Here is a 495,505-nt window from a genome sequence, read left to right on the forward strand (position 1 = left end):
AAAAATTTATTTAAAAAAAGTTTTAAATGGTAAGTTTTATGTTATGTATCTATTATATTTATGTGTTTATTATGTTATGTATGTATCATACTTCACCACAATAAAAAATTTTATTTTTAAAAAAGTTTTGAACATTAAAAAGAAATCAGAAAGAAGAACATGACACAGCACCTGGCTGAACCAACACCTCGGTACATGTGTGGGGTTTGTTTTTGGTTTTGTTTTTTGACAATTTAAAGCTGGAAATTCTTTTTTTTTAACTTTTAATTTCGTATTGGAGTATAGTTGATTAACAATGTTGTGTTACAATGTTCACTGCAGCTCTATTTACAGTAGCCAGGACATGGAAGCAATCTAAGTGTCCATCGACAGATGAATGGATAAAGAAGATGTGGCACATATATACAATGGAATATTACTCAGCCATAAAAAGAAATGAAATTGAGTTATTTGTGGTGAGGTGGATGGACCTAGAGTCTGTCATACAGAGTGAAGTAAGTCAGAAAGAGAAAAACAAATACCGTATGCTAACACATATATATGGAATGTAAAAAAAGAAAAAAAAAAAAGGTCATGAAGAACCTAGGGGCAGGACGGGAATAAAGATGCAGACCTACTAGAGAATGGACTTGAGGACACAGGGAGGGGGAAGGGTAAGCTGGGACGAAGTGAGAGAGTGGCACTGACATATATACACTACCAAACGTAAAATAGATAGCTAGTGGGAAGCAGCCGCATAGCACAGAGAGGTCAGCTCGGTGCTTTGTGACCACCTAGAGGGGTGGGATAGGGAGGGTGGGGGGAGACACAAGAGGGAAGAGATACGGGGATATATGTATATGTATAACTGATTCACTTTGTTATAAAGCAGAAACTAACACCATTGTAAAGCACTTATACTCCAATAAAGATGTTTAAAACAAACAAACAAACAAACACCAACAAAAAAATGTTGTGTTAGTTTAAGGTGTACAGCAAAGTGACCCAGTTATACATATACACGTATTTTCAAATTCTTTTCCCATTTAGGCTGTTTTATAATATTGAGCCGCGGTCCCCAGCTTAGACAGGCCGCCCTCTGGAAACACTGTCCCCGCCCCTGGGGCTTCATCAGGCCCTTCAACACTGCCACCCCTTCCCACCCCCCACCCCCATTAGAGCACAGATCACACCAGGCTGACTTTCCTGTTGCCTCTTAGGCCTTTCCTGCCAGACTGTGAGTTTCTTGAAGGCAAGGACTGTGGCCATATGTTCATGCATTCATTCATCATCAGGCCCCCTGTCATGGCAAACAGTCCTGTGGCGGGTGGAGTAGGGAGCAAAGCCGCGCAGAGTGGAGTCTGACGGGAGGGGAATGAGTAGCCTGGCAGTGAATCGAGGGAACTAGGGGCTGGAACGGGGAGGATAAGGCAGTTAACTGAGCCCTATTTGTGGTTGCATCCCCAGCACTTTTTTCTTGCGATCCCTGGGGTTTGCCGGGGCTTGTGCTCGAGCTGAGTGTTCTTTCTAGGAAGAGGGAGATCTCAGGTTTACCTAAGCCTTCTAGCTCAGCAGAGGGTCCCCACGCGTCCCCCAAATCACAGCCTTCTGCTCAAATGGAGGGGGGCAGGGCTTGCGCTTACCAGGAATTTGTTTTGTTGTTCATTCTTTATTTTGAAATAATGATAGACTCCCAGGAAGCTGCACAGAGAGTACAGAGTCCCAACACCCTTTCCCCAGCCTCCCCCAGTCCCGGCAGCTCAGATAACTGCAGTCCAAACTCAGAGTCGGGAGATCGACGAGGGTACCGTGCTATTGACGGGACTACGGGTCTCATTCGGTGTTCGTTGTCTACGTGCATCTAGTTGCCTGTGCACCTATGTGCACGTGTGTTTCTGTGTCATTTTATCCCAAGTGTGGATCCGTGTAACCACAATGGCATCAAGATGCGGATCTGAACGCTCACAGGGCAGCTGCCTGTCCACCCCACGCCTTCAGGGGGGTTTCTGTTCGTGCATCTCGCCCTTCTGGTTTACCAGGGCCGGAGCCAAGACCTTCAGTTCAAAGCAGCGAGGCCCCTCAGCAGAGCCAGTTCCCGGGAAACAGACACGCACGGGGGGCTAGGTGGGCATGTGGGTTCAGAGGCACAGAGGGACTCCCTAGGGGCAGAGACCAGCCCGGAGGAAAGGGGAGGAAAGTGGTTTGGGAGCAAGCCCCGGGGTTGGTGAGGGAGGGAGGGTGCAGAGACGTGGCCTCTTGAGTCGCTGCGTGGCGGTCCGGATGGGCTGCCCAAGCCCAGAGACAGATGCAGTCATTAGGGAATTTAAGAGGCTGGGGGAGGGGCTGAGGCCAGCTAGCCCCGCCCAAAGTTACGATGGGTCCCCCAAACCCAGGCCCTCCTCTGTCTGCCTGGAGCCATTCCCCACCTGTCCCCCTCTCTCTGGGTCTCTGTCCCCCTCTCTCTGGGTCCCTGTCCCCCTCTCTCTGGGTCCCCGTCCCCCTTCTCTGGGTCTCTGTCCCCCTCTTTCTGGGTCCCTGTCCCCCTTCTCTGGGTCTCTGTCCCCCTCTCTCTGGGTCCCTGTCCCCCTCTCTCTGGGTCCCTGTCCCCCTTCTCTGGGTCTCTGTCCCCCTCTCTCTGGGTCTCTGTCCCCTTCTCTCTGGGTCCCTGTCCCCCTCTCTCTGGGTCCCCGTCCCCCTTCTCTGGGTCTCTGTCCCCCTCTTTCTGGGTCCCTGTCCCCCTTCTCTGGGTCTCTGTCCCCCTCTCTCTGGGTCCCTGTCCCCCTCTCTCTGGGTCCCTGTCCCCCTTCTCTGGGTCTCTGTCCCCCTCTCTCTGGGTCTCTGTCCCCTTCTCTCTGGGTCCCTGTCCCCCTCTCTCTGGGTCCCTGTCCCCCTTCTCTGGGTCCCTGTCCCCCTCTCTCTGGGTCCCTGTCCCCCTTCTCTGGGTCCCTGTCCCCCTCTCTCTGGGTCCCTGTCCCCCTCTCTCTGGGTCTCTGTCCCCCTCTCTCTGGGTCTCTGTCCCCTTCTCTCTGGGTCCCTGTCCCCCTCTCTCTGGGTCTCTGTCCCCCTCTTTCTGGGTCCCTGTCCCCCTTCTCTGGGTCTCTGTCCCCCTTCTCTGGGTCTCTGTCCCCCTCTCTCTGGGTCCCTGTCCCCCTCTCTCTGGGTCCCTGTCCCCCTTCTCTGGGTCTCTGTCCCCCTCTCTCTGGGTCCCTGTATCCCACTCTCCCCTGACCTCTCTGCAGAGCCTGAGTTGGGGGGCACAAGTTCTGCCCTGAGCCCCTCACTCCCTGCCGGGGCCCTTGCTCCCCCACCCTTCAGGACTGTGTGGACCACAAGGTGAGAGAGCCTAGGAGACAGGACCACCTGGCATCAGTTGCCTCCAGCACCTCCAGTCTCCTGCCGGCTCCCCACCCCCACCCCCTTCTCTCTTCCTCTGCGGCTGTGTGTCCTCTGCATCCCGCTCTCCCTCCATCTCCGCACTGTGCCCTGCCTGGGCCTGCATCTCCGCCTCACTGTTCCCTGTATCACCACTTCCTTGTCATCTCTTGGCCTCCTTTCATCATCACTGCTATTATTCTGTATGAGTGTGTTTGGAGTTGGGGTACCTCTGCCTCTTTTCTCTCTCTTCATTTTTTTCTCTTTCTCTGTGCCTGTTTCTATTCTGCCTCTCCCTTCTTCCCTCTGTTTTTCTGTTTCTGTCTCTCACTTTTCCACACTCACCTCTCCATGAGTGTCTGCCCCTGTGCCCTGTCCCCATCTGTCTTGTCTCTTTCTATCTGCCTCCCTTCCGCATCTATATTCATCTGCTCTTTGTCCGTCTCCCTAAATTCTCTCTACCTCTGACTCTTCTCTCTCTGGCCTGTATTTCTCTTACTCTTTCTCTGCCTCTCCACCTTCATATGCTACTTCTCTCACATTTCCTAGATTCTCTCTCCTCCCATGGCAGCCCCTCTCTCGGTCTCTGTCCCTCCCTCTCTCAGACTCTCTCCCACCCCCACCCCGTCCACCCTGCCCTGGGGTCCCCCTCCCGGGATTCCTTCCAGATTACAACACCTTCACCTACCAGGCAGGCAGGTTCTCATTAACAATTGGGACTACTTCTCTGGTGAGAGAGGAGAGAAAAGAGATGGGACAGGCTATTCTGGAATGGGAAGTAGGCAATAAAAAAAAAAAAACAGTCAGAAGGGCGGAGGAGAAGCATCAGCTACTCAGACCAGAGATAAAAGGCCTCCATGAGTGACAAGGAAGCAAGACATCTTCCCCACTCCTCCAGACAGGAGACATCAGGGCAGGACCTGAACCCATCTCAGCATCCTCTCTCCAGCCACCAGGGAGCCCCCAGCCCCTGCCCTCCTGGTTTCTGGCCCCTATTCTGTCCCTCATCCATGTCTCTAAGGTCTTAGTCTCTGTCTAAGACGCTCTGTCTCTGACCTATAACTTCTGGGTCTCTCGCAGCCTCCTTAACCCTCACTTTCTCTCTACATCTGCCAGGATCCGACCCCCAGCCCTCAGAATGTTCCTCCTGCTGACAGCACTTCAGATCTTGGCTGTAGGTAAGACAGCAGTGGGGCCTGGACTCTGAGAAGAGATGGGGAAGGGTCCTGGGGACCCGATGTGCTCACAGATGACCCGATGAGAAGGGGCAGGGAGCCGTTTGGGGATCATGGCTGAGGAGCACGCTGGAGGGGGAGCCTAAGTTCTAAGTTGTGGAGGTATTAGGAGGTTGCAGGGTCCAGGGGGTTGTAGGAGACGGGGAGAAATAAAAGAGGAATTGAGAAAAACTATCAGGTCTTGACTGGGTCTTATTAGAAAGGACAGCAGGACACTTCTTGATTGTGTTAGGGAAGAACTGAGACGGGAAAGACAACGTGTTGCCAGAAATGATGGTGGGAATGATGATGGGATGGTGAGCTCTCGGCAGGGAGAGTGGGTGTGGGGAGAGATAGTGGATCCTGGGGGGGTCACACTGAGTGAGAAGTTTGGGGAAGGAACAGGGAGCTCCCTGAAGGTGTTGGAGGATTACTGGGTGGAATTGTGCTGTATTGTGAAAAGTGATGACAGAAAGTATTCATGGAAAAGCAGAGTCAATCATAGTAGCTGTATCAGGACCCTGGAGGAGGTGGCCCTGGGATCCAATAATAGATACTATGGAGGTGCCTGGGGGTGGGGGGGTGTCAGAAAACTCCCTGGTTATGTTGGGATAATAATGGGGGCAGTGTTGGGCATATCTCCTATAGGGTGGGGTAGATAAAGGCGGGGGGTTTAAGGATTAGGCAGAAAAGGGGGGATTTGTGGATTCCAGACGTCCCAGAGAGTTGGGGGTAGATGGAGAGCATCTGTTCGTCTGCTTTCCCCACTCCACCCCACCCTTGCCTCCTCCTAGCCATGGCACAGAACCAAGGGGACAAGATAATTGGTGGTTCCAGATGCGTCCGGAACTCCCAACCATGGCAGGCGGCCCTGCTGGCAGGTCCCCACCGTAGTTTTCTCTGTGGAGGGTCCCTGCTGTCTGACGAATGGGTCATCACTGCTGCTCACTGCGCCTGTCCGTGAGTGAACCCCTCTTAGTTCTTCTGCCAAGTGCACTCCAGCGTCTAGCCCTGTGTGGAACCCAGTGTAGTAGCTGGACCCTGGTTTGGGGTCTAGGTAAGAGCTTAGAACAGCAGACCCGGCTCAGAACGTGGAATCCAGCCGTAAATCTTGAACTCAGTTTAGATTCTAAAAGCAGATCAACCGTTTAGAACCCACACACAAGCTTAGAGTCCCACACGGAATCTAGAATCTAACACATAACCTGAGGTCCATCCAGGGGCCCAGCTCTACATAGAGACTAAGATTAGGAGTCTGTTCCAGAGTCGTGGTTGAATTCTGCACACAGTCCACCTCCAGAAACTCAGGACCCCCTCAGAACCCTGCCTGGAATCTAGAGTCAGGTTCAGAACCCACAGTCCAGCCCTAAATCCAGAAACCTGCTCACAGCTCAGAGCAGAAGATAAAGACAGAACCTGAAGCTTGTTCTAGATGCAACATTTAATCCAGAGTCTAGTCTACAGCTCCTCTCTGAGCAGCCTAGAACCCAGACCTCAACCCACCATCTACATCCCACAATGGAGACCATAATCCAAAGCTTCATACTGAACCCAGAGCCCTTCTCAGATTCTAGACTGAAACCCGGACCTCAGACCCCAGACTAGAAGTCAAAGTCCAGATGAAAGCTCACCCAGTGCCCATAAACCAGATGTAATGTCATAAACGACAGTTCAGTGTAGAACCTAAGGCCCAGACTCTAGAATGGGAAGCAACACCTAGAACCTGGGACCTGGAGCTCCATCTAGAGCCCAGAGCCTGGCCTGAGGTCAAGGGCTCAGACCAGAGTCTAGAACCAAGAGCCCAGACTATCACCTGTAATTTGATCTAAGACAGAACCCAACCTAGAATCCAGAATGCAGACCAGCGTTTAGAGCCCCGAGCCCAGCTGGAGCACAGAGCTCAAACCGTTGTCTACAACCCAGGTCATCAACCAGAGCTTCATCAAGAACCCAGAACTCAACCTGGAAACTGGAGCTCACACCAGTATCTAGAAAGTGTGCTATTGTCCAGATTCAATCTAGAACCCAGCTCCCGGCTTAGAGTCCAAAGTTCCGGATGAGTCCAAAGGCCAGGCTAGAACTGGAATGGAACCTCCCTGAAGCAATGGAGTGACTGGAACGGATCCTCCAGAATATCAGTTCTGACCTAGAGCCACAGCCCACAGTCTCGCTTAGAACTCAGAGTATTGATCCAGGTGCAGACCCTAGGACAGAACCAAGACCGCTCAACCACCACCTGATACCCAAGGGGGAAGGCAAAGTGCAGCCCACAAGGGGAAGGGGAGAATGGTAGGATCGGGTCCAGAGAGAAAGCCCAGGCTGGGGGAGAGTGTACAGGATGCCAGGAGGCACTCAGCCTGCAGTTAGAGGGAGGGTTAGACATCACCAGGGAAGGGAGCATCGCTGGAGGGTGGGGAGAGGCCTCCAGGTCAGATCCTGAGCAGCGCTACTCTTGGGGGTCATGGGCCAGGAACCTGCGAGTTGCCCTGGGAAAGCACAACCTGAGGATTTGGGAGGTAACACAGCAGGTGCTGCGTGTGGTCCGCCAGGTGCCACACCCCCAGTACAACCCCTGGACCATCGCAAACGACCTGATGCTGCTGCAGCTGGAGCGGCCCGCTCGGCTGCGGAGGGCGGTGAGGCCCATCGCCGCGGCCCGCTCCTGTGTCAGCGCAGGGTCCCTGCCTTGTGTCGGGCTGGGGCACAGCGTCCAGTCCCGACGGCGAGCCCGCGTCAGGAGAGGCGCGCGTCTGCGTCCTGGGGCTGAGGGGGAGGGGCCGGGGCCTGCGTCCTGGGGCTGAGGGGGAGGGGCCGGGGCCTGCGTCCTGGGGCTGAGGGGGAGGGGCCGGGGCCTGGATCCTGGGGCTGAGGGGGAGGGGCCGGGGGCCTGGATCCTGGGTCTGAGGAGGGAGGGGCCGGGGCCTGGATCCTGGGTCTGAGGGGGGAGGGGCCGGGGGTCTGGATCCTGGGTCTGAGGGGGGAGGGGCCGGGGCCTGGATCCTGGGGCTGAGCGGGGAGGGGCCGGGGGTCTGGATCCTGGGTCTGAGCGGGGAGGGACCGGGGGCCTGGATCCTGGGTCTGAGGGGGGAGGATCTGGGGGCCTGGATCCTGGGTCTGAGGGGGGAGGGGCTGGGGGCCTGGATCCTGGGTCTGAGGGGGGAGGGGCCGGGGCCTGGATCCTGGGTCTGAGGGGGGAGGGGCCGGGGGTCTGGATCCTGGGTCTGAGGGGGGAGGGGCCGGGGGTCTGGATCCTGGGTCTGAGGGGGGAGGGGCCGGGGCCTGGATCCTGGGTCTGAGGGGGGAGGGGCCGGGGCCTGGATCCTGGGTCTGAGGGGGGAGGGGCTCAGGCCCTGACTCCTGGGGCTTGGTGGAGGGTAGACGCCATTGTAACCCCTCAGTGCCCCTGCAGCCAGGTTCCCCAAGTTTCTGCAATGCGTGAACATCAACATCTCCTCGGATCGGGATTGTCAGTGGGCCTATCCTGGAGCCATCACCGCTGGCATGGTCTGCGCAGGGGTCCCCCAAGGTGGGAAGAACTCTTGTCAGGTGAGGCCCAGGGAGAGCATGGGCAGGGGGATTGTTTGGAGCAGGGACTTAGGTACAAAAGGACCGCAGGAACATGACGATCAGGGGAGCCCCCCCCAACTCCACACACACAGAGAACGAGAGAGGTTGTAATAGCCGGGCTTCCTCCACGCCATTCGCCCTTGGGTACCGGACCTCAGTTTCCTCATCTGTCCCCTGGGGGTAGCAGGTCTTAGTCGGTGGAATGAGATGAGCTAGTCCATGGAGAGAGCACAGAGCTCTGATGACCACTGTCATTGCCATCATCACATACTGGTACCTGGAAAGCCGGGCTCAGGTCCTCTAGAGGTCTTAATCCATCCCTGAGCAATGGCTCCAGAGACAGGGGATGTGGAAACACACACATAGTTTTCTAGAGACAGAGCTAAGATGAAGAGGGGCCCAAGGGACAGAGACAGAGTGGGAACCAGTGACCCCAACACCCAGGGGCTGAGATCTCCAGAGCCCCTGCCCAGGGGTCTCAGCCCACCCCCATCCCATCTTTGCCTCTCGGGTTCTCCATGCCCACGGCTCTGGTCATCTGTCTGTGGATGTCTCCATCTCTGTCTCTCCCCCTCAGGGTGACTCCGGGGGACCCCTGGTGTGCAGAGGAGAGCTCCAGGGCCTCGTGTCCTGGGGGATGGAGAACTGTGCCCAGCCTGATTACCCCAGCGTCTATACCAACCTGTGCAAGTACCAAACCTGGATCCAGGAGACCATACAGAGCAGATCTCAGCTGGTGTTACAGAATATCACCTGCCCACATGCTCCCCAAGACCCTGCTCTTCTTTCCCAGAGCAGTTCCTTCAGGGGTTCTCTCTGCACCCCACCACATCCCCGTCATTACTCAAGGTGCCCCTGAGACACACAGAGCAGGAGCGTGAAGGCAAAGGCGCTGCACTGGTACCATATTCCCAAGAAGACAATTTTCAAAACTCTTGGTGTCTGTAAAAACCAGGGAAATACTACTAATAAAACTTTAACAATCCTAAATTCCATGCTCCATTCATTTAATTCACCCAACAGATATGCACACACAGGTCCATTCGTGCCCAGCCAGAAGCCATGTTCCAAAGCGCATGGTGTCCCCTGGGGGTCTGCCCCCTCACCATCCACTGTACTTGGTGTGGTAGAAGGAAGCGCCCCAGCCTTGCGCTGCGACCCTGAGCAGGGACTGCTGAGGTCCCGGACTTGGGAGGGCAAAGACCTAGCTTGTTTCCTGGAAAACACTATGGAAGTGAAGAGATCCTCCTTTCCCTAATCAGATCTCAGGTGAGGAGAGTTGAGTTAATCACACTCAGGTCCTGAGAGCTCTGCTCTCGTTTTATTTATTTCCATTTGTCATCCCTGGCTCTGGTTCCCCTCCCTCCCCAAAGGCATCAACACAGATGGCCTTGAATACCCAGCATCCTTGGAACACATGCATTGTCACATTGTGTTGCTTCTAATTTACACAAAATCATTGTGTTATGAATCTCATTCTCTTTCTTATTTTCATTCAAGAACGATTATTTATCGGACACCTACTGTGTGCAAGGCATCGGTCTACTTATTGGCCACCTACTGTGCGCCAGGCATGGTTCTAGGTACTGGAAGTAGGGCTGTGAACGAGCCAGATAATCTAAGTGTTTCTCGTCGCAGAGCTTGCATTCTAGCAGGAGGTCACAGACGAGAAACAGTAAACATCATTTAAAAGCAAAGTAGAGGGCTTCCCTGGTGGCGCAGTGGTTGAGAGTCCGCCTGCCGACGCCGGGGACACGGGTTCGTGCCCCGGTCCGGGAAGATCCCACATGAAAGCTTGCTGGGGTGAATATAGCCAATATTTTATAAAACTATAAATGGAGCCTAACCTTTAAAAATTGTGAATCACTATATTGTATACCTGGAAATTACATAATATTTTACAGCAACTCTACTTCAATTAAGAAAAAGAAAAAAGAGGGGAAAACACGATGGCTGGGGGGACTTCCCTGGTGGCACAGTGGTTAAAAATCTGCCTGCCAATGCAGGGGACATGGGTTCGATGCCTGATCCGGGAAGATCCTACATGCCGCAGAGCAACGAAGCCCCAGGGCCACAACTACTGAGCCTGCGCTCTAGAGCCACGATCTACAACTACCCACATGCCTAGAGCCCGTGCTCCGCAGTAAGAGAAGCCACCGCAATGAGAAGCCCGCGCACCGCAACGAAGAGTAGCCCCTGCTCGCCACAACTAGAGAAAGCCCGGGCGCAGCAACAAAGATCCAGTGCAGCATTAAAAAAACAAAAAGAAGATTGCTGGGAAGTGGAGACTGCACCTTCTGTCATGGTGATACAGACACACCTTGGCTCTCATGTGTGGCAACCACCCAAGCTCTGCGGAGGCAAGGAGTTGAAAACAGCTGTGTCCTTGAGTAGCTCTGAGCCCCCAGAGAACTGAAGACACGGACCACCCTATAATTCTTGGCCTGCATCCTACTATAAAGCTAAGTAAAAATAGTTTAAAGTAATCTTCAATCTGATTTCCAACTCCTATTCCCAGCTGTGATGGTTACGTACCCTATTTTATTGCTCCTTAGATGCACATCCGTTTCCCGTTTTTACAACCTCCGTAAGCGGGAGGCATCTTATAATTAGCTGAGTGTTATGTCTTAGCATTACGCCCTAATTTCATCGATGGCCCCTTCTTCTTTCTCAGTGGTATACAAAGTGATAGTGCCAATACTACTGAGGCATTTTAGATTGATGCAATAGGGTGTGAAGGCAGGTGGGTGTGGGTGAGGAGTCAGGTTTCAGTATTAAACAGGCGACCTTATTCCACCAAAGGTGGTGTGACGTTAGTTGACACCAAAATACTGTGCTAACAGCCTGTCCATGTTGCTGTCTGCCCATCTGGTTTATTACTGCTCACTGCCACGGTGTTGGTGTTTTCTCAACCTGTGTTGTCCAAGATGGTAGCCACTAGCCACATGTGGTCATTTAATTTTCAAAGTAAAATTATCTAGATTGAATGTGCGTTACAATTGCATTCCTCGGTCACACTCGCCACATTTCTGATGCTCTATAACCGTATGCGGCTGGTGGCTGCCGTATTGGACAGCACAGATAAATAGAATTCCATCGTTGCGGAGAGTTCTGTTGGACAGGACTGCTTGAGTCTATACCCTTGCTCCTAGTGTGGTCCAGGGGGCAGCAGTATCAGAATTTTCTGGGGCTTATTAGAAGTCAGAGTCTTGGACCCCACCCCAGACCAACTGAACCGGAATCTGCATTTTAACAAGACCCCCAGGGGTCTCAATGCTTATTAGAGTTTGAGAAGTACCACTCCGTGGTATACATCCACCATGTTTAATGACCCAGTCCGCCAGTGATGGACACCTAGTTTCCTTCTACTACCCAAGCACTGACCATATGGGGGCAGGCCCCTTATATAACTAGAGAAGACTTCTCTGGAATATCACAGAAGCAGGACCACTGGGCCAAAAGCCTTACTTTTAATCAATTTCACCAAGTACTGGCAAGTTTTTGCCCGGATAAGAAAGATTCATCTCTCTCCACACCCTCAAAAATGCCCGTCGTTCATTCATTCATTCAGCAAATATTTACTGAATCCTATTATGTACCAGTTACTGCTCTAGGAACAAGGCAGGTAATATTGTTGCCCTCGGGGAACTCACTTCTGGAGGTGAGGCAAACAAGGGACAAGTAAATGAGTAAAACATGAAATATTGGGAATTCCCTGGCAGTCCAGTGGTTAGGACCCAGCACTTTCACTGCCATGGCCCAGGTTCGATCCCTGGTCAGGGAACTGAGATCCTGCAAGCCTCACGGCACTGCCAAAAAGACCCATTAAATATTACAGACGGGAGCAAGTGCTTTGGAGAAAACTAAAGCAGAGTAAGGGGATAGAGAATGTCAGAGGAAGGTTACAATTTTAAGTGGGTTATGCAGTGGGTGGTTAACTCCGCAGGGCTATGTTGTTCAAACCCTGCATATTACAAAAAGTAGTTAGGCCCTTGCCTGGCATCTGGGAGAGAACCTCTAAGCCTTTGTAATATTCTGCCTAATAACAGCGTCTTTCTTTACCTGGGGGCCTTGGGCCATGCCAGATAGTCTATCCTAACGGGATGATTTGTGATGGAGGTCTTGGGGCATATTTGACCTGAGAAGGAGCTGGAGACGAAGGCCAGCCATGCAGGCAGGCAGCCATGTGCCTATGTGACTGACCCCCAATAAAAAACATAGACACCAAGGCTCAGGTGGACTTTCCTGGTGGGCAATCCTCTGTACGTGCTGTCACACGTTGTTGCTGGGCAAAGTAAGTGCTGTCTATACGACTCCTCTGGGAGAGGTCAGCTGGAAGCTCGTGCCTGGTCTCTCCTGCACTTGGCCCCATGCGTCTTTTTATTTTGCTGTGATAAACCAAAATCATGAGTGCGGGAGTTTTCCGAGTTCTGTGAGTCCTTCTAGTAATTCCCTGAACCCATCTCAGGGATCTCCAACTACAATGGTCAAGGAAGTCTTCATGGAGAGGATGACAAGAACGGAAGAAACCAGGCAGACGTCTGGTTTGGAAGAGGGGTCCGGGGGTGGGAATTAAAGTACTGAAGTTCTGAGATGGGATTGTGCCTGACACGAGAGGGGCAGGAGAAGAGGAAGCGGTAGGTGACGTCCGAGGACTACTGGGGCCAGACGGTCTGGAGCCTTGCTGGCCACCATAAGGAAACCTGACTTTCACTCTGAGGGAGGTGGGAGGCACTGTGGGCTTTCCGGAAGAGGCGTGGCCTGCCCCGACTTACACTTTATAATAAAAGTTCACTCTGGCTGCTGTGTGTAAACAGTGTAGGCGGACAAGGACAAAAACAGGGAGACCAGATAAGAAGCTTGCATAATCCAGATGAGAGATGATGGCGGCTGGGAGGGACCAGGGCGGCGAGGATGGAAGATGTTGAGAAATGGTCCGATTCTGGATCTATCTTGAAGGCAGCGCCGGCAGGGTTCGGTAACACAATGGATGTGTGGTGTGTGAGAAAAGGAATTCAAGGGTGAGACTGAGGTTTGGGCTGAGGAATGAAAGGACGAAGAAACTATTTACTGAGACGATCAAGACTGTAGGAGGAGCCCATCTGGAACACGAGAGGGGTGAAGGACAAGAGTTTGGTTTTGAACGTGAATCTGTTGAGTAGGCAGTTGGATGTCAAGTTGAGAGTTTAAGAGCAAGGTCTGGCTGGAGACATAACATCTGGGAGTCATCAGCATGTAGATGGTATTTAAAGCCACAGGAGCAGATGAGATCACTGAGGGAGCGAGCATAGACAGAGCAAAGAAGAGGGTCAAATGCTCCAGCATGTAGAGATTGGGGACGTGAGTAGAAAACAACACCGGTCATGAAAGAGAAGCAGTCAGTGAGTTATGAGGAAGACCAGGAGAAAGGTAGCGTCTCAGAAGCCGAGGAAAGACTTTGAAAGACCAGGGAGTGAACCACTTGTTAAATGCTGCTGATATCTCAAGTAAGATGAACCCCAAAGAGCTAGCCGCTGGGTTCAGCATCATGGATCTTAATGGCACCCTTAAAAGAGGCACAGTCGGTGGAGCAGTGGGGGTGGAAACCTGCATGGAGTGGGCTCAAGAGAACAGGAGGAGAGGACTGCCAGACAGGACGTGCAGCCAACATTTTGGAGTATTGCAGTCAAAGGGAGCAAAACGGGTCAGGGGCTGAAGGAGAGCACAGAGGTGGAGAGAAGGTTTTTAAAAAATTCTGTTCATGGAACATGGGAGACATTGTAGCATGTGTGTATGTTAATGGAGAAGAAGAAAATTGATGATGCAGGCAAGGGAGCAGAGGACTGCTGGCTGGAACAGTGTCCTCGAGGAGGTGAGAGGGGATGGGGTACCTCGCACAAGTGGAGGTGTCTTTCTTAGACGGAGGTGAAGGTTGTTCATCTATAGAAATGGGAGGGGGGCGGAGCATGTGGGCACAGATGCAGGTAGATGGCAAGTCTGACCTTTCTAGTGTTTGTTATTCTGATGGGTGAAAAGTGGTATTTCGTTGATGTGTGAGAAAGATGATGACTGGGACCAACATCCTTAATAACATGGATCGAGCTCTAAAGAAGAAGTCACCTCAGTGTGTCAATTTCTTGCGCATCTTTCTCTCCAAAAGACCAAGTCTGATTTCTCCCCAGGCGTCTCTCTTTCTACCTCTTACATGGTCTTGCCTTTGTCTCTCCCTGCATTTCCTCTGCTCTCTCCCATCCACCTTGTTTTTCTGTCTCTGTGTATTTATCCCTTTGGGTCTTTCTTAAGTCTCCCCATCCCTTCACATCTGCAACAGGGCCTCTGCTCTGGGCATGGGTGTAGGGCCGACTTTCTCATCCCAGCCAGCAATTCCAACCAGAACTTCCAGTTCCTGCTTGACAAAGAACCTCATTTTGAAGCCAAGCTATAGGGTGGGGGCCCCCGGGAACCTCAGGCTGCCTCCATCTCCAGCTTTACTTATTTAACAAGCGTGTTTGTGGCCTTTGGTTCGTGTCAAACTCTCCTCTAAGCATCTTCAGATATTAACTCATTTAACCCTGCTCTGTGAGGCAGGTGCTGTGGTTAGTGCCATTTTACAGAGGCACAGAGTGGCCATGTCACTTGAACTCAGCTCTGAACCACTAGGAACACTGTCTCTTTTTCTAGTCCTTTTTCTTTCTTGCTCTAGCCCTTCTCTCTGAGGGTGACAGACCCTGATCTATGTGACAGTACCCCTGGATTTGGTCTAACTGGCATGTGACTTTCAGCTACTCACTGAACTCCGTGGGCTCCAGTTGCCTTATTGATCAAGTGAGGGGGTAGAGTACCCCCAACTCGTGGTGGGTCCATGACCTCACTTCAACAAGAGTCAGCCAATCATTAGCCCTACTGTCAGTGTTGACCTGGTACTCACCCCTCCACAAATACCAAAGACAGCCACCCCACTGCAAGTTCCAGCCGTTCCCAAGGGAGAAAGACTTTTTCTGGAAGTGTGGACCTAGGCCACAAAGGAGCACAGTTTCCCCGACATCCCACACAAACCTGTCACCTCACTTAACCTGCATCCTCCCTCCTGCCACTCAGCCTGAACCCAACTCAACTCAGAAAGAGTGAACTCGGTCCCTACTCTGGGTCCAGTCCTGGGAAGTGGGGTAATTCCAAGGTGGGGAAGGACAGTGGCTTTCTGTCACCATGAGAGGCACTCACAGCTATGACCCAGCACACTCCTACCAAAACCCTACCCTGACGCAGATACTGGACCTCACATCTAGCGCTCATTAACAATGTCAACGCACAACACCAACTCAACTGTATTTCAACACCTCCCCACCCAAATACTCAATCTTGGCCTCATCTCCAGCCCCAACCCAACTGGACTCTGTCAACAACATTATCCCCAGATCCCTCCCATCTACAGCTTGATTCTATCCCCAAAACCAACTCCAACCCCATCCTCACCCCAGGTCCATTCTCTTCCCCAAACTCACCTGCATTCCCAGTGTAGTCGTCAGAGCCCCTCCCCCCACACCAACCACCATCTTAAACCCGACCACAGACTTTTCTTCCTAGTGTAGGGAAAAACTGTGAAAGACTTTCAGATGGACCCAACAGATGTCATCAATGGAAAACGAGGTGAGTTATCTGATTCTATGGGGTCTCAGCTTCTTCTTTTTTTTTTTTTTTTTTTGCGGTACGCGGGCCTCTCACTGTTGGGGCCTCTCCCGTTGCGGAGCACAGGCTCCGGATGCGCAGGCTCAGTGGCCATGGCTCACGGGCCCAGTCGCTCCGCGGCATGTGGGATCTTCCCGGACCGGGGCACGAACCCGTGTCCCCTGCATCGGCAGGCGGACTCTCAACCACTGCGCCACCAGGGAAGCCCTCAGCTTCTTTTACTGTCTTTGAGCAACTTTACAACTCTGTAAGTGATAACTAGTGGATCGTAGTGCCAATAATTCTCGTCCATAACCGTGCACGTGAGTTTTGTCAGGCGGAAGTACAGTTCTCTCCCCTCCATATAGAATAAGCCAGTGTCGCATCTATTGGTGAATTCATGTTAGCGCTTCTTATCGCCCGCGCACCGCAATGAAGAGTAGCCCCCGCTCACCGCAACTAGAGAAAGCCCGCACGCAGCAACAAAGACCCAGGGCAGCCAAAACTAAATTAATTAATTTAAAAAAAAAAAAAAGGGCCTTGTGCTCATGATAAGGTGCTACCAACGGATTCAGTTCCCTCCATCGGAGGATTAAGAAGTCTCTCAGTCAATGAATAAACTTAGAAAAAAAAATAGAACCTACTTCAGAGGGTTCTTGGGAGGATCGAGTTAGTGTGTGAGAGCGCTCCCTAGGGAGAACGCCCGGTACGGAGTGAACGCTTACTAAGTGGTTGCTCTCGTTAGTATTATTGTTGTTCTTATTATTGATGTCATTGTTGTGCTTCCCCCAAGGCCCCAGTGCCAGAGAAAGACACCTGGGGTGGCAGTTGTGTATCTGAGAGGATGAGAGGTAGCCGCCCAAATCCTTCCCGTGGAACAGAAAATAAGGACGTAGCTGAGACGGAGATTCTGACTGCCAACAAGACCTTAAGTCAAGAAGGCCAGCCAGGTGGCAGGCGTCTCAGACCACCCTCCTCCCTGCCGTCTCCAGGGACTTTGTAGCCACACGTCCTCTCCTCCCTGTGTTTGCCCAGGGGAGTTTTAACATCCTGGGCAGGAGGGAATTTGGAGGCTGGTGGAGGGAGAGAGGAGGTGAAAAGACTGGGGAAGAGAACAAAGCAGAGAGAGGAGAGTCAAAGAGAGCACAATACTTCCTGTCTTTGGTCCAGCAGATAAAGCTCTTTCATGCCATTTCCCCAAGGCCCCGGTTGGGGAAATGTCAGCTCCCCATTTTACAGAAGTGTAGACCTAGACTAAGGAAAATCCGCCGGTGAGTTGAATCCATCCAGGCTGATGGAGACACATTCCTGTATCTCTCTTCTGAGACCCTCTTCAGGGGCAGCCCCCTCAAGTCTGGAAGGAGGGCCCAGACCGTGCTGAACCACTGCCCGATGTGGGAGGCCTTGTTTAAGGGACGAGGCTGGACTTACCAGGCAAACGGGAACAACACGCATATAAGCCCGCAGTTCCCTTCTAACAAATTCAACGCTAAGATGAAAGAAGCGGACAGGCTGTGAGAGGGTTGAAGAGGCCAGAGACCCAGGTCAGGTTTTTTGGAGGAAGGGATAAGGAAGGATAATGTAGCCATCCCACAGAAATAGGACGGAGTCCGCCATCCAAGAATTGGTTCAGAGGTCATGATTCGTGATGCCCCACATGGGGACTTCCCTGGCGGTCCAGTGGTTAGGACTCCATGCTTTCACTGCAGGGGGGTGCGGTTTGATCCCTGATCAGGGAATCAAGATCTCACATGCTGCACGGTGTGCGCCCCCCGGCCCCCCCCACCAAAGAAACCCAAACAAACAAAACGATGCCACACCTGCAGCAAAGGGTCCTTTCTGCCCCTGTGGGGTGACCACCATTGGCACTGTGAGTGGGGGTCTAGATGGAACCACCACCTTGTCCACTGAAAAAACAACGCACAACCTAAAAGGTGGGAATTACGTTTTATTCAGCAGACATGCTGAGGACTTAAGCCCGGGAGACGGCCTCTCAGAGAGCTCTGAGGGACGGCGTCAAAGATAAGGGAGGAACCAGGATATACACTGGAGCGTTAGCAACAAAAGCCAGACAGTCGGGAACGTCAAGAGATTACCGTGCATTAAAGAAAGTCAACAAACAAGCACCTCCAGTTAGTGAATTTCATGCTTTTCTATGTATGGGAAGATGCCAGAGTCTGGGCTCATTGAAATCACTCCTTTGCTGTGCACCTCAGCTTTGCAGGGCCAGTATCCTGTTTCTCTCCATCCTGAATCCCGGCAGGGTGCACAGTCCTCGGTGGCTGAAGTGGCTGTCGATGGCTCGACGGCTGCAACGTCCTTTATTTACTGGTATGGCAGGTGACACTTTTTCTCCACGACCTCCGAGGTCTTTCTCATCTTGCCGTCTGGCTCACTGGCCCCGCGGCCATGCATTTTGAGCTGTGCTGCCTGCTGCTATATTTGCTGAGACCTAAGGAGACTCCGTTGTAGACTTAACAGACCTAAGTCAGAAGTTTCCATAGTTGGTGTTCAGGAACGGGGTATGGGGCCCTCCTTCAAGTGGCCCTGGGTTGTGCATCTCCAGCCAGGAACTTTGTGCCTCTCTCCTGCCCTGAGGTCGGAAGGTGGGACTCTGAGTTCCAACCCCTCCAATCAATTGGTTGGTTCCCCTAGCAGCCAGCCCCCATTTCCTCCCCCATCCTGTCACTTCATTAACATAAACTCAAATAGGGTTACTGGGATTTATTATGAAAAGCAAAAGAGGCTCATCGTTCCCCTACCACTTGGGAAATTCCAAGAGTTGGGTTTCTTTTAATAAATTAATTTATTTTATTTTTGGCTGTGTTGGATCTTCGTTGCTACGCGCGGGCTTTCTCTAGTTGCGGTGAGTGGGGGCGGGCTTCTCACTGCGGTGGCTTCTCTTGTTGTGGAGCACGGACTCTAGGCACGCAGGCTTCAGTAGTTGTGGCACGTGGGCTCAGTAGTTGTGGCGCACGGGCTTAGTTTCTCCGCGGCATGTGAGATTTTCCCAGATCAGGGATCGAACCCATGTCCCCTGCATTGGCAGGCAGATTCTTAACCACTGCACCGCCAGGGAAGCCCCCAAGAGTTTTTTTTGTTTTTGTTTTTTTTGTTTTAGCGGTACGCGGGCCTCTCACTGTTGTGGCCTCTCCCGTTGCGGAGCACAGGCTCCGGACGCGCATGCCCAGCGGCCATGGCTCACGGGCCCAGCCGCTCCGCGGCATGTGGGATCTTCCCGGACCGGGGCACGAACCCGTGTCTCCTGCATCGGCAGGCGGACTCTCAACCACTGCGCCACCAGGGAAGTCCCCCGTCCATCTTTTGTTGCCTTGTTCGAGGACCCCAAGAGGAAGTGGTAGGTAGACATTTAGCTTCCTCCCAGCCCCATTTTTTAAAAAAATTATTTTATTTATTTATTTTTGTCTGCGTTGGGTCTTCTTCGCTGCGCGTGGGCTTTCTCTAGTTGCGGTGAGTGGGGGCTACTCTTGGTTACGGTGCACAGGCTTCTCATTGCGGTGGCTTCTCTTGTTGTGGAGCACGGGCTCTAGGCGCGTGGGCTTCAGTAGTTGTGGCACGTGGGCTCAGTAGTTGTGGCACGTGGGCTCAGTAGTTGTGGCTCGCGGGCTCTAGAGCACAGACTCAGTAGCTGTGGCGCACGGGCTTAGTTGCTCCGCGGCATGTGGGATCTTCCCGGACCAGGGCTCGAACCCGTGTCCCCTGCACTGGCAGGCGGATTCTTAACCACTGCGCCACCCGGGAAGCCCTCAGTTAGTCATTCTTTCGCTCATTCACATATTTGGATAATGATTAACGATACAAGTTCTGGAGCCAGTCTGCCTCCGTTCAAACTCCAGTTCTGCCTCTTACCAGCTGTGTGACTTTGGGCAAGCAGCTCCACCTAGCTGTGTCTCGGTTTCCACACCTGTGATGGTATCCATGCCCTGAGACATCACCCCACGTGTTGGGATGCCTGAGTTGTCTTTAGGGAGTGGGCTTCATGGTGAGCTTATGATGACGCCCAAGAGGAAAGCATGAGACACAGGGACTTGAGCGCTCCAGGGGCTCCCTGGGTGAGGTGGCAAAGCTGCTCAGAGCTTTTTCGGAAAGCAGGACGTCTGTCCTCTCTGAGTCTCCAGCTACAAAAAGGGATTGACTTTATCCAGAAGCCACAAGCCGCAAGTCTGCGTGTCAAAAGAGAACCGCTAAGCAGTCATTCCCCACCCCCACTCCCTGCCGCCCCGGGCAATCACTAGCCTGCTTTCTGTCTCCACCGACTGGCCTTTTCCGGATATTTCATATAAATGGGATCATACGGTTTGTGCGCCTTTATGACGGGCTTCTTTCACTCCTCACAGTGTTCTCAAGGTCCGTCCACGTGTAGCACACATCAGCACTTTGTTCCTTTTGTAGCTGAATAATACTCCATAGCATGGACAGACCGCCTTTTATTTGTCCATTCATCATCTGATACACATCAGTTTAACGGGTATGGGGTCTCCTTTGGGGGTGACGAACATGTTCTGGAATTAGTCGGTGGTGATGGTAGCATAACACCGTGAGTGCAGTGGAATTCACGGCGTTGTAGACTTTAAAATGGTTCGAGGGCTGGATTTTATATAAACTTTATATAAACTTTATATAAACTTTACTTCCAAAAAAAAAAAAGATAAGAGGAGAAAGAGAGGGATTCTGTCCTGAGTCTCTTTCACTCTCCCTCTCTCCGTTTCCTGTCCCCTGTCTCTCTTTCTCAGTGGACGGCCCTATGCAAACAACTTTCATGGAGTTAGATAAATCGACCTCCTAAGACCTGTGCTCTGAATTTAAAAACTTCAATTAGAACCAAGCTTCCTTGGATCCCAGTTTGGAAACTCCTCTGTCTCCCCTATTTTGTTTTTGGTTTTTTTTTTTTGCGGTACACATGCCTCTCACTGTTGTGGCCTCTCCCATTGCGGAGCACAGGCTCCGGACGCGCAGGCTCAGTGGCCATGGCTCACGGGCCCAGCCGCTCTGCGGCATGTGGGATCCTCCCGGACCGGGACACGAACCCACGCCCCCTGCATCGGCAGGCGGACTCTCAACCACTGCGCCACCAGGGAAGCCCTGTCTCCCCTCTTTTGAAACCTCTTCCCTTTCCTCCTCTTCTGCCTCAGGCTCTCTCTGCCCTTGGTTTCCTTAACTCTCTCACTTCCACCCTGTTGCCCTTCCATGAAACACTCAGGGAGGAGTCCAGGTATCTACCTGCCCCACTCTCCCTGAGGCTTCATTACAGGAGTTGGGGAAGATCCCAGATCACCTTGCGTCATTGGCCTCAGGGCTGTTGGCTAGTTTGCAGAGGAGGGGAGAAGGAGAGGGCCTGGGTCTTCCCTCCAGAGCCATATTGGGGCCCCCGCCCCCCCTCCATTTAACTGTAAATCTCACTAATTGTCATTAGCCAAGAAGAGTTTCTACCTGATTAGAGGGTGTCCCGCCCCATGTCTACCTTGTCTCCTTCCCTCAACCCGTAAATCGCATGAGCTGGGACAGAGTTAAAAGCTGTATCAGCTGCTGGTCTGGGACAGACAGACGGAAGGAAGAAGACAGGTGGTGCAGCATGACAGGTGTCTGAGAGACCAGGTGAACAGCAGGAGAGTTGCCTGATAGGGTGGCTGGCAGATGAAGAGACAAGCAGGCAGGGGGCCAGACAGATAGCAGAGAGACCGACAGGCTGAGATTGCAACGGTCACATGGAGGAACCGGCAGGCGGAGAAACAAGGTGAGCAGGGGGCAGGCCAACACCAGTGAGGGGGTAACGCTCGGGGGATGGGTACAGAGAGGAATGGGCCTGTGAACCATCCCCTCCTCGTGGAATTGCTGGTGGAAGGGGAGGAGAAAGGGAGGGTCCACTTGACAGGGAAAAGGAGGGTCCAGTTGCCATCTCTGAGATGCCTCACCTTTTCCCCAGAACCTGGAAGTGGACCACCATGGTGTCCAGCACCTTTTTTCTCCTGTGTTTGATTGGTGAGTTCCCCAGAAGGCAAGGAACCCTCACGAGGATGCCTGGCACTGAGGAGGGGGGGGAGGCTGGCTGACTCTATGCCTCCATTCACCTCCATCTCCAGGGGTCCTATGCACCTCGCTCTCCCTGTATCTTCCGATCCATCTCCCCTCTGTCTCTCCCTGTCACTATGTCTCTGTCCTTTCTCTCTCTGAATCTCTGTTTCGCTTATCTTTAAGCATCTCTCTCTCTTCCTCTTTGTGTCCTTTGGGTGTTTCACTGTGTCTTTATATATCACTGGGTCTGTGTCTCCCTGCCTGTGACTCTCTCTCTCTCTCTCTCTCTCTCCCTCTCTTGGTTTCTTTCTCTTGCCTCTTTCTTGTTCTTTCTGTATCTCTCTTTCTATCTGGTCCACAGTCTCTAGGTTCCTGACTCTGTCTCTCTGGCCCATGCCACTGTCCTCAGGGCTCAGCCACGAGGGCACACAGAAGGTTTTTAAAGGCACGGAGTGTATCCCTCACTCTCAGCTTTGGCAGGAGGGGCTGTTTGAAGGTACACAGCTGCGCTGTGGGGGAGTCCTCATCGACCACAGGTGGGTTCTCACAGCTGCTCGCTGCAGCAACAGGTAAGCCCCCCACTTGGGTCCCTGCCTACTCAGGGTGGGAAGGGAGGGTGATGGGGAGGGTAGCGCTGGGGGGAGAGGGCTCACAGGAGTAAGGAGATGGTCCTGCAACAAGAGAGTCTGAGGTCAGACAAGAAGTAGGACTTCTTCACAATGGGCCTGGGGTGGACCTGGGTGGGGATCGGTGGGGTGGAGGTCAGGGGAGGGCCCTGGAATCTGCCCACCCACCCCCAATGTTCCCTCATGTCCCCCTTCCTTCCCATATGGTGTCATCAGTTCAGCATCTCCTGACCCAGTGTGAGCTGGGGACCCATGTCTGACCCAAACTCTTTGTGCAGCTCCAGAGGTCACATCTGGCGCCTCTCTGGGCCTCAGTGGTCCCATCTGTAAAATGAGGTCAGAGGTTACATCTGGCGCCTCTCTGGGCCTCAGTGGTCCCATCTGTAAAATGAGGTCAGAGGTTACATCCGGCGCCTCTCTGGGCCTCAGTGGTCCCATCTGTAAAACGAGGAGATTGGGATTTGTAGGTCTGATGCTCTCGATTGTTTTTCTTTTTCCAAAAGGGAAGTTTCAGACATGGAGAGACAGAGATATTTGAGGACAGGGAGGGACACCAGCAGGACAGAGTCCACTCATTATTCCCCCATTCGTTTAGTTGACAGTGTTGATGGCCCAGGCCACCCGCTGGGTGGTGGGAACAGGGCAGTGAATAGGACTAATGGATGTCCCTGCCCCCATGGCCATCACCAGCTAAGAGAATCAGAAAGTGACACACATGCGGTAGCATGGAGAGGAGCAATAGGACCAACACTAGAAATGGAAAGATGGCGATGGAAATAGAGACCAAGAGGTGGGAAGAGACAAAGAGAATGAGAGCAAGGGGATGAACAACCATCAAGGTGCAGAGCAGCAGAGAGAGGCAGGCGGGTCTGGGAGCCCCAGGCCAGCCCACCCTGCCCCTGCTGAGCCTCTGTGACCCCCAGCAGGTACTGGCTGAGCCTGGGGGAACACAGCCTCAGCCAGATGGACTGGACCAAACAGATCCGGCACAGTGGCCTCTCTGTGACCCACCCTGGCTACCAGGCAGCCCTGCAGAACCAAGACAATGACCTCCGGCTTCTGCAACTGGGCATCCCTGTTCTCTTGACCCGCAGCATCCGGCCCCTGCCCCTGCCCACGACCTGTGCAGTGGCTGGCACCAGGTGCCACATCTCGGGCTGGGGCACCACCAACCACACAAGGAGTAAGGGGGTGCTGGGGTCAGGGGTCACGATTGGCAAAAGTTTGCGGCATAGGGTGAGAGGTCAGGAGTCATGCCATCTCAGAGGAAGGATGGGTAAAGTGTCACACATCAGGATTCATGCTTTAGGGTCTGAGATCATGGTGCGTAGGGGTCTTGGGAGTTAAAGAGGTTAAGTGGTTGCGTATGGAGTTAGGAGTCATGGGTCAGGGATGTGGTTAGAGGTCAGAGTGATGTTATCAGACTGGATGGAGCAAAAGACATATGTAGATAGGATCTTGGGGTCATGGGTCAGGCACTCTGATGTTAGTCATTGTAGAGTTGAGGTCATGGGATCCAGATGTTGGCCACAATCCGAGGACGGAAATTGGGATTCGATCAAGGATCACTGGTCTGGGACTGGAAGCCACAGGGCTTGGTGTGTGGAGGTAGAGGTTAGGGGTCATGGAGTCTGGAGTCAAATAAACTAGGATCAGAGGTCACTTTGGAGGATTCCGAGCTGAGGTTGGAGGTTAAGGTGAAGACAAGGAACATGGGGCCAAGAGACAGAGAGAAGACATGAGGCCAAGTTGGGATCAAAGGGCAATAAGATTGAAGGTCAAAGGTCACAGTAGCTGGGATTGAAGGAGAAAGCCAGGTCTGGATTCACTGTATCTGAGTCGTAAGCTGAAGGTCAGGGAGACGGGGCCAATGAATTGAAATCAAGAGCTACTGTGTAATCAAGTCACAATCTGAAATTTAGAGCTTGGAGGATTGTAGTGGAGGTCATAGGGAGGGGGTGGGGTACAGACTTGTATTGGGTTTCCTTGAGAAGAGGGATGTGGCCTCTTCGGGGAGATGAGGGAAGCTTTGGGGGATCCTGCAGCATCCCTCTTCCATCCCCAGACCAGTTGTCAGACCGACTCCAATGCCTTAACCTCTCTATGGTCTCTAACGCCACCTGCCGGGCAGCGTTCCCCGGGAGAATCACGGACAACATGGTGTGTGCTGGCGGCATCGCTGGGGAGGATGCCTGCCAGGTGAGCGACTGCAGGCAACATCCGGGACAGAAAGTAGGAGAGGGAGAATTGGGGAGGTGGGGAAGGGGGAGAAGGTAAGTCAGGGAAAGGAGATGGGGAGAGAGATAAGGTCAGAAAGAAGGGGAGGCACAGGATGCGGGAGGGAGAGCCAGGGAGTGGAGGACAGAGAGAGGGAGGGCAGAAACAGAGAAGGAAAGATGGGTGGGGCACAAAGGGAGGGAGAGGAAGAGACAAAGACAGACGATGGGGGAGGGAAAGAGGCAGCCGGCATTTGGAGCTCAGGCAGGTAGCCGGCTGTCTCTCCAGTTCCGAGTCTTCCCCATACCATCCAGTTGGTGCTGGCCCAATTAAGAGCGAGAGATTCCAGGATGGAGGAGGAAAGGGGGCTGGAGGACTCTCTCACCCTGTAATTCTGCTACCTTATCCTCTCGGTCCTTCACAGAGGAGGCTGCCCCTCCCTACTGGCCAGGGCCCCAGCCACTGTCTTGGAGAGAACTCTTAAGGAGTCCCGTCCTCCTTCGCTGGGATTGGTCACTGGTGCCTGTGCTCTCTTCCCCCATTGGTCAGAGCCTACCCATTGTCCTTGAGGGAACGCTCTACCCAGCATAGAGCCCCGCCCTCCTTCCCTGGCGTTGGCCCCTAGGGACAGTGTGTTCTCTATTAGTCATTGCTGTTGTCCTCTGGGAACTTGTGTGTTCTTTTTTCTCTGCTGACGAGGCTTGGAGCCACGGTCCTCAAGGCCCAGGAATGGGTGAGGGGACAGGAGGCTGTGGAGAGGAAAACTGGAAAAGGATTTCTCCCATATTCAGATCATGCTCCTTCTCCTCTGCCTTCCAGAGTGACTCTGGGGGTCCCCTAGTATGCGGAGGAGTCCTTCAGGGTCTGGTGTCCTGGGGATCCGTGGAGCCTTGTGGGCAAGAAGGAATCCCAGGGGTCTACACCAATATTTGCAAATACGTGGACTGGATCTGGATGGTCATGAGGAACAGCTGACCTGCTCCCTCCACCTTCATGCCTCAGCTTGGGGGCCACTCTGACCCTCAGAGCGCCAATACCTCCTCCATCATCACCCCCAGCTCCCACTCTTCTTGGACTGGGGATCTTCTTCCTGGAACTCCAACTCCAGCCAGCCCTTCTAAGACCCATGTTTGGGGGAGGAGGGAGTATACAACTCTCTGGAATAAATATAACTGGAGGAGGGGCTGTGTCTGTCTGTTTGATCCCCCTGCTGGTTGAGATTGGAGGGAGAGTTACCCATCAGTTACCCTACCCACAGGTGTAGAAATAGAGATCAGAGAGGGTGAGGGTTTTCCCTCAGGGGTCACACAGGAATGGACTAGAGAAAGTAACTTATAACAGTAAAAAATTAAGGCCATTTTTCTCCATCTGCCGCAACAGGAACACTGCCTAGAGCTTATAAGCCGAAATGGGGGAGGGGTGTGTGTGGACAGGATTGTTGGCTGCAAAATACCAAATGAAAACTGCAAAATCAAAATCCACTACCATTTAATTGTGTCTATAAAACGTAACCTTCTTCCAACTAGCCAACTGCAACTTGGCTCAGCTGGAGTTGAGCACGTATTCTACTTAATGCGGGGTGCGGGTTTGCTTTAATACATCTGCGATGATGGAGGGTGGGGTGCAGCCTTGGAAAGCAAGAGGACCCAGCCTAGGTCTAAAAATAGTTCTGCCCACCTCTCAGCTTCTGTCTTCACAGCCTCTCCAGGAGTTGGAAAGAGAATTTCTTCTCCGCAATGAATGGAAGGGAAATTTGAGGTGGGAGAGGGTGAGGGGTGACTGTGGCAGCTCTGGGAGCATTTGCTGACTGCCTATTGTACTTGGCCCTCCTGGAGTCATCATCCCAACCCCCTGAGGCAGGGCTGTCACCCCCATCTCACAGATGAAGAAACTGAGCCTCGCCGGGGTGGAGTCTCTCGTCCCACATCACTGTGGTAGGAAGAGGCAGTGCCGGGGTCTGGGGCCAGGGCTGGCTGCTGTGAGAACCCAGGCCTACCCCGTAGTCTTTTTTTTTTTTTAAGTGGTACGCGGGCCTCTCACTCTTGTGGCCTCTCCCGTTGCGGAGCACAGGCTCCGGACGCGCAGGCTCAGCGGCCATGGCTCACGGGCCCAGCCGCTCTGCGGCATGTGGGATCCTCCCGGACCGGGGCACGAACCCGTGTCCCCTGCATCGGTAGGCGGACTCTCAACCACTGCGCCACCAGGGAAGCCCCTACCCCGTAGTCTTGCTTCACATGTCGTTAGGGGAGAGAGGAGGGTAAGACAGAGAACTAACTGATGACAAACAAGCTGGGAGAAGTAGGGATCGTCACTTGAGTTCTGCACACGAGGAAATTGAGTTGGCTCAGATTTGGGAAGTCATCGGACCTACGTCACAGAGCAAGTAAATGCCACAGTGGGATTCTGAGGACCCTGGGTTCCTGGCAGCCTAAGAGGCTGGCAGATGGGAGTGGAGGGAAGGGTCGGCAGAGAAGTAAAGCCCCAGAGGAGCTCTGGGGGTTGTGGTACCTGCCCAGGGCTGACTTCCCTTTCCTGGGCCTTGAATCCCACAGGCCCCAACCTGCCTTCCCCACCCTCCTGCCTGCCCCTTCGGCTGGCAGCAGCCCCACCTGTGTGACGTCCCAGTCCCCCCACCCCGCTCCTTGGAATGATGAAGGGAGGGGCCAGAAGGGGCCAGGGTCTCACCTGGGCTCGGGCTGTGGGGAGGGAGGGGCTGGGAGATGAGGATGGAGAGGGATTTAGACACAGAAATGGAGGGAGGGAGAGAAAGAGACAGGGATGGAGGCAGGCAGAGACAGAGACACAAAGAAAGATATAAAGCATTAGAGGAGATGTGCAGAGAGACACGGGGAGAGAAGAACAGAGTTAGACAAAGAGAAAAAGGCCCAGAGACACATAGGAACAGGAAGAAAAATGACACACACATACATACACACAAAGAATTATAGAAATGTGGGAGAGGTAAAGAGAGACAGGGAAGGATGCAGACAGACGGACGGACACAGAGGTGTGGGGAAACAGAGAAGCAGAGAGAAGAGGGGCTTGGGGAGGTAACAGTGACAGGTGGGCAGCACCTCCAAGGCCCAGGGCTGGACTGGGGAGGGCTCCCACACACCCCGCCCCCAGGGCAGTAAGGCAGGGTTGGGAAGCCCAGTCATCCTGGGCCTGCAGGAGAGGGGGTGTGTGGTGAGGGGGCACCCCTGCCTGCTCGCCTTCCTGGTGCCTCCCGCTCCGAGACCCAGCCTGCCGCGTCTGCCAGCACTGCCAGGCCCCCAGAGCTCCAGCCCCAGAGCCCGTGAGGCCAGAAGGGAAGGGAGGGCTCCCCTCCAGGCACCTGCCCTGCCGAGTGTACCAGGCCTCTGCCCCAGCATCATTTCTCCTAATGCTCTGTACTTCTTGGGGTGGGGGGGATTTTGTCTCTCTGCCTTGATCTGCATCTCCAGCAGCTGCCCCCCAACCTCAGTGTCCTGCAACCCCACCTTCGGTCACTGAGTCCAACCCTCCAGCCCTACTCTGGCCAGGGCAGCTAAGGGCACTGGCCCTTCCAGTGATCAGCCCTTCTCTGCCTCACTGTTCTTCAAAGCGGCAGGGGTTCAGCAGGGTGGGGGCCAGAATGATGTCCCAGGCCGAGCCCCCTACTGTACCCCAGGCAGCCTTCAAAGGGCTCATATCACCCTGGCGTGGTTACTGAACGGAGCCTGGTTCCCTTTATCCTCCCACCCCAAGCTGCTGGGCCCCAGGTCTCAGGTGGGTAAGAAGGAAGACATTTTCCAAACCACCTACGAGGTCCTGTGGCTGATTTAAACGGAGCCAGCCTGTCGCTTGCCCTGGGCAATGCCTTCCCAGCAACTTGGGTATGAGAGGCTCTAACTGGGATTAGGCCCCTGCAAGGCCACCCTCCATACCAAAGATTTATTTTAAAAGTTTGGAGGTTGGGATGCTGTGCGAGCCAAGGGATTCCTCACACCTGGTTGTTTCTCCCTGGGGGGGAGCCGGAGCAGGCATGGGGGAGAGAGAGGGCGTGAACCAGCCCTAAATCTCCCCATGGAGTGATTTGGCCCCTTGTCCCTCCTTGTTCCCAGAAGAACCTGGGGCCTGCCCTGCCCCCCTCCAGGCCATGATGATTCTGCAATTAATCATGTTTGCTCTGGTGACAGGTACGGTGGAGATGGGGATGGGCAGGGGTCTCCCTCTCCAATCTCTAGGATTCCCAACCCTCTATGTCTAGACAATGACGGGGCTGATATTAAAAATATAGAACAACCATAGGGCATCTGAATGGATATATGAGCCATAACAAGGTCCTGGATGCCCCTTGCCTTCCAAAGGTGTAATCTCTTTAGAGCTAGAATGGGGAGAGGTCCAAGAGGGTCCCAGAGGAGGGACCGGGGCAGCTGGGGTGGTGTGGGAGACATTCAAAGAGCTCAGGAAAGTGGCTACTGACCGACGGGTGTGGAAGGATTTCAATCATTTAATACCCAGCCTGTCCATTCAGTGCGTCCCCATAGGACACCAGGCTATGGTCCTGCCCCCGCTGCCCCATTTCTGGGAGTCGTCTCATGGCCGAGCCTCTTTTGCTCTCACCCTCTCTAGGACATGTAGGGGGAGAGACTAGGATCAATAAAGGATATGAGTGCTCTCCTCATTCCCAGCCGCCCTGACAGGCGGCTTTGTTCCAGAAGACACAGCTGCTCTGTGGGGCAACCTCATCGCCCTCAAATGGCTACTGACGGCAGCCCACTGCCACAGGCCATGAGTGCGGGGGCAGGGGCGGGGCTGGGAGGGGGCTGGAGATGGAGAGGTGGATAGAGAAGGGCTTGGGGATGGGGAGAATGTGTATGGGGTGGGGAAAGTGGGGTCAGAGACGGGCACTGATGATGGGGATTGGGTTGGGATTGAAGATGGAAGGATGAATGATGTTGGAACTGGCATGGTGTTGGGAATGGGGTTGGATGTTGGGCTGGGGATAAGGTTTTGGTGGGAGATGGGGATGAGTTTGGAAGTGGAGCTATGTTTCTTCATTCTCTTCATCTCGCCCCTCCCCCCCCACAATGTCACTCTCCATTTCCTGTCTCTCCTTCCCCTTCCATCTCTGACCACCATCTCTCTCACTTCAACTGATATGTAGCTCATCTGGGAGAACACAGCCTCCAGTGACGGGATGGCTGTGAGCACACCCGAGGAGCCACTGAGTCCTTCCCCCACCCAGACTTCAACAGTAGCCTGCCCAGCAAAGCCCACTGCGATGACATCACGCTGCTGAACATGGTGGCCCCAGCCTTCGTCATCTGGGCCGTGCGACCCACAGGGTGTCATCACACTGTGTCACTGCTGGTACCCGCTGCCTCATTTCCGACTGGGGCACCACGTCCAGCCCCCAGTGTAGGGGCTCCAGAGAGCAGCGTGATGGGGGGTGGGGTGGGGGAAGGTGTTTATGATTGTGGAAGGAAATAGGGAACCAGAGGAACCTTCAAAGATGAGATTCATAGTGATACAAGAGGGTGCTACCTGGAGGTGTCAATAGTGGGATAAGTTGAAAGGAAGAGTGGAAAAGTAAGGGCTGGGGAGGGCGGAGACAAAAGTTTTGGCCTTGGATTCAGGCAGACAAGATGTGCAATTTCAGATCCACAACCTGCTAGTTGTAGGTCCTTAGGCAAGTCTCTGAACCTTGGTTTTCTTCTCTATAAAATGAGAATAATCACATCCACCTACTAGAGCGGGATGAGACATAATGTTTATAGAGCAACTGACGTAAAGAGTTTTACTTGATAGCGTTACTGTTGCTATGGTTACAAGCAGAGAGGTGAGTTGACTGCAAGCAAGAAGGACAGGAACTGGATTCAGAGCAAGGTCCCTGGTTCTCTGCTGGGTTCAGAGCAAGCCCTGCAGTGTGGGGAAGGGGAACAAAGGGATCTAATTTTCTGTACCCCCTCATGTCATTTCTACAGTGCACTTTCCCCATACCTAGCGATGTACCAACATGACCATCATCGAGCACAAGGAGTATGAGGACGCCTACCCTGGGGACATCACAGACACCATGGGATGTACCAGCGTTCGAGAAGAGGGCAAGGAATCCTGCCAGCTCAGAGGGCAGGGCTTGGGTCTCCAGTCACATTTCCATTCCCATCTCCAACCTCAACCATGTCTTCATCTACATCCACAATCTCATCCCCAACCTCAACGCCAGTTCCCCCTGCAACCCCAAATCCATCTCCACTCCCAGGTCCCATTTCTAACATAAACACAATTCCCAGCTCCATTCCCAGTCCCACCCCTATTTCCGACCCTAACCATCCCCAAATCAATTTTCGACCCTAACCCCATCTTTGTTCTCACCCATAACTCTAACCTCATCCTCAATCCCATTGCCAACCCCATTTCAACCTCCACCTCACTTTCAACACAATTCCCCCCTCCTCCCTAACACCATGTCCAACCCTTTCCCCTCTCCTGAGGCCTCCCCTCCTCTCTGACTGGTTCTCTTCCTCCCCATCTCCAGGGTGATTCTGGGGGCCCACTGGTCTATAATGGGTCTCTTCAAGGCATCACCTCCTGGGGCCAGGATCCATGTGCTGTCAGCAGAAAGCCCAGGGTTTACACAAAGGTCTGCAATATGTGGTCCGGATCCAGAAGACTATAGAGAACAATTAGCCAGGACCAGCTCATCACGGCCCAATCCCCTGATGCCTACTTGCTGCTGTGGTACCTGTTCATTCTGTTAATAATGAAGCCTGAGCCAGGACCCCTTTATATACTTTTCTGGGGGCCTTGTTGACTATGAGAGATGCTGTACCTTAATAATCAGTTTGGAGTTTGGGGTTAGGAGACCTGGGTTCTCCTCCTGCCTCATACTAACTTGTGACTCTGGGAGTGAAAATAGTTGTTTGGTTCACTGTTGCACCTCCAGTCTCAAACACAATTCCTGGCACACACCAAGGTTTCAGTAAATATTTACTAAACAAATGAATCTTTTGAATGCTTACTACATGCCAGACCCTGGTCCAAGGGCTTTTAAATGTATCGACTGACGTAATCTTCACAAAACCCTACAAGGTTGGTACTATTATTATTATACCCATTTTGCAGCTGAGGAAACTGAGGCACAGAGAAACGAAGTCACCCGTTCACGATCACAGAGCCAGCAAGTAGAAGAGCAAGGAATCTGAAGCAAGGTGATTTCTTAACGGACAAGCAATACTACCTTGATTAAGGCTCTATTCCCTGGGACTTCCCTGGTGGCGCAGTGGTTAAGAATCTGTCTGCCAATGCAGGGGGTATGGATTCAAGCCTGGGTTCGAGCCCTGGTGTAATGAGGACCCAACGCAGCCAAAAATAAATAATTTTTTTTAAAAAAAGACTCCTTTCCTTATCTGTAAAATCGTGCATGCAAAAGTATGATAGTACACAAAGTCAGTCAGCCTGCACATAGCTAAGACCCAATAAAAGGGAGCTATCATTGTTTTCTTTCCAACCTCTGCAATAGGTAATAGGTAGTTCATCAAGACCCGAGCAGGTCAGTACAGTAGCCACTAACCATACATGGCTATTTAAATTAAAACTGCCTAAAGTCAGAAATGTAATTCTTCATCTAGAGGGGTGGTATAGGGAGGGTGGGAGGGAGACGCAAGAGGGAATGGCTATGGGGATATATGTATATGTATAGCCGATTCACTTTGTTATACAGTAGAAACTAACACACCATTGTAAAGTAACTAAACTCCAATAACGATGTTAAAAAAATTTTTTTTTAATTTTTAATTAAAAAAATAAATGTAATTCCTCAGTTGCACTCGCCACATATCAAAAGCTCTATAGACACATGTGGCTGGTGGCTACCGCGTTGGATAGCACAAACGGAGCACTTCCATCACGGCGGAAAGTTCAACTGAACGGCGCTGTGCTGGACAATCTCTAGAGTTAACTGACTTCTCGCTGGAGAAGATGCTTCACAAATAGTCCAGAACTCGGGGTCTCTTCTGATGTTCTGCTCACCTTGCAGGGGAGGCAGTGGGCATGAGCAGTTAAGAGCCCAGAGCTGGAACTGGGCGTCTGGGTTGTTAAATGGACTTGCTGTGTGACCTCCTGTGAGTCACTGCCCTCTCTGAGCCTCCCATTCCTCACCTGAAATGAGGGAGCTGGCTGAAGTGACACTGATGCCCCTTGTAGCTTTTGGCCTCCTGTGATTCATGGGCCTGTGTGTCACCTGGAGACATGAAGAGGGCAGGAAGTATGTGAAGTGACCACACATGGGCTAGTTGCTGGGACACACGACGCTGCTCTGGCCGTGGATGAGGGCTCAAGCACAGAGCAGCCCTCTGGGTCTGCATCTTCCTCTTCCCTCTCTGTGTTTTCTTTCCCTTGTTTGCGTGCATCTCTTGTTCCTACTCTTTCCTTCGATCTATCTTATCTCTCTGCCTCCCTCTTTCAGGGTCAGCATTCTGGCTTTTCTCATTATGCCACTCTAGGTATGCACGTCCCTGTTTATTTATTTTCCTCTCTCTCGCTTACAATCATCGGTCTCCGACACTATCCCCGCGACCCCCACGGCCCCTGGGGATGTGGCACCCTCTTTCCCCATCTGCGAAGACTTCTTGGAACAGGCACCTGGGGAACCTCCATGAAATCCACCTCTAAAAAGGGTGTTTCGGGCACTGGGAGAAGCCTGTATTCCCGGGCCCCTCCCAGAGCAGGAATCTGGGGCCCAGCCTCACCCAGGGTGTAATTAGGGAGAGGGAAAGGGAGGAGGTAAACCCCTGGGGGCAGGGTGGGGAAAAGGGCTCTTCGGGGTTAAAAGGGAGGGCCTGAAAGGGGTCCCTGGGCGGAGGATTACCGGCGGCCCACACGGCAGGACTGAGGCACTTCCCCTCCACGACTCCCAGGTGAGCGGCATGCACCTCACCTTGGCTGGGGTGGATCGCGAGAGCACAGGTGGGGACCCTCGGGTAGCGGGCAGGAGACTTGTTCCAGCCTTAGTTTCCTTATCTACGGGACGCACTTCGGAGCCTCGAATCCCCAGCCCACCTGTGAAGGTAGGCGAACCCCGAAGCGCTGAGAGGCTGGCAGCCGGGACAGCCCCGGCCAGGAGAGCGCTCCCCTCGGGCGTAGGGAGAGCAGGACGCCAGAGCGGCGTCATTAGGGTATTTGCGCCCATTACGCCTGTTCAGGCCCCGATCGCCCGTCTGCCCAGCCCTGCGTTTGTCGGCCGCAAGTTAAACGGGTCCCCGCGGGCTGGGGTGGCCCAGGACGGGCGGACGGGCGTGGCAGGCGGGGGTCTCTGACCCGGCAAGTGTTTTGAACCGTCCCCCGCCCACCCGCACCCCCCCAGCCTAGGTCCTGGCCATGAGACCCTCACACCTCCACCTCTCCGCCGCCTCCGGCCCTTGGGGCCTCGAGAACCTTCTGCTGCCGCTACTGATGGCGCAACTCTGGGGTGAGGCCGGGGACAGGGCTCGGCGGGAGGCGCCGGACACCGGGGGCGACGGCAGAGTGGGCTCTTATCACCAAGCCCCGCACACTTCTCCTCCCCTTGGGACCCCAGCACTCACCCACAGATCCGGAGAAGTCCCGCCCCAAGTCAGACCCGCCCCTCTTCTAGCTCCGCCCTAGGTATCCCGCCCCCTTCACTCTTCCGAGATCCGTACTCCCCCTTTCTCCTCGCCGCGTCCTTTCCCCGCCCCTTCTTACTTCGCCCGATTTTACCCCAAGTCTTGCCTTAAGAGCCCTCTGCCCTCACCCCTTCTTCCGGCGAGTTGCGTTATTCCCACCACTACTTTCACCCACCAGGACCTGCTTTCTATCCCCGCCCCTTTTCCGCCCCGCCCACCTTAGCCCCGCCCCTTCTGCCCCGCCTTGTTGCATTCCTGACCTCTTCAAGCTCGCTGCAGCGTCCCGGCTCCTCCAGACCCAACCTGTTAGGTCGCCTTACTCCATTCTTAACCCCGCCTCCTTGCCCTTTCACGCCGTTCTTCTCCGCCCACTTCCATTCAGTTCCTTCAGGATCCCCAATTTCCACGTACACTCTCGGGTTCAGGCTGTGCCCCCCCCGAAGCCCCGTCCCATGGCCCCACTCGGATCCCGCACCCAGTGCTTGCCCTGCTGTCCTGCCTGCTCTGATCTCCACCTCCTTTCTTTCTCCAGTCGCGGAGGCTCTGCAGCTCCCCGGAAACGACACGCACTCGCTCTCCGTGGCCTCCAGCGCCCCTTGCCCTTATAGGTCGCAGCCCTGGCAGGTGTCCCTCTTCAATGGCTTCTGGTTCCACTGCGCCGGCGTCTTGGTGGACAGGAGTTGGGTGCTCACGGCTGCGCACTGCGGGAAAAATAAGTAGGGAGAGCTGCTTACGGAGGGGCTGTGGAGGCAGGTCCCGGGGAGGGGGCGGGAAGGGCTGGGGTACTTGAGGGTATGGAACTAACAGCTCGATGTGGGGTCGGCCCTGGAGGGCTTCCTGTAGGAGGAGAGGTGGGCTTGTGCTGTGGCCACGAGGGGGCAGTGTGGTCTTTCTCAGAGTTTCTGGGCCCATCCAGAGCCACTGACCAGCTGATTCTGCTAGGGTTCCATTTAGGTGTAGATAGTTGTTTGCAGCAGACAGAAGCCAGGATCTGGTGTGGTTAGGACTTCAGAACTAAAAGAAATTGTTCATCTCATGAGTCCCCACTGAGGGAGGAAGAAAAGGGTAGGTTTACCAAGGTAGACCCTCTGCCCTCAATTCCTGCAGAACTCAGGGACCCAAACACCTGATCGTGCTTCCCCATGTCCCCCCAGATCAGGTCTCCAGCTCCCTTCTCCCCTACCCACTCCTCCCTCAGACCCAGGAGTCCCAGCCCCCAGGCCCCTCCCCTGCCAGGACCCAAGTGTCTATCCCCACCCCACTGCCTGTACCCTCCTTCCCAGGGACTCAGCCTTCAGTCTCAGTCCCAGTGAAGGCTTTGCATCCATGAGACTCTTCCCTCCCCAGGCCTCTGTGGGCTCGAGTTGGGGATGACCACCTGCTGCTTCCCCAGGGAGAGCAGATCCGCAGGACCTCTCTTCCTATTATCCACCCCAAGTACAAGGGCTCGGGCCCCATCCTGCCCAGGCGAACAGATGAGCATGACCTCATGCTGCTGCATCTGGCCATGCCCGTTGTGCTGGGGCCTCGAATCCATCCTCTACGCCTGCCCTACCGCTGTGCCCAGCCCGGAGACCAGTGCCAGGTCGCCGGCTGGGGCACCACAGCCTCCCGAAGAGGCAAGAGCTGGGGGCCCTGGGGCCTGTATCTTGGGGAAGGAGGACGAGGGGCCTGGACTCCTGGGCCTGAGGGAGGGGCATTTGGGGGCCTGAAGCCTGTGTTGGGAACAGTCTGGGTATCTGGGCTCCTGGATCCTGGAGGATTGGGGGCCGGACCCCAGGATTACCTGATGTTTTCTCCCATCAGTGAAGTACAAGCGCCTGAGTTGCTCCCGTGTCTCTATCCTGAGCCCTGAGGAGTGTGACGTCTTCTATCCTGGCGTGGTCACCAACAACATGATATGTGCAGGACTCAGCAAGGGTCAGGACCCCTGCCTGGTAGGAACTGGCCAGAGAGGGTCTCTGACTCATGGGAGCAGCATAGGGAGGTTATGGGAAAACAGACATCCCCAACCCCATAGCCACTCCCAGCCCAATTTCATCCCCACGTCCAGCACTATCCCATTCCTACGCCAACATCAACCCCATGTCCAACTCTACCTCCTTGGGTCCACCTTCTCATGCCCAACCCTGTCCCCAAGTCTACTCTCAAGCCAATCCCCAGCCCTAACCCCCTTCCCACCCCATCCTCAACCACATTCCCATCCTCAAGCCATGCCTAAGCCCCTACCTCAGCCCTATCTCTAGATCCAGCTCCATCCCTCACCTACCAAGAACTACAATCCCAGCTCCATCGACTCTCCATTCTCATCCCCCACCCAATGCCCCCAAACCCCAAGTCCAACTCCATCACAACCCCACCCCACCCACAACCCCAACCCAGCTCCGACCCTACCCAACACCTCCCTTCCCCATCACTACCCCAGCCCCCAAGTGGCAGCCTTTCCACTGGTGTATTTATTTGATCTCTCCTTCCTCCCACCTCCAGAGTGACTCAGGTGGCCCTCTGGTCTGTGATGAGACCCTTCAGGGCATCCTTTCATGGGGAGTTTACCCCTGCGGCTCTGCTCAGCGTCCAGCTGTCTACACTGAGATCTGCAAATACCGCGACTGGATAGAGAAAACCATCGGCTCCAAGTGACCCAAAGGCCCTGCAACTGCTTCGCCATCTGCCCTCTTCCTCCTTCCTCCCCTCCTTCCCCCGCAGACAGCTGGACTCTCCCCCTGCCCCACTCAAACTTCTGTCACCCATCCACACCTATTAACATCTCTCGTCTTCCCTCATGCCTCCTGCCCACTGCTGTTCTCTGCCCGCGTTGAAGCCAAGATGCAGAACGTGGTGGCAAAGTTTTGTTCATGAGAAACGAGGAAGCCGGTGGTCACTAGTCTCTGAGAGAAGTTATCAATCACCCAACCTGGCTTCCTCCACCACTCCCTGATGTGTGACCTTGGGCAAGCCAAGCGTCTTCTCTGAGCCTCAGTTTCCTCACCTGGAAAATGGGAACAATGAAGTGTGTACCTCATAAACGTGTTATGAAGAGACTATAACGTGTGTAGATTGTTATGGTCATTGTCATGCAAAGTACTAACACGGTGGGTAGTGAGTTCTGATTAAATGGCAACAGGTCCTAGTGGGAATGTGTGGATTTTGTGTCCTGGGGAGAAAAGCACAGGGGTACCCTACCATCCCAACCCCCCATACCATCCCCATCCCCATCCCTCAGGGCTGATGGGAGAATTACATTCCTCACCCTCCTGTCAAGTTCCATGAAGCACCTCTTAACCACTTCCTTCTTCCCTCCCACTGTTTCCCATGTCTGGGTCTACCCAACACCTGTTCCTCCTGTCCCAGGAGGAACTGGGCTGTCTCTGAGTCATCTGGTACCTTCTGTGCCTTCCTGGGGCCACTGGAACTCAAGGGACCTCACCCTGCATCCGTCTCAGCCTCTAAGACCAGAGGACCTCACCCCACTTCAGTTGCTAAGTTTACGCAAAGAAGCCCTCTGAAATTTAGAGGAAATTTTTTGGTTTCTTTGTTAGATCCGTCCCCATCCCCTCATCTACTACCGGCTCCAATTCCAGCTCTACCACGTCTCCATTCTCATTCCCTGATCCAACACCCAGACACCCTAAGTCCAACTCCATCTCCACCCCCATCCCAAATTGGCTTTGAAATTTTGTCCTGAAAATTGGGAGGAGGGCTTCTTGTCCTGTCCCTGAAACTGTCCCTGTGTAAATATTCCCATGCTGGGGGCTATTATACACAAAATCCAGGCAAAGCTAACAGAAGTTTCAGTGTCTCCACTTAGCCCAGAATTTGGAGTGGTAACATAAGCAGAACACATGCACAGTAGAAATTTTCCATCCAGCACAGATTGTTTTGTCCACTTGCACACCCCTCCCCCCTTTTTTTTTTGGCGAGGCTTGTGGGATTTTAGTTCCCCGACCAGGGATCAAACCCGGGCCCTTGGCAGTGAGAGCACGGAGTCCTAACTACTTCCCTGTTTCCCCTTTCAAACACCAATTTATTTATTTAAAAATACAGTATTTCAGTTTCATTTTATTTATTTTATTTTTAAATATTTATTTATTTATTTATGGCTGCGTTGGGTCTTCATTGCTGTGTGTGGGCTTTTTTCAGTTGCTGTGAGCAGGGGGTACTCTTCGTTGCGCAGCCTTCCCATTCCAGTGGCTTCTCTTGTTGCGGAGCACGGGCTCTAGGCGCGCGGGCTTTAGTAGTTGTGGCTCGTGGGCTCAGTAGTTGTGGCACGTAGGCTTTAGAGTGCAGGCTCAGTAGTTGTGGCGCACGGGCGTAGTTGCTCTGTGGCATGTGGGATCTTCCCAGACCAAGGCTCAGACCCATGTCCCCTGCACTGGCAGGTGGATTCTTAACCATTGGGCCACCAGGGAAGCCCACACCAATTTATTGAGCACCTGTTGTATGGCAGGCCCGGTGCTGGGCGCTGGGAACACAGTGGTGACCACAAGGTCCCTGCCCCACAGAGCCCACAGGAGATCGGGGCACAGGGTTTGAGCAGAGACTACACAGCTCTCTTCCGCTGACTGTCCCCCCACTCCTATTAGCACACCCAGGAAACATCAGTCAGGCTTATCAGCTGAGTTCATTACACAAGAATCAGAAGCGAAGTAGGTAGGAACTCAAAAACTCGATTCATTTTTAAAGGTAATTCACGCATTCCTTTAGTCACATCATAAGTGTTTACTGAGCCATGTCCTATGCCAGGTCTTAGAGATGAGTCAGAGTGAGCCCTACCTTCGAGAAGCTGCTAGTCAGGTCAGGAAGCCTTGCATTCTTGTCATTTGGGTCTCCATTTAAAGGTCACTTCTTCAAGGATGCCTTCCAGGATTGCCCTGGCTAAAGGGGTCTCCCCCTGTACTCCTCCTCCCTGGCCACTAATCCATTGCTCTGTTTATTTCTTTTGCAGCACTTGTTATAGCAAAAATGATCTCATTTATCTGTTTACTCCATAATGGTCTGTCCCCTACTTCCCCTCACCCAGTCAATGTGGGCAGGGACTCTGATTAATTCACTGTGGTTTTCTAAGCACGTGGTCTGATGCTTGACACACAGAAGGCATTTAACACATTGTTGAATTAACAAATAACACAAATTGATCAGTGCTCTAACAGAAGGAGGCATGGGGTGCCCCAAGAGGGCCTAAGGACTCCTCCTGAAGGAATCGGGGAAGGCTTCTCAGGTGAGGGGATATATGCATGGGGTTTTAAAGGATCAGTAGGAGTTCACCAGGAAGCAAATATATTTCTGTAACTCACTGTGTGACTTGAGCAAAAAACTTGAATGCTCTCTTTACCACAGTTATCCCCACGATGAAATAGAGATTGGTTAGACTCTTGTGAGAATTAAATGAGAAAGCATGCATGAAATGTTTAGCCAACTGCCTGGCACAGAGTAAACAGTCAATAAAGTTAGCAATCAAAATGTTCTATAGGGCTTCCCTGGTGGCGCAGTGATTGAGAGTCCGCCTGCCGATGCAGGGGACGCAGGTTCGTGCCCCGGTCCGGGAGGATCCCACATGCCGCGGAGCGGCTGGGCCCTTGAACCGTGGCCGCTGAGCCTGCGCGTCTGGAGCCTGTTGCTCCGCAATGGGAGAGGCCACAGCAGTGAGAGGCCCGCGTACCGCAAAAAAAAAAAAAAAAAAAAGTTCTATAAAGCGGTTAGTATGACACTTAGCACAGAGTGGGTATTCAGTCCCTGGCCTCGAGGACTTCTCAGTCTGCAGAGGGTATAAGGCAACTGCAGCCATGGATAAAATGTATTATGACAGTGGCAGCGCAGGGCTCTATAGGTGAGGGACAAACATATTTATTGAATGCCTACCACAGTTGTAAGTGCTTCATATGTGTTAACTCACATAATCCTCCCACAACCCCAGTTATTATTGCTACTTAATAGATGGAGCAACTGAGAGAGGTCCAGTGACTTGCCCAAGGTCACACACTTAATAATTACCAGCACTGAGGTTTGGACCCACATGGTCCAGTTCCACAGTCCATGCTCCAAACCACTAAATCATGGTGAGTTGTACACATTGAAGGGGAGCCCAGACCCAGCCTGATAACCAGGCTTACAGCAACAGAAAGTGGAAGAAGCCTGGAAGTGCCCAGGCTGGAAAAGATGGACTCTGCCTGGAGAAATCAGAGAAGGCTTCCTGGAGGAAGGGGCATTTAGGTTGGATCTTGAAGAATGAGTTGGAGTTCACTGGAAAAAGAAAGATGTGGAGAAAGACATTCACTCATTCAATTAACATCTCCTGAGACCCCCCCCACACCACCATGATCCCAGCCCTGAACAGGATGATGTGAGGGACACAGAGATGAGTCAGATCTGGGCTTGGCCCTCCAAGGGCTGCCCATCTGGTGAGAAGGAGGGATGGGGGGAGAGGCAGGAAAGATGAGGTGATGGGAAGGACAGTGGAGGGGAGGAGATGGGTGGAAAAAAACAAGACCATGTTCTCAGGACTTAGCCAAGATATGGTGGCATTAAGAGAATGGGAAAAGTGCTTAGTTCCACCTAGGTTGGGCACCTGGATCCTTGGAGTGGTGAGGATGTGAAAAAGGAAGTAGGTTATGACAAGAATGAGTTAACCCAGCTGGAACCATGCCAGGAGAGGCCTCTGTCCTCACGGAAAGGGGCCCAAACCCCCAGTGCAGGGAGGGTTCTGTGGGTGTGTACACGTGTGCAGCTCTCTTTGTAGGCTCTGCCACTCCAGACAGTGTTTCTGTCTCTCTTTCCTTACCTCATCCTGCATCCTTCAATGTCTTTATCCCTCTGTTTTGTTTTGTTTTTCTTTCTCCCTCTTTCCCTGCCTCCCCCCATCCTGCCTTCTTGCTTGTCTTTTTGCTCTGAGTCCTGACTCTTTCTCCCACTCCTTGCCTGATTTCTGGGAGGTCCTTCTATGTAAACCTCCAGCCTGCCCAGTGCCTTGGTCCCAGCCCACTGCAGCTACATTCAAGATAAACTTGCTTCCACCCCAGGACTCCACTTGAGGGATCTTCCTCCTTTCCCTCTTCCTCCTCCAGGCCACAGAATATCCTGTATGTAGATGCTGTGACCAGAAGTCAGGGTTACTTTGGGCTCCTCCCTCTGGTGAACCCCAGAAGGACTATACAACCCAGAGCCCCTCGCCCATTTAGCAGGATCCCTGAGCCCCTCCCCCACTTAGCGGGATTCCCTGATGCTGCAGGCCACCGGCTCATCCGGACAAGTGGTCTCTCTGTGCTGTCTTCCTTCCCAAGGCCCTCGGGGAGGAGGCTTCCCCCTCCCCCTGGAGTATTTCCCAGCCCAGATTAATCACCGGGGTGGCCCCAGGGAGGAGGAATATAGTATGATTTACCGTAGAGAAGCACGGACTTGGAGAGCAGGCTCGAGGACCAAAGCACCCTGGAGGTCATGAGGCTGGGAGTCATCTGTGCTCTGCTTTCTCTCCTGGAAGGTGAGGTTCCTGCCGTCCTGCCATCATACTGCCCCTCCATGGCCCCCCGGCGCCCCTCTACCATGCTCTTTGTCGCCCAGGCGCCCACTCCTGCCCTCTAGGCATCCCAGCATCTGTCCCCAGCCCGCCCAACCTGGCTCTTCACCAACCCTTCTGCTTCTCACCCCCACCCCAGGGCAAGGCTGGGCAGACACCCGAGCCATCGGGGGCAAGGAATGCCGCCCCAACTCGCAGCCCTGGCAGGTCGGGCTCTTCTTCCTCACCCGACTCTTCTGCGGGGCAACCCTCATCAGTGACCGCTGGCTGCTGACAGCTGCCCACTGCCGCAAGCCGTGAGTGACCTGGGCGGGCCACTCTGGTGGGGGGCTGGAGGTCAGGAAAGGGAGAGAGGGCAAGGAGCCTCGTAGAGGAGGGAGGGAGCTGTGGGCAGGAAGAGCTGAGCCTCCATTTCTGTTCCCCAAAGTTCAACTCTTCAGAATGACAAAATGCCCACTCTCCAAATTCTAGCATCCAGAAGAATCTGTTGCTAAGAGTGTAAGATTTGCAACGTAGACTCTTAGAAGCCTAGCCTCTGACCCAGAAAAATCCAGAGTTGTAGAATCCTAAAATCTTGGATCCAGATGTTACATTAGCTTCACTAAATTGTAGAATCCTAGATTCAGAGACTGGTAGACTCTGAGAAGCCTGGAGCAGCGCTGTCCAATGGAAATATAGCCCCAATCACAGAGGAAAGTTTTAAGTTTTCTAGTAGACACATTAAAAAAGGTAAACAAGAAATGAGTGAAATTAATTTTAATAATAGATTTAACTTGCCATCTCAAAATATTATTTCAACATGTAATTATCAATTTTTAAATATTTATGAATGACATAGTTTAGTCTTTTTTTTTTTATACTAAGCCTTCGAAATCAGACATGTATTTTACAAGTACGGCATAGCTCAATTTGGACTAGCCACATTTCAAGTGCTCAATAGTTGTGCTGGATAGCGCAACCCTAGAATCTTAGATTCAAACTGTTCTAGCTAGGTTCACTGAGCACAGAAGCTCACAGTCTTAGCATCTCTGAATTACAGTACCCTAGAATACTGTGATCCGTAGAATTCTAGAATCTTGAACCAAGAGAATTCTAGAAGCTTATATTCATACATGTCTAGAATCTGGTGGATTTAGTATCCCAGCATGCTCTTATTCAAGATTTCTAAAATCCCCAAAGTTTTAACCAAGAGAATTCAAGAGTTTCAAACTATTCGAATCCTAATCCTTACATTTCTAAAATCAAAGATTTCTAGAATGATGAAATTCTTGCCTTATTATCCCAGAATATTAGAATTCTAGGTTCTTTGTTTCCTAGATTTCATTCAGATAATTTAAAAATCCTAGACATTTACTTATTTAATTGTGGCTGAGCCAGGTCTCGGTTGAGGTATGCGGGATCTTCGTTGCACCATGAGGGATCTTTTTTTTTTTTTTTTTTTTTTTTTTAGTTGCAGCATGCAAACTCTTAGCTGTGGCATGCACGTGGGATCTAGTTCCCTGACCAGGGATCAAACCTGGGACCCTTGCACTGTGAGCGTGGAGTCTTAGCCACTGGACCATCAGGGAAGTCCCCCACATCCTAGACTTTTTGCTCCAGAGAAATCGAAAGTATTAGAATCTCGAATTCATAAGATTCTAGAACTTGAGCCTCCTAGAATTCTAAAATCGTGGATTTCTAAGGTGTTAGAATCTTAGAATTCTAGAATCTTAGATTCCGGGCATTCTAACAGAATTCTAGAATCTACCTGATGCAGAAATCCTTTTTATATTCTCTGGGGAAAGGAGCCATCCCTCCTGTTTGAAGTTCTTCCCTCTAGGAACGAAGCACAGAGGCTATACAGGATGCTGTGTGAGAATTTCCCATCATGCATCACTCTATGCTGGAGCCTCTTTTAGCTCAGGACTGGACATCAGGCTAGGAAAACAATGTTCAGATTTCAGCCCCAAAGACAAAGAAAGGGAGAAGCAGAAATATGGAGGTACAAGAGATTCAGGAACAGGGACAAGTTGGGGCTGGGAGGTGGGGTTGGGACTGGTTTCCCAGACACAGAACCAAGGCAACAAGGTGACAGAGAGGGAAAAGGTAGAAATAACACCTCATACTCCTCAAACCCTGAGTTCTCAGTCATTAGTCTCGTCCTTAATGTCAGAGTCAGAGTCTGGGGGATGGACATATAGACCCCTTGAGGGTCCCCAGCTATCCAGGGCATGAACCCAGAGCAGAACAAGTGGAGTTGGACTGGGACTACAGTGAGAGGGCTTGAGGCCAGACCTCGGGAAGCATTGAGAGATGAGGGATTTGGCAGACAGGAAAAGCCTGAGCCTACAGATGACCCCAACTTGGGGATTTTCCATATCCCACCCCTTCCATACACACACACCGAAACACAGAGAGCCACTCCCTACGGAAACCACCAGACCTGTGAGGGCGGGGTGGGGGTGGGGGTCTGTGTTTGGGTGGTAGGTGGAGCCTTCACCTGTCTCCATGGTTCCAGGGGACTCAGATCACCACTAAGGCTCCAGGTGGGGCAGAGAGGAAGGTGGTTTACTTGACATGGGGCTAGGAAGAGGTGTGAGCTTTTGGGGAGAGGTACAAAGTTAGAGGCAGACAAAGAGATGGAGTAGGAAGCAGGGGCCCAGAGAGGGTGTGTGGCTTGTGGAGAGTCACATAGCATCCTGGTGGACAGAAGAAAGAGGACAGGGGCTGAGAAGACACCTCACCTTATCCCACCTTGACCTCTGGGACTTGTCCAACAGGTTTCTGTGGGTCCGACTCGGGGAGCACCACCTCTGGAAATGGGAGGGTACAGAGCAGCTGTTCCGGGCCACAGACTTCTTCCCTCATCCTGGGTTCAACAAGGACCTCAGTGCCCACGACCACAATGATGACATCATGCTGATTCGTCTGCCCAGGAAGGCATTACTGGGACCTGCCGTGCAGCCCCTCAAACTCAGCCGGACCTGCGTCTCCCCAGGCACCCAGTGCCTAATCTCAGGCTGGGGGGCCACATCCAGTCCTAAGGGTACAGCCTTGTCCACCACACACACCCTATGTTTCATGCCAGGGCTCTGAATCCCCTCTCTTTTTCTGTCTCTGCTTTTTCATCTCTATGTTCTATCTATCTATCCATATATTTCATCAGATCTAAATGCTATAAATTATAAGATGCATCATTATTCTACAACCCGCTAAAAACGAGAAAAGGAAAAAAGGTCCCATCTATCCTTGTATGACATCGTTTACGGGAAGGCACATCCTGATTTCAGAGATGTTTAAATGTGAAAATATATGCATCTTAGAATTGAAATAAGGTCTAAGTCACTCAGAATCACAAATCAGCAAATCCATCAGTCAAATTTGGCCTCACACAGCAGTACAGGTTTTCAAAATGTCTTGAAAAAAAAAAAACCCTCAGTTTGCTGCTGCCAACATTTAAAACCTGAGACATTTTACATCAAAGCCAAGTTTCTGGATTCCCTTGAAAAATTCAAGACTGGCAATGCTGGGTTCATATTTCTAAAATAATGACCATGGTTGGGCAGAATCAGTGGAGGCTGCCCCTTTCAAACAAGATACAGGTTCTGTGGTCCACTGCAGTTCCCCCCAAGGGCTGCTGTTTCCCTACAAGGCCCCCTCCCCCCACTTTCCCTCTATTTCTATCTAGTCTCTCTACATCTGTATCTCTGTCTCTGTCAGTGACCATCTCCCTGTAAATGTCTCCTCCCCTTTCTCTCACTGCTTTTTCCCTGGATATCTCTGGGTCTGTTTCTCCCTATTTCTTCATTTCCTCCTCTGAGAATCTCTTTCCCCTTAAGAGGTCTCTATCTCCTGCCAAGGTCCCTCTTTTTCTCTGGGCGAGTTATATCCGTATCTCTCCTTGTCTCTTGACTCTCTGCGTCTCTCTCTCTCTCTCTTTGGCCCTCTCCCCATCGTGTCCATCTGTTTCTCTTCCATGCTGTGATTCTGTCGCTTTGTCACTTTCTCTTGTTTTTGTCTTGGGAGTCTTACGCTGTGGCCCCGTGGGTCCATCTTAGGGAAGTGGGGGGGAGGTGCTGAGTGTGATGGAAACAGCTGTTGATCCTTTATGCACCTCCTTCCCCAACAGTGCAGTACCCACTCACCCTGCAGTGTGCCACCATTAGCATCCTGGAGCCCAAGCTCTGCCAACGGGCATATCCAGGCCACATCTTGTACCGCATGCTCTGTGCCGGCCTTTGGGAGGGCGGCCGGGGCCCCTGCCAGGTGAGACCTCCTCTGGGAAGGAGAGGGATGGGTATCCTGCGGGGATTCCAGGGTCCTGGGGGAGAAGGGAGTTGGGGCCCCAGACTTCCTGGATCAGAGCAAGGAAGGAGCTGGGAAACCTGGGTCGTGGGAGGGGGTGGGACCAGGGCCAGGATTCCTGGATCTAAAGGAGGAGGGGACTGGGGGTTGGACTCTATGTCCTGGGGAAGGAGCTGTCCACAATGCTAGGTCCTAGGGGGAGGTGGGGGCTATGAGCCTTTACTCCTGGGTCTGAGGGAGGAGGGACTGGAGACCTGGACTCCTGAGTGTTGTAGGAGGAGGGAAGTGGGAGCTTCCTGAGAGGGAGAAAGCGCCTTGTGTCATGTCCTGAGTAGACTGGCCTAACAGTTTCTCTGCTCTTCTTCTGCGCACAGGGTGACTCTGGGGGCCCCCTGGTTTGCAATGGGGCCCTGGCGGGTGTGGTGTCTGGGGGCTCGGAGCCCTGCTCCAGACCCCAGCGCCCTGCTGTCTATACTAGTGTGTGCCGCTACCTGGACTGGATTCGAAAAACCATGGAGGACAACTGAGACCGCGCATCTTAGAGGAAAGGAGGGTGGGCGCAGGGTAGGAGGGTTTGCAAGACTCCAGCCTCAACGGTCTCCGACTTTGGCTTCGGCTGGTCTGAAGACGCCTTCTGGGTATTCAAGTTCCCAACTTCCGGATATTCAGACCCCCGCCCCCGCGAACTATAGAGCCGCGCCCCCTTGAGAGGAGAGACACCTTCGCCCCTCTTGGCCCCGTATCTATGACGTCACCAGAACTGCCACAGCCCCCATGGAACGGCATCACCTTCGGCTCTACCGCAGTAAAGACATCCACTGAATAGCTCCTCCCTTCCGAGCTTTGGCCAATGAGATTTCCCCTCTGGACGCTACCCCTTGTGGCCACGCCTCGTTCGTCATAGATCCAGCCTCGTGACTTCACGGGAGGGTAGCTTCCCCCACGTGGAACTCAGGCAGTGTGTCTCTGCCCAGCTCTGGCCCGTTCTAGGCGTGTCCAGGGTTTGAATCCTGGTGGGGCCCTGACCGGGAGAAGTTGGGAGAGATTCTCTGTCCCCTCCGATCCAAGGGACAGAGAATTTTACTTTAAACGTGAGGAGACGTGCCTTCCTACCGCCTGTTTTGTGAGCTAAAGGATGGGGAACGGGTGGGCGGTGGAGGGCAGAGAGGGAACCACCACCGCGTTGCAATTCCCCATAAGCCCCGAGTAGGTCCTGCCTAAGTCTGTCTCCATCAGCCCTATTGCAGCAAGGCTCCTGGGTTCTGCTTGGGCTGGGCCCATCGCCCCCAGGGGAAGGGGAAACCAGGTCACAGCGCCTCCCAAACCTGCCTTTCCAGAATCTGCCAATCCGCCCTCAGAAGTCAGGACCAAGAAGACTGGCTTGTCTTCCATTCCAGGTTACTGACAGCCCCCTCCTCCCACAAAAACCCAGGCTCCAAATTACTCCTTCCAAAAAGACTTAAGAATACAGCTGCCAGCCCCTCCTCCCTCAGACCTCAAATCCGGGCCTCCATCCCCCTCCTCCCTCAGACCCAGCAGTCCCGGGCCCCAGCCCCCTCCCCGCTCAGAGCCAGGAGTCCAGGACCCCAGTCCCATCCTCCCTCAGCTCCAGGAGTCAGGGGCCCTCGCCCCCTCTTTGCTCGGACCAGGATGTCTGGGCCCCCCAGCCATTTCTGTTTCGCTCCCAGCCCTCAAGAGTTAGCGATTCCATAGTGGCTGTATCAATTTACAAGCATGGGCGCCAAGGGGGGAAGAGGGGAGGGTGGTGGGATGAACTGGAAGATTGGGATTGACATATATATGCTAATCTGTATAAAATAGATAACCAATGAGAACCTGCTGTAGAGCACAGGGAACTCTACTTCGTTGTACAGTAGAAATGAACACAATATTGTAAAACAACTATACCCCAATTAAAAAAGAAAAAGTTAGAGATTCCAGCCCCTCCTCCCTCAAGATTCTCCGCTCAGCCCCCGAGCCTCTCCTCGCTCATGACCAGGGTTCCAGTTCCCTGCTGCTCCGCCGGCCCCCGAGTGGGAGGAGCTGGGTTAGGGGGCTGGTGGTCCCAGTTAAGAAGCTCCAGAGTCTGTGCCAGGCAGGCAGAGCTGAAGTGCGGGGTGCTCTTCCTCCCGATCCGAATCAGCAGGTAACCCCGCCCCCCGAGCTCTGTAAGGTGAGAGGCCAGAGTTCTCGGACACAGGCATCAGGCCCCTGAGCTCCCTCCTCCAGGGCCCAGGACCTCAGCCTCCGATCCCTTCCTCCTTTGAGGCCCAGGAATCCGCACCCCAGCCCCTGCTCTCCAAGACCGAGGAGTCCCGGCTCCCAGTTCCCTTTCCCTTCAGACCCGGGCGTCTGGGATCCTAACTCCCTCCTTCCTCGGAATGTAGGAATCCAGCCCCTGAGCTCCCAGCCCCTCACATTCAGGAATCTGGGGCCCCATCCCGTCCTTCAGAGCCAGGGATCTGGGTCCCCAGCCCCTTCCTCCAGCGGGAGCCAGAAGCACTACTCCAGAAGCTCTGCTTCCTCTGCAATCCCAAGACCCCTAGGGTCTCAGCCCTGTCCTCTCTGTCTCCCGGACCCCACCATGGGACATCCCACAGCTGCTGCAGAGTCTGGATCTAGATGTTCCCGCTCTTGCTGGTGGGGGGCGGAGGGGGGGCCCGGAAGTCATCCGTGGAGCACCTGAGCTTGTGGGAATTCCATGGCGGTGGCTAAGAGGGTGCATGTGGTGGCATGCGGGGAGATGGGAAGCGCGCAATTACGTGTGGGAGCTTCTGCGGCATGGCTGGAGGCACGGGGCACGCGGCAGCAGGTAGGAATGTGTTGAGTTCTGCTGGTATCGCATGAGTGCACTAAGCCGGCAGGACTGCCTGCTTAGGGGCACAGATACACACAGGAGTATACGGGGCATGTGGACACATGCTCAGGTGTGTGACTCTGTGTGTGATGACTCATGGGCTTCCATGAGTGTACACGTGTATCTGTGTAGCAGCATGTGCAAGCTGGGAGGCAAACACCGGAGGGGGTGTGTGTGTGTGTATCTGTTTGAAACCACAGTGGTTTTCCTGGCCCCTGCACTGACCCAGTGGGTGGTGATCCAACCCTCTCTCTCCTGCTGCAGGACACTTGAGAGCACAGGAGACCGAGGTGCTGGAGGGCCAGGAGTGCAGGCCCCGTTACCAGCCCTGGCAGACGGCCTTTCTCCAGGGTGTCCAGCTAATATGTGGGGATGTTCTCATAGATGACAACTGTGTCCTCACAGCAGCCCACTGTAAAAAGCTGTGAGTGGACTCCGGGGGCAGAGGTGGGCTGGAGCCTGGGGCAAGAGGGGGCTGGGGCTTTGCCTCAGGAGGCGAGAGCTGGGGACTCGGTCCCCGAGAGAGAAGAGGGGACCTGGACTCCTGGGTCTTAGAGAGGAGGGGGCTGGGAGCCCTTATCCCTGCCTGGCTCCCGAACTACCCCCATCATTACACGAAATACACAGTCCACCTGGGAGATCACGGTCTGCAGAATAAGGATGGGTCAGAACAAGAAACGGCTGTGGCTCAGTCCATCCCACACCCCTGCTACAACAGCAGCAACAAGGACCACAACCATGATCTGATGCTCATTTGACCATGTGAATGGGCATCCCTGGGGCTCAAAGTGAAGCCCATCAACCTGGCAGATCACTGCCCTCAAGTTGGCCAGAAGTGCACCATCTCAAGCTGGAGCTCTGTCACCAGCCCCCAAGGTAGTGGGAGGGAGAGGAGAAGCTGGTTGGCCCAGTGGACCCCAAGCCATTGGCAAAGCTTTGCCTGTAGAGTAGATAAAGAAAGGGAAGTGATTGTGATGTTGAAGTTCACGAGTGGTCCATGTTAGAAACCTTGAAGACCAGAATATTAACAGGAGTGGTGGGAGAAAGGAAACAAACGAACAGATTGCTAACAGGGCTCAAAAAAGTGGGTGGATGAATGAATGAGTGGGTGGATGAATGCATCCCTCCTTTAAGGTGGAGAGTTATGAGACCTTTTATGGGTACAGGATTTTACGTAGTCTTCACAACAGACTTAGGATACGTGGGCTCCTCGGTGGCCCAGGAAAACAGGCTCCCTCTTCTCCCTCCTGAACCCAAGATTCCTCGCCCCAGATCCCCTCACACCCAGGAGTCCAGGCCTTTCCTCCTCCAGGACTCACAGTCTAGGTCCCCAGCTCCCTCCTCGCTCTGGACCCACAGGTCTGGACCTCCATGAAGGTCCTCCCTCTGGGGCTTCAGGGCTCAGGTAGCCCCTTGCTCTGCTTCACAGTGAAAAAACCGGGGCTCAGCTCCGAGAGGTGATGTGGTTCGTCAGGAAAGCGAAGTCAAGATTCAGGTCCCTGCCTGTCTGACTCCTAAGAAGACAATGGGATGCTGTGGAAACCTAGCTGCTCACGAATCAGGCAGGTCATTTCAAACCATGGCTCTGCCCCTTTTCTCTGGGCAAGTCCCTTCCCACCTCTTGTCCTCACTTTCCTCCTCTACAAAACTGGGATAATTATCCAATAGACTTTTAAGTTCCATGAGGGCTCAGGTTATATCTATTTGCTTCACTGTGTGTTCCTAGTGCCCAGGGTGGTGACTGGTATACGGTATGTGTTCAATAAACATTTGTTGAAAGCACGCATGGATGAAAGAATGAAAGCATTCCTCCTTCAAAGAGCTGTTGTGAGGGTTAAATGAGATTGTGGGCCTATACCTTCTGGAACATAGAGGCACCAGATAGAATTTTTTCCCTCTCAAGTCTATTCTTCAAAGGTTAATAAGAAAAAAAAAAAAAAAAAGGTTAATAAGAAAGATTAACAATTCAACACTTATTTTGTGAGCATCTGATATGCCCCCAGGTACTGTAGTGTACAAAGCCATATGGAGTTGCATGCTAGGTGGGGAAATAGACAATAAACAAATACATGTAAAATGAAATATTAGGTACAGTCAAGTGCTATAATGGAATATCATGGGGGGAAGAGAATAGGGAGTGATGGAGATGTGGTGTTTTGGGGGTTTTTTAAGATTTTTTTTTTTGATATGGACCATTTTTTTGAAAGTCCTTATTGAAGTTGTTACTTTATGTTTTGGGTTTTTTTGGCCCTGAGGCATGTGGGATCTTAGCTCCCCGACCAGGGATCAAACCCACACCCTCTGCATTGGAAGAAGTCTTAACTACCGGACTGCCAGGGAAGTCCCAAGATGTGTTGTGTTCATTAGAATAGTCAGGGAAGGCTTCTAGGAAGAGGTGATATTTGGAGGAAGTAGGATTTAGCTGAGATTGAAGACCTGGTGGTCTGGGAATGGAAAGATTAGAAAGGGTCAGAGGTGTCCCAAGGGGACACCTTAATTTGAAAATAACTCAGGGCAAGAAACGAAAGGTAGGGTCCAAATGTCCTGCTTTAGGTGGAGAAAAAGAAACAGCAGGGGCCATGGCTTTGTTTCATGTGGTGAGAAGTGATGTGCCCTGTGAAATGTGTCAGAAAACCCTGTGCAGCTGTGGATGCACAGAAGGGAAGTTAGCTACAGACAGGGATGGAGGGGAAAGTGTTGCTGTCTCTGGGAACTTGCAACCTCTGCCCCCTCAGAGAATTTTCCTGACACCCTCAACTGCACAGAAGTAGAAATTATTCCTCAGAAGCAGTGTGAAGATGCCGACCCTGGGCAAGTCACAGATAGTATGGTCTGTGCAAATGAAAGCAGTGGGGCTGATACATGCCAGGTGAGTGACTTCTGAAACCCTCTTCTTCCCTCATTCGCCCTGTAGAGACTGGAGGCTTGGCAGTGGGGTGATCCCCAAGAGTCAGCACCCCTACCTCTACAGAGGGGGAAGCAGGTTCAGAGAAGGCACACTCTCCCTGCAGGTGACACAGCACAGGAATCAGAATAATTGAATTGTCCTTGTTGTTTTCTTGGGAACGCTTGTCTGCAGGGTGGGGTGCAGGGACAAGGTGGGGATTAAAGGGAGTGAGAGGATAAGTCCGTGAAGGAAAGAGTCTGCGTCTAGAGGGTGCGCAAGCTCCCTGCCCTATTTCTCAGTGTCAGTGTCTGGAATTTGTGCTGACTTTACCGACGATCAGGTAGTCAGCTGTTTTTCTTCGAGTCCTGACTGGGTTCCCTAGCATGATTGCTTTCTCCTATGATTGGTTCCTTGGGGAGCAGTGCTGTCTTCCCAGCTGGCCACGGAATGGCGCCACTGACTTCAATGCTCCCTCAGTGAGCTCCCCAACCCCAAGGTGACACATCTTGAGATTTGCCGTAGATATAACACTCTCTTTCCTATTGGCTGCAACTTCAGTCCTCACGGCTCCCCTTGGATTTGTCCCCTTCATGGAAGCCCCGCCCCCTTTGCTTATGATTGGTCCCTTAGAGTAAGGGACAGCTGCTGCAGCACAGCAAGATACCAGTTCTCAGGTGTGATCATGAGCTGGAAGATGAGTCATCTGGCAAAGGATCAGGACATAAGTCTGTGTGCAAAGGAAGTATGAAGCTGGGTGTCTGGGTGGGACTTAGGAACGGAACCAAACCCAAAGGGCATGAGAGGACTGGGGATTTGGGGCTCTGGTCAACGTGGGGGCATGCATCATTAATAACAAGGCTATGGGGTTCCGAGTTCATTTTTAACCAAAAGAGATTCTGAGCATATGTGACAGTGTCCCAGGGAAACGTCCTTCTCAGATTGTGGGTTTGTACAATGGTTAGACTATGGGCAATCCTCAGCATTCGAATTCTGACCCTTCTGCCTCCTGAGCCGTTGATTTTGCACGAGGGTTCTAACTTCTTTTAAACTTCCCTTTTTTCATCTGTAAAATGGGGAAGACAGTCCTCGCTTGGTCCCATGAGACGCGTAGACATGTGGTTTGCAGAGCATCCGACACATCACATGGTAGATGCGTAAGGAATGGAAGCTGCCTCGTTCCTGGTAGGATGAGGTAAGGCAGCCCATATTATTTCATTCTTTTACTTGCCTTGAGAAGTAGATTTTGCTTTCCTCCACTTTAGAGAGGGGCAAAGTGAGGCTGGGAAAAGTTAAATCACTTACCTGAGATCACGAGGAGGGCACCTAGGGTTGGTGAAACCTGGGTTTGTCTGACTTGTGAAGTCAAGTTCTTCCTATCACGCCCTGTGGCTGAATGGCTCAGGGAACAAGGAATGACTGGGCTGTTGACTGATCTGTGGATGACAGCCCTTTGCCAACCAGTATTTATTTAAGTACCTTCTACACTCCCTGGTTTGGGCTGGGTGCTTATAAAAACACCTTTGAACACCAGACACATTTCCTCTGCTTGTGAAGACCAGTGTTTAGCAATAAAGTCAGATTAAATAGTCAAGAACACAGAAGGACAGGGACTTCCCTGGTGGTGCAATGGTTAAGACTCCACACTCCCAATGCAGGGGGCCCAGGCTTGATCCCTGGCCTGGGAACTAGATCCCACATGCATGGCACAACTAAGGAGCCTGCCTGCTGCAACTAAGACCCAACACGACCAAAAAACCCCCACAACAACAGAAAGACAGATATGCCAGACTTCCCTGGTGGCACAGTGGATAAGAATCCGCCTGCTAACGCAGGGGACATGGGTTCTATCCCTGGTCCGGGAAGATCCCACATGCTGCGGAGTAACTAAGCCTGTGCGCCAAAACTACTGAGCCCACATGCCACAACTACTGAAGCCCATGCTCCTAGAGTCCGTGCTCCACAACAAAGAGAAGCCACTGCAACGAGAAGCCTGAGCACCGCAATAAAGAGTAGCCCCTTCTCGCCACAACTAGAGAAAGTCTGTGCGCGGCAACAAAAACCCAACGCAGCCAAAATAAATAAAAAATTAAATCTTAGGGCTTCCCTGGTGGCGCAGTGGTTGAGAATCTGCCTGCCAATGCAGGGGACACGGGTTCAAGCCCTGGTCCGGGAAGATCCCACATGCCGCGGAGCAACTGGTCCCGTGCGCCACAACTACTGAGCCTGCACGTCTGGAGCTTGTGCTCCGTAACAAGAGAGGCCACGATAGTGAGAGGTCTGTGCACTGCGATGAAGAGTGGCCCCCCACTTGCCTCAACTAGAGAAAGCCCTCGCACAGAAAGGAAGACCCAACACAGCCATAAGTAAATTAATTAATTAATTAAAAAAAATTAAATCTTAAAAAAAAAAAGACATATATGCCAAGCACACCAGAAGAGACATTCTGGTGATTGAGGAGTGGATAGCAGGGCTCCAGAGTAGTGTCTGCTTTCCTCTTCTTAACAGTATGCCGAGGAGGCAGAGGGCTGAAGAGAGAATCCAGGAACGAAGATTTGGACAACAGATAACAGATTGGAAGTCTCGCCAGAATTCCTCTCTTTGGGAAGCCAGGAGGGAAAGATACAGCTTGCTGGCTCACGGCGCTGTGAGGTCGAGTGGCCTAGCATCTGCCCCTCCTTGATTTGGGAGCCCAAGTCAAGAGGGTTGACACACCTCATGCCCGGGGTCCCAGAGTGGAATTAGTGGGGTCGGGGGTCCGAATTCTGGGGTCTGATTTGGGATTTGATGAGAGTAAGTGTCTCAGAAGTTTTGGGGACTTCACTTGAGTTTAGTCAGTGTGGGATCAACTGTATGGTGTTAAGTGGTGAACTTTATTTTAGTGTGTGAAAGGAAGTATGGAGTCGGGTGGGGTATGGAGTTGGAAAAGTGAAGGTGGGGTGAGGGGAAGAGTTTGGCATGGAAATGGGATGGGATTTCATGCAGAAATTGGGCTGTAGATGACAGCAGGGCCGGGACTGGAGTCAGAGTGTTGGGATTGGTGTGACTGGTGCATGTGGTCAGGTTTGGGACAGAGGCTATGGTGACATTCAGTGTTTGGGTCAAGGTTGAGTTTGGGTTATGGTTAGGGATCCAGGGTTTGAGTCACGAGTCAGGGTTAAGGTTGATTGAGGGGTGCAATCTAGCCTGAGTTGATATTTGGAGGCAGGAACTTGGTAGGAACTAGATTCCAAGTTGACGTAAAAGTTTAGAATTGGTCAAGGATATAGGAGAATTGAGGGTTAGGATTGGGTACGACTTAAAGTTTCGGGTTAAAACTCATGCTTGTATCAATATCGGTGTTGAGCCTTTAGTATATGCGTCTTCTACCGTCAGATACCAAGCTTGGTCAGAATTCAAAGTGAAACCTATGTGTTACCTTTTTAAATTTCTATAATTTGACTGTATCCTTTACCGACGTTAGTGGTGGATGAGAAGATAGACTACCATCTTTCAATATGCGTATTTATTCTGTTTCCCATACAACATTGTTTCGTTTTGGAATATGTGTCATGTGATATTCAGGCTTATAATAAAAATAATTGTATTATTAAAAAAAAACGATTGGTGTTGAGAATTGTGTCCAAGTAAGGATTGGAGTTAGAATTATGCATGAAGTGCCTGGATTCTCTCTTCAGGCCCTGCCTCCTCAGCATTCTGTTAAAAAAGAGTGAGGTCTTGTTCACTCTCTCATAGGTGCTTGGTCATATCCAGCCGTGTCTTCTCAATGAATGGTACCACCATCCACCAAGCAAGAGACCTTGAAGCCTTAACATCTGTCTGCCTCACCACAACTTCCATTCAGTCCATCACCAAACCCTGTTGATTATCCTGAATGCATCTTGAATCCATCCACTTATTACCACCTCCACCTCCCCAATGGCTTTATCCAAGTCATCATCTCTCATCTGAACAATAACGATAGTTTCCTCATGTCTCCACATCCCCTTAAAATCCCCTTCGTTTTGTATAGCAGCTAGAAAACACAAAACTCGTTATGTCACTCCATCTCTCTGCTTGACTATCTGTGGTGTTTTGGCTTGGTCCACCAGCCACTTCTCTCCCCAGTCCCAGGAAGGCTTCCACCACTCCAGAGTTAACATCCAGAAGGGGCACCATCTTGAAGAAGAAGAAAAGAGAATTCTTCCGGCGTCTCTTTTTGGAAATAAGAACGTCTTTCCGAGAAGTACCCCAGTGGTCTTCCCCTCATTCCTCATTGGACAGAACTGCATCACATGTTCATTTCTAAACCAATCGCTGGCAGGCAGAAATGGCTTTTCTGTTTGGTGCAGTAAAGGTTACAATCATGATGAGGATAAAAGATTATCTAAACAAAATTGGGGCTCTGATAGAAAGACAGAAGGAATGAATGTTTGAGTAGGCAGCAATAATGTCTATTATGGGCCAAACTATGGGACAAAAATAGAGTTGGGGTGGGGTCAGGATTGAGGTAAGATTTGGGCTCAGGGCTGAGGAACAAATCACATTTTGGGGGTCTGATTTAGAAGTTGGGGTCAATTCCACTTTTAGGAACTTGCCTTCAAGTATAAGGGTTCCCATCTCACTCAAGGTAAACACCAAAGTCCTACACTGATCTTTAAGGTCCTATGCCATCCTGGTCCTATTATCTCCCCGACCTCATTACCTGTCCTTGTCCCCCTGCTCATTCAGCTCCAGTCAAAAGGGCTCCCCTGCTAGAACATTCTACGCATGCCCCTTGCCTAACTTACCTGCCCATTTGCTCTGCCTAGGACTCACTACCTCCAAGGAGCTACATGGATCAATCCACCATCTCCTTTAAGATTTTGTTCAAATGTCATGTTCATGTGGAATCTTCCTAATATTATAACCCCAGGGGTCCCTGAGAGTGGAGGAAACCAATAACTCCCTATCCCTCTTCCCTGCTCTTTTTTAAAAATTTTATTTAAATCTTTTTAGAAATTTTATTTATTTTTTATTTAAATTTTATTTATTTTTTAAATTTTATTTTATTTATTTTAAATATTTATTTTGTTTGAAGGTACACTATGACTCAGACAATCCCCACGATATTCTTTCTTGTTCCCAGGTTCTCCACATGACGTTTCTGCTTTTTTCCTTTTCAATGTACATTTCTCTCGGTCTTGTATTTTTTTTTTGTTTCTTTGTTTGTTTTGCGGTACGCGGGCCTCTCACTGCTGTGGCCTCTCCCGTTGCGGAGCACAGGCTCCGGACGCGCAGGCTCAGCAGCCATGGCTCACGGGCCCAGCCGCTCCGCGGCATGTGGGATCTTCCCAGACCGGGGCACGAACCTGTGTCCCCTGCATTGGCAGGCGGACTCTCAACCACTGCGCCACCAGGGAAGCCCTCGGTCTTGTATTCTTAATGCAGAGCTTTTGCTTTGAAAAAGCACAAACTGCAACAAAGCAAGTCGATACTGCCTAAAATATTAGACGTGAAAAATAATCACGGGTGACTGCTTGGTTGACCTTGAAAATATACTGAGAATAGAGTTCTACTTTCTGTTCATTATTAGTTGCAAGGTGACTCTGAAATAAATACAGGTCTGTTACTTTCTCATACAGTCTGGTGACATAACAAAGATGTTTTTTGACCTTCTGATGCATAATAGTAAGTTGCAGGCACATAGGAATTATAAAATATATTTATTAAATGATTGTTAAATGGCTGAATGGTGGCATTGATTTAAATACTCTCTTCCCTGCTTTTATTTTTCTCTGTAGTACTTACCAACATCTAACAAACTATTTATTTTATATATTTACTTTTGTATTCACAGTCTCCAGCCACTAGAACAAGAGGCTGTATGAAGCAATTTTTTTTTTTTGTATGAAGCAATTTTTGTTTACTTTGTTGACCACAGTGTCCCCAGGAACCAGAATAACTGCCGGCACAGAGTATAAGCTTAGTAAATATTGCTTGAGTGAACACAATCAGCGAGGATGAATGTACAAGGAAGCTCAACCCAGCATTATTATAATTAAAACTATCCCAAAATACTCCAATTTGAAACAGACTACATAAGTCAGGGTACAACTATAGTATGGGATGTTATGCAACCATTAAGAAGGAAGGAGACCCATTTAAACACACTAAGAGGAGGGACTTCCCTGGTGGCTACTCTGAGCTTCCAATGTAGGGGGCCCGGGTTTGATCCCTGGTCAGGGAACTAGATCTCACACGCATGCCACAACTAAAAGTTCACATGCCACAACTAAGGAGCCTGCCTGCCGCAACTAAGACCCAGCACAACCAAATAAATACATATTTCCAATTTTTTTTAAAATAGATAAATATACTAGGAGGAAAAAATTTTCAAGGTAATTTATAAAGAAAAAGGTTATATTAGATAATGTTTAGTACAGACCTTTTTGTTATAAATACGTAATATGTATAGAAATCTCTGTATCACAGGAGAACAGAGACTATATTGATAAACGTAAGCATTTATCAGGGTGGAGTTAGAGAAAGCGTTTTCTTTTTCATTCATACCCTATATTACGTTCAAAAGACATGACTGGGTTCCAGCCTGAACAAATTATCACAAGCTCGTCAGAATTACGGTATGGGCTCTAGGTCATCCCTGAGAGGGGATTGGGGCAAGAAAGTGGCCCCAAAGGAGGACCCAAGTCACAGCGCATTTCCTGAGCTCAGCCACTCCTTGAATCTGCCCCTCGGAAGCCAGAGCACCTGCGGCTCCCGCCTCCGTAGCGGCCACCGGGGATGCTGGGCCCAGAGGGTGCTGCGGGAGGGTGGAAGAAGTAGAGTGCTGCCAAGTGAATTAGCTGCCTCGGGGGTTCGAGATAACCAGATACACAGGAAGAGTGTCTCAGAGCCTTTCCCACCTGCATCCCGGGGCGCTGAGGGCGAGGGCGGGGGCGGGGGCGGGGGCTGGACGTGATATAAGACTGCCGCCCTGGGCAGGTCCGGAGACACTTGACTCCCAACCGAGTCTGCGCCCCACGTCAGATCAGGCCCTCCGGAGGTGAGAAGGGGCCTCCTTTGGTGGGGGGGGGGCGATGAGGCTGGCTGGACAGCTGACTCCTGTTCCTGAGGGGAGGGGGCAGTGGGAAGCCTGGACGCCCGCGCCCGGCTCTGACAGATGAGGGGCTGGAGGTCTGCAATTTCTGGTCTCTTAGGGGAAAAGGAACTAGGGATACAGATTTATGGATGGCGAGAGATGGGAGACCAGATTCCTGGGTCCCAAGGGGAAAGACTCCTGGGTCTGAAGGAGGAGGGGGCTGGGGGCCAGGACTCCTGCTTCCTGAACTCTGTCCTTCTCCCCAGCAAAAGAGACCCCTCTTCTACCTGGCAGCCCCTGAGAGACTCAGAGAAGCCACCATGGCAGGATTCCTTCTTCCAGCCCTGCTGACCCTACTGCTGTCCTTAGCCCTGGGATCTGCTGCACAGGAAGGTGAGGGCCGGTCTGGGAGGGCTGCCCTAACCCTTGGACCTCCCATCATCCCCAGTGACCCTCTTCAAGGGCCCCTCTCTCCAAGGGGTCCCTGAGTCAGGACCTCCCTCTGCTCCAGCAGCTTTCTCCCTCAGAAGACAAGACTCTTCTGCCACTTTTCTTCCTGCTTCCTTCTGACTCCTGGGGTCTCTGTGTCCCCCGGGCCCTGTCTTCTGCACTCAGGGTCTCTCCTATGAGCTTCTGTCGTCAGCCCCAGACAGACAAGATGCTCCTCCTGGGTTTCTGAGTGGGCTGCCTCTGTCTCTCTCCATCTCCATCTCCTGCTTTCTCTGCATTGTTCTCCATTTCTGCCTCTGCATTTCTCCCTGTCTGTCTGTCTGTCTCCATCTCTGTCTCCAAATCCCTCCGCTGCTGACTCAGCCTTCCTCTGAGGCTTACTACCCATGTTTTTCTCCATGTCTCTCTCCAGCCCAGGATAAGAACAAAGAGAAGATTATTGATGGGATGCCGTGTCTAACAGGCGCCCAGCCCTGGCAGGTGGCCCTGCTCAGAGGCAATCAGCTCTACTGTGGAGGCGTGCTGGTCAACGAGCACTGGGTGCTTACTGCTGCCCACTGCCTGTTGAAGTACGTGGGCACGGGTGCTCTGAGCACTTCCAGCTCTCCCTCTGGGTCCCTGCCCACCCCCCAGTCTCTGTTCCACCGACCCCCGTCTCTGCCCTCCCCCCTCTCTGGGTCTCTGTCTTTCCCCCCAACCCCCACCCAGGATCTCTGTTTTTCTCTCTCTGGGTCTCTGTCCCACTCTCTCACTCCCAGTGACGCTATGAATGTTGCTCCGTTCTCCCAGTTCGTACAGCGTGCATATGGGCAGTGAATACCTGAGCAGAGGCCAGAAGATCAGGGCCACAATGTCATTCCGCCACCCTGACTACTCCACGCAGAGCCAGGCTAATGACCTCATGCTGGTGAAGCTAAGGACGCCGGCCAAGCTGTCACCCACCGTGAAGAAGGTCAACCTGCCTTCCCGCTGTGAACCCCCTGGGACCACGTGTACCGTTTCTGGCTGGGGCACCACCACCAGCCCTATTGGTGAGGCTCCCTCAGTGACCCAGGAGCCCCAGATCCTGAACCCCTCCTCCCTCAGACCCTGGAGACCAGGAATCAGGTCCTTTTTCAACATCCTAATGTTGAGCACCCCAGCCCCCTCCTCCTTCAAGGTCTAGGATCCTGGACCCCCATCCTCTCCCCATCAGGACCCACGGGTCCACAGTCCCAGGCCTCTGACTAACAAGCCCCCCCACCCTCATCTTGCAGCGACCTTTCCAGAGAAACTCATGTGCACAGACGTCGACATCATCTCCTCTGAAGACTGCAGGAAGGTTTACAGGGACTTGCTGGGAGATTCCATGCTATGTGCTGGCATCCCCAACTCCAGCACCAATGCCTGCAACGTGAGCCCTCCTTCCTCCCCCGCCCTGGGTCCCTGGCTGCTTCATCTCAGCACAGAGTCCCATCTTCCCCCTCTATCCAGAATCTTTGCACCTGACCTTGGCGCTGAGCATTCCATCATCACCCCCCGCCCCACCCTAGACCCAGCTTTCCTAGCTTTCTCTATCCCATTCTCTGCTCAGGTCAGTAGTGGCAGCCCAGTGGGGGCTGGTATGGCGCTGAGGATGAGGCAGAAAGATGAATGGGAGGGGCTGGGGATGGGCAACATGCGGCCAGGATTAGGGGAAGGCGAGTGAAGCCTTGGCTTCAAACCCAAACCTTAAAGGGGAGGGTGTGCCCAGAAAACTCAGTAATCAAGATAAATCACATCCTTATGCAATATTTTTTTAAAAATATATGCAAAAGTCCACGATGAACAAAATGTCAGAATTTTCAATAAAGAGGCATCAGTCTTACTGAATTTCCCACTTACCTCAGGCTTCAGTAAGTCTCAGCACAGCCCTGTACCGACCCTTTATCTAAAATTGGGATACTGTGTTTATCATGGACTTTTTCATATTAAATTCAATTTTAAGGTATTGCAGGAAAATACTGTTTATTGCAATTACTGAGACTGTGTGGCCGAAGTTAATATCTCACTCACCTCACTTGGGTCCTGGTCCCGGGCAAAGAACTGTCTCTCCCCTCCTCTTTGTAACCCCCTCCCTGTCTCTGAACAGTATCTTCCCACATCTCCCTTTACACCTAATTTCATTTCATTCTTTCCATCACTGTTGCCACCCACCCCCGCCCCCATTGGCTGTCTGCTTCTGTCACTCTTTTTTTTTTTTTTTTTTTTTTTGCGGTACGCGGGCCTCTCACCGTTGTGGCCTCTCCTGTTGCGGAGCACAGGCTCCGGACGCGCAGGCTCAGCGGCCATGGCTCACGGGCCCAGCCGCTCCGCAGCATGTGGGATCTTCCCGGACCGGGTCACGAACCCGTGTCCCCTGCATCGGCAGGCGGACTCCCAACCGCTGCGCCACCAGGGAAGCCTGTCTCTCTTTTTATCTGCCTACCTCTCTGCCGCTCTCTCCAGCCCCTACACTAGTGTTTCTCTGTCCTCCCTCTACTGCTCCACCGTTCTTTTCTCCATCCTTTGCTTAACTCTCTTCCTCTTCTCTGTGATTCCCTTTCTTTGTCTCTCTCCCCGTACCTCCACTCCTTTTGCTCTCACCTGCACCCTCAGCTGTCAGGGGTGGTGGGAGGGTAAGTGTTAGGGATGGGGTGATGGGCCAGGAATGTGTGTCCTAGAGAATGCGGCATCCTTCTCTTCCGCTAGTGAGGGCCGGCTTCACGAATGCGCAAGTTGTACAGTGACACGCGGTCCCACACTCAGGAGAGTCCCACCCTCGGTTTAAAGCACTCCTGTTGCTGTCTTGAAATTCTTAATACTTTCTGAGCGAGGGAGCCCACACTTTCATTTTGCACGAGGCCTTATGAATTGTGTCATCGGTTAGGACCCCGATTTCCAAGACCACCCTGTCCCTCTTTCATGCCCATGTATCCATTCCCTGGAGATACTGCCCCTTCTCCCATGGGCTTGGCGCTGAGTCCTCAAAGATGGGGAAGAAATGGGGCTCTGACCCCCTGGAAGCCCTGCCCCTTCCCTGGGATTGGTCCCATTGGCCGGGGCTCAAGCCAATGTCTTCAGAGAACGTGGCTTGTCTTCTCCATGATGGCCTTAATTCCTGCTCTACTATTGGTCCCCAGAGACTATGAGTCTCTCCCCATTGGCCGGGGTGGAAGTCCAGGGTCTGGCAAGACAAAGACTGACAACCGTGGGGGTGTATGAGACAGAAGTGGGGGCGGGACTTCACTCTGAAGCTGAAGCTAATTTGCTTTGTCCCCTCCAGGGTGACTCAGGGGGACCGCTGATGTGCAAAGGTACTTTGCAAGGCCTGGTGTCCTGGGGAGTTTTCCCTTGCGGCCAACCCAACAACCCAGCTGTCTATACCCAAGTCTGCAAGTACATCGATTGGATAAACACCACCATCAGCACGTATTGCTAATCTCTCCGAACTCCCATCTCTCCATCCCTACACCCTGAACAGGAAATTCACAGAAATAAGGACGTCGATGATCTACAGTCATACTTGACTTTACTTTTCCTCAAAGACATATCAAAACCTCCACAATACGCCATGTGTGGAAGTCAATCAAATCAGCAAGGACTTAAAACCAAAACACGAGACACAAAAACCTCAGTGCTGGTAAAGAAGTAGTGAGACCAGCACCCTCGGCCACTGAAACTGTAAATTCATACGGTTTTATGGAAGTTGATTGGGCAACGGGAATCAGGACCCTTGTTCTCCACCTTTGACCCAGCAATTCTAGTTCTAGGAAGATACTACTAAAAAAAAAAAAAAAAAAAAAAAAAATCCAAAATGTGGAGCAAGGTTTGAATTTATCACAACATTATTTATCATAGCAAAACAGTGGAAACACTGAATATGTCCAGAATCGGTGGAGTGTTTAAGTAAACAATAGGCTAGCTTGAGACAAGGATATTATGCAGCTGCTAAGGATAATAATTACGCAGAATTGTTAGTGTTATGCAAGGATGTTTATGCTATGTGATGTTAAATGAGAAAAGGAAGATACGGAAATATATGTGTATGTGATCATTGCTATGTAAAATGAAAATATTCACAAAATAAAACCTGAGATCATGTGTACCAAACTGCATACGGTGGTAGTCATGGGAAGGTAGCCTGCTTCCTTGCATTTACTTTTCTGCGGGTATGCACTTTTATAACCTGAAAAATAACAGTGGAAAAGCTCTGGAGATCCAAGGTGGAGGAGAGGAGAGAAAAATGTATCTGGTTCTTGGTCCCTTGCCTTGCCTCCCTGCCCAGCGGCATATTTTTTCCCCATTTTCTGGGTCTCGGTCTTCCTCATCGGTAAAATGGAGAAGCGAAAGAGGAAAAGGGAAGGTAAAGAGAGTAAAAGGGAGGGAGGAGAGAATATGTCTACTTCTTCAGGGTGGAAAGGGGCGTGAAAGTGTTTCTGGGCATTTCACGGGTGACAAACTAGGAGAGAGGGAGAAGGTGTGGGGGAAGCATAGGGCTGGCAGGAAGACAGGACACCTGGGTCCCACGGGGGCCCGCCAAAAGTGAGCCCCCAGCCTCCTGGATGCCAGGGGAGGCTGGGGGCTGGGAACCCAGGTAGGTGGTCTCCCGTCCTCAGGAAGGCAGGGAAGGGGCCTCAGAAAGGGTGGAGGTAGGAGTCCCAGTGGCTCAGCCTGGCCATACCCCTACTCCTGCCATCCAAGTCTCGTGGGCAGCCGTACCTCAGAAGGTGCTGACAGAGGGAGCCTCTCCGCTGCCCAGGACTCACCTCTCCTTCCTGTCTTTCTAGGTTCTCCCCCAGAATCCTCGCCTGGTCAGCATTCTCCTCTCGTTGAAGCTCCGCCGTCTCCCCCTCTCTCCTAGCCTCCTATCCGCCCACGCGCCTCCGCACTGCAGGAATTCTGGGGCCGCCGCGGAATCCCTTAACTTCCTCTGGTGCTCCTGTGCACAGGAGGCTGAGCCCCCGCCTCCCTCAGACCCAGCAGTCCAGGCCCCCAGCCCCTCCCGCCTCCGGATCTGCGTCAAGTTTAAGGAACGTCAAGAGTATTTGGCCACCACCCTCATGAAACTCCATCAACTTCCCCTCTCTCCAGCCAGCCACCCCAAATCCACATTCAACCTAAAAGTTTAAAAAGGAACAAAACATGGGGCTTCCCTGGTGGCGCAGTGGTTGGGAGTCCGCCTGCCGATGCAGGGGACGCGGGTTCGTGCCCCGGTCCAGGAGGATCCCACATGCCGCGGAGCGGCTGGGCCCGTGAGCCATGGCCGCTGAGCCTGTGCTCCGCAGCGGGGAGAGGCCACAGCAGTGAGAGGCCCGCATACTGAAAAAAAAAAAAACAAAAAAAAACTTCATTTTTCTTTGGGTAGCTGATGAAGTGTAATAGTTAAAGACACTGACTCTAGAAACTGCGCTCTTCGGGTGCCAATCCCAGCTCTGGCAGCTGCACGCTATTCACCTTTGAGCACATCACCTCCCCACCCTTTTTCCTTCAACCTTGAAATGAGAGAAGTAGCACCTATTTCCCAGGGCAGTTATGAAGATTGTATCAGTTTACTATTCAGAAAGTGCTAGAACATTGTCTGACACAGAATAAGCCTGCAATGAGTGTTGGGCTTTTTTTGTTTGTTTGTTTGTTTTTGGCTGTACCACACGGCACGTGGGATCTTAGTTGCCCAACCAGGGATCGAACCCGCGTCCCCTGCATTGGAAGCGTGGCGTCAACCACTGGACCGCCGGGGAAGCCCCTGAGTGTTGGTTTTTATTGCTTGTGGCTTCTGGCTCTCTTCCCTGCTTACACTTTCGTAAAGTTTTCTTGTAAAACATTTCTTTATTGAAGACTTTTGCGGAGCGTGTCACTTGGGAGAAAAACATCTCATAAATAAGCCTGCGCGGCGTGTGGGGATGGCAGAACCATGAAGGCCACTGGCAAATGCCTAGAGCTGGGGACTTCATTCTCTCTCTTAGAGGTTCTTCCACTCCCCGCTGCCTACCACCTCCCTCCTTTCCCACAGGGCTCCCAGTAACTCCTCCCAAATCCACCCATCCCGTATTATAGTAAGGTGGGACCAGACGGGGCCCCAAGAGACGTGCCATGTCCACCGCCATGTTGGAAGCTGAGTTCCAATTCCGGCTCCACCGTTTCCTGGGTGTTTGAGGTTGAGCAATGAAATTCCTTTCTCTGAGCCTCAGTTTTCTTTTGTGTAAAACAGCCGTGGGAGGAATGAAGTCATTTAGTCATTTGGTCAACATTTGCTCAGGCTTCCTCTGGGCCGAGTCCTGTGCTGGTGCTTGGGACGTAGAGGTGAGCGAGAACCAGCGCCTACGCTCAAGGAGCTCATGGTCCAGTGGGGGAGGTGGGTGTGGATCCAGACGGTCACCCTCCAGCGAGACATGAAGGAGGCACCTGCTGTGGGATCTTAGTTGAGAGTGACTAACCCGTCTGCAGAGGATTGGAAGTTGGGTGGCGTTCAGGGAAGTCTTCCTGAAGGAAGTCATGTTTAAACAAAGACTTGAAGGACAAGTTGTTACCAGGAGAAGCTGGGAAGAGCATTCTGGGAGGCGGGAATAGCCTAGGCAAAGGCCTAGAGGTTAGAAGACATGGAATGGTTCAGGAAAGCTTCCAGTAATCTCCACGGCTGGAGCACAAAAACACAAGTGGGTAGAGCTGCACTGAGAATGTGGCAGCCACTCGCCTTGGTGGCTCCCGACTCCTGAACTGCGGCAGCTCCAACTGAGCTGTGCTGTAATTGTAAAAGACACATCGGATTCCAAGCATTTATCATGCAAAACAATAAGAAAGCAAACCACCTCTTTAAAAATGTATTTTGGGGACTTCCCTGGTGGTCCAGTGGTAAAGAGTCCACCTTGCAATACAGGGGATGTGGGTTCGATCCCTGGTCAGGGAGCTAGTATCCCACATGCCTCGGGGCAACTGAGCCCATGGGCCACAACTCCTGAGCTCGCGCGCCTCAACAAGAGGCCCTGTGCTGCAAACTACAGACCCCACGCGCTCTGGAACCCGCGCACCACAACTACAGAGCCTACGCGACCTGGAGCCCGGGCGCCACAACTAGAGAGAGAAAACCCGAATGCCACACCTAGACAGAAGCCCGCGCACCACAACGAAGAGCCCGCGCGCCGCAACGAAAGATCCTGCATGCCTCAGTGAAGATCCCGTGTGCTGCAACTAAGACCCGACGCAGCCAAAATACATTAAATAAATAAATAATAAATCTTTAAAAATAAAATTGTATTTTGATTTCACATTGGAATGCTATTGTTTTGGATGTATTGGGCTGAATGAGATGTTAAAATGAACTCTTGTTTTTTGGGTTTTTTTTTTTACTTTTAAAAAAAATTGTGGCTACTAGAAAATTTCAAAGTGCATGTGGGGACTTCCCTGGTGGCGCGGTGGTTAAGCATCCGCCTGCCAATGCAGGGGACACGGGTTCCAGCCCTGGTCTGGGAAGATCCCACATGCTGCGGGGCAACAAAACCCGTGCGCCACAACTACTGAGCCCGCGTGCCACAACTACTGAAGCCCGAGAGCCTAGAGCCCGTGCTCCACAAGAGAAGCCACCGCAATGAGAAGCCCGTGCACCGCAACGAAGAGTAGCTCCCCCTCGCCGCAACTAGAGAAAGCCCGCACGCAGCAATGAAGACGCAATGCAGCCAAAAATAAATAAATTTATTTTTAAAAAAATGCATGTGTACCTGGCATTATATTTCTTTTGGCCAGTACCGCTGTGGATGCTGGGGGACCCAGGCCAGGGCTGTGAGCCAGACAGAGGCAATGTCAGCTCTGACACAGGAAGATGCCTCAGAGGTCAAGTGAAGGATACAGAGAAGGGGAAGAGTTTGAGGTAATGGTCCAGGTGGGAGAGAAGCAGGTCTGAGCTGGGACCGGGGACATAGGTATGGAGAGAAGGGACCACACGGAGAGAGGGGGCAGTGGGATAGGACTTGGGGATCAATGGGCCATGAGCGGTCCAACCTGGTACCTGGGAGGATGGTGGGTCCTGAGAACAAGATGCTGGGTTCAGTGGGGAGATGAGTGAGAAGGGCCTGGGGGAAACTGGGGGGCGAGGGGAGCAGCCCCAGAGAATATATCAAATGCCAAATTGGTTTTCATCCCAGGAGTGACAGGAGAGAAGCAAAGGTGTTAGCAATTAGATTTAATGCAAGAATTAAATGCTACCCACAGTGCCAGGCCCAAGCTGGTGCTGAGGTCGACGTTATTCATATCAGTTGCACTTATTGCTCAATGACTTTCCCCAAAGCTTCCCTTTTCCATCTTGCCCGTCCCTGTGATTATCACACCCATTTCCCTACAGGCGGCCGCACGTACACCCATTCCTCCAGCTCATGCCAGTCTGCCATTTCCCTACATGCACCAGACCCTTTAACTACCTCTCTCCTCCTGACTAAAACGCCCAAGTTTAAAGACACCTCTTCAAATCTTCCTGGATCCCCCCATAGCTTCCTGGACCCCCGTTTCTCATCACACTCTTCCTGCATTCCCATTTATTTCTGTGTCTCTCTGTACACGTTAAATCTCATCAACAAGTCCTGAAATCCTCCTGGGTCCCGCTAGCTCCCCCGTTGCCCTCTCCCATGCCACCCCTTCTGCAGGAGCTAACTCCCCTCTGTGCGTACACATGCTTCTCTTGGAAATGCAGGTGGAACCTAGGAGAGGTAAGGAGAGATTTAGAGAGTGTTAACGGAGACTTGGAAAATCAAGGGGAAAGACAGAGATACAGAGAAAAATATGGAGAAAGAGGCAGAGGGGTGGAGAGACACAAACAGAGACAGACACGGAGGCACCCTCCGCCATTGCCAGGGAGAGAGCTGGACACCGAGAGACTTGGAGAAGGGGGACCAGGCGGGTCAAGAGTCCTGATATCCGGGCAGAGGTGGGTGGACACTCAAAGGACAGCAACAGGACTGTCAGATAGAGATAAAGGGAAGCTATTGATGCAGCTGGCCGTCCACCTGCCCGGAAGAGAGCTTGAGAAATGGAGCTGACAGGAGCATGGCACTGGGTGCTGGGGACAGACAAAGCCCGATTGTTCGAAGGCCCTTTCCCCACAGCGCCTGGGTCTGCACCACAGCCTGGGGCAGGGGCGGGTACCAGCTTGGTGACACACGCTTTCTTGCTGGCTGGTTTTGCTGTGTCTCGCGAGGACACTGAGGTTCTCCAGCACCCACAGAGGGACTTACAGGCAGGTGCGTGAGTCACCCCAACCCCACTGAACCCGTGGGGCCTGGTTCCCGGTGCCCAAGGGTGCTGAACCCAGGAGTCACAGCCTGCAGGCCCCAGAGCACGTGAGAGGTGGGAGTCCAGGAGGACAGGGGGTTCTGTGTGTTTGCCTGGGACGCAGGCATTTGGGTCCTCAGATCCTTTCTTTCTTTTTAAATTAATTAATTTATTTTTATTTATTTATGTTTTGGCTGCACTGGGTCTCTGTTACTGCCTGCGGGGTTTCTCTAGTTGCGGCGAGCGGGGGTTACTCTTCGTTGCGGTGCGCGGGCTTTTTACTGCGGTGGCTTCTCCTGTTGAGGAGCACGGGCTCTAGGCACGCGGGCTTCAGTAGTTGTGGCCCACGGGCTTAGCTGCTCCGCGGCATGTGGGATCTTCCCGGGCCAGGGATCGAACCCGTGTCCCCTGCATTGGCAGGCGGATTCTTAACCACTGCGCCACCAGGGAAGCCCCTCAGATCCTTTCTTGCTCAAGGACCTAGAAGTCTAGGAACTGAGGAGAACAAGCTTCTGCCCTTCCTTCCTTTAGATCCAGGTGTGCAGACTCCCAGCTCCTTTCTCCTTGAAGGTCCGGAATACTCAGCCCCCAGCCCCCTCCTCCCTCAGACCTGGGAACCCGGGCCCCCAGTGCACTCAGGGACCTGCACTGCCCTCCCTGGAAGCCGGGGTCAGGGGGGCCATCAGGCGGGGAGCTGTGGGAGGGTGGGAGGAATATGCGTGGGAGGCCTGGGTGAGGAGGAAAAGGGCGGGTCCCCCTCCTGCCTCGGCAACCTGGGGAGGCAGAGATTAAAAGGACACACCAGGAGCATCTGAGGACAGGACCAGTCTCTCCCGGGGGGGCCAGGGAGCTCAGGGTGTCTGTCTGCCAGGCCCTGGGCGCCACAGCCCCTACATCCTCTGCTTTCTGCCCTCCGTCTCTGACTCTTGAGGCGTCCTCTGTGTTTTCAGCATCACTTCTCTCTCCGCGGTTCCCTGCATTTCTGACTCTCTGTCTGTCTCCCTTTCTGTCTGCCTGTGACACGTACTGTCCCTGCCCCCAACCCAAGAGTCGACCCCCAGGCAGCCGGCCCCCAGCAGGTAAGATCACACCTCCCACCAGAACCTACAGGTATGGGGTTGAGCAACAGGTAAGCACTGAGCCAAAGGGAGGAGGAGAAATCCCACAGAGGGAAGACCGTCAGGGGCCCTCCCTCCTCCTGTTACTAAGCAGGCAGACTGAAGCCGAGGATAGAAAAATCATGTGAGGTGCGCGTGAGCAGCAGGTTCTGGGTCCTCTCTGGCGCCCGCCTCCGGGGGACCCTCAGATGGAAGACGTGGGTCAGGGAGACAAGAAGTCAAGAGGCTACACGGGGAAGACAGAAGTCAAGGCTCAGGAGAGCAGGGCAGGCCGGGGAGGAAGGGGAAGAGGAGGCGGGTGGAGAGGGAGGAGACTGGGCGAAGTCTGAGGCCGGGACTCATGGAGCACTTGGCTTCCCTTCTCAGGAATGGCCATGAAGACGCTGATTGTAACACTGATTCTGGTCGCTGCAGGTAGGCCAAAAAGGGAGGGGCAGGGGGCTGTTTGGGCATGGGGTGGGGGTTGTTGATGGGGAAGAGATCGGAACTGGGATGGGGATACACATGAGGATGGAGGGGGGTGGGTTTCAAATGAGGAAGACACAGGGGTTAAATTAGGGACGAGGGATGCAGATGGGGAAGGGGTGGGAGGTGGCCGTGAAGATGGGGAAGGGTTTGAGGATGAGTTTGGCTTGGGAGATGGGGTTAGAGATGGAGAAATTGGCTGGAGGTGGGGTTAAAGACAAGAACGCTTAGGGATGGCTTTGGGGATGGGGATGGGGATTGAGATGAAGAAGGGGGGGTTTTGAGGAAGAGTTTGAAGATGGGGTTGGTTTGGGGCAGGGGATGGAGAAGATCTTGATGATTAAGACAGCAATGGGGTTCACCTTGGGGGGAGGTACCTGATGTCTCCAGACCTTCTCTCTGACTCAGACCCTCCCTCCCTCAGCCCAGACAGAGGAACAGAATAAGGTGCTGCATGGTGGACCCTGTGAGCAGACGTCTCACCCCTACCAAGCTGCCCTTTACGCCTCAGGCCACTTGCTCTGTGGGGGGGTCCTCATTCACCCACTGTGGGTCCTCACCGCTGCCCACTGCAAAAAACCGTGAGTCTCCACGCTGTGAATGAGGAGTGGTTGCAATTAGACCCTGCAGGCGTCTTGCAGACTTCACACATCCCCCTGTCCCATCATGAGGCCATCTGATAACCAGGTTCTACTGGCCAGTATTTAATTGATTATTAAATACACTGCGGGGATATCGCAGTGAAGAAAACAAGAAAACTGCTGCTTTGATGAACTGACCTTCTACAGGGCCCTGTAGGGAGCGATGGAGTTAATTCTAAGCGCTGGGGGGAGCCACGTAGAGTTTTAATCAGGGAAGCAGCATGATCTGATTTCCATTTTTAAAAAAACTCTGGAAAGTGAACTGGGCGGGGGATGAAGGGATGCACGTGGAGGCTGCCGCCATTGTCCTGAGATGGACCAGGATGGTGGCCCTGGGGATGGAGCGGAGTTGAAAACCCGGGGAGGGGTCCTGAGGCTGAGTCGGCAGGACTTGGTGGTGTGGAATGGGAGGGAAAGAGAACAAGCAGGGCTTGCCCGGGGAAGGGACTAGAACAACTGGCTGTTTGGATGTGTCTTTCTCTGAGTCGGGGGAGAAGGAAAGAGGAGCAGTTTGGATATGGGTGGGGGAGCATCAGACATTTTGTTTTAGCCAAGGTGAGTCTCAGGTACCCGGCTGGTGTTCAGGAAGGATGCCAGGCTAGCTGCTGGCGCTCAGGGGAGAGGTCAGAGATGGAGGTAAACATTAAGGCTTGAAATACCACAAACAGGTGGTTATCTAAAGCTACGGGATGGGATGAGATCATCCAAAAAGTGGGCATAGATAGAGGACTGTAAAGGACCCAGGGCTAATCCTCAGGGCACTAATAACCACTAGTTTGATGAACAAGAACCACCATTTTTTTCCACGCTAACTATGGGCCAGGTACCCAGGTAGGCAGTTTCTATACCTTTCCTGGAATCCCCCACAATAAGGGACTCTTGGCTTCTGAGGAAACTGAAGCTCAGAGAAGGAGCAAGTGTCACATCCCAGTGGGAGCTGGGAGAGACCCCAACAGGGGTCTCACCTTGCAGGGTCATGGACACAAGGACCCCCCCCCCCAGGGTGGTCTCCCCCAAGCGCTGGTAAACCTGGCATCACTCCCACCATCCTCATTCATTCATTCAGCGCACATTGGCCAACAGCACCCACTAAGGGCCAGATTTGAGCTGGGAATTCAGCAAAGACTCAGATGGGGAGATACCCAGAGTCTCTGCCCTCGGGGACGCAGGAGCAGAAAGGTGCAGGAAGACAGTTCTAGAATCCTCGACAAACCATGCAATTACAAATGACTCTAAGTCCAATGAAGGCGAATAAACAGGGATGGTTCCATGAGAGAAAAGAACAGAGGTACCTGCTTTCGATGGAAGAAGGCGTCCGGAAGGACTTTCTGATGAGATGAAATTCAAACTGAGGCATGGAAAATGAGAAAGGGGGCAGAGCAGCCAGGGCAGAGGAAACGCAAGGACCAAAGAAGTGGGAACAATGTGAAGAGTTCTAAGAAAAGAAAGTTACTGGTTCACTGAGGGTCAGAGGAGAGTGGGATAAGGCACTTGGGCTTTATTCTGAGGGTAATGGGGAGCTATGGAAAGTTCCTGAGCAAGGGAGTAATGCTTTGATCCATTTCACAAATATTTATTGAACACCTATCCTATGCCAGACACTGGTCTAGGCACCGAGGAGGATGTATCTGCCTAAAACAAAAATCCCACCTTGATATTCTAGAGCTGTGTCATCTAATGCAGTAGCCATTAGTGACATATGGCCAATTAAATTCACATTCATAAAAATGAAACGAATTTCCAAATCCACTAGCCGCACTTCAAGGGCTCAGTAGCCGCCTGTGGTCAGTGGTCACTGTTTCAAACAGTGCAGGTAGAGAATATTTCCATCCTTACAGAAACTTCGATCGAATAGCACGGCTGTGGCAGAGGGAGACAGTAAAACAAGTACATATTTAACAATACATATATAGTGTGTCAGATGGTGATGTTAGGTTCTCTGGTGGAAAGGAAACCAGGAGAGGGAGCTAGGACTTGCCTGTTGGGGTGGATACTTGCATTTTAATTGGGTCTTCAGGGAAGGCCTCACTGAGAAGGTGACATTTGAAGGAGGTGAGGGAGTGAGGCATGCAGATATCTGGGGGAAAGAGTTGCTGGCAGAGAGAACAGCCAGTGCAAAGGCCCTGGGGTGAGAGGATGACTATTGTGTTCAAGGAAAGGCAGGGAAGCCGGTGTGGCTGGAACAGAAGGAGAAGGGGGAGACTGGGAGATAACTGACAAGTGATGGGGACGGATTGTGCAGAACCTTGTAGGCCACAGTGAGAACTTTGGCCTTTATTCTGAGCAAGATGGGAGTCACAGGAGGGTTCTGAGCACAGGAGGGACAAAACTGGCTTATATTGTTAAAATAGCTCTGGCTGCTTTGTGGAGGACAGACTATAGAGGAGCAAAGGTAGAAGCCAGGAGTCCAGTGAGACTGTAGTCCAGGTAATAGATTATGGTGACTCAGACCAAGATGGCAGCAGTGGGAGAGGTGAGAAGTGGTCAGATTCTGGATATGCTTTGGAGAGACAAAAGGATTTCTGGACAGCTGGGAGGTGAGTCAAGAAATACAGAGTCAAGGATAGTCTCCGGGTTATTCTGGAAGGATGGAGCTGTCATTTACTGAGCTGGAAAGACTGTGAGGGGAGAAGACCGGATGGTTCATGGTGTACCAGGCTACCCCACCTCCCACCGTAACCCCCTCTGGAGTCTCAGCTGCAGCCCAAGGGCCCCAGGTGAGACCCAGCCCTTCTCTTTCCCAGGAATCTTCAGGTCTACCTGGGGAAGCACAACCTTCAGCAAAGGGAGAGTTTCCAGGAGGAGAGCTCTGTTGTCCGGACTGTGGTCCACCCTGGCTACAACGCCGCCATCCATGACCAGGACATCATGCTGTTGCGCCTGTCACGTCCAGCCAAATTCTCTGCACACATACAGCCCCTGTCCCTGGAAAGTGACTGCGCAGCCAACCACACCAGCTGCCACATCCTAGGCTGGGGCAAGACGGCAGATGGTCAGTAGGGGGAGAATGATGCAGTTGACCCATCATCAATGGGTGATGGGTCATGGGGAGGTGGGTTAACGGTGAGAATCAATGGGGTAGTGTATGAGTGGGTGAAAGTTCAATGGGGAGGGAGGGCAAATATGGGAGTTGGGCCAATGAGTGAACAGCCAATGGAGAAAGTAGACCAACAGGTGAATGGTATGGGGATGTGGGCCATAAGATGAAGGGTCAATGAGGAAGGGGGCCAGTTGTCAAAAGGGACCAACCAGGATGCACTGATGATGAAAAAAGGATAAATGGAGGAGGAACTAATGGAAGAAGCAGGGGAGCCAGCTGAAAGATGTGAACTGAGAAAGCCAACAGTGTAGAGAAAGCTAATGGCGGAAGGGTCAATTGAGAAGAGTCAGTGGTCAAGAGGGGTCACTAGAAGAAGGACTAGAGGAGAAACAATAGATCAGCAGGAACCAGTGAGGGTAGGCCAGTGAGTGAAGGGCCATAAAGGAAAGGAGAACCAACGGGGGAGGATGAGGCCATTTAGGAAAGAAGCAGTGAGGGAGTAGACCTTTGGATGAAGGGCCAATAGAAGGGAGAACCAATGGGGAAAGAAGGGACCAGTTAGGAAAGACCAAAAGTCAAGTGATGACCAATCAGGATGAGCCAATGGGCAAGACGGGTCCAATGAAGGAGGATGGGCTATAACAGAGGAGGGACTAATAGAGGAAGAGGGTCTAGAGGTCAGCTGAACTACTGAAGAAGGTGGGACCAATGGAAACGAGACAAGTGAAGGCAGGAACTAAGAGAAGGAAAAACCAATAGGAAATGAGAACTGGTAGAGAAGGGGTAATTAGTGAGGAAGACAGGCCAATGTGAGGGAAGACTGATGGAAAGAGGGACCAATCAGGAGTCAGGCAATGGAAGTGGGTTTTGAGAGTGAGCGACAAATAGGAAAAAGGGAACCATTGGGAAATAGGGTCCAATAGGGGAGGGAGGATTTATAGGTGTTGGAGGATCGATGGGAAGGGTGGGTTGTGAAGTGATCCTGGCCCATCTATCTTTGCAGGTGATTTCCCTAACATCATCCAGTGTGCATACCTCCACCTGGTGCCCCGTGAGGAGTGTGAGCGTGCCTACCCTGGCGAGATCACCCAAAACATGGTGTGTGCCGGGGATGAGAAGCTCGGGAAGGACTCCTGCCAGGTGAGGACGCCAGGACCCACCAGTTACATAGCCAAGGACAGAGATGGGCAGGAAGAGACAGATACACAGGCCAAACTAGAGCTTTACAGAGACAGGCTGGGTGAAAATCAGAGGCATGATAAGGGAGAGAGACTCAATTTGATACACAGAAACACCATCGGGGACAGGCAGAGATAAAAAGTCAGTCAGCAGAGACAGGAAATGCAGAGACAAGGATGGAGATGAAGAGATCAGGAACCACAGAGACACAGTAGGGAGGCAGATGGTGCCAGGAGCCTGTCCCTACTCCAACAGAATCCCCACAAGGTCTGCCTGGAAATAACCACACTGTGCAGAAGGGGGACCATAGCCGGGGAGAGACGGGGCTCCATCCCGACTCCCAAATACTTGGAACTTGGGTTTCTGCCACCATCGTCCATTGGATTTCTCCTTTTGGTGCCCAAACTGAGCCCTGTGCGTTGAAGGATCTGCAGAGACCAGCCAAGTGGGAGAAAGAGACAAAGAGAGAGAAAAGTGATACAAGTGAGTTGGATGCAAAGAAAGGGCAGGCAGATGAGCCCCATTTCTGAGACCATCTGTCCTCTCTTTAGAGATCTCTGCGTTTCTGAGTCTCCCTCAGTCTCTTCTATCTCCCTCTCTGTGACTTTGTATCTGTCTGTCTCTCTCTCTCCGTATGTGTGTCTTTCTCTCCATCTCTGAGTGTCTTTCCCCCTCTCTACATGTCTCTGTGTCTCCTTCTGTCCGGCTTTCCTTCTCTGCGAGCCTGTATCTGACTCTCTCCCTCTTTAACCACAGGGTGATTCTGGGGGTCCGCTGGTGTGCGGCGACCGTCTCCGAGGCCTTGTGTCATGGGGTAACGTCCCCTGCGGATCCAAGGAGAAGCCAGGCGTCTACACCGACGTCTGCAGATATGGCCACTGGATCCGAAAAACCATTCAGGCCAACTGATCCTGATAGGTGACCTGCACTTCTTGACCTTCCCCCACCTGCCCAGACCCGACCCTCAATGCTTAATAAAAGTGATGACACCACAGCACAAGTCCTCCCTGATTTTGCTCCAGTCCTATCCTTGCATCACTAGGAGTGATGGGAACACCAGCTAAGGTCTCAAGCCTGCCACTAAGCGATACAGGAAAATCCCTTCCAAGCACCTCTCCCTCCCCAGTTATTCCACGGGCTCGACTTCTTCCTACAGAGAAGTGGTCCCCAGTCTGGCCGAACCTGAGTTGGGCTCCCAGCTCCCCCGCTTGCTTAGCCATGCAACCGCGGGAGTGCCTTCCTTCAGCGTGTAGATTTTCTCATCTCTAAAACAAGGATAATAATCGTATATCCCTCATAAGGCGGTGGCTACGTTGTTGGGGAGATTTGAGGCTGTAAACATGTGAAACACATACCGCAGTGCCTGGCACACCCGTGTGAGCAATAAAGAGTGAATTTTATTATTAGTGGTACTTTTTGCTTTTATCCCACCTCTGCCTCTCTGAAGCCCAGATATCCTTAGTTCCCTTTTACAGCCCAACTTGATTTTTCTCCTCCCTGGGAAGACATCCTTGTCTCCTCCACCTACCTAGCCCTGAGGGTGGCTTTCTCCACTAAACTCCCTCTGTAGCAGCAAAAGCAGGGAGATGAGAGGGCTGGGAGGCCACTGTGTGTGGGTAAGAGTGATGGGAGGTAAAGAGAGCAGGGTCCACATCCCAAAAGACCACAGACCCCAGGTTGAGAGGCTAGGGCTTCTCCTGAGAGCAGTGGGGAGCCATGGAATGGATGAGAGCAGAAGCAGCTCTGGGGCCATGTGCGGGATGGACCAGAAAGAAGAGATCAGAGGCCAGGGGGGAGTAGAAGTGATGGTGCAGGGAGAGAAGATGAGGGCTGAGCAGGGGCTGGGGCTGGGACAGCTGGAGAGGGAAGCTGAATATGAATTCACCGTGGGGAGAAGTTTGGGTGGGTGGCATACTCAAGATGCTAATGACCTGTAGAAAAATCTGGGAGTGTGAGAACATCTGCCGTGTTCCAGAGATGGCAAAGCATCCAGGTTGGTGGGGGTTGGGGTATGAGGCCAGAGAAATAGGTGACATGGCTGGGAAAGTAGGTCACTGGAACATGGCGTTGGGCCCTGAGTACAAGGCAGAAGCACTTGACCTTGATCCTGAGGGCCTTGAGAAAAGGAAGGACAGGGTCAGATGTGGGTATTTGAAAGATCTCATTGCAGTCCATTTGAGGAGAGGGGGATGGGCAGGGAGGTGTAGAGACTGGAGGCCCTCCCCAAAATGAGGGGGGCAGACAGGCAGAACTGGGTGAGGACCCAGGCTTCTACATGCTTTCTGGGGTTCTTCCACCCACGTGCACCACGCGTGATCCCACACTGTTGCACGCACACCTATCCCCAAGCCCCAGGTCTGTCCCTGTCCTCAGAGAGGCCTTCCTCTCTTGACCCCCACTGCACCATCTCCAAGAAAGACAAAACGCCATCTAAGCCAGGCATCCTCCCAGGAAGACGAATGGGACAGTAAGTGGCTCCCCAGAGAAAGGGAAAAGAGGGCCCAACATGGGAGCTGAAGTTTCGAGCAGAGAAATATTTAGGAACAGAGGGAGAGCCAGACACAACGGTCCATTTGCTTCACAAACATTTATCAACCTTATTTTTGCCCAGCATAGAGTAGAATGAAGCTGGAGATTGTTACACAGAGCGGCCACACCATAGGAGATATTCAAAGTCAGTCATGTGTCATTTTATGATAGAAGAGCTATGCGGTCCAAAGACAGAGGCAGTATATGAAAAGGACGGTGTCTCTCGAGTCTAAAGGTCTTTAGATTTGAGAAAAAGCACACTTAGATGCCTCAAGAACCAAAGAAAGGTGAAATTTTATGAAGGTGAAATTTACCAAAGGTGAAATTTTTGCGATGGGAGGGAGTAATTGACTTTTTATGGGTACATGAAAATATTAAGTCACGTGATGGCCCGGGCCCACCTTGACCAACCCCTTTTAGAAGTTATGAAGAATAAATAGGGGCATGAAATTCACTGGGATCACCAGGAAGAAGCCAATCAATGAACGTCCAGACCCAAATCAACTTCCGTTAACTGAGAGGAAATCATCTTCCTTAATGGATACTAACAATAATAACAGAGAGGTAACATGGTTTGCCCAAAGTCTCGAAGACAGTAGGTGGTCAAGTCAGAATTGAATGCCAGGGGGGCTGGTGCTAGAGTTTGGGGTCCTAACTGCTCTGCTAACATCTTCTTCCAATTCTGATATGTTTTCAAAATGAGCATGGAAATGTTTGAAGGCCCGACCCTTAACATGAATATTGTTGGAAGCAGAATCTCTGCACGTTTGGTGTTGAAGGTGTTTGTATGTCTACTAGAATTTTATCTACTGTGGGGAGAGTCTTCTGACTTCAACTTGGAATGGGTCATTGCGCTGTGATTTTTAAGTTAGAGTCATCCCAACTTTATATTCCGTGTTGAGATACTTGAAAGAATGCAATGTTGATCATATTTTTTAAAATATTTATATATTTTAAAATATTTATATATATATTTATATTTTTAAAATATTTATATACACTTATTTATTTGGCTGTGCCAGGTCTTAGTTGCAGCACGCAGGATCTTAGTTACGGCACGCAGGATCTTAGTTGCGGCACGCAGGATCTTAGTTGCGGCACGCAGGATCTTAGTTACGGCACACAGGATCTTAGTTGCGGCACGCAGGATCTTCGTTACAGCATGCAGGCTTTTGATCGCAGCATGTGGGATCTAGTTCACTGACCAGGGATCGAACCTGGGCCCCCTGCACTGGGAGTGCAGAGTCTTAACCACTGGACCACCAGCGAAGTCCCAGTTGATCATACTTATAAGTAAAATATACATAGATGTATAAATTTATTTACATGCTCTGGAAGGTTTGCCTAAAAACTGAAGGACTTCCAGAAGAGATGGAGTGTGTTGGTTTTTTTAGAAATGTAGTTTTTAAATGCTTGAAGATATTTAATTAACTTAGTTTGTAAATGGGACCCAACATTATTATAAAGACTTACCTCATTTGCTGTGTAAAAGTTTTTAAGTTTGATTAGGTCCCATTTGTTTATTTTTGTTTTTATTTCTCTTGCCTTGGGAGACTGACCTAAGAAAACATTGGGGGCTTCCCCGGTGGCTCAGTGGCTAAGAATCCGCCTGCCAGTGCAGGGGACACGGGTTCGAGCCCTGGTCTGGGAAGATCCCACACGCCGCGGAGCAACTAAGCCCATGTGCCACAACTACTGAGCCTGTGCTCTAGAGCCCGCAAGCCACAACTACTGAGCCCACGTGCCACAACTACTGAAACCCGCGTGCCTAGAGCCCATGCTCCGCAGCAAGAGAAGCCACCGCAATGAGAAGCCCGCACACCGCAATGAAGAGTAGCCTCCGCTCGCCGAAACCAGAGAATGCCTGCGCGCAGCAACGAAGACTCAGTGCAGCCAAAAATAAATAATAAAGAAAATAAATAAATTACAAAAAAAGACTCAGCCATATCCTTATAAAAAGAAAAAAGAAAACATTGGTACGATTTGCTGTACAGCAGAAATTAACACAACTTTGTAAATCAACTATACTTCAATTAAAAAAATTAAAACGCAAAACGAAAACAAAAACCAACAACAAAACCCTTCCTGTAATCAAAACACATATTTGGAATAAAAAGGTTTGTAAGGTAAACTTAAAAGACTGTAGGCTTAAAAGAAGTAGGCTGCTGGATTTGTCACCTTCATGCATGAAATATTCATTGCAATCGCCAAAACAAACCCCAGAATTTTATGTTTTTAAGTTTTTTTCCCTATACACTGAAACGAGTCTCAGGGCTCTAAAACCTCCCATTCAACAGGCGCCGGATTACAGAAGTGAACAAGACAGCTTTGCTTTTGCCCTCAAGGAATGTGAGCTCTGCAAAGGCGCATCTCCAGGCATGTTTGTCTATTTCTCTTCACAGACAGGTCTGAGTCTGGTACACAGTAGATGCTCAGTAAATAGGTGTCAAAGGAGCCTTTGGCTCTTACATCCTAGCGGAGACAGAGACTTGGAGACACAGAGCTGGTTGCATAGAGCTGAGGGCAGACAGAAAGAAGAGCTGGAATGCATAAGAGGTCAGAAGAGGCAGCCCTGGGTGGCCCAGGAACCGGGGAGGGAGGAGACACCTTTTGGGTTCCCTACCCAGTGCCCCATTTCCCAAGAGGCCGGGAGCCACCCACCCCCTAGCCTGGCCTCTTGGTCTCCTTCCCCATTGACAGGTGGCCCTGCCCAAATCTCACCCACGCCTGGCTGTGTCAGACAGGCTGTGTAAGGCACCTGCCGGGGGGCCTAGACTGGATCCCCGCCCCTTTCTGCCCGGTGGCCCTGGTCACAGGGTGAGGGGCAGAGAAGGGGTTGAGGGGGTGTCCATCAGCAAAGTGGCCAGAGTCTTCCTGGCCCAAACGGAGGGTGAGGGAGATAGAGGAACAGAAAGACGCAAAGATACACCTACTCAGAGCCAGTGACAAAGGGCGGGGGGGGGGGGGGGAGGAGAAGGAGAAGAAAGAAGAAGGAGAAGAGGAAAGAGAAGAAGATGATGCAGGGATAGAAACAGAGAATAGGGAGACAGAGAAGGGTAGTGTCACAGAGAAAAGAGAGATAACAGAAAAGATACAGGGGCTTCCCTGGTGGCGCAGGGGTTGACAGTCCGCCTGCCGATGCAGGGGACGCGGGTTCGTGCCCCGGTCCGGGAAGATCCCACATGCCGCGGAGCGGCTGGGCCCGTGAGCCATGGCTGCTGAGCCTGCGCGTCCGGAGCCTGTGCTCCGCAACGGGAGAGGCCACAGCAGCGAGAGGCCCGCGTACCGCAAAAAAAAAAAAAAAGAAAGAAAGAAAGAAAGAAAAAAGAAAAGATACAGAGAGAGAGACCCAGGGGTGTGGAGAAAGAGATGAATTGAGAATCACAGCAACACATAAAGGGGCCTGAGGAAACTTTTGGGGTGATAGCTCATTATCTTGACTGGGGTGATGGTTGGAAGTGTGTGGGTCAAAACTCATCACACTGTACACATTAAATATGGTAGATTCATTGTGCCTCACTTTTACCACAATAAAGCTGTAAAAAAAAAAATACAGCAGAAAGAGACACTGGGTGGGCGCCTTATACGGAGAGAGACTCAGAAAGATTGCGAGGGAAGCGGAACACAGAGAGAAGGAAAGATGAGAAGGGGGGCGGAGGGAGGTAGAATGAGTGAAGGCACGGGGAAGACAGGAAAACACTTGCGCCAAGGGCGCTCCAGAGCTGGTGAGACGCCAGACCTCCGGAGACCCCTCCCCATCCCGGGGCCAGGGAGGTAGGGAGTGGCCTTCGGGACTGGGTAGGGGGTGCTCTGGGGGTGGAGATGGGGGGAGGCCGGAGGAGTGGTTGCTAAGGCCCGGCAGGGCGCCTCACGCCCCAGGGATCAGTGGGTCGTTATAACCCAGGCGGGTGCCGGGAGCGGAGGCGTAGGCGGCTGCGGGACAGCGGCGGCGGCGCTGGGAGCGGGTTCCCCCACCCGCTACCTGGGGGACGTGGCAGGTGAGGGCTGGGGAGGCGGGGCATAGGAAGGGAGAGATGTCTTTGCGTTGGCTCTGGTCTGGGATGCATCCCCCATCCTCTTTCCATCCTCTCTCGGAGACTGGAGGATGCTGGATGTTGATTCTTTTGAAGTCTATAAGCCCTGAGTCTCAACTCATCTCAGCGCTCTGGGTGGGCCATGTCCTCGTGGTCCGTCTCTGCTCTGAGAAACAGGGAAGGGAAGAAGGTGGGGGTGGGTAAGGGTTCCCAGAATCACCTGGGCCTCCCCACTCTCTTTTCCTCCCCGCCCCACCCCCGCCAGGTGCAATGACCTTGGCTACAGCTGGACCCCTGGGCGCGGATGGTCGGTGCACTGATCACAGCACTGATTCTGGGGGTGACAGGTACCCAGAATCCCAGTGTGTGCACGCAGGGTAACTGTGCGTCGTGGGGCTGTCGGTGACTCTCTGTGTGGCACTGGGGGAACACATGTGACTGGTTATGGCTCCAAGGCTGGGTGAATGTGAGTCTGTCTTTACTTGTGATTGTGTGCGGCTGTATGACTGCTACCGTGTGTGTGTGTGTGTGTGTGTGTGTGTGTGTCGTGCCTTTTCCCATACTGAGTGACCGTCTGTGACAGGTGTGACTACTCTTTGAGGCTGCAGATGGGATTGTGTGACCGGGTGTTTGTGCATTTAGGATGGTGTGTGTGTCCCTGACTGCGAGTGTTACCGTGTGTGGCTTTGTGTATGAGTGCCTGCTGGTTCCTGTCCCTGTGTGACAGGATTGTGTGTGACAAAAGTGCCTGGCACCGTGAAGACGTGTGGCTAGGTGCCTTCGGGTAGCCGTTTGTGATTGTGTGATTGTGGCTGGGTGCAGGATTTTGTGTGGCTATCTTTGCAAACACGTGGCTGCTTGAGGGTCTATGTACGGGTGACTGTATGTGACTGTGTGGCTGTAGGGGCTGTACGTGCGATGGTGCAGCGCTGCGTGTGTGTGTGGAGCGCCCATCCCTCCTGTGACAGACTGAGCGTGCAGAAGAGGCTGTCACCACGAGACAGTGGCTGTGTGAAGGTGGATGACGCTAGGTCACTTGCCCTGTGTCATGCTTGGTCCACTGAGTCTAACCTTGTCACATGCCACCACGCTGTGTGCAGAAGTGAGTGGCAGTCTCTACCCGTCTGCACACGAGGCATATATACACAGGTCACTAAAACACCGTGTGTGAGCGAGTGAGATCACGTAAGGCTGCCCCCGAATGCGTGTACCGGGGAAGCGTGTGTACCGCGAGGCAGAGCTGTGTGTGTAACCGTCCCTATGGAGACGACGCACGCCTCCCTGTGTAACCGTGCGTGTGCACGTCTGTGACAGCCGTTGTGTGCCTGTTTCTTGGACTGTGCGCATAAATGAAGACAGCAGCCGGGGTTTCACTTGTCGGGGTCCTCAGCAAGGATATAAACAAGTGAACGCGTGAACAGACGATGGGGGAACCGGTGATGGGGTAGGATATCTACGCCCCTATCTGCAGGTTTGTGTGAGGGGAAGGGCAGGATAATGCAGGAGGCACGTTTGTGTTCGAGAATTCGTAAAATAGCTCTGCTCTCCACCCCCCACCCCACGGGAGCCCCACCCCCGTCTCAGCACTTTTCCTGGTTCTGCTCCTCCAACTCTGGCCCAGCCCACAAGCTCTGACTCTGCCGCTTTTCCCCATCCATACCCCAAGTCCAGACTCTCTATCTACAGTCAGGGGTCCTTGAGCTGTGCCCCTCCCCCAAGAAAGGCCCAGCCTCTTTGGCTCTCCTCCTTTGGGCCAGGATCCACCTCCTGCCCCGACCACAGCTCCTAGAACCCAGCCCCCGCCTCTTCTCACAAAGCCAGGGCTCCTTATAGGATCGGCTCCTCCGCAGGACGCTGGCCTCGGCCCTGCCCGAGTCGATTTCAAGCCCCTCCCACATCTCAGGCTCTGCCGACTCCAGCCCAGACCCCATTCGCTAAGGCTTGACCCCCCCCCCCCCCCCGCTCACTTCTTAAAACCAGGTCCCGCCCCTAGAGCCCTGCCCGCCCGCCCCCGCCCCCGCCCCGCCCCGCAACAAAAGCGCCCCTCGGGGGTCAGAATTCCTCGGGCTGGTCTCGCCTCTTGATTATAAGCCCCGCCCCCGAGTCCAAGCCCCGCTCCCGAGCTCTATTTCCGGCAACCCCCCACCCCTGTTTTCTGCCCCCAGAGCCTGTTCTCGCAAATGATGTTGCTTCCTGCGACAACTCCTCTGCCGTCGGGCCCTCTGGGAGCACCCAGGACCTCGGACCTGGGGCCGGGGAGAACACCCGGGCGTCTGACGGCACCAGCAGCCGCCTCGTGAATGGGACCGACAGCGAGAGGCCCAGCCAGCCGTGGCAGGGTGCGCTGTTGCTGGGACCCAACAAGCTGTACTGCGGGGCCGTGTTGGTGGACTCGCAGTGTCTGCTCACGGCTGCCCACTGCCGAAAGCAGTGAGTGGGGGCTCCGAGAGGAGGGCTGAGGGGGGAAGGTTGGATGGGTGATGGGGCATGGCGGTGGGGGGGATGGGGCATGGCGGTGGGGGGGGATGGGGCATGGCGGTGGGGGGGGATGGGACGGGGATGAGGAAGCAGGGGGAGGTAGAGCTGGGGAGGAGAGCTGGGGTGGGGATGGGGTTAGATTGGGGAGGAGGTTGTGGTACTGGCTGGGAGTTAGGGGTGAACTGGATTCGGGGCTAGGATTGCAAATGCTGGATGGTTAGGAATAGAGATGTGATTTGGTTTGGCTTTGGAATTGGAGGTGGGATGGGACAGGATGAGGATGGTACTGGATTAGAGACAGGAATGGGATTGGAGAGGGCTGAATTTGAAGTTGAGAATGCATATGTTGATGATTTGGAGGTGGGTAGAAGATTGGGGCTGGGGTTAGGGTGGGGTTTGGAGGTCGATCAATGAGTTGCATTTGGGTTTGGTCATATGCTGATGGTTTGGGATGAAGATAGAATTAGGTTTGGCTCTAGAATTAGAGGTGGGTGGAGTGGAGATAAAAATGGAATTGGGATAGGGTGGGGCTTCGGAATAGATGTAGGATTGAAGATGGGGTTTGGATTAGAGTTATGGGTGGGGTTGGAGATGGTTGGCTTTGAGGTTGGGCATGGTTAGATAGAGCTGGGGTTGAGACTGCATATGTGGGTGGTTTCTGTGTGGGGAAAGGATTAGGGTTAGCGCTGGGGACGGGATGGAGATGGGTTTGGAGTTGTGACTGGGATGGGGATAGACATGGGGTTGAAGATAAAGATGGTGCCGGGGATGGATTTGTGGATAGGGGTGAGATTGGGGTTGCGAGCAGGTTTGGCATTGGGGTTGACATTGGATATGGGGGTAAGGACCGGAGTCGGTCGAGATTGGCACCATCTTCCTCAGAGTTTTCAGAATCCGTCTTGGCCACCATTCCCTGTCACCCATCTATGAATCCAGGCAGCAGCTGTTTCAGGGGATCAAATCCATCCCCCACCCTGGCTCTTCCCACCCCGGCCACTCCAATGACCTGACGCTCGTCAGACTGAACAAAAGAATCTGTGAGGCTCAACACGTCAGGCCATCAACGCCTCCCATTGTCCGTCCGCTGGGACCAGCTGCTTGGCGTCTGGCTGGGAAACGACCAGCAGTCCCCAGGGGGAGTGTCCAGGTCTCTTCCGCTGCCCACCTGTGTCTGCCTTCTCCTCCTCTCTGTCTCTGAGCACTCTGCCCCTTCCCATCGTCCTCCACCACTCACTGTGGCCCTTCCCCAAAGTCCTCCAGTGCTTGGACATCACCGTGCTAAGTGAGGACAGGTGCAAGACGGCCTATCCAAATCAGACAGATGACACCATGTTCTGTGCTGGTGACCAGGCCGGCAGAGACTCCTGCAAGGTAAGGCTAGAGACTTCTCCATTCATTCAGCAGACACACACTGAGACCAGCCATGTCACCTGGAGCCTTGCTATGTGCTGGGGACCCTGCGATGATCAGATCGGTGCTCACAGAGCTCATTCTGGAGCAGTGCTGTCCAGTAAAAATATAATGTGAGCCTTACGAGTAGTTTTATTTGTTTTTTGTGGGTTCCCCCCCCCCCACTGTGGGGCATGTGGGATCTTAGTTCCATGACCAGGGATCGAACCTGTGCCCCCTGCTGTGGAAGCGCGGAGTCCTAACCACTGGACCGCCAGGGAAGTCCTTACATGTAATTTTAAACATTCCAGTAGCTACATGTAAAAAAAGTAAAAAACAGCTGAAATTGACTATTGTAATAATATACCCTATTTAATCCCATGTATCCCAAGTACCATCATTTCAAAAGGTAATTAATATAAAAGAATTATGAATGGAGTGTTTTACGTTCTTTTATTCTCATAGTAAGTCTTTGAAAGCCAGTGTGTATTTTTTTGGTTGTTTTTGTTTTTTCTTTTTTTTCTATTTTTTCCTTGTTTGTTTGTTTTTGGTTTGTTCGTGCCAATGAGTATTTTCACACTGACAGCATATCTCAGTCTGGACTAGCCATGTTTCAGTGCTCAAGGGCCCCACGTAGCTAATGGCCACTGTATTAGACAGCACAGGTCTCAAGGGAGAGAACAAGGCTGTGTTGTATAGAAGGGCAGGATGTGCCCTGAATAGAGATATCACATCTAAGGGCCACCCTTCATACAATATACATCGCAGTTTTGTCTTAGTTATTTTGGCACATTTCAGGCAGATGCAGTCTGAAGTGTCTCATTCCCATAAAATCTGTAGTGTGAAAGCTTTCTGACAAATGCTAGTAAAATGTCTTAAGGAAGGAAAACAGAAACCCATGGTCGGTATTTTTAAACGAAAATATTTAATAGAGAGGATGGATCACAAAGGTGTTGGAATAGCAAAAAGGTTAAAAAACATCCTATGGTCAGGAAACTGCATAAACAGGGTAATTTCAGAGAGTGGTAAGGGCTGTGCAGGAAATAAAACATAGTTTTATGAAAGCAAGTGATGGGGGGGCAGTATTTGGAAGGGTGATTGGGAAGGCCTCAAAGAGGTGGCATCGGAGCAGAGATTGAATGACACAAAGGAGCAGCCTTGCAAAGGTTAAGGGCAAGAAAAGCATGTGCAAAGGCCCTGAGGCAGGGAGGAGTTCGGCTGATTCAAAGAATAAAAAAAGAGCCAGCGTGTTTGGGGGACAGGGGTCGAGGCTGGAGAGATGAGTGGGACCCAATGTCCAGCAAATATTTCTTCATCCCCAGTACAGACCTTCTTTGTATTCTCACGGGAGCTTTATTTGTTGAGGATGACAGAAATTAAACTGTTACAGCTCAGGACCCTTCCCTGTGTTCAGGTCCCCAAAGCGTCTAGAGGAATGTAAATTAACAAGCTCTCTGCTGGCAGGATGTATGTTTCAGTAATCTCGGTGTTTAGTAAGCTGTGGGCTCAGACAGCACTCCAGTCCCATTCTGATGGCTGGGAAAATCTCCCCACCCACCCCACTCACCCCCGCAAATCTCACAAATGTGACAGTTGCAGCAACTCCCCAGATCTCCCAATTTAATCTGTGTCCCCACTTAACATTGGATGCACCCACATCCGGAGAGAGGGATGGGTGGAGGGGTTTTTATCGGAAGAAGGCAAATCTGATTTGGATGTCAGCATTTTAAACCACTAGCCTTTCTGTAGCCAAGGGTAGCACCTTGCTTTTCTTTCCCTAGACCTCCAGTGGCTTTTTCATACCAGAGTGTGGTCTGGGTGTGGCCGCTAAAAGCAAGAAATAGTAACAATAATACTAATACTATAACACTAATAGCAGTTAGCTAATTGCCACTCTTTTTTTTTTTAATTTTATTTATTTAAAAAATATTTTTTTTAATTTTTGGCAGTGTTGGGTCTTCGTTTCTGTGCGAAGGCTTTTTCTAGTTGCGGCGAGTGGGGGCCACTCTTCACCGCGATGCGCGGGCCTCTCACTATCGCGGGCTCTCTTGTTGCGGAGCACAGGCTCCAGAGGTGCAGGCTCGGTAGCTGTGGCTCACGGGCCCCGTTGCTCCGCAGCATGTGGGATCTTCCCAGACCGGGGCTCGAACCCGTGCCCCCTGCATCGGCAGGCGGATTCTCAACCACTGCACCACCAGGGAAGCCCCCAGACACTCTTTTAAGTGTTTCCAATGCATCAGCTCAATTTACTCATTTAACCTTTATTATTAACGCTATTTTACAGACTAGTAGCCAAGGCTCAGAGCAGTTAACTACCTGCCGAGCGAAAGAAACTCTGCAGGGATGTGGAACGAGGGCGAACAAAAAATGATGAGAGAAAGGTTGAAATTTAGCGATCGGGGCAGCTAAGCTTTTTTTGCCTGGGGAAGAGTGTCTGCATTATAATGGGGAAAGAAGCCAGGTTGTAGGTATTTTGCGTAAACATAAATAAGAAATGACAGTAAAGAGTGCTGAATATTATTACAGAAGGGTAATTACAGGGAGCTATGGGGAATTAAGCACAGGCAACCTGAATTAGTCCAAGGGAGTGATTCTCAACCCCAGGGTAATTCTGACCCCCCCAGGGCATGCATGGCAATGCCTGGAGGTGTTTTTCGTCATGTTACCGCTGTCTGGTGGGGAGGGAGGGGTTTCCCAGCATGGAGTGGGTAGAGGGAAGCTGCTGAATGCCTTACAAAGCACAGGACACCCTCCCACAGCAAAGAATCATCTGGTCCCAACGCCGGCGGCGCCCAGGTTGAGAACCCCTCACCCAGGGGCTGAGAACTGCCTCTCTGCAAAAGTGAGGTATACCTACAAGGCGGATGGGTGTCAAGGACGGGTGAAGAGTGAGGAAGGGAAAGGAAGGGGTGTCCAGTAGGAGAAACACAATATTCAAAGGTTGGAGGGGAGAGAGAGAGAGAGAGAAGGAAGCACAGAGACACACAATGAGGAAGACAGACGGAAAAGAGGTTGGGGGCTGGGTAGACAGGGACAGAGGGGGTTTCCAAAGGGTGAACGTGGGGTGAGATATTAATATTCTCTCTCTGTGTCTCTTTTTACATGTGTCTCCCTCGCTGTCATTGTCTGTGTCTCTATTCTTGCTGCCCTGGTCCTTCTTCATCTCTGTGACTCCCTCCCTCACCTCCCCACATCACCACCTCTCTGTGCCCCTCTCTCTCCTCCACAGGGTGATTCCAGAGGCCCCGTGGTCTGCAGTGGTTCCCTCCAGGTCCTTGTGTCCTGGGGAGACTTTCCCTGCGCCCAGCCCAGCAGACCCGGCGTCTGCACCAACCTCTGCCGGTTCTCCAAGTGGATCCAGGACACTATCCGGTCTAATGCATGAGTCGTCCTAGGACCCGGCTTTCTGGCCTCCCTCTGGCCCCCTGCAGGGACCCCAACGCTCCTTCCAGACACCACCTCCTTCCCCAAAATGTTGAGGTGGTTCATCTCTCCAGTGCCCCGCCCCCAGTCTCCTGGAATCGAGGTCCCCCTTCCCGGACAGTGGCTGGACAGGTCCTTCTGGTCGGATCCTGAAGACAGTTCCCATAATGACCGGGGCGAGAGTTGCACTGCACCTCTGTCTCTCCAGTGCTTCCTTCCTCAGGTCCAGAGTCCACCTTCTCTGCAGCTGTGACCCAAATCTGGTCCCAGAAATAAAACGTCTGAGAAGTGGGCTCCGTGTGTGGTCTCTTCCTTGAACGGCCGGGCAGCCAGGGACAAGTCCCTCACCCCTCGGCACCGCTGTGTTCACTCTATTAGGTTATTTCACTTGCAGCAAACAGATTCACTCGATCTGCTTTTCATTTTATTCATAAATATTGGTTGACTGCCAGGAATGTGTCCAGATGCCGGGGATATTGAAACGGGCAAAACAGAGGAAAATTCCTGCTGCGTGAAGCTCCCCCTGTAGTAGGGGAAGACAGACAATAAAAAAGTAGACAGGGCCTCCCTGGTGGCGCAGTGGTTGAGAGTCCGCCTGCCGATGCAGGGGACGCGGGTTCGTGCCCCGGTCCGGGAAGATCCCACATGCCGCGGAGCGGCTGGGCCCGTGAGCCATGGCCGCTGAGCCTGCGCGTCCGGAGCCTGTGCTCCGCAACGGGAGAGGCCACAACAGTGAGAGGCCCGCATACCGAAAAAAAAAAAAAAAAAAAAGACAAATACATTATATACTATAATAAGTATGTGATACGAATAAAAGGAGAACAGGGCATGAGGAAAGAGGAGGAACGTTGAGGGGATGTATGTTTACACTGGAAGGTCCGAAGGGTGCAGGAGAGCAGTAGCTACTCCGATCCCCACACTCACCCCATCCCTGGTGGCGCAGTGGTTGAGAGTCCGCCTGCCGATGCAGGGGACACGGGTTCGTGCCCCGGTCCGGGAAGATCCCACGTGCCGCGGAGCAGCTAGGCCCGTGAGCCATGGCCGCTGAGCCTGCGCGTCCGGAGCCTGTGCTCCGCAGCGGGAGAGGCCACAGCAGTGAGAGGCCCGCGTACCACACACACACACAAAAAAAGACAAATACATTATATACTATAATAAGTATGTGATATGAATAAAAGGAGAACAGGGCATGAGGAAAGAGGAGGAACGTTGGGGGGTTGTATATTTACCCTGGAAGGTCCGAAGGGTGCGGGCGAGCAGTAGCTACTCCGACCCCCACCCTCACCCCAAGATGACCACATCCTAATCCCTGGAACCTGTGAATATGTGACTTTATATGGCAAAGGGACTTTGCAGCTGTGATTAAATTAAGGATCTTGAGAGGCAGAGACCAGTAGAATCCAAAGTGTCCTTATAAGAAGGAGGCAGGATAGGGGGTCAAAATGAGAGAGAGATTGGATGATGCTATACTGATGACTTTGAAGATGAAGGAAGGGGCCACGAGCCCAGGCATGTAGGTGGCCTCTAGGTAATGAAAAGGGCACAGAAATGGATTCTCCCCTAGAGCCCCCAGAAGGAATTCAGCCCTGCCCGTCAATGCCTTGATTTTAGCCAAGTAAGACAACATTTTGGACGTCTGACCTCCAGAACAATACGACAGTAAATTTGTGTTGTAAGCCACTACATTTGTGATAATTTGTTACAGCAGCAACAGGAGACTAACATGAAGGGCCTCTCAGAGGAGGTGTCATTTGAGCTGAGACGTCTGGGATGAAAAGGGACTAGCCCCGTGAATGGTGTCCCAGAGAGGAGGACAAAAGTGCAAAGGCTCTGAGATGGGGACAGGCTGGGCATTTCTCCGGAGGCAAAGAAGACCAACATACCCGGAAGCTGGTTGGTTTGTTTTCCTAAAAGGTTGGGAAGCCACCAGAGGTTTTAAAGCCAGATGGTGACGTGAGCTATGAAGATCATTCCGGCTGTTGGTGGAGAACAAAATAGAGCTGCTTATTGGCCAGAGTTGAAAAGGGAGGTGCGTTAACAACAGACTATCCATGACTTGCAGTTGGAAAATGTCAGGACAGAAGCAGCTGCCTCTGGGATCCTTCACTCTTCCTCCACGTGACCTTGCTTTCGCGGTCTCTCTCTTCTCATTTCCTGCAAGGGGCATCCTCTATTTTCCATCATCCCCCTGATAACTGGCTCCAGTGATTGGCTTGTCTTAGTTCACAGTCGAGAGAGAGGAAAAACCTGATTGGATGCTCACGGGAGGTGCTGACTCTGGGTCCAGTCAGCTATGGCCGAGGAGGTGGGACCGCCTACTGCAGGTGGAGCTTCCAGTCACCCTTCCAGCAGTAGCAGCGCGCAGTCAAGGAAAAGGACGCATCCGGAGGCACGAGTTTCAGTCTTCAGGATGCAGATGTCAATATTTTATTTGTCTGGTTCACCCAGATTTTCATCTATAGTTGTAAACATTTCCTTCTCACTGTTGCCAAGTCTATTATTTTGTAAATGTACTTCCGTTGGTTTACCCATTTTAACAGTGAATAAGCATTTGAAGAGTTTCTAGTTTCTTCAACAGTTTTAAACCATTTGACTTTTTCCTAATGTAACGTTTGCTAAAACTATGGTGAAAACAGTTTAGGAGAAGCGGCGTACTTAGATGCTCCGACCACCCCATTCCCACGCTTATCACTCCTGATGACAGAACCCAGAAGCCCCCTGGATGGGGTTTAAGCTCAAGGGTGAGCAGGACATCAGAAGGGAAGTGCGTGGGCCAGGAGGCAGACATTGTGGACTGTGAACTTGTCTGACTCAGCACAGAGCAAGCTGGGCTAAATTGAGACATCGTCATCATTCTCCGCACTGCATGCCACCTGAGACCATCTGTTGCTCGGGGTGGCACGTGACCTAAATAAAAATGTTCACCAGGTGGCCACGTGGTCCAGTTCTAAGCAGTAAGACATAAGCTGAAGTATGATAGATAACTTGGGTTGGAGCTACAGACAGGAGGACAGACTGGGAAGGAATGTCAAGATACATGTAAACAATAGTCAGTGTTCTAGTTCTGGGCCTGGATGTTGGGTTCACAGATATTTATTATTTGTGGAAATGAATGCATGAATAACTAAGTAAACTAAAAGAGGGTCATGCATGGATCAATGTTTTTAAAAAAAGAAGACGTAAGCTGAAACCTAGCAGCTGGGTTTTCCTGGGAGGCTTTTGTTTTGCCGATAAAAGGGAGAGCATTATGTTTGGCTCGTCCCTCTCTTCTCACTTGGCACGTAGGTGCCCGAGGTAGACCAGCCACTTTGAGGATAAAAGCCACAAATAAACATTCGATTGTGGGATTTCCCTGGCGGCGCAGTGGTTAAGAATCCGCCTGCCAATGCAGGGGACACGGGTTCGAGCCCTGGTCTGGGAAGATGCCACATGCCACGTAGCAACTAAGCCCGTGCGCCACAACTACTGAGCCTGCACTCTAGAGCCAGTGAGCCAAAACTACTGAGCCCACATGCCACAACTGCTGAAGCCCGTGCACCTAGAGCCCGTGCTCCACAACAAGAGAAGCCACTGCAATGAGAAGCCCGCACACTGCAAGAAAGAGTAGCCCCTGCTCGCTGCAGCTAGAGAAACCCACTCACAGCACCAAAGACCCAATGCAGCCAAAAATAAATAAATAAAAAACTTATTTTTAAAAAAAGATTCGATCGCAAGAAGCAAGAGGGAGCCTGCATTGTTGACGACTTACTTAAATACCCGCTCCAGGCATGGACGAATGGAGAATAAAACCTAAAGGGTCTGGGCTACTGGAGCTGGTTTTCAGTATGCTGATACAGAGGAAATGGTGGGGAAAATAAAGTTTCTAGGAACTAAATGCTGAGCTAAGACACTGTGCACATTTTCCTCGGCAGGTTTGACGTTCTCTTCCTGGCTGAGGGTGTGTCATTTCCACTGAGGAGACTGGCTCCAGAACCAGGATGAGACAGATGTCAGGAACTAGTTTCCATTAAGGGTGGAGAGGATCAGTGTGTTTCCTGCATGGTGATGTAAGCGGTGAGAATAGGGCTGTGGTGGTGCAAGAAATAAGCTTCTTGCCCTACTAGACATTAAGACATACCACAAAACAAAATTATTTTTTAAAGTGAGGTATTAGTGCAAGAACAGACAAATGAATCAGTGACGCACAGCAAGAGCTCAGAAAGAGGCCCATGGGAACTCAGCGTAATTTTAGATACTCTCTATATAAAATATGTTAAAGTAGCAACTCAGATTAATGGGGGAAGAAGGTACACTTAATAAATGGTGTTGAGAAAACTGGCTCACGGGACTTCCCTGGTGGTGCAGTGTTAAGACTCTGAGCTCCCAAGGCAGGGGTCAGGGTTCGATCCCTGGCCGGGGAACTAGCTCCCACATGCATGCCGCAAGTAAGAGTTCACATGCCACAACTAAGGAGCCAGTGAGCCACAACTAAGGAGCCCACGTGCCGCAACTAAGGAGCTGGTGAGCTGCAAAAGGAAGAAAGGAGGAAAGAAAGAAAGAAAACTGGCTCACTGTGAGGGGAAAACTAAATGCAAGTTCCTATCTGACACCACACATGAAAGTGGACTCTAGAAGTATTAAAGACCAATATGGGAAAGATACACTTATAAGGTCAATAGAAAAAAGAATCAAGGAGAATATCTTTGAGTCTCTGTGACAGGGAACGACTTCTTAAGACTTCAAAAGCACAGGTCATAGGACAAAACATTGATTAGGTTCATTATGTCAAAACTAAGAATTTAGGTTTAAAGGAAGGTAAGACAGACCATTAATAGGCATTTGTCAGAATGGGAGAAATTATTTGTAATATCAAAAATGGACAAGGGGCCAATACCTGTAATAGGCAAAAAGCACCTGTGAAATGATAAGAAAAAAGATGGACACCCTTAGGGGAAAATGGGTAAAGGATATGAATAGGCAATTTGTAGAAAAGCTATGCATATGAGGGGGATGTTCAAAACTCATTAGTTATCTGAGAAATGTAAATTGAAACAAGGAGAACTACTCTACACCCATTAGGGTGGAGAAAATTAGAAGAATGGATAGAGTCAAGTGTTGTTAGGGATGTACACATATAAGAATGTTCAGGTGCTACTTGGGTAAGGATGGTGCTTTCAATTCTGAGGAAGGATCGGGCACTACTTCACCAAATTAAGTATACACACACCCGATGCGTCAGCCATCTCTCTCCTGGTTATACATCCCAAAGAGATTCTTATACCCACAAGTGGACACATGCAAGGATATGACTTGCAGTGTTCTTTGCAGTGTCTGGGAGTTGGTAGCCACAGAGTGTCCATCCCGAGGGAGGTTGTTGGGTGAATGTGTGGCCACCCTCCATGGAGTTCCTGCAGCGGGGCAGATGTATGAACGCAAACAGCATGGATGGGTCTTAAAAACACGGTGCTTGTTTGAAAAGCAACTTGGAAGAGAATGAGATGTGTAATCCAGGGCCGATGACATACATTAAAAAACCACACTATATATTTTGTAAGACTGGGGGTGGGAAGAAGGAAGGGGGGATGAGAAGGAAGGAAGGAAGGGAAGAAGGAAGGATAAAAGAGGGACTCTGTACAAACCGGTGATGATAATGTTGGTAATGACGCATAGATGATATTCAACCTCTGACCTAAGGTCTCAAGGGAGTAAACAATAACCTTGTCAAATCGTCAAGCCACATCTTGCATGAACACTGTCCAGGGGCAGAGCCCCTTCTGCAAGGCTAGGGAAGCTGTGTGTGTGTTGTGTGTTTCTACTCCCCGTGGCCACCTTCTGATATTGTTGTATGTCCCTAACTTGTTATATCAGATTCCTTATCTAAGGCATGGCTGATTCTTGCTTGATCGACCCCCCCACCCACCCAACACACACCCCAAATGCACAGAATTGGCTCAGGATATCGGAGAGGCCGAGACTAAGGGCGAAAAGTGTCATTGGGTGTGTCTCAGAAAGCTGGTGTGTCCTCCACCCGGTGTCCTGACTCTTGAGGTGTTTGATCTTGGCTAGAAACCGAGGTCAGGGAGTGGCCCCAATTTTGGTGGTGGGAGGATTCCACACACCAGATAAGCATCTAACTGTTGGCGACAGAGAGGCTGGCGGTGGGTTACCTTTTATTAGTAATAATAGTGATAATGATGAGGATGACAGCTACCATTTATTGAGCACTAGATACCTCACTGCATTCACTGCATGCCTGGTCCATCCGGTTCTGACAGCAGCCTCTCAGGAGGGAGGCTCTCAGCAAGTCAGGAGGCTGAGGGGCAGTGAGGTTGGATGAATTTGGCTCAATTTCTGCAGCTGGTACCTGGCAGAGCCAGGATGTGAATCAAGGGAGTAAGAGTCCTAAGGTGATGCCTGAAACCTCAATGCGTTTCAGCCAACAAAAGCAGAGGGACATAGGGCCAAAGCAAGGGAGAAGTGTGATGATGGCAGGGGGGAGGGAGGAAACTGGAGGCGGGGGAGAGAAAGAGAGGAGGTGGGAGAGACTGAGAGCTTTAAAGAAAGAGAGGCTAGAAGAGATTTAAAGACAGATATACACAGAGTAAAGAAGAGAGAGAGAGAGAAGCCAGCCCTTTGGGGAACCTTAAATAGAGACTAAAACAGAACTACAGAGAAAAGTCCTGAAGAAGGGCTTAGGGAGATGGAAAGACGGTCTCAGTAAGATAGAGATAGATAAATAGATAGATAGATAAGTAGATAGATAGATAGATAGATAGTGGATAGATAGACAGTAGATTGACAGACAGATGATGGTTAGTTAGAGGAAAGAGACAGAGACAGACACAAAGAGACAGAGACAGAGAAAGGTAGGAAGTATTCCTACAGTGAGAGTTTTAAGGATGGGGGCAATCCTGGACCCCGGATTTCCTTTGCCGATCCTGATCTAGCTCTCCCTGCACTTCCAGATGCCTAAGTGCCCCCCCGAACCCTGTGGCCTTGCCGCCAGACCTCCAGAGCCCCCACCTCTTTTCCCCCAGGCCCTGGGCTGAGTACCCCATGGGTAGTGTCCGTCCCGTCGGAAAGAGGTGATGGACGCTGCAGATCTGCATCTGCTTCCTGTTCTGTACCCGTGGGAAAATCTCATAGGGCTACCATGAGCATTAAAGGAGAGAATGCACGTAAAGACAAGTGCCAAGAGCCTGGCACAGAAGGAGCTTGTAAAAACAGTCGTTTCTGTAATGATTATAAACATGATTACTGTTGTCCTGGAGTTCCCTAAGCTGCCCGCACAATTGCGAAGACAGTCATTGATACTTAAGCCACGCCTATCAGCATACCCTGGGTGCTGTTCTAAGAGTAAATTTTTTTTATAACATCTTTATTGGAGTATAATTGCTTTACAATGGTGTGTTCGTTTCTGCTTTATAACAGAGTGAATCAGCTATACATATACATAAATTCCTATATTTCCTCTTTCTTGCGTCTCCCTCCCACCCTCCCTATCCCACCCCTCTAGGCGGTCACAAAGCACCGAGCTGATCTCCCTGTGCTATGCGGCTGCTTCCCACTAGCTATCGGCTTTACATTTGGTAGTGTGTATATGTCCATGCCACTCTCTCACTTTGTCCCAGCTTCCCCTTCCCCTTCCCCGTGTCCTCAAGTCCATCCGGGCCCCTCCTCAGACCAACCGAATCAGGAGTTGCAAGTTAGCAACATCGCCTGGTGATTCATGTGGCGATCAAGTCTGAGAGGCGCCACCAAGCTTCCAGGAAGAAGGAATTTTAAACCCGAGGTATTAGAATCCACCCTTTGCTCCACGGCGCCACCTTCAGGCCCATTGAAGAACTGACTTGAGAAAGCCGTGAACGTGGCAGGACGTTTGGCGTCCCACCACCCTGGATGCCAGTTCCTGGGCTAACTTTGAGCAAGTTACCCGACCTGTCTGAGCCGTGGATGGATCAAACTTCTTACGTGTAACACCGAGATGACAGTTCCACCTCTTGCACAGTGCCTGCCCCAGAGTTGGTGCAGATAAAAGCGTTCTACCACTTGGAGGATGCATCCCTGTTTCCAAGACAAAGCCTAGACATAATTTAGGAGGCAGGCCACTGAATCCATAGTATTAGGGTTAAATTGTGTCCCCCCCAAAAGATAGGTCGAGGTCCTAATCCCCAGTACCTCAGAATGTGACCGTATTTGGAAATAGGGTCATTGCAGATGTAATTAGTTAAGATGAGTTCAAAGTGATGTAGGGTGGACCCTAACCCAATATAACTGTGAAGATGATGTGAAGACAGACACACAGAGGAGAATGCCATGTGAAGACAGAGGCAGATGTTGGAGTGATGCAGCTGCAAACCGGGGAGTGCCAAAGATTGCCGGCCACCAGCAGAAGCTGGAAGAAGCAAGGAAAGATTCTGCCCAGAGTCTCAGAGGGAGAACAGCCTTGCGGACACCTCGACTTCAGACTTCTGGCCTTCAGAACTGATTTCTCTTATTTTAAGCCACCCAGTTTGTGGTACTTTATTACAGCAGCCCTAGAAAATGAATACACATGGGAAGGTTGATCATCTAGGGAAGTTAGATAAGGGCATTAGAAAATATAACAAGATCCCTTTTCTTGAGAGGAAGAAGTCAAAGGTAGGTCTACTTTACAACAGAAGATACACAAATGGCCAATAAGAACATGAAAAGATCTCAACATCTTTAATCATGAGAGAAGTGCAACTTAAAACCACCATCAGACAGACGTTCATAGCAGCTTTATCTGTAGCAGTCCCAGACTGGAAGCAGCCCAGGTGTCCAGCAACAGGAGAAAGGATAAACAAACTGTAGATATGCCTCAATAATTAAAAAGAACAAATTACTGCTACCTAAGTGAATCTCAAGGTGAAAAACCCTTACACATACAGTACATACCTACATCTCCATTTATATGATGAACAAGCAAAACTAACCTATGGTAGAAAGAAATCAGAATGCTGCTTGCCTCTTGGGTGGAGGCAGGGATTGTCTGGGAACTGGCATGAGGTGATGATAAATGTTCTACATACTGATAGGGGTTTGAGTCACACAGGTGTGTGCATTTGTCAAAGCTCCCTGAAAAGTACAGCTTAAGTTTTGTACATTTCATTGTATATGAATTTTCCCTTAGAAAAGAAACATAAACAGAGTTTAACTTATAGTAAATGACATACATATGTATTTGAGAGTTTAGGATGAAGTGTACAGATGTCTGTGACTTAACATGAAACTTGAGAGTTTAGGATGAAGTGTACAGATGTCTGTGACTTACCATGAAACGCATCAATAACAAGACAGGTGGATGGATGGATGGGTGGAAGGTCAACACGTGATAAAGCAGGTATGGTGAATTGTGAATGGTGGAATCTAGGTAGCAGGTAAATGCGTGTTTGCTATGAATTTCTTTTAACTCTGCTGTATGTTTGAGAATGTTCATAATAAAAGCATTAGGGGGAAAGTAGGACATGTGTCAGTTGCAATGGCTGAGTTCTTCACTATCTTTAGTGCCACCACCTTAGCCAAAGTCGCTAACCACTCTTTCCTAAGCATTCATTCATTCATTCAACAAATCCTTACTGAGCACCTATGATGTGCCAAGCACTGTTCTAGGTTCCCAGACCATAGCATTGAACAAGTCAGAGAAAGTCTGTTTGGTGTAGCTTCTTTTTTTTTCCCTAGAGGAGGAGAAAGACGACAAACGTGTATAAATATGTACTGCTTCAGTGAGGACATTAAATGCTATGAAGGTGAATAAAGCGGCGTAAGAGGACAGAGAGTAATTGAGAGGGGGGTTTACTTTCCATCAGCTGTACAAGAGAGGTAACTCAGATCACAGACCAGAAACGGTGAGGGAGGGAGTCACAGAGAGGATAGAGAAGGCTCCGGAATGCGTGGCTGACGCAGACACAGACACGCTGGACTGTTGTAAACACCTCTCTGCTTCCCTGCACTGGTCTCTGCGTTTGCTTGTGCCCTGTTCTGCCCTTCGTCACAGCAAACAGAGGTGCTTTGCAGGGAAGGAGGTGCTTTTTTTTCCTGCAGATCAGCAGCATGGATTGTTAGGCTGAGTTGAGCTTGCCGTGGAGTTTGGTGATGGGGATGGACCTGCCGGATGATAATGCGGGTTATGGTTAATTTGACCAAGTAGAGGCAGGTCACTCTCCGGAGCGGCTGCACCCCCCTCAGCCCAGCAGCAAAACCTGAGGATTCCTGCCGTTCACGTTGTCGCTGCTCAGCATTACTCAGCTTTCCGTGGCGATCGAATGGGTGTCAAATAACACCCTGCCACGTTAAACTCGCGCTTCTCAAATCGCTCATGATTTTGAGCCTTTCTCCACCTGCTTGCTAGCTAAAAATGTAGCTTTTAACTTTCGCGAGACATGAAATATTCTAAAGTGATCACTCTAAGAGCTGTAGTCATCCAAAACAAACATGTGAACAGAGTCTGCGTAATCATCATCTTTGCTAAAGGTTCACATTCTATAGGTGATAATAGGGAACCTGCAGAGGTTCAAGCAGATAGCTATCCAGGAGTTAAGTCACTGGAGATGAATGCACTTGGCTCAACCGGGGACTTTGTCCCACTGGGCAAAATTAGTGTTGTGTGGCCGTTGTGGTTTTCCTTCAAACCTTGATAACTGATTGCAATATATTTTTTAACTGTCTACCGTATCTTTCCCACAAAGGAGGACGCCCACATCAGAGCTCTGTATCCTCAGAGGCACCTGTGTCATCTTTTTCTTCCCAAATGTTCTCGTTAGGTCCCAAGATACCATGTGGCCTGAGGTTCTCTTTCATCGCAATTTAGGCTGAAGCTTCAAGTGCAATTTGAAGCTTATAGTGTTCTATTTCCTTGGGGGCAAAAGGAAATAGAACATTCAGCCCAGGCGAAATCCTGGAGACCTCTGGAAATAGGACAGAAGGAAGAGGTGGGTTGATTCTACTCTTGAATTCAAAGCTGATCTTGGTTCTGAAAGCTGTGGGTCTTCGTGTGTGTGTGTGTGTGTGTGTGTGTGTATGAGTGAGTGTGAAAGAGGGCATGGGTGTGTATGGATGTGTGGGAGTGATTTTGTGCACATGAGAGTGTGTTAACATTAATGTGTGAGTGAGCATGAGAGAGTATGTGTGAATGTGTGCATGTGTATAAGTGTGCTTGTCAGGGACTTCCCTGGTGGTTCAGTGGTTAAGACTTCGCCTTCCAATGCAGGGAGTGAGGGTTCGATCCCTGGTCGGGGAGCTAAGATCCCACATGCCTTGCGGCCAAAACACCAAAACATAAAACAGAAGCGATATTGTCACAAATTCAATAAAGACTTTTAAAAAATGGTCCACATCAAAAATCTTTTTTAAAAATGTGCATGTCAGTGTGAATACGAGTGAGCGTGGGAGTATGAATGCAGAAGATAGTGTGTGTTAGTGTGAATGTATGTATGAGTTTGAGAGTGTGAGAGTGTGCATGTGTAAATGAGTGTGTGTCGGTGTGTGAATACAGGTGAGTGTGGGTAAGTGAATGCACATGGACGTGTGGGACTGTGGGAGTGAGTGTATGCAGGAGTGTGTGAGTATGAAAGTGTGTGTGTGAGACACTGTGTGAGAGTATGAGTGTGTGTGAGTGTGTGTTTTATGCAGGTCTGTGACTTTGTGTGTGGGTCTGTGTATGAATGTGAGATTTGCAGGAGCGAGCGTGAGAATGCGTGTGAGTCTGCGTGTGTCTGGGTGAGCTGTTGTGAGAGTGCATGCTGTGTGAGTGGTGTGTACCCGTGCATGACTGTGCATCTGTGTGTGAATGTGTGAGCGTGTGTTCCGGAAGATCCAGCTTCAACACCGTGGTCAGAGACTAAATTCCAGCCTGGACAGTGGCTTCCTGTTTATCATGTAGCTGACCTCTCCCCACCCTCTACATTTACTAGTGGAGGGCTTCCCTGGTGGTGCAGTGGTTAAGAATCCGTCTGCCAATACAGGGGACACAGGTTAGAGCCCTGATCCGGGAAGATGCCACATGCCACAGAGCAACTAAGCCCGTGCGCCACAACTACTGAGCCTGCACCCTAGAGCCCGTGAGCCACAACTGCTGAAGCCTACGTGCCTAGATCCCATGCTCTTCAACAAGGGAAACCACCGCAATGAGAAGCCCCTGGACCACAACGAAGAGTAATCCCCGCTCGCCGCAACTAGAGAAAGCCCGCGCGCAGCAACGAAGACCCGAAACAGCAAAAAATAAATAGTCCATAAATATAAAAAAGAATAACTTATGCAACTAACTAAATGATGTGTCACAAACTTTGTAACCAACTCAAGCAACAGGAGGTCTTTCTTAACATTTTATTTTTGTGGTAAAAACACATAACGTAAAATTTACCATCTTATCCACTTTTAAGTGCACAGTACAGTAGTGCTAAGTACATTCACACTGTTGTCCAACAGATCTCCAGAACTTTGACTTCTTGCAAAACCGAAACTCTGTACTCAGTATACATTAACTCTCCATTCCTTCCCCCAAGTCCCTGGCAACCACCCTTCTATTTTGTCTCTATGAATTTGACTCTTTTAGATACCGCATTTAAATAGTATCAAACAGTATTCATCTCTTTGTGACTGGTTTATTTCACTTCACATAATGTCCTCAAGCTTCATCCATGTTGTAGTATGTGTCAGACTATCCTTCCTTTTTAAAGCTGAATGATATTCCATTTTATGGATATATCACATTTTATTTATCCATTCATCCATCCATTTTGGTTCTTTTTTTCCCTTCTGACTTTATCGAGATATAATTGACCTACGCAAGTCCCCTACATAAGAACATTCAAGTTGCGAGCTTTCAAAGATGTGAACGTGTGTTCACATGTCCAATCACACAAGTTAGTTCACGGGTCTGGCGTACATTGTCCCATGCATGCATCCTCTGCAAGTGGTTGTGCTTTTGTGCACTTTACTGTACAGGACTGTATAGAGTACAGTGCAGTAGCTTTATTTCAAGCCCAGGATGTCTGGAAGCAAGTGTGAAAGCAGCAGTGAAGTAGCGGGTACTAGTGTACTTTTCAAGGTACTGTACTGTAAGATTAAAAATGTTTTCTTTATTTTGTGTGTTTGTTTTTTATGTTTTATTTATGTGAAGAGTATTATAAACCTATTACAGTATGGTACTATACAGCTGACTGTGTTAGTTGGGTACCTAGGCTAACTTTGTTGGACTTAAATGAACAAATTGGACTTACGAACACACTCTCGGAATGGAACGCGTTCGTATGTAGGGGACTTACTGCATCGCGCTGTATAAGTGTAAGGTGTACTGCATAAGGATTTGACTTACATACATCATGAAATGATGACAATAAGTAGTGAACATTCATCATCTCATAGAGACACAAAAGAACAGAAAAAGAAAAATTTTTTTTCCTTGTGATGAGAACCCTTGGGATTTACTCTCTTAACTGTCATATATGACAGCAATGCTAATTGGACTAATCATGTTATATATTACACCCCTAGCACTTATTTATCTTGTAACGGGAAGTTTGTACCTTTCGACTGTCTTCATCCAATCCCCCCTCCCCCACCGCCCCCACCCTCGCCTCTGGTAACCACAAAACTGATCTCTTTTTCTTTCTAAGATTTATTTTATTTTTTAAATTTTATTTATTATTGTTATTATTTTTTGGCAGTGTTGCGTCTTCGTTGCTGTGCGCGGGCTTTCTCTAGTTGCGGAGAGCGGGGGCTACTCTTCGTTGCGGTGCGTGGGCTTCTCATTGCTGTGGCTTCCCTTGTTGTGGAGCTCGGGCTCTAGGCGCGCGGGCTTCAGTAGTTGTGGCACATGGGCTCTAGAGCGCAGGCTCTGTAGTTGTGGCACACGGGCTTAGTTGCCCCACCGCATGTGGGATCTTCCCGGACCAGGGCTCGAACCCGTGTCCCCTGCATTGGCAGGCGGATGCTTAACCACTGCGCCACCAGGGAAGTCCTTAAGATTTATTTTTATTTATTTATTTATATTTATTTTCACTGCCCCAAGTCTTAGTTGCAGCTGATCTCTTTTTCTATGAGTTCTTCTTCTGTTTGCTTGTTTTTGAAGTATAATTGACCTACAACGCTATGTTAGTTCCTGGTGTACAACGTAGTGATTTGATATTTCTACACTGGAAGTGTACAGTTATCACTGTCCTAGATATACCTTTGTGCCTTTTCCACTCAACCTTATTTGCTCTATTTTCAATGTTCTTTTTCTGGCCAGGTCTAATCACCACAAAATGATAACAAGGTCCCTTTGTGTGTGGGTTGGGGGGAGATGCCTCCCAGTGAGTTCTCCCAGACTGGAAACCTTCCAGGCAGAGGGCTTTATATTCATAGATATAATTATGGACCATCTGTAATTTTCATACCAGCCATTGTTTTATAACTTTTGTCATTATCTAAACAGTGTTTCACAAACCTTGAAACTAACTAGCCATTACAGGTTCTTTGATGCTTATAACAGGAGAAAGAATTCACCAAATGTTTTGAACACCAGTAGACACCTTACCTCTCAAGAAGCCCAGCCTGGTGGCTAAAGGCAAGAGAAAACTAAGAACACATCTTTGCGTTTGCTTGTTCACGTGCAGCAAAACCCTTGAAGATGACCCAAGAAATATATTCTAGTTGCTCAGAAGACGGGGCGAGGACAGGACAGAAGGGGGACAAGGTCACGATGGAGATCTGTCACTCTGTACATTTTTTATAAACATACTTTGTTTTTGTACCACGTGGAAATAATATGTACTCGAAAAATAAAGTAGAAATGATGTTACACACACAGACACAAACAGAGATTCTCATGCAATTCTCGCTGGGTTCAAACCCAGCTATTTCTTCCTGTGTAGCCTTGGAAAATGACTTTAATCTCTCTTTGCCCTCGTTTCCCCCTGCTTATAGTGGAGATAGTAATAGTATCAACTTCTTAAGGTTAATGGGAATATTAGCAAGTTAATCTGTGTAAAGCCATTAAAACAATTTTACAGAGCATGCACTCAGCATATGTTAGCCATTAGTGGTAACATTCTCCCCATGAGTAAGTCAAAACAAAAAAGGGCTTTCTTTTCACCTCCCCCGCCACCCTAACAAATATAGCCAGCGAGGATTTTACTGAGGAAAACTGATTTCCTTTTATAATGGGGAAAGTCACATTTCTGAATCTATCCCTGCTTTTTTAAAAGACAGGCTCGTAATTTTATTCCCTGAGATTAAGAACAATAGCACAAGTGAAACGATGACCATAACCAATGAATGCATGTGAGTGAGTTATTTTCATCATTATTAACAGCACGATCATTTGGGGGGTAACTGGTTGCACAGAGGAGATGGTTCTGGAAGACACCCCCAGGGTCACCATGATCCAAGGATAAACAGAGATGGGACTTCCCTGGCGGTCCAGTGGTTAGGACTCGGTGCTTTCACTGCCATGGGCCCAGGTTCAATCCCTGGTCAGGGAACTAAGATCCCCAAAAATGCATGACGTGGCCAAAAAACAAAACAAAAAGAATAAACAGAGATGATTGTGACCTCTCGGACTTAGTAAATCATTATATTAGTAGCAATAATTGGAGATAACTGTGGCTGAGTTCTGAGGCTAGAAACAGCCCCTCACCCAAGGTCTCACTGGAATGGGTCTGACTCCAGAGGTCCCATGCTCAGCCCTTCCTTTTAGTGTCTGAGAGATCCAAGGTCAGGATCTAGACCTGAGCTCACCAGGTGCAAGGCTCAGAGCTCACCAAGTGCAAAGCTCAGGTGGCGACCCCGGCTCCCGTCACCAGCCCGGGTTGCACCTGCCTCCTCTGTTCCCACATCTGGGTCCAGAGCTGGGTGCTGAGGCCTCCAGGGTGACTGACCCAAGAGAACCTGGGGCCCCTCCTTTGTCCCTCACCCTTCACCTCTAACTCTCTCCCTGTGCGTTTCTCTGGATCCACAAGGGGGCAGTGTTGCACAGTAGTTAGGCGCACAGAGGCAGCGTTGGAGTTGGGAGTGGTGACGTCCAAATCCCATCTCTAAGGATTACCAGCTTGGTCAATCGTAAATGACCCTTAGCTTCTGTGTGTCTCATTTTTTCATCTGTAAAGTCGGGGTGACAATACTTCCTATTTCATAGGATGTTGAGGCGATTGAGTTAACATTCGTGGAGAACCTAGAATAGTATCTGGAACAAAATAAGTGCTCTCTATGTAGTCTACAAGTAAGTCTATATGGAAGTACTCTTCGTGACAGTGATGATGGTGTATGAATAGTATTGTTATTTGTGACTTGCTTTTTCTCTGATCTGTTTGTGTCCACATCTTTCCGCATCCATGTCTCCACTTTTCTTCTGCTTTGGGGTCACAAAGTCTTCTGCTTCCTGGGGCCAGGCAGGTAATGAGGGACGTCAACTAGCTGTGGGCCAAGGAAAACCACAGGATGCCCCCAGGGCTGTGGCCACTCAGAGCCTGCGGAGGATGGATTATGGCCATGCGAGAATGCAGATGCATTGCTGAGTGATGTCATGGCCTTTTCAAGAGGTGCTGAAGATCTCCTGATCTTTCAATCCTGGCGGCCATTTCTCTTAAAGGAGCCAAAGAATGCGGGCCGCCTCTAGAAGCTGAAAAGGCAAGGGAACGGACTCTTCCCCAGAGCCTCCAGAAGGAATCAGCCCAGTGAGACTGACTTTGGACTTTGACCTCCAGAACCGTAGTAGAATAAATCTGTGTTGTTTTAAGCCAATAAATTTGCGGTAATTTCTTACAGCAGCAATGGAAATGAATGCAGATTTATATACTGATAATAAGCTTTTCACTGATAATCAGAGCGTATATACTGATAATCAGGGTACATATCAGGTTATATATCATATATATGTAATAAATACATAAGGGTATATATAATCAGAGGATGTATACTGATAGTAAGGATGAAGTAATGGAGCTGAAACCGCACAACACATATTGGGACTTGAACCCACTACCTTTTCATTAAAATCACACACCTGGTCTCAGGACCTAGAGAAGTTCAGGATCTTTATGTCTCAGTACGGAAAGAATTTAGTGAGAGACAAAGTGATAGGTAAGAAGTAAATTTATTTAGAGAGATACACATTCCATAGACAGAATGCGGTCCTTCTCAAAAGGCAAGAGCGGCCCCGGGAGAAACACACTCCACAGACAGTGTGGGCCATCTCAGAAGGCAAGAGGCCCCGAAGTATGGGGTGGGTAGTTTTTATGGGCTGGGTAATTTCATGGGCTATAGAGTGGGAGGATTATTCCAACTCTTTTGGAGAAGGGGCGGAGATTTCCAGGAATGGGGCCATCGCCCACTTTTTGGCCTGTTATGGTCGACCTCTGACCTGTCATGGCACCTGTGAGTGTGCCCTTTAGCATTTGCTAATGTATTACAAGGAGCATAATATAACGAGGGTCAAGGTCCACTGGAAGTTGAACCTTCTGCCATCTTGGACCTAGTTGGTTCTAACCAAGGACTGAGTCATTCTTTTAAAGGTTGTGCCCTGCCACTGTAGATGGGAGTTTGGGGAGCTGGGGACTGAGGGTGGGGGCTACGAGGAGTCAGGGAAGGCTCATCTGAGGAGGGAATGTTTAAGAAAAAGCCTGAGGGCTTCCCTGGTGGCGCAGTGGTTGTGACCTCTCGGACTTAGTAAATCATTATATTAGTAGCAATAATTGGAGATAACAGTGGCTGAGGTCTGAGGCTAGAAACACTCAGCCCCTCACCCAAGGTCTTTGTAAACTGGTGTGGCTGGGGACCAGGGAGGGTACATTTCTTCCCCCTGCTTCTCTTGGCACACAAAAGTGTCGCTCATCTTGAAAATGAGCTCTAGAAATAGCAGATCTTTTGTCTGGGCTGATCTGCAAATAGCCTTCAGCTGTAGGAGAGATCTATAAACCTGATCCGAAAGACTTCTGATCACCTTCAGAGTAGAAATTAGAATCCTCACCATGACCCAAAGGCTCACTGCACAATCTGTCTCCCTTTGTTCCTGCTTTGACCTCATCTCCCACCCTCTCCCTGGTGATTACTCCAGTCACACCTGCCTCCTGGATGTTTCTTAGATGTGATGCACATTCCCACCTCAGGACCTTTGCACTTGCTGCTGCTTCTACCCACAATGCTCTATGCCCAGATAGCTACCTGTCTCAGTCCTTACTCAGGCTTTTTTTTTTTTTTTTTTGCGTTACACGGGCCTCTCACCGTTGTGGCCTCTCCCATTGCAGAGCACAGGCTCCGGACGTGCAGGCTCAGCGGCCATGGCTCACGGGCCCAGCCGCTCTGCGGCATGTGGGATCTTCCCGGACTGGGGCACGAACCCGCGTCCTCTGCATCGGCAGGCGGACTCTCAACCACTGCGCCACCAGGGAAGCCCAAATCTAAGTGGATTTTAATCAGCGCCAAGTCCACTGGTCCTCCCCTCACCCCATCCCCAGTCTGGCAGGAAATGTTTGCCACTTAGAGGGTCCCATCTTCTTCTGCAGGGTGATGACATAACTCAGCTTGGTGCTAAAAAAAAAAAAAAAAGAGGGAATGTCCAGGGCTTTGGTCCACGGGGCCTACTACCTTAACTTCTGCTCATTTGATATTTGCTGAGGCCCCAGACCTTGTTAAGTGGCTAGAAGATGCCCCCGTAGTGGTCCCCACAGCCCACAGCCGTTTTCCCAGCTCGCAAGTGGTCAGGCTGTGTTCCCTGTAGTTCTCCAGGCTGGAGTAAGCTCCAACTCTCTCTCTCCAGTAAAAACCCCTCCCCAAGTCCTTCTCTCCATTGTCCCTGCTTCTGGGCGGACCCCCTGGCGCTGGCCTCTCTATCTCCTGGGATAGGAGCAGGAAGGGGACATGCCTTCAGTAGGCAATTATCCTACTGAATCCCCATTGTCCTTAATAAGGAAAGAAAACGCTTCCCTTCGGGTAATATAATCTATCCCAAAGTAGCTTTAGTTATTGAGTGATACAGGGGCAGCCACTCCCCCCAGCCTCAAGTTTGTTCAAACTCAGCCTGAAGGCATTTCCTGAGTTTACCAGGTAGAACTCAAGGGTCAGTTCCCTAAGGGCTGGGTCAGACACCCCTGGAAACATGGTCAGGGCCACCTTGGGCCTTAGGGCAGATGACATTCCTAAGCGGGCGGCCACCCTCCACCGTGTCCAGGAGATTTAAGACTCTCTTTTTGGCTCAGTCAGTCCGTGGGAGGGAGGAGGGCCTTGCTCTTCCAGTTATGTGGTAAGAGTAGGTGCTGGGGGCTGAAGGTGGCTTCACCTCATCCCCTCCCCAGCAATGTTCTGTGTCTTCTCTGGCCAAAGCTGCACCTCACCTCACCTACAGATAGGAATGAGGGCAGATGGCTCAGGTGAGAGGAAGTGGACCCAGATGCATCTTGGACCCTCATGACTTGTAAACCTGCGGAGACGGTTCACCTGTCCTTCAGTTTCTGCTTCTGTTTCCTAATATGCATGAAGGAGGCTGCATAGCAAAGACCTCAAGATGTGGGCTCTGGAACCAGATGCCTGGATTCACTGCCACTTTGCTGTGTGACTTTGGATAAGTTGATTGACCTCTCTGTGCCTCCCTTTACACTTTCATAAAATTAGGCATAATAGGTACCTCATGGGGTTATTATGAAGATTAAAACTAATCAACCTATATAAAGCTGTTAAGAAGGCACCTAGAAAAAATGTGGGTGATATATCACTGTTAGATCTTTTGTCTTTTTATTTTTTAATCATTATTATCCCTAGTTCCTGAGATGTGTGTCTTTCAGCGTCTACCTTTCACTATGTTTCCAACTCTCTCCTGCACTATGTCTGTCCATGTCTGCCTATTTGTCCACCTCTCTCTTCCAGCCTCAGTCTTCCTATGACTTTGGGGAAACTACCTAACCGTTCTGTGCCTCAGTTTCCCCATCTGTATAAAGTTAATAACAGTATGAACTGCATATGGTGTTGTGATGAACAAAGTTATTACACATTAACCACTTAAAATAGGGCCATAGTAAGCTCTTACCATAATTTCAATTAATTCAACATTAATGAATTAATTAAGTTCCCTATTCCTGTCCCAGTGCAAAGAGCTATTATTAACTGTAAGCTATTATTATTGTTTGTTATTGTTATTTTCTCTTTCCATCAGTCTTTGTGTCCTGCTCTTTCCTCTTTCTGTCTGTCCATCTCTGCATATCTTTCTCAGTAACTGTCTTTCTCTCTCTTTACCCATCTATTCAGCATATATTGTACATACTGAATGCCCGCCTACTCCATGAGAAGCATTGAGTTTTCCGTGGTGAACAGAACAGACAAAGGCCCTGTCCCCAGGGAGCTCCCAGGCTAATGAGAGAGGCAGATGTTAGAAAAATAAACACACAAACAGTAACACGTGTGTAAATTGTACCAAGAAGCGTGTAGGATGCTCTCCCCAGGAGAGCAGGGGCCTTGGATTAGATTGGGAATGGGGTCAGGCGAGGCCTCTGGGAAGAAGTGATGTTTGAGATAAGATAAAATGAGGAGAAGGGGCGCCTTTGAGATGGCGGAGGAGTAAGAGGTGGAGATCACCTTCCTCCCCACAAATACATCAAAACCACATCTACATGTGGAACAACTCCTACGGAACACCTACTGAACGCTGGCAGAAGACCTCAGACCTCCCAAAAGGGTCTTGGTGCTCCGGCCAGGTGTCAGGCCTGAGCCTCTGTCAGCCCACGTCTCTGAGGTGGGAGAGCCGAGCTCAGGACACTGGTCCACCAGAGACCTCCAGGCTCCACATAATATCAAACGGCGAGAGCTCTCCCAGAGATCTCCATTTCAACGCTAAGACCCAGCTCCACTCAACGACCAGCAAGCTACAGTGCTGGACACCCCATGCCAAACAACTAGCAAGACAGGAAGGAACACAACCCCACCCATTAGCAGAGAGGCTGCCTAAAATCATAATAAGTTCACAGACACCCCAAAAGACACCACCTGATGTGGTCCTGCCCACCGGAAAGACAAGATCCAGCCTCATCCACCAGAACACAGGCACCAGTCCCCTCCACCAGGAAGCCTACACAACCCACTGAACCAACCTTAGCCACTGCGGGCAGACACCAAAAACAACAGGAACTAAGAACCTGCAGCCTGCAAAAAGGAGACCCCAAACACAGTAAGATAAGCAAAATGAGAACACAGGAAAACACACAGCATATGAAGGAGCAAGGCAAAAACCCACCAGACCAAACAAATGAAGAGGAAATAGGCAGTCTACCTGAAAAAGAATTCAGAATAATGATAGTAAAGATGATCCAAAATCTTGGAAATAGAATGGAGAAAATACAAGAAACAAGGACCTAGAAGAACTAAAGGGCAAACAAACAATGATGAACAACACAATAAATGAAATTAAAAATTCTCTAGAAGGAAGCAGTAGCAGAATAACTGAGGCAGAAGAACGGATAAGTGACCTGGAAGATAAAATAGTGGAAATAACTACCACAGAGCAGAATAAAGAAAAAGAATGAAAACAATTGAGGACAGTATCAGAGACCTCTGGGACAACATTAAACACACCAACATTCAAATTTTAGGAGTCTCAGAAGAAGAAGAGAAAAAGAAAGGGACTGAGAAAATATTTGAAGAGATTATAGTTGAAAACTTCCCCAGTATGGGAAAGGAAATAGTCAATCAAGTCCAGGAAGTGCAGAGAGTCCCATACAGGATAAACCCAAGGAGAAACACGCCAAGACACTTATTAATCAAACTGTCAAAAATTAAATACAAAGGAAAAATATTAAAAGCAGCAAGGGAAAAACAACAAATAACACACAAAAGAATCCCCATAAGGTTAAGAGCTGATCTTTCAGCAGAAACTCTACAAGCCAGAAGGGAGTGGCAGGACATATTTCAAGTGATGAAAGGGAAAAACCTACAACCAAGATTACTCTACCCAGCAAGGATCTCATTCAAATTCGATGGAGAACAGCAGAAACTGACACACCATTGTAAAGCAATTACACTCCAATAAAGATGTTTAAAAAAAAGCAAAAAAGATAAAATGAGGAGTGGGAGTGGTCAAGGGAGGGAGTGAAGGGAAGAGTGTTGGAGGCACATGGAACGGACCACAGGGTGGCCTAGAGGATGAGGGAAGCAGAGGAGTTGCCCGGAGCTGTTCACAGGAGCCACATCCCTCTGGGAAATAGACGGGGGTAGATAAGAGTGGAAGCAGAGAACCCAGAAAGGGGGCTGGGCCAGGAGAGGGGGAGTCAAGGTGGGGAGACCTGGCTAGGCCTGACTTACTTTTTGGAGGTGTCGTCCAAAGGACGACAGGTGCAGGTGCCTGACCTGCAGACAGGCTAGAGCAATCAAGAAAAGAATCAAAAGGGACCTGTGAATGGGGGGGGGACACTTATTGGGGGGGTAGGGTTGGGTCAAGTTGGGGAAAATTAAAACTATCTTTTGTCTCTATTTAAAAAATGACTTCCAGGGCTTCCCTCGTGGCGTAGTGGTTAAGAATGCGCCTGCCAATGCAGGGGACACGGGTTCGAGCCCTGGTCCAGGAAGATCCCACATGTCACAGAGCAACTAAGCCCATGCGCCACAACTACTGAGCCTGTGCTCTAGAGCCCACGAGCCACAACTACTGAGTCCGTGTGCCACAACTACTGAAGCCCACGCACCCAGAGCCCGTGCTCTGCAACAAGAGAAGCCACGGCAATGAGAAGCCTGTGCACTGCAACGAAGAGTAGCCCCCACTCGCCGCAACTAGAGAAAGCCTGTGTGAAGCAACAAGGACCCAATGCAGCCAAAAAACAAAAAAAATTAAAAATAAATAAAAAATTTAAAATGACTTCCAGGATGTTAAATAATCTCTCTGTGTGTCATTTTGTCTTTGCCTCTGTCTGTGCCCATCTCTCTGTCCTCTATTCTGTGTCTCTGTCTCCCTGTCTCCCTCTGTGTCCCAGTCTGTCTGTCTCTGCCTCAATTTGGGTCTCTAGGCCTGTTGTCCCTTGGTCTCTGTCTCTCTCTGTCTTTTCTTCCTGTCAACCTCCGTGTCTCTGTTCTTTGTCTCTGTGTGTCTCTGTCTCCATCTCTCTGTGTCTCTGTCTCTCTTTGTCTCTTGTCTCTCTGTCTCTCTCTCTCTGTCTCGGTCTCTTGTCTCTCTGTGTCTCTCTTTGTCTCTTATCTCTCTGTCTTCGTCTCTTTTCCCTGTTCTCTCTGTGTCTCTATCTCTATCCTTCTGTGGTTTTATTTCCGTCTCTGGTCCCAATCTCTTTGTCCATCTCTGTATCTCTTGGTCTCTGCCTCTCTCCATCCCCCACCCCAGCCTGGGTTCTTACCCTAGAATCCCCACTCCTGGGGTCATTCCTGCCAGGCTGGAAGCACCTCCATGGCGTGACACACACGCACACACTCTGTCTTGGATTCATCCCCAAATAACTGGGACACGTCTGCCTAACCTCGAGCAGGATAAGACCTAGGTGAGGCCACAGAACAGGGTGGAGGAATGCCACATCCACGCCCTTCTCCCTCATTCCAGCTGCCCCAGCCCTGTCCCTCACTCTGGCCCCAACCTGCCTCCTCCCAGTGTCCAGACCTAAGTCACGTCTGGGCGGCTGTGAGGCCTGAGCCCACTCTACACCCCACCCCTACCCCTCCGTCTTCATGGTCAGGGCTGCAGGTCCCAGGAGTAGGGCAAGGTCAAGGGTCTCTGTGCCCCCAGGTGACTGAATGCAGGCAGATAGATGGAGGCCGAGCCAGAGAACCAGACGGACACTAAGAAAGGGCTAGAGACAGAGAAATCAGAGAGAAACAGGGCCAGAGAGAGACAGAGAGGCACAGACATTCATCCCTCAGCAGCACCGTCATCTGTCCCCACAACCCCTCATCAACGCCGTCCACACCTCCTCCTTAGGTGACCTCATCCAATCCCATGGCTCTAGACACGACGTCTCCTAGGATGACTCCCCACCGTTTCTCAGCAGCCCTGACCTCTGTCTGCCCCATGGTGCTCACACATTCAACCACTTGGCTCCTATAGGCGCCTCCAGCTCAGCCCTTCTCCCCACACCTCTTCGCTCCTCCGCACCAATGGCGCCAAAAATGGAGCCGCCAACAGACCCAGCCTCCGAGACACCATCCTTACCTCCTTTTTCCTCCCTCCCCACCTTCCACCCACCGACTGGTACTTGACATTCCCGCCCCTCCCCCACACGAGCCCTGGGCATATGTGTTTCTCTTCTCCTTGGACCACAGCATCTCCCACCCAGGCTGTTGCCACCTCCCACCTCCACGCTGGTCTCTCTGCTTCCATCTCACCCTCTACAATCATTCTCCACGCGGGATGTTTTTGAAACATAAATAAGATCGTGCCCCTCCTACCTCGTGCTTAAAATCCATTGCACTGAAAATAAACCCAAACTGTTTCCCCTGGCATGCAAATCCCTGCACAGTCTGCCCCGTTCCTCGCCTTACTCTGTCTCGTATACACCAACTTTCTCTCTCTCTCTCTCTCTCTCTCTCTCTCTCTCTCTCTCTCTCTCTTTTACCCCAGGCTTCCGGGATCTTATTTCCCTCAGGGACTGAACCCGGTCCACCTCAGTGAAACGCCATGTCCTAACCACTGGACCTCCAGGGAATTCCTCCAACTTCTCTCTTTTTCCTGCAAAGCTCACTGCCTCTCAGCCTCAAAGTCGACTCCTCTGAGACTCCCCGACCACCCCCTCATCTGCAGTCACCCCACCCAATCCGGGTCACTCTCTAGTATCACCCGTGGTCTCTGCACGCACATTACTACCAGATATTTGCTTGTCCCTGTAGTTTTTCTGTTTGTCATTCTCCCCTGCTGGGACGTGAGCCCCAGGAGCGCCGGAAGTTGCTTGTCCCTTCCCGCATCTCGAGTGCAGACGGCAGAGCTCAGAGCGTGACAGGTGCCCTTTGTTGAGCAAAGCCTGCTCCCGCTAACTGGGCGCCTAGGACACTCCTGGCACTTTGTCAGGGCGTTTTCCCTGCATTATCTCTTTGGATGCATTTTGGGAGGGAGGAAGAATGGTTACCCCGATTTTACAGATGGGAAAACGGAGGCTCACAGGGGTGCAGTCACCGGCCCAAGGCTCCAAAGGTAGAACGTGATGCTGGGAATTTGAATCCGGGAAGTTTTGCTGGGGAAGCACAGCCGGGAGAGAGAGGAAGGGAGGGAGGATGAGAGAGATTTAATGAGAGAGAGAATAAGAAAAAAGAAAATGGGAGATAGAATGTGTGTGTGTGTGTGTGTGTGTGAGAGAGAGAGAGAGAGAGAGAGAGAGAGAGAGAGAGAGAGAGAGAGAAGAAACCTGACAGAGAACCAAGAAAGAAGGGGAGAGTGGGGCCAGGGTCTCCCAGCCCCTCTGGCCCCCTGGCCGCAGCCGGGCACAAGGCAGCCTGAGAGCGCTGAGCTGGAAGCTGGGAGCACCTGACCCCAGGAATGTGTCCCTGGGGGGCAGGCCGGTCCAGCTGGGGATGCTTATAAGCCCCACCGGGGCCCCTGTTGGACGTAGCAGGCAGGAACTCAGCCCAAAGCAGGATCCGGGAGCCCAGAGACAGCCAGGTGAGTGGCCCCCAGGTCCCCACTCACCGCGCCCTAAGAGCACGCAGTCTTTGTGACCCACTGTCCCTACAGCTCCGTGTCCCTGTGACTCTCAGCATCCGGACCTTGTGTCTCCAGGTCTCTTCTCCAAACAGGTCTCTAGTTAGGAGTGTCTCTCCAGTTCTCTCTCTGTCTCCCCTGGTCTCTCTATTTCCCTGAATCTCTCTCTCCCTGCCTCTGCCTCTCAGTCTGTCTCCGATGATCTCTCTTAAGTACTCCATCTTCCCTCCATCCTTGAGAGTCCAGTCTCCATCCTCCTACCTCGCCCAGTTTATAGACGGAGAGACGCTTTCTCCATCCCTTCCTCTCCACCGAGTTCTCTCTCTCTCTCTCTCTCTCTTTCCACTTCACTCTCCCTCTCTCTTTTTCTCTCTCAGCCTCTAAATCTCTCTAGGCTGTGGGTCTCTGGGCCATGATCTCAGACCCTATGGCATGTGTGTGTCGGGGGAGGGGTGGTATAGGTCCTTGTTTGCCCAATAATATCCTGGGAGGGCAGGAATGGAGAAAGAAAGAGACAGATGCAGGGCCCCCGGACTCACCTGAGACTGACCCTCACGCAGGTGCTGAAGGATGTCCATGGCAGGAAAGCCCTGGGGCTGGTTCCTGGGCCACCTCCTCCTCAGTGTCACAGGTATCTGCGTGTGCGTGTGCGCGCGCGTGTGTGTGTCTGTGCCTGAGGCAGTGTTTGTTACAGGCATGACTCAGTATCCTCCTGGATGTGCCTGAAGATGTGTGGGCGACGGTACTGTGTGACCGTTGCTCTCCAGATGCACACTTGTGATTCCTTGTATCACAGGGAGTTTGCACGTGTGCTGCCTGCGTACTGGGTGTGTGTGGCTTTGCATGCCTCTGTGTGTGACATAGTATGACAGGGTGTGTGGTCATGCCCGTGAGAGTCGGTGCGTGATTAGGTGAACAACTCTGACCGTCTGTGCCTCTGAATATCCTGCAGAGTGGCAATGCTGTGAGGACCTGGGGAGCCTGGGGTGCCGCTAAAAGGGAGATGGTGCTTCTGGGGGAGTCACCCATCGCTGGCGATCTGTGCCTGTTTCCTGGGTCTCCGATCCTTGGGCCCCCAGACAGCCACATCACGGGACGGTGTGATAGGGTTTCTGTGTGAGCCGGCTTTTTGCTGCTACGGGGGAGGCTGAGCCAGGGAAGGAGAGACTTGGAGGGCCATAGAGTGTGGCACTGCCTCGAGTGTCTGGCTGTGTCGCCCTTGCCTCTGCCACCTTGTGTGAGGGGGTCTACTTGTGCTGGGAGGCTCATAGCCCCAGTAGTGCACTGTCGAGGCGCGTGTGTGTGTGTGTGTGTGTGTGTGTGTGTGTGAGAGAGCGAGAGAGGTGACATGTGGGTCCCAGAGATCTATGTGACACACAGCTGAAAGTCTCCTCTTGACAAGTGACCCCACTTCCTATACCCTGATCGCCTCTTGAATCTGATCCGTGGAGTAACAGGCCTGCACTGTGATCCCGCCCCCTTCTCACTCATTCTTGATTCCGCCCCTAAGAGCCTGACTACCCTCAGGATCCCTGACTCCATCCCAGCGGTCCTGACCACACCGCCTGCACTGTGACCCCGCCCCCAAGTGGCCTAGTCCTGCCTCCTGAGTCTGTCCCCCAGCCCTGACCACGCCCCCCTGGACCGAGGTTTTCCCCCCACCCCCCACCAAGCTCTCACAAGCCCTGGTTCCACCCTGAGCCCATCCCCCTGACCTCGGAAGCCCTGATCTAGCCCCTGCACCGTGGCCACGCCCCCGCTCTGTGGCCACGCCCCCAGGAATAAGTGTCCAGCCTTCTGGGCCTTTTCCCCAGGCCTGACCACGCCCCTGCACCGAGCCCCGCCCCCAGAAGCCCCCGTTCCCCTCTGAGCCCGTCCCCCAGCCCTGAATCCGCCCTCAGGATCCCTCGCCTGGGGTGGAGGCGGCGACATCATAAACGGCGAGGACTGCCACCCGCACTCGCAGCCTTGGCAGGCGGCACTGTTCTTGGAAAAGGAATTTTTCTGCGGGGGCGTCCTGGTGCATCCTCAATGGGTGCTGTCAGCCGCACACTGTTTCCAGAAGTGAGTGCAGGGCGGGGCGGGGACGGGGGCGGGGCCTGGGTCCTAGGGAGGACCCGGATGTATGGTGAGCTGAGGGGAAGCGCTTAATAGGTTCGATCTCTGGGTACTAAAAGTGAAAACCAGTGTGAAGGAAGGCTCTGCGAGGGAGGCGGGAGCTATGTGTTGCTTTGGAAGGACTCAAGAGTCCTGGGTTGAAATCCCAGCTCAGCTGCTGAGTTACTAGTGACTTAAGGCAAGTTCTTGTCCCTGGATTATGATTGTGCCTTAGGTTGGGTAGCTCTCAGCGCAGTGCTTAGCAAGGAAGATGGGGCTAGGCTAAGGGGCTGGGGATGAGGCTGTGGCTGAAGGCAAGAATGGAGATAACAGTGCAGTAGCCCCAAAGCTATTCTGTCCCCACCCCACCCCCACCCTGTGGCCCTCAGTTCCTATACCATCAGGCTGGGTCTGCACAGTCTTGAGGACGACCATGAACCAGGCGGTCAGATGATGGAGGCTCACCTCTCCATCCAGCACCCAGAGTACAACAGACCATCTTTTGCCAACGACCTCATGCTCATCAAGTTGGAAGAATTGGTGCCCCAGTCTGACACCATCCAAAACATCGGCGTCGCCTCCCAGTGCCCGACCGCTGGGGATTCTTGCCTCGTTTCCGGCTGGGGTCGGCTAGCGAATGGTGAGCTCGGGAGTGTGGGTGTGTCCGGCCTCTCTGAGGGGGTTCTCTGCCCAGCCAGAGAGGCTAATCCGATGCTCTGCGTCCCAGGCAGACTGCCCAAAGTGCTCCAATGCGTGAATATCTCAGTGGTGTCGGAGGAGATCTGCAGTGAACTCTATGCCCCTGTGTACCACCCCAGCATGTTCTGCGCTGGCGGAGGCCGGGACCAAAAGGACTCCTGCCATGTGAGAGTTGGGAGAAGGGAAGAGGGGAGAAGATCCAGGGAGAGATGGAGAAGGGAGGGGACAGGGAACCGTGGTGAGAAACAGAGATACGGGAAGATCGTGTGACAAATGGGGAGAGAGACTGAAAGAGAGAAGTCGACACAGGAATAAGGAGAAGCAAAGAAAGACAGAAATAGAGAAAGACAGATTCAGTAAGGCAGAAACACACATGCACACACGCACACCCACAGAGAAACAGACACACAGACGCGTAGAGATGAAATGCCAAGTGAAATAGGAAAAAAAACAAAAATAGAATATAAAAAGAGATGCAGAGAGGCACAGAGACTCCAGGGGTCGTTGAGACAGAGAAATAAGCTACAGGGGGAGAAAAAGAAGGAGGGACACAAACAGAGACAGAACAGTAACAAACCCAAGAGAATCTACCAGCTGTTAGGATGTAGGGGAGCAGAATTGGTGCGGTCAGGGCTCTAGAATGGAACGTTTAAGGAATATATTTCTTTTTTTTCCCCCCTCTCCTGCCATGGCTTCTCATTTGGTTCCTTTCTGATCTCACATCTATCTCCATCTCTCTGTGTTTTGGATTCTCATTCTCTGTCTCTCCACAACAGGGTGACTCTGGGGGCCCCCTGGTCTGCAACGGGTCCCTGCAGGGCCTTGTGTCCTTTGGACAATCCCCCTGTGGCCAGCCCAACGTGCCAGGTGTCTACACCAACCTCTGCAAGTTCACAGACTGGATACAGAAAACCATCCAGGGCAGTTAACTCCAGGGACTGGGACCCATGAAATTGAACCCCCAAATATAAGCTGCTGAAGGAATTCAGGAATCTGGGTTCCCAGTGCCTTCCTCCTTCAGACCCAGGAGTCTAGACCCCCTCCCCCATCCCCAGTCGTCCAGTCCTGCTAAGAATATCTTCCTGTACACAGTGCCCCCTAGTGGCACAATGTTGACCCCGCCTTACCATTGGTAGAGAAAGTTGGGTTTTCACCGTCATTTGTCCCTTCCTCTAAGCCCAGAAATAAAGTCGAAGAGAAGCACGGGCTCGGCTCAGACTCTCCTCCTTACTTCCCTTCCCATCCAAGGGATTCCAGCAAATAGCTTTCCCTCCTTGTGCCTCAGTTTCCCCATCTGGGAAATGGGAGCCTTGACCAGGAGAGCCACAGGATTTCCCAAGGAACGAGACATAGCTGGAAGGTTAAGAGAACTGATTCTGTGGATGTTGTCCAATTTCTGAAAAGTCAAATCAGCAAACGGCAAATTAATGGGATTTACTTATTCGGTTTATGTAGCTTTCACTGACTTCTTTTGGTTTGGTCTTCTTAAGAATTTTAAGAATTCTAAGAATTTTAAGAATTCTCGATTTGTAGCTGCCTCAGGACCCTCCTGCTGTAGCTGGAAACTGGTGGGAAGAATGTGGGGGGCGGCAGGGAAGGGGGGGTCTGAGGATAGAGAGAGGGGAGACTGGGGACCCAAGAATATAAGGAATTGGTATTATACCATAATAATTGTTATTATACTAAATAGAATATACTGATGAGAATTTATATTCATACGTATATTCATAAATATACTGTGAATCTATTCTTAAGGAAATATTTAAATTTTTATGTATCTCTTAATGTATCCTCAAATATATAAAGAGTGAAATAACTAAAAGTAAGATAGACAAATCCCCACTCATAAAAGAGGATTTGGGGATTCCCTGACGGTCTAGTGGTTAGGACTTGGTGCTTTCACTGCCAAGGGAGCAAGCTTGATGCCTGGTTGGAGAACTAAGATCCCGCAAGTGGCGAGGCGTGGCCAAAATTTTGTTTTTAATTAAAAAATGTTAAAAAGAGGATTTTAAGGTGACTCAAAAAAATAATCGAAAAAACAAGACAAAAATGGATAAGGACATAGATGATTTGAACAATGTGATTAACAAACTTTACTTAATGGTCATATATAGAACGTTGCACCCAGTATCTGAAGAACATACAACCTTGTCAAAACACAATACCTACCAGAATGGCTAAGATTAAAAAGATGGACAGTGGGCTTCCCTGGTGGCGCAGTGGTTGAGAGTCCGCCTGCCGATGCAGGGGACGCGGGTTCGTGCCCCGGTCCGGGAAGATCCCACATGCCGCGGAGCGGCTGGGCCCGTGAGCCATGGCCGCTGAGCCTGCGCGTCCGGAGCCTGTGCTCCGCAACGGGAGAGGCTGTAACAGTGACAGGCCCGCGCAGCGCAAAAAAAAAAAAAAAAAAAAAGTCTCAGAGTAAAGTAAGCTGTACTTGGGGCGTCCCCCCTGCTCGATGTCACACTCTCAAGCTGGGGCCTCACACACCTGTTTTCTCTCCCTGGGTCTCAGTTTCCCCATTTGTAAAACGGGGGTCTTGATAAAGCGGTTTCAAAGAGAGATGCCCAAACTGAGAGATGGAGAGCCCCCGCTTCAGCAAGTCCTTATCTACTGCTGCCTGACTGTGTCCTCTGAGAAAGACCCCACAACCACCGCTCCCCAGCATTCTGGGAAAACAGGCCTGATAACGGCCTGGGATTACTCAGCACTGATTAAGTGTCAGGCACGAATTTCAGGCACTGACGCCTCAAAACACTCCCACGAGGCAGAAACAATGATTATTCTCATCTTACAGAGGAGGAAACGGAGGCACAGGAAGGCCGAGTGGCTTGCCTAAAGACACACAGCATTATGTGTTGGAGGCAGGATTCAATCCTGGCTGCCTGGAGCCAGAGTCCACGTCTGAATCGTGTCCTGGGTTAACCCGTCTTTCACGCACCAGCCTAATTTCGATTTACACACCTGCTCTGTGCATATTACCTCGTCCAACCCCACCCATTTCCACTCCTCCCCCACTCTAAGACCCCATCACGGGTGTGCACTGATAACCAGAGAGGTGATGTTTCACACTCAAGGAAGCACAGGACTTCCTGGACCATTCTCTTGTCCCTCCCCCCAGACTTCTGCAGCCTGGATGACCTTGAGCATGGGGGGGGGTCTGTCCTCGCCACCGTCTGCTCATGTGTGTGGAATTGTTTACTGTGTGCTCTTAGCTCCTTACACGCACTAACTCTTACTCCTTGCAAAACTCTGTGGTTTTATCTGATTATTATTGAATAAAATTATCTGATTTTAAGGATGAGAAACTGAAAGCACTTACCAGAATTTCCAAAACATCAAGTAGTGGAGCAGGGGTCTGAGCCCAGGACCCTGAAACTCCACTTTTGACTGGCTCCATAATGAAGGGGGAGGGGGGGTTGTGGTGAGATGAAATTAGAGGAGGGCCGACACTACGTGAGGAGTTCCCTGGGGCATCGAGAGTCCAGTCCCCCTCCCAGGGTGGGCAGGATGCAGTGACTGTCTCCCTGGGGCAAGGGTTCCAGATGAGGTTTGTTCCCTCGGGGGATCCAAAGGGGCTCAAACCCCAGGCCGAAGGCATTTGTCCAGGGGTGATAGGGAGTCTCCACGGAAGGGTTGTGAGCAGGGAAGGGGCAGGGTCAGCTCTGAGTGTAAAGAGAGACCCTCTGAAGCCAACTAGTGGTGGACAGGAGGGGACAGAGAAGGGTGGGAAGCCACGGTGGAGGCTGGGGTGAGGGTCCAAGAATAGAGGGGAACACCTGAGCCAGACCGAGGGGACAGAGAAGAGGGACAGGGCTGGGTACCGCTGGGCTGTAGGGGATGAGGGGAAGGAAGGGGTGGAGACAGCACCCTCGGGGATCTGGCCACATGACTGAGTGGACAGTGGGGGCTGTCCCTGGGATGGGAAACATGAGAGGAAGCAGGAGGAGAGTTTGGGGAAAGAGAGAAATGTGTTAGGTCACAGTGAGTGAGAGAGATCTGGAGACCCCGGGCAGGGGTGGGTGTCTCCCGGGAGCACGTGGCTGCCCAAGGCTGGAATTCAGGGAACTGCTTGGTTGGTGGTTGAACCATGGAGGTGATGAAAGAAAGACTCTAGGGAGTGTTCCCAGGAGGAGGAATAGGGCAGGACTCAGGCCTTAGTGGAGGGGAAGGACGTCTGGGGAGATGCCCAGGAGGACGTCGGTCACCCTAGTCTAACTCGGCCAGAGTGGGCGGGCGGTGCGGGGGAGGGGCGTTGACATCACCGTGTCGGGGACAAGGCGAGGCCCGGCGCCCTCCCGAGGAGCCTGCGCACAGGTCCGGTAAGAGCCTGGGCTGCGCTCTGGCATGATTTCAGAGTCCCATCCGTGTCGCGGAGACGGTGACAATACCTGCCTGTGTGGGCTGGTGGGAGGAGCATGTGTGATCTTGATGGAAAGCGCTTAGCCTGGCACCCGGGAAGCCCTCGTTATGATCACCCCTCACCACCACCCGGCTCCAACAGAGGGAGGTGTCTCCAGGGGTGGAGATGAACAGACCAGCTAGGTGTTCCCAAAGACAGACACTGGACTCTTCCCGCCCTCTGTCGTGACCTTTGCCGTGATGCCCCTCTCTGGGTCTCAGTCTCCTCTATATTAAGGAGGAAGGACTTCCCTGGCGGTCCTGTGGTTAAGACTCCGTGCTTCCAACGCAGGGGGCACAGGTTCGATCCCTGGTCAGGGAACTAAGATCCCACGTGCCGGCACGGTCAAAAAAAAAAAAAAAAAAGGAGGAAGCCGTCCGTAATAAACACCTCACGGGGCTGTCAGAGGATGAATGAGATAATGCAAGGCCAGCACTCCATGAACAGAGGCTGCTCGAGTGAAGCTGCCGTCCGCTGTGAGTCCAAAGACCTTGAGCACGAATTTGTGGCAAAATGAAGGGACAAAGTAGTTCTAGAATAGCTTCTAGCCTGGGAGCCAAACTATCTGGGGGTCCCAGAACATCTGAAGACGATAGGCTTCTAGAATGTCTAGAGATCTGTGGTTTTAGACTATTTTATCGTCTTGGGTACTAGAGCATCTGAGGACCTAGATTTCCAGAATACCTCAGGTCCTTCTCTTCTAGAATCTGAAGGTCTGGTATTCTAGAGCTGTTGAAGGTCTGGGGTTCTAGGGTGACAGAGACCCTAGGATTCTGGAATAACTAAGGGTCTATGGTTCTGGAATGTCTGAAAGACATCTGGGGGCTTAGACATCATCATTTTCCCATATTATCTGTGAGGAAGTCAAGTGCCAGGGACCCCTAGGCATTGGCCACCGATGTCCTTAACAGTCAGCCCCGATCATGCAGCCCCTTCCTATATATGTGACGGATTTCCAGAAACAGGGAGAAACTATGCTTGTAATAGGTCCCATCTTTCACTGGGTGATCTGAGGTCAGTATTTCCTTCTACTGTGCCTCTTTGTTATTTAGACAAGCCACGGTAGACTCTAGACAATTCCCCAGGGCCCTCTATGGTCCTGAGACACTGGTAAACAAACTTATATTCCCCAAGCTTTGGGTCATCTTAATGATGCTCTCCAGTCTCCAGAAAACAGAATCCAGATTTCGAGCCTCAGGATGCAGAAGGAAGACTGCAAGATGCAGAATAAGGACTCTAGTCTCCCAGTCTCTAAAGCCATGCTCTAGAGTCAAGAGTCTAGGAACCTCAGAATCCTGGAAGCCAGGCCCCTGTCTCCTTGTCCAGTCGCTTAAATACGCAATGCAGTTTTTTGGGTTTTTGGGGGGGGTGTTTGTTTTAGTTTTTTTGGCTGCACCAGGTCTTAGTTGCAGCAAGCGAACTCTTACTTGAGGCATGCATGCAGGAGCTAGTTCCCTGACCAGGGATCGAACCCAGGCCCCCTGCATTGGGAGTGCAGACTCTTACCCACTGGACCACGAGGGAAGTCCCCTCAATGCAGATTTGAAACTCCGTACTTCACATTCCAAAGTCAATCCATGAACCCTCAGGGTCCAGACCCAGACTCTAGAATCCAGGCCCTGTAACTCAAAATCCAAAATCTATCATTCATATTCCAGGCCCCAAAACCTCAAGTCCTAGAGTCCAAACATCAGACTCCAGATTCTTAGTCTGGGCTCTAGAGTCAGAGGCCCTGGATCGAGAATCCAAGACTGAGACCTGTCACTCAAAGGCCAGAGTCCAGGATCCAGCTTCCAGACCCAAACTCCAGAAGTCGCATTCCAAAATCCACTCCCGACTTCAAGTCATGAGTGGCCGGTTCTAGGCCCCAAGCTCAGAATCCAGAATTGGAGATCCAGAATCAAAGCTGAAGATCCAGAAAGATCCAGAACCCAAAGCTGGGAGGTTCAGACTCCAAGATCCAGAATTGGGGATATATATCCGGAACCCAAGGTCCAGAATTGGATAGCCAGACCCAGGATCCACTGTCCAGAATCAGAGATCCAAGATCCAGAATCCAGAAGAGCGGGTTCCGAATCCAGAATCAGGGATCCAGAAGGGGGGGGGGTCCCGGTCCAGCTCCAGAACCCAAGATCCAGACCCCTAGTCCAGGCACCAGAAGTACGACTCTAGAATCCAGTTTCTACACTCCAGACCCCAGATTCCAGGTTACATGCTCCAGGCTCCTGGTTCTATATTTTGATCTCCTCCGATTTTCTGCTCTTGCCCTACTGTCTCCTCCCCCTCGACAAACTGCCCTTGGTAGGGAAATTCCTCCTCAGAGACTCAGACAAAAGCTTCAGCCTAATAAATGCTCAGTAGGTCCTGTCCCCCATCCCACTAGCCACTTAGGCATCCCTGCCTGTAAACCTGGCTCTCACCCTATCCCCCGCCCCCAAGACCCGGGTGGGGCCGGGAGCTTATGAATTCAGGCATTCATGTGCCTGCTCGCTTTCTTCTGGCTTCCAAGCTACCCCAGATGCTGCTGGAGGATCTGGAGGGGGGTGAGATCTTTGAGATGGGGCAGGGGGTTTGGAGTGAGGAGAGACACAGGTCTTCCCTGGTCTAGGGGAGACATGGGATGCCCTCGTTCCAGGGAGCAGACATGGACTTCCCTGAGGGACTTGCATGTCAAGGGCACCTGGGTAGGTCCATGGGTTGTTTGCTGAGGCACCGAGTTGAGCCTGAACCAAGAAAACGTCCCGGAGATGCAAGAGGGAGCTGCAGCGGTGAGGTGGGGGAGGGCACGGAGTACATCAGGAGGACGTCTTCTAAAGCACTTGTACCAGAGCCAGGAACAAGGTCAGGAGTTATCATGCGTGCAGGTCAGCTCAGCACAATCTCCCTGAGGCCTCCTGTGTGCCCGGCCCCTGGCCGGGCAGTGCTGGGGACACAGAGAGGACCTGACCTGAGCACACCTGGGGCTGGAACCAGAACAGGCACTATAGGACCCAGAAGAGATACCTGTTAGGTATCGGGGTCTCCCAGAAGAGGCGAGGGCTGAGCCTCAGAGGACAAATAGGAATTTGGAAGATGCGAGGGGGGGGGGAGGGCTTTAATTCAAGCCCAGAGCTTGCCTAGCTCTGGGCAGTGCTGGGGAACCAGAGTGCAGTCAGGCTGGGCTCGCCCTCAGGGAGCTCTCGGTCTGGGAGGGGAGGCAGACACCGCTGACTCAGGGAGGTCAGAAAAGGCCTCCAGGAGGAAGTGGACCTTGAAGGGACTGGCATACCTGGAAGGAGGAACGGCCTGAACAAAAGTGTGGAGGCATGAAATTGCAAGAAGGAAAATGGGAAGAAATAGCCTAGACGCGCAAGGTCGCGAGAGACCCGGCCAGAGGGGCTAGAAGGGGAGAAGCCACTCATGGCCTCGCAAGTGAGGCTGGGGGACTGGGACTTTATCCTGGGGGTGCCGGGGGTCTGCGAGAGCTGTGAGTGGAAAAGGGATCTGGTCAGCTCCGGGGGTAGGGGTGTCCTGTGGAGCCAGGCAGGGGTACAGGCTGTGAGGAGTGTGGGACTTGAGTGGAGGGACAGGCTTGGTAAGGACCCAAGAGGCCAGATAAGAGGCTGGTGTGGGGTTTGGGGAAAGAATATATCCTGAGCTAAAGCTTTGGGGTCAGTGGATGGTGTTGGGCTCTGCCAGGCTGTGGGTGTACCTGGGAGTCTGTCCCGGTGCCTGGAGAAACAGCAGACCCTTGGGAGATGGAGAGCCCGGGAGGGAGAGCAGTTTGGGGTGGGGAACAAGGATGGTGAAAAGGGGTTTCTTAAGAGCAGGTGGGATGAGTTTGTGTCTGGAGGGATCCAGGTGGGGGCAGGAGGGTCCACCCTCACACCCGCTCGCTCTCTTCCCTCCCCAGACATCAGCAGAGCCCTGGTTCCTCCTTCGCTATGTGGCTTCTCCTCACCTTCTCCTTCCTGCTGACGTCTGCAGGTGAGGTGGGCCCAGGTCAGGTCCGGGTCAGCGGGAGTGTAGTGCCACCTAATTCCCCAGCCTATCCGGGTCCTGCAATCTGCCAGCAGCGCCTCTCTCACTCGGGGACCATCTGCTGATCCTTCCCCCACACCCACCTCAGCCACATGCCGACATCCCTGGGTCCTCGCCCTACCCCAAGAGCTGTCAGGGGCCTGGAGCTGCTCTGGAGTCCCCATGACAATGAACATGGCCCTTGGGTGATACAGACCTGAGTTCGAGTTCTGGGGCTGCCCCTTCCTTGCTGTGTGACCTTGAGGAAATTGCTTCCCCTTTCTGGTCCTTCAGTGCCTTCTTTAGAAGACAGCACCTGCCTGCAAGAATAATGGTAAGGGCTCAATAGCACGATGTAGGTAAAGCTTATGCTGAACATTAAATACATGTTGGGAAGCTCAAGAACACAGGCTCTGGGTTCAAATCCTGCCTCTGCCGCTTTCTAGTTACTTAACGTCTCTGTGACTCAGGTTCCCCAACTGTACCGTGGAGATAACAACAGATACTCTCTCATAGGGTTGTTGTGAGGATTAAATGCGGTCCCGGCCCCGGGTACCGCCCTGTAAAGGTGTGTTAGCGTTGCTGGGCACTTGGTATATTCCAGACGCAGTGGTCAGCACTCATCTGGTCCCCTGTGGCTCAGAGAGGGGCAGCCGCTGGGTCAAGGTGACCCCAGGCGGCAGGAGAGCTCCAGACCGCGTTCAGCCACCACCCGTGGAGAAATTAACTGTAACCTGATGCCTCTACCCTGGAGAGGTTGAAGGTGGACTTTTATTAACCCCCCCACATGACCCTCACTTCTGGGGGCCCCTCAGACCTCCCCGCTACTGCCAGCCTCCCCTCAGGCTCTCTCTGTGCTCTTTCCTCCCTGCCCCCACCCCCTGCCCGCTGCACCCAGCTAGGGCCTCCGCCCTCCTCCGGCTTGGACTGGCCAGGGACGGCCTCAGTGCCCAGCTGTTCAACCCGCACCCTCTGTCCTTCTCTGTAGGACGACCCCACCCTTCCCTTGTTAAGCCCCTTGTCCACCACATCCGCGTTCCCCCGGCCTTGCCAGGGCCCTTGGCCCAGTTCCTGACCTTGGCAGGTAGAGTGTGAGCATTTGGTGTGGCTGTGCACATCTTGCCCCATTGTGGGTGTCTGTGTGCCTGGCTGTGACCCTGAGGGGACATATCCACGTTGCCCAGTGTAGGGGGTCATGGTCCTATGACCTTGACGCATCCCCGTGCATGTCCTTGTGCATGGTGCAGTGTGGGCAAGGGGAGCGTGTGTGCGCAGAGTCCTTCGTGTCTACATCCCGCCCACATGTCTGAGCCAGGTCCCCAACTGTGAAACTCAATTAGTGACCCTGAACACCCAGTGAGTGACGTGGAGGCTGATCTAGAGATGGATAAGTATGTCGTGACCTGGCTGCCTGTGTCTTGAGCAATGTGCCTTTGACCTTGAATGCCACCTTTGTGTCCCATGTTTCCCTGGGTCTGATCTAGTGGGTCCATATCTGAGCTCTGGCCCTCTGGGTCGGTTTTATAACTTTGAATCCCCACAAAGTGACTTGGGAGTGAATAACGGTTTTGACCTTGACGATCTTTACCTGGGTCTGCACATATGTCTGGCTTACTTTGGCTAAATTTGTGTCCACAACCTGAACATCCACACATATGTCTACATAAATAAATCTATATGTCCTTTGTTTAAAATAACTAATATTTTTAAAGCAGTTACAATATGCCAGGCATCAAACACACACTCTCTCACTCTCTCTCTCTCTCTCTTGCTCTCTTTCCCATTTAATTCTTACAACAATCCCATTATACAGATGAGGAAATAGAGGCACAGAAAAGTCCATTTGCTCAAAGTCTCACAGATAATATGTTTGGATCCAGGATTTTTTACTCTATCACTTCAGATTTAACCACTATACTATAGACCCATGTTGGTGACAAGTCTTTTGGGGACCTGAGTGTGTATCGGTGTCTCTCCCTGTGTACCCTCATTCAGGACCTCACCCTGTTGTTCAGACCCCGTGTGCAAGTGTGCAAATCTGTGGCCTAGTATATGCAGAGCCACGCTGGAGTCTGTAAATTTAGGTCTGAGCTTCTATGTCCAAACCTGTGCCTGTGAACGTGTGTGTGTGTGCACATATACGCACACAGGCTCGTGCCTTAACTATCCTGTTCACATATACATATGAAGCTCTGTGCTGTGATTCTTGAAGCTGCAACCCATGTCCACGCAAATGAATTTCAGCTGAAAGTGCTGTCCATATCGGTTCCTGAGTTTGGAAGACTGGTTGTGCCTGTATGTTTGCCCATGACCTTGTGTGACTACACCTGTGTCCTTGTAAGATACTGCGTTTGGCTGAGATGTCCAGACTCTCGGGCCAAGAATGTGTGTCCCACAGATTGAGTGGCCACACCCTTCTGGTGTCTGTGACAGCCCGGTGAACTTGAATGGCCGGTTTCAAGTGACCATCTGTCTGGACCTATATCCATTGTCCTTGTCTCTACTCCCAGTCCCAGAGGACTGCCTGCCCTCTGGTCCTCTCCCTGTCCTCTCTCTCCCGGAGTCCTATAGCAAACGAGTGGGGGCTGAGGGCAGAGGGACGGTTCTGGGGAAAACAAGCAGCAGTTGTAAAAGCTAGAGAGAAGGCGGTGCTTAAAATTCCACAGGAGGGACATCTTAAGAAGTTGGGGAAAGGCAACAGGTGGAAAATGTATAGTGAGGTCAGGGTACAAGGAAGGTGTAGGGTGCAAGGGAGAGGACTCTGTCCTCGGGGATCTTCCTCTGTCTCCTCTCTCAGTGGCGCAGGATGACAGTGACAAGGTGCTGAGTGGTGACGAGTGTGTGCCCCACTCCCAGACATGGCAGGTGGCCCTCTTCGAGCATAGACGCCTTAACTGCGGTGGTCCCCTCATCTCCCCGCACTGGGTGCTCTCTGCAGCCCACTGCCAAACGCGCTATGAAGGCTTAGGGTCCTGACGGGCCGTGGCGGGAGGGTCTAGGGATCTCACAATCATGGATTCTGAGGAAAAGAGCTGGAGCCTGGGGATTGAGTTCCAGGTGTGTGCATGACTTTGGCACCTTGGTCTCTAAGAGGCAGAGGCTGAAACTATTGGCTTCGGGGCCTTGCAGAAAGGCTGATGGGATCTCCAGATTCCCAGAGGGTCAGGGGACCCAAAGTTGCCCACTCTCTGATCTTTCTGTCCACTCCTCACTCCATTTGCAGCTTAACCGCTCACCCGCACAGCTCCACGAGAGTGCGCTTAGGCGAGCACAACCTGCACCAGCGCGATGGCGCAGTGACTTCACGGGACCCCTGGTCTGTGGGGATGTCCTGCAGGGCATTGTGTCCTGGGGTGATGTCCCCTGCGACACAACCACCAAGCCCAGTGTCTGTACCAAAGTCTGCAGCTACTTGGAGTAGATCGAGGAAACCATGAAGAGGAACTGACTATTCTGGGCTACCACCTGTGTCCCTGACGACACAGAAGCCCCCATGGCTGGCCAGCAGCCCCATCTTGACCTGGAACAGAACTGGGCCATCCCCCAAGGCCCCGTCCAAGACCCAGAGGTTAGCCAAGGACTTGCCCCTCTGAGACCAGAGCTGGTGCTTCAGGTCACCTGTTTGATACCAGAATAACAGAAAACACTGATGCAAGTTTCTCTGTGGAAGTTTCTGCAACTTACTTCTGGAGGTGAAGGGAAACGGGGGCCACAGACTGGGTGGGGAACTCACGGCCACTATATACTGTTCCTTTTCACCCACTGCCCTGACGTTCATTCAGCATCTAGGACCGGCTATTTCATCTTGAGCGAAAGACCCAACCTCAGTCAGCCTGGGTTTCCCCCATCTCCTATTGCTTTCCTCAGAGGGTTGTTGTGAGGATTAAATGAGGTGATTCCTAGGAACTGATTTGAATAATGCCTGGCACTGAGAAAATACTCTGTGTTTCTGGACCCCAGTGAAAGAACGCAGCACACACTAGGTGCTCAAGAATGACTTCATTTTCTTCAAGATCTAGGCTTCCTGGTCGCCATGGCGAAAAGGCAAAAACTCTCCCTTCCTTAGGCAGGTTCCTGACCTACAGCAGAGGTTGGGCCCCCATGAGCTGCTTTGATTTTACTGAAGAGCCAGGAGAATGGGTTGGAAAGCTTAGAAGTGGATTGGGCTTATCATTGAGGCTGCAGGAATCTAGCTCCTGACCCCCAAAATGTGATTTTTCAAGGTCACTGAACGTCAAGGCGCAGGAACCTGGCTCTTGAGACCTAAATAGTTTACGGAGGGGAGGGTGGATTGGAATTTGCAGAGACGATCTCGTGACCCTCTTTGGGACTTTGGAGGACGTGACCTTGAGCATCCGGATTTGGGGAACAAGGAGGAGGTGGGTATGGCGGCCCAACGTTGTTTGGGGGGGCATTAGATTTTGAAATGCTGGGAAATTTACACTGGGAACCGTTGAAACTTCGTATTCCTGCATCTGGGGACGCTAGGATTGGGTGACGGGCGCCTAAGATTTTATTATGAAAGGAGGAGTAGATTTAGGGGCCTGGACCCCAAATCTAGGAGTGCAAGAGTCAGGGCATTCTGAAAGCGAAGGCTTACATTTCAGGGGGTTCTAGAAGCTGAGAAGCTGGTATCTTTGGCTACAAGGGGTGCAGGGAGAAAGGAAACAGAGCCCCACTGCTGGTGTTTGAGGGTCTAATGGGTCTTGGGGGTACATAGCCTCACTTGGGGTTAAGGTAGATGGGGTTTTGTGCTGGAGGTCAATGGTTCTTCCACCTTTGCCGTTTCTGCTCCCACCTGCCCCACCTCCACCTCCCCTCACTGGCTCTGTCCCCAAGAGCAAGGTCTCAGGAACGCCAGGCCCTGCCCTGTCTGGCTTCAGGCCCCAGGAATGCTTCCAGTGCGACTGAGGGCCTGCAGAGCAGCAGCTGTTCGCTCTCCCGCCCCTTCCACGAGCTCTGGGTGTGGGAGAGAGTTGTCCGGCCCCCAGGAAGCAGGGGCAGGGCCTTGGCCATATCTGGGTGCCAGCAAGGCAGGGGTGGGGCCCCGGGGGAATGAGGGCTTTAAAAGGTTCCTCGGGGAGGCTCCCCGGCTCCAAGCTCACCGCCTGCCTGCCCCCGGACACCTCTGTCATCATGTGCTTCCCGGTTCTGTGCCTTGCCCTGTCCCTGGCAGGGACTGGTGAGACAGTGGGGAAGATGTGGGAGGGCGGTTGGGCCCCGATTCTCATGCTGCCCCCCGGCCCCGCTCCGTGACTCCTTGCCCTCCCACATGGTACCGCAGCCTGCACCCCTGCGACCCAGTCTAGCCCAGACCAGGACACCAGGCTCTCTCTTATCTCTCCCAGCCCCACCCTAAAATCCAAACCGACCCCTCCTCAGTGTCACCTTGCTTGCACTAGGCCCCTGCTCCCTCGGGAATAATCAGACTTTTCTCCTCTTCCCCGCTCAGATCCCTGCCCCCATCCACTTTACTAAAGGGGGCAGATCCTGGGCCATCTCTGTCTCTCTCTTCCAAGGAGCCCCCCCAAACCCATCAGATTCTGGGACCCTCATCACCCCCTCCTATCCCTAGTTCTCTATGGCCCAGCAGTCCGGCCCTTGAGGCCCCAAATCCTACCACACCCTGGTGATTTTCCCCATCCAGCTGTCAGCTCTCAACTAGCTCCTTCAGTCCTGACATCTGGTCCCCCGCCATCCCCCCAGGACCCCAAATTTCACCAGACACCTGTGCTTCTTCAAAAACAGACTTTCTGGTCTGTGACTAGGTAGGCCTCCCATCTGGTAGCAGGGGTGGGTTCTGCAAATGTCACTTCCTCACCTCTTTGCTCCAGAACCCGCATCCCACAGCCCCAGCCTTTTCCCCCCAGGAAAATTATCCCGAACCCACAATCACATGCTCCTTTCCTTGGAGAATTTCCATCCTTCCCCAGGCTCCAGCCCTTTACCAACCAGAATCCCTCCTGTGCAGCTCTGGTTTTCTGGGAACCCGCCCACCAGGATCCCAACACGTACCTTCCCAGCCCAGCTGTCCTGCCCTAGGTACCCCAATATCTGATTCTAAAACCCCACATCAAGTGAGTTCCCTCTGTGTTCCCACAGCTGTTTGGCCCCTGATATGCCTCCTCGTCCATTCCTGTCCTGGCACTGCTCCCAAGAAAACCCCAGATCCCTCCAGTAGCCTCAGACCATGAACCCCAACCCCATGAGAAGCACCCGATCCCAGAATAACTGTTATTCCACTCTCCCTTCTCCTGAGCTCCCTCGCAGTCTGACCCCAGCCTGGTCCCGGGGCCCTCACTCTTGTTAGAATGCCATTCCTAGACCCCAGGACCCCTTTCCCAGCCTAATCCTTTCATTCATTCTTTGATCCGGAACCCCCAATTCTCCCAAATCTCCCAGCCCCAATCCAGGAGCCCCCAAATTCCCCAGATGCTCTTCTTGGCCCCTCTACCCTAATTGCCCAGATCTGCATTCTTTCCAGAAGCCCCAAAAGCTCAACCCAAGCCCTAACCATTTCATCAGCCCGAGAGCCCCTTAATCCTCCAGATCCTTCCTCCTGCAGCCTCTGACCTCGTCTCTTGGGGCCTCTATCCTCGGTTTCCCCTCTCAGAACCCACAGCCTCCTGTCGCACAGTCCGAGAACCCAAGTCTCCCGACCCCCTCACCAGATCCCTGCTCCAGATGCTGTCTTGCTGTTCCCTACCCTCATCCCGGGGGTCAGCTCTGCACTCAGCATAGCCTCCACACCCGGGACCAGCCACCAACCCGCAAGCCCAGGGGTGGCCCCGGAATCCCAGGCCCTTCCCAACACCCCCGGCCCACGTTCAGACCCCCAGCTCTGGTCCTCTACCCCCCTGAACCTCCAATCACGCAGCTCAGCTCCCTCCACCAGCCCGGTCTCTTAGCCCCATTGCTGACTCCACCCGACCTGACCCGGCACCCCCGTCCACAGGCGCTGTGCCCCTCATCCAGTCCCGGATCATAGGAGGCCATGAGTGTAGGAAGCATTCCCAGCCCTGGCAGGTGGCTCTGTACCGCTTCAGCAGCTTCCAGTGCGGAGGTGTCCTGGTGGCCCCCCAGTGGGTGCTCACAGCTGCTCACTGCAGGAGCGAGTGAGTAGGGGCAGGGGGTCTGGAGGGGGGGCTCACACAGGATAACCCTCGGATAACCTCAGGGGAGGCTGGGGGACCTGAGGCAGAGAGGGGAGGTTGTGGTCCAGGGTCACAAGGAGAGGGACAGGGCTGGGACTCGATGAGCCCAGGGAAGCCCTCTCCACGGTTGCCTGGGTCTCTTGGGTCTGTCCTGTTGTCTCTCTTTCTATGTCTGCCTCTGTCCTATCTCTGTGTGTGTCTCGGTAACTGGCTCTGCTGTGGGTCTCTCTGTGTGACTATGATTGGTGTCTCTCTCCCTCTCTCTTCTGTCTCCATTTCTCTGTGTCTCTCCCTCTCTGTCCATCTCAAGTCTCTGCTGCCATCTCTGTCACCTATGTCTCATCCTCCATCTCTCTGCCCTGTCTCTCTGTCTCTCTGGGTCTCTGCCTCACTCCCTCTCCCATCACTACTGAGCACACCTCCGCCCCAGAGAAATGGAAGAGATGATCCATCCCTGGGCAGTCCCTCCCTCCAGGCCAGTCATCCACTCCAAGGGGACACAGAGAAGGTCTAGTGTCAGCTGGAACTGGGTGGGGGCAGTGGAGGGAAGGAAGAAGGAGGAGGAAGGAGAAGAGGAGAGAGGGAGCTGGGGCAGAAAGGGGACGCCGACCTTGGGCTGGGGGCCAGGCCACCCGCCTGCTGGGGAACCAGCCTCGCAGCCCCAGCTGCGGCTGAGCTGGTGGCCCCGCCCCGCCCCGCCCCCTCCCCCTCCCCGCCCCCTCCACATCCCCCTCCTGTGCTTCTCCGTTTTTTCTCTCTCTCTCACCCCTTTGCCTCCTCTGCCTCTATTTCTCATTCTCTCTCCTTCCTTTCTCCTCTCTTCCTCACTTGGTCCGTTTCTCACTCTCCTGCCTCGTTCTGTCTTTTCCCTCCCTTCCTCTTTGTTTAGTCTGTTCTTCACGGTCTCTGTCTCTTCCTCCTCCTGTCTCCTATGTGCTCCCTCTATCTCACTGTCTCCCCTCCATCTTTCCCACCCTCTCTACTGTTCTAAGCTCTTCTTTTACTCCATTTTAGTCTGTCTCTGTCTGTGACATTGTCACATTCTTTCATCTATTTACTCGCAGTCTCTTTGTTTTCTGTGACTCTGTATCTTCCCTCGGTCTCTCTCTCTCTCTCCCTCTCTCCCCCCCTTCCTGTTTCTCTTTCTCATTTTGGACCCTTCCTCATGCCCTCCCTTTCTGCCTCCTCTCTCATTCTCATCGTCTCCACCCTCTCCTTCACCAGCAATTACCAGCTCTGGCTGGGTCGCCACAACCTGTTTGAGGACGAAGACACAGCCCAGTTTGCCCATGTCAGTAAGGACTTTCCACACCCCGATTTCAACCTGAGCCTCCTGAAGAACGACACCCTCCCCACGGGGGAGGACTACAGCCATGACCTCATGCTGCTCCGCCTGGAGGGGCCCGTCCAGATCACAGAGGATGTGCAGGTCCTGGAGCTGCCCACCAAGGAACCCCAACTGGAGAGCACCTGCTATGCCTCTGGCTGGGGCAGCATCGAACCAGCTAAGTGTATGCCAGGGCCACACCGTGCAGCCTGGAGCCCAGGCACCTGGGTGTAAGGGAGGAGGGGGCTGGGGACCTGGACTCCGGAGTCTGGGGAAGGAGGGCTTAGGGGGTGGGGTCTGGCCACAGCCGTGTTTCTCCCTGGCCTGTAGTCATTTACCCAGATGATCTCCAGTGTGTGGACCTTACTGTCCTGCCCAGTGAGGTGTGTACCAGTGCCCACTCCGAGAAGGTGACAGAGTTCATGCTGTGTGCTGGACACCTGGAGGGCGGCAAGGACACCTGCGTGGTGAGCCAGCCTGTCCCCCGGAGTCTTGAAGTGCTGGGGGAGGGGACTCAGATTCTGGACTGGGGTTCAGAGCTAAGCAGGCATCTGTCTCCATAGCTTCCCAGCTGTAGCTCTCTGCCCCCTTTCCTTCCTGTATCCCCATCCCGGTATCCTGCGTATCTCCCTCCTGCACATAATTAATAGTTCACCTCTCCTCTAACACAAGCTTACTGTCCAGTCAGAGAAAGCTTCTCCGGAGAGGTGACATCTGACAGGAGCCCTGAGGGTGGGAGTGTCCTATAGATGGGTCCTCCCCACCGATCTGTCTGCAGGGACCATCCTCCTCCTGGATCCACCCCCCCCCCGACCCCGGGGAAGAAACTGGACCCTGAGGTCCCATCCCCACTGGCAGGACTCGAGCCACTGTCCCCTCTGTTGGAATCCCCGCTGATGTTCTGGGAGTGGACTCTGGAGACCATGGTCTCTTTCCCCAGAGATGGGGAGTCGCTGTCTGGATCTGTGCACCCAGGTCCAAGTGCTGGAGACCCCCAGGCCCAGCTAACCTCTCTCACACTCTCCCCCTCCCCCTTGTGCTGTAGGGTGACTCAGGGGGCCCGCTGATCTGCGAGGGTATGTTTCAGGGAATCACGTCATGGGGCCACATCCCGTGCGGTGCCCCCAATAAGCCCTCCATCTACACCAAAGTGATTTTGTATGTGGATTGGATCAAGAAGACCATGGCTGACAACCCCTGAATGCCCCCGCCCTGTCCCTTACCCCCAGTAAAATCGAACATGCATCAACTCCTGGTGTCATTTGGCCTTCCAGACGCTAGACACCTGGGAACTCGGGACCCATCCGGCCCAGACTAGAGCCTCCCCAGCCCTCCCGGTCTCTCTCGGCGGGAGATGTGCAGTTATGATCAGAGGGGAAAGGAAGGATCAGAGGCAGGTGTGGACAAAGAGGCAGAGAAAGGCTCAGACCCCAAAGGACAAGGCAAGAACTCTGAGCCCCACTCTGCCCTGGGGGAGAGCACGAAACGGAGGCTCGGACTCTGAGAGATAGGGCCCACGTTTTATTGTGGCGGGGAAGCCAGGAAGGGGCGGGGGGTATAATTGCAAGCCACACCTCCCTGGGGAGGGGTCTGTTCCGCCGAGGAGCGTGGCTACATCAAAGGCTAGGCAGTGTCGTGTCGGCCCGGGTCAAGACTGGACATCCTGGGGCGGTGCTGGCCCTCGGAGAGGTAGGAATTCCTATGATGAAGTGCGGCTTCGGGCCGCGGCCAGCGAGGGCTGGACACCTGGGGGCGGGGCCTAGCTAGGCTCGGGGGCGGGGCCACACCAACAGGCCACACAGCACGGGCGGAGTGCAGAACTGGAGGGGGCGGTGTTGGACTTCCGGGGTGGGGGCAGGGTGAGGACTGAGCGGGAACCGAGCCGCAAAAGGAGGGCCCTGGCTCGAGGGGTGGGGCTTTGTCACCTGTTCTCGGGGGGTTCTTAGGGAGTGGGACCTCCAGGGAAGTCTAGTCTCGGGCGCGTGGCCAAGATGAAATGGGTGGGCCCGGCACCTGGCGGCGGTGAGGCGTCAGTGTCCTGAGAAGCTCGGGTGCAATTGCTTAGAGAGGCTTAGACGGGGGTTCTTGGGGAGGAAGTGAACTGGGCTCTTCCTCGGTGCTCTTCGAGTCTGGGTCTGACCGCTGCTGTTCGGACATGAACTTCAGGGTGCTCTGCTGCGAGACGCACCGCCGGTGGTTCAGCCGCTGCTCCATGGAGGGCCCCCTTTTGCCCCACATGCCCACGTAGTTTAAGTAGCTCAGGGTTCCTGGGGGTGGGGGCCAGATGGGCTGGTGGACTCCGAACCCCGCCCTAGGCCCCGCCCTGTCCCTCGAGGCTGACCTCCCCGGGGGTCCGCCCCAATCTGGCCAGAAGCCCTGCCTGGTATTCTCCCCGGGTTCCGCCCCCTGCCCTGCCGAGACCCCGCCCCTCCCTCCCGAGGCCCTGCCCTCACCGGCCCCCAGCGTCACGGCGCCGGCGCCCCAGCACAGGTAGGTGGTCACCAGGTAGGATACCTGTGGCCTCGGTTGGAGCGTCTCGCAGTTGGCTACAAAGAGCGTCAGGCTGAGGACAACCAGGAGCCCTGCACTGGGGGTGGGGCCAGAGACGGACACGAGGCTGGACAGGGACCCCGAGGCCCCCAGAAAGAGAAAAGAGACACATCCTCTCCCACCCTCCGTGACAAGGGCGCGCGCGCGCAAACGCACACACAAGACAGACAGAAAGATACCAGGAGGGGGCGGAAAGAAAGAGTGGGAACCAGGAAGAGAGTGAGAGGCCCAGCACACTCACCCCGACTGAGAAGGATATAGAACTGAGAAACACACAGGGAGGGTGGGACGGAGAGCCCAAGAGGCATTCAAAGACAGACACCCAGCAGGACAGAAACTCTGAGACACACAGAGCCAGAAAGAGAGCCCCGGGGAGAGATGCTGAGGTAGGGAGGGCACCCCTTGCCCCAGGGAAACACTTACCGATGCAAAAGCTGAGGGAACTGAAGATCAGGTCCGCCTTGTTAAGGCGGCGGAACACTGGCCGGAAGGAGAAGCCCATGGCCGGGAGGAGGACCAGACACAGGGTCAGGGCCAGGATCATGAAGCCCGTGCTCATGTGGATGAGAACTGGAAGGAGAGGGGGAAGTGCCCAGGGTCATCCTCCCAACTCATCCCCGCTCACAGCCCTGAGCAACATCCCCAACAGACACCCCCAAACTTTAGCTACAGATATCCTCGAAATCACCCCCACTGCCCTCGCCAAAGTCACCTCCTTGAAACCCCAAAGTGACTCCCACTCTCACAAAGTCCACCCCGCGTACCCATAAAGTTAACCCAAAGTCTTTAAAAACCCACTTGCTTTAAAAATTGTGAATCACTATGTTGTACACCTGAAACTTATAGAATACTATAAGTCAACTACCTCAATTCTTAAAAAAGTCATCCCCACTTGCACCCTCAAAGTGGTGCCAAATCCCCCTCTCTTACCCCAAAGTCAATCCTAGACACTCTCATGATCAACTCCACACATACCTCCAAGGTCACCCCACAGATGGCCCTTGAGTCACCCTCACTCACATCCTCAAGTTCACCCCACAGAATCATCTCTATTATTTCTAGAGTCATCCCTACAGTCACCCCTAAAGTTATTCATACTCCCAAACGTTGTCCCACAGCAAATTACATTAATAACCTTCCATACCAATCCCAGGCACTCCCAATAGTACTCTTAGTCACTTTAATCACCTCTCAAGTCACACTACTTCTCTCCCACTCTTACCCCAAGTTTCCCTAATGACCCCACTCACACCCCCAGACCTCCCCGGGTATCTCAATGTCACCCCCATTCACACCCTAGAGCCCCTCACAGACATTCTCCAAATCACCCTCCTGACATCCCCCAGAGCACACACACAGATGTACACACAAGAAAATTTCCAAATACTCTAAAACCAAAGTACCTAAAAGACGTAATCACACTCGGTTTAAAATTGATATTTATCCAATTTGCATTTCAGTATGACAAGAGTGTCGGCTCCTTCTGAGAATTACACTTCTCCCTTTCAGCCCTTTCCTACTTTGCCTGCTTTTGAGCAGTGCAAGACTATTTCAGCCAAATGAGCTAAGACTCCATTTGCTTTGTTTCTGGCAAACTGCACATATTACAAAATAGCAATAGTGCTCTCAGCATCAATCCCATAATCCTGGTTGAGAGTTTTTCATGACATACCCTGCCCTCTAGGGCCACAGAGGTAGTCATGTGACTCTGGCTGAGCCAATCACAGTGCCCCATGACCCAGACAGTGGTGATTGGCTCAAACATGGGCACATGACCAAAGCCAACCAATCAAGCTCTTCCCGGGGACTTTTTCTAACTGAAGCTGTCAGGGGCCAGCTCTTTCTTCTCTGATCAAGAGGATTATGAGCTTGGAGCTGCCTGAGCCTTGGACCCAAGCTCCTAGGTGACAGGAGAACTGAGAGTAAAACTAAGAAGAAAAAGCAGACAAGAGGAGGAGAGAAAGAGAGTTGAGATGACACTCAAGTCCCTGGCTCTTGTCATCCCAGAGACAAGCCCACTCTGCAGTTTGGTCAGAAGGGACGGCCGTTTGCAGCTTACCTCCGCACCATGCATTTCGCCTTCCTGCCGTTCCTCACTTGGAGTCCCAGTTATAAGACAGTCAGTACGTTGCATTGCTCTAGTCACCATGCTTGGTTTGGGGGTAGGTACCTTGTGAGCCAGTCACGCAGGACTTTTGCAGGAAATTTCTGCACTCTTTTTTCCTGCCGGACCTGAGGTCTGAGTTGTTAGCAGTTCTGCCAGTCATTCTTCTGTCTGCTTTCAGGTTCATTCCCCACCCTTCTCTGTTCTGCATTACAAGGACTACATTTCCCAGCCTCCTTTGCTCACTGACTTATCTCTGTTTGGCTCATGGGAGGCACTGGCAAAAGACTGGCTCTAGGGGGATGGGACAAGCCAGGGTATTTATCCTCCTCTCTCTCTGCCTCATTTGGTGTCTTCAGCCATCGATGCACTTCTTCTGTGATTGTAGCCACCTCTAAGCAAATCTCAGCATGAGTCTATGCCCTCCAGATGGCTCCAACTTCCAGGCTCCAGTAATACTACTTCTTCCTTTTGTTCTTCCGGCGTAGGGGCCTGGCAGCTTTCTGAGTTGCTAATCCCTGATTTGCCTCACCATTCCTACTCGGCTTCTCAGCTCTTCTATGACCCATGAAACCAATTCCCTATATTTACTTCCCTCTGAAGCCCCTAGAATGATTGTTTTTTCCTGACTGGATCCTGCCTTGCCACTACATGGAGACTTGAGAATGAAGCCCACTCAAGTAAGTAACCAAGAAACAGACAGACAGCAATGTCTGATGCGGTCACTTGGACCGCTGAACGCAGCCATGTCTGAAAGCGTTTCTACCCCCATACTTTTTCACTTAGGTGAGCCTGTAAATTCCTTCACTCAAGCTAGTTCAAGTTAGAGTTTCTACCGCCTGTGATCCAAAGACTTATGACTAATTCAGGTCCCTTCTGTAGGCTCCTGGCAAGGAGCACAGGATTCAGTACTGCCTGAATACCACCCACCAACATCACAGTCAAACCCTAAAACACACACACACACACACACACACACACACACACACACACACACAAAACCGTAATTGAATGTTCGGCAAAGGTGGAGAATTTAGACTACATAAAAATCCTAAATTTCTGCACCTAAAAAATAATTAAAACCTTCGCAACCTATTTGTTATTTCTTATGCCAACCACAAAGCTTTGTATATTCTTAGCATTCAATAATGGTGATTTACCTTTAAAAGAGAACTGTAATACTGCCATGTGTGCTTTTTAAATGATATATAAATAAATACATACCTACCTATGTGTGTGTATGTATATATATTCTGATGTGTATATAACCATAGCCATTTTCTCATATATGCAGAGAATATGACCAGCAGAACACACAAGGGCTTAAAATGGCTTAGTGACATCGGTTGCCCCCAGGAAGGGCAACTGGGAGGGACGGGGGACAAAAATGAGAGGGAGACGTTTGCATTTTTTAAAATGTTGAACCACGTAAATATATTACCTGTTCAAATAAAATAAAAGTCATTTAAATTTTAAAATAAGGAAAAAATTTTAAATCACACAGAGGGATTCCCTGGCGGTCCAGTGCTTAGGACTCTGCGCTTTCACCGCCAAGGGCCCAGGGTTCAATCCCTGGTGGGGGAACTAAGATCCCAAAAGCTGCGTGGTGCAGACAAAAAGTAAAATAAAATAAAATAAAGTAAAGTAAAATCGAATAAAATCACACAGAGTTAACATTTTAGAACAAATGAGGAATGTACTGAATATTCACCATTCTTTTTTGTCTTCCCAGCACCTTTGAACACCAGTCCGACGTTTGGGGAATTTCCCAATGTTTGTATCCACACTTCCCGGCAAGGAAACCAGCCTCTTACTGCTAGGACCTCAGCATGCGACCAGGTTCCACCAACGAAATACAGCCACGCTAAACTTGGAATCAGCAGCCAGGAGAAATAGCCGTGAAATCTATTCTAGTCGGGGTGGCTGCAACTACCTCCAGGGTCCTGGGGCAGCAGAGAAAGAGGTTCCCCAGGGGAGTCCAGGCCTGGAGAGACTGGGTTCCACACGTCAAGCTCCAGTGTGTGTGACCAGTCAGCCAGTCCTGATTACTCAGTCCCTGGAGCCCAGTTCCCTGGCCTCACAGAGAGTCTATAAGCGCCGCAGTATCCTGGGTAAATCTATTTTCTGCTTAAACCAGCTTGAATTGGCTTCTGCTGCTTGTCATGAGAATCCTGACTTCCATATGGGGAGCGTATATCAAAGCCTTACAAGATTTCATCAGCCCTTTGGAAGCACTGCTATTCTGCTCTTGGGAATATATCCCCCAAGAGGAATCATGCTCAAAGAAAGTACTGTAAACAGAGGGAGAAATTGTGCCCAGTTGCCTTTGCCCACCCAGCATCCAGTCCCGTTCTTCTGGCAAGAGCAACCTGATATTGTCCGGAGGAACTCTCTGCCCACCCTCTGTCCTTGGGATTCTGACAGAAATGACCCCCTCCGTTGACTCTTTAAGAAAAGCATGTGATTCAGACCCAGGCAAACACAGCATGACGTCCTCCTGACCATAGCAAATGATTCAGGGAGGAGTGAGAAATCCCAGGGCAGTTAATCTGAGCCCATCGGAGCTAATGCTGAGACCTCTGTGTGAGGGCCACAGAAGAAAACGTATTCTCTTTTCTTCATCGTTGCTTACAGGAAAAAAATGGGACCCGGGAGCTGCTGAGAGCCCCACTGCCACTGTGTGAGCACAGCTTGCCTGAGGGCCCAACACAAAGGAATCCTTCAAGGAGAGATGGCAAGAGACGGGTACCTTTTGAGCACCTGGATGCCGAAGCGGGGACAATTTATGCCTGCAGACTTTTCCATAACTTGAAACCAGCTTGAGTTTGAGAGGTATGAGAGACAGAGATACTCAGAATAAATAAATAAGATTAATACCACACAATATTCTGGAAGTTTTATGAGCACTTATTTGAGATCTGAAATGAAGGTAGGTACACGGGCTGGTGGGGTGGCGGATCCTTATAATAAGAAGAAGAAATCTGGGTGTAGCCCTTACTCTGTGCCAGGCACTCTTCTAATTCCTTTACGTGCTTTAACTCATGTATTCCTCAAACAGCCCACGCATTGGTACCACTATCACTGACATTATAGAAATGAGGAGACTGAGGCACACAGCGGTGAAGGAATATGCCCAGGGTCACCCCACTACCACGTGTCTGAGCCAGGATTCAAACCCGGAGCTCTGGCTCCAGGGCCTGGGCTGCCTCTGTGGCAATGCTTAAAAGCGCTGGAAACGCGGAGACCTACAAGGAGGCAAAACGTTTCTGGAGGAGCTGGAAGGCTCTTGTTATCTTAAAAAAAAAAAACCCCACCATTTTCAAAAGAGTGAGAGAGAGAATGATGGTGTCTAGCCATCTAGTCACGAGGCAGATTGGGTTTTGGCCAAGTGTAACGCCCATCTTCCCATGAGCAATGACAGTCCTGTTTCCTCATAAGCCCACATATAACTCCAGGAAGCTCCCTCCTAAGGCCTTCAGAGAATCTCCAGAGACCCTCTCAAGAATTCTGAAGATTCCCGCCCCCCCAACCAAGAACACCCGAAGAGACTCCCCCAGAGATTCTCTCCCCTGATCATCTCCAGAGACCACCCCGCCCCCAGAGCACCCCAGGCTCCTACTGACCGGTGACTTGGCCCAGGCTGGCGCACTTGTGCTTCCCGCAGCTGGTCCAGAGGCCCAGGTAGCCAGTGTAGGAGCCCTGCAGGTAGGCCATCCGCCCATCCAACACGCTGAGCAGCATCAGGGTCGCCAGGATGTTGAAGACAAGACACCAGCCCCGCAGGACAAACTTGCGGTCCTCCTCCCAGGAAGAGGCTTGATCCGCTGGGAAAGAATAGAGTTCTGGACGCCTGGCTCTGCCCGCATCACTCTGTTGCATCCTAGTCTCCATGTTCGAACACAGCCACGTCCCCACCCCCACCCTAACCTTGCCTTTTACCCCATTCTCAATCCCCTTCCACCCACAGCCATCTTCCCATCCCCACCCAAACCGCAATCCCAGTTTCATCCCCATCTCTGTTTCCTGTCCCATCCCAGCACCACCCACAGCCCCGTGCCATCCCCCATATTCTCCCTGTCCTAAACCCTGAACACAACCCCATTCCCATCTCTAACCCTAACGCACATCTCCTCTCCCACCCACTACCCAGCCTAAACCCAAACCAACTTGTTTTGTCTCCAACCTCATCCTCTGCTCCCTATTCCGCAAAGCCCAGCTCCATCTCCACTCTCAACATCATCCCCTTATCTCCATCCCTGTCACATATCCCAACCCAGGACACAGACAGCTATGACACAGGTTCCAAAGTGTGTTCACGAGGCCGAGACCCATGGTGCCGAAAGGGTGAACACGGGTGGTGCCCCCGACATTCACCAAGGGCTGGGATCTGCCAGCCTTCCAGCTGGCAGGGACCCTGACCCCGCACTGCTCACTTACCTCCAGCTACGCTGGACTTCACAGGGTCCCTCCCACACACCAACAGACTACCTTGGGGCCTCTACACCCTGAGTTCATGCTCTGATTCATGCTTCTCCCTCTACCTCTCTGACCCAGCCATGACCCCTTCTTGACCCAGTCCTGACCGCACCAAGACCCTACACTGAGCCCACCCTGACCCAGCCCAAGCCCCCATATCTCTCACACGGGGCTAGGGTGGAACATGAGTCCATGGCCAACGTCCCAACCTCCTGGAACCCCTCCAACTGTCATGGAACCTGCCCCCTGCCCCCAGGCCAGGCCAGACTGAAGCCCTGAGGCCTGCCTTAGGACAGCAGGAGAGACCAAGGAACACAGAAGAGGGGACCGAGAGATTCAAACCCCAAGGGACAGAGCCTGAGCCCCGGAGAGACCAGTGGACTTCCAGGTGGCCATGGAAATGCCTGGAAAGAGGGGATGAGGCAGTTGGAAGGTTGTTGAGTGCATCCGGGGACTGGCCTTGTCCCTCATCTCCACATGGCCCAGAGGTCCCAATCTGGCCAGCAGAGCTCTCAGCCAGAGTCCCTTCCAGTAGCTCCCAGCAACACCCAAGGCGAGGCCCAAGACCCTTCGTCAACTACCTTCAGGCCCCGGATCAGTCCCCAAGACTCTCAGCCCAATGTTCAGGGTCACCGGGTCAGTATCCAAGAGCTGCTGCCCAATGTTCAGGGTCGCCGGGTCAGTCCCCAAGACTCTCAGCCCAATGTTCAGGGTCACCGGGTCAGTATCCAAGAGCTGCTGCCCAATGTTCAGGGTCACCGGGTCAGTATCCAAGACACACCATCCATCACCTACAGTCGCTGTTTCCATACCCGAGGTGTCCCACCAGTTTTCCAAACTCGCCGCTTCAGTAACCAAAACCCTTCATTAGCTGCTCGCACCCCCCTGACCAAAGTAAAATCAGTTACCTACAATAGTCAAATTAGTATCCAGCCAACGACCCAGAGTTTCCACTCAAGTCTTCAAAGCTCCAAGTCACCAAACCGGGCCAGAGTCGATGTCCCCCCATCAATTACTCGCAGCCCCGAGGCCAGTGTCAAAAGCGTCGAATCAATTATCTGGACCTCCCAGGAGAGTATCAAAGACACTTCGGGCGGCTCCCAAACCAACCAACATCCTCCAGAAAGCAGCATTCACAGCTTACCATCAGGCAGCTCCATTGAGAGCAGTCCTGGCAGGTGAGAGGCAGGAGTCCACGGGGCGGGCCAGATTTGGGGCCAGAGTCCTGGGGGAGGGGTATCAGGCAAAAGTCGGATGCCAGAAGCACGGTCAGTATATGAGGCTAGAGGTTGGACGTAGGTGTGGCAGGGCTTGAGAGCTGGACCTGAAGGCTGGCCCTGGGTGGGGCTCGGCATAGAGGCTGGACCTATGATTCAACCTAGAGCCTGCATCTGGGGGTGGCAGGGCCCGGAAGCTGGATCTGGAGGCCAGGGAGCCTAGAGGCTGTATCTGGGTGAGCGTGTCCTAGAGGTAGGAGCTGGCGGATACGGGGAATGGAGAATGGACATAGGGAAGATGGAGTCTGAAAGTTAGACTGGGTGGGACTCTGACGGTTGGCCCTGGGCTGGCTGGCCGGACTCGGTGCTGACACTGGTGGTGGGCAATCTGCTGCAGGTTTCTGGAGACGTGTAGACTCAGCCATTCCCAGCTGCCCAGGGGCTGGCGGCTGCTGCATGAGGCCAAGAAGATCAGTCGACGGCTGAGCCTGGCGCTGAGCCTGGCCGGCTTGGCAATCATCGGCCTCGTCTGTCTGGGCCAGCCCTGGATCCACTTCCAGGTGCCACTGGCGCCCCCTGGGGACCCTGCTGGCTCCCAGACCATCCCCATCGATACCATCTTCTTTGTGCGGTGCTCTGACATCTCCTGCCTGCCTGAGTACGACCAGAATGCTTGTAAGGCCTGCCTTATACTCACCATTCCTGGGACTCCTCTTTCCTCTTTGGTCCAGAGACCCCTTTCTGCCTCCCCTGGGTTGGTCCTCCCTTCTCCCCGGAAGGGTCCTCGCCGCCTCAGAACCAGCCTCACTGCCCTGTGCTCATTCTCACCCACGTGCTAGCCATCCTCACAACCTTAGCATCTTATTCACTATCCTGAGGCTTTTTCACCCCAAGGAATCTGTCCTCATCACATCAAGTTGGTTTCTCAATGCCCACCCCACTTGCCACTGCCCACCCCAACAACCTGTCCTTACTGACCTGGGGGATGTACCCTCAATGCCAAAGGCATCTGCCTCAAGATCCCTTCTCTAGAGCCCAGTTTCAATTTTCTTAAAAGGGGGATGAAGAATGTTCAAGGGAGAGGGCTTAAGGATACTCCCAGACTCCCCGGAGACCCTCTCCCCCGTGCTCGGGGCCTGAGGGCCCATCTTGGCGTTCCTGATTCTCTTCCTTCCCCAGATTTGTTGGACTTTGCCTGGGCCTTCCTCCTCATCGCCAGCATTGCCAGCTTCGTCCTCTGCATCATCCTCATAAACATCGTCTTCTTCACCAGTTCCAACATGCCCATGCTGGACTTCTCCAATGTCATCATCAGTCTCTTCACAGGCATGGCACTGAGATCCCTCCCTGAGGACCCAAGTCAAGGAGTACCTCAATCCCATCCCCATCCTGACCTTCATCCCCAAGCCCACGCCTATCTCCCTCCAAGTCTCCAACCCATCCCAGTAAAAAAGATCAACTTCCAATCCAGCCCCCATACCAGCCTCCACTTCACCTCCCATCTCCATCATCAACAGATCTCAAACTCATTCACTATGTTCCCTTCTGTGACGTCCCTCTCCATCCCCACCCCCATTCCAATTTTATCTTCTTTCCCATCTCCAAACCATCCCCATCACCATCTCCAACCCCTTTACAGACCTCAACACCCAACTCCACGCCTGAGCCTCCTCGAGGCTCATTCCAAATGCAACCCACCCCTATCGACTATGAATCTCAACCTCAGACTCAACCCCAATCCATCTCTGATCCCATCTTCTTCTTAATCCCCAACCTCAACTGCAACCACACCCTTATCCCCTGCGGATCTCACTCTCACACTCAACCCAGCGCATTCCCTACCCCATCTTCTTACCCATCTCCAATCCATCCTCATACCCAACCACGACTCATGCCCATCCCCCAAACCCATGCCTCAACCTTAATGTCCATCACTCAGACTCCTCAACCCCATGTTCAGTTCTAACCCCATCCCACATCCTATCTCACCACCAGCACCAGCTCTGTGATTTTGTTCAAGCTGCTTAACGTTTCTGAGCCACAGTTTTCTCATCTGTAGGATGGGGATAATAAAATTTCCCACCACGTGAGAGGTAGTGAGGATTGAATTAGAAAACGTCAGTACGTGATGGTAGCTATTTAACTCTGCACACATCCTTACCTTGATAGTACTCCCACTCCCTTCCAAATAACTCAAAAACGATAGTCTGATTAGAACAGTTTAGTTTTTCATTTGCATGCCAAATTACACTTTTTAGAAAAAGGGGGGGCAATTTAATTTGGAAATGCAGGATATCGTGTTCCTGTCTCTTGTAATAATTGTTCACAACTTTCAGTTGCATCAGAAGAACATTCTTGGGCTTCCCTGGTGGCGCAGTGGTTGAGAGTCCGCCTGCCGATGCAGGGGACACGGGAGTGGCTGGGCCCGTGAGCCATGGCCGCTGAGCCTGCGCGTCCGGAGCCTGTGCTCCGCAACGGGAGAGGCCACAACAGAGGCCCGCATACCGCAAAAAAAAAAAAAAAAGAACATTCTTGGAGAGTGATAGTAAGTCCAAGAAGAGAGAACACTCAACTTCCTGTTTTCTTGTTAGTAAATGGTATTTATCCAGTTTGTCTAGTAAATCTTCCCAATTGTTTAAACATAAGGTACAAAGAAAACACTCCTGTTATATGTCATTTAAAATAGGACATTTTTTCTATAAGAAAATCATTTCTGGGACTTCCCCGGCAGTCCAGTGGTTAAGACTCCATGCTTCCAGGGCAGGGGGCACGGGTTCGATCCCTGGTCGAGGAACTAAGATCCCGCATGCCGCGTGGCATGGCCAAAAAAAAAAGAAACATTTCTGCCCATTCCCCCTTTTAATGAAATGGAAAACACCTCCTATATTATTTTTCAATAACAAAGAAAAAATTACCCAGTACTCCATTATCTGAGAGGGGAAAAAACGAGTCTTTTCCTTTTCACAAATTATCTTTAATTCATGTTATTTCAAGATAAAATTAAAATATCCAGAATGACTAAGTTTCTTGCCACTGCTTCAGAAGCCCAGAATTAAAGACCCAATATAGTGATGATGATCTCAATTCTTTTTTTTTTTTTTTTTTTTTTTTGGCTGCACTGCACGGCAGGCATGATCTTAGTTCCCCGACCAGGGATTGAACCTGTGCCCCCTGCAGTGGAAGCGTGGAGCCCTAACCACTGGACCAGCAGGGAATTCCCAATAATCTCAATTCTTGAGGACACACTGTGTGCCAGGGAATGTGCCAATCTCAATAACTCCTCAAGACAGCCCAAGGAGATGGGTCCTACGATTATGCCCACTTTACAGATGAGGGGAATGAGGCTCAGAGAGATGGAGTGACTGCCCTAAGGTGGGATAAAGAGGCTGCCCTAAGGTGGGATACAGAAACGGGACAAGAGTTCCAGTCTGTTAGCTCCAAAGCCTGTGGTTTTATTTATTTATTTTTTTTTTTATTTTTTTTTGCGGTACGCAGGCCTCTCACTGTTGTGGCCTCTCCCGTTGCGGAGCACAGGCTCCGGACGCGCAGGCTCAGCGGCCATGGCTCACGGGCCCAGCCGCTCCGCGGCATGTGGGATCTTCCCGGACGGGGGCACGAACCCGTGTCCCCTGCATCGGCAGGCGGACTCTCAACCACTGCGCCACCAGGGAAGCCCAAAAGCCTGTGGTTTTAGACATCAACATTGCCTGGTTAAACACCAAGTCTTGCCCTCCCAATGTCCTCCACCAAGACATTGTCAGGAGCCTGTTTTCCTGCCTGTGAGCAGAGGCTCATGGAGGTAAAAGCAAGTGGGAAAGTAAGGAACAAGACCCTGGCAGCCACACAGCTATGAGCAGGGGTCCTCACGCACCTGATGGCCGGCCTCCTAACACCTGTACTCACACAGGAACCAGCATGATATTGGGTATCCTCTTCTACCTGATGCAGGCCCATGAGTTCCTGCAAGAAGGCATGACCTACAAGCTGGGCTGCAGCTTCTACCTGGCGTGGATTGGCGTCTTCCTCTTCCTCATAACTGGTCTGCGCTGGGGTGGGGTTGGGTTTGGGGTTTGGGCATGCGTTCGAGGATGCAGATGGGGGCAGGGTGCGATAGGGTTTGGGATGGGAAGGGGACTGTGGACTGGGAGGACTGGGTTGAGTAGGGAGATGGGACTGGGGATAGGCCTAGGGCTGGATGTAGGGGCGGGGTCGGGTTTGAATTTGGGAATGGGTTGGGGACAGTGTAGAGAGTGGTGCTGGGTTTGGGGACAGTGTAGGGGCTGGGGCTGAGTTTGGGTTTAGACATGCATTTGGGGACATGATAGGAGGTGTAGCTGGGCTTGGAGAAAGGACTGGGGTCAGGCTGGGGCTGGTGAACTCTGCACCTCACCCCCTTTGCTCTCTTCCTTCCCCCAGGTTTCTTTTCCTATCTGAACTACATGAATTTCTGGTCTCTCCTGGCGATCCAGGCCATCTGGACTTAAGACATGAGAATGTCCCCACCTCAGGCCTGCTCCCACGGCTCCCTGCCAAGCACCTGACAACCCTGCTCTCCAGCCCCCTCAGTCCCCTCTGAAACACCCCCCCAACTCAGATTAATAATCTGTATTTTCAAATAATCTGCGTTTTTCACCCAGAACATTCTTTTAAGTTCAGTGCCTTATAAGTGTTCCCTGGAAATGCCACGCCTCTCTGGGGCCATCCCTTGAGCCCTCTGGGGTACAGGGATGGGTGAGGGAGAGACTCGGGAGGGAAAGAGACAGGAGGTGTCAGCAAACAGGCTGGCTCCTGGTTCCTGGCATACAGATGGTGCTCAATCAATGTGTGTTGAATAGCTGATTCTCTCCAAGCTCTTTGGGCTTCATCCTTCACTTTTGTGACCCCCGATAATTTGCCCCTCCTGAGGTTAATTCTCCTTGCACCCACACTTCACCTCTTGCCTTTGCCAGCACCTCCTGCCACCACTCCCCTTCTCCTCCCCTAGCCCATTCAGGTCTATTCCTTTTTTTTTTTATTTTTATTTTTTTATTTTTTTTTATTCCTTTTTTTAACTTAATTTATTTTTCTATAGTATCCCATTCCCTCTCTATTTATTTATTTATTTATTTGCGGTACGCGGGCCTCTCACTGTTGTGGCCTCTCCCGCTGCGGAGCACAGGCTCCGGACGCGCCGGCTCAGCGGCCATGGCTCACGGGCCCAGCCGCTCCGCGGCATGTGGGATCTTCCCGGACCGGGGCACGAATGCGTGTCCCCTGCATCGGCAGGCGGACTCTCAACCACTGCGCCACCAGGGAAGCCCTCTATTTATTTATTTTAAAGGCTGTTATATGTAGCCAATTTTTGCATATGGTTTGGAGGATAATGACAGTACAGTTGTTCCTCGGTATCCGGAGGGAATTGGTTCCAGGACCCCTCCTTGGATAACGCAATCCGGGAATGCTCAAGTCCCCTATATAAAATTGCAGGGTATTTTCATGTAACCTATGCTCATCCTCCTGTACATTTTAAATCATCTCTAGATTACTTACAATATGTAATACAATGTAATTGCTATGTAAATAGTTATAAATATAATGTAAATGCTACGCAAATAGTTGCTGGGACACACAGCAAATTCAAGTTTCGGTTTGGGGAACTTTCTGGAGCTATTTTTTACCCCAATTTTTTCGATCCGTGGTTGGTTGAAATCGTGTATGTGGAAACTGTGGATACAGAAAGCCAATTGTACCTTAATCTAGTTAGAGTTTAGTCCATGTTCTCATTAAGTGTTGTTACAATAACTCTTCCTCTTGTCTACCACAAAAGGCTCTCCAATGTGTTCGTTTTTAACAAAAAGTGAGCTGCAACTAGGTGCCAGACATGGGGTCTACAGGACTGACCCAACTGGACACAAATCCTAGTCTTCAAGGAATTGACAATTCAGCAGGGAGCCAAAAAGAAAAAAAGCATGCCCACAAATAGATATGTTAGGAGATAAGAGCTATGAAGAAAAATAACAGAGGGTAAGGGAGACCAGTGTGGAAAGGAGAGGTCTGTTGTATAGAGCAGACGGGTGAGGGCTCTACGCTAAGGTGACATCTGAGCAGAAACAGGACTGAAGAGAGGAAGAGAGTTATGGGGATTGATCGGGGGAAAGAGTTCCAGGCAGAGGAATCAGCAAATGCAAAGGTCCTGGGGTAGACATGTCCTTGGCAGCTTCCAGGAAGACCAGGGAGGCCAATGTGCTAGTGTAGCCCTGAGCAAGGGAGAGAGAGGAAGGAAATGAGGGGAGAAAGGGAACAGGGACCAGGTCACTCTGGGCCTTGTGGGCCACAGTGAGGACTTTGCATTCCTCTGAGGGAAGCAGGAATCAGTGAAGGAAATGTGTCACTTACGTGCAGAGTTTAGGTCTCTTACTTCAGACCACAGGCTTCATGGAGGAGTCTCCTCACTAGAAGGAAGAAAACAACCCCAATGACCCGGGGAACCAGCTAAACAAAGCGTGTTCTAGTCACACAAGGGAACTGCTTAAGGAATGAGGTCACTCTGAGTACTATGGGGAGAGACTACTTATGAGACTACTGGAGATAAAAAAAAAAAAACAAGCATCTTTACCCATAACGTCTGTGTGTATATCATAAAGTAAAAAGTCCACACCAACTTGTTGACAATGGCGACTCTGGACAGTGGGTTTGAAGTAGAAAAGTTTCATTTAATATCTTTGAAAATAACTTTTACAATCATGTCAGTTGAAAGACACTCCTCAGATCTCCAGGCGAGTCCGGGCCTCCAATACCCTCCTCCCTCGACCCAGGAGTCGGGCCTTCCAGCCCCAGAGTCCAGCCTCTGGCCCCGCCTCTCACTGCGCAGGCTCGGCCTCTAACTCTGCGCCACGCAGACCCTTTCCCGAAACGCCCCCTTGTCAATCTCCTAACTGGCCCCGCCTCCCACCCTGCGCCTGGGACTGCGTCTGAGTCGGCCCCGCCCCTGCAGCCAAGGCTCGCGCCACCGCCGCGCTGGCAATTCCTTCTGGCCCCTCCCACACTTGGGGTCCTTCCCCTTCACCGCCCGCCTCTTGTGCTGTTCACAGAATTGCCTGACTCTCATGATAGGAAAAAGGGCCCGAATATTTCCTTGATCTCTTTTCCTCCGCCTCCAGGGACAATGTATCATCGCCTGTTCGGAAGTATTCTGGAGGAAACAGGCAGTATTTCCTTCCCCAAGCACCAAAGTGGGGTTTCCGACACCGGTGAATATGCTGGATGCCTCGGGGCGGAGCCCGACCTGGGGCCGGGGGGCGGGCCGTGCCAGCGGCGCGCGCAATAAAGCGGAAGGTGCAGCAGCTCGCACACGCGGTGGAGAAAGTGAGGGTTGGGTGAGAGTTCTTTGCATTTTGGCTCCTTTTTTTTTTTTTTCGCGGGAGGGCGTGCGTTGGGACCTGGGTCGAGCGTGTCGTGTGTGCGCGGGGCTGCCGCGGGGACGGCCACGCTGTGGCGTGGACGGGGTCAGGGCCTTTGTAAGGGCCTGGCACCCGCGCTCCGAGGCGAGCCTGAGTGCTCTCTGCGGGGCGGGCAGTGGCGACCGGAGAGGGTGGTGGCTCTTTGGGGGTTCTCGGGGGGTGGGAGAGGAGCAGGCCCGCCGAAGCGAACTGGGGACACCAGAAGTAGTCCTCCTTTGTCTTCACCGCAGCCTGGCTGCGCCATTTCTGTTGCCCACGTCGCAGGGCTCCGCCATTTTGTCCATTTCGGGGTGGGGGTGGCTTGTGACCTTGAGCTTTTTTTTCTGATGTTTTCCACACCTGTGCTAGCTACACGTACTTTCCTTCGGAAATCGTTCTTGTGTATTCCCATTTCATGTGGCTGGCGTTTTTGTGCAACGTAGAACAGAGACTATGGGGCAGGTAGAGACAGAATCTCAAGGGTTCCTGACGAAGAAGTGCGAGTGGGGTCTCTAAGTGAATTACTGGGTTGTGTCTGAGAACCAGATAGGAGTAGTTTTAGGAGAAAGCAAATGGGGCCTTCGTTCACTTTCAGGAATCATTCTGACACGGTCACTTAAATATCAGTTTCGTGATCACTCAGAACATCAGAGTTTTGTGTTAAACGTTAGTTCTGGGCTAACCGGACTTTTTTGGACATCGTTTCCCTGACTCCCGAGGAATACTACGCCCCTGCCAGGGAGATCCAGCCCAGGAGCAGCTAGCCGATTTTCTCTCCCCACCACAGCCCAGCAAGAATCCTCTCTAGCTGAGTTTCTCCCTTCAGTCAACCATCTAGAAAACCGTTGACTTTATCCTAACTGTTGCCATGTCACAAGTGGAAGGATATTCATCCATTCATCATTGGAGCGCGCCCCCTTTTGCCATTGTCCCATGTATTCCTTTTTCGCGCCTTTTTTTTTTTTTTTTTTACTTTTAATTGTTAAAATCCTCAAACATGCAGGGAAATAGACATGTTTGACAGAACATTTCCCCATGTTTACTTTTGTGTCCTTCACGTTTTGAAAGTAAATTTCTTGGTTCATCCAAAACAGTTAACACTGTGTCTCTAAAGTAACATTTTTCTACTTAATGACACTGCTGTAGTCGTCCTCAGTGAGATAATTCCTTAATGAGGCCATCTCCTATCTGCTCTGTGTCCATAGTTCCCAAGTCATCTCCAAAATGTCCTCCACGGTTGATTTGTTCAAAAATGGTCGTGTTTAAGGGTCTCTGGTCATTGCTTACGCTGCTTGTATTTTAGGTTTCTCTTTTCCTCTTCATTTACCCCAACAGTTTCTTTCAAGGGATTTGCATCTGAGCTTTAATTGTTTAGGGTCAGTAGCAGGTATAGCCAATGCTGGAAATCTGCAAAACTAGGCAAGGGGGTTAGCAGGTTCTCTCCATGTAATGGGTTTGAGGACAGTCCCTTGTGGGGACTGGGGAGTGACACTGGGGAGGTGAGGGCATTTTGGTGTCACCACAGGGAAGGCTGTGGGCATTTGTACGTTCGATGGATTTTGTGTTTTCCAGTCTCTAAGCACTGTTAGCTTGCTTGGCCTCTGTCCCTGAAGGTGAGTGGCCTTGGGACCTGGTTGCAGAGGGACTGGAGCTCCCATGATGTCTAGCACTGGGCTCCGATCACCCCTGAGGACACAGTGCCCCCCAGGACCTTTGACACCTGGGGGTCTGAGGGGCCCTGGTTTTGATGTTCTTTGGACCCCCAGACTGTTTCTTCCCCTACCCTCACCAGATCCTTCTTGTGTTACAGGTGTGTCTTCAAGCTGAGGGCCCACCCACCTTGGTAAGAACCCTTGCTCCCAGTCCCTGACCCACCCAGGTCTAAAATATCTCACCCTCACTTGGGGTGACTTCACATCAGATATCTCTGGGACCTAATTTTATATGCCAGCAATCATGCAAATCCCAGCTCTGCTGTTCTTGGGCTTAGGGATGTTAGTCAAGTGCTTGGTCTCCTGAGCCTCAGTTTCTGTGTCTGTAGAGTGGGCACAACACATCAAAGGTAAGGGTTGAATATGACAGGGATATAGGGGCTGTAGAAGAGGAAAATATTTAGTCACTTTTTGGTGTCCGTGGGGGAGTGGTTCCAGGGCCCCGTGGATATGGAGGGCCCAATGTATGTTTTGGGGTTTCAGGGAAGAGGACTAATCAGAAATCTAATTTTCAAACTCCGCAGAAGAAAAGAAACAGAAGGGCTCGAAGCATTAACGCTGCAGGACAGTGGGGGTGGTTTGTAGACTAAATACAGTGTACCTTTCAGCAAAGATTAGGCAGCTTCCCATGCGTCATGTATATGTAAACTGGTAGAGTTGTTAAGGTTACTCTCAATTTATACAGTACTTGTCAGAGAACATGGTATATCTGGAGAATGTTTCCTAAATGTTTCACAGATGCTTCAAAGAGCTAAGTAAATCATCAGATGGGCATGGGTATGTGTGTTACCCAAAAAGAAACAAGTGTTCCCAGCTCTAGGAGGGTTTTTTTCTCTGTTCAGTGAGGTCTGGGCCTAAATCTATATTCCCATTAATAAGGATGACTTGATACTGATACAGGTATGTCTTCACCTGTGTTTAGATTACTTTCTAAATACATAATGTGGAGAACTGGAAGTGTAGCCTGTGGGGTTCTTAGAGGTTTAGATTCTCGCCAACAGGTACCTTAGGGGGCGTGGAGCTGCGTCCTGTGAAGGGTTAGCTCAGAATGCAGACCATCTGAACATCTTTCTGGGGGGCTGTTCTCTTCATCTGAGGCGTCCTCTGCAGAGCTCTGAAGGTCTGCTGTGGGCTGAGAGGGAATTTCTGGGATAATGTGGAGTAGAGAGAGTGTCACTTGGGCAGCGATACGTGAGGGGGGTGAGAAGAGGGAGCGCTGACAGCAGGACAGGGAAGCCCTAAGGGATGTGTAACGTCCGTCGATGTCTGAGGCACTGCTGGCCAGCAGAACTGGCAAGGTGGAAATGTTCTATTCTGCATTGCCCAGTCCGGGGGCAGCGGAGTTGGGGTGTGGGGTTTGAGGACACTGGGACCCCCATGATGTCCAGCACTGGGCTCTGATCTCTGTTGAGGACACAGTGCCCCCCGGGACCTTTGACACCCGGGGGTCTGAGTGGGGGGGTCCCGTCTCTGGGGAGGGACGGATGGGGGCCATGGTTGCCCTGCACCCTATAACCTCTCCATCCCCCCATCCCTTCCTGTCTGCAGGTGGTTCCCCCAGGAGTTGAGCAGCCCTCGGTAAGAACAGAAGAGACTCCCCTTACTATTAATGCTGTAATAATCATATTAAACTTATTATATTATAAATTTATTGTTAATACAATTTATAGAGTATGGTGATATTAACATAATAAGGACAGGTGCTGAGCACTTAGTCTGAGCCAGGCCGCATTCCTAAGCACTAGATTCAGTTAATCGTCACAGTAACCCCATTCTTTGAAATGGGTGCAGTTCTGTCCGTGTTTCACAGGTGAGATGGAGGCGCATAGAGGTTGTGGTTTGCCCACACTCGTCTCCTTGTGGTGGGGAGGGGGCTTATTTCTGCAGCCTCCATCCATGTTCGGGTGCAACAGGGTGATGGGGGCTTTCTCTGTACCCCCCCCCCCTTCTTCCCTACAGTTGATACAGGACCAGCGAGGTTGGTTTGGTCCCCGGTTCTGCCACTTTTGACCTTAGGGCGTGATTTGTCTGCGCGATCGGGCTGAGGGGTAGGCGCCCTGGTGTGTGTGCTGTGGGCCCCCCCACCCCAGCAAGGGCCCAGCCCCTCCTGGGCTTGTAGAGATGCCTCAGCTGGTACTGCTGGGGATCACCGGGATCACCGGGCGCCAGCCTTGCGCCGCCCCCCGCCCCCGAGTGCTGCCCTGAGCTCTGTGGCGTCCGCTGCAGAGATGGGGGTGGGGCGTGTTAGAGGAGGTGGCTGCGGGAGGGGCGGGGATGAGAAACAGGCCCGCCCGCGGTGGGGGGGCGTGGTTTGCAGTGAGATGTGCTCAGTTGGTGCCTGAAGGGGCTGTGCTTGGTGACCCCTGTGATGTCCAGTGCAGGGCTCTGTGACAACACGGTGCTACCCCGGGACCTTTGACCCCCGGGGGTGGGAAGGGTCCCTGGCTCTGGGGACAGATGGGTGGGGATCGTGGTTGCCCTGCACCCCACCGCCTGCTCTTCCCCCCTCCCTGTCTGCAGGCAGTTCCTCCAGGAGGCCAGCAGTTCCACCAGGCCTCTCGGTGAGGACAAGTTCTTATTAATACCATAATTATATTAAATTTACAGTTACAAAGTGGAGAGATTATGGTAATGGTATATGTCCAGGCAAAGGCTGAACACTAAACTTTAAACCAGGCACAGTCCTAAGCACTAAATTCCTTTAATCTTCACAGTAACCCCGTGATGGGAGCGCAGTGGGTGGTGTAAGGGGAAGCTGGTACAGGAGCGGCTTGGGGTGGGGTTTGCGGGGAGACATCCAGTATGAGGGCTCCTGAAGGGGCCACGCTTGGGGCCCCCATGATGTGCAGCACTGGGCTCTGATCTCCCGTGAGGACACAGTGCCACCCCGGGACCTTTGACACCTGGGGGTCTGAGGGGCTCCCCACTGTGGGGAGAGGCTAGGGACTTGTGACTGTTTCCCCGCCCAATGCCCCTCTGTGCCCTTCCCGCAGCTCCCGTGGCCATGGCGGGGCAGGGCGACCGCTACTACACGTACACCGGGCTCCTGGCCATCGCCCGGCGCTTCCGGCAGAACCCCAACGAGCTCATGATCACCTGGATCCTGCGGGTGTGTGACCAGGGCGGCCTGGCCCTGGCCCTGGGTTCCAGGGAGTTGGTGATGCTGGGCGACCTGACCGGCGATGCCCATCTTCAACTACCGCTGCAAGGCCCTGCGGGGTGACGGCAAGACGCTGCTGGCCTGGCGCCAGCGCTGGGAGTCCTTCTGCACTTGGAGGGCACCGAGCTGCCCTTCCGACCCTGGACCACCATGGAGGAGGGCATCCAGCTGGTGCGAGAGCTGGGCATGCTCGGCTGGATCTACCACGAGCCGCCGCTCCCCGAGCCCGAGCGGCTGGTGCCCGAGGACGTGCCCTTCACGCAGGGCCTGCAGCGGCGCCTGCGGGCGGCCGCGCCCTCCGAGCTGTGCTGGTCGGCCTGCTGGTCAAGGGCGTGACGGTGCTGGAGGCGGTGACGGTGATCCAGACCGTCGCCGATGTGGGCCTGCTCTGGCAGCAGAGCCAGCCGGGCCGCGCCAGGCTCGTGCTGGGGCCCAACCCGACGCGCAACGACCTCGTGGGCTGGCTGCTGAGCCGCCGCATGCCCAAGGAGCGGGTGGACAGGCAGCCCCCCAAGGCCCTGGAGCTGTACATCCAAGAGGCCAGGCGCAGCCACACCCGCGACGCGTTCGGGCCGGGAGAGGAGCAGCCCCCGTGCCCGCCGGACCGACCAAGCCTGTGGGCGGAGCCACCCGTGCGCCACGACTAGGCCTGCCGGGGCAAGGAGGCAAGGAGCAGGACATCGGAGGGGAGACGCAAAGCCTTGGTCGGCTCCAGCCGGTGTTCAGGGAGCCCCAAAGAGGGGTGTCCTTGCCCCCAGCCCACCCCGTGGGCGTCACCAGCCAGAGCTGGTGGAGAACAGGCAGCTGGCTGATAGCTGCTGTTGCTGGATGCCAGGCAGTGTGTTACGTTTCAGTCTGTTACACTTTGGCCTGATGGGCATGGTGGGTGGACCCCGCCGCTGTGTCACATGGGCTTCTGAAGCACTACAGGCCAAGCGGGAGACCCCGCAGCCCACGCCAGGAAAGCACCTTGAAGCTTGTACCCTTTCTCTTAAGCCTTTTTTTAATGCAATATTTTTACCTGTTAACTTCATACAGCACTTGGGTTTTATGGTTGCTCGTTTCCCCTTTTGCCAAGGTTTTTCTATTAAGTTTTTTTTGCAATGCCTTTCTCTTTTAAACTTGAATTTTGCACTTTGCTTGCCTGCGAAGGGGGCGGCCAGTCCCTTCCAGTTTCTGTAGCTGTGTGTGTGGCTGGTACCTTTGGGCGAGGGATGCTGGGGCCAAGAATCCCAGCTGTGAGGATGGACAGCCCTGGCAGGCGGTACCAGGCACCCATTAAGTAGCCTGCACGTCACTGCGTGTGAGCTGCGGCGTCTGACTGGGTCCAGGTGTGGAGCTGGAGCCAGAACCCTCCCCGGGTGAGGATGGAGGGAGTTGCATGGCAGCCCTAGTGAGGCCCCGCCACCTCCATGACCCTCCCAGCAGTCTGCTGAGGAGGGGTCTAGGCTCACAGCTGCGGGGGCGGCTGGAGCTTCCTTTGAGTCTAACATGCATCTGGGAGCAAGAGGCCGCACCACTGCGATTCCAGCCCCGCCCCCCAAGCAGGACCAAGAAGTGAAGTGCAGAGTGCGTTACTAGGCCTTCCCTGAGGCCCTGTGACAGTCCAGTACCAGCAGGGGCAGTGGTGGGCCGCGTGCTCATGACAAGAGGCTCCCTTGGGGCCCAGGGCAGGTGGCGCAGGGAGGTGGGTGGAGCCGGGCTTGTCCACACGTGTGAGGATGGGGCTGCTGACCCCTGCCCTTTCCCTCCCATGCCCTCGGTGTTCTGGCAGCTGGGGGTGGTTCTCGTGTCTGGCTGCCCAGCCCCACCTCTGATCCTCCAAGCCTCCCCCATCTGACAGGCACCCAGTGGCGGTTACAGAGCACCCACTGCACACCAGGCTGCCCACCGACAGCCTAGTGGGGTGTTGACACGTTTGCCTGATTATGCAGACAGGATCATTGGTGCCCCAGACTGTTGCCTGGTGTTTGGCGTGTGGAGAGGGCGGAGCCGCCTCCTGGGTTGCAGGGCTAAATGCAGCAGCGCAAGTACAGGCCTGGGACGGCCTGGTCTGTGACCAGCACCACGTGAACCTGCTGTGCGGTAGCGTTTCCTTTCCTTACGTTCAGGGCTGTCCTGTGGAAGCTCCCTGCCTGCGCCGCCCGTTAGGGCAGCCACCTGCCACGTGTGGCTAATGAGTGCTGGGACTGGCTAGTACGACTGGGACCTGAATTTCACATTTTATTTACTTACACAATGTGAATTCAAACAGCCACGTGGCAGCCAGTGGCAACCATACTGGACAGTACTTGGGTGGGATCCCGGGATCCCGCCCCCTCCAAATCGTAAGTATAGCAAATGCTATGCTAGGTAGCCCAGAGGGGATGCTCTCGCGCCCTCCCGCCACTGGCTCCCGGAGGCTAGTTAACCTGATGGGGGAGCTGTGTGTGCCAGAGATGGCGGTGCAGAGATGAATGCTTAGCCCAGGGTCAGCCTCCAGGTTGGCCCCAGCAGGCTGGCTGTGCGGCCAGGCCCTGAACCCTGACCGTAGCTCTCCCACTACCAGGCGGGCACCAAAACCAGGCTGAGTGAGCTGGACCCTGACAGTGCATGACCCGTGGTGGGGAGGAGGTCACCCTGCAGGCTCGCACACATCATGTGTGCTGCACCTACAAATAGAGGTTCCCGCACGCACACCACGCGTTCCCAGGCGTGTATAGAAACCTGCACATAAACACTGGCGCACGTATCACCCACACGTGCAAAGGAGCACGTAAGCATGTGCGTGTACGTCGAATACGTGTATACACAGATCCGTGCAGGAGCATATGTGTGAACAGACATCCACACGTGTGTGCACGTGCGTTAGCACACATGCACGCTTGAGCCCACACACACATAGGACAGCTTGTGACTTGGCCTGGGAGCCCTCCCCGTGTCCCCCGGCACGCACAGTAAGTCACAGAAGCCAGAGCAGCGGGTGAGCAGCTGTGTTGGGATCCAGTGTCAGCTGCGGGGGAAACGGCGCCGGTTCCGTGGCTCACACGGGGCGCCCCCAGGCCCGCAGGCAGCCGGCTCTGCAGGCCAGCAGGCCCAGCCCCGTGCTGAGGGCTGCCAGCACAGCCACAGCACCAGCGAGCAGAGGCACCGCGGTGGCTGCGGGGAGAACGGGGGCGGGGGTGAGTCTCCAGACTGAGCCGCCCCCTCCCACCCCAGCACCGGGGGCCGTCACCTGCGGGGGCGGCGGGCTCGTAGAAGCCATGGCAGGGGACCCCGTGAGCCGGAGGCCGGGCGGGGGCCGTCAGCTGGCGGAAGCGGCCTAAGGGGCAGGCCGCCGGGCACCCGGGGAGGCTGAGGGTCAAGGGTAAGCCAGCAGAGTCGTTGCGGTAGAAGAGGGAGATGGTGACATTCCTGGAGGGAGAGAGGAGGTGGTGGTACCCAGGCCCCTCCCTGCCTTCCCTCCTGCTGACCTGATATCTGGAGGAGAGCAGCTGGGTGGAGAACTGGGCTCCTGACTCCTTCCCGATTCCGTCCCCAGTAAATTCCCCTCGGAGCCTGTGCCTGGGCCGTGCCCTCTACCTGGCACCGCATCGCTCCTCCTGAGAGTTCTGGCCTGCCCATTCCCGGGTACCACCCCCTCCTCACCCTGCGTCGTCATCCGGGTCCCCAAGGCGCCTCCGGAACTCAAAGCCGAGGCAGGCGGCATAAGGCGGTGTGTGCCCATCATAGAGGCCCAGGGCCGCCTGGAGAGCCAGGAGAGTGCTGTCGTGCTGCAGGCGGATCCAGGGCTGACTCGGGGCTCCTCCAGATGTCTCCTCTCTCCTGAGCTTGTGCATCCCTCTGCCTCCCAGATGTCCCTCAGACGCCTTAGAACCAGTCCCCCCAAACCTGCTCACCCTGGAGGCAGCCCCACCAGTTACAGGTGGTCACGTAATAAAGATTGGTTAACTAGACACGAAGTATGATGACAGCTCAGTTAAAAAGCCAGTCCTTGAAGAAAAACTGAATTCTTTCCCATAACACCATCACCTCCCTCCTTCCAGATTCCATGCCTCTAGTGATATGGTCCAAGAATATGGTTTGGAGATAGGAGTTACTCAAGGCATCAGGCTGAGGTTCCATCCCTGTGCCCCTCCCATCCCTGTGCCCCTCCCATCCCTGTGCCCCTCCCATCCCTGTGCCCACGTGGCACTGCCTCCCTTCCCAAAGACTCACAGCCGAATACATGACCATCTTGAGGGGCAGCCCTAAGTGCTGCACCCGAGAGAAATTGGCAAGGATGGCATCCAGCAGGATTCCTGACAGGGCGAGACAGAGTGCTAAGAACTTCCCAGAGGAAGGCGCCTCAGCCTCCCAGCCTCCCAGCCTCCCAGCTCCACACCTCACCCCCAGACAGCTGGGCCTTCTCTGCTGCCCCGGGTGGGCCCACGTGTGCCCCAATATCCAAAGCCGAGATCTGAGCTAGTGTCTGCAGGACATCCGGGGAGGCCCAGGATGGGAGGGGGAGACCGTGGGCTTGCTGGGGAGAGAGAGGGAGGGGACAAAGTGACCGCAACGTCCTTAGCTCTTCGTGCCCCCCTTAGGCCCTCCTGTGTTGCCCCCATCAGCTGCAATCCTCTCTCCCGACCCTCATGGGCTAGGTCTGGTGGGGTGGGCGATAGCGATTATTAATTAAGCATAGGAATGACCATCATTCCAGAAGGCCTTCTCCAAAATCCTTGGGTCCAGAGCTGTTCTAGAATCAGACGTTTGGAATTTTAGAAAGGTACAGTGGTGAGGATATCTTATACCTCATAACACATCCAGTGGGGTCTGGGGCAGCCCCCTTAGACATACATTCCCGCAAAGTGGGGTAAGAAAAGACTACCAGCGTCATGCAGCTTCAGGTCAGCTCCTGCCGCCGAAGCCGTAGTTACCGGCGCTTTTCCGCTTATGGAACTGGGGGATTGGAGTTGCAAGCACACAGATTGAAAGGCCTCGCTGTGTGCCAGGCGCTGTTCTAAGGCATCACGTGAATTAACCCGTTTTGATCTAAACAGCAACCCAGGGGGTGTTGATACGTGTGTCGCCATCCCCATTGTGTAGATGGGGAAACTGAGGCACTTAAGTGACTTGCCTGCGGGAACACAGGTAGTGAGCGGCAAAGCTGGGATTTGAACCCAGGTGCCATAAACGACTTGGCTGGGTGGGTGAGGCAGGGACCCACCTGGCAAATAAGAGTGTCCAGAACTTTCCACGCCCTGCGGAGCGGCTCCCCGACCAGCGACAGCCCCGTGAAGTTCTCCAGGTGAGTCAAGAAGTCCTGGATGCACCGGACTGGGCTGGGTGAGCCTGACAGACCTCCGAGCCCGGCGGGTCCCACGAGGTCCTGCCGGCCCCGCCCCGCTCCACTGGCCCCGCCCTGCATCGTAGGTCCCGCCCTATCCCGCCAGCCCCGCCCCGCCCCGCCGGCCCCGCCCCATCCTGCCCCACCACACAGGCCCTGCTCACCGTCCAACCCTCTAGGGCCGTCTGGTACTCGGCGGCCTCCGTGGCCTCCCTCAGCAGCTCCTGGTATCGGGGACAGCTTCGTGTAGGGAACCTCAGCAGCTGGAGAAAACGGAGGCTCAGCGGGGACAGCAGCGTGACCGGGGCCCGACTGCAGGCGGGGGGAGTCGGGCTGTGGGGCCCTGTCTCCGGTCCAGCGTCTCTCCCAGATCCGGCTGCACAGTGTCGGGTAGGCGGCTCACCCCATCAGGACAGCTCAGCCCCAGGGAAGGTCTGGGTGTTCTGGCTCCCGGGAACCACCCATCCAGGCCCCCAGCCTCCTCTCTCAGCCGCTGGCCCTCTCCGTCTCTGGGGTCCCTGTCTCCCTCCATCCCTCCCACCTCCAGGCCCTGTCCAGCCCCCTGACCTTGTCCTCAGTGACGGGCACCGTGTGCACAGGGATCGGCCTCCAGGTGGCCTCGGAGCGCCCTGGGGCGGCCTCAGGGAAAAGCCCCGCTAGGTTGGCCTGAGCGCTCTCCAGGGTCCGGTCAAAGTCTGTGCTGCGAATGTACACCTGGGTGCGGTGGGGAGAGGCCAGGCCAGGGTACCACGGTCAGGGTCAGAGGTCAGCTATAGCAGCAAACCAAAAGCTTCAGATTAAGTTCAGAGTCGAAGTTCAGGTGTTGGGGGTCAAAACTCAGGGCGGGTTCAGGGGCTGGCCTTCAATTTTGGAAGCTGGGATCAAGGGCCAGAGGTCAATGTCAGGAGCAGTTGGGTTGGGGGTCAGAAGTTGGGTGGACATTGAGGATTAAGGGGTCATTTGAGTCAATGAAAGTCAGAAAGGAATATCAGGGGCTTCCCTGGTGGCGCAGTGGTTAAGAATCCGCCTGCCAAAGCAGGGGACATGGGTTCAAGCCCTGGTCCGGGAAGATCCCACATGCCGCGGAGCAACTAGCCCCGTGCGCCACAACTACTGAGCCTACAAGCCACAACTACTGAGCCTGCGAGGCACAACTACTGAAGTCCGCGCCTAGAGCCCGTGCTCCACAACAAGAGAAGCCACCGCAGTGAGAAGCCCGTGCTCACCGCAACTAGAGAAAGCCCGCGCGCAGCAACAAAGACCCAACATAGCCAAAAGTAAATAAATTAAATAAATAAATTTTTAAAAAGTAAAGGAATATAAGAATCGCTGGAGGCTGGAAGTTAGAAGTCAAGATGAGGAGGGCAGATTGGAGGTCATGGGGTCAGAGTTCAGTACATGTGTATCAGGGATCAGAGGTCAGGGGTCAGGAGGAATGATCCTAACTGGGGATCTGTCAGGAGACAGAGGAAGGTATAGGAAAGTCAGATTTGAGGAAGGGTAGAGGTCAAAGTTTGGAGTCAGAAGGGCAAGTAGAATCAATGAGGGTCAAAGACAGAATCAATCAGGTTTCGGAGTCAGAGGTCAGAGGGTCTGGTTGGAGTCAGGGGGAGTCAGAACACAGAGGTGGAGGACAGAAAATAAAGTCAGAGATGATGGAGGTCAGAGGTCAAGATGTGACTCAGGTTGAGATAGAGTCAGAGGTCAACGTGGTTTAGTCGATGGTTCAGGGGTCAGAGATCAGACATAAGGTGCAGGTCAGGTTGATGGGGGTCAAAGGCCAGAGGTGGAGGCCAAGGGAAACACTAGAGTCAGTGGAAGTCAGAGGTGGAGGGTCAGGAGGTAAGATGGAGGTCAGTAAGGCAGTACCTCCTCCCGCCGGTACTCGGGGCTCAGAAAATCCTCGTAGCGACTCCTCAGGAAGCGGCCCAGCTCCAGCTGCTGGCGGACCCCTTCCTGGGGACAGAGCAGGCTCAGCGGACCCCTCTCCACACTGCCCCACCCCTTGCTCCCATCCCCAGCTTCTCACCCCGGTCAGCTGGCCCAGGCCACGTGGCCACAGGGTAGATACAGCCTCCTTGTGCGGGTCAGTGGGATAGGAGGCCAGCGGGGCCCGGTCGCCATGGCGGAACACCTGGGGAGGGGACCAGGTCAGGGCTGGCCTGGGGGACATGAGGGGCCGGGCAGCGGGGGTGGGGCACCTCACCACAGCCACAAAGACCAGGGGTCCCTCTGTCAGGGCCTGGGGTAGCAGCAGCAGCAGCAGGAGAAGTCCAGCAGGGTGGCCCCGAAACCCTGGCCCGGCCATTTCCACACAGCCAGACGCTGAGCTCAGCCCGCTGTCTGTGCCCCACCTGCTCATTACCCCCGCCTCAGCAACGCCCCCCCGAAGAGCAGGTCCCAGCACGCCTCCCCGCAGAGCCCGATCCCCCAGGGCCTTTGTCAGCCTTGGATTCACCGTGGACTGACCCATTTAATCAGAAGTGTTGATCTGATTATCACCATCTCCATGGTGCAGACGGGGAAACCAAGGCACAGCAAGGGTAAGTAATCTGCCTGAGGGAACACAGCTAGTAAGTGGCAAAGTTGGGATTTGAACCTAGGAGCCCTTAAAGTGGGCACAGATGGAGGGAGAACCCCGCCCCGCCCCACATTCTAGACTCTGCCCTCCCCTCCTTCCCCACTCCACCAGGCACGTCTGTTCTTTTTCTCACCCCTTAAATGTTGGGGCTCTTTGAGGCTCTCTTGGACTTCTTGGTGACTTCTTCCAGTGCCACCCACAGCTGGCCAAAGCCAGCATGGCCCAGAGGTTGAACATGTACACCCTGGAGTTTGGACAGGCTGGGTTCAAACCCCAGCTTTGCCATATATAAGCTGTGTGACTTTGGGCAAGTTACTGCATCTCTCTGTTTCCTCATTCATACAACGGGGACAAGCATAGTCTGTTCCTTGGAGAGTTGCTTTCAGGATTAATGAGTTCAAATATATTCAGCGCTTAGAACAGCATTTCTCAGGGTAAGTACTAAATAGTGTTGGTTATGTACTGCTGCGTAACAAATCGCTCTAAAACTTAATGGGGGCTTCCCTGGTGGCGCAGTGGTTGAGAGTCCGCCTGCCGATGCAGGGGACATGGGTTCGTGTCCCGGTCTGGGAAGATCCCACATGCCGCGGAGCAGCTGGGCCCGTGGGCCATGGCCGCTGAGCCTGCGCGTTCGGAGCCTGTGCTCCGCAATGGGAGAGGCCACAACAGTGAGAGGCCCGCGTACCGCAAAAAAAAACCCAAAAAACTTAATGGGTTAGGACAGTAGCCATTTATTATCTCTCACAGCTTTTGTGGGCCAGGAATTTGGGGGTGGCTTAGCTGGGTGATTCTGGCTCAGGGTCTCTCATGAGATTGTAGTCAAATATCCACCAGGGCTGCAGTCACGTGAAAACTCGACTGGCACTGGAAGAGCCACTTCCAAGCTTACTGATGTGGCTGTTGGCAGGAGGCCTCAGCCCCCTCACCACACGGGCCTCCCATAGGGCTGCTTGAGCATCTTCACAGCATGGCCACCAGCTTCCCCCAGAGTGACTAACCCAAGGCATAGCAGTGTCTTTTATAGCCCAGCCTCAGAAGTCACCCTCTGCCATTTCCACCATATTCCACTATTTACACAGGTTGACCCTATTCCATGAGGGAGGAGACTACATGGGATATGAACTCCAGGAGGTGAGACTCACTGGGGGCTATGCTGGAGGCTGGCTCCATGGCAATGTTCTTTATTTTATTTTATTTTTGGCTGCATGGCACATGGGATCTTAGTTCCCTGACCAGGGATCAAACCCACACCCCCTGCATTAGAAGCATAGAGTCTTAACCACTGGACCACCAAGGAAGTCCCCATGGTAATGTACTTTAAATAAAGATGTCTTGTCAGCCCACTTCCTGAGTCCCCCACCCCGAAATTCATATGTTTTAACCCGAACCTCCAAGGTGATGGTATGAGGAGGTGGGGCCTTTGGGGTGATTAGGTCATGAGGGCGGAGCCCTCATGAATGGGATTAGTGCCCTTTTAAAAGAGACCCCAGAGAGCTCCCTGGTCTCTTCCACCACATGAGGACACATCGAGTAATTGGCCATCTATGAACAAGAAAGCAGGCTCTTACCAGACACCAAATCTGCCAGCACCTTGATCTTGGACTTCCAGCCTCCAGAGCTGTGAGAAATATAGTTGTGTTATTTGTTAGCCACCCCGTCTATGGTGTTCTATTATAGTAGCTCAAACAGACCAAGACAAGTCCCGTCTCAAGATCCTTAATGTAATCACCTCTGCAAAGTCCCTTAAGCCAGGTGAGGGAAATACTCACAGGTTTTGGGGGTTGGGGTGTGGCCAGTTTGGGTCTATTACTCAGCCCACCACACACGTAAATACAGGGGTGGCCCACCCCACTCCTCTGATCCACTTTCCACCATTCTCTGTCCAGCTCTGTGCCCTTGAGGAAGCCTCTGTCTTCATCTCCATCCTGGCCCCCGTGCCCTCTGGATCCCCCTTGGGGCCAGCCAGGGAGGGGAGCAGGAACTCCTAGGATGAGAGGTACTGGCTGCAGTATAGCCTCCTTCGGGGAACCCCCTGTCCCTTGAGGTTCTGATGACATGGGTCTCACCCCTTGATGCCTAGAGGTGTGTATTGGTTTGCTAGAGCTGCTGTAACAAACTGGCTGGTTTAGACGTCAGAAATGTATCGTCTCCCAGTTCTGGAGGCCAGAAGTCCAAAATCAAGGTTCCAGCAGGGTCGGTCCCTTCTGAGAGCTGTGAAGAAGGATCTGCTCCCTGCTTCTCCCCAGTTTCCGGTGTTGTTGACAATCCCTGGCTTATAGAAGCGTCCCTCCAGACTCTCATCGTGTGGCCTGTGTGTGTGTCTGTCTCTGAGTCTCTCCTCTTCTTATAAGGACACCAGTTATGACCTGATCTTAACTTGATTTACATCTGCAAAAACCCTATTTCCAAATGAAGTCACATTCACAGGTACCGGGGGTGAGGACTTGATCTTTGGTGGGACTCAATCCAGACCCAGCTGGATGGCAGCAGCTCCCCAAGTTTCCTAAGCCCAGTGCTGCGCTGTCCTGCCAACTCTGAACATGGGCCCTGTATTAAACTCCTTCCAATTAAACCTTTTTGAGCTGCGCCTGCCGCTTTCTGCTGCAACACTGAGACAGCGCATCCTTCCAGATTTTTCAACACACACGTTCTTTTTTTTTTTTCCTGCCGCACCACGTGGCACCTGGGATCTTAGTTCCTCAACGAGGGATCGAACCCGTGCACCCTGCAGTGGAAGCGCAGAGTCTTAACCACTGGACCGCCAGGGAAATCCCCACGTTTAAAAAATATACGTACTTTTTACCAAAATGAGATCATATCGCACATGCAATTTTGGAACAATCCCCTCCTTTCCATGTCAATAACACTTTCATCTCATCTAATACCCACTCTCCTTTCAGAGGTCCCCAATATCTCCCCCAATATCCTTTACAGCTGAGTTATCTAAACCAGAATCCAGTTCAGGATCACCCATCGAATCTGGTCTTATGTCTCTTATGGATTTGTTTAAATAGAGCAAGTCCATTTGCCTTATGGATTTGTTTAAATAGAGCAAGTCCATTTGCCTTGGTTTTTTTGGGGACACGGACTTGGAGAGACCATGCCAGTTGCCCTGTTCAGTGTCTTGCCTTCTGGAGTTTTCTGGCTGGTGCGCTCAGGTATCATTTCACAGCTGATTCATGTCACGTCCAGCATTTATGTTGCATAAAGTCACCGGGAACGCGGGATTAGCAAATACTGAATCATTGCTTCTAGGGAAAATGTGTGTGTGTGTGTCACGTAGATTATAATCTTAAATCCAAAAAACTACTCATCCTGGTAGATCCTTTTTTTTTTTTCTTTTTGTTTTTTACAAACTAGAAAATTTGCCCCAGGCCACCCCACCCACAGGTGCCAGAGCTGGGACCCAAACCCATCCGTCTGGCCCCAGAGCAGGAGCCCCTCCCCCGCACTGCCCCCTCCTGTCTCTGGCCTCTGGGCAGCTCTCCGTTTGAGCTGAAACAAGAGAGCAGAGGATTGTCCCCTTGATCAACAAAGGAACGTGCGTGTCCTCAGACTCAAACCTGTAGCCGCTCGGGGCAGAGGTGGGATCGCGGATAATGCGGGCTGACTGCACTGGTGTCCTCTGTCCTCTGTGTTTCTGGTGACCCCAAAGTTAGTTCTAAAGGCGTGATGGACCCAAAGAGATTTAGGTCTACAAACTCCCGGGAGGGCTGGTGGAGTAAAAGCCAAGGGCCGCCAGAGGGCCATGGGAGTCCCGGGCACATGACTGTCCCCGTGGCCCAGAGACGGGAAGGCTGCTGCCTCTGCCACGAGTCCTACCGTTATAACTGCTGCTTCCGCCCCAAACTGGTGACCAGGCTCTGGGAGGCTCGGTCCTCCCCCTGCTGTGTCTCTAAATCTTGCAACTGACAGATACCATTGGAGGACATTTTGCCTGGGCCGCCTCATCTGCTCTCTGGCTTCCAGTCTCTTCCTGTTCCAAGATACTTCTTTTTTTTTCTTCTTTTTCATTTTGTTTTTCTTTTTCTCCAAGGTACTTCTGGCGCCCAGGGTTGCAGGTCTGGACTCTCCCATCTCACATGTCCCCCTTCCAAGTTCACATACTCCATGTGACATTCTGTACCCAAATGCCCCTCTCCCCCAAGCCTCTGCCACAAGGTCCCCTTACCCAGAATGCCCTTCTCTTGTCACCATGGCCACCATTCTGGTCTCCCAGATGACCCTCTGTCAGGCTCTGCTGGCCCACCTCCCTCTCTGGCTTACAGGCCCGGGAAAGGGAGAGAGAGGCCAAGCAACCCTGCGGCTGAGACCTCTGGCCATGAATTTTCAGGAAGTGACGAGGGGTCCGGCAGGGGGAGGGAGGCCCGGGGTAGTGGTGGGGAGAGGGAAGGGAAGGGATGGGTCCTGACCTCTGACCCCTCCACCCAGAATGCGACCCTGGCCATAGCCGTATTCACCATCCTCACCTCCATCTACTTCTTCAACAAGGTGAGCGGGAAGAGGGCGGGGGTAGCAGGCTAGATCTCGGGCCTCTCTTCCTGTCCCACGTTTCCGTGTATCTCTCTGTCTCTTTTCCTCTCTTAGGCTCAGCAATGAGAAGACACAGGACCCCTAATCCAAGAGCCCTGCCTCTGCCCTGACCGTGACTGTGGCCTCTGAGACCAAATAAATGTGACTGAATCAGCACACCCTGCTCTATCCCACCACCCCGGCAGGCACACAGCCTCGGGCCAACTCTGTCTGAGGGCCAGGCTTCTGGGTCAGAGACAGGAGGCCCGCACTCCTGGGTCTGGGGAAGGTGAAGACTAGGGGGATAGACTATCAGGTTTGAGGCTAGGTGCCCAGAGACTGAGCTGTGTTTTGAGCGGGGAGTAGTCTGTCAGGAGCGTTTAGAGAGGGGGAAGGACATTCCAACTTTGAGTGCAAAAACACAGATAGGAGAAGAAGCAGGGATGACTCACCACCTGGTACCAACACAAACTGCTGTGTACTTCAGATTTATTCCTTCTCTCTGAGTCTTGGTTTTCTTCTCAGTCAGACAAAGGTGAAAATCTTGGACCAGTGGGCCCCAGAAGGCCGTGGCAAGGACAGCCTGAGATCAAAGATGCGAATGGAATTTGCAAGTTGCAAAGGTCTGTAGTGATGTCTTCATTGCTATATTGTATCAACACATCTTTCTCTTTTCTTAGCAAACTCCTATTCAGCCTTCAATACCTACTGTAAATGCCCCTTACTTATAAAAGTGTCCAGACCTCCAGATATACAGTCAGTTACCAGCTCCCTCACTAGCCGCCTCCTTCCCACTCCCTGTCTCCATCCCCAGTAGGTGGAATGCCATGGGTGACACCCCAGCCTTTGGTCAAGTTTCATCCATTTTTCTCATCAGACAAACAATTTCATTTCACCTCAAGATCTGAAAAGGCAGCTTCTGAGTACGGTGACTGAACATCCTGGGTTTCCTGGGAAAGGCCTAGAAAATTCCAATTAGAAACGAATTTATAGTTTCACTGTAATTTTAATTTGTAATAGTGTCCTCTTTAACTCTTCTAAGCGTCCTGATTTAGAAGACAGTCTTACTTATAGGAGACCTTGGTTACAATGCTAAGAATAACCACACAGGGGCGGTGTTGTACTATGTTCCCAGCCAGAAGTTGGTCAGCCCCGCTCTAGCAGGGAAGTCGATTTCCGCAAAACAAGAATTCCGAGACCTGAGCCGGGTAAGCGGTCCTTGAGGCTTAGTCCCCTCTCCCAGGGGCCTTCCTCTCTCCCTGGACCATAGCCGCGCCCCCTATCTCTCTCCTTCAGTCTTCACAGGGGTCATTCTACAAGCAGAGGTGACCTATCCTTCCCTTGGCTCCCCGGCACCCCTGGGACAAGAGTCCCAGCCCCTCAGCCTGGCATAGGAAGCTGTGTTTTGGGGTTTGTTTGTTTGTTTTTGGCTGCGATGTGTCTTCTTTGCTGCACGTGGGCTGTGGGCTTTCTCTAGTTGCTGGAAGCGGGGGGTTCCTCTTCATTGTGGTGCACGGGCTTCTTACTGCGGTGGCTTCTCTTGTTGCAGAGCACGGGCTCCAGGCGCGCGGGCTTCAGTAGTTGTGGCACGTGGGCTCAGTAGTTGTGGCTCCCGGGCTCTAGAGCGCAGGCTCGGTAATTGTGGCACACAGGCTTAGTTGCTCCGCAGCATGTGGGATCTTCCCGGACCGGGGCTCGAACCCATGTCCCCTGCACTGGCAGGCGGATTCTTAACAACTGTGCCACCAGAGAAGTCCTGGAAGCTGTGTTTGACCTGACGCCCTCCCGTCTTTTTCTTTTTTTAATCGCACCCACCTCTTACGCCCCCTCTGTAGTATATCTTAACGTATGTAACTCACAGATGGTTTAAAGAAAAAAAAGCCGCACCCCAGGGTCTTTGCACATGCTGTACTCCCTGCCCGGAGTGCCCTTTCCCTCCTCTATTGTGTGTCAGCTCCACCTGGAAGGCTTCCTAAAAACCTCTCCCAATCAGAGTCAGCCTCCCCGCCTCTCTTCGCCTCCCCGCCACTTCCTCCCCACCCTTCTTGGCTGTGACTGGGAGCCTAAGGCAGGGGGTGCACAGAATAAATCTGACTTCTGCTGGACCCCCAGCTTGGGTCTTGGCTATCAACGTTTGGAAAACAAACAAATATTGACAAAGAAATCGATCTTTGCGTCCCTCCTCCCCACTCCCACCTCCAGGGTTTTCAGCCCTTGAGTGCTGGGTTTCTCAACCCCCTGGGAGCTACCAAGGTTGCATTTGCACAGCCACAGGCACTTGGAGATGGGTGGGGCTCAGCCCGCTGCCCGTGGGACTTCCTGGCAAGCTTTGGAAACTCCCAGAGCCCAGCTCTACCCTAGGCCACTTAAACCACAACACCTGGGGATGGGCCCTGGGCACTGATTTGGAGTTTAAAAGCTCCTCCGGAGATCCTGATGTGCAGACGGGGTCAAGAGGCATCTGCTATAATGCATTTTCCAAAGACCGAAGAGATAGATTTTCCCCCTTGGAGCTTAGTGCATGTCTGAGGTAGCGCCACGGATACATCAAACGACTCAGAACGTGGAGCAAAAATTAACCTTTAGTTGGGAAACATTTGGGAGTTTGAAAACCAAAGATGACCAACAACATCCTTTTCCAGGGGCGGGGGCATGGTTAGGAGGCACGTGCGTATTTCAAAAGGCAGCAAGACAAGACGAATGATAGCCAGTGTCCTGGAGACCCAGAACATCCGGTGGCCAAGTACTGTCCTGTGTTACTCGGTTCCACCTGCAGGGACCACGGCATCCCAGCGTGCATGAGACTTTCCTGGTTTTAGCTCCGAAAGCCCCATAGCCCAGATATTGTATTGCTAAGTCCTGGCATAACCAGGACGGTTGGCTGCAGGTTCCTAGCCCATGTCTATAATCGTGTCTTTAGATCCAGGCCCATGTCTGTCTGTATGTCTGTCTGTCTCTCCCTGTCCATCTGTCTCTCTCCCCACTCATTCTCCTCTCCTTCAGTCAGAGTCTAGTTCCTTTCCACCTCCTCCTGGGTCTTTGTCTCTGTATCTTTTCCTGTCTTGTCTCCCACTTGGTCCCTCCCGGCAGCCTGACCTGTCTCTCGCGTCCCTTCCCTGCCTTGGCCTCCGTCTGCCACCGCGTCTGTGTGATGCTGTCACGTCTGCGTCGGTGCCCGTTTCTCCCTCTCTGCATCTCTTCCTTCACTTGGCCTGCTTTCTCTTTGCATCCTTTTTCCCCATTCTCTGGGCCCCTGCGCCCCACCCCGGGTCCCTGTCCCCGTCTCTAAATTTCAGTCTCTCTCAGCATCTCACATTCTCTGGAGTTTGATAAGGTGGGAGACCCCCCCCCTACACTCTCCCTAAATGTCCCCAACCCCGCCCCCCAGGAATTTCCCTCCCGGTCCCCGCAGGACACCTGGGCCTCCCTCCCCAGTGCCAGACCCCACCCGTCCCCCCTCAGACTACCCCACTTGGCGGCACCAGAGGACCCGCCCAGCACAGGAGCTGCCTGAACGCCTGGTCCTCTCACATCCCCACCAGCATCAACAGAAGCAGCAGGGGGAAGGGAAACCAGCAGAGAAACAGCACGGCCCCCGTGGCTGTGGCACCCCCAGCAGCCGGGGCCTCCCTGTGAGCCTCGCCAGCTGCAGCCTGGCCTTCAGGAGGCTGTGGAAGGCACTCAGCACCGCCAGTGCACCCCAAGGCTGAACGCCCGCTGACTCAGTGCAGGGCTGGAGGATGAAGATGGCTGGGCAGCCTCCCCGACAGGCGTCTTGTTAAAAGCGTCGGCCCGGTTCACCTGGCCCCTCAGGGTTCACAGGGCTGATGTGCCCAGGACCAGAAGAAGGAGCCCAAAACCCCCGGCCCAGAAAACTGCCCTCCAGGCTGTGCGATGGTTCTGTGCCCAGGTGGGCTGGAGCGCAGAGGCGCAGCGGTCGGCGGCCGCACGGGTCAGCGGGCCGCCACTGGAGTAGAATGTCAGGAAGACGAGGCCGGGGTCCAGGTGGTAGAAGATGCCACCCAGGGGCCAGCGGGGGAGCGTCCAGGTGAGGGGCAGGGGCAGGAGAACAGTGAAGGCGGCATCGGCCATGGCCTGGTGGCCAAACCAGTCTGCGGACAAAGGGGGAGGCGGGGGGGCCCTGCCCCTTGGATCACCAGGAGGTAGGAGATGAGGGCGGCCAGGGAGTAGAGGAAGAGGGTCGTCCCCGGTGGGCACAGGGCCCCAGCGGGTGACGGCTGCCAAGTCTCCAGAGGGTCCTCCAAGGGCTGGATGATGCTTTTGGGACCCACAGGCCTCCACGTTAGCAAGTCCCACACCCCGCCCCCCACCAACTTCCCCGTGTCCTCCATCTCAGGGACGGCCCCCCCCCGTCCACCCAGACCTGGGGCGCTGTCCTCTCTCCCTTGCTTCCGCTCACCTCTCACAGTCTCGCTCTGATTCTCTCTGCCCCGTCCCCTCCGCTCCGTCCCCGTCGCCCTGGCCCCGTGCAGGCCTTCACCTCACCTGGCTGGACCCTCAGCCCAGCCTCCCTCCCAGCCCTCCCTTCCTCCAGTTATCCCATCCAGTGCAGAGCAGACCTACCCCTCCCCTGCTCACAGGCCTCCCATGGCTCCCCAGTACCCCTGCCCAAAGTCCCCGCGGCTCAGCCTGGGGTGGAGACCCTGGGAGGTCTGACCCACCCTCCTCTGCCCCCCTTTTCCTGTCCTTAATGCATCATCGCATCAAACCACTCCCAGAACTAGAGGCTCGCTCCAGCCTTGTGCACTTCACCCCTGGTATTCTCCAGCCTCTCAGGAAGCCCGTATCTTTCAAGGACTGCAGGATCCTGGCTGTGCCAAGCCCCACGAAGTGACTACTCTTATTTTTTTTAATTTTTATCATTATTTTTTGGCCATGCCACGTGGCATGCAGGATCTTAGTTCCCTGACCAGGGATCAAACCCATGCCCCCTGCATCGGGAGCGTGGAGTCTTAACCACTGGACCGCCAGGGAAGTCCCGAGGTGGCTACTCTTACAGCTCCACTTTTCAGATGGGGAAACTGAGGCTCAGAGGAGGAGATTCACTTGCTCAAAATCAAAGCAGACAAAAGAGAGACCAAGCCTGGATTTGCACCTGTATCTGTGACCTCAGAGGCTGGGATGTTAACTCGGGGGTCCTGATCTGTTTGCGGGCCTCAGTTTCCCCAATCCGTTTCCTCGTTATCCTGAGCCCACCAGCAGGTGGGAGGCAGGTGTCTTCCAGGGTGTCTGAGCAGGAGCTGGAGGACCCAGGATGGGGAGGCTCACAATTGGCTAGAAATCAGAGAGCTGGAAATCAGAGGGGCCACCACACAGGGTCTGAGCATGGGCCTCAGTTTCCCCATCTGTGAACCGAAGGATCAGCTTGTTTGCTTGGGCGCTGTCTTCCCATCGCCCCCAGGATGAGGTCTGAGCTCCTCAGCCTGGCATTTGCAGCCCTAGCTTTTGGGGCTCCACCCACATCACCAGTTGCCTAGCTCACCACTTCCCTTCCTTCTGCTCTGGAGTTCCTAGAACAAGCCACATGGTTTCATGCACACATGCACACATCCAGCCTTTTTCCTTGCCATTTCCTCTTTCTGGACTTGACCCTATTGTTCCAGCCAACAAACTCCTACTCAAGCTTCAGAACCCGACTGAGTGCCACCCTCCCCAGAAACCCTTCTCTGACTATGACACACCCCACCAGACTAAGTCAGGTATCACCTTCATTGCATGTAGGGTCTCTGAGAGGTTCATGCTAAGCTAAGGGCAGGAATGAAATGTCAACTACGTATGGGGCAACGTGCTATGACCTTCACATGCATCATTTTAATTTATTCTTCCAAGAACCCTGTGAGGACAATACTATTGCTGTCCTCATTTTATCAAGGGGGAAAGCTGAGGCAAACTTAAATAAATGAGCCATTCAGTAAATGAAACAACTCAGAAAAGAATCCAGGTTGACCGACTCCAGAATCTGAAGTCTTAACCATTGTATTATTTTGCCTAAACAAAAATTTTTTTTTGATGTGGACCATTTTTATTGAATTTGTTACAATATTGCTTCTGCTTTATGTTTTGGTTTTTTGGCCCTGAGGCATGTGGGATCTTATCTCCCTGACCAGGGATTGAACCTGCACCCCCTGCATTGGAAGGTGAAATCTTAACCACTGGACTGCCAAGGGAGTCCCAACAAAGATGTATTGAATGAATAAATGCATGAATCATCCTTGAACAACCAACCCACACAATGCCTCAGGACATGTTTGTAAAGTGAATGAATGTATTCCCATCTTTACCTGGCAAACTTTACTCATACTTTAATTCCCAATGCAAATGCCCCCTCCTCCAGGAAGCCCTCCCTGACTTTTCCAGGCCTAGTCCTTCTACAGTCCCTCTTCCTCCCTCGGATCCCCTCCAGACTGGAACTGTCTGTGCCCTATTTATCTCCTATACCAGCCTGGGAGCCCCTGGAGGGCTGATTCATATCTGTGTCCCCAACATCTCCCAGCTTAGGACCAGGTCACATGAGACCTCAGGACGTATTTGCATGCACAGCTCATGGTCTGGTGACGGATCAGGAGGAAGAAGAGGCTAAAACCCAATGATGAGGAAGACATGCAAAACCTCAGGGTGGTCCTCCAGAAAAGACATGGCTGGAGCTTCAGGACCTAGAGCAGACTGAGTGAGCACTATACCAGGAGTCCAGAGACAACCCACCTCCTCGTATGACCAGATCCCTCATCTCTGAGCTCCAGTTTTCTCAGCCGGAGAACAAGGGTCCATGGACAAATTGGGTAGTGAATAATGAGCACATCGCAGACCGCCATATTGGATCCTCCCAAGGGCTCCCCATCACCCTCCGCACCCCCCATTCCCCCCACCTCTAGGCCTTTGCACCCGCTGTGCCCCCTGCCTGGAGCACCCTTCCCCACACCTCTTCCTCACATCACTCAGGTCTCTGCTAACGGTTGCCTCTTTCAAGTGTCTAAACCCCTCAACACTCCCTCTCCCCTTAATCCTCCTGCTTTCCTCTCCATAGCACTGATGATCATGCATTGGTTTTTAAAATTGTAATGGTTTAATTGTCTGTCTGCACCCCTCCCCGCACCCCACCCCAATGCTGTAACAAAGGAATTCCATAAGAGTAGGGATTTTCATCCTAAAACAGTGCCTGGCACATAGTAGGTGCTCAATAAATATTGTTGAATAGATGAATGAATAAATGTGAGTAGGGAACCCCATGCTCACTGTAGTAGGCAGATGAATGGCCCCAAAGATGTCCACGTCCTCATTCCGGAACCCGTGGGTATGTTACCTTACATGGCAAAGGGGAATGAATGTCTCAGATGGAGTTAAGGCTTCTAGTCAGATGACTCTAAAATAGGGAGAGGAGCCTGGATTCTCCAGATGGGCCCAGTATAGTCACAATACAGGGATTCTGATATGTGGAAAAGGGAGGCAGAGAGAGATTTGAAGATGCTACCTGCAGGGCAATTCCCTGGCAGTCCAGTGGTTAGGACTCCTTGCTTTCACTGCCATGGCCCGGGTTCAATCTCTGGTCAGGGAATTAAGATCCCGCAAGCCGCGTGGCATGGCCAGAATGTAATAATAAATATATAAATGAAGATGCTACCTTTGGGATTACGTTTGTGGGAATTTGTTACGCCAACCATAGGAAAATAATACACCCATTTTATAGACCAGCCATTTGGAGGCTCTCTGAGGGCCAGGCACCCAATTGCTGAGTTTGCCCCCTCAGTAAGAGGCGGTAGGAAGTTGGGGACAGGCCTCAGAGAGAGGAGCATCTGGACCCAGAATGGCCAAAGGAGAGGCATGGAGGGAGGGGTCAGGCTGTGGTGGGAGGGATGGGGCTGGCTGTGGGGAAAGAGGGGATGCGAGTGCTCCGCTCTGCCAGGCTTATCTTGTGGTTCCTGTGGGCTTCAAAGTACCCACGACCGGGAGGCGGAAGGAGTAGCAGGGGATCCCACATTAGAGCCCATTACCAGCCTCTCCCTCCCTCCACTCCCTCCAGCCCTGTCTGTCCCACTCTCTCTTCTCCATACCCACCGCCTGGTCCCTACTCAGGCCTCCTCCTCTTTCCCTGGACCCCTCCCCCCTCCCAGCCGCCTTCTGGTCTCTGTCCACCCCCACGGGGGCCCCAGAGGATTCTTTCTACACCCAGGGTTAACCCTATCCCTCCCCTGCTCACACACCTCCCGTGGCTCCCCAGTGCCCCCGGACTAAGACCCAGCCCCTCAGCCTGGCGTTCCACTGTCACCCATCAGAGCCCTCTATTTCACCTCCCACGGCTTCACCCTAAAGCTCTGGGTGCCACACACCTGGTACCTGCTCTGTCGCAGCCATGACCACCTTGGTTCTCACTGTCTGTGTCCGTCTCTGCCACCAGTCTGCAGCGTCTTTGAGATCAGGGTTCTGGTCTTACTCCTCCGGGGTCCCCGGCATCACCCACCACAGGGGAGGCACGTGGTGGGAGGGTCCCCACTTTCGAGTGAATCATTTAACACTCTAGAAACCCAGGTCTTGGTCAGCGTGAGTCTGAGGGGTGTAGGGCAGCACATCATTCATTACAGTCCATGTCCCAGGCATGGAGGACCCAGAAACAATGACACAGGCAAGGGTGTAAGGCTGTCACGTTGCCTTCCCTTCATTTTATTCCACACAAACAAGGATGGGGACCGGGAGATCCAAGCACAGCTCACCGTGACATCCAAGGTGCTGAGTTTGAATCCGGATCCTGACACCTTGACCCCGGCTGGGACCCTGGGTAAGTAAGTCTCTACCCCAGTAAGGCTGCGTGAGAATTTGAAAGCCTGCGGGTGCTCAGTCAACAGGAGTAGAACCTATGACTTTGCAGTCGCAGGGGGAGGGTTTCAGGTGTCAGGGGGTGAGGCGTCTCATGACAGCTATTTTCCGACATTTGATGACAGTCTGTCTGTCCCCCGCGGCTGGGAGCATCTCAAACCAGGCCAGGTTCGGGGCGCCGCCTTTCCTCTCTCCTTGCTGAGACAAACAGAGGTAGTGATTAAGAGCGCGTAATTGCCTCCCTCCTGCCTGGGAGGTAAATACCTTTCTGTAGGGTCCTACCGTTCAGGACTGTCTTTCCTAGGCTGTGAGCTGCGTGAGGGCAGAGGCTGTGTTCTTGTCAGGAACGCTTGAATCCCTACTATGTGCTCCGTCAGTACTATGTAGGGACAGAGCACGACGTGGAGGTGGAGGCTGTGGACCCTGAAGGCTAGAGAACGTCAGCCCCTCCCCCCGTAATGTTGGCCCCGTCCTCTGGAATGTCGGCCCCGCCCAAGGAATTTCTGTGCCTCCAAGGTGGGGGGTCTTTGTCTCCTTCACCTTTTATCTTTAGTGACTAGAACCACGCCCTTCACCTGACAGGCACTCAATAAACGTAAATGGATGGATTAGTGCAGTCAGACCGCTCAAGTCTTGACTACCACTCACTCGCTGTGTGACCTTTGGTAAGTGACTTTACCTCTCTGAGCTTCAAGTTTCCTCATCAGTGGGCATAATCGTACTACCGCCCTCACAGGGTCGAGATGTGGAGTTCACACGTTTATAAAGCTCTGGACAGGACCTGGTGCCCAGGACACGATCAATACTTGTGAGCTGTCCTTACGGGATGAATGAAGGGGTGAATCGCCTTCTTAGATTCTCATAGAAGTCTTATTAGAGAAGGATTTTCAGTCCCTAGTTGGTAGAGTAAGAATCCGAGGTTTAGGGCATCGTCCACCTCCCGCCCCCCACCCCCTTCCCAGAGGCTGATCAAGGAAATGCTGATTCCCGCGCTGGGCCACGCGGAGAGGCTGCTGTCCCTCTGGGTCTCAAAACCCACCTCACCAACCATGCGAGGCTCTCCCCAATCAAAGACTACGATCTCCCCAGGAGAATCCTGAAGCGGCTGTGAAAACCACAGAGTCTCCTTGAAAGACTGCTTAACCAAATTCATTAGAAAATCAATGCAAATTAAAAACCTCACCGGGATCCCACTAGTCACCTCTGAGAAGGCGGAGATCAAAGAGTCTGACATCGCGGTTGCGGTGCGTTGGCGAAGCTCTGGGAAACCGCCTTTCGGAGCTCCCTGTGGAGGAGTCTAGCAACATCTAACACGCCCTCTGACCCTGCCAGTCCCCGAGGAAAGATCTATTCTAACTGATGACAAGACTGATAATAGCAAATACGTCACACCTCCGAGGTGCCAGGTACGAACTAAACGCTTTATCCACATCAATACACGTAATCATCCCAGTGACTCTTTGAGGGAGGCGCTGTTATATCTCATTTCACTTAGGTGGAAACTGAGGCATAGAGAGTGAAAGCAACTTGACAGGTGTCACCCAGCTATAAGCAGCTGCCATGCCATTCTGCCTTCTTGGAGTGTTCACCGAAGTACACAGGTACAAATGTAAAAGGATACTATTGTTGGAGAGGCAGAGAGAACAGCTTCTTTATACTACCCACTTTTTTTGTTGTTGTTAAATTCCTCATTAAAATCTGTCCATGAGGACTTCCCTGGTGGTTCAGTGGTTTAGAATCTGCCTGCCAATGCAGGGGACAGGGGTTCGATCCCTGGTCCGGGAAGATCCCACATGCCGTGGAGTAACTAAGCCTGTGCACCACAACTACTGAGCCTGCATGCCACAACTATGGAAACCCATGTGCCTAGAGCCTGTGCTCCACAACAAGAGAAGCCATTGCATGAGAAGCCCGTGCATCGCAAGGCAAAGAGTACCTCCCGCTCGCCGCAGCTAAAGAAAATCTATGCGCAGCAACGAATACCCAATGCAGCCAAAAATAAATAAATTTTTAAAAAGTAAAAGTACTTTCCTTTAAAAAAAATCTATCCATGCTTTCTTTCAAATTTTAGTGTGCTTACATTATTGTTCTTTTTCTAGCCTCTTGAATTGTTTTGCTCATCTCCTTTCATGTGAGCATTTTTCCGAATTAGCATCTGAAGCTACAGCTCTTCCTCAGAGTACAGCTTTGGCCCCACCTCACAACTTTTGTTGTGTAGTGTGCTCATTTCTAAATGAATGGCACTCCAGTTTTATTCTTCCATTTAACCCAAGAGTTACTTAGAGAGTTTTGACATGTGCAAAACAAGCTGAGTGTCTGTGGTTATTCTTCGTTATTAATTTCTAATTTTGAATGTGGCCTGCATTATTTCTGCTTTTGGCAATCAACCTGTGCTGTGTTTCCGACCCATAGTCTGTTCTTGGGAAGTGGGGAGAATATCATTGCAGGACTCTGATTTTTTTTTAATGCTATAAAGTTCATTATTGGCACAACTAGGAAATTTTGAATTTGGATTGTTTATTAGATAATATCAATGTTAAAGTTCTTGAGGGTGGTAATGATATTATGGTTGTGGCACAGAAATGGCCTTGTTCTCAGGAGACACAGATTAAAGAATTTACAGATGAAGTAGCATGAGGTCTTCACCTATTTTCAAAAGGTTCAAAAATTTCTAGAGGTGCTTCTGACCACTGGGTCCATCAAGGGACAGCGACTGTGCTGAGGGCTCCTTCCTTCAGCCTCCCAGAACTCACATCTCCCTATGGGTCTGTTCATCATGGTGGATGTACCATGGTATGTATGTGTGTGTATGGAGAGAATAGATAGATAGATAGGTGTAGATTTAAACAGAAAAAGAGATACACAGATAAGTAGAGAAAAAGAGAGAGAGAGAGAGAGAGAGAGAATATATGGGAATGGGCAAACATTAACATTTGATAAATTTAGTTGAAAGGTGTATTTTATTATTCTGGTAACTGTAGGTTTGAGATGTTTCCAATGAAAAATTTTAGAGGAAAAAGGCAAGGCAAGGCAAAAAAAAAAAAAAAAAGATTTACAAGAAAAGTTAGGATAGAGGTTATCTCTGAAGGAGATGGAGGAGTCATTGGGAGGGGGAGGGAGAGGAGTGCTAGGGTGGCTGACAGTGCTCTATTCCATGACCTGCAAACTTGCATGGATATTCGCTTCATGATAAATCAATTCCTCCACTTCTGTTTTTGTATTGTTCAAAATGTGGGTTATATGGGATAACTTTAAGTTTCAAAAATAGCACTGAAGCATATTCAAAGAAATCTAAATGCTCATCAGTAGAGGGTTGATGAAATAACTTTGGGCAGTACATCCAGACCAGGAAGTACTTGACCACCAGCACTGAAAAATAACGTCAGACCTCATGTATTTATATGCAACCATCTCCAAGACATAATTTTAATAAAACACCTGCACACACACAATGTTAGATAATGTATACACATGTTCTGTTTGAAAATGCTTATGCATGCATACCTAGGATATCTGGAAGGATACACAAGAAATTGACAACAGTCTCTAGTGAAAAGAAGTTGGAACGGAGGAGCTGGAAGGAAGGGGAGAATCATTTTCTTTTTTACTCTGTGCCCACATTATCTTAAAGTTTTATTTTTTGATAAACTAATTTCCTAACTTATTTTTTAAGATGCTTCTATCCTTCCTGATGCTCAGTCATTGTATCATTTTGTCCTCTCCTTATCCATGAAAGATGAAGGCATTTGGTCTTATTTTACAGAGTCGGGAAGACTGAGGCTCCAGGTGGGAAGTTCTCAGGGCTAATCAGAGTAGGACCAGAGCGCCTTCTTCTGATTATGTACAAGTTGGATGAGAGCTTTTGATTAGGATGAAACAAATGTTTGCCTCTACCCAGAACCAAGGGAATGTTCCACTGTGACCAAGGACCACTTTCTGTTCCCAGAAAGGAGTATTTATTATCTGTATCAGTAGGGCTGCTGTTGGTTTCAAGTAACAGAAAACCTGACTCCAAATGGCTTCAACAATAAGGATATTTATTATGTTGCTCACACAAGTTCCGGAGGTTGGCAGCATAATAGTTAAGGTATTAATTCAGCTGCCATAACAGAGACACAAAAAAACAACAGTTGCTTCAATGAGCTAGAAATTGAAATCTCTCTCTTCACAGCGTGGATGTAAGTATTCCAGCCCTAGTATGGGGACACAGTCACTTTCCACATAGTTCACCACCACAAATGCTGTGGCAGGTTGCAAAAATGGCCCCAGTTCTGCACACTTTCCTGTATCTATGCTCCTTTGCAATGTCACTTTGCAGATTTTCCCTTTGAGAGGTGGAATCTATTTCCCCACCCCTTGAAAATAGTCACGTTGTGCAAAGTGTCAAGTGTAGGTCTTATGCTTCCCCTGTTGCTCTTGGAACCCTCCCCAGCCACCATGTGAAAAAGCCCCAGTCAGCCTGCGGGACGATGAGAACTACATGGCTTGATCAATCCCATCATCCTAGCTGAATGTTAGCTGAGGTCAACAACCTAGTTGAGGTCAACAACCCCTCCCAGAAACAGAGTCACTTAGCTGACCCATAACTGACCACAAATGCCTGAGGAAGCCCAGCCAAAACAGAAAACTGCTCAGCTGAGCCCAGCCCAAGTTGATGACCCAAAGAAATCATGAAAGGTTATTATTTTAAGCCTCTAAGTTTGGAGATGTTTGTTACACTGCAAAGCTAACTGATACATCTGCATTCTAGACAATGGAAAGGGGGGAATGAAGGAATGGAGAGCAGGCATCTTCCATTAAGGGCACTTCAAGGAAATTACACTGATTACTTTCACTCACATACTACTGGCCAGAAAGTAGTCACATGGCCATATCTAGTTGCAAGGGACACTGGGAAATGTAGTCTTTTTTCCTTGGCTAACCACGTAAATAGTTTAAAACAAGTAGGAGTCTTACTATAAAGGAAGGATAGGATGGATACTGGGGGAAAACTAGATGTTTATAATGAAAAGATTTAGGTAAGAGATTGCCGGGAAGACTTCCTGAAAGAAGAGGCAGGATTTGGCAGAGTCTTGGAAGTCAGCCTAGGGAAGGGGCTGCAAACTAAGCAGAAGGATTTCCAGCTTGTACATGAAGGTTTCCATCATACCCTAGGGGCTTCACCTCGGGGACAGGCTGACTGAAAAACCCCTCCTCACCAAATGCTCTGGCCAAGGCAAAAGGCAAAGACTGGAAAAACTTTTCTTGGCAATCTCTGCCAATGAAGAGGAAAGGGTTGAGGCAGTTGTTGAAACAGCCCAGGGAGAAGGTAGCCCAGAGGATGAGCAGCGTCTTAGGGTCAGGTTCGTTCTGCGGTGCTACAATTGGACCAAGAGCTCCATGTTAAACAGGAACCAGGAAATGAAAAAGGCGCTCACCAACACCACCAGCAACTTCTTTGGCTGGCTGGCATGGACCCAGCCCTCCTGCTGGAGCTTGGCGCAGATGAGGTGGGCACAGGTACTGATGATCACCAAGGGCACCAAGAAACCCAGCAGGAAGTGAATGATGGTCACAGTCATTTTCCTCTTCAAAACCACTCACTTCCTATCCTGGGAGCTGGATTCTCCTTCCCCTTATTCTCTATGTCAATATTGAAGCAGCAGTAGACACATCCTTTCTGTTCTTCAGTGGTCTGGAAAATCAAGTATGGAGAGCAAGTGACAGCAGCCAGCCAGCCAGCTTGCGTGCTGCACAGTGCAGTGGTTTCAGGACCAGACGGGGTAGAGGAAAGACATGCAACGGTCCAGAGAGATGAGGACCAAGAGGCAGATGCTGGTAAAGAAGCTGAGGGCCAAGAAGACCACGTAAAGCTTGCAGGCCACATCGTTGAGGAGCCACTGGCCAATTGCTACACTCTATATGGTGATAAGCAGGGACAGTAAGACAGTGAAGTCAGCAAGGGCCAGGTTGAAGAACCAGATGGTAGTAAAATTTCGCGGCATTCAGAGAACAGTCATCCAGAGCGCCAGCCCATTCGCCACTACTCCAACCACAAAGGACACAGACATGATAACTGTGGTCAGCTGGTGGAGGCACTCCATCTCCTGAGGATGGCATTTGGGAGCAGAGGTAGAATTCATCTTTCTAGAAGAGGAAGGACCACATATCAGAGCTACAAGTTACCTTTCACTGCTATTCAGAGCCCATGGCCCCCTCTGAGACCCCTTCATTCATTTTTCCATTCAATATATTTTTATTGTATGCTTATTATGTCACTCTGATACTGCTCTAGGTACTGGAACTGAGTCATGTAACAAAACAGCCCCTCATAGGACTTACACCCTAATGGGGGATGTCAGATGGGAAACACAGTGCATATAATAAATAAATCCATGATGTACAACTTTAGAAGATTACAAGTGCTGTGGGAGAAAAGTAATACAAAATAAAAAAGAGTGACCTTGGACTTTTGATTATGTCAGAGTAGCTTTGTGAGACAGTCTGGCAGATTAAAAAAGTTATAAAATCTATACGAAACTTTAAAAATCATCCACTGTTTGAAGACATTGGAGAGTGATCAAAATCAAGCACAAACTGGAGGAGAGTCTACCCTTGATAGGGTAACTGCATGAGGTCACAGTTGTGAGTTTGCATCTTTTGGGTGTGAGCATTTTGCAATTGCTGCATCCTCATTGGCTTCAGGTGTGAGAGGAGGGAGTTATGAGCTGGTACATCAGCCAGAAACATAGTGAGAAGGGAGGGAATTGTGGAAGGAAGGGAGCCGCAGGGAAAGGGCTCCAAAATCTGCATATGAAATCTGTCCACATCCTTGACCGACTAAATTATTTATATTCAGGGGAGATCCCAGGATGCCTGGTGAAAAAGCAACAGCTGGAAGTTGAAAGAAGTAAGCAAAGATTTCAGTTGTTGCCCACCACAGAGATTAGAGTTTGGAGTTTGAGTCCAGCCAACTTAATTGCCTGCTGGGACAAGAATCACTCTTCAGAGGAACAAAACACAATGCAAAGTCTCTACGATATATCATGCATAATGCCAGTATCCAATTAAACACCACTACAGGGACCACCTGGTGGTCCAGTGGTTAAAAATCCACCTTCCAATGCAGGGGATGCAGATTCGATCCCTGGTCGGGGAACTAAGATCACACATCCTGCAGGACAACTAAGCCTGCGTCCTGCAACTACTGAGCCCACGCACTCTGGAGCCTGTGCACCACAACTAGAGAGAAGCCACAATGAAGACCCAAAGCAGCCAAATAAATAAATATTAAAAACCACTACACGTGTGAAGTAACAGGAAAGCATGAGCCATATTCAACAAAGAAAGGGGTCAATAGAAAACAAATCTGACAGAGTTCCTTGGTGGCCTAGTGGTTAGAGTTCCAGGCTTTCACTGCCGTAGCCTGGGTTCAATCTCTGGTCAGGGAACTGAGATCCCACAAGCCATGCAGCATGGCAAAAAAGAAAGGAAGGAAGGAAGGAAGGAAGAACGAAAGAAAAGAAAGAAAAAGAAGGAAAGAAAGAAAACAAATCTGAGATAACATGGATATGCAAAGACATTAAAGCACCTAATACAAATATTCAAAGACTTAAAGGAAAAGATATGCATAATTAATAACCAGTTGGGGAAACAGTAGGAAAGAGAAACTGGTAAAAAAAAAAGAGTCAAATGGAAATTCTAGAGCTGAAAACTATAACAATTGAAATGAAAATTTTACTGGCTGGACTTCACAAAAGATTGGAAATGACAGGACTTGCCTGGTGGTCCAGTGGTTAAGACTCTGTGCTCTCAATGCAAGGGGTTCAATCCTGGTCTGGGAACTAAGATCCAGCATGCCACATGGTGTGGCCAAAAAAAAAAAAAAAATGAAATGACATCAGTGAACTAGAAGATAGATTGATAGAAATTATCCAACCTGAAGAACAGAGAGAAAAAATATTAAAGAAAAGTAAATAGAACCTCAGACACCTGTAAAATAATAGCAGTCAGTCTGCCCTACAAATAAGTGGAGTTTCAGAAGGAGAACAAAAGAGAATGGGACAGAAACATATTTGCAGAAATGATGGCTGACAATTTACTAAATTTGCTGGAAGACATTAACTTACAGATCCAAGAATTTCAATAAACTCCAAGCAAAATAAATAAAAGAAAATCACTCCCAGGCACACCATAATCAAACGGTTGAAATCCAAAAACAGACAACCTTGAAAGCAGCCAGAGAAATATGACACATTACATGCAGAAGAACAATGCTGTGACATTTGAGCAAAGATTTGAAGGAGGTGAGGGAGAAAGCCATATGAATATCTGGAGGAAGAGTATTGCAGATAGCAGTAATAGCTGTGCAAAGACCCTAAGGTAGGCCCATGCCTACTATGTCCAAGGAACAGTGAGAAGGTCAGTGAGCAATGGGGAGAGGGGTTGGAGGTGAGATGAGACAGGGGGTGGGGTCCATTCATGCAGCATCTTGTGGGCCACAGTGAGGACTCCCCCAGATTTTACTCTGAATGAGGTAAGAGCCACAAGAGACTCTTGACAAGAGGAGGGACAGGTTCTCACTTAGATTTTAACAATCACAGCAGCTTCTGGGTTGAAACTAGGCTGAAGGGGGCTGGGATGGAAGCAGGAGGCCAGTTGAGGAGGCTTCTGCAAAAATCCAGGTGAACAATGATGGTGACTGGGATCATGGTAATAGATATCAGAGGAGGTAGTAAGAAACAGAACCTGGATGCATCTTGAAGGCAGAGCTGACCAGATTTGCTAACGGGCTGGATGTGCAGAGTGAGAGGAACAGCAGAGTAAGGGGTGACCACAGATGGTTGAACAGCTGGAAGTTGGAGCTCCATCAACTGATGGGGAAGACAGTGGCGTGGAGGACAGATTTGGGGTAAGACCAGGAGTTGAGTGTTGGACACGTTGAGTTTGAGTTTGCCTGTTAGACATCTAAATAGGCAGTTAGATATTGGCAGTGAGATTACTGGAGAGATTTTCCAGCTAGAGACATGTGGACATCATTAGAATTTAAATGTCATTTACAGCCTTGAGCCTGAGTGTGAGCACCAAGGGTTAGTGTAAAGAGAGAAGAGACATCTAGTGTTGGAGAAAGCATGTGAGCTTAAACATGGGACAGTCACAGGTTGAAATTCTAGTTGAGATGCTGGCTGTGTGATCTTGGGCAAAGAAATTTCCTTCTCTGAGCCTCAGTTTGCTCACCTGAGTTAGGGGTATAGAATCCTTGAACACCTCTCTCTCTTCCCCCACCTCCAATTCATCACAAAGCCTAGTTGATTTTGCCTCCAAAAAGCCTCTTGTGTTTGTGCACTTCTTCCCGTCTCCCCAGCCCCTCCGTCCAAGCGCCCAGCATCTCCCACCTACTACTCATCTTCCTGCTCCTATACTTTCACTCCCACAAGACGTTTGTCACACTGAAGCCAGAATGATCCTTCAAAAGTCCAACTGAAAAACTGTTGTGGGTCCTCATCGCTCTTGGGATAAAGACCAGTGTCTTTGACACAGCTTCTGAGGCATGCATGGTGGGGCCCCTGCCACCCCCTCCAGAATTCTCTCTCACTCACTACATTGCAGCTTCCCTGCTCTTGTTTCCCTTACTGAAACTCACCGTGTTCCCTTCCACCTCCGAGCCTTTGTACATACTGTTCCTTCTGTCTGGAACATCCTTCCTTTCCCTCTACTTTTTAAAAGTTTACTCTTTCTTTAGCTCTCAGCAAAAATTTCCCTCCCTCCCCCAAAGCCTTCCCTGACCACCTTGACTGAAGCAGACTCTCTTGCAGAAGCATCTCATCTATTAAGAGAACGATCAGTAGCAATTAGACCCGAGTTTGTTGGATTATCTGATTCTCATCTGTCTCCTCCACTAGACTCTGAGCTCCATAGAGGTGAGTCACTCACAAGCCCCTAGCACATAGCAAGCACTCAATAAATAATTGACAAATGATTGGCTAATATGCATTGAGCCCATAGTGTATGTCACACACTGTAAGCACTGGGGGTGCAGCCGTGATGAAAATAATCAACTATCTCTTCCTTGGTGGAGCAGACATGAGAGGCATGAGAAAGTTCTTCACCCGGAGGAAGCGTTCCAGAACCTTAACCTCTTTTGCCCCTCCTCCTCTTCATACACCCCTGCTGCATGTCAACTGTCCTTGCTCTCAAACCCCCATCCTCTGAGCTCCCTGAGGCCCTTCCCTCCAAATCCCAGTCCCGTGTCACCGTTTGCTGTGTCCGAGGGCAGGGGTCAGGCTGAGAGAGCTCTGTCTGTCTCCTCTGTCTGTCCTGGGAAGTCACCAGCCTTGAGCCCGTGTTAGAGTCAGGGGGCGTATGGCCAGAATATGGCCAATGAGTTTGGAGCAGATAAGGTCCAGGAAGGAGTCTTGAGCAAGAGCCGTGGTGGCCCCAGAGATCAATATCAGAGCCCATGAAGGGTTATTAGATGTGGGTTCTGATAGACCCTGGGGGCTGGGAGCTTGCGGGGGGGGGCGCTAAGGAAGAGAGGGGCTCCAGAGATATCATTTTGCTGTACCGTTCCAATTCCCCTCATCTGTCCTTTCTAGTATCCCAGCCCCCTGCCCCACATCAGGAAGAGAACTCAGCCTACTCCTCCCTACGTTAGGGAGCTCCAACTGTCCTTTTCTTAGGAACTGATGGTGGATGTAACAGTGAGTAAGGTTTTTCCTTTTTATAAGCCAACATAAAAAATATGTGTCCTCGCCACTAATTCTCCCAATGCTCTAAGGTGTGAGTAGTTCCCCAGATGCCCAGGGTCAGTAGGGGTTGTAGCAAAGCCCAGCCCAACCTTCAGAACTGCGCATAGAATCATGACAGAAGACATGGTTGTTGTTTTAAGCCTCTAAGTTTTGGGGTGGTTTGTTTGGCGGCAGTGGCTGACTGATACACAGGGGAAACAGCCTCTTTGGTTCAACCTTCACCGACTATGTGTCCAACACCTGCTGTAGTGCCAGACACTGGGCTGCATGTTCGGGAGAACAGGGTAAACACACATAAACTCGGTCCCGGCCACCAGGAAACACTGAGTACTGAGAGAGACAGACATGAAACAAATACACTGACAATAAATGTGTTTATTTAAAAATGGGGCTAAGTGTTCTGAAGAAACACTTGCTGAGTATTGCAACAAAGGAAATGGTGTCATGGCTGGAGGTTTGCTGAGGAAGTGACACTCAGGATGAGATCTGAAGTCTGACAGGTGTTTTCAATAGGCAAAGAGGGAGGGAGCAATGTTCCAGAGAGTGGAAATGGCATCTGCAAAGGCCCTGGTGATCATACCCACTTTTCTATCGCTGTCAGAGATGACACAGATTTTTCTCCTTCTTACCTTGCTGAGATTTCTTTTACCAGCAGTTTGGGACAGCTGAAATTTCCTAAACCAAGCACCAAAATTGCTTCATTTGAAAGTAAGAGAAAACAGCAGACCTATAAGGCTCAAAACACCAATATGGGAAAGAAATATATGAAAGGGATTCCCAGCAAATGGAATACGAAGCATGAGATGTTTTCATCTACGCAGAAGTCAAGAAGCCAGCTTTGGGAAGGTCCAATAGTCTAAAAAATCAATTGCGTTGAGGTTAAATTTACATATAATAAAATTTCCCATTCTCAGCATACATCCATTTGGTTTCTTCTAAATGTATACATCCATGTACCAGCACTATAATTAAGGTCCAGAGCAATTTTATTCCCCAAAGTTCTCTCTGGCCCCAAGTGGCCACTAATCTGTTTTCTGATATCATAGATTAGTTTCCCTTTTTCTAGGTATCATGTAAATGAAATCAGACAATATGTACTCCTTTTAGGGTTTCCAGATTTAGCAAATGAAAATACAGGATGTCTAGTTACATTTGAATTTCAGGTAAACAAAAATAATTTATTTAACGATTTCATGGGGGACTTCCCTGGTGGTCCAGTGGTTAAGACTCTGTGCTCCCAATGCAGGGAGGCCGGGTTCAATCCTTGGTCAGGGATCTAGATCCCTTATGCTGCAACTAAGACCTGGCACAGCCAAATAAATAAATATTTAAAAAAAAAGACTTCATGGGACATACTTATGCTTAAAAAATGTTGTTTATTTGAAATTCAAATTTAGCTGGACATCTTGTATTTTATCTGGCAGTGCTTATATCTTTAGTTTTATTGATCTTTTCTATTGTTTTCTTTGTTTCTATTTCATTTATTTCTGCTCTGATCTTTATGGTTTCTTTCCTTCTGCTAACTTTGGGTTTTGTTTATTCTTCTTTCTCTAGTTCCTTTAGGTATAAGTTTAGATTGTTTATTTGAGATTTTTCTTGTTTCTTGAGGTAGGCTTGTATAGCTATAAACTTCCCTCTTAGAACTGCTTTTGCTGCATCCCATAGGTTTTGGATCGTCGTGTTTTCATTATCATTTGTCTCTAGGTATTTTTTGATTTCCTCTTTGATTTCTTCAGTGATCTCTCGGTTATTTAGCAACGTATTGTTTAGCCTCCATGTGTTTGTGTTTTTTACGTTTTTTCCCCTGTAATTCATTTCTAATCTCATAGTGTTATGGTCAGAAAAGATGCTTGATATGATTTAAATTTACTGAGGCTTGATTTGTGACCCAAGATGTGATCTATCCTGGAGAATGTTCCGTGCGCACTTGAGAAGAAAGTGTAACATGCTGGTTTTGGATGGAATGTCCTATAAATATTAGTTAAATCTATCTGGTCTATTGTGTCATTTAAAGCTTCTGTTTCCTTGTTTATTTTCATTTTGGATGATCTGTCCATTGGTGTAAGTGAGGTGTTAAAGTCCCCCACTATTATTGTGTTACTGTCCATTTCCTCTTTTAGAGCTGTTAGCAGTTGCCTTATGTATTGAGGTGCTCCTATGTTGGGTGCATATATATTTATAATCGTTATATCTTCTTCTTGGATTGATCCCTTGATCATTATGTAGTGTCCTTCCTTGTCTCTTGTAACATTCTTTATTTTAAAGTCTATTTTATCTGATATGAGTATTGCTACTCCAGCTTTCTTTAGATTTCCATTTGCATGGAGTATCTTTTTCCATCCCCTCACTTTCAGTCTGTATGTGTCCCTAGGTCTGAAGTGGGTCTCTTGTAGACAGCATATATATGGGTCTTCTTTTTGTATCCATTCAGCAAGCCTGTGTCTTTTAGTTGGAGCATTTAATCCATTCACGTTTAAGGTAATTATCGATATGTATGTTCCTATGACCATTTTCTTAATTGTTTTGGGTTTGTTTTTGTAGGTCATTTTCTTCTCTTGTGTTTCCCACTTAAAGAAGTTCCTTTAGCATTTGTTGTAGAGCTGGTTTGGTGGTGCTGAATTCTCTTAGCATTTGCTTGTCTGTAAAGCTTTTGATTTCTCCATCGAATCTGAATGAGATCCTTGCCAGGTAGAGTAATCTTGGTTGTAGGTTCTTCCCTTTCATCACTTTAAGTATATCATGCCACTCCTTTCTGGCTTGTAGAGTTTCTGCTGAGAAATCAGCTGTTAACCTTATGGGAGTTCCCTTGTATGTTATTTGTCGTTTTTCCCTTGCTGCTTTCAATAATTTTTCTTTGTCTTTAATTTTTGCCAGTTTGATTACTATGTGTCTCAGCATGTTTCTCCTTGGGTTTATCCTGTATGGGACTCACTGTGCTTCCTGGACTTGGGTGGCTATTTCCTTTCCCATGTTAGGGAAGTTTTCAACTATAATCTCTTCACATATTTTCTCTGGTCCTTTCTCTCTCTCTTGTCCTTCTGGGACCCCTATAATGCGAATGTTGTTGCGTTTAATATTGTCCCAGAGGTCTCTTAGGCTGTCTTCATTTCTTTTCATTCTTTATTCGATTCCACAGAAGTGAATTCCACCATTCTGTCTTCCGGGTCACTTATCTGTTCTTCTGCCTCAGTTATTCTGCTATTGATTCCTTCTAGTGTATTTTTCATTTCAGTTATTATATTGTTCATCTCTGTTTGTTCTTTAATTCTTCTAGGTCTTTGTTAAACATTTCTTGCATCTTCTCGACCTTTGCCTCCATTCTTTTTCCAAGGTCCTGGATCATCTTCACTATCATTATTCTGAATTCTTTTTCTGGAAAGTTGCCTATCTCCACTTCATTTAGTTGTTTTTCTGGGGTTTTATCTTGTTCCTTCATCTGGTACAAAGCCCTCTTCCTTTTCATCTTGTCTATATTTCTGTGAATGTGGTTTTGTTCCACAGGCTGCAGGACTGTAGTTCTTGCTTCTGCTGACTGCCCTCTCAATGCTTATATCTTTATGGCTGGTTTCTTTCACTCAGTACAATCACTCAGTACAATGTTTTTGAGATTCATCCATGTTGTGTGTATCAGGAGGTGCTTCATTTTTCAATTCTGAGTAGTACTTCACTGTATGGACGTACCACAGTATAGTTACCCATTCTCCTGTTAGTGGATGTTTGAATTCTTTTCAGTTTGGGGCTTTCAATGGACTGAATGTTTGTGTCCCCAAAAAATTCTTATGTTGAAATCCTAACCTCCAATATGATGGTATTAGGAAGTGAGAAGGTCATGAAGATGGCGCCCTCATGAATGGGATTAGTGCCATTATAATAGAGAATCCAGAGAGCCCCCTGGGCCCTTTCACCATGTGAGGACACAGGGAGAAGATGGCAGTCCATGAACCAAGAGGAGGTTCTCACCAGACACTGAATCTGCCGGCTCCTTGATCTTAGACTCCCCAGACTCAGGAATTGTGAAAAGTAAAATTCTATGGTTTATAAGCCCCCAGTCCATGGTATTGTGTTATAGCAAACCAAACAGACTAAGCTCTGAATTCAGCTCTGAATATCCAAGCTCAATATTTAACATCTTTCTTTCCCCAAAGACGATGCTGGTGCCCTTGGACTTGCGGTCACAACAGACACATGTCATGGAGGACCTGAGGAATTGCAAAGACAGTTTGTGGGAGGTGCACATATGACTGTGCTCCTAATCAGCCTGTCACTCACTTCTGGCAGGCAGAGCCCTCAGTCCTGTGTCCCCTCTCCCCTCTCTCTGTGCTTCCCAGGGCTGTCATGACAATGAAATTAATTAATACATGCAAAGTGCTAGAACAGTGTCTGGCACACAGTAGGTGCTCAAAACTTGTCAGCTGTCATGATTAACATGAGTGTTTATTCCGCAGAATGTTTCACCTTCTGCATTTCACAGACTCTAAGACATACCATTTTTATAGGTGCCCCAAAGAAAGAAAAGACGCAGCCTACAAAATACAAACACAATGCTCCTTACCATTCAGAATATTATTTTATTTTATTTTATTTTTATTCTATTTATTTATTTATTTTGGCTGCATTGGGTCTTTGTTGCTGCACGCAAGCGGGGGCTACTCTTCATTGCGGTGCACAGGTTTCTCACTGGGGTGGCTTCTTTTTGTTGTGGAGCATGGGCTCTAGGCGCCCGAGCTTCAGTAGTTGTGGTGCTCAGGCTCAGTAGTTGTGGCTCATGGGCTCTAGAGCACAGGCTCAGTAGTTGTGGTGCACAGGCTTAGTCGCACTGCAGCATGTGGGATCTTCCCAGACCAGGGATCCACCCTGTGTTCCCTGAGTTGGCAGGCAGATTCTTAACCACTGCACCACCAGGGAAGTCCTGGAATGTTACTTTATATTTGTTGAAAGATCTCTTCTAGATGAATTTTGTTCGTGCATGTAAAGGAAAATGTAAGAGAAATAAAGTGTCTGTAAAATTTCTTCCTGATTGACTGCTTTTTTTATTGTTTAAAAAGTTTCAGACACATATAAAAGTAGTCAAAATAGTGTAATGACCCTCGCATGTGCCCGTCACTCAACCTCAGCCATCTTGTTCCATCTGTATTCCTGTCCATTCTCCTTAAACCAGATTATTGGGAAGCAAATTCCAGATACATCATCTTATTGCAAAAATTTCAACTATGTCTCTCAAAGAAAGAGCTCCTTTAAAAATGTATAATAACATTGTCACACCTAAAAACTTAGAATAACTCCTTAACACATACAAAATAAGTTGTCAGTGTTCACATTTCCAATTGTCTCCTAAATATTATGACATTTTTTGAGAGGACTCAACTCTTCTGGATCACTCAGAATCATTAATATCCATATATTATATAAAACACCATCCAGGCTTCCCTGGTGGCGCAGTGGTTGAGAGTCCGCCTGCCGATGCAGGGGACACGGGTTCGTGCCCCAGTCAGGGAAGATCCCACATGCCGCGGAGCGGATGGGCGCGTGAGCCATGGCCGCTGAGCCTGCGCGTCCGGAGCCTGTGCTGCGCAACGGGAGAGGCCACAACAGTGAGAGGCCCGCGTACCGAAAAAAAAAAAAAAAAAAAAAAAAAAAAACACCATCCTCTGTGCCACCTAGATCAGCGGTGGGCAAACTTTTTCCTGTAAAGTGGCAGAGAGTAAATATTTTTGGCTTTGTGGGCCACTTGAATTTTGTCAAAAGTACTCAACCCTGCATTGTGGGAAGCATTTCCACAGATGACAGGTGAATGGCTGGGCGTGGCTGTATGCCAGTAATGCTTTATTAGTGGACACTGAATTTTCAGTTTCATATGATTTTCATGTGTCATGAACATTATTCCTTTGATTTTGTGCGATCATATGAAAATGTAAAAACCATGCTTAGCACATGAGCTGTACAAAAACAGGCAGTGGGCCACGGTTTGCCAACCTCAACCCCGGTCTAGATATGGTGAGGCAGTGTTTCTTTAAAGCTGACAGGCGAAAACTAAAAACCACTGCTACTGGGTTCTTGAGGCAGCTTTGCAATTACACACAGTGGCCTGCTACTGATTTCTATTTCCAGGGCATTTCCAAGCACGACTTATTCACCCCTGATCCCCCCCACCCCATGCACACCCAGTTGGTTCCCAGGGGCTCAGAGTGCCCTGCAGTGATCTGCAGGATTTTCTTCGAGGCTTCAGACACTCCTGCAGGAGTCCGTGCCTTGCCAGAAGCAATCAAACAGTGCCAGTCATTGGAAGATGCCTCCCTGTTTCGGATCAAGATGTGAGACAGTGTGATTCTTAGAATAGATCAAATGCGATATACCTTTTTGATGTTCTCCTTTATCAAAGCCAGTGCCTTTTTCCAAAGAGAACACCAACACCGCGGGCAGCTGGTAAGATGATAATTGTTCTCACCAGGCTACTCGCTGCCTGAATTTGGGGACTGCTTCTTGTAACGGTGAAATCCTAAATAATATATTCAAGTAGGTGGCTTTGTTTTGCATAACTGATTTCTAGAAGCAAGTATTTCTCCCGCTGCTGTAGATTCTTCAACCTTTTAAAAATCATAGTATCCTATGCAGTGACTGACATTCTCACCCAATTCCATCTCAGCACAAATTTAAGTTATTCTCCCCATCCCCACCCCGACACCACGACCACCACGTGTGTTCTTTGTTTTTGTTTTTGTTTTCCTTGGCCGTGCTGCAGGGCTTATAGGATCTTAGTTCCCCGGCCAGGGGTCGAACCCAGGCCCTCAGCAGTGAAAGCACGGAGTCCTAACCACTGGACCGCCAGGGAGTTCCTGAACAAACATTTTTTTCCCACCACGTGTTTTGCTGTTATAAATAGTGCTGCAAATAACATCTTTGGGGATAAATCTTTTTTCCATGTTTAGGATTATTTCTTTGGATTCCCAGAAGTGGCCCCCAAAGAAGAAAAGATCTTGGCTTTTTTTTTCCAGAAGGATGTGAGGATGTACAACAGGGCAGGCCTCACCCACCACCTCTGGGTCTTCTAGTTTAAACATTTCCCCTGGTTATTGACTTACTGGAATTTTTTGATTTCTTGTGTGATGCGCTATCTTCTTGAAATGGTTGGTTACTCACTATATTTCCTGTTTTGGGAACTGTCTTTTCATGTGTTTTGCCCACTTGCCTTCAGGAATCCAACTGTTGTGTTCCCTCTTCTGTCACTTTATATGATAAGATTATTAACATTATTTCTGTCACATAAGGTACAATTTTTTTCAAGTCTATTTCTTCTCTTTCAATTTTAGTGTGAGTTGTTTTTTATACACAGAGGTTTTAAATTTAAGGTTGTCAAATCTGTATCTTTCATACGAGACAAAAAGGAAAAAAAATCTACTTTAAGTATTTTTAAAATGAAGGCATTGTTTGCATACAGTGCAATCCACACTTTTAGATGCAGTTCTAGGGTTTTCACAAATGCATACATTGTGTAACCACCACCCCAACCAAGACACAGAATGGTTCCATCGCCCCCAAAATCCCTTGCACCCTTTTTATACTTTAAGTATTTTAAAATCCAAGAAAGCTGAAAGGATTGACATGATGAATAGGCAATTCTTTTCTCCTAACCATTCTATGCTTTTAAATATTGAACCCAAATATTGAAGGTCTCTAGCAGATGGTGTAACAACTATTGCTCTTATTGACACCATCACACAGGCCAACATAAGCATAATGGGAATACCAGAGGAGAAGACAGAGAGAGGAATAGAAAAATATTTTCCGAATAAATAATGGCTGAAAACCTCCCAAATTTATTACACCAACCTACACATCTAGGAGACTCAATGAACTCAAATAGGATCAATGTGAAGAGACCCACAATCAGATACATACTAGTAAAAATGCTGAAACTCAAAGAAAAGGAGAAAATCTTAAAAGCAGAAAGAGAAAAATGACTTTACACATACAAAGAAACCCAATAAAATTAATAGCTGATTTTTCATCAGAAATGTTGGAGGCCAGAGGCAGTGGTGTAACATATTCAAAGTGCTCAAAGAATAAAACTATCAACCAGGAATCCTATACCCAGCAAAGCTATCTTTCAAAAGTGAAGGCAAGGGATTCCCTGGTGGCGCAGTGGTTGGGAGTCGGGGACACGGGTTCGTGCCCCGGTCCGGGAAGATCCCACATGCCGCGGAATGGCTGGGCCCGTGAGCCACGGCCGCTGAGCCTGCGCATCCGGAGCCTGTGCTCCGCAACGGGAAAGGCCACAGCAGTGAGAGGCCCGCGTACCGGAAAAAAAAAAAAAAAAGTGAAGGCAAAATAAAGACATTCCCAGATAAAACTGAGAGAATTTCTTGCTAGTAAACCAGCCTTATAAGAAATATTAAAGGAAGTTCTTCAGGCTGAAAGCAAAGTGGTAATGGGAATCCCACAGGAAAAAACTAGTAAAGGTAATTATGTAATTATAAAGATAGTATAAATGCATAGCTTTTTCTCCTGTATCCTCTCAACTGACTTAAAAACAATTGTATAAACTAATATGCATATAAAGTATTGTTGGGCCTATAACATATAGAAATGTAATATATTTGCCTATAACAACCAAAGGAGGTAAGTGGGAGGAAAGCTATATTGGGCTAAGGAAATGACTACAGATGGTAAAATATTAATTATAACAATGTATAGTTGGGTTTGTAACATTAATATGTATAAAAATAATTCCACAGAAAGAGAAAAAAAGGGAATAGAGCTATATAGGAGTAACAATTCTGTGTCTCACTGAAATTAAGCTAGTATAAATCTGACCCTGATTCTGATCAATTAAAATGTATATGGTAAACCCCAAAGCAAGAACTAAAAAAAAAAAAAAGAAGAATACATAAAGAATCCTTACAACTCAATAAGAAATAGAGGGAGAAAACACAAGAGGGAGGAGATATGGGGATATATGTGTATGTATAGCTGATTCACTTTGTTATAAAGCAGAAATTAATATACCATTGTAAAGCAATTATACTCCAATAAAGATGTTAAAAAAATAACAAATAGACAAATAGTCCAATTTATTTTAAAGATTTATTTATTTAGTTAGTTTTGGCTGCACCGGGTCTTAGTTACAGCATGTGCACTCTTAGTTGCAGTAGTTGCAGCATGCATGTGGGATCTAGTTCCTTGACCAGGGATCAAACCTGGGCCCTCCACACTGGGAGTGCGAAGTCTTACCTACTGGACCACCAGGGAAGTCCCTAGCCAGTCCCAAAAGACCACATATTTATATGATTCCTTTCATATAAATGGAAATGTCCATAATAGGCAAACCTATAGAGGCAGGAAATAGATCAGTGGTTTCTTAGGTCTGGGAGCAGATGGGGAGATAGGAAGGTGATTGCTGAATGGTATAGGGATTGAGATGGTGAAAATCCAATTCACTGTGGTGGTGGTTGTACACCTCTCAATATACTAAGAACCACTGAATTGTACACTTTAATTGTGTGAATTGTATGGGATGTGAATCTCAATAACGCTGTTTAAATAATCCAAGTAGAAATTTGTTTGCAATTGTATTAAATCTATAAATTATTTGTGAGGTATTGACATTAGTATAATACACACTCACCCCAACCAAGAGTGTAGCATGTCTTTGCTTTCACTCAGTTCATTTTGGGGTCCTTTATTAGATTTTAAGTTTTTGCCACAGAATCTTATGTTTTCTTATTTGCCAGTTCCTAGATGGTTTCTAGATTTTGTTGGGATGGTGAATAGTCTCTTTAATTATACTGTATGTTTGTTTATTGTTGGTGAAAAGCAAAGGAATTGACTTTTGTAGATTAATCTCGTAACTGGGGACCTTGTGATATTTCTTATTATTTGTTCTCATGGTTTGTTCATTCCACTGGTTTTACTGGGTATATAATTATATCATGTTCAGATAATGACAGCTTTCTCTATTCCCTTTTAGTCTTTACACCTTTCTTTTTCTATTTGACTATAACTTCGCATACTTCAGTAATTATTGGTTTACTCAAGTTCTCTATTTTTGTGTAATTTTTAGCATTTTATATTTTTCTAGTAATTTAACCGTTTCATCTAGATTTTAAATGTTAGCCCATTGTTAGTCATAATCACGATGTTGTTCTTTTTTATATCTCTGCCTCGGTCAATATTATTTACTCTTTTACAGTTTGTATTTTATCTGTAGTCAATCTCTTCTTTTCCTATTTGATTTTGCTAAAAGTCAGTTTATCTTAGTAACTTTTTCAAAAATTAAACTAGTTTTCGGTTTTGTTAATCTTCTTTTCTTCCCCCATTCATTTCATTGATTTCTGTCCATATCTTTAAAATCATTTCTTTTGCATTTGTTTGTGTGGTTTTGCTTTATTGCTTATTTTCCCACTGTTTGAGTTAGATGCTTAACCCATTGCAGAAAAATATATCTGTTTTTTTTTTTGAAAAATATATCTGTTGAATAAAGTTTTTATCAAATGCTTTTTCTCCATCTATGAAGATAGTCATCTGTCCATTAATCTGTCAGAGTGGTGAATTAATTAATTAATAGATTTTTCTGACGCTAAACAACCTTGCACATCTGGTATAACCTCATCAAATGTCATATTTTTAATATATTGATGAAATCAAATGGTAATATTTTTATTTAGGATTTTTTTGATTCATGTGAGAAGAAATAGCTTTTCCTTATTCATGCTGTTCTTGACGTCTTTGTATTAACACTGTATCACCTTGGGGCAGGGAAGGATTTTTTAAATGATCCCGCAAAAGTACCAAGTGAAAGCACTTGGAAATTTGACTACATTAAAACTAAGAACTTCTAATCAATAGACGACACTATCAAGAAAGTAAAAGAATAAGTCACAGGTTTGCAATGCATAACTGACAAAGGATTAGTATGCAGAATATATAAAGACCACCAAATAAATAGTAAGAAGGAGACACCAGTATAAAAATTTTTCCATATGTGTTTAAATTTTTTCTTCCAGTTTTATTGAGATATAATTGACATACAGCAGTGCATAAGTTTAAGGTGTACAGCATAATGACTTGGCTTATATTATGAAATGACTACCTCAATGAACATATCTCATATAGATATAAAATTAAAGAAATAGAAAAAAAATCCCCTGTGATAACTCTTAGGATTTACTCTTTTAACAGCTTTCATATATATCAATGTTAATTATATTTATCATGTGTACTTTTAAATAGAGTGGTGGGTTAGTGGGTGGTCTTTTTAATGCCTCAATATTTACATATCTGTTATTTTACACGTATCAGATATTACAAAATTGCCAAAGAGATTGTTTTTAAGGCAGAGCTGGTGTTCCTCTTCCTGTCATCTTTGTCCCCCGACTCCACCCCAGTTGTGGCTTCCTGCCCACAAGGCTGCCAGGAGCTGTCACTGCTCAGGATCAGAAACCAAAGTCCAGTTGTGTTTGGAATCGGTGGAGAGATTCAGAGGGGAACTTTACTTGCCTCCCCAAAGGAATTTCCAGAACCCAAGCTCACACTGCTATCTGGCCTGGCTCACACAAACCACCTGCACTTTGAAAAGAAGCACTTTGCTCCTGGAAATGATGAGGCTGGCATTCTAGGAGGAGGTGGTGGCTTGGGGTTGGAGCAGAGGAGAGGTTGTTCAAATGAATGAATGAAGGGCTTCCCTGGTGGCGCAGTGGTTGAGAGTCCGCCTGCCGAAGCAGGGGACGCGGGTTCGTGCTCCGGTCCGGGAAGATTCCCCATGCCACGGAGCGGCTGGGCCCGTGAGCCATGGCCGCTGAGCCTGCGTGTCCGGAGCCTCTGCTCCGCAACGGGAGAGGCCCGCGTACCGCAAAAAAAACCAAAAAACAAAATAAGCCATCCCATGCTTTGCACACTTCTCTCAACGGACCCTAAAATGGAAGGAGACACTGACCTCATATATTCTGGTAGAGAACGAGTAACCTGAATCTAATCATCATAAGGAAACATCAGGCAAACTCAAGTGAAGCACTTCTATTTTTTTTAAAGGGAGAGTGTTGTTCTTCCAAATTGTCAATCTCATAAATATGGAAATGTTTCAGATTCAAGGAGACACGACAACTAAAGGCTGGATACTGGGGATGGGGAAAGTGTTAGGAAGGACAGCATTTGGGTCGATGGACAAAACTGGCAAATCACCAGTAGATTAGACAAGTATTACGTAAATGTTATATTTACTGAGGTTGATTACAGGTGGTTAGGTAAGAGAACATCTCTATTCTTAAGAAATACACGCTGAAGTATTTAAAGGTAAAGGGCCACGATGTGTAGAACTAACCCTTACATGCTTTAGAAAATATATGTATATTGAGAAATGAAAACCAGCTGGAATTAAAACTCTGCCCCACCATCCATCTATGGACACAGATAAAGCCAACCGTAAAGTTAACAGGAAACATCCCCGCCCCCGGGGATATGCTGCAGCTGTAGTGTTCTAATAACTCCCTTTATGGGTGACTAGGGCTGTTTTACTCACTGAGAAGCTTAGTTCTCAAAAATCACAGGCTTTTGGAAACTTTCTTATTTGAAATTACATCCATAAGAATTCAACAGGGAATTCCCTGGCGGTCCAGTGGTTAGGACTTGGTGCTTTCACTGCCATGGCCTGGGTTCAATCCCTGGTTGGGGAACTAAGATCCTGCAAGCCAGTGCCACGCGGCAAAAAAATAAATAAATAAAATAAACATCCAGCTCTTGCCTGTAAGATGTAAGTCACTTTGACACAGACAAGAAGCCTCCATTTCCAGCCCTGATACAGAGCTTTAGATAGAGTTTCTAGACACAATACACCACATTTGTTTTAACTTTGTAGTTTCCAAGGAAACAGGACCCTGAGACCACTTTGCAGTCCAGACCTGATGTTGACTCATTTATACAAATCCCTGCTTTGCTCTCAAGCTATTAAAACACAGCTTCACTTAAATTTAATTCAAATTCCTCTCCTCCCCCAAATTCTATAGCTCGATCCAGCTCCTTTTTGGGGACGTGGTCTCTTTCATTGCAGTGAGTCAATAAACCTGACTTTGGTTTGTCCCTGGTGATTGGGTTAGGATGGAGTGGTGGGTGATGAGTGGATGGATGGATGGTTGAATGGGTAGATAGATCGATAGAGTGAAAATAGAGGAAAACTTCATTTAAAATGAATTCAGAAAGCCCAGAAGAGAGAGCTCTCATGCATATACCACACACTGCAGCCTGCATAACCAGAAGGAAGAAGGGAGATAAAAATTATTTTAACAAGGTCTGCTCATATAGAATTATTTGTACAAAATTCTCTTGGTTTCAACTTCTTATGCATGATGATAAGAATGTTACTTTTTTCCTTCTGGGACAGGAGAGTACATTTTTTCACATGGGAATTTCATTTCCCGGTTTTAAGAAAAGGGAGGAGGATTCCTCCTTGCCCCAGCAAGATCCACTAACCACTGCTTGCAGTCAACAAGAAACCACCACGGGGGCTTCCCTGGAAGTCCAGTGGTTAAGACTCTGTGCTTTCAATGGAGGGGACGTGGGTTCGATCCTGGCTGGGAGACCAAGATCCCACATGCCCTGCGGCAGAGCCAAAAAAAGAAAAGAAAGAAACCACCACAACCTCAAAGTCTTGTTCTTCTCCAATAAACTTTTATTCAAAACAACCCTCCCCAATTTCCTCCTGAAACCTAATAAAAGCTGACCTGCTGTCCACCTCTTCGGACTTGCCTGTGGTTCACCACAGCTTTCTCTGCTCGAACTGTAATTCTTCTGCTATTCCTGAATAAACTCATTTTGCTGGTAAAATAACTTGCCACTTTATTTTTTCAGGTTGACAATAGATTGAGGATGATAAAGCTAAAGCAATGGGGTGAACTGTTAACAGTAAATAAATCTGGGTAAAGGGCATATACAAAATATTATTTTTATTTGTGCAAGTTATTTGTAAGTTTGAAATTATTTCCAAATAAAAAGTTTTGATTCTTTTAAAAGGGGCTGAATTGGTTTGGACTAGTTTTTAGCAAATCTTTTCCAGGCCAAGGAAGAATTTTTTTTAAGTAATTTATTTATTTTATTTTTGGCTGCGTTGGGTCTTTGTTGCTGCACGCGGGCTTTCTCTAGTTGCGGCGAGCGGGGTCTGCTCTTCGTTGCGGTGCATGGGCTTCTCATTGCAATGGCTTCTCTTGTTGCAGAGCACGGGCTCTAGGCGCACAGGCATCCTGGCGTCCCGGCGTGCGGGCTTCAGTAGTTGTGGCTTGCGGGCTCTAGAGCGCAGGCTCAGTAGTTGTGGCACACGGGCTTAATTGTCTGCGGCATGTGGGATCTTCCTGGACCAGGGCTCAAACCTGTGTCCCCTGAGTTGGCAGGCGGACTCTTAAACCACTGCGCCACCAGGGAATCCCCCAAAGGGAGAATTTTTATGTTGTGTTTTATATTGTAATTCAGTACATACTCAAGAACTCAAATTATGAGAACTATTTCTTTCCACTTTCTCTTCATTCTGATATTTTCTATGATTTCACTTTTTTAAAAATGGTTATGATACACCCGTGGAAATTCACCCATATTTTGAAACACTCTCGTAGTAAGATCTGAGCACCCATTACACTCTAAGCCTAATGGAATGTTAGACTCCGCCGATTCATGTTTTCTCTCCGTTGACTCGGGACCGGACTACATTTCCCAAAGTACCTCGGGGTGAGACCTGGCGGGTGGGGAGCCAGGGTCTGAGCTCTGATTGGAGACTGGGTGTGGTCCTCCAACTTGCAGGGAAATGTGGGCGATCCTCACGTGGAGGAGAGGGCGGGGCTTGAGAGAGGATCTGCATGAAGCCCACGATGGCTGCTGGGAAATGTTGTTCTGGGCAGGAGGTGGAGGGCCTGCCGCTCAGCCTCCTGGGATTCGTAGTCCTGGCAGGCCGGTGGAGCCCTGATTCTTTATCTTCCCGCTGGGTCATTTCAGGCTTTGCGCCCTTCCTCCATCACTTCCCTGGGATCCCTTAACTCACCGAACCCGACCGACTGCCGAGGCCTTCTCCGGTCCGCGGCTCGGAGCTCTCAAACGGCAGGTGCTCCACAGAGAGCCAAAAGAGGTGGCATTGGCAAACGCCCTTGAGAGGTCTGGGAGGGCTTCTTGGAGAAGGCAGCAGGGTTCCCATATGCAGACCGGAATCAGCCCAGAAAGCAGCGTACAGGCGAGCTGATCTGATGAGTTAACACTCCTTGCAAATGCCCTCTACTCCCCACCCCGGACGTCTCTGTGTCCACAACTCTTTTTCCCTGGGCTAGTATGACAGATACTGACCAAACAGTGGCACCTAGAGTGATGGAAGGCTTGATGAGGAAAGCCCCCGACCCAGTGGGAGCCCAGGTGAGTCACCCGACTGAGGCCTGGGGGACGCCAGGGAGGAAGAGAAGCAGTTAGAAATCCAGTTCATCTCAGGGTTCCCAACATGGCCCCACACAGGCATCTTCCTTCATTCAAAGAACTCCCACATGCCAGGGATGCTGGGGACGCAGAGATGGTCATACCCAGCCCTGCCCCACAAGGGTGCCCAGTCTGGCTGATCAGGGTTAGCTAGGTCATGAGAGGAGTCAGGGGTTCGGGAGCACCAAAGGCAGCACCTAACCCTGCTGTGGGAGCTAGGGGGTAGGCAGGTTGATCAGGGTGACACATTAGCCAATTCTTGGACTTTTGCCTATGCAAAGACAGTGTCTGGAGAGAGCAAGCAGAGGTGAAGGTGAGGTTAAAATAGCCGAGTAGGGATCAGAGCTGATGTTACAAAGGCCCCTCTGTGTCTGGCACTATTCTAGGAGGCAGATGTTATCACCCCCATTATACAGATGGGGACACTGAGGAACAGCAAAGTCATGTCTCCCTCAGGCTGCACAGGTTAAGTGGCTGAGGTAGGATTAGAACCTGGGCCATCTGGCTCCAGAATCTAGGCAGGTAGCCATTGAACTGCCCCCAACCACTCACTTCCCAGAATTTCAGGTCTGTGAGGGTGGACCTCTCCCAAGCAATAGCAGACATTCACCAATGTCTGCCTAATCTGCCCTTTGATTTTCTGTAAGACATCCTGCTGCCCCACTGCAACCCCGAAAACAAGCTTAGAGGGGGGATGAATTTTGAGCAAAGTCTTCAGTCCCCTGATCGAAGCCTTCCTGACCAGAGGCCACCCCCCTTCTTCTGTACCTCCTATGGGGCCTGTGGGGCTGAGAAATGACTCCTAAAGGGAGTGGGTGGCTTGTGCTCCCCCCTTCTGGAGATGACGGAGTGGCTCATTCCTCCCACTGGAAGATCCAATGGTGACACTTCAGGTGGGGGGGTACCATGGCTGATGAAGGGGAAGGGACAGAGATGTAAGGACAGACAGGGTCACACTCCGATTCCTGGGCTCTGTGAGGATATCAGGGTCCCGACCCTGATGCCAGTATGTGGGGAGACACTGGGTGTTTCCAAAAGAGCTCTTCCTCCAAAGAGTGCTGTCCACAGTGCTGAGCCCAAGATGGGTCTGGGTGTCCTCACTGCCCCAGGGGCTTAATGGTGAGGAAGAAAATGTAGTGTGTGGCTTATGCTCCACCATTTCCCAAATGCTCACTTTCCTGGGCTCATGTGAACAGCCCAAGAGCCATACAAGGTAGGGCTAATGTGCCCATGTTCAGAAGAGGAAACTGAGCCTCAGAGGGAGGGAGGGACTGGCTCATGGCCTCACAGGCAGGGAGTGGAGGACGGATCAATTGGGAGGGAGCCTAAGCTTCCAGGCTAGGTAGGTCCTCATGTTTGTGTCTAAACACATGCTCTGGAGTTGGGGGAAGGGGAAGGGAGTAGTCATGACCATAATGTCATGACTTTACATGACATGATGGTACCATCTGGTGAAACAAGTTTGAGACACACTAAAAAAAATTAAATGAGGGTCTTTCCTGCAGGACTTGTCAGAGCCTTTAGCTCCTTTGTGCCTCCCAGATCTCTTTGATCAGGACCAAGGCCAAGGCCTGGGACAATGACTGACAGGCCCTGGGTCCCAAAGGCCTTGAGTGGGGCACGATGGGGGTGGAGGCGTCAGCAGCGTGTGCACTCGTGTAGTCCAAACATGTGTGTTAAGCAGCGGATGCCCGTGTGTACATATGTACGTGTTGTCCATCACTCTGATCTGGGGCTCAAACAATACCTGTAAAAGGGGGATGGGACCTTGCCCTTCCTGCCTTGCCCCGCAGAGAGATAAAGGCCAAAAGTGCCTCCACTGCCTGCTCAAGTCAGATTCCACAAGGCTTTATTGGCGCCGGACCTAGCCTGGTGCCCACCGCTTCCAGGAAAGACAGGCAAGGAAGGGGTCCCGGCCCCGCAGGAGCCCCCCAGGGATCGGCCACAAAGGGCGGATGGTGGGATGGAGTGGAGAGGCGGCGGGCCGGGCCCGCTTAAAAGGGGAACTCGCAAACATAGTAGAGGCGCCGCTCGCAGTCGTGGTCCCACCAGGAGCCGTAGTCCGAGGCCTGCGCCACGCAGTTCTCGAGCGCGCCGCCGTTAGGCTGGTTGGGGCTGAGCGGGTGCGGCGTGGCGCTGGGCCGGACGCCGGGCTCGGGGCTGGGGGAGCGGTGCCAGGCGAAGAAGGACACGCGCTGGCCGTTCTCGAAGAGGTAGAGGCCCTCGGCGCGCCGGTCGTGCACACCCAGCCACACGGGCCAGTTGTAGGGGGCAAGCGCCGTGCGCAGATAGCGAGTAAGCACTTCCATCTGCTGACGATCCGCCGGCTGCGCCAGGCTTCCGCCCCGCGCCACGCACCGCGCCTGCGCCGCTGCCTGAGCCTCGAAGTCGCGCGAGAGCAGGAAGCACTTGTGGCCTAGGCGCACCCCCTTCAGGCAGCCTGCGGGCGGGGCGGAGCGGAGGTGGGATTAGTGTCTCAAGGGCGGAGCGGAGGCGGGCTCAGAACCGCCAGGGGCTGGGAGATGGCGTCAGGGCCGCCAGGGGCGGGGCCAGACTGTCGGGGCGGGACTGTAGGGGGCGTGGTGCGGCCGGAGTAGTTTCGGCTCCACAGCACTGTGGGGAGCGTTCCTCCCCACAAGCCCGTCTGCTCCCCGCATTCACCCTCCCCATCAACCAACACACCCCAGATCTGCAAGAACCCCCTCGCCCCTGACACCCAGGGTCCTCACGTCTCCTCAGACTTTTCCGGACCCCTTTTGCCACCAGTCCCCCATCTGACCCGGATCGCCCCTCTTTCCCCGCCCCGCACGGTGCGACTCACCCTCCAAGCGGCCATGCTCGCGTTCGGAGCGGCTCTGCGCCTCCTTCAGGGCTTGCAAGGCGTCGCGGGTGTCACCCGCCACCTCCCGCAGCTGCCGCAGCCCCCGGCTCAGCTCGGCCACGCGGGTGTCCAACGCGTGCAGACGGACGTGCACCTGGTGCAGGCCTGCGTCCAGGCCGGCCAGGCGACCCACTGCGTATGGACAGGGCGCACGCTGGACCGTGACCCTGGGGGCGGAGCCAGGGGACCAGAGGACCTGGGGGGACCGGGACCTAGGGCTTCTGGGGCGGAGTTGGGGTGGGGGTGGGGTACTCAGGACTCCTGGAAGGTAGGGGCCGGTGGCGCCGGGCTCTTGGGAGGCAAGGCCGGGGATCCGGAGCTCCTGGGGGTATAGGGGCTCCGAGCTGGGCAGTGGGCAACTGAAAGACCCCGGGGCAGTGATAGGACGGTTCGTTTTTGTGAAAATGACCACGGAGGCCTGGGGGCAGGGCGGAGCTAATGATTACTCACGGACATAAGTGAAGGTGTCTTCAGAGGTGGGAGAGGGGCTGGGGCTGAAGTAGGGAGTTGTGGTTGGTTCCTCCTCGCCTTCCTCCCCCTGACCGTCCTTCTCAGTCGCCCAGGCCCCTTTGCCTCCAGGGTTTCCCTCAGGATTTTCGTCCCCCCTCCTAGCAGGCAGTCCCAGGGCTTCCCGTAAATGCTGAGGCAGGGGAGGGATGGTCAGGGCCAGCCTGGCAGCTGCATTCTGACCCCCCAGACACTCCAGCCACCCCTTTCCAGCTGTAAGCTGGCTCTCTGCCCCGAGCCCCTACTCTGAACCCGTCACCCTCATCCTCTGAGCCTAACCCATCCCTCCCGTTGCCCATTTCCCTGACCCTCAAATACGCCCCTCCCAAGCCCACAGTCACCCAGCCGGGTCCCCCCACTAGAGTCCCAGCACTCCCCTAACTCACCTTCAGCATCAGGGCCTCCCTCTCCCGCTCCTCCTCCTGGGGGCTAGCACATCCCCCCTCCCGCTCCCTCTGGGCTCCCCAAACTCCATGACTGAAGCCCAGGAGCTGGGGTACCACCAGAGCCCCGAGGAGCCAGGCTGCCTGCATCAGGCTGGGCTCGGAGCACCAAAGGCTGCAGAAGGATGTCTCTGAGGAGAGGGATGTTTCTGGGGACTGGAGTGTGTGCAGATCACCAGCCCCCTGGTCCGTTTCTCTCTGGTCCCTCTCCTCCCAACTCCCAGCTCCTGTCTCGTCCGTGGTCCGTTGGTCTCCGCTCCTCTGTGTGTGTCTCTCCCCGCCTCTCCTGGCTCCCCCGAGGCCCTGCCTCTGTGGCCGGAAACCTCCAACGTTCCAAAGCTTGGATCCCGCCTGCCTTGGGTCTCCGCACACACCCTCCTCTTCCCACTTTCCAGAGCTTGCTTCCGTCCTGTCCTGCTCTTTCCTTCTGCCACAGCCAAAGTTCCAGAAGGTCAGGAAGAGGATGGAGCCAGCTCCCCAAGGGATCCTGGGGCAGAGCCTCTGCCCAGGAACCTCCTCAGGGAGTTGTCGGGGCTGGGCCCTGTTCCCCTCTCTTCCCCCTGGCCAGCACTCAGGACAGGGGAGACCTCAAGGTCTTGCTAAGGTTGTTATTATCCTGTGGCCACCGTGGCCCACACACCCTGCGGGAGGAGGCTTTCCCACCATTCGCAAGCTCTAGACCGCCTCCTGTCCCCAGATCTCCCACCCTGCCCTCCAAGCCCTTGCCCCAGATGCAAATGAGTGTCTGTGCCTGTCTGTGGGGACACATGCGAAGAGCACGCGTGTGGCTGTGTGTGCAGCCCTAGAAGGCGGGGCTTTTGGATCCATCTGCCTTGCTTTCCTGGAAACCTCCTGCAGGCCGGGTCCTGGGTGGGGCGACGCTGGGGATTCCAGCTGTTCACAGCCCAGCAGACAGACCCACAGGATGATGGGCTGGGGCAGAGGGGCGGGGAGAGGCTGGGTGGGTGGGGTCAGGAAAGCTTTTTCCGGGAGGTGGAGTAGACAGATGCCAGCTGGGTGCACAGAGAGCTCTGAGCATTCAGCAAGGTACCTCATCTCCCGCCTGGACCACTGCAGTCGCCTCTTCCTGCCTCTCCCCCTCCTTCCTCCCAAGCCCCCCCAATCCACACAGCTTGCCGCAGCCAGAGCAATGCTTCCAAACCACCATAAATCAGATCACATCACTCCCCACTCCCCTGCTCCCCCCAGCTTCCCATCATATGTGGGAGGGAAGCCAAGCCCTGTCCTCTGCACAGGCCTGGGCTGCCCAGCAGTGGGGGCTGGGAAGGATGGGTCCTTTGCACCTCCGCAAGCTCATCACCCCCATTCCCCTTGCGCCCTAACTCCCCCCATCCCGCCCCCACCCTCCACAAGCTCCAGTCACACTGGCCTCTTCGCTACTTCCTGAATGCTAAGCTCTTTCCCACTTCAGAGCTTTTGCACTAGCCTTTTCCTCCTTCTAGAAGAATCTTCCCCCAGCTCCTTCTCATCATTGAGGTCTCAGCTCAGAGAGGCCTTCCCCACGTTAGTTTATTCAAACACCTCATTTTATCTTTTCGGTTGAATCAAGACTGGCATTGCCTTGTTTGTTTGTTTACTTGTTCAGTGTCTGTCTCCCGCCAATGAAGGCAGGCGGCTGTGTTCATTGCTGTATCCCCAGAGGTAGAACAGGGCCAACTCCGCACGTAGTAGGTACTCAATCATTTGAGAGAGGAAGGATGTAGTCTTTCCTGCGGGGTGACAGCTCAGCCAGAAGACCGAACACTGGATGGTTGTGTTTAGGTGGCAACTCGAGTTCCCCGTGGCACTGGGGGTAGGGGTGGCAGCCGGGGTAGAGGCGGGGAAGGCAGTGGAGGAGAGGCTGCAGAGGCAAGGGAAGCGGGAGGGCAGGCTGTGCCCACTCTATGCCAGGCCCATGCGTCATGTAGGGCCTTCCCAGCCTCAGCCCCGCTGGTTGTGCAAGAGAACACGGAGCTCACGGGCCAGGATCGCAGGGCCCACCCTTCAAGGGAGAAAACCGAGGCTCGGAGAGGGGCCGGCTCAGCCTGAGGGAGGTGCCCAGCGTGGCGGCAGCTAGCCAAAGCTTCTGGCTCTAAGCAAAAGCAGGGCATCTGCCCTCAGCTGCCGGGAGCCCTAGGAGGGGCCTTGGAAATCGATGCATCCAGCCTTCCATTTTCCGAGAAAGCAGAGGGCAGTGTGACCTTGGGCACGCTGCCCACCACCTCAGAGCCTGAGCCTGTCTCAGGCGCCCATGAAGGGCCTGGGGACCCCTCACTGAGAGAGAATACACAGGCCGGAAAGGCCTTGTAGGCCGTGGAAGGGTACACAGACCCTCTCACAGGTGGTGCCAAGACGGGCAGCTGTTCTCTCCCCAGGCTCAGCTGCTCACCACCTGGGCCGGTGGACGTGCGTCCGGAACCGGGCCTCCTGGGGCTGGGCCAGCACCTGCTCCAGCTCATACCCTGGTACCCGCGAGCCTGCAGCTGGAGGTGCACCCACAGGCTGCTTAGAACTGCCCTCTGCAGGTGCCTGTGCTCCGGCTGGTGGCCCTGGTCAAGCTGGGAGAAGGGTAGGAGCCCGGGCTGCGGCGATGCTCACCGCTGCCCTACGGGATCTGCCCCATCTCTGCGGGTGTGTCCCATGCACCAAGGAGCTGAGCTGCTGAGATGCCTGGGGGTATCCGTGTGAGGAAGGAGGACAGGCAGCTATGGAGTGCCCAGTCCTGGACCACAGCAGTCTGAAGACTCTGAGTCAGGCTACCTGTCTCTGACCCACCACCTCTTTCTGACTGGGTGACCTTGGGCAAGTTACTTAACCTCTCTGGGCCTTGGTTTCCCCCTCTGGTAAATGGGGATGGCACAAGTCTGCAGCCCAGAGGACTGGTGTGCGAAGCTGAAGAGTAAATCCAGAACGGAGCCTGGCGCACAGGGAGTGTTCAGGAAATGTCAGCAATAATCCTCACGGAGGGGAGCGAAGGCACAGGGTCGTGCCTCTGCATGGGCGTGTGCACACCTGCGTGACGGAGGGCCAGGTGGGTGAGTATGATGGAGATGCAAGCACACATCTCCCTCCAGTTCTGTGTCTGTTTCAGGGTTCCGTGTGAGCTGGAGTTCTGAGCAAGCACAGCCGGCTGCGTGCCCGCGTGTGGGGGGTGGGTAGATGCGTGTGCTCTGCCGTGTGCATGCTCCGGCACTCGGGTGTGATATGTACATGATGTAGCTGGGTGTGTTCATGGTAATGTACACCCAGAGCCCTGCATGCCCTGGAGAGAATGTACATGTGGAGATATCTGCAGGGGCAGGGCCAGCTAGCGACTCTCTGCACCTGTGCCTCGGAGGAAGGTGTGTGTGTGTGTGTGTGTGTGTGTGTGTGTGTGTGTGTGTGTGTGTGTGTGTGTGTGTGTGTGTGTGTGTGTGTGTGTGTTTGGGGGGATATGACAGGAATCTGTAGCTCTCACCATCCAATTTGGGCGGGGTAGAGTCTAGCAACAAATATTTAATTGCATCCTACTGTGTGTAGAGGTGGTGGGGGCGATCTGGGAAGGGGCGGTCCTGGGGGTGCGAGTAGAGGTACCCTTGGGGGGCGGGTCCCCATCGTCGGGGTACAGGGGCAAGCAGGGGTGGAGTCAGGGTTCGGGGATCCAGGCGGCTGAGAGGAGCGGTGGGGGAGGGGGCGGAGCCGGCGGTGGCGGGGGGATGGGCGAGGTTTGGGGGCGCGGGGAGGGGCGATGTCTCCTCCGCCGGCTCCCGGAGGGAGGGGAGAGGGCGGAGAGAGGGGAAGGAGGGAGAGAGGGAGGGAGAGAGGGAGAGACAGGGTGAGGGAGAGACAGCGAGAGCGAGAGAGCGAGAAGCGAGGCAGAGGAGGCGCGGAGCTGGCGGCGGCGGCGGCGGCGGCGGCGGCGGCGGCGGCGGCGGCGGCGGCGGCGGCGGCGGCGGCCGGGGGAAGAGGAGGAGGAAGAGCAGGCGGAGACGCGGCGCCCGGAGCCGGCCGGACCGAGCCGGGGGCGGGCTAGCTAAGAGGGGCGCGGCGGCCGCGGCGGAAGGGGGGGCGCTCTGCGGATGGCCAGGCCCGGCCCGCGGGGGGGGTGAGGTCCTCGGACCCCCGCCCGCCCCCCCGACCCCCGCCCGCCGCCTCCCCGGGCCCGCTCGCCCTCCGGGGCGGTGGGGCATGGCCTGAGGGTCCCCCGTCTCCGGGGGGGTGGGGGGTGGGGGGAGGGGGGAGGGGCCGCGGGCGCCGCCGACCGGGACTCAGCAGCCCCGCCAGGCAGGTAAGGGGGCCGAAAACCGGGGGTCTGGGGGAACGGCGGGCCCGGGGCCGCGGGAGGGGGCGGGGGCGCCCCGGACGTCCTTGGCTGAAAGCCGGGCTCCCGGCCCGGGTGTGCGGTGGGGGGGCCGGGGGGTGAGGAGGGGAGCGTGGCCCCGGGCGACGTCAAATTAGGTTATGCCCCGGTCCCCCGTGCCCCGTCCCAGATCGCAGACTTGGTGGGAGGATGCAGCCCCCATCCGCCGCCGGCAGAGCCCCCTGCCCGAACCCGCCTCCCCGCGCTCCTGGGCCAAGGGCTCGGTCGCTGTACCCGCCTCTTGGCCCTGCCCGGCCACTCCCCCACCTCGCCCATCCCGGCCCACCTCGGCCCCTCGACCGCTCCTGCGGCCCCACCCCTCGAGGCCCCTTGCCTGGGTCATCCCGGGGCCCGTCTCCGCCGGCGGGGCTCTGGGCCTTGGCCTCCTCCGCCCCCTTCGACCCCCTGTAGCTCTTGCTTCGCCTTCCAGACTCCTCCAGTCCCCTCCCACCCCTTCACAAGCTCCCCCCCATCCCACCCTGTCCCCTCTTCCTTCTCCACCGGCCGGCGCGCCCCCTCGGCTCCTGCCCCCGAGTCCCGCTCCCGGGTGCCCCCGCCCCCTCGCCCCGGACCGGGGCTCTCCCCCACCGGCTTCTCGGCCCGCCCCAGCCCCGGCTCCCTCTCCCCGCCTCTCCCCGCCTCTCTCCGCCTCCATTCATTCTCCCGGGCCGGCTCTCGGCCAAGCCAGCCGCCCCCCGTCCCCCCGCCGCCTCCCAGGGCACCCCCCTCTCCTTCTCCCCCCCCCGCCGATTCCTCAGCCCCGTCTCAGTACCAGCTGCGTGCCAGCTATTCTTAGCCGCGGAGCGTTTGATTCATGCCGCCCCGGCGGAGTGTGCCCGCTCCCTCCCTCTGGCCTGAGGGGGAGGGGCCGGGGAGTCGGGGGCCGCCGCACGCGCGGGGGGACCCGGCTAGTTTTGCTTTCAGGCCACTGGCCACCCCATTAGTGCCCGGTTGAGGCTAAGGGTCAGGCAGGGTCAGCGGAGGGGGAGTGGCTGCCAGCCTCAGGTCCGGAGGTGGGATGTGGAGTGGAAGGGTAGGAGGAGGCCGGGGTTTCCGCAAGGGTAAAGCAGGGGCAGCTCTGCGGGGTACCTAGAGGGGGAGGGGGCTTCGAAGCCGTGGCCACGCTTGGGGGAGGGGTCGGCCTGCCCACGATTAGATACTAGCTCGCCCACAGCTCTTGGAACTCTCCTCCCCGCCACACATTTTGTCTTCCCTCCCCCAACCCCCTAGCCCATCCCCACTCCCCCAAAGTCAGCAGTACCCACCACTGCTTCCCGTCTCCATGGCAACGTGCAGGAGCCGGGCCTGGTGTGGGGGGGGAGGGACAAGACCAGACATTCTGGTTTCCGGTGCTGGGGGGGTGGAGAAAATGAGAGAAAAGGACCCCATCTGGGACTCACCCTGATAAGACTCCCTCAGGGGCAAAGAATAGTGGGGATCTGGAGAGGATCTCTCACCCCAGTCCCCCAGAGTCTCACCCCCCTTCTTAGCCTCCCTCCCAGCCCCCCAGTCTCCCTCGGAGTGGGGCCACCAGTAGTACCAGGCAATGCCAATCCACCCACCCAGCAGCGCCAGGCCTCAAACACACAGGTCATCTGCAGCCACCGTGCACCGACAGGGTGGCTGCCACCTGGACAGCCCTCCCAGGGCCAGCCTCGCCACCCCCACACACACCCTCTCAAGAAGCCCCCAGCAACTGGCACTGGCAGCTTCCTGTGGTTCCCTCGGCACACCCCTTGCATGGCGCTCTGCCCCGGGACACCCCCATCTCAGTGCCCCTGCCCCCTGGGACACCGGGTCCCCAGCAGCCCTCTGCACACATTGTCAGCCACACTTCAGCGAAGTCACCAGCTCCACCCTAGGCTCAAGGCACCTCCCTCTCCCCCTTACTACATCTCAGCCTCACCCCAGTTATCCTCTCCCCCTTACTACATCTCAGCCTCACCCCAGTTATCCTCTCCCCCTTACTACATCTCAGCCTCACCCCAGTTATCCTCTCCCCCTTACTACATCTCAGCCTCACCCCAGTTATCCTCTCCCCCTTACTACATCTCAGCCTCACCCCAGTTATCCTCTCCCCATTACTACATCTCAGCCTCACCCCAGTTATCCAGGAGGAAGATGGGAGGATCTCAGGTGAGGGCCCTGGCTGGGGCCAGGAGGGCAGGATGCCGGTGGGTCGCCCACCTGTCTGTCCTCAGCTAATTTTAGCTGCCTTATCCGTGGCCTGGCAAAGTGGGCCAGTAGCTCCCGCGGTGATTTTGCGGTTTCTGGGACACCACCACGCTGGGTCAGCGGCAAAGTGGGGCGCAGGAGGGGCGGGGGGCTGCGAGCAAGGCCAAGGGCAGGGAAGGAGACGTGCAGGAAGCATGGCAGGGTTGGGGTGTGTGTGTGTGTGCACGAGAGAGGGGAGAGAGAGAGAGAGAGAGAGAGAGAGAGAGAGAGAGAGAGAGAGAGAGCGCTAGAGCTAGAGCTTGGAGGCTGTAGGAGTGTCTGGGGGGTGTGTCCAGCCTCCTTCCTGCCTCCCTCGGGCAGGGTGGGGCGGCTGCCCTTGACCATTTGTCCACTGAGTGCGCCTGTGGCCTCCAGGGGGTCTGGGTTCCTAGTCTGACAGCCGCCCTTGGCCCCCCGCAGCCGCCTGTGATGCTGCCGTCCCCCGTCGCCCCGTGGCCCCATGATGACCCACAGCCCCGCGTCAAGCGAGGACGAGGAACGCCACAGTGCCAGCGAGTGTCCCGAGGGGGGCTCAGAGTCCGACAGCTCCCCAGACGGGCCCAGGAGAGGCCCCCGGGGGACCCGGGGCCGGGGCAGCGGGGGACCTGGTAGCCTGGCCTCGGTTCGAGGCCTCCAGGGCCGCTCCATGTCTGTCCCAGACGACGCCCACTTCAGCATGATGGTCTTTAGGATTGGCATCCCTGACCTGCACCAGACAGTGAGCCCGCTGGCCGGAGGAGGGGCGGGGCGGGAGAGGGACCCGAGCCTGCACGGGGAGGCCTCTGGTGCTGGGTGTCCTTACACGTGGCCCCCAATTTCCAGACCCCCACGTATTGCCCCCAACACCCACTCTGTCCCTGGAATCACCCACAGCCCCTTCCCACACCACCTCAGGCCCCTTCCTGTTGCCTCCCCCACCAGAAATGCCTGCGCTTCAACCCAGATGCCACCATCTGGACGGCCAAGCAGCAGGTGCTCTGTGCCCTGAGCGAGAGCCTGCAGGATGTCCTCAACTACGGCCTGTTCCAGCCGGCCACGTCGGGCCGCGATGCCAACTTCCTGGAGGAGGAACGGCTGCTGCGGGAGTACCCCCAGTCCTTTGAGAAGGGAGTGCCCTACCTGGAGGTGAGGCCCACAGCCTTCCTGGCCCCTTCACAGATGACAGAAGACACGTCCTGAGACACATCTGCCCCCTCCCCGTTTTTTCTCCCAGCCAAGACCTTGGCAAGGGAAAACCCAGTGGGCTCTTCTGGATTCGGGGGGCACCTAAGAATCAGAGCCAAAGAGGCCTGAGTCCAAATTACCGTGCCTTCTGCCTCTGACCGGTGGAGTGACCTTGGGCAAGTCATTTTCCAGCCCCAAGCTTCCCGTTATCAATCAAAGTGGGAAAGGATGCCCAATTACAGTAGGTATTTCTAGAGCCTTCCCCATGGGGTCCAGACTCCCTAGGGGTTGCAGTCCACATGCCCCTAGTGGCCTAGCGCCGCTCTGCCCACCCAGCCAAGGCTCTGGGGCTATTTCCACCCTGACCCAGAGTTGACTCCTGGCTCAGAAGGGGGTCCAGACCCCTGATTTTGAGTCTCTGTCTCTCCCTTTACCCCACCCCTGGCCTCAGTTCCGATACAAGACCCGAGTTTACAAACAGACCAACCTGGATGAGAAGCAGCTGGCCAAGTTGCACACGAAGGTGAGAGAGCCCTGCTGGCATTTGCCCTCCCACCTGGAGCTCCCTGCCCAACCATCTTCTCTCCTATCTCTTCCCAACAGCCCTCCAAGCCTTCTCTGCCTCTGCCAGGGTCCCCCACGTAACTTGGGATGCTGTGTCACATTTGGGACAACCCCAAGTGCCCCTGCTAACCCTATCATAGCCTTCTTTATCTCCTCTCTTTCCTCCTTGTGCCTCTGCCCAGGCTCACACCATTTCCACCTCGGTCCCACCTTCTTCATCTTTGGATTCTCCCCTCTCATCTCCTAGGTCCCCTATATCCACTCAGGGCCCTCCTTCCTTGGCCTGTGACTCTGACATCTAGCATCCCTCTGCCTAGGGACTGTTTCATAGACACCCTGCAGTTCCCACAGTCCCAGAGCCTAAATCTCTACCAGATCCAAGGATGCTCTCCTCCCCAGCCACGTTTATCCTCCTGCTTCCTTGCCCTCCAGTCCTCAGACTATATGTCCCCTGCGTCTCCTCTGGTCCCCCAAAAGCCGGGAAGAAGCCAGGGGGCTGCTTTGGTCAGAAGTGAAGCGAAGGATCCTTGACACTTGGGAAGAAAGCTCCCAGGCATCTTCTCATCCCCATCCCCACTCCACCGTGCCTTTGTCTCTGTCCTCCCCAAAATATTCCATCCGTCCAGACCTGTACCATCCACTGCAGGTGCTTCCAGACACATACGGCCCCCTGGGTACCTGCAGTGTGGCAGGTCCGAACCGAGCCTCGCTGTGAGTGTGAAATACACACTGGATTTGGAAGACTCAGTACCCCCAAAAGTAAAATATCTCATTAATAAATTTCATGTGGATTATCTGCTGACACGGTAATATTGTAGATATAGTAGATTAAAAAGATAGGTCAGGGGCTTCCCTGGTGGCGCAGTGGTTGAGAGTCCGCCTGCCGATGCAGGGGACACGGGTTCGTGCCCTGGTCCGGGAGGATCCCACATGCCGCGGAGCGGCTGCGCCCATGGGCCATGGCTGCTGGGCCTGTGCGTCCGGAGCAGCTCCGCAACGGGAGAGGCCACAACAGTGAGAGGCCCGCGTACCGCAAAAAAAAAAAAAAAAAAACAGGTCATTAAAGTGAATTTGAATGTAATTGAAAGTTCCCCTTCCTTTTTTTTAAAAAAAAAAATGGCGGCTACTAGGGACTTTTCAATGACGTGTGTGGCTTCCTGTGTATTTCCACTGGACAGCACTGCTCCAGAGCCCAGCTTTGCTCCCTTCCTTCCTGACCGGCCTGTCTTCTCTTGTCTATGCCTCAGACGGGGTTGAAGAAGTTCCTGGAGTACGTGCAGCTCGGGACATCCGATAAGGTGGCACGGCTGCTGGACAAGGGGCTGGACCCCAATTATCATGACTCGGATTCAGGAGGTAGGGTGGGGGCCGGGCACTTTGGGAGGGCTGGAGAGTTAAGAACGAGGCCTAGGGGTTGCACGTGACCGGCCTTTCCCGTCCGCCCCCACCAGAGACCCCCCTGACGCTGGCTGCCCAGACAGAAGGCTCTGTAGAGGTGATTCGAACCCTGTGCCTGGGCGGGGCCCACATCGACTTCCGGGCCCGGGATGGCATGACAGCGCTACACAAGGCCGCGTGTGCCCGTCACTGCCTCGCTCTCACGGTGAGGTGCTAGATCCTCCCGGGACCCCCCCCAGAGCTCAGAGGCGCCCCCAAATTACCATGCTTCTCGCCCAGACTGCGTTGGGCCAATTGACCCAGACCCCTCCCCCACCTCTCCTCCATTGCTGCTGCTCTGACTGAGTCCGACACCCTCCTGGGACCTCCAGGAGCGCCCCCCCCCGCCCCAGCTCAGGGCTCATGATCGGCTGTAGTTGATGGTCACGTGGACCCTCGCCCTACACGCAGGTAGCTCATGTTAATTTCCTGACACCCAGAACTTCTCCATTCCCTCTGACCCAGCTCTACACCAACACCTACCTCCGTCTCCCTGACCTGTGGACTCTCCTGGTGGCCTTTAAAATGCAGTGTGAGCTCCCTGCTGTGCCCCCAGATACAGACCCTCCTCCATACACGCCCTGCAGACACAGCCCCTTCATCTGCCTCCTCCGGACCCTGGCCCTCAACCCCTCCATCTACCCTTCCCAACCTAGCAGCTCACCCCCCAAACACACCCCCTTCTCTCGCAGACCCCTCCTCCAGTGCAGCGTCTAGAATGTGCCTTCCCAGATTGACAAACCTTGTAGACCCTCAAAATACATACACGGAGTCCGCTCGCCCGGTCTAATTTTAAAACGGGCTTCTTTTCCCCCCGCCCAAGGGCACTGGATCCCTCTTCATACACAGGGCAGGCTAGACCGCCCCCAGAGCTCTCGATAAACACCAGGATTCATAGACGCTCCAGCTTAACGGAGCCTCTCCTGCTTCCTCCACCCCTTTCTTGAAGATCCCCGAACACCAACCCCAGAGGTCTGCCTTGCAGCCCTGGAACCGACAGACCCTCTTTATGTACACCCCTCCCCCAGACCCCGCCCCTGCCCGCACCCACCCCTCCCCCCAGGCCTGCGCTGTCCAACCCAGCAGCCACCAGCCACGTGGGGCTGTGTAGATGTCAACGGATTCAAATGCACTAAAATCAAAACTTGCGCTTCTCAGGCTTACTAGCCACGTGCAAGCACTCGGTAGCCCACACGCGGCTGCCATATTGGATCGTGTGCTTGTAGACTGTTGCCGTCACCACAGGCGTTGCGAATGTTCTATCGGACAGTGCCACCGCAGACTCTCCCCACACAGGGCTTTCCTAACGTGCTCGATGCTGCCAGCCTTCCAGGCCCGGAGCTGTTACTTGAGCGGGCCCGCTCCCTGCCCCCGAGCCCCCAGCCCCTGCGAGGCTGGCCAAGTGGCTTTAACCCAGGCTTGCCCCCTCCCAGACTTCCTTCTGTGCCCCGTCCTCAGGATCCCGGTCCTGATAACACCTCCCGCCCAGCCAGGGACCATCCTGCACCCAGACTCCGTTCTCTCATTTGTCCCCCCAACCAGCCTGTTGAGTAGGTGGGCACTGAGGCGTTAGGCTCCTTCAGCGGCTCCCCGAACGTAGTCGCCCATGGGGGAAGGTTGGGCAGGATTTCAGAGCGGGAGGGTCCTCTGGAGGCATCTTCCCAATCCCTTCATAGTTCACAGGGACGAGAGGCTCTGAGAGGGGAAGGGCCAGTATCAAGGTCGCTCAAGGGCATCGTGGCAGAACCAGCTCTGGCATTGGCCAGTGTGGTTTACCCAGGACTCCCCACCCCACTGGCCCTTCAGCATGAGCCAGTACGTGTCTGACTGTCTTCTTTTTTCCCTTCCTAGGCGCTCCTGGATCTTGGGGGTTCCCCCAACTACAAGGACCGCCGGGGGCTGACTCCTCTGTTCCATACGGCTATGGTGGGGGGCGACCCCCGCTGCTGTGAGCTGCTCCTGTACAACAGGGCCCAGCTGGGCATAGCTGATGAGAACGGCTGGCAGGAGATCCACCAGGTGCTCCTGACTCGGCCAGGAGGGGCTGGGGGCTGCATGGGTGGTTTGCTGGACCCTGAGGGGGCCAGGGATCAGGGACCCCGGTCCAAGGAGCTAGGGCTCCAGATGCTGGGGTCCTCACAGAGGGGAGGGGTGGGAGTAGCATGGTCCCCAAAGAGGAAAAGATGAGGGCCTCAACACCGGGACCCTAAAGGGGATGGCGTGGGACCTGGAAACCTCGATCCCTGAGATGAGTGGGGATGGCCTCTCGACCCTCCCGAGGAGCCAGCCCAGTGCCCTGGGCCTTGGAAGGACTTGCAAAGCTGGCGGCGTGAGTTCCTAAGCAGGAATGGGGGTTGAAAGGACAAGGGGAGGTGGATGTACAGCTTCCTGACCTCGAGGTGAAGGAGACAGACAGATGCCATGGCCAGGTGGGTCTGTTCCAGCCTCCTCCACTCCCAATCCTCTCCAGGCCTGCCAGAGGGGCCATTCTCAGCACCTGGAACACCTGCTCTTCTATGGGGCTGAGCCTGGAGCCCAGAACGCCTCGGGGAACACGGCCCTGCACATCTGCGCCCTCTACAATAAGGTCTGCCCTGCAGCACCCGCCCCGGGCCCTCCTCCTGACTCCAGCCTCCCAGCCTCCCTGTGCCCTCTGTTCTTTCACTATTTCATTCATTCATGCAGCAGATATTTCCTGAACACCTTCCCTGTGTCAGGCTCAGACCTGGGTGCTGAGGACACAGTAGTGATTAAGGCAGGCAGCCCCCCCATCAGGGACACACCCTGCCGTTATGATCCCGAGTGTTCGGAGGGCGGTCACCGGGAATCCAGGTCCCTGTGGGCGCCCACGGCTGGGCTTGGCCTTGGGGCTGGGGTGAAGGTGGCTCTCTGGAGGGCGCGCCATCAGTGCTGAGACGATGAGTTGGCCAAGCGGAAGAGGGCAGGAAGGGTGTTCCAGGCAGAGGGCGCAGCCTGTGGCAGAAAGCCAGAGGGGCGCGTCGGGATTGCTCCTGGAAGTGCAAGAAGCTCCAAGGCTCCTATTGCTTTAATTTTTAATTTCCATTTTATATCGGAGTAGAGCAGACATTCAATGTTGTGTTAGTTTCAGGGGTACAGCAAAGTGATTCCGTTATCCGTAGACATGCATCCCTTCTTTTTCAAGTTCTTCTCCCGTATAGGTTATTACAGAACACCGAGTAGAGCTCCTGTGCCATGCCGTAGGTCCTTGTTGATGAGCTGTTTTACATATAGTAGCGTGTATGTGTTAATCCCTGAGGGTCCTATTTCTAATGGGTCTCCAGCTGCCAGGGGAGCATCACCCACTGCAGGGGACAGGGGAAAGGCCAAACCACAACCCCTGAAGGGGACAAGAGTGTGTCGCAAGTTGTAGCAATTCAGGGCTGGGTGGACAGTCCGCAGTTCAGGAGTTGTGAGTGGAGGTGAACAGTAAAGAACTAGCGGGGGGTGGAGGGGGGGTCTCGCGTACCCACTCCAGCTGTGATGTAGTGGCCAGTTGGGTTGGCAAGAGCCGAGGCTCTTAGCCTGCTCACCCCGGTCACTTTGCCACCTGTGCACCAGGCGATCCTGGGCAGGTCAGCCTCCCCTCCGGCGTCTCAGTCTCCCCACCTGCTTCCCAAGGCTCCCTGCCCTTAGGCGGTCGCTGCAGGGACTTCGGAGGCCAGGGCCTGGCATGCGTGGCTGATCCATCAGCCTCTTCCCCCTCCTCCAGGAAGTCTTCCAGAACAGCCCCAGTCCCTTCTGCCTCATCAGAACTTGCAGTGCCAGGACGTGGCAGGTAGCCACGTGCTGCCTTGTGGCAGCAAGCCGTCTGCTCTGCGCCCCGCAGAGGGAGAACTCAGAGTTTGTCAGATTGCCGTCACTTCCCCGCCCCCACCCCCCACCCCCCGCCAGTGCATCTGTCTCTCCTACTCCCTGACACGGGCCTCGTGTCCGGATTTTCTGACTCAATAGCCTGTGCGCAGGCCAGGATGCCCCAAACAAGTCCTGTTCCCTCTCTGAGGTTCCGTCCCGCTCTCAGAAATGGGAATAACGTCAGCTGATGGAAGGGGATGAAAGGTCATGTGTATTAAGTGCTCACCCCTAGAAGGCAGCTATAAAAATAATAATTATTATTATCATCATCATTGCCGTTATCAGTCAGGATCAGGTCAGGAGACAGAAACCATACCAGTAATCCGAATAGGGAAATGTAGCGTGTATGTAGTTATACAGAGGGAACAGTTACTCTAAGCGGGTCGGATGAGCCAGCCATTTCCCCGCCTTGTGCTTCTCCTTTCTCATCTGTGAAATGGGTCAGTAACACCTACCTTGCAAAGGATCAAGGGTGGGAATGTTTTGCTTGCTCTCGGCCTGGTGCTTAGCAAATAGATGCTTGACAAACGCAAGTTCTCTTCCGACTTTCTCTCCCCTTGTCTTCCCTCCCAGACTTTAAGCTTCCCAAGGCCCAGAGCTGGGTCTGAAAGATTTCCTCACTCTCTGCCCCTCTGGCCTCCTGGCATGCCCGTCTAGCCTCTGGTGGTGAAGATCAGGCCCATGTCCAGGCTGTGAGCTCTTCAGGGGGTAGGGCCTAAGTCTGATCAATCGCTCTGTCCCAAGGCCCCAGCATATAGTAGGCTTAGATGTCTCTTTGTTGAATAAATGAGTGAGTGAATGAATGATTGAATGAATGATGGATCAGATGCCTTGATTTCCCCCAAGACCACGCACAGCACCCAACTCAGAACATTCAACAGGTATTTGCTTCGAGATAGATTGAATGACTCCGTGAATGAATGAATGACTTGAACGAATTGAATTTTGAATGACTCAACGCCACATCCTCCGTCCTCATCCTTTCCGTGCACATTGCTTGAGCGCCTACTGTGTGCCCGCTTGTGAGATGCATCAGACACCGCACGGCGCCTGTCCTCGGGAGGGTGGGGGGAGTTCGCAGTCTGGTGAAGAGGCAGATGTGTAAACAAATAGTTGCAATACAGTGAGATAAGTGCTAGCGCACCAGTAACTGTGAGGTTCTCTAGGAGTGTAGTGAACTGCTGGTTAAGCTGAAAGAGATGCTCTGGGCCTGTGCTAGGCAAGGTGGCAGTGGGGGCTGGCAGATACGCAAACACACACATGGCACTAATTTACAGTCTAGCTGGGGAGACAGCATGTGCACACATGGACACGCACACTCGCACTCACAAACACATCCAGAAAACGAACCAGGCTAACTTTGCTGTCCAATCGGAGGGCCGCTGGACTTGGGCAATCGGAGTTGTGCTTTCACAGGAGATAGATGAGCACTAAGATTAGAAGGCTTGGTTTGAGTCCTAGCTGCCCCACTGACTGGCTGTGTGACCTTGGCCATGGATTTGCCCTCTCTGAGCCTGTCCTGTAGAATGGACCCGTACAAGCATCCTTGATGGGTTTGTCACGTGAAGAGGGTGAGACCAAGCAGGTGTTTTGTGAATTCTGATTAAATCAGCATCTTGGGGATCTGGAGTGGAGCTGAGCTGGGGGCCAGGTTGCATTTGGCCAGGCCAAGATGAAGGGAGAGGACATCCCCTCACCCAGCAAGTGTTTATCGAACAGCTCTTTCGGGCCAAGCACTGTGCCAGGTGGTGGGTGCCACAGACACAACCATGCCTCTCTGAAACGGACATTGTAGTGGGGGAGATGCTAGAGACGAACAACATAGAAATATAGTTTCAGGGCGGCAGTGTTATGAGGAAGATGAGTTAATTCTGGCTTAGAAGAATGCCCGGCACATAGCAGGTATCATGTAAATTAAAATAAAGCCGGGAACCGGACAAGGGGTTATTTTCAACAGGATAGTCAGAGGGACCTTTTCTGAAGAAGTAGCATCTGAGCAAAAACATGAATCAAGTGGGAAAGTGAGAAAGTGAGCTGTACAGAGATCTAGGGGCAGAGAATTCCAAGCAGACGAAGCAGCAGGTGCAAAGGCCCTGGGGCAGGAGCGTGCTTGTCAGAGGAAGGAGCCCAGTGTGGCTGGAGCATGGGGAGCAGGGAAAAGTGGTAGAAGATGAAGTTGGTGAGGCTGGGGGGCGTGGAGGGGCAGGGCAGGCAGATCAGCAGGGGCCTCCTAGGCCAGGGCAAAGACATTGGGTCTGACCCAAAGCGTGAGAGAGAGTGACATGTTGTGATTGACATCCCTTCCCCCACTGCCCGACCCTGGCCCCACTGCCCCCTTCCTTCTGCGTCTAGCAGAGTGTGATTAGAGCCAAGGCTTGGGACTCAGAAAAAGCTGGGTTCAAATCCGAGTGCTGGTCGTCACCAGCCACATGACCTTGAGCTCCTTTTGAAGCCTTAGTTTCCTCATCTGTAAAATGGGGACAATAATTTCCATCTCTTGGAATTGTTGGGCCCTTCGGTGGCTACCTCCTCGAAAGTGCTGAGCACCAGACGTGCAACATAGTCAGCCCTCCAAGAGGTTTGAATTGGTGGCTCTCAAACGGGATGCTTCTGCCTCCCAGGGGACATCTGGCAGTGTCCGCAGACATCCTTGGTTGTCACGACTGGGGAGGGGAGTGCTACTGGCATCTAGTGGTAGAGCCCAGGGATGCTGCTCAAAGCCCTACGATGCGCAGGATGACACACACCACCACCACCCCCGCTACAAAGACTTGTCTGGGCCCTAAATACCACTAGTGCTGAAGATGAGAACCCCTGATTGGGAGGCTGGGGTTAGCAGATGCAAACTGCTATATATAAAATGGATAAACGACAAGGTCTTACTGTATAGCACAGAGAGCTATAGTCAATCTCCTATGATAAACTATAATGGAAAAGAATAATTTTAAAAAAGGATGTGTGTGTGTGTGTGTGTGTGTGTGTGTGTGTAACTGAACTGAATCACTTTTCTGTACAGCAGTAATTAACACAACATAGTAAATCAACTATACTTCAATAAAATAATAATAATAATAAAACCCCTGGACAGCGTTTAGGTTAGCGCTGTCCGATAGGCTATAACCTGAGTCGCACGTGTAATTTTAAATGTCTCAGGAGCCACTTTTAAAAAAAGGAAGAAAACAGGTAACATTAATTTTAGTAGCATATTCTATTTAACCCAGTGTATCCAAACTATTATCCTTGCAATGTGTAATCAGCATAAAATTTTTAGAGGGACGTCCCTGGCGGTCCAGTGGTTGAGACTTCACCTTCCAATGCAGGGGGTGTGGGTTCGATCCCTGGTCCGGGAGCTAAGATCCCACATGCCTTGTGACCAAGGAACCAAAACATAAAACAGAAGCAATATTGTAACAAATTCAATAAGGACTTTTTAAAAAATGGAGAAAACATATTAGAGATGTTTCAATTACGTTTTTCAGGCCAAGTCCTTGAGGTCCGGTGTGTATTTCGTATGCACGGGCACCTCTCAGTTTGGACCGGCCGCATTTAAGGGCAAGCGGCTGCTGTCCAGGGCGGGACGGGTTTCCATCAGATGGTTCTGGAAGTTCTTAGCACAGTGTCTGTGTCCACTCATGGTGACCTTAACTGTGGTTTTTTTCCCCTTTCACCCTGTGCCCCTGACCATCAGGAGACGTGTGCTAGGATACTCCTCTACCGAGGAGCCGACAAGGATGTGAAGAATAACAGCGGCCAGACCCCCTTCCAGGTCTGGGGCTGTCAGGGCTGGTTGGGAGGGGGCATGAAGAACACAGAGGGGATAGGGAAGGTGGGAGACTTTGGGGTGCTGGGAGGGAGGCACTTGGTCAGCGAGAGGAGGAAGGACGAAGTTACCGGGGTGAAGGTTTGGGGGGACAGCTGGCCATAGACCTCACGGTGTTTCCTGTTTTCTCTCTCTCTCTCTCTGTCTCTTTCTCTCTCCTCCCTGGGCTCCCTGTACCCCCTCCCGCCAGGTGGCAGTGATTGCTGGGAATTTTGAACTTGGGGAGCTGATCCGAAACCATCGAGAACAGGACGTGGGTGAGTGAGCTAAGGGGAGAAGCTGTGGGCCTGGGGGTGCGTGGTGGGATTGGGGAGTCGGTGAACCTGATGTGGGGGCCGGGATGGGATCAAATACACCTGAGCAGCGGCAGGGGTGGGGTTCCAGGCAGCCCACTCTTTCTTATCTCTGTCTTTCTCCCCTCACGCTCCCCCGCCACCGTCTCTCACCCGCATGCCCTCCCCACCTGCCTCTGCCTCCCTCTGCCCTCCTGCCGCCATGCCCCCTCAGTGCCCTTCCAGGAGTCCCCCAAGTACGCAGCCCGGCGACGGGGACCCCCCGGCGTGGGGCTGACGGTGCCCCCCGCGCTGCTGCGGGCCAACAGCGATACCAGCATGGCCCTGCCTGACTGGATGGTGTTCGCCGCCCCGGGGACCTCGTCCGCCGGGGCCCCCGGCCCTACCTCAGGGCCCCAGGGCCAGCCGCAGCCCTCGGCCCCCAGCACCAAGCTCAGCAGTGGGACCCTCCGCAGTGCCAGCAGCCCCCGGGGCGCCCGGGCCCGCTCCCCATCCCGAGGGAGGCACCCCGAGGAGGCCAAGAGGCAGCCGCGTGGACGGCCCAGGTAGGGAAGGGCTCAGCCCTGCTCCCACAGACCCCATCCCAGCCAGATCCCCTCGTCAGAGCCACAGCTCCGCGCCCCACCCCGGGCCATCCCAGCTGCCTCCCTCCTGTCCCACACATGGCTGGTCCCCCACCCACCCACCTCACTGGTCCCAGCCCCAGACTACCAGACCCCTCTCCTAACCCTTGAGGCAGTGAGGGCACCGTCAGCCACAGTCTTGCACCCAAGTCCAAGCGCACCAGCGTTTAGCTGAGCACCTGCTCCATGGGCCTGGGCGGGAGGTGCCCAAAAGACATGTTGGACAGACAGACAGACGGGGCAAGGTGAGAGGAAGCCAAACAGAGAGGGGGTGGGCGAGGGGGTCAGGGAGGGGTTTCCAAGCTTGGAGATGAGACCAGAGGTGGGGAGGGTGGGCAGGGGGCATCCTGGGGTAAAGAGGCCAGGCTGGCTAGAGGAGGACGGGAAGGGGGTGCTGTGGCTGGCCAGCCTGTCCTGAGGACGTGGGCGGGAGGGAGATCATGGCGGGTCAGGGATGGCAGGCAGAGGAGTTGGACTCAACCCAGGAGGAAGCCGGGAGTCGCTGAAGGCTCGTGAGCCAGGGATGACACAGTCGGAGCTCAGCTTCAGGAAGCTGCACCAGGCAGGGCATGCAGGACCGTGGGAGGGGACAGAGCCGGAAGCCAGGAGGCAGGAAGGAGGGCTGGAGCCGGGCTGGACCCCCCAGGTGCCCTCTCTCCCTGGGGCCGCCAGAGCTGGAAGAGGCACTCAGACCCCCTCCCGCTCTGATGCTCCACCTGCCCCGACCCAAGGACCCCTGTTCTCCCAGAGGTGCCCCCTCCCTCCACTCTCCCCTGCCTCTCACACCCTCTGTGTATGCAGCTCCAGCGGGACACCCCGGGAAGGGCCAGCTGGGGGCACCGGGGGCTCCGGGGGCCCCGGGGGCTCCCTGGGCAGCCGCGGGAGACGCCGGAAGCTCTACTCAGCGGTCCCCGGACGTTCCTTCATGGCTGTGAAGTCCTACCAGGCCCAAGCCGAGGGGGAGATCTCCCTAAGCAAGGGCGAGAAGATCAAAGGTAAAGGGGCAGCGCCCGGCGGGGCTGTGGACACGGGGCAGGCAGGCGAACTAAGCCTTCAGGAAGGGTCACTGACAAACAGGTCCCCAGCACCTAGAATGTCCAGTGAACGCCGGACACTCAGAGACACCTAGATGCCCCTTCCGCCTCGGAGGAGCATAGAGCGTAGCTGGGATGAGGCCATCAGGAGGCGGTGTCCAGGCAAGAAAGGGGCGATGAGCATTCGTGGGAAGCTGACGCCGGCGGGCAGGGCCGGAGCGCTTCCCCTGCGAGGTCCCATCTCGCTCACGATCGCCCTTCCAGGCAGCTGTCAGGAGCCCATCATACAGTTGAAGGAGCAGAGCCTCGCGTGGGTGACATGACTTGCCTGAGGTCCCCAAGCTGAGCCCAGGGTCTTTCCCGATATCGTGTTTGGAGAGAGAGGTCACGCCGCCTTGCCTCTACCTCCTGCCTCTGCCAGGAGTTCTCACCTGAGACACGGGGTGGTGCCTAGCTCCCCGTGCTCTGATGAGACGGCCAGTGTGCGCAGCCCGGTCCGTGCTGAGGGCTCCCTAAATAGAGGCTGCTGTCATGGGGGTTTGCCTCTCTTCGGTTTTCCTGTCTTCATCTGTAAAACCATGCCGGTATCCCCCACGTGCAGACTTCGCCCCTCGCAGGGCCGTGGACGCATGTTCTTGGACAGAGTGGTGCTTTGGAGACAGGAAGTGCCCTGCAGTAGTTAATTCGAGATGGGGAAGCAATTCTTTGCCCGATTCTAGGCTTGCAGAGGAGACAAGTAGCGTAGTGGTTGAGAGCCAGGCTGATCGGGTTCAAATCCCAGCTCCACCACTTCTTAGCGGGGCGACCTCAGGTGAGTGACTTCTCTGGGCCTCAGTTTCCTTGTCTGTACAATGGGAGGATTAGAGTCAGTTCTTGTAAAGCCCTTAGAACAATGATTCTCACATAACGAGCGCCAGCTGTCATTACCATAAGCGACCCCCACTACGGGCACTTAGAAGAGAGAGACCCTGGGCACCGAGGAAGCTGGGGGAGGGGGGTGTCCTCCCAAAGGAGACAGAGTTTTAAGTGGGCCCTGAAGCATGTGCGGGGATCAGAGTATCAGGCAGGTTGTGTAACTGCATCTCTTTCGTAGTCTGTCTCCCTATCGCCTGAGTTCCCGAAGACAAGGTCACATGTCACCAGGGGTTGGGTCACCAGGGCCCAGTTTTGTGACCCAGCACACAGGAAGCCTCAGTGCACACCTGCTGAGTGAAGGGATGAATGGATGAATGACCAAATGCCCGAGTTAACTGTGGGGGGGCAGGGGCAGTGCCTCTGGAGGCACTGAGCCTGGGGAGCGAGTGTATGGGTGTGTGTATTTGTGTGTGGGTGGGTGGGTCTGGGGGTGGGGTCGGGTCTGTGCTTTGAAGGACGCAAAAGAAGAAAGGGAAGCTGAGGCCAAGTGTGAGGGACCTTCGCACAGGCAGAGGGCCATGGGCTGTATCTTCCATGTGTCTTTCTGAATGTCAAGCCCAGCAATTCTACACACTTCCCTGTTTTCATATCCTTTCCATTCATTAAAAGATGCTTAATTGCCTCAAAGCACAGCCACATCCACAATGTCACTGAGCTTTGCCGCAGCCCGACAAGGTAGCAGGTTCCCTCTGCTCTCAGGACCAAAGCCTAGCGCCTTAGCCTGGCCTGCGAACCCCTCCTCTGCCCGCCCACCAACCTCACCTCTTCCTACTCTTTCTTTCACCCACAGGGTTCCAGGGACCACATCCTCCTCTCCATTCCTCAGATGCCCCAAGTCCTTTTTTTTTTTTTTCAGTTTATTTATTTTATTTATTATTTATTTTTGGCTGTGTTGGGTCTTTGTTGCTACACACAGGCTTTCTCTAGTTGCAGCGAGCAGGGGACACTCTTCGCTGAGGTGCGCGGGCTTCTCACTGCGGTGGCCTCTCTTGTTGCGGAGCACGAGCTCTAGGTGCGCGGGCTTCAGTAGTTGTGGCGTGCAGGCTCAGTAGTTGTGGCTCGCGGGTTCTAGAGTGCAGGCTCAGTAGTTGTGGTGCACGGGCTTAGCTGCTCCGAGGCATGTGGGATCTTCCCAGACCAGGGCTCGAAACCGTGTCCTCTGCATTGGCAGGCGGACTCTCAACCACTGCGCCACCAGGGAAGTCCCCCAAGTCCACAACGAACCCTTTGCACATGCTGTTACTTCTGCCTGGAAAACCTTTCCTTCCTCTCATTGCCTCCTCCACTCCTAGCATCCTTCAGGTCTCAGCCTATATGTCACATCCTCTGAGACACCTTCGTGGTCCCCCTTTGCCGTCGGATTTATATACTCCCATCTGGCCTTTCTCCAAATACCCTTTCCTTTGTCCCTCAAGCGTTGACCTCAATTTCCAATCATGGGGTCACTTGGAGAGTTATACCTCTAATGACTGCCAGTCTGGAAGCTCCGTGAGGGCAGGAACCACATTTAGTGTGTCCAACAGCCCCACCCAGTTCCTAGCTGACTGGCACTAAATACGTATTTGTTCAGTGAACAAATGATTGATTCCAAGACCACCCAGCCAGACGTGGCAGAGCTAGCCCAGAACCCAGACGCCTTGACACACATCTCCTGGTCTCTTCCATGACCTTGAGCATCTCCTCCATGTGGTTTCCCCAGACCCTCTCAGAGGAGGTGTCTTGTGCAGGGAAAAGCGTCAGATGGCCCCAACCCCAATGCTAGCGTGGCTTGAGCCATCCCTGGGCAAGAGGTCGTTATGCTCTAGCTTCAAGTTCATCTTTGAAGTGGGAAATCAGTTGTTACCTAGCAGGTAGGTGTAAGGATGAAGTGAGCAAAGGATGTGAAGGGCCGAGTGGGAACAGAGCTGTGAAAGATGCTGGAGAGATGGATGACTTCGGGCTTGTTGCTGTCGCCCTCATCATCATAGAAACAGCAGCAGCGAAGTGCTGGAACAGAGAGGTAGCAAAACATGAATGACTAAAAATATCCGCTCTGGAAACAGCGCCGTGTTCAAATCCAGGCTCTGTCGACCGCACGCTGCAGAACCTTGAGCAGTTGACCTCAGCTCTCTGAGCCTCAGTTTCTCCACCAGTAAAATGGGGTGAATGAAAGTGTTCCCCCCCACACTTAGGGTCCTGGCCCCGAGTGGGAGCTGGATAAACATTAGCGGCCCCTGCTGCCCATCTTTGCTGTCGGTCAACGTGTGCTTGATGGTTAAGGGGTGAGGGTGGCAGGAAGTGGCCTCCAGTAACGAGCGGTGGACAGAAGGAAAGAGGTGACTCTACTGTCCCTTCTAGAGCCAGGGGAAGCAAAGAGAAATGGAAGGAGGGGTCTGGGAACAGATGACAGAAGATTAAGTGGCAAGGAGGCTGCAGGAGGCGGCAGGGGCAGTGATGGGGGTGTAGAACTTGACCTAGGAGCCGAGGAGGGTTTAGGGAAATTTTGGAATAACTGAGTTGTGACTGGTCACCAGGGGAGATGAGAACCAGTTGTGGACGTGTCCCTAGCCTCCAAGGATGACGTCATGGGACACAGCCCTTTCCCCAGTGCCATTTTGATGTCCCCACTGGGTCCAGGAAGCTAGTATGCAGAAGCGACATGATTTGCATCTCCCCCTTCCTTGGACATTTATTAAGGATGCCCTTGGGCCAGGTTCTGTGCTAGGTGCTGAGAGTTCTGGAAATGCTGTGCATCAAGTGTTGGGAGCGGGTGGGGGTGTGGGCAGCACAGAAATGAGAAATGTTTCTATGTCCCTGCTCCCCATCTAGTGCTTAGCATCGGGGAAGGAGGCTTCTGGGAAGGCCAGGTCAAAGGTCGCATCGGCTGGTTCCCCTCTGACTGCCTGGAAGAGGTGGCCAACCGCTCCCAGGAGGCAAAGCAAGGTAACGAGGAACCCCCAATTGTCCCCGATTTACTCTAGGTTCTCATGTCCCTTCCCTTCCCCCTCCTGATGGGGGTGGGGTGCTGGGAGGTAGATGGGAAGGCTTGGGCCAGGACCCCAGGGGGTGGGCCCATGGTTTCCAGAGTGCAGGTCCAAGGTCATCCTTTGTCCCCCTGCAGAAAGCCGAAGTGACAAGGCAAAGAGACTATTCCGGCATTATACCGTGGGCTCCTACGACAGCTTTGATGCCCCAAGGTAAATGTCCTTACACCCTCGGGCGCCCCCCCCAACCCCCACTCCCTTACACTCCACCTTTTAAATAGTTCCACCGCCTCGAAGCCCCCTTTCTCATCTGTTCCCTCTGAAGTTTGATCCAGGGGTGGGGGAAGGCAGACTTAGCTTCAGACTACATAGCCCAATCCCAAACCATCCCTGGCAGCCACCGAGACTGCCCAGCTCTGGTGTAGCCAGAGACCAATGAAATGGATCGGGGCGAGGTGGGGACACCTGGGGGGCTAGGGAGCTCGTGTGTATGGCTGGCTGGAGGCTCTGGTCTCCTTTATGTGCCACATCTCTGTGCAGTCCTGTGCAGCAGAAGTGTCTGCATCCTGTGCTGGCATAGGGAGGGGGGCGGGCAGAGCTGGGCCAGGTGGGGTGGGGGCGGGGAGAAGGCACACTGACACCTTTCCCCTCCCTGGCTGCTGGCTGACTTGCTTCTGAAGCTTAATGGATGGGATTGGCCCAGGGAGGTGAGAGGGGAGGGGAAGGGGGGGTGGGGTTAGGAACGGGAAGGAAGGGGTGCCTGGGGGTTGTGTGGATGTGTGTGTGCACCACCGGAGCTGAAGTTTCCCTGTGAGTGAACGTCTTACACAGACGAGCATCCTTGTACGGATTCCCCAAGTGTGTTCTTGCCCGTGTGTCTCTGTAGGTGTGCATGACACGTGTCTGTGTGCATGTGTGGCTGGAGGCCCCTAGATGTCTAGCCTTGCACATATGCCCGTGACAGCGAGAGGGTCTGTCCTGCTCTGTATAGATGGGCGCGTTTGTGGCTGTCATTTACGGGGGCACGATTGTGGCTAATTGTGCGGCTGGCTCTGCACATCTCCCTGAATCTGTGTGTCTGAGAATGAGGGCCAGTGTTTCCAGCAATGTCCTGCTTACCACATGTGGACAGGGGGCTCTCTGCACATGCCTGTCCCTCTTCATGCATGTCACTGTGTGTGCGCATTAACAGATAAAGTCGTGTGCATGCATTTGCACCTGTCTGATCTGGAATTCAGGACCTGGGGTGTTGGGGGAGGGGAGGGCAGAAGAGGGGAGGACTCCAGGGCTTGAGCTTCCAGAAGGGCAAGGCTGTGGGGGAGGGATGGTCGTAACTGGGCATCTGAAAGATGAATCCTCCCCTCCCCCACCCCTCCCCCTAATCCAGGGAAGGGTCTCCTTGTTCATAGCATCCTTCCATTAAATGTGTCCAAACCTATGTGTCTGTGTTCTGGCCAGTGGGGATGGATGTTGGGGGGGAAGGAGAAATGACAATATGAGAAGAGAGGGCGGGACTGGGGTCCCACCCTGCGCCCCAAGTGTCCGAGGCGCTTGACCATTGTGCGTGTTCGCCTGGCACGTCTCCGGCTCTGGGCACTGGGTGAGTATCGAGGTCCCCACCCCACCCGGAGTCTCCCATCAGCCTCTGCTTCTTGTCTCTGTCAGTGTCTCTCTGGGTCTCCTCTTGGCTTCGGTTTGGGGGTCGCTTGCTCTACAGCTGGATGGGGGTGGTCCCTCTTGCCCTCAGCTACTTCCTTCTCCTCTCTCTAGCTCTGTCTCGTCAAGTGCATTTTCTTCTCTCTCCTCCACTCTCGTGCCCGCTGGCATGTGCTGCTGTGTTTGCGGCGTGTCTGAGCTTCTCCTTCTCCTGCCTCCCCCCCTGCTCTCCGGCCCCCTGTCTGGGGTGCCCTGGCCTGTGTTGTGACCCCGCGTCCCAGCTGGAGCTGTACAGTCCTCCTAGCCTGTGCTGCCCTCTCTCCTCTCCCTGGGGGTCTGCGGCTCTCGTGTGAGCCGTGGACTGTGGATGTCCCTCCGCCTGGACTTCTTTGGGGGGAGGGGTGTCTCTCACTGCTCTGGCGCCCAGTCTGAACGTCCTGGCCTTCCCTTTCCGGCCCTTCCAGACTGTGTTGGGGTGCACTGTGTGTCTGTCTGCGGTGGGGGGCTGTGTGTCCCCTCCTGGAGTCTCCCTCACCCTGTTGTCCCTGCTTGGGAAGTGGGGCTTGGTCCACGCGTCCCTGCACGCGGTTGCGAGGCATCTTGTGTGATGATGTGCGTCCCTCTCCCTCCTCTCCCTCGCTCTGCACCTGCGCGGGAGGGCTCTGGAGGGGGGAGGGTTAAGGGGGAGGGCCAGACCGGAAGTGCCTCCCCTTCTCCTCCCCCCCGCGCCTCGCCCCTCCCCCTTCTCCCGCCAAGGGGGCCCCCACGTTCCCCTGCCCCCTGCCCGGCCCCCTCCACCGCCCGGCGCAGGACGGCAAGGGGTTAAGCCTCGCGCCCGCCGCCCGCCTCCGGAGCTGTCCGCGGTGCTGAAGCCGGCGCCGTCCGCGGTCCTCTCGCTCCCGCCGCGGCCCGACCCCGCGCCCCGCGCCCCCGCGCCCCCCGGCATGTGAGCCCCCGGCCCTGCCCTCCCTCCCGCGGGAGGGTGCGCGCCCCCTCCCCCTCCCCCCTCTCGGCGCGGGTCAGCATGAGGCGGGGCCTGGGGGCCCGGACACGGGGGTTCGGCCGAGCGGGGACGGGGACGCGGCGGCGGCGGCGGCGGCGGGGGCGGCCGGCACCGGGACCGGGCCCGGGGCCGGGGCCGCGGCGGCGATGGCTTTGTCTGCGGGCGGCGGCGCCGGGGGTCTCGGGGGCCGCCCCGGTGGGGGCTCCCTGCCGCAGCCGCCCCCCGCGCTCTCCTCTAGCTGGCCGGCTCTGGGGCCCCGGCGGCGCAGCGTCTGGTATATCTACAGGTAACGGAGCGCGCCGCCCCTTTTCTCCGCGGCCCGACCAGGAGGCCCCAGCCCGCTGTGACGACCCTCCCCCAGCCGCTAATCCCCCATCCCTGGGACTCCTCCCCCGCCCCCAAGCCGCCCCCTCCGCCCTTCTCCCCTAACCTTCTCTCAGCACTAAAGCCTTTCCGGCCCCCTTGTCTCTACCCTTCTTTTTCTCATCCCCCTCCCTGGGCCTCTCTCCCCGAGCACCCCGCAACACACACACACACACACACACACACACACACTCTCCAGGCCCCTCGCAGGCCCTTCCAGGCCCCCTTCAGCTCTTCCTCCAAGACCTTCCTCCAAGGGAGGCCCTCCAAACGGACTCCACTCCGGGTTTCGGGCCCCACTTGTCCTTCCTGCCACCCTTAGCGCCCCCATTCTGGAGCCCTCCGCTCAGGCACCTACACCCCAGGCCCGCGTTTCTCTGATTCCTCTATCCCCACACCCCTTCAAGGAGTTGGCAAGTCCCCCCATTCATACCCCTCTCTCCCATTCACAGTCATTCCCCCCCCATCACACACGCATCCCGCCCCCGGCCTCCCCTCCCCTCCCCTCCTCTTTTTCCGCTGCGTGTCACTCTGTGAGACTGTGCGTGTGTCCCTGTGGCTGTGTTGGTGTGCGTGCGTGTGTGCCTGCCTGCAGCCCTGTGTGTGTGTGTGTGTGTGTGTGTGTGTGTGTAAGAGAGAGAGAGAGAGAGAGAGAGAGAGGAATGGAGAGATGGTGGGCTCCCAGCCCACCCCCCAACTGTGTCTATCTGGGTGTCCGTGTTTGACGGCGTCTGTCACTGTGTGTGACTTGGAGCGATAGCAAGGCTGTCTAGGGACTCGTGTGTGTTTGTGTGTGTTTGGGGGGGGGTCTGTCCCAGGGACTGCGGCTATGTTTCCCAACACCCACCCTCCTTTGCCAGGCCTGTCCTCTCCCCGACAGCTCCCCCCCTTCACCAGTGACTCCGTGTGTCTCCATCCCCATGCGCCCCTCTCCCTGCCCCCTGAGGGTCTATGCCTGTGTGGGGCACGTGTGCTGAGACACGGCTGAGCTTCTGCACCGGGAGCTGCATCTGCCTGTGTGTGCCGCTTCTCAGCATGGGAGGGGGCTGGCTTCCCCGCGTGGGGGTCCGTGTGCAGGCCCTGGAGAGGCCGGTGGAGATGGTACGCGGGGAGGGGCTGAGTACCAGAGGGGGGCGCTATGTACAGCAGCAGGCTCTGGGCTGTGGGATGCTGGGTGTGTGAGAGGGACCTTCAGGGTGGGGGTGGAGGGAGTCGATGCTGCTGCAGTCTCTGTGTGTGGGATCTGGTGAACAAGAGCTGGCCGCTGAGCTCCAGAGGCCGCTCAGGGTCGCCGAGGGATGGCTTGGGGGAGAGCATTGTGCGCGCTCCTGCAGGGCAGGTAGTCAGCAGTACGGCGCATGAATGGGGTGCTGCGTGGGTAGCGAACACTAGGGCAAGGGTGGGGTTAGAGGGTCTGGGTAGGAGGGTGACAGGATGAGAATGGAACGGCGGCGGGGGGACACTGAAGTGGGGGGAAATGGGGAACACCAAAGCATAGAGCGGGTGTAGAGTGTGCGGAGAAATGGGGTAAGGAGGCAATGCAGGAAATGTGAAGAGAATTTGGGGGTGGGGATTTAGGCAGTTTAGGGAGAGCACAGACAGAGGATGCAGGGAATGTAAATGAAATGCAGCTGCAAGTAAAAGGAGGCGGAAGGAAGGGTGTGTGATGAAGTGAATTGAGGATGTAAAAGTAGGAGGAGGCTTCCACGGATGAGAATGGAAGGGGGGGACTGGGGAGTATGGAGGAAACCTAGGATGCTGTAGGGGACACAGTGGAGGTTCTGCACAGAGGCTCGAGAGGATGTGGGAGGGAGGAGGGCAAAGGAGGGGGAGAGGTGGCCTGAGAGGAGGTGGCCTGGCCCAGGAGGTCACAGAAATCAATGGAAGACACTTTGGGAAAGAGGATGTGGGGTGTGTGAGGGCAATTTGGGAGGTGGAGGGAGGGCCCCGTGGGGTGTGATGAGGGCTTGTGGAAGTGAGGGCTGATGGGGGGTGGGTTAGGTCCTGTGGAGCTTCCAGCTAGTTTGGAGGAGGGGGGATCGGGGTGCAGAGCGAGGTGGGGGCATACACAGGAGTGAGGGAGAAGGAGTACAGAGTTGCAGGAATCTGTGAGGACAAGAGGGCCATTAGGCAGCTCAAGAAGAATGTGGTGGATGAGAGACACCACACAGAGCTGGGACTTGTGTGAGAAATTCGTGGGAAGGAGAGAGGCATATGCCCAGGGTGGGGAGACTTGAGAGGGTAGGACAGAGGGGGTGCTTCGATGGTCAGGGGGTGTTTGGATATTATCGGGGTATATGGGTTGCCTGCGGGGAATTAAAATCTCGGCTTTGACATTTTTCTGGTGGTGCGAACTTGAGCAAGTTATTTCTCCGTGACTCAGTTTCCTCATCTATAAAACGCGAATGATAACAGTCAACCCCTCCCAGGGGTGTTGTAAGGACTGAGTGAATAAATAAATGCAAAGTGCTTGGAACGCCATCTGGCATTCAGCAGTGGTTCAATAGATGTTACTCCTTGTTGTGTTACTGGCATAGCCTGGGATAAATTTCAGGCACTGGAGGGGCACTGCATGGTGAATTGGGGACAGATGTCTCTGTGCTGGGGTATCTGGGTGCCGTGGAGTGGAGCGTATTACTACTGAGTGACCCAGGTATTTTCTGGGGAATTGTTGAAGACTTTTGTTGGCTGTGTGAGCTCAGGCAAGTTGCTTAACCTTTCTGTGCTTCCGTTTCCTCACTTGTAAAGTGGAAATGGTACACACAGCTACCTAGAGGCTGACTGTGGGAGACAATTAAGTCATTTACCCATGAGGGGTTTCAAATACTGCCTCACACGTAGCAAGTGCTTCTTCTTGGCATCTAAAGGATATGGGAGTTTTGTTGAATTGTATCGGGGGATGGGATGTTTGGGGAAGGCTTATGTATGAAGTGTGAGGAGAATGTGTGGGTGAGAGATTCCAGGGGCAGGGGAAAATTGGGGGGAAAGCAGGGGTTTGTGGCATGCATGAAGGCAAGCAAAACTGCTGTAAGTGAGGACTAAAGGGGATCTGAAGAGCATTACTGGCCACTGGGGGGGCCCTGGAGATCTGGAAGGGCTATGGGGGTAGCAAGGATACGAGGGCTCGAAGGAGCATGTCAGGTTACGCCGTGGGCACCGAGGTGGGGACAAGGATGCCACAGCGTTCATGGTCAGGAGTAGGTAGCTCTGACTTCTCAACCAATTCCTGTCAGCCCTGTCCACTCACTCCTGGAGGCTTCTTTGCCTCTTTCCTCCCCTCCCCTCCCCCGTCCCTTTCAACCCCTTCCCTCCTTCTCTTCCAACATCCCCTCTACCCAGCTACAAAGGTGGCTGGTCCCTGGGTTGAATATAAGGTCAGAAAGACATAGCGGGTATGGTGTAGACGGGTTTACTGGACCATCGTGAACCTTGAGCAAGGGCAGTTGTGGGCTGTGTCTACATGTGCATGCCTGCTGTTGGACCCACCAGGTTATACCGAGGAGGGTGGGAGCAGGAATGTGCAGAACACCGTCCCTACGGTACCGCCGTATGGATTTGACAGTGGATGTCAGGGGTGGTGGTGGGAGTATCCGGCGTGCTTGTGCGTGTGGAGGGAGGGTGGCACGGAAGTACAGTAGGAGCGCCTTACGTTTTGTTGGCGTGTGCTGGTTTATGTTCAGGGGGCGTGTTATGGGAACACACCGAGATCAAAGTGAAGGGGAGTTATTAGTGGAGCATACTGGGGTGTGTCGCGGTGTTACTGAAATATACTGGAGTATCCGTGGAGGGCTGTTCCGCCAGGTCTCTGGGGGTAGGTAATCGGAGTGCGCAGAGAGCGCGCTTGGCTGTGATTGGAGTGTGTTAGGGCCCGCGGATATTACCGGGGTACGATGAGGGGGTCTGTGTGTGTGCTGGGCCGGGTTTCTGACCTGACTGCAAGACGCAGCAAGGCACGTGTTCGGGTGGCTCTGGGGTGGGGGTGATTGTGGGTATTCTGAGGCGCCTGGAGCCAGGGCGTCTGGGTATTCCTGCTGTATACTGGGGTGCCTGGAATGGAATGGATGTGTAATCCTGATGTACGCAGTGGTGACGTCTAGGGTTTGGGGCTGGTATCTGAGTGAGCCCCGGGCGGCTGTGGAGATACACAGAATAGTTTTGCGTTTAACTGAACTTTGCTGCGTATGTGAGCCTTGCCTAAATGTGCTGGTGGGCTCTGGTGGCCTTCCTGGGGACCATCCACATATTCACACGCAGTTTGCATTTTGCTAGAATCTACCGACTGCATGAAAGAGGTACATTTGAGATATACCGGGAAGTAGATGTCAGCGCTGTCCGCTAGAATTTTCTGCGGCGATGGAGATGTTCTGTATCTGTGCTGTCCAGCGTGGTAGCCACTAGCCGCATGTGGCTGCCAGGCACTTGGAAACGTGGCTAGTGAGACTGAGGAACTGAATTCTTCAATTTAATTTTTAATTAATTTGCATATAAATAGACACAGGCAGCTAGTGGGCACCATATTGGACGCTGCTGAATAAGCAGTTTTACAATACGTGTGGGGACCTGGGGAGTTGGTACTGTAGCATATATATGGTCAAGGAGCTGGGAGAGGTATTATCCAAGTACACGTGTCCTCTAGACCAAAAGACTTGACCGAAGGAAGACAGCGCATGAATTCTATTGCGCATGTGCTACGGTACCCAGCCCTGTGCCGAATACTATGTGTACTATATATAGGGAACTTCCACAGCGACCCCATCAGGTGGAGCCTGTTATTGCCCCGCATTATAGATGAGGAAACTGAGGCCACAAAGGTTGAAGGCGTGGGCTCAAGGTCACAGACGGAAAGTGGCCAGCAGGGCCTCCAGCCAGGCTGTCCGTTGATCCGGCAGCTTAGCTCCCCGTTCCTCACACTGTGCTTTGCTGAATGGATGGGTGGATGGAAGCACGGATGGATGAATGAGGAAAGACTGAGTGGGAGAGCGAGCGCTCTGGGCTCTGAGGGGGAGGCTCGTCAGGGCTGCTGCGAGCATACACACGTGGAGTGGGTGAGGCAGCTCCTCGGAGCGGGGATGACTGGTTCTGGAGCTTGGGCTCAGGTCACCAGGTGGCTGGTGGGGCACGGGCTCTGGGTCTCATGATCCCTTTTCCACCCGCCCCACCCCTGCCCCTCCCCCACCCTCCCCGCCAGTGATTACATCATCAAGGAGAAGACAGTTCTGCTGCAGAAGAAGGACAGTGAGGGGTTTGGGTTCGTGCTCCGGGGGGCCAAGGGTGAGTGGCGGCCGGGGAGGGGACGGGGGAAGGGCTCTCTGACCCAGGGGGGAAGACAGGGAAAGGGACCCCAGCCTGCCCACCACCCCACCCCAGGGTGCTGGTCCCACAGCTACGGTGAGGCCTCCGTGACTTGGGTCTGAGCCCCATCCCCTGCTCGGCCTCTCCACCCCCTCCCCTCCGACCCCGCCGGCTCCTCCCCATCTGCAGCGCAGACCCCCATCGAGGAGTTCACCCCCACCCCGGCCTTCCCGGCGCTGCAGTATCTGGAGTCGGTGGACGAGGGTGGCGTGGCATGGCGAGCTGGACTGCGAATGGGAGACTTCCTCATTGAGGTGAGTCCCGGCCCCCAACCCCAAAGGCCTCTCCAAAGACCCTACCCCTGGCCCACCTTCCACAGACACCGCGCTCTCCTCTGGGCCCCTAGCAACAAATCCTCAGACCCCCTCGTGATCTATGCCAGGATGCGGCTGCCCAAGTCCAGATTCTCCTTTGGCACCAAAGCTTCCCAAACCCCGCCCCCCCCCCCCCCCCCCCGCAGCCAGCCTCTGCTTCTTCAGTGACTCCATCTGAAAGCCTTTCTGAAGTATCTCAGATGACAGAGCTGTTCCCCGCCCCCCCCAGGGCACGCGCTTGCACACATACACACACACACACACAATGCTGGAGGGCAAGGAGGGAGAGAGAGGCAAATAGGGTGGGCCCAGCCCCTTCCCCAACCCTGAGGCCAGGAGAGTTACAGGAACAGAGTGTTGGGGGCTTGCAAGGCAGAGGAGGGTCAAGGGGAGAGAAGGGTGACCGACAGTGCCACATACAGGGCAAGGCAGGAGGAGGCCGCTTCGGTGGGGACCCTGAAGTGGAAAGCATCCCTCCCCTCACCTATTGGGTGTGCTCTGGGGGGTGTCTGTGCCACAGGTGAACGGGCAGAATGTGGTGAAGGTCGGCCACCGGCAGGTGGTGAACATGATCCGCCAGGGGGGCAACACGCTGATGGTCAAGGTGGTGATGGTCACCAGGCACCCGGACATGGATGAGGCTGTGCATAAGAAAGGTGCTCCTCCCCCACTCGTGTGGCCAGGCCCGGGTCCCCCACTGCTACTAGACTTCAATCCTCAGGGAGCCCTAATGGCCCAAGGGTCCCCACCACCACCAGCAGCGTTCCCTCCCCCAGGGCTGCTGGTTCAGGACCTCTGGAGAGGAACTGAGTGAGGGCTCAACATGCATATGCGGATGGCATCTCTTCTCCGAGCTCTGGGAGCGCCAGAGCTCCGCGGTGGTGCACCGGCAGGGGGGAAGGTCACGGGCTTTCCTTCCAGGGTGCTGATGCCTGATCCCGCTCGTTTTTCCAGCACCGCCGCAGGCTAAGCGGCTCCCGCCTCCAACCATCTCCCTGCGGTCCAAGTCTATGACCTCAGAGCTGGAGGAGCTGGGTGAGCTTGCGGGGCTGCTGGGGCCCAGGTGCTGCGGACGGAAAGGGGCAGAGGGAGGCTGGACCGTCCCTTGAGTTTGTTAGTGTTGTTAGTGACCAGGGGTCCTCGTCCTGGTCCTGTCCCCCCGTCCATGGGTCAGACTGTCTCTGGCCTGCGTGTGCGTCGCTGGGAAAGGGCGTCTGAGAGCCGACTGTCCTTCGTCCTCTTACATCTGTTTCTGTGTCGGGGTCTCTCTGCGTCCGTACGTTCCTCTCTGCGGGTCCCTGTTTCCTTTCTAGCCCCTCTCGCTCTGTTCCACCTGAACCCCACCGCCATTCTCCATCTCTCCCTCCACCAGCTCCCCTCACTCCCACTAACAGAAAGGAAGGCGAGCCCCTCCCTCCAGACGGGGCTGTTGCCCCTGCCGGGGGCGGATCAGGCAGCTAGCCGACCGCCCTCACCCCAGGGCCCTGAGGGAGGCGGGCGTTCCAGAAAGGGGGCCCCTCGCCTCCCCCTGAAGTCCTAACTCTTCGCTCCTCTACTGCCTCTCCCCCGGGCTAGTCTCGCCCTGGAAGAAGAAGAGTGGTGAGTGGGCACAGGACTGGCGGGAGGGCCCCCGACCCTATATCCCGCCGGCGGGCTCGCCCCTCCCCCATCCCGGCCCCTCACTGCCCCACTCGCGCTTGCGCACGCCCGCTGGCCACGCCCGCTGGCCGAGCCCGCTCCGCCCCGCCCTCCGGGGGCGCCCCTGGGCTTCATCCGCGTCCTTTGCCCACAGAGTACGAGCAGCAAGTTGCGCCGGTGCCCAGCGTGGAGAAAAAGCGGACCGTGTACCAGATGGCTCTCAGTAAGATGGCCCCGCTCCCCGGGCTGCCCAGGCCCCGACCCCGCACCGCCTGGGGTGCCGCAGCCGCTCCACCCCTCTCCAGGCCCGCGCCCCTTCAGCCACCCCCGCACTGATCACCTTCACGCCTCAGCTTGGCCCCAGCCATCATGAGGCTGAGTTCCCACCCCTGCTTTGAGCCTCTCCGCACTACCTTCTGCCTCCCTTCCATCCTCCCTCTCACGATGGCCGCCCTCACCCCTTCCCATCGCTGGGTCCTGCCTGCCGGGCTGGAGACTGTGTCTCCGAGCAGGGCCGTCGGGCCACCGGGAGGGAGACACGGGTGCCCTTTTCTGGTTCACACAAGACACTGAATGGGCTCCCGGCAGCTCTGTCTCTGCGCCAGGCCAAAGCAAACTTCGTTTCTCTGGCTCTCCGTCCCTCTTCCGCCTCCCCCTAGACAAACTGGATGAAATTTTGGCGGCCGCTCAGCAGACCATCAGTGCAAGTGAGAGTCCTGGGCCTGGTGGCCTCGCGTCCCTGGGCAAACACCGACCGAAGGGCTTCTTTGCCACTGAGGTAGGCAGCCTCGTCTGGGGAACCGGGCCCTTGGGGGGAAGGAAGCTTGAGGGTTGCACAGGGCAACTTGGAGCCTTTACCTCTCTCCTTGCAAATCCTTCCTGACTCCCCCGTGTTAAATGCCCGTCCTACGGGGCACCGCGCTTCCTGGGGTTCCCTCCTTTCTCCCCACTCTGGGCGTCCCCTTTCCTCTCGGCCCATCCTCTTCCTCCTTGTTGTTCCCCCAGATCCCATCTCTCTCACCTCCCTCCACTCTCCATCCTCTCCTGCCCAGCTCTTTCTGTTCATCTCCATCCCACCTCAGGGGTCTCAGGGAAGGTAAAACGGTGTCATGGATGGCGCTCCCTGGCCCAGGCACAGCGCATAATAATAGGTGCTCAACAAGTGGTAGTTATTAAAATATTAATTATCATCTCTGTCTGCGCTCTGCCTGCTAACCTATAGTGGGTGTTGATCACATTTCTGACACTACGATTTTACGTGGCTCATCTCATTCATTCCTTGGAATCATCCTGGGAGGTACACTCGGTTGTGATACAGAAGGGAAACTGAGGCTCAGAGAGGGAGCCGGGATTTCAACCCCAGGCAGTCAGGCAACTGGATCCGTGATCCAGCCACGGCCCTGGCTCTTCGGGTGGGGACCTGCTGGTCCCTTCCTGGCTGCCCTCCTCACTGAACTGGGCCCCTTCGTGGGGACACATCCCCCCACCAGCCCTGCCAGAGCTTTCCCCCCTCCCCCCTCCAGAGGCCACACGGGGCCCTACCTCTGTCTCAGCACTTCCTTCTTCTCTGCCCAGGCCCTGCCCTCTGACCCCACCCTCTGACTCCCTCTTTTTACAGGCCACACCCACCACTGGTGACCAAGGGACCACTGACTCTAAAACTGGGTGCTTTGACTCTTGCGGGACCATGGACCCCTGTGGCAGGCTGGCATAGTCCTCATAATAATGCTTATAAATGCATAAAATAAAACATAATTCGTAAGGGTCAAGAACAGTACATAACCCCGGGGAGTGACAGTGGAAGGGTGTAGCCTCCCGAGCGCCGTGCAAGCCCGAGCCCAGAGTTCAGCTCTCGTGAGTGGATGAAGTTAGGTTACAAGCCCCTTGACCCAAAAATAAAATTTTAAAAAATACGTAAGATAACAGAAGAAGCCAGTTACGCTGAAATACAGTTATCAAAATATTTTTTGAAAGCAAAATTTGCGATATAGTAATGTCGGTGCCTTTTCTTCACCGTGGTAGCCAGAAGGATCTGGTGCTGGATGTTGACTACTCTAATTTCGGAGTCCTAAGAAGCACAAACACTATTTAGAGAAATTTGCAGCCTCTGCAATGAAGAATACAGAAATACCTGTGATTTCTGTCGGGGATACAGTCACAGGTTTTGCTTAGACTGACGTGGGCTGTTGCCCACATCCTTAATTGAGAAAATGTTGTGTTTTAGCTGGAGAATAATGAAAATAAAGATGTAGGGTTTTTCTCCCCATCCAAGTAAGCGTGCAGGGCCCCCCTGAAATCTATCCATAGCCCTCTTAAGGGCTCAACCACCTATTCTAGAAGGCCTAGTATTTATTTATTTACTTATTTACTTATTTATTTATTTATTGGCTGCGTTGGGTCTTTGTTGCTGCACGCAGGCTTTCTTTGGTTCCGTCGAGCGGGGGCTACTCTTCGTTGCGGTGCGCGGGCTTCTCATTGCGGTGGCTTCTCTTGTTGCGGAGCACGGGCTCTAGGCATGCAGGCTTCAGTAGTTGTGGCTCGCGGGCTCAGTAGCCGTGGCTTGCGGGCTCTAGAGCGCAGGCTCAGTAGTTGTGGCGCACGGGCTTAGTTGCTCCGCGGCGTGTGAGATCTTCCCGGACCAGGGCTAAAGCCCGCGTCCCCTGCATTGGCAGGGGGATTCTTAACCACTGCGCCACCAGGGAAGCCCCCTAGTACTTTTACAAGAGCCAAAAATGCAGGTGGCAAATTTTGTATCGAGACTCCTAGAATTTCTCCCAGGTTTAGAGGCAGAGGGTGCTTGGCCACTTCTCAGGGCTCGGCAGAGGGCCCTGCATGCAGGAGCCATCACTTCACACCCATCCTTGGCTTTGCGAGGAATTTGACATCTCTGGGCCTATTAGGGTCATCTTCCGTGCCCACCTCCCCCCAGGGTCGGTGTAAGGATTAAATGTCCATAGGTAAGGGGGAGGGATAAATTCAGAGTTTGGGATTAACAGATACACACTACTGTATATAAAATAGATAAACAACAAGGACCTACTGTATAGCACAGGGAACTATATTCAATATCTTGTAATGACCTATGATATAAAAGAACCAGAAAAACTGAATAACTGAATCACTTTGCTGTACACCTTAATCTAACGCAACATTGTAAATCAACTATACTCCGATATATATATAAAAAAAAAAGTCCTGTCCCAAAAAAAAAAAAGTACATGGGCAGTAGAGCTAGGCAAACCTGCCTCCAAAGCCTGACCGCCTCTAACTTACTATGTCGCTCGGCCCACGCCTTTAATTTTTCTGTGCCTCAGTTTCCTGTTCTGTAACATAGGGGTAAAGCCAATCTTGCTGGTTCTTAGGAGGACTGAATGAGATCAGCTTCTAGTACAGAGGCTCTCAAGGAATGGTGAGCCTCCCCATGCCATAAAATAACAAACGGGAGACCCTACTGTGACCCCCGCCTGCGCCCCAGAGACCCCACAACAACATTCCAGGCTCGGTACGGAGTCTCTAGTAACAGATTAAGGCCAGTCCTGTTTTCATTTATTCAGCAAATGCATGGAGTACCCACCAAGTGTCAGGTTGCCGGGGGGCCAGCCCCTCCCTGCATGAACCTCCATTACAGGACAGACAAGATCCTGGCTCCAAAGACACCCCCAGGTGGGCCCAGACACTGGCCAATAGTATAACCAGCTGCCAGCCTGCCCCCATCTCCTAGAAATGAAACACCTGAGGTCTTCATGGGGCCTCCCTTTCCTCTGGATCCTGGAGGCCAGTGGTCATCTCCCCTTTTCTTCTCCCTCCTGGGGTCTGTCCCTGGGCCTCCCCCAAGCCCTCCCTCTCATGTTGAGGGCTCTCTCTGCCCCCATCTCTGCCCTCACCTCCCACCAGCCACCCTGATCTCTCTCAACCCCTGAGTCAACACAGGGACCCCTCTGTGACCTTCCTGCATCTCCGTGCCTCGCTCAGTGGGTGGTCTTGTTCTCATCTGGGTCTCCATCTCCCATCTGTTTCGGCTTCTCTCCCCTCTTCACTCTCCCACTTGGACTCCGCTGCACCTAAACCAGGGGGGCAAGCGGGCAGTGTGGAAGCCCAATGTGCCCCCCAGGCTCCTTTTAACGGACCTGCACCACCGTGGACAGGGCAAAAGATTGTGCAAGACGCCACTGTTTAAAAACTTAAGGATGGAGAGATTTCAACCCTCCCTGAAAAACACACCTCTGCGTAAAACCTAAGGGGGGCTGGGAGGACCCTCTGCACCAACAGTGAGGGTGCAGACCCCAGGCAGATCCGCTGTAGGTCAAGGCCCCTCTTGGGCTCTGTCTCCTCCTAGGGCTCTGCAGTTTACCTGTCTGTCCTCCCCTCTGCGTGGCTTTGCTTTTCTTGGCTACTGTCCGTTACCTGGTGACTGACCGCCCTGGGGGGGGGTCCCCTGATCCCCCCCTCCCACATCTTGGTCTGGGTGGTCTGGGCTCTGGTTTCAGCCATTCTCTGGACTCAGTTTCTCCCTCTGGTTATTTTTACCATATCATCTTGGTCGCATCCTCTGCCTCTTCCCCTCCCGGGGCATGTCTGGACCTCCTAGGGTAGCTCTGGCCCTCTCCATGGCAGAATCTCTCAGGACTGCCTTTTTCTCCCTGCCTTGCTGGGTCCCTCTTTCTCCCCATGGCTGTCTCATGTCCCCTCCTGTCTCTCCCCTACACCTCTGGAGCCCCATCTCTGCCTCTGTCTCCCCACCTCTGTCTTTGTCTTGCTCTGTCTCTCCATGTGCCTCCCCCTCCGATATCTTCCCCCTCACCCCTTCCGGGGGCTGCCTCCCTAACGCGAATTTCCCAGCCCATCTTCAGCCTCTAGCCTGTGCACGGCACCAGGGCGCACTCTGCCATGGAGGCACCAGACCCACAGCGACCCACGAGGTGGCACAGGAAGAGGGCGGGACCTCTGGTCAACTCGCTGGGGAGGAGTCTGCCCGGCAGTTGGTGACGTGACACGCACCTGGCAGACTCTGATTGGCTGCCCCCTCTGCGCGGGAGAGACCGCTCCCCGTTTGTTGGGGGAGGTCAGCCTGTCTCACCTTGAGTCCGTCCACCCCTCAGGCAGTCACTCCTAGCCTCCTCAGACGCCATTATGGCTCCTCTGTCAGTCAGACATCTCCTCTGCCACTATGATCCCTCTTGTGCCAAGCTAACCCATTATTTGATCCCTTTTCCACTTAGAAGGTCTTCTGCCAGTGTGCCAATATGACGCCTCTCCCTTGAGTCTGGACCCTCTTCAGCTAGGGGAACCCTTCCTCTATCACTCTAACCCTTCCCCCGTTATTCTGTCCCCTCCCCATCACTCTGACCCCTTCCCTGTCACTGTGATCCTTCCCCATCACTCTCTCAAAGGAACAGGACTAGGGTTACATCATCAGGGTGCTCCCCCCATTTTGTCAAGGTGTCCTTCATTCTACAAATATTTATTGAGCAACTACTATGTGCTGGACCTGCTGCTCGGCCCTGGGAGTATAGGAGGGAACCAGCCAAACAAAGTTACCTCCCTTAGAGAATTGACACTGGTGGGGGAGTGGGGGTATTTTGCGGAACTGGGTTCTGCTGTATATAAGAGAAACCCCCAGATAACAGTGGCTTGAACAAACAAATGCTTATATCTCTGTCGTCTTGAACAAGTCTGGAGTAGGGAGTCTGAGGCGGGTGTGGCAGCCTCCATGGTCTTGAAGACCTAGAATTCTTCTCACCCTAGCCACAAAGTCACCTCGTAGTCCAAGAGGCTGCTGGAGCTCCAACTGTTGCACCAGCATTCCAGGTAGCAGGAACAAGGAAGAGTGAAAAGGTAGAAGTAGAAAGGAGGGCACATTGTTGCTTCTTGGGTTACCTCTGATGAGACTTCCCAGAAGTAACACACAACACTTCCACTTATGCATCTGGGCCGGCTTTAGTCCTATGACCACACCTAGCCACAAGGGAGGCTGGGAAATGTAGTCTCTCAATAGGTGCCAAATAAGATGGGGGTTTTCTTACCAAAGAAGAAGAGTAGGATGGGTATTGGGTAGGCTACATGCCCAGGGAGACAGACAATAAACAAGTAAGCAAGTAATTATAATAACTCTAACCTAGGGTAGGTGGAGGAAATTACGATGCAGAGTAATAGGAGGAAGGCTTTCCAGGGAGGAGACATCTGGAACTACCAGATCCCACCCAGTGTCACCCTGCTGTCTGATGTCATCTCCCACCCCTCAGCCCTTGGCTCACCCACTCCAGACACACTGGCTTCCTAACTATTCCTTGAACACAGCAGGCTCACTCCCACCTCAGGACCTTTGCACTTGCTGCTCCTTCTGCCTGCAATACTCTTCCCCGGGATACATCCCTGGCTGCTTCCTTCAGGAGTTTGCTCAGGTTGTACCGTCTCAGCGGGGTCTTCTTGACTGCCTGATTTTAAATTACAGTCTCCCTCTCTTCTGTCGCTTACCTCCATCTGACCCACGTCGTATTTTACTAATTTATTTTGTTTATGGTCTGCCTGTCCTTCACGTGGGCAGGGACTTTTGTCTGTTCTGTTTACGGCTGCATCTGCGGCATCTAGAACAGCCCCTGGCATGAATCAGGTGCTCCATAAATATCTGTGGAATGAATGAATGATGCAAACACAGAAATAGTCCCAGTCCAAGGTGCGGGCAGTGAGAGGCGTAGCACAGGTGCATTCTATGAAGGTCTAGAGCATCACTGTCCGCTAGAGCGCTCTGTGAGGATGGAGATGTTCTCCATCTGCACTGTCCAATATGGCAGCCACCAGCCATGAGTGACAACTGAACACTTGAAATGTGGCCAGTGTGATGGAGGAAGGGAGTTTTCAACTTCAGCTTATTTAAATTTATTCAAATTAATTGAAATGTACATCTGAATGGCTAGTGGCCACTGGATTAGGAAGTGCAGGGCTAGAGGAAGGGGGTGGCCAGGCCAGGGTGGGGGCCAGGATGAGAAGCAGTTTTCCCTTAGCAGAGAGTGGGGAAGGGATTTTCCAGGCAGAGGGAACAGCAGATGCTGAGGCTCTGAGCTGAGAAACAGCACAGGGAATTCAGAGAACTGGGAGTGGTTAGAGCAGGGGGACAGGAGGGGGCGTGGTGGGGAGGTGAGGGCACTTAGGGTCACACCCCAAAAGTGGGGACCCCATCCAAAGAGGCCTTCCTTTCTATGAACTTCTGGTCTCAAAGACGGAGAAGGAAGACACGTGGGGCCACCTGGCAGAAGCAGGGGAGTCGGGGCCCGAGAGTGCCTGACATTGGCTTGTTCATTTGACACAAGCTTATAGAACACCAGGCCTGTTTGGGGACTGGGGACCTAGCAGTGAACCAGACTGATAAAGTCACTGCCCTCAGGAAGGTTGCATTATGACTTCTGTGGGCCTTTGGCACTTTTTGCCCCTCCTTCCTAAAAAAAAAAAAAAAAAGTTAAAAGTCAAAGTTTTATGACTGAATTATAATTATTTTTCCCTCCTATTTGAAAAGAAATTAAAACATTTCCCCTAAAAGTATCGTGGGCCCTTGACCCTGTACCCACGGTGCCTGGGATAATGTCTGGTGTCTTCAGGGAGCTGATGTTCTCGCCAGGAAGACAGACAGACAGTAAGCAAGAAGTGAGAGAAGTGTTATGAAGAAAACAGGACAGGGAAATGCAGTAGGCAGTGACTGGGAGGGGTATTTGAGCAGAGGACATAAAGATGGAAAGGAATCGGTGATGACCGGGAGGAAACCATTGCAGAGAGAAGATCCAGGACTTGTAAGTGTCCTAAAGCAGGGATGAACCTTGCGGCACTGCAGGAGCAAGAAAAGGTGGGTGTGGTGGGACCAGAGTGGGAGATATAGGCAAGGGCTAGATCATACACGGTGTCTTAAATCACCGTGATTCTTAATCTAAAATCAGAGCCTGAGATAAGGATGCTTGAGACAATGATTTCCTAAGGGGGAACCTGTAAGGGCATGGGGGAGACAGGATGGGCTGCAGAGAAAGTCAGCAACCCTGGTCCCCACTGGAGTTTGCCTTCAGCCTGGTCCCTTGGGGAGCTCGGGAGTGTGAATTGCAGGATGGAGATGATCACTCCTTAGACCTTCCTGTCAGTTGGCTGCAGGCTGCTCCCAGAAGTGGGGGCATGTAACAGCTTGGGCACGTCAACGCCTTTGGAGGGGGAATGATTCTTCAGAGCAAGGGGCAGCCAAGTGTTGCAGGCAGGTGACACAGTGGCTGGGGATGGGCACAGCATCCTGGCTGAGGAGATCTGGGTGGGCACAGGCAGTGTCTACCCCAGGGGGCTTTGAAGACCAGACTTGGGAACTCGGATCCCTTCCTAACTGATGTGAGATGCTAGTGTAGAATTTTAAGCAGGGCAATAACATGATCAGAATTTCTTTTAGAAAGATCCCTCTGACTCTTGCGTGGAAAGCAGACCAGGAATGGGTGGCAGGACAAGGGGGGCAGCCAGGCGACAAGGAAGAGGCTACTGCCGTCATCTAGGCAGGCAGTGGTGGTAACTTGGACCTGGGCAGTGACAGCAGGGGTGGAGAAAAGTGCCCAGATTAGTGATCGGCTTGGGAAGCAGAGCAGACAGGCTCAGTTGATAATCTGACGTTTTCCCCCTTTCTCCCTGCTGCCACTGTCAGGACTCAGAAACCTTTCCCTACCCCAGAATTCCCTTCCCTCTCCTTCACACCCCTCTCCCTTCCTGCAGAGGCTGGGGAAGGAATGGAGGATGGCTGTGTGGGGAATCCATGGATTTTCATGCCCTGACTGATGTTTCTCTGCTCTCTTTTCTCTCTCCTCCTCTGACTGCCAACCCAAAGTCGAGCTTTGATCCCCACCACCGCTCCCAGCCAAGTTATGAACGTCCTTCTTACCTGCCTCCAGGACCTGGGCTTATGCTCCGGCAAAAGTCTATTGGTATGTCACCTGCAAGGGTGGGTGTAAGGGATGCCAATGGGGAAAGGGGAGGCTGGGAGGGTGACAGTTTATGGGGAAAACAAGGGAGCCTGGGAATGTTCTTTTCTCCTTCCATATGTGACCATCAAGTTGGGCGAAGAGCTCAGGCTTTGTTGCTGGGCAAACCTGGGTTTGAATCCTGGCTCTTGTCCATCCTGGCTGTGTGACCCAGGGCAGGCAGCTTCACTTCTCTGGGCCTAGGGCTCTGCATCTAGAAAATGGGGACATCATTGCCCCTGCCTGGATGCAGTTAAGTCAAAACCACCACAGACCCTGGTTCATTCTCTCTTATGCCAGAGTCCATTCATTCATTCATTCATTCTACAAATGTTTAGTGAGCACTACCATATGCCAGGCTAAACTGCTGGGGATTTGTCAGGGAACAAAACAGACTAAAGGGTCCTGCCCGCATGGAGCTTACCTTCTAGCTGGGGAAGACAGACAACAGCTTATAAGGATAAGAAATAAGAAAATGATATAGTATGTTAGCTGTGTTAAGTGCTATGGAAAAAAATAGAAAAAGAGGAGAATGAGTTGAGATGTCAGGAGTGCTGGGGGGCAGGTGTGAGCTGAAACTTGGAGATGAAGTGGGGAGCCATGGGACTATCTGGAAGTAAGGCATTCCACACAGCAGGAACAGCCAGTGCAAAGGTCCTGAGGTAGGTAGGACCGAGCTGCCATTTGCTAAGAGAGCAGCTTGGGAAGATCGTGGGGAGGAGATCGGGAGCTCAATTTGGGGCCTGCTTAGTTTGAGATGCCAGTGAGACATCCAAGTGGACGCAGCATTTGGATATAGAAGCCCGGAGCTCAGGGGCAAGGATTGGGTCCGAGACAAGCATGGGAGTCTTCAGCAGGGAAGCAGTGAACGAAGCCATGACACTGGTTGAGATAGTCAACGGAGAGCGAGTAGTCAGAGGGAAAAGGGAATCAAGGACTGAGCCCTGGCCGTCGATAAGGAGGCAAAAGATTCCACTCCTCCAGTTCCCTCCAAGTTGTTTTGCTGTTTGGATCTAGCTTTTCCCCAGCTTCAGTGTCCACAGTCCACCAGTGTGTGTCATTTGCCTAGTATCAGTTACCTATACATCTGCCTGACGTTGCTTACCTATGAACTGGCTCCCTCTTTTAAATATTAGCCTCACCCTAAGCAGTGCTATCTGTGAAATCACAGATCTGATGTGCTAATTACATTTCTTTTCTGCACGTACATGAAAAGAAATCTGTAAGTATGCCCAGAAACACGGTATCTCTTCCTGGTTCAAGCCATTTTTGCTCATCCCAAGCGACCGCCCGCATATACCTTGCCTTTGGGCGAATTAGAAAAGGCGCCCCCTCCTGGCCCTGGAAGGAAGTTAAGCTGAATTCCGCCCGCCCCCCCCACCCCGGGCACACACCACACCTCTCTTGCTCCCTCTGCCGTTTGCTGTTGTGCAGTGCACAACCTGTATTACTGTATCAAACGGATTTGGATTTATCACATCTGGGTAAGCTCTAGACCAACCCATGTTCTTCTTAACATCTACTGGGTGTCATTATTATTATCATTGTAATATTGAAGTTCTGTGGGACAGGGGAACAGAGAGGCCACCCCTTCCCATCCTCACCCTGCTTCTGGATCCTCCGTGTCTTTCCAGGGGCTGCAGAAGATGAGAGACCCTACCTAGCACCCCCAGCCATGAAGTTCAGCCGCAGCCTGTCTGTGCCTGGTTCGGAGGACATCCCGCCGCCGCCCACCACGTCCCCACCAGAGCCCCCCTACAGCACACCTCCAGCCCCCTCTTCCTCCGGCCGCCTCACTCCCTCTCCCCGGGGAGCGCCCTTCAACCCCGGCTCAGGTGTCCCCCACCCCGCCTCGTCACCGTCGTCCTTCGATGGGCCCTGCCCTCCTGAGAGCCGTGTAGGGAGCCGTGAGAAGAGCTTGTACCACGGCGGGGCCCTGCCCCCTGTGCACCACCCGCCCCCCACACACCAGCCGCACGCTCCGCTCCCCCAGCCACACCACCACCACGCCCACCCGCCGCATCCCCCGGAGATGGAGACAGGCGGCTCCCCCGATGACCCCCCACCGCGACTGGCTCTGGGGCCCCAGCCCAGCCTGCGAGGCTGGCGGGGCGGCGGGCCCAGCGCGACCCCGGGGGCCCTGTCCCCGTCGCACCACGGCAGCGGGGGCGGGGTTAGCGGCTCCTCCCAGGCCCCGGCCCTGCGCTACTTCCAGCTGCCTCCCCGGGCGGCCAGCGCGGCCATGTACGTGCCGGCCCGTTCGGGCCGCGGGCGCAAGGGCCCGCTCGTCAAGCAGACCAAAGTCGAAGGCGAGCCCCAGAAGGGCAGCGGCCTTCCGCCCACGCCCTCGCCCACGTCTCCGGCGTCCCCGCAGCCGCCGCCGGCCGCGGCCGCCCCGTCGGAAAAGAACTCCATCCCCATCCCCACCATCATCATCAAGGCTCCATCCACCAGTAGCAGCGGCCGCAGCAGCCAGGGCAGCAGCACCGAGGCGGAGCCCCCGACCCAGCCCGAGACCGGGGGCGGCGGCGGAGGGGGCGGCGGCGGCGGCGGCTCCTCCGCGCCGAGCCCCGCCCCGGCCATGTCGCCAGTGCCGCCGCCCCCCTCGCCCGTGCCCGCCCCCGCCTCGCCCAGCGGCCCGGCCACCCTCGACTTCACCAGCCAGTTCGGAGCGGCCCTGGTCGGGGCGGCTCGGAGAGAAGGGGGCTGGCAGAACGAAGCCCGCCGGCGGTCTACGCTCTTCCTTTCCACCGACACGGGGGACGAAGAGGGCGGCGAGAGCTCGCTGGGCCCGGGGGCGCCCCCGGGCCCCCGGCTGCGCCACTCCAAATCCATCGATGAAGGCATGTTTTCGGCCGAGCCCTACCTCCGGCTGGAGTCCGCAGGCGCCGGAAGCGGCGGCGGCTACGGGGGCTACGGAGCCGGCAGCCGAGCCTACGGGAGCAGCGGAGGCAGCAGCGCCTTCACCAGCTTCCTGCCGCCGCGCCCCCTGGTCCACCCGCTGACCGGCAAGGCCCTGGACCCAGCCTCCCCGCTCGGGCTGGCCCTGGCCGCCCGAGAGCGGGCGCTGAAGGAGTCCGCGGAGGGCGGTGGGGCCCCCCAGCCCCCTCCGAGGCCCCCGTCGCCCCGCTACGAGGCTCCGCCGCCCACGCCGCACCACCACTCGCCCCACGCCCACCACGAGCCGGTGCTGCGTCTCTGGGGAGCCCCCCCGCCGGACCCGGCGCGCCGGGAGCTGGGCTACCGGGCCGGGCTGGGCAGCCAGGAGAAGTCCCTTCCGGCCAGCCCGCCAGCTGCCCGACGCTCCCTGCTGCACCGCCTGCCGCCCACCGCCCCCGGGGTCGGGCCCCTCCTGCTGCAGCTGGGGTCCGAGCCCCCCGCCCCGCACCCCGGGGTGAGCAAACCCTGGAGGTCCGCAGCCCCGGAGGAGCCCGAGCGGCTGCCCCTCCACGTGCGGTTCCTCGAGAACTGCCAGCCCCGGGCCGGTGGGGCGGGGGGCAGGGGGCCCCCCTCGGAGGACGGGCCGGGGATCCCGCCGCCCAGCTCTCGCCGGTCCGTGCCCCCCTCGCCGACCTCCCCGCGGGGCAGTGACGAGAACGGGCTCCCCCTGCTGGTCCTGCCGCCCCCCGCCCCCTCGGTGGACGTGGAAGACGGCGAATTTCTCTTTGTGGAACCGCTGCCCCCGCCCCTGGAGTTCTCCAACAGCTTTGAGAAGCCCGAATCGCCCCTCACGCCGGGGCCGCCCCACCCGCTGCCGGACCCACCCACCGCGGCCAGCCCAGCGCCCCCTGCGCCGCCCCCTGCCGTGGCCGCCGCCCCTCCCACGCTGGACTCCACCGCATCCAGCCTGACTTCCTATGACAGCGAGGTGGCCACGCTGACCCAGGCGGGCCCCGCAGCTGCTGGGGACGCGCCTCCGCCGGGCCCAGCAGCCCCAGCCGCCCCGCCTCCCCCTGCCCCGCAGCCTGGCCCAGATCCTCCAGCTGGTACAGATTCTGGTATCGAGGAGGTGGACAGTCGGAGCAGCAGTGACCACCCGCTGGAGACCATCAGCAGCGCGTCCACGCTGAGCAGCCTGTCTGCCGAAGGCGGGGCTGGCGGCGGGGTGGCCAGTGTGGCCAGTGGGCCGGAGCTTCTGGACACGTATGTGGCCTACCTGGACGGCCAGGCCTTCGGGGGCAGCGGTCCTCCTGGCCCACCATACCCGCCGCAGCTCATGACTCCCTCTAAGCTCCGGGGCCGGGCGCTTGGGGCCAGTGGAGGCCTGCGGCCCGGCCCCGGTGGGGGACTCCGAGACCCTGTCACTCCCACCAGCCCCACCGTCTCGGTGACGGGGGCTGGAACCGATGGGCTGCTGGCCCTGAGTGGTTGCTCAGGACCTTCGATGGCAGGTGTGGCCGGCGGTCCAGGGGCTGTAGAGCCAGAAGGCCCACCGGTGCCCTTGCCATCCGCCTCCTCCCTGCCTCGGAAGCTGCTGCCCTGGGAGGAGGGCCCGGGTCCACCACCACCACCCCTGCCTGGGCCCTTAGCCCAGCCTCAGGCCTCAGCCTTGGCCACAGTAAAAGCCAGCATCATCAGTGAACTCAGCTCCAAGCTTCAGCAGTTTGGGGGCTCCTCGGCAGCTGGCGGCGCTCTGCCCTGGGCCCGGGGAGGCGGCGGGGGAAGCGGGGACGGCCACCACGGGGGAGCCAGCTACGTCCCAGAGAGGACTTCCTCCCTGCAGCGGCAGAGGTGAGCCGGGGGCTGGAGGTTGGCAGTGGAGGCCAGAGGGGCTGGCTGTGGGTAGCAGAGACCGTCTTCCACATAGCTGTGTCCCTTTAGGGTCCCAGGTGGTAGAAAGAAAACAGAAGCCAGGCTGGCTTGGAGAAGTTTGCCCTCAAAGAAGCATGCTTTCCCAGCCACTTGAAATTTCCCTTTATCTCAGTAGCTTCTGTGGTCTCCTCCCGTCACCATGACAACCCACATTCCATGATGAACAAAAAGAGTGATCAACAGAGGAGGAGACTGGAGCACAACTTGCCCGATGTCTGTTTCCTTGGTGGGCTGTCAGTTCTGGCAATCCCTGAAATCTTCAGGTCCCTCGAGCCCCGTGTTGGTCAAGGCAAGATGCTTCAGGGCACGGTCCATGGTCACAAGTGTGGTTCTGCAGCCAGGCTTTTTTGGATCCTGGTTGCAGCCCCGCACTTTCTAACTGGGTGACCTTAGGCAAAGGGATCCACCTCTCTGTAGAAGAGGAACAGCACAGAACCTTTCTAAAAGGGTTTTTGAGGGCATGGGATGGGGGAGGGGAGGGGTCTCTTACAAAAGCCCAGCAAGTATAGATGGAGAAGTCCAGGAAGATGCAGAAGTTTTCTAAAGCAGCTAGCGAGTTGGAACGGCCACAGAGTTCAAGCCCATTCAAGACCTTCTAATCTTAGGGAAAGCATAGAGTCACATTCCTGATTCAGACACACAGAGCGAGTGGGGAGAGGGTTTTTTTTAATCCTCGTTCTGCAGAGCTCACCCTAATTCTCCTCGAGGGTTTGATATCCACATGGTGATATTCTGAGGTGGTTTTTGAGGTCTTTGAGATCTTAAGGCATCTCACTGATGATTCTTAAGTCTGGTGAGAGGAAAGGACGCTTAATTTAGTTAACAGATCACCAATAATTGATTTGTCATCTGTTCTGTACCGGGTGCCCTTCAGGGTGAGAGGGACCCCACAATGGACGAAACAAGCAGAGCATTTCCCTCATAGACCTCACAGCCTAATGAGGCAGAGGCGGGGGCCAGGCAATAAACAAAATCATTGTCATCATCCTAGGGGAAAAAATGCAGTAACGCGATGGTTAGAGAAAGTCAAATAACGGGCGAGCTGAGCAGAGACGAGGAGGGAAGGAGGCAAATCGTTTGGCTCCCTGGGGGAAGAGAGAGCTAGGCAGAGGGAACTGTTCAAAGGCCCTGAGGCAGGGACTGTTCTGGAGGGAGCTAAAGGGATGAGGGGAACCTTTTCCTCCCCTTGTTTCTTCTCTCTTTCATCTCCCTCTCCTCACCTCTCTCTCTCTCTCTCTCTCTCTCTGTGTCTCTGTCCCCCGTCCCCTTCCATCTCGCTCCCTTGAATGCTCATCCTCTTTTTGTTCCTCTCTCACTGTCTCCCTGTCTTCCACTCTGCTGTGACTGGCCATACCCGGAAAGGCAGTATAGGGTAGTGGTTAAGAGCTCAGACTTTGGTGCCATATAACCGGGCTCTGCCACTTCCTGGCTGTGTGTCCTTAGGCAAGTTGCTTAACCTCTCTGTGCTGCTGATAATAATAGTAACCTGCATCAGGGCTGTCACGGGGATTCCATTGAGATGGCGATACGTAAAAGCACTTAGAACAATGCCTGGCACACGTGAGCATCAGTAAGTGGTGGTGATTATTATTATTATCACTTAATGTCTCTTTTTCTTTCATCTCTCTTGACTGTCACCCTCTCCCTGTCCTCTCATTTCTCTCCCTTCATTTTCTGTCCTGACATCCATCTTACCCCCTCGCTTGCCCCTTCGATCTCTCCCTTTCTCTCTCCTCCAACTCTCTACCCCTGTCCCATGTCTCTCTTCCTCTCCCTGTATCTTGACCTCTTCCTCTTTCTCACCCGCCTTTGCCCCCCCCACCCCCACCCCCCGCCGCAACCCTTCTCCTCCACCCCTGCCCCGTTGTCACATTCCAGACTCTCGGAAGACTCCCAGCCCTCGCTTCTCTCCAAACCTGTCAGCAGCCTGTTTCAGAACTGGTCCAAAGCGCCTCTGCCGCCCCTCCCCACAGGAGGCGGGGGCTCCGCTTCGGCCGCTGCGGCCCCGGGGGCCACCTCGCCGTCGGCCACCTCCTCCTCCACGTCCGCCCGCCACCTCCAGGGCGTGGAGTTCGAGATGCGGCCACCTTTGCTCCGCCGGGCCCCGAGCCCGTCCCTGCTGCCCGCCTCGGAGCACAAGGTCAGCCCCGCGCCCCGGCCCTCCTCCCTACCCATCCTGCCTGCTGGACCGCTCTACCCGGGCCTCTTTGACATCCGCGGCTCCCCCACCGGAGGGGCAGGAGGCTCGGCTGACCCCTTCGCCCCTGTCTTTGTGCCACCGCACCCCGGGATGTCCGGGGGTCTCGGCGGGGCCTTGTCAGGGGCCTCGCGCTCCCTCTCACCGACCCGCCTGCTCTCCCTGCCCCCGGACAAGCCGTTCAGCGCTAAACCTCTGGGGTTCTGGACCAAGTTCGACGTGGCCGATTGGCTCGAGTGGCTGGGCTTGTCTGAGCACCGAGCCCGGTTCCTGGACCACGAGATCGATGGCTCCCACCTGCCCGCCTTGACCAAGGAGGACTACGTCGATCTGGGGGTGACCAGGGTGGGCCACCGCATGAACATCGACCGGGCTCTCAAATTTTTCCTGGAGAGGTGATGGCTGGCCCGGACGGACCAGCCCGTCCACGGAACCCTTGAGCCTGCTGGCCTCTTGACCTCTGAACCCTGACCTTCATTCTCTCCCCGGGCCAGGGACTCTGCTAAAACTGCACCCTGACTCGTCTCCCAAGGCCGGAGGTCACCAGGTGGCCTGATCTGGCCAGACATTGGCACCTCACAGGAGGGGGCAGCTGACACAAGACTGTGTGTGTGTGTGTGAAGCGGGGAGTGGAGTTGGGTGGGGGGGGCGGGAAGAAATCACAGAGGGGGATGAAGAAGGAGGGAAGGGTCGATTCTGGGGAGGAGGGGACAGACAGAGCCATAGAGGGTCAGCCCTGAGCCTGACCGGATGGGGGTCGTCCCCCAGGCCGCAGGGGAAGGCGATGCCCTCAGATTCCACCACCTGCCACCCTCTAACAACCCTTCCCCCCTCTCCAGGCCCCTCGGCTCTCCCCACCCTCCCCTCCCCAGCACACACAGCAGCCCCCCGGCCTCTTGCACGCTCCTTTGCACGCCTGCTCACCTCTCTCCCCTCCCTGGGCTACAATTTTGCACAACTTTGCCCTCTCACTGTCTTGCACACTGCGCCTTCGCTTCCAGCCTGCGAGGCCCTCAGCTCTCCAGCTCACGCTCAGTTTCCCTGGCACACCGTGCGTCTCTTTCCCCACGCTCCACACCCCCTGGTCTCTCACACTCTTGTTTGCACACGCTTCCTCCGGGGCGCCCTCCCTTCCACCCCTCACTCCCGAAAAATCTCTGGGCCCTTGCTGCAGACACACTTGGGACACCCTTCCCCTCACCTTCTCACAGACTGTGCGCCTCTCCCGACACTCTCACCTCCATTCTCTCGTAGCACTTTCCCCTCTTATTCTTGCACCCCCGCATTCTCACGCTACACGCCCCTCCCCCCTCCCACTGTTGCTTGCACCCGTGCCTCCCAGGAACCGAATCTCTCGCAAGTGCTCATGCCTCCCCGCTTTGCCGGGCTCCCGACTCCCTTGCACCTTTCTTCCCCAAATCCTTGTCCGTCTCCATCGTCAACTCTTGGGTGAACCTTCTGGCATGCTCGCTCTCGCGCACTCATCCTCCCCAGTGCTTCCACTGCTCCCTTGAAGCTTTCTTCTCTTCCTTAATGTTCTCGCCTTCCGTGGCCCTGCTTGCACACTCATTCTTGAATTTCTACTTGTTCATGTCAGCTCCTGGGTGACTTTTTCCATCTCCCCTGGGGAACTCTACTACCTCTTTCTTTTTGCACACTCATCTCATTGCACACGCGCTCTTCGGCTGTATTGTTGTTTCTTTTCCTGGCACTTTTCTTTTTTTTGGTCCCGAAAGACCAGCTCTTCCGGTCGTTCACACTCTGCCTATTCTCTTAGCTCTTTACACTCTTTTTCTCCTTCTGGCAAGAGAAGACCCTACGCACACTCACTTCTTGCCCAGTTTGCTTCCATACTTCCTCCTCTCCCTTCCCCGGGCTTGGCCCTCTCACCTCCCCTCCTCTCACTCTCCCCAGCCTTCCGGTCCATCCATTTTGCCCGAAGACACCGCTCCCTCATCTCCTAAACTTCCTGTCTCTTCAAGAAACTCCTCCCTCCAGCATGGCTGTTCCTTCCTGCATGCCTCCCCCTCCCTTTATTCCTGGGGCTTGGGAATTTTAAGCCACCCCTTCCCCTGGAACACCTCCTCCCCTACTGTGGGCAAAGGGGGGAGGGCATCGCCCTCAGGTCCCCCCCCCATGTTCAGCTGCCAAAGAAGAGAGCTCCCCCTCCTTCCCCCAATTCCATTCCCCCTCTGCTGCCCTCTACCCCCGAGGCGGGGGCGCTCCGTCCATGGGGGGAGAGTGCTTGCAGCCCTCTCCCCTCACCACGTCAGGGATCTGCGGGGAACCTTGTGGGAGGGTCGTGGGAGGGGGGAGGGGTGGCGAGGAAGGGAGCGGAGGTCGCGCTGGGCCCCTACCCGCCCCCTCCCCCTTGTCCGCAGGATGCCCCCCGTCCGCAGGGGGCCTGCGCGGCGCCCGTCTATCAAGGGCTTGTTCATTCTGGATGGGTGCCGCGGGGTTGGGGAGGGTATGGGGGGTGGGGAGGGGGGAGGGGAGGGTGGGGAGGGGGAAGGGACTGGATGGGGGGCAGCGCGGGGCGAAGAGACAAAGCAAAAAGAGGAACGATAACAAAGGAAAATACAAAAAAAAAACAAAAACCTAGAACACACACAAAAAAATCCAGAAAAAAACCTGAAATAAAAGCCCGAGAATTGTCTTCCAAGGGGGGTGGGAGGAGGAAGAGGAGGGGGGCGGATGCGGACGTCTGGTTCTCGCTGGGACAAGGATCGCACGCGTTCAAAGCCCCGGCGCCCGGGTCTTCCCTCTCTCGGGCCTCAGAGTTCATCCCTCAAGGGATTGGGACCCAGGTGTCCATTTCCAGGGACTGGAGGAAGATTTGGGAGGCGGGATTATATCGTGGGGGTTCGTCCCTACCCCCCATCACCTCCCACCCCCTGACTCCCCACCAAGATTTTGCAGAGAGAAATGGCTTTTGTACCAGGTCATTCTTTATAATTAAACTCACAGTATCCACCCCCTCGAGCCGACCCCGCCTCCTTCCTGGGAAGGCAACGCCCCTTTCGGGATTCCGGGTGGGTCGCCCGAGCCCGCTGGGCGGTGCGCAGGCGCAGCCGGGGCCCGCCCCCAAAACGTCAGACTTCCTCGGTCGGCTCCGCCCCCAGAGCCTCGAGCATGCGCCGTCGGACCAGGGAGCGGCGCAGGTGCAGGCGGTAATCGCCCAGCAGCAGTTCGTCGTTGCGCACGAGAAGGTGGTGGAGCCCGCGGAGGCGGAGCCCCGAGCGCAGTAGGCGCGAGCGAGTCTGGAAGTCCGTGACCGTGATGAGCCACCTGCAAGGGGGCAAGGCCAAGAGGAGAGGGGCGGGGCGGAGACGGAAAGGGAATCGCTGGCCTTGATTGTCCCAGAGTCCCTGCCTGGTCCCTGTTCGTTTACCAACTCCAGTCCCTCAACTCGTCACTACATCCCTAAACTCTCCAACCCTGCACTCTCGCCGAGGTCAATCTGTACTTCTATCCTCACCTGGGTCAGTCTAGGTCCCGTCTTCTCTCTCAGCCTGGCTCTGTCGAGGCTCCATCTTTTTAAACCGCCGCTCCAGGGCCCTATCCTCATCCAACAACTCCAGGTGCCGCCCCCTCAGTGTGGCTTTCAGGCCCGGCCCCGCGCCCAACTAGACCTCCAGGCCCACCGATCACTCTGGCCCCGCGCCTGCAAAGTGCTCAGTCCCGGCTACGCTCCCGCTCAGAGCTGTTTCCCATGCTCCGACCACACACCTCGGTCTTGCGCATCCCCGTCACCACCTGGGTCACTGAAAGTCCGGTTCCTCACTCCAAATCCCACCTTCTTTTCCGATCTCACCTGCCCCTGCCCCTTCACTGCGCCCACTCTCGCCTTAGCCCCTTCTCGGCTCTCACTCTCTGCGGGGTCTGGATCCTTACACCAACCACGCCATTCTCCGGGCGCTCCTGGCCCCGCCCCCTCACTGCCCTCACTTCTCCGCCCCGCCCCTCACGGAGCTCACTGTTGGCCCACATCTCCTATTAGCTCCCGGCCACTCAGAGCCTCCGCCCCGCCCCGCCCCGCCCCACCTCTCACTGCCTTCACTCCCCTCCCGGCTCCCCCATCGCGTTCACCGCGGTCCTGCCAGTTGCGGTCCTGCCCCTCCCGGTCGCTCCAGGCCCTGCCCCCGCCAACGACTCACCGGTCCCGGCGCCCAGCAGTCCCACAGATGACGTTCACGTTCTCAAAGCGGATGCTCCTCACACGCCCGCTCTCCATGGCCCCGGGTAACTCGGCCTCCAGCGCCTCCAGCACCTCCAGGTGGGTAAGGTCCTCTTCGGGCTGGGGATGTCGGAGAGAGAACCTCCGTCAGTGACACTCGGAGTTCAGTCCGGGTGCAGAAGTCCCCACCCGAGACCCCACCTGCAGAACCTGCCAGAGCGGGGAGGATAGGAATCTTTCAGGTAGCAAGGCATCTACTGCCATTCAAGGTCATTCTCCAAAAAAAAAGCCAGTTCTCACCAAACCGATTTGCCAAAAGTCAATGAAGAGCTGACTGAACGATTCACCGATTTGGCCAACTTTGCCAATCTACTGAAAACCTTTCCAGCAACCTGCGTTGGATGGCGAGACTCGGGCAACCCTTGCAGATTTCCGCAAGGATCTAAGCCGTAAATTTTTCCTTTTTTAGTCATATTAGCATTTTAAGAACTATTCAGTTCTCAAAAAATAAGGCTCGTAGGAGGATATGACGTCTTGTCAATCTATTTTGCATTCAGAAACATATATTGATCATTAACCACGTCTTCAGTCTGAGATTACCGTGTCGAAGGCGATACCCTATGTCATGACATATAAAATTGCTGCGAAACCACAGTGAAATCATGAAATTGGTCACCTCCAGGAAGGCAAGCCTTGGATGTGTATGTTGGGTGTGTATGTTGGTGTGTGTGTGTGTGTGTGTGTGTGTGTGTGTGTCTCATGTTCAAAAACACAAAGAAGCGGAGCAATAGGGTGGGGATTCGTCCCATAAACAAGAACAGCAATCCCTGCGTTGAGGTCGAGTCACACAGATGAGCTGAGGGAACACTTCCGAGGCTTCTGCCTGGCGAGCCTTGTTTAATTCTCAAATGGGTGAGACCTTAATAGATACCTCCTCTGAGGCAGGAATGCCCAAAGGATCCGTACACTGAATAACCATGTCACTGAATCTGTCAAACAACGGGCTTTTTGAAATGAATTTTTGCGATATCTGTAAATTTTACAGAATTTCATAATAGGTGGATCAGCAGGACTCCCTCTGTCCTCAGTGTCCCCTCTCTCTGCCTCTCGGGCTCCCCTCTGGGATCAGCAGTGATAAATTTGATGATGAACCCTTTGACAAATTCACTATCAATTTTCAGCCACTTATCCTGGTGCCAAGCCCACAGCTGATGAGCTGCAGAGCCTGGATTCAACCCCTGTCCACCTCACTTCTGAGCCTGTGTCCTTCCCACCATGCCACCAGGGACCTGGGATCATGGGGGTGGGGGGGACACTCACTGAGGTCTCCATGCACAGACAGAGGGGCTGGGCAGCAGGTGGCATGGGGAACTTGCGGATGCACGGGAGCTCTCGGTCCAGTGCCTCGTATTCTGCAATGACCTGGCGCAGATACTGCTTCCTGGGAAGACAGCCAGCGGACAGGGACCTCCCAAAGTTAGGGGTCCAAGCCACCGCACTCAGAGGATCTCAGATCAGAAATCATGGGGCCAGGGACCACTCACGAGGATTTGACAGGTCTGCCCAGGCTCCGAGCCTGCGTCTCCTCTAGGGTCTCTAGGTCCACAAGAAGTGCTCCTGCGGATGGAAAACCCAGTATCAGCTGCCTTGAGCACTCCTCGCACGTCATTCCACTTGAATAGCATCACCAAATGACTGTCCGTGCCACCCCCAGGATAGCTCTTATGCCAGTTGTTAAGCTGTTGTCTCTCAGCCCCAAAGGACTCTACCAACCCCATTTCCACTCGGACAGTTGGGGTCCTGTTAGGCTCTGCCTAAAGGGGGTGCTAGCGAGAGACCGCAAGCCAGGAGGAAAGGGAAGGGACGTGCTCCTTTTTGCTTCCTATTTCCAATCACCCCATCTTAGCTTCTTCACTGCAGCAGCATTTGAATCTAGTTATATGGTTTTTCCAACACTCTCAGAACTGGCCTCTTGATTGGAACTTGATTCATAACAGCTCTCAAATCTGGACTCTTCTACACAACCCCTCCATCAACTAATTGGTCTCTTCTATGGCCAACTGCTAGTTGTCCCACATAATCCATTTCCCCTTCCTCTACAACCCTAGAGTTTTATCCAGCTGGAAACAACAGTTCCCAGCCTCCCTTGCAGCTAGGTGTGGCCACATGACCAAGTTCTCACCAACACTGTTAGCAGAAGTGAGGGGTGCAACTTTGGAATCATTTGCTTAAGAGAAATTTTCTTGGCTTGGACTCAGTGCCCCTTCCCTTGGACCGGAATGTGGATGTAGCAATAAGCCAACTTTATTCTTGCTAGAGATGATGGAGCACCACGGGTCCCTGTATTCTCGAGGGGCTGAGACATCCCACCCATCCAGACCACCTTCCTCCTCTTACACGAGAGAGAAACCAACTGTTTTCTTAACGCCATTGAGTTTGAGGGTCTCTTTGTTACAGCAGCTGAAAAAATGCAGAAAGCAACCCCTGACAGCCAGGAGCCGGCCAGGCACCCCCAGAGGGACCCTGGTGACCTCCCTTTGGACATAAGGAATTTCACAGAATTCCAACAGCAGCCAAGGTCACTCCGTGACCATGATGGGCCAAGATAAAAAGAAGAGCCCTCTGGAGTCATGTCTCAACACAGCACAACCTCGACGCTGCCCAAACCACAAAACAGACCAAATATTCCCCTCTGGGCTCAGAGCTGATGCTGCTTTTTTCCCAACCAGTGTTAGTGCCATTCTGATGGCTCTCATGTCATGGACTTGCCTCTGCTTCCTGCCAGCATGTGATCCAGAGCAAAGCCTGCTTTCCAGATTCCTCCCCAAGTCACCTAACTCAGCCCAGGTCTCTAAAAACCTCTTACTCAGACATTGATGTGTTACTATCTCCCTCATTCAGTAAACTCAGCGGCGTGCTGGTAAATGTCCTCTCTCTCTCCCTCCCTCCCTCCCTCCCTCTCTCTCTCTCTCTCTCTCTCAGCATCTGCCTGTTTTCATGGTCTCAGTACTCTCACCCTGACCAATTTTGTGCTACCCATGGTTTTCACAACCAGCTTGCAAAATTCACCACTCGGCTCTTGTGAGCTGGGACAGGCTGTCTCCAGCACAGGGCTGTGTCCCAGCTATGCTCCTATAGCGGTCTTTGGCTTCAGCACATCAACACAGCTCAGCTTGTACCATAGTAAGCCCCCCTCTCTGGTCCCTGTTCTTCCACCTCCCATCTGTTTTGGCAGGGCAGCTAGGGTGATCTTTTCGTCTCAGCACCACCAGAGGCTTCCAAACCACCGGAGGCTTCCTCTTGCCTTCAGCATAAAGTCCTCCCTGTGATGGGGACTCATTCCTCAATGTGTGGTCTGGGGAGCATTTCAGGGTCCACCCCAGACCTATTGGGTGAGAGTCTGCATTTTAGCAAGATCCCCTTTGAGAAGCACCTGCCCTGCGTGTGGTCACTCTGATGACCTCTCTGATCATTTTTCTCCAGCCATACTGGCCTCCCTTTCATCCCCCCAACATAGTAATCTCCTTCTCAAATCTGTCCACTTAACAATAATAATAACTACGTGTTTACAGCCCCCCTTTAAAAAGCCAGGCACCTTTTAAAGTGTTTTTCCACTGAATCTTCAAAACAGCCTTCTGAGTGAGTGTAGTTTAACAAATGATGAAACGGAAGCACAGAGAACTTAAGTGACTTGCCCAAGGTCACACAGGCCAGGTGATAGAATCAGGATAAAAATCTAGGCACTGGATCCAGAATCTGTGTTCCCAACCCCCCAGTCTGCTGCTTCTCGCCCCACTACTGTCTAGACAACAGCTTCCTAACTTCTCAATATATATCTCTCTCTCCCTCTTCATTCACCCCATCAGAAGCATTTTGAAATGTAGATCTGACCACATCGCCGTTTCCGTTTCCTCAAAACCCTCCCAGGACTTCTCATTGTCATTGGGATAAATTAAGACCAAGATCACACATGACCAGACCCTGCTGATGTCTCAAGCCTGATCAGACACTATCGTCCTCCTCACTTGCTGCATTCCAGAAACATTGCCCTTCTGTGACTTGAACTCTCCGTGCTCCCTCCTGCCACAGGACCTTGACACATGCTGTGACTCCGCGTGGAACTCTCTTCCCCCTCACTTAGCTCATCAAGTCTCCCTAAGTGTGTCAACAGTTCCTGTCATGAACTCATGACACCATGTATTTGCTCTCATCACAGTTGCAATTTTACATTTACTTCTGTGAGTCTCTAATTATAATGTGAGCAACATGAGGTCGGGGACTTGTCTTTCGCTCTTGGCGTCTAGCAAAGCACCAGGCACCTAGCTGTAAGTATTTATTGAATAAAGACTGAAGGAATATAACCATCAAATGCAATATGGCAACTCTGGGTCTTAATTAAAACAAACCCACTGTGAAAAATAAAATTTTTAAATAATTAGGGAAATTTAAATATGCACTAGGTATGAGATGATATTCAAGAAAAATTGTGAATTTGTTAGGTGGAATTAATGGCATGGTAGGTCTGTTTTCTAAAAATCCTTAGCAGTTAGAAACACATGCTTAAGTATTTATGGGTGGAAAGGAATTATGTCTGGGATTTTCTTTAAAACAAATTTGTCCTATAGAATGTCCCCCCAGAAAGTGTGTATGTGTGGGTTGCTTAGATGAAACAAGATCAGCAAAATGTACATTGTCTCTATTTTTGTGTATGTTTGAAATTTTCCATAATAGAAAAAATCTTTTAAATGTCTATCACAAGTAACTTAGAAATAAAATTATATGCCCTGGAAATGTGTGTGAAATGACTAAAAAAACTGACTCTAGCAGCATCAAAGGTGTATGTTTAAAATGTAAATAAAACTGTTTCTCATGAAATGTGGCATTAGAAATAAAGATTTCTAAATTACAACCGTGATTTTAATATATTTGTTTCAATGTGTATGTGTAACTTAGTAAAGGTATAAATTTAAAAATAAATACTTATTGAATAATTGAGGAAACACGACACTTTCAAACTTCAACAGGCATCTCCAAGGCCTCCTGTGTGCCTTGGAGAATGCTGCAGACCAAGAGATTAATGAGACCCCAGCCTGCCCTCCAAGAGATTCCGGTCTGGTGGGGGAAGTGTTCACTGTAAAGGGCAATACTTGCTACAATGGACGTGTCACGAGGCGGAGAGGAAGCCCAGTCTGGGGGCAATCAGGGAAGGCTCCTTAGAGGAGGTGATGTCTACAGCAAGACTTAAGGGATAGGAGTGGGATAGGGAGGATGGGAGGGAGGCTCAAGAGGGAGGGGATATGGGGACATATGTATGCATATGGCTGATCCACTTTGATGTACAACAGAAACTAACACAGTACTGTGAAGCAATTATACTCCAATAAAGATATATTTTTAAAAATAGTGGAAAAAAAAGACTTAAGGGATAAAGGAGGAGTTTGCTAAATAAAGAAATGGCAGAGAAGGAGATGTTTTATGCAGAGGGACCACGGGGTGGGGGCGGGGGGTGGGTGCTAAGGTCTTTAAGCAAAAGAGAATATTCCCAGAATTCTCTTCAGGTCCAAGGCTAAGGAGTGCTTATTGCAACTGTAGGTTATTAATTATTTGTGAGATAGTGTGTTTCATGTCTGTCCTCCTTGCATGAGAACCAGCTGGGTCATTTCATTCATTACTACAGGCAAAACACTTGGGACCCACAGGCTTTCTAATGGCCTGAGCCAAAGTTTGCAACCTGACAAGCTAAAAATGTTATTGGTTCCAAAACACCACAAAGAAAACAGCAAAACTGAAATGAACAAATATCGATCTGCAAAACGAGCCAACTGGTCAACTCAATGTCACTCATCTTTTCTGGAGCTACACATAAAGTATACTTATCAGATGGGTACCTCCGTCTAGGTTAGAGATGATGTGGGGTGGGGCGTCTCCAAATGAAAGAGGTCTTCAAAGACACTAAAAGAGACCCGAGGACAGAGAAACTGTCTGTTTTGCCACTAGAGCATTTGCTATGCCTAGCTTAGCCCCTGGCACAGAAGAGGTGCTTATAGCCGACACCTAGAAAGGTGTAACTCAGCCATTCCCATCCTTCTTCCTCCATTTGAGGAGTGTCCACTCCCCACCCACGCAACCAGGTAAGGCTCACCAAGCCCCAGTATCCTCAGGGATATCACATCCAGTGCAAAGCAATGTCTTCTGACCCTTACTGCTCATCGTAATTACCTGGCAAGCATTCAAAAACTATAGTTGCTGACAAAGGATTAATCTCCAAAATTTATAAGCAGCTCATGCAGTTCAATAACAAAAAAACAAACAACCCAATCCAAAAATGGGCAGAAGACCTAAATAGACATTTCTCCAAAGAAGATATACAGACTGCCAACAAACACATGAAAGAATGCTCAAGATCATTAATCATTAGAGAAATGCAAATCAAAACTACAATGAGATATCATCTCACACCAGTCAGAATGGCCATCATCAAAAAATCTAGAAACAATAAATGCTGGTGAGGGTGTGGAGAAAAGGGAACCCTCTTGCACTGTTGGTGGGAATGTCAATTGATACAGCCACTGAGGAGAACAGTATGGAGGTTCCTTAAAAAGCTACAAATAGAACTACCATATGACCCAGCAATCCCACTACCGGGCATATACCCTGAGAAAACCATAATTCAAAAAGAATCATGTACCAAAATGTTCATTGCAGCTCTATTTACAATAGCCAGGACATGGAAACAACCTGGGTGTCCATCATCGGATGAATGGATAAAGAAGGTATGGCACATATATACAATGGAATATTACTCAGCCATAAAAAGAAACGAAATTGAGCTATTTGTAATGAGGTGGATAGACCTAGAATCTGTCATACAGAGTGAAGTAAGTCAGAAAGAGAAAGACAAATACCGTATGCTAACACATATATATGGAATTTAAGAAAAAAATGTCATGAAGAACCTAGGGGTAAGACAGGAATAAAGACACAGACCTACTAGAGAATGGACTTGAGGATATGGGGAGGGGGAAGGGTAAGCTGTGACAAAGTGAGAGAGAGGCATGGACATATACACACTACCAAACGTAAGGTAGACAGCTAGTGGGAAGCAGCTGCATAGCACAGGGAGATCAGCTCAGTGCTTTGTGACCGCCTGGAGGGGTGGGATAGGGAGGGTGGGAGGGAGGGAGACACAAGAGGGAAGAGATATGGGAACATATGTATATGTATAACTGATTCACTTTGTTATAAAGCAGAAACTAACACACCATTGTAAAGCAATTACACTCCAACAAAGATGTAAAAATAAATTAATTAATTAAAAAACAAAACAAAACTATAGTTGCTAGGTCCCCCAGAACTAGAGATTCTGGTTAATTGGGACCTGAAGTAGGATTAGGTATAGGTTTTTTTAAAAAGTTTCTCCCACCTGATGCGTATCCCCACTGACTAAAATAATCATGATAATCTCGTTCCTTTTGCCAGGGATTGAGACAAGAGTGAGTGGATGACTTAGTGCTGGCCAATGAGATGTGAGGAGAGTTTATTTGGGGTTCTTAAAGTGAAGACCTCTGGAAGTGATGCCTGAAACTGTGGCAGCCATTTTGTAACCATGAGGTATGCAAGCTGGTGTGCAAAGGGGTTATATCCCAGACCAAAATGCAGGGACATAGAAACTGGCTTCTCAGTGACATTCACTGAGCTGCTGACCCAACCAAACACAAACCCTGATCCACCTCTGGGCTTCTCTTTGAGTGAGACAATGACTTTCCTATTTTTATACTGCATTAAGTCCAATTTTCTATCACCTGCTAGCCAAATAAATCCTCACCAAGATATTACTTGAGAAATGTCGTACGAGTGAATGAATGAATGAGCTGTGCTAAAGTAGAGTGGAAGGAGGGAACCCTGGAAGATGAGCCTGTCAGCTAGTGTCAGGCCACACAGGGCCTCAAACAAAAGCTTGAGGGGCTAAGACTCTCTCCTGGGAGTGATGGGCAACGTGGAAGAGCTGTGAACAAGGGAGGGACAGGGTTAGTGCTGGGTGTCAGAAAGGCTCCTCTGGAGCTATGTGGGGGATGGGCTGGAGGGGAGAAACTGGAGACCAGGGAGTTACGTGGACAAAGGGTCCAATGGAAGAGGACAAGGCCTGAGCTGGGGCTGTGGGAAAAGAGAAGTAGGGACAGGGCAGAGAGAGTAAGCAGGAAGATGGGGCTGGGACTGATGGCTGTGGAGGTAATGGGAGTGGGGGAACAATGCCTGGCGTCTAGACTGGGTTGGCAGTAGCACCATTCAAACATGGGAAGCAGGGAGGAGGAGTGGCTTTGGGAGAAGATGTTGAGGTCAGTGTGGGAGACAACGAGAGTGTGAGGGACCAGGGTAGGGAGTCTATGGGGGATAATGGCCTCAGAAGAGTTGTTACGGCCCCAGAGATTCATGGGAAATGTAGTTCTGGGTCCAGAACATTGGTCAGGGAATTGAAAGGCCTCATGGGAAATGTAGTTTGAGGTCTAAAGGGTACTGCTCAGGAATCTGGTAGACATAAGAATTTGGGGTAGCTCTTTCTTTGTAAGGCCAGTGACTCACTTAAGGTCACACTGAAAGCCAGGGCTGTGACACAGTGCTCATAGGAAGGACCCCACCCGCCCAACCCCACACTTGGATACAAACACACAAGCAGACACGATTCGGTACCTGCCTCCCTGTGCATGCTGGGGTTGCCCATGGTGGAGGAGCAGAGGGGCTGCACCTCGTGTTGCATCCTGAGAAGGTGGTAGGGGTTGTCTCAGGAGGATGGGAAGAAGAGCTCTGACCGGGTCACCCACCCCAGCTCCTTCTCCCCGCTGCTGCTTCCTCCTTCTTGTCTTTGAAGCCCCGGGAAAAAAAAAATGGAAGGCTGAGACCACATGGAAATCCAGTTTCCCTTAACCTCTGGGAGTCCCTGTGTGCCCCAATTATTTCTTTCCCACTTCCCTGCCTCCTCCTCCATGTCTCCCAGTCTCCTCGAGTTTCTTCCCCCACCCCTCTCTCTGCCCCACTCCCTCCCTCCCTCTCTCCCCGTCTCTCCTCCACTCTTTCCCTTGATTTCTCTGTCCTTTCTCCCCACATCTCTCCCCTTCCCTTGTTCCATCTCCCCAGTCTCCTCCATCAGTTTCCCCAACATCTCCCCAGCCCCCCGTCCCTCTCTCTCTTCATAGTTTTCTGCCTCTCTCTAACCCTATCACCCCCTCTCTGTCTCCCTACCTCTCTCCCCATCTCTCTTCTCTCACGGCTGCCTCTGCTGGGCTCCTTGGCTTCCCTCCCTCTGTCATCCCTTTTCTGTTCCCACTTGCCCTCCACTCATCCGTGTTTCACACAGGAACTGGTTAGGTACAGGTGAGATTCAAACAGAAACTGGGTTCTATATGGGGGAGGGAACGGTAAGCAGGGGGCCTGGTTGCCATGGTACCTCCAGTGGATGGGGGAGGGGCTGGGGGCTCCTGACCCCAAGGGCAGGAGTGAAGGAGTTTAGCCACAGAGGTGCCCACTGGGCATCCCTTCTTTGTGTCTGCAGAGCTCTCAGCAGGAACCATGGGAGAGGAGCGCAGACTTTTTTCAGTTACTTTGTCTATCTTCCCAGTCTGTCTCTGCTACCCGTATCTCTAGTCTTCTCTCGAATTTATCTGGTCTCTGCCTTAACTGTCAATTATTCCTGCTTGATAAACATTGACTCCCTGCTTGTTAGGCAGTAGCACCTTGATTTTCTGAGTCATTTGTTCAGGGATGAGCTTAAAAATCAACGTAGGATACAGATTCAACCCTTGGACTTTTGCCGGACCTGTTACCAAAGGGGATCTTTCTTTTTCCAATGAGGTTGCCAGGCTGGTCGGAGCCTAGGTTGGAGCTGCTGGGGACTATCACATCGCCACATGGGGAGAGAGCCTGCCTGAAAGCAGACAACACGAAGAAAGCAGAAACCAAAGATGCAGACAGATTCCTGAAGATGATTGAGGACACCTAGATCTAGCTGTCCCTCAAGCCCTCATCCACCCAGTTAATTCCCTCTTATGCTCAGGTTATTTGCGTTTCTGTCATCGGCAATTACAACAGTCCAGACTTAAATGGACTAATTTCCAGACCCAGTTCCTCTGTGGCCCTGACTCCCTGTTGGCATATCCTTATGTCTTTTTCTCTCCCATCAGGCTGTCCTTCACTTCCAGTTGCCAAGTCCATCCCCATAGGACAGGAGACATCTCTCATCCTCGTGACCACAGGCACACCTAGCCCCTATAGCCCATCAGTCTTCAAACTCTACCCCTTCTGCCTCCTGACTCTGCTCTTTCTTCTCATCATTCCCACAGCCCGACACCCACTCAGGTTTCAAGGTCTTCTCCTTCCTGGACCCTCGCCCCAGCCTCCTTCTTGCCCTCACATCCTCCAGTCTCTCCCCCCTCATTCCCCTCCCACAAGGTTTCAGAGGGGTCTTTCTGCACTTGGAGATGACCCTGCCCCTCCCCTGCTCTCAGCCCTCCCATGGCTCCGAACTGCATGATCTGGTCCCAGCTTCCTCTCTCACCTCATACCTTCAAACATTCTTCAGTCACCTTTTATTAATTACTTTATTTAATTAATCCCTCCCACCCCTCACTCCTGTCTCCACTCTCCACATGCTGCCTTCTGCCCTTTTCCTGGTGTCCAAACGCCCTCATCCTTTCATAAGAAGCTCAAGTGCCCCCTCCCCCAGGAAGCCTTCTCTGACTCCTCCTCCTATCAGTTGTGTTTTCTGTCTCCATCCTCTGCATGTTCTTTATCTGCTCTTTTTTTTTTCAGACCTCTGAACACTGTGCACTCCGCCTGTCTTGCTCAGGAATTTGGGTCTGTGTCTGCCTCCCACTCCAGACCAAGGGCCCCTGACTCATCTCTGGCTCTCCAGCATCAGGAAAGTGCGGAACAGGTATGTTGAATGAATAAACAAGTGACGATTTCCCTCTATTACTGTGACTCACACTCAGTACCCCCTAAGCCCACTGCCCTGTGTCTCTTGGTCTGCATGAGGTAACATAGGATGAAGAAGAGAATATGGACTCTGGAGTCAAACAGGCTAGCATCAAACGCCATGGCCGGGCTGTGCAAACTTGGGCAAATGTCTTTTCCTCTCTGAGCCTTGGTTTCCTCATCTCTTACCAGTAATGCTGCCTTGAAGGGCTAATGGTGCTTAAATAAAGCAAGATACAGCAAAGTCCCCGCATGTGAGCCAGGCACACAGGAGGCGCTCAGTTGCAGTTTGCTCCCTTTCCAGAGTTCTTTATCTCTGTGACCAGCATTAGCTGCCTCTTCTGGACCTCTCTTCTTCCTTCTTTGGGTGTCTTTGTCTCTCTCTCTCTCTCTCTCTCTCTCTCTCTCTCTCTCTCTCTGCATCTGTGTGTGTGTGTGTGTGTGTGTGTGTGTGTGCATGTGGCTCTCTTTTTCCCTCTGGTGTCTTGGTCCTTTAAGTTCCCATCTCTCTGTGTCTCCATTATTTTTCTCCCTCTCTCTACCTGTCTCTGGAACCCTTCTTCATCTCTCTGTGTGTCTGAATTTGAATTTCTATATCACGTGCGTCTGCCTTTCTTTGTCTCTCATTCTCCGTGTCTCTATACCTTTCTGCATGTCTCTATCTCTGTCTGTCTGTGTGTGTGTGTGTGTCTCTCTCTGTGTCCATCACTTTATTTTGCCATCTGTTTCTCTCTATCTCTCTACCTCCTTCCCGGTCTTTCTGCCTTCGCCCCACCTGCCTCCCTCTGCCACTCACCCCAACTCTCTTGGGTCATCCCTGTCCCACCCCCTGGCCTGGCATGCAGCCCGGGACACAAATCCCTGAATCAGCATTTTCCCTCTATTCCAGAAATTATGTCAGCGCCGCAGTGGGGGGCGGGGGGGGGCTGCTTGTAGCTCAGGTTAGAGGGTTTGCCTCCCTGCATCCTCAACCACACGGGCCGTGGCCAGCTTGGTCCACCTCTGTTCTTGGTGTTTGTTCTCTCAGGGGAGCACCAGGAGAAGAGGTGAATCTGTGTTTACACACAATGTGCATGTCTCTGGGTGTGTGTCTGCGTTTGTTTGCAGCACATTTGTGTGTGAATCTGTAGGTACTTTGCAAACTCATCCGTTCACTCCTGCACGGATGCATGCATGCATCCCACCAATGATCCACTCATTCAGCTATCAGCCGCTCATCCATCCATCCACCCATCCACCCATCCAACTCATGCATGCACACATACATACACTTCTCTAGTTATCCATCCACTCATTCATTCATTCAACCAACCAATACTTATTGAGTGCCTACTGTGTGCCAGGCACCATGTCAGGCAGCGGGGACACAGCAGTAAACAAAAGTGCTACCCCCATGGAGTTTATGTGCTCATCAGTCCTCCTCCATGTGCCAAACTCGCTCCTACCCCAGGCTTTGCGTGGACTGTTCCCTCTCCCTGGAGCAGTCCTCTCCCCTCCCCCATCTTCACCTGGATTATGCCAACTCAAATGTCACTTGCTCAGAGAAGCCTTCCATTGACCTCCTTCCCAGACACACAGCACCTGGACTTTCCTTCCTAACATTGATACCCATATGGAGTTATTTAATGACCACCTGTCTCCACCACTAGACCGTGAGTCCTCCCAAGGCTGGGATTTTTGTCTGCTTTGTTCCCAGCCAAATCCTTGGTGCCTAGAACAGTGCCTGGCAGTCAGTAGATGCTCAGTAAGTATCTATCAAATTGGGTGCATGGATTGAATTGAACGAATGTCTCTGTCTCCTGGTTCCCTGTCCAGTGCTCCGGGCTCTTCTACACCCCTGGTGGTGATGACAGGCAAGGTCCTCAAACTTCCTATATGCAAACGATGTAGTGGCTGAACTCAAGGAGTCTAGAGTCAGACCACATGGCTTTGAATCTCAACTCTGACACCTCCCTGCTGTGTGACCTTGGGCAGAGCACTTCCCCTCTCTGAGCCTCAATTTCCTCACTTGTAAAATGCAGTGAAGGAGTCCATGAGCAAATGCATGTAATTACTAATTATGACAACAGTAAACATTAACCATTTTCTCTAAGCACCTCTGGTGAATTTAATTCAATCCTCGAAATAACTTAATGAGGTGGGTTTCAAAAAAAGATTACCCTCCCAATAAAAAGAAATTAGAAAAAAAAAAGATTACCCTCATTTACAGATGGGGAAACTGAGGCACCAAGAATGTAAGTTATTCACCCAAGGCCACAAATGATGAAAGAGCTGGGATTTGAACTCAGGTACCCCACTTCCAAAGTCACACACACAACCAGTGCACTACAGCTATTCCTCGACACCCAAGTGCCTCTTTGGGAACATGTCGTGGGAGTCTGGCAAGCCCGTCTGTGTGCACATCTCTGAAAGTGTGCATCGCTGCACACTCCTTCTGTGTGCCTCTCCCTGTGGAACACAGCTGCCTGTGGACCCTGGGTGGAGGTCTGGCTGTGAGAGTGGTATTTGGGGTGCCTGCTCTTGTGTGCACATATCTGTGGGTGCACCACCACCCCCATGCAAGCTTCCCTGGGTGCAAATGTAGGTCCATCCGGGAGAATACAAGAAGCACTGAGGATAGGATTCAGAGTGAACCCGGAGGCATTTCTGGGGCATTCAAAAGTATGATGGTGACTGCAACGTGTATACATAGGCAGCAGTTGGGCGGATTATCTAATTAAAGGGGGGGGCCTAGGGGACTCCTCTTAAAGTGTTTGCAGAAGAAGCAGCAATTTTTTACTTAGAGATTATATTTATATGGGTGTCACGGGGAGGCAGGGGGCAGCACTGAGGAAGACTGGGGGTGGTGAGGGGGCTCCAAGTCACCCCACCGGCTGCCACTGAGACCAGGTAGCTCTGGATCCTCTTCAAGGGATTTAACCTCTGTGGGCCTCAGTTGTCTCTTCTGTGAAATGGGAATAACATAATTCCCCCCATCTCAGAGGGCCAAAGAGAAGATTAACTCAGAGAATGCTTTCAAAGCACTTAGCCCAGTGCCCAGATCACAGTGGCAATTGTCATTCGCTGCTATTACTATACCGGTAAAGGTATACTAGCTGTTGTTAAAAAGTATTCATTAAGCACCTACTTGGTGTCAATGCTCTCCCTCTATATTGACTGGTTTTTCAAACCTCTGGGTCCCTTAGGAAACAGGTCTATTGTCTATATTTTGTTGATGAGGAAACGAACTCAAAGCAAAGCGTGCAAGGTCACAAAAGCAGTGCCTGGCGCTCAGTAGACGCTCAGCAAGTATCTGAGAATCTACTCAGGAGCCGGCCCAGCAAGGACCGAAATCCAGGTCCTTGCTTCTACCCCCACATCGGGCTGAGACTCAGGACCGCTGATTCTGAGGCTCTGCCTCCCCCGCCCGCCACCATCCCTCAGAGTTCCTCGGCTGGGAGGACTGCAAGTCCTGGGTCCTGCGGAGAAGGGGCTGGGGAGTTGGGACTCCTGGGTCCCCAAGGGAGGAGGGAACAGAAGGGGTGGATTCCTGGATCTGAGAATGGAGGGAGTTGGAAGCTCAGTACCCTGGGTCCTGGGGGAAGAGATGACTGGGGTCCCTGACTTCTCTGAGAGAGGACGGGGTGAGGTCCAGGACCCCTGGATCCTGGGGGAGCAGAGGGTCATGATCTCAGATCTCTGCATCCTCGTCTGTGGAAGTACGCTGCGTCTCAGACGCCTCGGTCTCGGGAAATCTCCCTTCTTCCTCGCTGCGGCCGCGCTATTTGGGCTTTGAAGCCGCAGGTTCCGAGGGGAAGGAGGGGGTGCAGGGGGAGGAGCCGCGGACCTGCGACAGGGGCGGGGGGAGGAGCCGAGCTGGCACCTCGGCCGGCGCGCGGGGCTGCGGCGGCGGCGGCGGCGGCAGCTTCGGGTGAGTCTGCTCCTCCCCTCCCCCTGCCACAGCCCCCGCCCCAGACCCATCCCGGGGGGCGGCCACAGCGCGTGGGGGCGGGGGTAGGTGCAGAGGTGAGCGGATCTCCCGCCCGGGAGTGGGAGTGCTGCAGCGTTTGCTGGTCGCCCCGGGGGAGGGGCACGTGGCCCTGGAAGGGGGGGTCCTGAAACACCTGGGTGTACCCCAACCTCGCCCACCGATCCCCCGAGCGTGGGGATGGTTTACCCACTCCACGGTCCCTAAGGACTTAGGACTCCGCGGCTTCTCGAGGTCCCAGACATTATTCCTCTCCCCTGCAGCGCCTTGGGACCCCGGCATCTCTTAACCCCCCCACCACCTCCAAAAAAATTCCCATCTCCGCAGCCGGGAGAGGTATTAAGGACTTCAATTCCCATCAGTCCCTGCAGAGTCTGGTCTATGAAGCCGCAGCAACGCGAGCGCAAGGCCTGCCGGGAATTGTAGTCTTTAAGCCGCCCCCGCCCCCCCGGAGCTGGGGACCCGGAGGTGGGAAGAGGTGGCTGGACTTCTCGGGGGTCGCCTGGGGTCGAGCAGCTGGCCCGAGTAGGACAAGATGTGCGGCTCGGACTGAGCTTTTTCTCACGGCCACGACCCCCAGATCCAGCACCCCCTCCCACCACCTGGCTCGTAGGGACAGGCCCGCAGACCCGTGTCCACCCTACAACCCCCATGGGCTACCGCCAGCCGCCGCCTCGGCTGCCATCCAGGACACGGCAGGGATAAGCGCAGGTGAGTCTGATATGCCTGTCTCGGAGTCCTGGCCTTCTGCAGCACCCCACGACACCTGTCCATCTGTGAGCCCTGATCTGTCTGTCCCTAATTTCCCCAGCACCCTCCTTCCAGTCCATCTCTGATGTCTAGTTGCAAACCATGTGTCGCTAATTCCCCTTCTCCCCACAGCCACCTATTTCTCCTGGTCCCCTCTCTTTTATGCGCCCCCCTACCAGTCCAACCTTCCTTCTGCACCCATGTCTGTCTGCCCAGTCCTTCTCTGTATCCTCGTGTCCATCTGTGATCTCTGGCCGTTATGTTTCTGTCCTTTATTTCTGCACCCCATCCATCCTCTTGTCCATTGTTTGTCTCTCAAAGATATTTCTGTCCATGCTCCTTCCTGGCACTTATCACTGCCCCTACGTCCACCCATCTCTCACACGCCCATGAATTACACACCAGCTTATTCTTTAAGGTTTGTCCATCCCACGTCTCGATCCTTAACTTTCCGTCTGTCTGTTCACCTGTCCCTCTCTTCTGGGCCCCAGTTTGCCCTTCCCATTATCTCTGTCTCCCCTCCCCTTACCTCTCCCTCTCTCAACTTGGCCCTTATCTCTGCATCTTTCATCTCCATCCCTCCCCAGCCAGCACCACACATAATCATCTCTTATCTTTCTACCCCCATCCATCTCTCTCTCTCTCCCGCTCTCTCCCTGTCTATACCTTCCTGTTCCCTGGACCTACCAAGCCCTGTCCCACCCTGGGCCATTGCTCACGCTATTCCTGCTGCTTTGAATGCTTTTCCTCACTCCAGCCCCACTGCCCACTGCCCATGGCTGGCTCCATCCCACCCTTCAGATTTCAGAGAGCTCCCCCGACTGCCCACCTCCAGGTCCCCTTGTGACACATCCTCCAACTATTTCTTTTAGAGCACTTCTCACAGTCTGAGGGCTATGTGTTTCTGTGTGCGTGTTTCTTGATGTGTTTACTCTGTCTCCCCTCATTGCACTGTGACACCAAGAAGCTGGAGACCGCGTGGGGTTTGTTCCCTGCTGGATCTGCAGCACCTGGCACAGTGCCTCTCACGTAGTTGGTGCTCAGTGAATATTTGTTGAATGCACGAATGAGAAGTGGTTGTTCCGTTGTCTCTCCCTCCCGAAATTCTGTCCCTGCATCTGTGCAACCCTAATCTTTGTCTCCTTGTCTGTCCACCCCTTTATTTATGCATCCTTAATCTCTGCCCCTTGGCTGGCCTTCCCAGTCTCTTCCTCCTTGTCCATTTGCCCCTAATTTCTTTTCCCTTGTCCAATCCTCCCCTAATCTCCATCCCCTTGTCCATCCACTCCCAATCGCTGTCCCCTTGCCTATCCTTTTTCTGTCTCTTTCCGCCCTTTATCCACCCCTCTCCCCCATTCCATTCCCTATCTGCACTCTTGCCCGGCCCCTCCCAAGAACAGGACCCGCTGGCCACCATGTCAGGAGACTACGAGGATGACCTCTGCCGTCGGGCACTCATCCTGGTCTCGGACCTCTGTGCGCGGGTCCGAGATGCCGACACCAGTGACAGGTGCCAAGAGTTCAACGACCTGCGAATCAGAGGCTATCCCCGGGGCCCCGATGCAGGTCAGCACCCCCAGCCGTCTTGGCCAGCCCCCTGCTTCCACCATAGCCAGGAGTTCTAGAGGTTCAGAACAGCCCTGCTCAGCTTCCTGTTCCTTATGGGGCCGGTCCCTCTTATAGTCTTGCCTCCATCCTGCCTGTTGCTCGTCCCCCAAACCTCTGATCTAAGAATAAGGAGCTCTGTGATCCGTGTGACCTGTGACCTTTTGGACTTTGCCCTGTGGGCCCCCTGTCCGCCCTCCCTCACCACCACCCCACTGCTGTCACACACCCCCTTCAGGTATCTTTGTGCATTTCACATAGTGCTTAGAAGCTCAGGCTCTTAAGTCAGTCTGCCTGACTTGTCTGGGTTCAAATCCCACCTCCTCCACTTACGAAATGAATGGCTTCTTCTGTGCCTCGATTTCCTCATCTGGAAAATGGGGATCATAAAAGTGACTACCTCCTGGGGCATCTGAGAGACTCAAATGATATAACACATGTGGAGTGCTAAGAACAAGCTGGGCGCACAGTGGTCATTCAAGATATGTTGGGACATACTTACTGAGCACCAACTGTGTACCAGACAGTATACAAGATCCACTACCCTTTGTGGTACATAAAATCCCTATTTTCTCTTTTTTTTTAATTTTATTTTTTAATTGAAGTATAGTTGGTTTGCAGTGATTCAGCAAAGTGATTCATATATATTATTTTTCAGATTCTTTCCCATTATAGGTTATTACAAAATACTAAATATAGTTATAATCCCTATTTTCAATGGGGGAAACTGAGGTCCAGAAGGTGGAGTGACTGGCTCCAGGTAACCCAGCTAGGAATCAGCATGGTTCTGAGAGCTAGGGAATATCATGATTGCCCTCGTCCAGACGAAGAACCTTCAGGAAGCATGAGGTGGGAGGTTACAATGACAGTCACGCTGGCTGAGTGCCAGGGCGGGGCTTAGCATCTCGAGTGCAGGATGTCTATGGGACAGTGACGAGGAACGAGGCCCAGAGACCTGAAGCAGCTCGCTCAGAATCTCATAGCCTGTACGCAGGAGAGCCAGATTTTGACCCCAGGAAGCCTGGTACACTACTGCAATTGTGAGTGATGGGGAATCCCAAGACCACCCTCAGGTTCAATGATTTCTAGGACTCACAAAACTCAGAAGAGCTGTTATACGCATGGCTACATTTCATGACAGCAAAAGGATGGAGATTAAACTCAGCAAAGGGAGAAGAGGCATAAGGTAAGGTGCAGGAGAGACCAGGCATGAGCCTCCAGTTGTCCTGTCCTGATGGAGTCACGCAGACAGCCCTTAACTCTCCCAGCAACAATGTGTGACAACACGCACAGAGTAGGGCCCGCTCGGGAAGCTCACCAGAGCCTCTGTGTCCAGGGTTTTTACTGCTTAGTCTTAACCCCTCCAAGGGTCAAGCTCATAACACGTGGCCCAAAGACCCCAGCATCAATCACATTGTTACACAGACTATCTGATGTGGCCCAAGTGTCTCAGGTAAATAAAAACACTCGGGCAGGACATTCCAAGGGCTTAGAGGTTCACCCCAGGAGCTGATCAAGGGCCAAATGTTTCTTTGGGCAAAAAGGTTAGTATTTTACTGCACAGCTACACTGCCTTGCACACCCAAATGGCTCCCCAGTGCAGGCAGACAGGAGTGAGAAGTCTGCCAGGGTTTGGAGGATGGATGTTTTGACTTGGAGAGGGTCTGGGCCAGGTTGACAGTGGGGGAAAGCATCTGTTCAATTCTTCTCCCCCTTCTCTTCCAAAATGGCCCCCTTTTTCCATTCTTTCCATGTTCAGGAGGCCAGAAAGTCCTTGCTCCGGTTTCTAACAGGCCCCCAGAACTCTAAGTAGATGTCGGTCACTTCGAAAGGAGCACCCTAAGGGGTTGGAGGTGGGGTGGGAAACTCAGAGTTCTGCCACTGCCCGCCGTGTGGGCCTGCAGGGTCACGTTCTCTCTCTCAGACACTCAGTTTCCTTATTTGTAAACTAGGATCAATCATCCTTAGTTACACAGTATCCTGAGGATTAACACCATGGGCCACTGACTTAGATTCCCTGGGCAACTCAGGACTAGAGGGCATCCCCCTTGCCACCAAGAGCTCCCTGAAGTGACACAGCCCCTCCACCCAGCTGAGCTTGTTGCCAATAGTTTAGTTACCTGCTACTCCCCCTGCCCCCCATAACCCATGGTCTGTACAGAGCAGGAATTTCCCCTGTGTTCCACCTCACTGAAGTCAACCCCAAATAAATTCACATTTCCTTGAAAAACCCCACTCCTGGTACCAATTACTAAATGAACCCAAAACCTTCAGTTCAAGATCTGGGCTGTCCTTGGGTTTCTCTGAAAGGCATATCAGCATATAGTAGGCATTCAGAATGTGTTAGCTGCAGCAGCGGTGATGTTGGATACACGTGGCAGCAGCAATAAGATTTATTATTCTAACAAAAATTCATGTTCGAACTACCACTTATTGGGAAATATTGAGGTGTGGTAGCATAACGCTGAAGACGGTAAAGCCAGGCGCCCAGACTCAAATCCTGACTCCCCTGCTCCGGCTCTAGGACTCTGTGTCTTTGGTAACTTCGTGTCTCTTGGCCTCAGTTTCCTTTTGTGGAAAATAACAACGGGCATAATAATGTTGCCAACCCCCTAGCGTGCCTGTCAGGCATAAGGAAGCGAAAGCGTATAAAGCACTTATGTGTCCGGAACACAGTCACCTCTCAAGAAATGTTTGCCATTATCTCCCCCAGCTTGCTCGGCACACCATTTACTCCCTGCATTCCTTAAAAGCACTATGAGAGGCAGCACTGATTTTTCCCATTTGTCAGATGGGGACTGTCAGGCTCAGAGAGGTTAAGATATGTTCCCAAAGCCACACAGCAAGCTGGGATTTGAACCCTGACCTGCCTAACTGTGCCATGCAGTCTCCTTTCTCCTTGATCAACTCTTAGCATTTTAGGGAACCTTCATCCTACCTCGGATGGTGTATTCCCTTACAGAGAGTCACTGTGGGCTAGCAATCCAGAGAATAAAAAGATGAAAATCCGAAGACAGGCTGCCGGCTCAAATCCCAGATCTGTCATTGACTACCTGTGCAGCCTTACACAAGTCACTCAACCTCTGGGGTTCCTCATCTTAAAAATGGTTAGATAGAAACACCGACCTTGAGTAGTCGTGGAGTTTATACTAAGTATCACATGTAGGGTGCTTAGGACGGTGTGTGGCAAATAGTAAAGGTTAGCTCTTGGGGACAGCAATGGGAGGATAAACTCTGACCCCGCCCTGACCCCTGACCTTTGTCCTCACTCTCTCCAGACATCTCCGTGAGCCTGCTGTCGGTCATCGTGACGTTCTGTGGCATTGTCCTTCTGGGTGTCTCCCTCTTCGTGTCCTGGAAGCTGTGCTGGGTGCCCTGGAGGGACAAGGGAGGCTCAGCAGTGGGCGGTGGCCCTCTGCGCAAAGACCTAGGCCCTGGGGTCGGGCTGGCAGGCCTGGTAGGCGGCGGTGGGCACCACCTAGGGGCTGGCCTGGGTGGCCATCCCCTGCTGGGGGGCCCACACCACCATGCCCACACTGCCCACCATCCGCCCTTCGCTGAGCTGCTGGAGCCGGGCAGCCTAGGGGGGTCAGACCCCCCAGAGCCCTCCTACTTGGACATGGACTCGTATCCAGAGGCTTCAGCTGCCGTAGTAGCCGCTGGGGTCAAACCGAGCCAGACATCTCCTGAGCTGCCCTCTGAGGGCGGCGCAGGCTCTGGGCTTCTCCTGCTTCCCCCCAGTGGTGGGGGCTTGCCCAGTGTCCAGTCGCATCAGCAGGTCACAAGCCTGGCACCCACCACCAGGTGAGACAGGCTACTGGGCTGGGGGTCCACTCTGAACTTCTGTTCTTCTTATGTGTCTCTTTCCCATCTATGGCTCTCATGAGTCCTGGGGAAGGAGGGAGCTTGGGGTGTGGATTCCTGAATCCTGGGGAAAGAGGAGGCTAGGGATCCAGACTCCTGAGCTGGAGGGAGGAGGGGGCTAGAGGTCTAGGTTCTTGGATCCAGAGGAAGGAGGAGGCCGAGGACAGGACTCTGGGACCAGGAAGGTGGAAGAGAATGGAGGTTAGACCCCTGAGTCCCTGAGGCACAAAGCAATTCATCTCTTTCTCCGTAAGCCTGGACCGGTGGTGGGACCTGCAGTTCATCCATCCATTGTGCATCATTCTGTACATGTACACCGAGCACCTAATATGAGCTAGAGCTGAGCTGGGTGTTGGAAAAGAATAGAGGCGAGCACGGCAGACACACCCTGCCCTCACGCCACTCACAATCCAGGGGAAGTGGGTCCCCAAGTCAGCTGTCCCTATCCAGCCAGGCCAGGGCTGCAGTAAAGCAGCCTAGGGGACGTGGGCAGGACCAGATCACACAGGGTCTTGAATGCTGGACTGAGGGGGTGGGACCTTGTCCTAGGGCACTGGGGAGCCACAAAGGGCTGTGAGCAGAGGAGGTCAGCTCTGGGCAGAAAGACCTCTCTGGGGCCACATAGGGGACAGACTGGAGAGACAGATTGGATACCAAAAGTCCAGGCAGGAGACAACAAGGCTGAACTGGGGATGGTGGAGGAGGAGATGAGGTAGAGAGAGTCAGGGCGCCGAGAGTCAGGGATGAAACTGGGGGTTGACAGCTGTGGGTAGAAGGGGGTGGGAGGAGGTAAGGACAGCACCCAGGGGTCTGGCCTGGCGGTTGATTGGGTGAATGGTGGGGCCGTCAGAGGATCTAGGAAGAGCAGTGGGTTTGAGGGAGACCCTGAGCTTATCTGGGTCTTGTTGAATGGGAGGGGCCCGGGGGAGCGTCCGGGGAAAACTGCCTCCGGGAAGGATTGTCTTGGGCTCCAGAGGTTCATAGGTGGTTCTTGTCCAGTGGGCTGGCCAAGGGCTCATGGAAGATATAGTTTGAGGTCTCTGGGGAGGCCTTCCAGAGGTTGATGGATACACCAGTCTGAGTTCCTTCTTCCCCCATTATAAAGATGAAGAAACTGAGGCCCAGAGGGTGTTAATGACCTCCCCAAAGTCACTCTGGGAGCAGGGAATGGCCCTTCAGTAGCTGAAGGCATCTCACCCGGCATCCCTTTCCACGGCTTGGTGCCCTCCCACTTCCCCCAGCCTCATGCCTGCCTCTCAGCGCATCTGGGGCTACCATGTCCAGTCATGACTGCCCATCACTATGGTCCATGCGGGAGAGGATGGACGAGCAGGGACCACAGGGATGGGGACATTCAGGAGATGGGAGGGAAAGGATTGCAGGGGAGAGAGGAGATGACGATGGCCCCAGCTGTCTGACCCGCAAATCTAGGTGGATTCTGGGGAACTGGGAGAGCGAGTGGGCTTGGGAGGAGGCACTGAGCCCAGCAGGGAACACGAGGGGTATGTGGTGTCTGATGGGCAGCTGAGGCTGTGGGCTGAACCAGGCTGGAGTCAGAAGACAGATTTAGCAGACATCAGGCTGCTGATGGCCGTGGAAACCTGGGGCACAGCTGAGCTTGTCCAGGGAAAGCGTGTGAGTGAGAAGGGGAGAAGATGGCAAAGATGGTTAAGGATAGAGCTTTGGGCTTCCAGAGTGTTCTACAAACAGACAGCCAGAAAAGGAAGTTGAGACAGAAAGAAAGGGGGAGCGATGGTCAGGTGGGAGAGCATGAGGCTGGGACTTAGGACGGGTTAGGGAGACTTGGAGAAGGGCAGGTGCAGGACCAGGGGGTCTGGGCTGTGTGAGGCCCCAGGGGTCCATAGAGAAGCTACTCTGGGTCACCCCTTGAGGTCAGAAGGAGGCTTCTAGAGGCTGGTGCAAGCCCAGGCCTGGGGTGGAGCTAGCTTAGAAAAGGGGGTAGGTCACCCTCCTCACACAGATGGGGAAACTGTGGCTCAGAGAATTCAGGTGCCTCGCTCAAGGTCACAGTGGGCAAAGGTGGGGACCTGTGGACGCCTGGCAATGGGGTTTGGGGAAGAGGCAGGGAGGAGCCTCCCAGGTCTTCAGGTGCAGCGAAGATCGGAGCCACTGACCCCACCTTGCCTTCCCCACCCCGCAGGTACCCGGCCCTGCCGCGGCCCCTCACCCAACAGACCCTGAGCTCCCAGCCGGATGCCGGCAGTGAGGAGCGGCCGCCCGCCCTGCCCTTACCCTTACCAGGCGGTGAGGAGAAAGCCAAGCTCATCGGACAGATCAAGCCGGAGTTGTACCAGGGCACTGGACCCGGCGGCCGGCGCGGCGGCGGGGCCCCAGGTTCCGGAGAGGCCGGCGCGGGGGCGCCGTGCGGCCGCATCAGCTTCGCCCTGAGGTACCTCTACGGCTCCGACCAGCTGGTGGTGCGTATCCTGCAGGCCTTGGACCTCCCGGCCAAGGACTCCAATGGCTTCTCAGACCCCTACGTCAAGATCTACCTGCTGCCTGACCGCAAGAAAAAGTTTCAGACCAAGGTCCGGAGTGGTGGGCTGGACATCCGGGTCCCAGGGAGGAGGGGCTGGGGGCCGGGACTCCTGGGTCTGAGGGAGGAGGGGCTGGGGGCCGGGACCCCTGGGTCTGAGGGAGGAGGGATTAGGGGCGGGGACTCCTGGGTCTGAGGGAGGAGGGGCTGGGGGCCTGGACTCTGGGTTTGAGGGAGGAGGGGTTGGGGGCGGGGACCCCTGTGTCTGAGGGAAGAGGGATTAGGGGCGGGGACTCCTGCGTCTGAGGGAGGAGGGGCTGGGGGCCTGGACTCTGGGTTTGAGGGAGGAGGGGTTGGGGGCTGGACATCCGGGTCCCAGAGAGGAGGGGCTGGGGGCCTGGACCCCTGGGTCTGAGGGAGGAGGGATTAGGGGCGGGGACTCCTGGGTCTGAGGGAGGAGGGGCTGGGGTCCTGGACTCCTGGGTCTGAGGGAGGAGGGGCCGGGGGCCTGGATCCTGGGTCTGAGGGGGGAGGGGCTGGGGGCCTGGATCCTGGGTCTGAGGGGGGAGGGTCCGGGGCCTGGATCCTGGGTCTGAGGGGGGAGGGGCTGGGGGCCTGGATCCTGGGTCTGAGGGGGGAGGGGCCGGGGCCTGGATCCTGGGTCTGAGGGGGGAGGGGCTGGGGGCCTGGACTCCTGGGTCTAAGGGGGGGAGGGGCTGGGGGCCTGGACCCCTGGGTCTGAGGGAGGAGGGGCTGGGGTCCTGGACTCCTGGGTCTGAGGGAGGAGGGGCCGGGGGCCTGGATCCTGGGTCTGAGGGGGGAGGGGCTGGGGGCCTGGATCCTGGGTCTGAGGGGGGAGGGGCCGGGGGCCTGGATCCTGGGTCTTAGGGAGGAGGGGCTGGGGGCCTGGACTCCTGGGTCTGAGGGAGGAGGGGCTGGGGGCCTGGATCCTGGGTCTGAGGGAGGGAGGAGGGGCTGGGGGCCTGGAGCCTGGGTGTGAGGGCGAGGGGCTGGGGTTCCAGATTCCTGGGTCTGAGGAAGGAGGGGGTAGGGGTCCAGACATCTGGGTCCCGGGCAGGAGGGGCTGGTGGGCATAGTGTCTGTCTCCCTTCGTCGCCCACCGCCTCTAGGTACACAGGAAGACCCTGAACCCCGTGTTCAATGAGACATTTCAGTTCTCCGTGCCCCTGGCTGAGCTGGCCCAGCGCAAACTGCACTTCAGCGTCTATGACTTTGACCGCTTCTCCCGGCACGACCTCATCGGCCAGGTGGTTCTGGACAACCTCCTCGAGCTGGCTGAGCGGCCCCCTGGCCGCCCGCTGTGGAGGGACGTCGTGGAGGGCGGCTCGGTCAGTGGCTGCTTCATCCCCCATCCCGGGGACCTGGGACCCCTCAGTTTGCCATCTCCTTGCCCCCCACTTCATAACCTTGTAACTCCTTGATCCTGGAGTTTTCTGTTTAGCTTTATTTTGTTGTAAGATATTGCAAACGTACAAGCAAGAATAGAGACCGATATAATGGACCCCCATTCCCCATCCGCACTTTGTCAACTATTAATATCATAACTGGGCCCCAGGTTTCCCAACTTCTGACACCAGCACCTCACCCCCCCACCCCGTTGACATCTGATGGTAACCATTGAGAAAACTATAATAGACGCCCATATACCCACCGGCCAACTTTGTCAAACTTCCATGCCATGACCCCCTGACTTCTGCCCGCTGGCCCTAGATTCCTGACCCTCCAACTTCCCAAGCCCAAAGTTCCTTTTGTTTTCCCAACTTCCTTCCCCTCACAACCTCCCAATTTTCCAATTCCCAGACTTCCTGAACTCCCCCAACCCCTCTGAACTCTGAACATTTTGTTTCAAACCCCTGACTTTCAGATTCTCGAATATAATCTAATCCTCTGTCTCTTCATGGTCTCCACTAGAATCCTGATAGCCTGATGCCCCAAGCCTCGGACATACTGGGATCCCCAATATCCTGACATCTCCCCAGTTCCCCCAACACCCCCCATGGGCCCCTTCCTCATTTCTTACAACCTCATTCTCCTGTATATCCAATCCTTCCCCAAACCCAGCCCCTAGGTCTTCGTTGGGTGTCCTGACCCCTTCCACGCCCCAAACTTCACACCCGCCCAACTCCTCAGCCCTCTCAGTTCCAATCTGTGGGTTTCCCAACATTCCAGCTCTCTGCCAATCTGGGGTAGCTGTGTGTGTCAGGGCTGGGTGAGCCCTGTCCTCATATCACGAGAGGGCTGGTTTTGCCCACCTGATGGCCCTACTCGAGGTCCTTCCCTTCTCTGAGCCTCAGTTTCCCCATATGTACAATGACACGGGTGAACCAGGTGCCCATGGCTCTTCCTAAAGTACCCTTCGCTGGACCCTCCAGAGCCTGCTTGCTCAGTCCCCCAAGCCCAGCCTGTGAGAACCACGTGCCTGGTTGTAGGGTCCTGACCCCAGGACCCACCTAACCCCGCCCCCTGTCATTCCCTGAGGCAGCCCCACCCGAAGGCACTCTCCTGCCTTCTCTTTGTCTCCTTTTGTCACCTCTCCTTTTCCCTCCGCCTCCTGATAGCTCCAGGTATCGCTCATTCTTTCATTTATTCATGCATTCCTTCAACACCTGTTTTTTTCAGGATCAAGACCTCGGGAGCTGTGGGTCTAAGTTGTCACACAGTTTGCTGTCAGGGGGCCAGCATTACGGGGACACACAGTGGGAGCATCTGCTCAGGGCTGCAGGGAATCTGGGAGCTTGTGGGAAGAGGTGACAGCTAAGCCACGGCTTGTTGGCCGAGAGGAGATGGGGAGGAAGGGTATTTAAGCCAAGGGAACAGCCTGGGCAAAGCCTCAGGGGACTGAGTGGGGAGTCTAGGGACCTGGGCTCCTAACTGTGGTTGGGAGGCGAGGGGCCGAGATGAGACTGAAGGATGGGACAGGCGGGTCATAGGTCCCCTAGCTCTGGCCACTGTTCCAGGTCCATCTGTGTGTGTCACAGCGAAGGGTCTGCCTTCCTTGTAACCTCTGTCTGGTTCTTGGCTGTCTCCTGTCATAAGACTGACCTTTCTGTGTCTTTTCTCTGCCCCACTCTCTCTGGATCTCTGTCCCTTTCTCGATGTAGGTCTCTGCCTCTGTTTCTCTCTCTCTCTCTGGGTCTTTTCCCCTCCCCTCTCATTCTGGGTCTCTGTCACTCTCTCTGGGTCTCTATACCCCCCACCGAGTCTCTGTCCCCCTCTCTGGATCTCTAGTCCTGCCCCTTGGGGACTCTGTCGCCTCCCAGGCCTCGGTGCTCCCTCTGAGTCTATGCCCCTCTTCCTCCTACCCCCCCCCTCTGTGCTCCCCTGTCTGGGTCTCTACCACCCCTCTCTCCTCTGGGTCTTTCTGACTTTAGAACTCTGTGGGTCTGTCTTTCTGACTGTATCTCTCAGAGTTTGCATCTCTGTCTCAGTCTATTTCTCACCGTGTTCTCTCTCTCTCTCCCTCTTTCTGTCCCTCTCCTGCTCTCTCCTGCTCTCCCCCCCCCCACGCCTCTTCCAGTCTTCCCTGCAGAACAAGTAGGATTTGACGGTGGCAGGCAGCTGTGGCCGAGGAGTTACCAGGTTTGGCCCGAAGTCAGATTGTTAAGTGGATCAGAAACCTGAGCCCTGGAGACGTGAGAGGACAGCTGGAGTCTGGGGATGGGAGAGAAAGTCAGGGAGAGACAGTGGGAGGCTGAGGCAAGGCATCGCTGACCCTCTTTCCCCAACTGCAGGAAAAGGCAGATCTTGGGGAGCTCAATTTCTCACTCTGCTACCTCCCCACCGCCGGGCGCCTCACCGTGACCATCATCAAAGCCTCTAACCTCAAAGCAATGGACCTCACCGGCTTCTCAGGTGGGTTCCGGGAAGGCGCTGGCATCTGAAGGGGGGGGAGGGGCTGGGGGGGCCTGGATCCTGGGTCTGAGGGAGGAGGGGCTGGGGGCCTGGGCCCCTGGGTCTGAGGGGGGAGGGGCTGGGGGGGCCTGGACCCCTGGGTCTGAGGGAGGAAGGGCTGGGGGGGAAAAGGCTGCGGATCCAGAACCTTGGGTCTGGGAGAAGAGGGGTCCGGGGTCCACAGTCGGGTCTGAGGAAGTCGAGGTTCAGTGCTCTCCACAACCGCCCCCAGACCCCTACGTGAAGGCCTCTCTGATCAGCGAGGGGCGGCGTTTGAAGAAGCGGAAAACCTCGATCAAGAAGAACACGCTGAACCCCACGTACAACGAGGCGCTGGTCTTCGACGTGGCCCCCGAGAGCGTGGAGAACGTGGGGCTCAGCATCGCGGTGGTGGACTATGATTGGTGAGGGCGCGGGGGGGGGGGGGAGTGAGGGCGGGGGGCGGGACCGGGCCTGCCTCCCTCCCGCTCAGGTGCTCACCAACCCCCCACCCCTGACCCCCAGCATCGGACACAACGAGGTGATCGGCGTGTGCCGCGTGGGTCCCGACGCCGCCGACCCCCACGGCCGCGAGCACTGGGCCGAGATGCTGGCCAACCCGCGCAAGCCCGTGGAGCACTGGCACCAGCTGGTGGAGGTGCGTGGGCGCCACCCGACGTCCCTCCCACCGCGTTTGCCCCTTCACTCACGCAACGCTTCACGTTTCTGTGGGCTGTGGAGTCAGCGTAGGTTCGAACCCCCGCTCTACCATCTCTAGCTGTGTGATTTAGAGCAAGTTACTTGAACTCTCTGTGTCTCAATTTCCTCTGTTGGGAAATGGGACCGTTAATAACACCTATGGTTAGGGTAGATGTGAAGATTCAGTGAGTTAATGCAGGACTAAGTGTCTGCCTGTTAGTAAGGGCTCAGTAAATAGTCAGCTACTATTATTATTATTACCCATGGTGCTAAGTCCCAAACAAAAGGAAAACACTAGGTGATAAAATAGAGCGGAGTTTTCTTTATTTGTTATTTAAAGCAGGCTGTGAAAATTGAAATGAATAAGAAAATAGAGTTGAAATAGAACAGAACAGACATTTTCACAGGGCAGCAAACCAAGGATCATAGCGTTAATTTATTTTTCTCCCTGTCAGTTGTGGTCCAAAACGTTTTGGAATCTGGGAGGTAGAGGGAACCTGGATGGGGGATGGAGGATGCCCTTTAGATTAGGGGGTCATGGAGGGCTTCTTGGAGGAGGTGACATTTGAGCAGAGACCTGGAGGTTGAAAAGGAATGGGCTCAGGTGAAGAAGATTGTAGGGAGAGGGCAAGGCTGCCCGTTCCTGTTCCTCGGAATCATCGAGGAGGCTGATGTCAGCGGTGAGCCTGGAGCAGACAAAGAAGGGGGTACGAGCAGATCCCAGGAGGCCTTGTGGGTCACGCAAGAACCAGCCTGACAATTTTTAAATTAAAAATTTAAGATCATTACTTGGTCAAGAGAAATTTTCAAACGTGGTTCTCTCATTTGAAACCAAGAAAAGCAAAGAAGTAGCTTTTGAAGCTCTTGATGAATTTGCTGTCACTAAAGCCAAGAAAGTAAAATTATACTAGATTCTTTGTAGGGTGTAAATTAAACATTTAAACTTAAGAAAATGTGAATTTCAATACACTTACTCTTCTTTTTTTTCAGTATGTTCTCAATTATTTTAATATGCCACGAAAAAAAATTTTAAATACAGAAAAATCAGGTGTATATTTCTCCTTTCATCTCCAGTTCTTGAGCCCAGGAACTGGCCCTTATTTACAATTTAAATAAATTTTAATTTTAAATAAATTTTAAATAAAACAAGTTTCATTTAAAATTTATTTAAAATGACACAGGACTGGCTTTTATTTAAAATTTGTATTTTGCTCATCATGGATTTTTTTTGCATTCATTTCATTTTTTTTAAATTGCATTACAAGAGCATTTATCTTGACTGCTGAGTTTGGATGCAACTTAAATTTGACACTAGGAGTCAGTTCCTCACTTGGAATTGACTAGTCTGGCCCTGCTTTGGACTTTTTTCCTGGTTGGGGGTGCGGGGGGACTTAAAGGGCTGAGCACAGAACTCAGATGTGAGTTTTGAAAAGACCGTGATTGTAGTTGGATAAACAGATGGCAGCTTCTCCGTCCTTCCATCACTCACTCTTCTAATTCACTCACTCATTTATTCACAAACTTCTCTGGAAGCAGAGAGGAGCTGAACCCCAGCAGGGTCTGGCCCTGACCTTGACTTTCAGCCAGTAGTGTTATGTGGCCCCAAAGCATCTTTCTAGTCCCAGAGCTGACCCTGCCCCTTCTCTGCTCAGCCCTCCCGTGGCTCCACGGCACCCCCAGGACCGGGTCTCAGCTCCTCAGAGGCCCTGCAGGGTCTTCCCCATCACCCCAGTATCCTCATCTCTCCTCACATTTCCACGGACTGCTTCTTTGTGTCTCAGTTTCTGCATCTGTAGAATGGGACTGTTGTACCACTTGTCCCATCACTTCAGAGCCAGGCAAAAAAGAGAACTGTAAGTGATGAAAACAGGGAATTCCCTGGCAGTCCAGTGGTTAGGACTTGCGCTTTCACTACCGAGGGCGAGGGTTCAATCCATGGTTGGGGAAGTAAGATCCCACAAGCCGCAAGTCACAACCAAAAAAAAAAAAGAAAGAAAACAGGTTTGATGTCTTATTAGATTGATTATTAGCAACTGTTTTGTCTCTGTCCCTCACTCCTGAGCTTCTGGATTTCCCCTTTCAGGAAAAGACTTTGACCAGCTTCACAAAAGGCAGCAAAGGATTGTCAGAGAAAGAGAACTCAGAGTGAGGGGTAAGGAACCCAGACCGGGGGTGGGAGGGGCTGGACTCCTGGGTCTGAGGATGGAGAGACATAGGACCGGGATTCCTGGGTCCCTGGGGTGGTGACGGAACTACAGCAGGTCATGGGCCTGCTCTCTGCCATCACTGACGTTTCCTCCCTGCCCGGTCCTGCAGGTCTGGCCTAAGCTCAGGATCGGACCAGGCCCCCTCAGGACCCCATCCCTTCCTGCCCGGACTGTGAATTCATCTCCTCGAAGCCATAACGTCCGAGCCACGTGGTGCGGGGCAGTGCTGGGCCTGCCCATCCTTCTACCCCTGGAGGCGTGGGGATGGAAGGCAGGCGGGCCCAGCTCCCTGTTTCAGGGTGGGGGGCATCCAGTCTCCACTGTGTCTGTCCTCCCTTCCCCGGGGCTCCCCATCCAGGCGAGGGGCCGTGCATGTCTGGGGGACCCCTCCCCCTCCCCAAACCTCTGTCTGTCTCTGTGTCTCTTTGCTGTTTGTACAAGACTTGGCGTCCTAACCCTTGTTCTCACCGTGAATGTCAACAGACCAATCCTTCGTGTTCCCCTAGACACACGCACAGCTGTGTCTACCCTTTCTGTTCACCACATCCCCCGTCTGGCCAATCCCCCCACTGCTGCTGCTATGAATGCCGGAATAAACACATACCGTGGGTCTCACTCCGTCTAGGGCTCCTGTCCTTTCTGGGACCGGGAAGCTGGGTTGGAACATCCTGGCTCTGCATTCAGACAAATGTTTCATTCGCTGCCTGGGTGACCTTTGGCAACTTAATTGATTTATCTGAGCCTTTCTAAATTTCACATTCGCCAGGACCACTGTGATTATAGGACACAAAATGCAACCCAGGGGCTTCCCTGGTGGCGCAGTGGTTAAGAATCCACCTGCCAACGCAGGGGACACGGGTTAGGGCTCTGATCCGGGAAGATCCCACATGCCGCAGAGCAGCTAAGCCGATGTGCCACAACTACTGAGCCCGCGCGCCTAGAGCCCGTGCTCTGCAACAGGAGAAGCCACTGCAATGAGAAGCCCGCACACCACAACAGAGAGTAGGCCCCGCTTGCCGCAGCTAGAGAAAGCCCACGCACAGCAACGAAGACCCAACGCAGCCAAAAATTAATTAATTAATATTTTAAAAGGCAACCCAAACTACTGTAAGCCACAAGCAGCATGGAAAGACATCCAGGGAAGTCTGAGGGCACAGAAGGACTTCAGGCATGGTTGGATCCAGGTGTTCGAGTGATTCTGCTTTGTCCTTTATTGACTTCATTCTCGGGCAGGTCTTTGTGGTGGTAATAAACGGCCATTTGGAACTGCGGCTTCTGCGTCTGCCATCATGCCTTCAGCTGCAGAAAACAGAGAGAGCTGAAATGGTAGAGATTTCTTTTGCTCATCTAACAAACGTTTTAAAGATACAAAGTCCCAGGGTTAGTTCAGCTGCTCAGTGTCAGGCACTGGGTTGGCATCTGTGAGAATTGTTTTGCTTTCCCCTCGTGGGTACAAACTGTCTGCAACGGTACCACATGTTGTGTTCTCAGACGGTGACATCTAAAGCAGAAAATGTGGACAGGGGCCTCCCCTTATGTGTTTGCTTTTTTTTCTCCCCGGAAGAGTTCTCCTTCTCATTTGCCAGAGTGGGTTCTGTGGCCAGCCTGGGTTGCAAAGCAGTCTGGAAAGTGAGCATCTGTCATTTCTAGTCTATATCGTGGGATGTGGCCCTTGCCAGCAAGGAAGCACAGAAAGGGGAATGATTGTTGGGTAGGAAATTAACAGGACCTGCTGCAGCTGCAAAAAAATTGGAAACAAAATTAGGACAGTCTCTCTCTCTCTCTCTCTCTCTCTCTCTCTCTCTCTCTCTCTCTCTCTCTCTCTTTCTCTCCCTGCTTCCATATCATTCAGGAAAAGGATTCTGATTGGTCCTGCTCAGGCCTTGGATCATCACCTCAAGCTAAGCATGTGTCCAGTTGGCAAGCTTGCTCTTGAGCCTTGCCCCCGCCGTGGCTGATTCTTCCTCCACTGCCCATCTCACCTAGATTGGCTCAGACCCCCTCAGGAACTCATCCCTTCTTCCCTAGCTGTGAATTCATCTCCTGAAGTCATAACGGTTTGTTAGTAGAGAACATGGGGGGTCCCCTGATTGACAGCCCCAACAAAATCACATGGCAGTGCGTGCCACAACTACTGAGCTCACACACGCTGGAGCCCGCGCGCCACAACTACAGAGAAGCCCGCACATCGCAATGAAGAGCCGGCACACCACAGCGAAACATCCCTCATGCCGCAACTAAGACCCAATGCAGCCAAATAAATGAATAAATAATTTTTAAAAAAGAATCACATGGCAGTAGTCAGGGGACCGTCCTTCAAAGTAGTGAATGTCCACTACATGACTAGTTGACATGAATTCACACCCACTTGACCATATACAGCATTTCAAAAAATTCTACCATGAAGAAATAGTACAGCCACTGTATTCATGTGCTAGGGCTGCCGTAACAAATTACCACAAAGTGGCTGGCTGAAAACGACAGAAATGTATTCTCTAATAGTTCTAGAGACCAGAAGTCTGAAGTCAAGGTGTCAGCAGGGTTGGTTCCTGCTGAGGCTCTAGGAGAGAATTCGTACCATGTCTCTCACCTAGCTCCTGGTAGCTACCTGAACTCCTTGGCGTTCCTTGTCTGGTAGATGCATTGCTCCAATCTCTGCTTCTGTCTTCACATCGCCTTGTCCCCTGTGTCTCTGTATCTCAAATCTCCCTCTCCCTTTCCCTCTATTTAAAAGCACATCGAACACTGATTTTTTTTTATTTATTGCACTGTAACTAGGAGTACATGTACTCTCTTTTCTTGAGGAATGAGCACTTTTCAAAACTCTAATAAATGTCAAGGTTAGAAAGGTACAATACGATATGTAAAGTTCAGCTTAAAGGCAAACAAGGCAGCCTATTAGCATCCACAAGGATTGCAAGTTGATTTTAACCTAATAAATATCTTGAAAATACCCTTAGGAAGACAGTCTGTCATGCCAAACTTACCCTCTAAATTAATGTCATACTCTATTGGGCATGCTGCTTGTTTATTCTTTTTGCCAACTTTGATGATGCCACTACATTCAGCAAGTTTATCTGGTACACAAGTGAGCTTTGTTTTTTGTTGTCGTTTTTGTTTTTTTGTTTTTTTCTGGCCACACCACGCGGCTTGCAAGATCTTAGTTCTTCCACCAGGGATCGAACCTGTGCCCCCTGCAGTGGAAACATGGAGTCCTAACCACTGGACCGCCAGGGAAGTCCCTACAAGTGAGCTTTGAATTAGAGCTTAGGCTCAAATTCTCCTCCCCATGTATTAGCTCTGTGACTTTGGGCAAAGTATATAACCTCTCTATGCCTCAATTTCTTTAACTGTAGGGTAGAGAAATGATAATGCCTACTTCACAAGAATGTTATGCAGATTAAGTGAAATAATACACGTGAGACACTTAGCGTGGTATTTGGTATATAGTAACTGACTCAAATGTTAGCTAATAATATGGATAATAATGGTGACTATAACTACTACTAATTATTATATATTATTAGAATATATTTGTGCATTAGGAATCTTCATAATCACTTTAATATTGACTGACCTAAAATAAAAGTATCAGCTATTCCAGAAAAGAGAAAGATGTTTCCGGGTAAGGAAGTGTAAGCAGGACAAATTTTTTTTAATTTTTTAAATTTTAAATAATTTGCTTTGAATAGGCATTAGTTGGTTACAATCAACCCTACATGGGGTTTGCGGGGAGGTTTTGTTTTTTGTTTTTCTGCCTTTCTCTTATAAATATACCTGTCATTGGATTTAGGGACCGCTCTAAATCCAGGATGATCTCATCTGGAAATCCAGGATGATCTCATCTGGAAACCCTTAACTCAATTACATCTGCAAAGAGTCCTTTTCCAAATACGATCCCGTTTGCAGGTTCTGGGGAGTTAGGACAATGACATATCTTTTGAGAGTCCCCATTAAACCTCTTGCAATCACCTCGGAAAACAGTTTATCGGTTTTTCATAAAGTTAAACATGTGACTCAGCAATCCCACTCCGAAGGAATATTTACCCATGAGAAGTGAAAGCATGTGTCCACACAAATATTCACAGCCACCTTATTCGCAAGAACCCCAATGTGGAAAACTGGAAACAAAGGAAATTGTCATCACCAGGAATGGGTAAACAAATTGTATGTCCAGAGGATGGAATCAAAAGAACTACCCACTGATATGTGTGACATCAGAAACTGTGTCTTGTGAAAGAAGCCAGACAGAAAAGAGTACAAGCTGTATGATTCCATTTCTATGAAATTGTGAGAAGGGAATACTAATCTCTAAGGACAGAAGTCAGATTAGGGTTGCCTGGAGCCAAGCAGTGGGGATGGGGGATTGATTACATACAGGTAAGGAGGAACCTTTTGGAATGATGGAACTGTTCTATATCTTGATTGTGGAGGTGACCATATACTTGTCAGAACTCATAGAAGAGTACACTTCAAATCGGTGCATTGTTTTAAATTATGGCAAACTACACATAACAGGGGCTTCCCTGGTGGCACAGTGGCTAAGAATCCACCTGCCAATGCAGGGGACATGGGTTTGAGCCCTGGTCCGGGAAGATCCCTACATGCCGCGGAGCAACTAAGCCCGTGCGCCACAACTACTGAGCCTGCGCTCTAGAGCCCGTGAGCCACAACTGCTGAGCCCCCGAGCCACAACTACTGAAGCCTGCGGGCCTAGAGCCCGTGCTCCGCAACAAGAGAAGCCACCGCAGTGAGAAGTCCGCACCCCGGAACAAAGAGCAGCCCCCGCTCGAAGGAACTAGAGGAAGCCTGTGTGCAGCAACAAAGACCCAACATAGCCAAAAAAAAATAAAAAATTTAAAAAATACACATAGCATAAAATTTACTATCTTAACCCTTTTGAAGGTTCAGTGCATTAGTGTTAAGTACATTCACATTGTTGTGCAACCAATATCCAGAACTCTCTTCATCTTGAAAAAACAGAAACTGTATAGTCAGTAAACAACTCCTCACCCCACCCCCACCTCAGCCCCTGGCAACCGCCATTCTAGGTACCGCACGTAATTGGAATCATACAGTGTTTTCCTACAATTGTAACAAATGTACCACACTAACGCAGGATGTTAATAATAAAGGGAATTAGGAGAGGGCATATTAGAGTGTAGAGAATTAGGGTACAGAGTTCCCCTTAGGGTATACGGGAACTTTCTGTACTTTTCGCTCAATTTTTTTCTGTAAGCCTAAAACCACTTTTTTTTAAAGCTTATTAAAGGCTTCCCTGGTGGCGCAGTGGTTGAGAGTCCGCTTGCTGATGCAGGGGCCACGGGTTCGTGCCCCGGTCCGGGAAGATCCCACATGTCGCGGAGCGGCTGGGCCTGTGCGTCCAGAGCCTGTGCTTCGCAACGGGAGAGGCCACAACACTGGGAGGCCCGCGTACCGCAAAAAGAAAAAAAAAGAAAGCCTATTAATTTCTTTTTAAACGATAACATGCCAATCAGGCAAAAACCACAGGTGTCCGTTATATGGGTCCATAGTTGCAGTAGGTGTCCACTCTAACGATAGTATGCACGTCTGGGGATGATTATGGAGATTGGAAAGGATAATAAAGGCGAACGCCCTTTGCATATTGAAGTATTTGAGACCAAGGTCACTGCTTATTCCTGGGCACACAGTTTCTTTCTTCCTGCGTCCTCTAGACCTCTCTTATGACGGCTAGGGCAGAAAAGATGTAGCCAATCAAGAGTGGCTCCCCAGTGACGTCACCAGTCACCAAGGCTTCCAAGGGCTCAGCGCACCGTGGCGCCCTCTGGCGGGGAAAAGGGAGGCTGTATCTGAGAGACAGCCAATCTGGTCAGCTGACTTTGGCCAAGTTCCAGTGCCCGGTGCAACACCCCTCACGCTCCCTGGCAACTCATGTCACTTTCCGTGTCCAGAAACCCTACCAGGAGAGAGAAATGCTGAGAGGAAGGAAAGATCAAGAGTCCCTGGCATCCAATCAGATACGGGAATTAACTCAACAGACATCCAATCAGATTAGCGATCCAACCAAATAGCGCAGGTATCAATTAGAGTAGAGTTGCCATGACAACACGAGTCTCTAAAGAGTTTGCAGAGTCCCTAAGCTCAAACGCTTGAGCGCCATCTGGCGCTCGGCAACTCTTGGCCACTTACTCCAGCAAGCGCCTGCTAGTTGAAGGCAGCCAATAAGGCGGGGCAAAGCCTCTGTGACGTCACTAGTTGCGGAGCCGGTGCCTGGAGAGCGTGAGCTCGAAGGCGAGTTCGTGTGAGCTTCTGCGAGCCCGCTGGCGGGTCGCGCACACTTTCTCCAGCACAGCGCTTGGTGCGCATGCGCTCGTGTTTCTTTTTCCTTTTTCCTTTTTTTTTTTTTTTTTAAGCGTAAGGGAGCAATAAAAGGCGGGAAAGGGCATGAGGCGAGACGTGAGGCGAGAGGCACAAGGCGGACGGCTAGGCTGACTGACAGATGGACCGAGGGGGGACCCCTTGGTCCCAGAAAAGGCCTGAGAGACGGTGTGGACCCATAAAATATTGTTGAGGGACAGAGCCCCAGAGATGCCAGAGACTGACTAGAAGAAAGAACTCCAAAGGGACAGAGACCTCCCCCCATATGCACACCTACAGGAACAGAACACGATTCAGACAGAAATTTTCAGATAGAAAATCGCAGTGATGGAGAAGCGGGAAGCGACAGAGGAAGATAAATGACGCGACAAGGGGAAGGGCCCAGAGGCGAGAGAGAGAGTGACGGTGATTGGGAACGATAGCGGGCGTAAGTCCATGGTCACAGACGGCCTGAAGACATGGGGGACCGAGGCGAGGGGAGTGAGGACAGGGACAGAGAGAGAAGTGGGATCGGCCATGAGGAAGGGGATCACCGGAGGCAAAGGAGGAGTAGCAGAGAGAGAGAAGAGAGTGAGTCGGGTGAGGTAAAAGTTGCAGAAGTGATGGACACGGAGAAGAGGTCAACAGAGACTGAGGGGACTGAGACACTAAGACCCCAAGAGTCCTGGACAGAAACCAAGGGGTCTAAGCAAGAAGGGAGAGAGACCAAGGGGACCGTAATACAGACAGAGAGAACAGTGTCATGGGGAGGAAGAGGACGGTGACAGAAGGGACAGAGACCAAAGGGACAGTGAAAAAAGGGGAAAGAGATAAATGGGGCAGTGGCAGATATAGAGAAGGTGACGATCACAAAGAGAGAGAAGAGAGACTCAGAGGCGATCAAGATATAGAGGACAGGGCTTCCCTGGTGGTGCAGTGGTTGCGAGTCCGCCTGCTGATGCAGGGGACACGGGTTCGTGCCCCGGTCCGGGAAGATCCCACATGCCGTGGAGCGGCTGGGTCCATGAGCCATGGCCGCTGAGCCTGTGCTCCGCAACGGGAGAGGCCACAACAGTGAGAGGCCCGCGTACCGCAAAAAAAAAAAAAAAAGATATAGAGGACAGTGACAGAGAAAGAGAAGACAGAGATAAGAGATGGAAATAATGTGCGGGAAAGTGACAAAAATGGAGGGAAAGGTGTCAGAGTTGAAGGCAAGAAGGACAGGGACAAAGAGAACAACTTCAGGCAGAGGCGGCGGAGCTAAAGGAAGGCAACAATGTTAGAGAAAACAATATATATTAGATAAGGAGTGGGCCAATCTACAGAAGGGTCAGAGAATGGAAAGTGGCAGAGCGAGAGATGGAACAGAAGTAGAGGGCGCAGAGACAGAGCTATAGGAGGGTCAAAGGCAGAGAGGGGACCATGACAGAAATAGAGGAACAGAGGACACAGAAGCAGAGTGGGGGACCCAGATGGAGGATTCAGAGTGGGACGGAGACCCAGACACAGACAGATTGAGAGGGAACGGAAACAGAATGCACAGACTCAGAGTAGAGAGCAGAGTGGTGACGGCACCGGAGTGGAGTAACAGCACATTCAGTGACACAGTGACAAGGGAAGAAATCGAGGCAGAGAGGATGGTGACAGAAGGGAGTGAGGAAGATGATGAAGACAGATTGTAGGAACACAACAGGCACAGAGACCAGAAAGGGGAGTGGGGCAGAGATAGAGGGATTGATTGATGACCAACATAGAGGTTGGCTTGGCAGACATCCTGGAGATAAAGCCGGGGAGCAGGGTTGTGGGCAGTCAGAAATGGTGGAATTGTATCTTACAGAGGAGGATAGAGACAGAAGGAGAACATGACCAAGGCACAACAAAAAAAGATAGGGACGCAAAGACAGAGACCAAGTCATAGAGATGAACAGCGAGAGGAGCAAAGAAAAGAAATGAGAGGGTCAGAGTCACCTGAGGCTCGGTGAAAGGTAAGGTTGACAGACGAAACAAAGATGGGTGGGGAAGTGAACAAAGTTCCCGACAGAGTAAAAGGGACAGACCCCCACCCATGGATACCAACTGAGACCCACTACCCAGGCTAATACCTGATCCTGGGAAGTCCTGCAAACCAGGGAAGCTCAACCTCTCTTCTTTATGCCACTTTGGTAAGTTGTGACCTTGATTTGGGACTGTGTTTTGAAAGGTCTCCACACAGATTCTAGATCTGTGACCGTGTTTCTAAATCCCCCAGTCATCTTGCTTTGGCCCACTTTAGCCACAGCACAAAAGAGGTTGCAAAATCGCTTTTTTTCATTCATTCAACAAATATTGAGTACTCACTATGTGCCAGACACTATTCTGGGTGCTGAGGAAACAGCAGTGGACAAACGAAGGACACGCACCCATAGAGATTTCAGCGCAGTCGGTAGGCAAATAAATACATAGCGTCACGTAGTGTTAAGTGCTAAGAAGAAAAATTAAGCAAAGCTAAGAGGGCAGCGTAATTGAAGTTGTTAATAATAGCAGGCTAGGTTATTCAGATCAATCCTCCCACTGGAACATTAAAATTGCTGGAAGGAAAAAAAAATTTTTTAAGTCTTAAAAGCATTGTAGGTTTCACAAGATTCATCAGGCCATAACTGAAGAGAAATCAGGAACTCAGAGAAATGATCAGAGTACTTCTGCCCTGAGGGAATTTGAACTTTTACTTAGATGAAGGGAATAAAAAAGCTCAGGTCCCACCCAGGGTAGGGAATCCACATGAAACTGGAAAAGCGATGGCTATACCTTCAGGGTAAAGGAAGCTGGAAGTACATGGACCCTCGGTGGTGAATTTGCAGTCCATTACCTGGATGGTTCAAAAGATCTCAGGTTGTGAATTTAGTTTGGTTTCAGACTGGGAGTGTTTCTAGGCTCTCGACAATAGCACACACAAAAAGTTTTCTCCGGTGAAAAGAACCTTCATTAAAGGCCCAAATCATTCCTGTAAACATATTTTCAAAGCAAGGGAGTGGCACACAGTCAGATATAACCAAGTGGACAAAGTGCCGGGAGAAAGAACCAGCAGAAACAAGAGACACTAGAAACGGACCCGTCAAAATACTTGTGATATTGGAATTATCAGACAAACATAAAAACAATATGCCTTGTTTAGATAAAATACAAGATTGCCATTTTTTTCATGAACCAAGAAACCATAAACTTTATCTAGATGTTTTAAAAATAACAAAACTAGTAGAAACTTCAAACTAAGGGAACAGATTTAAAATTAAAATCGACAGTTGAATAGAGAAATAGTGAATTGGAACATAGGTCAAAGAAACCATTCACAATGAACCTCGAAGAGACAGGGTAGAAAACATACAAAAGAAGCCAAGAGACATGGGGAATAGAGTGAGAGGGTCTTATCTATATTTATTCTGAGTCCCCAAAAGAGAGGAGAATGAGAATGCGGCAAAAGGAATATTTAGAGAAATAATGGTAGATTTTTCAAGTTTTCCAAAATTAAAAATGAGAAACCGTAACCCAAAGATTCAAGAAGCCCAAGGAATCACAAGCAAGATAAATATAAAGAAATCCACACCTAGAAACCTTATTGTATATTTGAAGAATACCAAAAGGCAAAGAGATCTCAGGAGCAGCTAGAGAAAACAGATGTCCTTCAAAAGATCAATAGTTAGATGACAACTGACTCCTCAACAATAACAATGGAAGGCAGAATGAGATCAACGTGCTGGTAGAAAATAACCGCCAATTTATACTCAGTGAAAAAGAAATCTCAAGAATGAGATCAGGGAATTCCCCGGTGGTCCAGTGGTTAGGACTCCACGCTTCTACTGCAAGGGGCCTGGGTTCAATCCCTGGTCAGGGAATTAAGATCCTGCCAGTTGGGCCGCTAGGCCCAAAAAAAAAAAAAATCAGATATTAAAACAATTTTATACTGATACATTTGAAAATATAGATGAAATGGACAAATCCCTAGAAAACTATAACCTGCCGAAAGTGACATGAGAAGAAATATAGCATTTGATTAATCTTAATACCATTTAAACAAATCAAAACTAACTTGAAAAAGATAAACCACAAAGAAAATTCTGAGGCCAGACGTTGTCACTGGCAAGTTCTGCTCAACATTTAAGGAAGAAATGATTCCAGTGTCATGCAAACTCTTCCAGAGACTAGGAGAGTCATCGCTCTCCAGATCATCTTATGAGACAAGCCTAACTTTGATACCAAAACCTGACAAGGAGAGTATGAGAAAAGAAAATTATAGGCCAATATTCGCTTTTAAAATGCTAAATAATAAAATGAATGTATGGGAATCCATGTTCTGGATTTTCCCATAATGGCTCCTTTGCAGCATTAAATGTTTTCCAAACTAATTTTGGAGAGCCCATACTTTGCTGGCCCTTGAACGTGGACTTGGTCTGCCTCTTGAGTTATACAGTATTGGTTCCAGGCAGAAGGGAGAGCAGGGAAAAGGAGCATGTTTGACATGTTTGAGGGACAGGAAGGAAGTCAGAGCAGCCAGAGGGAGCATAGTGAATGAGAGGGAGGGCGGCTCAAAATAGAGGCAGAGAGGCAGGGGCCAAATCATATAGGGCCTGGTGGCCATAGGGAGATGTTTCCTTTTTATTCTAAGAGGAAAGGAAAGCCATGAACTAACTAGGCCAGAATTCAAAACCTTCTATATACATTTGCTGTGTATCTCGGGCAATTCACTGTACCTCTCTGATTCTTTAGTTGTCCCAAGTGTGGGAAGAGAGAAGAAAGAGAGAAATAATCCAGGAAGGAGATTCAAGAGACGTTGCATTTTCTCCCACCCTCCCTCTGGTGGATCCCAAAAGAGGGGCTAAGTGATTTCCTTCAAAGAAGAGTGAAGTTATCCCAAAGAGCTTTTTGTACCTTCTACAGAGAACTCCCACCTCTAATTCCTTGAACCAGTCATTTGTCTGTGACCCAAAGCTCCTCTACAGGAATGGAGGGAGGGGTCCAAGACCCCATGAAGACATTCTCTCTTCTCTCCTTCCCTTTGGTGCCTCCCTGATGATCTGTTTGGAACTGAGCGGGACTTCATAACCTGGGGCCAGACTTTAGGGGCTCACAAGTTTCCCTGAAATTGTATGCGAAGGTTTGTCTGTGTGTGTTTGTATCCAGGCAAAGTGTTTTTAGCTCATCAGATTCTCAAAAGATTATTTCACTTGCAAAGGACAAAACTCCAATTTCAAACTGGCTGGAAAAAAAAAAAAGGAAGAGGAATTGTTATTGCCTCATATAAATGAAAAGTCGTGGCAACCCCAAAATTTCAAGCACAGATCCAGACACTCACATGATGTCATCTGGATGCTCTGATGAGCCCTGATTTCCTCTGTTTGGCTTCATCTTCACACGGGCTCTCCCTTCCTCATGGAAATGACCTCGTGATTACGTTAGACCCACCTGGATAATCCCGGCTACTCGCCCTATCTTAAAGTCAGCTGATTAGCAAGGTTAATTCTTTCAGCTGCCTTCATCCCCCTTTATCATCTAACCTGATGTGCTGACAGTTTCTGGGGATTAGGGCATCTTTGGGGAGCCAGCATTCTACCTACTGCAGGAGGGATAAATGCTGAGGCGGGACCACAAAACAGTCACTACTGTCTGACTGCTGGGTTAGAAGCAAGGTTAGGGTGAGGAGGGGCTGGGAAATGCAAGGAAAGGGAGTTAACATTTAACTGAACACACACTACCTGTCAGATGCTGTTCTTGGAACTTTATATACATTATTATTGACTTCTTATGACAACCCTATTAAGTTCTTAACCCTATTAAGAGACGAATATCCTCATTTTACAAATGAGAAAACAGAAGTTCAGAGTGATTGGGTGACTTGTATCACACAGTTAGCTGCTGGTGGCAGAAGTGGGATTAGAAGTCAGGCCTGTCTGCCTCGAAAGGACATTTAAAATAGAACCTTAGGTTTGTATTCATAGTGTGCATGTATATATGTTCATATATATTTCTTCCCTTTTAGAAAGTTATTTTTCAAATGTACAAGTAATGTATGGATAGAGTGTCCTTGCTTTTTAAAAACAGTATAACAGATCAAGCTAAAGTCCCCTTTGATCGCCTCTCTGCAATCTCGATTTCTTTCCTGGAAGTAATCCTTGTTATCCGTTTATAGTGGGTCCTTCTAGATCTTTGTCTATAAGTGTGTGCATATAACTAGTAATATAGTGTACGCATAGTATTGTATAGTAAATGAGTAGTATTGTTTTTAGCAAGCATGTGAGTGTATTTTAACATAAATGGGATCATGCTGTACATATTGTTCTGCAGCTTGCTTTTTTAATGCAACAATATGTCTTGGAAATCTATCCAGATTTATTTAAATAGCTCTGTACCATTTCTTTTAAGAACTGCAGTGGTGTTCCAAAAAAACTCATGTTTCTTTATCCATTCTCCTGTTGCTGGACATTTGGGTTATTTTGGGTTTCTTTGATCTTACAATGTTGCTGTGAACATCTTTATATAGGTTTCCTCAGGTACATGTATGTTGCTTTAGGGTCAGTAAGAAGAGGCAGAATCATCAGGTCACGTGGGTATATTCATTTTCATTTTAATCAACACTTCCTGTAACTTTCAACTATTGCTACATAATGAGTACCAAAACTCAGCAACTCCAAATAATAATCCTGTGCTGGGGGACTTCCCTGGTGGTCCAGTGGGTAAGTCTCCATGCTCCCAATGCAAGGGGCCCGGATTTGATCCCTGGTCAGGGAACTAGATCCCACGTGCATGCCGCAACTAAGAAGCCCCCATGCCACAACTAAAAGATCCCACAACCAAGACCTGGCACAGCCAAAATAAATATTAAAAAAATAATAACAGTAATCCTATGCCAGACGATCTAGCCTGGCTTATCTAGGGCTGCTCTGCAGTGGGCTGCAGGTCCAGCTGTCTCAGGTCTGCTCTGGGTGTCTCATTCTGGGGTCCAGGCAAAGGAGGGTCAGCTACGACAGCAAGTATCTCGTGGCCGGAGCAGAGACACAGAGGACTAATGGCAACACGCTAGGCCAGTTAAGTCCTAGACTCAGAACTGACACACCACTGTTTCCACCCACATGCCATTGGCCAAAGCAATCACGTGACCACGCACAGCCTTAAAGGGCAAGGATGAGGCCACGGCAAGGGTGTGGAGGTAGTGTGGGCACACCAGTTTTCACTTCTGCAAACCATGGGACAGAGGGCTTTCCCACATCCTCATCAACACTTACACACCAGTCAGCTTAGTTTTTGCCAGTCTGGTGGGAGAAATGTGGGTTTTTTTTTTTTTTTTTTTTTTTTTTGCCAAAATGGTTTTATGGCTACTACCAGCCAAGAGGCAGCAGAATGCCGAGGAAAAAGCGCCAGGTGGAAATCAGAGGAGCCTGCCGCTCATTAACCCTCTTGCCATTCCCTGAGATTTTAAAGTTGCTTCCTTTGTACAGATCTCAGCTTCCCCACCTGTCAACGGAACACAGGACTTGGAGTCATAGAGCCCAAGGTCTGAATCCCAGTAGCTCTGTGTGCTTGTTTTCTGTGACTTTGAACAGATCACTTAATCGCCCCCAGCTGCCATGAGCCCAACTGTAGAATGGGGTCGATAATCTCTGCCTTCTCTGCTTCCTGTAACAAGATTCCTCTAGAATCAAATATATACAACCGGCATTGAAATATGAAGGGCCGCTGATTCAACTCTTTCATTTTATTTATTTATTTTTTGGCCGCGCCATGCGGCATGCAGGAATCCTAGTTACCCCACCGGGGATCAAACCCGGGCCCGCTGCAGTGGAAGCGCGGAGTCTTAAGCACTGGATGGCCAGGGAAGTCCCAACCCTTTCATTTTAGAGTTAGGTAAACTGACAACCCATAGAGGGGAAATGAGAGTGTGCTGAGCTGTACGAGAAGAGATAGCAGACAGTGCCTCCCAATATAGTCAGTTCTGTCACACTTGCAAGTAACAGAACCCCAGTGAAAACCAGTTTAAGCAAAAAAAAGAAAACAAAAAAAAAAAACGGGGTCAGGGAGAGCGTGCATACTTCTTGGTTCATGTAACTAAAAAGTTCAGGACTAGGGCCAGCATCAGGAATGGCTGGATCAGGCACTCAGATATCACAGTCAGGAGCGTGTCTCCCCATTTCTCCCATCTGCTTTCCTCTGTGTTCACCTGCTTTCATTGTCAGGCAGTTTCTTTTCCACTAGGGCAGGGTCACCAGGTGTCCTATGGAAAAATTACAAAGCAACAACAACAAAAAGAGGCCCCTGGGATGGACAAATTACAAAAAGCCACCAACTCTGGGTAGATACATTTCAAAACGTCATCCCTTCCATCCGGCTGGATGCATCCAGGACGTAGGTTTGTCAAGAGAGAACAGGCTGAATGTGTGCAGAGCACAGACTGCCGGAGCATGTGCAGCGGCCCTGAGGGTAGCGGGGTGGTCACAGGCAGTTCCAGGTTTCATTTCTACAGCTAACCAACCCCAGGATAAAGGGCAGCTAACCCCAGAAAAGGTCCTGAGGTTGGGAAACACCAGGCCTAGGTCGTGTACCTTCTCCTAATAACTAGGTTGGGTTAGCACCACTGAAATCCCATAGAATGAACGTAGGACAGGGAGAGTTCCCAGTGGAAATTATAGTGCTATTACCGGAAAGAGAAGGAACTACCTGGCATGCTGACAAGACAGCAGAGACCCACTACCCTCCCTCAAGGAGATTGCAGTCTAGCCAGGGGAATAATAAACAAACAGATTAACTAGAGACTTGGAAGTTGGATTAGTAAGAGCACAGATGGTATCTATTCCGACTCCTCTATTTGAAAGATATAGCACTTCCCTGGTGGTCCAGCGGTGAGGACTCTGCTCTCACTGCTAAGGGCACAGGTTCAATCCCTGGTTGGGGAACAGATCCCACAAGCCTCATGGTGCGGCCGATAAAAGAAAGAAAGAAAGATAGAAGGGAAAACTGAGGTGAAGGGATCCTTCAGTGAAGTACGTCCATCTACTAGACAACAATGTGAGCTTCTTGGTTCCCCACTGTTTCATTCATCACTATATCCCCGGCTGGCAGCAGAGAGCTTAGTCCGTATAAGAGATGAATGAATGAATGATTAATAAATAGATAGGGCAAGAGTGATTCAAAATGAAAACAACAGGATACAGGTACAGCGACATCCTCAGGATCACATATCCTCTCTTTTTTTTTTTGGTACGCGGGCCTCTCACTGCTGTGGCCTCTCCCGTTGCGGAGCACAGGCTCCGGACGCGCAGGTTCAGCGGCCATGGCTCACGGGCCCAGCCGCTCTGCGGCATGTGGGATCTTCCCGGACCGGGGCACGAACCCGTGTCCCCTGCATCGGCAGGCGGACTGTCAACCACTGCGCCACCAGGGAAGTCCCACATATCCTCTATTAATTTTTAACATTTACGTTTTTGAATTTGGCTTTTACAAATGATGCAATGATATACATCTTTGCGTGAATGTTTTTGTCTACGTCTCTGATTATTTCTTTAATATAAGTCCCTAGGAGTTGAATTACTAGGTGATTAACAAAACTTTGCAGCAAAAGCCAAAGTGATTTTTCACATTAACTGTTTTGTTTCATTCCTTTTGATAAAACCCAAGGGCATAGCCTTAAAACAACGTAGTGATTCTTTTCTTGCCGTCAAACGAGCAACAAATGTTTTAAGGTTCTGCTGAATGCTGGTGAGAGTGCAGCGAAACAGACATTCATGCCCATACACGGTATCAGAATGTAAGTTGCCACCACCCTTTTTGGAAAGCAATTTGGCAGTAGATGTCGGTGCAGGAAAAAATGTTCACGCTCTTACAGCCTGGGAATCCACCTGCAAGTCAAACAGAGACTCACATACAAAGAGGTTCATCATGATGTTATTTATAATGGTTTCTTTTTAATGAAATTACCAGGGTACCGAGCTAGACGGGAACGGTTAACTCTGCTACATCCACTCGATAGAATATTACACAGCCATTTAAAATGACATTTTGAAGAATACATCTTAGCATGGAAATGTAGGTGAGGTAATGTTCAGTGAACAAAAGCAGAATGTTCACATTTTATATGCAGTATGACTATAACTATGCTTTTAAAGACTAAGTGGAGGGGCTTCCCTGGTGGCGCAGTGGTTAAGAAGCCGCCTGCCAAGGCAGGGGACACGGGATGGATCCCTAGTCTGGGAAGATCCCACATGCCATGGAGCAGCTAAGCCCGAGAGCCACAACTACTGAGCCTGCGCTCTAGAGCCCGCAAGCCACAACTACTGAAGCCCGTGCACCTAGAGCCCATGCTCCGCAATAAGAGAAGCCACCGCAATGAGAAGCCCGCGCACCGCAACGAACAGTAGCCCCCGCTCACCACAACTAGAGGAAGCCCGCGCAGCAACAAAGACCCAATGCAGCCAAAAATAAATAAATAAAATTTTTAAAAAATTTAAAAAAAGACTAAGTGGAAATGCACCAAACTGTTAAGGAGTGACTGGATTTAGAAGGTGAGAGTATGGACTTTTTTTCCTACTTCTCTGTTTTCCACCTGTGTTCTCATGCTCGTTGTGGCAGACAGAATAAAGATGCCCACGTCCTAATCCCTGGATTCATGTGACAAAATGGACTTTGCAGATATGATGAAGGATCTTGAAAAGGAGAGGATACCCTGGATTATCAGTGGAGCCCAATGTGATCACAAGCGTCCCCATAAGAGGAAGCCGCAGGGTCAGAGAAGACAACGCGACAGCAGAAGCAGAGCTTGGGGCGTGGCCACAAGCCAAGGAATGCAGGTGCCTCTAGAACCTGGCAAGGGCTATGAAACAGACTCTCCCTTGGAGCCTCCAGAAGGGGCACACCTTGGCTCCAGCCCAGTGAGGCTGATTTGGAACTTCTGGTCTCCAGAACTGTAAGAATAAATCTGTATCCTTTTTTTTTTTTTTTTTTGCGGTACGCGGGCCAATCACTGCTGCGGCCTCTCCCATTGCGGAGCACAGGCTCCGGACGCGCAGGCTCAGCGGCCATGGCTCACGGGCCCAGCCGCTCCGCGGCATGTGGGATCTTCCCGGACCGGGGCACGAACCCGTGTCCCCTGCATCGGCAGGCGGACTCCCAACCACTGCGCCACCAGGGAAGCCCAAACCAGTATCTTTTAAACCAGTAAATTTGTGGTAGTTAGAGCAGCAACAGAAAATTAACACAATCATGAATTACTTTACTTTAAAAAGTAAACCTTTAAAAATATGTGTAATATACACAGAGAAAAACACTCAAATGATACGTGTCCAGCTCAGTAAATTTCTGTAAGGTGCACTCGTCTGTGTACTCACAGCCAGATCAAGAAAGAGCACATCCCAGGCCCCCAGAAGTCCTCTCATGAGCCCATCCAGGCACCACCCTCCCTCAAATGGCACTCGCTCTCCTAACCTCAAATCCCATAGATTATTTTTGCCTCCTTGGTGGTTGGCTTCTTTTTTCGTTCGGTGTAATGTTTGTGAGACCCACGCATGCTGTTGCGTGTGGTCGTGGGTCATTTATTCTCCTCGCTGTGCGGGATGCCCTTCTGTGAATAGACCACCGTTTACTCAGCCATTCTATCGTCAACGTGCATCTAGATCGTTTTCAGGTTTTCAGCTGGTCTAAGCAGTGTCTCTGTGAAAGTCCTTATCCGTGTCTTTGGGTGAACACATGCATGTGTTTCTGGTGGATACAGACCTAGGAAGCAGAGGGTGTGCAGACGTTCAGCTCTGGAGGATTCTGCCAACCTGTTTTCCAGAGTGGTTACACCAATCTGTGCTCCCTCCACTGGTGTGAAAGAGTTTGCCGCGGGCTTCCCTCGTGGCGTAGTGATTAAGAATCCACCTGCCAATGCAGGGGACACGGGTTCAAGCCCTGGTCCGGGAAGATCCCACATGCCGTGGAGCAACTAAGCCCGTGCGCTACAATTACTGAGCCTGCACTCTAGAGCCCCCAGGCTACAACTACTGAGCCCACATGCCACAACTACTGAAGCCTGCGTGCCTAGAGCCTGTGCTCCGCAACAAGAGAAGCCACCACAGTGAGAAGCCCGTGCACCGCAATGAAGAGTAGCCCCCGCTCACCGCTACTAGAGAAAGCCCACACGCAGCAACGAAGACCCAAAGCAGCCAATAAATAAAAAAAAAAGAGTTTGCCGCTTTTTTTGTTGGTTTCTCTGACCTTTTCTTATTGATTAGAAGGAAATTTTTTTTAGCATATTCTGCATAAGAATCTCTCCCCGTCTGTGGCTTGCCTTCTCATCTTCTTAATGGTGTCTTCTGATGAATAGAAGTTCTCCCCTATGCTTTCTTTTAAAAGCTGTATTGTTTTACCTCTTAGGTTTAGATATGTAACCCATGTAGAATTTATTTCTGTAAATTATAGGAGGTGAAGGCCAATGAATTCTTTCTATATATTTTTTCTAATTGAAGTATAGTTGATTTACAATGCTGTATTAGTTTCAGGTGTACAGCACAGTGATTCCGTTATATCTATCTATCTATCTATATTCTTTTTCAGATTCTTTTCCCTTATAGGTCAATACAAAATATTGAGTATAGTTCCCTGTGCTCTACAGTAGGTCCTTGTTGGTTATCTATTTTATATCAATGAATTATTTTGAGGAACAATTTACATACAGTGAAAGGCACAGATATTAAGGTTACAATTCAGTGAGTTTTGACAAATCTATACACATGTAACCAACAGCTCATTCAAGACAACAGAACATTTCCATCAATCCAGAAAGGTCCCTCGTTCCCCCTTCCAACTAATCCCCAACCCCAGAGGCAACTACTATTTTGATTTCTATTACTCAAGGTTAATTTTGCCTTTTCTTGAACTTTGTACGAATAGAATCATATACTATGTACTCTTTTGTGTCTCTTTTTTGGCTCCACCTAACCTCTATGATATTCATCCATGTTGTTGAATCTATCAATAGTTTATTCCCTTTATTCCTAAAGAGTATTCTACCTTATGAATACACTACAATCGGTTTATCTGTTCCATTGGCGATAAAAGTTGGGCTTACTTCCGGTTTTATGTCTTTATTAACAAAGATGCCCCAAACAGTCTGACCTAAGCCTTTGTGTGGACCGTACGGACCCGTGTTTTCATTTCTTTGCGGTAAATGAAATTTTACCACAAAATTTACCTAAGAGTGAAATTACCGTGTAATAGCAGAGGTTATAGGACCATAGTTCTCTTCCTATCTGCTTAATGCCTGAAAATAGTGGCCTCATATATTGTGTCCAGTTTTCTAGTGGTTTATCACGGGAGGGCAGTTCTGGTACTGGTTACCCCATCATGGCCATAAGCAGGAGTTCCCAATGTATTACATTTATAATGAAAAGAAATTGTGATTCAGTTAAGTCCCAGACAATATGGCAGAGCAAGAAGAATGTGCGCTTTGGAGTCAAACAGAGCAGGTTCAGAATCCAAATCTAACACTTCTTTACTGTGTGGTCTTGTATCAATAACACCTCTTTGAACTTGACTCTTCTCTGTAAAATGGGAAGGGGATAATAGCATCTTCCTTGGGGGATTTTGGGAAGGATTTTGGAAGGGATAATTTGAGTGCCCGCCTAGTGCATAGTAGACTCAACAGAAACAGTTCATGTTTTGTTATGTTGAGGAGTGATATTGTTTCAAGAAGAGCATTTGAAGTACCCAGAAGACTGGATGAATTATGTATTATATTCAATAAATTTAATGAAAATAGACACTTTTCCTGACACGTTCTAGACACCTGGGATATAATAGTCACTGAGAATAGACTGGGTCTCTCTCCTCAAGGGGTCTGCCTTCTAGGGAGGGAAGAAAGTGAGTGAGTAGTAGGTAAAAAAATAAGAAAAGTTCAGTTATCAATAAACGCTATGACGAAAATAGACAGGGGGGTGTTATAGAGAGTAACCAGGAAGGGGTAGGAGGGTGCCTTTAAATAAGTTGGACAGGGCTTCCCTGGTGGCGCAGTGGTTGAGAATCCGCCTGCCGATGCAGGGGACACGGGTTCGTGCCCCGGTCTGGGAAGATCCCACATGCCGCGGAGCGGCTGGGCCCGTGAGCCATGGCCGCTGAGCCTGCGCGTCCGGAGCCTGTGCTCCGCAACGGGAGAGGCCACAACAGTGAGAGGCCCGCGTACCGCAAAAAAAATAAATAAATAAAATAACTTGGACAAGGAAGACCTCTTTGAGGAGATGATATGGAGGGAGCCAACCACGTGACTGTCTGGGAGGGGAGAAGAGTGTCCCAGGCAGAGCAGCTGGTAGGAAGGCCCTGAGATGGGAAGGTGCTCACTGCAGAGGAAGAAGCTGGAGTGCAGTGAGTGAAGGGGACCGCGGCAGGAGAGGTCGCAGAGGCATCAGAGCCCAGACCACACAGGGCGCTAGAGGCCTCAGTAAGGAGTCCAGATTTAACTCAAAGTAGGGTGGAAAGTCTTCAGAGTATCAAACTGAGGGATACTATGATCTAATTTACATTTTAACAAGATCACTCTGGCCGCTGTATGGAGAATGGATGGCAGTGAGGCAGGAGCGTCAGCAGGCCAGTGAAGAGGCCTCCAGCCCAACGCGGGAGGGAGGGTGGCGGCTTTCGCTGCCACGGTGGCAGAAGAGATGGAAAGAAGGGACTATTTGCATGCAGTCTCTTTAGAGGTAAAGCCACAGGACGACTCCGCGGAACGTGGTGCAATCTGCTAAGATAACGGAGCCTGGAAGCAAAACAGGTGGGCGTGGGGCGGGCGTGCAGAGCCCTGTTCTGGACCTGCTGCATTTGAGAAATGGAGATGTCAGTGGTCCTTTGCGTGCACGCAGGGAGAGTCAGGGCTGGTGACCCACACCGGGGAGTCATCAGCTGACTGTGGGTTTAAAGCCATCAACTGGGTGAGATCACTCAGAGAGAGAGCAAAGGGCACAAAGAGGGGCTGGCCTGCGCTGCTCTCCTCCCACATCCAGAGAGCAGCAGAGGAGTCTGGTGGGGGAGGAGGAAATGGAGGGTTTGGAGTCACTAAAGCCAAGAGAAGAAGCGGTTTCAAAGAGGTACCGTGTCAAGTGCCGCTAAGTGAATGAGTAGGATGTGGGTCAAGAAGCAGCCCCTGGGGCTTCCCTGGTGGCGCAGTGGTTGAGAGTCCGCCTGCCGATGCAGGGGACACAGGTTCGTGCCCCGGTCCGGGAGGATCCCACATGCCGCGGAGCGGCTGGGCCCGTGAGCCATGGCCGCTGGGCTTGTGCGTCCGGAGCCTGTGCTCCGCAACCGGAGAGGCCACAAGAGTGAGAGACCCACGTACCGCAAAAAAAAAAAAAAAAAAAAAAATTAAAAAAAAAAAAAAAAAGAAGCAGCCCCTGGATTTGCAACATGGAGGTCGTTGGTGACCTTGACAAGGGCGGCTTAGTGTAGTGGGGGGCAGAAGCCCAGCCGTGTCGGAAGAGAGAATAGAACGGTAAGAAGTGGGGATAGTGAGTCTTTCCAGCTGTCTCAGAAGTTTTACTGAAAAGAACAAACAATGAGGTGCAAGGAGATGTGTTCTCAAAGGAGGGAACTTTGGGGTGACTTTTTTTAAGATGAGAGTTACTAGGGCAATCTTTTTTTTTTTTTTGAACTTCTGGCCGCACCTCCGGGCTTGCAGATCTTAATTCCCTGCACAGGGATCTAACCCACGGCCCCTGCAGGAGTCCTAACCACTGGACCTGCAGGGAAATCCTTTTTTTTTTAGGGCAATCTTAAATGCTGATGCAGAGAGGCAGACATTCTTTATGCAGGAAGGGGAAGGGGTTCATTGCCAGTGACAACTTTCCCTATTGTTACTTCTGTCAGTGGAATGCCCCTCTCCCAATTTTTTAATGAAAAAGAAATGTCAAATATACAGAAAATTGGGCTGCCCTGGTGGCGCAGTGGTTGAGAATCTGCCTGCCAATGCAGGGGACATGGGCTCGAGCCCTGGTCTGGGAAGATCCCACATGCCGCGGAGCAACTGGACCCGTGAGCCACAACTACTGAGCCTGAGCATCTGGAACTTGTGCTCCGCAACAAGAGAGGCCGCGACAGTGAGAGGCCCGCGCACCGCGATGAAGAGTGGCCCCCACTCGCCGCAACTAGAGAAAGCCCTCGCACAGAAACAAAGACCCAACACAGCCAGAAATAAATATAAATAAATAAAAATTAAAAAAATAAGAACCTGCTTATTTAAAAAAATAAATAAAATTCAAAAAATATATATATATACAGAAAATTGAAAAACATTTTTGAATTAGCATTCATATACCCACCATTTAGATTCCATAATTGTTAACATTTCAAATGCTGAACTATTTGAAAGTAAGTTGCAGGTGTAAGTACTTCAGCCTGAATCTCCTAAGAATAAGAACACCCTCCTACATAACCACAATATCACATCGTTATCATACCAGAGAAAATTAACATTCATTCCTTAAGGTTTGCAAGATCGATTCCAAATTCACGTTTTCCCAGTTGCCCGTAGACTGTCTTTCAAACCACGATCCATTGCAAGGTCTATGCAATTGCATTTGGTCGTTGTATCCCTTTAATCCCTTTTAATCTAGAGCAACTGCTCTACCCTTTTTTCCTCCCTCACGATATTGACTTTTTAAAGACACCAGGCCAATAACCCTGTCTAATGCTCCACATTCTGGATTTGTCTGATCGTTTCTTCATGGTGTCTTTTGACGTGTTCCTCTATCCTATTTTCTGTAAGATGGAAATTAAGCTTAGTGCCTCAATAATTTTTTCATGGTGTTCCGAAGGCCCCAAAGGAACACCTAACTGTTCCATTTATTAAGTAGTTAGGTCCATGCAACTGAAGAAGTATTCATGTCCTAATGAGTTAGCACCAGTTGAAAAAGTAATGCACATAAATTGAAAGGGAAATATTTTATTTCATTCTAATTGCTCACTAATGGGATGGGTGCCCCTGTTGGGCACTGCACAACCTCTCAAACTTCAGAATCGGGGCTTCCCTGGTGGCGCAGTGGTTGGGAGTCCGCCTGCCGATGCATGGGACGCGGGTTCGTGCCCCGGTCCGGGAAGATCTCACATGCCGCGGAGCGGTTGGGCCCGTGAGCCATGGCCGCTGAGCCTGCGCGTCCGGAGCCTGTGCTCCGCGACGGGAGAGGCCACAGCAGTGAGAGGCCCGCGTACCGCAAAAAAAAAAAAAACTTCAGAAACGGATTAGACACAACCACCTTCATTTCCAATTCCACAAAGATTTTCAGGGCAATGCTGGCTTTTAATCACAGAACTGCCAAAAACCCAGCTTCACAGAGATAAGTCATCTCAAAAAACGTAGCACAAATCTAATGTCGAAACTGTGAACTACCTCACACACACTCACACACACACACACACACACACACACACACACACACACACACGTTACCAGCATGGCAGGCATTCTTTTTGGTGCTCCAGTTGTCCCAACTGCCGCCAATGGGAGCCCCTTCAAGCTGGCTACTGTGTCCTTTTGACCTGACCCCATTAGTATTTTGAACACTTTCTTGCCTTTTTGGCACAAAAGATGTCCCATGCTTACTTTGTAGTTGCCCTACCCCCAAACCTGGAAGCAGCCACTTTTCCAAGAAGTCTGGTTCGTCTTAGGGGGAACGATATCTAGAAACCAAGACCAGGGTGGTACCTGGTTTATTTCAGCAAAACTTTCAACCACTAATGGATATACATGGTTTGAGATTGTCCTGTCTGGTAAAGAACTAGAGTGTCATGCTCTGTGTCACTGACTGGTGCAGTTATCTGTTGCTGTACAGTAAATCACACCCAATGCGTAGTGACTTAAAGCAGCAAAATCATTATATTATCTCTTCAGGTCTCTGTGAGTCAGGAATGTGGGGAAGAGTCAGCTGACCGCTCTGGCTCTAGAGTGGATACAGTGAGACTGTGGCCAGAGCTATAACAGAAGGGGAGCTGACGCAGCCGTGGGCTGGCCAGGAATTCTTCCCTCTTCAGGTAGCGTCAGGGCTTCTCTGTGTGGCCTCTCCCTGTGGGATACTTTGAGCTTCCTCCCAGCATGGTGGCCTCAGGGCCGTCAGTGGGCCTTTTAAGCCACCAAAGGCTCAAGAGCCACTTTCCAGCAAGTAAAGCAGAAGCCGCGTCTCTTTTATGACCTGGCCTTGGAAGTCAATGGCATCACTTCTGCCACACTCCATTGGTTGAAAAGGTCACAAAAGCCCTCCCAGTTTTTTTTTTTTTTTTTTTTTTTTTGCGGTACGTGGGCCTCTCACTGCTGTGGCCTCTCCCGTTGCGGAGCACAGGCTCCGGACGCGCAGGCTCAGCGGCCATGGCTCACGGGCCCAGCCGCTCCGCGGCATGTGGGATCTTCCCGGACCGGGGCACGAACCCGTGTCCCCTGCATCGGCAGGCGGACTCTCAACCACTGCGCCACCAGGGAAGCCCCATTTGTTTTTCTGAAATAGTAAACGTACCTTCTGAGTCTCCATTACTATGGGGGGTAGGGTCCCCAGATCACTGCCATCCCTTCTTAGGTAATAAGGATTCTGGCCCATCATAGGCCATCATAGGCCCCAATCAGTGTTGAAAATGTGGATGAAAAATGGGGATCAGAGCTTAGGATGCTCAGGACTGCTGCTTGGGTTAAGCTTTAGGGCAAAGTTTAGGGGACAGATGGTCACGTGGGGCTTGGTTTTGTGTTTGCGCTAATCCGGGTGTCTTCCTCCCCCTTTCTACTCTCCCTGTGTCTTGCCCTGCTTCTGCCACACCTGTCTCATTTCCTCTGTCAAACAGGCCAAGCCTGTTGCCTTCCCCGGGCCTCTGCTGTCCATACTCCTTCTGCCTGGGGGCTCTTCCCTGCACACCCAGGCAGCTGCCTCCTTCTCTCATTTAGATCTCCGCTCAAAAGCCGCTTGCTGTGGGAGGCCTCCGCATCACCTCCAGCCTGCCTCCCTGCCCGCCCCTGTCTGCGTTGTGCTCTTTTGTTTCTCTGAAATAGGTTCAGACCAGACCAGGAAGCCTCAGGACTTGGTAAGATGTGGAAATTCTTCTCTGTTTCCCTGCTCTGGCCTCTCCGCAGCAAGCCTCTGGAAACTAAGGGGTTAACGCTGGGCACTGCAGGGGCCTCCAGGATCCTGCTCTGCCCGGGCCCAGCAGCGCTCACATCCCTGAAAGTCCAGCTGAGGCTGGTTGTAAGGGATCAGTTCATGAAGCACTGGGCATGGCATCCGAGTCTGATCCAGGCAAGCGCGTATGACATGCTGGCCGCTATTACTATTACCGTTTTACCAGCACTGCCACGGACCTTGGGCCTGCGCTATGCTGTGCTCTGGGGTGCACGTATTCATACCTCCAATCTCCTAAACCAGATTTCTGTAGCGCCAAGGTGGGGACCCAGCGCTCCACAACCCACCTGTTGCTCCCAGGCCCTGGTCGCTCTCTTCTTCCTCAGTTTCCCCTCTCTGTAGTTCTTATGTCTCTGCATGAACCAGCCCCCACCCACAGCTGCTTCTTAGGCACCCAAATGTGACCCACTTTCCCTCCCCGCCTCCCAGCCCCTCTTTCCCCAGACTGGCTTCCACTTCGCCCCATTTCTGCCCGTGGGGATGAAGGGGACACACTTGCCCCTCCCAGAGCTCTCAGAAGAAGGGCAGATTGGCACTTTAGCTTTTCTCTCTCCTCCATATGCAAAGTTAGTAGCTGGACTTTTTGGGGGGAACAAAGAAGAGGTGAGATTCCTGCCTGGGAGGAAATTCAGTGCACTGGAAATGGGCTGCCTCTTTTCAGCCCCCTTCTGAGTTTCTTTGCCCCCGAATTCCCCATGCCCCCCATCCCTGGCGGCTGAGCCTTTAGCGGTAGCAGACAGGGGAGGTGATGGGGCAGAGGGAGAGCAAGGTGGCCTCTCCGAGACCCCTGCACCCAAGATGCAATGCGGGCTTCACAGCTCTCTATGTATCTCCAGCACCTGGAGGAGGTGAGAGAACTCCGTGGGGGGAGGCTGTAGACCCCGTCCTCTGCCCTCTCCCACCCGCCTCCACCTGACAGGGCCGGGCCAGGGGCTCCTCACCAGGGCCCAGCCTCTTCTCTAGCTCCTTCAAGATACCCCGTCCAGAGCCTGGACTCTGCATTTGAATTCTGCTCTGGTTCCCCTGAGAGCTCAGCGTCCTTATCTGGGAAATGGGTGCAAGGATCCTTCTGTCCGGCTGCTGAAAGGCGGGGCGGGGGTGGTGGTGATGAAGTGGGCACACAGTGAGGGTTCAAGACATTCCCTCCGTGCTCTCCCTCAGGCTCCTGCAGCCCACCTGTGCCTCCACAGCTCTAGCTCCCAGGCTCCTTTCTCCCCTGCCCTGGATCTCCCCTCTCCCCCCACCCCTCTCTTGGTCTCCCTCCCTTCAGTCCTCTCATCTCTGTCCAGCTTTGTTTCTCCCCATCAGGCCAGCGCCTCCGCCCTGCTTCCTCCCTCTCCCCACATTCTCCCAAAGCCTCCCCGCCTTTCCTCCCGCCCTCTCCTACCTCTCCCCTCCCTCCTCCCTTCCCCCACTTCCCCGCTCCTGGGCCTTCTCCAGCCCCCTAAACATCTCTCTCCTTCCAGACCCTCTTTCCTGTCCTCTGCCTACTGCCTCCCTCTCCCCAGCTCGGCTTCCCCTCCATCCACCAGCTCTGGCCCTGCCTTCCCCTTCCCTCCGCATTCACCCCGCAAATATTTACCAAAGGTGTACTAGGAGTTTCTCCCCCCCCCCCCCCGGCCTCCCATCCTGTCCGGGACGAGCTCGCCTCCCTCTCCCCTTCTTTCCACCCTTCCCCGCTCCTCCCTCGGTGCCTCCCCCTCCTGCTTCCCGCTCGGCCCTCCCTCCCGCTCTTTCCTTCCCTCTTTTCTCTTTCTCTCACTTTCTTCCCCTTCTTTCTCCCACCGCTTCACCCCTCCCCCACCCTCCCCCTCTCGTCCCTCCCCCTTTCCCTCCCTTCCCCATCTTCTCCCTTTGCCTCCCTCCCCTTCTTCCTCTCCTTCTCTCCTCTCCCCCCTCCGTTCCCTCCCGGGCAGCCTCCCCCCTCCCGGCGCCCTCCCTCCCCTCCCTCCCGCTCCCCCTCCATCATCAGTATTCCGCTCCCGTCTCTGCCGCTCTCGGCGGCTCTCGGTCGCTGCCGCACCGTCCGAGGCGGGGGCCGGGGCCGGGGCCGGGGCCTGGGGGGGTGGGGTGGGGGGAGAGCGGCGCCGGCGGCCCGACGAGGGAGGAAGGAAGGAAGGAAGGCTGGAAGGAAGGAAGCGAGGAAAGAAAGAAGGAAAGAAAGGAAGGCAAGAAGGAAGGCGGGCCGGCGGACGAGGGCGCCGGGCCGGGCGGCAGGCGGGCGGGCGAGCGAGGAGGCAGCGCGGCCCCCGAACCCCACCGCTGCCGCTGCGGAAGCCCCCTCCCCATCCAGGACCGGGGAGGGGGGAGAACGCGAGAGACCCGGGCCCGGACGCAGCCCCGCCCCCCGCGCCTCCCCGCAACGGGCCTCGCACCCCAAATCCCTGTGCCTCATTGGGGGGGTCCTCCCCCCGCGGGCCGGGCATGCTGCCCCCCGGAAGGAGCCCCTTTCCTCGCTGTGAGTAGCCGCCGAAGGGCCCGGGCGGGGGCGGGAGGAGGAACCGCGGGGGGGGGGGAGCATTCTCTAATTAGGGGACCGTGGTCTTAGGCCTCCTCGGGGCTGGGGGGCCGGCGGCAGAGGACAGTGGGCGGGGCCTGATGGAGAGCAGCAGGCGGTGGGGGAGGTAGTCGGGTGGGGGTCCTCCGGGCCAGGCTAGTTCTGTGTTGGGGGCGGGGGTCGCCGCTGCCTAGGGACGGGGGTGGGGGGGAAATGTGCGTCCGGCGGTCGTTGTGTATCCAGCTGTAGGGCTGAGGATGTAGGCTTGCGGGGCGGGGGGGGGAGGGGAGGTGGCTCGCTGGGTGTAGGTCTGGGTCCCTCTTTCTGGGGCGGGAGTTCGGGTTCTTCCCCCCCCATTGCCCCTCCCACCTTCCACACCGCCGCTGCTTGGGGTGGGGGGCACGCCAGTGATGGGGAGGGGGGGAGAGGCGGGCACGGGGTTTCCTTGGTGACCGCGCCTGGCAGGAGCGGTTGCCCTGGCAACCGGGGAGAACCGGGGAGTTTGGGAAGTGAGAATGGGAAAAACGGAGGGGGTGACTGGGGAACGAGACAACCCTCTCCCCAATCTTCAGCCCCTCTCCCTCTGGGGTCCCCCAACCCCCTACTGATGGGCAACCAAACCCCTTCCCCTCCCTCTTCCCAAGACCCCCTTCCTTGACCCCATTCTGCTTCGGGGCCTTCTATCCTTGGCACGTGTCTCTCTGGGACCACTACCTGCCTCCCACCGTCCTTAGCCCTCTCCTCTTGGGGACCTCCCCTCCCCCATTTGCTGCCCTCCCAAGCCTTCCCACCCTCATACCTACTCTTCTAGGACCTTCTAACTGCACCTCATCTTCCCCTCAGGATCCCCTCATCGCCCATCTCTCCCCCTCTCCCCCCAGACATCCCCCCTTGACCCCCTCTCCAGGAGATCGCAACTTGGGCCTCTTTTTCCTCTAGCCCCCAGTCGCTACCTTGATTCCTCTCAGGACCCCTTATCACTTCCCCTCTCTGCTTAGGACCTTCACCTGGGCAGGGGCCGGTGGAGCTTCTCGCTAGCACCCCTAGCCTCTTTCGCTACATCCTGCTCTGTCCGGGACCCCCTTCTGTGACCTTTCTTCACTTAGAGCCCCCCATCCCTATCTCCTCACCTCATGGGATCCCCCACTCCCAGACCCCCCAGTCCTAGGGGCCTCCTGTCTGGAACCTCTCCTTCTCTTTCCCTCGGCTGTTTCCAACTCCCCGTCAGTCCTGGGGAGCCCGTGACCCAGGCTCTGTCCAGGGTTCCGCCCACATTTCGAAGCCCCCACCTCCATGGGCTCTTCCTTCTCTCCAGCCAGGGGCCCAGCCAGTCTCTCTCCTGGACTCTGGGTCCTGATGCCCATGGTGCCCCCTCACCCACCCGGCCCGTCCTGTCTCTCTGCCACTCCCATCCTCCTCCCCCTCTCTCCCCGCCCCCACCCCTGCCGCTCCTCCGGAGCTCCGGCCCCTTCTCCCCGCCCTGCTCCTCGCAGCCTCAGGCCTTGCTTTCTGGAAGAGACTTTCTCAGGGTGAGGAAATCCCCTGGGGAGAGCCCAGATGGGAAAGGGGAGGGGGGAAGGGAGCCACAGGGCTGCCCCTCAGCCCCCTCCCCACGCCCTCTCCGGCTGGAAGCTGCAGTCGAGCCTCCGCAGCGCACCATTGCTATGCACCTCACATCCCAAGTCCCGGCCGCGCAGCCGCCAGACAGGAACTCGGGCTCCAGCGGCAGCTGGGGATAGCCAGAGTCGCTTCCCTCCCGGTCCAGGCAGCAGGCAGCATCCTCTCCCCGCTAGAACCTCCCCCCACCCCGCAGTGGCCAGGATCAGCCCCTCCCTCTTCCTGTCTCCTTGCTGCTTCTAACGTGCACCTCCTTTCCCTCCCCACCTTCCTCCCGCTCTTCCCTGGGTCTCCTCTAATCCTGGCACTTGAGTGTTCAAACACACACTCAGAAAGGAGGGACAGAGAGCGAAGCAGCCAAGAGGTAAGAGGGAGACATTCAGACAAGGCAGGGGAGGGTGGGAGAGAGGGGGACCCCACTCCCAAACAGACACACAGTTAGGGCGCACCACCAGGGAGCCAGACCTGCACGGAGTTCCTCAGTTCCAAAAGAAAGGAAAGTAGGGGAGGGAGGGGAACACACACCATCCTCACACACAGAGCAAGGGACCAGGCAAGGCAGAGACACAGGGAGCCGCAGACTCTGGAGCATACGGGGAGAGACCCAGGGCGCAGGTGGGAAGGAACCCGAGGGCACTCCAGCACCCGAGAGGTGCGGGGGGCGACCAGAGGCACAGCGCCCAACTTGCCAGAGAGAGTCAGCCATCGCTGGAGGGCAGGAGGTAGCGTGTGAGGAAGACACAGAGGCATGTGTAGGCAGAGGTGCACACGTGCGTGGGCGCACACGCACAAACACACACACACAGAGTCATTCACTCGCAGCCAGAGACCCAGATGTGGAATCAGAGAGACCCAGTTACAAACTTGGCTTCAGAACCCAGAGTCAGAGAGAAAGACCTGGACACACAGAGACACACGCAGTCCCTCATAGACAGAGACACGGAGGGAGAGACAAAGGCAGCACCTCCTGGAGAGACGCCCTGTCAGGGAGGCCCTCACTCCTGGTCACCCTGTGACCTCACACTCACAGAGACTCAAAGAGGTGTCATGGGGACATCAAGAGGCACGGAGGAGGCCTCAGGGCTCTGGAGATGCAGCCCCGCGTGTTGCTGGTACGTTCTCACATCCCGGCGCGAGGGGTCTCCGTGTGTGCTGGACGGACCCCAGCAGCCGCCCTGCATCCCTCCCAGAGTCAGTCAGAGGGCTCCGGCAGGATTAAGACGTCAGGTATCAGAGGGCCTTTGACACGTCTCAGGAAAATGGAGCCAGGGCCCAGCACGCACGCATGCACCGGCACCGAGGCCAGGTGGAGAGAGGCAGGTCTCCAGGCGAGGTGCTGTGGGGCCTGGCCAGAGTGGGGGGGCGGGAGGGGAAGCGCTGAGTCCTCAGCCGCTTCCAGCACCCTGGCTCCTCTCCTCCCCCCCCCACCCCCCCCCACCCCCGCCCCATGGCTCACCTGTCTCCTCTGATAGGACAGTGCACCCTCTCATTATCACACCCTCCGCATCCTTCTTCCCTTCCCCGACCTCTCTGGCTGGGCATCTGTCCTAAGGTGTCACCTGGACCTCGTGTCTCTATCTCTGCACCTCCATCTCCCACCTCTCTCCCCTCAGCTAACCCTTCACCCCGCCCCCCAGCCCAGTGCCTTCCGGTCTTCCCTCCTCTGTCTACCCTTGCTTTCTTTTCCACTTCTTTCCAGCCGCACTCGCTCCCTGCACTTTCTTCTCCGTTTCTCTGTTGTCGCTCTCCCTCACCTCCAGCCATCTGTTTCTAGCCGCCCCTCTGTCTTCCTTCCTCTTCCTTTTCCCCTGCACTCGCCCTCCCCACAGCCCTGAGCACTTACACTGGTGTCCTGTGGACGGCGAGCGTTATTTCCCCCTACTGCTTTCAAAGTGTTTAATGTGTTGCCAACTTTTTGAAAAAACTTAGCAATTTCACATGAAAACTCATTCACATCACAAGAAAAAAATGTGTAACTTCGCGTGGTGATTTGTAAGTAGACCTTGTGGTGATCGTTTTGCACACATTGAATTATTGTGTGATACACCTAAAGCTAATATAAGGTTATATTCAATTCTATCTCAAAACTCCAGCTTCTCAGCTGCTTTTGCATAATTCTCCCCCTGGGGTAGCAGTGCCCTGTGCTCAGGTGCCCCAAGGGCCAACCCTCCCTACTCTGTTCTTACCTGCTTCATCCATCTTTCTTACCTGCCCAGCACTATAGTCAGCTGAGTTTTCCACCTCTGCTATTTTCTCTTCTGTTCCTCTCCAAGTGGTTCTTCCCACCTCTCCCACCCCATCCCCCACCACTCTCTCCATACTCCTACCATTGATTTTCTTCCAGAATCGGAGTCCCTTTGCCGGGGGCTCTCTCTGCCTGCCCTCCCTGCCCCATCATTCTTCGGGGCAGTTTTGCCCCAGCTCTGGGCCTCCCTGGAGCCAGGGCCTGCCTCCCTGCCACACCAAGGGTGGGAAGACTCTTAAGACTGCCAGGCTGCAGAGCACACACAAGTGCTGTTGCAGCCCATCCTTGGTTGGCTGACAGCCAGGGTGGGCCCCAGACCCCACCCTTGTCCCCCGTGGGTCAGATTGCAGCCCACAGGCAGGGGTGGGTTTCCCTGTGTGTTGAAGGGAGGGCAGGTACACAGTTGAAAGTTCACCTGGTCCCAGTGCAGGTCTCAGAGGACAAGAGGCTATGTTCCGGGGGACGAGGGGCTTCACCTGGTCTCATCTCCGGGTCAGGGTGCAGATGACAGGGGTCCCCTTTGTGCCATGCCAGTGCTCAACCCCACCATCAGTTCCTCCACCATCACCCTTGTCGGGATGTAGGGAGAATGTCTGTGTTTCCTCTCTGGCAGAGTGTAGGAAGTCTCATCCCTGAGTTTAGGAACCCTCCATCTTTGCTGGGGAGAAACCCCCTTTCCCTTCCCTTCCCAGTCCCTGAGAGTGGGGTGACTCTGCCGGAGAGGGGGTGGCAGGAGAGTAAAAAGAGTGCCAAGATGCCCCCTTGTTGCTTGGAAACCTACATGCAACTGTTGTCATGGCAGGTGGAGGGGAGGGGCTGCTTCTGAGGCCTGGGAGATGGCCCCCTGCAGGCAGAAGTCCATCCCAGGGGGCGGCTGGGTCCTCAAGAGGGCTGCAGAGAGTGAGGACGCTGGGTCCTGGTGGGGGTGTTGAGAAGCCTGTGTATGACCCAGATGGCTAGCAGAGAGGGAGCGAGGTAGGGCTGGGGCAGCGACCCAGGCCACTCCCTTCCTGTCTCAGCTGTGTCCCCCTGAACCCCTCAGCCCACACTCCTGTCAGAGTGTTGAGCTTAGGCCCCAGAGCTCTTGTTCAAGCGCTGTGACAAAGGTCAGAAAGAAGCGGCAGCCCCAGCTCTCCCAGAGGGGCAGCCTCGGGCGGTAAACGCGGAGATTTGCCGTCCACTTGCCTGGAACCCTCAAACCCAGGGCCGGAGATAATGATGACAAGAGCTGACATTCATTAGCGCTTACCCTGGGCCAGGCTCTGTGCTGGTGATTCCATGTGGATTTGTTCTGTTCTCTCCTCACAGGAGTCCTGGGAGGGAGGCACGATCATCATCCTTATTTGACAAAAGGGGGAACTGATGCGGGAGAGATGAGGTCCCTTACCCGAGATCACCAAGGTAGAAGTGGCAGAGCTGGGACTGCAAACCTGGGCACTGGCCACTCTGCAGATTGCCTCCCCCAGCTGAGATCACTGCTTTCCAAAGGGGGAAACAGAGAAGGCAACATGCTGGCCCAACAGCCCTCCGAGTGGAAATTAGGATCATTAATAATAACAATAATCAGATTGTTAAGAATAACAGATTCAGAAGATTAGAGTTTAAAAGAGATATCGGAGTTCTGGTAACTCACAGGCTCCTGGCCTCTCGATCTTGTTTATGCCCAGAGGGGAGAGGACATACCCAGGCCCATTCTCACGGCGGACTTTCCTTACCAGGGTGGGGGTGTCCAGTCCAGGTCCAGCTGGGTCTGGGGGGAACAAAGATCCTTCAGGTGATTCTGTGGGTCCCCCCCCAGTGATAAATGGGTGTTTCTCATCCAGCCAGAAACACTGGATTAACATAAGGGGGGGTGGGGGGTGGAGTAAAAAGGAGGAAAAGATTTGTTCTTCTGACCCAGTGAGAATAAGTGATAACGGTTATTAATGATTTATTACTGATAACACTGTCATTGAGGTGCCCAGCACTGGACAGGTAATGACACCCAGCTAGGTGTCATTACCTTCACAGACAGAGCCTGGGGGGGGTCGGAGGGGGACACAGTGAGAAAGCGGCGGGCCAGAGTGTAAACCCAGGTCTCCCTGACACCCTTGCTCTTTCCCCCTGTCCATCCTTCCTAAAGTGACAGTGTGACACTATCCAGGAGGAGGAGAATAGTCACAGTCATAGAAGAGTTGTATCGACCTTTCTATGAGCCAGACACTGTGCTCCGCAGCGCCACAGATACGGGGACCACTGACTCCCCACCGTCCGAGGAGGTCGATTAGCTCTTTTCCTCATTTTACAGCTGAGCAAACTGAGGCCACGAGAGGCGATGTCCCCTTTCCAAGGCCCCATGTCTGATACGAGTGACGCTCGAGGTTCTAAGCCCGGTCTGCCTCCCCTCCCAGCACACCCCTAGACAGGGTGGGGGAGGGGAGGGTTCCTTACTCATCTGGAAATGGAACGTGGGAGCGGATTGCACACTTAGGGGACCCTTGACCCCTTGCTCCAGGCCCAGCATCCCTGGGAAATGTGGGGTCTTGGCCTGGTCCTGGATCCACCAAATCAGAACCTGCACTTTCACAAAGCCCCCAGCTCACCTGGATGTGCGCCGATGTCTGAGGAACACCGATCCCGTCCAAGTTTTCAGCTCTTGGTTACTTTTAGTAGAACCCTCCCCCCTTTTTTAAAGAGTAGTAGTTCTGCACGCCCTGAGATGGAAAACAGATGGCAGCATTGCCCTTCCAGGGGACAGGGAGGGGAGCAGGGGGGCGGGAGGCCACAGTCAGGCTGGCTCACGCTAGGGCCCTCCCCACCTGCAAACTCACCCCCATGCACCCCTGCGAAGCCTTGGCAATAACCGCTGTTTGGAGAACCGCCAGTACCAGCCTAGGTCCTAGCTCTCTCCCTGGGCGGATTCAGTTCAGCGGCGGTGTTGAGGCCGCCCCACCTCCCAGAGTCACACAGTACAGGGGCCCTGGGTGTTCAGCTTCCTTCCATCTCTTGGTTCCTGCCCGGGTCCGGGCGGTCATGGGTACAACGAGGACTCAGGACCTCACCACGCCTCAGCATGCCCTTCCGTGAAGTGGAACTGCTGTAGTTCCTCCCCTGCGGGCCCAAGGCTGCCTCAGCAGAGGCCTGGCACAGAGCAGGCTTCATACGACAAAGGCAGAGCCAGCCTGGCTTGCGTGCCCTACTCTCAGTTGAGTTTGTTTCTCTCACTTTGATCTCCTTCCAAGTCCTTCCAGAATCCTGGGAGAGCCCTGCGAGGTTGTTGGGCAGAGCCTCCGAGCAGAGGAGCCCGAGCTCTGGGGACTCAGGACTGGTTCCAAGCGGGACGGAGGCTGAACCGGGAGGCACAGGGATGGCCGTACCACGCCGTCCGATACAGTAACCACTACGGCCACAGCCATGTGTGGCCATCGACATTTAGATTAGTTTAAAGAGGGACTTCCCTGGCGGTCCAGTGGTTAAGACTCTGAGCTTCCACAGCAGGGCGCACGGGTCCGATCCCTAGTCGGGGAACTTAAGAATCTGCGTGCTGCAGGGCACAGCCAAAAAAAAAAAAATTCTCGATTAATTTAAAGTAAATCAGTAATTCAGCTCCTCACTCACACCACGCGGCAAGTGCTTGACGGCCACATATGCTGGCGGCCACCATACCCGACGGCGCGGATAGCACTTCAGTGGGGGACGGCGACCCACTCAAACACTGAACCGGTTCCACACCGGCTGGCAAACAGCTGCTGTTCTCCCCCCACCCCCTGCCTCCCCAGCCCTGTGTCATATGCTACCTGTTATCAATTCCCATTTCTCAGACGAAGAAACGGGGACGGCGAGCTCTGGTTCCCAGCAGAAAATCGGCAGCTGCCTGGGACCGGAGCGGGTTTGCTTCTGTCCCCGCTCACCAGGCAGACTTCGCGTCCCAGCTCACGTTTGCCAGGCACTTGCTGACCAGACCATCTTCTGGGCCCCCTTTCCCCAGCCCCGGGCAGCGCTGACTGTCACTGATGTCCTGTTTTAAAGGAGGAAATGGGAGCCCAGAGAGGGGGAGGGCCTGGCCCAAGGTAACACAGCCAGCGACTGATGGCAACCAGGCTGCGGGTCCCTCCACCCCCCGTAGCATCTGGGGTGCTGGCATGAGCGGGTTCGCCACCTACGAGCAAAGACTGGACCGCTCCAATCTCCTCTCCCCAACCTTCTTCCCTGCCCTCTCCCCTTTCTTGGCTTTAAGAATGTGACCCCCAAATCTATAAGAAGAACCTGGCCCCTCCCTCTGCCTCATCTCCAAGTTCTGCCACTTTTTGCAAATTGTCAGTATCTTTTCATTCTTTTCCTCCTCGCCACCCCTGTGGCCCCGGCCCCAGACTCATCCTCTCTCCCTGGACCTTTGGCCCAGCTCCTGCCCGGCCTCAGTCTCTCCCAAGAGTCCACTCAGAGGGAACTTTCCAACCCAGAGCTGACCCTGCCCCTCTCCTGTCACAGCCTCCCACCCTCAGCTCCCAGCACCCCCCGCCTCTCAGTCCGCTGTGGAGCAGGACGTCTTTGTAACTGAGCTGGACTCTGCAGACCCCCGACCCCCATCTGCCTCTCTGGCCCCCAGGCCTTTACACACAGGGGTCCCTCTGCCTGACGCGCCCTTCTTCACCCGCAGGCCTCGCGCTGTCTTGCCATCACTTCCTCCCGCAGACGTTCCAGGGCCTCCACCCTGCGCTCAGCCTCTCACTCAGCCTTTGTATGTCTCCCCTCCGGACCACTAACTCCCCAAAGACAAAGGCAGGTCTCCTCTGCCCCTGCGCCCCCGGCGCCGGCAGGGAATCCAGCGGTAGAGGGCGCTCGCTCGCTCCTTCATTCTGCGGGTATCGATGAAGCTCTGTAGGAGCCGGGCGCATCCTAGGCACCTGGGATGCAGCCAGCCAGACAAACTCCCTGCCTGGGGAGCTCACCTTCTAGTGGGGAGACAGACGATGTGCGGGACCAGGCGTTATCCATCATATGATGTCGGGCCAGCTGATGAGAGGGTTGTGAATGAAAGGAAGAGAAGTGTAAGCGACGGGCTGGGGGGCGGGGGGCAAAGACACCCTCCCGGAGCGGGCACGGAACAGAGTCCAGCATGGAGACAGAGAGAGCAACGCAGACCCAAGGAGGACCGCTCCAGGCAGAGGGAACAGCAAGGGCAAAGGCCCTGAGGTGGGAACGTGCCTGGTGTGTGGGCGGAGACTCGGGGTGGTGGAGTCACCGGTAAATATTTGTTAAATGAACATATGAAAGACCAAATAAATGACCCGTCAGTGCTTCTCGGTCGGGAGCTGGGGGAAGACAGGAGAAGACAGCCCCCCTCACCAAGCAAGTCATCTCTCCCCAGCCCACCGCTGCCTCAGGAAGCTTGGGCAAGTCCTGAGCTGAGCCCCCAACTCTGTTTCCTCCGCAGCAGCTATGAGGGGCCTGAGCCACCCTTTTCCCAGGGTGATTCTATCTCAAAAGTTAGCGGACTGTCGATTCTCGGGGCTTTGGGGTTGCTTTTATTTTAAAAGCATTCAGGACACGGACAGGCTCAGAGGGACACACGTGTGAAGTTGTTTCATCCATCCCTGAAGCCTGTGCTGCCTGTACCCTGCCCCTCTTCCCCCCACCTTAACAGCTCCCGGCCATGCCCGTATGACAGACATCCAGGGAGAGAACTGTTCATCTCTCCCTGGCTTTGATGTCTCTCCGCCCTCCTGGCTCCAGGCTCCACTTCCGCCCCAGTCCCTCACAGTTGGGAAGTTCTTCTTTAGATCTAACCTCCATCCCTCTTGCTGCGATGGCAGTCAATTTCCTATCTTTTCTCTCACCTCCTGAACTTCCCCCAGAAAAAACTGAGTACGCCTGACTGGAATGTTCCCTGCCTCTCTTTTCTCCTCACCCCGCCTCTCCTGGGCCCCTGAGTCTCCGATCTGCCATCTGCCTGAATCCTCTCAGGCACGATGCCCGAGATCTCTCAGGACTTGGGGAGGACGGCGAAGCTGGCGGGGCCTCGGCCCGTCGCCTCGAGTGCCTGGCCCTCCGTGCCTCCGCCTTCCCCTGGATCTCGGCTCGCTTTCTAGCTTCCTCTGTTCCCCCTTAACGCCTCTCTCCCTCTCCCTTGCCACCTCCCAGGGCTCGCGTTGGTCTCTGTCTCTGTTTCTCTCTCGTGCTGTGTCTCTGCCCCTTTCTGCCTTTCACACCTCTTCTCTCTGGGGCCTCTTGCATCTCTGTGTCTGCTTCGGTCCCTTGCACCAGGTGGGGGTGGAGGACCCTCACGTTGAGGCTTCTCCCAGGGCCCTGGGGTGAGCGAGGCAGTGGGGTGACCTGGCCCAGGGCTGGGCCTTGGGTTCCAATCCCAGCTGCCCCGTATCCAGGCTGTGTGACCATCGGCCAGTACCTTCAGCCCTCAGGATCTGCTTCTCCATCTGGAAAACGGACACAGGGACAAAGCCTTCTTCCTAGGGCCGCAGGAAGAAGCCAGCATCTGGAGACGAGGGCACGGCTAAGCATGGCCCTAGGCCCATAGCGAGTGCTCAACAGAGATTCCCGTCACTATCAGGGGCGGACCATGGCCAATGAGGGTGGCAGAAGGCAGGTCACAGTTCAACAGGCCCCCAGGAGACCTCCAAGGGAACTGTCCCTGCTATCACGACAAGCTCGAGCGTCTCTGGGGCCCCTCGGCTCTGGGGAGGCTGACCAGGGAGGGGCCGCTTCCCAGCGGCGTGTTTAGCCTTGAGCAAGCGACTTTGCCTCTCTGTGCCTCAGCTTCCCTGTCTGTGAAGTGGGGGTGAGAGCGGTCCCCTGTCAGGGCCGATGGGAGAACTACAGTTAATGCGAGTCAAACTCCCAGGACTCTGCCCTGTTGGTGCCGGGTGCACGGTGGACGTTACCATCACTGGTGGTGGGGTTATTCAAGGAGTTGGTATGAGTCAGGCATGTGCACAGCCCCTGGCTTTGAGAACATGCTCAGAAGAAGAGGGTTAGCCAGCACCCCTATTAGCTGTGCTGGAGGGGGCTGTAACTGGGGCCAGGTGTCCCCTCGGCGCAAAGCCATATCCTGGAACGTAGCCCACACAGGTGGCATCTGAGGTGTGGCTCCCCTCAGGGCCTGCATTTAGTGGGGTGCACGCAGCTGCCCTGGGGACCTACGGTGTAGTACCTGGGACCCTGCCAGCCAGATGGCGGCATGCTGTGGGTGCAGAAATTGAGCTGAAGGCAGTGTGTTTGCAGCGGCGGCGTATGGAGGTGCTGAGTCTGCCAGGCTGGCCTCCTGGGATGGGAGCGGCCTCCTGGGTTGGGAGGGGACCCTGGGGGGTCTGGACGTCTGTGGGATGAGCCCGAGATGTGCAGCTGGGTGAGTGTGTCCTGGGCTGGGTGTGCAGAGAGGGGCATGTGGCCAAGCAGGTGCGTCTCTGTGTGACTATAGGAGAGAAGGTGGGGAAACGGGGGGGGGGATCTAAATGATGGCGCTGATAACTAATGCCTCCACCTGACGTTCACTGAGCACCTACCCTGTGCCAGGGAACCAAACTGTGCACAAAACAGACGCGGTCCCTGCCCTCGGGGAGCTTACACTCAAGTATGTGGGCTTCTAAGAGGTCAGAGGGTAACAAATGCGATATAGACAAAGCAGAGAAGGTTCTGGTGTGGGGTAGGGGTGCTGTGAGATGCAAGGAGGCCTCACTGAAAAGACCTGAAGGGCAAAGACCTGAAGGAGGACAGGGACGCCTGAGGATGAGCGGTCCAGGCAGAGGGAAGAGCACGTGCAAAGGCCCTGAGCGCCATTCCACGCCAGGACCGTGCGCGCCATTCCAGAAACAGTGCAGAGGCCAGTGTGGCCTGAGGGTGGGTGAGCGGGGCTAGGAGCAGCCCATCCTGGGGAGAGGGGTCTGCTAAACCTCGGTGAAGTCTCTGCCCTTACACCCCGTGAGACAGGGTGTGAGAGCTGTTTAGTGGAGGAGGGGCAGGATCTGACTTGGATGCTGTCAGGACCCCTCCAGCTGCCTGTGAGAACCGTCTGGGAGGGAGAGCGAGAGTCAAAGTGGGGACACAACTGAGGAGGCAACTGTGATCATCTAGGGGAGATGGTGGCGGGGATGAGAAGTGGTCAGATCTGCATTTTTTTGTAAAGAGAGAGCCATTTACTGAGCCAGTCCCCGAGTGGCCCCGTGAGATAGATACTATTATTATCCCTGTTGCACAGCATTTTTCTGCAGCTCAGAAAAATGAAGTCACTGGCTTAGGGTCACACAGCAAACCAACGGCAGATCCAGGACTGAAACCCAGGCCCCCTGGCACTTGGTCGATGTGCTCTGTTGTCGCTACTTGTCTTTGGGGGCCTGTGGATGTTGGGTTTGGAGGGTGGGGGTAGCGTTAGTCAGCATCTACACCAGTGTCTGCACACAGTAGGGACGCAGAAAATATTTGTTGGATGGATGGATGGATGGATTAAAACCGATGAACGGAATGAATGGAAGAGGCTGCCCTGCCCATTTTGCAGAAGTGTATCAGGAGGCGGATAGCAGGATACTGCTGAGGTCCAGGGGAGAGGGCTGCATCTGGGGATGGGTTTCTTTGTGGCATGAACAGGGGTTGGCCCTCGGCTGAAGGACTGGGGTGACGGTGACATGGGCCCAGGTTCGCTGGTGTATCAGGGGTGGAGGTTAGAGTGCCTGGTTGTGCGGTGTGGTGGGGGGCTTTGGGGGGGTCCTGGGGGAGTGCCTGCCTGCAGAGGAGCCCGCACCAGGTTGTCTGCACTCGGGCTGGGGGGCAGGTGCACGAGGCGGGGTGGGTCAGCGTTGGCCCAGCCTGGTTATGCGGCCGATGTCTGTGCCTGGAGGCCAGGCCTGGCACAGCCCAGACCCCCACCCCCACCCCCTTCGCTGCGCAGCCCAGCCTTCAACCTTCCTCCCCGACTTCCCCGCCCTTCCCCGGCTGCCCAGAACCAATGGGTTAATTAGATAACAGAGCCTTTGATTAACGGGGGAGGGGGAGGCCTCCAGCGCTGAGAAGGGGGGCTGGAGGAGGAGGGAGGAGAGGCGCCCTCCCCGCTCAGGAGGCGAGAAAGGAGGGAGGGGTGGGGAGGGAGGGAGCTGAGGCACAGCTTGGCTCTGCACTGCCGTGTGACTAGAAATTGTAATCGCGGAGAGAGAGAGACAGACAGAGCCCGGCCGAGGGAGACGGAGACGGACAGACGGACAGACAGACAGAGAATCCGACCGAGACGGGCTCCCCGACCTACCTGCGAGAGGGTGATGGGGACGGAGACAGAGTGAGGAGGAGATGGAGAAGGAGTGGGGGGCCTGGTGGTCCCAAGGCTGGCGAGACAGTGAGGGGGGGCCAGAGGGGGGGCGGGGAGCAGAGGCAGAGGGGCAGGGAGAGAGCAGGGGGCTGAGGCCGGCGGAGGTGGGGGAGAGTGGAGGTAGAGGGTAAGAGACTGGAGGAGGCGAGCAGGGAGGGCGGGAGACAGTTGCTGCAGTGGCCTAGACGGGCCTGCGGGGGGCGGGGTGGGAAGGGCGACAGGCGAGGAGGGGGGGGCGCGGGGAGACCCCAAAAGCCCCTGCGCCCCCCCCAGCACAACCTCGACGGGAAGCCCTGGAGAACTGGGGAGGCAGAGCCCCCGGCGGCTGGAGGCATGTGGAGGGGGGACCTGGGGCGCAGGGAGAGGCCCAGCGGAAGCCGAGCCACTGGGGTGAGTGTCGCTCTGTGTGGGGGGAGACAAGGATGGAGATGGCGGAGGGCGACGAGGGAGGGGAGGGAGGCCCAGGCTCTGCAGAAGCCATCCTGGGGGAGGGGGGGCAGTGGTGCGGGCTGGCAGCAAGCGAGATGGGGACCGAGGCGGAGGTAGAGACACAGCGGCGGCGGGTCTGGACCTGCGGTGGGCGCTGCGGGCTCCCACCGCCCGAGCGGCATCCCGGTCTGGGGGTTCCCCGGCCTCGAAGGCTGGCCCGCTTGGGCTGCGCCGGCGCTTGGCTCCGAGGGTGTGGGCTGGCTTATCACCAGTGTCTTGAGGTGGGAACAGGACAGGGACAGGGCGTAGCGCTCCCTGTCACTCAGGGGTAAGCAAAGACCCCACCGCCCTCACAGACCGCATAGATGGAGGCGCTCACAGCCCCCAGCCCTCCCGGCAGAAAAATGAGTCTGGAGTGTAGACACAGGACCAACCCTCCCCCTATCCCACCCCCATCTCTCTCTCTCTCTGTCTCTGTGTCTCCGTCTAGCTGTTGCTCTTCCCCTCACACATGCGTTCAGACACACAGACATGCGCACATGTCTTTTTATCTGAGTTAAAATGATGTTGGAAACCGCGGGAGGGAGCGTGTGTGTGTGTGCGCGTGCGTGTGCGGGGCGGTGGGGAGGCCCGGCGGCCCTGTGTCCGCGGGTCTGGGAGTGCGAGGGCGCGCCCCTGTCACTGCTGTTGCTGTGCGTGTTTGTGCAGACGGCTCCTCTGTCCCCCCGTTCGCCCCACTCGTGGGGAACTCTTGGGTCGGCCGTGTTGGAGCAGAGCTCGCGGGCGTGGGCGCGTTTGTGTGCGCTCGAGGCGGAGACGCTGCGTGGAAGGGTTAGAGTTGGGGAGCCCGAGGGGTAAAGCCAGGACCGCAAACCCCTTCTGTCGCTACCCAGCCAGCTCCGTGCTCCTCAGCGGCCTCATCTGTCAACTGGGCATCCTAACAGCTTCCTCCTGTGGCTCCCAGGAAGCTTAAACAAGCGTGTGCAGGTCTGGCGCAGAGAAGGGGCACACTCGCAATTCCGGAGCCATTATTATTGTTGTTGTTTTCATTGTTACTGTCATGACTAGCCCATCCCCCTCTCCGTCTCTGGTCCTGTGGAAACGCGGGTGGGAGGACCTGACCCCCACGCTGCCCACTCCCCTCCCAGAGCTCAGGCTCAGGCTCTCCGGCCCCCCCAGCCCCTTCTCCAGCGGGCGGGCGGGCCCAGCACCACCCTGCGTGTAGCAGCCGCTAGCACGGACCCACCAGCTGCCATCGTGGCCTCGAGCACCTGCCACCCTCGACCTCCTCCTGCCCCGTTATCGTCCCCGGTGTCCTCCCCCCGCAGCTGCCTCACCTGCCCACCCCCGGCCCCTCCCCCCTTGCCTTGTCTGGCACCTTCTCCTTCAAATCCCCCGTTTGAGTCGAACTCAGATCCCTCCAGCCGCTGCCGCCGCTGCCACTGCTTCAAGGCGCATGGACCACGGGTGATGGCAGGGAGTCTGGCTTGCTGGGAAACTTGGCCTCTACAAACACTCCCTGAAGGGAGAAGTGATGGGGGGGGGCGTCCAGGAGGCTGGTCCCCTCCCAGAAGTGCATGCAGGTGGAGAGGGGACTTGGGTGGCTGCTGGGACGGGAGCCAGATCCTCATTGCGACTTCCCGGCGTGGCTTTTCACCTCCTCTCTGTCACTTACGCCTTGTCTGTCTTGTCTCTCACTCCATCTCGACCTATTTATGTCCCTTTTTGAAATCATGCAAAGAACCAAGTTTTTTTATCTGGCCGACGTCTCCACTTGCCGGCCAAGCGCCCCTGGGTGAGCACTTCCTCTCCCCCAGACTCAGTTTTCTGTTCTGCGAAATGGGCATAAAGTCTTCCCAGCACAGAGAGGGTGAGATGAGTGTAAGGTGCACAGGGCCGGCCCTCCTCTCTGCCCCCCTCGTCCTGCCCTGCTGGGCCCTCTTCATCAGGGGTGGCCTCTCCCTCCACAGGGGGTCTGCAGGAGTCTTGCCCCCTTGGGTCCTGCGCCTGGGCAGGGAGGTGATGGTGGGACAGAGGCAGAGAGCGGCCTGGATGTCGGGGAGGAGCTGGGCCACTCGGGGGGTCCCCGTCCCTCACTGAGCCTCTCCCTCTCTCTCCCTGACAGCCCCCCGGCGCCCAGGCGGAGCATGAACATTGAGGATGGCGCGCGCCCGCGGCTCCCCGTGCCCCCCACTGCCGCCCAGTAGGATGTCCTGGCCCCATGGGGCCCTGCTCTTCCTCTGGCTCTTCTCCCCACCCCTGGGGGCCGGCGGGGGCGGCGTGGCCGTGACATCTGCCGCCGCAGGGGGCTCCCCGCCGGCCACCTCCTGCCCCGCGGCCTGCTCCTGCAGCAACCAGGCCAGCCGGGTGATCTGCACAAGGAGGGAGCTGGCCGAGGTCCCGGCCAGCATCCCCGTCAACACGCGGTACCTGAACCTGCAGGAGAATGGCATCCAGGTGAGCCCGGGGGGTGGGGGAGGGGCCCGGGGGGTGGCCAGTCCCACCTCCCTGAGCTGGCAGAGCCTCCTGGGCGTCCCCACCAGCTCTTCGTGCCCGTACCCTGGGCACTTATGAGATGCTGTTTGCATCCTAGTCATTGAGCCGAGGCTGTCCGGGTTTTCTCGGCACAGGGCTCCCTGTGTCTGTACCAGCACGCGGGGCCCCAGGGCAGGACCATCTGCCCTCCTCCCACAGCACGGCACAGGTGAGCCCTCAGCCTGGCCCCGGAGCCACAGGTCGTGCTGGGGCGACCCTTCCCTGAGGCCCCTGTGCCACCTGCGCCACCGCACCTGCCGCGTGGCGTTGGCCACACGTGATGCATGACTCTGCCCCTCAGTTTCTTCGTCTGGAAAATGGCGATGATATGATCTCTGCCCCAAGGGGCTGGTGCGGGGGCTGATGGGTGTCACACGTGTCAAGGATTTAGAATCGCTCTGGCCCCGGGCGAGCGCTCATATGCTGTGTGGTACGGGGATCACATCCCCACTCGCCGGAGTCGGTGTGAGAGCCCTGTGCTCCCCAGTACCTGGCTGGCACTCGGACGGGGCAGCTGCCATCCGATTATAATTGTCATTAAGATGGGCCGTGGGCTTCCCTGGTGGCGCCGTGGTTGGGAGTCCGCCTGCCGATGCAGGGGACGCGGGTTCGTGCCCCGGTCCGGGAGGATCCCACGTGCCGCGGAGCGGCTGGGCCCGTGAGCCATGGCCGCTGAGCCTGCGCGTCCGGAGCCTGCGCTCCGCAACGGGAGAGGCCACGGCAGTGAGAGGCCCGCGTACCGCAAAAAAAAAAAAAAAAAAAAAAAAAAAAAAAAAAAAGATGGGCCGTAAGTGATGCTTTGGGGGCAGAGCTGTGCTATTTTGAAGCAGGGTCTCCCTCGCTCTGCTTTATTGACGCTGGGGCTGGATCACCCTCAGTGGGGTAGGGGGGCGGGCATCCTGTGCACTGTAGGACGTGGGGCAGCTTCCCCGGCCACTAGGGGCCAGTAGCATCCCGCCCCCCGGTTCCAAATGTGTCTCCAGATGTTGCCAGATACTCCCGGGGGAGGGAGGGAATTTCCCCACCCCCACCCCCGGTTGAGAAACACTGTTTTTTTTTTTTTTTGAGCCTGGGCCACCACAGTGCAAGCGCTAACCGCTGGACCACCAGGGAATTCCCCTGACCTCCATGTCTTTAAAGCTGCAGCCAGCAACCGCTCCTCCTGCAGCCAGCACCCCCTTCCCCCATCCAGTTCCGTCCCCCACGGCCCTCAGCATTTAACACAATGCCCGTTTACTTCTAGACAGAGGCCAGGAGTGTGAGATCAGGGAGGGCGCGTGTGGCTGTCAGTTTTACTCACTGATGTGTCCCGAGTGCCTAGACTACGGCCTCCCACGTGTAAGACAACCAAGAGACGCTGAACGGACCAAAGCGCTAAGGGGGAGGACGGAGATGCTGGGCGCTTGGGGCCCGGAGAGGAAGATGGTGAGGGGAGGTTTGCCTGCGGGACCCCAGGACCCAAGAGAGGCGTATTCAGGCGGAGGGATCGTCTGAGCAGCCCCTCAGGGCTGGGAGGGGGACTGGTTATCACAGAAGAGGCTGGACTTCATTCCACAGAGTCCAGGGGGGCTCTGGAGGGCTTTAGGCAGAGGGCACCATCGGGCTTGTGTGGTAGCCCCTGGGAGGATGGGTTGAGTGTATGCCGTTAGGAGGTGGCGGAGCTGTGGCGCCGGTGTCGCTTGGTCGCTGTCACATGTCAGCCAGTGCCCTGCCCTGGACCGGGGCGGGGGCACCTAGTGCAGTGCCGGCCACTGAGCAGCTGTTGGTGGGACTGAATTGTTCAATGAGCCCCCCCAAAGAGAAAACGGCCCAGTTCCTCCAAAGGGATGCTGCTGGTGGTGTGAACTCAGCGGCTCCTCGTCGCAGATGCGATCCCTGATGCTCTAACCTCCCCCCTTCCGGCTCCCATTTCCCAGTTATCCCAGCCTGGCGTGCCATCCTGTTTATTGGTGGACCGCCTCTTCCCTTCTAGAATGTAAGCCACTCAGGGGCAGGGAAGGGCTTTGCCCAGAGCTGGTCCTAGCAGCATCTGTGGACTGTCACATGAATACACAAAGGATGCGTGGAGCACCAGCAACAAGGGGGCAGGTGTATGGTGAGAATGAAGGGAGGGTGTCGCCCCCTAAAGGGAGGCATGGACAGAGCAGCTGAGACTGCAGCTTGATGTGTGCGAGGCTGGCTCAAACCACGCGAGCAGAAAAGGTAGCCTCTAGGTGGAGGCAGCTGGTGCGGTGGGCCTGGAGCCCAGGGACGCAGTCCTGCAGGGGCAGGGGTGTGGTGATGTGACGCAACTCCAGCTTCAGTGGTCCTTGCCCCACGGCCACCCAGGAAGGGACAGCCTTGCCCTTGGCATTGACCCCCTAAGAGGTCCCCTCTCTGCCCCCACAGAGGGGGGCTCTGGTCCCCAGGCTGTCCAGGACAGTCAGATGGGGGCCCTGATCCCTTCCTCTTCCCCAGGGTCAGACCAGGATGTGCCTTCTTCTCTCCTGGTTCTATGGGCTGGGATAGGAGAGGCCTGCATGGGGACAGGGGATTGACCAAATGCCTTTAAAACAGTGGTTCTCTGGGAATTCCCTGGTGGTCCAGTGGTTAGGACCCGGTGCTCTCACTGCCAGGGGCCCAGGTTCAATCCCTGGTCGGGGAAGTAAGATCCCACAAGCTCCTCGGATCTGCCAAAAAAAAAAACAAAAAAGACACGGATATCAGGGTGGCCTCATGGAGAAGGTGATATCTGAACAAATGTTTGGAGGGGGTGACGGTGGGAGCCTTGTGGGGCATTCCAGGCAGGGGGCAGCAGGTGCAAAGGCCCTGGGGTAGAGCCTGCCTGTGTAGGAGGAAAAGCCACGAGCCTGGCGTGGCTGGAGCGGAGTGAACTATGGGGAGAGGGCGGGGGGTGAGGACAGAGATGGGACAAAGGGGCTCGGGGTCACGGTGAGGACTTGGGCTCTTCTCTGCATGAGACAAGAGCCAGGGGAGGCTTTGAGCAGAGGACAGACGGGCTCTGACTTGGGTCTCTCTCTGGCCAAGGTGTGGGGACTGTAGGGGCAAGGGCGATGGCAGAGAGGCCTGTTCGGAGGCTGGTGCAGAGTTCACGAGAAAGAGAGACTGGCTGCCCCAGGTTGGCCCAGACTGGTTGCAGTGGAGGTGTGGGGAGCAGACAGATTCTGGGTCTGTTTTTTGGTGGTGCTTTTTGTTTGTTTGGTTGGTTGGTTGGTTGGTTTTTTGGCTGCGTTGGGTCTTTGTTGCTGTGCACGGGCTTTCTCTAGTTGCGACAAGGGGTGGCTACTCTTCATTGCGGTGAGCGGGCTTCTCTTGTGGAGCATGGGCTCTAAGCATGCGGGCTTCAGTAGTTGTGGCATGCAGGCTCAGTAGTTGTGGTGCATGGGCTTAGTTGCTCTGCAGCATGTAGGATCTTCCCTGACCATGGCTCGAATCTGTTTCTCCTGCACTGGCAGGCGGATTCTTAACCACTGCAACACGAGGGAAGACCCTGGGTCTGTTTTGAAGGTGGAGACCGCAGGATTTTCCAGCAAAGTGGATATGGGAAAAGGAGAGAGGATGACTCTGTAGGTCTGAGTGGACCCCTTGGTTGGACCTGTCTGCTCGTGTGTCTCTCACCCCATCTCCCGGGCCACTGGTCTCCAAACGATGTGACCCACATCCCTGTCAGAATATACATAGATGAATTTTATTACTAAAGTCATGCAAACGTCTACAGCATCCATGGGTCGTGTATATTATAAAACTTGCACAAAAATGGCCACGTTAAAGGATGGGAAGCATGTCTTGAAATCCTAACGCTTTCGTTTCTCACCCCTGGGGATTCTTGTAGCCCCCTGCTCTGGAGACCTCCGACCCCACCCCACCCCCAGACTGCACATTCCCTGAGGCCAGGGAATGTCCAGTCTGCAAAAGTGAACGATTCAAAATGTTCAATGGAATCTTCCTCCCTCAGTGGACACCTCGCAGATGGCGGGAGGAGTGGGGCCGCCATTAGAGGGGTTTTACCAAATAATTTTTTTTTTTTTTTTTTTTTGCGTTACGCGTGCCTCTCACTGTTGTGGCCTCTCCCGTTGCGGGGCACAGGCTCCGGACGCGCAGGCTCCGCGGCCATGGCTCACGGGCCCAGCCGCTCCGCGGCACGTGGGATCCTCCCAGACCGGGGCACCAACCCGTGTCCCCTGCATCAGCAGGCGGACTCTCAACCACCGCGCCACCAGGGAAGCCCCCAAATAACTTTTTAATTATCCAGATAAGAAATGAAAAACCTCAACCCTGGCCCCACTGCCTAGATACACATAACTACTGTTTACATTTTGTTTTAAAGCCTTCCTGGCTCTTTTCTGTGCCTATGTAAATGTGGTTTTAAATGATTTATTATAGAATGAATACAAACTAATTTAGAAAAACTAGAAAAGATACCTAAGTAAGAACACAGGGACAAAAGCCAAGTGTAATCCAACAACCACAGGTAACTCCCGTTAACATTTGGTGTCTTTTTATTCAGACTCTGCATGCGCACCTCCGTGTGCACGACAGGGTTGGGTCTCTAAATGGATATTTTGGGTTTTTTTTAAAAAAAAAAAAGAAAAAATGGAATCACCCCATTTCTTACTGGCTGGCAACTGGCTTTTGGCACCTAGGAGTTCAACCATGAATATCTTTCTCCCTGATTCTGATACTTGTCTATTACGTGGATTTTAATGACTGCATTGGATTCCGATGCGTGAGCGTCCAGTTAATTAACTAGTCCCATCTTATTTCCAGTGTTTTATTTTATTTTATAAATTTGTTTATTTATTTTTGGGTCTTCGTTGCTGCTCACGGGCTTTCTCTAGTTGCGGCGAGCGGGGGCTACTCTTCGTTGCGGTGCACAGGCTTCTCATTGCGGTGGCTTCTCTTGTTGAGGAGCACAGGCTCTAGGGGTATGGGTTTCAGTAGTTGTGTCACGCGGGCTCAGTAGTTGTGGCTCGCGGGCTCGAGAGCGCAGGCGCACGTTATGGCACACGGGCTTAGCTGCTCCGTGGCATGTGGGATCTTCCCGGACCAGGGCTCGAACCCGTGTCCCCTGCATTGGCAGGCGGATTCTTAACCACTGCGCCACCCAGTGTTTTCACTGATGTAAACAACACTGCAGTGAACATCCTCAGTTCTTGTTCTTTGTACTATTCTGGATGCTGCCCTTGGGGTAAATTCCTAGAAGAGGGATTGTGGAGTCGGAGGCTGTGACCCCCCCCAAGGTGCACAGACACGAGGCCCGGCACCAAAGCTCTGTAGAGGTGGCCTGAGTTGTGGAGATTCGAGAGTCCCCCCGTGTCCACGGTCACCTGCTTGTCATCTGGCTCCTGCCCAGATGGTCACTTCCATGAGGGCAGGGACTTCGCCCTGCTCCCTGTGTCATCCGCAGCGCCTAGACCAGAGTCCGGCGCACAGTAGGTGATCAGCAGTTATTTGAGAATGGAAGGCCAGCCCCAGGGGACCTGGCAGAGACCGGGGGAGCCTCCGTGAGCGGGAGCAGGGGGTGAATCCTGCAGTGCCCGCCCTGAGAACTGGGGCAGCCCTGAGGTTCCCATCACCTGTTCCCACTCACCCCTGGCCTGCGGTCCAGCGAGGGCGAGGACCACGCAGGGAGCACAGGGACTCCAAGCACACGTGGCCACGGGGACAGGGGCTGAGCCTACAGAGATGCCTTCTAGGCAAAGCCCTGGGGACTCGCCTTCCCTCTGCCCTGTAGCCCTGTTGCCACTCAAGCCGGGCACCTGCCACCACCGGGCGGGCCCAGGGACACCTCTGTTTCCCTGTGCACTTGGGTCCACATAGACGCTGTGCCGCTGGGCTGGCCTCAGCCAGCTCCCCCCTCCTCAGGCAGGCAGGGGTCCTCCCTGGGCCCCCTTCCTCGGTCACAGGTCACAGCCTCGTCTCCTTGCCCCTACTCTGCTCCCCTCCCCTCCCCCAGAGCCAACCACCCTCATGGGTTTACTCTGGATCTTTCTGCTTCTGTGAGTTCTTGCAAAATGCTTATTGTTGCTTTGTGGGCAGGTGTTTTTAATTTATGTAAATGAAGGTGCGTTCTAGATGGCTTTCTTTGTCCGCCGTTTTCACTTGGCCTGGGTTGTGAAGAGCCGTCCACGTCGCCCTGTGTGTGCGTGTGTGTGCTCGGGTGCTTTAACTGCTGCAGAATTTCCTTGATGGGCGTCCCCCTCCCCTCTGCCCCACCCACCCCCAGGAAGCCTCGAGCTGCTCCTACCACAAAGCCTCCTTTAGGAACCCTTGGGGGGCTGCGGCATGATAATGTGTTTGGAATGTACACCGGGGGCATTGCTGGGTCAGAAGACAGGATGTACTTAACCTCACAAAGTATGCTGACCCGCCCAGGCCTTTAGGGGGCTGCCCTGGTCCCTCCAGGGGTCTACCACGAGGTCCTGTGGGCAAGGCGCGTGGAGTCACTTGACAAGGAAATAGGCTTCCATCCTAAGAAACAGATCAGCCCATCCTGAGATCCTCAGAGGTGCCCAGAGAGTCGTGTTGAATGCTGGATGGCACTACAGTCAAAACGTAGAAGCCGTCTCAGTTCCTGACGACTGGGGCACCGGTTCAGTGAATCACTGCACATCCTTACGACAGATTCTCATGCAGCGATTCAAAATGGAGTTTCGAAGACAATTGAAGGACACAGGGGAATGCTTAGAAGGTCAGGCTGAGCTTTTCAAAGGATGCAAGGAGTATGTCCAATGTGTCTCTAAAATTTAATTTGAAACAAAATTCAGGGACCGCCCAGACCCTTTCACAGTGCCTTTTTTTTTTTCCCTTGGCCGCGCCGCCAGGCTTGTGGGATCTTAGCTCCCCGACCAGGGATTGAACCCCGGGCCCGTGGCAGTGAACGCACCAAGTCTTGACCACTGGAGCGCCAAGGAATTCCCTTAATTTCCTCTTTATGTTTTCTTTATTCCCTAAATTTTCTTCGGTGAGGGCATTTAATACTTTTTGTAATCAGGAAAAATTAAACGTAAAAATAACAAGTACAAAATGTTACACAAGCCGAAGAAAAAGGTCTGCACTGGTTTTTGCTCATCTTCCCCCGGAGGAGGGAGGCGAAACTACAGTTTGTGGAGGATTTGCCCTGACTCGTTTGTTTCCTGGATGGTGGGATTGTTCCCACTTGACGGATGTGGAAACAGAGGCGCAGGTGGCTTGTTCACCTGCTTGTCCAAGGTCACCCAGAGGGCAGTGAGCCCGGGGGCTTGCCCCGGGCCCCAGGAGCCACCGTGGAGAAGCAAGGCCCCGCCAGCCAGCGTTCCGCTTTAGGAAAGTCGATCTGTTGCAAAGAAGAAGCCACCGTAGTGCGTGACCAAGGCAGACACCAGAAATGCTTTTCAGTTACGTGCTAGTTTGTGATTTTCCGGGTGGCCAATCCCCCCGGCATCAGGAAATACAGGGAGTTTTTGACCAGATGGACTTTTCCCAGCCAGAGCCCTTGAAGGAAGGGAATGGGGGACCGAGGGGTGCGGCACTGTCCTCTCTAGAGGTCAGCAAGGGCAGCCCCACCTGCAGGGCCGTGGGACACTCAGGTCACCTGCGCAGGAAGGAGCAGCCAGCCTCCGGGGCCACACCCAGGCCCCCCAGGACGGGATGCCTAATTCAACCTTTCCAGCTTCCGTCCTGACTCTGGTTTCCTCCTTCCTTCCCCTGGAAGCACCCCCAGAACCCTGGATCATCCCGTCGTCCCCTCTGGCAGTTTCCACACCTGTCAAATGGGACTGCAGATGCCTTGTCTGTTTCTTCCTGACTTATTTTTATTATCACGTGTAAGACACACATACGAACACGGACGTGAATGTCCAGCTCAAAAGGTCATCAGAAAGAGAAGGGCCACGTCAGTGCCACCAGGGCAAGAAACAGAATATAAAGACCCCTGAAGCCCCTGTGCTCTCCCCTCATTTCCTCCCCCTTCTCCCCAGAGACAACCCTCCCCAGAGTCCTCCAGGCGCCTACACTCCTGCACGTCCGGCCTCCTCGGCTCAGCACAGCTGCTGAGACGCATCCTTGGTGTTTCCTGTGCTGTGGCTTTTCCCCTTTTCCTTTTGTATCCTTGGATCCCATTCTATCTGATGCAGATACCCCAATTCCTGTACGCATTTCTATCGATGGGCATTTAGATCGTCTCCAGTCTGGGGCTCTCACTCTGCCTGGTTTTAGATTTAGTTTCTTCGAGCCGAGCCGGAGGAGATGTGGGTGGAGCCCCTCCCCCATTTATTCCGTGAGAGTGGCCTGCCTGCCTCGGGCTGGGGCAGGAGGTGGGGGGTGGCGCCAAGGCTGCCTCAGACTTCGTTGGCGAGCGACTCAGGAAAGGGGGATACACGCTTCCTGCCTCACACCTCACGGGGCGAGTCTGATGCCAGAGAGCTGGTCCGCTTCTTTGAACAGCAGACCCTGAGGTGTCCCCTCGGGTACCTACCCTGATGAAGGAAGTGTCCTTCAGGACGCAGCCCCACTCCTCCCCCCTCCAGCCTCCTGCATCCCGGGCATCACACTGGCCCTTTGCACTCCCTCCTAGCTCAGCACCTTCACACATGGTGTTTCCTCTTTCTGGAATACTCTTCCAGTTTCCCAATCACCTAGGTAACACCAGCACTTAAGATTGTAAGGAACCATTGGGGTTTGAATCACAACTCCTCAAGAACATTATGGAACTCATCGGGGCCTCAGTTTTGTCATCAGTAAAATGGGGATAACAGTCCTTCCATCTTAGGGCCACCAAGAAATTCCATGTCTTTAACCTTTGGACCAGCATGTAATGAGAACCACTGCATGCCAGGTGGTCTTGGGGGCCCTGGGGACTCAGTGGTCTCAGCAGCTCAGATGAGGGAAGAGGGGCTGGCGAGCGGTCAGCTCCTGAGAGGTCCAGCTAGTGTTGATAGTGAGACCATCATCAGGGTCGGTCACTGTCATCTTTCTTGAGTCAGAGAAATGTCTTGGCCTCAGAGGCACCTTCTCTGAGCCCCCGTTCCAGTCAGGCCCACGGGTCCCTCTGGTGCCCAAATCTGTTGGTCACACTTGTGGTCGCCGCTGGCCCCAGCACTCAGCACAGAGCCTGATGGACTGTAGGTCCCCAAATACAACTGTTAAGTTAATGCATCAGAGAATGGCTTGCCGTCTTGCCGAGCCATGTGGCCTCTGAACCTTACTACAGGCCCAGATCTCACCCCCACTTCTCAGTTGGGCAGACTGAGGGCCTCAGAGGCGGAAAGTGGAAGACGATTCATGCAGACCCAGCACTGCTCCAAGCCCTTCCCACGGCGACCCTGTGAGCAGGGCCTGTTCTTATCCCCACTGTACAGATGAGGAAACTGAGGTGCAGGAGTAAGACTCTGGTGCAAGAGGCCACAGTCAGTGGAATTGGGACTTAGCCCAGGCAGGCAGGCTGCAAGACTGGATTTCTTCGGCACCATTCCTTTGATCTGTGTTTCTGTTTTTGTGCCAGTACCATACTGTTTTGATTACTATAGCTTTGTAGTATAGTCTGAAGTCAGGGAGTCTGATTCCTCCAGCTCCGATTTTCTTTCTCAGGGTCACTTTGGGTATTCAGGGTCATTTGTGTTCCACACGAATTTTTAAATTTTTTGTTCTAGTTCTGTGAAAAATGCCATTGGTAATTTGATAGGGATTGCATCGAATCTGTAGATTGCCTTGGGTTCTTCAGTGCCATTCCTGATGCTTCCTAATTCGTAGCTACTGGGCTCTCCACCCTGGCAAACTGATGACAGAACTGTAATCGAGTCCTGACTCCATCTCCGGAGTCCCTGCTCTGGCCTGACCTTGCCCATCAGGACACTCCCCCAAGCTTCCTCCCGGCCACCTGGCCACAGTCTGTTCCCCAACCCTCAGCCAGAGTCATCACGTCATTCCTGGGCTTTAAAATGGCCCATGTTCCCCCAAGAGAAGACCCTTCTTAAACTGGGTGTCCCAGCCGCACCTTACTCAGGGACGCCCCCTGCTGGGCTCAGACACCCTTCCCTCCCTTCGAAAAACACGCTGTCCCTGAATAGATAAAAGTCACTTTCTGTGCTTGCCCACACCGGGCACAGGCGTGATCCTCAAGATGCCACCATGAAGTCTCCACCTGGAAACAGGCTCCGACTGAGAGGAGGCTGAGACTCACGCGTCCCTCTCCCTACACTGCCTGTCCCTCCCGTGTCTGACCGGCCCTGGCTAGTCCATCACCCAATTCACATACCTGATTCATTTATTAAGCACCTACTGTGTGCCAGGCACTGCTGTAAGCACAGTGAGCAGGACAGATTCACGTCCCTGCCCTGGTGAAGCTGGGAGGAAACAGAGACAGTGCAGGAGGTGCACAGCACAATGCCAGTGTTTTTTTGTTTGTTTGTTTTGTTATTTAGTTATTTATTTTTGGCTGCGTTGGGTCTTCGTTGCTGCGCGTGGGCTTTCTCTAGTTGCAGTGAGCAGGGGCTACTCTTTGTTGAGGTGCGCGGGCTTCTCATTGTGGTGGCTTCTCTTTTTGCGGAGCCCAGGCTCTAAGCGTGGAGGCTTCAGTAGTTGTGGCACGCGGGCTTAGCTGCTCCGCAGCATGTGGGATCTTCCCAGACCAGTGCTCGAACCCGTGTCCCCTGCATTGGCAGGCAGGTTCTTAACCGTTGCGCCACCAGGGAAGTCCCAATGCTGGTGTTCTGGGCTGTGCCACACGGCATGTGGGATCTTAGTTCCCCGACCAGGGATCAAACCCGTGCCCCCTGCAGTGGAAGCGTGGAGCCCTAACCACTGGACCTCCAGGGAATTCCAATGCCAGTGTGTTTTAGATGGAGATGAGCTGAGTGAAACAGTCAAGGAGGAGAGGGAGGTGCAAGTGGGGGAGGGGCGTGCCTTGAGCCTGAGCCTAACCCCACTGCCCCCACCCACCATCTTAGGCAAAGCTGGGGTGCACTTGGCGGCTGGCACCCCCCTCTGGTATAGAGCTCGCCCCTGCATTGTCTGCACGCAGGTTTACATACTATCTGGGCTCCTGGGTTGGGGGTTGAGGGCAACTTCTCCTCAGTTCTAGGAGGCAGATCTTATAAGCCCCGCTGTACAGGTGGGGAAGTGGCCCCAGGGGGTCTGAAATTTGCTCCAAGTCATAGAAGCAGTAAAGGGCAGAGTCTGGATCGGGACCCCGGCTGTCTGACCCCAGAGCTTTAACCACCAGGCCGCAGGGCTCAACCTGCAATGACAGCCGGGCAGGGCTGGGGGCCGGGGATGAGACAGGTCTGTCTGAGCACAGTGGTCATTTGGGCAGCTGAGGACCCGTGGGGATCAGGCTCTCTCCTCTCTCGCTCTGGCCAGAGCCCTTCCTGCCTGCCTCCTGTAGCTGAGGTTGGCCGGCCCATGGTGGAGGCCGAGGCTGGTTCCATCTGCCCTCGCCCAGGATGGCCGCTGGGGGTGGGACATGGAGCCTCTAGGATGCCCCCCACCCCTGTTAGAGGGGTTGCCTGACATGGCCTGGAACCTCCTAGCAGGGACAAATTTAGGATTTGTTTTTGGCGGTGGGGGGGGTAACGGAGAGGGTGCTGCATTCTGAGTGGCCACCCTGCCCCTGAGCTGGGCTGTATTGTCGTGGTACATGCTTGTTCTCTCTTAGTCCTCCGGGCCCCTGTCCCCACGTTACAGAGGAGACTGAGGCCCCAGGAGGCCGAGTCTAGGCCTGGGGCAGGGCAGGGGGGCTCAGTGAGCAAAGGCGGGGGCCTACACGGGCCCCCATGCTTGGCCGGCTCTGGCCACGTCCTGGCGGTCAGGGAAATCCCTACTGAAAAGCGATGCACGAGTCCCTGATCTCAGAGAAGGAAGAAATACGAGGAGTTGGCATAAAAACAGCCGGTATGGGGGAAAAGAAAAAAAAGGCTTTTAAATTATGAACGTAAAATAATTAACAAGATAAAAAAAAACCAACAGTAAGCTTACTAAACTTTTGTTATCGGTTCATTACATTCAAAACCCATATAAGCAATTTATCTTAATAGCGTTAAGATGAACAATTTACTTCATCATTTTCCAACCACAGTTAAATTTTTAATAAGGGATTTCTTGACAGTTTATTTTCTTAAAAATCCCAACAGAACACAACAGGGTTTTTTCTAGAATTAGTAGTGTTTACCTACCACCACCAAAGTGGAAAGTCCCCTAAATAATAGGCCAAGTTACAGGATGGAAAGAGAGGGGAGAAGCCCCCGTCAGGCTGGGAGGTGGTCACTGATGCGACCATGTTCCGGTGCCTGACTGGTGTCTGCATCTTGGCAATCAGCACAGCACCGGGCGCACAGGTTGGGGAGGGCTTAGCAAACGTGGGCTGAAGGAGGGAGGGGACTTGGTGACTTGGGTAGTTAGGACCCCAGGCCCAGCTCCTCTGCCACATCACAGGATGTCAGCATCCCATCAGGCCAAAGATGTCGGGCTGGGAGGGCAGGGGGATTTGCCTGCTTCGAGAACCAGTCCCCACCTTGTCTATCCCACTCTGTGTCAGTGAGCAGGCCCTGGGCCTCAAAGAGGATTTGAGATCATCTGGCCTCAGGGGTTTCAAATTGTGCTGTGAAGGGGCCACAAGCCTGCCTCTCCCCCTGCAACCAGGGCAGCTCCCCAGATCCAGATCCCTTTATACCATTACCACTTGAATGATCATTTGCATAATAGTATGTTTAGTGTTTCTCCTCCCCTCTCAAGGTCAGGCTCTGGGAACTTGGCTATGGCCGTCTTGACCATGCAGGACCCCCAGAACCGGCATGATGCTTGACACACAGCAGGCACTCAAAGAATATCCGTCAAATGAGCAAATCACCACATGGGTGATGTTTGAATAATGAACGGGCTCCGCAGCTCAAAAAACACACCAAAACCCACACACAGCCCAACCCTCTTGGTTTAGGTGGGTGCGCATGGTGGAGACCTGGTGTTTAGATTCAGGAGAAGCCGACTTTGAGTCCTAGTTCTGCTACTTTGGAGCTGTGAGACTGAGGGCAAATGACTTCACCTCAGTGAACCTCCATTCCCTCGGCTGTAAACCATCAAATATGAAGAAGGAAGGCAGGGACGTGTGGTTGATAATCTCCATGTGACAGGATTTCCACAAGGATTCAAGGAGATCATGACCTCAGAGTGTTTAGCACAGGGTCCAGTGAATACTAGGCACTTAACACATACTGGATCCCCCCTTTTGCCTTATTAGAAACCCGCCCTGCATGGCACTTTGTCAGAGTCAGAGATGGGATCCGCCTTGTATTGTTTGGAAGAAGAGGAGAGGAGTTGCTTGGCTTTGCTCTTTAGGTATGCATGCTAAATCTTAAGGCTAACCACTAAAAGGAGAGAAAATACATAAATCCTAAGATAGTAAATGGGGGAAATAGAATAAGAAACTCGATCTTTGCAAAAGGTCATAGGAAAGGGGAATGAATAGGCTGCAAAAAAAAAAAATCAGGACAAATAGAAAGCGTGAAAAAACATAGGAAGAATAATTCCAAATAGATTAGTCATTACAATAAATGTAAACAGACTAAACTTCCTGTCAAAAGACAGAGATTTTCAGACTGAATTAAAAACAAAATCCAGGGCTTCCCTGGTGGCGCAGTGGTTGAGAGTCCACCTGCCGATGCAGGGGACACGGGTTCGTGCCCCAGTCTGGGAAGATCCCACATGCCGCGGAGCGGCTGGGCCCGTGAGCCATGGCCGCTGAGCCTGTGCATCCGGAGCCTGTGCTCCACAACGGGAGAGGCCACAGCAGTGAGAGGCCCGCGTACCACCAAAAAAAAAAAAAAAAAAATCCAAGAGGCATACCTAAAACATAAAGACAGAAAGGATGAAAGCAAAAATGATGGCAAACACTAACCTAAAGAAAGCTGGTGTGTCTTTAATAATATCAGACACATGGACTTTAAGGCAAAAAGAAGAATAAGTTGGAAACAGTACCAAAAACAGAACACTGGTGCTCTTTCAGCTCCCAAGTTGTGTCACTGAGGATTTCAACATTTTGGGTGCTGTCACCCAGGCCGAAAGCCATGCAAGCACGTTGACTCACACAGTGGGTACTCTCCAAATATGAGCCTTGTCCATTCTGAAGTCCGCCATGAACTAGGCCTTGACCTGAGCGCAGGGAATGCAGAAATGACTCAGATGGAGTCTCTACTCATGAAGACTCGCAGCCTAGACAAGGAGACAGATGCATTGAACCAGTGTGAGAAGGGTCTGATAAGAGGATGCCTGTGATGTGTCGGTGAACAGGAGGCCAAGAGAGCCTCCGGCAGAAAGCGATTGGAACATCCCAGAGAACTAGGGGGAAGATGGCATTCCAGGCAGAGGGCACAGCCTGTGCAAAGGCAGAGAGGCTGAGCAGAGCCTGGGGAGCGCATAGAACCCCAGACATCTCCCTGTGGCTGGAGTCGACGAGGGGCCAGTGGGGCAGGTCCTGCAGAGCTGCTGACACCAGGCTGAGGGTCATAGGGAGCCATGGGAGGGCTGTGAGCAGGGATCTGGTAGGGTCTGAACTGCATCTTAGACAATTCTGACAGCTGATGTAGAGGCAAGAGGCTGGGGAAGAAACTGGAAGCCCAGAGGCAGGACAACTGTTAATGATCATTATCAGCTGCATCAACAATTTAAAAATATGTATTATTGCCCGCTTGCCACGTCCCAAGCATTCGTTATCTTGTCCAAGCCTCACAATAACCCTGCAGGACCTGCGAGGAAAGTGGGCTCAGAGACGTTAGGACACTCAGCCAGGTTCACACAGCTGGTCAACAGCAAAGCCGAGATTCAGACCCAGCCCTGACTCCACCCCCCACCCACTAGGCTACTCCCCAGTCACCCTGCAGAGAGGAGGAGGGAGAAAAGACTGGAATCCTGTTAAAAATAAAGGGACTCACTATTTTAAGCAATCCTACAGCACATCCTCAATAAAACCAGACTTCCCTTCTCAGCAACACCCCCGTCCTGCTTATTCCCAAGCGCATCATTCAAGTGGCTGGCGGGGGGACCCCACCCGCTGTGGGAGTGCCCCTGCATCTCCCTTCACACACCCCCTTCTCATCGCAACTGGGACAAAGCACGTGGAGCAGCCGCAGCCTCGGGCTCTGCCAGGACGCACCTTATGGACATGGTGTGGTTTCAGTTGCTTTGTCCAGAGGATCAGGGAGACCTGGGCTGGACTCCCAGCTGCAGGCTTCCCACTTTCCCCGGGGAAGGTGAGCAGCCCTGCTGAGTCGCTTGACCTCACTGAGCCTCAGCTCCTGATCTCGGAAACGGGGCACGATGCTGGCCTGTGTGCTGCCCGGGTTCAAACCCCTCATCGAGTAACCTCGCTGAGTGGTTCCTTCTGTGAAAGTGAGCTAACAACACCCGCCCTGCAGGGCCGGTGGGGGACAAGCTGAGCTGACGGATGGGGACACCGAGCCCAGAGCCTGGCATTCATCCCTGCAGCCCAGATGCCACCTGCAAGTGCCAAGCCTTGTGCTGAGCGAATCTCACCGATTACCTCGCATCCTCGAAACGGCTCTGCAGGGCTGACATTACAACGCCCTTCCACAGAGAATGGTCCTCCTCCATTTGCCCCTTCAGAACTCCTTTATCCCCGTTCAATAAATAAGCGATGGGCTTCCCTGGAGGCGCAGTGGTTGAGAGTCCGCCTGCCAATGCAGGGGACACGGGTTCGTGCCCCGGTCCGGGAAGATCCCACGTGCCGCGGAGCGGCTGGGCCCGTGAGCCATGGCCGCTGAGCCTGCGCATCCGGAGCCTGTGCTCCGCGGCGGGAGAGGCCACAACAGTGAGAGGCCCGCGTAACGCAAAAAAAAAAAAAAAAAAAAAAAAAAAAAGCATGGATGGATGAGTGTGAGACATTTGGGCTGGGTCCAAGGGAGCGAGCAGGGGTTTTCGAGGTGGATGAAAAGGGAAGGGAATTCTGAGCAGAGGAAAGAGTGTATGCAAAGGCGGAGTGCCTGTGAGATAGCGCCAAGAAGTTGATACTGGCTGAAATGCAGCCAGAGTGAGGGCTGCAAGTGAGGGGAGCCTACAGGCCAGGCCAAGCGGGGCTTCCAAGGCAGGCTGAATTTCCTTGGAGGGCACTGGGGAGCCACGGAGGGCTCTAGAGGAAAGCAGAGGCAGGGCCAGCTCTGGGTGTGGCAAGGCCCTGGAGATGAACTTGAGGGGAGAGACTGGAGGCCAGGCAGTTTGAGGCCTGAGCTGGACCGTGGGGACAGAGAAGATGAGACATTCAAAAGAATTAGAACCGGCAGGCTTGCTGGCTGACCAACCCTAACAAGGGGAGGCCGTGGACGATGCAGGGGGCTCTAGGCTGCAGGCCCGCCTTCGACTGGGAAGGCAGGCTGGAGGGGCCGCGCTGAGAACAGGGACCCCGGGAGGAGCGGGGGCAGGGTGGGGCATGCAGATGGGTTTGCTGGGAACTGGGGAGCCCCCGGAACTACATGTGACTCAGACCAGGCAAGGGGGCGACTCCAACACCTGGGCCAGCAATCCCTTTGTTCTCAGTTTGTCCGTCCAAACCCTCAAGTCTGACCTTCAGACTTCATTCTCTCCCTAGCGATTAGTAATGACTGGATCATTACTTCATTCTCTCCCTAGCGATTAGTAATGCCTGGATCCTCTTATTATTATTACCACTATTATTATTATTAGAAACAGCAACTAGAGGCCTGCTTGGTGCTTTGCCAGCGTTTCCCGGGGCAGTGATAAAAGGCAGTCTGTGAGAAGGGTTCTCGGGTTATTATATTTGGGAAACTCAAGAGTCGAGCAAAGCAAAGGGGCCTGTTTGATCAGGAAAGCTTTTCGTTGTGCTGTTTAGAACCTCACGGGATGGACAGGCAGCGAGAGAACACGGTGGGAGGCGAGGGTCTGGGCTCTTCCCGGGGTCCCTCAGAGGAGGAAAGCAAGGCTCCAGCGGCCCACGCAGCAGAGCTGCGGCTCCAGGGCCCGAGGGCTGTCAGGCCAAGGCTCTCCGGCGCCCCCTTCTTCTCACCGCACACAGGCACGGCCGCATGGGCCACACCGCCGGCAGGCTGCAGAGACCCCAGGCCAGCCCTCGTGATCCTCGTCTAGTTCTAAAGATTAGCCCGTGTTCGCTGCCAGAAATGAGAGGAGGCGGAAGCATGTTAAGGAAAATAAAAAACTGACCTTGTCAGGGCTTCCCTGGTGGCGCAGTGGTTGAGAGTCCGCCTGCCAATGTAGGGGACGCGGGTTCGTGCCCTGGTCCGGGAAGATCCCACATGCCGCGGAGCGGCTGGACCCGTGAGCCATGGCCGCTGAGCCTGCGCGTCCGGAGCCTGTGCTCCGCAATAGGAGAGGCCACAACAGTGAGAGGCCCGCATATCGCAAAAAAACAAAAACAAACAACAACAACAAAAAAACACTGACCTTAGCAATTCCATCTCAACATCAGAAAGGAGGTGTAGCCCCGGGGAGGGATTCTAGGTGGCCACGGAAGTCAGGTTTTAGAAGCATACCCATGATATGGGAAAACGCTCACAATATACTGTTATTGAGGGGAAGTGCAGGACCTGCTGCCGAGGGCGTGGACACATCGGACCCCCGAAGACTTAGTGTGAAAAGAGAGTAAAATATCTCATTTGTAAGTTTCCCTCTTGGTTACATGTTGAAATCATAATATTTTGGACCTATTGGGCTAATCAATTATTAAAATTCGTTTCATCTGTCTTGGTTTTTTTTTAATGTAGCCTCTAGGAAATTTAAAATTAAACAGGTAGCTGGTGTCGTATTTCTGTTGGATCGCGCTGGCAGAAATGGTGGCTGTTATTGTCTTATGATGATAACTGTACCAGGAATATTATTTTCCTTATGCTGGGTGCCTCCCAGGCAGAGTCTTTTCTTAAAGTTTTTACAGTGTTTTTCTACTTAAAAATAATTCTGGGGACTTCCCTGGCGGTCCAGTGGTTAAAGCTCTGCACTTCCACTTCAGGGGCACGGGTTCGACCCCTGGTCAGGGAACTAGGATCCCACATACCGCGCAGCACGGCCAAAAAAAGAAAGTAATTTTTGTTCATTAAAGAAAAAAATAACTGAGTTAAAATTGCCCATAATCCTCATCCGCTGGAGTTCACCACTAAGAGGTGGTTAGGGCATTTCCTTGCAGTCTTTTCTCGGTGCATAGACGCAGATACCTAATTCCTCAGCTGCTTTTTTTAGTTCTACAAAGTGACAAGCACACAGTATGCTACCTAGAGTTCACCATTATCCCCTTAATATTATAATGCAAGTGTTTCCATGGCATTAACTAGGCTTCAGAAACGCTATCTGATGGCTGCATGGTCTTCCGTGCCTCAGTGTACCTGGCTCAGTGATCAGTGGGGAGAATCTGGTAAGATTCTGCCTTCCGTGCCCAGCCCAACACTGCCCCTTCTGTGGTGCATCAGCCTCAGCCCTGAGAGGTGGCAGCCAAGTTCAGGGATTAAGAGCCGTGACTCTGGAGCCAGACAAGCTCTGTCCAATCCCAGATCTGCCATCCCCTCCTGTGCATCCCTGGGCAAGTCACTGCACCTCTCTGTGCCTCCATCTCCTCCCGCTTAGATGGAGATAATTCTTAATGCCTCATGTGAAACCCTTGAGGCTAGTTGAGTTTGGGCCCCTGACATTAGAAAGGTATTAATATACAGCATAGATTTTTACAGCACCCCCAGTTGATCTTATACCCCTTATCAAATCTGGGTATGTTTCTAGAGTGGAATCTTTGAAGAGTCACATGAGTGGGATCAATAAAAGCTTTAAACAGCTTCACAGGACTTCTGATCAGGTTTGGTGCCAAAGTTATGAGAAATGTGGCTTTCAGAGCTCTGTGGATTTCAGAGTTGTGTGTATTGAAGAAGCACCTATCTCACAGGGCAGTTTGGAGGATTGAGTTGTCGGCTCTAAAGCACTTAGAACAGCGTCCGGCACCCAGGAAGTGCCCGATGCATCTTAGCTGCTGGTATAACTATTTTTAATCTTTTTTTTTTTTTTTTGGCCATGCCACACGGCTTGTGGAATTTTAGTTCCCCAACCAGGGATCGAACCCAGGTCCTCCACAGGGTGGGCGCAGAGTCCTAACTACTGGACGGCCAGGGAGTTCCCTATTTTTAATCTTTTTGATTGAGGTGTAATTTACATAGAATAAAATGCCTCTCATGTGATGGGTACAGTTTGGGGAGTTTGGTTTTCTTTTTAATATTTATTTATTTGGCCCCATCAGGTCTTAGTTGCGGCATGCGGGCTCTTCGTCGCGGCACGCGGGCTTCTCTCTAGCTGTAATGCGCCGCGGGCTTAGTTGGCGCGCGGGCTTATTTGCCCCACGCCATGTGGGATCTTATTTCCCCTACCGGGGATCGAATCCACATCCCCTGCATTGGAAGGTGGATTCTTAACCACTGGGCCGCCAGGGAAGTCCCCAGTCTGGGGAGTTTTGACAGTTACACTCACCCTTGTAGGCACCACCCCAACTAGGGACATTCCTATCGGCCCGGAAAGTTCTCTCGTGCCCCTTCCCAGACTGGCCTCCCCCTGCCCCAACACACACACACACACACACACACACACACACACACACCTTTGTGGAATGGACAGGGTCCTACGGCATGTGCTCCTTGGCATCTGCCTGCTTTTGCTCAGCCTGACGCCCATGAGATCCATCCAAGTCATTGTGTGGCAAGTTCATTCCTTGTCATTGCTGAGCCATAGTGTTCCATCCTACAGACACAGAGCGTGGGCCCTTCACCTGCTGCCGGACGCTGGGTCATTTCCGGCTTAGGCTGTAATGAACACAGATGCTGCAAGCACCCGTCACAGGCCTTTGGATGGATATCTGCTGTCATTTCTCTTGGGGAAATACTCGGGCGTAGAATGGCCGGGTCCTGTGTAACTAACTCTCTGTTTGACTTTATAAGAAACCATCAAACTGCTTTCCACAGTGAGCTCATGGTCTTACAGCAAAGGTGGAGAGACGGGGAGGCTCGGCACCCTCACCAGCACTCAAAACTCTGTGATCCAGACACAGAGAACAGACGCGTGGTTGCCAAGGGGGAGGGGGGAGGGGGGAGGGTTGGAGTGGGAGTTTGGGATTAGCAGATGCAAAGTATTATATATAGAAGGTATAAACAACAAGGTCTTACTGTATAGCACAGAGAACTATATTCAATATCCTGTGATAAACCATCATGGAAAAGAATGTGAAAAAGAATGTGTATATATATTCTTTTTCATATATGAATATGTACATATATTTTCATATATGTACAACTGAATCACTTTGCTTTACATTAGAAATGAACATTAAATCAACTATACTTTAGGGACTCCCCTGGCGGTCCAGTGGTTAGGAGTCTGTGCTTCCACCGCAGGGGATTCGGGTTCGATCCCTGGTTAGGGAACTAAGATCCTGCAAGCCACAGGGAGCATCCAATAAATAAATAAATAAATAAACTATACTTTAATAAAATAAAAAATTTTAAAAACCCTCTGTGGTCGACTCCGTTAGTATCAGTATCACTGATGGTGTCGCCCCTTCCCGACCCCAGGTGATCCGGACGGACACATTCAAACACCTGCGGCACCTGGAGATCCTGCAGCTGAGTAAGAACCTGGTGCGCAAGATCGAGGTGGGCGCCTTCAACGGGCTGCCCAGCCTCAACACCCTGGAGCTGTTCGACAACCGGCTGACGACAGTGCCCACGCAGGCCTTCGAGTACCTGTCCAAGCTGCGGGAGCTCTGGCTGCGGAACAACCCCATCGAGAGCATCCCGTCGTACGCCTTCAACCGCGTGCCCTCGCTGCGCCGCCTCGACCTGGGCGAGCTCAAGCGGCTGGAGTACATCTCCGAGGCAGCCTTCGAGGGCCTGGTGAACCTGCGCTACCTCAACCTGGGCATGTGCAACCTCAAGGACATCCCCAACCTGACGGCCCTGGTGCGCCTGGAGGAGCTGGAGCTGTCGGGCAACCGGCTGGACCTGATCCGCCCGGGCTCCTTCCAGGGCCTGACCAGCCTGCGCAAGCTGTGGCTGATGCACGCCCAGGTGGCCACCATCGAGCGCAACGCCTTCGACGACCTCAAGTCGCTGGAGGAGCTCAACCTGTCCCACAACAACCTGATGTCGCTGCCCCACGACCTCTTCACGCCCCTGCACCGCCTCGAGCGCGTCCACCTGAACCACAACCCCTGGCACTGCAACTGCGACGTGCTCTGGCTGAGCTGGTGGCTCAAGGAGACGGTGCCCAGCAACACGACGTGCTGCGCGCGCTGCCACGCGCCCGCCGGCCTCAAGGGGCGCTACATCGGCGAGCTGGACCAGTCGCACTTCACCTGCTACGCGCCCGTCATCGTGGAGCCGCCCACGGACCTCAACGTCACCGAGGGCATGGCCGCCGAGCTCAAGTGCCGCACGGGCACGTCCATGACCTCCGTCAACTGGCTGACGCCCAACGGCACCCTCATGACCCACGGCTCCTACCGCGTGCGCATCTCTGTCCTGCACGACGGCACGCTCAACTTCACCAACGTCACCGTGCAGGACACGGGCCAGTACACCTGCATGGTGACGAACTCGGCCGGCAACACCACCGCCTCGGCCACGCTCAACGTCTCGGCCGTGGACCCCGTGGCGGCTGGAGGCGCCGGGGGCGGCGGGGGCGGCCCCGGGGTCGGGGGCGGCGGCGGGGGCAGCGGCGGCTACACCTACTTCACCACGGTGACGGTGGAGACCCTGGAAACGCAGCCCGGGGAGGAGGCCCTGCAGCCGCGGGGGACCGAGAAGGAGCCGCCGGGGCCCACGACGGACGGCGTTTGGGGCGGGGGCCGGCCGGGGGAGGCGGCCGGCCCGGCCTCGTCGTCCACCACGGCGCCCGCCCCGCGCTCCTCGCGCCCCACGGAGAAGGCGTTCACGGTGCCCATAACGGACGTGACGGAGAACGCCCTCAAGGACCTGGACGACGTCATGAAGACCACCAAGATCATCATCGGCTGCTTCGTGGCCATCACGTTCATGGCCGCCGTGATGCTCGTGGCCTTCTACAAGCTGCGCAAGCAGCACCAGCTCCACAAGCACCACGGGCCCACGCGCACAGTGGAGATCATCAACGTGGAGGACGAGCTGCCCGCCGCCTCCGCCGTGTCCGTGGCCGCCGCCGCCGCTGTGGCCGGCGGGGGCGGCGTGGGCGGGGACAGCCACCTGGCCCTGCCCGCCCTGGAGCGCGACCACATCAACCACCACCACTACGTGGCGGCCGCCTTCAAGGCGCACTACAGCAGCAACCCCAGTGGCGGGAGCTGCGGGGGCAAGGGTCCGCCCGGCCTCAACTCCATCCACGAACCTCTGCTCTTCAAGAGCGGTTCCAAGGAGAACGTGCAAGAGACGCAGATCTGAAGCCTCCGGCCTGCCGGGCAGGGGGACACCCCCGGGGCGGGGGCCGGACCGGGACCCTGCCCCCAGCCCCAGCCCCGCACAGGGGAGGTCGGGGCAGGCAGCTCGGAGCCCCACCCGCGTCCGCACCCCAGGGCATCTCGCCCCAGCGAGGACAGTGCGGGGCTCCGGGAATGGAACCCCCGGGGTTCCGGCCTCGCCCCCCTCCTCGGTCGCGGGAGGGGACGCAGGACGGGAGTGGCCGGAACCCTCCGCTTTTCCTCCTCGCTCTTCCGACCAACTGCTCCCGGCCCTCCGCCTTCCGGGGGAGAGAGGAGCTTTTTTCAGGGGTGTCCTCTCCCCTCACGCCCAACAGCCCTCCTTTTACGATTCAGTTTTTGCAGTTTGACGCCTGTCCCCACCCCACCCCCAGCCCCGCCCTCTAAACTGAAGAGACAGCCACGTGGTCAGAGCCTCCCGAGCCCCTGGCCCTGCCCTGGGGGAGTCCATTCCCGGCCCCTGGTCCCCATTGGCCGGGGGCGGGGCGGCCTCAGCCCGCCCCCCACCGTTGCCCCCAGCCCTCTCCTGCCCCACAGACTCTTTTGATACTGAAGGGAGGTTTGCGTCAACGACTACCTGCTCTGTAATTACTTTAAAAAAAAAAAAAACACGGAAAAAGTAAAAAAAAAAAAAAATTTTTTTTTTTTTGGTTATGAAAGCATGGAGGAGAGAGAAAAGAAAGGGAACATGGGTGGGCAGTAGAATGAGAAGATGGAAAACTCCAGGCCCCATCTGGAAGGTCAGTGGGAGAGCCGGCACCTCTGAGTGGTCTTAGGCCCCTACCCTTTCACAGGGTAGGCCGAGGCCCTAGAGAGGGGCTTGGTCACCCAGCACGCCTGGCATTTGTGTTTATTCTGCCTGCACCCCTTTTGAGGCATGTACTAGGGTCCTCTCCCCCAACCTCCCACCTCACAGCAGAAACCTAGGGGGCCTGGGGCTTCCCTGGTAGCGCGGTGGTTGAGGGTCCGCCTGCCGATGCGGGGGACACGGGTTCGTGCCCCGGTCCGGGAGGATCCCACGTGCCGCGGAGCGGCTGGGCCTGTGAGCCATGGCCGCTGGGCCTGCGCATCCGAAGCCTGTGCTCCGCAGCGGGAGAGGCCACAGCAGTGAGAGGCCGCATACCGCAAAAAAAAAAAAGAAAGAAAAAAGAAAAGAAACCTAGGGGGCCTATCTCCTGGGGCTGCCCTTACAAGGTACCACAGACTGGGTGGCTCAGAACGACAGAAATTTAGTCTCTCAGTTCTAGAGTCCAAGGTCAAGGTGTGGGCAGGGCCGCGCTCCCTCTAGAACCTGTAGGGGAGGGTCCTTCTCTGCCTCTTCCAGCTTCTGGTCGCCTCAGATGTACCTTGACTGGTGGCAGTGTCTCCACAGGGCGTTCTCCCTTGTCTCCACAGCACCTTCCCTCTGTGCATGTGTGTCTCTGTGTCCAAATTTCCCCTCTTTATAAGTCATATTGGATTGGGAACCACCCTACTCCAGTAAACCTCATCCTGGTCATCTGCAAAGACCCTATTTCCAAATAAGGTCACATTCACAGGTCGTGGAGGTGAGGACGCAATTCATCCCATCTCAGAGCCAAACCAGAGGGGTCCCATTCAAGACACTGCCGCGCGGAGAAAGCGGGTCACGTCGAAGGGGGGGCGAGGAGTGAGCTGGGGGAGGGGTGCGCCAGCTGGGGCCAGCGGAGCAGGAGGGGCTGCACTTTTGTCTTGTTAACTCAGCAGCAGGAGGCAGAGCCCAGGCCCAGGAAGTGGAGGGGGGGCTACGCTGCAGCTCAGGAGGGCAGCTCACACGCAGAGCCCTCGGAGAGACAAAAGCCAGCGAGTGGGAGCAAATGCCAGCAAATGCCAGCGATCGGCTAGGCCACGGGGCAGGTGCTGGTACGGCTGGGGCAGCCCAAGGTACCAGCGTTGCCGCCTCCAGAGGGCCAGGTCCCCGCCCCAGGGCCGCCGCTTCGTGCTGTCTAGACAGACAGAGGCCAGTGGAAGCAGGATGAGCCACTGCTCTGGGCAGACACAGCTGCGGGCACACGGGGCTGGGCCCCCGGGAGCAGCTCTCGTCTCAGCCCCATCCTCCCCTCGGCCCAGACTGGCCCGCGTACAGGGCAGGCCTGGCGCATGCGCAGGACGGCCAGGCCCTTTGGAGTCCACGACTGAAGGTGGAGCGGGCAGGAAGCCCCCACGACCCCACCGGGGCCCTGTGTCCTCTGAGAGGGCCTGGACCGGGTCCATGCGCCTGGCCCTGCGCCTCCTCCCTGCCTGTTTCTGCCCCACAGCATCTTATCTCCCCCACCGCCCCCATCTGGAGCTCTTAAAGCAAATTCTTGCCTTATCACCCGTGGCAGCTGCCTCTGCAGCGACGTGTCTGGGGTCCCTGGCCCTATCTGTCTGGCTTGTCTGCTTGGGACTCTCCTCTAGTGCGACGCCTGGCTCCCCCTCGCTCCCGCTTTCATGCTCTCTTTCTCTCTCGTCCTCTTTCAGGGCCCCCAGATCCTGGTTGCCATGGTATCACTGCAGCGAGTACCAGGTGGTGGTGGGGGGCAGGGAGCCGACACTGCTGCAGTCTCCGCCATTTCCGATGCCAGGCACCCGCGAGGCACCGTGGCTGGGGCTCATTGGGGGGGGGCACTCGGCGCCTCCACAGGCCTCGGAGGCTTCTCCTTGGCCATGGGAGGTGGGGAGAGCAGAGGGGTGGGCATGGGAGTGAGAATATAAGGGGGCGAAAGAGGGGTGGCTGGTGGCATCGTGGCCGGGGGAGGGGAGGATAAAAGGTGAGAAGTCAAGGTGAACAGAAGGATGATCAGGCTGGAGGGAGGGAGGTTCGAGGAGGGGCTGGGGGAAGGGACCCCTCCATGGGAGCTGGTGGGGTTGGGGGCCCACTGAGGCTAGGATGAGCCGAACTCCAGCTCCTGCAGTCTTGTGGGGAGAGGGTCATGACCAGGCCAGGCCTCCCTCGGACCCTGGGGGAGATGAGGGCCTGGCTGGAGACAGAATGGCAGCCAGCCCAGAGGAGTCAGGGGCGGCAGCTGGAGGGATGGAGATGCGGGAAAAGGTGGAGAGACAGCGATGGGAGTGAGAGAGATCTGAGATGGAGACAGAACCAAGGGAGGAAAACACTGGAGGAGGAATGCTGACAAACACGGGTGCCAAGGCACGGGGGGGGGGGGCGGGGGGGAGCGGCCGCAGGGTGGGGACTGGAAACACAGGAGCAAGGGGACAGACAGAGCCCAGAGTCCCCCGTCACCATCTCCTCTCTCTTGCTCCCAATCCTCTCTACCCCAACCCAAGCAGGATGCAGTTTCCATGACAACCTGGCCGGCCAGAAAGGGGGGCAGGGGACTGCAGAGGAAATTTTCCACATCAGCAGGAAGAGGATGTGATGCAGAGAAGGAATGGGCTGGATACATGGGGGGGGGGGCGCCACACAGGGCCCTGGAACCCCAAAACATCTCACCCACTGCCTCCCAGGATTCTCATCCTGCCCCCAGGTGGCACCCCCCACACCCCCACCTCTGGGCCATAGCGGGGGAGGGGGAGGGTTCCAGAGAAGCTCAAGGGTCAAATGTCCAAAGTTCAGCCGCTGCCCAAACCTCGTGTGTGGGGTGAGGTGGGGGGATGGGAGGCAGCAAGAAGCTGCGGAGCTCAGACCGCAGGCCGCCAAATCCGCGGGCATGGCTCTCAACACGGTCCCGAGGAAGGTCGGGGTACTGGGCTACGGCCGCCTCGGTGAGTCCTTGACTGTCTGGGGCTTCTTCCCCAGGCCCCTTTCTAGAGCCCCAGAAGCCCCTGTCCTCCACAAACATACTTTTCTTCTGTGTCTTTATCTGTGGCTCGGCTGCCTCTGGCTGACTAAGTGTCTTCCACTCCTCACCGCGGGGCTCCAGCCCCCTCAGGATCTCCGTCCTCCCCTTTCCGAGTCTCTGCCCCCCACCTAAGTTTTTGTGTCCCCCGACTCTGGGTCAATGTACTCCCTCCCTCACCTCTGTCATTCCCTCTCCGGGCCTCTGTCCCCCTCTCTCCAGGTCTCTGTCCCCCTCTCTCTGGGTCTCTGTGCCCCTCTCTCTGAGTCTCTTTCCCTCTCCCCAGGACAGTCCCTGGTCTCCCACTTGCTGACTCAGGGACCAGAACTGGGCCTAGAACTTGTTTTTGTCTGGAATCGTGACCCAGGACGAATGGCGGGGAGTGTGCCCCCTACCCTTCAGCTCCAGAACCTTGCTGCCCTCGGGGAGAGGTCAGTGACCTCGCTGTGAGAGAATGGGACTCTCTGAAGCTCCTGTTCTGGCCTCCCTTAGGTGCTGTGTGCTCTCAAGTGATTCCCTTACCCTCTCTGGACCTTGGTTCACCCAAATGTGAAATAGAACAAGCCTCTGTCTTATTTCCCTTCCCAGGCCAGGGCGAAGAGTGACAGGCCTCCATAGACTCTGGGAATCTGGGGAGGGGAGGTCTAATACCTCTTCAAGGTCCTCGCTGCCTCTCTCCCCTCTCCCAGGCACCCTGACCTTGTGGTGGAAGTGGCCCATCCCAAAATAATCCACGAATCTGGGGCAGAAATCCTGCGCTATGCCAATCTCCTGGTGAGCTCTGTGTCTTCTGCCTTGGCATCACCCCGCCCTAAAGTGGGATCCATCTCTTGACCTCAGCCCCTCCCTACCTTCATCTGCCCCAGGTGGGATCCCCCTCAGCCCTGGCTGACCAGGCCACAGAGCAGCAGCTCCTGGAGGCCTCGCATTGCTGGGGCCACGCTGTGTTCGTGGCCCGGGGGGCCCTCTGGGGCACTGAGGACATCGCCAGATTGGACGAAGCCGGGGGCCTCCAGGTGAGGGCCTGCTGGGCTCCCTGGGAACCGGAGGGGGCCAACAGAGACCCCCAGTCCCCCCGACTCTGGCTCTCACTTCCAGAGCCTCCGTGTCACCATGGCCACACACCCTGATGGCTTCCGGCTTGAGGGACCCCTGGCTACGGCGCACAGCACTGGGCCTCGCACTGTGCTCTATGAAGGCCCTGTCCGCGGGCTCTGCCCCCTTGCCCCCCGAAACTCCAACACCATGGCTGCTGCTGCCCTGGCCGCTCCCAGCCTGGGCTTCGACCGTGTGATCGGGGTGCTTGTGGCCGATTTCAGGTGAGCGAAGCTGAGCGGGGGTCTGGGCTGGGGCCAGGCCAGCCGGACTGACCACCCTGCTTGCCCCAGCCTCAAGGACATGCATGTGGTGGATGTGGAGCTGAGCGGACCCCCGGGCCCCAAAGGCCGAAGCTTTGCTGTGCACACCCACAGAGAGAACCCCAGCGAGCCAGGCGCTGTCACCGGTTCTGCCACCATCACCACCTTCTGGCGCAGCCTCCTGGGTGCGGCCACGCTCCTCCCCGGCGCTCCTCTCCCCAAGCCCTGGGCTCTTGTGCTCTGCAGAGCTTGGGTCTCAGGCTCTCTGAGTCTGCAGTTCTGATTCTGTCTCTATCGATTCATCTTTATTCCTGAGTCTCCTTAACCTTCTACTACACGACGCTGAATCTTTATAGATCTCTATCTCTGTCCAAGTCTCCTCTCTCTGAGCCTCTGTGTCCCCCTCTCTCTGGGCCTCTAGCATGTGAGTCTCTGTCTACCCCCCAGGTCTCCGTCCCTCTATCTCTGGAATTTGGTCCCTCTCTCTGGGTCTCAGTCCCTCCCTCTAGGTCTCCACCTTGGTCTGTCCCTTCTTCCAAGTGTCTGTCACTCCTTATCTCTCTGTCTCAGCCTTTCATTCCCCGTATCTCCTCCGCAGGCTGCTGCCACCTGCCCTCCAAGCCGGGGATCCATCTCTGCTAAGAAGCCTCCTCCTTCCCAAGAGGACATCCTCATCTCATTATTTACCTCGCACCGCCACCGTCCCGCTGCTGCCTCAGTATCCCCAGACCTCCCTCCTGTCTCAGTAAATATTGGAGACGCTTCTCCCTGCATAGTCTGGTGTCTGATCACTTGTTTCCCTTCTGTGACGTCACGCTTTGTCTTCACACTAGGCATGATGTCATCACAGGGAGCGGGCATACAGAGTAGCAACACCCCTGGAAGCTATCGCGAGAGCCTAGTCACTACATTTCCCATAATCCTTCGAGTAGCAGGGGGCGTGGAAGTGTGCGAAGGAGAGGGTCGCCTCAGGGCACATATCCGGGACTCACCGCGGGGGCCGACGGAAGTTGTAGTCCCGCGTTCTCGGGGGCGACAGCGAACTTCCGGGCCACGCCGCCCGGGCGTTCCGTGCGGAGCAAGAGCTCTCGCGAGGGTCGCCGGGAGTCGTAGTCCGGATCGCGGGGGCCGCCGGGAGCTGTAGTTCGTCCCTCCTGCCCAGTCACCGCGGTGCTGCCCGCCCTGTTCTCGGAGGCCAGAGCTGCCGGCCAGGGGGATGCGGGAGCCCCCGGTTCGGGGGAACAGAGAGGCAGGCGGGGTGAGGGTCGTTGCCAGGCAACGGGCTAGCGCCACGGTTGGGGTACGGGTCGGGGAGAGGGCTCTGTTACTCGGTGTCCGGGGAGGGGGCCCTGTTGCCAGGTGACAGGAGGAGAGAACTCTGTTGGTTAGTGACAGGGGAGGGGAGTCTTCTGTTGCTAGGCGACCAGAAGAGACCCTGTTACCTAGAGACAGGGGAGGAGCCTTCCTCTATTGCTTCCTCTAAGTAACCTGAGGAGAGACTGGTTACCTAGTGGGGGGGGGGGTCCTCTGCTGCTGGGTAACCAGAGAGGAAGCCTGTTACCTAGGGACAGGGGAGGGGGGTTCTCTGTTGCTAGGTGACCACCATAGGGGACCCTTTCACTTAGGGATGTGGCGGGGGTGGTCCTCTGTTGCTAAGTGAGCAGAAGAGAGAGCTTTTTTCCTAGAAATAGGGGATGGAGGTACTCTGTTGCCAGGAGAGCGCCAGGAAAGCAGTCAGTGGCCCGGTGGCCGCTCAGGCTGCCTGAGCCCCCACTCAATGACGGTGCCCCCAGGGCCTGCTGGCAGGTTCGGCTTCCTGATCCCAGGCCCCTGAGTACCTTTTCCCCCACCCTCACCCCCAAGCAGGAGCCGAGGACGGCATGTCCCAGGCCCCAGGAGCTCAGCCAAGCCCGCCCTCCGTTTACCACGAACGGCAACGCCTGGAGCTCTGTGCCGTCCACGCCCTCAACAACGTCCTGCAGCAGCAGCTCTTCAGCCAGGAGGCTGCCGATGAGATCTGCAAGAGGTGACCATCACCCGCCCCAACCCCTGGAGAAGCAGGGCTCACAGAGGTGGGGCAACCCACCTGGGTCTCAGAGCAAGGCAGGGGCAGAGCCCCGGGGCTTTCTGCTGCCCCATCCCCTGCCTGGGCTGGAGTCTGGGACTCAGAGATTGAGAGTGCCTCCTGCGCCTGTTCACCCCTCTCTCCTCAGCCCCAGAACAGGCCACATCCTTTTATGTGGGCCCTCATCCCCCACTCTCCTCTGGCCTCCCAGCTTCCGGTTTATCTCGTTCAGTCCAGGCTACATAGAGCTCCCGCGATGACCCTGCCCCTCCCCTGCTCTCAGTGCTCCCATGGCTCCCCAGCACCCCGGCAGAAGTCCCAAGCTCTGCAGTCTGATAACCAAAACCCTGTGTGCTGTGATCCCCACCCGTCTCTGTCGCTTCATATCTCACTGCTCCCCTCCAAGCAAACTCCTCTCCAGTCCCTGAAGGAGCCCCGCCACGGTGCCTCTGGGCCTTTGCACAGGCTATTCTTTCTGCCAGGCACAGCTTTCTCCTCTCGGCAGCCTGGAATGTTCCTCCTCACTACTCAAGATTTCAAACATCACTCCTTTGTTATCTCTCTGCCAGATCCCCTCCTCTCTGTCCCCACAGCTCTGGCCCCATCATCTCCTAGACCCTTTCTCCCCATCTCTTGCTCACAGCCCTCCCGTGCCCGTGCCCCTGCCCCGGCATCCTCAGGCAAAGTCCCAGCCCCTCAGACTGATTATTTTAGAATGTATTCATCTCCTCTGTCGTTCAAAATAGGGATCAATCAACTCTTCCATGGCAAAGCCATGCTGGAGACCCAGAGATGAGTCCGCTATGAGCCCTGCGCTGAGGGAAGCCAGGGAAACAGATACACAGAAAAAGAATACACAGCTTTCCCCTCTCCGACCCCTCCCCCTGCCCTGCCCACCAAAGGCCCAGAGACAGAACAAAGGTGCCATTGTCCAGAGGAGGCAGAGCCCAGAGAGACAAGTGGTGGTGGGGTGGGCCTCCTGGGCTTGGGGACAGCTGGACGAAAGGCTGGGGGTAGCAGCACAGGAGATGTGGTTGGGGACAGGTGGCTGCAACGGGTGGGATGGGCCTGAAGCCAGGAGGCCAGCAGGGGACAGGTCTGCAAGGCCAGGCTGAAGGGCTGGGGCTCTCTCCTGGGGTGACGGGGGTGCCAGGAAGGGCTAGGAGCAGGGGCAGGGCCGAGGCAATGCTGGGTGTAGAAAGAGCCCCCAGGAGGGGGAGGATTGGAAGCTGGGGGAGGGACAGGGCACACATCCTTGAGGCCAGGGCAGAGAGGGTACGGGGACAGGAGCAGGGCTTGGGGCTGATGAGTCAGGGGATTGGAGAGAGGGAAGAGTCCCAAGGCTGGGTGACTCACGGACCCTGGGACTCTTTGGCTTTGTGGGGGAGGGGGAGGCCTTTCCAGGGAACCCCCAACTCAGGAGGCCCTGACCACCTCCCAACCAGGTTGGCCCCAGACTCCCGGCTGAACCCCCATCGCAGCCTCCTGGGCACCGGCAACTATGACGTCAACGTGATCATGGCCGCCCTGCAGGGGCAGGGCCTGGCCGCCGTGTGGTGGGATAGAAGGAGGTGCGACCGAAAGCACTGTGTCCTGTGTGCTGAGCTTGGCACAGTGGGTGCGGTGTGATGGTGGTCAGTGTGGGACAAAGCAGGAGGAGGGGATGGGTGGAAGGTTTGCATGGGTGGGTCATGGACGGCTGGCAGGCCGAGGGTCAATGGTTTAGGTTGATGGTAACTGGGTGAGTAAATGCATGGTGAGTGGGCGGCTGGATGTGCTGGGGAGGTGGTTGGGTGATGGGATGATGTGAATGGTTGGGTGGCTGAGTGGTTGAGTGAATAAAGGATGAACAGCTGGTAGGCAGTGGTTACCAGATAGGCGGTCGGGTAGACGAACGGATCAATGGATGGATGCGTGGATGGAAAGGATGAATGAAGAGTTGGGTGGACGGTGGAGAAGCCGCTGGGCTGTTGGCTGGCTGCTGGTTGATTGAATCAGTGGGTGGATGTGACGGGGTGAAGCGTTGATGGGCTGGATGGTGGCTGATTGTTAGATGGCTGGGAGGCCTGGATGGGTGAGTGGGTGGGCAGGTGCTGTATAATGGATGGATAACGGGTAGAATCAGCAGCAGATGCGTCAGGAGCGGATGGGGAGTGGGGTGGGTGGTGGAGTTGTTGGGCGCTTGGATGGATGGAGGTAGGTGCATAAGGGACGGGTAATGGATGGACAGGCAGATGGTGGATGGTGAAGGGGGAGTTGCCGGGTGGGGGGTGGCTGCCTGGGAGGTCTGGGTGGGGAGGGGGAGCAGGTGAGTAGAAGGAAGCAAGGGGTGGGTCGGTGGAAGAGAGTCCCTGGGTGGCTCGCGCAGCCACCGCTGCCACCAGCCTGGGCCCCCCACACCCGGTAACGCCGGGCTGGCGGGCGCCTGCGGAGGCCGGGCCCTGACCGTGGCATCCCTGCCCCACCGTGCAGGCCCCTGTCCCAGCTGGCGCTGCCCCGGGTGCTGGGGCTGATCCTGAACCTGCCCTCGCCCGTGTCCCTGGGGCTGCTCTCCCTGCCGCTGCGCCGGCGGCACTGGGTGGCCCTGCGCCAGGTAGACGGCGTCTACTACAACCTGGACTCCAAGCTGCGGGCGCCCGAGGTCCTGGGCAACGAGGATGGTGTCAGGTGAGGAGAGGGGGTGACTCCAGGGCTGGGCGCCAGACGCCCCTCCCCGGGGGGCACCCCCAGGCACCCCCCAGGCCTCAGTCTCCCTGTTTCTCTGCCCAGGGCCTTCCTGGCAGCCGCGCTGGCTCAGGGCCTGTGCGAGGTGCTGCTGGTGGTGACCAAGGAGGTGGAGGAGAAGGGCTCCTGGCTGCGGACAGACTGACCCCGAGGAGGAGGGGACCACGGCCGCCCGCGGGCGTGGCCCCCGCGCATCCACATCCAGTTCCCAGCGCCGGGGGAAGGGCCAGGCCCCCGCACCTCCTGGACCCAGCGGAGGTCCCAGCCCCTTCCTCGCACCGCCCCCGCCACATGCCACTGCTGCCTCAATAAACCAGACGGATGATTTGCTCCCAGCCTGGCCTGAGTCTCACTGGGGGCCCCTTTCCTTCAGTTACGCTGGTTTATCAGAGAGACCCAGGCAGGCCTGGCCAGGATCCGAGCTCTCTGCCACCTCCCGGCTTGGTCACTCATCTCTCGGGCCTCAGTTTCCTCATGGGGGTGGGCCCAGGGGAAAACAATGCAAATGCCTGCCCTCTCGAGGCACCTGGGAGAGACCAGGAGTGAACAGAGAGACGCAGTCCAGGGTGTTTAGGGAGATAAGCCCCAAGGAGAAGGAGAGGGTTTACTTCTTGACTCCCAACTCATCTACCAACTGCAGTCATGGCCCCAAAAGATGTCCAGATCCTCATCCCCGGAACCTGCGAATATGTTCAGATGCGTGGCAAAGGGGAACGGGAACGAAGGTTGCTAATCCGCTGACCTTAAAATCGGGAAATTATCCTGCATTGTCTGAGTCGGCCCAATGTAATCCCGAGGGCCCTTAAACGTGAAGCGAGCACGGGACTTCCCTGGTGGTCCAGTGGCTAAGACTCCACTCCTCCACGGCAGGGGGCATGGGTTCAATCCCTGGTCAATACCACATGCACGGCGGTGCAGCCAAAAAAAAAGTGAAGGAGGTAGGAGAGGAGAATCTCAGACATGACTAAGGAAGCAGCATCAAAGAGATGCTACACGGAGGGGCGCGCGCTTTGAGACAAGAGGGGTCATGGGCCAGGAAACGCAGGCAGCCTCTAGGAGGTGAAATACACAAGGAAACGGATTCTCCCCCAGGCCCCCAGAAGGAACCAGCCCTGCCCACACCTTGACTCTAACCCAGTGAGACTCATTTTGGACTTCCGACCTCCAGAAATGTAAGAGAATCAATGTGTGTTGTTATAAGCCACTACGTTTGCTAGAGTAGCCAGGGAAAGGAACACCAGGAAAAGGAACACAGCGTAGAATTCCTCAGGGCAGTGGAAGGTGTTGCTGAGGAGGTGTTTGAGCAAAGACTGGAAGAAGGGGAGGGAGAGAGGCAGGCACGGAGAGGTCTGCAGGAGAAGCATTCCAGGCAGAGAACAGGCAGTGCAAAGGTCCTGAGGCATGCTGGTGTGGCTGGAACTGAGGGAGCGAAAGGGTGGAGAGGTGACGGAGGGGGAAGATGGTGGCCAGTGGGACTTGAGCAGAGGAAGGACAGACTCCCACTGGGTGTCCTCCCCACAGTCTCCCCTGAGCAGCCCCCATCCTGTTCTGTACCCTTCCCCCAGGGCCCCCTGTCCCTCCAGGTCTGGCCTGTGCAGCTGGATGCTTGCCCTCCTCAGCTCTCGGGCTGGGAGGAAGACACAAGGGGATGGATGTAAAGACCCCCAGTCCCAGTGGTGGGGTGTTTTAACAGGGGTCCCATGGGACAAGGTGGGGGGCCACAGGAAGATGAGGGGTCCTGGGGGAGCTGGCTGAGGGGCGTTCTCCAGGGAGCCAGTGGGAAGGGAGGGAGGGCCCATTCCAGAATTAGAAACAGCCCAGATTGAGACCTGGAATGTTGAGGGAGATGATTTCTCCAGTAGCTATTTGAGGAGGTGATAAAGAGATAAGGGTGGATCCTGGCAGGTCCACAGCCCACAGGGCCTCCAAGAGCAGCTGAGGGGCTGGACCTGGTCCAGGGCAATGGGTAGGGCTGTGAGCAGGGGGGCAGGTCGGTCCTGAGTGCAGAAAGACCCTCTGGGGCCACGTGGGGGAAGGCTGGAGGCTGGGAGGCCCAGGAGGAGGCTGAGGGTCCCAGTGGGAGACACGTGGGGGAAGGCTGGAGGCTGGGAGGCCCGGGAGGAGGCTGAGGGTCCCAGTGGGAGAGGACGAGTCAGGGCCTGAGTTCAGGACCCTGGGGGCAGAGTGGAGGTGACAAGAGGATCAGGGCAGGCTCTGGGGGTGGGAGACGGGCAGGGAAGGAGGACCCGGTGTCTGGCCCTGGGGCCTGGGGGACAGATGGGACCGAGGGAGGAGGAGTGGTTGTGGGGGACATGCTGAGCTCAGGGGGGTGTAAGGAGTGTGACAGGCCGGGTGACATCAGGGGAGGAGGACCAGGGTCAGGGACCCAGGAGATGGTTTTAGGGGTCATGGGCCTAAAACTGTGAGGGAGGAACATGGGCAAAAGAGGGGGCCCCCACTAGGTGGCGGGCAGATATGGGGGACCTGGAGGCACAGGCAGGGCCCCGCTGGGGGCGTCTCCCCGGGCCCGCCTCAGGCTGTGCTCCACCCAGACAGTAAATTCTGAGAGGGACACAGGAAAGAAGGCGGGAGCAGGCGCCGGCAGGACACGCTGACCCGTGGTGATGGGGGCACTGGTTCCCAAGAGCTCAGAGGTCAAAGGGCAACTTGTAAAGTAAAAAGTCAAGCAGCACGTGAGGGGAAACTGCTGGGGTCCCGGGACACTCCAGCTCAGGGGTGCCCCCAACACCCGCCTAGTCTCTGACTCCCTCTGTCCCTCCCTTTGGGTCCCTCTCTTGGGCTTTCTTTCTGGGTGTTTCTGTCTCTCCGTGTCGCTCTCAGCTTCTGGGGCCCCCTCCTGCCCCCTGTGCCTGTCGCCTGTCCCATCTGGTCCCAGACAGCCTGGCGGGGCTCCCTGAGTGTTTCTATTCCTGGGCCTGAGTGACTTCCCCAGGTGCCTTCTCAGTGGCGGCCTAATATGGTCAGAGCGGGAGCCCGGAGGGCAAGGGTGGGACCTGGGCAGGGGGCGTGGGGGTCCCTGCAGCCTCCCTCCTCCTGCTCCCAGCTCCCCCCCAGGCGCTAACGCCTCCTGCTCTGCAGGCTGGGCCAGCGCATGGGTTGAGCGCTTACCGTTTGCCCCTTATGGTGGGTGCAGACGGGCCCATGCAGCCTTGAAAGCCCCCACCTGCTGGGGCCACCCCACTTCGCACAAGCCTGAGTCAGGCTGTCCCTTGTCCCAGGGTGCCCAGCCAGGCTGGTCCCAGAGCATCGGTTGGCGGGGGCTCCTGGGAATCCCCAGTTTCCCTTTGGGGGCGCCCCACGCAGGCCCCCAGGGGCGTCTCTGTGCCGGCCTGGTTGCAGGAGGGAAGGAGGGGGTCCGGTCACGCGGAAGGTGCAGGGGGAGGTGACAGCTGTCCCGTGCCCCCGGGTGCTGACAGCTGAGGCCCAATTTAGCTCTTGGACGGAGCCCGGGGCTAGCCAGATAAGGCAGTGAGGGGTGCAGCCCCGCCCCCAGGGCACCCCTTAAATCACCCGGTCGGGCCCTGGGGGGTGGCCGCCAGCGATGCCAGGTGAGAGGGGCCGCGCTCCTTCCTGACTCCCCGCGTCCCGCCTGCACAGCGCTGCCCCTCTCTCTCCGACTTTCCTGTGTGTCTCTCTCTCTCTCTCTCTCTCTCTCTCTCTTCCTCTCGTCTCTCCATCTGTCTTTCTGTCTCTTCCGATCTCCGACCCTCCCGCTCTCCATTTCTCCCCATCCTGTTCCTAACTCTGCCTCTGTCCTTCTTTCTGTCTCTCTTGCCCCATCCTCTCTCTTGTCTCTGTCTTCCCATGTCTATCTAATCTCTCTTCATCTCTTTCTGTGTATCTCTCCTCTTTCCATTTCGTCTGTCTCTGTCTCCCCATCTCTGACCCTTCTGCCCGTCACTCTCCCTTCTTCCGTGTGTGTGTGTGTGTGTGTGTGTGTGTGTGTGTGTGTGTGTCTGTCTGTCTCTCTCCTCACTTCTCTCTTGGTCTCTCTCAGTCGCTCCCTGTCTCTGTCTCTCTGCCTCTCCCAGACTTTCTCTCCCCGTCTCTCTCTGGCCCTACCTCTCCATCGCCCCGGATGGAGGCCGCCTGGGGCCTCTGCTGCGGTTTCTGCTGAATAAAGCTGTTTCTGTCCTCACCTCTCCGCTCCTCTCGCCTCTTTTCCTTTCTTACCCCTCTGCCTCTGAGCTCAGCACCCCCGCCCTGAACCCGGGTGGGTGGAGGTCGGGAACCCGGGGCTGGGGTCGGGGTCGGGGTTCCTCCCTCCCAGAGACTGCAAGAAACAGAGGCTGAGAGACAGATGGAGGAGATAGGGAGAAAAACCGAGAGATGGATGCAGAGAGAGACCCAGAGACAGCAAGAGACAGGGACTCAGAGACAGAAAGACAGACGGGAATGGGGACCACAGACTCAGAGATGGGAGAGCCAGTGGGACAGCAAGACCTAGATACGCAGAGAAACACAGAGAGTGAGACAGGGCGACATCTCCATCTCAGAGACAGGGAGATGCAGAGACACGGAGAGAGACTGGGAGGTCGAGAGACAGAGGTTAGACGGTGCCCCGCATCCCCCCAGACACGGCAGACTGGGCTGGGCAGCCCCCTCCCCCTCCCGCCAGGCAGTGCCAGGCCCCAGACAACGGGCCCTTGTCCTGACAGGGCCTTGACTCTGTCCGGCAGCTGGGGGCTGGGCTGGCTGGGCCCCGGTGTTGGGGGGGAGGGGCGGCCACCAGAAGCCTGGCCTTGGCCTCCACCCTCAGACTCTCCCTCCTCCCTCGACCTCCTCCTTCCAGCCTCCCTCTGGGGTCTCTGCGCACTCCCAGCCTGCTTTCTGCTCTGCCGGGGAAGGGGACAGGCATTTACGGAGCACCTGCTGGATGTACCTGAAATGCCTCCGGCCCCTCCCGACACCCTCTTGTCTCCCCTGTCCCTTCCTCTGTGCCCTCTGCTTGTTCTTCCTGGGCTTCTGGCTCCCTTCCTTGGAAAAGATGGGCATTTATTAAGTTCCTAGTGTTTGCCAGGCAATTTCCATACACTGTCTCTGCACCTTATACTCTTTTTGCTCTCCTGTCCCTTCCACCCTGTTTCCTTTCCCTTCTTCCTGATCTGCCTGGTCTCTCCTGCACGGAAATGGGCATTTATTGAGCACCTACTGTGTGCTAGGGAATTTACAAACCCTGTCTCCTCTCTTATTATATACACCCTTTTCTCCCCTAATTCTTGTCTTCCTTCTCTATTCATTTCCTCTCCTTTCTGACTCTGTTCCCTCCTAGGGGAGGGAATGAACATATATTGAGGACCTACTGTGTGCCAGGCAGTTTGCACACCATCTCACCCTTCCTCACACCGTCTTCCTTCCCTGTCTCTCCTCTGTCCTCTCCTTGTCTTTCTGGGCTCTCTGCTCTCTGCCAAGGCAAGGAACACACATTTATTGAGTACCTATGGTATACCAAGCAATTGGTTGTGCTTTCTCTATTCTCCTCTCGTTCTCTCATCTCCACTGACCCGTGGTTTCTGCTGTCCTCTGCTTCTTTCTGCTCTCTGCCAGGAGAGGAACTGGGCATTTATAGAGCACCTATTGTGTGCCTGGTAATTTCCTTCCACTCCCCCTCCCTCCCCCTCGATTCTCCGTGTTCCTTCATCTCTTATTTTCTGCTGTCTCTCCTTTCTTGGGGGAAGAAAACAAGCAATAATGGAGCACCTATTGTATGCCAGGCAATTTACACCCCACCTCATCTTCTCTTGCCTCTTTCTCCCTGCCCCGCTCATTCTGCCAGCTTCTCCCTTCCTGTGTTTTCTGGGCCTTCCTCGGGGAAGGGAACAAGCATTAACTGAGCACCTCTATGTGCCCCATGATTTGCTGGAACTGCCTCCTCTGACATCACCTCCTCCCTTCTGCTCCATCCTATTGCCTCCTCGGCCAACCTTCCTCTCACCAGTGTCTTCCTCTTCCTCTTGTTTGCCTTCTCTTCCAAGGAAGACAGTGTGCATTCATTGAGCACCTCCTGTGTGCCTCACCCACACACTCGCATGGTCTCTTCCTCATTTCCTCTCTTCTCCCTGGTTCCTGCTCTCCTCCAGCTTCTCCCCTTCCTCTCTGCCCTGTCAGCTCTCTCCTGCGGGAGGAACTAGGCATGTACTGAGCGCCTGCTGTGTGCTACTCCTATCAGCTGTCTGTCTGTCCCGGCTTGCCCCATAGGCCCTGCGCTCCCTTCTCTCTCCCTCTCTGCTTGCTTTCCTCCTCCTGGCTGCCTCCTCTGCTCGCTGCTAGGAAAGGGGACAGGCATTTATTAAGTGCCTATTGTATGCCCACTGCTTTACCTACACTGTCTCCTTCCAGCACAGCTTCTCCTGTTCGTTCTCTCTGCTGGCGTTTCCCCTCCCCGCTCCTTTTCTTCCTGTCTTCTTTCTCCCGGGAAGAGAACCAACACTGAAGAGCACCAACCGTACTCCTAGCTATTTCCACCCCTGGCCCTCCCTCCTTTGGCTGTCTTTCCTCCCGTTTCTCCTCTGTGGTGGTTTCTTCACTTCCTTTCTGACTTGGCTCCTCTCTCCTGACGAAGGGAATGAATGGGCATTGATTGAGCACCAGCTGTGTGCCAGGCTCTTCACAAGCCCAGCGTCCCCTCCTCACACTCTCTCCCTCTCCCTTTCCCTTCCTCTCTACCGCCTCTTCTCTCCCTTCCTGCTCTCCGCGTGCTCCACCAGGAAAGGGTAGGGGCACTGATTAAGCACCAACTGCGTGCTGGGCAGCTCACACACGCTGCTGCCTCTCCTTAGACCCTGTGTTCTCCCCTGCCCCCTCCTCTTCCTTCTCTGCAGCGGAAGCTCTCAATTTTTCCAGAAGGAAGGGATGTAGGCAGCGATCTCAGCCACCACGGCTGTGGAAGGGGCCCGTCATCTTCACCTCATGGTGCTGGGCACCGCGAGCTGATGACCCACTGGGGCTCCATTTGGATTTCCTCACTGGGGAAAAGAAAATGTGGATCACAATAGCCACTCCCTAGGGCGGGGGAGGGAGGGGTGACTGAAGGGGACCAGGAGAGAAAGTAGGCTAGACAGTGCTAGAACACGCCCACGGGAGGGAGGAGGGGCGCTCATCCTGCTCTGGTCGTTGAGTCCTGACTTGTCGCCCTCGTGGTCCCCTCCCTCACCTCCCTGCGCGCTCTGCTCCGCCCCCGCCCCCGAGAAGCAGCTGAGGAAACTGAGGCTCAGGCTGGGGCGGGGGAGAATCGCCCGCCACTCGCCCCCTCTCTCCCCCATTCTCTGGATCTCCCTCCGATTCCCAATCTCTCTCTCTCACTAGCTCTTTCTCCCCTCCCTCCCATTTTCTGGACCTCGCTCTCTCCGCACCTCTCGCTCCATCTTTTCTCTTTCTCTCCTGCCCCTGTCTCTCACACGCTTCCTCTGCCTCTGCCCCATCAGTTTCTCTTGACACACGCATCGTCCTGCCGGAAAGGACTTCCCTCACACTGTGTTGCCGTTTGCTTCGCGCACACCTTGATCAGGTCCTTTTCATTCTTTCTTCCTGCAGCCGCTCCCCCTCTTCCCCCTCCTCCTCCCACTTCCTCCTCCCCCTTCTGATCTGTCTCGACCTTCTGTCCATTTGTCCGTCTCTCCACAGCCACCCGCTCACAGGTTTCCTTCCTCTCACCCTTGCCTTTCACCCTGATCCTGTTTCTTCCTCTTTAATTCACGCACCCCCACGCTCCTCCCCCACCCCACTTCTCTTCCTTAAACCGCGCTCCTATCCGTCCTTTACACCTTCCTCCGCCGCAGCCCCAGCTCGACTCCCCTGCACTGCCACTCTCAGCCTTTCTGGAAGCCCTTCTGCTTTTCCTTCTGCCTTTGCCCCGCCCCCCGCTCCTGGCTCCCACCCCGTCCATCCTCCTACCCCCGATGGGATGGGGCGCGGAGTCCCCAGCCCTGGGCTTCCCGCTCTGGGCTCTCGGGCTAGCCCTCCGCTCCCCCTTCCTCGGCTGCTGCGGTGTCTCCTCTCTCTACCCTTGTCCCCTTCGCCTCGTCCCTATGCCTCACGTTTACCTCTCACACCAGCCTCTCCTGCTCCTCCCATCTCCCCCACAGGGGCTCCTATTTCCTTCCCTTCCTAGCCTCGCTCTCACTCAGTTTTCCTTGTATCTTCTTTCCATTGGCTTTTTACTCCGGACTCTCTCCTCCGCCGTCTACCCCCCCTCCCCGCCTCTCTCCCGGCGCTGCCCTTCCTACCACCCTGTCCTTGTGCCCTCCCTTCCCTGGCGTGAGGGGCCAACCGCCCCCTCAGCCCTCACCGCATGCCTCGTCTCCGTCTCTCATGGTCTCTTTCTCCCACACCTGCTGCCATACACCTGGGGTTTGCAGCGTCTCCCCTCCCCGCTCTCCCTGCCCCTGTCCCCCGTCCCTGTCCCGTCCTTGCTCGACTCCCACAGCTGGGGAGGCCCGTGCGGTAACCAACGGGGGCGGGGCGGCTGCGTCCCCGCGCTGGTGGTATTTTTATCCTGTCTCGGAACAGACGGTCCTGTGATTAATGTTTCACAGCTTACGGAATTCATTTCATGTTCTGCCAGGTCCTGGGACCATCAGCTGCACGTTTCTGCCGCCTGCAGCTCATCGTTAACTGGGACACGGGGACGCTGTCCCGTGACCTGGCGCGCTATCACTCGAGAGGGGGCAAACCTTCCCTTCCCTCCTCTCTGCCTCCCTCAGTTTCTCCTTCTCTCCCCCTTCTCCTTTCTGAGCCCCATTCAATCTCTCCCCCCTTCTCCTTTGAGCCCCATTCTCTCCCCCCTTCTCCTTTCTGAGCCCCACTCCTTCTCTCCCCCCTTCTCCTTTCTGAGCCCCATTCCTTCTCTCCCCCTTCTCCTTTCTGAGCCCCACTCCTTCTCTCCCCCTTCTCCTTTCTGAGCCCCATTCAATCTCTCCCCCTTCTCCTTTGAGCCCCATTCTCTCCCCCCTTCTCCTTTCTGAGCCCCACTCCTTCTCTCCCCCTTCTCCTTTCTGAGCCCCACTCCTTCTCTCCCCCCTTCTCCTTTCTGAGCCCCACTCCTTCACTCCCCCTTCTTTCTGAGCCCCATTCTCTCCCCCCACCTCCTTGCTGAGCCCCACTCCTCCTCTCTCCCTTCTCCTTTCTGAGCCCCACTCCTTCTCTCCCCCCTTCTCCTGAGCCCCACTCCTTCTCTCCCCCCTTCTCCTGAGCCCCACTCCTTCTCTCCCCCCTTCTCCTTTCTGAGCCCCACTCCTTCTCTCCCCCCTTCTCCTGAGCCCCACTCCTCTCTCCCCCCTTCTCCTTTCTGAGCCCCACTCCTTCTCTCCCCCCTTCTCCTTTCTGAGCCCCACTCCTTCTCTCCCCCTTCTCCTTTCTGAGCTCCTTCTCTCCCCCCTTCTCCTTTCTGAGCCCCACTCCTTCTCTCCCCCTTCTCCTTGCTGAGCTCCTTCTCTCCCCCCTTCTCCTTTCTGAGTCCCACTCCTTCTCTCCCCCTTCTCCTTTCTGAGCCCCATTCCTTCTCTCCCCCCTTCTCCTTTCTGAGCCCCACTCCTTCTCTCCCCCCTTCTCCTTTCTGAGCCCCACTCCTTCTCTCCCCCCTTCTCCTTTCTGAGCCCCACTCCTTCTCTCCCCCCTTCTCCTTTCTGAGCCCCACTCCTTCTCTCCCCCCTTCTCCTGAGCCCCACTCCTCTCCCCCCTTCTCCTTTCTGAGCCCCACTCCTTCTCTCCCCCCTTCTCCTTTCTGAGCCCCACTCCTTCTCTCCCCCTTCTCCTTTCTGAGCCCCATTCTCTCCCCCCTCCTCCTTGCTGAGCCCCACTCCTTCTCTCCCCCTTCTCCTTTCTGAGCCCCACTCCTTCTCTCCCCCCTTCTCCTTTCTGAGCCCCACTCCTTCTCTCCCCCCTTCTCCTTTCTGAGCCCCACTCCTTCTCTCCCCCCTTCTCCTGAGCCCCACTCCTTCTCTCCCCCCTTCTCCTGAGCCCCACTCCTCCTCTCCCCCCACCTCCTTTCTGAGCCCCACTCCTTCTCTCCCCCCTTCTCCTTTCTGAGCCCCACTCCTTCTCTCCCCCCTTCTCCTGAGCCCCACTCCTCTCCCCCCTTCTCCTTTCTGAGCCCCACTCCTTCTCTCCCCCCTTCTCCTTTCTGAGCCCCACTCCTTCTCTCCCCCCTTCTCCTGAGCCCCACTTCTTCTCTCCCCCCTTCTCCTTTCTGAGCCCCACTCCTTCTCTCCCCCCTTCTCCTTTCTGAGCCCCACTCCTTCTCTCCCCCTTCTCCTTTCTGAGCCCCACTCCTTCTCTCCCCCCTTCTCCTTTCTGAGCCCCATTCCTTCTCTCCCCCCTTCTCCTGAGCCCCACTCCTTCTCTCCCCCCTTCTCCTGAGCCCCACTCCTCTCCCCTTCTCCTTTCTGAGCCCCACTCCTTCTCTCCCCCCTTCTCCTTTCTGAGCCCCACTCCTTCTCTCCCCCCTTCTCCTTTCTGAGCCCCACTCCTTCTCTCCCCCCTTCTCCTTTCTGAGCCCCACTCCTTCTCTCCCCCTTCTCCTTTCTGAGCCCCACTCCTTCTCTCCCCCCTTCTCCTTGCTGAGCCCCACTCCTTCTCTCCCTCTTTCTTCACCTGGCTCTTTCCTGTCACACCTTTGGCTTTGCTCTGTTTTCCCTGCTGTCACTCTCTTCTCTCCCTCAGTCACCACATGCCCTCGGGATGGCCGCCCGGGTGTCGAAGAGGGAGACTGTCCTCCGTGGGCCTGGCTGGGGTCTGAAGAGCCACCGCCCACCCCTCCCGGCGCCTCCTGGCCTCGCGCTGCAGCCTAGTCTCGCCTTACTTTCCACTTTTCTCATTTCCTCCATGTTCCCCGTCCCTTCTTGCCACCACGTGCCTCCCCGCTGGCCTCCCTCCATCCTCTCCTCAGCCTGGACCTCCCCCTCCCTCCGCCCCTCCCCTTGGCCTCCAAGAGTGTGTGTGTGACACTGGCGGGACGCCTCTCTCTCCCTTTCCCTCCTCTCTCCCCCCTCCCTCCATCCTTTTCTCTCTCCTTTCCTCCTCTCCCACTCTCTCTGCCTCTCTCTCCGTGCCGTCTCTCACACCCGTTCTCTCTCTTACACACATATATACACACACTCATTCTCTTCTCATCTTCTTTTTACCATATCCCCTCCATCCTTTTCTCTCTTCCTCGGTCTCTCCTCCCCTCCCTCTCGGGTCTCCCTGAATCTCTCCCTCTTTCCCCCCCACCCCGGCTCTCTGGGAACCTCCCCAGGGCTCACACCCCTTCTCTCTCCGCTTGCTTGTCTCCCGGCTCGTCCCCTCCCTCTCGGGTCTCTCTCCGGAGCGGTTCTCTCCCCCCTTCGCCCCATCTCTTCTCTCCTCCAGCCTCCCTCTTTTCTTTCTCCCGCTCCTGTGTCTCTGCCCTTGGCTTTCTCTCCTCTCCTGTCTCCCTTCTACTTTCTCTATCTTGCTTCTCCTCTGCCTCTTTCCTTTTTTCCACTTGCTCCCTTCATCCTCCCCGCTCCAGTTCGCCCCTTTTCTCTCTTTCAAAACCACTTGCCTCTTCCTCTCCTGCTTCCCCTCCTCTGGTCTCAATGCGCCCTCCCCCCTCTCCTGCTTCCCCCCCTCTGGTCTCAATGCCCCCTCCCGCCTCTCCTGCTTCCCCCCCCCCCCGCTCTGGTCTCAATGCCCCCTCCCCCCTCTCCGGCTCCCCCCCCTCTGGTCTCAATGCCCCTCCCCCCCTGCTTCCCCCCCTCTGGTCTCAATGCCCCTCCTCCCTCTCCTGCTTCCCCCCTCTGGTCTCAATGCCCCCTCCCCCCTCTCCTGCTTCACCCCCCTCTGGCCTCAATGCCCCCTCCCCCCTCTCCTGCTCCCCCCGCTCTGGTCTCAATGCCCCCTCCCCCCTCTCCGGCTTCCCCCCCTCTGGTCTCAATGCCCCTCCCCCCCCGCTTCCCCCCTCTGGTCTCAATGCCCCTCCTCCCTCTCCTGCTTCCCCCCTCTGGTCTCAATGCCCCCCCCCGGTCTCAATGCCCCCTCCCCCCTCTCCTGCTTCCCCCCCTCTGGTCTCAATGCCCCTCCCCCCTCTTCCCTCCGTTTCCTTTTCTGTCTGCTCATCCTCCCGCTCCTCCCCTCTGTGCTCCTGGCGGCCCCGCCTCTTCTCTCCCCTCCCTCTGTTCCTTTCCTCTTTCTTTCCTTCTTTCTTCCTCCTCCTCTCTCTCTCCGACCCTCTCCCTTCCCGTCCCCTCCCCATCCCTCCCCAGCTCTCTTCCCACCTCTCTTCCTTGTTTCTCCCTCTCTGCCCCCTCCTCTCGGGGCCTCCCTGTCTCTGCTCCTCCCACTTCTCTGCCTGTCCTCCCCTCTGAGTGGCCCCCTCTCCCCTCCTCACATCCGTCTCTTCTCTCTCCTCTCCTCGCTGAATCTCTCCTTCCCCTCACCCCTCCTCTTTCTCACTCTACAGTTTCTCTTTCTCTAGCCCCTCGCACCTTCTTTCAGTCTCTCTCCTCCTTTCCTTTGTCTCCTCTCCCAATCTGTCTTCTCATCTCCTCTCTCTGTCTCCGGAGGCCCCTGCCCTGCCCTGCCCAGCGCCCCCTCCCCCGCGCGTCCTCGCCCTGAGGGCTCCAGGGGCTCCTCTCTCCCTTTCCCTCTCCTGCCCTTGGGGCTCTGAGGTTTCCAAGTTCTGAGCAGATGAGGGAGTCAACCCAGGGAGCCCGGGGCCGGGCCAGGCTGTCAGGCCAGAGTCCCCGAGGTGGAAGGGCCTTTGTGACACCCATTTTCTCTCTCTTTCTGTCTGCCCCGGGCTCTGGACACTGCCTGGAGGGATCAAGTCTGCCCCAGGTGCAGGGAGGACGAACGAGGCCGGGCTCAGAGGCAGGGAGCAAGCTGCCTAAAGACTCACAGCAGGTAAGTGGCAGGGCCAGGACAGGGCGGGCCGCCCTGCAGCTGGCTGGGAACCTGCTCCTTCCTGACTCTCCGGCCTGAGCTTGCTGAGAAGGGGGCTGCCGCCTCTGCTCCGTTCCCCTGCCCAACCCTCCACCATGTTCTCTTCCTCAGGCAGCGTGAAGCACAGCAGCCGCTGGGAGGACCTCACACGACCCCACTTCACAGATGAGAAAACAGGCGCCTGGTGTTCCTGAGGACCAGCATCTGCTAAGACACAGACTTCATGGGAACCCCAACCTTCCCAAAGGATCGACAGTGCCCCCTCTAGGGTCCTTCTCTCCGCTGAGACGGACCACATGGGTCAGCATGATGCCTGACCTCCCCCAGTACCGCCCAAGAGGCATTCTCAGACTCGGTGTGGTCGTCCATCACCACCTACTGGCAAAGGACAAAACTGCAACCAGCTCTAATAAACACTGGGAATGATCCCGACAAAAGAGGACAGTGCCAGGGGGTGGCAGAGGGGCTGCGGGAGAGGAGGGGGAGAATTTGCAAAATTCTGTAAAAATTAAAAACTTGACTCCTAACCAATACATAAACATCATACTCAGCAAGCTTCTTGGTGTGCCAACTTAAATCTCCAGACTTCGTGGGTGTTTCCCAGTCATGCTACGGGCAGGTTCTCTCCTGCACTGCCATGGAAATGCACGCGTCGCTGCTCTGGGAAATGAAGGAGAGTGGGATTTGGTTTACACAATTTGCTAGGGAGCCTATTTCCAGGAACTGGGCCAAACTGAGTTTGTTTCCTCTGCAGTGACCTTGCTGAATGGAAGCTGGGTGCAAGCAAAGGTGAATGTTCACAGCCCGAGAGGCCCCAGTCACTGGCCCTTGATCCTCACCTGGAGTCTCTCTGATGGGCTAAATAAAGAAACCTCTAGAATTGTTTCCCGAAGCTACCTGCTACAATGCACAATTTGGGGGTGGCAAAGATTCTTTAAAAATACTAAAATTAGGGCTTCCCTGGTGGCACAGCGGTTGAGAGTTCACCTGCCGATGCAGGGGACACGGGTCCGTGCCCCGGTCCGGTAAGATCCCACATGCTGCGGAGTGGCTGGGCCCGTGAGCCATGGCCGCTGAGCCTGCGCTCCACGGGAGAGGCCACAACAGTGAGAGGCCCGCGTACCGCAAAAAAAAAAAAAAAAAAAAAGAAAGAAACAGTGACTAAGCTCTCCAGGGATGGGCAAGAATTAGATGCGAAGTTTAATCAGAAGAGAGCCCCAGGGAGCCTGCACGAGGTCGGACACTGACTAGAATATGCCACAGGGTAACCTTGCTGGCTTGAGAGCAGTCAAAAAAAGTCTAAGAAAAAAAGAATGTGGGACTCCTCTCATGGTCCAGTGGCTAAGACTCCACGTTCCCAATGCAGGGGGCCTGGGTTCGATCCCTGATCAGGGAACTAGATTCCACATGCCACAACTAAGAGCTCGAATGCCACAACTACGCATCCCGCACGTGCAACTAAGACCCGGCACGGCCAAATAAATAATAAATAAATAAAAATAATGTAATCAGATTGACAAAGACCTCAAACCTCGAGCCACTAAAAAATAACAAAATGGGGGCTTCCCTGGTGGTGCAGTGGTTAGGAATCCGCCTGCCAATGCAGGGCACACGGGTTCAAGCCCTGGTCCGGGAAGATCCCACATGCCGCGGAGCAACTAAGCCCATGCGCCACAACTACTGAGCCTGCGATCTAGAGCCCGCGAGCCACAACTACTGAGCCCGTGTGCCACAACTACTGAAGCCCGCACGCCTAGAGCCCATGCTCTGCAACAAGAGAGGCCACCACAATGAGAAGCCTGCGCACCGCAATGAACAGTAGCCCCCCGCTCGCCGCAACTAGAGAAAGCCTGCGCGCGGCAACAAAGACCCAATGCAGCCAAAAATAAAAATAAGATAAATAAAATAAATTAATTTAAAAAAATACCAAGGCAATGTGAGTCAGCGGGAGGCTTTGGGGCTCTCAGGCCACTTGTCACTGTGCAGAGGGGCGTGGCTGGCCCCCCAGGGGGTGGGCTCTGAGCTCCCACGGGGCTGCAGGGAAGAGGCGCAGCAGGATCAGGGTCCAGGAGCATCAGAGGACGGAGGTGGCACACGGAGGTCTCAGCAGTTATCAGATGAATCACAAGAGGAATTCAAAAACACAAATGCTGCCATGGAGCACAGGACAAGAAGAGTTCTCAGAAAATCCCAATAGTGCTGCCACGCTCCACAGGCACGTGTGCACTTAGGTCACGTGTGCATTTCGTGAGAAAGTCAGTTGGAGGAGAGCGGGCTGAATGAGCGTAACGTCCCTTTCTGGCGGCACACGAAGGACGAGGCCACTCTCTGGGCAAGGAAAGAACTGCAGAAGATACAGCGCACGAGGCAAGTGGCAAGCACGGGACAGTGTACAACCTCGAACATGGTACTTTTGCTACGAGGGGGAAAGAGCACACGTTCCTGTTTGTTGGTGTCCGCACAGACACTCCGGGAGGGAAAACAAATGGACTAAAATGATCAAGTGATCACGGAGACAAGGCTCCACTGCGCACCTTCCTCGGCTGTTTCCCCTGTTCACAAAACGTCTCTCATCTGCCTTGGTATTCTACTTCGAGTCACAGAGTCTGCGGGAAGTCATTCAAAGTCACATCACAGGCAGATCAGCGACAGAGCCGCGATGTCGCGCTATTTATAACCACATAAAGCAGGAGGCAAGCTGAACGTTGAACGTTTGGGGGACAGTTTAATAAACTGCTATACAGACACCGTGGAGCCTGACGCAGCTGTTACCATGACAACGGCGGCCATTTTTTGGTGTTTCTGAATAGCACACACAGTGACCAGGGGAATTCAGCAGTGCCGGTACATCCCGACCGCCTCTTAGCCAAGTCAACAGTTGCACTGGGTTGCTGCAAGTTGTAACTTTCCAAAATGTTTACCTATTTCAATATGTTGCCTTGTCAATGTTTTTAAACAGACAAAAGGAGAAGGGGAGATAGATAGCAAGGACCCAGCAAAGTCCCAGGGAAGATACCCAGGCCAGGAAAGGGATTCTATTTACATCATCTGGCCCCTGACTCCACTCAATGTTTGTTTTGACTTTCAACATCACTTCTTCAAGCCCAGAAGCCTATGGAGGGCCTGGCATCCTGATGGCAGGAACTCTCAACTCCCACTAACAGCCGTGGGCAGATATAGGCCAAAACAGGGGACAGGGCTGCACGGAGGGATGGAAAAGGGGGCACCCGTGGCCAGCCCACCCCTGCTCTGGGCCGCGAGGAGCCCCAGGGTGCCCTCAAGGGCAGACAGACAGGAGGCTGGTGTCCCAACCCAGTGTCAGACAAGTTAGGGGTATCATCTAACCTGGCCAGGCAGGGCGAGAAGACCACGACAAAGGCACAGCGGCTGGAGAGAACTAGGCATGTTCCCAAACTGCAGGCCTCAGGGGGTGGGGTGGGGGGAACCAGAAGTGAGGTCAGAGCTGGACCAGGAGCTTGGGCTCTATCCTGTGGCAAAGGGAAGCCTCTGGGGCTACAGCGGGGCCACAGGGGGGGGCGGGGCGCAGCAGGACCCAGAACCCGCCGCCCTTCCACCACCAGTGACGCCAAGGCCCAGAGGGAAGGGACTCCTGGGGAGGGGGCGCTCTCCTACCCTCATGCGACGGGGAGACAGGAGGGGCCGGCAAATCCTTCCTGTGATGACCAAGGACATGAGCACGCTGGGCAGGAAGGGCGTCCGCTGAGGGAAAGAGGACGGGGCACTCACGGACCCTGGGCCCCTCACCGGCCACCGCCTCCGCCGCCGCCGCCGCCCCCGCCCTGGCCCCCGGCGTCCGGTGCTCCCGACATCATGAGGAACAGGACCACGGGAATGATGTACATCCACTGTGAGCCAGACAGGATGGCAGAAGGACAGACGGACAAACAGGGAGACAGAGAGAAGAGAGGGGAGAATAAGCAGTGTCCGGCCCAGGGTGGGGAAGGCAGGGGCCAGAGTGAGGGGAGGCAGTGAGGGAAGGGGGCCCAGGTCCCCTACTCCACTACGGGTTGGGGAAGGGCTGGCGGGGAGCAGGGACGGGGGAGGTGGGAGGGGGCTCGGTCCTCACTCAGGCCTCGTGCGGTGGCGGTGCAAGCCCGGGGGCAGCAGGACGCAGGGCTGTGAGCAACACGGCCCCCCCCAGGATGAGGTGCCACTGAGGAGGGAGGGGGGCGCAGGTCAGGGCCAGTGGCGGCTGTGGCGTCCCGCGGCCATCAGGGAGGGCAGAGCCAGGGGTGGGCGAGCTCTCGGCCTCTCTGGGCCTCAGTTTCCCCGCAGCTCGGCAGTTAGGCTCTCCTGACATCAGGAGCTCCCGGCACACTAACCAAGGCCCCACGGACACGGCGCTCAGTGCAGTCAGGCTCGGCATCCTCCCACCTGAGGCCCCGAGGGCCCAGCCACACTGGCTTCCACTGTCCCCTGCCCTTGCCTGGGGTGGGACCACCTCCTCCAGCCCCAGCGCCCCCAGCGCCCGGGGCCCTGGGCCTCAAGAGCTGCTCTAGCAGCACAGGCTCACCCTCAGCTGCCAGCTCCCAGCCTCCCGGGCACCTCCCGGCACAGCCCCTCCACCTACCACCCACTCCCCCGGCCTGGCTGGCGGAGCCCACCCGCTCCCTCCTTTCCAAACCTCCCTGTTCCTTCGAGGTCTCTGCCATGTGCCCCCCACACCCCAGCCTCACAGCCTGGTTCAGGCCTCATCCTCTCCCCCAGACCTTGGTCCCAGCCTCCTCCAAGGTCGGACCCCGCCCCTCCCTTGACCACGCCCTCCTCAGTGCGCTCCCTCCCAAGAGGCAAGCCTGACCCTGACCCTGCCTGTGCTTTGTGTGCTCCAGCGCGGCACCCGAGGGGCTGTCCCCAGTCCCCCTCACTGCCCAGCTCCGGGCCGGCCACTTGCTGAGACCGGATGCCCCGTGAGCACCGCCACAAGCCGACGCCGGCAGGCCAGGGTGCGGGGCTCCAGTCCTCACTCCTCTGTCCAGGCCTTGGCTCAAGCCAGGGGCCAGGAGGACGCGCATAGACATGCCGGAAAAGCCAAGCAGGCCCTCCACACTGGAGGCCCAGCGGAGGGCCGTGGGCGAGGGGAGCAGGGCAGGGGGGCTCAGGATGGGAGGGAGAGCCGCTGGGGAAGGGGCCGGGGGCGGGCAGAACCCCACTCACATATTTCGCGAAAAAGGACTTCTGCTCCTGGGGGTTCTTGGCCTTCTGGGCCTGCTCCATCTCCAAGCGCTCGATGAAGGCTGCTGTCTCGGGCCTGTGGGTGCGGGTAGAAGGGGGAGAGGGGATGAGGGGCCGGGAGACCCCACGGCCCCCTGGAAGTGTGGGGGGAGGGGCAGGGCCGGAGTGAGGGGCAGCAGAAGGCCGGGCCAGCTGGGACAGGGCTGGCTCTGCCCGCCGCCCCGCAGCCGTACTCACCCTGGCGCTGGGACCGGCGGCTGCAGCCGCACTGAGGTGTTGAACAGCTCCAGGCCCACGTCCTCCACTTCGTGGCCCCGGCAGCCCCCAGGGTATGTCACCACCGACACCCCCACCACGTTGCCGGCCACGTCCACGTGCAGGGTCAGCTGGTCCGAGAGGTGCGACTCTACCAGGGAGCACTGGGGGAGGAGCGGAGGGGGGTGAGAGGAGGGAGGCCAGCAGGGGCTGCTGCCCAGGCCTCGCTGACACCAGCCACCCCCCCAAGCCTCCTTCCCCACCCCACAGGGCCCCCGAAGCATCTTTCAAAGCCCTCCATGGCCCCCTGCCAACCTCCAGCAGACGCAACGGCCTCCCCAGGGCCCACCAACTGGACTGTCCCCCTCCAGCCCGGGAGACCCTTGAGGGCAAGGTGAGGTCCTTAAATGCTGGAGCGCGAACAGTGGAGGCCAAAGGGTAGAACCCAGGCTAGAGCGGGCGGGAAAAGCAAGGATGGGGGCTGACCTCATCACCGACTCACCGCGGGGACAAAGGAGGAGACGTAGCCACTGGCTTCTGGGCCGTCAGGGGCCCCAGGCCGCCGTGGAATCCGGACACGGTACAGGCCATTCAGCGCTGCCACATCCTGCAGGGCAGAGAGGGGAGGGTGGCAGTGAGAGGGACAGTGCCCAGCCCCCACCCGGTCTGGACACCCACTGGGCCCACAACCAGGAAGGCCCTTCCCCAGTGTCGCCCAGCCAGCATTCCCCACTCCCTGGCCCGGCCAAGCCCAAGACTCCTCCCACTGGGTGCCCCACCCGGGGGGAGACCACCACGAGGAGAGCAGAGGCCAGCCCAGCGACAGAGTAAGTCCCGAGGACGCTTCCCGCAGGCCTGGGTCCAGCCCCACACCCGACCCCCCCGGTTATATGAGCGGCTAGTTCTCACTGCGGGCGACTGTGACAGGAATCACGTGGGCACCACGCAGGAAGGCTGGCCAGGGCGGGCCTCAGCCTGATCTCTCCCACAGCGCTGGCACCCATGGGCCCGCAGCCGCCCAGAATAAAGCCTGCGTCCCCAGCTTCCCTTGCAGCTCCAGCTGGTCAAAGGGACGGAGTGGAAGTGGATTGTGGCAGCTTTCTCGAGCTTTCCCCCAAAGCCGGCTGTTCCCTCTGGCCCTCCTTCTTCCCCTCCTCTACCTTGCTGCCTGGAACCTCCCCGCCGCCCCCGCCAGCCCCACACCATCCCTAGGGAGGACCCAGGCGGACCTGGAGGAGGCCACAAAGCAGGGCCACAGGAGAGATAACGTTCTCCTGCTTAACCATGCTGCCGTGGGAATCCCTTTCTCCTCACAAGCAAATCTTGCACTAAGTGTGAAGCACCTTGGCTGAATCTCGCAGAGCGAGAGGAGCTGACTGTATGAAAACCGTGGGGAAGAGAGTGTGCTGCGCAGAGGAAACAGCTCAGGCAGAGGCCCCGAAGTACGCGTGTTGTGCTCTGAGGCACGTGCCCCCAGCCCCAGCAAAGCAGGGGGTCCCGTCCTCACCCGGAGCTGGCCCCGCTCCTCCTCACTGAGCTGCCGCTGCGACAACGACAAGGTGCCATCTTGCTGGCTCCAGAGCAGCGAGCCCCGCTTCCGGAAGTGGGCACTATCATCTGTGCGGGAGCCTGGACGTCAACCTCGCAGCCACCAGGTTGCTTCCCCATCCCGAGCCCCCATTTTCCCACGTAAAAACTGGGGACAGCCCCACGTGTCTCTGAAGCCCTGCCTCTGCCTTGCCAGGTGACCCAGAGTCGCTCACGTGACTTAAGTGGGCCTCAGTTTCCCCAGCTATGGAATACAGGGGCTGCAGAGCTCGGGAGCTCCCAACCACCGGGCTTTCTTGGGCAGATGCCAGGGTCTGACTGGGGAGGTCTGCAGAGGGTCCAAGCTTCAGTGTTTAAAACAGGTGCCCCCAGAGCTTGGGGCCTCAGACTCGGTTATGAGCCCCTGGGCCACACTGACATCTATGCTCTGGGAGTCTGGATGCCTGAAATGTGGCAGTTTAAGCTGGGCTTTAGAGAAGGTCCCACCTCTACCATTCACTTGTAAAAGGACCTTGTCTGGTATCCCTCTGCGCCTCAGTTTCCTCTTCTGGAAAATGGGGTTATCCCTAACACCTATTTTGGGTGACTATTCTGAGGATGTCTGAGTTAATTTAGATGTTTGAGTTAATACATCTAACCACTAGGGAAGGGCATGGGGCAATTGGTCAAAGTCGGCTCTGAGGTTATTACTGCCATACCGACCTTTCTGAAACTGGCATTTGTCTTACAGGTATGGGAGTCTTCAAAGACAGAGCTTCTGTTCGCCGCCGCCCCCACCTCCCCAGTGTAATGCAAACACACTCCCAAGTGCAAAGCTGTAAGTGAATGGATGGCGTATCTCACGCTGAGTGGCACCCGAGTTCCTGACACAGGGCACTGGGTAAGTGTCCGGGTCAGGACGTTGCTGGACTCACCGATCTCAAATGAGTGCTCCAGCAGCAGCCCCACGGCGCCGCAGCCCTCACCCTCTCGACTTTCCGCCCCCGCCTGCAGGTGATAGAGAGGGCCCCAGGTAAGGACCATCAGAGCCCTCAGTCCGGCAGGACCCACGGACCCCAGGACAGACAGACCCGCAGGCTGCGGCAGGAGCCTTATTTCCATACCCACATCCAAACACTGACGCTTGCCCACTATTCCACCGGGAACCGCCCATTTCATGAAAATTCATGATCTGGACGGGCCAGAGACAACCAGAGCCTGCAAAATAGCGGAACCTCGTTTCCAAGGCAACTATCTCCAGGTCACTTTCACACCTAGCATCATAACTATTCATGAGTTAAAAGGCATCCTTCCCAAGCTAATATCCACGTGACCTCGTTTTCACCTTCACAGCCCCAACAGCCACGATGCCGCCCGAGTTCCACCCCTCTCAAGCACATTCAAGATTCCATGCCTTCCTTTTCTCCAACTCTCCACATCTCTCCTGACTCTCTACGTCCTCAAGCCTGCGCTACCTCGTTCCAGATTTTAATCCGCGAGCTCAAGATCCCGCCCTCTCATGCATATTCGGGAGGCGGAACTCCTCCGAGAGCCCCCCCCCCGCCTCTTTAATTTTAGCCACCCCGACGTCTGATTTGCCAAGATTCCAGCCGGGCCACACCTCTTCAAACATATTCATGACTGAGGATCCCTAGCGTCCGAATGTTAAGTAAGTTCTTGCCCCAACCTTCTCTTTCGGTGCAGCCTCGTTTTCACCGCACCCAACGCCCAGGTGCCAAAGTCCCATCCCAAAATGGGATTAGGGGGCTTCCCTGGTGGCGCAGTGGTTGAGAGTCCGCCTGCCGCTGCAGGAGACACGGGTTCGTGCCCCGGTCCGGGAGGATCCCACATGCCGCGGAGCGGCTGGGCCCGTGAGCCACGGCCGCTGGGCCTGCGCGTCCGGAGCCTGTGCTCCGCAGCGGGAGAGGCCACAACGGTGAGAGGCCCGCGTACCGCAAAAAATACAAAACCAAACTGGGATTAGCTAAGGCCCAGAAAGGGGATGGCAAAATCCCATAAGGAGCCCCGCCCCCTTATGCATATTCACGAGCTAAAGCCTTCCTAACTATCCTCTCGCTTTCTCCCAGTTGTGCGGCCTCATGAATGCGCAGAACTGCAGCCTCGCTTTCCCCGGTTCTTTTACCTCGTCTTCCCTCTCGGTACTGCGCAACTTCGTTCCCACCTTAACCGACCTAAAGGCCCGAGACCCACGATTTCCGTCAACCCCGCCCTATGTGCACAGCGAATAAGCACTCACCCCCCGCACAGCGGCCCCGGACCGGCAACCACTACCCCGCGCCCGGCTGGGGGCTGCTGCCGCCATCAGCAAGAGCAGGAGCAGCCGAGTCGCCCCAGCGCCGGGCGCGGCCATTTCCGACCCGTCCCACCAGCCAAGGGGCTGGAGTGAGCCAGGCGCCGCGGAGCACGCCGGAAGGAACGGCCCGCATCCCGTCGCCCGTGCGCCTGCGCCGGCTCTTTGCGTCTGCGCACTAGCGCCCGCCCGCTACCGGCGCCTGACGTCACGGGGCGGGCGCCGCTCCATCCGGGTCTCCGGGCACCGCCCCTTGGATGACGCCACAATCGCGGACGTCTCCTCCGTGACGCACACCCGGTCCGTCGCGTTGTGACGTCACAGAGCCCGGGGCCCCGCCCTCCCGTTTTCTCCGTGGGCGGCTCCCTCCGCTCCCCCCAAGGGGCGGGGCGTTGCGATGAAACAGTGGCACGAGCCTAAGCCGGCCGCTAGTGGAGCAGGTGAGGCGGGACCAGGTGGGATGGCAGGTGAGAGGCGGAGCCGGGCCTGGAGGGGTTGGACCAGGTGAGGGAACCAGGTGAGGGATGGAGCCTGCGATACGGAGACCAGTAGCCGGGAACCCTCTACCCTCAGCGCGGGGCTGACCCGGGGACCTTGGCCCAGCCTCCTGGAACAGACCTGCGAACTTTGCCGCCCATGTAGAACGCCCTCTGGTTCCAGCCTGTCCCACGCACCGGCCGGGACGGCTCCAACGCCATCTCCTGAGCGGCGAGTTCGACCAGCTGCGGGATTTACCCATCTTTGAGAGCAACTTCGTGCAGGTGTGGAGCCCCAGGGCCCTCCGAGCCCAGGCCTGAGCCCCGGCCTCCTGACTTGGGGAACCTCTGTTCGCCCTATGTCTGATCACTCCCCCTAATGCCCAACTCCTGAAATTCCTGCTTCCCTATGAACCCTGGCCTTTGATTCCCTCGGTCCATTTTCCCTGACTTCATACCCATATGACTCTTGACCTTTGACCCCAGGATCTCTGATCCCCATCTTGGTGGTTAACTTACTTGGTTCCTGACCCTTAACCCTACCAAAATTCCTGATCCCTCCCCAATCCCGCCCCCCTTCTATCTGGCTTCTAACCTCTGACCCCCCGGCCCCAGGTGACCCGGTTAGGAGAAGTTGCCAACAAGGTCACCATGGGGGTGGCAGCCTCCAGTCCAGCCCTGGAACTCCCAGACCTGTTGCTTCTGGCGGGCCCTGCCAAGGAGAACGGACGCCTGCAGCTCTTCGGGTGACTGCCCCCACCCCAGCCAGCCTAGACCTCCTTCCTCCCCAGCTCTGGGCATCCTAGGCCCCCTGCAGCACCTCCTTTCACCCACACGACCTCCAGGGCCAGGAGCCATGGATGGCTGCTAGCCTTCTCTGGGCTACTGTCCACCCAGGAGAACAAGGACAGGGCCATCCACAGGAGCCAGGAATCAGGGATAGATAGACATGAGGGGGACTGTCCTCAGCTACACCCTGGCAGGAATCAGGAGAATGACCATTTATGCAGCACTTACTGCATGCCAGGCGTCCCCTTGACCATGCACATCATCTCTTCTCTGACCTCCTACTGTCATATGGTGGGGCCCCTTAGGCCCATCCATAAGAAAAACTGAGGCCCAGAGAGGGGAGCCACTTGCCCAGGGTCCCACAGTGGGTCAGGGGTGGCCTGGGATCAGAACCTTGGGCTCCTCAGGATTGCTGACCTCATGATTCTGGAGCTCCTGGGCCACACTCCACACTGCCCCTTCAGGTCTTTGTTTTTTTGATTGAAAAAGTAATGCAAATACACTCCAAGGTACAAAACACACATAGCACAAAATACACCTTTCTTCCATCCTAGGATCCTGTCTCCAACTCCAGCTGCAAATACCAAGACATTTACAGGCATAGAGTGTATTTCCAGAAACATTCTGCTGGTGGCTTTCACTTTTTGGCTACATCTCACAGATAATGAAAGAAAGGGGAACGGGGGAAGGGAGGGAAGGAAGGAAGGATGGAGTCACATTGTCACACAAACACACACACACGCACGCACGCACGCACGCACGCACACAATCCTTTGTCTGCGATTTTGTTTTGTTTTGTTTTGCGGTACGCGGGCCTCTCACTGTTGTGGCCTCTCCCGTTGCGGAGCACAGGCTCCGGACGCGCAGGCTCAGCGGCCATGGCTCACGGGCCCAGCCGCTCCGCGGCCTGTGGGATCTTCCCGGCCCAGGGCACGAACCCGTGTCCCCTGCATCGGCAGGCGGACTCTCAACCACTGCGCCACCAGGGAAGCCCCTGTCTGCAATTTTGGATGTAACTCATTTGGTGGTAGACTCTGCTTCTGACCTGAACAAACTTGATGCCACTTACAGCCTTTATTTATCCCCCCCGAATAAGTTTAAAACATTTCACAAAGCAGTATTCTGATGCCGGAACCTTGTACTGGGACATTCTCTACCATCTTCCTTTTCTTTTCAGTGCTAATGGTATCCCACCATATGAGTCACAACCTGCAGTTGGAAGGATGCTAAGGATGGTGCTGAGAGGGGGGTTTTGACCCTCATCATCTCCTTCAGCACTCTCCCCTCCCAGCCCCAGAGAAAACATACCATCGAAGTAAAATCACTGAGCTTGCTCTGCCAACTCAGCCCCAACACATGCCCCAGCCCCTCACCTCTAACCAGCGTCCAGCCCTTAGTGATTCTGTGCCAGTGCACACAGGTCCATTTTGGGACACACACAATTCCACAAACTCCGTCCCCATGGACACCTAGCGTGCATCCAGCCTCTTGCTGTGATGATGTAACAGGCAATGTCCTTCAACGAACGGCTGCCTTCAGACGGCCTGGTTTCAAATCCTGGCTTCACCTCTTCTTCACTGTCTTTGGCCAAGTTTCCTACCCATCTGGGCCTCAGTTTCCTCGTCGGCAACATGAGGATAAGAGGAGAGCCCACCTTCCAGGGCTGTCAGGGGATAAACTAAGTAAATGTCTGTAAATCTCTTGGAACAGCACCTGGCACAGAGTATGCGCTCTGGAAATGTCAGCTGTTATTCTCCCATTTGGGGAACATACTAATAGATCGAGTTGCCTACTGAGGGACTCTGATGTGCCCTGTGCCTTGGGGTGACAACCAGTGTGGCAGGCAGGGGACATCCATGTGCTCAGCTGCGAGGGTGTCTGTAAGACCAGTTTCTAGAGGTAGTCTTGCAGGGCCTGAGGGGAGTCGTATGTGGCTACCCAGTGTTGTTAAGAACATAGGTAAGACTTGGCTTCAAGTCCCTGCTGTGTGATCTGGGCCAAGTTACCCATCCTGTCTGGATTGTTTCCTCCACTGCCTTGTTGGACCTTGAATCAGGCTGGGGGCCTGAGCAATTCCTTTATTCAGATACTCCACAAGCATTCACTCAGCACTGACCATGGGTCAGCTCTGGGTACTACGGAAGCAGCACTGAACAAAATTGGACCAAAAATCTCTGCCCTCAAGCTCACTTTCTACTAGGAAAGCAGACAGAATAGATGTCAATTTGTCCAGTGGGTGAGGTCTGTGGAGACAGATGGGGCATGGGGGTGGGCATGGGGAGGTCTGCAAGGGCGAATGTAGTTGTATATAGGCTGGAGGTTGTAAACAGATCTTCTCTAAGAGAGGAAGGGGCCAAGCTATGGGGATGGCTGGAGGATGACAGAGGGAGCGGCCTGTGCAAAGGTCCTGAGGTAGGACCAAGCCTAGCAGGTGTTTATGGGACAGTGAGACCAGTATGGCTGGAGCCGAGCAAGCGAGGAGAGTGGGGGGGGCGGCAGAGAGGGAACAAAGCGGGCAGACCCCGCAGGGCCTTGTAGTCAAGGCAAGGACTCTGCCTTTACTCTGAGCCCCGGGAGGGATTTGAGCTAACGCGGGTGTTGATTGGCGCCCTCTGGCGGCCGCGTGGGAACAGACTGGGGTGAAGGCGGGAAATTACGGTGGCTGGACGGCGGGGGTCGGGGGCGGCTGGTGGAGGGACTTGGAAATCGTCGGACTGTGCCTACGGTTTAACGGTGGAGCCATCAGGATTTGGTAGGATTGGCTGAGAATGGGAAAAAGTCGCCTCCCGCGGTTTCTGACTGAGCAAGTGGGAGGATGTTAAGATGGGGAAGACGAAGAGGTGCAGCTTTGGGGTTGGCGGAAGATCAGGAATTTGGCTGTTGGACATTTTATGTGTCCGATGTCGATCCAACATACAAATGGCAATTTCAAGTAAGCAGCAATCTGAGTTTCGCGCTTAGGAGGGAGGACCAGCGGGAGACACGGATGGGCTCTGTGTATGGAAGAAAATTGGGGATGGATAAAATGCAAGAGGCAGAGAAAGTGGAAAAGGATCCTTCCGGGGGGGGAGAGAGGCGCTGGGGTGGGCGCCGCGGAGCCGGGGAGGGTAAGACGCTGAGGCCGCCCCTTCCGCCCGCCAGGCTGTTCCCCTTGCAGTTCGTCCAGCTCTTCGTCCACGACGAAAGCCGCTGGCAACTGAAGGTCAAGTTCCGCACCGGCCGCGCCTTCTACCTGCAGCTGCGGGCCCCGCCGGAGACCCGCGACCGCAAGTTCGGCCAGTGGGTGCGGCTGCTCTACCGCCTGCGCTTCCATTCGGCCCAGGGAGCCGTACCCTTCACGCAGGAGTGCTCGGCGCTGGAGGACGACAAGGACGAGGATCCGAGCAGGAGGAAGTGAGCGGACGAGGTGAGCGGAGCAGGGCGGGGCTGCAAGGAGCGGGGAGAGGGGCATGGGCGGGGCTGGGGGCGGGACTCCTGGGTCTGAGGGAGGAGGGATTGGGGGCAGGGACTCCCGGGTCTGAAGGGGGAGGGGCTGGGGGCCTGGATCCTGGGTCTGAGGGAGGAGGGCCTGGGACCTGGATGCCTGTGTCTGAGAGTGGAGGTGACCAGGAGCCCAGACTCCTAAGTCCTGACAGTGTGTGGCATCTGTACCCAGAGGACAGGAGGCTCTCAAAAGCAGGGCAAGGTCTGCAGGACCTTGGCGCACCAGCAAAAGTGGTGATGGTTTCCTAAACTGGGCATCCCCCCACCCCAGCCTCGCTCCCCTTGACCTAGCATGGTGGGATCTGGGGAGGGAGTGCCCAGGCCCTGAAGGAGTGGGGTCAGCCAGACAAGATGCCAGTTCCGTGTAAGGCCTGGGGAGGGGAAATGCCCCAGTCCTTGAAGGTGGGGACACTGGAACGTAAGGGGCCTCTTCCTCTCGAGACACCCTGCTCCCCAGGCCTTCCCAGGAAGTACAGAGTGCCCACTCACCCACCCCCAAACGGCAGGTGCGTCCGCAGTCAGGGCCTCCGAGACAGACTCTTGTACCCAGCTTCAAGCCATGGAAGCCAGCCTGGACCCACAGACCTCGGAACTCTGGGGACTCTGATTCCTCCAACATTATTTTGAGGTCACTAAAAGACCAGAGATCAAAGTGTACCCTACCTCGGGGCCGGACAGATGAATTATTGAAGTTAATAAGGATCGGCCACTTAAGAACCAACAACCCGGTCACGAGCAGTTTCCCCATCGTCACCGATTCAACATGGCAGAAACAGCTCTTCCAGTATGACTGCCCCAGCGCGGTCTTCTGTTCATGGTGTCTGGCTCCTCGGGCCGCTACTGAGGCCCAGCGCTCACCACTCCATCATGGCTACCTCACTAGAGTAGCCCTCCCCAGTCTGGCCTTTGGTTCTTCTTTGCCCACTGCATCTGGCCCCTGCAGCCAGCCCACCTCCTCCCCACTCCCAGTAGCTCGGCTAACAGGGCTGCCTCCACAGGGTGTCAGGTCCACCCGTGATTTTGTAGTTGCCATGGCAACGCGGTAGCCTCGCTAAAGTGGCTGTTCCAAGATGGCGGCCTCAATGCGGTCTGTTTCATCAGGGCTGCCTCATCGTGGTTGCCATTCCAACCTGGCTGTCCCCATCACCCAGCCCCAGGTGACTAAGCCCTACAGGAGGAGGAAGGCGGAGCTACAGACTCAAGAAGGACAGACATATGGGAGTCCAAGACAAGACTATGATCTTCTCATTGATAACTCGGGAAAGGGAAACGTGTTGGGGGAGGTCTGGGTTAGGACTCAGCAGCCAATTATCTTGGCAGGTGGGAGAGAGCGCTTCACTGCGGCACTGTGGGGGGAAAACAGAAAAGGGTGGTAAAAATGCTTGTCCCACCACCACCCGCCCCTGCCCCCGGGCCTGTGCCCGCTGGATTCACTTGACCAGCACGGGGAGCAGGTTTTCCCTTCATCACCTAGCTCGGCACCTGGTCAACCCAACTCCATAGAGCCCTGATTCCTGTAGTTTTGAACCCCAAACTGGGACATTCTGATTACAGAGCAGCTGCTGGAGACCAGCCGTCACTGGAATCCTGAAGTAGGGATATTTCTGAACGGATTCAATAGTTGATAAGGGGGACGGCAGAACCCTAGGAATTATCAACAGGTCGGCCTGGCAGCTCAGCGCCTCGGAATGACAGGCAGGAGGTGCTTGGAGTGATCCCTCTGGACGCTTTGCTAAGGGTCTGCAGCCCCTTCTGTCTACTGGGCTGTCGTCAGAGCCAGGGAGGGACTCTGGAAGCCCCTATGAACGTCAGTCGCCTCTGAGGGACTTGCTTAGCGGCCTCCCCACGAGTCTCGGCTGGTGGATGCTTGCTGGACTGAAGCCCAAGGCGGAGGATGCAAGGAAGAGCATTCTGGGTAGAGGGAAAAGCACGTGCAAAGTCCCAGGGGCAGGAGAGGCACAACCAGTTTGTCCAACCGCCAACTGCTCAGTGTGGCTGGAAAATGGGGGCGCTTGAGGCTGGAGAGGGGCTGGGGGTGGCAGAGGCAGGACCATGACCCCAGGATGAAGGGTCCCGGGGCTGCTGGGGAGCCCTGTGAGCAGGTCAACTGTGGATATGGGCCAGGCACCCTCTAGGGCCCGGAGGTGGAACCGGAGAGAGAGACTGGAGGCCCTGAGGCCCGAGAGGAGGCTGGCGCAGGATTCAGGAAGGAGGACAGATGAGGCTGCGGCTGTGGGGCAGAGAGGTGGGGACAGGAGGGGGACAGGGACAGACTTTGGAGGGGGCTCATTTTTCGGGGCTCCCACAGCCCCCCGTCCTCTGCCACTACCCATGTTGCTTTCAGTGCTGTGCCACACACCTCCCCAGGCACACTGGAAGCCTTAGCGATCATTTGCTAAGTTCTTCTCGCCCTCATTCACCTCTTATTTGTCCCTCAGCTCCTTTGGAAAACCTCAGACTCCTGCCCGGGCTGGGTCAGGCGCTCTCCCTCCCCCACCCCTACAACACCCTGTGCTGCCTTCCCTCCCCCACGTGTCACCCTGAAACATCCTGCTGGGGTCTGAATCGCTTCCCAATCACACTCCCAGGGGGCCCGCGTCTGCCTAGGCTCTGGTCTCAGCCCTGCTCAGCACGGGCCTCCCGTTAGCTTGGTAAAGGGAGTGGATGAGGGTCGGCAGGGGTGCACTGGGGGCCGCCCCACGCTCACTTCGGACTTCCAGCTTGCACTCGGCCAGGGCCTCCCCCAGCTCGTTGACGGCCAGACACGAGTAAGTCCCCGAGTCGAAGGAGGACGGGCGGCGGATGTTCAGCGTCAGGACCCCCAGGTAGTTGTTCGTCAGGAACCTGGGATCTCCGCTGATTTCCATCTTGTTCTTCATCCAGACCACCTTGGGCTGTTGAGGAGAGTGGAGAGGAAGCCATGTGACAGAGGGTACCCTGGGAGATAGCAAAGTGGGCCTTGGGAGGCAGATTTGGGTTCTCCTTCTGGCTGTGCCACCTCCTAATTTTGACTGGCTGACCTTGGACGAGTCACTTCTCCTCTCTGACCCTCAGTCTCCTCTTCAGTAAGAGGAAGAGCCCACCCCTTGTGGTGGCCCATAGGGCCCTGCATGATTTGGCCCCATTACTCCTCTGCCCTCACTTCCCACCCCTTCCTTCCATCTGCTCCGCCCACACGGGCTGCCTCACTGTCCCTCAAACAGACCAGACAGGCTCCCACCTCAGGACCTTGGCGCTGGCTCTTGCCTCTTCCAATACTGCTCTCCCCTCCTCTTTTCACCTAACCAGTGCCTGCCTATCTTTCAGGTCTCAGTTCCCCTGTCACTTCCCGGGTCCTAGACTGGAACAGGAATGCCCTACTTTACACTCTCACAACTGCCTGCATTTCCCTAGCACACTCGCCACCCTTTATAATTTTATAGTCATTTGTGTGACTTCGGATGCATGGCGGTCTCCCCCAACATACGGGAACTCCTTGTTCAAATCACCGGCACATAGAAAGCCTCTGAAAACGTGTGTTGAATGAATGAATGAATGATGTAATAAATGAAGCAAATGAATGAGCTGAATAAATGAATGGATTGGTAGGGAAATGAGCGGAATGAATGAATGGATGGAGTTAGTGAATAAAGCAGTAGACAGCGGTGATGGCGGAGGTGAAGGAAAGAATCCACGGGATGCCTACAGCAGCTGACGCTAAAAGTTGGCAAAATGTGTCAAAAGGGCCAGGCAGTCAATATTTTAGGCTTTTGGGGCTCTGTGGTCTCTGGGTCATGGACCACACACAAACCATTAACGTGAAAGCAAGATAACAAAACAGAAAAAGAAAAAACCGTTTTAAAAATTATTTATCCCCTGGCGGTCCAGTGGTTTGGACTCAGCGCTTTCACTGCCAGGGCCCGGGTTCAATCCCTGGTCGGGGAACTAAGATCCCACAAGCCACGTGGCACAGCCAAAAAAAAAAATATCTCAGAGAAACCGGTGGCAGGCGGATTTGGCCCGAGGGCCGTAGTTTGCCAGCCGCTGGTCTAGGTGGGTCCTTGGAGTTCAAGGTTGCAAGTGTCCACATTCCCAGACAGTAGTCTGGAAACCAGACAGGGCAGGAAGACGCCAAGGAGGCTTGCAGGTTTAGACCCCCTCCGCCCCAAAGGTTTCTGTTTTTGAGGGAAGTCAGTGTAGTGAGCTGAGACTTGGGCTCTGGTTAGAGCAGAGAGACAGGAAGTGGGTTAAAAGTGAGCAAATCCCAGGAGCAGAGAGAGAACTCAGGGAGGAAGAGCCCGTGTGGCGGGCAGGCAATGGGGCTTCACCTCGATGATGAATTCCCTACAGGGTTACACATTACACACACTACGTGCGTGCGCGCACACACACACACACACACACACACACACACACACACACACACACACACACACACACACACACACACACACACACACACACACGGCACCTTCGGGTAGCCTCTGACGGCGCAGTTGAGAGCTGCAGCGTAACCAGCCACGACCACCCGGTCAGGTAGAGGCGTCAGGAACTTGGGAGGCGTTCGGAAGTCATGCTCCTTGTACTCAGGCAGTTTGAAGGTGACACCTGGGAGAGGGGTGATACACCTGTAAGGGGACTGGTCTTCACTGTCCCCGGACCACTTCTCCTCCAGCACCAGCTGCCATCAACTCTGAGTGCAGGGAGGGAGACTATATCGAAAATAGATAACCAACAAGGACCTACTGTAGAGCACAGGGGGCGCTACTCACTATTCTGTAATAACCTATATGGGAAAAGACTCTGAAAAAGAACGGATATATGTATATGTATAACTGAATCACTTTGCTGTACACCTGAAACTAACACAACATTGTAAATCAACTACACTCCAATTTAAAAAAAAAAAAAAAACAGAGAGAGAGGGGGAACTGGGACTGGCCCCCTCGGAACGGTGGCAGTAGCCATACCTGTCTTGAGGATGCAGGCCGTGTTCTTGGAGACGCCAGGCGAGTCACTGAGCCCACAGATGTTCTCGCTGTAAACTCGGAAATAGTATTCGTTGCCCATGATGAGGTCTGATACGGTGCAGGAGGTTTGCCGGTTGTGTTCGTAGACATTGAACCACTCCTACGGCATGGGGGATGGGGAGGGGCCGGGAGAGTCAGGGACACGGACCCAAGCGGGCGCCTCGCTCATAAAACCCACCGTTCCCCAGCAGCTCTGTTCACAATGGCCGGAAGGTGGGAACAACCCAGGTGCCCATCAGTGGATGAATGGACAAGCAAAAGATGGTCCATTCAAACCAGGGACCGGTAGGGGAATTCCCTGGCGGTCCAGTGGTTAGGACCCCACGCTTCCACTGCAGGGGACACAGGTTCGATCCCTGGTAGGGGAACTAAGATCCTGCAAGCCGCACTGCACAGCCCAAAACAAAAATCAAACCAAAAAACAGGGCCTAGGGGCTTCCCTGGTGGCGCAGTGGTTGAGAGTCCGCCTGCCGATGCAGGGGACGCGGGTTCGTGCCCCGGTCCGGGAAGATCCCACGTGCCACGCAGCGGCTGGGCCCGTGAGCCATGGCCGCTGAGCCTGCGCGTCCGGAGCCTGTGCTCCGCAACGGGAGAGGCCGCAACAGTGAGAGGCCCGCGTACCGCAAAAAAAACAAACAAAAAACAGGCCTAGTACTCAGCCATGAGAAGGACTGAAGCACGGATACCTGCTACAATGGGGATGAACCTGGAAAACACGGTGCTGAGTGAAACGAACCAGACACAGAAGGGCCACAGAGTGTGTGACTGTGTCCATAAGAAATGTCCAGGAGGGGCCGGTCCACGGGGACAGGAAGCAGATGGGGGGTTGCCAGGGACTGGGTGGGAGGGAAAGGGCAGTGGCTGCTCCACGGACGAGGGGTTTCCTTTGGAGGTGATGAACATGTCTTGGAACTAAATAGACGGGGTGGCTGCACAACACTGGGAAGGTGTGAAATGCCACTTGAAAACGGTTAATGCGAAATTTGGCTAGAGGAATTTTACCTCAATACAAAAGAAAGAAAAAGAAAACCTATTAAAGAGTTCCCTGGTGGCCTAGGGATTAGGATTCCAGGCTTTCACTACTGGGCCCGGGTTCAATCCCTGGTCGGGGAAATGAGATCCCTCAAGCCGCCCGGCACCACCAAAAAAAAGAAAAAGAAAATCTGTTATGCACCAAATCTCAGCCCAAAGGCTTTCCTCCCTGTCCCGGCCCATTCTCCCAAATTTCCCGGTGCCTCAGTTTCCCCAGCTGGGAAATGGGAACAACACACCTGCTCTGACAATCTGGCCAGCTTTTCTCCCCCCAAGTCCACTCCACCCCGGGCCCCTCTAGTCTCTCACCATGGTTTTCTTGTCGGCCTTCTGGACGAAATACCCGGTGATCTCACTGTTGCCGTCATCCTTGGGGGGCTTCCACTCCACCAGCGCGTTGGTGCCCCACACCTCCTTCACCATCACGTTCTCCGGTGGCCCTGCCTTTTCTGGAAGATGGGGCGCGTGTTATGTCATCCCAAGCATCCCTAAACGTCCAGTGCCTCACCTCCTCTCCCCTGTCCATCCCCACACCCTCTGATCTCTCTTAGGCTTTTTCCCACTCCCATTTCCTCCCCTTCTGACCCACTGCCACCTCACACCCTCCCCGGTCCCAGTCTCTCCACTTTCCCCTGTCCTGGGTCCTCCTCATCCCCGCCCATCTCCTCCCCTCCCCCCTCATCGCCGCCGCCTGCGGGCCGCGCACCCACGACCCGAATGTGGATGGTGGCCGTGTCCTTCATGTTCTCGATCTGCACGCTGAGCTCGTACTCCCCGGAGTCTGAGCGGGCAGCCTCGCGCACGAAGAACACTGTGTCTAAGTCGCTGGTGCGCACGAGCACGTGGGAGGTGTCTATGGGCGCCCCGCCCTTCGTCCACGTCACCTGCGGCCTCGGCTTTCCCTGTGCGGGAAGGCGGGGCGGGCGGCGAGGTTAGCCCGGGTCTCGCCCGCAGAAGCTGACCCCTCACCCCTGCCCCACCCCCGACCCCAGCCCGACGCACCTGGAAGGGAATGACGAGGTTAATATGCTCCCCCACTTTGCGGATGTAAGTCTGGCGGAGGTGGCGGGGCAGCCGGATCTTGGGTTGCTCTGAGGGCACAAACCCAGGGAGGGGCTCAGCGCCGGGCAGAGGGACTCGACGGAGGGACAGACAGACCAGGGGCGATGAGGTTGTCGGGGGAGGCCCTAATGATGACACCGACTTGGTCTTTAGGAGAGCAGAGTCGGGGGTCAGGAGTCCTCACCCACAATCTCCTGGATGGTGACCGGCTGGGCCAGGGTGGCCGGCTGGCTGCGCCCCGCGATGTTGACCCCAACGACGCGGAAGGTGATTCTGGCTCCCGTGGGGAGGTCCTTGACAGTGAAGCCACAGCGCTCCACCAGTTCCGTGTTAGCAGGGATCCACTCGTCAGCTAGGAGAGAGGAGCGAGGCTGGGGATCTTCCTTCAAGACCTTCCTAGGGGCCCCTCCGTTTGTGTCCTTTCAGCGCCTAGGGCCCCACCGCAGTGAATAGCTGCAACTGACATTTCTTGAGCATTTCTTATTACCAGGTTGGAGCTAATTAATGTTAGCGCATTAATTCCTGCCTCCATTCTGTTATCCCCATTTTAGAGATGAGGAAACTGAGGCTCAGAGAGGGTAAGGGGTTGGGGGTGGTAGTTACAGACAGCTCCTCGGATTTCCTGCTTGCAAATGGGTGCTTTTCCATCCTGGTTCTATTGCCATGGGTTGGTGAACCAGTGTGAGTCAGACCAACAATCAACAGGGTGAACTCTTAACAAAAGTATAATAGGTTCTGAAAGACAGATTGGGGAGGGGTGGGCAAGGGTAGGAACTGGGTAAAGAGTGCTGGGAAGAGAAAAGGAAGAAATTGACCAGAGACCACCCTTCCATCATTTACATGCATCCCCAAATCCTGTCATCACTGTATCCCGTCAAAATGGAAACTGCTTTCGCCATTTTTAGATGAGGAAACTGAGGCTTAGAGGTTTGCCCAAGGTCACACAGTTACAAGGTGAAGGGACAGGATTGGAACCCACAATTGTCTGACTTAAAGCCTGGGATACAGTGTCAAAATGATCTTGTCTGTCTCCCCAGTGAGAGAACCATGTCTGAGATATCCCCAGAGCCGAGGCACTGGGCCTGGCATGGAGTCAGTGCTCAATACATGTTTGTTCCGTGGAGGATTGAGAGTGGGATATGTGGAAATACGGATAGGTGGATGGACAGACAGATGGAGAAACAATGCATAATTAGACGGTTGGATGGTCATATAGGCAAACGGATGGATGGAAAGAAGAGAGGGAGAGAAGAAACATAGTGGTGAAGCGATAAATACATGGATGAAAACAATGTTACTGGATGGATGGATAGTTAAATGATCCAAAAAATTTTCAGATGGATAGAGAGATGGTTGGATGGATGACTGGGTGGGCAACTGGAGAAAAAGAAGGAAAGAAGGGAGGGAGGGAGGGAGAAATAGGTGAAAAAGAAGGAAGGAAAAGAAGGAAGGAAGGATACATGGATGGAAGGATGGATGGATGGATGGATGAAAGATTGGTTGGATGGGTAGATGAATGGATAACTAGATAGAACACAGGAGGAGCAACATAGGTAGTAGATAAATACTTGGATGGATGGATAAAAAGGTATCACTATGTGGAGGATGGGTGTAGGGGAGGGAGAGGGGGAGGGAGAGAGGACAAGCCGGTCACTGGGGGCCTGGCTTGACCCATCCCATCCCAGGGATTCAGGCAGGCACAGACAGAAGGGCCGTTCACTATGGCAGAGATCTGTCCCTGCACTGCCCTATTTGCAGGCCTCTGGGACTCTGTGTGTGCCACCGCCCCCCACCAGGCCAGACGGGGTAACTCACAGCCTTCCACGCAGTACTCCACCAGGTACCCATCGATGCCACCTGCCCCAATCCTATCTGGGGGCCGCCACTTGAGGGTGGTGGTGGTGTCCGTCACATCCTCCACTGTCAGGTGCTGGGGTTCACTTGTGGGTGCTGTAAGAATCCAGGGAAAGGGGAGGTGGGGTAAATGAGGGCTCAGGGGTCAGAGCTGGAGTCACTGGTCAGGAAAGGGATCAATATGGTGGGCCAAAGGTCAGGGAGCAAGGATGTGGCATCACGGGTCATTAAAACAAGATCTCAAGGAATCGTGAGGTCTCCAAGGGCAGGGATAGGTCTGTGTGGTAGGTCAGAGGTCAATGCCATATTCGGGGGACAGCATGGAGTCTAGGATCATAGAGGTCGGTGGCTGTTGTACTGGGTCAGGAAGAGGTCAGGAGGATGCGTGGGGCTGGGGGGTCAATGTCTTGAGTTGTTGGATGAGAGGGGACAGACGTCAGCGGAGTCAAGGGAGTCAAGGCCAGGGTGTAGGGTTAGAGATCAGTGACGGGCAGGCCATGGGTCAGAGGTGGACGGGGGCTCGGTGAGGGTGCAGAGGGGCATCACCAATAGGCATGAAGGGCTTGGTTTTGCCGCTGGGCTGGGAGACCCCAATGGCGTTGACAGCAAAGACCCGCATCTCGTAGAGGATGCCCTCGATCATATTGGTGGACTCATAGGTGGTCTCCGTGAAGACCTCGAAGTTCAGCTTCATCCAGTGCTGAGAGCCCTTCTTCTTCCGCTCCAGGAGGTACCCTGGAGGCCCCCGCAAGCAGAGAGAAGTGGGAAGTCATGGGGAGGCCTGGGGTCCCAGGTCAGTTGGGGCAGTCAAAGGCACATCAAAAGGTCACATGACTCTGAGAGGTCTGAGGCCGTGACTCTTGAGTTGATCTCAGGGTCACAGAGCAGTCAGAGGTTACCCGTCATGGGGCCAGGGATCAAGAAGGGCCACAGGTCATGAATCAGGGCGTAAGGAGGTCATGAATCAGGGCGTAAGGAGGGAGTCACAGAAAATCCTAGGCTGTTAGCCAAAGTGAGGGTTCCCAGGTTGCTGGGGAGTAAAGAATGATAGGGAAGGCAAAAGGGATTGTGAGATATTGAAGATGGAAAACCGAGTTTCCGAGGGTGGTCACTGAGGATGCTATAGGGACTCTTGGAGGTCAAGGAGAAGTCAGGGGACGGGGAGGTCATCAGAGGTCATGGGCACTGTGGCACACGGGCACTCACCGGTGACCATCTGTCCCCCGTCATACTTGGGTGGCTCCCAGACTAGGGTGGCCCAGTCTTCTCCAACCGATGTGACACGCACAGCCTCCGGGGGATCTGGGACATCTGGGGAAGGGGAGGCAGGATGGTCAGAGGACACCTCATGGCCTCGGGGAACCCCCCCTGGCTCAGCCCCCTTGCTCCCCTCTGCTCACCCACAACCCGCAGGAAGATGGTGGCCACGTCCTCGCCGACGGGGTTGGTGACCTTGATGGTGTAGCGGCCCTCGTCAGCTCGCTCCGTGCTCTCGATCACGAAGCTGCTGGTGTCTTTCTGCTTCTCGATGTGGACCCTGCCCTCAGTGCTTGAGAACACCTGAACACAGCCCACCAGGTGGCCTTTTTCTACCTCTCTCAAGACCCAGACCGGCCTCCACCCCTCCCCTGCCCAACAGTCTCCAATGGCTCCCCGTGACCACACAATACACAGGCTGTGGACCCAGCACAAGTGGACCTGCTGGGTCTGCCCCCAGCCTCATCACCCCCCTGCCACTGCCCTCCTTGCCTTCCAAACACCACCCTTCATTAAAAACGCCAGGCTGTCTCATCCCCAAGAGTTTGCAAAGCTGATCCCCAAGGCATGCAATGCCCTGACCCACTTCTCTCTCTGCTATACCGTTACCCATCCTTTAGAACCCACCCAGAAGTCGCCTCTTCCGGAAAGCACTCCTGGCTGCCCTCAGCTGAAAGTGACAGCCCACTCTGACTGCTATGACAGAATCCTCATAGCTTCTGGTACCTCCCTTTCTCTCAGCCCTGATCACCCTGAACTGTGACTGTTTGGGCACGTGTCTGCCTCTCTCCAAAAGTGAAGGCTCCAGGAAGGTAGGGGCTGCATCTGATTCATGGTTGTATCCTCAATGCCTATGCAAGAGCCTGACATACAGGAAACATCAGGGGGTGTTTGCTGAGTGAAGGAATGAATGAAGACTGAGTCAAGTCTATCCGTTTTACAGAAGAGGAAACGGAAGCCCAGAGGAGAGAAGAAAAATTGAACTGTTTCAGGGCCTGGAACATACAAGATGAAAATATTTGTTGGATGGATGGATGGATAAGTGGATTGATTCATGGATAAATGGACAAATGGATTAATTACTAGATGAATTCATTAATCAATCAATGAACTGATGAATGGAAAGATGGTTAGATGGATGAACTAATGGATGGCAGGACTGATTGACTGATTAATGGGTTCATGGATGGATGGATGGGTGGATGGATGAATGGTTGGAGCACTCATCACGTGCTAGGCCAGAACCATGTGGCGAACAAACATAATCTCCAATCTTCAAAACAACCCTCTGAAGAAGGAATCAAATTCCTCATTTTACAGACAATGAAACTGAAGCTCAGAGAGGGAAACCAGCTTGCCTAAAGTCCCCCAGCAGAGCTGAGAGGGAGAAGTCAGGGCACAGGGGAAGCTCCACCTACCTCATCCTCCTTCATCCAGGTGGCGACAGGAGGGGGCTCCCCTGTGATGGACACGTCCAGCCTCAGCTTGTTTCCAGCCACGACCACAATTGTGTTTTCCGAGGTCTTGCCCGAGAAGTCCAGGTGGATCTTTGGTGGCTCTGGTGGCAGAGGAGAGATGCTGGGGAACTTGGGAGTGGGCAGCTGGGCCCTCCCCATCCCCTCCAGAGGATCTCCTGAGAAGCTGGCTTCCAACAGCCACAGAGAACCAGCGGTCCAGGTCCCCTGCCCCTCTGCCCTCAGAGCCAGGAGTCCAGGCCCCCAGCCTGAGGACCACAGCAGCCTCTGGTCCCTACCTTGCTTGGGGACGTACTCCACCGTGATTTCTGGAGGACAAAGAAGACTGATGGTTAGGTCTATGGGGCCCCTGATCCCCCCCCTCACACCCCATCACCCTGGGACCTGAGGGGCGGGGAGGTGGATTCAGGCCCATGACTGTCCCTCCTCCCACAAGCACCTGCTGTCACCCCCAGCGTACAGTTAGGGAAACTTAATCCTGAAGGGGGTTGGGGTCTGGAAGGGCGGGTGCTAGGGCACCCAGGGGGGAGACAAGGAGGTATCCTCACCCAGGAAGTTGAGTGTGGCCGAGAGGGACAGGGCATAGCCGTCGGGCACAAACGTGTAGTCTCCCTCATCCTCAGGGCGAACATCGTCAATCGTCAATCTGTGGAATCTAGGGGGAGTGGGGGGGTGCAGGGCAAAGGTCAGGCCAGGTCGCCCTGGGGACCACCGCGGAGACACACGCGCCGCCATGCGATCCCCGCGCTCAATGCAATGCTAGTGCCTGGACCCAAATCTCGCTCTGCCCCTTACTAGCTGTGTGACCTCGGGCAAGTCACTTAACCTCTCTGTGCCTCCGTTTCTTCATCTATAAAATAGAGGTAATGTTCACAATCTACAAGGGGGTTGTTGTAAGGCATTTAGAAGACTCCCTGGCACCTGGTAAGTGCGCTGTAAAGCATTAAGATTAGTTCTCAGCATTACTGACACCATCAGCAGGCAGGGGCCTCACACAGAACCCAGAAAAAGTCTACGTCTGCCAAGAGCTATTATCAGGAAATCCACAGGGGCACGATGTTCTGCTGGCATCACAGTGGTTCTCGGCATTCTGCAGATTACCAGGTGTTTATCTCAGGTGTCCACGTGCTACACTTTGAATTCCAGCCCCGTTTCCCTAGCTAGATGGCCTCCCCGCCAAAATTGACTGTTTGCAAATATAGTCACAAGTTTCCTGTCCTGTAGCCGTGACCCTTGCAAGGAGACCTTGCCGCCTGTGACCTCCTTTGCCCCATAGGATATAGTGGAAGTGACACTGGGACAGCGCCCAGCCCAGCCCTCAGAGGCCCTCTTCGCTTCTGCTCTCTCTCGGGACACCTGTGTTGGCCACGTGAATATGTCAGGACCAGCCTCCTGGGGAATGAGACGTCCCACGAACCAGAGTGGAGGCAGCCCAGTTGACCCAGATGAGGGCCTGAGGGAGCCCAGGAAGACGGCCATCTGAGATCAGCCAGCCTCCCACCAACCCTGAGACTCACAATGAAATAAACCCTTGTGTTCTATTGTTGTCGTTTGTTTTGTTTTTTCACAGTCCTGCATGGTTTGTGGGACCTTAGTTCCCCGACCGGGGATTGAACCCAGGCCATGGCAGTGAGGACAGAGTCCTAACCACTGGACCGCCAGGGAATTCCCTAAACCCTTGTTCTTTTAAACCACAAAGTCTGCAGACCACGTCCGCAGTCCACTCCGCACCTCCCAATGTGGGACATGGTGATCCTCTTGCTGGGCCGCACCTCGACCCCATTCTTGTACCACTTGCCCGTGACCTTCTCATCGGACACCTCACACTTGAACATGGCCTGTTCTGAGGCCTTCACCGTCACATCTGCGATGTCCTGCAGGACCTCCAGCTGTTTTTCTGGATGGGGAGGGAAGGAGATGGGGCCATCAAACTGCGGGCAGTCCACAAAGACTGGCGAACACCCATTATGGGCCAAGCAGTGTCCCAGGTTCTTGGGATTCTGGCCGTGAAACAATCTGTGGGCCTCGTGAGCTCACGTTCTAGTGGGGAGACAGACAGTGAATGGGAAACACACAAACCAATAACTAGAGGGAGCGATGAGGCCTGAGGGATGGCAGGGAGGCCGCAGAAGGCTCCCAGGTAGAGGGCACAGCATGTGCAAAGGCCCTGCAGTGGAAAGCAGGCTTGTTGGTTTGGGAAACAGCCAGCAGGCTGGTGCGGAGGGAGCAAAGCAGACATGGGAGACGGCACAGGCAGGACACATCCCGTGGGCCATGGAGAGCACTTTGCATTGACTCCGAGTGAGGTGGAAACTGCTGGAGGGTGTTGGGAACATGGCTGCGATCTGACTTACATTTTCTTTTTAATTTTTTAAATTTTTTTAAAACAATGCACTTGTATGGCTTAAAAATAAAATGATAAGAGGATGTAGATATAGAGCGGGAAATCTCTCACCCACCCACTTCCAATCGTACCGGTCTTGATCCCTTCTCCAAAGACACTATAGCCAGTTCATAGCCAGAAAAGCAAAGATGTACACACAGTTCATTCCCTTCTTTCTTTCTCTTTCTTCCTTCCTTTCTTTCTTTCCTTCTTTCCTTCCTTCCTCCCTCCCTCCTTCCCTTGCTTCCTCTCTTTCCCCTCCATACAAATAGTGGCATATTTGCTTCTTCACCTAACAATACATCTCGGAAACCCTTCCAAATCACTAACTAAAACTTGTCCTTTTTTATGGCTACAGAGGGAACTACCATCATTTATCTGGCCTATTAATGACTCGGGCTTTTTTTTTTTTTTTTTTTTTTTACTTTTTATATTGAAAATATTAGAGACTCACAGAAGTTTGTAAAAATAGCACATAGAAAAAAAGGGGGGGGGGAATAGCACATAGAGTCCCATGTACCCTTCACCCGGCTCCCCCCAGTGGTGACATCTCTCGTAACTGTAGTCCACTATCCAAACCAGGAAACCGACATGGGTCCAGTCCTGTGAACTAGACCACAGAATGTGTTCAGTTTTCACCACCTGACATTTTACAAGGATCACTCTGACTGGAGTCAGGGTTGAGGCGCAAGTGTAGAAACAGAGAGAGCAGTGAAGAGACTATTGCCACAGTCCAGGCTATGAGGGGGGGGGGGATGGAGACCTGGGCCAGGTGAGGGCAATGGAGGTGGAGAGAAGTGGTGAGATTCAGGATATCCTTTGAAGGTGGAGCCACCGGGATTTGCTGGTGAATCAAATGTAGGGTATGAGGCAAAGAAGGAGTCAGGGACAGCTCCAAGATTTGGGGCTTGGGCAACTTCGAGTGGCACGTTGAAGCATGCGCAATGCGGCTCCCTGCCCCACCGGGAGGCCCCCTACCTTCCACGATGAGCTCCGCCTCACACTGGCCGCCGTTGGTCATGACCTGGTAGTGACCACTATCTGCCAGGGTCACATCCGAGTAGATGAGGATGTGACGCTTCCCATCCTTCTTGAAGCGGTACATGGACTTGAAGGAATCCTCCCGCGTCAGTTCCACGCCATCTTTTGTCCTGGGTGGAGGGGACAGGAAGGGGGGGAGTGAGGGGCCCGCTTAGGCTGGAGTCTGGATGTCAGAGGTGAGTGAGGGGCCAGACAGACAGTCCTGAGCAGGAATCAGGAGTCAGAAGGGAGATCACGCAAAGGAGGAGAGACAAAGGTTGACAGAGGTGTCTAGAATGGATGGATCACAGGTGGGGGTTGGGGAGAAAAAGAGGAAGAAGAGGTGACAGGCCACAGGTCTCAGTTGGAGGTCAGGAGACACAAATAAAGGGTCATGGGGAGAGGTCAGAACATGGAGGAAGTTCGGGGTCACAGAGAGATGTCAAATATTGTGGCCTCAGTAAATGGTGCTTCCCTGCTTGGTCCAGTCCTCCCACTTCACTTCTACCTCCTCATCATTCGAACCTCATCTCAATCGTCACCTCCTCCAGGAAGCTTTCCCTGACCTCCTGAGTCCTTTTCTCCTATTAAAAAGTGGTTATAGCATCAGTTATTGATCCTCTGCAATATCAATATTTGTCAAAATAAAACTTTGATATTTATTTGTGTGATGACTTTATTAATGCCTGTTTCTGTCTCCAGCACACACACACTCCACCCCAGCAGTTGGCCAGATCATAAACTCCACAAGGGCAGGTGCCATGTTAATATATATTCTCTCCATTTTCTCTCCAATACACACAACAGGTGCTCAATAAAGACTCGTTGGAGGGGGAATAGATGTAAGAATGGACGAATGGATGGGTAGATGGGTGAGTGGGTGGACGGGTGGGTGGATGGATGGATGAATCAATGGGATGGATGGGGAGATGATGGATGGATGGATTGGGGGCTGGGGAGATGGATGGATGGATACATGAATGAATAGTCAAAGCATGGATAATTGGTTGAATGGGTGAATAAATAACTTAAAGAATCAGAAATAGCAGGGATCAGGAAAAAGACCTGGAAGAGGATGGGATGGGGAGAGGTCAGAAGTTTCAGAAAGAGGTCATGGGTGAGGATCAGGATTTATAGAGAAAGGCTGAGGTCTCCTGGAAACTATCGGTTAAAAGTCTGAAATTTTCAAGAGAGGTCCTGGGGCTTCCCTGGTGGCTCAGTGGTTAAGAATCCGCCTGCCAATGCAGGGGACACGGGCTCGAGCCCTGGTCCTGGAAGATCCCACATGCCGCGGAGCAACTAAGCCCGTGCACTACAACTACTGAGCCTGTGCCCCACAACTACTGAAGCCCGCGGGCCTAGAGCCCGTGTTCCGTGACAAGAGAAGCCAGGGCAGTGAGAAGCCCGCGCACTGCAAGGAAGAGTAGCCCCTGCTCGCCTCAACTAAAGAAAGCCCGCGCGCAGCAACGAAGACCCAATGCAGCCAAAAATAAATTAATAAAATTGAATTTAAAAAAAAAAAAAAGAGAGAGGTCCTAAAGATCAAGACTGAGACAAAGACACTGTGGGCATCTGTATGGAGATCAGGGGTCAAGGGTCACTTACCACATGACTTGGGCACCCTCTTCTGACACCTCCACTGCCATTTCTACCCGGTCGCCCACAAACACCTGCTGGTCCTCGAGGGGTGTGACAATCAAGACTGGGGGTTCTGTGGGGCGCAGGGCGACAGGAGGTCAGTAGGTTCAGGATCCCCTCCAGAGCCCCACTCCCCAAGCTCACGCCTAAATCCCGGCCTCACCTCTGACGAAGACCTCAGTGAAACACTTCTCATCTTTGACGACGACCTCATAAGCAGCATCGTCCGCCAGCGCACACTTGTTGATGGTGAGAATTCGCTTCTTACCAACATTCTCAAACACGTGCCTGACACAGAAGTCTCAGCTCAAGCCAGGGCACGGGGGAGACTCTGCGTCCACCCACCTATCCTCAGGACAGGCCACTCCCTCTCAGAGCCAAATTGTGTGGGAGGAGATCGACGGTCCAAGTTCTAGTATTTACGTAACCACAGCAGAAATACTGACCGTCCACCCATATCCGTCTTCTTCCATTTAGCAGGGACACACAGCGACCCACCTAGACAACTACATTTCCCAGCCTCCTTTGTGGCTCGGCGGGCCGCACCACTGAGCTCGGACCAACGGAATGTGAATGGATGTGATGGCATAACTGCAAGGTCATCTGTAATTCTGCGGTGCTTGTTCTAGACTTCTCTCTCCTTCCAGCTTCCTGTCTGATAGACACAGATGTGCCCATGACCCGCTTCAATCATGCAGATGAGGACACCACCACAAGAAATGGTGTAGCCAAAAAATATGGAACCTGCGTCTAGCTCAATCCGCCAGAAATATCTTTCTCTCTAAATTAATATGTTCTGGGGACTCTGTTACAGCAACTTAACCTGTATCTTTTGTTTTGTTTTGTTTTGTTTTTTTGCGGTACGCGGGCCTCTCACTGCTGGGGCCCCTCCCGTTGCGGAGCACAGGCTCCGGACGCGCAGGCCCAGCGGCCACGGCCCACGGGCCCAGCCGCTCCGCGGCATGTGGGATCTTCCCGGACCGGGGCACGAACCCGTGTCCCCTGCATCGGCAGGCGGACTCTCAACCACTGCGCCACCAGGGAAGCCTAACCTGTAACTTAATTAACATAATTTTTATCTTATCCAAAATGCTCGTGATGAGAAATTTGGAAAACACAGCCAAGGGGAAAATAATAAAAATAGAACCCATCCATAATTGTATCATCAAGAGATAACAGCTACAAATATTTTGGCCTCTCTCTTTCCAATCTTTTTGTATCTAATCTACGTGTAGATTAACATTTTGTGAAGCAGAGATGAGCACTGTGCTTCTGCACATAACACTAATCTGTTTTTTTTCTTTTTTTACATCTTTATTGGAGTATAATTGCTTTACAATGGTGTGTTAGTTTCTGCTTCATAACAACATAACACTAATCTTGAACAGCTTCCCATGTTAGTATAAATTTTAGAATATCTTTTTTAGTGACTGCACAGCACCTTAACATGGAATTGTATGTTTTGGCTATTTGACTTTTTGCTACAGCAGCAAATGTTCCAGTGAACATCCTTGCAGCTAAATACGCATAACCATGATCGTGCCCTTACGATAAATACCTAGGCTTGCACGATCTAAAGGCTTTGGGGGGACTTCCCTGGTGGTCCAGCGGGTGAGACTCCGCTCTCCCAATGCAGGGGGCCTGGGTTCGATCCCTGGTCGGGGAACTAGATCCCACATGCCGCAACTAAGACCTGGCACAGCCAAAATGAAGAAATATTTTAAAAACAGATAAAGGCTTTAGAATACACTGCCCTTTTGGAGATTTGCCAATTTACATTCCCACCAATAACATGTGGACCTATTTCCCTATGTCTTCTCCAGCACTAGGTTTTATCCTTTTTTTTGGGGGGGGGGGCTGCACCCCGGCATGAGGCACATGGGGATCTCAGTTCCACAACCAGGGATCGAACCCGCGCCCCCTGCGGTGGATGCGCTGCGTCTTAACCACTGGACTGCCAGGGGAGTCCAGATTTTATCATTTTGTAAAGTTTTTGCCCATTTGGAGAGCAGAAAGACCGTTGGTGGGGTTTTTGTTTGTTTGTTTGTTTGTTAATATTTATTTTATTTATTTATTTGGCTGCGCCGGGTCTTAGCTGTGGCATGCGGGATCTTAGTTCCCTGACCGGGGATCGAACCCGGGCCTCCTGCATTGGAAGTGCAGAGTCTTAACCACTGGGCCACCAGGGAAGTCCCAAGACCGTTGTTTTGACTTGCGTTATTATTAGTGGTGGTGGTGGTTGTGTTTGCAAGGTTGAATATGTACTTAGTGAATTAGCTACTTGGGTTTCTTCTAACTGAATTCCTGTTCTTCATCGCCTTTGTCTGTTTTTCTACCGAGGTATTTGCACTTTTCATATGGATGAGGGAGTGCCCTTTCTGGGTTAAGAGTGGCCAGCCTTATTTCTGGACTCCCTCTCTGGGACTTGGATACCCCCAACCCGGGGACTGCCCCTCTCACATACTTGCTACTTGGTTTGATTTCTTGACCGTTCTTGAACCACTTGAGGGGAAGGTCTGGGTCGCTAATCTCTACCACCAACTTGATCTTGTTGCCTTTGTCCACTTGGTAGGCTGGATCCAGCTTCTTCGTGAAGGCTGGAGATTGAGGGATGCAAGCGGGATGGAGCTGAGAGGTTCTCACTGTCCTGAGCTGTCAAGTCTCCCTCCCCAGACCACCAAGGTCAGAGAGCCTCCTGTGAACTTGGAGGCCCCTGAGAACTGGCATCTCTATTACTCCTCAGATTAGGACCTCCAAAAGATAAGTCCAGGGTCCAAACATCAGATACCTATGGTGCTGGAGTCCCTATGGGCAGGGCCCGTCTCCCCTCAGACCAGCACTGACCTGCACTCTTCTTGACCTCGACCTTGGCCTTCTTGAGTCGCTTCAGCATGCCCCGGAGGTCAGTGATGCCATACTGGAAGGCAATCCTCTCATACTCGCTCTTCTTTGCCCCTTTCAGGAGCTCCCAAATCTCAGGCGGGATGCCTAGATCATCGTCATCTTTCTTCTTTCTCTTCTCCTCCTCAACCACCTGCCTGAAGGTGGAGAGAACAGGCCGGGGCCACCAGGGAGTGAGGAGGTGAGGGTCTCCCTCTGCCTTCTCCACTCACTTGCTGTGTCACTTTCTCTCTCTGGGTCTGTTATTCCTTATCCTGTCCCACCTGAACCATTGCTCCAGCCTCCTCCCTGGCCTCCTGACCTCATCTCATCTCTTCACCTCCAGTCGGTTCTCCACTTGGCCCCAGAGGGCTATTTCTGACCCCCACATCAGATGCCACCCCTTCCCTGCTCAAAACTCCTCCATAGCTCCCCCTTGCCCTCAGGAGGAAACCCCAGCCACTCAGCCTCGAAATCACAACCTCGCCCTCTGTCCCATCACACTCCCACAGCTATCCAAACCACCCTACTTGCCTTTTCCTGAGCACTCTGGGCTCGCTCCTGCATCCCAGCCTTTGCACAACGTCTGTCCCTGCCTGGATGACCCATCTCCACCTGCTCTTCAATCCTACAAATGCTAGTACCGAAGTTCCCTCCTCCATGAGGCACCCCCTGTCCTGCCAGCACCTCAGTTGCCCTCACTCTGAGCTCTCACGAGGCCCTCGTGGGACCTTCTCTCTGACCACACTAAACAGTCGTGGTCTGTGTCTGTGTCTGCTGGATCAGACCCATCTTCCCAAGGCAATGAGCGACTCAGTGTCAGGGAACCAGTCAAACTTCTCCCTGTCCCCTCATCAGGGCCTGGTAGACGGGAGGCCTCAGAAGATGTTTGATGAGTGAGAGAGAGTGAATCTCTGGAAAGAAGGAAGGAAGGGGAGGGAACAAAAGAAGGATAGATGCGTGGGTGAATTTGGGGGACATATGAATATCTGGATTGATGTACAGAGCATTAGGTGGGGAACTGGTAAATGGGTGGAGGGGTCCATGGATGGCTAAGTTGATGGATGAATGGGTCAATGGATGGGTAGGTTGGTAGGGGATGGGTGGCATTAAGACAGGTGGATGGGTTGATGGAGGATGGCTGGGTAAGTGGGTGGATTGATGAGTTGGTGGCAGATGGCTGGGTGAGCAGTTGGGTGAATATGTTGATGGAAGATGCCTGGGAAGATGGTTGGCTGGGTAAAGACAAACAGATGAATCTATTAGTAAATGGAGTTTCTGGGGATTTGGTTATGGAGATAGTTGAGTGACTAGAAGGATGGATCCGTGGACCAGCAGATAATGAATAACTGAGTGATTGGACAAGCATCATGTAGAATAATATGAAATTGCCAGTATTCAATCATTTTTTACCTACAGAATAGCAACTTCATATAGATGAGTCTAACAGGGAGCTATCTGGGAGGATGGGTGTGCCGTTGAAGAGGTGAACAGTTGACAGAGGAAAGCCTGGCTAGATGGGTAGGTGGATGAGTAGATGGGTGGGATGTTGGACTCAGTTGAAAGAGAGATACAGGTGCAGATGGGAAGGTGGATGCATGGTAGACAGATGGCTGGTGGAAACGTGGATAGATGGGTGCCTCAATAGATGGGGAAGTGGATGATGCGGTAGGTGGGTGAAGGATGAATGAATGGGTTAATGAATGGGTGGCTGAGTGTAATGGCCGATGCATGGACGGACAAGTGGGAAGAGGCGGGTAGATGAATGGATATGTGGGCAGATGGATGGGCGGTGGGCAGGTAGGTGGATGGGTAGATTCGTAGATGGATAAATAGGTAGCTGGTTGCCTGAATAGATGAGTGGGCAGGCTGATGAGTGGGTGGGTTGATGGGTAGATGGATAAATAGCTGGCTGGCTGGCTGGATGAGTGGACAGCCTGGTGGGTGGGTGAATGGACAAGTGGATGGATGGATGGTTGGTTGGGTGAACAGGTGGATGAGTAGGTGAATTGGAGCCTGAGTGGACAGGAAAGTGGATGTGAGGACGATGGGTTAAAGGGTGGGCAGGTAGGAGAAGTGATGGGCAGATTGTTGGTTGGGTGGGGCTGTGGGTAGGGGTGTGGGTGAATGGGTGGATGGGTGAATGGACAGGTGGCTGGGCGGGCAAGGAATGGGTAGATGGAGGGGAGGCAGAGTCCCGGGATGGCAGTGCGGAAGCAACGGGGGGCAGGGGGGCCTCACCCACCATCCTTCTCCTCCTTGAGGCCCCATCTCCCCTCTCTGTGCCAGGCGGGGTGGACTCACCTCTTCTGCAACAGGCCGCTGAAATCCAGCTCACCTTTGCCTTCCGGCATCTTTTCACCCCTGTGGCCATTGAGAGGGAGTGTGAACCCCATGGAGGTCCCGACCCTCAGACTCACCCTGGGTCCCCACTCCTTGCCCTCCCTGATCCTCCCCTTCTCCCACAGCTGCCCCTCCCAAGGGACACCCTCCCATGGTCCTTGGCACCAGGACATACTCCTGCCCCTCCCCAGGGTCCAGGGTCACTTACGAACGCTTGAAGCTTTCTAGACTCTGCCCAGCGGAGTCCTGATAGGGCGCTGGGGAGAGGCAATGGGGGAAGGGAAGGTGAGCTGGGAGGCAAGACCTGATCTAAGAACAAGAGTGCCCACCCCGGGCCTGCACAACCTCCCCCAGACCCCTTTTCCTCCATCTCTTGGGCCAGCACACCCTCTCACTTGGGCCTGGACACCCTCTGCTTGTAGATGCATTTCCCTGGCTGCCATGCACCACCCTCTCTCAGCGGCCTGTATCCCCCTCACACCTGGGCCGGCTGGCCCTTCTCCCCGGGGCTGGGCAGCCTCATTCCCTGTGCCCTCCATGTTTAAGTCCCCACACATCCTGGGCTGCAGATGCCCCAAAACCTGTACACTCTCAGAGTTCCATACACATGCTCCCAAATATGTGTAGCCTCCCATCAATCCTGTACACCCTCACCCTAAACCTGTCCACCCTTAGACTCCCCTGAAATAAACAGTAGACAATAAAATGGAAATTATACTTTAAAAAACCAAAAAACAAAAAAAAACCTGGGACACCCTCACTTCCCGAGCCCTTACTGCCACTTTCTCAAGCTTGTACACTGTGACCCTGGAATCTACATAACTCACCTCCTAAGTTCCACGTGAACACCCCCAAACCCTGAACCTTTTCACCCCCAAATCTACACCTCCTCACCCTCTAAGCCGGTAGACCGTCTCCCCTATTTTGAACAACCTGACCGCTGCCTCTGTGCTCCATCTTCCGAAAACCTGTGCCCGCCTTGTCCCCACATCAGTATACTCTCCCCACACCTGGCTGACAGATCCATCCCCCCCAACCAGACCCAAGACCCCCGGTCCCCACCCCCGCCAGCGTACCCTCCACATCAATTTTGAAGGCACAGCTGTCGCAGATGTCCTTGGCTTTGACCTCGAGGCGGTAATCGCCGCGGTCACCCAGTACCACCTTCCCGATGTGCAGCTCCAAGGAGTATACCTGGGGGCCAGGCCAGGGGTATGGGTGCACATGTCCGACCCCCAGTGCCACCCCACCTCCCCCAGAGCCCACCTCACAACTCTGAGTGCCCCCAGGAAGGGCCAGCTGTCTCTTCCCATGCCTGGACAATCTTGGCCTCTGGGAGCCTGCGTCCCTGACCCTGAGAGCTCTCTGGGCACGCACACGCCGTGCCCAGGTGCACCCTGCCCCGGCCCAAACATTCTTCCCTCCTGCCCGGCACAACCCCTACCAAGGAGCTCCACACGACCTCCAGCCCTGGCCCACAAGCCCTCGAGTCCCCACAGGGTCCTCACGTTGCTGGCAGAGTCGTGGGACTCCTTGAAGGAGAATCGGGCCCCACTCTTGCTGTCCAGCTCCAGCCACTTCCCCTTGAACCACTTGATGGCTGGTTTGTCCGGCAGCTCTTTCCCGTTCAACTTGGCCAAGATCACGGCATCCTTTCCTGGGTGGGGGTGGAGGGGTGGGAGGGAATGGCCAGGCAGGAGTCATAAGACTCTACGGAGAGGACTAGGAAGCCGGGAGACCCCAGCCCCGCCTCCCTCAGACCCAGGAGCCCAGCCCCCACCCGATCCTCCCCGAGACACCCCTCACCAGTCTCCACCGACACAGAGGCTGGCTTCTTCAGGAAAATGCCGGTGGGCTCCTCAGCGGTGGGAGACTGGTCCTCAGGTGGGGCTTCTGCTCAGGAGACAGGATTAGGGGGTCTAAGGCCGGCCAGGGAGGGGACGGCAGGCCACTTTGGGGGCGGGGTTGAGAGTGAATGAGGGACCCTCTGCTCAGCAGTCAAAGACCTTGGGGCACAGTGGCTTCTCCTGACCTGGGAGAGACCACGCTTCATGCAGGTAGCTGCGTGACCAGGTTCCCCGCCCCTTTGGGCCTCAGTTTCCCCATCTGTGAACCGGATGGTCTTAAATGGGGCTTTGGGGTAGGAGAGGATAGACTGGGGCATTCAGAGCTGGGCAGGACTCGGTGATGAATGAGCCAGTTGCTGGGGGCTTGAAGGCCAGGCTGAGGGGCTAGGCTCTGTCCTGGAGGCACTGGGGAGCCAGGGAAGGCTGTGAGCAGGGGAGGGCGGTCAGCACTGGAGCTGTGGGGAGGGTGGACTAAAGGAGAGAGAGCGGGAAGGTGCAGAGGGGCCAGCGGAGGCTGGGGGATGAGGGGCCAGCTTCTGCCCGGCCCTCTGGAACACCATCTCACCTTTGGGGGGCTCTGCAAGAGCCTCTGGAGGCGGGGCTTCCTTGGGAGCCGGTTTGGTGGCATCTTTGCCTGCGGGGGCATTTTTGGCCGCTGTGAGGCAGGAGATATTCACAGTTGAGCGCGTGCTCAGCGTTCTCCGCTTCCAGAACCCAGGAGTACAGGTCCCTGGGCCCCTCCTCCTTCGGAATCTGGAGTCCAGCAGTCCAGGTGTAAATTTATCTCTAATCCCAGAGTCTGTGAGATCCGGTTTCTCCTTGCCCCAGGCGGGCCATGCCCCATCCACCCAGGCCACCAGGCTCTGACCTTTTAGGTCTTGGAGGTATAATTAGCTCTTCCCCTGGGCTGGAAACTGGATACTCCTGCTGACCACAGCATCTTGCACCCGTCCTGCCTGCTGCCACCTGGCCCGCTGGGGCCCCAGATGCAGCGAGGGGCTGGACCACCATCCCTCAGCCTGGTTGGTCTGGTGCCAGCCGACTGGACACCCCGGGAGGAGGGGTCCTCCCTGGGGGCTTGTGTCTCCTCTGTTCACTGCCTCATAGAGAGAAAGCCCCAACCCCCTGTAAAGAAATGCCTCCAGTCCCATTCAAAGAAGGGCCCCAAAACTGCACATGAAGAAAAGCTCACCAGCCTCTATATGGAGAATGTCCCCTAATTCCTACATGGGGAAGCCCCAATTCCCATTGAAATGAGGTCCCCTCAACCTTGTACAACCTTGTACCTTGAACCTCTAATATCTAGGCACATTGAGGACCTCATTCCCCTGCAGCGAAAGACCCCAATCCTCACTCAGAGAAGTGACCCCGGTCCCTTCCCAGAAGACCCCATCCCCAAATGTAGAGGACCCCAAACACCCTGCAAAGATTCCGCAGTCTACAACCACAGGACTCCCATCCTCAACGAGAAAAAGGGACACAAATTCATAATCAGAGAATCTCCATCTGCACCCAGAGATAAACCCCCAACTCCCCAGAGAAAGGAACCCCTACCACCCCACAGGGAAGGGGAAACCCCCTCCCACCTAACACAAGTATGGGACCCTCCTATCCCACACAAGGAAGGGAGCTCCTCCCCACACAGAGAAGGCACCCCATTCTCCCAACCCTATGGAGGGAGAAGCCCCCAGTCCCCATTCAGAAAACAGAATCGCGTCTCCACATAGGGAGGGAGTCCCCAAATCCACCTGGTTTTTCCTCAGGCATGTCGGCGGACCTGCTCTCTCTCCTCTGACCGCAGCTGTGTCCCGATGGGCCTTAAGGAGGACAGGTGGGCCCCGGGGGGAGCCCTTTAAGGAGTCCCGAGACTCCCAGGAGGCCCTGGGAGGCATCAGACGCGCCTCCCCACCCTCCCCTGCAGCCCCACATTCCGCCTGTGTGTTCGAAAGGGCGAGAAATAACAGCTGGACAAGGAGAGATGGCTGAATGCCAGGTCCCCAGGGAGGAGGGGCTGGGGTTCCGACACCTGGGTCCGAGGGAGGACGTGCCAGAGGCGGGTGACTCCCGGGTCTGAGGGAAGGGGGCCTGAGGGCCTGGACTCCTGGGTCCCGGTGCAGAAGGGACCTGGAGTCCAGATTTTTGGGTCCCAGAGAAAGAAGGATGAGGGCCTGGACTCTTGGGTCCTAGGCGGAGGGACAGTAAAGGACTGGGGTCTGAAGTGGGTGAGGGCTCTGAGCCAGAACTCCGGCATGGGGGTTGAGGATGGTGGGGAAGACAGGGTCTAGAAAGCCATTCTTAGTATCTGCAAGTCAGGAGTTTTCGGGAAACCAGAGCCGGGAGGGAGGGTCCGGTTTCCCAGGGTAGGCAGGATGGCCGCGGGGGAGGCGGGGGAGGTCTCTGTGCCCGCAGGGAGGGCACTGAGTGTCGGGGACTCCGGAGTCCCACCCCCGGGCGTGGGCATACATGATGGCTTGGGGCCCCGGCCACCTGGGACCCCGGATTGGCCGCGGCCCCTCGTGGGACCGCGCCCTGCGGGCTCCCCGCGATGGTTCCCGGAGCGGGCGCGGCGGGCACCGGAGGCGGGGGAGGGGGCGGGTGCCCCAGCGGGGGCGGGTGGGGAGACCGGGAAGGCCCTGGAGGGCTGCCCAGACATTGGCGCCCTTCCCGGCAGGGGTGCCTGTGGCTTTCCGTATGGGGGTAGTGGTGGCCGGACGCGGGGGTGCGGGGAGGTGAAGGAGATGAGGGGATTGCGGGAGGAGAGGGTCTCCAGGACACCAGATGTTTCGGAGAGGAGGGCGAGGTGGGTGTGGCTTGGAGTTAAGGCGGAGGGCAGGCGGGGAAGTAACGCCGGCTGGAGGACCCGGTGTTATTGAAGACAAGTCCCTCACCGTTTTCTTCCTGCCCATCGCCAACCCCCCCACCCCCCCACTCACACCATTCTTTTCCAAAACCCCCTAAGAGCTGGAAAATTCCCCGCCTCCACCAAGCGCGGAGCCAACCCGAAGGCAGCCCCTTGTGACGTCATGGGTTGCCAGGCAGACTGCTGCGCGGCTCCTGCGGGCCCAGCAGGTTGGTGGAGCGCCTGGAGAGCTGGGAGCCTCGCTCGCTACCCGCGGGCCTTATCCAGCGAGAGGAGGACAGAGATCCGGAGGAGGGCAGAAATTCAGAAACGAGGGACAAGACCCAGACGGAAAGGGAATCAGGAAGAGGGTGGGGAAGAACTCCAATCGTCAAGAAGAGACGGAGACAAAAACTGAATCGAACCACCAGTGCCTGCATCTCAAGCCCTGACCGCGGCCTTCAAGGCTCGGCCTGGTTTGGCTCTAACTGCCTCTTGCATCTCCTCTCTTATCTGCCCCCTCGCCGTCCCAGTGTCTCTGAGGGCCAGCAGGCCCGGATGGATGGGTAGCATTGCGGTCCCTGACAAAGGGTCCTAGAAGGTCTGTCTACCTTGACTCATTTTATTTTATTCCAAACTTGGGGTGATGATGATAGTTTTCGTAAAAGGTACCTCATTTGCAAGAGGAGGCCCTCCCAAAAGACACTGTGTCCCTGGGACCGCCCCAGGGAGGGGGGTGTGCTGTCCTCGAGGGCAGGTCCCAGCCCGGGCTCTGCTACCAGCCGCTGTATGCCCCCCTCAAGGACCTCTTCCCTCTCTGGATCCTTGGTGCTCCTTCCTCGACTTCCTTCTGGCTACCAGTGGGTGGATGGGTGGATTTCAGATGTATCAAAGGCTTGACAGGGCTGCAAGGGCCTTCCGAGATCTTCCTCCTCCTCTCCCCTTTCACAGAAGGGCCAAACTGGCCCAGAAGCAGCAAGTCTTTCACCCTAGACCCCCCAGCCACCCAGGCTCAAGGACTTGGGACTCCGGCTTCTTAGCCCACAGCCTCTGACACCCCCCGAGGGTTCCAGTCAGAGCTCCCACAGTTCATCCGGTCTTCTTCTGCTCAGGCTGGATTCACACGAGAATGGTTGGGGCGAACGGACAACTGAGAGAAGCCACCGGGGTATGACAGCCAGGGGCGATGGGGACTTGAGCAGATTGGAAAACAGATTCCCCATTAGAAGCGGCCAACACCCTGCTCCAGCCTCTCCACATCGAAAAGCTGGCCCACTGTTGCTGGATGGTGCAAAGTCTCTGGTTAGAACTGACATGGGGGGGGCTGCCACGGTCACCCAGAAATCAGTTGAGCGGCCAGAATTGATCGCCAGCATGGCCCTAGGGAGGGCATTACAGGAGGCGGAGGGTCCCCAGGAGAACTCGGAGCTGTTGGTGGGGTCCCCAAAAGGGCATACCAGATGAGGATCCCAGAGGGGCCTCAGATGTGATTGGAGGATTCCAGACAAACAAGGGCATCGCAGAGGTGGCCCGGATACAACAAGGTTCACTGAGGTCCGCCCTCCAGACCTGACAAGGGTGTTTTCAGACATGACAAAAGGATCCCAGAGGCACCGTAGATGTGATCGGAGAATTCCAGACATAAACAAGTGATAGCAGGGTGGTTCCAGAGAATTAGGGGATCTCAAAAATGACAAAGGGATCTGGGGGAACAGACAGAATGAGAGTCACAGATGGGCACAGAGACACGTATGCAAAGGGTTCCCAGAGGGACCCAGACATAACTAGGAGATCTCAGATGGGACAGGAGGGACTCAAACATGAGAAGGGGATCCCAGAAAGACCCTGGACAGGGCTTAGGGTTGCTGGCAGAGTCCCCCTTTTGGTGTGATGATCTGTAGGCTCACCCTCCCCTAGATGAGATTGAGAGATCGCAGACACACAAGGGATCTCAGACATCACAGGGGGATCCCAGAGAAGCTCTTGGGATTCTGGAAGCACTGCCCTGCCCCGCCCCTCCACACAGACACATAAGTATAGTCGTCTCTGGGTCCTTCAACCCAAGACATGAAGATCTTGGGGCCCCTGGACATGACAAGGGAATCCCAAAGAGGCCCCAGACATGACTGGGGGGATCCCAGAGGGACCCTGGGCAGGGCTTAGGGATTGTGGCAGCGCCCCGCCCCCACAGCCAGGATGGGGGATCCGTGGGTCCTAGGACCTAGGGTGTGGGGACGCCCACGTGACACAGGCGTGGAGCCCCTGAGAGCCCCAGAGAGGCCGCCCCGGGCTCAGGCCCGGCGGGCGGCGGGCAGCAGCGCACTATCAAACTGGTAGGTGAGCTTGCGCTTGACCTTGCGGATCTCGCCGGTCTTGGCGTAGTTGCGCAGGGCGCGCGCCAGCTTCTGGTAGGTCATGCGTTTGCGGTTGCCCTTCTGCTGGCCCCAGCGGCGCGCCAGGAGCTCCTTGTGCTTCGAGGAGAATTGGAAGACCCCGGCGCCCGGCTCCACCCACCACACGCACTCGCGCATGTCTCCGCGCGTCAGCAGCCCCAGCAGGAACTGGTACAGGCGCAGCTTCTTGCGGGCCCCTGCGGCGGGTGCGGGGCGCGTTAGCTGAAGCATCCTTCGGGCCCCGCCCCACCCCCTCCCCGCTTCACCCCGTCCCGGAACCGCCAAGCCTCTGTCTCCCCATAAAGAGAATTGGGGTGACGAAGGTGGCTGCTAGGTACACCTGCCTCTGTCTGTGCCACACTCCCATCCGGGGCAAGTTGCTCCCCTTTCCTGAATGTGCCACCCCATAACCCCCATCTCCCATCCCTGCTTTATATTTCAGGATGTGTCTCTGTCCTGTGACTGCTTGGTGGCCAGCACGTATCTGTTGAGCTCATGGATGAATCTGTGAAATGGGTTGGCAATGCTCCTCAAAGACTTATGACAGAGCTGACTTGTGGTGAAGAGATCTGAAGTGGGTTTGAATGTGGCCATTTCTCCAGCTCCAGGTCACTCAGTGTGTCAGTTCCGCGGGGACTGGGATCCTGGGAGAGGCCAAAGGGTCTGACTCCCGGGCTCCTTTAAGCAGCAAGGGCCCCACAGAGTTGGGGGGTTCATAGCAGGCACTGGATACAAGAACCCCACCTCTGCCATTTTCCAGCTGTGTGACGTTGGGGTGGTGACTTAACCTCTCTGAGCTGGTGTTTCCTCAGCTAAAAGTGAGGCTTGTGTGTGTGTTTTTACAAATCTTTCTGAAGCGCTTAGTACCAGGTGCTGCTCTAGGCACTGAACAATTATGAGCTCATTTAATCTTCATCATAACCCCACGAGATAGGGATGATAATAACAATGCCCATTTTACAGATGGGAAACTGAGGCCCAGATAGGGAAAGTAACTAATAATTCCAACTTCCAGGGGTTGTGAGTAATGGAGGGCACAGGGGCAGAAGCAGGGGTTGAATGATAGATGGGAGTTGATATTGTGATGATTTCTTTTGCTACTGTGTCCATAATGATGGTGAAGATTTATTGAGTGCCAAACTCTGTGCCGAACACTGCTATCTCATTGACATGTATGATCCCCCCTAATTCTCCCAACCACCAGCAATAGATACTATTACTGTCATCCCCACTGTACAGATAGGAGACCAAGGCACAGAGCGGTAGAGACAGTTGCCCAAGGCAACACAGCCAGCAGATGGCAGATCTGGGAACTGCCCTCAGTGCTGGAGTACATATCCTAGTTGCTTGGGAAGACATGGTTCCTTTAACCTCCCACCCCCATCTCCAGTTGGAGTCCCTCGCACCCCACTTGCGCCCACATACCTGCCTCAGATCCCCTCCCCTCGGGGCCAGCCATGAGGGCCTCATCTGACTCGCTGTCCGAGACCTCCAGGGCGGGACTGTCCAGCAGGAGGTCCTCTTCCTCTGACAGCACGGGGCTGGGGTATGGGGCGTACGCCAGGGGACCCAGGGTCTGTGGAAGGTCAGGGTTACCTGTAGCCCCAGAGGGAGGTCCCCCTTCTCTCACTCCCTCTGCTTTCGTCCCTTGGCTTCTTCCTGGGCCCCGGCCGTGGCCCTCCCCACTCTGCTCACAGCCTGCACTCTGGCCTCGGTTCAGATCTCCATGGCGTGGCCAGGGGATGCCCGGGCCACCTCCATGAGAGCCTGCTCCACACAGATAATGGCCTTCGGTGCGGCCCCTGACCCACGTTTGTGCCTCTGTTGGCTCGATGGTGCAATGGAGGAATAATGCTGCTTAACCTTAGAGGGTCGTCAGAGGGATGAAGGGGTTCCTGGGTGCACAGGTTTTGATGCAGTGCCTGGCACCTAGGAAACCTCAACCAAATGATGGGGATTTTCATGGTCACCCTGCCCCTCACCTGGCCTGTGAAGTCCTCCATGGGGTATGCTGGGAAGCCAGGCCCCGGGGCCTCCAGGCTGGGGGCCGGGTCCAGGTTCCCCACAGGGCTGTAGGTTGAGGGTCCGTAACAGAGCTGGACACCCTGGGTGTGGCTGAAGGTGGCCACAGCCGGGTCAAAGGTTTCATAGGAGGCGGCTGGGACAGCTGGACTGAGGCCGTAGCTCCACAGATCTGGGGGGAAGGGCGCTGAATCAGAAGCTGAGAGGTCTGGCCTCGGCCCCCTCCCCCTGGAAGCCCCTGCACTGGCAGAGGGACCATTGTGGGCTGTGCAAATCTCTGACCCCAGGATTTGCATGGGCAAGCGGGTGATTGGGAGAGGAAAGGGGAGGAGGTCTGGAGGGCTGAGCTAACCTCGTCCTGCTGTGCCAGGTGACAGCCTCCCCTGGGCCTCAGCTCTCCCATCTGTAAAATGGGCCCAAGGGGCAGGTGGGGAGGGTGCTGGGCCAGGATCACTCACCAGGAGCCCCGTCTGAGTCGGGGTAGCTGGGGTGCTTGCAGCTGTCCAGGTCATAGAAGACTCCATCTGGGTACTGATAGGGGTTGGGAATGAAAAGGGGTCAACCCAGGCTGCAGGGAGACCCCACCCAACCCTGGACCAGCGGGGAGACTATGACAGGCTGGGAGAGGGAGAGAAAGAGAGACACAGAGACTAGGCACCAGAGACAAGGGCAAAGAGAGGGACATCCAGAGATACAGAGTTGGGAGATAGATACAACACAGCAGAAATACACAAAGGCCCAGACCCAGACGCGCGCGCGCGCGCGCGCACACACACACACACACACACACACACACACACACACACACACAGAACGAGAGACACAGGTAGGGACACATAGAAAGAGACCAGGGTCTCGCAAAGGGACACAGCAGCCAGCCCCTACTAAGACTGTGGGCTTCCGGGAATCCCAGCACCTCACCGATACACAGTTGTGACACTGTAGCAGCTGGGGAAGGTGTAGATGAATTCCCCCAGTCTTGCCTGCCTGGGGGAGGGGGAGGGGGCCGAAGGGTGAGAGGCACAGAAGTGTTTTTAACAGAGGCTCTTTTAAAGAAGCTCTCCATGCTTTTTTAATCCCCCTCCATATCACTCCGATTCATCCCAAGAATCATGTTGCTTTAGCAATTAAGGTCTAAAACTAGATATATGCCATCCTGATAAACCAGTGATCTCACTGCAAGGTATTTACCCATGAGCACTGAAAACGTATGTCCACGAAACAGCCTTGTTCAAGAACAATCAGCGCAGCTTTAGTAACAGCCCCCAAACGGGAAACGGCCCAAGTGCCCAGAGACAGGAGAATGGACACACAACCTGTGGTGCGTTCCTAGGATGGAGTACTATACAGCAAGAAAAAAGGACCAACGTCTGACACACACTTGATGTCGCGTGAGGAAACCAGACCCAAAAGGTCTGTGTGATTCACTTTATATAAAGCTCAAAACCAAGCAAAACTAATCCGTGGTGGAAAATATCAGAGGGGTGTATTGATTGGGAAGGGACGTGAGGGAATCTTCCGGAGTGATGGTAATGTTCTATATCGCGGTCTGGTTCGTGGTTACACAGGTGTGTGCCTAAGTTAAAACCTCATTGAGCTGTACACAAGATTCGTCTCTTTCTTGACTTGTAAGGCAAACCTCAATTTTTTTTTTTTAAAGCAAAACTCTTCAAGTTGGAGGAGGGTGGGATGTACTGGCGAAGGGGCACCCACAGGGGGGTTTCTTTCCAGCACGTGAGTGGGGTTTTATTTCTTGGACTGAGCTGTGGGTTTATGGGGGTGGGGTATAGTATTCTGCACGTCTGAAATAGTCCAGACTCAATTTTTGAAAATACGAAGTAAAGCAGAGAAGAGAAGAAGGAGTAAGTAGATTTACTAAATGTGGGATGGACGGAGGAAGGGACACAAAGTCAAAGACACAAAGACCCACCCCTCCCCGTTCGAGGAAGTGGACCAGAGTCTGAGAGAAGAGATGTTAGGAAAACTTCTGTGATGGAATGGGTAGGAAGGGGGTCCTTGGAGGTACCGAGGAAAAGTCAGAAAGACAAAGGGACAGGAAGGAGTGGAGGGGGAAACTGAGGCAGGGAGGTCGCGATGGGCCACGTGGGTCCCCCCACCCCTCCCTGACCCCCAGGGCCCCAACTCACCAGACAGCTGAAGTGTGGCCCGTCAAGCCTGGAGGGGGAGAGACACAGGGGCATGTCAGGGGAGCCTGCAGCCTCCTGAGTCTCGAAGCGGTCGGGCAGATGGGGGATAGGCGACTGCAGCTGTGACCACCACAGCGCGCTCACTGCTGCGTGTCTCTGTGTGAGACCAGCCCCACCACACTCACCCCCACCAGGACAGGAAGTGGGGGGCGGGGGCCAGGCAAATGTTTCCCCCTCCCCCGGGGTTTGCATAGACAGAGGCTGGGCGGGGGCAGGGAAAGTGAGGGAGAGAAAGTCCCCGGAGAGATGTGGGCGCCCGAGGGCGGGTGGGGGCGGGGCGGGGGCCTTGGTGAGCGAGTCGGTTAAATGGGTCCATCTTGGACCGGAGGAGATAGATGGAGAGATGGACGTCGGGGTAGAGACGGGAAAACACAGAAGAGGTTCAGCAGAGGGGAGAGGAGAGGAGGGAAGGGAGAAAGGTGTGGAGAGACAATTCACATGGCATGGGATGTAGGAAGTATTTATTAAGCCCCACAGATAGATGGGGTGGGGGACAGACGGGGAGACAGAAGGAGAGATGAAACAAACTGGAGAGACAGAGAAAGACACAGAGAGAGGGAGCAAGAGGCAGAGAACAGAGACCCAAAACAGAAAAGATGTGCTAAGAAGCACGGTGAACAGACCCAGTGAGTGAGTCGGGGATGCAGTGAGACTCCGAGGAGATGGGGACAGAGACAGAGATGGAGGGCCACTTGGGAGGGGACAGCAGGGCAGAGAAGCAAGCATCCCAAGGAAAAGAGATCTTTGGGGTCCAGGGGAGACACGGATGGGACGGAGGAAGGAATCGAGGTGGCAGAGGAAAGAGATCCAGGAGGGGCGAGAGACAGTGTGGACCTCCCTCCCCTCCCACCCACCTGCCCCCTGGGTGGGGCAGGCCCGGCAGAGGGATCAAAGGTGAGGTGCAGGGCAGGGGTCCTGAGTACCACTTTCGGGTGGCCCCCACTTACTGTGCAGCCTCTAGGGTGAGCATGGTGGTGCTGGGCTGGGCTCGCTGCCGCCTGCAGACACCACCCCTATTTATACCTTGGCCCAGCCCCCTGGGGGGGGCAGGGGTGCCGGCGGCTGTGAGCTCAGCCCGCCTCAAAAATCCCCTCAGGGAGGGAGTCAGGGGAGGGGGCTGGATTGCACAACCCCTTGGTCACGTGGCAGGGAGGGTGGGCCCAGGGTCTGTCTGGATTTGGGGATCCCCAGGGTTGGGATGGGGGGATTGACCCTAAGGAGTGGAGATGGGAGAGGAGCCAGATTTGGGGGGACCCTGAAAAAGTAAAGGAGGGGTCAAGGGGTCCTGTGGGCAGGGGGGGTGGGGGGAGGCTCTGGACCCAGGAACCAGAGGGGAGTGGGTTGCCAGGCACTGGGGGCACGCCGAGACCGCCGGCTGACGAGAGCACTGGGGGGTGTCAGAGGTGGGGGGGCCCTGGGCTCTCAGAGTAGACGTGGGTTGGGCTGGGGTCCCTGAGAAAAACCCAGGGCCGAAGCCGGTGGAGACCCCAATGTGGAAACATTGTGGGTGTGTGACATGAGAGGGGGGTCCCCCTGGTCGTTCCGGGGAGCGGGAGCCTCCAAGCCAGGGGCTGCCCCAGGCCTGGAGGAAACAGGTCAGCACCTGGAGGGCGGGGCAGCCGGGCCAGAGGAGCTTGTGCCCATAGATGCTCTGCTCACTGGGCCTCGAGGGAGGGCTCGCGGGGGTGGGGGTGAGACCCGGCCCAGAGAGCTTGCAGGGAGGGTGAGGGAGTCCGGTGAGGGCCTCCTGGGGGTCAGTGGATCCCACTGAGTGGAGCTAACCCATTTGGGCCAGAGCTTATGACAGTGGACCACGACCCCCCAGGGACCACAAAGCACCGGGTAACAAAAGGCCTGAACTTTATTAATTCTCCGCCCATCCCACCCCACAAGGCCCCTGTGGGGAGTCGGCCGAGGTCAGAGGTCACCAGGCCTCGGGGCCGGGGGGCCCGAAGCGCCTCAGAAGCTGCTCCTGGTCCTGCAGGTCCTTCCGCACCTTCTTGCGCATGTAGAAGATGGGGCAGTCCCGGCTGCGGGTGAGGACGGGGGTCAGGGCCACTGCCCCTGCCCGGGCACACCAGAGTCCCACTGCCCAGCCCAGTGGTGGGGCAGGGGCCGTTCCCAGGACTTTGGCCCCTGTATGCTGCCCACCCACCTCCCCTCCCACGATGGGCTGTTTGCTCAGCGGGCATGGGGGGAGCCGATAACAGTGGGTGCTCACTCAGGCGCTGGGCCACCAGCCGTATATCACCTGGCACCTGGCGCACCTGGCGTGGGAACCCGCCCCGCCCACCTGTTCCCTGGGGAAAGGCTGGCCCCGCCTTGGCGGAGGGGGCCAGGACCGTGTGTGTGTGTGTGTGTGTGTGTGTGTCCCCATTTCCTGGGCAGATACTGGGTGCCCAGCACCCCCCACTCAGCAGCCCCCAACCCCACCCCAAGAAGGCTGGGATGGGCACTGGCCCGTTTTGCAGGCCAGGACGCCGAGGGTCGGCGATGCGGGGGGCGCCGAAGCCTGAGAGCCCGGAGCCAGGGCTTTGGTCCATAGGCCTCGGCAGCTCAGAGGAGCCTGGGCAGTCCAGCGCTGGGGCCCAACAGGCATGCCCACCTGGTGCAGATGACGTCCTCGTGCAGGCTGCCCTGACAGCGCTGGCACTGGGTCCAGAGGCGCGAGAAGCGCTCCTCCAGGGCGTTCAGGTGGGATACCTGGGGATGGAAGGGCTGAGTGGGCGGCCCTGCGCACCCCCAGCTGCCCCTCCCCACCTCCCCTGATCCCTCACCTCCTTCTGATACAGCTCCGACCCCCGGGCTTCGCAGAACTTGCACACGGCTCCTGGGGTGGGGGAGGGGGGCAGGTCAGCCTGGGCCGCCCCACCCCTGCCCCTTCCCCGCCCGCTGCCCATCCCGGCTTCTGAAAGTCCCCATCGATGAGAGAACAAGGGAGCAAGTGTGTGGAGAAAACTCCCTGGGGAACTCCCAGGGCGGGGGGCCCAGGACCCTCGCGGGGCTGCCTGCAGACAGGAGCCCCCCACCCAGGGGCCGGGACCTATCCAGGTAGCCATGCCAGCCCGTGGGGCCGGTGCCGGGGACCTCGGGTGACGGCAGAGGTGGGAGGGCAGGGGAACGGGGTCGGGGACGGTGCTCACCCTGGTGGCTGAGGACAGTGCGGCAGCCAATGCAGCAGTTTTGGCGTTTGGCGAAGGCCAGGAGGCCGCCCACCTTGCCCGTGAGTACTGTCTTGCAGCGCGTGTGGTCCCCGCCTGCGTGTGAAGGCAGGCGGTGGGCCCGATGCCCTCCCCCACCCCCCCACCCCGGTACCCCGCCTGCCCTGGCTGCCCCCCCGCCCGTACGCAGCAGCACGGCCTCGGCTCGGCCCTCGCCCAGGATGGGCTCGAAGATGCGCAGCAGAGGCTTGGCGAGCTGCTGCTCAAGGTAGTACTGCGTGTCGATGGGCAGGCTGTGCTCCAGCACGAAGAGGGGGTCCTGCGGGCAGAGGGGCCGGGGTGGCCTCACCAGGGGGGCAGAGTGGAGGGGCCGCAGCCACACACACAGGGGCCCGGGAAGGGATAAGGGGCTGCGGTCCCTGCCAGGCAGGGGGGCAGGGGCTGTGGTCAACAGCGGGCAGCCAGGGTGAAGGGCACCGGGAGCTGCCGTGCGTCTTCCAGCCATGAGTGGGGGCAATGGTGGGGGGCAGTCACTGGGCCCGGACTGGGATGGGGTCAGAGGTCATGGGGGTCCCTGGCCGCGGGCCCTGTGATCCATGCTAGGGTCCACAGGTAGGAGCCCTCAGGTCACCAGGGAAGGGTCAGAGTTCACGGTGGGGACAGGAGATGTGAAGGTGGATGTGAGCTGGAGCTGAAGGTTGGAAGCCAAGATAAGAGGTAGCAGGACAGGAACTAGGGACTGACAAAGGGGTGGGGGTGGGGTCACAGGTCACTGGACATCCAGGTAGGACAGGGGAGGGTATGAATCCAAGAGAATTACAAGTTGAAGATCCAGGATCAAGGAGTCAGTAAGAGACACAGAAACAGGTGGTGAGACAGACACTCTCGCTCTGTGCAGTGAGGCTAGGCCCCCTTCTGCAGGATGGAGCCAGGAGAGGTCAGAATAAGGGGGGTGGGGTGGAGGGCCTCTCCAGAGGGTACCGGGAGGCCCGGAGCAAAGCACTGTGGAGCCAACTCCCCCGGGTGTGTTGCGGGGCGGTTCTCAAGGCCCCGTGGGGCCTACGGAGAGAAACACCCTCCCCGCCAGGCCTGGAAAGCAGAAGTGAGAGCAGAGGAGAGCTGGGCGGGAGCGGGCAGCCCAGGTGGGCCTGACCTCGGACTTCATGTAGGCGGCCACGCCCTTGGCGGCACTGATGATCACGTAGGGGACACGGTCACCCAGGCTGGGCGCGCTCCCGGGGTCCCGCTTCCTCATCCTGCGGGGAGACCGGGGCGGCAGGCTGGGTGAGGGCAGGTGGGACGGTGGGGGCAAGCTGGGGGGTAGGAAGTGGTGGGCCCAGCTGGAAGGAGAGGGGCTATTTCTGGCCGGTCCCGCCCCCTACCGCGCTGGGCTAACCTCTCGGCCAGCTCCACATGGGCCTGCTTGCCCGCGTAGTCTGCAGCTGCGCGGGTCAGCTCCTTGGTGATGACCAGCTGTGAGATGTCGATGCGGTTACATAGCAGGTCGGAGATGACGTCCTGCGCATGCGCCACGGCGCCCGCGGGGTCTCTGCAGGGGGGCGGACGGATGGACGGGCGTCACCAGGGCGTCACCGGTGGCTGTGGCCGCCCGGCTGGCACCTCCACTGCCCTGAGGCTGGGGGACCAGGATGCTCTCCAGGGGCGGCGAGGGGCCCTGCCCGGCCGCAGGCTGCCAAGTGGCAGAGGCAGGGCCGGAACCCGCAGCTGTCCGACCCCACACTCTTTCCACAGCTCCGCCACCGACAAAGGGCTGGGCCTGACACCTGTGTCCCCAAGGGAGGAGGGGCTGGGGGCTGGGCTCCTGGGCCTGAGGGAAGAGAGGCCGGGCTCCAGGTCCGGGTGCGGGTTCCACACACCGGTCGATGAGCAGGCGGCGCAGAGAGGCGGTGACGAGGTTGGCCACTAGGGGGCAGTTGTCCCTGCGCACGGCCTCCAGGCCCTTGCAGTCCATGCGGTCATGGGCGTCAGACCGGGAGGAGAAGAGCAGGCCCGCATACCGCTTCTTGCTGATGAGCAGGTACGGGAAATAGACCTGGGGGGAACCCGCGGCTGAGAGCCCCTGAGGCTGTGGGGGCCAGTGCCCCATCCTGAGGCTTCCCCAGAAACAGACAGGGCCAGACAGGGATGGTCCCTGGGACACGGGAAGATGGACCCTAAGACCCCAGCACCTCAGCTCAGGGGGACACCCTCAGCACTCCAGGGACCCCAAGTCGGAAATGGGCTGGGATAAAGCTAGACCCTAAAACCCGAGATCCAGACACTGGGGTGAAGTCTGGAGAGCCCCAAATGGGGGCCTGAAACAGACCAGAGGCAGACGGGGGAGACCAGGCAGCACCCCCTCAAAGACAGGAGACTAAGGGCAGGGAGTGAGCCCTGGGGCAGGGACAGGCTCCAAATCTGAGAGGTGTACCCCAAGGCCTGACCCCAGCTTCGAACGCGGGGGATGAATCCGGCGTGAGGGCTCCCAGACCCAAGCCTGTCGCACGCTGGGAGGCAGGGAGCATTGGACAGTGGTACCCCGATCCAGGAGTTGCCCCGTCAGGGCCCCTGCTGCACAGGACAGCCCCTGAAAACACCTGAAAACCAGAGACGCTCCGAGACCGACGGGGTCTTTAGGAAACAGACACCGTTCTGCGTAGCAAAGCCCAAGGCTTTTGGGGGTTTCCAAAACCAAGGTCCCCAAACTCAGGAGGATCCAGGCAACACAATACCTCAAAACTGGGGCTTACGAAAAAGAGTTTTTAAATAAATAAATTTTTTAAAAATAAGGGACTTCGCTGGCAGTCCTGTGGTTAAGACACCATGCTTCCACAGCAGGGGGTGAGGGTTCGATCCCTGGTTGGGGAACTAAGATCCTGCATGCCGCACAGCATGGGCAAAAAAAATTTTTTTAATAAATAAATAAAACTGGCGCTGATGAACTCAAAGAATAGGATACCCAGGGCACCCAGATCAGCACACCTCGAAATGGAGACATAAGCAACAATGGGCATTCCTGGACGCTGATGCAGTAGGAGAACCCCACCCAAATGCGCTCAAACTTTGCAGGCACCCTGAGAATCAGAGACCCCCCCAAAACTGGCAAGACCCACGTCTGCCCACTCCAAGCGCTGGGGGGCCCCCACTTACTTTCTCAAACTCTAGCCGGATGGGTGAGGGGAAGTGGCCAGACACCCAGTCCGCAGCCTCCCGTCCCAGGGCCATGGCCTCAGCCACAGAGGAGACGCCAAATCGGCACATGACAGAGTCAGTGTCGCCATACACCACCTGGGGAGGGGCACGTGTGACCCAGAGGGTTGGGGAGATGCTGGCGGCCCCTGCACTTCCCACACCAGCCCCAGGCCTGTCTCAGGCCAGCAGTGGGCAGGCAGGAGGCCCCTGACCTTGGCATTGGCACTGTAGCCGTTCTCCACCGTGTACTTGGACTCCACGAGCTGCTTCGTTCTCTCAATCATCTGGCGCCCGAACCCAGTGACGCTCTGTCAGAGAGAGAATCAGGCAGAGTGAGGGCCCAGGGGCCGTCCCCAGGGAACACAGGCTTAGGGTCCCACCTCTGCTGCTTTCTGCAGCTGTGAGTATGGATGAGCCACTGCCCTTCTGGGCCTGTTTCCAAATCTGCAAAATGCGGCTACTGAGCTGCTCCTTAATGGTCTGCTGGAAGTAGGTCCCTGGCCCAGAGCCCTGGGCACAGAGGAGGAACTGACTGCAGCAAACAGTGGTGGAAAGGCTGGAGCCAGAAGAGGCCATCAGCTCAGTGTTTCTGTCCACGGAGGTGCTGAGAATCTGCGGACACTGCAGGCAGCTCTCCGTGGTGCAGGACCACTGACATTCCTGGTCCCATCCCCCTATCCTTGGGCAATCAGAAATGTCCCCCCAAAGGTAGGGTGCTGTACCAGGGCCATGGAAAGACCATTCCTTTCCAAATAAGGAAACTGAAGCTGGGGAAGGAGAAGGGACACACTAAGGAGAAACAGGCATGACTCTTCTGTTTTTGTTTGGATCTGCCCAGAAAACCTTTGTCTTTAACTAGAGCATTGAGGCCACTTATGTTTAGTGTAATTACTGATTATATCTGAGCTTAAATCTACCATCCAACTAACTGTCTTCTATTTGTCCCACCTGTTCTATGTTCCTTTTTCTTTCTAACTTCTTTCTGGAATGACTCAGTATTCTTTTTTTTATTATTATTCCACTCTGCTGCCCCCATAAGCTTGAGAGACAGAAATAGGGAAAGAGGCTAAGAAACAGAGACATAACGGAGACAGAGGGAAGGGGCTGAGAGGGAAATGACAGAGAGACAAGGCCAGGAAGCAGCAGCTGCTATGAGGAAGCCCCAGGGGAAGCAAAGCCACACCCTCCTGCCTGGCCTCCCCTCGGGGCTGGAACCTGACAGCCAGACATCCAATTCCTTCCACCAAGGAGGATGGGAGATGCCCCCAGAGACTATGAAGGGCCAGTAAGAGCAGTAAGGGTGGCCTACTGTAAAAGATTAACCTCGCTCAAAGAGAGGCCTGGCTCTCGGCTGGCTCCTGGGAGGGAACCTCTAAGCCAGGGGTCCCCAACCGCCCGGCCATGAACCAGTACCTGTCCGTGGCCTGTTAGAAACCAGGCCACGCAGCAGGAGGTGGGCGAGCAAGTAAAGCTTCAATTGTATTTACAGCTGCTCCCCCCCCACCCTTGCTCGCGTTACTGCCTGAGCTCGGCCTCCTGTCAGATCAGCGGCGTCATTAGATTCACACAGGAGCGCGGACCCTACTGTGACCTGCGCATGTGAGGGATCTAGCTTGGTGCTCCTTGTGAGAATCTAATGCCTGATGACCTGAGGTGGAGCTGAGACCGTGATGCTAGCGCTGGGGAGTGGCTGCAAATACAGATTATCATTAACAGAGAGGTCTGACTGCACAGAGACCAAAATAAATCAGTTGCTTGCAGACTCATATCAAAACCCTATCGGTGAGTGGCAAGTGAAAACAGGCTCAGGGCTCCCACTGATTCTGCATTACGGTGAGTTGTATAATTATTTCATTATATATTCCAATGTAATAATAATAGAAATAAAGTGCACAATAAATGTAATGCACTTGAATCATCCCCAAACCACCCCCCCTGCAAGGTGCATGGAAAAGTTGTCTTCCACGAAACCGGTCCCTGGTGCCAAAAAGGTTGGGCACCGCTGCTCTAAGCCCTTGGCGTGTCCTGCCTGACAAGTGTCTTTGTTCATCTGGGACCTTGGGTCACATCAGGTGATCTGTGCTAACGTGATTTGTGGTGGGGCCTTGGGCCACATGATATCCAGCTTGACGTCTGGAGGGACTGGAGACTGAGTAACTAAGGTCAGTCACATGGCGCTCCATGCACCTGACCCCCAGTAAAAACCCAGGACACCAAGGCTCAGGGGTGCTTCCCCAATGGGCAGTACCGTGTGTATGGTCACATATCAGTGCCGGGAGGAATAAGTGCTGTCTGCAGGACTACCCTGGGAAAGGCAACTGGAAGCTTCCACCTGGTCTCCCCTGGACTCTGCCCCATGTGCCTTTCCCTTGGCTGTTTTTTTTTTTTTTTTTTTCCGGTACGCGGGCCTCTCACTGTGTGGCCTCTCCCATTGCAGAGCACAGGCTCCGGACACGCAGGCTCAGCGGCCATGGCTCACGGGCCCAGCCGCTCCGCGGCATGTGGGATCTTCCCGGACCGGGGCACGAACCCGTGTCCCCTGCATCAGCAGACGGACTCTCAACCACTGCGCCACTAGGGAAGCCCCCTTGGCTGGTTTTAATCCCTATCCTTTCACTGTAATAAATCATAACCATGAGTATAACAGCTTTTCTGAGTTCTCGGAACCCTTTTAGTGAATCACCGGATCTGAGGATGGGCTTGGGGGCCCCTGAACTGTAAGTGGGTGTGTGTGTGCACAGGCCCCTCCCAGCATAAGGCCCACCCACTGCCAGTTCTTCCAGGTGTTCCACCCACAGCCATGTGAGGACTGACACAATGTTCAGGAAGGGAGCTCCCCGTGGCTGGAGGTAAACAAGTCTGGAATGTGCAGGGACCCAAACCCCAGGGGAAGGAGCTAGACAGAAGACCTCTCTAAGAATCTCTTAGGCCATGAGCTGAGGCACTGATCCCAGTGTGGCAGAACCTCAGACTCAGGCGCTCTGTGGTCGTGCCGTGGGTCTGTTTTTCTGTATGAACAGCAGAGTAAACAGGCCTAGGATGCTGCTGTGGCGGGGAGGGAGGTAGTGGGCTTTTATGCCCACATTCCCTCTCAAAGCAGAGCACTGCCCTAGCACCGGCCAAGCATCTTCCCTGGGATCCTCACACAGGGACGGGACAGGGGACCCTCGTGCCTGTTCCAACTGTGGCCAAAAACACACCGTGAATTAACGGCCAGAGCCTGACCGTGCCGTTGGGTGAGCCCCCAGCCCCGCCCCAGCCCCCCGACAGAAACACGGCCCTGCTCTCCCATCAGGAGGAGGGAGCGAACCTGCTCCCTGCTCCCCCACCCTCATGTGGACCAGGGGAGGAGGTGGGCTGGGGTGGAGACTGCCAGGGACATAGGGGCTGTCAGGTGACTATGTGACAGGTGAAAAGAATGAGCAAAGCTGCCTCCCTCCCTCAGTCCCTCGGCCTCTGCCTCCCCCGCCCCGCCCTGCTCCATCCCAGCCCTCCCGGAATTTATCTGTCTGCAGAGCGCCAACTGCTTTCCCATACACATTTACTGCTGTCACCATCTGTGTCCCCGCAAGGCTGGGCACCAGGGGAGGAACTCTCATCCACTGTGTCACCTGCTGGACCCACAGGGCACAAGGCCCAACCTACAGTGAACGGTCAGCAAGTGTTTGCTGAACCAACGAATGAACCAATCACACAAGCACCCACTCTCCAGAAGCTCAGCGGGTTGGGGCGATCTGGGCCCTGACCTCTACTACACTGAGCCCTGGTTCTCCCTAAGGGGTGGCTGTCTGTCCCTGCCTGCCGCGGTGCACTCACCTGTGAGATCTCCAGGCATGGCAGCTTGCCCACCTGGGCACCAGTGAAGCCGTACACAGAGTTGGCGCTCACTTTCAGTGCCAGCTGCCGCCCGTCCAAGACCTGCCGCCGTAGGGGGTCTGTCTCCTTGGCCAGCTCGGCCTTGGCCCTGGGAGGAGAAGGAGAAGGGGGAGGCAAAGGCCATTCAGGTGGCATTTCAGGCCTCAGGGGCAGACGAGAGGCCCGGGCCTGGGCACTGGTCAGGGTGCCTTTCTAGAAAGGGGTGTCACATACACTTGTGCAGGCTGCACACCGCACAGAGGTGCCCAGCACAGGGGCTGGAGGGAGCTGCCCGCGGGGCTGCCTTGTTCTAACGCAGGCACAGCTGCAGCTAAGCGCACCCATGACGGACAGGGATCGCCAGGCCGCCTCAGCAAGGCTGAGCTACGAGCAGGGGTGGGCGGCCGGGCTCAAGAGCCCACCTCTTCCGGGCGCTGAGCAGGTTCTCCAGGATCTGGGGCAGCAGCCCCTTCCGCACCGCCGTCTTCACAAACTCGTCCCCCGTGGGTGTCTTGATGAACTGATCCTCGGTCAGGCTGGGCCGAAGGTGGTGGGGGTGACACGCCTGGCCTCCCTGGCTCCTCCTCCATCCCCTCTCGGGACCCCCCCACCTCTTGCCAGTCCCCTCCCCTCCCCACTAGCTCTGGATCCCCAGCCCCAGCCAGCCTGAGGCCGGCCCCTGGGTGGTCTCGGGGTACACGTGGCGAGCGGGGCCACCATACCCCAGTTTCTGGGCGGCCCCGGGCCGTAGAAGCGTGGTGTAGCACAGGTTGTGGGCCATCATGATGGACGGGTACAGCGAGGAGAAGTCCAGGGTGGTGATTGGGACATCATAGTACCTGGGGGGCCGGGAGGAGTCAGGGCGGGGAGCCCCCCTGCCCCCACCAACCCCGCCACCGGGCCTTACCCTTTCAGGGGCTCGATGACCGTGGCCCCCGTGTAGTCCTCGCCGCCCTCCGTCTTCACCACGGGCATCAGCAGCCCCTGGCGCATGGCCTGGGAGGGCAGAAGGCGAGAACTGTGGATGGGCGCGGGCAGGGCCCCTCAGCAGGGAGCGTGGTGGCCAGGCCCGCCCTGGGCTCCGCCCGCTGACCTGCCGCAGCAGCTGGGACACGACCTTGACCTGCTGGCCGCGGCTGAGCAGGTAGCTGAGGGGCACGCCGGTGACGCGCGCCATCTCCATGGCATTCACCAGCACCATGAGGCGCTCCAGCAGCCGCAGGGGCAGGAAGGCGTCCTTGAGGCAGTACACGGCCAGGCGGCGGCGCGTCTGGTCGTTCCCATTCTGGGGACGGGGGCAGGCATTAGGGGACAGGGAGGCGACAGCGTGGGAGGAAGGAGGAAAGAACGGCACAGCCTGAGGACTTAGTGAGGCCCAGAGGTCGGGGCAGGGCAGCGGAACAAAGGTCGCCATGCCAGAGGTCGCGGGAGTGGGTAGGGACAGGGGTCCCATCTGCGGGGCGAGATCAGAGGTCGAAGGTAGGAGCTAAAGGGGACGGTCAGGAGAGCAGGCGGATGTCCCGGGCCAGGAAGGTAGGTGGGCGCCGAGGGCCGAGGTCGGGAGGGTGGGGAGAGAAGGGACGGCGGGAAGCGGGTCGGGCGGCGCGGGCACCTGCAGGTCAGTGATGATGCTGTGCTGCACGTCCTCCTTCTGCTCGCCTAGGAAGTGGAAGCTCACGGCATTGAGCGTGTAGGACCGGAGCTTGTACTCCCGCAGCAGCACCTGCAGCGAGCGGGAGCGGGTGGGCGGCGGCCCCGGGGAAGCGGCCCTGTGAGGGCGGCCGCCGCCTGGCCCGCCGTACCTGCAGCATGTCCATCTGCACGCGGCCCACCATGCTGACCACCTTGCTGTCCCGCCGGCCGGTCTGCCTGGACTGGAAGGACGAATCCCGAATGCTGGAGCGGAGGCCGGACACACGGCCCAGCAAGGGGAAGGTCTGCACCTGGGGGCACAGCACATGGGGAGAGCGGGGGCTGTGGCGGTGGGATCCGCACGGCCGAGCCACAGCAACGGTAACCAGACAACCCATGACACCCCCTGCGGTGCCACCCTCTCTTCCTGCTGGGAGCCCTGCGGGCAGGGGCAGCTCTGGGGCAGAAGGACCCTCTGTGGCTGGACAGGCACGGATGGGAGGCTGGGACAGGGAGAGTCAGGGGCCCGAGGGCTGGGGCGTGAAGGGGCAAGGATGGTGCCCAGGGGCTGCGGGAGCAGGCGCAGGGGCAGACTTGGGGATGGTGCTAGCTTGACGGGGAGGCAGCGGGTGCTCGGGGTGGGAGGCCTGGAGGATGGCAGGGCACGGTGTGGAGCACCAGGTCTGCACTGGCGACAGTGCGTGAGCCGGGGCCAGGTGTGGAGGAGAGGCCTGAGCTGGGCTGGGAGCAACGAGGCTGGGGCTGGAGGGCAAGGGCAGGGAGCGGAGGCCGGAGTATAGACGCCAGGCCGACAGGGGTGGGCTTCTCCCTGGAGCTGCCGGGGGCCTTAAAGCGTGCTTGTTTGCTTTTTCCATTATGAAACTGGCCAAACATAGAGAAAAGGAAGAAAATAATACAATATATACCCCGTTAGGAGTTGAACTGGGTCCCCCCAAAAGATGCTGAAGTCCTAACTCCTGCACCTCAGAATGTGGCCTCATTTGGAAATTGGGTCTTTGCAGGTGAGCAAGTTAAGTTGAGGTCATTAGGGTGGCCCTGATCCAATATGACTGTGTCCTTGGAAAAAGGGGACATTGGAGCACAGAGGCATGCACAGGAGGGAGAGTCAGGGAGAGTGCCACGTACACTCCAGCAATGCCTGAGGCGACCGGCAGCTATGAGAGAGACCTCAGAAGGAACCAACCCTGTGACACCTTGACTGGCCTTCCAGCCTCCACACTGAGAGACGACACACAACCGTGGGGCTTTGTTACGGCAGCCCCTGCAAGCTCACACGACCCCCCAGGCCCACACCAGATTCAAGCATCAAGGCTTTGCCACCTACTTCAAGGACACCCCCTTTTTCCCTTATTTTTTGTTGACATATTTTAAAGCCCGAAGAACAAGGCGCTGCACCCCTGCCCACTTCAATCTGCCCCTCCAAATACACGAGGCTTTTCTGACTTAACCACGAGTGCTTCCTCGCCTCTGCAAAAGCCACAGAAACCTTCTGGGCTCTGAACGGGGCAGGGACGGGGCCAGAGCCGGGGTTTCAGGGAGGCAGCCGCCCACAGCCTGAGCCCTCGGTGGGGTGTCTGAGGGCAGCCCCACGCCCCCGCCCGCCCGCCACACCTTGAGGATCTGGGCCCGGGAGATAAGGTACGGAAGGTCGAAGTTCTGGATGTTGTAGCCAGTGATCACGTCGGGGTCGATGATGCGGACGAAGGCGGACCAGGCCTGAGGCAGGAGCACACCGGGTCACCCAGGCTGTCATCCTGGTCAACCCCCTGCCATGGATCCTCCCCACTCCTGGAATGTTCTGGAAGCCCCCAAGAGTAGCCCAAGAGCCCTCCCACCCGTGGAAGAAAGACTGGGAAGGTGCTTCTGAAAATAACGAATCCACAGGGGAAACGGCTCGGGAAACGGCTCAGAAAACGGCCTCGCGCCTGGGAGGTGCAGTGTGGGGAGCTGAGGAAAATGGGGGTCGGGGGGCACGGAGCGAGAGCCACCTGGAGCAGGTCCTCCTCCCGCTCGTAGCTCTGCACCTTGGCGCCCAGGATGGGGGCGCAGGGCCGTAGGGTGAGCGCCAGGCGCAGGAAGGGCTCTGGCTCGCCCCAGCGCAGGCCCAGGGAGCAGATCTGGATCACGGGGTCCCGCTCAGGCTCCGGAAAGATGCCTGCAAGGGGAGGGAGGAGGGGGAGGCGGAGACCTGACCCCGATGCTCCCTCGTGGCACGTCAGGTGGGTGCACCTCTAATCTCACCTGGCCCACCCACTCCTTTCTGTCCCCACTGCCTGCAGAGCCTGCACAATCCACCCTGGCTCCCCACTGCCTGTAGCTCCAGGCCCTCTTCCCCATCCCTCACAGACTGGGCCCTCTTCCCCATCCGTCTCAGACTGGGCCGACCTGCCCCAGCGCCTCTGCACTCGATGCTCTCTCTGCAGGGAATGCTCTCCCCGCCCCACTCCCCGGCCCCTCCCTCTTCACGAAGCTTAGCCCCTCGCCCGAGGCCTCCCCTGCCCACCTGTCCGAAGCAGCCCTGTCTGTCTCCATCACCTTCCTCCTTTGCGTTGCGAGTCTTTTAATAACCTGTCTGCTTGTGTGTCTACTCCCTTCTCCCTGAGTGAGCTTAAGAAATGCAGGGACTCCCCGGGTGAGACTGGCATATCACTAACATCCGGAAGAAGGAAGGGAGGACCCCCAGACCCCGGGGACACACCTTTGCGGCCCGCGCACTCGATATCAAAACTGAGCACCCGCAGAGGTGCGATTCGCTGCCACTGCCCTTCTGGTGGGTGACTGACCACATCCGACCACAGGACGTCTGCCTCCAGCTGACACAGTGTGGCCTGTGGGGACAAGGTGGGTCAGCGTCCGCAGGGTCCCGGCTCTGTGACCCCCACCCCACCCCGGGGACCCACGCACCTTCCCCTCCGGCCTCAGGACGTATTTCCCAGCCGGGAGTTCCAGCCAGTTGCAGCCAACGATGTCTGCGTCCACCATGAACCTGCAGGGGGACGAGGGTCAGTGGGCAGAGGCTGGCTTGGGGGGTGAGGGGAAGGAGGCGAAGGTTGGAGAAGCGAGGCGGGGGCCATACCGGATCTCAAAGTCAACGTTGGCCTCGTAGGGCGCGAAGCTGGGGGTGCCCAGGCCGGCAACGCGGATGCCCTGCTCCAGGACGCGGCGGGCGGGAGCCACGAGGCGGGGCAGCGCCAGAGTGATGCGCAGAAACGGGGAGGGGCCATGCCCGTGGTACCCAAACATGCCTGCAGACGGAGCGGGTTGGCACCGGCCTGGAGGGACCCCCACCCACCTGGCCCCTGGGGCAGCACTCACTCTGCCGGGAGCACAGCTCCATGGCCAGCACGGCCGGCCCCGTGAGCTCCTTGCCCCCGCGCTGGTCCCGGCTGATGGCCGTGTTCAGCTCCCGCTGCAGGTCACTCAGGTGCTCAGGCCCAAACCCTGGGTGTGGGAGGGCCCGTCAGAAGTGCAGGGGGCCTCCAAGCGGTAGGGGCGAGGAGGGGTCTTCGGGGTCGGGGCCACTCACCGGGGGGTGCCGGGGTGTAGAAGTAGGGCGCAAACCCGTGGATGTGGCAGCAGACAGAGACGCCCTCGTCGGTGACCCCGAAGGCGCGGATCACCGGCACGGAGTCCTGGGACGGCAGGGGCACCCCAGGCAGGGGCCGTGCTAGGCCTGGGGGTGTCATAGGGTAAGGCAGGGGCTGCTCTCTCGGACACCTCAAAGGTGTGCCTGCCTCCCTCCTGGTTTACGTGTCTACCCTTGTCCTCCTTACAGTCCTTTTCCCACTGCACGGCTAGAGGGAGCACCCCACCTTTTTCGCAAATTTCAAAAGTAGAATCAACTTTGTGTGGGCAGCATTACGAGCTTTAACTTAGGGATAGATTCGTGTAACCGCCCCCAAATTGGGGTACAAGACGGTCCCGTCACTCCAAACGGCTCCCTCAAGCTGCCCCTTTGTAATCACACCTGCTTCCACCCCGCCCCCTGGCACTGCTGGTCTGTTCTCTGTCATCCTGATTTTGTCTTTTTGAGGCCATCCACAGAATGGAGTCAAACAGTACATAACCCTCTAGGTCTGGCTTCTTGCACCCAGCATGGCACCTCTGGTATCCATCCATGTCGTTGCATTTGTCAAGTTTGTTCCCTTTTATTGTGGAGAACCACTGTGTGATATGTTACCCATTCACCTGCTGCAGGACATGTGAGTTGTTCCTGGTTTGGGGTGGATATGAACAGAGCTATCAACATCCATGGATTTTGTTTGAATGTAGGTGTTTGTTTCTCTAGGGTAAATATCTAGGGGTGGAACTGCCACATTCTATGGTAAGAGTAGGTTTAACTCTTACATCTCAATAAAGCTTGGGGAAAAAACCAAAAATTCAATTACTACCAGAAAAATAAAAAGAGTAGGTTGAACTCCGTAGGAAACTGCCAGGTTGTTTCCCAGAGCGGCTGCATCAAACTGTGGCCCCACCGAGCACAGGGAGCTCCTGGCACTGTGCAGCCTTGTCCGCACTTGCTGGCGTTGGTATATTTCACCTTAGCTTTCCTCACAGCTGTGCGTTTGCGTCTCATGGTGGCTGTCATTTGCATTTCCCTGATATCTGATGACACAGCACATCATCTCATGTGCTTATTTGCCATCGTAGATCCTCTAGCGAATTGTCCAAGTTTTCTGTCCACTTTCGACCGGATTGTTTTCTTTCTCTTGAGATCTGAATGTTCTTTATTCGCAGCACTGGTCCTTTGTCAGACATATGGACCGCAAACGTTTCCTCCCCGCCTGTGGCTTGTCGTTTCATTCTCGTACAGGGGAGTCTTCGAAACACAAGTCAGGGCTTAGAGGGGCTCTCCCCATTCCCAAAGGCTCCCCAGCTTTCTCAGAATGGAGCCCCGAGGTCCTCAGTGGGCCAACGGGATCTCCCGCGACCTCCCACCTTCATCTTCACCCCTGGCTCCCACCTCACTGGTCTCCTGGCTGTTCCTTAAACATACCAGACCTGCTCCCTCCTCAGGACCCTCTGCCGGGAATCCCGCTTTCCCAGACATCCCTAGAGTTCCTTGTTGCCTCCTCAGAAGGGCCTTCCTGCACCTCCATGACGCGAGGTCCAGCACCGCTGCCCTACTCGATGCTCCTCGGTTACCCTCACCACCACCTCACGTTCCGCTTCCTTTTTTTTTTTTTTCCTGGACGCACCATGCGGCTTGTGGGATCTTAGCTCCCCGACCAGCAACCGAACCTGAGCCCTCGGCAGTGAAAGCACAGAGTCCTAACCACTGGACCGCCAGGGAATTCCCTCCACTTCCTTTCTTATTCTGCCTCTCCTTCTAGAACGTGAGCCTCTGAGCGCAGGGACCTGGTCTGCCTGGAACAGGGCTGCCTCAGTGCAGACATTCATTTGTTCCTGACTAACTGGATGGATGAATGTATACCACACCACACGCCTCTCCCCTCTGCGAGGAGCCAGCTCCTTCAGGCCTCATTTAGAAGATGCCCCCCTCCTCCAGGATGCCCCCACCCCAGCCCTGTCCCTCCCTCTCGCAGCCCTGGTCACCTGGGCGGGGACTATCTGTGTCCATCTCCTCCCACAGAGCCAGAGGGGCTGACCTGACCCAGCCTCCACCTGGGAGCCCAGGGCCCCTCCTCCCACCCACCAGGCCTCTGTCCCCCAAACTCACCCACGTAATGGTCGATTTCCAACTGCTGGAAGATGAGGGGCTCCGTCTGGGGGTCCAGGGGGCGTGGGGAGGGCCGAAGCCACCGGGCATCTATGGCTGTCAGGGAGAGCTGCCCTGGACGCGGGAGAGGGAAGCAAGGCTCCATGGGGTTGTGGTCCTGCTTCGGAAATAAGTACTAAGTGCCTTCCCAGCCCTGCCAGTGATCCCTCAGGTGGCATCAGACTTGTGAAAAGAAAGTCAGGTGGAGGTCGTGGCCTGGATCAGGCCAGAAACTCGAGAGAGATTCAGGAGTCAAGGGTCAAAGTTAGACTGGAAGTGACAGGAAACAGAGGTGGCCTACTGACATGGGGTCAAAGGTCAGCCCCTTGTGGAGCTCAAAGTGAGCCAGGGGCTGGCAGTCAGAGGTTACAGGTCAGCTCCATGGTTCAGAGGCATGACAGGCGTGGGGTGCAAGGGGCTCCTGCTCTAGGTCTCACCATCCGCAGCCCCCTCCAGGGCCGACTGCAGCTCCTCCTCCTCCTGTTCCTGCAGCCTGTGCTCTGCCTCCATCTCCTCCATCAGCGCCAGCTCCTCCTCGAACTGCGATGGCCGATATGCCTCATCCTCTTCCCAGAGGCCCCCACGGGCCCGCTTTGGGGGCACCCCAGGCCCTGGGCCTGGTCGCCGCTTACCATCCATCCTGTGGGGCAAGTTGGAGCAGGGTGAGGGTGCCCATCCTCTCCATGGCCTCCCATGTACCCACCATGACCGTGAGCTTTTAAAAAAAAAAAATCTCCATAGTGGGGAATTCCCTGGGTCCAACGGTTAGGACTCCGTGCTTTCACTGCTGAGGGTGCGGGTTCAATCCCTGGTTGGAGAGCTAAGATTCCACAAGCCGTGTGGCGCAGCCAAAAAATAACTATCAATCAATCAGTCAGTCTCTGGAGCACCTGAAGAGTAACATGACTCTCCACCCCCCCCCACTCTCCCCACCCCAACCCCCGCCACAGGCTCGGGGGGCGCTGGCACCTTCCAGATGCCCAACGAGCATCAGCAATGCCCAGCTCGGTTTAACCCCTTCCTCACGTGCTCAAGCCCTCCACATGATTTTTGTCCTCGTTTGCTTGCCCCTTGCCAACCCCTTGGCACCAGCCCTGCACACCCTCCACCCTCTCTCATCACAGACGTGGTCCTCAGACCATCCCTTTCCTTCCCATAAGCCCCTGTCCTCAACGCCCTCGCCTGCCCCTCTCCCCATTGGCCCAGGCCTTCCTCCTACAAACAGCTGGGAAGCGCCTCCTTCAGGCCTGTAATTTGAAGTTATTAAAAATGAAAAAATTTTAAATTAGTTACTTATTTAGAAAAATAAGTTGTAAAAAAGTACACTTCTCCCAGCATCAGGCCAGGACGGAGGGGATTATGAAAACTAAGAGCAGACCCAGACCCAGCTGGGAGAGAGTGGGGGAGGGGACAGGTCAGCTGCCCTAGGTGCAAGGGAACACCTCTGGATCTTATAACTATCCCCCCACATCCAGTCTCCCCTTAGTCCTTTTTGCAACAGACCCCTTGCCTTGGAGCTGCCACAGGCAGTCCAGCCTCAGACTACAGTTCCCAAGGTGCATTGCAAGGGGTAGTCACATGATCGTGTTCTTTCTCACGGAATGGGGGTGAATGTGAGGTGTGCAGCTTCTGGGACAGCCTGAAAAGAAAGCCCGCCTTCCAGCCTTTTCCCCCTTCCCCATGGCTGGAGCGTGGATGTGGCGGCAGTGAGCCAACCTTGACCACAGGGACAAGGACAACACTGAAGGGGATGCAGAGCTCCAAGTTGGAAGGAACCTGGGCCCTTGACAACCTTCTGGAGCAGAGCTGCCTACCTTTGGATGGCTATGGGGAGACATAAACTTGCATCTTTCCTGGGCTACTGTGCCTTGGTGTTTCTTTATTATAGCAGCTTAGCCTAAACCTTAACAAACACAGCATGGAAAAATTCCGAGCTGACTGGGGATGTGTTATGGCAAATGGTGGTGGTATACAATGGTACACTTCTCAGCATTAAAAAGGAGGTGGCCACTGATATACTCACAGGATGACCGAATTTCAAATAGACAGCTAATGGGAAGCAGCCACATAGCACAGGGAGATCAGCTCCTTGCTTTGTGACCACAGAGATGGGTGGGACAGGGAGGGTGGGAGGGAGATGCAAAAGGGAAGGGAAGAGATACAGGGATATATGCATATGTATAGCTGACTCACTTTGTTATTAGCAGAAACTAACACACCATTGTAAAGCAATTATACTCCAATAAAGATGTTACCAAAAAAGTGCATAAAAGAAGCCAGACACAGGAGTACATGCTGGGGAAATGGGGAGTTACTTTTGGGGTGATGAAAATGTTCTGAAACTAGACAGAGGTGATGGCTGCAGAAAATTGTAAATGCACTAAATGCCACTGACTACCCACCTTAAAATGGTTAATTTCACCTCAATTTAAAAAAACAGTATATACTGTATGATGCCATTTACACAAAGTTATAGAATAGACTAAGCTCATCTATGGTACTAGAAATCAGGCTGCTTCTGGGGTGGGAGAGACTGACCGGGAAGGGGCATGAGGTTGTTTTGTGGTGTGATGGAAATGTGCTGTACATCCAACTGTACGCTTGAGACCTGTGCATTTCACCATATGTAAATAGCACCTCAAGTAAAAGCAATAAAAGTGGGGAGGCTGCAATTCCACATCTAGGGGTTTATGCTACAGATACACTATCACATAATGAAAACCTGCATTTACAAGGTTATTTCCGGCAGCATTGTTTGCAGTCGCAAAAGACTGGAAACCACCTAAATGTCCTCCCCTGGGGGACTGTTTAAATAAGTTACATGAATTCCGTTCCATGGAATATTATGCAGCTCTATAAAGGAATGAGGAAGCTCTCTATGTACTGAGACAGAGGACTCTCAAAGACCCATTGTTAGGTAGAGAAAGCAAAGTGCAGAATGTTGTACATAAGAGAACTTTTGTGTATATATATATATATAAAAATATATAAAAGGTGTCTAAGAAAATGAAGAAAATGTTTATCCTGATTCTAATCATTAGAAAACAATCAAACCAAAGACAAGACTGGCCTGCAAGATGGAATCTTCAAAAGCTGTCAAAGTCACGAAGGGGGGAAAAAGGGCCAGGAAACTGTTTTAGATTAAAGGAGAGACTACATAGTCATGACAACTAAATGCAAGGTCAGATCTTGGATTAAAAAAACAAAAATAGCTCTGAAGGCTATCACTGGAACAACTAGGCAAATTGAATAAGGATTGCCTATGAGATTACAGTATGCCTCATGGTAAATGGCCTGATTATAATTATCCTATAGTATCATGATGACTACAACTTGCAAATAGTTCAGCCAAAAAAATAGTGTACGTGTGTCAAGATAAAGCGATTGAGGCAGCACACTCACAACTGGCAAATGCAGGCAAAGGGTTCATGGGTGTTAATTGTTCTTGTCTTGGGACTTCTCTGCAGGCTTGGAATTTTTCAAAATTAAGTTGGAGGGAGGGCTTCCCTGGTGGCGCAGTGGTTGAGAATCTGCCTGCTAATGCAGGGGACACAGGTTCGAGCCCTGGTCTGGGAAGATCCCACATGCTGTGGAGCAACTAGGCCCGTGAGCCACAACTACTGAGCCTGCGCGTCTGGAGCCTGTGCTCCACAACAAGAGAGGCCGCGATAGTGAGAGGCCCGCGCACCGCCATGAAGAGTGGCCCCCGCTCGCCACAACTAGAGAAAGCCCTCGCACAGAAACAAAGACCCAACACAGCCATAAATAAATAAATAAAATTAAAAAAAAAAAAAAAAGTTGGAGGGAGACACATAAAATAAAAATAACATTTTCACAAGGTGGGTGGGAGAAGATATCTAAAGATGTTGGCTTTTCATGCAGAGTTCTGGCAGGATGGGTAATAAACTGGCAACACTGGTTCCCTGGGGTGAGAAGACAGTTTGACCAAGAGCTAATTCATATACCATATGATTCACGCATTTCGAGTGTATAGTTTAATGGTTTTTAGTATATTCAGACTTGTGCAACCACGACCACAGTCCATTTTAGAACGCGTTCAACACCCCACAAAGAGACCCTCTGGAGTCAGCCCATCCCCCTCCTCCCCCTCCCCCAAAGCACCACTGATCCACTTTGTCTAGATGGATTTGCCTATCCTGGGCATTTCCTAGAAGTGCAGTCTTGTGTCTGGCTTCTTTCCCTGTGGATGATGTTGTCAAGGCCCACCCACGTAGCACGGATCAGTGCTTCGTTCCTTTTAATGCCTGAATATTTCGCCACCGCGTCGCTATCTCACATTGTGTTCATCCACGAGGGTTGTTTGCACCTTTGGGCTCTTGTGAACAGTGCTGCTATGACCGTGCAAACGCGGGTTTTGTATGAGAAAGAATCTGAACCAGCTCTCCTTTTGCGCCCTCTGAAGTAACTGTGAGAGAAGCAGAGAGTCAGGACCTGGGGGAGAAACCCGGGTGAAGCAGAGGAAGCTGAGGGGTTTCCAGGAGCCTGGAGGAGTGGCCAGACCTGGCCTGGCAGAGGGAGGTAGAAGGGGGCCAAATGGCAGCCCTGGGTCACTGGGCTGTGGCCAGGGGGTACGATGGGAGGGCAGCTGTCACCGGAGCAAAATCTAGGGTCCTGGACTAGTTCCCTATCCCAGGCACTGCCCTTAGCTCAGTCAGGTGAGGCAGCATTAGAAGGAAGGAGGCCCCTGGGTGTCCCCCCTCAGGGGCCCCGGCGCAGAGCTGGAGTTTGGCAAACGCTGTGAGCTTCTTCCTTTCTCGACACTTCAGTAGCAAATACTGAACAGCGAGCGAATCCAGCAGTAACACACTACGATGAGTGTCTGCTTCGGGTCAGACACCAGCTTCTCTGTGACTCACTCCCTCGAGGTTGTCATCCCATCCCACCCAACCTCACGGCTTTAAATGCCACCTCTACGCTTTTGTGTCTCCGGCCCAGATTTCAGCCCGGCCTCCAGACTGACAGATCCAACTGCCCACTGTAAGCAGGTCCCTTCAGGCACCCCAGACTCCAAAGCCGGGCTCCTGATCTCCCCACAACCGTGCTCCCCGCACCACACCATCTCCCCCGATTCGGTAAGCGGCAGCTCCCATCAAGCCACCAGCCTTGGAGTCACCCCAACTTCTCTCTTCCCCTCAGACCACACGCTCACTCCATCTGCAAATCCCGTCAGCTCTGCCTTCCAACGGACGGGAGTCCCACCGCTTCTCGGCCTCCCAGTCTGGTCCCTCTGGCTCCCTAAAATGGTTGGCCGCTTTATTTTGTGCATTGCTGCTTGTCTGGCTCCCCCTGCTGGAAAATGAGCTCCTAGCGGGCAGGGAGGCAGTTTCCTTCACTGCAGTATCACAGGTGTCAATAACAGCGTTTGGACCATAGAGGGCGCTCAAGAAATATCTGTTGGGACTTCCTCGGCGGTCCAGCGGTTAAGACTCTGCACTTCCAACGCAGTGGGCACGGGTTCCATCACTGGTCAGGGAACTAAGATCCCACATTCCCTACCACAAGGCCAAAAAAAAAAGGGTGCTTCCTGCCATCAGCAACCTCAGACCTCCCCTATCCCCCAGACTACTGCAACAGCCCTGATTCCTGACCTCTCCCAGCCGAACCAGCTTATAAAGCCTCCTCCCCCACACCTGGGGAATTTGTCTTCAGGGCTCCCATTCCCCTGTGAAAGAATTAAAAAATTAAAATAAAACGACTATGATAAAAAAAAAGAAATATCTGTTGAATGAATGAACAGCCTCTTCCCCCACCCCACCTCCATCTCCGTCCTTGCACCCTGCCCCCTCAGTGTTCTCCACTCAGGAGCCAAAGGGATCCCATACAAGTGTGTCAGATCATCCATTCCCTGCTCTGCTCGGATGCTGCCGCTGGCTCTCATCTCATGCACAGTTAAAAGCAAAGCCCTCATCTTGGCCCACAAGACCCTGCACAACTGCACCCCACCCTTCATGGACACCACCTCTGCCCTCTTTCCCTTGCTCACTCCAGCCACTTGCCTCCTCTCTGTTCCTTAAACACTCCAGGCTTGGTCCTATCCCAGGACCTTTGCACAAGCTGTTCCCGTTGCTCTGCAAATGCTCTTTCCCAGATCTTCCCATGGCTCCCTCCTCCCTTCCTTCAGGTATTCATTTGCTCAAATGTCCCCTACTCAGTGAGGCCTGTTTAAAAATACAGCCCCCTGCCCCATGCTGATACTCTCCAACCCCTTCCCTTGCTTTACTTTTCTTGCTGGCCTTTGTCGCTGTCTGGTGCACTGTAGCAGGTCTTAAGAGTTCTCAAAGTGTGGTGCCCTGGACCTGCAGCATGAGCTTCTGGTGGGAACTTGTCTGAATGCTGATTGTCAGGCCCCATTCCAGGCCTACTGAACCAGGGCCTCTGGGGGTGGGGCCCAGCAATCTGTATATCGAGCCCTCCAGGGACTCCGATGCTGCTCAAGTCTGAGCACCACGGCTTATTTATTTTGTTTATTATCTGTTCCCCACGAGGAGAATGGAAACGCTGTGAGAGCAGGGATTTCATCTTTGTTTCCTGCTATATCTCATGTCCCCAGGAGAGTGCCTGGGACTGAGTACGTGCCCAATAAACATTTTCCGAATGCAGAAGGAAGGAAGGAAGGAACTCACAGAATTTTCACCAAAACTTCTGAGGGTGGTGCTGCTATTAACCCTCCAACACAATGACTGGAACTGAGGCCCAGAGAGGTGAAGCCATCTGCCCAAGGCGGCACAGTTAGCTCAGAGGGGCAGAGCCAGGGTTCAAACCCTGGCCTGAGCCCCACCAGAAACCAGCGCTCCAGACTGCGGCCTCCAGGTGTGCCAGGAGAGGTATGGGGGTGAACTGCCCTCTGCCCAGGTGGGGAGACAGAATGAGGACAGGCTCATCAGTTTGCTCACCCCCGTATCCGGCTCACACACATCTGCTGAGGGATTGATTAAATAATGACAGATGGACCTATTCACTCTTGCCCCCCAGAAAACTACACACTTTTCACTCTTTGGTCTTGTCCTGCCTCTGGGCCTCTCTGAATCCCGCTGCCCTTGTCACAGGCTGGGGACCATGTGGGCTTGTCTGACTCCCTCAACAGACAGAGAACCTTTGAGACTAGGGCAGGGCTGATGATTCTCTGGGTCCCCAGCATCACCCAGCACGGTGTCTGGAACACAGGCCACTTCAAGTTGTGTCAGTTTAGACTCCTCTCCAGTGTCACCGACTCCACAAGTCTGCACTGAGCCCCGGCCTTCTTCTCTCGGCTCCCAAAGACCAGCACTACCTCTTTATAGCTCAGAGCGCTCTGGCTTGAGGTTTCCTGTCCTTCCCCCAGCCAAACTGAATTATCACTGGCTCCCCAGTGCCTAACAAAGGCCCTGCCACACGAGCAGCTGGCTGAAGGAATGAAGAGAGGGAATAGCATTGCAGGAGGAGGGAAGGGCATGGCAAAGGCCCTGAATGGGACAGGAACCTAAGGGGCCTGGGTGGGGAAGTGCAGGAAGTAGGGGGAGAAAAGGCAACAAGAGGTTCCTGGAGTGGGTGTGGCCATGAACCTGACACACTGACATCACCCTGCCCACTCACTCCACCTAAGCTCTGCCCTCAGGGTGGCACCCCCAAACTTGTTCCCCCTCAGCCTTCTCTCTCCAGCTTGCTGCTCAAACCGCAAACCGCAGTAATCTCGGGCTCCCCTTTCCTACCCTATCCCATCGTGCGGGCTCAAACCCCAAACACAACCTACGCCTGATGGATTCTCCCCACCTGCACTGCAGGCGGAGCCACCTACGGTCCCCTCCTGCCTCCTAACTGGCCTCCCTCCTTCCACTCTTGCTCCTGCTACAATCCTATCTTCAGTCAGCCGCCAGGGACTTTTTTTTAAAACGCAGGGGAGGGTCACGTTGCTGGGATGTTTAAAACCTCCCCCGGCTCCCTATCGAACCTAGAATAAAAGCTAACCGCACACCGAGATATACAAGGCCCTGCAGGATCTGGTTCTCTGTCCCGTCTCCAGCCTCACCTGTTCCCTCCAGCTACAAGCACTCCAAGTTCCTTCCTACTTCGAGGCTTTTCCCCTGGACGATCCCCCTGCCCGGATCATTCTTTACGTGGCTGACTTCTCTCTCAAATGTCACTTCCCCAGAGAGACGACTCCTGATCACTCTAGTTAAAGAAGCAGGCTACTCTGTTTTACTTCACTTGGGATAACGTATCACAGGCTTGAAAGCATTGCTTTATCGTTTATACTTATTATTTGTCTACTGTCTGTCTCCCCCTGAGACAGGGACCTTTTCTAACCTGTTCCGGTTGTAGCTCCTGCTTCTAGAACAGTGCCTGGCACAGAATACTCAATATTTAGTGAATAAAAGATGTCGCTATGCCCCCACGTGCACCATTCAGTCCCCAGTGCCTCCGGAACCGGTCTCCCCAAAGACCCTCCAGGGTGAGTCCACGGAGCCCAGCGCATTCGCCCCCGCATGCCGAAGGGGCGCCCCACCCTCTTCATCTTCCCGCGCGTCCCCGTGCTCGCGCCCACAACAGGCCCCTGCCCCTCTTCCGCGCGCCCCCAAGCCAAGGGGATTCCTCTCGCCGTCACGCCCCACGCGACCCCTCACAACCCTCTCTCAGACCCACGTGCCCAGCTCCTCAAGCCCCCTTCCCCGCCAGGCCGAACTTCCTGCAATTCCCCTTCTCCCGTAACTCACCCGCTTCAAACGGCGTTTCCCGCCACAGCCCACGCCGCCGTGACCCCTGACTCCGGCGCGCGCATGCCCAGAGTAGAGGCACGCCGAGCCGGGCCACGCCCCTACTGCACGAATAGGGGAAAGCCACGCCCTGTTTCCCCCACCTCTGGGGCACAGGCCACGCCCCCTCTTTCGGACACGGGCTGTGGTCTAGTCCCCTTGCTGACGAACCCTCGCCGAACCACGCCCCTTATGACGTATGCGGGTCAAAGCCACGCCCCTTCCATGCCGAAGCGTCGCCACCCAGTGTTATCGGAGCGCGCGCAGCGGTGTTGGGCCCTGGACGTCACCACGACTCCGCCAGTTCTAAGGTGGTAGGCGCGCCTCCTCTGCTTCCCCACCTGCCTCCTGGCCGAGGCCTTGCTCGGTAGGACTACCTGGGCACTCACTGTTCATTCTTCAGCTCGCGCAGCCAGACCTTTTCCCTCTCCGTAGAGGCTGGCCGGTTCGCGCTCAGATCCTGGCCTGGTCGGTTCTCCTGTCTCACAGCCACAGTTTCCCCATCTATAAACTGGACTCAGCGCAGGGCGGGCACACCTGTAAGGCGAGAGGCACACTGCTTGGGATGGGACCGTCTCTTGTAACTACTCTCACTTCCGCTGTTCCCTCTCCCCCTTCTAAAAAAAACAATGTTTTTCAGTACCCAACCCATCCCTCCAAGCAACACCCTCTTCACCCTCGACCAGGACTGTCCATCCAGCTCACCTCGGTGTCCCCTCAAGGCATGGAGCAAGAGAAGGAGACATTAGGAGAACTCCACTGCCCTTCCTTACTTTGAACTCATCTGGGCCTTTTGTGAGGCCTTGCCGGACTTCCTTTTCCAGCTCCCACATTGCCCCGTGCTGACCCCATTAAAGCCCCTATTCCCTTACCTTCTAGCAGTCCTTGCTCAGCCCCCCATTACCAGCCCTGACTGGTAGACAACTCCAAGGAGGGACTTGATCTTTTTATTTCTTGTTTTATTTTTTTAATTTAATTTTATTTTTGGCCGTGCTGCCCAGCTTGCGAGATCTTAGTTACCCGACTAGAAATCAAACACGGCTCCCGGAAATGAAAGCGCAGAGTCCTAACCACAGGACCGCCAGGAACTCCCTAATATATATTTTAGCGGTTACTTTCCATTTACAGTTATTACAAAATACTGGCTATATTCCCCGTGTTGTACAACACATCCTTGAGCCTATCTTACACCCGATAGTTTTCACCTCCCACTCTCCCACCCCTGTTGCCCCCCCCACCAGTAACCACTAGCTTATTCTCTTTATCTGTGAGTCTGCTTCTTTTTGTTACATTCACTACTTTGTTGTATCCAGATTCCACATATAAGTAATATACAGTATTTGTGTTTCTCTCATTTCACTTAGCATAATGCCCTCCAAGTCCACCCAGGTTGCGGCAAATAGCAAACTTTCATTCTTTTATGGCTGAGTAGTATCCCATTGTGTATATACACGCCACATCTTCTTTATCCATTCATCTGATGGACACTTAGGTTGCTTCCATATCTTGGTAATTTAAATCATACTGCTGTGAACACTGAGGTGCATGTATCTTTTCGAAGTAGTGTTTTTGTTCTTTTTGGATATATTACCCAGGACAGGGATTGCTGCATCCTGTGATGAGTACTAGTTTTAGTTTTGCTTTTGGTTTTGTTTTTGTTTGGCTGAGCCACGTGGCTTGTGGGATCTTAGTTCCCCGACCAGGGATTGAACCCGGGCCCTCAGAGTCCTAACCACTGGACCACCAGGGAATTCCCCTAGTTTTAGTTTTTTGAGAAACCTCCATACTGTTTCCCACGGTGGCTGCAAGGAGAGACTTCATCTTGGTCACTGATGTTTCCAGTGCCTGATATTGTATTTGGCTCATAGTAAATGCTCCATACATTTTAAATTTTATTTATTTATTTACTTTTAGCTGCATTGGGTGTTCGTTGCTGTATGCGGGCTTCCTCCATTTGCGGCCAGCAGTGGCTATTCTTCATTGCAGTGCGTGGGCTTCTCATTGTGGGGGCTTCTTTTGTTGTGGAGCACGGGCTCTAGGCGCATGGACTTCAGTAGTTGTGGCACGTGGGCTTCAGTAGTTGTGGTGTGTGGGCTGTAGAGCGCAGGCTCAGTAGTTGTGGCGCACGGGCTTAATTGTTCCGCGACATGTGGGATCTTCCCGGACCAGGGTTCGAACCCATGTCCCCTGCACTGGCAGGCGGATTCTTAACCACTGCGCCACCAGGGAAGTCCCAAAATGCTTCACACATTTTTGCTGAATGAATGACATCTGTGACCCCAGGATGGCCAGCACAGTGCCTGGCCCACAAGAGACTTCAGCCAATACTTGACTGAATGAAAGCCCCTTCTCCTCATCCACTTAAACCCTCCTTGTCCTTCAGGAGCGGGCTCCGACCACCGGGAGGTGACCGTGAGGTTGTCAGGGGCCTCTCCTAGGCACCCATAGCGCCTAGTCACATCACCCTGAACCCTTCCCAGCTCAGCACCAGGTCCATGGGGGTTGGTGTCCATGAAGACCCTGGCAGCCCCTCCCCACCTCAGACTCACTCTGGCTCAGGGCAGGTTTCTATTCATACTTTATTTTCCTGTTTTTGTTTTTTTAGTTTTTATTAAATAAAAGGAGCAGAGGGAGGGGGGCCTGTGTCTCTCGGGCTCTGCGGGAGCCACAGGCCCTCCCCTGCCTCCCAAGGTGCACTGCGTGGTAGGCTTGAGGTGTAAGCTGGGCAGGGAGGGCAGCTGGGAGTGCTGGGAGAGGTCGGGATCCGTGACCCATCTACCCCTCCCAGGAAGACTCAGTGGGCGGGGAGAGAGGCTCCTGGACCCCGACTGGGGCTCATCCTGAGGGTTGACGGCTGGCGGGGCCAGGGCCTGAGCTCCAAGCCACAGGGCGGGACCCCAGGCCCAGCCCGGCCCCTCCCCACCGCAGTGTTCATTCACTGGAGGGTGCAGGGTGGTGGGGCAGGGTGGCCGGGCCCCTCATTCGTGGACGTCCCAGATCTCGGAGAGCAAAGGTGGCAGCTTCTTGTCCTGGAGCCGCAGGGCGAAGACCTGCTCCGAGTGCACGGAGCTGAGCGTGCGCAGGCTCACGAGCTTCATCAGCATGCGGGGGAAACGCAGCTGGTCCTGCGGGGGGACGGGAGGGCGTGGGCGCGGGTCAGCCCCTCAGCCCACCAGGAGGGCCCCTCCGTGGGTCGAGCCAGGAGAGACAGCGTGGCGCCCCGTGCGTGGACTAGGCCTGGCTCCTTGTGGAGGGGACAGGGGCTTGAGGACACACTCTCGCTGAGAGGATGCTGACCAGGGCTCAGAGTGCTGTCAGGGGCGCCGGGGGCGGCGACAGAGCTGGGCTGGGACTAGGCAGCCGGCCCCTGGCCCCAGGCTGACCCCACACGGGTCTGGACTTCCTGTCCCTCCCCAAGCCGGAGGGGCTAGGCTCTGGCACCTGTGGCCTCTTGATGCGGGTGTAGGACAGCAGCGCGTCCACGTAGGGCTGCTGCAGCGCCTCGACTCGGCTCGGCTCCTGCACGTTGGGCCGGTCGGCCGAGAAGATGTTGATGGCGATGAGGAGGGCGTACTCAGCGTCGTCCAGGCCCAGGCGCCTCATGGCCCGCGAGAACTCGAAGATGGGGTTGATGAATTCCACCTGCAGGCCTGCGGAGGTGGGAGGCCCGGCCCGATGAACCCCCCTGACCCTGAAACCGGCCCCCATGCCTGGCCCCTGGCGCTGCCTGCCTTCAGCAGGGTGAGCGAAACAGCAGCAGGTAGAGAGTGCTGGTCACCCTGTAATCCCACTGCCTGTCAGGGTGCCTGGCACATAGTAGGTGTGCCATACCTCTCGCCCGAATGAAGGAACGAGTAATGAGCGTGAACACTTAACTCAGGATTTTCTACCACCCCATCACCCCCTTCACTTCCTTCCTGCCTTCCCGGTTCCTCTCCTTGGGAAAACGAAAGAAGTTTAATCCTAGGTCACATTATGTCACCCCCGGCGGTGGCTTCCCCTGCTCAGAGTGAAGCCCAAACTCATTCCCAGGCGGGACTCATTCATTCATCAAACTTGATTGAGCACCTACTGCATGCCAGGCCCCAGGGGAGAGATGTTTATAAGACAAAGCCCCCTGCTCCCGTGGAACTTACCTTTGGGGCTCGAGGGGACAGACAGTAGACGAATATGTAAGGAAATTATCCACCCTGTGAGATGATTCTGAGTTCTATGAATCAAGGTAACACAGGGAAGGGTAATCGGGGCCCACGAGAATCGTGTCAACATCTTAGACAAGATGGTCACCGTAGGGTGACATTGCACGAAGGCCTCCCTCGATGCAGGGTGTCTGACCCCAAGGAGAGGAGGGAGCAAGTTACCAGGATGTGTGAGTGTTCCAGGTAGGGCACCACCCGTCTTTTTTGCCTGGAACTAGACTTCCTGGGCCCTGAGACTTTTAGTATTAAAGCTGGGAAGGTCCCAAGCAAACTGGGATGAGTTGGTCACCCTAGTTCTGGACAGAGGGACCAGCAAGTACAAAAGCCCTGAGGCGGGAGCACATTTGGTGGGTTCCAGTAAGAGGGAGGCCAGTGTGGCTGCAGGAGAGTGAGTGAGAGGAGAGGGTGGGAGATGAGGGCTGAGAGGGACGAGGCCACACCCTGCAGGGCCGGTGGGCCAGGTGAGGACTTTGGCTTTTCTCCCAGTGAGATGGGAGCCATGGACAATTCTGAGCACAGGAGGGACATGAGCTAACTTGGCTGTTAATTGGATTCTTCTGACGACTGTGTGAACAAACACACTGGGTTGGGGTGGAGGTAGAAGCCCAGTGAGGGGCCCCTGCAATGTTCCAGGGAGAACCAACTGAGGCCCAGACTGCAGTAATGGCAGAGGATGCGGGGGACGTGATGTGAACCAACCTCCTCTCCAGCCCCATCTCCCTGTGCTCCAAGCCTCCTTGTGGTTCCTTAAAACCACCCAGCTCTTCTCTACCTCAGGACCTTTGCACATGCTGACCTCCCTGCCAGAAACACTCCCCCACAACCCAGTGCTCCCCTGCCAAGCTTATACTCAAAGGGTTACTGGGACTGTCCTGGGTGTTGGAAGGGCCAGGTGTTAAAGGGAAGATGAGGTTAGGAGCAGATGTCCAGGAGTACAGAGAGGTGCCCCAGGGAGAAAGAATGGGACAGAACAAGACTTACTGAGAAAGCCCAGAGGCCGAGGGAGCGAGGCCTTTGCACGTGCATTCCCTGGTGGCTAATGCTACTCCTCACCTCCCTTTTAGGTGATCTTTCTCACTCCTCTAGCCTCAGTTCAACTACGCTTCCTCCAGAAGGCCATTGACTAGGTTACATCCCCAAGGAAGTGCTTTTGGAGGGCAGGGACCAGGGCTGCCCTGTACGGTTGGGGAGATTGTGCATTTCCTGATGGACTGAGATCCAGCCTCCCTCGTGTGAGACCAGGCTTGAGGAGAAGAGAGTATCTTCTCTTAATTCTTACCAAGGTGTCCTATGTGACAGCAGAGACCCCTCTGTTTCATCCTGCGCTATGTCCCACTGTGCAGAGCTGGTGCTCAATAAACGTGCTCTTGTCTCACTACAAGGTGGGCTCAACCCTCACCCCACTTGGGAGATAAGGAAACAGAGGCTCAGACAGGGATGAGAGGGCCCCGCGTCTCCCAGCCAGCAGGGACCCAGCAGAGGCGCCACTTGTGCCCCCACCGCCCAGCCTGCACTTGGCCTTACCTGCGCGGTGGAAGTCATCCTTGCTGTAGGTGAAGTCTTTCAGGAACGTGATGCACTCGGTCTCGTGGTTGTAGCGTCTGGCTGTCTCCAGCAGCATGATCTGAGAGAGGTGGGGAGAGGGATGGGCAGGGGTTTGAGGAGCTCTGTGACCCTTTAGCCACTGTCCTTCCTCTCCTGGCCTGAATGGGGGCCCTGATCTTGCCGGATCATCCCTCACCTCCCCCCACCCCCGCCCCGCCGTTCTCACGGCCACACGGACTGCAGTCAGTGTGTTGGACACTCCGAGCTCTCTCCCTCCTCCAGGTTCAGCACCCCCAGCCTCCTCCACTCAGGACACTCTTCCCAGGTGGTTAGGAGGCATGGGGCAGAGCTCTTTGTTTTGTTTACTACCACGTACCCAGCACTTGGAATAGGGCGTGGCATACACTAGGCACTCAATGCTTATTCATTACCATTGCTTGATTCAAATGTCAACTCCCTAAATAAGCCTTTTCAGCACATTCCCTAAAGTGTGTCCCTCCAGCCCAATCCTCAATTATTCTCAGCCTCAGACCTGTTTCCGTTCTCTCCTTGCCTCGTGGGAGGCTCTGATGACTTGTTTAGTATTTTGATCTTCTCCTGTAGAATACCATCCCCACCAAGGCAAGGACCAGAGTCTGGCTTGTCACTATGCTCCCAGCATCTGTCCTGGGGCTTATCTCTTGGGTTCCTTAAGGGCAGGATGGAAGGGCCTCCCTGAGGCTGGGCGGGCCGGCCATTACCTCAATGGTAGATGCCTTCAGGAGGGCGATCTGGTCCTCGCGACCCAGCTGCAGGAAGCCAGGCACCTGCTTGGCGAAGTCCACGATCTCCTGGACTGAGATGATGGCCAACTCCGTGAAGTGGGCAAAACGCTGCTGGCGAGCATCACGGGACTGCGGGTCTGCGCCCAAGGGCCAGGGCTGGGGACGTGGGGGGCCAGGTTACTCTCAGGATTTCTCCCATAAGCCCAAGGCTATGGGGGCCCCTTGAGGCAAAGCCTACACCCTAGGAGGCCCCCGTCTCAAAGCTCGTGCCCTCTGGAGCCTCATTCTCTCCCTGTGCCCCAGACTGCGGCCCTCTGAGCTTGACCCTCCTGGGCCCATCGCCCCTCAAGGCTGTGGAAGGGGCTGTACCGTGACTTTAGGCTGGTCAGAGAAGGAGCGTTTATTGCACTGCAGCTGGGCCGCCACCAATTGCTGGATCATTAGTTCCTGAGCGGCTGTTAACTGGACACCCTCGCCTTCCCCGGAGCCCTGGCCACCCCCGTCGGACCCTCCAGGGGAGGCCCCAGGCCCAGAGGCTGAGCTGCTGCTGACTCCCAGCCCTGTGGGTGACGACTGCTGCTGCTGCTTCCGAATCTTCTTCTTCCGGATCTGTTCTTTGGAAAGGACGCCTGTTGGGGAGACACAGCCCTCAGTAGAGGTCCCAGGCCTGGGCAGGGGCCAGGCTGGCACTGCTCCCTCCCCGGCACTCACACTGCTCCCGCATCCCAGCCTCCTTGCACTTTCGCAGCCGGCATTGCTGGCACTTGCGCCGCATGAAGGCATCCATCTGGCAGGTTCCACCGCCCCGGCAGGCATAGCGCCCGGCCCCACCTCGGATCACACTTCGCCTGAAGAAGCCCTTGCAGCCTTCGCAGCTGAGCACATTGTAGTGGAAGCCAGAGGCCGTGTCCCCGCACACCTGGCACAGCTCGTCGCCCAGCATCTTTGGAGCCGGGCCCTTCTTTCGCTTGCGCTCCGGCTCCTCTGCTGTGTCTAGGATGACTGGCGTTGGTGGACAAGCCATGAGAGACAGAGCCACAGAGAAAAACGGCAGCCAGAGGGACAGGTCCATGAGAGATCGGAGGCAAAGAGTCAGAGTGTGGAGAGTGATCCAGGGAGATGGCAATTCACAGGGAAAGATGTGTATGTCAGTGAATCCCAAAGAATGGGTCAAAATAAGAGATGTCAAGGACTAACAGAAGAAAAAAATCAACAAGAAACTGGGGTTGCCCATCCCCATTTCTGATCTTTCTCCCTTTCTAGATCCCTCCCTAAGCCTCCATACCAACTCCCAGCCCATGTCCCTGGACCCCGTCTCACCCACGACGGAAGCTGAGTTGGCCCCATCAGTGCCTGGGACATCAGGATCCGCCCCTGGGCACGGCTCAGGGCCATCCTCCTTTCCATCAGGTGAAGAAGAGGGGGTGCTAGGGCCATTTCCTGGGAGAGGGAGGCAGAGTGAGTTTCTCCTGACAATAATCTGCTGGCAGGGGGATGGCTGGGTTGGGAAAGGGGTCACTCACCAGGCAAGGGGGTGTCCAGGGAACTCGTGGCGGGGGTGGACATGGTGGGGTCACGGAGCAGCCTGCAGAATACAGGGGGACTGAGAGCCTTGCGGGGCCAGGGAGGGTCAGGTTAGGCCAGCCACAGGTTTTCATGGGGCTACCTCTCTTTCCTCCATCTCTCAGACTCTTCCCCTACTGCATACACACCCCACCCCCAGTCCCTGCCAGTCTGCATACCCTCCCATCCAGTTCCAGTAGGGCCTGACCCCTTCTGCTCCAGGACAGCCTTGAGGTGGGTCTCAAGCCCCTCCTTCCTCTAGACTCTGACCCTCCTTTAGGCTCCCTCCACTCTAGATCCCGCCCACCGGCTTTTTCCAGATACTGTCCCTTCTGCTTCAAGTGCTCGGCCCTCACTTCCTCACCCCACTTCTGCCGAGGAAGCACCCCTACCTCTCATTCTGACCCCATCTCCTCCTATTATGCTCCGCCCACATATCGTTTCCTTCTAGGTCCTTCCCCATCCCTTCCAGGTCCCGCCCCACCTCCTCCCATCATACTCCGCCCCCACACCTCTCTCCAGGTCCCGCCCCTCTCCGAGCACCAGTGGGGGGCGGGGCTCATGGCTGCGCGCGAGGGTCTCGTGGGCGGCCTCTCGTGGGGTCCCCTACTCCCGTTGCCCTGGAAACAGCCGGGGGCTGCGCGAGCTACGGAGAGGAGACGGTGGAAGGAGAGAAGGGGGCTGAGCCAAGCAGCGCGGGGAACATCGGGAAGCCCCAGGCCCAGGGGTCCTCCCGCGTCTCCCCACACTCGAGTGCACCTGCTTGCGTACCCTGGGTCAGCTTCTCTTCCTCCTCCTCTGTATACACCGGCACGCCGACGCGACTCGGATCCCCTCAAAACTAACTTCGCCACTTCTTCCGGCAACCCCACCGTGCGTCACTTCCGGGAGTGGGCGGGGAGTCAGGGTGACGGAATTCCGGTCCCTCTAGGGCTAGCCTAATCAGCTGCCCCGCACGGAAGTCGTGTACCCACCGGAAGCTTACCTTTCCGGATAGTTCCACTGGGGGCTGGCAGAAGAGTTCCGGACCCATTCAATCAAGCGTTGGGCAAGAGGGCGGCATGGCAAGACCCAAAGCTTCCCGCCCCGCCCTGCGTGGCTTTAAACTCTGCCCTGTGCTTCTCTGGGCTTGCAAGCCAAAGATTTACTCTGCATCATCTCCACGACTACAGATCCTTTTCGCACACGGCTTATTAAAAGCATGTTTGTCCCTTCTGGGTTGTTATAAGTTTTCTGATTTTGGAGGTGCGCCGCTTATTGGTTTTAAATAAGTTAAATTACAAACCTAGACCTAGAAAAAACCTGGAAAAAATATATTTTAAAAATAATTTGGTAATAGGAATAATTCTTTTAAAAAGTAACCTTCCTATACGAAGAAGATAAAAATAATAGCTTTTAAAGAAAACTCGGGAATTCCCCGGAGGTCCAGTAGTTAGGACTGGGCGCTTTCACTGCCGTGGCCCGCGTTCAATCCCTAGTAGGGGAACTAAGATCCCGCAAGCCCCACAGCAGGGCAAAAACAAACAAAAAAACTCAGAATACTTGAACAGGTAGAAGATGGAAATTGTTCCAAAGTCTTCCCACCGTGATAATCAGATCTATGTTGAGCATATATGTATTGTTTTTTAATGGGGATATATGCTCCATACTCTTTTGTAGATTGTTTTGTCCATTCCAGCGTGGCCTTCAAGCTGTGTAAATTTCCATCCAAGGATGTTTACCAATAAAACGAGTGGCTAACATGGGCATGGGGCATGACTGAATGGGTGTCTCTGCCACTTCCTCAATGTGTAATGTTGAGCCAAGCTATTTACTATCCCTGCACCTCAGTTTCCTCATCTGTAAATCGGGACCAACAAGAGTTTGTTGTTGCATTGTCATTATGATTAAATGAGGTAAAAACCGTGAACCTGGCCAGCCTCAAATAAGGAGCCCAGTATGTGTGAGCTATGTTTATTCTGGTGAAAATTATTTTTAACTTTTCACTGTTAGAAAAGTACAAACGGCTGAAATAGACTGAAGATGGACAACAGTTTTGGGGCAAGTCACATCGCTCTCAGTCTCAGTTTGTAACCAAGCAGAACCCTAACGGGCCTTCCCATGACAGACCCCTCCACTATATCCTCTGCTGTAGATTCTCTCTGAAGTGAAACAGGAGGGAAGGGGGCAGGGCGTAACCTTTAAAAGAATGACATAGCCCGAGGACACGACATAAACCTGATTAGAACCAAATAGGTCCAAGATGGCGGACAAGTTGACTTCCACTAGAACTTGAGCCTCAGTATACGCTCATTGTAACACATCAGCAAGCTAAATGACACACCCACAGGCGCCATGACAGTTCCAAGTCCAACCATAAAGGTCAGAAAGTGGGCAATGGCTTAATCACTGGAAATCCCCACCCCTTCCCCAAAATAGCTGGAATACTTGTCCCACTCATTAGCCTATGAAATTACCCACCCCTATAAAAACTGACAACCCCATATCCTCGTGCCGCTCTCGCCTTCTAAGATGGCCCACACTCTGTCTATGGAGTGTGTTTCTCTCTAAATAAATCCACTTCTTACTATCACTTTGTCTCTCACTGAATTCTTTCTGTGATGAGACATCAAGAACCTGAGCTTCATTAAGTCCTGAAACCAGGTGTGTGATCTCCGTTAAAAGATCTTGGGTTCGAGTCCCAATCTAGGTTTTGGCTGGGTTTGAGTCCTGGCCTGTGGGTTCAAGTCCCAATTTGAGTTACACAGTTTCATAAGTATAATAATATCTCATGATACTATATACAGATAATAGCATCTCATGCATATTTCCTGAGTTTTTCAGATGCTAAGAACCACCACCAAATGTAAGAAATTAACTACTTGATGATCATAGCCCCCAGATCTACTGGCACCTAAGGAATGATAGTGTTAACTGCCCTGTTACCTCAACATCAACCAAGCAGAGAACTATGCACGAGCTGATCACATACCCTGGGTTGCCCCTCCCTCAACTTGCCTTTAAAAATGAGGGTGGGCAGGACTTCCCTGGTGGTGTGATGGTTAAGAATCCGCCTGCCAATGCAGGGGACACGAGTTCGAGCCCTGGTCCGGGAAGATCTCACATGCTGCGGAGCAACTAAGCCTGTGCGCCACAACTACTGAGCCTGTGCTCTAGAGCCTGCGAGCCACAACTACTGAAACCCACGTGCCACAACTACTGAAGCCCGTGCACCTAGAGCCTAGAGCCCGTGCTCCACAACAAGAGAAGCCACCGCAATGAGAAGCCCGCCCACCGCTTCGAAGAGCAGCCCCCACTCGCCGCAACTAGACAAAGCCTGCATGCATCAACAAAGACCCAACGCAGCCAAAAGTAAATAAATTTATTTTTTAAAAAAATGAGGGGGGAGGGATAGATTGGGAGTTTGGGATTGACATGTACACACTATTTAAAATAGATAACCAGCAAGGACCTACTGTATAGCACAGGGAACTCTGCTCAATATTCTGTAATCACCTAAATGGGAAAAGAATTTGAAAAAGAATAGATACACGTATATGTATAACTGAATCACTTTGCTGTATACCTGAAAATAACACAATGTTGTTAATCAACTACACTCCAATATAAGATTTAAAATTTTTTTAAATACTCTGCTGAAACCCTTTGGGGAGTTCAGGGTTGGAAGATGAGCCGCCTGTGCTTGCATCGCTCTGCAATAAACCTTTCTCTGCTCCAAACTCCCATGTTTTGGTTGGTTTGGCCTCACTGTGGTCTGTGGGTTCGGGGGTAACAGCTAATCTGTAACAAAATGATATGTACATCAACAAAGGTGGATGACAGAAAAAATATGGCAGCCAAATCTTACTTCAAAATATAGAAGTACTGTGAATTTGAAAGCTACAGTGCAGTCTGACGCAGGAATGCTATAGCATCAACTCAGATGTCTCTGGCAGTGTTGTAGTGGGTGATGCGATTTTTCCAAAATTATGACCAAGTCTTTTTTTTAGTTTAGTTTTGTTTTGTTTTCATTTTGGCAGCACGGCTTGCGGGATATCAGTTTCCCAACCAGGGATTGAACCCTGGGTCACAGCAGTGAAAGCGCTGAATCTAAACCACTAGGCCACCAGGGAAATCCCCTGACCAACTCTTAATAAACTTATCAATAAGACAAGGTAGGAATACTTTTGGCTTGTTCTAAAACAGGCAAAGAAGGCCAGAATGGCTGGAGCTGTGTGGGGTGGGATGAAGATACAAGATAAGATCATAGAGGGAACACAGATCCAATCATAAGGACCTATGGGCTAAATGTGTTCAACACTGGCTGAGAATTCACAAAAAACAGTCCCTTGTCCAGGGCGACACAAGTGGACTACATTTCCCACCTGCCCTTGCAGCTAGGTGTGATCACGTGACTCAGTTCTGGCCAGTGGAACTCCAGCAAAAGTAATAAGGGCAGTGAGCAAAAGCCAGGCCTGGAGGCTGACTCCAAGGTGTCTGGAGCTTCAACCCACGCCCGCCCCCCGCCCCCCAGAAAAGTCTAGTAGGGACTTCCCTGGCGGTCCAGTGGTTAAGACTCCAGCGCGTCCACTGCAGGGGGCGTAGGTCCCATCCCTGGTCAGAGAACTAAAATCCCGCATGCCACGCGGCGCAGCCAAAAAAATTAAAATTAAAAAAAGAAAAGATTTTTAACCGATATTCTTATTTTTTGTAATGAGCCTAACTTGCTGGTTAGATTAAAATGCTATTTTCTTTTTTCTTTTAACTTAAAAAAATATTTATTTATTTACTTACTTTGGCTGTGCAGGGTCTCTGAGGCAGCATGCAGGGATAGTTGCAGCATGTGGGATCTATTTCCCGACCAGGGATCGAACCCGGGCTCCCTGAATTGGGAGTGAGGAGTCTTACCCATTGGACCACCAGGAAGTCCCCTAAATGCTATTTTCTAATGCTGCATAAATGCAGTATGTACACAATTGAGCCCAAATAAAATTGCCGTTTACGTTTTCAGCAAATGGTGAACAAGCTCATGAAGACAGTTGAAATGTAATTTATGATTATGTAAATTAAGCGACCTTCAGGACACTAATACGTAGATAAAGGAGACTTTCATTATTGTGAATCAATGTCATTAACCTTGAAAATTGTATACAATTGTCACAAACATTCCTTAAAAAGTAAAAAAAAAAAAAAAAAAGGACAATCTCCAAAAAGAAAGAAAGAAAAGAAGAATCTAGTAACTCTTTATCCAGTTGAATCTTGAGGCTTGATTGTTCTGGGTCTGGAGAAAGGTGTCAGGCCTGAGACTTACCTCGAAGGCTCCTGGTCTGGTGTTGGAGGTCGACCCAGTTACAAATCACTATTTGACAGAATAGGGGTGATCCAGGTCTCATTTGCTGAGTGTGTTCGGAAGACATCTCTCAGCTACCTTAGGCAGGGGGCAGTCAGAGAGGACTAACTTACCTGACTTCTTTGTGTCGCCATTTCAGGCAATGGGAAACACAGGGACAAAAGCAGGGAGGCTTGAAAGAGACCCATGTGTTCCAGGATTTCAGCTCAAGAAACCAGGGAGGGAGGTAAAGTTTAAAAATTAAATTTTTTTCAAAAAAAATTGCTGCCTTGGGGAAGGTGCTTAATAAATACTTGTTGGATCTCAGTAAATTATGTTGAATTAAGAGACTGGTTCATAACTACAAGAAAGTTGATGAAATATTATTGTCAATGTAAAAATGAAGCATGTAGAGCCAACCATTTTTGTAGCGTGTATACTAATTTTTAAAAATATTTTCGGGAAATTTATGTGGAAAAACAAATGAAACTGTATTATCAGAATTCACGTAAAATAGGCTGATCAGAAAATATTTCTTCCCTTACTGAATAGAGAATAATCACAAGGCTTTACATTTCTACCTGTTACGAGTATAATTCCTAGAGTTGGACTAAATCATAAACTAGAACTCTTTGAAGAAAAAAAAAAGAAAAAGAAAAGACTCTGATGAGGGGGCGGGTCGGGGAAAGAGCAGATCTTGTCTGAGAAAATAGGCCCATACAACCACCGTGTGAGCATTTACGGATTTGCAGGCAGGACCTTTCAGAAACCACTTAATCTTGGAGAGTAAGAATTGGGACCGGGGACTTCCCTGGTGGTCCAGTGGGTAAGACTCCTTGCTTCCACTGCAGGGGGCACGGGTTCGATCCCTGGTCGGGGAACTGAGATCCAGCATGCCGCGCAGCACGGCCAAAAAAAAAAAATTCGGGCCGGAAGATGCAAAAGCCAGGTTGCGGGGGGGGGGACTCTGAGGTGTCAAGACTGAGTATTCCGGGCTTCACTGGTGGCGCAGTGGTTGAGAATCCGCCTGCCAATGCAGGAGTTCACGGGTTCAAGCCCTGGTCTGGGACAACTACTGAAGCCCGCGCGCATAGAGCCTGCGCTCCGCAACAAGAGAAGCCACCGCAATGAGAAGCCCGCGCACCGCAACAAAGAGTAGCCCCCGGTAGCTGCAACTAGAGAAAGCCCGCGCGAAGCAACGAAGACTCAACGGAGCCAAAAATAAATAAATAAATAAAATTTAAAAGAAAAGAAAAGAAAAAGACTGAGTATTCCAACTGCTGAGACAGAGGAGGGGGAGATGTGGGGAGAGTTACTGTAGAGAAACTGGCCCTCCCTCTGCTGTGTTAGGGAAATCCCTCAGCGCAACGAGTGCTCAAAGTGGGTTGTTAAAAATATTTATTGACCCTTTGCAAGATGCCAGGCGCTGTCCTAGGTGCTGAGGACAGAGTGGCAAGTGAAACAGACCAAGATCCCTGACGTTGTGGAGATCAGATTCTAATGGGGAAACAAATGTTAAAGATAATAAGTAAATCACCAGTATAGAAAGTATCACTGGGACTTCCCTGGTGGCGCAGTGGTTGAGAGTCCGCCTGCCGATGCAGGGGACACGGGTTTGAGCCCTGGTCCGGGAAGATCCCACATGCCACGGAGCGGCTGGGTCCATGAGCCATGGCCGCTGAGCCTGCGCGTCCGGAACCTGTGCTCCGCAACGGGAGAGGCCACAACAGTGAGAGGCCTGTGTACCGCAAAAAGAAAAAAAAAAAGTATCACTGATTCTAAGAAGCACGTGGTTTACTACTGATGACATTAATTATGTCGTGTTAATTTCAGTTAATGAAATGTTAGAAGATGTCAAGTGCTATGGGGAAAAAATAGATCAAGGTAAAGGAGATTGGAAATTCCGGGGGAGGATGGTTGACATATTCAATAGGGTAAACAGGGTAGACTTCACTAAGAAGGTGACATTTAAGCAAAGATTTGAAGGAGGAGAGGGAGTGAGTAAGGTTTTCTGGAGGGGAAACACTTGGACAGAACAGCCTGTGCAAAGGCCCTGAGGCAGGAGTATGTCTGGGATGTTTGAGGCACAGCCAAGAGTGAAGGAGGGGGGAGTGAGAAGAGGTGATGTCAGGGAGGGGACGCGGCCTAATCATATAGGGCCTTTCAATTCTGTAATGCCTTTGGTACCTCTGATCCTTTGATCCTACCCTCTTTTTCCTGTTTCCCTTACCTCTCATGTCCTCCCTTCCTTAGGCTGCATAGATTCTGTGGTCAACCACCATAATCGTGCCGTTGCACAAACAACATTAATGCCCTTACTCTTTCTCCCTCAGTCATACTTGCCTGGCAAAACCCCAACTCTGGTTAAAATGAACTCACTGCCTCTGTGTGCCTGCTCTCACCCAGCTGAGCTTGTGAGTGGACACACTTCAGATGTGTGACTGCAAACACTCAGAACCAAACTGCAAGGCTGTCACAGTTTTCTTCTCCAGTCCCTAAGAAATCATTTTCTCATCTTCTTTCTCTAAACCTCTAGAAGCCCTCGCCCTTTTCGTTCTCACTTCTTCTTTTGCTGAAAAAAATAGAAGCAGTCAGAAAGAAACGTCCCCATGCTTGCCTTAGGGACACTACTGGCTCACCTTCAGAGGTACACTGCTGTCCCTCCCATGACCATGTTTGGACAATCTGTAAGAGGCCAACCCCTCCACATAGGCACGGAATCCCTTCTCCTCTCCCTATTCAAAACGTTCCCTCTTGCAATGTTTCCTTCTCTCTCTTGCATCATTCTTTGTACAATGCTTAAGCCTTTGTTCCTTTAGGATTCCTCTTCACTGAATGCCCACACTCCCCCGCGGTGCTGCTGAGGATGCTTCCTGAAACTTGCGGGTCCTAGGCCCTCCCTCTTTGCAACTTCGCCCTGAAGATCACTTTCCTCCAGCATCTACCTAAGGGACTTTCCTGCTACAACATCCTAAAGGAAACCCAAGTTCAAGAGGTGGGGCCCCAACCATTTTGATAGCGGACCTTCTGGCCTTACTGAAGCCTTCAGATGACGGCAGCCTCAGCTGACATCTGTCTGCAAACCTACGAGCCAGAACTGCATGGTCAAACTACTTTCAAATTTTTAACGTAGAAAGCACCCCCCAAATAATAATAAATGATTATTTCTGCCTTAAATCACTCAGTTTGGGGGTGATTTTTACACAGCATTAACTAACTAGTACACTCTCCCAAGTTTGCTTTTCTCTAGGTCTACCCAGTCCTCGTAAATGGAAATAACATTAACACAGTTGTAATCATGTAAATGAATTGCTTTCCCGGCAGATTCTTGGGCTCTGTCTCAGGCCTCTGGAATCAGAATCTCTGAGGGTGGTACCCAGAAATCTAGGGCACTTTTAAACTGGGTTTTTGGGTGCTCCTAAATATTTGAGAAACTTAATTATGGAAAAGGGGGCAGACAGAGAGACACTGCAAATTATTTTTATGCTTTTTCAATGGTGGTAGGGCTATGGACTTTTTGTGTGTTTCAGTATTTTCCAAATAAAACAATAGGAATCAGGGGTCCTGACACTTTGGCAGTCCCACTTAATATGGGGCAGAAGACGTCTAGTCTGACCCTCTCTTCCTTCCCCCAGACCTTTCACAAACGTCCCGCCCATACATTTGTTTGCCCCAGAAAACTCTTGTGGTTAATGAGAAAAAATGAAGTGAAAGTTATAAGTAAAGAATGGGTAAGGGAGGGGCACAGGAGACTCTCCACCAGCACCGAAGTCGGGAGTGAGGCACGCCAATACTTCCGGCGACCCTACCAAAGTATTTGGCACATTCCTCCCAAAATACCACCCATCACTCCCACATCACCCACCAAGAAACTCCGTGTCTTAGTCACCTCTCAAACCTGGAAGTAGGCAGTGAACAGGGCGCAATCTCGGGGAAAGAAAACGGAGCCGCAGGACGCCTGGGTCCACACGGGTCCCCAGAGATGTCTCCACCACCGCTTCAACCCCAAAGCCTCCAGCTCCTTCCGGCCCAATGGGACCAAGTTTGCCATTCAATACTGAACTGGCCGCCTAGAAGGCATCCTGAGTGAGGACAAGCTGACTGTGCGTGACCTTGGCCCCGGGAAGGCTTGAGCCTGGGAGAAGCCCACCTCTAAGATTATCTGGTTTAGGGAGGGGCTTGAAGAGGCGGGGCCTCCAGGGTAAACGGATGGGGCTTTTGAATTGCGAGGCAGGGCTTCCTGGGGACGAGGGCGGGGCTTCCCAGACAGGGGTGGGCCTTCTCAAGTTACGAGGCAAAGCTTCCTAGGCAGTTGGAGTCGTTTACAGATGTCCCCAGACCTGGGATTCATGCCTTGGTTTGGGAGACTTCAGAGACATGTAGGTAATGTCCTCCCGGAAGTAACTTACTCCATTTGAATCTACCCCAGATTGGGGGACTCACAGGTGCATCGGTGATTTTTGGGGAGGCCCTGTGGGAGCCCAGCCTGGTCTTCACATTTGCCCACTTCGATGGGATATTGGGCCTCGGTTTTCCCGCTCTGGCTGTGGGAGGAGTTCGGCCCCCGCTGGATAGACTGGTGGACCAGGGGCTTCTGGATAAGCCTGTCTCCTTCTTCTACCTCAACAGGGAATGGCGGAGGGTCTACCTTCCTCTGAGTCCTAGCCCCAAGAAGGAAGTTCTGCCCTCCTTCAGGAAGTCACCGCCCCAATATAAGAAACACATGAACCCTATTCATAAGTTCCACTCACTAAGCAACCCCTTAAGACCCACTAAAGAAACTCACCATCACTTAAAACGTTCCATGTTTCAAACTCAAACCAGGAAATTCCATGCCCTGCCCCATCAAATACTGAATTTAAGAACCCCATCTTCACCGTAAAGAAATCCCAATTCCATTGGAGAACACATGTCAGAAGTCAGGAATTGCCCATTTTAATCTAAGAAGTTACATTTACCTTTTAGGAAGCTTAAAACTTATGTTTAGAAAGCCCAAGCTGTTATCCAGGCAGTCTCCAGGCAGGAAATTCTGTGCCCCTTCAGTTATCAGGACGTCCAACCCAGGAAGTCCCACCCACCTCTTTTTTTTTTTTTTGGCTGCAACTTTTGCCCCCTGCAGTGGAAGGGCGGAGTCCTAACCACTGGACAGCCAGGGAATCCCCCCCCCACACCTCTTAGTAGATCCTGACCTTCCACACTTCCAGGAAGTGCCGCCCCCACCCCCCGCCTTCCTATCACTTTCAGCCAACTGAGGAAGTGTAATTCCCCGGAAGTTCTAGACATGCAGTTCAGAAAGTCTCGTCATCCACTCGGGGAGACTGATTCCTCACAATCACGCCTACCAAGGCCAATTCAGAAACCTCAATGTTCCACTCCCCCCAAAAGTTCTACCTTCTACAGTCAAATCAAGAAGTCCTATGCCCACTTCAGGAAGCTCCCAAGACCCTAAAATCCTAACCTCCACCAAGAAAAGCCCCATTTCTCTTCACTTCTTGCCTTGCTTCCAGTCCCAACATCAAGGCTCTGCCTGCATCCCACTATCCCACCTAGAACCCAGACACCACCCCATTGGCAGAAGTCCCTCCCTTGGCCACTCCTGCGGCTGGCAGGAGAAATGCCCACGACACCTACAGCTGTCTGCCTCTGCAGGGACCCTGAGGCAGCTGATGGTGGAGAGCTGGTCCTGGGTGGCTCGGACCCAGCACACTACATCCCACCCCTCACCTTTGTGTTAGTCACGATCCCTGCCTACTGGCAGATCCACATGGAGCGGTGAGGAACCTGGCCTCCTAGGTCTGGGAGGAGTGGGCTAGAGCCTAAAATCCAGTGTCCTGGTGTGAAGGGAACCGAGGACCCAGACTCCTAGGTCTGATGGAGGAGGGATTGTGGGCCGGGACTCCTGGCTCTGCTGGAGGAGGGGGCTGGGGGTCTGGCCTCCTAGGATGCTGGCTCTAATGACTGCCTCCTTCTGCTTCACAGTGTGGAGGTTGGCACAGGGCTTACTCTTTGTGCCCGGGGCTGTGCTGCCATTCTGGACACAGGCACGTCTCTCATCACGGGACCCACTGAGGAGATCCGGGCCCTGCAGGCAGCCACTGGGGGAGTCCCCCTGCTAATGGGGGAGGTGAGGACCTGGTGTCTGGTGGGTGTGCGCTGGGGAGGCTAATAGGGATTTAATGGTGGACATTGGGCAGGATGCTCTGGCCTGCGGGTGGGAATCGCATGGCTAAGAGGTATGCACGGGCTGAAAACACTGGACCTTGTGAGTGACAGGCCAGGGGTTAGTGAGGGGAAGCGAGGACACCTCCCAAGTGTCTACTCTAAGTGACTCCGGGGACAGGACAGGATGAGAGTGAGTAAACTTATAATTAGTATAAGACTAATTACATACACATATAGGCCCAGTATGGCCCGTGGGCCACCAGTTTTTGATTTTCAATTAGAGGAAAAGAGGTTTTGATCAAATGGGAGCCTAGGGGAAGTGGCAACAACTATATAGGAGTGAGGGAAAAGCCAATAAGGCTACAGAAGACAGTAGAGCCTGACCACACAAGGTCCTGAATACCTAGCTGCTCAAAACGGACATTTCCCTGTTGCACTTGGAGTCATGGAAAGAATTTGAGCAAAGAACGACTCCCTCGTCTCTACTTGCTCCTCTTTTCCCTCAGTACCTCATCCAGTGCTCGAAAATCCCAACGCTCCCTCCAGTCTCCTTCCTCCTTGGCGGGGTCTGGTTTAACCTCACGGCCCAGGACTCATCCAGGTAGGTGGCAGTCACAATGACCCGTCAGTGACGGGTTGAGAGGGTGGGGCTGGGAGTGAGACATCACTAGGGCCAAGCAGGAACCACATAAACATTTGTAGTGCCCACGGTAGTGGGCGGGGCGAAGCTCTGGCTCGTAGGAAGAAGGAACACCGGTGGGCGTGACACGACACCTGTGATCCGTCTTGTCGCCCTGTAGATTCCTCGGGGTGGCGTCCGTCTCTGCTTGTCTGGCTTCCAGGCTCTGGACATGCCTCCGCCCGCAGGGCCCCTCTGCGGGGCGATGTCTTCTTGGGCAGCTACGTGGCCGTCTTCGACCGTGGCGACAGGAAAAGCGGGGCGCGAGTGGGGCTTGGGCGCGCTCGAGCTCGTGGAGCAGGACAGTGAAAGCGTGGGCTTGCGCAGGCGCAGTTCTCCGGTTGAGGCCCTGGTTATGCGCATGCGCATCCCCCGATACTCAGTAAAAATCTATCTCTATTAAACTTACCTGGGTCTCTTCCTTTTTTTTTTTTTTTTTTTGCGGTACGCGGGCCTCTCACTGTTGTGGCCTCTCCCGTTGCGGAGCACAGGCTCCGGACGCGCAGGCTCAGCCGCCATGGCTCACGGACCCAGCCGCTCCGCGGCATGTGGGATCTTCCCTGACCGGGGCACGAACCCGTGTCCCCTGCATCGGCAGGCGGACTCTCAACCACTGCGCCACCAGGGAAGCCCCCCTTTTTTTTTTAAGCGCGTGATTTTTTTCAGAAAAAAGTTAGTGTCCGGCTCTCTGGAGTTGAGAAAGAAAGGAAGGAGAAAGGTATCATTCCTCTCCAAGGCGCACACTGGTGCGAGGGTCCTATACTACGAAGCCCATGAAGCCTCTCGCCTACACTGCCTCTCCTCAAATGCACTCGACGCCGCGGAGCATCACGGACGTTGTAGTCTAGGCGGTGTTCACGTCCTAACGGGGGCGGGCGCAGCCACAACACGCGTGGGAGGCAACAGGTCGCGACGGCAGCGACAGGTGGCAGTGGGGGGTGGCTGAAATCGTAAAGGATTTTCCAACCCTTGTTCTAAGGGGAGGAGATACCATTCCCGCACACTTAATCTCCTGTTCTTCTCTACCCTTGGGATTCCCCGGGTTGGGGGGAGCTGGGCTGCCCCTCCTCCGGCGATGATGTCACTACCCTCCTCCGCAGCCTCTCGCTGCCCAGAGCTGCAGGGCTGGGTCACCCCTCCCCCCATCGCTAATCCCGGATTCCCCCATCCCCGCCCCGCCTCGACTTGGGGTGAGTACGGGGGAGGGGGAGAAGGCACAGGGTCCGGGGGCGGTAAGACAGCCCAAATCCCAGTTTTGGAGGCGGGGGACTCGGGAGAGGAGGACTCAAAGGTTACAGCGGAGAGGTAATTGGAGGGTCTCGGGGGACCAAGGATCGTAGGCAGAGTCCCCACCTTTTCAGCTTTAGTGCCTGGAAGATCGTCTTTCCTGGATTTAGAACTGATAGGAATGGGCGCGGAGGAACAAGGAAGGGGTCTTGGAAGTCAGGAAGGGGAAGACCCTTCCCCAATTCCAGGGCTTTGGGGAATGGGGGAGGGAGAGTTAGGAGGCGGCGCCAAGGATGACTGAGGTGAGAGTCTGGGGCTTTCAGGAATTTTGTGCCTTGAAGGCCTGAGAAGGGATAGACTGGGAAGGAGGAGGGATGGGGAAAGGGTCTGAAGACGCGAACAGACATTGGCCTCCCCTCCCCTGGTGTCCGTCGCTAAAAATCGAGTCCACGTCCCTCTGGCCTGTTTGCCGAGCTGGGTGTCCCATAACCCAAGCCCTCATTATGCCTCCAGAAGCCTCCCCTATGGGTGGAGAATTCAGGCTCACAAATCCCCGCATACCCTGGTGGGGCCTGGAGAGGGCCATGTGGGAGTGACGGCACCCAAATTTCCCAGGGCCTGATGGAGTCTGGATCATCCTTGACCGAGCCTCTTCCCCCAATCCCACGGTCTTTAATCCCGAGTCTCATTCCCTATTCTCCCCTCTTCCAGCCTCCTCGCTCCCCCCACCCCATCCCTGCCTTCCCCACTTCCCTCTGCCCCAGCCCGCACCTGCCTGGCTGCTATCAAAGGCTGAAGAGAAAAGTAGAGTTGGGTAGGGTGGGGGGAGGGTATAAGGGAGGATGGCTGACTTAGGTCCTTACCCTAGCCCTTACTCCCAGCTCCTAGTGCCTACCCAACGCCGGCCCCAGCATCCACCCCCACGCCCCACCTGCCTAGAAGCCTCACTCAACCCAAGACCATTCCCTCACCTCAGGATTCACTGCTTCTGCCTGGGGATACACCAGAATCCGGGGCAGAGCAGAGTAGGAAGCCCCGATGTCTTTTCTCTACCCTCCTGGGTCCCACGGGGGCTTGAGGACTGCCTGAGAACAGTGGATCAGGGGGCAGTGGGGGGAGTTGAGGTAAACTACCTCCCTGGTCCGCAGGACGGGCCCCACTTCTGCAACTCTCTGCAGTGACGCAGCCTCGAGTCCTGGCCAGGTTGAGGATTAGAGACGGTGATGCGGTGAGAGCCTGAGAGAAAGGGACAGAAATCCAGAGGGAGGGACAGAGACTGAAGGACAGCAGGACAGAGCCCCAAAGAAGTGGGGACAGAGACCCAGAAAAAGGGGGACAGGGATTCAGAAAGGGGTGAAAGAGGCACGGGGTGGGGGTGGGGGATAGAGGCCCAGGGAAGGGAAAGAAAGAAAAAGGACAGAAAGAGAAAAAGCAGTGACAGAGGGGGAAAAGAGACGGAGGAGGGGAAAAAGACACGGGGAAGGAGGTAGTAAAAGAACAAGAGCTAGGGGGACGGAGACCCAGATGGATGGGCAGAGACCAGAGAGAGGAGGGAGCCTGGGATGCCCTGGCATGGCGGGGTGGGGGGGGGAGTGGAGGACAGAGACACAAAGAGGAGGGACAGAGACTGGAGGGAACAGAGACCCAGAGAGAGGCAAATCCGAGAAAAAGGTCCAGAGGTCAAGATGAGACTGGGGGTGGGGAGATCGAGACACAGTCAGGGGAGAGGAGACTGAGGCTTAGAGAGAAGAGGGGCAAGACTCAGAAGGAGGGGGACAGATACAGAGAACAATGGGACAGAGAACCAGAGGGAGCGCAGAGTAAGGAGGGGCCAGAGCCTCAGAGGAGTAAGGGCAGAGACGGGGGGACAAATATTCAGAAAAGGGGAGAAAAAGAGACACTAAGAGACACAGAAGCGGGAGTCGGGGTGGAGAGGGAGGCGATACCAACCAGCCGCCGTACCTGCAGAGGGAGGAGGCGGGCTGGGAGCAGTGCAGACCTGGGACGCCCGCAGCCCCTGACCCACCCACTTCCCTCCCACAGGCACAGCCTCCTGCCGCCGCAGCCCCAGCCGCAGCCGCTGGCCCCGCCCCAGCCCCCGCGCCTGCGCTCTACCACCCGGGGTCCAGTCCAGCCCAGGGGGCGGGGCCTGACAGGCTCCGGGGCCGTCCGCCTAGTTCTGGCCCCGCCCACCATTGGCCCCGCCCCAACTTTCTGCCCTCCCACCAGGACTCTCTGAAACCTAATCCCGCCCAATTTCCTATTGGCCCCGCCTATTGCCTCAGCCTAGACTTTGTTTCCCGGCCTTTTGGTTTCTCCCCTCCGCCTCTCTTAAGACTCTCCTTACCAGTTCTCATCCATCCCTTGGTTCTGCTGGCTGCAGTCCGCCGTTATCTAGACCTCGCCCACTTTCCCTCACCTCGTTCCCCCTTCTAAGGCCCTACTGACCCTTAGAACTATCTCCCAGGTTCTCTGGCCCCCAAGACTTCCCGTTCTAGGTCCCACCGCTCCGTCCATCCCGGTAGCTTTGTACTCTGCAGGTCTCACCTTTTCCTTAGCCATTCTCTACACTCTTAGCCCTGCCCCGCCCCCACCTAGCCTGGTTGCTTTCAAATCCCTTAAAGCGCCGCTCCTCCCTTAGTCTTGCCTTTCCACAGCCCATTCAAGACTTATTTTACCATTCGTGGATCCCACCCACCTCCCGCAGTCCCTCCGAATCCTTCCTGACATTCTCCCGGCCCAGCCACGGCTAAACGGGCCGCGTTTGCAGCTCCGACCCATCCCCTTCTTTTCCTCGCCTCCCTTAGTCCTAGCCAGAAGCTCTCAGGTTTTCAGGCCTCGCCCATTTCCGCCCCTTCTCACTGGGTCTCAGTCCCTGTTCCCCTTGCCGTGTCCCCTTTCTGTCCAGTCTAGTGCCACTCTCCATTTCCAGTTCCCGCCCCTCACTCAGTCCCGCCCCCTCACTCTCCCAGTCCAATTAGGACTGTTTCTAATTTCTGTGGCGCTGCCTCTTCTTAAGATCCGCTCTGCCCCGTCCCATCAATGTTAGGAGCTCAACCCGGCAGTCTCCATCTGCCCCACTTCACCGGGTATTGCTTGCCGGCTCTTTAGGTCCGTCTCTATGCAATCCAGACGGCCGCCCCGACTGTGGCCCTGCCCCTGACTCCGCCAGTCACGGACAGTCAGGCCCCTTTAAATAGCTCGGACCTGTCCCCTTCCTCTGCCCGACCCGCTCCTTTTCTTAGTTCTATCAGATCTCTTTCTTATATTTAGCCCCGCCTCCTCTGTTCTCCCAGTGCTGCCAAACCAGGCAACTTTAGCCTCCCATCCCGCCTTAACACCTCGCTCGGCCCCGCCCCTTATCCCAGAAAGACCCAATCGGTGTGTTCCATCTGCGGCCCCGCCCCGACCAGCTAGGCGGAGTTGGAGTCCGGGCCCTTCTCTCAGCTTTAGCCCCGCCCCCCACCTCTTCCCAGGCCAATCAATTCAGTTTCTCCCTCCCTGCGGTCTCGCCCCCTCCCTCCATCACCTCCTATCACCCAATCACATCTCTCTCCCCTGCGGCCCCGCCCCCTGATACCCCGCCCCTCCCTCTCCGCCCCCCATCCAATGCTGAGCTCAGTCTGCGTCTCATCCTTCCGCGGGCGCCAGGGGTCCAGCAAACAGCAGCCGGTGTCGCCGCCGCAGCCGTCCGAGTCCCCGCTGCCGCTGCCCCCGCCGCCACCGCCACCGCCACCGCCGCCGCTGCAGCAGCAGCAGCAGCCTGCGCAGCCCGGCCCCGCCGCGTCCCCGGCGGGCCCCCCGGCACCCCGCGGGCCCGGGGGCCGGCGCGCCGAGCCATGCCCCGGGCTGCCGGCGGCGGCCATGGGGCGGCACGGCGGCGGCGGTGGCGACAGTGGCAAGATCGTGATCAACGTGGGCGGCGTGCGCCATGAGACGTACCGCTCGACGCTGCGCACCCTGCCGGGGACGCGGCTGGCCGGCTTGACGGAGCCCGAGGCGGCGGCGCGCTTCGACTACGACCCGGGCGCCGATGAGTTCTTCTTTGACCGGCATCCGGGTGTCTTCGCCTACGTGCTCAACTACTACCGCACTGGCAAGCTGCATTGCCCGGCCGACGTGTGCGGGCCGCTCTTCGAGGAGGAGCTCGGCTTTTGGGGCATCGACGAGACCGACGTGGAGGCCTGCTGCTGGATGACCTACCGGCAGCACCGGGACGCCGAGGAAGCGCTCGACTCCTTCGAGGCACCCGACCCCTCGGGCGCCGCCAACGCTGCCAACGCTGCGGGCGCCCATGACGCGGGCCTGGACGACGAGGCGGGCGCGGGCGGCGGCGGCCTGGACGGCGCGGGCGGCGAGCTCAAGCGCCTCTGCTTCCAGGACGCTGGCGGCGGCGCCGGGGGCCCGCCAGGGGGCGCGGGCGGCGCGGGCGGCACGTGGTGGCGCCGCTGGCAGCCCCGCGTGTGGGCGCTCTTCGAGGACCCCTACTCGTCGCGGGCCGCCAGGGTGAGCGTACTCTCGGAGCCCCCATCCCCCTCCCCTCTCCTGGAGCTCCCAGACCCTCAGAAACGCCCCATCCTCGCCCTTAATCCCTGGTCCTTCCCAGCCCTTCCTGGTCTCTCGGCCTCCCAGCCTCTTAATCTCCCATACTCTGAACACACCCCCGTCTCCCGGCCATCCCCAGATCCTCAGAAGATCTCTTTGCCACCTTGAGAATACTCCAGACCTCTCTAAACCCCACCCAGCTTATCTAGGCCATCGTAGGCCCTTAGAAACTTCCTTTCTGACCATGAATCTCTTAAACACACCCCCTGAACAACCCCACATCTGCCTTTCCTGGACCCCTCCTGAGACCCTCAGAAGACATTTCCTCAACCCTGAGTCTTCTTAGCCCCTTTTAACCTCTTCTCACCTCTCTTGGCCACCCCTCAGACCCTCAGAAGACCCTTGTCCAGCCTTCAGTTTCTTGTACCTCCTTAGATCCTCAGAAGACATCTCTTTCTAACCCTCAAAGTGTCCCAGGCCCTGTGAATACTGTCTCCACCCCCTGCAGACCCTCTGAAGCCTGCTCTCTAGCTTCCAGTCTTCAGTCCTGAAGCCTCTCCCAGGACCTCTGATTCTCCTTCTGCCCGTCTCCACATCCCCTCCCTATCTCCAAGTTTGAGTCTCCTGGTTACCTTTGAACCCCCCTTGCTTATTCTGCCCTTAAAGTCTCAGAATAGTTCCCACCCCAATCTCAGAGTCCCCTGGACTCCTCTGAACCTCCAAACCACTTGCTCTGGCTAGTATACTTCCCCCTCACTGCAACAGAGTCTTGGGGCTTCTTCTCTCCTGGGACCCTGCTGCCCCCTCTGTGTTCACATCCCTTCCTGCATCCTCCACACCAACTCCCCTCCCGAGGATTTCCCCATACAGCTCCAGACTTCCCCAAGGCTTTCACACTCCTCCTCAATGTCTCCAGAAGAGTCCTGAGCCCCCATGATATGCTTTTCCTCTCCAGAACTTCCCATATGCCCTCCAGAATAGCTTCTCTCTCATCCACAGATTCTCCCAACTTCTTCCTTCATCTTTAAACTGCATAGCCCACTCTCTATCTCTGGGACGCCCTCCTCCCACCCTCAGCCTCCCAGCCTCTTTCCTAGTGGGTAAATGACTTTCCTTCCCGCTCCAGAACTTTACCTAACCTCAATCCTTGGGACCCTCCTCAAGTTATCAGCCCCCAAACTTCCTCCTCAAAATAGCTCCCAGGTCTTTCTGATCTACCTTGGTATCTTCCCACCTGACGCCCCTCCCTAGGCCCTGCTCACTTCCCCTTTCCTAACGCCCCCCCCACTACCCATTCCAAAGCACAGGACTGGGCCTCTCAGACCCCCCTCTGCCCCCCGCAAAGTGAACCAAAGAGCCCACACTCCAGCCTTCTCCTCTCTCCAGTCTTATCTCTCTCAAAATTCCATATTTCCCCCAAAGCTCTCTTCGTCTCCCCCCCAAAAAAACTTTCCTCAAACATCTGTAACTTCCCAGGCTAAATAGCTATCCTTCCCCCTGGTTCTCATTTGAACCTCTTCCTCCTCTTAACTTCCTCCCTGTGTTGGAGGAGAGAGGACAGTTCAAGATGTGGGGGTGGGAAATTAGAGAGAGGAGGGAAAGAGGAGAGACTCCAGGCCCCTTTCTAGCCTCCTGGGGACCCAAACACTCGGAGGAGGCGGTCCGGCACCCTCCCCCCACCGTGCCGCGTCCTGGGCCGGCCAGGAAGGACACGGAGGACCCGCAGTGCCGCATTCGCACTGGGGGAGGGAGCGAGGGGGAGGGGGGCCGGAGGCACCGCATAAAGTTTGGTCCCCGGGAAGCGCTGAGTTGGCAAGATTTGGGGTTGGGTGGGGGGGAGGTGGGGGAGAGGAGGTGCTGAAAGGACGTGGCCCTATATGCCCCCTCAGGCCTCTGAGCGGCACCCTCCCCCCATGGCCTGGGGAGCCCTTCCCTCTTGTGACCCCATTGAAGTGTTCTGAGGTGAAACTAGGGGTCTGGGACAGCTATGGGGAACATTCATTTACTTTACAGATGTGTTTTGAGTGTCCACGTAGTGCCAAGCATCTTCTAGCCGCCAAATGAGAGTTTGAGAGTTGAGAGTTGAGGCCAACGCAAAGTGGAGGGTCCGACTCTACCTCCCCCTCACTCCTCTCCCCATAATCTCCTCTTTCCTTCTTACAGGGACTCCATGCCCTCCTACCTCTTCTGCTTTTGAAGCATCTCTGGACAAGGGGGTCCTGACGCTGTCCAGCTTCTAAGCTGCGCACTGCGACGGGTGCCCACCTTTCTTTCTGTGTCCCGGGAGGGAAGGAGTTAATCAAGCTTCTGGCCTGTGGCCTCCCGCTGTGAAGCGGCACTGCGGCTGCGCACTGCCTGCTCGGCAACGGCCTGGAATGGGTTAAGACAGCTCTCAGGCCTTGCGGCTGCGCAGTGCGGTGGGGGAGCTGTCCGTGGTGCTGCCCCCCGCGCGCCCCGCCCCCTGGTCCATCCGGCCCGCCCCCACTGCGGTGCCGCAACCTGCGCCCTGCGCCCGGCTCGGAGGGGGGCGGGGGAGCACCAGGCATGCGCTCTGCGGAGGCCTCTGGCCTCTTAAACCACTGCGGAGAAACGAAGAGGGGGGCGGGGCAGAGGGCCAGAGTTGAGCCCTAGCCCACCCCAAGATCTAGGGTCATCTCTGAGGCGGACGCTGGCTCGCCTCTCGGCTCTGCACTTCAGATTAAAGTCAAGGTCTCCCAAGCCCGGACCTTGCCCCCCATCCTGTGGAGGAAAGGGAGTGCTGAGAGGGACAGTGCTGGCCCGGGAGCCAACCCTGGCTCTCCTCTCTTCTCTGCACCCCAGGCCATCTCTCCTCTACCCATCTGATTAAAGCCCCCTCTGCCTCAAAGCCCATCCCCTTCCTTCTCTAAGGACTAACCCCACTCCTTCGACCTCCCTTCTACATATCTGATAAAGCCAACTACAATTTCTAGGGGCCTTCTCCAAGAGCTTGACCCTGTCTCTTCTCAAGGCCTTCATCAAAACCCACACCATTGGGCTCAGGACTATCTTGTAATGAACCAGGCACCCCTGCCCCCATATCTCTGAACCTCTGACAAGCCCCTTCACCTCTCCTTGGGCCTAGCCCTGCCCTCTCCCCTTGCCCTGTGTTCAAGCCCCTGACATTCCCTTCCTTTCCAGAGCCTTAAACCCCACCCCTATCATCTTCCCTTTTTTCAGTCTTGACCCTTCACCTCCTTCTTCCTTCAGGGACCTAACATCCCTCCTCCCCTCTGTGGGTCCAACTCTGCGCTGTTCTCTCTGGGTGAGGGCCTCACTCAGCCTTCTCCCTTTTCTGAGACCCAGTCATTAGCATCAAGGTCCTTAAACACCGGCACCTATCTGAGGCCTCAACCTTGGCTCCCTTTAACTGATGCCGCAACACCCTAATAACGGCTCAAGCCTTACTAAGTTCCAAACACTAGACCAAGCACTAGTTTTGGAGTCAGGCCCTTTGTATACTCATCTAATGTAATCCTTACAATAATCCTGTAAAAAATTTGAGGTTCAGAAAGATTAATCTCCTTGCTCAATTAGGCAGGGAAAAAGCTGGATTCAAACCCAGGCTTTCTTACTCTTAACCACCTCCTGGTTCTGCCTCCGACCCACCTTCTCCCCTTCGCCTTCCCTCAGCTCCAAGCTAAGCCCCAAAGCCTCTGAGACACAGGATGTATGATCTTAGTCTCCCTACCCACATCCCCCAGCAGAATGCTTGGACCCTGCCAGGGACCCCTGAGATACGACACAGGGAACAGGAGCGGGGGGGATGGTCTAGGAGACAGAGCAAGGAGGCAAAAATTGCTGTTTCCAGGAAAGAAGTGGCCCATCTGCTGCTGCTTCTGGGGCCAGCTCTTCTCCCGAGCTGGGGGAGAGCTGCCTCTGATCCTTTTGCAAGATTTAGAGAGAACAGGATGCAAGAAGTGATGGAGGCACTGGGGTTGGGACACCTGGGTTTCCCTGGAGTTTGTGTCTGGGAAAGGGGCCACTGGGAGGGTCTCAGGGAGATGGCTAATTGACCAGATGCCTGGGTCACCTTTTGCTCTCTCTCTCCTGTCCTGCCCCGCAGTACGTGGCCTTCGCCTCCCTCTTCTTCATCCTCATCTCCATCACCACCTTCTGCCTGGAGACCCACGAGGGTTTCATCCACATCAGCAACAAGACAGTGACGCAGGCCTCCCCGATCCCTGGGGCTCCGCCGGAGAACATCACCAATGTGGAGGTGGAGACGGAGCCCTTCCTGACCTACGTGGAGGGTGTGTGTGTCGTCTGGTTCACCTTTGAGTTTCTCATGCGCATCACCTTCTGCCCAGACAAGGTGGAATTTCTCAAGAGCAGCCTCAACATCATCGACTGTGTGGCCATCCTGCCCTTCTATCTGGAGGTGGGGCTCTCGGGCCTCAGTTCCAAGGCCGCCAAAGACGTGCTGGGCTTCCTGCGGGTCGTCCGCTTTGTCCGGATCCTGCGCATCTTCAAGCTCACGCGGCACTTCGTGGGGCTGCGCGTGCTGGGCCACACTCTCCGTGCCAGCACCAATGAGTTCCTGCTACTCATCATCTTCCTGGCGCTTGGTGTGCTCATCTTCGCCACTATGATCTACTACGCTGAGCGCATTGGCGCTGACCCCGATGACATCCTGGGCTCCAACCACACCTACTTCAAGAACATCCCCATCGGCTTCTGGTGGGCCGTGGTCACCATGACAACCCTGGGCTACGGAGACATGTACCCCAAGACGTGGTCAGGGATGCTGGTTGGGGCGCTGTGTGCCCTGGCTGGGGTGCTCACCATCGCCATGCCCGTGCCCGTCATTGTCAACAACTTTGGCATGTACTATTCGCTGGCCATGGCCAAACAGAAGCTGCCCAAGAAGAAGAATAAACATATTCCCCGGCCTCCGCAGCCCGGCTCGCCCAACTATTGCAAGCCCGACCCACCGCCACCGCCCCCGCCCCATCCTCACCACAGCAGCGGCAGCATCAGCCCTCCACCACCCATCACCCCGCCCTCCATGGGGGTGACTGTGGCAGGGGCCTACCCACCAGGGCCCCACACGCACCCCGGGCTGCTCAGGGGGGGAGCGGGTGGGCTCGGGATCATGGGGCTGCCTCCTCTGCCTGCCCCTGGGGAGCCTTGCCCATTGGCTCAGGAGGAAGTGATTGAGATCAACCGGGCAGGTGAGGAGGGGGCGCGAGGGGTGGAGGTGGGGGGCACAGGCAGAGGTGGGGAGGTTGTGAGGGGGGCAGGAGGTAGTTGCTGAGACTCCGGAGAGATGGGGTGGTCAGCAACAGAGACGGAAGAGAGGACAGTGAACAGCAATTGCTGAGGCCAGAGAAGAGGCACGGAAATAGTGATGGAGAAACAGAGATTTCGTGTGAAGGAGAGTTTTGGGGAGAGACAGACTTGCAGCCAAGGTATTCAGGGGAACCAGGGGGGTGGGGGGCAGAGCGATCAGCCATATGGTGAGAGGGACTCAGAGAAAGAGAGATGGGGGGGCGGTTCAGAGCACAGGGAGAGAGTCTCACATGGGAATCAGGGGCCAGAGACCGAGGACAGGGCACTGTTGCAGTGTCTGATGAAGGAGGTGAGGGGAGAGGAAAGTTGACTGAGCCTGTGCTCATCTCTCCCCCCCCAGGGGAGTCTGTGTCTCAGAGGCAGTGATTGGGGCATCAGTCCCAGGGAAGGGAGAGGCTGGGGGGCCCCACCCCCATGCCGTAAGTAGGTCAAGAAAGGGAGCTGGGCTGCCCGGCCCCCATCTTGCTCCCTCAGCCGCTGACCCAGTTTCACACCAATTAAAAATAGCTAAAGTCAGAGCCTGGGGGACCCCCACCTCCCCCCTCCCTCATCTGTCACCTTCCCAACGCCTCCCACTGTGCCCTTGCCAGCGTCCGACACCCCTCCCTAAACTACCACCTCCCAGCCCCCTGCATCCCTCCCAGCCATCCCTCCAAACCTATCCGAAACCATGCACCCTACCCCAGCTGTGCCCTATTTGGTCCACTTCAACCAACCATCCCACCCTCCACTCTGTCTCAGCCTCCTTCCCAGCACCCAGTGCACTTCCCAACCACCTCTTCCCCCCCGTCCCTGTCCCTTCAAACACCCGACACCCTACCTCAGTCCTGCCCTTCTCAGAACCCAACACCCCGCCTGACCCCCACTTCCTAGCCTTCAACGCCTTTCCCTACCCTTTTGTCCTTCCCAACACTCAACACCCTCCCCACCCAGGACCCGCTCCCCAAACCCACCAGCCACACCCCCTAACCACCTGCACCTCCATCACCTCTCCTTGCTGACCTTGCCCTCTCCATGAGTTCCCACACCTCACTCTCTCCTTTGTGTCTCTGTCTGACCCTCGGGACACAGATCCTCGCCCCAACGGGGACCCTGCAGCAGCTGCGCTTGCCCACGAGGACTGCCCAGCTATTGACCAGCCCGCCATGTCACCAGAAGACAAGAGCCCCATCACCCCCGGGAGCCGGGGCCGCTACAGCCGGGACCGAGCCTGCTTCCTGCTCACTGACTATGCCCCTTCCCCTGATGGCTCCATCCGGAAAGGTGAGGTGCCCTCCACTGGCCCCCTGGGACCCTCCCTCTCCTCCCCTCCCCCAGGGGAGGGGAGAGAGGGAGATGAGGGAGGAGGTGCTGGACTTCCCTTCCCCCATCTCCTGGCCCCAAATTCCCTCCCTCTTAGACGCCCTCCCCCAAATTTCCTCACCACTGACCCTTCACCTGTCTTTATTCCATCTCCATGTCCCCCCCCCGACCCTCTGGCCTTTTCCCCCACCCCCAGCCACTGGTGCTCCCCCACTGCCCCCCCAAGACTGGCGTAAGCCAGGCCCCCCAAGCTTCTTGCCCGACCTCAACGCCAACGCTGCAGCCTGGATATCCCCCTAGTGGACGAACCCCCTCCCCCCAGGGTAAGTAGCCCCCACCCTCTGAACCCCCTCCCTCCTGACTAACCCATCTGAGAACATGCAGCCCCCATTGACCAAGACTCCTGTCCCCTCACTCCGAACAGCTCCATCCAATTAACCCCCAGCCCTGACACTGGCCCCGCACCCACCTGCCCAGGACCTGCGGTGCCCCTCACTAACCCCTAGAACTAAGCCCACCCCTCCCCACCATGTGCCTGACCTCCCTCCCCGCCCTTACGACTGACCCCCATTCTCAGCCCCATCCACATCTCTCTCCCTGCCTCCCCCCTTGGTTTTGCTTTTGTTTATTTAACCAAGAAAATGGGGTACACACCCAGGACATTCTTCTGGGCGCAGGTTGGGGTGGGACAGACTCAGCCACTCACGCAGTCCCTTGTGGATTGGCCAGCACTGACAAAGCACACACAGGCTCCTGGTGCAGCGCTAGGCCCAGGGGACTCAGCAGTGAGCAATCCAACCGCACCCCCGCCCTCCACGAGCTCTCAGGTTGGGGGAGAGGCAGACACAGACCTAGAACTGAGGCCGAGAAGCAGGGCTGGGCTGAGGAGCCTTGTCCCAGGATCTGGGGAGAGGCGGGTCTGCTCTGGGGCTTCGTGAGGACGCACCTGAGTGGGGAGACTGCAGTTCAGGAGGCTGGGGAGGAGGCTGGGATGAGGGTCCAGGGGGAGAGGACAAAGCCTGAGCCGGGGTCAGGGCTATGAGGGTGGAGAGGAAGGAAAGAGACAGAGTCGGGGGGCCAGGGGTCAAGAGAGCAGGGTCAGAACTGGCCAGTGGGGGAGGTGAGGGAGATAGAGTGAGGAGACAGTAGATGAATTATTCAGCAAACATAACGAAGCACTTTCCACGTGCCAGGAATCCAACATATATTCTGTAATCCTCACAACAACCCCAGCTAACCCCTAACTTCATTCATTCATGCATGCATGCAGCAACTGATGATTGAGGGTAGAATTCCAGGCACTGGAGATTTAGCAGGGCACAAAGCAAGAATCTACCATCACAGAGTTGCTACTCTAGAGCCTGGGTCAACATACTACAGCCAGGGGCCAAATGTGTCCACCAGCTGTTTTGTAAATAAAGCTTTATTGGAACACAGCCACTGTCTACAACCGCAGACTGGAATAGTTTCGACCGAGATGGTATGGCCCACAGAGCCCCGAAAATTTTGACCATCTGGCCCTTTACAGCGAATGTCTGCCACTCCATGATTGGAGGAAGCAGAAAACAAACAAAAGGATAATTACTCTGGCCAGGTCAGAGAAGGGGTGAGAGTCTTTCTGAGAAGGTGACATGAAATTTGAAAGCTGAAAAAGCTCCAGCCAGGCAGAAGAAACAGCAAGTGAAAAGGCCCTGAGGTGCTGCCTGAGGTGCCGAGGTGGGATGAGCTTGGTCTGTTAAAGGAACAGCTAGGAGGGAAGTGTGGCTGGAGCTGAGTGGCCTAAGGGAGAGGGGAGGAGTCTGGGGGGGAAGGTTTTTTTGGCCATGGTGAGAGGCTGGATTTGATCTTAAAAATGATGGGAGGCCACCTGAAAGCATTTGATCTATCGCTTATTCATTCAACACATGCCTGTGGAATCTCCCTTCGCAATACAGAGATACATCCTAAAGAATCCCTACCCACAGCCTAAGGAGATGCCACGGCAGGACTTAGGGAGCCTCCAAGGACAGCCGCATCTAAACCCCCTTGTCTTACAGAAGTTCAGGGAGGTCCATGGCCAACCCCCAGCCACAGAGCAGATGGGGGACAAGAACCCAGGCTTCTGGGGTCCTAGTCCAGAGGGGACTGTCTGGCTCTTCTTGTTCTATCCCCGGACCTCTCCTTGTTGCAACCCACCCCCCACCTCCATCATCCTCCACTTTCATCTCATTACCAACCCCCTGCCTCCCCGCTCCCATCTCACCCCTCGCCCTGCTTGCACCCAGTCCTGTTACCCACCTCCCTTTGTTCCCCACTCCCAGGTCTGGATGGGCCCCTATGGAACTGAGGGGCAGGGGGAGGGGGGAGGATTCGGGAATGTGGGTGAGGGAGGACTGGGGGGGGCCGGTGGGGGGAGTTCCCTGCTTCTCTTGCCTCGGATGCCAAAATCCATTCATTGAACTCAAATTATGGCTGGAGCTGATGGGGCTGACTGAACTCCCTCCCCCAAGGTCCTGGATCCCTCCCTCTTCCACACGCCTCCCTTCCTAACTAACCTTCCTCCAGGACCCACCCTCCACTATTACCCCCCAACCAATATCCTTCCTCCTGACCTGACCCTCACCCGCCCCATGACCCCTCCCTTCTCCGTCTCCCCTCACCAACCACCTGATTCCCGCACCTGACCCGCACTCCCCCCTCCTCCCCAGCCCTCCCCCTCCTCTTTCCTTCATCCTCCCCTTCCCCCTCAGCCACCCCGGAAGCTCCTTCCATATTTGATGTCTCTGGCCGCCCCCATTTCACTGCTCCCCTCCCCCGGAAAACACCAGAGAGGAGGAAGAGATCTCAGCTTTTCTCCGTCCCCCCAACAGTGAGGCTGTGTTGGGGGTTCCCCCTGCCCACCCGCCCCCCCGTGACTCTGTGTATTTCTGTCCCCAGCTCTTGTCACCGCCTGAGACCTCGTGAGACCCTCGGTCCCCCCCTGCCCCTTCCCCCCAGGTTAGCAATTGGGAATGGCTGGGAGGGGGTGTCCCCAAGATACTGGGCTTCCAACCTCCCCCAGGCCCTCTCTCCAACAGTCAAGATGCCCTCGTCCAGACAGACCCCTTCGTACTGCCTAGCAAAGCCCTAGAAGAGCCCAGACAGTGGCAGAACTCTTCAGACATTCCTAAGTTTTCAAGAAACCCCACATGTGCCCCTAAGCCTTAGATCCCTTTGACTATCAAGACATTGTCAGGACCTTCCCATCAGAAGGTTCTCGTTTAAAGGCTTCTTGATCCTTTAAAGATACCCCATTACAGCCTTCAGCTGAGTCTTGCCCTCATCAGACTGCTCTAGGAGCTGCCCTCCTGCACCACCCCCGCCCCGCCCAGGGAGGAGGCACTGCCAACTTGTGCTCCATTCAGCCCCTCACAGCGTCCCCACCCGCCTGTCTTCATTTCTCTACATCTAGGTTAGCCCCCTACCCACTGCAGCCCCACCCATTCCCTCCCAAGGCCTCTCCACCGGCTGCTCCCCCACTGGCATTCCACCCACGCTCCCTCCCCACGCCCGTGCTGCCCACCATCTGCCTCGCTGCCCCCCACCGTTTTGCCTCAGACGAGGGGGCCAACAGGGGGGAGGGGAGTTGAGGGGGGCTGCGGTGGGGGTGGGGTGGGGGAGGCTCGGTGGCTGCCACCCTGCCTCCTAACCCTGAGTCTCTCCCCCCTCCCCATGTCTGAACCTTTCTCCTTGACGCCGACTGACTGTCCAATTTGTTCACTTCTCTCTCTCTCCGTCTCCTTGGTCCGCCTCTGTCCATCTCTCCGTCTCTTGCCATCTGTCACTTTGTGTCTTGGTGTCTGTCTCTCCATCTCTTATCCTCTCTGTCTCCCTCACCGTCTCTCTCACCTGCCTTCTCTCTCTGACTCGCCCTCTCCATCTCTTCCTGTCTCTTGCCTTTTCCTGTCTCTGTCTTCTCTTTTTCCATCTCATATCCCTTCTGTTTCCCTCCTGCTTCTCTCTGTCTTGGGGTCCCTCTGTCTGTTGGACCCTCCCCCTGCACCCCTATCTCCTCGATTCCTCCCCGTGTTTCTGCCCTTCGCCCCCCCCCCACCCAGGTTACGAGAAATCCCGCAGCCTGAGCAGCATCGCGGGCCTGAGCGGGGTGTCCCTGCGCCTCGCCCCCCTTGCCACTCCCCCTGGCTCTCCCAGGGCCGCCCGCCGCGCTCCCCCAACCCTGCCCTCCATCCTCTAGCGCTCCCTTCCCCCCCGTGGGGGGACTCGGGGGTGACAGGGAAGAAGGTCAAAGGAGCTGGGGGTGGGGGGTGGGGGAAAGGGTTTTTTTTTTTAAAAATCAAACAGTCATTAATAATATGCAACCGAGACGACGATGCCAGCAGACACCCCCGGGCCCCTCACCTCCACCTGGGCCCCCAGGATGGAGGGGGGGAGGAGCCAAAGCCCATCCCCCCAACTATTCGCCCCTCCTGAAAAAAAGCCTCAGGTCTCCATGAACCATAGGAACCCCCCCGCCCCGAATCGACTCGTGTAAATACGTCCAAACTATACCAATTACATTTTGGGGCGCCTCCCCACTACTCTGCATGCCTCCCCAAAACTGGATCCCCGCCCTCTCCAACTCCACCTCAGCAATAAGCCGCCAGGGGCTGCATGCTGCGTGCGAGGGAAGGGGCATTCTGGGAAGCGGGTGGGGACCTCCATGTGGGTCGGGCTAGCCTTTAAGCTACCGGAGGGTCTCCTAGCCTCCTACCCTTCACCCCAGGAGGGCAACCCATCACGAAAAAAAAAAAAAAATAGCAGCAATGTGGGGGAAGGAGGAACAGTCACCCAAGCCAAAAACCGGAGCCGAGCTCAGACGGTAGAAGCGGAGGCACGGGGGGAGGGGTGGGCTGAGGACAGCTGCTCCCTCAGCCTTTAGGAGCATCCCTCTGGTGAATTTCACTCTTTCCTCCTCCTCCCCTACCCCCCACCCCACCCCCGGGGATCTGCTCGCCTCTATTGCTGCATGGACTGAGACCTCCCATCCCAGTATTCCTGGGATGCTCTGGCCGTAGCACACAAAATTCCCCAACACCCCCTCCAGATTCCCATCACATGAGGCCTGCCCCCAGAATTCCTGAGACTGAGTCTGGCATCCCGCATCCTCCAAATCCCCACACGCTCCTGGGACTTAACCGCTGCACACAGATGCTGTCCGCACCGCGCCCCCCCCGCCCCCCCCCTCACCGCCCACCCATTCCCTGAGCTGCATCCCAGCACCTCAAACCTCCAAGACTTGATCCAGCCCTTCAGCTCACTTTCAGCCTTTGGGATGCTTCCAAATCCTTCCCACACTCTGGACATTTCCTGGACACCCCTAAATCTGACATCAGACATCCTCCTCAGGTTCCCCTGACGCTAGAATTTTCAAGATAAGCTCAATCTGTCTGCAATTCCAGGGAACCAGACCTTCCCGGGGCACCCCCTTTCTTATGCCTAACCCTCCAAGAGCCCCTTTCTTTAAATGGTGCCCCAAAGGCACCTTCTTCATAGACGCCAGTGTTTCCCAGAGAGTCATATTTGTACCCCTGGCGATGTGCTAAGGTTTTAGGCAGTACAAGGACAAACACTTATTTTTAAAGTTTTGTCTTTCCTGGCATTTCGCACATAATTGCTGCTTGGCCAGGACACCGTTTATTTAGGTTAGAGGTGTTTACATTTAAAATGTAGAGGCTGTTCCCTAGTGGAGGGACGCTGGAATATCAGAAGCTTGGGAAACCACATATCTACCTGGGCTGGGATCCCAGCTCGCCCTTCCCCGGCCTTCTTCAACCCCCCACGTTCGCGGGTGGAAAATTATTTCTCATACCCCATCCTGGCTCAAGAAGGATGCGCTACCTACCCCAAGCCCAGGGACCATATCGGTCCCAGAATCCTTAAGGGACTACCCCTTTTGGAGCTTGGGGCCCATGGAATTAGCAACCTCCCTCCCTCTGCTCCCACGGCCTCAGGAACCCCCCACCCCCCGCCTGAGGATTGGTGGTGGGGGTGTCACTGAGCACGATTCTTGATACAACGATTCCTATGCAAGGGGCATTTTTGAGCCCGCCCATCCTTCCCTTGGACCCTAAACCCTGGCGAACCAGGGGTGAGGGGTGGGGCGGGTTCTGGCGGGAGCGGGGTGGGGCGGGGCAAAGGGCTAGGGGCTTTAAACACCAGGGTATGGGGTTGGAGACTGATTATATTGCCAAAGGGTTTAACTTCTTAAAGCAAAACAAAACCCCAGATACCCCTGACCCTCACGGAAGCCGAACGGTGCAGGGAAAGGGGGTGAGGATTTTTCTAAAGGGTACGGACCTCTTCCCAACGTCTCCCCACTGCTCGCCAATCTGCCACACGTACCCAGCTTTTTAGTTCAGCTTTTAAAAATAGTCACAACCATTATGAACCTCTACACACGTTATTCTTGTTCCCCATCCCCCAAGTCAACAGTGTGGGATTCGGGGAGGGAGAGAGAGAGCTAAAGGGACAACTTCCAAGTCCCGACTCTCCTTTTCCCCCCGGCCGCCAGGGTGCCTGCAACTACACGCATGCGCTGCATGACGCGCTCCCCACACGCATGTCGCGCCCCTCCTGCGCTCCGGGAACGCACGGACACGGGGCGGGGGCGGGGTGATTGGGGAAGGAATGAATGGCGGGGGGTCTTTCTGAATACAGCGGCTCCTCCCCAACACACACACAGCAATAAGTTTCTCTCACTCAAAAGTGGGCGGGGCGGGCCTGTCCTGTTGTTGGGGTGGGGGGGAGTGGCAAGGGGGCGCTCTCAGGGATGGGGGAGGGTGCCCGGAGTCAGTCTGGGGAGGGGAGGTCTGCAAATCGTCCAACTCTGGTGCTAATGGCGGGTCTTCTCAGCCCACCCCCAGGGCAGGGAGGGAGGGGTCGGCACGGCCCCTCCCCCAAGCCTCCCCCACGCCCACCCTGGGTGCATGAACCGCCCGTTGCAGAAGCTGCCGCATGTCACCCCCCCCAAATAAAAAGTGTCATGCCCCCTTCCCACCCACCCTCTCACTCCCCACCAAAATAAAAGTTTCCTTTTCATTTAAAAGTTTCATCCTCTTTGTCTCCAGAGAAGGTCTCCTGATGGGGCTAGGGGCTCTGGGGGCAGACAGAAGGTTGGGACAGAACAGCAGGGTCGTATTAAGATGGCAAGGGCCTGCACTTTGAGGGTCCAGACATCCCCCTCATCGCCGGCTCTCACCTTGTGATTTTGGCGGGGGCAAGTACCTGCTTCAGTTTCCTTGATGGTAAAAATGGGGATCCACACCCCTAACTGGAAGGTCTGTGAGGGCACCTGGGTCATGTGGGCTCCCGGGTCATGTGCCGGTGACTAGTCCCCAGAAAAGGAGTGTGGGCTCAGGAGTTACCCACTCTGAAGTCAGACTGGGTTCAATTTCTTAGTAGCTGTGTGTCCTTGGGCAAGTCTCTCAACTTCTCTGGGCTTGTTTCCACCACTCTAAAAGGGCGAGGGGGGGTGATCTATTAATTCAGCAAACATACTAAGGCCAACTACGTGCCAGGCACTGTTCTAGACACTGGAAGGCAATGAAATCCCTGCCTCTAAGGGTTGTGCTGAGGGTTGAGACTAATGTCCCAAGTTTAGCTCAGCTAAACAAATAGTACGCAGCAAACAGCTCAACAGTCACCACTATCATTGCTTTGCAAAGACTCGAGGGTCAGCTAGAGTGCAGCAGCCCTTCTGCCACTCGCTGGTGGAGAGGCTTGGAGCAAGG

The 495,505-nt window shown here is 54.1% G+C and overlaps 29 protein-coding genes, 2 long non-coding RNA genes, 5 other non-coding genes and 1 pseudogene across 72 annotated transcripts; 27 read left to right on the forward strand and 10 right to left on the reverse strand.

Annotated features, from left to right (window-relative positions):
* The first annotated feature begins 4,212 nt into the window (after positions 1-4,212).
* On the forward strand, positions 4,213-9,111 carry LOC132510459 (kallikrein-14-like). The gene is given in 6 exon segments (XM_060132536.1): positions 4,213-4,529; positions 5,360-5,525; positions 7,036-7,242; positions 7,244-7,287; positions 7,975-8,111; positions 8,710-9,111. Coding segments are annotated over 6 exon segments (876 nt in total). The 5' UTR covers positions 4,213-4,489; the 3' UTR covers positions 8,992-9,111.
* Positions 9,112-21,739: 12,628 nt separating this feature from the next.
* On the forward strand, positions 21,740-25,770 carry LOC132509670 (kallikrein-12-like). The gene is made up of 5 exons (XM_060130964.1): positions 21,740-21,776; positions 22,219-22,378; positions 23,359-23,618; positions 24,501-24,634; positions 25,472-25,770. The coding sequence occupies exons 1-5, from the start codon at positions 21,740-21,742 to the stop codon at positions 25,625-25,627; spliced, it is 747 nt and encodes a 248-aa protein (XP_059986947.1). The 3' UTR covers positions 25,628-25,770.
* A 4,667-nt stretch (positions 25,771-30,437) lies between these two features.
* LOC132510229 (kallikrein-11-like) lies at positions 30,438-31,997 on the forward strand. The gene is made up of 4 exons (XM_060132034.1): positions 30,438-30,455; positions 30,621-30,733; positions 31,151-31,259; positions 31,742-31,997. The coding sequence occupies exons 1-4, from the start codon at positions 30,438-30,440 to the stop codon at positions 31,802-31,804; spliced, it is 303 nt and encodes a 100-aa protein (XP_059988017.1). The 3' UTR covers positions 31,805-31,997.
* A 1,390-nt stretch (positions 31,998-33,387) lies between these two features.
* Positions 33,388-37,387, forward strand: LOC132509669 (kallikrein-10-like). Of its 2 annotated transcripts, XM_060130963.1 has the most exons (6): positions 33,388-33,534; positions 33,981-34,085; positions 34,793-34,976; positions 35,608-35,879; positions 36,067-36,197; positions 36,748-37,387. In XM_060130963.1, the coding sequence occupies exons 2-6, from the start codon at positions 33,995-33,997 to the stop codon at positions 36,898-36,900; spliced, it is 831 nt and encodes a 276-aa protein (XP_059986946.1). In that variant the 5' UTR covers positions 33,388-33,534; positions 33,981-33,994; the 3' UTR covers positions 36,901-37,387. The 2 variants fall into 2 exon arrangements, 1 of the variants encoding a protein (XP_059986946.1); XR_009537100.1 differs by lacking the exon at positions 33,388-33,534 and adding an exon at positions 33,541-33,684 and having other exon boundaries at positions 35,608-36,197; positions 36,748-36,886.
* A 4,201-nt stretch (positions 37,388-41,588) lies between these two features.
* Positions 41,589-46,752, forward strand: LOC132510456 (kallikrein-9-like). Of its 2 annotated transcripts, none has more exons than XM_060132533.1 (5): positions 41,589-41,734; positions 41,910-42,066; positions 44,530-44,795; positions 45,879-46,015; positions 46,533-46,752. In XM_060132533.1, the coding sequence occupies exons 1-5, from the start codon at positions 41,692-41,694 to the stop codon at positions 46,620-46,622; spliced, it is 693 nt and encodes a 230-aa protein (XP_059988516.1). In that variant the 5' UTR covers positions 41,589-41,691; the 3' UTR covers positions 46,623-46,752. The 2 variants fall into 2 exon arrangements, with proteins under 2 accessions (XP_059988516.1, XP_059988515.1); XM_060132532.1 differs by having other exon boundaries at positions 46,429-46,719.
* A 12,006-nt stretch (positions 46,753-58,758) lies between these two features.
* On the forward strand, positions 58,759-63,415 carry LOC132510455 (kallikrein-7-like). Its single transcript, XM_060132530.1, has 6 exons — positions 58,759-58,819; positions 59,122-59,248; positions 59,718-59,874; positions 60,095-60,336; positions 60,562-60,698; positions 62,589-63,415. Exons 2-6 carry the CDS (start codon positions 59,176-59,178, stop codon positions 62,742-62,744), a joined length of 765 nt encoding a protein of 254 aa, XP_059988513.1. The 5' UTR covers positions 58,759-58,819; positions 59,122-59,175; the 3' UTR covers positions 62,745-63,415.
* Positions 63,416-68,318: 4,903 nt separating this feature from the next.
* LOC132509353 (kallikrein-6-like) lies at positions 68,319-75,995 on the forward strand. 7 transcript variants are annotated; one of them, XM_060130306.1, is made up of 6 exons: positions 68,319-68,529; positions 70,045-70,092; positions 70,568-70,724; positions 73,529-73,776; positions 74,828-74,964; positions 75,760-75,995. In XM_060130306.1, exons 1-6 carry the CDS (start codon positions 68,319-68,321, stop codon positions 75,910-75,912), a joined length of 954 nt encoding a protein of 317 aa, XP_059986289.1. In that variant the 3' UTR covers positions 75,913-75,995. The 7 variants fall into 7 exon arrangements, with proteins under 7 accessions (XP_059986289.1, XP_059986295.1, XP_059986291.1 ...); XM_060130312.1 differs by lacking the exon at positions 68,319-68,529 and adding an exon at positions 68,617-68,635; XM_060130308.1 differs by lacking the exon at positions 68,319-68,529 and adding an exon at positions 69,367-69,639.
* Positions 75,996-81,870: 5,875 nt separating this feature from the next.
* KLK5 (kallikrein related peptidase 5) lies at positions 81,871-88,818 on the forward strand. The gene is given in 6 exon segments (XM_060131827.1): positions 81,871-81,913; positions 83,732-83,996; positions 84,927-85,105; positions 85,108-85,179; positions 85,267-85,415; positions 88,663-88,818. Coding segments are annotated over 6 exon segments (864 nt in total).
* A 26,196-nt stretch (positions 88,819-115,014) lies between these two features.
* Positions 115,015-118,290, forward strand: LOC132510457 (kallikrein-4-like). Its single transcript, XM_060132534.1, has 5 exons — positions 115,015-115,075; positions 116,346-116,508; positions 116,931-117,181; positions 117,269-117,405; positions 118,017-118,290. Exons 1-5 carry the CDS (start codon positions 115,015-115,017, stop codon positions 118,167-118,169), a joined length of 765 nt encoding a protein of 254 aa, XP_059988517.1. The 3' UTR covers positions 118,170-118,290.
* A 7,275-nt stretch (positions 118,291-125,565) lies between these two features.
* KLK15 (kallikrein related peptidase 15) lies at positions 125,566-129,062 on the forward strand. Its single transcript, XM_060132035.1, has 3 exons — positions 125,566-125,613; positions 128,447-128,610; positions 128,939-129,062. Exons 1-3 carry the CDS (start codon positions 125,566-125,568, stop codon positions 129,060-129,062), a joined length of 336 nt encoding a protein of 111 aa, XP_059988018.1.
* Positions 129,063-130,688: 1,626 nt separating this feature from the next.
* On the forward strand, positions 130,689-141,662 carry KLK1 (kallikrein 1). 3 transcript variants are annotated; one of them, XR_009537306.1, is made up of 7 exons: positions 130,689-130,823; positions 132,597-132,756; positions 134,020-134,306; positions 134,453-134,589; positions 139,380-139,456; positions 140,509-140,887; positions 141,411-141,662. XR_009537306.1 is itself a non-coding variant. In XM_060132529.1 (5 exons), the coding sequence occupies exons 1-5, from the start codon at positions 130,697-130,699 to the stop codon at positions 135,321-135,323; spliced, it is 867 nt and encodes a 288-aa protein (XP_059988512.1). In that variant the 5' UTR covers positions 130,689-130,696. The 3 variants fall into 3 exon arrangements, 1 of the variants encoding a protein (XP_059988512.1); XR_009537305.1 differs by having other exon boundaries at positions 140,509-141,662; XM_060132529.1 differs by lacking the exons at positions 139,380-139,456; positions 140,509-140,887; positions 141,411-141,662 and adding an exon at positions 135,168-135,323.
* A 10,121-nt stretch (positions 141,663-151,783) lies between these two features.
* On the forward strand, positions 151,784-157,406 carry LOC132510236 (uncharacterized; annotated as a pseudogene).
* Positions 153,536-153,626, forward strand: LOC132510526 (small nucleolar RNA SNORD88). Its single transcript, XR_009537332.1, has one exon. It is a non-coding gene; the product is annotated as a small nucleolar RNA SNORD88 (small nucleolar RNA).
* On the forward strand, positions 154,969-155,064 carry LOC132510529 (small nucleolar RNA SNORD88). Its single transcript, XR_009537334.1, has one exon. It is a non-coding gene; the product is annotated as a small nucleolar RNA SNORD88 (small nucleolar RNA).
* Positions 155,957-156,040, forward strand: LOC132510530 (small nucleolar RNA SNORD88). Its single transcript, XR_009537335.1, has one exon. It is a non-coding gene; the product is annotated as a small nucleolar RNA SNORD88 (small nucleolar RNA).
* On the forward strand, positions 156,430-156,521 carry LOC132510528 (small nucleolar RNA SNORD88). Its single transcript, XR_009537333.1, has one exon. It is a non-coding gene; the product is annotated as a small nucleolar RNA SNORD88 (small nucleolar RNA).
* Positions 157,407-159,730: 2,324 nt separating the features above from the next.
* Positions 159,731-164,375, reverse strand: ACP4 (acid phosphatase 4). The gene is made up of 11 exons (XM_060132527.1): positions 164,274-164,375; positions 164,097-164,201; positions 163,937-164,023; positions 162,635-162,781; positions 162,232-162,330; positions 161,948-162,043; positions 161,128-161,260; positions 160,957-161,039; positions 160,387-160,511; positions 159,974-160,152; positions 159,731-159,897 (listed from the first exon to the last, which is right to left on the reverse strand). Exons 1-11 carry the CDS (start codon positions 164,373-164,375, stop codon positions 159,782-159,784), a joined length of 1,272 nt encoding a protein of 423 aa, XP_059988510.1. The 3' UTR covers positions 159,731-159,781.
* Positions 162,222-180,375, forward strand: SMIM47 (small integral membrane protein 47). Its single transcript, XM_060132535.1, has 9 exons — positions 162,222-162,457; positions 163,107-163,343; positions 164,547-164,610; positions 165,728-165,779; positions 169,080-169,139; positions 169,686-169,783; positions 170,296-170,368; positions 177,855-177,951; positions 178,294-180,375. Exons 4-9 carry the CDS (start codon positions 165,759-165,761, stop codon positions 178,341-178,343), a joined length of 399 nt encoding a protein of 132 aa, XP_059988518.1. The 5' UTR covers positions 162,222-162,457; positions 163,107-163,343; positions 164,547-164,610; positions 165,728-165,758; the 3' UTR covers positions 178,344-180,375.
* Positions 180,376-183,132: 2,757 nt separating this feature from the next.
* Positions 183,133-184,072, reverse strand: GPR32 (G protein-coupled receptor 32). The gene is given in 5 exon segments (XM_060132053.1): positions 183,133-183,168; positions 183,171-183,328; positions 183,331-183,567; positions 183,570-183,703; positions 183,705-184,072. Coding segments are annotated over 5 exon segments (933 nt in total).
* A 21,903-nt stretch (positions 184,073-205,975) lies between these two features.
* CLEC11A (C-type lectin domain containing 11A) lies at positions 205,976-208,544 on the reverse strand. Its single transcript, XM_060130653.1, has 4 exons — positions 207,923-208,544; positions 207,480-207,669; positions 206,970-207,161; positions 205,976-206,588 (listed from the first exon to the last, which is right to left on the reverse strand). The coding sequence occupies exons 1-4, from the start codon at positions 208,067-208,069 to the stop codon at positions 206,143-206,145; spliced, it is 975 nt and encodes a 324-aa protein (XP_059986636.1). The 5' UTR covers positions 208,070-208,544; the 3' UTR covers positions 205,976-206,142.
* A 2,327-nt stretch (positions 208,545-210,871) lies between these two features.
* On the forward strand, positions 210,872-258,137 carry SHANK1 (SH3 and multiple ankyrin repeat domains 1). Of its 7 annotated transcripts, XR_009537188.1 has the most exons (26): positions 212,229-212,246; positions 214,414-214,454; positions 214,953-215,250; positions 215,454-215,657; positions 216,148-216,219; positions 217,508-217,616; positions 217,712-217,863; positions 219,549-219,716; positions 220,168-220,284; positions 225,259-225,336; positions 225,581-225,647; positions 225,898-226,228; positions 227,108-227,301; positions 231,064-231,177; positions 231,356-231,431; positions 239,429-239,511; positions 239,722-239,846; positions 240,427-240,562; positions 240,861-240,941; positions 241,482-241,505; positions 241,699-241,767; positions 242,204-242,322; positions 250,384-250,480; positions 252,151-255,247; positions 256,691-256,898; positions 257,252-257,352. XR_009537188.1 is itself a non-coding variant. In XM_060131612.1 (25 exons), exons 3-25 carry the CDS (start codon positions 214,993-214,995, stop codon positions 256,734-256,736), a joined length of 5,817 nt encoding a protein of 1,938 aa, XP_059987595.1. In that variant the 5' UTR covers positions 212,229-212,246; positions 214,414-214,454; positions 214,953-214,992; the 3' UTR covers positions 256,737-257,097. The 7 variants fall into 7 exon arrangements, 6 of the variants coding, with proteins under 6 accessions (XP_059987596.1, XP_059987595.1, XP_059987599.1 ...); XM_060131612.1 differs by lacking the exon at positions 257,252-257,352 and having other exon boundaries at positions 256,691-257,097; XM_060131616.1 differs by lacking the exon at positions 257,252-257,352 and having other exon boundaries at positions 256,695-257,097.
* Positions 258,138-260,451: 2,314 nt separating this feature from the next.
* Positions 260,452-285,280, reverse strand: C19H19orf81 (chromosome 19 C19orf81 homolog). 3 transcript variants are annotated; one of them, XM_060130435.1, is made up of 6 exons: positions 285,116-285,280; positions 282,250-282,367; positions 263,247-263,319; positions 263,023-263,143; positions 261,683-261,822; positions 260,452-260,813 (listed from the first exon to the last, which is right to left on the reverse strand). In XM_060130435.1, the coding sequence occupies exons 2-6, from the start codon at positions 282,314-282,316 to the stop codon at positions 260,618-260,620; spliced, it is 597 nt and encodes a 198-aa protein (XP_059986418.1). In that variant the 5' UTR covers positions 282,317-282,367; positions 285,116-285,280; the 3' UTR covers positions 260,452-260,617. The 3 variants fall into 3 exon arrangements, 1 of the variants encoding a protein (XP_059986418.1); XR_009536973.1 differs by lacking the exons at positions 261,683-261,822; positions 263,023-263,143; positions 263,247-263,319; positions 282,250-282,367; positions 285,116-285,280 and adding an exon at positions 261,255-261,384 and having other exon boundaries at positions 260,674-260,813; XR_009536972.1 differs by lacking the exons at positions 261,683-261,822; positions 263,023-263,143; positions 263,247-263,319; positions 282,250-282,367; positions 285,116-285,280 and adding an exon at positions 261,340-261,451 and having other exon boundaries at positions 260,681-260,813.
* SYT3 (synaptotagmin 3) lies at positions 278,803-292,734 on the forward strand. The gene is made up of 9 exons (XM_060130434.1): positions 278,803-278,953; positions 282,271-282,796; positions 285,018-285,405; positions 286,484-286,702; positions 289,106-289,226; positions 289,498-289,669; positions 289,770-289,902; positions 292,027-292,095; positions 292,260-292,734. Exons 1-8 carry the CDS (start codon positions 278,803-278,805, stop codon positions 292,090-292,092), a joined length of 1,776 nt encoding a protein of 591 aa, XP_059986417.1. The 3' UTR covers positions 292,093-292,095; positions 292,260-292,734.
* A 695-nt stretch (positions 292,735-293,429) lies between these two features.
* EMC10 (ER membrane protein complex subunit 10) lies at positions 293,430-390,947 on the reverse strand. Of its 4 annotated transcripts, none has more exons than XR_009537102.1 (8): positions 390,761-390,946; positions 389,439-389,511; positions 388,484-388,593; positions 387,479-387,583; positions 386,959-387,140; positions 386,704-386,797; positions 385,162-385,394; positions 293,430-293,449 (listed from the first exon to the last, which is right to left on the reverse strand). XR_009537102.1 is itself a non-coding variant. In XM_060130968.1 (8 exons), exons 1-7 carry the CDS (start codon positions 390,872-390,874, stop codon positions 385,616-385,618), a joined length of 765 nt encoding a protein of 254 aa, XP_059986951.1. In that variant the 5' UTR covers positions 390,875-390,947; the 3' UTR covers positions 385,333-385,394. The 4 variants fall into 4 exon arrangements, 2 of the variants coding, with proteins under 2 accessions (XP_059986950.1, XP_059986951.1); XR_009537101.1 differs by lacking the exon at positions 293,430-293,449 and adding an exon at positions 381,311-382,188; XM_060130968.1 differs by lacking the exon at positions 293,430-293,449 and adding an exon at positions 385,616-385,702 and having other exon boundaries at positions 385,333-385,394; positions 390,761-390,947.
* LRRC4B (leucine rich repeat containing 4B) lies at positions 335,860-358,625 on the forward strand. Its single transcript, XM_060132054.1, has 2 exons — positions 335,860-336,156; positions 356,784-358,625. Exons 1-2 carry the CDS (start codon positions 335,860-335,862, stop codon positions 358,623-358,625), a joined length of 2,139 nt encoding a protein of 712 aa, XP_059988037.1.
* On the forward strand, positions 362,332-364,931 carry ASPDH (aspartate dehydrogenase domain containing). Its single transcript, XM_060132055.1, has 7 exons — positions 362,332-362,386; positions 362,747-362,891; positions 363,150-363,234; positions 363,327-363,476; positions 363,559-363,779; positions 363,849-364,003; positions 364,858-364,931. Exons 1-7 carry the CDS (start codon positions 362,332-362,334, stop codon positions 364,929-364,931), a joined length of 885 nt encoding a protein of 294 aa, XP_059988038.1.
* JOSD2 (Josephin domain containing 2) lies at positions 364,917-368,937 on the forward strand. Of its 8 annotated transcripts, none has more exons than XM_060131800.1 (5): positions 364,917-365,076; positions 365,685-365,890; positions 367,329-367,454; positions 368,356-368,550; positions 368,653-368,937. In XM_060131800.1, the coding sequence occupies exons 1-5, from the start codon at positions 365,035-365,037 to the stop codon at positions 368,750-368,752; spliced, it is 669 nt and encodes a 222-aa protein (XP_059987783.1). In that variant the 5' UTR covers positions 364,917-365,034; the 3' UTR covers positions 368,753-368,937. The 8 variants fall into 8 exon arrangements, with proteins under 8 accessions (XP_059987783.1, XP_059987784.1, XP_059987788.1 ...); XM_060131801.1 differs by having other exon boundaries at positions 365,685-365,844; XM_060131799.1 differs by having other exon boundaries at positions 364,931-365,076; positions 365,682-365,890.
* On the forward strand, positions 380,628-382,413 carry LOC132509674 (uncharacterized). Its single transcript, XR_009537103.1, has 2 exons — positions 380,628-381,489; positions 381,640-382,413. It is a non-coding gene; the product is annotated as an uncharacterized LOC132509674 (long non-coding RNA).
* Positions 390,889-396,271, forward strand: GARIN5A (golgi associated RAB2 interactor 5A). Its single transcript, XM_060130970.1, is given in 5 exon segments — positions 390,889-391,281; positions 391,457-391,575; positions 391,906-392,036; positions 395,221-395,485; positions 396,113-396,271. Coding segments are annotated over 5 exon segments (642 nt in total). The 5' UTR covers positions 390,889-391,211; the 3' UTR covers positions 396,170-396,271.
* Positions 396,272-396,784: 513 nt separating this feature from the next.
* Positions 396,785-421,253, reverse strand: MYBPC2 (myosin binding protein C2). 2 transcript variants are annotated; one of them, XM_060130965.1, is made up of 28 exons: positions 421,111-421,253; positions 419,928-420,017; positions 419,322-419,408; positions 419,024-419,172; positions 418,592-418,709; positions 417,724-417,772; positions 417,477-417,536; positions 415,137-415,330; positions 414,757-414,889; positions 412,456-412,580; positions 412,260-412,365; positions 410,613-410,785; positions 408,983-409,148; positions 407,800-407,906; positions 407,530-407,559; positions 407,195-407,334; positions 405,920-406,079; positions 405,726-405,830; positions 405,066-405,254; positions 404,481-404,615; positions 402,850-403,017; positions 402,606-402,694; positions 402,310-402,505; positions 401,913-402,052; positions 400,512-400,671; positions 400,013-400,149; positions 398,270-398,456; positions 396,785-396,908 (listed from the first exon to the last, which is right to left on the reverse strand). In XM_060130965.1, the coding sequence occupies exons 1-28, from the start codon at positions 421,127-421,129 to the stop codon at positions 396,898-396,900; spliced, it is 3,423 nt and encodes a 1,140-aa protein (XP_059986948.1). In that variant the 5' UTR covers positions 421,130-421,253; the 3' UTR covers positions 396,785-396,897. The 2 variants fall into 2 exon arrangements, with proteins under 2 accessions (XP_059986948.1, XP_059986949.1); XM_060130966.1 differs by having other exon boundaries at positions 419,928-419,996; positions 421,111-421,239.
* TRNAG-UCC (transfer RNA glycine (anticodon UCC)) lies at positions 414,409-414,481 on the reverse strand. The gene has a single exon. It is a non-coding gene; the product is annotated as a tRNA-Gly (tRNA).
* Positions 421,254-422,808: 1,555 nt separating the features above from the next.
* SPIB (Spi-B transcription factor) lies at positions 422,809-430,641 on the reverse strand. 2 transcript variants are annotated; one of them, XM_060130468.1, is made up of 6 exons: positions 428,764-430,641; positions 427,075-427,147; positions 426,577-426,788; positions 426,020-426,170; positions 424,556-424,791; positions 422,809-423,904 (listed from the first exon to the last, which is right to left on the reverse strand). In XM_060130468.1, exons 1-6 carry the CDS (start codon positions 429,547-429,549, stop codon positions 423,275-423,277), a joined length of 2,088 nt encoding a protein of 695 aa, XP_059986451.1. In that variant the 5' UTR covers positions 429,550-430,641; the 3' UTR covers positions 422,809-423,274. The 2 variants fall into 2 exon arrangements, with proteins under 2 accessions (XP_059986451.1, XP_059986452.1); XM_060130469.1 differs by having other exon boundaries at positions 423,763-424,791; positions 428,764-430,531.
* Positions 430,642-430,666: 25 nt separating this feature from the next.
* Positions 430,667-447,043, reverse strand: POLD1 (DNA polymerase delta 1, catalytic subunit). Of its 2 annotated transcripts, none has more exons than XM_060130467.1 (26): positions 446,841-447,043; positions 446,365-446,478; positions 444,211-444,357; positions 444,000-444,125; positions 443,761-443,929; positions 443,589-443,670; positions 443,383-443,512; positions 442,709-442,839; positions 442,296-442,400; positions 440,834-440,974; positions 440,644-440,754; positions 440,125-440,316; positions 439,939-440,027; positions 439,754-439,870; positions 439,454-439,567; positions 438,993-439,140; positions 435,389-435,484; positions 435,135-435,272; positions 433,862-434,037; positions 433,381-433,533; positions 433,138-433,240; positions 432,171-432,303; positions 431,967-432,080; positions 431,601-431,653; positions 431,429-431,526; positions 430,667-430,853 (listed from the first exon to the last, which is right to left on the reverse strand). In XM_060130467.1, exons 1-26 carry the CDS (start codon positions 447,040-447,042, stop codon positions 430,748-430,750), a joined length of 3,288 nt encoding a protein of 1,095 aa, XP_059986450.1. In that variant the 5' UTR covers position 447,043; the 3' UTR covers positions 430,667-430,747. The 2 variants fall into 2 exon arrangements, with proteins under 2 accessions (XP_059986450.1, XP_059986449.1); XM_060130466.1 differs by having other exon boundaries at positions 442,673-442,839.
* An 8,339-nt stretch (positions 447,044-455,382) lies between these two features.
* LOC132509473 (uncharacterized) lies at positions 455,383-456,024 on the forward strand. The gene is made up of 2 exons (XR_009537019.1): positions 455,383-455,520; positions 455,794-456,024. It is a non-coding gene; the product is annotated as an uncharacterized LOC132509473 (long non-coding RNA).
* A 1,935-nt stretch (positions 456,025-457,959) lies between these two features.
* Positions 457,960-464,142, reverse strand: NR1H2 (nuclear receptor subfamily 1 group H member 2). Of its 4 annotated transcripts, none has more exons than XM_060130556.1 (10): positions 463,996-464,141; positions 463,737-463,870; positions 463,185-463,246; positions 462,982-463,101; positions 462,373-462,654; positions 462,031-462,290; positions 461,638-461,817; positions 460,877-460,976; positions 458,595-458,803; positions 457,960-458,278 (listed from the first exon to the last, which is right to left on the reverse strand). In XM_060130556.1, the coding sequence occupies exons 3-10, from the start codon at positions 463,225-463,227 to the stop codon at positions 458,132-458,134; spliced, it is 1,341 nt and encodes a 446-aa protein (XP_059986539.1). In that variant the 5' UTR covers positions 463,228-463,246; positions 463,737-463,870; positions 463,996-464,141; the 3' UTR covers positions 457,960-458,131. The 4 variants fall into 4 exon arrangements, with proteins under 4 accessions (XP_059986539.1, XP_059986538.1, XP_059986537.1 ...); XM_060130555.1 differs by having other exon boundaries at positions 462,373-462,663; XM_060130554.1 differs by having other exon boundaries at positions 462,373-462,853.
* A 7,062-nt stretch (positions 464,143-471,204) lies between these two features.
* Positions 471,205-478,753, forward strand: NAPSA (napsin A aspartic peptidase). Its single transcript, XM_060132056.1, is given in 9 exon segments — positions 471,205-471,219; positions 472,513-472,635; positions 472,962-473,167; positions 474,182-474,304; positions 474,512-474,656; positions 475,201-475,299; positions 475,495-475,564; positions 475,567-475,725; positions 478,644-478,753. Coding segments are annotated over 9 exon segments (1,050 nt in total).
* A 1,456-nt stretch (positions 478,754-480,209) lies between these two features.
* Positions 480,210-491,970, forward strand: KCNC3 (potassium voltage-gated channel subfamily C member 3). 3 transcript variants are annotated; one of them, XM_060132521.1, is made up of 5 exons: positions 480,210-481,106; positions 485,230-486,337; positions 486,880-486,882; positions 487,527-487,718; positions 491,834-491,970. In XM_060132521.1, the coding sequence occupies exons 1-5, from the start codon at positions 480,210-480,212 to the stop codon at positions 491,968-491,970; spliced, it is 2,337 nt and encodes a 778-aa protein (XP_059988504.1). The 3 variants fall into 3 exon arrangements, with proteins under 3 accessions (XP_059988504.1, XP_059988502.1, XP_059988503.1); XM_060132519.1 differs by lacking the exon at positions 486,880-486,882; XM_060132520.1 differs by lacking the exons at positions 486,880-486,882; positions 491,834-491,970 and adding an exon at positions 487,954-488,080.
* The last annotated feature ends 3,535 nt before the right edge of the window (positions 491,971-495,505 follow it).

Source organism: Lagenorhynchus albirostris, chromosome 19 (assembly GCF_949774975.1).
Source record: "Lagenorhynchus albirostris chromosome 19, mLagAlb1.1, whole genome shotgun sequence".
Taxonomy (NCBI): domain Eukaryota; kingdom Metazoa; phylum Chordata; class Mammalia; order Artiodactyla; family Delphinidae; genus Lagenorhynchus; species Lagenorhynchus albirostris.

Coding starts and splice junctions, on each gene's coding strand:
- SHANK1 (XM_060131617.1), top strand. CDS start 214,993: ATGATGACCCACAGCCCCGCGTCAAGCGAGGACGAGGAACGCCACAGT. Junction 241,768..242,203: donor CGTGTACCAGATGGCTCTCA/GTAAGATGGCCC, acceptor GCCTCCCCCTAG/ACAAACTGGATGAAATTTTG. Junction 250,481..252,150: donor GCTCCGGCAAAAGTCTATTG/GTATGTCACCTG, acceptor GTGTCTTTCCAG/GGGCTGCAGAAGATGAGAGA.
- SPIB (XM_060130468.1), bottom strand. CDS start 429,549: ATGCTTGCTTCTCTGCCCTGCTGTCCCCTCCCAAGTGGCCCTCCATCT. Junction 427,148..428,763: donor GGCCACACTTCAGCTGTCTG/GTGAGTTGGGGC, acceptor AACCCCTATCAG/TACCCAGATGGAGTCTTCTA. Junction 423,905..424,555: donor AGACCGGCGAGATCCGCAAG/GTCAAGCGCAAG, acceptor CTGTTCCCCCAG/ATCCCTTTGTCATTTTTGAG.
- C19H19orf81 (XM_060130435.1), bottom strand. CDS start 282,316: ATGCCACAGAACGTCACGATGACCGACAGCAGGCTCACGGAGATGTCT. Junction 263,320..282,249: donor TGGAGAGAGTGAGGACAAAG/GTCAGGGGTCAG, acceptor TTCCATCCGCAG/GAGCACTTCTTGTGGACCTA. Junction 263,144..263,246: donor GGCAGACCTGTCAAATCCTC/GTGAGTGGTCCC, acceptor CTGTCTTCCCAG/GAAGCAGTATCTGCGCCAGG.
- LOC132510457 (XM_060132534.1), top strand. CDS start 115,015: ATGTCCATGGCAGGAAAGCCCTGGGGCTGGTTCCTGGGCCACCTCCTC. Junction 115,076..116,345: donor CCTCCTCCTCAGTGTCACAG/GTATCTGCGTGT, acceptor ATCCGCCCTCAG/GATCCCTCGCCTGGGGTGGA. Junction 116,509..116,930: donor GCCGCACACTGTTTCCAGAA/GTGAGTGCAGGG, acceptor TGTGGCCCTCAG/TTCCTATACCATCAGGCTGG.
- NR1H2 (XM_060130554.1), bottom strand. CDS start 463,098: ATGGCCCTAGCACCCCCTCTTCTTCACCTGATGGAAAGGAGGATGGCC. Junction 458,804..460,876: donor GGATGACTTCCACCGCGCAG/GTAAGGCCAAGT, acceptor CCACCTCCGCAG/GCCTGCAGGTGGAATTCATC. Junction 458,279..458,594: donor CCCGCATCAAGAGGCCACAG/GTGCCAGAGCCT, acceptor GTCCCCCCGCAG/GACCAGCTGCGTTTCCCCCG.
- LOC132509670 (XM_060130964.1), top strand. CDS start 21,740: ATGGTGTCCAGCACCTTTTTTCTCCTGTGTTTGATTG. Junction 21,777..22,218: donor TTTTCTCCTGTGTTTGATTG/GTGAGTTCCCCA, acceptor CACTGTCCTCAG/GGCTCAGCCACGAGGGCACA. Junction 23,619..24,500: donor CACCACCAACCACACAAGGA/GTAAGGGGGTGC, acceptor TTCCATCCCCAG/ACCAGTTGTCAGACCGACTC.
- JOSD2 (XM_060131797.1), top strand. CDS start 365,035: ATGCGGGAGCCCCCGGTTCGGGGGAACAGAGAGGCAGGCGGGGTGAGG. Junction 365,119..365,681: donor GGGCTAGCGCCACGGTTGGG/GTACGGGTCGGG, acceptor CTCACCCCCAAG/CAGGAGCCGAGGACGGCATG. Junction 365,891..367,328: donor GAGAAGCAGGGCTCACAGAG/GTGGGGCAACCC, acceptor CCTCCCAACCAG/GTTGGCCCCAGACTCCCGGC.
- LOC132510455 (XM_060132530.1), top strand. CDS start 59,176: ATGGCAGGATTCCTTCTTCCAGCCCTGCTGACCCTACTGCTGTCCTTA. Junction 59,249..59,717: donor GGGATCTGCTGCACAGGAAG/GTGAGGGCCGGT, acceptor GTCTCTCTCCAG/CCCAGGATAAGAACAAAGAG. Junction 59,875..60,094: donor GCTGCCCACTGCCTGTTGAA/GTACGTGGGCAC, acceptor CCGTTCTCCCAG/TTCGTACAGCGTGCATATGG.
- LOC132509353 (XM_060130306.1), top strand. CDS start 68,319: ATGGAGCTGACAGGAGCATGGCACTGGGTGCTGGGGACAGACAAAGCC. Junction 70,725..73,528: donor GCTGCCCACTGCAAAAAACC/GTGAGTCTCCAC, acceptor TCTCTTTCCCAG/GAATCTTCAGGTCTACCTGG. Junction 74,965..75,759: donor TCGGGAAGGACTCCTGCCAG/GTGAGGACGCCA, acceptor CTTTAACCACAG/GGTGATTCTGGGGGTCCGCT.
- CLEC11A (XM_060130653.1), bottom strand. CDS start 208,069: ATGCAGGCAGCCTGGCTCCTCGGGGCTCTGGTGGTACCCCAGCTCCTG. Junction 207,670..207,922: donor GGGAGGCCCTGATGCTGAAG/GTGAGTTAGGGG, acceptor CCCCTGCCTCAG/CATTTACGGGAAGCCCTGGG. Junction 206,589..206,969: donor CGAGCATGGCCGCTTGGAGG/GTGAGTCGCACC, acceptor CCCCGCCCGCAG/GCTGCCTGAAGGGGGTGCGC.
- LOC132510456 (XM_060132532.1), top strand. CDS start 41,692: ATGAGGCTGGGAGTCATCTGTGCTCTGCTTTCTCTCCTGGAAG. Junction 41,735..41,909: donor TCTGCTTTCTCTCCTGGAAG/GTGAGGTTCCTG, acceptor CCCCCACCCCAG/GGCAAGGCTGGGCAGACACC. Junction 44,796..45,878: donor GGCCACATCCAGTCCTAAGG/GTACAGCCTTGT, acceptor CTTCCCCAACAG/TGCAGTACCCACTCACCCTG.
- LOC132509669 (XM_060130963.1), top strand. CDS start 33,995: ATGAGACCCTCACACCTCCACCTCTCCGCCGCCTCCGGCCCTTGGGGC. Junction 34,086..34,792: donor ACTGATGGCGCAACTCTGGG/GTGAGGCCGGGG, acceptor TTCTTTCTCCAG/TCGCGGAGGCTCTGCAGCTC. Junction 36,198..36,747: donor AGGGTCAGGACCCCTGCCTG/GTAGGAACTGGC, acceptor TCCCACCTCCAG/AGTGACTCAGGTGGCCCTCT.
- LRRC4B (XM_060132054.1), top strand. CDS start 335,860: ATGGCGCGCGCCCGCGGCTCCCCGTGCCCCCCACTGCCGCCCAGTAGG. Junction 336,157..356,783: donor TGCAGGAGAATGGCATCCAG/GTGAGCCCGGGG, acceptor TCCCGACCCCAG/GTGATCCGGACGGACACATT.
- ASPDH (XM_060132055.1), top strand. CDS start 362,332: ATGGCTCTCAACACGGTCCCGAGGAAGGTCGGGGTACTGGGCTACGGC. Junction 363,235..363,326: donor TGCGCTATGCCAATCTCCTG/GTGAGCTCTGTG, acceptor CATCTGCCCCAG/GTGGGATCCCCCTCAGCCCT. Junction 364,004..364,857: donor CTTCTGGCGCAGCCTCCTGG/GTGCGGCCACGC, acceptor CGGGGGCGACAG/CGAACTTCCGGGCCACGCCG.
- POLD1 (XM_060130466.1), bottom strand. CDS start 447,042: ATGGATGGTAAGCGGCGACCAGGCCCAGGGCCTGGGGTGCCCCCAAAG. Junction 442,840..443,382: donor CGAGTGCGCGGGCCGCAAAG/GTGTGTCCCCGG, acceptor CTCCCCTTGCAG/GCATCTTTCCGGAGCCTGAG. Junction 433,241..433,380: donor CATGTGGAGCTGGCCGAGAG/GTTAGCCCAGCG, acceptor GTCTCCCCGCAG/GATGAGGAAGCGGGACCCCG.
- ACP4 (XM_060132527.1), bottom strand. CDS start 164,375: ATGGCCGGGCCAGGGTTTCGGGGCCACCCTGCTGGACTTCTCCTGCTG. Junction 164,024..164,096: donor GCCTGGGCCAGCTGACCGGG/GTGAGAAGCTGG, acceptor CTCTGTCCCCAG/GAAGGGGTCCGCCAGCAGCT. Junction 160,153..160,386: donor GACCCGGATGACGACGCAGG/GTGAGGAGGGGG, acceptor CTCTCCCTCCAG/GAATGTCACCATCTCCCTCT.
- LOC132510229 (XM_060132034.1), top strand. Junction 30,734..31,150: donor GAAGAGGGCAAGGAATCCTG/CCAGCTCAGAGG, acceptor TCCTCCCCATCT/CCAGGGTGATTCTGGGGGCC. Junction 31,260..31,741: donor AGCCCAGGGTTTACACAAAG/GTCTGCAATATG, acceptor CCCATTTTGCAG/CTGAGGAAACTGAGGCACAG.
- SYT3 (XM_060130434.1), top strand. CDS start 278,803: ATGTCAGGAGACTACGAGGATGACCTCTGCCGTCGGGCACTCATCCTG. Junction 282,797..285,017: donor AGCCTGGCACCCACCACCAG/GTGAGACAGGCT, acceptor CCCACCCCGCAG/GTACCCGGCCCTGCCGCGGC. Junction 285,406..286,483: donor AGAAAAAGTTTCAGACCAAG/GTCCGGAGTGGT, acceptor CACCGCCTCTAG/GTACACAGGAAGACCCTGAA.
- EMC10 (XM_060130967.1), bottom strand. CDS start 390,874: ATGGCCGCGCCCGGCGCTGGGGCGACTCGGCTGCTCCTGCTCTTGCTG. Junction 387,584..388,483: donor AGGAGCGGGGCCAGCTCCGG/GTGAGGACGGGA, acceptor TCTGCCCTGCAG/GATGTGGCAGCGCTGAATGG. Junction 386,798..386,958: donor CCGCCGGTCCCAGCGCCAGG/GTGAGTACGGCT, acceptor CCGCACCCACAG/GCCCGAGACAGCAGCCTTCA.
- KLK15 (XM_060132035.1), top strand. CDS start 125,566: ATGTGGCTTCTCCTCACCTTCTCCTTCCTGCTGACGTCTGCAGGTGAG. Junction 125,614..128,446: donor TGCTGACGTCTGCAGGTGAG/GTGGGCCCAGGT, acceptor TCAGTGGCGCAG/GATGACAGTGACAAGGTGCT. Junction 128,611..128,938: donor ACGCGCTATGAAGGCTTAGG/GTCCTGACGGGC, acceptor GCGATGGCGCAG/TGACTTCACGGGACCCCTGG.
- KLK1 (XM_060132529.1), top strand. CDS start 130,697: ATGAGGGCTTTAAAAGGTTCCTCGGGGAGGCTCCCCGGCTCCAAGCTC. Junction 132,757..134,019: donor GCTGCTCACTGCAGGAGCGA/GTGAGTAGGGGC, acceptor CTCCTTCACCAG/CAATTACCAGCTCTGGCTGG. Junction 134,307..134,452: donor CAGCATCGAACCAGCTAAGT/GTATGCCAGGGC, acceptor CCTGGCCTGTAG/TCATTTACCCAGATGATCTC.
- KCNC3 (XM_060132521.1), top strand. CDS start 480,210: ATGCTGAGCTCAGTCTGCGTCTCATCCTTCCGCGGGCGCCAGGGGTCC. Junction 481,107..485,229: donor ACTCGTCGCGGGCCGCCAGG/GTGAGCGTACTC, acceptor CCTGCCCCGCAG/TACGTGGCCTTCGCCTCCCT. Junction 487,719..491,833: donor TGATGGCTCCATCCGGAAAG/GTGAGGTGCCCT, acceptor CCCCCCACCCAG/GTTACGAGAAATCCCGCAGC.
- MYBPC2 (XM_060130965.1), bottom strand. Junction 405,831..405,919: donor CATCTTCCTGCGGGTTGTGG/GTGAGCAGAGGG, acceptor CCCCTTCCCCAG/ATGTCCCAGATCCCCCGGAG. Junction 402,506..402,605: donor ACCTCGTCATTCCCTTCCAG/GTGCGTCGGGCT, acceptor CTTCCCGCACAG/GGAAAGCCGAGGCCGCAGGT.
- SMIM47 (XM_060132535.1), top strand. CDS start 165,759: ATGGGATATGAACTCCAGGAG. Junction 165,780..169,079: donor TGGGATATGAACTCCAGGAG/GTGAGACTCACT, acceptor CCCTCCACCCAG/AATGCGACCCTGGCCATAGC. Junction 169,784..170,295: donor GGAATTTGCAAGTTGCAAAG/GTCTGTAGTGAT, acceptor CTATGTTCCCAG/CCAGAAGTTGGTCAGCCCCG.